Genomic DNA, 576,716 nt, shown 5'->3' on the forward strand with positions numbered 1-576,716 from the left:
TGAAAGTCCAAAATGTCAACATCCAACCTAGATATAATATCCGTCAGGAGAGAGTGAAGTTTATAATAAGCGTTGCCTTTTATTCTTTATTGGAAAATCTTTGAAACATTAGATATAGTTTCAGTTGTAGTTTTTCTGTTATGCAATGTGTAAAACAATACTTGAGGTCCACAATGTCAACATCCAACCTAGATATAATATCCATCAGGAGAGAGTGAAGTTTATAATAAGCGTTGCCTTTTATTCTTTATTGGAAAATCTTTGAAACATTAGATATAGTTTCAGTTGTAGTTTTTCTGTTATGCAATGTGTAAAAATAATACTTGAGGTCCACAATGTCAACATCCAACCTAGATATAATATCCATCGGGAGAGAGTTAAGTTTATAATAAGCGTTGCCTTTTATTCTTTATTGGAAAATCTTTGAAACATTAGATATAGTTTCAGTTACAGTTTTTCTGTTATGGAATGTGTAAATCAATACTTGAGGTCCACAATGTCAACATCCAACCTAGATATAATATCCATCAGGAGAGAGTGAAGTTTATAATAAGCGTTGCCTTTTATTCTTTATTGGAAAATCTTTGAAACATTAGATATAGTTTCAGTTGTAGTTTTTCTGTTATGCAATGTGTAAAACAATACTTGAAAGTCCAAAATGTCAACATCCAACCTAGATATAATATCCATCAGGAGAGAGTGAAGTTTATAATAAGCGTTGCCTTTTATTCTTTATTGGAAAATCTTTGAAACATTAGATATAGTTTCAGTTACAGTTTTTCTGTTATGCAATGTGTAAAACAATACTTGAGGTCCACAATGTCAACATCCAACCTAGATATAATATCCATCAGGAGAGAGTGAAGTTTATAATAAGCGTTGCCTTTTATTCTTTATTGGAAGATCTTTGAAACATTAGATATAGTTTCAGTTACAGTTTTTCTGTTATGCAATGTGTAAAACAATACTTGAGGTCCACAATGTCAACATCCAACCTAGATATAATATCCATCAGGAGAGAGTGAAGTTTATAATAAGCGTTGCCTTTTATTCTTTATTGTAAAATCTTTGAAACATTAGATATAGTTTCAGTTGTAGTTTTTCTGTTATGCAATGTGTAAAACAATACTTAAGGTCCACAATGTCAACATCCAACCTAGATATAATATCCATCGGGAGAGAGTGAAGTTTATAATAAGCGTTGCCTTTTATTCTTTATTGGAAAATCTTTGAAACATTAGATATAGTTTCAGTTGTAGTTTTTCTGTTATGCAATGTGTAAAACAATACTTAAGGTCCACAATGTTAACGTTCAATCTAGCGATAATATCCATCAGGAGAGAGTTAAGTTGGAGACTTCCGCAGGATCAATGAAACATTGTAAACTCATGATACACCTTTCATAGTCTTGGTTCTGGTTGTCCCCCCCCCCCTCCACGTTCTTGCCTTCTAGATCCACCACTGAAGCAAGCCCATTGGTGCATGATGGTAAGAGACCGTCAGGCCCAGGCCCGTAGCCAGCCCAAAAATTTAGGGGGGATCCGGTAGAAGTTAGGGTGACCCGACCCAATCATATTATTCTTCGACCCCATATTATAGTTCATTTATAAGCCTACCGTGAAATTTTATGGGGGTCATCCCAAATTTAGGGGGGGCGGCCCCCTCTTGCTCCCCCCCGTGGATACGGGCCTGGTCAGGCCTGCTGAAAATTCCAGGTGTTTGTATACATAAATATATATATATGTTCAAAAACTAAGGAGTTAAAAGTGTAAGGTGAATTCAGGTAAGTCCCCAAAATAATATGGAGCATTCCTGTCTTAGTGTCTTGGTTACAAGGGCGACGATCTCGGGGGATCGAGGGGGCTCCCCCCCCCCCGAAGCTCATGTGGGCTCCCTTACGGTATTTGTAAATTTACAATATTTGGCATAATTTGAATGCAATTTGTTTTAAAATCCTCATATATGCATTCTGCATCTGAATGCCCCCCCCAAAAAAAGTACAGACAAATCGGCGCCCTTGCCTGGTTATGGGCCTGTCCCGAAATGTAGTAAGTGCAAATCCTTATCTTCACTTTATTTTCGTAAGACAAGATTTTCTGATATGTTCGTACATTGGTGGTATTTGCAGTTCATTAAATACATTTATTTCAGCACTTTTCTCAAATTCTTAGTATTATAAACGTATAAGAGAAAAATGTCCAAAGATAAAAGAAAAAATCTAATGAATATTTTGGTTTAACGTCCCACGTTCATAACCTTTAGGCCAGTGGCGTATCCAGGGGGGCGATCGGGGCAATCGCCCCCCTCAGAAGAGGAAACTTTCTTATTTTATATACAATAAATAAAACCCATCCCAGAGTTTAAAGCTATTAAAAGTAGCTTTAAGTAGCAGTATGACAACCCATTGCCCCCCAGAAGTCGGTCCTCGATCCGCCCCTGCTTTAGGCTAAGGGAAACGATGATTAAGGCAACTGATTGATGACGAAAGAATTGGTGGAATGATAATATAGCATGAAACCAGGGGCGTCATTTCATACTTTGCTTGGGGGGGGGGGCAAGAGTACCACAGACATAAGACTTTCACGTTTTGTACTAGTATATTAGTAGACAATCGATTAATGTATATATATTCCTCAAAATCTTGGGAGGGGCTACTGCCCCCTCCTGCCTCCCCTAAATGACGCCCCTGGATGAAACGAGAGTACCCTGGGAAAACTCATAAACACGATGTTGCCCACCAAAAATTTACTTTGTCGGGGGTCGAACCAGGGTCCCTACGCATGGATTTACTTGATATGGCTACCAGAAAAACGTAAGTCACAATAACTAAATAAATATTTAAAAAAAAAATCTGCTTTATTTTTAATTTTTCTCTAACTGATGATTCAATAGGAATTGGCGACATCATATTTCTGAACATGTAGTAATATATGAGTACTAGACTATTTTCCCACACATTCCTCCACAAAAAGAGAGAGAGTATGTGTGTGATGAATTCGCTATGGCCATTGGGAATCACGCATCTCGTATGCATATGCATGAATGCTCTCCGTGGTCATTTCCTTGTGGACAATAATGGAGCAACGCTTCTGTAACTTCCGACTCATAATTTCTGTGCCTTAGAGCGTCGCGTCGCCTGTGACCAAAAACTGTCCCAATTCCACAGCCAGGAAGTCTGCAAGAATGGTCAAAAGTGTTGCCAGCGTTTGATGTTGTTTATTGCCTTCCGCTCTGAAATTTCCATTACAATCAAACAAAGCAAAAATGCAATGAAAATTTATTATATTGTTCATAAATGCGTTGATAATTGTGTTACAAAGTGATAAATAAACTTGTATTAACAACATAGTCTGTAACCAACTAGACACAGTGTATTCTTGGCAAAACCATCTTCTAAACCATCAGCTTGTTAGCTTATCCATTCAAGTAATTTTACATTTATGTACTGTATATCTATCTATCTGTATATATATGTTATATATATAGGTACTCTTATACTATATATATAAGCTAGGGTCAATTACCCACTTCGCTGTCTTGAAATAAGAAAAAATAGTAATATGTTTCGTTCAGTGGCGTATTAACGATTTTGTTTCGGGGAGGGCTTTGCTAACTTTCGGGGGGGGGGGCTTTGCCTGAAAATGTGAAAATTCTAGAAGATATTTCATATACTTTACTATAGTAAGTAAGATTTCGGTGGGGCTTAAGCCCTGAAGCCCTCCCCCTAAATACGCCACTGGTTTCGTTAGTCAGTAACTTTTTATTATTACTGAAGCGCTCTGATATCGGTGATTTTCTATCATTTATATATATCCCCTATCCCTCCCCCAAGTTGCGGGGCTGAATTTGGATTTAAACGGCATTGGAAGTGTCACTGTTAATTTCAGCGACCCCGAAAACTATGAATTCGACAATAATATCGGTCGTTTTCGATTATTTATATATACAGGGTTCATTATGAAAGTAATTAGCATGATGCTACCCTGACTCAACAGTCCACCGCAGCGCGCGCTGCAGGCGCGGAAAAGGTAGTGGGGGTCTGTCCTTCCAAACGCGCCCAGAGTCAGTCTGCTGCGAGCAGTGACAGCGTGTGGATGTCGATCCGCGTGAAGCACGTTTTTACAAGTTGTAACACGGCGCGATGGAGGGTTCGCTCGAACAACGCTACGCCATAAAATTTTGCGTCAAGTTGGGTAAGAATGCTACGGAAACTTACCAGATGCTGAAAGAGGCCTACAAGCAGGAGTGTTTGTCAAGATCCCAGGTCGGAAAATGGCACAAGTCGTTCAAGAAGAGTCGGGAGGAGGTCGCCGACGAGCCCCGTTCTGGACGCCCAACAACGGCCAGGACCGACGACAACGTTAACCGTGTGCGTGAAGTGTTGCGCTCAGACCGGCGTGTGAGCATTCAACAAATCGCGGACACCCTAAACATGTCAACATTTGCGGTACATGGGATAGTGACCGAGGACCTGCAAATGCGAAAGGTCTGTGCGAAGCTTGTGCCGAAGGTGTTGACGAACGAACAAAAAGAACTTTGAGTTTTGCGCTGCAAGGAGTTGTTGGCATTGTGTGAAAGTGATCCGGACTTTTTAGACTCGGTCGTAACTGGAGACGAATCCTGGATGTTCGAATACGATCCAGAATCCAAAAGGCAGAGTGCGGAGTGGCACAATTCATCCACCCCCCGCCACAAAAAGGCGCGCATGAGCAAATCCCGAATCAAATCCATGCTCATTGTCTTCTTCGACGTTCGAGGAATCATCCATTTCGAGTTTGTGCCACCAGGATAACCTGTCAATGCAGGATTTTATATAGAAGTGCTCAAGAGACTGAAACGCAGGGTCGCCCGCGTTCGAAGTGATATCAAAGACTCAATGAAACTCCACCACGACAATGCACCAAGTCACACCGCCTTCACCGTCATCGACTTCCTGGCCTGGAGCAGAACCCCAGTGGTCCCCCATCCCCCTGTAGTCCTGATCTGGCTCCTAGTGACTTTTTTTGTTTCCCCGTTTGAAAAGACACCTCAAAGAAAAACATTGGGACTCCGTGCAGAACATTCAAGCCCATGTTACAAGGTTTTTAAAAGCCATTCCAACCGAGGACTTTAAAGATGCTTTCCAGGCGTGGAAAACACGTCTCCAGAAGTGTATCGAAGCAGAAGGAGCGTATTTTGAGTACTTTTAAAAATTTGTAACAATTGGAACAATAAAACAGTTTTCTAAAACAATGCTCATTACTTTCATAATGAACCCTATAATAATATCGGTAATTTTCGGAGAATATATATATATATATATATATATATATATATATATATATATATATATATATATATATATGTATATATATATATATATATATATATATATATATATATATATATATATATATATATATATATATATATATTCTCCGAAAATTACCGATATTATTATTGTAGGGGAAAACTTCATATCTGTGAGTTTTCTCAGGGTATTCCCGTTTCCTCCCACTTTCTCATTCCATCAATTTTTCCATCATCATTCACTTGCCTTAATCATCGTTTTCCTGAGCCTAAAAGAGCATAATTATTGGTCGCTAAACTGAATTATTCTAATTTCATATCCTTCTTGAAGAAAAAGTAGGTTGTTTCAGTATACCCTTGAATAGTCTTGAAGTATGTCAATCGTGTTGTGACTGACAAGGAGAAAGCCCACTTTGGTAAGTGAACTTCGGGGCCATTTTTTGCGAGGAGGTAGTGCACATTTAAAGAGTTAATATTAACTTACAAACTGGGAGAGCACAATGGGCAAAAATAACGAAGAAAAACCGTCTTCAAATGTTTTCTATTCGCCACATACACTGTTCGACGCGCAAATTTATCAAGGGACTGCGTGGCAGAGTGAGGAAAGTATACAACTCATATGCAGAGGGTCCCGGGTTCGAGTCAATCCTTATTTTGTTTTTGCTTTAACTAATAAAATAACCATTTGTAACTATAAGTAAAATATTTTTCACCATATGTTTATAATGAATACAACAGTAGAAATTTTCAATCACTTCTAAATTCTTTTGATGTTCCATGTTAACTAGGAACAAAATTTAATATCTTCCGTAAATATTATTGTTACTGCAGTCGTTGTGTAAAAAATGTTCTTGGTGCTTCGTGTCTACATCTGTTGACAGTGTGAGAATTAGGAGGGGAATGAGGGGGAAATCTGCTTTGGTTATAGCAACATCCAGTATTAGCAAAGGGGATTTCCCCCTCAACTCCTTTGTAAATCGCACACTGTCAACAGAAAAAAATGAAATGAAATCTTCGAGTTTTACGTCCCACGATTATGCTGGTTAGGCTAAAGGAGACGGTGATGATGAGAGATGAATGAAGTGGTGGAATGAAGTAAGTGGGAGGAAACGGGAGAACCCTGAGAAAACCCACGAGCACGTTGTTTGTTCACTACAAAGTTCACTTGGCGGGGGCTGGGATCGAACCCGGGACCCCAAGTACCAGAGGTGAACGCTCTACCGCTCAGCCATCGCGCCCCCCACATTGTCAACAGATGTAAACACGAAGCGTCAGGAACATTTATTACACAACGACTGTCGTCAAGGACGCCGATCATGAGGGTCCGCCCCCAAGCTCATGTGGGCCCCATGTATTTTTATGAATATGTATTTTCATATGTATTTTTTATTGTTACATGTATTGTTGTATGTATTTTTTATGAATGCCCCCCCCCCCAAAATTTACAGATAAATTGGGGCCGTTGACTGTCGTAACCATAATACAACTCGTTATATCAGTATATTTACGGAATAAATTAAATCTTCTTGCTAGTTAACATGGAACATTGAAAGATTTTACAAGTGATTTTAAAATTTCTATTGTTTTATTCATTATAAACATATAATGTATCAATATTTTATTTATAGTTACAAATGGTTATTTTATTAGTTAAAGCAAAAAACAAAACAAGGATTGACTCGAACGGGAATCGAACTCGGGACCTCTTGCATATACTTTACTCACTCTGCCAGAAAACATTTGAAGACGGTTTTTCTCCGTTATTTTTGCCCATTGCGCTCTCCCAGTTTGCAATATTAACTATTTAAATGTGCACTACCTCCTCGCAAAAAATGGCCCCGAAGTTCACTTACCAAAGTCTGCCTTCTCCTTGTGAAAAAGCTGACATCTACCTCGCTAATGGTGAGGTCAAGTTTGTGTTGTGGAAGTCTCCGATGCTTCTAAACAGAGAATAACGTAAATTCCATACTAACATTGGAAAGGCTCTTATTAAACCTGTCATACTTACAACAACCAAAATTGTTTCAGTAGTCTGGATTACTTAATGTTCTAATTAACTACTTTAGCATAATCGATAGTCTACGAGTGTTTAACTGACTTTCCACTCCTCCCAGGCTCGTATCCACGGGAGTCTAGGGAGGCTAAAGGAGACGGTGATGATGAGAGATGAGTGAAATGGTAGAATGAAGAAAGTGGGAGGAAACGGGACAACCCCGAGAAAATCCACGAGCACGGTGTTTGTCCACCACAAAGTTCACTTGGCGGGGGAGAAATAGATGGATATCGTGATATCTCTGCAATAGGTGTATTAAAAATCCCACATAAGCTTATTACAAACCAGAAATTATAAGGGGTTCACTAGCAAGAGGATGCCATAAAATTGGGACCGTGATAGGAATAAGGTTGAGAACCACTGTCCTAGATGAATGTGTTTTTAAAAACTTTTTTTTACTCCATTTAATGTTCGAAATCAGTTCCCGAAGATTGACACTATCATTTGAAAATCATCCTGTATATTCAGTCCCTATGCAATATTATACCTATAAAGAGCCTAAGACAAAAGTAGCACGGTGACGACTTAACAATGACAGTATAAATGCATTTCTCAACTAGTTGAGCCTGAGAATCTAACAATTGTGCTCTCCTTGGATTTTCCACCTCCCCACTTTGGATTTTATTTTTCTGGAAAATCCAAAAGCAAGGAGACGGTAAAGGAAGACAGAGAGAGAGAGATACGAATTAGATGAAAGAGAGAGAGAAAGAAAGAAAGAACAATAGCATGGCTAACTTTTGTCCGATTTCCTCAAACTCAATTTGGGTCTTAGTTTACTTAAGTCGTAAGGGATCGAGAACTCTCAACACGCAGCGCTTTTGGGGTAATCTCTTAGCAGTCTTAGAAGATTGGGGGAGGGGGAGAGAAGAGAGGGGTTTTAGAGTAAGGTAGATGAATGTGTGTGTACCAGAAGACAGACAGACAGTTAGGGAGGAGGTGGTTGTAGTAGTAAGAGTTAAAGCGTTAAGGATTGTAAAGGGATTAGTTTCAGAGGGACAACAGACGATGGATTTTTTTTTTTAAAGAAGTAAAAAAGATGATTCCGCGCGCAATCTATCTCGGAGTCTTTCACCACTGGCATTGATCCTTGAAACGCTCAGGTTTTCTCCAATATTTGCTATTGTATGCGTGTGTATATATGAACTATCCAAATACGGTATAATTTTCCGAATGTAAACACTCATAACGACTGATTGGTTCCATTAGATTTGTTTGAATCTACGTCTGAAAGGATTTTGAGATCAGTGCATATTTTCTAAGGAATTAATTTGAGTGATCTCAGTATACTGTCATATCTAAAATTCCCAATGTTCATCCCAAAACACCAATCTCGTAGGTATATAGATTCATCAGGTGACGGATGTGAATACAGGAAAGGTCTTCTTTTCACTCTCTAACTTTTAGGTACGCGCCTTTGGCGTGAGAGACCCGGGTTCCATTCCCGGCAAGAGCTCACGTGGTTTGGATTGGACGTTAATCAGTAGATCCGGTCTCATATATCCTCGTTGCTGAAAGGGATATTAAACTCGAAATCAACTCTAACTTTTAATCTTCCAAACCATTGTATGCAGTGGAGTATTTACGATTTTGTTTCGGGGGGATATGCTAACTTTCGGGGGGACTTTGCCTGAAAATGTGAAAACTCTGCAAGATATTTCATATACTTTACTATAGTAAGTAAGATTTCGGGGGGGGGGACTTAAGCCTGGAAGCCCCTCCCCTAAATACGCCACTGATTGTATGCATAATTATAGTAGAACGGCTATGTCCGTATGTCCGCCTGTCCATCTGTTGACAAGTCTGACAGGAAAAACGATAAGTTATATAGATAAGCGGCACTTTGTAATCAATTGATCGTTCCAGGAATAGATTCAATCTCATCCATGAGTCCTCTATTCAAACCGGAAGTGGTAAATATTCTCTATTTCCGGTTTAAACGTTGATGGCCATAGATGAAAAACGATAAGAGATATCGACAAGCAGTCTTTCATTTTTAACGTCCCACAGTTATGCCCTTTAAAGGCTAAGGGAGACAGTTGATTATGGCAACTGAATGATGCTGAAAGAATTGGTGACATGGGAATGTAGAAGGAAACGGGAGTACCCCCGAGGAAACCCCCCGGACACGATGTCCAACACAAACTTACTTTGGCCGGAGGTCGAACCAAGGACCCAATGCACCAGAGGGAATTGCTCTAACTCTGAGCCACAGTGCCACCTCTTTCTTTCTGGAATGGCTAGATAAATGATTCTTTCTTCACTTACATCTCTCTACTAAGACCGGAAGTAGTAGTCGTTTACTATTTCTTCCAAAATGAAATGAAATCTTTCAGTTTTAAGTCCCACAGTTAGGTCGTGTAGGCTAAAGGAGACGGTGATGAAGAGAAATGAAGGAAATTGTAGAATAATGAAAGTGTGAAAAAACGGGAGAACTCCCACACACGGTGTTTGTCAACCACAAAGTCTACTCGGTGCGAGCTAGGATCAAACCAGGAAGGTGAACGCTCTACCACTGAGACACCTCGGCCTTACTACTTTTTCCAGCTTCAATACACATCTTCATAAAGCAAAACTGGAAAAAGATAGCGATAAGCGATGTTTTGAAATCGATTCAGAATTGTAACAGCAAGCTTCGTCTACTCCATCAAATTAAGACCAGTAGTCAGGCGCCTCATGTAACTAAATCTTCATATTTGGGTACAGTCAGTTCTGCCTTGTACGCTTCAGGGGCGGATCCAGGGCGATCGCCCCCCCCCCAGAAGAGGAAACTTTTTTATTTTTTATATATAAATAAAACCCATCCCAAAGTTTGGAGCCCTTAAAAGTAGCAGTATGAAAACCCACGGCCCCCCTCCCCAGAAGCCGGTCCTGGATCCGCCCCTGGTACGCTTATGCGTGTTTCCGTTGTATATTGCTTTCAGTTACATTGTACCATTGAAAAGACAAACTTATATACAGTACAGTCATATTGTTTCATGAAAATGCTTTAATATTCCGGAGAATTAGTCTATAGCCACGGAAGTACTCAAAGGGAAGGTCCCTACTATATCCCGACTTTTCTGTAAATTTAGTATAATTTTAGGGATTTTACAAATTTGAAACATTCTAATAAGGAAAACAAGTCTATGCCCTTTGGAATTCTTACGGTTTGTAGAGAATCGAAGAGTCATACTGACAATTGCAGTCATACTTCTGCTGTTGTGAAATTATTGGCCTCAATGCAAGAAATAAGAAGACAGTTCACCCAGATATTCAATCAACGAGCTGGAGACTGTTTGTTGATTCTAACAAATGTGTCCTTTTACGCAATAGAAATAAGTACCCATCTGTATCTATTGACCATTCGATTTCAATGAAAGAAACGATTAAATTAATTCTAAAGAAAACTAAATATCAAGAACATGGGTGGGAAGTGTGTGATGATTTCAAGATTTTGGACATTTTACTAGGACAGCAATCTGGATATAAGAAGATGCTATGTTTCAATTGCGAGTGGGATTGTAGGGCAAGAAGTGAGCATTGGGTAAGAATTGAATGGCATTAAGGGTACTCTGGAATCCAGGGTCTAAAAATATTACACATGAACGTTTAGTTAGGACAAAATATTACTTCCATATCTTGACATTAAGTTGGAACTCATTAAACAATTTATGAAAGCACTTGACAAGCAAGGACAATGTTTCAAGTTTATATGTAATTCATTTCCATCCTTGTTCTATGGGAAAGTGAAAGAAGGCATATTTATTGGTCCCAATATACGAAAACTTATGAAAAATAGAGATTTTGAAGCAACAATGAATCCAGCGGAAAGAGATGCTTGGCTGGCTTTAAAAAGTGTAACATTGAATTTCCTCGGTAACTACAGAAGTCCAGGCTATAAGAACATTGTAGAAACTATGTTGTTGAAATTTCAAGAACTTGGGTCTTAAGATACATCTCTTGCATTCACATCTGGATTACATTGAAGAAAATCTTGAAGTGAGAAGCAAGGTGAGAGATTTCACCAGGATATGAGAGGTATGGAGCATAGATACCAAGGTAGGTGGAATGTTAGCATGATGGCAGACTATTGCTGGAGCATAAACACAAACAGCAGATCAAAAACATAAACTCGCCAAAGCTTACAGGAAAAAAGCGTGTGAAAAACAACTGAAAAGTATTTGTTTGTTTTACATATTCATCAGATGTAGGATTGTGTGTGTGCATACACAGATATATCTAAGAACGAAACTAAATTTCTAGATGATTGTGTTCATATTCACTCACATTTACGTATAAATTTATAAATATATCAGTGCAACCATCTGTATAGTTCCTTCATATTTCTGTTCCCATATATACATATAGATTTTGTGGTTTTAGGTTGGATTTTTAAGTCAATTTGCCGGAAAACCTAGGGTGAGGGGAAAAAATGGATTTCATTTTCGCAATCAATAAGTCAAGAACTATTAAATTCACCTATCAAGACGAAAACAAGTTTTAGATGGTTTTCATTTGCAGCCCTGTGTTATAGCTAGCTTAGAGAAACATAAGACTATAAAATTTAAATAGGAGCCTCTGTAACACAAATAAATGGACGAGTTGTTTTTAAACTGACATCTACCTTCGAATGTTAAATTTGACTTCGAACCTCTGTAACAGGTGCAGCTTCTACCTTTTTTCAAAGTTGAATGAATGTCCCCTCTTCTAAAGTAAAATTTGAAATATACAGTGTTGAAGTTTCTATCTGGTTGTTTTTGTTGAGAAGCGTCTCTGAAAGTGGGAACGTCCAAGTTTCTCTATTGTAGAGTCTCTTTCTAGCGGTTTTCTGAGTTATTTATTTATTTATTTACTACCTAGATAGATGTGAAAATAAGGCGTGTTGCAAAATGATACGCACGATACAAGATATTACGTGGTTGGAAAGGAAACGAAAAAGGAAGGGAGGGCGAATGACACATTGTTATATTTATGTTGCACGAAAACATATACTATAGAAATAGGCACGTATAGACGACAGGGCGAAATGGAAATTAAAAAAAAAAAAAAACAGCCCAAGAGAAGTGTTGCAAAATGATACGAACAGGCCCGTACCTATGGCTGTCATGGACGGCCTGGCCCCCCTAAACTTTTACAGCCCCTATAAAATTTTCACGATAAGCTTGCAAATGAACTATAATATGGTTGGATCGGGCCTCCGTACATTTTTGTGTTGGCTACCAACTGGATACGGACGCAAACATGTTTATTGTGCTGCCAAAATGTCCTGAGCCGTGGCAAAAATGCGAACTAAAGCTCACACCCTCACACTCCCTCGCGTTGAGCCAATAGTGGTTCAGCTGTTGCTAAGCGAGAGAAAGTGAGTGGAATTTCTTTAGACGATAGCAGCGCTTGCAACGAAAGACTAGGGATCAAGTCAATGTGGTATAATAATAGTATAATAACACATAGCTAGGCCACTGGACGAGAAGGTGAGATGTAGAGCAAACGAGTCTACCAGAAGGTACCGGTAGTATACTACGGCGAGGACGTCTATGTGAGGTGGCGAGTGAGAGAAGCATAATGGGCCATGGTGAAATGCGAAAAGGGACAAATAGCGGCTTATATTTTCTGTTAATGAAATGCATGTCGAATTGGACATCGAGTTGCTTGTGTCGTGAACAATTTTCTTAAACTTGAGACGCGGTATGGAGTAAGGAAATCATCAGGAAGGCCGCGTAAGCTAACGCCACAACAGAAAAGACAGTTTGTTCGAAAGTTAAGGTTGTGGTTGATTACCCTTTACAGAGTTGGCACGAGACCCTAACATTCGTGTATATAAATATGTTCTATCAGGAGCTGTGAAACGTTACAATATCCTCCGATATAAGAAGCGCAAGTGTTAGCCACAACTCACCGCTCAGCACAAGGGGCGACGCATGATCTAGGCCAAAACGCATGTAAAGTGAAAGCAGAACTGGCGTCGTGTCATCTTCAGCGATGGTTGGCGATACTATTGGCACGATCTGGGGAAGGAGGAACAGATGTTCTCTAAGCGACAGCCAGGAGGACAATCGGTGTGGTGTTTGTGAGGGGGGAGGTGATTTGGTTATTATTGTACAGCAAACCTCGCATTTCCCACGTCTCATATAACAGCACTTGCATACAATTTGTTGTCATTTACGGCGTGAATTGCTGGTCCCGAGTGGACCTTCCAACAGAACAATGCCACTATTCACGTTGCTGGAACCACTAGGGATTGGTTTCGGGAGAAAGACGTGATTGTCCTTGATTGGCTTTCCAATTCTCCAGACATAAACCCCATGGAAAATCTATGGGTAATATTGTGTCGCTCAGTATACGTTGACGGTACCCAGTACAAGAATGTTTGTGAGTTTCAGGATGCAATAGGATGCCATCATCACCTTCATGGGATCAAATTGATGAGACTCTGCTTCAAACGCTTGTATACAGCATGTTTGATCGAGTGTCCAAAGTTGTTGTTACATGGATTTTGGATTAATATTGTGAAGGTTGCAGAAAAGAAACAAGATAGGTATTTTCTTGTATAATTCGAAACAAAAAAGACATCGTCCGGTAAGTCACAACGTTTAATTATTCGGATCAAAGGGCAAGAAGGGACTCTCTATTACTCCGTTTGTAACACTTAACACAATCGAAAACAACAACCTAATGCCAGCAAACACTAGACGAAAAGCAGCATTACATAAAGAGTCCCTACTCAAATTTGAAAATATTTTGACGGCGTTTATTTTTAGTACATTTTTGACAACAAATCAAATATGTCTAAATATTTACAAACAAATGGTTTCGATATAATGAAAGCATTCAACATGATGAAAGTGACTTCCAAAAAGTTACAGGAACTTAGAGAATGTTTTGAGACAATCAAGAATGAAGCGAAAGAATTCATTGAATGGGCAAAAGGTAAGTTACTTAAAAGAAGAGGATCAGATCATTGCTGTTGCTACTACTCTTCCACAGAAAAGACAAATAAAAATAAAAATGCTGACTGGAGAATTAGCACCTGATGAACTTGTATTCGATCCAGAAGACGCCTATAAATATCAAGTTTATAATGTTATTGTAGATAAAGTAAACACAAGATTGTCAAGGTGGTTTGATATGAACAATAGTGCTTTTTTTTTCTAACCCAGCTATTCTTGATCCAAAATGTTTCCAACATATTAGAAGCAGAGGACTTCAACCTCTGCACTTGAACATTTAACTCAGACATTGGCATATTACAGCAGAATTGGCATATTGGCATATATCTATTAAGAACGGAACTGACCAGTTTAGCCAGTTTAACTAATCATTGGGAGACACTGAAGCAGTCCCCTTTAGATGAGTATGATTAGAAGAGGAGGTTTAAACCACACATATCTCTCCGGATGACTTCACTCTGAAGTCAAACAGTATTCGTTCATGTCAGGACTGTTGTGCTTGTTGATACAGTTTTTTGTGTATGTATAACCTTTTAACAGAAACTTATTGTAACATAGGATTTGCCTACAAGTACCGTACATGCTCACACTTTCTTTTACACAGGTAGCATGCGAGAGAAGCTTTTCTGTGTACAGACTAAGAACGACTCTATCACAGGATAAGTTGGAATCTTTTGTGCTGGTCAGTGGAGAAGAAAATGTTTCAATGTATTGATGTAGCAACATCATAGATAGTGTAGCACAGAAAAGTGATGTCCTAAGAAAATTACTCATAACTTGAAAATGTGACCTGAAAGATATGTACGTATGTACCAATGTCTGGTTGTAGCTGTGTGATTATATTTCTGATTCACTTCACAACTTCCTTAAAACTTCACAACTTCATAAAATATGTAACAGCTAGTCAACTCCCAAAATGTTGTTTTGTATGAAGTTGAAAATAGCTAAATTCACAAGAAATCTTTCTCTTAAAACAGTAAAATACCTATACTATTCTGACGATTGTGTGCTAAAGGAACATTGAGAATACTAAACGCAAAGTAGACCTAGCTAAAATTTAATATAGTTTCATTTTTAATAACGTATATTCCTTAATTTATAAAGGACAAATTTAAAAAATATAAAAATTATTATTGGATAACAAAAAATACTAGCTACTTTTTTTTTTTTTTTTTTTTTTTGAAAGAGGCCGGGTGGTGAAATTGTTCCACAGTGAAATTTTCATCTCAGTCCGCCCCTGTTCTTGTGCATCTCTACATATCATGTATTGTATCCGTGACGTGCGTTTACTAAAGTTATATCACATATTTGGATCGTTCATATTATCATCGTTGATAGAAAAACTATGTCTGAATGGTTCTCGAATCTCCATTGTTCTCGAATCTTAATGGTTCTGGTTTTCTGGCCACCAACTATGTTTATGCTTCTAATTTTGTTGCTTCGCTTCCTCGAGTTACATATTTTTTTTAAAATATTAAATTTTCCCAGTTTTCGACTAACCATATGCAGAATGGAAAAATTGCTCCACTTTGAAATCTGACATCGTTTTGTTTGCAGTTCTATTCTGTGTTCATACATATACATTTATAACAACAGCTGTAAAGGACACTGAACTTTCTGTCCATTGTCTTTCACTTGCGTTATACAACAGAACAGTAGCTACTGTATTCCTACCAATGTGTATAAATGAGGAAATTTAATTCTGTCCTGATACTAATTTTTCTTTACTTTTGCGGAATTTGTACTCAATACAAAACATACATACGTTCCAGTAGCGTAGCGTGGTATTCCGAAATGGGGATGCCAAAGTTAGTCACTTGTGCGATACAATACTGCTGCAAACAGCAATACGAGAGGGAATATATGATACCGAGGAAATATGGGATTATAAAAAAAAAAAAAAAAAAAATACGGGGCCAGGCTACCCTAATTGGTGGCCTAGTGGGGCATACAGAAGCAAATGCGTGGATTACGTTAGAATCTAACAAGCAATTGTCTCAGCTCCTTCTTGCCACTACCGTTGTGGCGAGAAAACTTGCCCCATTGTTGAATGAACATTGTTTTCAGTATACTTAGTTCCCTTCATTTCTTTTTCGTGGGAAGCTCCTTTCTCTTTCTTCACATACCATCCCTCAATCTCGTTATCTATATCTATATCTATATATATAATGTCCCCCCCTAGAAATTTGTCATCTAGGGTCCGGAACTCAAACGGAACTCAGTGTATACATATATCATTTGAAGATGTAAAAAGCACTTAAAACAACTCAGGGGGCCTGTTTCTGTGTGTCTGTTTTGCTGTCAGATATCCAGACTCGAAGGGTCCAAGCAATCTTTGCGAGGAGCGGGGAGTGCTGGCTCTCTCGGCCTACCAGATCGGTGACCGTGATTCTACATAATGCTTTATATCTATGCTTGTGGGTGAGCTCCCTCAGAGTTTCTTGCTACGCCACTGGGCATACTATATATTTGTGATGAAGATTAAAAGTTTGTGTTTAATTACGATTACAATTAGGATGCATTTAATTAGGACTAAAGCATAACTCTTTTTATACTATTATTTACATAACCGACGTGCTTCAAAAAGGCATTGAACTAGCCATTTCTGTTTTGTTCTATTTCCTTGCAGTTCGCACTCGTACGTTCTGTATAGCTTAGTTCAAAATAGATAGAATTGGAAATACTTGAGAATATGCCAGCTTATATCTAAAGCAAAATGTAGAGTTGCGAGGGGTGAACAGGAGTGAGAAAGCAAGTAGTTGAGCATGCGCATTCGACAGAAAGCAGACGAAAACCTCGATGCTTGTAGTAGGCCTGGATGCCCAAGGAACATAGCATACAAGAGGAAAGAATAAATGTGCATTTGAGTGACGCGCATGCGTGTAGGTTCCGCTTGTCAAAGTAAAGCGAGAGAGCGCATTCAGAAGATTACAGTGGAAATATTTGTGAAAATTACAAGCAAACAATTTATATATAATGAAATACGTACTTTTTTAACAGGGAATGCCGGGCGTACTGGCGTTCCCTTATGCTACGCCGCTGATACGTTCTTGTTTGAGATATAGATTCGTTTAATTTCAATGGATAACAATGGGTTTGAAATAACGTTACTTCAAATTCAAAATATATAAGTTGCTTATTTTGAAATATGATGAGTGTTTCAAATGTATAGTGGCAATTATTTAATGAACAGCCTTAGTGCAATTATAATTTGTAACAGTAAAATAGCTCTTACTTCGGCACAAATTTGTATTGCAATCTTACACTTCGTTTTCCTTTGCTGTATTTTTTAATCAATGCAAAGCACTTTGCAGAGAAGAGTCCTCTAGGGAACATTTTACAGCTAATCGGTTTACAACCCAGAGAGCAGCATAAAATATTTAGTAGGAAGACCTAGCGCATACTACCCTTGCTTTTCTGCATAATGCTGGATAAAAAGAGGAATAAACTGTTCTTCAGTTCCTCCCGACAGATGGCTCTGTTCTTAGAGAACATGCCACTGAATGGAGCCACAACACTTTTTTTTTTTTTTTTTTTTACGACGTAAGTAATAACTCGCACAAGTTTCTTTCAGCTCAACTGAAATCTTTAGTAATTTTGCATATCTCGGTTATGCATTTTCGTGCAGATTGAGAATAGACTGTCAAATCAAAAAATATTTTACTTCACTTTCTGTGTTCTGTGATTATCTACTTCCTCGAGTTTAGCGCTGCCTTGAGTGAATGGGTTATCCTGATGGTCCCTGTTATCTTAACACAATTCGCCCATACACAAAGCTGAACGAAGCTGTTTCAGAACCAGAAAAAGGCTTCAATTCTTTATATATATATATATATATATATATATATATATATATATATATATATATATATATAAAGTGGAAGGAAATTTGTCTATTAGTCATTTTTCCCCGAAAAATGATTTTTCACCTATTTATTTATGTAGGCCTATGTATATATTTTTATGGTATAGATGTAGTTTTGGCGCACCACATTTTGGAAGATTTACAGGTAAAATTCAATACTTGGCATGAAAAGACATGTTTATAAGGAACACATTTCTAAGGGGACAGAATTACATACAGAGTAATGTAATGTATTTTAGGTTTACAAGTGAAGGGTTAGTAGTGTAAAAATCATTACAAGGCTTTACGACGGGTAAAATAATTGAGTATATATGAAAAAGACTGTATTAGAAGTTATTTTCCACCGACGGCATATTTCCGCACAGTTAACAGAACGTGTATTTTATGTTTACAAGTGCAGCGTCACTAAATTAAACCATGACAAGTGCTACTGAAACTCACATCATTGCCAAAACTCACTTTTTTCACTACTCTCGCTTGTGTTGATACCCACCATCACTGACATGTCTGCTCCCTTCGGACGCACTCTCGCGCTAGCGCGTCACTCTTCCCTGATTCGGTTACATAGCATTCGTGCTTTTTAGTGGACACCTAGCACAGGTTGGTTTGTGTTTTTGCGCTGTAGCTTTTATGCTACACATCCGCAAAATCTTAACCAAATCGTACAAGAATTGCAATTTTCAGTAATTACTTCTGGCGGCCCTCTTGAATTTTATCTATGCCAAGTGAGATATTTGCATGTCACCTAGTGGAAACATTTTAGGTGACAATAACGAAATTATTGAAATAATTATAATTTTTCAACAATTCTTTCTAGTGGTGCGTCAAAAGTAAATCTGTGCGTTTTTTTACATATATTTATCCTCCTCACTTTGCAAATAAAAGAGCCAACGACCGTTTCTTTGACCAACTCTTGTAAAGGAATTGAAATACGTATTATAATCAACATATTATTATTATTATTATTATTATTATTATTATTATTATTATTATTATTATTATTATTATTATTATTATTATTATTATTATTATTATTATTATTATTAATAATAATAATAATAATAATAATATTATAATACCCTACTATTATTATTATTTGTAAAAAGGTGTAAACTTTTAATAATTTGTAAAATGCATAACGGCTTTCGTCCAATAGTAAGAAAAAATCTAACGTCATGAAATCTCAAACCTGCCCTAAATTGCTATCTACAGCTGAAACACCACTTTCAGAATTCTCACTCCCCCTAACTAATACCATCTGCTGTTCAAGGGTGATATCACCACTTCAACTGTACAGTAAACAAATGAAGGATCTTATATTGGTGGTTTAACCATTAAATTAAATGTTCCAGAACTCTGAAATTAGGACTTTTGCATCAAGTTTGCATTTTTCGAGCGTGATTCTAATAATTTGAACACGTTTGTAGTATGTTACAAAGTCATCTTCCAAATGTACGGTACTCACTCATTTTATCCGTAGTATAAGACTGCCACGAATTGAGCCTTGTAAACATAAAATACTGGTTTCCTACTTTGTGCGGAAATGTTCGACCAGTGCAAATTAATATCTTAGAAGGTATTCTTTTATATGCACTCACTAATTTTAGTCATGGAATTTTATTTTTTATGAGGGTCTATTCTAAATCTGCACCTGCATTTTAACCTAAAAAGCCGTTTAAGTAAGGAAAATGCATTGTTACGGAAGAATTCACGGAATCCTCGAGTGCATACATACATGAGGTTGAGAAGCGTCATTTGAGAACAGGAGGGGTAATTAATTGCCTCCTTACTTTTATATATATATATATATATATATATATATATATATATATATATATATATATATATATATATATATATATATATATATGTGTGTGTGTGTGTGTGTACTGTCTGATTCTTTATATGGTTTACAACTTCAATCAGTTTTTTTTTTTATTGGAACCACATACATATTTGATTTATTTGTCATTATACTGCAAAGCACTTCAAGATTTTTGTAACCAATACATTATGGCTCAATGTGTGCACCTGCGGTCATCCTGGACACATCAAATTAAAGTCGATTTCCTGCTAAACAATAGCCAGCATTTCGGGGGTAACGTTCGTGATGGCTGTTGTGATGCGATGTTTCAGTTCATTAACATTATCAGGTAAGGGAGGGGTGTACACCTTATCTTTCATAAACCCTCACAGAAAGAAGTCAAGTGCTGTGTACTCTGGAGACCGTGGCGGCCAGGCAATTAGTACATCACGACCTATCCACTTATCTGGGAAACGCTGTTCAAGAAATTACCTTACGTCTATCAGGTAGTGCGGCGGGGCACAATCTTGTTGCCACCATAAGTGGCCATCGTGGTTATCTTCATCTAATTGTGCATCAAGGAAGTCTGGAGCATATCACGCAATGCCGGTGATGGTGCTCTGTATATATCTTTGCTCTGGAAACAGCACAATACATGTCACTTTGGGTCTGTCACGAACCAGCTCCATTTGCTAGGTCATTCACATATGCAAAGAAATTAAGGAAGTCTCATAATAATTCAAAACTATGTCTAGTTAAAATATTCTTTTAAATAGGAAATACAAAAATATGTTACGTAGCAATGTATCAAGGAAATAATAACACTTCCTACTTCACGTTATGAAGTAAGTCTAAAAATGTAATGGTAAGTGGAAGAAATGACGCTACCAAAACTAGGAAGAAAAGGTAGGTCGACGAAAAAGAGTAGGGAACTAGAGAGAGTTTTGAAGTGACCGTCTGACTAGAAGGATCGACATCTCAAAAATCTTCACTCGTCAAAGTACAATGCTGGTTACTATTTGATATCACACTTTATTATTCGACCTTGTCACAAAATTCGTTTAATTCTTATCCTGTCTTCAAAATTCATTATGACAGCTATTATAAATTTTAACGTAAGGCCACAGCACCAGATTTGGGTAATATTCTGATCTGATATCTCTACCTGTATTTCTACAATTAAAACCATCCATCTTAACTAATTATTTGCTCTACCTAAAATTAAATGGTTAAGTTTATTATAAGAAAACTTTTCAAATTGCCCCCATGCTAATATGGTTATTAATACATTGAGTTATATGTGGATAAAATTGTATATGTCAACATCCGTATTTCGGTCCAATATGTTGGCATATGTTAATATTATCATACATCCTCCAAAAATATTTTTTTAATTCTGGTAGGGGTGCTCCAAATAATTTGAAAGTTTCATAGATTGTAAATACTATGTAGGTGTAAATGTACATTTTTTTTGCGTATTGAAAATTTTTTAAAAAATCGTAGAATTTTCTGGGGGGATACATTGCTGATTTTTGTTAAAAAATGTTGTAATAGCCTTAAACACAGCATATATTTTTTCAAGGTCTGAAAGTGATGGCAACATTGTCAAAAAAAATCAAACTAATAACACGTGCTTTTTCACAGTTTTTAAAATCCATATTAGAACCACCAAGGTGAAAACGTCGAACATTTCTTTGCCAGAGTTTACGATTGTCCTTTCTCTTTCACAGAGGCGGATCTAGCAGAGAAAAACTGGGGCTGCCAGCTTGAAGCCAGACTATAATAGGTATATCATGAATTTACTATAAACTCTCAAAAATATATAAATAATAGTTTAAATTATTTTTGTCACTCAAAGACTGAGGGGCCTGGCTTCCCCGGCCACGAATAGATCCGCCACTGCTCTTTCATCACTAATTTATTTAAAACAGAATCTAAAGTTGTAAATATTCCAATCAACGAAGACAGTGAGAACGTTAGGTCAAAACTAATATTTTGGGTCAATAACAACCCAATTTGAATCAAGAGCTGATTCCACTATGTTGCTAGGAAATATCCTTTACACTAGTACTTTAGAAAGAATTTAATTTACAAATAACATGGATCCAATTTAAAACATTAATCTGATAATTTTGATAGGCGGAAGGAATTTAAAAAATAGTTTTGTAGGTTAATACGTTGACTTTATATTTAGATCACAATTGAGTGTGTATAGCAAAGTAACATAGAAAAGTTTTTCGAGCATTAATGTACGAGGTGCATTTGAGAAATAACGAGAAATAACGAGATTGATTAACAACGTTCTTAAATAGTACATCGTTGCTCTTCGAGAAGACATATATTGTAATTTGAAAACAACATAAGGAAGCCATTTTGTTCGATGACGGTCTGCATTTTTCAGACATCATAATCCCGTTATTATAGAATTACTGTGTTTTCCGTCAAGAAAAACTGTGACACGTAGTTCTCACAGGCCTCTTTTGAAATTAACTTAACAGCATTCAGGTAGTTCTGCAGAGACCGAAACAAGTTATAGTCCATCGGTATCAGGTCTGGGCTATACAGTGGATGAATTACAACCTCCCAACCAACGTTATCAATCTCTGACTAGTTGTTAAAGATGAATGTAGCCTGGTGTTGCTAACGTGGTATACAGAACCCTTTCTGTTCACCAGTTCTGGTCATTTCTTTTGAATTACTAGGTGCACTTGTGCTAGTTGTTTATTATGATTTGATTTGATTTCATTTTGAGTTTAGTATCTCTTTCAGTAGCGAGGCTATATAAGCCGTGGATTTACAGCTTAACATGGGATTCAAACCACATGAGCTTCTGTCGGGAAACGAACCAGAGTCTCCAATGCTAAAGGCACATAAGCCAACCTCTTAACCATGAGGAGCTCAGCTAATTGTCAACAATACAGGTCCAAGTCTATCGTTCTATCCGACAGCAGCTGCTCGTGATACACAGTGCTCTTTCAATCATAACAAACACAAACATAATTTCTTGAGCGTAAGAGTGGGCTTGCCGCAGACTGTAAAACTTCTCTTGGCTTTAACCACGATCTTTTTGGAACATTGTAGTCCTGGGTTAACCACTCTTAAACATCCGTGATCAATCGCGTCAGAAATACCTGGATTTCGTTACTTTCCAGTAGACATTTGCTGATAGAAATTCGATCGCTAACTTTTTTTTTTTTGAGTCAGACACTTGGCATCCGAACGTCGAGCTTCTTTTTTGTAGCCAGCTTTCTTCAAAATGTTGAACACAGCTTGGTGATGGATGTATCGGATATTGGTTACGTCACGACTGCTCAGATGCCCGTCTTGCTCGACTTTTGCCCGAACAGCATTCATTTTTTACTGTGGTTGGTAGCTCACTGAGAGAAGCATCTTCGACAGCAAAATTCCCAGAACAAAAGTGACTAAACCATCTCTTGGCTGTTGCTTCTGGGGATGTATCTTGCTCGTGCGCTTTGATCAAAATGAAAATAAAATTTAAATGAGTGAAAAGTTCACCTGTATTCACAGCTCTATACTTCACGTACCTTTAAGCTTTTAGTGCAAAAGCTTAGTACCTTTTACATTAATTTATATACTGTTTCATAATTCGTGTAATTTTTTACAGCGCTGGAAGAAGATGAAGTTTTCACACTATTAACATGAAATTTGATTCTTATTGAAAAATGTCTCGATTTTTTAAATTTCAAAAGTAAGTAAGAAAAAATCACTGTTTAGCCCTTTCTTTAGGCGCGTAAACATAAAACCTCATTTTCATAATGGGAGATTCAATGTTAAATTTTGGAAGCAATTTTCTCCAATAATTATTGCTAAGAATTTTGGGCTAAATGAGTGTTATTTGTTACAAAATGCAATAACACTCATCCGCGATACTAGTGCAGCCATCTCAAACATAAGTTTGGGTAAGGATACCCCTTTGGGGGGCAAGGAACGTAAAATGTTGGTGGGTGGATTATTACCAAAATCCCAGATCTTGTTTTGGGAATGACAGTAAGCATGAGATCAATCACAAATGTCACAGAATTAATATTCCGATGTTCCTTACATGTACCAGTGTCTGGTATGGGGCTACAGCTCCCCTTCCAAAAGTCACATTCAAAATTCACCATAAATATCCTTAGCAGGGACATATGGTAAGACACTATTTTTTGTCAATTATTATGAAATTTGGCGTTATTATAGTGAAGAGGGATGTATTTTTTAATATGGAATATTATCATGGTAACGAACCACCTTAGGGAGACACAGGTGGCGAAGCATAAGGTAGTGGATCTTAATAAAAAAAATCCAAATTTTATTCTGGAAATTCCAGTGAGCGTCAGATTAATCACAAATATCTCAGAATTAATAATCCGATGCTCCTTGCATGTGCCAGTGATTGATAGTATGGAGATACACCCCCCTTCTAAAAGTCTTAAAAATTCACCATAAACATCCTTAGCAGGGACATAGGGAAGAAATATGTCTTATAATTAATATGTAATTTATCATTATTGCATTTTCTCTTAATCTCGAATCTAATGTAAATGAATATCTTCTATCAGTGTAACTAATTATGCATAGAGCTTTGTTGTTATGGCGTCACAGGAATATAATCAATTCATTTTGTACTTTTAAAGATTAATTAGGACTCTTTTTAAAGCAGACAACCGCACACATTAATCACCAAGTATTATCTGCACACGTAAGGAGAACCATTTCAAAATAGAACACAAAATGACAATGGAAAATGTCGCAGGAACCGTAACTAAAAATTTTACTAAAAAGTAAGATTTTAAAAATTGAAAGTCTAGTATGTGACATCAAGTTTCTATATTGATTGCTTTATTCGTAAAAAAAAAAAGTATATATTTTTCCTCTTCTTCAGGAAAAAAAAATGCTCTTTAGGTATGTCCCTGCTAAAGATATTTATAGTGAATTTTTAAGACTTTTGAAAGAGTGATGTATTCCCATACTATCAAACACTGGCACATGCAAGGATCATCGGAATATTAATTCTGTGATATTTGAGATTAATCTGACGCTCACTGGAATTTCCAGAATAAAATTTGGATTTTTTATAAAGATTCACTACCTTATGCTTCGCCCCCTGTGTCCCTCTAAGGTGGTACGTTACCAAAATAATATTCCATATTAAAAAAAAAAACATCCTTCTTCACTACAATAACGCCAAATTTCATAATAATTGACAAAAATAGTGTCTTCCCATATGTCTCTGGTAAGGATATTTATGGTGAATTTTCAATGTGACTTTTGGAAGGGGAGCTGTAGCCCCATTACAGACACTGGTACATGTAAGGAACATCGGAATATAAATTCCGTGACATTTGTGATTGATCTCATGCTTATTGTCATGCGCAAAACAAGATTTGGGATTTTGGTAATAATGCACCCACCAACTTTTCATGTCCCTTGCCCCCCAAAGGGGTCCGAAAAACTACAATTGTCTCAAATTTAATCATTGTAGCCCTACAGGAAGTGCCGAATAATTTTTGGATGTAAAAGGTGTCCCATATAAATATTATGGAAATATTTTTTTAGTTTCCCATAAAACCACTCTACAGTTGGAAATGTTTTATTTTTAGTGATTTTGTTATATAATTTAATAGAAAAGGTACAAGCATACCGAATTTCAAAATTTTATTTCAATTCTAAAAGTACCTAAAATATGAGATTATGTGTCCAAACAAGACCCATTTAAATAAATGCAGAATTTCTTCATCGCCCTTTTAGACTCCCTAAAATTTAAAAATATACACTTTTCGCAATTTTCCTGTGAGTTAGTCCCGGAAAGCTATAATCACGCCAAGTTTAAACTTCGCACGTCAACCGGAAGTACCCATTGATTTCATATCAGTTTGTGCAGTTTTATATATAGTTAGAATATATCGCCACCAGAGAGCAGAAAGGTGCTAAGCGCCAAACTGCAAAGTTCTCAGGAGAGCATAAAAACGAATGAAATGCTAATTAATTCCGATTCTTTCATTCTTCTATAGAATTCAGTTTTCACTGCAGACTTACTATATTGTCTCCTGCCACTTGTCTCCTTTCTGCAGACATTAAACATGAAATGGAAAGTTAGAATATGCACTTAGTTGGAAACCAAGGAGAATGGCGCTTAGCACCTTTCTGCTTTCCTGGGGCGATATATATATTTTATTCAGAAGTCACTTCATAGGTTCAATTCAGCAGTTTTCTATCATTGAACCCGGCAGTACACTAAAGAATGCGGAATCCAGACAGGGTGGTATGATCAGGACAGAGCAATGTACTCATAGAAAATACAGTAAAACTTCAATGGGTCGTTCTCTCCAAGTATGATACAAACAATATATATATATATATATATATATATATATATATATATATATATATATATATATGAGGTATGAAATAGACAGTTGCTCAACCCTGCAACCTAAGGAATCAGCCGTGGGCATATACACTAAGTGATTTTGAAACTTAATCATTTCTAAATTATTAATATTTTTGATTTGTTTTCAGATCTGAAACGTAGATACTTGGAAGTTTTTTTTTTAATTTTTTTATATCTTTAAATTTAAGATTTGAAGAGATTGATGACATTGAACAAGAAGTCACAATTGTAGACCTTCATTTTGAACATCAACAATCAATTACTATGACTTGTGATTTAGTTGAAAAAAAAATATTTACCAGAATGCCTACGATACATACGGCTCACAACTCAATTAGTTACTGAACTGCAAAGTATCATGGACAAATTTTTCTGCGGAACGACATACCGGTACGTTCTGGTTCTACAAAATCACTGATTGTGACTCAAAACAGGTCATTATAGATGTTTTAAGGTAAGAAACGCAACCTCGGAGATGACTATACTCAACCTAATTTCATATTTCCAACAACAGGAATCTGTAACTTAACCAGAGGATGTAACCCGAGATCGGGGGCATACTCCCCCAGTTTTTTAAGTGACAAAAATAATTGAATCCATTAGTTATATATTTTTGAAAGTTTATAGTAATCTCATGATATACTTATCATAGTCAGAGCTCTGGCTGTGCCCCAGTTTTTATCTTTTAGATCCGCCACTGAACTTGATTGCCTCAAACAAGAAGACCATGTTCTTTAAGTATACAGTATAATAATAATAAGAATGTCCGAAGCTGAAAGTAGCAGACACTTAAAGAATATTATTTTTAAGTGGAAATGAAAAGAAAATATCTACGGTATAGATTATATTATATTTCTGTGTCAATAAGTTTTTATGCACGAGGGTGATCGGAAAATGAGGTTACAAAGCCTGCAGCGTAACGTGTAAGCAACACAGTCAACAGGTAGTACATACAATAAGTTATTTTTCGACATAGCGGTTGAGGCACTAGTCACATCGAGGAATGAGTTTGAAGGTTCCTTCCTGGTAAAATTCCTGCCCTTGCGTGTTGTTCAGCTACGTTGTCACGAAGTGTTTCACCTCCCCGTCCGAAAGGAAGCGACGACCTCCGAGGTGCTCCTTCAAGTGTGGGAAAAGTGAAAGTGATCTTCCTGTTCTCCTGAATGAGCTCCTTCAGGCGAGCTGTATTCACATCTGTTGATGACGTGCTGGGTCAGCCACTTTGCTCCTCACCGTGACGTTTCCTCTACCAGTCGCAAACTTTCGACAGCATTCTGCGACATGTTGATAAGACGTTACAGTCTCTCCGTAAAGCTCAACCAGCTGCCGGTGAACGTCAGCCACAGTTACATGTTTCGCCCATATAAATCGAGTAACTGAGCAAAATTCTTCGCGAGACCAGTTTTCAAAACAAGTCGTTATTTGTGCTTAGGGATGCGCACGAGACGAGTCGAGACAGGATTTTCCTGACAAAATTCGAGTCGAGACATGTCTCTTCCAATAGAAAAATATACATTTCTCGAGTCGAGACATCACTTTTAGAGCATATTTTCGAGACGAGACAGCCACAAATCTTGTCTCGTGCGCATCCCTATTTGTGCTTACCTACGACTAGCGCCGTAGGTGGCGGGTGGTCGAAACTCTGCACAGTTGCCAACTCCATGTATTAAAATTTCCTCATTCCTCTCTAACACACGAAACTCCAAAAATATTGGCCTTGTAACCTTAGTTTTTGATCCACCCTCATATTATAGAAAAAATTCATTAAAAAGTTATTTGATTTCCAAATGATCTAGTTATCTAGGAAACCATATACTAACACTATTTAAATAAAATACACAAAGCTTTCAACTGGATAATTTATTTTAGTTATTCTGGAGTAAATAATGCAAAACGTAATATTTTTTATTTGCGACAGAGAATAATACAAAGATAACGTAGCAACTAAAGAATAATTTGGTGACAAAACTAAATTATCAACATAGTTATTCTTTCTTCTGATTATTGTTTCGAGAAAGTTATGCCAACATTGCCAAAATTATAGATATTTCTTTATTATTTTATTTTATCTTAGAAAACTGTGATCTTTTCTGCATGTTTACGTATTTTAGGAATTTGATTAACAACTAAAGCGGGAATTTCAAACGTTTCCTGATTCTTTTTGCATTCTTCGCGTCGTTTCAATTCTTTCTCAATCTCTTCAGAAGTTTTAATTACTGTTGGTACTGGATTGTTTAAAGTAACGTTATAAGTTCGGTGTAAGATGGATTGGCCATACAAAGGATGAACCTGTGAAAGGAAATAAATAATAATAGGATGGAACTAGTTAAGCAATTAATCCTTTTAGGTTCTAATACTTATTTTTACGTACTAAAATAATGTATTCATTATTCGATTCATTACCGTCCTTACTATTTAAGAAAGAAGCTTGGAATTTTGTACACACATTTAGTACACCCCTTAGTATGTTTTAGTAGTTTTTCAGATCTCAGGGATTCCAGAGGGGCTCAAACTTTGAAAACAATTTCAGACAAAAGTCCCGATTCCTCTCAAAATTTCCCGCCTCAGGGACATGATAGGGAAATCTGAATAGTACCTTTTGAGAGGCTGCTGTATTATGAAACGAAACGAGGTATGAACAATGATCCTACGATAAATAGGGATGATGCTGTAACCGCTTGATTGAAAGTCTATAATTTACCTAAAAAGGGCCAGAAGCTAAATAGAATTAAAGTGTTAGCTATTATTTAATATTAATGTCTTTCTGTAATCTTAGTTTTACTATTTTTAAATTTTAGTGAGTAATGAAAAGACGATATAGAATATCTAAAATGTATAAAGTGAGCGAAATAGCATATACAAAACATATCATGTAAAGTAATCAGGTTCGCTCCCAGAAATTTTTATTGGGAGATCCAAGCAAGGTATATAAAATAACAGGTAGTCCCAGTTCGCGTTTAGCGTTCTGATTGGCTCCCTGTCTGTGACATCATCTGGAGGGACTTTTGCCCATCTTGAAACAGTATACCAACTAGCGTAATTGCGTATGTAGTGTTTCATTTGTTCTCTTGAACGATACCTCGCGATATCCAAGGATGTTATCAAATAGAGGATCTGCTTATATGTATCTTCATCCCATTAACTGAATGAAGCCAAAGAACAACCTAGCATTGACACGTCTGATTGGCTACTCTCGTTTCTGCTATATATGTTGCCTTAAAACATTGTGATCTTCATATATACATATGTAGTGTGTCTGTCGTTTATTTTCATTTAAGTCGTTGCTTGAGATTTATATTATACAATGGTTACATTCTTCACGTATGGGTATACCGATAGAAGTGAGAAGAAATTACCCGGAATAACCTTTCGCAGGTAAGAAAATCACCAAGCATAGCACACGTATGGTTTTATGATTTTGAGGTATGGGCAGATCTTCTAGTTTATAACGTCCTTGGCGATACCTCCAAGTGACGTCACCGACCGCAAAGTAACCTGGGAAAAATGAAAGTAGAAAGGTTGAATCTAGACTCCCCTGGGTCAAAGCTTTGTGGGTGGGGGGTCCAATACTCCAAGTCACTACGTCTATGTCGTATTGAACAGGTATTATTCTGCACCCGAAAAGACGATAAGTAATTGTAATACGTACTTCCAAAGAATTAGATTGTTTTTATAAGAGTATAGATAAAGTGTAAGATCAAAGTTTCATGCTACATCAATCATTTCCCTGTTAAACAACGTATTGAGAAAATGTTCAAATGTATGTTGAGTTACGAAGTTTTTCGGGGTGGATCCAGACTCGGTTTACCCCCGTGGGTGCGCCCTTGAAAGTAATGGTTGTTTTTAAGATCTTTCGTGTGGTATAAAATTTAATTAATTAAAAAGAAATAATTATGTGAAGATATGAATTCATCTCCGTTTGTTCTGAATTGGAAAAGAAGAAAATAAGATTAAATGGATTCTCACTGAATGGTAGGCAACCCGAAAAACATTTCAATACAGCAGTAAAGCATAACTATCAGGCGTGATTTCACTTTAACACGAGCACTAGGATTATCTTCGACAAACTTAATAGGATATCTTTAGTAATACTGAAATGACAAACGTCTTACTTTCTGCCTTAGGTACTTTGCAATCAAGATAACAAGTACAGCTGAGGACAATATTAAATTGGATATCCTCGCTATCTGAAATTAGATTACTTTTTCAGTAAAATATCTGGAGTTTCCAAGTGAATATTCTTGATATATGCCGTGTGCGGAAACTTTTATGCACACTTAAAAAAATAAATGGAAGATATTGCCTGAGGAGTATGCAACCCGAAGTGAAGATGTATATTTTCAGCCTCTCTGGCAGAAAGTTTTGAATTTCGTACATACGAATGTGCTTGGTGATGAGAGATTGACTATTCGATGACTACTGTGAAAGTGGACAATAACTGTTCTGTTGTAGTCAACTGTAACGTAATTACATATCACAATTGTCAGGATTAGTGAGTTTAACAGTTTCTTCAATGGAGAGAAAGTATCTAATTTCAAAAGCATTGTTATATATTTACATAACAGTATTAATCTTGTTTATGATATTGTGCAGTTAAAATACTGTGGTGCTATATAAAATATTAAAATTCGGAGGTGAATATAGTTATATAACAGTTTCTGGCAATAGGTGAGTTTTTGTACTTGTACGTTATTTTCTCTGAATTAATGTGTGAATCTATTGAGGAGTAAATATATATATATCTAAATTATTCAGAAAGTTCTTAAATATAAATTTATGAGAAGTAAAATAAAATTAGTGCATTGTATTAGGGTATATTTCGCAGATGGGTTAAACTTCTCAACTAGACTTGCTACAAGAATGGGTTTTGAGTACATATGTATCAGGATATAAATCCACAGATTATTATAAATTATATTCTTGTTCAAATCAATTTCCAATTTGTATTTCTCTATTGCATTATTGTTATAAAATTATTCATTTGATAGATACATCAGCTTTTATTTCTATAGCCTTCTGTTTGATTATTGAAATATAGGTTTCTCTTTTGCTAGTCTGAAATACGCATTGATACGATAGAACAAAATGTATTAGAGAGAATATGTCTAATTTTTGCTATAGAAGGAACTTCAATTATTTCCCTCATTTAACAATTATCATTGTAAGGCTTGTCTCCAAGTTTAGATATTATACTTGTTGTGGTCAGTAAAGACCGGTGGTCCACGACGGAGCTATACCAAGGCAGCTGAGGACGTTATCAGATGGGATATCCTTGGTATCTGAAATTAGATTACTTTTTTCGGTAAGATATCTGGAGTTTCCAACTGAATATTCTTGATATAAAATATATAAATAATAACTTCCATTCTGAGAGAATCCAATTGGATAGCCTGTGTGCCAAGTAAACAATACTCCCAATACATTAATTAAAAATAAAAACTATAACTTATTTTTAATAAAAGTAAGGCAGTTTCGAAGCTAAAATCAACGTCAATCCTAATACAAGATTTTTCCTTTGGTATAAAAATTTACATTTTAGAACCACTTTCTAACAAATGATACATCAAGAAAATCTTGGCATAGAAGTAATCTAAGGCTTTCAATTGCTGGCACATGAATATGATGGAAAGTGTTCATATGGACATCCTTGGCAGTCAAAGTGTAGGTTAAAAATTTGTTTAGAAACAGTAACATGAAATTCACAGAATTTATCTACTCCTGTTATAGATGTAGAACGAATAGTTTGGAGAGTTCCTTTGCAGTATGGAGACTATATTAAAGTTGGGTCTCAACTCGTCTATACAAGCTAACGTGGTATTCGAACCAGATAATTGTACGCACGCATGTCTAGCTGATCGAAGGCCGTAACGCTGTATTTATCAAGAAGAAACCCGATACTGTTGTTATAGACTAAATGTGTTTTTACATATGATTACAAATTGCTTCAGCATTTAGCTTAACATCCCACGTTTATATCCTTTTGGCTAAGAAGGACATGGCAAATACAAGTGAATAATATTCTAGAAGACAATGAAGGTTCTCGGACTTGGACTTACTTTTGGAACTCAAAAGTGAAGGGTATGCAACCCGAAAAACTTATCAATACAGCAGTGAAGCATAAGTCTAAGGCGTGATTTCACTTCAACACTTGGCCATTGGAATTACACAGGACTCTTCTAGACTTTTGAAAGATTTTGGACTTAAAACCGAAGAGTTGGCAACCCAAAAGTCATATCAATACAGCAGTGAAGCATAAATCTAAGGCGTGATTTAGAAATAAAACAAAATACATTCCAAGGAAAACAACGGAAGAACACAATATCATAAGACACAAATTCACAAATCGAACCATGGTATGGTATCGAACCATAAATCCCTCGTGAAAGTTCTTGTACTGAGTTACTATGCCTCTTGCAGTAATAATAATAATAATAATAATAATAATAATAATAATAATAATAATAATAATAATAATAATAATAATAATAATAATAATAATAATAATAATAATAATTTAGTAATCAAACATACTTTGGAAATATCAAATTTATTTTCTTAAGATCCTTAAATGGTCAAAATAGGCTTAACAAAACAGTAAGAACATCTTTTACTTGAAGTAAAATTATTAACTACTAGCATAACTTACCCACTTCGCTGGGTTAAATTAAGAAAAAATAGTAACATGTTTCCGTTAGTCAGTCACTTTATACTATTACTAATACGCTCTCTGGTATCGGTCATTTTCGATGATTTTTATATATCCTCCTCTCCTCCCCATGTTGTGGGTTACAGCATCAGAAGTGTCATTGTTCACCTCAGTGACCCCAAAAACTATAGATTCCACACTAATATCGGTCATTTTAGATCATTTGTAAATGTCTTTCCCTTTCTTTAAGTTACATCGTCAAAGTGATATGACAAAAATCATCTCAGGTTTAAACTTCATCTAGGTTGAAAATTTGATTGAGATCGGTCCGGTGGTTCAAGAGCTATTAAATTTTGTTTATTTTTATATCTCTTCCCCTCCTACCTCCTTCCATAAGTTCTATCGTCAAATGAATAGATAAATACCATCCTAGGCTCGAACCTCATCTATGTTAAAAATTTTATCGAAATCGGTCAGGTGGTTCAAAAGCAAAGTTACATAGACAGTCACTTTGATTTTTACTTTTTTTTACACACACACACACACACACACACACACACACACATATATATATATATATATATATATATATATATATATATATATATATATATATATATATATATATATATCCGCCTCCCCTCCCCTACGCTGCACCGTCAAAGTTAAATGATAAAAATTATTCCAAGCCCGAAAGTCATCTATGTTCAAAATTTGATCGAAACTGGTCCGATGGTTCAAGAGTTAATACGTTTTATTTATTTTATATATCTGTCCCCTCCCCTCCCCCTCCCCTAAGTTCTACCATCAAAGTGATATGATAAAAAAAACACCCCAGGCCCAAACTTCATCCATAATGAAAATCTGATTAAGATTGGTCCTGTGGTTAAAGCATGATGAAGTCGTAAAGACAGCTTTATATTTTTCTTTTTACATATATGTCCCCCTCCATCCCTTCCCCTACGTTGCTCCGTCAAGATGAAATGATAAAAATTGATTTATAATTTGATCAAGGTCGGTCTGGTGGTTCAAGAGTTATTAAGTTTTATTTATTTTTTCTATGTACCCCTTCCTCCCCCTCCCCTAAGTTCTACCGTCAAAGTAAATAGTTAAAAAACACTCCCAGGCCAGAACTACATCTATGTTGAAAATTTGATCAAGATCGGTCGGGCGATTCAAGAGATTAAGAGTCACAAACACAGTCACTTTGAATTTTGTATAATATAGATATACTGTACTACTGTAATAGCATTGGTCGACAAAATTCAACTTTGATATGAAACTAGGCGTTCCTTATAGTTTTTGAGCTCTTGAAAATGAATCTGAACTTAGTTTTTTGCCCTGCACCAACTAATTTAGGAAATAGTGCCAATAGTGGTATTAATCCTTTCAAAATCACGTTGTTTTTTTAAAATAAACGGAAATTCGTCCTAACCAAGTAAAATTCATGGTTAGTTCAACATTATCTTTATTGTAATTTGAACTTTCGAATGATACCATATGATAATATCTCATCATACATAATTTTGAGGAAATTCGAGAAATTTCCCAGAAAAATATGTTCCTTAGCAATTTGGGCACTGCTAATTGGGTACCTACACCAAATGTACCCAAACATTATTGCGTGTTTCGGACTATATTTCTCCCAAGTTTCATTGACAAACAGTTTATAAGGGTGAAAGTAGCAAATTTGTTTTGAGACATCTATATTGCGACATTTTGAAATATTAGAAACTTAGTATGCTCCTGGTCGTACCCTAATTATCAAGGCTCATGGTTTGATTGTCATTACCTTCAGAATAGTGCAGGACTTCGAATGATCCCACACACACGTGTAACGATCCATAAATTCGGAAAAGAACTGCCGAAATTTTCCTTTAGAAAGTTCATTTTAATTTAGGCACCTTTTACGTAACCCCACTATCTTGTATATACGAAAAGTACTCCAAAAAAGCTCATTTTTTTCATGTTTCCGGCAGCCTATAACTCCGAAAGGAAGCATTTGTGCACCCAGGTTAAGTCTATACTTTTTGTCTTATCTTGGTGTCAGAAATCAACCCCGCCCCCCAAACGTTGTCGGTGTTGTTTTGAACCATCTTGTATATAAAGATTAGTATATCTTTATTTAAAAGCACGTGTTTCTTAAACTCAAACGGAACAATTACCTCTTATGCCCTTCCTAAATGACGCCCTTGCTTCGAATTACACCTTTTTGGTCCTAGTTAACAACTGGTCGGGTGCCCAAGTTGTCCCTTCTTTCGTTCTGATATAACACATTTCACTTGGAAAGTTTCAAAATGACAGGAACCTTTATTACAAATCGTTACCTGCATATATTCATATCGTTGCTCCTGGTATGGTTAAGTCGATGATAATGATGATTTTTAGTTTAGCGTGCCTTTCAGCAGCATACTATATGAGACGTGGACCTACTGATTAACGTGGAATCTGAACCACATGAGCTCCGCCGGGAATCGAACCCGAGTCTCCGACGCCAAAGGCGCGTACCCTAACCGCTTAGCCACGAGGGAGAGGAGCTCTAGCGTAAGAAAATCACATCACGAGCTTTCTACATGATACATCAAGGTTATCGAATAAAAGGAGCAGAAGATGACAGCTTACTTTAAATTTGTGTTTTAATTACTACTGTGTAATATTTTGATAATAACTATGCAAGGTGGTTCTCAGAGTTTAAAGATAATAAACGAAGGAGTTGGAAAAATTGCTTCGTAAAATGTCTTTGGTTAATAGAGGTTAAAACTTTCTATAAAACTTTATACTTCTACGGGAAAAGAATAGTAATTATTAACTAAGGCTTCGAACAAGTACTTAAATAACGAGTCATCCTAACCCTTTTCCAAGAACCAAAATTGAAAGTTAGAAAGAAAAGAATATTCCTCTTAATATACACATCTAACATCTAAGCTAATAGCCAGTGTTGCCATACTTGGTACAATTGTACCTAATTCAGCCCTTTTTGTCATTCATCGGCCCGTTGGTACCACACTGGCATTTTCAGCACCTTTTATGAAAATGTTGGTACAATTCTACCCAATTCAGCACCATTTAACAAATACTTGTCACATTTTCAAAAGTGTCAATACGACTTTTCCTACGTTTCACGTTACTCATACTGTATGTTGAACTCGTAAGAAATGCTGTTGAACATTCATTCTGTGCACAGCATGACAATACGAACTTTGGAAAATTTGTAATTCGAACTATACCTGGAAACAATGAAGCTAGATGGGCGAATCCGCGCCGCGCACGAAGGAGACGAGAAAGAAGCAGTGTGGTGGAAATTTTAGCTTGAAATTAAAAAAAAAAAGTTTGATCAAGTGTTGAATATTCTGAAGAAGACCAGCGTGTTCTCAAGGAAATCTACAATTTATGAGTCGTTGCAAATTCTACACCAAAACGATGATACCACGAAAAAATACATTGACCTCCTATTTGGATGTTCTTAAAAAGTAATTTTTTTTAAAAGAGCACTTTCTTGATTTGGTCTGTTGAAAGAGGACGGGGAATGTTCTAGAACACTACCTCTTTTAGTTTCGTGTTATAGAGCTATGTATGACAGTGATATAAAATAATGAATTCAGCCCTTTTTGTTTCAAATTGGTACTATTTTTCAGCCCACTCTACAGGTAGGACTGTGACAACACTGCTAATAGCTGATAAAACAACAAGCGCGACATTGCTTGACATACTATTCAAACTGGGGCGGATTAGGGGCAGGGTCAATGGAGCCTAGGCTCTGGGGGCCCCAAAAATCCCTCTCTTTAATACTAAATCATAGCAATCAACTTATTATATTATAGGTTTCAGACCCATGCTCATTTTTTTCCCGCTCGCGGTATCGCTAGAGTTAAGTCTTCTTCTATCAGCATCTTCACTATACTTATTTTGTCACGTTGACCATTTGGCTTATATTTAGCATTTGTGTGTCACACTGCAGTATATGAGCATGTTAACTGTTATTAATGAATGTAATTAAACTAATTATTGTAAACTTGTAGCACATTACAATATTACATCACAGTTTTCGGTGTTTCGATAAGCCTATGAGGTTGTGGAAGGCAGCAAAGAAAATTTGTGCGCTGGAATTATTCGTAACATAGGGCCCCCTTGAAATAGTCGGCTCCAGGGTCCCAAAAGCCTTAATCCATCCTTGTCTCCAAATACAACAATGACGCTTGGTGCACTGTAAACATCGACAGCGCGACATTGCTTGACATACAATCTAAATACAACTTCATTAACAGAGCTGCACTTGAATATAATATTTCTTTCTTTCATGTGACACTACTGTTACGGAACCAAACATGAAATTTTCCAGATTTCATATCAGGTTATTACATACTTCAAATCAAAGTCACACTATAATTTAAAATACTATAATCCGTGTATAAAATACTACATTTAGGACGTAACAGTATATCACAAACATCCAAATTATATTTGGCAGATACTTTGATCATTACCTGATGTATTTCAAATAAACTAGAAGAAAGATATAACGAATTTAAAATTTGGTACTTTTCAAAATATCTTATTTAAAAGAAATGTTGAGTAAATATCACATCGAACCACGCGGATGTTTTTCAATAAATAGTGTAATATCCCTCAAATAGTTCTTTTTGTAAATATTAACATGTGCTTTTAGTTGTAGACAACACCACATCCATTTTACTACATGCTATTATATAAAGCAGACGACAGGAATCCACAACCATGTGATGGATGAGGAACACTAGCGCCACCACGACACAGGAACTGCTATAAAATTCCAGGGATCACCACAAATTGGTATCAGTCGTCGGCGCTGGTCGATGCCCCTCTCTTAGTTTGCAGTGAAGCTCTGAGAGAACCCCAGCCTATTAGCATGCAGTGGAGCTCTGAAGTTTCCTTTCCCATTTATCTTTCAGCGGAGCTCTGTTGGGAACCTAATTGCTCCCTTAGCTTGCAATGAAGCTATGAGAGAATCCAAGCCTATTAGCATGCAATGGAGCTCTGAAGTTTCCTTTCCCATTTATCTTTCAGCGGAGCTCTGTTGGGAACCTAATTGCTCCCTTAGATTGCAATGAAGCTCTGAGAGAACTCAAGCCTATTAGCATGCAGTGGAGCTCTGAAGTTTCCTTTCCCATTTATCTTTCAGCGGAGCTCTGTTGGGAACCTAATTGCTCCCTTAGCTTGCAATGAAGCTATGAGAGAACCCAAGCCTATTAGCATGCAGTGGAGCTCTGAAGCTTCCTTTCCCATTTATCTTTCAGCGGAGCTCTGTTGGGAACCTAATTGCTCCCTTAGCTTGCAGTGAAGTTATGAGAGAACCCCAGCCTATTAGCATGCAGTGGAGCTCTGAAGTTTCCTTTCCCATTTATCTTTCAGCTGAGCTCTGTTGGGAACCTAATTGCTCCCTTAGCTTGCAATGAAGCTATGAGAGAACCCAAGCCTATTAGCATGCAGTGGAGCTCTGAAGTTTCCTTTCCCATTTATCTTTCAGCGGAGCTCTGTTGGGAACCTAATTGCTCCCTTAGCTTGCAATGAAGCTCTGAGAGAACCCAAGCCTATTAGCATGCAGTGGAGCTCTGAAGTTTCCTTTCCCATTTATCTTTCAGCAGAGCTCTGTTGGGAACCTAATTGCTCCCTTAGCTTGCAATGAAGCTATGAGAGAACCCAAGCCTATTAGCATGCAGTGGAGCTCTGAAGTTTCCTTTCCCATTTATCTTTCAGCGGAGCTCTGTTGGGAACCTCATTGCTCCCTTAGCTTGCAATGAAGCTATGAGAGAACCCAAGCCTATTAGCATGCAGTGAAGCTCTGAAGCTTCCTTTCCCATTTATCTTTCAGCGGAGCTCTGTTGGGAACCTAATTGCTCCCTTAGCTTGCAATGAAGCTCTGAGAGTACCCAAGCCTATTAGCATGCAGTGGAGCTCTGAAGTTTCCTTTCCCATTTATCTTTCAGCGGAGCTCTGTTCGGAACCTCATTGCTCCCTTAGCTTGCAGTGGAGCTCTGAGAGAACCCAAGCCTATTAGCATGCAGTAGAACTCTGAAGTTTTCTTTTCCATTTAGCTTTCAGCAGAGCTCTGTTGGGAACCTAACCGCTCTTTTATCTTGCAGTGGAACTCTGAGAAAACCTTAACCTAACCCAAGCCACTCAGCTTACAGTGGAGCTCAGAGGCCTCCTGCCCACTTCGCTTGCAGTGGAGGGAAACTTATCCTCTATCTTAGCTTGCAGTGGAGGCCTTGAAAGCTCTCTTAGCTTGAAAGATTGCTAAATCACAAATATCTAGCTTGTAGGCCGTCAGCACAACTCGCAGCAAAATCACATCGGCGAAGGAAACACATTGGTCGGAAGAAAACCCTCGGTAACAGGTCTCGCCGAATGTTAAGGCGGATTATCACTCAGAAGCGCCTTGTAATTGCAATGCAAGTGAAGGAGGAGCCAAAACAGCACCTCCCACAGCGTGTATCAATAATCATAAGCTGCGGATCAGTCACTGTTCTCCTTATTTCAAACCACGTGTTGTGTTTAAGGGTAACGAACATCTAAAGAAGAGTATGATAAGCAATATCTCCACTAAACCGTAAAAAAAAAAAAAAAAAAAAAAAAATGGCAGCAGCTCTGTGATTTTGTGGGCTACAATATCCTGGTTTTCAGTGGTTACTCTTCTGATTTTACCGGCCAGGTCACTGTCCGTAATTATTTCGTTATTTTAAGGGACCAAATGCATTCTGTGCTTTAGAAGTTGTTTCCAGGTAACGAGGAGATAGTCCAGGATGATTATGTACCAAACATGCTGGAGCTGGTGCAGCGAGGTTTAAGGAACCTCAAGATGAAGTTTAACACCTCACATGGCCAGCCCAATCTCGCGACCTGAATATCTTTAGTAGTTTTGAAGACAAGAGTTCGACGCAAATTTCCTAATCCCAGAACTGAGTGATGCAGTAAAGGGCAGAATGGTGTAACATTCACTTGCTACCATTCAGGACCTGTGTGACTTATTTTCAGATCGCATCAGAGCTGGTCTTGAAGCAAAAGGTAGTTGATCATCACATTACTCTGATAAGTAGTACTTCTTTCCAGGTATATACATTATTTTCATAACCATCCGGTAAGTAGAACTCTTTTCAGGTGTTTCTATTATTCTCATAACCATCTGGTAAGTAGCAATTTCTTCAGATGTTTGCATTATTCTGATAACTATCTGGTGAGTAGCAATTTTTTCAGGTGCTTCCATTATTCTGATAACCATCTGGTACGTAGCAATTTTTCAGGTGTTTTCATTGTTCTAATAACCATCTGGTAATTAGCACTTTTAGCTGTTTCCTTTATTTTGATAACTATCTGGTAATTAGCACTTTTTAGCTGTTTCCTTTATTTCGACAACTATCTGGTAAATACCACTTTTTTCCAGATCTTTCCATTATTCTGATAACCATCTGGTACGTAGCATTTTACGTGTTTCTATTATTCTTATAAACATCTGGTAAGCAGAACCTTTTCAGGTATTTCCATTATTCTGATAACCATGTGATAAGTAGCACTATTTCAAATCTTTCCATTATTCTGGGGGGCCGCGGTGGCTCAGTGATACAGCATTCACCTCTGGTGCTTGGGGTCCCGGGTTCGATCCCAGCCCCCGCCAAGTGAACTTTGTGGTGGACATACACCGTGTGCGTGGGTTTCCTCGGGGCTCTCCCGTTTCCTCCCACTTTCTTCATTCCACCATTTCATTCATTACTCATCATCACCGTCTCCTTTAGCCTAACCAGCATAACCGTAGGACGTAAAACTCAAAGATGATTTCATTTACATTTTTTCTTTTCATTATTTACCCGGGTTCGATTCCCGGCGGGAGCTCATGTGGTTCGGATTCCACGTTAATCAGTAGGTCCACGTCTCATATAGCGTCGCTGCTGAAAGGGACGCTAAACTAAAATCAACTCAACTCAACTCAACTCTTTCCATTATTCTGATAACCATCTGTATCTTAAAATGCACTTTAAACTAATAATTTAGAAAAACACTTAAATTTTGTACAATGCAAACATCGGAAATAGAAATTTGTTTGTCATACACTGCTACATCGCCAGATTAACAATATTACGAACCCAAGTAATGAAGTTTTATTTTTTTCAAATAAAACTACGTGATATTATTGAAATCAACATATTATACGAAAACTTATTACATTTAATATTAAGTGTTACGAACTAAGGACACTATAGTATCACAAACATCCTGATTTCAAAGGTTTCTACAACAGTACTAACTGAAGGGAGACAGCAAGGGCACAGTACTAACTGAAGGGAGACAGCAAGGGCACAGTACTAACTGAAGGGAGACAGCAAGGGCACAGTACTAACTGAAGGGAGACAGCAAGGGCACAGTACTAACTGAAGGGAGACAGCAAGGGCACAGTACTAACTGAAGGGAGACAGCAAGGGCACAGTACTAACTGAAGGGAGACAGCAAGGGCACAGTACTAACTGAAGGGAGACAGCAAGGGCACAGTACTAACTGAAGGGAGACAGCAAGGGCAATGCGCATTCAACGTTCCTTAGTATCAAAGACTATGGTCATTACATGACGAATTTGAAGTAAGCAGGAAAAGAAGTAACAAAGGATTCAAAATTTGATACTCCATTAAAAAAAAAAGCTTTATTTGACGAAAGTATGTTTAAAGAAGTATCACATTGAATCAAATAAGATTATTTTCAATAGGCCTAAGATCATAATGCCATTTATAGTAATTTTCATATCTCAAACCGTTCCGGACATATGGAAAACATTGTTAAAGTTTGCAACACGGTTTAAAATTATGTAATTGCTAGAAGTTGTAATTACAACTACCAGATACTATTGTTATAACGTTATAAAAGTGGGAGCAAAGGAAAGCCTCTATCATTATTTAAAAATTTAAGCAAATACGTCATTTTAAGCATTATAACAATCTATGTATTCCATATCTCGCAAATAGTTTGAAATCTCAAATTGACGCGTATGGTATCTTTAAGTCTATTGAAAGCGATTGTACGCGATACTTACTTAAGCTTTTCTTTTTTTAAATAAAGCCGTGTGAATTTCTGGTGTCTTTTTTTTATTTATTTATTTGCGAAACGTCATGTAGAGGTAAAACGAGTAATGATACGCGGTTTTTATTTAATTGCTTAGAACAGCAATGAAAAAGCACCAAGGAATCTAACGAATAGTGCTGTACATATATACGTATGTTTACTATGACATAACTCGGAACTGTTGTATAATTACTCTCCGTTATAAGACAGCAGATAGAAATTTGAAACCTTTCACTGCATGCAGTTACAATGCAGTTGAGGGTAATAGCACGCAATAGTTGAGTTCTTAGTTTGATTCGTTTCTAAACCTTCCTTCTGATGATATTCCCTAAACGTATTAGCTTTCTTCGCTTTTTTGTTGCAGAGGAACCTTACGTGGTGTTGCTGTTGCGATTCTGATTGGTGCCTTCCCTTCTGCTTCATTAATGATGGTTTTTGCCTAGGAATTGGAGAAATTGCTGTTAACGGGACTATTGCGAAGGATCCTTCGGAATTGAGGACTTCTCTTGATGGTCTAGCGATTGCCAGTTCAGAAACGTCACTAGATTTTTGTTTCGTCCATTACATCATGAGGAAGGCCTTCTTCCATATTCTCCTCAGTCTGACTACAGCACTGATCACTTACAGCAAAATCAGCATCTATAAAAACGTCTGGATTCATGCAGAAAATATCACACTTTTCAAAACCTGATGAGGCATTTTTAACGCTTCACACTTTCTCAAACGCAACTCTAAAAATTTTTGGAACGTCAGCAAGTTCAATTTGTTTGTACAGATGTCGGCGTATCTATGAATAACAAGCATCAATGTATGCACATTTGAGGAGACTGAACACTGAAACATCTAAAGGCTGCAATTTAGCACTACCATGTAGTGGTAAAGAAACCATGATCACACCATTTACTTTCGCATAATCATATGAAGAAAGTGACATATGGCTTTGATGATTGTCCATAATGAGAAGAATGGGATCTTGAACAGATGGTTTAGTAAACTCTACAAAGTGTTTTAAACAAAGCATGAAGGTTTCTTCATTTGACCATCCATTTTGTTTTTTAAGATGTGTATATTGATCCATGCGGTCTTCTTCGTTTCTGTGAGTAATTAATTTGCCCTGGCGAGGGAATGCAAATTCCAGTTGGACTCACTGCCCAGATTACTGTAATATTTCTTCCTCTTTCTAAGCTTGTTGCTACTCCAACTTGTTTTTGTCCTCTAGGAGCAACGGCGCCGATTTTTCTGTAAATTTCGGGGGGTGGGGGCATTGAGATACAGGCATATATGAGGATTTTATGACAAATTGCATTCAAATTATGCCAAATATTGTATATTCATAAATAAAATGCGGAGGCCCACTTGAGCTTTGGGAGGGCCATCCCCCCAGGATCGGCATCCTTGTCTAGGAGCAAGAATGCTCTGATGTTTTTGAACTTTTGTAATTCCCATTTCATCCATGTTTAAAATCCTAGAAGGAGGAAACTGGTGTTTGTCCATAAGTTGTCCAAAAGTTGTCCGAAATACTAACTCTATAGTTATTCTAAATTGACTATTCATACATATTGGCTTCAAAAATACCATACCCCAAAAGTAAGTTTGAACTTACTTTTAAAGAAAACTGACGAAATGTTTGAAGAAAAACAAAGATTTTCAATATATGGTCATATTTCGGAATATGTTCTCACCAGCTCTCTCTCACTCAAGTGAGGCTCGTTGAGCACGTTATTGGTAGGCAGTGGCGTATTTAAGGGAAGGCTTCCGGGCTTAAGTCCCCCGAAACTGTATTTACTATATTAAAGTAAATGAAATATCTTGCAGAATTTTCACATTTCCAGGAGAGAAGTTAGCCAAGCCCCCCGAAACAAAATCGTAAATACGCCACTGTTGGTAGGGTACAGCACCATGCAGACATTTTCCTTTCTGTGCTTCTCAGTAAACAGGGATACGTACAATTATACACATCGTGTCATTACTCCCTATTCCCCTAATCATTACATTATTTGACAAAGATAATTTGGATATGTTTGTGACACTGTAACTTCTTATATTTGCAACACTGAATGTGGTTTTGTAAACTTTCGTGTAACATATTGATTTGAAATATGTAATAACCTGATACGAAATCTGGAGCGTTTCGTAACTCTTGTGTCATTATATTCGGGTGGCAGCTTTGTTAAGTGAGTTATATTGGAGAATATGTCAAGCAATCTCTCCTTGTAGATATTTTTGTAGTGGACACAATTTGATCCATTTTCACCTAGCTTACAAGTTAGAACAGTGTTCGTAGGTTGATGTAAGAAAATTTCCGTCAAATGACTCAAAACTGTATCTTTTCTACCAAATTTTCCCTAGTTCGTTGAGTGTCGAATTCTTACGACAGAAGTTAAGTGATAAGATGAAGTTAGCTATTATATTAAAGGAAGTGTCAACCACATTTGCTTGGTTGATTAGCTGTTTGCTCCTGTTTTTACGTTCTTCACTCTTTCCTTAATTTTTTTACAAATATCTATCTATCTATCTATCTATCTATCTACCTATCTATCTATCTATATATATATATATATATATACTGACAAATACACCCACACAACAATGGGTGCACATTATACTGCTTTGAACAGACACACAAACTTTTGCTATGTATTGTTTTATTTCTGCAGATCGAAGAAAAATTTTAAGCACTTGCATTGGTCAATCAGGAGAGAAATTTCCCTGGAACTACAAACACTGACTTAGAAAGGCATATTAGACTTGATTTTGAGTTTAACGTTAAGTTCAGCAGCGAGGCTATATGAGACGTGGACCTACTGATTACTGTGGAATCCGAACCACATGAGCTCCCGCCTGGAATCGAACCCGAGCCTCCAACGCCAAAGGTGCGTACGCTAACCGTTTAGCCACGGAAGAGCTCCAAGAGTATATTAGAAGACATACCCTACACACATCTTAAATATTATTTTTTTGTGTGCCTAACTTTTAACTTCTCAAATATCAGTACATTTATAGTTAGTTAATTAACTGCATGTAGTACTTACATAATAATAAAAATAATAATAATAACTCCCTTTCCTCTCACAGAATTGTAATAGTTTTATAAAAAGTTTTGACTAGTATTAGACCAAAATACATTACTAAACTTTTTTTAACGTTTCTGTTTTTATCTTTAAACTTCAAGAATCGAAAAAGCATAACCACTTTCACAATATTGCACAATAGCAACAAAAACACAAATAGAAAAGCAGCTGACATCTACTGCTTTTTCATTCGGTACCTCAGACAAATAATGCACAAAACTATTCACTCTTGGTTTTATCCTGCAACTTCCTTAACTCGACGTAACCACCACAGTAGTGACAATATGAAGAAACTCAGGTAAAAATTTACAATTGGGGTCTTCGTGGTTTTGAAAAATTTCAGGTGAAATGTGTTATATCAGAACGTTTTGGTCAATGGACCAGTTGTTGACTGAAACTAAATGGGTGTTACTGAAAGAAGTAGCTAGGGGGACAAGAAGTGTGGCCGTCGCCCAGGGCGCTGATAGCAAGAGGGCGCGGAACGAACAAGAAGAAAGAAAATGTATTAGGAAAGAGTAAACGACGGCTCACCCGAAAAAGTATTGGCGCCCTATTTAATCAATATTCTTGTCGGTATGCAAAAAAATTCTTGCTTCCTATGTTTTACTGTGTTTCTTTTCTACGGCGATATTGTTGAAACTGGAAATGATTAATTTTAATCATTTCCAGTTTGAATAGAGAGTTGACGGTGAGGATGAACTCTATTTTTGAGACGCTAAATCGATTTCGACTGTTCTTTATCTCTCTTATCGTTTTTGCTTTATAGAAGTCACTATTGAAACCGGAACTAATAGTAAATTTCAACCACTTCCGGTCTTGATAGAACGTTGCTGGTTACGGTGATATTTTCTCTTGATACGCTGAATTAACTGCAGAAAACCACTTGCCGCTATCTTTTACCGATTTTGTTCTATGGCGATAAATGTTGAAATTGGAAATGGTTTATTTTAACCACTTCCGGTTTGAATAGAAGTGTAACGCAGGAGATGAAACGTATTCTTGGGACGTTTGAATAGATTCCAAGAAACTCTTACCGTTTCTTCTCTGATACCTGTTGACAGACGGACGGACAAAGCCGTTCTCTAGGGCCTCCGGCATATATGTATACTATAGTTTGGGAGTTTTTCAAAGCATATATATTATCTGTAAAAGAATACTACCGTGACGTAATATTTAAGGTACAGATATCTAATCTTTTGATACGTAAACTCGGAAGCCATTATTTACCCCTATTTTCCACAAACTTCAAACTTTTATTCAGTTTTTCTCTCACACGGAGAGAGTAACCTTATCTCGAATGCTAACCATTGTTAGTACAAAAAGTGTTGAAGTAATGGTTCTATCTGGTTGTGAAACCAAGACAAAACGACTCGAAGAACATAGAAAATAACGGGAAAAAATAAGAGAAACGTAACAGACAAGAATGAAGAAACATAAGATCTCATATACATCTCATACAAATTTTAAACAAATGGTTAACGGTACCAGAGTCTCTAGCAGCAACAATTTGGCATTTAACTGGTAGAGCAGTCTTCCGTGGAGAAAAGAAACGAAATGGTCTGGGAAGAAACAAAGAAACAATTTGAACGAGAATCACATAAGAGAGAATGGGACGATAATAATAGTAAGAAAAAAAAGAGAAACAAAGAAATGGGAAGGTAAATAAAGAAACGAGTGGAAGAAAGACGAGAAAATGCATGAAAAGTTAATAAGCAATGCGAAGCCAGACGGAGGATTAACTCTTTAATAAATAACATTGCAAGATTGGACTTGGGACCTCGCTACGTAGCAGTAAAATGCACCTTCGAGGAAAACAAAAGAAGCTGGCAGAATTGATATCGCTTGGATGTGTAATGGCTGACTCCTTGAAAAGAAGGGGAAGAAAGGAGGTAGCTACATACAAAACCTCTCTAACCTTTTAAATTTCTCATACTGTAGATATTTAGATACATTGAGTGATTTCGAATGATTCACAACTGCCATTTTGAGAAACCAATTGACTAACTACTCTGCGCGAACGTTTACGATATATGGTATGGTTCGCAAAGGAAATTCAGCTAAAGTTTAGTATTGTATTAGCATTAGAAAGTTGTCATGGATTATAGCCCTTCCCTAATATCTTAGTTTTGACCTGTCTTGTTCAATATAGTCCATTAAATGTAGTTTTAATCTTCTCCTCAGTACTTTACCTTCTATCACACTCCTACTAACACAATTTCTTACCAAATAATGTCCTAGCCAGTATCCTTTCCCCTTTCAACTGTCTTCAGCGTTATTATTTTCTTCTCTAAACTTTTTCTTACCTTCTACTTTATCTTGTATCACATTCCTAATAACATAACTCATTCTCGAATAATGTTAGAATTCGCCACAATATTATGAACAATGTTGGACGGTCTGTAATAGTCACGTGGACACTGTAGATGTCTGTTATTCCGTGGTAGAGCGTTATGGCTCGGTCCAATGTCCGATCTACTATCCGTACGTTGTCTTCTGTTGATAGTTTCTACACACGCTTATGTGGCAGTTGTATTCCCCAAAGGCTGATCCACACATTGGGTGTATTGCCAATGCTGTTCCCCTGTCATGCCCTTCCGTGCCACTGCCGCGAATATCCCTTGCCATGCCGCACAGCTGCTGCGTTCTACACCATTTCTCAAGATGGGTTGCAAAGAGGAAGACGTCGTTTGTATGCTTCGTGTCGCTTCGTGTGTTCCGAAGAAAGCCGAAGGATCACGGCCGACAAGCTACGACCGGGCTGGTTTCTCTTCAAGACGACCGGTCGGGGCACGGCATTAGAAGAGCATAGGCATGGCACGCCATGTGTGAATTAAGAAAAAAAAACAATAAAATGACTTTTCAAGGTCAAAGTTTGAAAATAAACTTTGTGAACGAGATGGGAACAGCACACTGTAAATGAATTAACCTTAAGTCGATGATGTGGCTCTATTGTGTTTTTGTACTGGATCCTTTGAAGTCGATAAGGGTCATGAATCTATTCACTTGCCCACTCAATTCATTCTCGCTTTTGTCCACGCTCCATAGCTAACTACGATTAGAATTAGGAGTTAGATTTCTGGGCTTTCAGCATCTATGACCATGTTAGGCCGTCACTAGTATTAGGATTAGATATTAGATTTCTGGGCTTTCAGCATCTATGACCATGTTAGGCCGTCACTAGTATAAGGATTAGGAATTAGATTTCTGGGCTTTCAGCATCTATGACCATGTTAGGCCGTCACTAGAATTAGGACTAGGAATTAGAGTTCTGGGCTTTCAGCATCTATGCCCATGTTAGGTCGTCACTAGGATTAGGATTAGGAATTAGAGTTCTGGGCTTTCAGCATCTATGCCCATGTTAGGCCGTCACTAGGATTAGGATTAGGAATTAGAGTTCTGGGCTTTCAGCATCTATGCCCATGTTAGGCCGTCACTAGGATTAGGATTAGGAATTAGAGTTCTGGGCTTTCAGCATCTATGACCATGTTAGGCCGTCACTAGTATTAGGATTAGGAATTAGAGTTCTTGGCTTTCAGCATCTATGCCCATGTTAGGCCGTCACTAGTATTAGGATTAGGAATTAGAGTTCTGGGCTTTCGGCATCTATGACCATGTTAGGCCGTCACTAGGATTAGGATTAGGAATTAGATTTCTTGGCTTTCGGCATCTATGACCATGTTAGGCCGTGACTGGATTTTGGATTAGGAATTAGATTTCTGGGCTTTCAGCATCTATGCCCATGTTAGGCCGTCACTAGGATTAGGATTAAAAATTAGAGTTCTGGGCTTTCAGCATCTATGACTATGTAAGGCCGTCACTAGGATTAGGATTAGGAATTAGATTTCTGGGCTTTCGACATTTATAGTCATGTAAGGCTATCACGCCGGGGAAAGTGAAGGACGAAAAAGGATTGGGGAACGAAGGAAGTGGCATAGGACCTGTACTGTATGTTAGGTACTATCCCAGCATTTGTCTGTCGTGAATTAGGAAAACCCAGGAAAACCTCACTCAGGGTGGCTGGCCTGAAAAATCTTTTTTACTTTTTTGACTGAGTGTCTGACTCTCCATACTTGAGTACTGATAAAAATTAAATGAAATGAAATCTTTAAGTTTTACGTCCCACGGTTATGCCGGTTAGGCTTAAGGAGACGGTGATGATGAGAGATGAGTGAAATGGTGGAATGATGAAAGTGGGAGGAAACGGGAGAACCCCGAGAAAGCCCACGAGCACGGTGTTTGTCCACCACAAAGTCCACACGGCACGAGCTGGGACGAACCAGGGACCCCAAGCACCGGAGGTGAACGTTTACGTGAGTGCTGAGTCCAAACATGTAACCAAGGATTCAAGTGTTCCCACGTTTACTCCTAGTATTTCTCATGAGACAAGCAATTTCCCGTCTGTCTCGAAATCAAGACGATACTCGAAGCGAGAAATACGTTTTTAAATTCGTGGCAAGAGAAGAAATTTCTCAAGTCGCGTGGGAAACACTGTTTCACCAAAGTCTTGGATTTCAAAGACTGTTTTAATGTTATATGTGGGGTTCATAGTATAAAAGATATAATTTGATAAACTCATTATATGAACTCATCACACAATATACCCCAATAATAAATATAGTTATATCGCACATTTAATGGACAACTCATCAAGGTACGGTTGTCATATTTCAGAAATAAAAATCCGGGACGCTATCTTTGAAATGATTAAAATGAAAAGAAGTGTTATACAGGGTGGCCCAAAAGTAGGTGTACAGTACAGTACCATAATCAGCTCATTGCATTTTATATCACTTCTTATTGTTATCCATTAGGTAGATTTAGTTTCTTTATTATTTCTTCTTAATGTTACCTTAAGTTGGGAACAGCCGAAGCAAATAAGCCCATAAACTAGAATGTTATACTAGATCAATGCACGGGTGAATACCTACTTTTGGGCCACCCTGTATACTAATGTACTTTCTTCCATTAGATAGAGTTGCTCAAGTATTACGTCATCACATTTTTAATCATCTTAGTAGACCTTCTCCTTTCCAGTTAATCAAACGCTTTTCCCCACTTCATAAGCCTCTATTAAAAAAAAGTACTCCAACATTTTCCCATTGTTGCTTGTTCAGTTTTATTAATTAAAACTATATATTTTTCTTCTCGAATTGGTCAGCGGAAAATTACCAAAAAAAATATACCCATTTTCTATAAAGTTTCTACTATGATAGTTACATCTCATTAAAATCCAAAGGAAATCCCGTATACATTTCCATTACTCTTGAATTTTCTATTGTGATAGGCACATCCTATTGAAATAGCACGTACAAAAGATTGGGTGGAAAAAGTGCAAGGTAATGGAAAATATAGCCCAAGATAGGGAAAAATGGGAAAGTTTAGGTGAAACCAATGATGAGTTTGTTGAACCAAAGTTATGGAATTGAAGAGCTCAATTCCAAAAGAGTCTAAGTCAAAAAAGTAAGTTTTTCAGAAGACCATCTTTTGTGTGCGTTTCCATCATTCAATTTCTATAAAAGAAAAGTAATCTACGTAAAAGAAAATTGTAATATCGTAAGATAACGGTGAAATTATCATCTATAGCAAGAGTTTTATAAGTGTTCGTAGGCATAAATTAGAAAATAACTTCAGAGAATACAGTTGACTAAGAATATTTTGGAAAACAACGCAGTGTTCTTTTGCCTACAACTAATTTGATTTATGTAGTTTTGGCATGAAACCCTGTTCAATATACGAAGATGCTGAAAAGGAACATAATAGAACCAATATCCCAAAATTGACAAAAATTGACTTAGGATCTTTTGGGATCCACCCCTTCAATTATTCACGGATTCACGATTACTCATTCAACAATACTCTATGGACACCGTTCTTCCATCTCGTCATATGCTTTCCTGCTTTTACATGACCATCTATCTGCAATTGAAGCGTAAAGACATAATTAAAATCATACGCCGCGCCGATCAGTTGGAGAAAGACTGTAGTAAATGAAATATACCTGGCTATCACTCTTTAAAGCCACTTATACAAAGAGCGTTCATTAAGTTTTGCACAAATGAGTATAATATTTTTATTAGATGCAATATCATGATGAAATTTGAGGTGAATATACTTTGATTCTTTGGCTACAAGAAGGGGGGCGCGGTGGCTCAGTGGTAGAGCGTTCACCTCCGGTGCTTGGGGTCCCTGGTTCGATCCCAGATCGCGCCGTGTGGACTTTGTGGTGGACAAACACCGTGCTCGTGGGTTTTCTCGGGGTTCTCCCGTTTCCTCCCACTTTCTTCATTCCACCATTTCACTCATTTCTCATTATCACCGTTTCCTTTAGCCTAACCGGCATAACCGTGGGACGTTAAACTTAAAGATTTCATTTCATTTCATTTGGCTACAAGACCATGTTACTCAGTGCAGCCTCCATCTGCTGTGACGCATCTCGTCCAAAATTCTTTCCATGCCTTGAATGCACTCTGGTAAAAATTCAGGTGGCTGGCTTTTACACCACTGCTTCAGACAAGAAATGAGGGCCTTGTCACAACCAAACAGGAAAAAATCAGAAAGAGCAAAGTCCGGACTTTAGAGAGGCTGCAGGACGATTCGTCATTCCATTTTCATGATTTTTTGCTTTGTCATCATGGCTGTGTGAGGCTTGGACTTCTCATGATGGACTTGATGACCTTATCTTGCAGTTCCAGTCTTTTGGTCTGGAGAGCATGTCGTACTTTATCCAGTGACAAATAATAACACTCTTTGTTAACTGTGAAGCCATATTCCAAGAAGTCTATGAAAATGACACCGCACTGATCCTAGAAAAAAAGAGGCCGTAATTTTATGACCTGATCTGGAAAGTCTAGGTTCTTTAACCCATTGCAACCAACGTTGGACACTGGCATAGTCCAATGTCTGATTCCCATATACCAGCAGCAACTTCTTATGAAAAAATGCGGATGATTCATTTCCGGTTTTGAACAGGAATTCCATTAACTAAAGTTGTCAGGTCCTATGTTTCCTTCAGTGTTTATTGTGGTTTACCTCTGAACAATAGGAAACAAAAATTATTACCATTTTAAAGCCAAAGGATCAATGTATGTTCACCTAAAATTTCATTATCATATTGTAACGTATAAAAATATTATACCCAGAGTCGGATTTACGTTTAGTGGGGCCCTAAGCTATTGAAGGTAAGAGGGCTCTTTAAGTATCAAGATGAACGTCTGCACCCTTTAAGAGACTGGTGATATTTTTAGAAGCAAGCTACAAGAAGGAGCATCATTATTACAATACAGGAGTCTACACAACACGAAGCATTGTTACTATACGTAGATTTTATTTTATTATTTTTCTTGTATTTTGGAAATGTACATAAGCTATAGCTTGTTTAGCTTATATGTAAATCGGCCCTGATTATACCTATCTGTTCAAAACTTATTGAACGACCTTCGTAGATTGTGGGCTGATGAAATCTAAGCTGCGCCCAACCACTATAGTTCTAGATTCTTCTACCAGTAGAATTTAACAAATGAATCAAGTACTGTTTGTGGGATATTTCCCATGAGTAGTTCACAGAAATCACAAAACTATCTGATTCATGTTTTTTTTTCTTTCTTTTTCTTTATTGTTCAGTTCAACTTCTACGTCTCTCTAATCAACGATGACAAAGAGGGGGATAAGCAATAAAGAAATTGAAGATTAGAGGAAGGAGAAGATGAAACGTCACTCAAGAAAATATATGTTTTTATCATGTTTCCCCAAATTATACTTCTCCCTCATATTCGTTTATTTTGTCTTTACTTACAGTCCTGTTAAAAAAAGAAACTCCTGCCCATCCAGCTGTCTTTAGAAAGTTCAGTATAACTATTCATAAAACTAAACATTGTTCGGCGTAAGCTTTAAACTGCGATAAACAAAGCCACATAAAACCTAATCTCGCTGATTTGCTGTTGTCCTACTGACGCTTGTACTCTTCCGCAAAATAGTTCATATGATTTGATTATTACTTTTACTATGAAGCTCCATATAAAACTACTATATTATTATAAATGACAAAAATGTAATATGGATTATCTAATAATACTGCAATCGAGTGTGGCTAATGAAACAATAGATATAAACACTAAGCATGCGCAGTAATTATGGCGCCAACTCAACTGTGGACGGGTGTTCTGCTTTTAAAGCCTGAAAGATGGCTGGCATGAATCCCGGTTCCGCGTGTGTTGTGGTGAAACACCAACAAGGCAAACCTTTACTCACTAAACAACAATTGTTTACGAGCGAAATTCAAATACCTTTTTTTTTTTTTAATCTTTCGAGTTTTTTTGTTTCTTTCTTTCCCGCTGCTGCTGTAAGTATCTGGGCAACACGAAACCAAAATGCACGTGTATAAGTTGCTCCTCCCCGTGGGAAGTGGGAGTGATACATCACTAGCCAATCGTATTTGTGACAAGCGGAAGGATACAAATATTTTCTTTTTCGGAGTTTAGAGCTTACGCTGAACAATGTTTAGGTTGCCATACTGCAAGAATCTTGTGGCTGTCATTTAAAAAAAAAATCTTGCAACCTCGTCTTTCTATTTACTGTTTACACATTACAACTTTTTGAAAGCAAGAAAGATATCTCCACCCATGCAGCACTGCACTCTACTGGACCAATAGTGAACCTCCTCCTTTAATTGGGTGCACTTTCCCTTCCTGTCCAAAAGAATCGGTCGTTTCGGAAGCTGCGAAACTTTTTTTTCTTTATGTTAGTGGGAGTGCGATAGCAGGTAGCAAGCAAGACGACCCAGAAAGTTGCACATGGTTTGACTCCTAGTAAGATGAAAAAAAAAAAAAAAATCTTGCATGTCCGTTTCAAGACTATGTTTACATGGAGAAATATTGTAGGGTTGCAAGATTTTTTTAATGACAGCTGCAGGAGTCTTGCAACAAGGCAACCTAGCTTTAAGGCAGTAAATTAAACAAACTATGGTAACCTAGATTTAAGGCAGTAAATTAAACAAACTATGGCAACCTAGCTTTAAGGCAGTAAATTAAACAAACTATGGCAACCTAGCTTTAAGGCAGTAAATTAAACAAACTATGGTAACCTAGATTTAAGGCAGTAAATTAAACAAACTATGGCAACCTAGCTTTAAGGCAGTAAATTAAACAAACTATGGCAACCTAGCTTTAAGGCAGTAAATTAAACAAACTATGGTAACCTAGCTTTAAGGCAGTAAATTAAACAAACTATGGTAACCTAGCTTTAAGGCAGTAAATTAAACAAACTATGGCAACCTAGCTTTAAGGCAGTAAATTAAACAAACTATGGCAACCTAGCTTTAAGGCAGTAAATTAAACAAACTTGAATATTTATCTAGTTGAAAATAAAATGAAATCTTTCAGTGTAATGCCCCATGATTATGCCTTTTAAGCTAAGCGAGACAGATGATTAAGGCAACTGAATGCTGATGGAAAAATTAGTGGAATGAGAGTGTGGGAAGAAACGGGAATACCCCAAGAAAAACCAAGGACACAATATTGTCCACCACAAACTTAATTGGCCAGGAATAGAACTAGGGACCCCACACACCAGAAATAATCATCCACTGAAGACCTTGATATCAAACTAAACTACTTAAACATTCTACCCACGGTAATAAGAGTATGACATTTTAATAAGAGTTAAGTGGTCAAGTTTCGTTTCTTTGAAGAACATTGCAAGTTTTAAAAAAGATCTCTTTTGGGTCCAACAATTTGGGTCCAAAAATAACAACAAAAAATAAATATAGCTATCTATATGTGCAGCTTTACAGTGATCTGGCACATGTTAAAAGTTATTATACAGGGAGTTTTGAAATTTATGATGTAACGTTTGGCAGATGATAATTCTTAGAGAAGTAGTTTTTAAAAAAAGTGAATTAAGAAAATTCGAAATCTATTTGGTGTCTGACGTAGACACTGTATGTGGGGAAATACATTCTGAGATACCAATTGACAAAAACTAATAGGCTTCGGTAAATTGATTTCCACACAATATTTCCGACAAGGTTTACCTTAAACAAAAATAATATAATTTAAAATTTAGAATATAGAAACATTTCGGAAATAGTTAGCAACATAAACTAAAGAATCTCAATTAATCTGCTGAATAAATATACAATATATTAATGTGAAATATTCTTAGTAGTGATATGAAATTGAGCATTTTAATCCCCTCCTTGAGGAAATTCTGCGTATGTCACTGATTCTTACCGTAGCATTTCTAACACCGTAAATTATGAAGTATTGACGACTTTTAGATAAGTATGACTTTTAGATTTACAAATTATCATATGCATAAGTATAGAAAATCTTACAGAACGCCTTAGTCTCTTCGTCCTTTCATTTCTTTGTCGACTGACAGCAGAACAAAAATTGTTAGAAATAGAGAACTATGCTTTTGAATGGATTCAGACTCCCGAGAATATTCCCTCATACTGGAAGCATCCCGTATTAGTAAATGAAACTACGTCCTTAGGTACAAACACCACCAAGCAGCCGACGGATACCGTCACACCGATGAAACACGAAGAAGACACGAGGAGATACGAAGAGGACCTTCAACCCCTCTATAGGCTCCGCCTCCAAACACTGGCTATAAAAACGGACACATCGAGGCAGAAGACAACAGTTGTCAAGTGGTCATTATCCTGCCTCTCTCTCTCCAAGCTGCATCGGGCGGGAGAGACTTATCTCTAAGCTGCTACAGGCAAGATGTTCTTTCAGACCCAGCTGCAACGGTTAGGGTTATTCTTAACCAGCAAACCTCAAACCCCGAGTTCCAACGGGCAGGGGGTCCAATTACAGAGGAAAGAACTTTAGAAACTTACTTAGGTGTATTTGTAATGTTGTATATAAACTGTATAAACAAAGAAATATACAGTCTTTTATAATAACAAAGAAAGATGAGGGAAAACTCCTGTAATGTTACTCTACTGAATATTACAACAGGGTTCACTTCTTTTCTTTGCCCTATATTTACACCGGAAGTAGTTGAAATCTACTGTCCCGTCCAAGTAGCTTCCGACATTAATTCAGAGTATCAAGAATAATTTCAAGTTTCTCTTCTTTTATCTATCGAAACCGAAAGAAGTACGTCTATTACTTTCTGTTTTAATATTGCATTCATATAGTTTTGGAAATCTACCATGGTTTTAGAATGTGAGAAAACTAACTTTCTTATTCTCAAAAATTATGAAAATATATTATTTTAAAACAAAAATACAGTACTGAATTTTATTTTCTAATATCAAAGCATGTACTGCTACTGGAGATAAAATATTGGTTATACAATGAACAAAAATACGGACAATGATTTTTTTAAAGCAGCAACTACTGACGCTATAACCCTTTGAAGTAATTGTCTGATATCTTGATCCGTTGAGACAAGCAGCGTCAAGTTGAAACACGTTCTGACTTGTGAGTCAGCGTCCAGAGCCACTAGAGAGAAGTTGTATTTACCATGTCTGTCGCACATCATAGATTTCGAACAACGCGTACACATTAATTTCTGTTTCAATTTGCGAAAAAAAAGTGCCAAAGAAACACATGAAATGTTAAAATTGTTGTATGGCGATAATACTGCAACTCGGAAGATTGTTTACAAGTGGTAATGACTGATTTAAAAGTGGAAATGAATCGATGGAAGACGGGCAAACATTCGAGACGTTTATTAACCTCAAAAACAGAAGAAAACGTGCAAAAAGTAGCAAAAATTGTTCGTTCAAACAGGTGAATAACTATTCGAGAGCTTTGAAAAGAACTAAACATCTCGTACGAGTTCGTACAAAGCATTTTAACCACTGATTTGGAAATGAGAAGAGTGAGTGCGAAATATGTTCCCCGAAATTTGTTGACTGATGGCCACATCTACTCCAGATATAGCATGACGCAACTTTTAGCTCTTTCCAAAAATTAAAACCGTGCTTAAGAGTCTTCATCCCGGCGAAATTAAAATACCTCTAATTTTACAGTAATTATGTGATATCTTCAAATAGATAAAAGATAATTGAAATGTGGAACAAGAGCGCCCTAGACAATATTATTTTGCGTGAGGTACCGTTATCACAAGTCACCTAGTGGCTTTCCGTTTTCAGCTGTTTAGAAACGCGAAAATAAATGCCGATTTTCGAAATGGCTTGAAATCGAAAGCAGATAAGTGAGTCGTGATAACGGTTTCTCATGTAAAATAATATTGTCTAGGGCGCTCTTGTTCCACATTTCGATTATCTTTTATTTATTTGAAGATATCACATAATTACTGTAAAATTAGCGGTATTTTAATTTCGCCGGGATGAAGAGACTTTCTGAAGAGAAAGAAAAAAGTTTGGACACCATTTCTGACACTGAGAGGGCCATGACAAAAGAGCTGAACTCCTTTCCAAAAGAAGACTTCCAGAATACGCTCCTCATTTCTCAGCACTATAACGGACATTTCATAGCTCGGATAGACTCCCTCGCCTGAATTATCAAAGAAGTCAGTATAACTTGATGTTACTCAAGCAGCATACCACTATCATAGGGGTTGCGATTACGTCTGTCTCACTCTATACGATGCCACGTCATAAAGAAAATAAAAAACAATTGCAAACTTGTTTGATCATCCTAGGCATAGATAAGAAAAAAAATAAAACATTGTTTGTTTACTTTGTTTCCCCTTGACGCCAGTTGAACGCAATAGGATTGCAGAAAGTTGTGACATTTACAATAGCAGTTATAAATCGTCAAATGGGGAACGAACAGGAAGGCTTCTCTTGTGATAAGAATCCAGAGTCCAACGCGCTTTCTCGAGGCACAAAATAGAAAAGGGGACAAATATGGCAGTCTATTACAACTCCGTTCTACCAAAGAAATAACTAAAGAAAATGTTGTCATCTTTAGACAGACAGTAAGTTTCTTTTATATAGAGACGCGAGTCATTAAGATCGAGAGAAAAAACGGACGTTCAAAATCCATTTCTGGCGTGTAATAAAAAGACAAGCATATAGCATTTCTCCTATATACACTTTGATATACTCTATATATGGTATGTTTGTTTATGAAAGACTTAAAGTACAGGGAGGAATTGTTACGTTCCTTGAGAAAGAAGAGTTCTTATATACGCATAGGATGAGCATCCACGTTCTTAATCTTCCATATGAGTGCGTCCCTTCTTCCAATTTCCTCCAAGTTTATGAGCGTCAAATCTACATCAGTCCTAAGGACAAATTCTCTTCTTCAATATACACATACATAAACACGTCCATATATATATGTGAGCGTGTGCCGACGGGGGATATAAGAGAGTTCCGAGAACGGATGACTCACCCAGCTTTAGCGGTAGTAACTTGGTGCGAATGGTCCGTCAAATTGTTCTCTCGGGACAAGAGTACGAGAAGTGGTTTCCAGAAGATAAAATGTATTGAATTCTTTGGGTGGAACTTTTAAAGGGTTTCTCTCGCGTTATTTAATTGTATTTTGGCGAGGCGCTATTTCGGCTGTGCATTTTCTTCCTTAATGAAAGGATTACTAAATTAGTTTTTCCATTCTGGTATTTTGTAATTGCGACATTCAATGTAGAAAACTCTGATCAACAAATAATTATTAATGGAATTTCTTTTTGAAAATCTTTAAAAATGTTCTAGTTTGGAAAGTCAAAGAAAGCGTGTCGCATTAACCAACATCCTTACATAAGACAGTTTTGAAACAAGACTGAAAAGAGAATTTTGAATTTAAATACAAATTTCTTAAGTAAACATATTTTATGAATTAATTTATAAGTTGATATATGTAGGTGCGCAATGCACACGTTTACTCTGGTTGATTCTGCCATCTGGTGGCCTAACATGAAAACTGACTTTGCCCCCAAAGAGTATGCATTGAACACAATAAAGAGTTGACATCCATACTCCTTACGGATAGGTCAGTTTCTACACAGTAAAATTCCTTGAATCTTGGGAGCTAAAGGAACCCAGGGGCGGATCCAGGGGGGGCGATCGGGGCGATCGTCCCTCCCAGAAGAGGAAACTTTCTTATTTTATATATATAAATAAAACCCATCCCAAAGTTTGGAGCCCTTAAAAATAGGAGTATGACAACCTACCGCCCCCCCAGAAGTCGGTCCTCGATCCGCCCCTGAAGGAACCAGGGGTAAAAGTGAGGGGGAACACGGGGGACGCCGTTCTCCACCTCCAAAAATATGTATAACATCCCCCAGTTTCTAAAAAAAATACAATGGGTAAAGATAGCCAGGGAACGACGTGACGTCATGCCGTTACCTACATTCCCCCCACCTTTTCAGATCCACTTTTACCCCTGGAAGGAAGGAAGCGTTGTAAGGGGTAAAAGCGCTTGAAATTTGATGTTGCTGTATCTTCCACATCTACAGATCAAAATGTCATCTGCCCAGGATACCACGGAAGCTACGAAGAACGAATTACTGGAGAAGCAGAGCCGTAGCTACGGGGAGGAGGGGCGAGAGGGGCCGTTGTCCCAGGCGCTGATATCTAGAGGCTGCCGAACGAGCAAGCAGAAAGAAAACGTGTTGGAAAAGAGTGCACGACGCAGCGCCCCGTAAAAGTATTGGCACCCAATTAAATCAATATTGTTATCGGTTTGTAAAGAAATATTTTTTTTTTTAATTTTCTTGCTCGCTACGCTCACAATCTAAACGTTTCAATAAGACAAATAGAAAGACTTATTACTGTAAAAAAGTTATTATACAGGGTGACTTTTTTTAAACTCGCGGATTTCATTTGGGTCTAGAATTTCTAACTGAAGTCTGATTTCCCAGCGGTTTGTGGCAAATGATTAAGGAAGGATGGGAGATTTATAGGACAATGTTTGCTGTTTAAATTCATCCGGAGTAACGTCGACCATGACTCAAGAAAAACAGCAAATATTCGCGAGCGTACCTTACAATTGGAATGAGGTGCGGTGCGGTATGGAGAGTTGAGTTTTCTTCGTTAGATGGTAGCCTTGCCAAGGTCAATAAGAAACAGGAAATTGGGGCGTTGTATTCGGAATTGTGCTGTACAGTTCTGTGCTACTGTAACTGTATGATTACACTGGTATACAAAATTTTGCTTATTATTATTTCTTGATGAATGTTTATGTATTTGGATCCCCTGAACACGAATCCGGCACTTATTTTTATGTAGTGTCAATATTTTCAGTGATATATGCATGTTTTATTTTACTACCTATACTGGTTTATGCAGAGCAATTTGAGTGCATTTATTTCGATACTCGCTATGTGGTATCGCATTTGCTATTGAAGATAATTGTTCGGAGTAGCAAACAGAGAATATAGATTCTAAAGATTCATAGCAGAATTGTAAATTGATTAAATAGAGTCTAAGCAATAGTTAAGCCGTAGCCAATTCTGGTAGTAATGAAATGGTCGCAAAGTGCTGCTTTCAGATTTTCACAGTTATTTTATATTATCGTATAACTCTGAGTGTACCTGCGTGTAGTTAAATGTCAGTGTGTGTCAGTGTGTAGTTGATGTATTTGAACAGCATGTCGTCGAGTCGGAAGTGTAAGTTACGTGCGGATTCTTCTTGTTATGTATGAGGATACTATATTGGTCCGAATCAGGTGAAGCATAGGATTGTGCATGGAACAAAATTTTGTGTAGCATATAAAGCTTACTTCGGAATGGCGGTTGGGGATCTAGACAAGCCATGGGCCCCACTGTGTCTTGTATTTATAGGTCGATGTTGGAACATTGGTTGCGTGAGAATAGGAAAAGTATGACGTTTACCATTCCATGATCATTGTTATTTTTGCATGATCGACTTGACGCACTACAAGAAAGGCAAGAACAGACGTCAGCTACAATACCCAAACATACAATCCTCCCGAGCACCTGTTCCGCACAGTGAAGAACTCCCTACTGCCTCACCTCCATCCCAAACGGTTTTCAGTGAAGAAGCAGCTCATTCCGAAAGTTCATATAGTTCGTTCGTTTTGGAAGATAATGAGAAACCTCATTTACTAAATCAAAAAGAACTAGATGATCTTATTAGAGATCTACAATTAGCGAAAAATAAGTCCGAATTGCTAGCATCACGACTCAAAGAGTGGAACTTTCTACTTCCTTCCTGCAAAATATCTAAGTACAGAAGTAGACACCAAAGTTTTACCTTTTATTTTGCTGTTGAGGATTCATTATGCTACTGTACAGATATGGGTGGTCTTTTTAGAGCAATTGGCTTTCAATATGAACCAAAGAAATGACGACTGTTCATGGACAGTTCGAGTACTAGTCTGAAGGCTGCTATTTTGCACAACGGAAACCCGTATCCTTCAATCCCTGTTGTATATTCCACCTTCACGAAGGAAAGCTATTCAGGTGTAAAGCTGATGGAGAAAATTAAATATGATGAACATCAATGGGACGTGTGTGGGGATTTAAAAATTATTCGTTTTCTTTCTTGGGTTGCAAAGTAATTATACTAAATCCTTTGTGGGATTTATGCTGCCCCTGTGGAATGCTGCTTTCTATGTCTGTGGGATAGTCGGGCAACTAACCAGCATTATGACCAAACTGTGTGGCCTGAAAGAACGGAGCTTATTCCAGGACACATAATATGATAAATCAAGCATTAGTGCCAAAGGAGAAGATTCTCTTGCCAACATTACATGTTAAGCTGGGATTGGCAAAACAATTTGTGAAAGCTGTGGATCGCAATTTACCTGCCCTACAATGTATCAAACAAATGTTTGCAGCTTTATAAGAGACACAAGTTCTGGCTGGCATTTTCACAGGGCCTCAGATTCGTGTCACGTTTAATAGTTTTAGACTTAAAAAAATGACGGAAAGAAACGCTTGGGAGGTCTTTCATAAGTTGGTGACGGGATTTCTTGTGCATAATCGAAGTGAAGTGTTTGATTACCAAGTTGATACACTCATTGATCAACATCGAGCATTCGGATGTAGAACGTCTTTAAAATTACATATGCTTCATTCACACTTGGATTTCTTTAGGGAGAATTTAGGAGATATTAGCGAAGAGCACGGGGAACGTTTCCATAAGGACATTCAGGTAATGGAAAGCAGATATCAAGGAAGGTGGGACTGTGCAATGATGGGTGGTTATATTTGGGGGTTAGTCCGTGACGAAAAGAACGTTTTCCACAAAAGAAAAAGAACCACTAACCTTCATTTTTGATTACGGAATTCCCGTACTTGATAAGCACTTTCCTCCAATCTCAAGCACTTTTGTGTTTTTTTAATAAGAAATGTAATATTCATATATTTTGGTATTTATGTATTATGTAGATATTTCTTACCCACAAAGTTGATGTCCAAAATGTGTGTGTTATGTTTGTAGTTCAATGTTCCTATAAGATACAACTGTAAAAAATATTAATGTTTCAATAAAATCTGATATGCTTATATCATCACAAATTTTGACACTACGGGAAAATAATTGTCATACTCGTATTCAGCTGGTGCAAATCATTAAGAAACAGACGAAAAACCAACATAAGCACGACCTTGATAAAAATTTGTATACCAGTGTTATCATCAGGACACAGTGAGAATAGTGTACTCTTTGGAGCAACATGATTTTATCGTTAAAAAAAAAAAAAAAAAAACTAAAATTATTTAAAAGCACAACACACTCAAAAGCAGAATAAAGTACAATTTCTTCAAACTTGTTAGTTACATCAACTGAAGCGAGTTTATTTTCATAACATAGACTATGTAAAAGAACAAGTGTGAAGCGTGTAGCTAATATTGCTTATTGCTTTATCCTCGTTTGTAGATTGAGAAGAGTATGAAGCATTGAAAACTGAAACCGAGAGAACAGTCGACAGCAAGTGTGAAGTGGAGTGTGTTTTCGTGGTTACAGAAAACCATTAAACACGGCGGCCGCGAAGGCGCATGGATATCAAAAGCAAGCATTTTTGTTATACTGTACAATCGTCTCTCATTTCACCACGGCTGCTTTGACAAAACTTTTGTCGAGTACAAAGGATTTGAAACGTAAAACATTACGGAATATTTTTGTACATAATCATATGTGTAAAATATAATACTTATTTCTTTTATTTATTTTTTTTTACAGGCAAGGATATTTTACAAAGACAATAAAATTGCAAATATAGCGAAAGTTCATACAAGTTTGAAAGGAACATTTTAACGTTTCTTTTCCTTTGTGCCAAACCAAACAGTAACTAACTAACTAAAACTAACTGTATGGCCTATGGAATCCGGGGCCGCGTTCACAAAAGCTCTCCACTGACTTTTGTCTTTAGCCAACTGGTTCCAGTTTCTACTTTGTATTCTAATCTCAGCGAGATCCATTTTAATATTGCTCTCCCATCTGCGCCTAGGTCTTCCTAATAGTCGTTTTCCGATTGGTCTTCCAGCTAAAACCTTGAAAGCGTTCCTACTTTCCTCCATCCTGGCTACATGATCTGCCCACCTAAGCCTCCTACACTTGATGACCCTAACAATGTTTGGTAAACCGTATAAATTATGTAGTTCCTCGTTATGAAGTTTTCATCATTCCCCATTCCCGTTTCACTTGAGTCCGAATATTCGTCATCGGATCTTTTCTCAAATACTTTTCAGTCTATCTTCTTCCCTCAGAGTAAGCAACCAATAAATTGTAACTAGCACGAAAACTGTTTTATTTTAATCTATGTACTTGTTTCTAGTGTTATACATGTTTTCCATATTTTACGTTTTTTTACACCTATTTTACACGTTACGCTGTAAGCTATTTTTATATCTAATTACTCACTCTAATTTCGGATGATCACATCCAGTGGCGTATTTAGGGGGGCTTCCGGGCTTAAGCCCCCCCCCCGCGAAATCTTACTTACTATAGTAAAGTATATGAAATATCTTGCAGAATTTTCACATTTTCAGGCAAAGACCCCCGAAAGTTAGCAAAGCCCGCCGAAACAAAATCGTAAATACGCCACTGATTACATCATATGTGCATTGATTTTAATTTCCATAAAACTTCTACCAGTGTTATAAGAGAGAGTCCTTAGGCCACCGACTCTGCTGAAAATTTTCATTGTTGTGCTATTGCTATGTTATTTATAATTCTTACGATTTCACATTATTTATTTTTATTAATTTTTTTTTACCATTTTACATTAATAGTCATTTTTAACTTTTTTTTATTTTCAGTGAGATTTTTTTTTTTTTTTTTACCATTACCTGATCCCAACGAAGCAGGTTGAACGAAGTCAGTATCTAATATAAATAAAATAAAGAGTTTGTTTGTGTGTTTGTCTGTCTGTGTGCTGCCTGGGGACCAGACGAGTGGACTGAGAGTTACCAAATGTTGGTCAGGGGTACCTTGGCCCAGGCCCCAGATCAAGACGAAGAGTCTTTTTTTTTTCAAATTTCGAACCATGCGGGTCTCAGAGGAGGCGTTTACCGAAACCGGCTTGGGAGCCAGACAAATTGACCGAGAGTTACCAAATTTTAGTCGCGAATACCTTGGTCCAGGCTCCAGACCAGAGTTAAACGTTTGTATCAAAATTCGAACCAGGGGGTCTCAGCGGGGCGTTTACCGGGACATGTAAAAGTAGTAGAAAATGACCGATGTTAGTGTTGAATTCATAGTTTTCGCGGTCGCTGAAATCAATGGTGAAACTCCGATCGCATAAACTTCCAAATTGTCGCTATTCAGCTCCGGGACGGAGGTCACCGGGGGAAGGGTGAGATACCGAGACATATAAAAGTAATCCAAAATGACCGATATTAGTGTCAAATCCATAATTGTCGCGGTCGATGAAATCAATGGTGACATTTCCATTAGCGATGACTTGCAAATTCAGTTATAATTGCATGCGGGCCGGGAGTCAGCGGGGGGGGGGGAGGATGATACCGAGACATGTAAAAAAAATAGTCCTAGCCCAAAATGACCGATATTAGTATCAAATTTATAGTTTTCGTGATCGCTGAGATCAATGGTGATACTCCCACAGGCGTTGACTTCCAAATACAGCCCCCGTGCGAAGCATGGGTATATTCAACTAGTATTATAATAGGGCCTATAATATTAGTAACATTTTATTTTTTAACAGGAAATGAGTGAAGCACTTATATATAAACTTACCGTGTAAGCACCAGGTCCTGGTATACCATCATCATGCTTGTAAGGGAACCTGTCGGCCAATGGACCGTTATACAATTTATATTCGAGTTTCTTAGTGTCAACATCATAATCTGCAGGACCTGTAATAGCATTTCAGAATAAAACTAACAATAATGCAACAACATCCATAAAATAATAATGTAAAAAATTAAGAAATGCATAAACATTTCTTAACAGCCTTACATGCTAAAAAAAATAGTACAAAATTTACCATTATTCTTTTGCTTGTTTTTCATAAGTGAAAGGAGATATTGAAGTGCAACTTACCACAATCATAGATAATGGAGATAATGAAGTGCAACTTACCACAATCATAGATAATGGAGATAATGAAGTGCAACTTACCACAATCATAAATAATGGAGATAATGAAGTGCAACTTACCACAATCATAGACAATGTTATTCTACAACAGAAAATAAATAATACTTCAATTTAGTTTGTAATAAACAAAATAGTTTTAACACACAGTTATTAAAATTAAATAATACACTCTAATATTGTTTAAAAAGTAGTTTGCAGGATACCGGAACAACATGATACGTAATCAAATGCAGTTGAGTTCGTTCTTCTAGTCACTGCCTTAACTTAAGAGTTTTGGAGAATTGCTATTCAGAAAACACTGTAATTTCTATGGATGGCAACACTGAAAATTCTTCAGGTTCATATTTACTATTGTAGACTAACATTATCTATGATTGTGGTAAGTTGCATTTCATTATCTCCTTTGACTTATGAAACACAAACAAAAGAAAAATGGTAAAAATTTGTATTATTATTAGTGTGTCAGGCTCTTAAGTACTGAAGCAAAATGTTACTCATTGCTGTAACCCAGTTGACCAGACACACTATGTAAGTTTCTAAGTACTACGTGTAATTTAAAATATACAAATTCTTCTGTCTTGAAATTACGAATGCATACATTCAGTTACAAAATTCAAGGCAAAATAACCAACTCTAACCGAAGGATTTTTAAGTAACAATAGAAAAAGATTTTTTAAAGATAAAGAACAGGTAAATTTGCAGTTTAATTGCAGATTTTTAGAGCATTTTTCCTTGCCATGTAACGGACCTAAGTCTTAACTTCTGGTAATGTTAGCTCGATTTTGAGTACGGGTTGACACTAAAAAATCCAACAATTTGCTGGCCTAAGAAGCTCTGGATCAGAGGCGTAATTTGTGGGGGATAGGAGACAACTGTCCCCCAGGGAAGCTCCCCGCCCTTCGAAGGGAGTCCATTTTAAGAGAAAATGTTCTTACTCCATATACGATGCGAACATGAAATTATAAATGAAGCATCAAAGAGGTTCACTACTGTTCGGGATGCATGCACGAAGGTATTTCCCATTATTTACTAAACCTTCCTTGCGCCTCGCTACTTGTTATTTGTTTGGAGAAATGTATCTTAACCTAGTTAAAATATAGCTAATTTAATTAACAAAATATTTAATATACACTTGGACACAGGTATGTATGTGATGTTCTCACTGAATGTTTGTATAGCATCACAATAGTTCGACACAAGATACATCCTCTGACACGTTTCGGCTGTCTAAAAAACACACACTCTCTGGTCTTCGTGGCGGCTAATGTTCACTTTCTACAAAAAAGGGGAAGAAAAAGGCCGCCCTCCAAGGGCGAAGGGAGCCAAGGACACTAACCATAACATGACATCTATTCTGTTACGTTATAGCTGTTCAGACTAAATATTTTGTAAAAGGAAAAAAAATATACTCTCAACGACTACATTACTACAAAACAGCACACAAAATGTAAATAAAACAGATATGACTCGTGGACCCATTTCAATAAAAAATGAAATACTATTAGGAGCCCTAGAAATAATATTTATTCGTATGGCTTTGAGATTTTTTAATATTGTCCCCTTAATTAATTTGTCATATATGGAGCGGTCCCAGGGGCATAAGTAACAGCCCCGCAGACCTTGCCGTGTGGGCGAGCCCAGAGGCTCCAGGGGGGACCATAAAGAGTAAGAGAAAGATGGAAAGAGGGGAGCCAAGAATCAGAAAAACAACTTTTTTTATGGGGCCCTGAAAAAATCTAAGTTACGGCGCTGTTCTGGATTTTCACAAATGTCTTATTTTTAGATGGTTATATACTGGGATGTACGCAAGAATTTATTTCGTGGGGGAGGCAAAGATTTTCAGAGAGTTCAAATTCAATGTGTGGATAAATTACATTCAAATTTGTAAAATCGCAGCTAAAATTAGACTAAAATTTACACAAAAGTCGGGATTTTGGGTGTGTCCGGACCTCCAGGATCCTACCCCCTGCGTACGTACCTGGTTGCATGTGCTGTATATATTTAACAGAAAAGGAGGGCATTAGTGCTGTATTACCGGACCAATTTGAAAATCGAAAAAAGTACGAAAATGTACTGCATTCGGTTATATTTGGTTGGATTATATTAAGTTACGTTAGATTACATTACGCGTGCAGTATTACTACAAGGATCCATAGTATAAGTAGAAGTAGGAGTAGCAGTAGAAGTAGCAATAGTAGTAGTAGTAGTAGGAGGAGGAGGAGGAGGAGGAGGAGGAGGAGGAACGGGTTAGAAGCCCCACAGGAGTTGGTTGGGTTCTGTTCTCGACATGAAATGGGCAAATTAAAGACTTGCCAAAATTTTTCAGTACCTTTTACAACCTATGGATACGTATACTAAAACAAAAATGAGAATGAAATGAAATCTTTAAGTTTAACGTCCCACGGTTATGCCGGTTAGGCCAAAGGAGACGGTGATAATGAGAAATGAGTGCAATGAATAAAGTGGAAGAAAAGGGGAGAAACCCGAGAAAACCCATGAGTACAATGTTTGTCCACCACAAAGTCCACAGGCGCGAGCTGGGATCGAACCAGAGACCCCAAGCAACGCAAGTGAACGCTCTACCACTTTTTTTTTTTTTTTTTTTTTAAAGTCAACTGACTCACCGAACGTGTTCCAGTAACTTACTTACACTACTTATATCTAACTTTACTTGCTTTACTCATTTTTACTTGCTTTCTGCAATTACCTAGAGCGACAGGGACACGAACACAGAAATATCGAGGACAGTTAAAATCACAAAGGCTCTCCCACCGGGAATCGAACCCGGGACCCCGTACACCAAAGGCGCACGTGCTAGCCACTAGACCAGCAGGGAGGGCTCCACTGAGCCACCGCGCCTCCTATAGTAAAACAAGTGAACCTCTCCGTGAAATAGTTCATCCACCTCCACACACAGTGCCTCTTACAACATCAAAAACAATCAACAAATACAATCACTTTATTAACTTTTTACTATTCTCCTTAGCTGACTTTCACTCATTCTTCCTCACAAACTTAAATAAATTCTCCAACTGACCCAGGAGCGTCACTTCAGATTTTGCTTGGGGGGGAAAGACCCCATGATATAAGTAAAATTTCGCGTTTTTCACTGACTTACTACTATTCTATTGATCAAATCTATATAAATCTCAAACTCAGGGGTAGGGCAATTGCCCATACTGCCCCCCTAAATGACGCCCCTGGGACCCGGTAAATTTCTTAAAATTGATCCGGCGATATAGCACTTAACCTAAAGGAGTACTACTGGAATCCTTCAAAGAAAGATACTTCAGCAAATAAATTACAAAATCAGGAAGAATGACCAGGAATAACTGTTACCAAGTGGAAGTAAAACCGAAAAAATGATCATGGACTACAGCCCCATCGAACATAAACGGTAGCTTCAGAAAACAGTGAAGCTCCAAGGAGATTAAAATTAAAATCCATGCCGGAAATATGAAAGAACTGCATTTTGATAGCCGTTTCTTTTATTAATACCAATCTACATAAGAATTGCACACATCTTTTGCAACCGGTAGCAAGCAAGGAACGAGAACTATCTCTGTTACTACACAAGCTTGAAGCTGTTACATTGATCAGATTTTTTTTTTTTTGGTAACTTTGTAACATTCGCAGTTCGTTTCTGTATAGAATGTCCGTATAAATTTGATTATATTTATGACAAGTACAGATGATCTCCCTGATTTCCTTCACAAATTTATTAGAAGTGTAAGGCGTAGAATATTAAAGCATATTGCATAGGGGAAAAATCATCAAGTTTTGTTTCAGATGTCATCAGAGGCCTCAATATACGCATTTGAACGCTACGTGAATAGTTGTGAGAAATGCCGACAACCGGAAAGAAACGTGAAATGCGTCCGTGCCTAGTTAAATCCTTATCTAAAGATATTGGACTCTTCCTATGTTCTAGAATTTTCTTTAAAAAATATATCACATTCTCATTAAAATGTTATAAGAACCGGATATTCCGGCCTGTTGGGGTCACCCAATCTATCCACGACACTGAGTCTTACCTTGTCACTGAGAGCGGATTTGAGAAACAATATGCATCAAGTGACAAAGGTGACTCATGACTCGTGCCACCAAACACTTCAGCCACCTTTAGCTCTATGGTAGTGCTCTCAACGGGTCGGGTCGGGTCGGGTCGGGTTGAAGACCGACCCGACCTGACCTGACAACCCGACCCGAGTAGCCTGACCCGACTGACCCGACCCCACAACCTGACCCGAGTTGACCCGACCCGACCCGAGCTGACCCGATCCGAGTCGGGTCGGGTCAACCCGATCCGTTTGAGAGCACTATGGTCACGACACTGGGTGAACGCCAAAATGCACTCCCATTGGGAATTAAACCCGGACCACGTGTACCGAAGTCTTACACGTTAACTATTAGCTAGATCAAGCGGGGGACTTGTATATGCATCTTAATGAATATTTGGCACTTTTGAGGTTTGGTTATTTCTTTTTATAACTGATACCAATGTCCGACGTGGGATTTTTTTTCTTGCTTTAGTTCTATGTGACGAAATTTTCCTTCAAGGTCAGTGTTCTCACCTGCTTGGACGGCAGGGGGTCTTCTCGGAAGGCAGTAGCAAGAGTCTCTTGGCGGAGACAAAAGGAAATCGTTTAACTACAATGATAAGGGTTGAGGAAACAGGAGAGCACCTGTGATTTTTTCCAAGCCTTCAACTTTCTTTCCAAAATAGGTTCTTATGATTCCTGGACCCGTGCCACTTTGATTTTTCTTTCTCGGTAATTAAAACGTATTTTACAGTATATATACTTGCACGTAAGAAGATACATAATATGAATTTTGTAATTTAAAATTTAAAAATACAGTATGATATTTAATTATAAAGTACTAATTTTATTTCATCACTTTCAGCCCAACTAATGAAATTCAAACAATTCGCTCCCTGGGTCTTGGTCATCAATACTGCGTCTTATTCTTTGTCTTGCAGTCAAGTCTTGGTCCTGTATTTTGTAGTTTTGGTGGTATTTTATGCTATACAAGAGCCAAGAATGCTCGCCTCATCGGTACAAATGAAGACCAAGTGTGATTTTGATTATGGTCTTTCATACTATACGGAAAACAAGAAAATATGCTCATCGCTACTTGGTGATCACCAAAACAAGGCCAAGAGCAAGATTACTATGCAATTCGTTTTGCATATCCAATCTTTATCTTGTTCTTGTATCGATGTCCTTGGGGTTGGTGAAATAAAATGAAATATTCAGTTTAAGGTCCCTCGATTCTGCACCGAGACTAAGGGATACGGTGACCATGAGAAATGAATGAAATGGTGGAATGAAGAAAGTGGGAGGAAACAGGAAAACTCCGAGAAAACCCACTACACAGCGTTTCTCCACCACAAAGCCTACTTAGCACAAACTGGGATCGAACCATGGACACCATGCACCAGAGATGAATTCTCTACCACTGAGCCACCGCAGCCCTGCTTGGGCTTGGTCGTCCATATTCAATCTTTCTTTTGGTCTTGCTTAAACAACTTCTAGTTTTGTTCTATATCCAGACTCCATATTGGCGTAGATATTAATATTACAGTCTATTGGTAAAATCAATCTTCCACATTTAAAAATTAAAGTACACACAAGCTCAAAAGTAAGCATTTACCATAAAAACACTAGCTGCAAGTGTTCAAAATAGATTTATGGCTTCTATAAAATCAATTGAAAATTGCTACTTTTAATTAGGCAGCTAGTGAAAAACAGCAGCTTTCGACTCCAGCAGAGTTTAAGCTCAACCTAAACTCAGTTGAACAAAGTAAACTGACCCGACCCGACAATCCGACCCGATAACCCGACCCGACAACCCGACCCGAATAACTCGACCCGACAACCCGACCTGAATAACCAGACCCGAGCTGACCCGACAACCCGACCCGCGCTGACCCGACTGACCCGACCCGACAAACCTACGCGAGTTGACCTGACCCGACCCGTTTGAGAGCACTACATGGTTTCTCTAGAGACTTATTTTACAGAGGCTTGGGAACCTTTGCTTGGTATTAGAAAAAGAGTAGAGAGGAAACTATGACGGTGATTCAGATAGTAATGCCTCCAAGGTGAAACCTTTATTTGTATTTGACACAAAGCACCAATACAGGTATCAGTTGAAATCTTGCAATGTCAGCTACAAATGGTGGCATCATTGTTTAACATAGTCCCCATTACGGACAACACACTTGCGTCAATTAGAAAGAAGGTTTTTCATTCCCTCGGCGAAGAATTGTGGTGGCTGCTGGTGACACCAATGGCGAACTGCTTCTTCCACCTCCGCGTCATATCTCTAGCGTTGGCCCTTAAGGTGATCCTTAAGTTAGGGGAAGGCCCAAAAGTCGCAGGGCACAAGATCTGGACTATAGGCAGGATGAGGCAGAAAGTCAAGAAACATTTCACCAGCAGATGAGACCACTTTGAATTTTTTGGCGGAGGAGAGAATATGTAGCGGTACTCCATTGACTGATGCTTCGTTTCCGGGTCATAATCGGTGTACACACGACTCGTCGCTGGTGATAATTGTTCCTTTGCCACAAGCTTCCGCAGTCAGAAATTGAATGACAGTCCGCTGTTTGAGCCGGACATCATCACTGGATACAATGGATTGGTCCAGTTTTCTGGAACGAGAAGAGATAGGAAAGGTGGAACCAGTGGCATTCTATAACTTAAACATCAGTACAGTAATGATAAACAGTTTAGAATGTTTGCGGTGTTATTGGCAAAGTAGTGCGCTTGGAGATATTACTTTCTGAATCACCCTCCTAATATATGTTCCCACTGGGAATCGAATCGAGGTCATCAGATTGGTAGGTAACCGTGTTGCCGATTGCATCATCACAGCTCTACACATATCATACTGGGTATGCATAAGGTATTGCTTTCTGTTTTAAATACGTATATACACTTTAGTAAGAGTGACGTAATAAATTTTACAGTCACGAGTCGACACTGTTATCAACTTTCTGTTTTTAGTTTTTCTCTCTAATTTTCAAACTTCCTATTACAAATATTGTTTTTATTAAAAAAAAAAAAAAAAAGATTTAAAGGAGAAATTTTACCAAAAAGGAAATTTCCCTTAGGAAAATGGTAGACCGTGCTATGAAATGAGTTTTAATATTGTGAAAGGAAGCAAGAAAGAAAAAAAAAACATTAAAATTACTAACGATGTAAAGAATAAATAAGAATCTATGAAAAAGAACAAAATGAAAGTAGAATGAGTGTAAGAAAAACAAAAGAAAAAAATAACGAAGGAAAAACTAAAAGCTGCTATGAAAAAAAGAAAGCAATTATCATGAATCATGTCTGTCCAGCCACAGAGGAAGAAATTTATTCTTAATTTTTACCCTTATCACGCTAACATTTCTTTAAAAGCTTTCTTAATGTTAAAATTTAACCCAAAAAAGCGGAAAAATGAAAGAGAAAGAAACGTAGTAATTATTCGGAAAGTACTTAGAAGCACATTATGTATGAACACGTTCAATAGTCAATTCCTCTTAGATAAAAGTACTTTGGCGGTATTTTTTGATGATAGATAACCCAATTAGAGTTCAATAATCATTGTGTATTTTTCAATACATGAAACGGGAGAATGAACACTTGATTTTTTTTCTTTTCCAGATCCAGATAATTCCGTAGCAAAGAAAACAAATACATTTAAGAAGGTACATAAGAAATATCGAAAAATTAATTTATCATATACAACCACGGTTGTACTTCAAATATTAAAGATCATAAGATAGACCAAGTAAAGAAGTTAAGGAGAAACGGTGTGGGTCTAAGGAGGGTAAAGAGTACTAAACATGCATTTAGTTAAAATGTTCTTAAAGAAAGACAGAAATATATATACGAGGAGTGGCAATTAAAGCACGCAATATACGCAATGAATGAAAGTGAGAGGTTACGCAACCATTCGCAGCCGAGTTTGATGTTTGAATAACTGAGTCTGGATCGCAAACGACCATATGCGATTTTGGCGAATTGCAAGTTGAATCAATCGGTCGTAATAGAAAAGCTTTTGTGGATCCGTGACATTCCAAAACTTAACAAATCAATTTATTTCTACAACTTAGCATGCGATTAGAATAAATGTACATTATTTACTAGGACCAAGAGATCTAATCACTGTGAAATGAAAATACCGCTAATTTTACAGTAATTATGTGATATTTTCAAATAGATAGAAGATAATCGAAATGTGGAACAAGAGCGCCCTAGACAATATTATTTTGTATGAGGTAGGTCTACCGTTATCACGATTCACTTAGTAGCTTTCCGTTTGCTAGCCATTTAAAAACGCGAAAATAAATGCCGATTTTCTAAATGGCTGGAAATCAAAAGCAGATAAGTGAGTCCTGATAACGATATCTAATGTAAAGTAATATTGTCTAGCGAGCCCATGTTCCACTTTTCGATTATCTTTTATCTATTTGAAAATATCACATAATTACGGTAAAATTAGCGGTATTTTAATTTCACCATGATGGGGCCTCTTAATGTTGTGAAAAACTTTATACTTTGGAATTCTTGATAGTTTGTGATTATTGTGTGGGAATCTGAAATAGATAGTATTGGAAATAGTCGCGCACCCAGAAACGTTTTCTGGGAGGGGTCCAATACGTCTATGTAATATTGAACCTGCATCATTGTGCATCAGAAAACACGATAAGTAATTGTTAATTACGACTACCTATTTTTTTTTTTTTTTTTTAGAAAAAATGAAAGAACTAGATTATTTTCAATAAGAAAAGAGAAGTACAGATGAAGGGAAAAATCAAATCTTTAGCCAAGGGCGCCGATTTCTCTGAATTTGGGGGGGGTCATTCATATGCAGAAGGTGTATATATATGAAGATTTTAAGCCAAATTGCACTCCAATTATGACAAATATTGTATACTCATTAACACAATAGGGAGGCCCACATGAGCTTTGGAGGGCCTGCGCCCGCCAAGATCGGCGCCCTTGTCTTTAGCCTACATCAACCATTTCTCTGTTAAACAAGTGTAATCCTATAGTAGTAGGCCCCCCCGTATATTGAGCCGAGTCAGCAAAAATTTTTTGACGTCAAAGATCAAAGGTCAATGACCTTGGCCTGGGATCAATGACCTAGGGGTACATAGGACCACCCCCTCTAAAATTTGGCAGGGGTACCACGGCCCACCCCCTAAATTTTGGCAGGGGTACATAGGACCACCCCCCTTAAATTTTGGAGATTGACAAATCTAAAAATTTGGTATGGTAGCCTAGGACCATAGTATGTTCCTCTATCAGTATTGCGAGTCTATGTTGTTCCCTTTCATGGGAAAAAATTGCCAAAAATTCAAATTTCGGAGGTTTTTGACCTAATTTATCCCCTTGGATGAGGTGTTATTACCCTATATGGTTATATGGGCGTATACAGGAGTTTATTCCCTTTCATAAGACATGGGTATATTGATGCACCCATTGAAAAATTTGGGAGGGGTACCTTGGCCCACCACCTAAATTTTGGAAATTGCCCAATTTAAACATTTGGTATTATAGTATAGGACCCTTATATGTATTATGATAAATTTGGATGGTCCACCCCGTTCCCTTTTAGGGGTACCAAATTGCCAAAATATAAACGTAAGCAATACGTAGTACCACGTGTTTGGTTTTGACCTAATTTATCCCCTTGGATGAGGTCCTATTACCTTATATGTTTATATGAGCGTATACAAGAGTCTATTACCTTTCATAAGACATGGGTATATTGGTGCACCCCTTTAAAAATTTGGGAGGGGTACCTTGGCCCACCCCTTCAGTTTTAGAAATTGCCCAATTTAAACATTTGGTATAATAGTATAGAACCCTAGTATGTATCACTATAAATTTGGGTGGTCCACCTCGTTCCCTTTCATGGGTACACAATTGCCAAATTTTAGTACAACCACGAGACAATGGGTCTTTTGACCTAATTTATCACCTTTGATGAGGTGTTATTATCTTATATCGTTATATGGGCGTATACAGGGGTTCATTACCTTTCATAAGACATGGATATATTAATGCACCCCTAGAAAAATTTGGGAGGGGTACCTTGGACCACCCTTTAATTTTGGAAATTGCCCAATTTAAACATTTGGTATAATAGTATAGGACCCTAATATATATTACTATAACCTCGTTCCCTTTTAGGGGTACAAAATTGCCAAAATATAAACGTAAGCAATACATTGTACCACGTGTTTCGTTTTTTTACCTAATTTATTCCATTGGATGAGGTCCTATTACCTTATATGTTATATGGTCACGTATGGGGATTCATTTCCTATCATAAGACATAGGTACATTTGTGCACCCGGGAGGGGTACTTTGACCCACCCCTTTAATTTTGGAAATTGTCCCTTTTATATGTTTGGTATTATAGTATAGGACCCTAATATAAATTACTATAAATTTTGGTGGTTCACCTCGTTTCCTTTCATGAGTACGAAATTGTCAAATTTTAGTACAACCACGTGTTTGGTTTTGGCTAAATTTATCCCCTTGGATGAGGTCCTATTACCTTATATGGTTATATGGTCATGTATATATTGGTCCATTTCCTATTATAAGACATGGGTACATTGATGCACCCCGGGAAGGGTACCATGGCCAACCCCCTTAAATTTTGGAAATTTTCCAATTTGAGCATTCGGTATCATAGTACATGCCTCAACATGTATCATGATAAATTTGGGTGGTCCATCTTGTTCCCTTTCATGGGTAAAAATTGCTAAAATATAAACATAAGCAATATGTTGTACCATGTGTTTGGTTTTTGGCCCAATTTCTCCCCTTTGATGAGGTTCTATTACCTTATATGGTTATATGGTCATGTATATGGGTTCATTTCCTATCATAAGACATGGGTACATTGACGCACCCTTTAAAAATTTGGGAGGGGTATCTTGGCTCATCCACTCGGTTTTAGAAATTGTTTAATATAAGCATTTGGTATCATAGTACAGGACTTCAATATTTACCACTATAAGTTTGGATGGTCCACATCGTTCCCTTTCATGGATAAAGAACTACCAAAAATCAAATTTCGGAAGTTATTGACCCCTATTTAGCACGTTATATGGGTATGTACAGAGGTTTATTACCTTTATATATTTATGTTTCCTTTTAAATTTGGGAATTATCAAATAACAAAATTCGGTAAACGTTTTCTAGGACCCATTGGTATTCCTCTTATGACCAAATATTCAAAATTTAAAGGTTATTGACCGGCTTTATTATTGAATAAGTACAGGATTTATTACTTTTTCACAAGACACAGGTGTATTTGTGTACCAATCTTAAATTTTGAGAGGGGATACATTTCTTATTGTCATATCAATAATTGGTAATTGTTCTTAAAATTGGATAGTATCTCATTCATTTGGTAAATCATTGTCAAATATGAGTATGATCACGTGATCAGTTATTAACCTATGATGGGATTAGGAGTCCAGAACATTGGTACATTGAAACTTTGTAGGATAATTTGAGAATTGTCAAATGAAATTACGTCATTGGTTTTGATTATTCCCGCCCAATATAAACGTAAGCAAGACGTTGTACCACGTGATTGTCCTTGATGAGGTAGTGTACAGGGATTCATTTCCTTTGTTGTGGTACTACTTAAGTTTGAGTACACACACTTTTAGAAAACAGTTGGTTCTACTCAGGTAAACAATTGACGGACATTATTGACCTTATTGAACATATAATGATATGATTAATTCTAAGACTTAGGTATATCAAGAGAAGTATTCTTTAAATTTGGGAATGGTGATAAACAGAATTTTAACATAAGGCGCGAAATTTGAAACAATACATTGAACTTTAGTCACAGCTCATAGTCTAAGATCATTGGTGGTGATTGATTTGAAATCTGATAGCTAACCTTATTGAATCTTATGACTCATAGACGAAAGGCAATACATGCTACAACAGTTTGAAATTTAATCATAAGGTGATGTAATCTGACACTAGCAAAATTATTGTTAATGCAATTTGATTGGCTGATCACTATCTTTCCTGCAATCTGATTGGTTGATCACTATCTTTCGTGCAATCTGATTGGTTGATGATTTTCAAATCTTTGCTGCATTCAGTTTGAAGTTTTGTTTAACATTTAAAAATCTTGGTTTCGTTCAACATTTTGCACTCACTGATAAATATGATCAAAACCGTTTATTTGTTAATCGAATAGTTAAAAACCGGATAAAGTTTGACGGTTAACCGTGAAACGTAAAATTTTTTGAAACTTTTTGTTTGAAAATTCTTGCTTTCAAATTTTTGTTTGAATTTTTTGTTTCAGAATTTTATTTGAAATTTTTTTGACAACTTTTGTTTCAAATTTTTTTGTTTAAAAATTTTCGTTTGAAATTTAAAAATTTTTTTTTCGTTTCAAAATTTTGTTTAAAATTTTTTTTGTTTCCAATTTTTTTGTTTGAATTTTTTTCGTTTCAAAGTTTGTTTGAATTTTTTTCGTTTGAAATTTTTTTGTTTGAATTTTTTTCGTTTCCAAGTTTTTTCGTTTCAAAAATTTTTTTCAAACTTTTGTTTCAAAGATTTTTGTTTGTAAACTTTTTTGTTTCAAATTTTGGTTTGACATTTTTTAAGTTTGTGCACTCATTAGTAAAGAACCGGAACTGTTTAGAGCAAAAACCTCTGGCAACATTGTGGTGCAATAGTACACGTCAGAATATGGGGCTGTACTTGAAATGAAAAAACACAAATCATTGAAATGGATCATTTTATTACACTCCACATACATCCATACCAGATAGTGGTTCAGGATATTGTCGAGACAATGTATTTTGAACTTCTTGCACTAGTTTGTCTTTAGCATATAATTTTAATTCCAATTGAAGTCTTTTAAGGTCTATTGCAATATCAATTGGTGGAAACTCAATGCCCATTTGATCACAAATAAACTGTTTATCAATACAGGTATGCACCTACGAACGATGTTGACAACCATCACAGCATCTAGATACATGTTGTACAATATGCATGACACATTTTTCAAAATAGTACTTTTTCAGGAATATACTTGTTTTGTTGCACACTTCCACTGCATGTTTCACACACTGAAATACGTTGATAAATTTGTTCCATTCTTTTTCCGTTAGATACACCATGTTGCGAGGGACATGGAATGTACTCTTTTTACGTAACAGCACCATCTTTTCTTGGAGGACTGTACGCAACACCACTTCATGATTTGAGCCTAATGATTTGACTATGGTCACATTTAGCTCATCATGAAAATATTCATTTATTTGATCGATTCGTGAACATAATATTTGCCATTCTTCACAGGTCAGTTGTACACCAAATTGTTCTGCTTTGCCCAATCGAATCACTGGTTCAAATGTTCTAGCACTGATACCAATCATCACATGTTTTGTTTGAAATATATTTATTGGATAATAGCTTGCGAAGATGAACTCTTTATCGTTAGAAGTACACATCTTTCTTCCTGAAAAGCACTTGCTCAAATGATTTCGTGGGATGACAGTGTATTGGTTGATTTATAGAACTACGGCTGACGTCATTGGAAAAGAATGTGCTGACATTTGAATTCATGATTTCATCACAGTTCCTGACGTGATCCTGACAAACGAAATTCATACAACTATGTCTAATGTGCTGACGTTTGAATTCATGATTTCATCACAATTGTTGACGAATCTGGCTGTGTACTAAATTCAAATTGATGATTTCGACCCAAGAATCCTTTGTAACATAAAGATACAGATCCAGTATTTAAGAAACGTAACAGTTCTTCTTGTTTTGATGCTTCCATGGGTAAATATCTTGCTGGTAAAATTATATTCTTATCATTTTCAAGCTTCACTACGATTCTTAATCCAAACTTTGTAGGGATTTTTTGGCTAGCTAAGATAATATAAGGTACATTTTGTTGTAAATCAGTAATCTTGGTAAATGATTTCATCACATCACGTGTGTTTAGAAACTGCAGACAAGTAGCCATGATGATGTTATCATGAATACTAACTCGAACGATACTTATATATGATGCAAAACTTGAAATTTAAGGGGTGGGCCAAGGTACCCCTCCCGGGGAGTTGCTGACGTCATGCTGACCAACGAAATTCATACAACTTGTCTGATGTGCTGACGTTTGAATTCATGATTTCATCACAATTGCTGACGAATCTGGCTGTGTACTAAATTCAAATTGATGACTTCGACCCAAGAATCCTTTGTAACATAAAGATACAGATCCAGTATTTAAGAAACGCAGCAGTTCTTCTTGTTTTGATGCTTCCATGGGTAAATATCTTGCTGGTAAATTTATATTCTTATCATTTTCAAGCTTCACTACGATTCTTAATCCAAACTTTGTAGGGATTTTTCGGCTAGCTAAGATTCTATAAGGTACATTTTGTTGTAAATCAGTAATCTTGGTAAATGATTTCATCACATCACGTGTGTTTAGAAACTGCAGACAAGTAGCCATGATGACGTTATCATGAATACTAACGTGAACGATGATGCAAAACTGATGACGTTGCATTATCATGTTCTGACGTGTACTATTGCACCACAATGTTGCCAGAGGTTTTTGCTCTAAACAGTTCCGGTTCTTTACTAATGAGTGCACAAACTTAAAAAATGTCAAACCAAAATTTGAAACAAAAAAGTTTACAAACAAAAATCTTTGAAACAAAAGTTTGAAAAAAATTTTTGAAACGAAAAAACTTGGAAACGAAAAAAATTCAAACGAAAAAAATTCAAACAAAATTTTGAAACGAAAAAAATTTCAAACAAAAAAATTGGAAACAAAAAAAATTTTAAACAAAATTTTGAAACGAAAAAAAAATTTTAAATTTCAAACGAAAATTTTTAAACAAAAAAATTTGAAACAAAAGTTGTCAAAAAAATTTCAAATAAAATTCTGAAACAAAAAATTCAAACAAAAATTTGAAAGCAAGAATTTTCAAACAAAAAGTTTCAAAAAATTTTACGTTTCACGGTTAACCGTCAAACTTTATCCGGTTTTTAACTATTCGATTAACAAATAAACGGTTTTGATCATATTTATCAGTGAGTGCAAAATGTTGAACGAAACCAAGATTTTTAAATGTTAAACAAAACTTCAAACTGAATGCAGCAAAGATTTGAAAATCATCAACCAATCAGATTGCACGAAAGATAGTGATCAACCAATCAGATTGCAGGAAAGATAGTGATCAGCCAATCAAATTGCATTAACAATAATTTTGCTAGTGTCAGATTACATCACCTTATGATTAAATTTCAAACTGTTGTAGCATGTATTGCCTTTCGTCTATGAGTCATAAGATTCAATAAGGTTAGCTATCAGATTTCAAATCAATCACCACCAATGATCTTAGACTATGAGCTGTGACTAAAGTTCAATGTATTGTTTCAAATTTCGCGCCTTATGTTAAAATTCTGTTTATCACCATTCCCAAATTTAAAGAATACTTCTCTTGATATACCTAAGTCTTAGAATTAATCATATCATTATATGTTCAATAAGGTCAATAATGTCCGTCAATTGTTTACCTGAGTAGAACCAACTGTTTTCTAAAAGTGTGTGTACTCAAACTTAAGTAGTACCACAACAAAGGAAATGAATCCCTGTACACTACCTCATCAAGGACAATCACGTGGTACAACGTCTTGCTTACGTTTATATTGGGCGGGAATAATCAAAACCAATGACGTAATTTCATTTGACAATTCTCAAATTATCCTACAAAGTTTCAATGTACCAATGTTCTGGACTCCTAATCCCATCATAGGTTAATAACTGATCACGTGATCATACTCATATTTGACAATGATTTACCAAATGAATGAGATACTATCCAATTTTAAGAACAATTACCAATTATTGATATGACAATAAGAAATGTATCCCCTCTCAAAATTTAAGATTGGTACACAAATACACCTGTGTCTTGTGAAAAAGTAATAAATCCTGTACTTATTCAATAATAAAGCCGGTCAATAACCTTTAAATTTTGAATATTTGGTCATAAGAGGAATACCAATGGGTCCTAGAAAACGTTTACCGAATTTTGTTATTTGATAATTCCCAAATTTAAAAGGAAACATAAATATATAAAGGTAATAAACCTCTGTACATACCCATATAACGTGCTAAATAGGGGTCAATAACTTCCGAAATTTGATTTTTGGTAGTTCTTTATCCATGAAAGGGAACGATGTGGACCATCCAAACTTATAGTGGTAAATATTGAAGTCCTGTACTATGATACCAAATGCTTATATTAAACAATTTCTAAAACCGAGTGGATGAGCCAAGATACTCCTCCCAAATTTTTAAAGGGTGCGTCAATGTACCCATGTCTTATGATAGGAAATGAACCCATATACATGACCATATAACCATATAAGGTAATAGAACCTCATCAAAGGGGAGAAATTGGGCCAAAAACCAAACACATGGTACAACATATTGCTTATGTTTATATTTTAGCAATTTTTACCCATGAAAGGGAACAAGATGGACCACCCAAATTTATCATGATACATGTTGAGGCATGTACTATGATACCGAATGCTCAAATTGGAAAATTTCCAAAATTTAAGGGGGTTGGCCATGGTACCCTTCCCGGGGTGCATCAATGTACCCATGTCTTATAATAGGAAATGGACCAATATATACATGACCATATAACCATATAAGGTAATAGGACCTCATCCAAGGGGATAAATTTAGCCAAAACCAAACACGTGGTTGTACTAAAATTTGGCAATTTCGTACTCATGAAAGGAAACGAGGTGAACCACCAAAATTTATAGTAATTTATATTAGGGTCCTATACTATAATACCAAACATATAAAAGGGACAATTTCCAAAATTAAAGTGGTGGGTCAAAGTACCCCTCCCGGGTGCACAAATGTACCTATGTCTTATGATAGGAAATAAATCCCCATACGTGACCATATAACATATAAGGTAATAGGACCTCATCCAATTGAATAAATTAGGTAAAAAAAACGAAACACGTGGTACAATGTATTGCTTACGTTTATATTTTGGCAATTTTGTACCCCTAAAAGGGAACGAGGTTATAGTAATATATATTAGGGTCCTATACTATTATACCAAATGTTTAAATTGGGCAATTTCCAAAATTAAAGGGTGGTCCAAGGTACCCCTCCCAAATTTTTCTAGGGGTGCATTAATATATCCATGTCTTATGAAAGGTAATGAACCCCTGTATACGCCCATATAACGATATAAGATAATAACACCTCATCAAAGGTGATAAATTAGGTCAAAAGACCCATTGTCTCGTGGTTGTACTAAAATTTGGCAATTGTGTACCCATGAAAGGGAACGAGGTGGACCACCCAAATTTATAGTGATACATACTAGGGTTCTATACTATTATACCAAATGTTTAAATTGGGCAATTTCTAAAACTGAAGGGGTGGGCCAAGGTACCCCTCCCAAATTTTTAAAGGGGTGCACCAATATACCCATGTCTTATGAAAGGTAATAGACTCTTGTATACGCTCATATAAACATATAAGGTAATAGGACCTCATCCAAGGGGATAAATTAGGTCAAAACCAAACACGTGGTACTACGTATTGCTTACGTTTATATTTTGGCAATTTGGTACCCCTAAAAGGGAACGGGGTGGACCATCCAAATTTATCATAATACATATAAGGGTCCTATACTATAATACCAAATGTTTAAATTGGGCAATTTCCAAAATTTAGGTGGTGGGCCAAGGTACCCCTCCCAAATTTTTCAATGGGTGCATCAATATACCCATGTCTTATGAAAGGGAATAAACTCCTGTATACGCCCATATAACCATATAGGGTAATAACACCTCATCCAAGGGGATAAATTAGGTCAAAAACCTCCGAAATTTGAATTTTTGGCAATTTTTTCCCATGAAAGGGAACAACATAGACTCGCAATACTGATAGAGGAACATACTATGGTCCTAGGCTACCATACCAAATTTTTAGATTTGTCAATCTCCAAAATTTAAGGGGGGTGGTCCTATGTACCCCTGCCAAAATTTAGGGGGTGGGCCGTGGTACCCCTGCCAAATTTTAGAGGGGGTGGTCCTATGTACCCCTAGGTCATTGACCCCAGGCCAAGGTCATTGACCTTTGATCTTTGACGTCAAAAAATTTTTGCTGACTCGGCTCAATATACGGGGGGGCCTACTACTCCTATTAAGAAAGTTGAAGAATGATAGTCGTGTTACGAAATTTGGAGGGGAGGAGTCCGAACTCGGTGGACCCCTCTTGTGTCCGCCCCAGGCTGAAAATGAAACGGGGAGTTGCAATAATATGAAGGAGCAATTCAGAAACAACTAAGGGTTCAACACCTATTATAACATCTATTTTGTCCTAAGTTCATTATATCAGAATATCTGGAATTAATTAAAACGTCGTGTACTCTCTAAATGTTTCAATGATAACACACAAAATAGAATATATTTTAACTAGTGTATTTTCCGAAGATTTTCTGCAATTACCTTTTTTATTTTTTTACAAAGTGCCTTCTTTATAATTAAAAATACTTCCACTATTAATGGTTTCTCTGCATATTATATTCTTTACTGCTTAAATGAACATGTTTATACACGTCTGGCCACACAACTTCACAACAGGTCCGAAACAAGCCTAAGAGGTTTGGGGGGGGGGGGCAAGTGATTAAAAATTCTCTTACAAATATCTTGTATTTTTTTTGTACTTAGGTGTGGGGAGGGCACGAAAAGTTTAGGGGGCAGGTCCCCCTAGCCCCCTCTTGTTGCGGGCTTGCTTCACAACATAAATATTTAGATCTTGTCATGCAAAAATAATAATAATAATAATAATAATAATAATAATAATAATAATAATAATAATAATAATAATAATAACATCATACGATACGGACTATTGTTCATATCAACCTATACATATTTATAAATGTTATCGTTATACTGTACCAAAAAATTCTATTTGGTTAAAGTTTTATGTATATACATTATTTAGTTCTTCGTTTATTTCATTTTATATCTATTTTGTATTATCTTTAAAAGTTTTCTTTATTGAATCAGTAAATTATGAGTAAATATTTTCCTGCTTAAACCTCAGTTTCAAAATTAAAGATTTTTTTTTTCAGCAAGGTACTAGTATTTTTCCTCATAGGAAAGAAGAAGAAAAAAGGTAAAAAGAAAAATTTTCCGCCACTTTCTTATATGAACCACATAAACAAGAGGAACAGCTGAACCGTTACATTCCAGGAACATTTGTTCCATCTGCGGGTGCCACTAGAGGTAAAGGATTCAGAACTGTAAATTATATTAAAAGAAAGTATCATGTGTTCTTTTAAAGAGCTGGAAGATGCCAGGAACTTCAAAATGGCGAATTGGCCAGGAAAATTATTGTCTTTCACCCGTTCAAACTGCGGCAAAATACTCCATCAATTACAATTACATTGATATATTATTTATTGAGGGAAAATTTAAGTAATTCCATTCCATAATATACGATTTCTTACTTGCAAATTAAAATTGACGATTAAGATTTTAGAAACTAATTTCTATTTAAATTTAGGCGTACAACCTCCCCTTCGTAGCCCTTAGCCAATCTGTGTGAAAAATCTTATGTGTGATTTTTATATTAATTATTCCACAAGGAATAAAGGGTATTATCATATAAGTAGGTAGTATACAGGGTGTGGAAAAAGTCCCGGAACGGTCCAATATCTCCCGAAATATAGAGATCAGCAAAGCAAAAATAACACGTGTTAAATAGTTTTTTAAAAAAAGCTATCCAATAATACAAAACGCAACCACTTATCTCCACCCCCTTCGGAGGGTACGGGGGTAACTTGAAAATTTTAAATGGAAACCCCCATTTGTTATTGCACATTTGGATTTTCTAGAAAAAGCGACAGTGATTTGACGCAAAATTGAAAACAATGCCTTTACTGATGGCACTTGAATTGACACACAAAAAAAGAGGCAGTCAGTGTCAAACTCTGTGGCTATACGGTTAGCATACTAGACTGCGGAATCAGAGGTCGTGAGTTTGATTCCTGCGCAGAGTAAGTCTTTTATGTGAATTTTTTATACCCAAATATTAAATTCATACATTTTAACTTCGATAAACATAATGTATTTGTCCATATTCATTAATTTGGAAGAAAATACAAATAGTGACAAAAGTGGTTTATTTTTGTTGTAAATAACCCTATGAACTGTAACCCTATTACTAAGAAGCACTTCATAAAGTTAGTTTGCAAAACAATTATCAAAATTTGTATTCTATATAAATTCACAACAAGTACTAATTGAAGTTAAAACGTATGAAATTTATTTGGGGAAATAAAAGAAAAAAGAATTGTCTTGAACGGGAATCGAACTCAGAACCTCGAACTCCAAAATCCAATACGGTAATCTTACGGCCACAGAGCATGAGACTGACAAAATCATTTTCGTAACGTTTTGAACCACCGCCTTTTTTTGTGTGTGTCGATTCAAGCGCCATCTGCGATAACACTGTTTTGAATTTTGGGTCAAATCACTGTCACTTTTTCTGGAAAATCCAAATGTGCAATAAGAAATAGGGGTTTGTAACATTTCTCCAAAGAAAAAAAAAAAAAAAGACTTTAGTCTGGACACTGAAACAGCTGATTAGTTACTTCCGTATACAGTTAGCAACTATGATCTATGTTAGTAGGTCAGGTTCAATGAACATTGTGCTTCGTTTGTTCATCGAGAATTAACAGCGCCACCTATGAACTGTGGTTGAAATGTCAACCCGCGATTAGCGTCAGAACAGAAGAAAAGGTAATCGTCGACGGATCTAAAATTACATTTCGGATATAAGAATACAAATTAGAAATCGTAATGGGTTTGTTAAATGGAATTAGAAGAAAATTTTGTGAATAGTGTTGGAAATTAATTTAAGATCCGCTTGTGAAGTGGTGTGAAAGTAAAGCCTGAAATGTGAATAATTATATAATCATATTGTAAGTGTGTTTGATTGGCATGTTCAACGGAACCGTAAGTATGTTCTAAATTCTATCCTTTTTATTTTTGCGCCATTTTGGACCGATTAATACTTCGATTCCGGGGGATATGTTCATCGAATCACACGTAACTATTTCTTTAGTTATATTGAAATTAACCTATAAATGACTTGAAATATTTTTGGATTTAATATTGAAAGCTTTAAAATATTATTTGGACAGAAATAATTCATGGGCGTTAAATTGTGGAATTGTTCACACCGCTATCAAAAGAATTGAAAGGGGAAGATTTCAATTTAAGTGTTGTTTGTTAAGTGTTAAAAATATATATTTAGTTGTTGCTATTATTCTAGTTGTTACATATATTGGAAATAAATTGTTAATTATATTGAAATTTGCTGAATACTTCTTGCTAACTAAATCATTTGCCTTCAGTTCCGCATCAAAGGTGATTACATTAAACCCTTTCGAGAATAGCAGTGTACCCGTTATGGCGCATTACTGCTACATATAAATTAAAAGTTACCTTTTCTTCTGTTCTCGGTAACTAACTTTGATGCGTGAGGGAATCGAATCTGACTGTATTGAAGGCAAACAACTTGATTTAGTAGGAAATATATGCTGGATAATATTCTTTGTGTTTGGTTTAGGCAGATAACTAGAAAAAAAAGAAAATGAGTATTTATAATGCGCAGAGAGGGTTACGAGTTAACCAATTACGGCGTGCGACAGCACCTTACGTTCCGGTGGCAGACCCACCCCTTATAGTTTTTGATAACGAAAATCATGAGGAGGGGAGAGAAAGACAGCCAGTTGCGGCTAACATAGAGAGACATTGGAATCAACCAGTGTTGCGAGCTCCCATAGTTTGTAATTTCCAGAAGCAATTTTCTGAAAGTATTTTTCGCTCTTTAGAAAAACAAATTAGTGAAGTACCGGAAATAGATGGAACGGATGGGTTACTGGTTTGTCATTTCCTATTAAAGCTTGACATGTTAATTGTTAAGGAAATAGCTCCTGTAGAAGCTATCTTGGTTTCAAGTCTTCAGAAATGTAGAAAACAAGCTTACGAGGAATTACAACGTTTATTATCTATCACTACAGATTGGGAACATATTTGCCATTCGTTATTGGTTAAGTTTGTAACTCCTTTGGTAAATACTGAATTTATGAAATCGGTTTTATATAGAGTTATGCGGGAAGATGAGAATTTATTGAATTTCATTCAAGAGAAGTTTAGTACTTTGAATATTTTGGAAATGGAAATGTGTGAGGAGGAAATATGTAAAATGATTAGTAATTTAGTAACTCCGGAAATTAGAAATTTGTTATTAATTGTAAGTGTTCCGAAAACAATACATGAGTATGTAGACTTCGCTGAGAGTTTTGAAATTAATGAAAAGTATAGTCAAGATTATAAAAGGGTTATGAGGAAGGACCAAATGCCTCCCCCGAGATTTAAAGCCCCTCTAAGGAATATGAACACTCGCCAAACATTAGAGACTAGAACATTTCGGCCTAGAGGAAATTTTTCGAGATCAAATCATGCTTTAGGATTTCATAGTTCTTCAAACTCAATCAAGGAAGACGGTAATGATGGAACATTATTACAGTTACCTGTTAGCATTTGTCATACGTTGTTTCCCTGTATCATTGACACGGGATCAAGTTTAAATTTCGTCGAGGAAAAGGTTTTAGAGGCAATTCGAACAAAATGTCAACCTGTGGTGAAACAAGTAAATTATTCCGTCACTATAATGCAAGACAAGGAACTAGTAGTGCGTGAATTGGTACAAATCATATTTTTCATTAATGGTGTTCGATTTTCTGCCTGGTTTGGTGTAGTGAAACATCCAAAACTTAAATTGTTAATTGGTATAAACTTTCTTCGCGAAAATTTTGCTCATATTAACGTTAATGCTCAAGAACTTTGGTTTGAGAAAGTGAATCTTAAAGTGGGATTAAAACCTTTAGATTTGGAATCTTGTGTTATGAACAGTAAGCTGTGCGATTCTCCATATATTTTCAGGTCTGTCCGGAATGCCCCCAGGCAACTTGGCGCCACAGCCTGGGAGTCCTACGGAAATAACAGACCTGATTTTCCACAACATGCATCAGGCCGAGCAAAAATTCAAAATTCACCACAGCCAAGGAGTTTTGGGAAAAAGAGCCAGACCAGCAATGGTAGAGGAAGGAGGCAGAGAGGAGAAAAGGTTCCATTGGAAACTTCGTGCGTGGGGCTGATGTCGCCAGGAACATCGACGGCGCATGAGAATGTGGGAGAACCAGCTGGCTCCAGGGTTTCCAATCCTACGTATAAAGATATCTCAATGGAGGAGGCCGAAATAAAATCAAAAGGTATTAATGATTTTGAGAATATTGTTAATGAAAATTTAATTGACTATGTGAAAAATTTGGCTATAGAATTTCAAGACGTTATAACGGAAAATTTAGGTCAGGTTAAGGACTATCAGTATGAAATTCAGTTAACAGATCCTTCTCCTAGCATAACTCAGCCTTATTCAGTTCCTAAGCATAAATTGAAAGAAATTAATCAGTATATAGATAAATTAATAGAATCTGGTGTAGTTGAAGAGATTGATAGTAGTCCTTACATTTCTCCATGTTTCTTGGTGACGAATAAGGACAATTCTAAGAGACTTGTCATAAATTATTTTTCTGTCAACAAAAAGTTGTTATTGACAGCTTATCCGTCACCTAATTTAGAGGGCATTATTTCTAATATTGGACGTCATACTCTGTATACAACGGTCGATTTAAAAAGTTCTTTTTTCCAAGTAAATATTAAGCCAGAATGTAGGAAAATAACTGCCTTTGCAACACCTAATAGGCTATTACAAATGGTTAAGCTCCCGATGGGTCTAGCTGTTAGCCCATTTATTCTTTCTAGCTTAATGCATAAAATCTTTAGAGATCTCGAAGGTGACTATTTAGATATTTATTGTGACGATTTGATTATTCACACAGATTCAATAGAAAAGCATAAAGAAATATTAGAAAAAGTACTTAAACGTCTTCGTGAATGGGGGATTACTATCAGTCCTCATAAAGCAAAAATTTTGAAATCAAAAATTAAAATCTTAGGATATGAATTTAGTAATGGGGAAATGAAAATAGATGAAGATAGAGTCAAGGTAATTAGAGATTTACCTAAACCAAAGAACAAGCGTGCTTTAAATAAGATGTTAGGATTTTTGAATTACTATCTCAGATTTCTTAAAGATTATGCTGATTTGTTGACTCCATTAAATGCAATGAGGTCTCCCTCAGTTCCATTTGTCTGGGGAAAGGAGGAGGATGAACTTTTAGAGAAAATTAAGGAAGCTATCATAAATCACGTGATTCTTAGAGTTCCAGATATGGATGCTCCCTTTGTAATTCATGTCGATGCTTCGACTAAAAATTATGGGGCCATATTAAGTCAATATGATGGAGAAGGTAAATTAAGACCTGTTTATTTTCTTAGTAAACGTATACCCCCATCAGACTGGTCCAAGAGCATTTTTGAACTAGAATTGAGAAGTTTAGTTCACGCTCTTGATAAATTCGATATGTATTTACATAAAAGGTTCACGGTCTATTGTGACAATTCAGCTTTGACGTGGATTTTGCGAAATCATAAGCGTCAAAAGAAATATGGTTCCCTTATAGAAAAGGTTAGTAAATATCAGTTTGATATAGTTTATTTGCGTAGTGGACACAATAATTTAGCGGATTATATTTCTCGCATGAATAATTATATCGATTTTACCCCTCCTTCGAAGGACATTATGGAAATTGAGAAAGTGGATGGGAAGGATGTACATTTAAATTTTGTAAATTTTTGGAGAAATCCATTTGTCCATAGACCTTTGAGTGAGCATCAGCGAGAGGATCCATCTTTGGGTACTATTATCCAAGAAATTGAGAGTGGTAAGAATAAACATCCTTATTTGATTAAAGATGGTGTATTGTTAAAGAAAACTAAGGGAAAACAATATGGTGGCTTAAGAGCTGTTATTCCTGAATCACTTAAATATAGCATTATTAAATATCATCACGAAGACCCTGTGGGTGGTGGCCACAGTGGTTCGCAACGTACGATTGCTAAGATAGCTAGTAGATATACTTGTAAAGATTTATTTCCAAGTATTCGAGAGTTTATACAAAAATGTCAAATTTGTCAATTTTGTAAAGACAGGAATACCACTCAATATGGTACTTACTACTCACATAAAGAAAGATATCCGAACAATTCTGTATATTTAGATGCAATGGGTCCCTGGCCTGTTAGTAATGGTTTTAAATATGTTTTGGTATTAACAGATGGTTATTCACGATTTGTAATTATCGAACCTCTTAGAAATTTAAATGCAAAATCTATCTGTTTAAAATTAGATAAGATATTCTACTCTTACGGATATCCAAATAAAATTATATGTGACAATGCAAGTTATTTTCAAAGCGAATATTTCAAGAGTTACTTATTTAGTCTAGGCATTAAACGTATTCATACGTCTCCTTACTCCATGTCCAGTAATTTGACGGAGCGTCAAAATAAAAACATAAAACAAATAATAAAATGTTATGTACATAAAAACCAAACTCAATGGTCAAAGTATATATATCAGGTGCAATATACTTTAAACACTAGTGAGAATAGTGAAACGAGGAAGACAGCGAGTGAATTATTTTTAGGACGCAAAATGTTTAATCCTTTGGACATTAATTGGATTTTAGACTTAGGAATTCTTGAAACTTCGCAAAATAAAGAAGAATTAAATGAAATTATTGTAGAAAACATTGAAAAGGCCTGGAAAAGAAAAGAGAAGATTTATTCAAAGAAACATAGGGACATAGATTTGCCAGTAGGGGAGAAAGTACTTGTAAAGAGAATAATGAAGGCTTCTCTTGAAAAGAGGTTTCAACCAAAGTTAAGCAGTCAGTACCATGGCCCATTTGAAATCCTTTCTTACCCAACAAGGAACACCGTCTGGTTACAGTTAGTAGCGGATAAGAATATTAAGATCAAAAGGCATGTTAGTTTCATTAAGAAATATTATCCTAGCAATACTAATAACTCTAACATTTCTTGCAATTTTAGTAATATTAACTATCGAAGACAGCTTGATAATTTTGGTTCTGAAAATTGTAACGCTAATAGTAGCTGTGAAATAAATAGTAACAACAATAATAGTAATCACTCTGACTTTGTAACATGAAAATTTTAAAGAAAGAATTTGTCATAAATATTGTGTTAAATTTATAAATGTAATCTCGTTGTGTTTGTTGTATACTGTGCTTGTTGTTCAATTCTGCAGGTTCAGAATTGGCAAGGTCATGCCATGGCTGTGAACGTCCTTGTGTACGTCGAGACCCTCGTCATGTCAAACCCTTTCGTTCTGGTCTGGCGCCCAATCCGAGTCATAAGGTGGATGGAAAAACTCTGTATGCGCAACATACTGGTTATTTGTCATCTCTTCAGTAATGGATGGACACTTGTCATCTGAATTCATCAAATGGAAAATGGAGCTCCTGTTGACATCTACTAGTGAAAGACATTGGTGAATTTCGTGGTGAGTTTGTTCCAATTCTTCTGCATGCTGTGATTAAGATAAACAATATTTTTTTTTCTTTTCGAAATTTCTATAACCAGTTTATAAAAAAAAATTTGACCGTGGGGGAATTTTATATGTAACATTTCTCCAAAGAAAAAAAAAAAAAAAGACTTTAGTCTGGACACTGAAACAGCTGATTAGTTACTTCCGTATACAGTTAGCAACTATGATCTATGTTAGTAGGTCAGGTTCAATGAACATTGTGCTTCGTTTGTTCATCGAGAATTAACAGCGCCACCTATGAACTGTGGTTGAAATGTCAACCCGCGATTAGCGTCAGAACAGAAGAAAAGGTAATCGTCGACGGATCTAAAATTACATTTCGGATATAAGAATACAAATTAGAAATCGTAATGGGTTTGTTAAATGGAATTAGAAGAAAATTTTGTGAATAGTGTTGGAAATTAATTTAAGATCCGCTTGTGAAGTGGTGTGAAAGTAAAGCCTGAAATGTGAATAATTATATAATCATATTGTAAGTGTGTTTGATTGGCATGTTCAACGGAACCGTAAGTATGTTCTAAATTCTATCCTTTTTATTTTTGCGCCATTTTGGACCGATTAATACTTCGATTCCGGGGGATATGTTCATCGAATCACACGTAACTATTTCTTTAGTTATATTGAAATTAACCTATAAATGACTTGAAATATTTTTGGATTTAATATTGAAAGCTTTAAAATATTATTTGGACAGAAATAATTCATGGGCGTTAAATTGTGGAATTGTTCACACCGCTATCAAAAGAATTGAAAGGGGAAGATTTCAATTTAAGTGTTGTTTGTTAAGTGTTAAAAATATATATTTAGTTGTTGCTATTATTCTAGTTGTTACATATATTGGAAATAAATTGTTAATTATATTGAAATTTGCTGAATACTTCTTGCTAACTAAATCATTTGCCTTCAGTTCCGCATCAAAGGTGATTACATTAAACCCTTTCGAGAATAGCAGTGTACCCGTTATGGCGCATTACTGCTACAGGTTCCCATTTAAAATTTTAAAGTTATCCCCGTACCCCCGAAGGGGATGGGGATAGGGGGTTCCGTTTGGTATGATTGGATAGCTTTTTCGAAACTATTTGACACGTGTTATTTTTGATTTGTTGATCTTTATACTTCACGAGATATTGGACCGTTCCGGGACTTTTTCCGCACCCTGTAATCAGTATACATGAGACTTTCCATATATTTACTTAATCGACACCAATAAATCACTAAAGCGTCTTCAACAAACGTGGAATCAGTGCTAATTAACAAATATTGTTACGCAAAATGCATGCTAGTATGGAAATGATTTATACAGTGACATGAGAATCTCAAATAAATAAATAAATAAATAAGCATAATTGAACTTATTAACAAGTCTGGTATCTTAAAAAGTAGCAAACGAGAAACAACCGTTTTTCAAAACATTCCACACGAAATTATTGGAGAATGAAATTTGTTTTGTCTAATTTCCTTACGTTCCATGAAATATTACGTCACAAAGGGGTGATGCAAATACTAATTTTTAATGGCAAAAGGTATTGGTTTTCGTTAACATTTGCAATTCATTCATATAAGATCAATGTATAAGTTCGTGTGGTTTTCTTTTGAGTTGGCAACAATGAGGCGTGAAGCGATTGTTTATCGTTATTCTGTTGTTTTAAAGTAGTTTGGAGTTTGTGTGTTATGAAACACAGGTTTTCTTTAATGTAAAGGTATTATTGTATATATTTCAGGCAAACTACTATGGAATGTCAAGTTGAGAAAAGTGATCATTTCCGTCACATTTTACTCTTCGAGTTTAACCGAGCATCCAGTGCAGCAGAAGCTGCGAGAACAATTTGTACAGTATACGGGAATAAAGCAACTGCTGAAAGAACAGCACAGAAACGGTTTTCCCGCTTTCGAGCAGGACGATTTGCCTTGTCTGATGATCTACGTTCTGGAAGACCTTCAGATTTTAACGAAAATTGCTTGAATGAGTTGCTTCGTGAGAATCCTCATCAAACAACTCGAGAAATGGCGGAAGCTTTTGAATGTGATCAGTCAACCAGCCTTATTACTGCATGATAATACTCATCCGCATAAGGCGAAATTGATCAAAGAGGTGATTGTTTAACTTGGCTTGGAACCACTTAATTATCCTCCGTATTCCCTGATCTTCATTCCCTCAGAATTCCATCTTTTCCGCTCTCTTTCTCTAGCCACATTCAGGGGCAAGTGTTTCCTGATGAAGCTTTTCTTGACTAATGGCTAACAGATTTCTTCCAGTCAAAACCAAAACAATTCTACAGGCGAGGCATTGAACTGCTATCTGAACGTGGGCAGGTCATAGATAGTGGAGGTGAATACACCACTGAGTGATTGTGAGTTAATGTGAGTGACAGTAAAATGTATGCAATGTATTGTTACACTTATAGAATATGTTAATGTTATGTGTATATTGTATTTGTCTTTGAATTAACAGAACATTAGAATAAAAATAAAATATAAAATACAAGAACAGCACGAACTTATGCATCGACAAAATATATTGAAAAAAGTGAGTGACATACACTAGCTTAACTTCTCATATTTTATAAATTTTTGAAAATTTTGTTGAGCGCAGGAAATTCAAGAGCAAAATGGGAATTTCTGTCTCTCGATATGAGATTTTATAGAGTTTCAGGTTGGCATCACTGGTTGTGGTCTTCGTTTAAATTACAGCAATAATGAGTTCCATTTCATATTACCAAAATACGGTAGAATTCCGAACTACGTAATAATAAACTTACTACTTCCGGTTTCAACAGAATGATAAATGTTAAGGTGAAGCCTACTTCTTCCTTCCTCAAATTAACACCTTGCGTGTATGTCATGAAATTGTATCCCTTATTAAGGGGTAGTGTTAATCCTGGAGGTGATGAAATTTTTTAGTGGATGCAAGGCAAGACTTAGTTCTACTGTTTCTCCTCAAGTCACAGCACCTTACTGACAGAAAAGATAAAAGAAATGTTTTCTCACTAGATGGCAGGCCTAAGGGAACATTCAATTACGATTGATTGATTGATTTTTGAGTTTTACGTCCCGTTCAGCAGCGAGGCTATATAAGACGTGGACCTACTGATTAACGTGGAATCCGAACCACATGAGCTCCCTCCGGGAATCGACCGCGGGTCTCCCGCGCCAAAGGCGCGCATGCTAACCGCTTAGCCACGAAGGAGCTCACATTCAATTACGAATCACTTGTGTTTGTTTCGACGATAAACAATTAGAAACTTTGAGATCTATTTCGAGATCGGAGAAGAAAAACCTTTATCTTTGATCTCCGGTCAGTGATGCCAACCTGAAGCAGCATAAAATCCCTTCGAAACATCAGAATTTCCCTTTCTCAGTACAAATGTTCCATAATGCAAATAAATGTTTTGTGAATGTGAAAGTTTTCCTCACGCGCGCACAATAACTATGCCCTATATAACGGTTTTTTAACAGTAAATGAAACCGGTATTACAGCACGCACACACAAAAAAATGCAAGAGGGTAATACATTTTTCTTTTCGTTATCTCCTATGTTTATATCTTATGGTAATCATAGAGACTGCTCCGTGAAAAGGGTTTTAAAATGTAACACTAGCCGTTGCTAAGAGAGTTATGAGTATGTTCAAACAGTAAGAAATTAGATGTAATGAAGAAAGATATTACAATGATGAGAAATATGGTTTAATTGGATTGATGATACGAATGAGATTTGTAAGAAGCTAGTATAAAGGTATATATAATAATAAACAAGATTAAAGTGGATATATGAAGTATTGATTTGAGTAGACTACTGTTGTAGTAAATTATATGCACAAAGTAATTTTAACCTAACAGATTTGGCGCAGTCGAATAGGATATATATACCTATAGATACATATAGATAGATATTTGAGTAGAAGAAGAACGAATAAATCAGTATGTCTTCGTTACCAAGTTTTCCGCCATTCAACAGTGAGAAAGATCGTTTACAGGCATATTTAGATCGGTTTGAGCATTTGTGCATTGCGACACAAGTTCCCGAAGAACGGAAAGTATCAACCTTGTTTGCAGTGATTGGATCAGAAACCTATGAGCAAATATGCAATATTTGTTGGCCTGCTTCCCCTTCAGATAAATCTTATGACGAAATTAAAACGGCGATGAAAACATTTTATGCTGCCAAAGTTAATCTTATCTCGGAAAGATATCAATTTCATTCAATGAAACAGAAGCCGTACCAATCCATTACCAGTTTCGTATTGGACCTTAAGAAGCAATCGTCATATTGTGGCTACACTTGTTGTTTAGAAGAAAACTTACGAGATCAGTTTGTATTCGGAGTTGGTGATGAGTCGATCAGACGTAAACTATTGAACACCAAGGATTTGACATTTCAGTTAGCTACGGTAATCGCCCTCAACATGGAATGTACGGAACAACAGTTACGTTTATATAAACCGAAGACAGGAAGTGGGATTAATATGGTGAACCCTACGAAGAAGCGTTTCTCAAAATGGAATGACAGACAAGTGACTAGTAGCAGTGTATCATCGCCAAAATCGTCTTCTTCGACGCAATCATCTCCCCAATCAGCAACTAGATGTCGTTTTTGTAGATTACGTCATAGGAAAGGAGAATGTCCTGCGTGGGGACAACAATGTTTTAAATGTGGTCGCCAGAATCATTTTGCTTTAGCCTGCCAGTATAGCACATTTCAAACCCAGGAGAATACCATTGTTCACAGTCCCAAATCACAACAGGAAGAATTGGTAGAGATGGTTAGCCAGTTGAACATGGAACACATAGTTTGTGACAGTGTAGAGGAACCCTTGTCATCACATGAAGATCCACACCTAGGTTTATCGGATGTCTTATGGTTTGATCAGAAGAGCAAAGAGTTAACCAAGGGCAAGGATGAAATGAGAGACAGGAAATTAGTAATGGAAGAAGCACCCAAAGTGTATAGGTCGGATTCAAAGGAGGCAGAGTTACCTAACTACCTGGCATTGGGTATAGTGGAAGATAAGTCAACCAAGTCTAGTAAACGTTTCAAACAGGTCTGGTCAAAGTGGCTAAATGGTAGAAATAAGAAGTATGATTCTATGGAAGAGAAGAAGAATAAGAAGTATGATTCTATGGAAGAGAAGAAGAGTAAGTCGGGAATATGCGGACTGCAAGAAGAAGAACGGGATGAACTTATTATAAAGTTGATCGAAAAACAACAGTACATGCAAGCACAGATTGATTTTCTGTTGGACAGGTGGTATGCTCAACCAAGAAGAGGGAAGAACAGAAGATGGAAAGAAAAGGAAGTTAAGTCGATTGAGTCAGAGAGTTCTTAAAGAGGATTAATATATTTTGATGATTAGGCTCTGTTGTATGTTGGTAGATTAGATGTGTAATGTTAGGTTGGGTTACCAGTTATTTGATTAGGTTACAAGTGATTAGATTTTGTTGAAAGATGTATAATTTCGTTTTTGTAAAGAGGGGAGAATGTTGGGATATAAGAGTACGTAGGTGAAAAGGGTTTTAAAATGTAACACTAGCCGTTGCTAAGAGAGTTATGAGTATGTTCAAACAGTAAGAAATTAGATGTAATGAAGAAAGATATTACAATGATGAGAAATATGGTTTAATTGGATTGATGATACGAATGAGATTTGTAAGAAGCTAGTATAAAGGTATATATAATAATAAACAAGATTAAAGTGGATATATGAAGTATTGATTTGAGTAGACTACTGTTGTAGTAAATTATATGCACAAAGTAATTTTAACCTAACACTCCGTTTCCCTTCGAGCAAGTTGAAGCTGTTACTTGTCTAAGTTTTTACACTTGACCACTGTCGATCATATAACCGGCATAATCATTTGCACGACATTGCAATTTCTACTCCAGCACACTTCATTGCAGATAGCTGTAGCAAGGGTATCTTGTCCCATTCTTGGGTTACCGGCTTTTCAGATATTATTTACCGTGCGAACTCTACGTGATGAAAGGCCCCATTTGATACTAAGAATACAGATTTATTCATGGAGATTAGGATCAGAACTTCTCATGGTAATATCCCGGATTGAATCTCATGAATACCAACCAATTGCAGCTATATCGGTAGACGGCCAATGATATTTTAGCCATGTCACTCGAATCCTTGTCCTGATGCAGTTCGACACGGTAAGTATAGTCGTTATACAATGATATGGTATCCCGCCTGTGTAAACTAGGAACAGGACATATTCACTTACTACGGTTCCTAAATATGGTTTACTCACTATGGCTCAAATAAAATGCAATCACTCTAAATGGTTCCTAGGAGCACGATGGCTCAGTGGTAAAGCGCTTACCTCTGGTGTATGGATTCCCTGGTTCGACCCCCGGTCAACTAATTTTATTTATTTATTTATTTAACAATCACCAGGTACAGCTAAGAGGTTATTTTGTACTGGATATCTAACAACAACAACAACAACAATGGAAAGGATTTGTGAAGGCATCGGCCAGCGCCTGTTTTAGTAGCCTAGGTACCATCCCGGTATTTGCCTGGTAGGATTGAGGGAAACCCTGGAAAACCCCAATCAGGATGGTCGGGAGCGGGAATCGAACCCGCGACCTCCCGAATGCGAAGCCAACACTCTACCACTTGAGCTACCTCGCTCGGTGAAGTGGAGTGGAGGACAACATCATGTCCCGTGAGTTTTCTCGAAAAAAAACGTTTCCTTCCATATTTTCATTCCACCAATTCTTCTATAATCATTCACTAGCCTGAATCATCCGTCTCCCTTAGCCAAAAAGAACATAATCGTAGGACGTAAAATTCAAATATTTCATTTCGAGTGGTTCCTATTTTAAAATTTTCGAGTGGATTTTGAAGCTGTCAAGATGCTGCAAGGTCTTCATTTATTCTGGAATGTTTTTTCCTTTGCGGTATCATGTAACCACAGGCATTGATTTTGTATTGTTTTGTCCTATTTTGTTTCAACATTTCCACAATTTTTGATCACTATAAATTATTGAAACCAGTACCATATTTAGAAATTTTACGCCCCTAGGCTCAAGAAAAATTTGCGTCCATCGTCTCTTATTTGTTTGCTTTCATTCAGTGTATACCTAAACAACATGGCCGCGGTCGTTTACATTGAGGCATTAGTCACGGGACCGGGTTTACGGAACTTAATGCACGGATTACAGTGGTAATCAATATTATAGTGATGGAATGGGTAACAACATTTGTGATCTGTGGCCCAGAAACCCAGAGGCAGTGACACCCATGACCCACCAGACCCATAGTAAGGAGTGACTAGGGCAAACCCATGACCGGAAGTGGCTGCATAGATCCATGATCAGGATGCCCCATGACTGATAGGACCGGAGACAAAAAACATTAGGAGCATGTGTAAATCTACTAAAGTATTATTCTAACAAACATATTTCTTTCTTTTCTTATTGCCTTTTCACTAAATATAACCCTTTCTTTAATGAACTTAATAATAATTTTGTTTCTCGCTTGTTACTTGCGTCTGCGTGTCAGATACTACACTGAAACATAACTACAAGGGGGGGCTAAAAAAGTGTCAGTATCACATAAAAGATGAACTACATGTTTCTCTTATGAGGGTTTGTCAAAGTTTAGTTCAGCTGTAGAACTTGTTTAGAATATGAGCCCAAAAATTATTTTGTTAATCCTTTTTTTTGTAGGGATGCGCACGAGACAAGATTTGTGGCTGTCTCGTCTCAAAAATGTGCTGTAAAAGTGATGTCTCGACTCGAAAAATGTACATTTCTCTATTGGAAGAGCCGTGTCTCGACTCGAATTTTGTCACGAAAATCCTGTCTCGACTCGTCGCGTGCGCATCCCTATTTTTTTGTACAGACAATATTCATAAACCACGTATAGTAAAAGAAATGAAATTATAGTTTTGAAAACATGAATTTTTTAAAAAAATGGTATCTTGTTTAAGAAATGTCACTCGAGTAGTGGACATCTTTATTCCACTATAAAATTCTACAGTACGCTGCAGAAATGGCATTTCGACTGTTTCTGAGTCGTCGGGTCTGTTCGGATCATCGGATCTGTCCAGGTAACCCGGACAAAATTCGTCACCAAGGGCCCATTTCATCACAGGGGAGGAGGGTCAATAAGTAATAACCTCACTGCGTCTAGTGCCACTAACGTCGTAAGAACATTTGTTCGCGCTTGGGGTAACAACAATGTTTCAGTGTCGGTGTCCCTTAAAAGTTTTACGTAATACCAATTGGCTGTAATTTCGTAAATTGTCAGCTGAGCTGTTTATCCTGGAATAACACACAGATATCTTTATCCTTACGTGCTTCCTTTTTTTTTTTTTCAGATTTTGGGTTTGGAACTTGTTGATTCGTAATATGAGTTATGATCATTTACTTTATTAACTAATCAAACAGCATCGTCAATATAATAATGGAACATTCAGAATTTACGACCTTACATTATCATAAACTTCCATAAAATTCAATTATACATTATATACGGTTTTGTACAGTATATAGGGGAGATGTGGGCAATGGCGATCACCTAAGAAAAATGGGTTATTACGCAGTTTCATTTGTAAAATATATTGAAATAAATTTGTAAATACGTACTTCAGTCCTACAATAAGTGTGTAAAATAAAAAGAGGATCATTCTTTCAGTTCGGGAACAGATGGAAAAAACTCAAATTGCTACTTTGGTCGCCATTCCCAGCACATGTTGGTAATGGCGATCAGAATACAAGCTTAATAAACACACATAGTTTCATAGGCAGTTCAAGTTTTTTTTCTACACTGCGCCTTCGAAAGACTGAGAAGCGTCAACTGAATGTTTTATTGACGTTTTTTCAAAGACACGTTACAGATATATCCATGTGATGATTCCACAACAGTGCAGTCAGCATGCACCCACGATCCACAAAGGTTACACCGATACCAAAGGTTCAGTGTTTGACTCTAGTAGGCGTATTACCTATCTTAGGTCTAGCCTCTTTTATAATTTTTGGCAAGTATTACAATGTTTGTTAGGAGTGGCGATCACCATGATGGTAAACCGATCACGTTGATCGGCATTCCCAACATTGCGCCATTTTGAAAATTGAGCTGGTTATTCTGTAAAAAGTAGTTTATTTGAAATATAACTATGTGTCGTGCATTAGACGTAAGTATAACTTTTTATGAATCTTAGTAACTTCAAGATCTTACAACTTAAAATTGTACGTATCGTGAGTTGAAATATGCAGATCCTTATAAGAAAATCAACAAAAACAAGTTTCAGCACGCTGTAGACTTCAGTCTTCTCTGACAACTTCCTCGACAATACACAAGAAACCTTGCTACCTTGCTTGATGGCAGCACTAGTTTGACTTCTCCTCGGGTCACGCAAGAGTGCAAAGTGGGCTGATCGCCATTCCCAACTGATCGCCATTCCCTTCCTTTCCCCTATAATAACAAAGTACATTGACATTATATGATTATGACAATTTGACATTTACATGGCCTGATCTTGGAATATCAATAAGGTAATATGTGCATTGCTGAACGGTTTGAGAAAATATATTATTCTTATTTCTGGGCCAGTGTGTGTGTGGGGGGGGGGGCACAGTAGCTCGGTGGTAGAACGCTTACCTCTCGTGCATTGGGCCCCTGGTTCGATCCCCTGCCAAGTAAGTTTGTGATGGACAACATAGTGTTTGTGTGTTTTCTCGGAGTATCTAGTTCTCTCCCACATTCTCATTCCACCATTATCATCCATTTACTTGTCATCCATTCTCCCATCATCTTTGACTTGTCTTAATCATCTGTGCTCCTGAATCTGAAGCATAATCATGGGACGTTAAACTGAAAGACTTCCTTTTACTTTGTTGGAACAGTGTGAAGAAACGAAGCAGAGAAATTGTATCTTGGTGGTCTGAAGTTGACATGATGGGCTCAATGTTCATGTTGAGTCGCTGCCTTCTTCCAAAATATATTTGTGTCTTCCAACAGCAAGAGTGGCATTCAACTTAGTCTCAAAAGGTTTTCCCTAATTAAAAAGCAATAACACTTCCTGATCAACTATCAAAACTTGTTCCGTATCAGAGCCGTAACTTTTGGGGGGACAAGGGGACAACTGTCCCCCAGGGAAGCTTCCCGCCGTTGGAGGGAGGCCCATTTTAAGACAAAGTTTTCTTACTCCATGTACGATACGAACATGAAATTATAAATGAAGCATCAAACAAGTTCACTACATTACATAAACAAAATAGCACACAAAAGAAAGACGGGGGTGATAATAAGGAACGAAATGATGAAATAGAGATTTCCGAGAAAACCCATGGATATGGTGTTTGTTCACCACAAAGCCTAGTTGACGAGAGCTGGAATCAAACCAGGGACTACATGCATCAGAAGTGAGTGCTCTAACGTGAGGCTATCGCGGTCTCTCACCCTGAATATGATAACAATACAATTTAAGATGAGAAGCGCTGGAGACAATGCACGTCAGCTTACTGGTATCCCGAGAACAATTATTTGCATCACGACACTAGGAAACCTCCATCTCTAACTAACAAGTTGATATGTAGCTACTATAGACGTTGATAATTTGATTGGAAAAATTATCCGAAGTTTACATGAATGCTTCTGTATTGATTTTTATTTATTCTTTTTAAATCAGTCAATGAGCAAAAAAGGAATGTAGCATGTTAAGTGATATGTGCTTAAGACCTAGAGCCTTATTAGTATACATACCGGGCATATCTGCTATCTTCCCTGTAAATCTGGCAGCGCTAACGCCAAATGGAGCAGGATTCGGAGGAGGTATTCCCCCCATGTAAGGGATGTTGTAGCTTCTTTTCGTCTGCGATTTTTCAAAGGAATCAACGACGTTGTATGCTGTGGGCGGAGGTGATAGCTGTAATAAAGAAGTAATTATTTATCTATTACAATTACCAGGAAAATTCAAGAGTACATTAAGAGTATTACCTCAGGTTGAATCTACATAGGTATATAAAGCGTTCATAAATAGGGAAAACATTACTACATATGCTACATATTAGGACTTGAACACAGTCGTTAGCTACTATATCTGATTTCTGTATATATACTAGGTATGTAGAATTAATAAAAATATTCTGAGGCTTTTGAGAACTGCATTTATTGAGTTTTAATAAAAGTGTCTTCTGTTTTACTTACCAATTTATAAAAGAACTACTGTATCTTTTCTCTTCAAAATTTGATATACAGGATGCTTCAAAAAGAATTATCAGATTGGACACCTCAATAACTTTTAAAGAAAACCAAAGAAAAACTGGAACGAAGTGCAGAATACCCAGTAAGTGGCGAAGTTCCCGTAAAGTAAGTATGATAGGTCTGTGTGTCCACCACAAAAATATTGATAACATCCAGGCGCCAACCACTTAGACTAAGGCACTGACATCAATAGAATTCAATGCTGTTGAGGCCCTCTCTTACGCTTTAGTGAGGTACGTGTCCCCACAAGGAAAAGTCACGAAAGGTAATGTCTGTACATCTTAGAGGCCAGCAGTACGCCTTATCCACCGTTGTGTGGCATTATATCATTCAGGAAAGTGCGTATATGTATGCGCCAATGGGGAGGAGCCTCCTCCTGCTGGAATATCACCCGATTTCTCCTGAAGTTCTGAGAAAAGGCAATGCCCGTTCATTCGCGATTTCTCTATCTTCCATACTTTCAGAGCCATTTAGTCGATTCCCTAAAACTCTATTGTGAAACTGATAATTTATGAGTATTCCGCACTTTGTTCTATTTTTTCCTTGATTTTCATTAAACGTTATTAAGCTATCAAATTGCGTCACACTTATTGAACAACCTATAATTATTATCTTGTTATATTGTTGTTACCATTAGGGGAGAAGGGAGGCTGGTCCCTGGATGTGCGGTCCCTGGTTAAATCCCTGACCAAGTATGTTTATTGTGGACAATATCATATCCGTGTGTTTTCTCAATATATAACTCGTCAATAATGTTGAAATTATATAATTAATGTTGTCTACGATACAAAGTATTTCTCGTCTCAAAAAGGAGACGAGAGTCGAGAAGAGAAGCAGATTTTGAAATTCTAGACGAGACAAGATGCGTGACAATTCTTGTCTCTTTTCGAGTCGAGAAATTTCTCTAGTGTCGTAAGGGCAACTAGTTGATTAGTGGGGAGATTAGTAGGCAACTAGTTCCATAATGAGGAGATTAGTAGACTAGTTCACTAGTGGGAGATTAGTACCAACTAGTTCCATAATGAGAAGGTAATTAGGCAACCAGTTCACTAGTGGGAGATTAGTAGCCAATTAGTTCCATAATGGGGAGATTAGTAGCCAACTGGTTCCATAATGGGAATATTAATAGGCAACTAGTTCACTAGTGGGTAGATAAGTACAAACTAGTTCCATAATGAGAAAGTTAGTAAACAACTAGGTCACTAGTGGTAGCTTAGTAGCCAACTACTTCACTAGTGGGAGATTAGTAGCCAATTAGTTCCATAATGGGGAGATTAGTAGACTAGTTCACTAGTGGGAGATTAGTAGCCAATTAGTTCCATAATGGGGAGGTTAGTAGACTAGTTTACTAGTGGGAGATTAGTAGAAACTAGTTCCATAAAGAAAAGGGTAGTAGGCAACCAGTTCACTAGTGGGGATTAGTAGCCAATTAGTTCCATAATGGGGAGATTAGTAGCCAATTAGTTCCATAATGAGAAGATTAGTAAACAACTAGGTCACTAGTGGGTAGAATAGTAGCCAACTAGTTCACTAGTGGGTAGATTAGTAGCCAACTAGTTCCATAATGGGGAGATTAGTAGACTAGTTCACTACTGGGAGATTAGTACCAACTAGTTCCATAATGAGATGGTTAGTAGGCAACCAGTTCACTAGTGGGAGGTTAGTACCAACTAGTTCCATAATGAGAAGGTTAGTAGGTAACCAGTTCACTAGTGGGAGATTAGTAACCAATTAGTTCCATAATGGGAAGATTAGTAGCCAACTGGTTCCATAATGGGAATATTAGTAGGCAACTAGTTCACTAGTGGGTAGATTAGTACCAACTAGTTCCATAATGAGAAGGTTAGTAAACAACTAGGTTACTAGTGGGAGCTTCGTTGCCAACTAGTTCACTAGTGGGTAGATTAGTAGCCAACTAGTTCCATAATGAGGAGATTAGTAGACTAGTTCACTAGTGGGAGATTAGTACCAACTAGTTCCATAATGAGAAGGTAATTAGGCAACCAGTTCACTAGTGGGAGATTAGTAGCCAATTAGTTCCATAATGGGGAGATTAGTAGCCAACTGGTTCCATAATGGGAATATTAATAGGCAACTAGTTCACTAGTGGGTAGATAAGTACAAACTAGTTCCATAATGAGAAAGTTAGTAAACAACTAGGTCACTAGTGGTAGCTTAGTAGCCAACTACTTCACTAGTGGGAGATTAGTAGCCAATTAGTTCCATAATGGGGAGATTAGTAGACTAGTTCACTAGTGGGAGATTAGTAGCCAATTAGTTCCATAATGGGGAGGTTAGTAGACTAGTTTACTAATGGGAGATTAGTAGAAACTAGTTCCATAATGAGAAGGGTAGTAGGCAACCAGTTCAATAGTGGGGATTAGTAGCCAATTAGTTCCATAATGGGAAGATTAGTAGCCAATTAGTTCCATAATAAGAAGATTAGTAAACAACTAGGTCACTAGTGGGTAGAATAGTAGCCAACTAGTTCACTAGTGGGTAGAATAGTAGCCAACTAGTTCCATAATGGGGAGATTAGTAGACTAGTTCACTACTGGGAGATTAGTACCAACTAGTTCCATAATGAGATGGTTAGTAGGCAACCAGTTCACTAGTGGGAGGTTAGTACCAACTAGTTCCATAATGAGAAGGTTAGTAGGTAACCAGTTCACTAGTGGGTAGATTAGTAGCCAACTAGCTCCATAATGGGGAGATTAGTAGACTAGTTTACTAGTGGGAGATTAGTATCAAGTAGTTCCGTAATGAGAAGGTTAGTAGGCAACTAGTTTACTAGTGGGAGACTAGTAGGCCACTAGTTCATTAATGGGCAGATTAGTGGGCAACTAGTTCACTAGTGGAATATTAATGGGCAAATAGTGAAAGTGTAGCTCACTTACATCTTAAATCTCAAACACTTTTTTATTGTCACATGGTTCGTAGTATAAAAACTGCAAGTTGATAAAGTAGTTCTACGAAAATAATGAAGAAGATTTATTTAATACTTAAAGAAACAAGTCATTACACAATATACTCCGATAATAAATATGGTTTAAATGTTGTTAGCCTATATCACATCTTTCATGGACCTCTCGTTACGAGGACGGATTCAGATAACTTCTAGATGAAATTAAGAAAAATATTCAGTGTATAAATTTTTGTTCATAAATTTACAGAACGAGATAAAATATAAGTTCCAAAAGTAGACTAAAAAAGCATTTTGAGAATCGAGGCAAGACTGGAAAATTTCGTTTCGTCTTGTCTGGTGGGGAACACTAGGTATAAATTTGAATATTAATTAATCATTTGTGTGTATTCTACAGGAAAGAGTTGTAGCTTCCTATTTTCTACGACTAAGTCAACAGGAAAGAATTGCCAAACCTGGTGTTTGTTCTTTGTTTTCTTGAGACAATGTGCACCCTTTGACGTCAGTTGCATTTCATTTTCGTACACGTCACATGCAAAGCTTCTTACAAAGTAAGTTATAAGAAGAAAACACATGGATGTGACGGGCGCATGCATCGAAGATTACCTGACATTGACTACATAAAAATTCATCACAGTTGGAGGTATTATTATTATTGCCATCGGTTGAAAGAAAGTCAAACTAAGTATTCACTGTTCATTCCAAGGTTTTGTTGATGTGGAGTTGTATGGAGTTTTCTTTTCAAGTGTATATTACCGTCGCGTGCCACTTGTTTGGCTATCTTTCAAGCACCAGTCGTAGATCATCATTTGGGAAATGTTTGATCAGTTCATCCATTATTTCATTTTGTATTGAACATACCTTGTAATCCAGGGTGGGAAATACGAGACATTTTAAAATCTCGAATCTATAAGTTAATAGCGGTGTCTGCGAACAAAAAACTTGAGATTCAAATTGAAAGTGACTATGTGTGTGACTCTTAATCTCTTGAACCACCCGACCGATCTCGATCAAATTTTTGACGTAGATGCAGTTCTGGCCTGGGAGTGTTTTTAGCTATTCACTTTGACGGTAGAACTTCGGGGATGGGGGGGGGAGAATTATAAAAAAATAAATAAAACTTAATAACTCTTGAGCCAAACGACCAATCTCGAGCAAATTTTCAACATAGATGAAGTTCGAACCTGGGAAGTTTTTTTAAAATTATTTCATTTTGATTGTGGAACTTAGGGGAGGGGAGGAGGGTAAATATATGACAATGAATAAAACTTAATAGCTTTCAAACCACCCGACCGATCTCGATCAAACTTTCAACATAAATAAGGTTCGGACCTGGAATGTTTTCATCGTTTTACTTTGACAGCATAATGTAGGGGAGGGGAACGGATACATATATATATATAAAAAATAAAAGTCACACTGTTTATCGAGAAATTATTAATTAAAGATTTTATTAGCTTGTTATTAAAACTACTTTACTAACCATAAATATTTTTAATTTTGTATCATATTCAATCATTCAGACAACATTAGTGTCCTGCGCTTGGTGGGTTTGCTAGTGGGTGGAGGGTTTGCGTGGGTTTGCTAGTTGTGATTAAAATTGGAAAGAAGAAAAGCAGGATATCGACAGAAATTTAAAAAGGATTAGCATTAAAAGTTATTAAATTTTAAAGACTGTGAGAGTGCATCGTTAAGACGATTATTAGCAAAGTGCAGCCGTAGTTTGGATTTCATTATTTTCGTATTACGAAGATATCGAGATAATAACCAAAGCAACTAATTTCACTTTGCAAGGTAAAGAGGATAACTTGGACGATTATGTACTAGAGATAATACTTTTCATTTTGTTACAATTCCTTCAGTAACGGTAAGGCTACTTAAAAATATGCAAATTTGCAAAATTCTCAAAGAAGCGGGGTTCTTGGGTTACGTATTCACATTACCACATTTTTCACTGGATTTCTAGCGGTATTGTCCATGAATGTTAAGGAATGTTTGAGTCATTTCATTGGTAGCAATGATAGCAGCTATATACGCATACACCCTCCGAGACCAGTTTACAATGCAATATTTAATAATTATTAACGCTTGTACAAAAATATGAAAATAAGTGCATCAGACATATATTTAAATGTACACCACCATCCTGACATCTGTCCGGAAAAAAATTAACAACATCCTAAAAATCATGAACAAGGCCAGCCAGCCTGCATATTTGCGGATCCCAAAGCGTTTCAAGTATCCTCTGATCTTATTGGCCAAAATAGATAGGACATCAAGAAACATGACATACGTATAGTAGAAAGCAAACACCAGCTGCTGTCGGCCCTCGTAGCCGAACGTGCTAGTAATGGAAATCACTTTTGGCGTGGGTTCAAACCCAGCCCAAGGAAATAATTTTTTATATTTTCTAAATTTTCATAACACTTTTTTCATTAAAATAAGCTTGGAGTTTTACTATACAAATCCATAGTATAAGTGGTATTATTATTATTATTAGTAGTAGTAGTAGTAGTAGGAGGAGGAGGAGGAGTAATAAAAGTAATAGTAAAAGTAATAATAATAATAATAATAGTAAAATAGTAGTAATAGTAGTAGTAGTAGTAGTAGTAGTAGTGTACAAGGAGGAGGAGGAGGAGTAAAGTAGTAGTAGGAACGGGTTAGAAGCTCCGCAGGGGTTGGTTGGGTTTTGTTCTCGACATCAAATGGGCAAATTAAGGACATGCTCAAATTTTTCTGTACATTTTACATGACCAACTTAAAACAGCTTGTTACAGTAGCGTTTGAAAAAAAATGCAGGGTAGTGCGCGAATATTGAAACTCTTCGGGTCGGCGAAAATGCAGCGAGCCTTCGGATTTGAATTCCGGCTCTCCTATAGTAGTTGTAGTGGTTGTCTTAAATTACCTTGAAAATTTTCAAATTTGGCATTTGGATCACGTACCACTTTTAAAATTCCTTAATGCACACCTTACTGCCGCTCTAGACGTGAATGATCCTATGAACATGCTTAAAAATCTGACATGAGTACAAATTGGTCTTTCAATGGCTTGTAAGTTTTTTTTCTCGTGTTTAAAATATAGGTATTTTACCCAAAGAGTGCGTTCAACAAAGCATTAGCCTTTAGCCCCAATTCCATCTCCCCATGAACTTGAGTACAAGCGATAGCGATGCATAGAACACGACTCTGAAGGAACCAGAGTGGTCAGATGTACCGTTCCTGCGTAATCGCGTTCCAAAGTGTGGGATGTCACGAGATGGTACCAGTATCGAGGTGCAGCTGCAAAATCGCCTCTTAACGCCTCGAGGGTATTTATACAAGTATAAAGTATGCAGCTATCACGTTATAGTGGTCACAGATACGTATAACTCTGTATCGCATTAAACTCGTTGATCAAGCTCATTGTTGCGAGTCTGGAGCACGTACAGTAGGATGTTCTTCACACATGGCCACCATTATTTGATACTTCTCTTACGGCCACAATTATGAGGTTGTTGTGCTCAGTCATCGATGGTCCAATGTTTCTCTTCGCATTGAAAATGCTTCCGATGATCAGAATGTTTCTGATTGAGTTTCATAAACTAAAGTGCCACGTCGATCTCAACTTCGATGCTGGCGCCATCTTGTGGTATCCCACACCTTTGGAACGCGATATCTCTCAGGAACGGTGCATCTGACCACTCTGGTTCCTTCACAGTCGTGTTCTACGCATCGGAAGCTATCGATTGCAATCACGTTCGGGCAAATTCATGCGGAGACGAAATTGGGGCTAAACCTGGACGCACTCTTTGAGAGTTAGCCTACTCTTAAATTTTGATAGAGTTAGTACATTTAAACTTTGGCATGTTCTGTTATCTATAAAGTTTACATGTTGAAATTAGTTGCTCCATTCAAATTTTGGTTGCACTCATACCAAAATTCTGGGTGATGTGCTAATTATTAAATTTTGGAGAGGACTAACTGTCTAATTTGGGTAGAGCAACTAAATGTTATATATGGAAGAAAGTACATAACAAAAAATTTAACTTACAAGGCATACAAAGTAACAATTTCTACCAATGTCAAAAATTTAATAGTAGAACCAAACATGTTCGCTGGTTCATATACTCCGAGTGGAGAGCATTATTAAATTTGAACTCCTTGCAGACTGGCTTTAAAATACAGTGCTTCTCTCAGCACAAAAAAAGATTTGTGTGTTTTCTAAAAATTCGTACAAAAGAATTTGATATTTCTGAAAACTACAAAGTATACTCTTTCAAAAGATATATAGGGTGTTACAAAAATGTCGCACAATATTTTCTGAACAGATTCCTCACACCAAAATAAGAAAAAAAGTTCATATGGACCAGTGCTCAAAAGTGGATAGTTTCGGAGTTACAGGGTGCCGAAAACGTGAAACTGTAAAAGTTCATAGTTCCACTACTATGGGATCTATCGTAGCCAGGTTAAGACATCACTGAGTCACTGGTATGTGAACTATCCAAATATCCGTGTTTAAAAATGCTTCAGCACTTGCGCTCCAATTGAAACATACATTTTTCAATGGAGCAGGTATGACTTCGAGTGTCATGTTCTATACCTCACTTTTTACGTTGCGTTGTTTTCGAATTACAGCCCTCTGAAGTTCATTATTCCCACGATTTCGGCACCTTATATTGCCGAAACTATTGTAACGAAACACCCTTAATCCCTTTTCTTTCACAATGACCACCCCGGGCCAAAATCCGTACTTGAAAGAATGAGAGAAGAACACATATCTAACCTTCAAATTACAGACCTGCCCTCCAGGGAAATAATCCTGAAAAAAAGTGGGGAGAGTTTTCGCCGGTACTGTATTAAAAGGCCGCGTAGCGCACCCAGATAATGGATATGTATCACTCTCACTTTTAATACACAAAACTCAAGCAAAAAAAAAAAATATTTCCGTTATTTTAGGAAGTTACTTAGCAATGACAACCCTACTATTTCAAATGAATAAGGATAAACAATTTTATTATAAATAAAGAAAAAAATCAAAAAAAAAAAATAATACACAAAATATTAACAATTGGATAATAATAAAAACCCTACAGTTCCTGATGGAAAACAGCCTAGAATACATTTTTTGTCAAAAGCGCCATTCCAAGATGGCCTATAGCAACCTCCAATTTTCTCATCTTTAAGTAGTCAAATTTTTAATTAGCAAAATCATACACTTGCTCGTGTCTAAATATGTCAATCCTTAAATAATCGTTTTTCAAATACATTTGAGTATACTCACGGAAATTCCACTGATAAATTTTTCACCATTTTCCACAAAAACAATAATTTAATTTAACAAAGTGTAAAGAACAAACACTACGTACCTTAAACAGTGACCAACTGACGATCTACGTCAGTTGATCCATGGCTTCCATTCCGGGTTCGAAACCAACCAATCACAATCCGGATTCTAGATCACGAGGGCCTCGTTATTTTACATTACCAGCTGGTACCAGATATTCGAATATACTTTTTCAAATCATTACACATCTGTTTGAGACCAGAAAGGGTGGATGGAAGAGGTAAAGGGAGAATAAGGTCGTATGTCTCCATAAAATAAAAGATGGCGCCATCTACTTCCTAATAAATCCATAATGATAAGTTACCTATATATATATATATATATATATATATATATATATATATATATATATATATATATATATATATATATCACCCAAATCCACATTACATATTTGTGACAATCCATGTCGTCACACTATCCTTCACTGACCAAAGTTCTAGATGACTTTTTGCTAGTCTCGGAGTCGGGACTCAGCTCCCGAAGTTTGTTCAGATAGTTTCTTACCACCCTGTATATATATATATATATATATATATATATATATATATATATATATATATATATATATATATATATATATATATATATATATAAACCTGTTAACCATCAGATCGTGTCTTGTGACATTGACATGTATATTCCTAACAGTTAAGAAAATATTATTTGTAATACAGAGCTAATTCATGCAAAATATATTTAAAATTCAATAGATTTTTCACCATTTATTAGAAAATTATCAGAACCGGAATACTTGTGAAGAAATTCCTTTCATTTTTTATAAGAAAATTATCAGAACTGAAATCCTCATGTAGATGTTCCAAAATCTGATTAGCATCTATATATGATAAATAGTTCGATTCCATCAGCAACAGCATAAACGAGAACACGATACGTGTTCAAGTAAGCTTTCCATGTATGAAAAGAATGTATTTGAACTACCTCAGCGGCACAAGTTTAAACACAGTAATCTCAATAAATGTGGAGAGAAGACATGCTGAGAATATAGCTTCCAGTTTATTCACAATCTAAAATATAAAGCACAAGGCGGGCTATACACATCGTTTGGGCTACTGAGCGTCCATAACGGATATAGTCCGGCGCTCGTCTAGAAAGTGTTAAAGGAGTTATCTGAGGCAACTGTCAAATTTGAAGATACTCAGGAACATTTGAGACAAATTGGCGCCATTAGTTCTTTCCCGATTGCGAAGAAAGACTGGAGACCAGAAGTATACGCTCTTGTAATAGAAATTTTTATGTACTCCTTCTAGGAATTGTACCGGAAATTTCTGTCGCGGAGAATTCATGAGATGAGACCAATAAACACACCACGAAAGGGATGCTACTAATACTCACCACAAGATGTGAGAAGATAGAATCTTTATGACTTGGATTAGGATTATAAATTAGATTTCTGGGCTTTCGGCATCTATGGCCATATTACCTCGTGAGGTATGAGGAATGACGTCTCTCGGTGATCACACTCTAAGAGGAAAGGGAAGGAAGGAAGCGGCCTAGGACCTATATGTTAGGTACCCTCCCGGCATTTCCATGGTGTGAATGAGGAAAATCCACGAAAATCTCACTTAGAATTTGAAAAATCTTTTACACTGTTTCGACCGAGTATTCCCATCGGAAAACGAACCCGGGACTGCTTGTACCAAAGACTAGAGTGTTAGTGACTACGCTACCACTGGCGCAAATTCTGGAGGGATGAGAGGGACATGTCTTCTTCAATCTTGGAACTGGGGGGACTGTCACCCTCAATAATCCGATTTGAAATGTGCTTTTTGGAAAAAAAAAATGTGATGATTTGTGTCCGATTGCCACAAAGGAAAGTGAGATGAAATCGTTGTCCCCCCAGAATAAGCCTCAAACCTGCCCCTCCCAATGTTGAAGACAAATCTGCTCCCTTATCCTCCACAGAATTGTTTTTCAACTTCACAAATATTTTAAGCATCGTTTAACAAAAAAAAGAAAAAGAAAAAAAGAAAAAAGAAAGAAAAAGAAAAAGAAAGAAAGAAAAGAAAAGAAAACTGTCTTACTTGTTCCCCATAATGTTGAAGACAGATTTGCGCCGCTATACGCTACGCGCAGCCACAGAATCTTTGTGACAAGACAGCTTTAGCTCTTGTCTAATAGACAATTCTAGATACTGCAAAACTAATGTAATGAAATTAAATTCCGAGGATCGAACCAGGGACTAACGCACCAGAGGTAAGCGCTCTACCACTGAGTCATTCATTACAAAGTCAACATTTAATTATTTAAATATTGTACAATTCCGAAAAGTACTACGATAAAATTCAACGATCTATCTACATTTTATAATATAATTGGAATATAAAAAGCTTTCTTACTTCAATCACGAATACTACGCTTTCTATAAATTTTGGTATATTTATGTCTATAATGTTACAATTTCCACTCCTGAATCCACTCTTTCATTTTAAAATTTCACTTTCCCATGTCAAACTCAGGTTGCCAATTCTCACTCCAGCCTCACTTTAGCTTCACTTCTTCTTTTTGTTACGCTACACAAAATACGTATGTTCTAAGATGGGGGGGAACTGACATTTAAATTTAAATTCTTGTTTGCTCAAACTGATTTTTTTTCTTTTCTTTTTTGGATGAGAGTGACGTTCAAGAAGTAGGTGAGATAGATTTTCGTACCCCTGTTTCATTCTTTCCTCTTCGCCCCCTTTTATTTCCATCTCCCTATGAACTATTGTCATCAAACATTCACTACTACTTCCCCTGCTGTACGTTCTTTTTCAAACCCCCTCCCCAATATTCTCTTTATTCAGCACCTTTCCCACCTCACCAAATACATCGGATCATCACGAATAATGCAATAGAAAAAGATTAGGGCAGGGGTTGAGACCAGCAAATGGAGAAGATTAAGTTTAAAAAGCAAACGTAAGAAACATATGAAGGGGGATAGAAAACATCTTTTTTCGCTAAAGTAAGAGACGAGACTGAAAGAACAATTTATTTTTTCGTTTTAGAACTAATGTATTTCGATTTAAAGCGACTCCCAATAACAATAACAACTTTTGCAGTGCCCTAAGGTACAATTAGTCTTACCTCTAAATCACGATAAGCAAAAACCATATACAACTATAGATATGCCATACTGACTTGATCCCTAGTCTTCCGTTGCAAGCGCTGCTATCGGCTGAAGGAAATCCATTCGCTTTCTCTCGCTTAGCAATAGCTGAACCATTATTGGCTCAACGCGTGGGTGTGTGCGGGTGTGAGCGTTAGTTTGCATTTTTGCCACGGCTCAAGACATTTTGGCAGCACAATAGAAACATGTTGATTTATTGTTGGACTACTTACATTTGTATTCCTCCGCATAAATAGTTTACTACTTTTTAACTATTACTTTTACTATAAAATGACCATGTAAAACTACAACATTATAAGTGGCGGATCTAGTCTGGGGCCGAGGGGACCAAGGCTCCCCAGTTTTTTGACTGATAAAAATAATTCAAGTTATTATTTATATATTTTTGAAATTTTATGGTAAGCGTTGCCTTTTATTCTTTATTGGAAATTTTTTGGAACATTAGATTATATTTTCAGTTACAGTTTTTCTATTATGTCATATATAAAAGAATACTTGAAGTCCACAATATCAACGGCCAACCTAGTTATAATATCAATTGGGAGAGAGTTAAGTTGGAGACTTCTGGAGGACCCACGAAAAATTGAAAATCAATATGCAAACTCAGGCACTCGACGAATAAATTCTTGAATGAATCACGATTACGTGTTATATCACAATGTGCTGGTAGGAAAATAAAAGAAAATGAAGACAAGAAACGAACAAAGATGTGTGCTTTCTCTTTGAGAGGCAAAATTAATTGTTACAATTTCTTACTATTCTTTATGCTTCAAAGTTTTGCTGAATGATGCATATTATTCGTAATCGGAAGAAAAGAGTATTCAAATAAAATTAATATTCATGTTCCTAGTATTCATGAAATTGTCACTTCTTTGCGTGTTCCTTGCCAAATTATTCACAGTACGAAAAGAAAGCTTTTGAATTAATGGGCTGATTCAAAACTTCAGACAATTCTTTTTTTTTTTTTTCCTTTTAATAATGTTGGAGATACATTCATACGGCAGAGCAACTTCTCTTTGACTAGCTTCACCAGGTGGCATTAATTAACTGCTCAAACAACAGCTAAGTCGTGAAATATACATGAAAAAAGATATAAAGCGATCTGCGTAAACTCATGATAGGCTATACTTATCATAGTCTGGATTCTGGTTGGCCTCACCAGTTTTTACCTTTTAGATCCGCCACTGAATATTATTATCAATACTTAAAATATAATACAGATTATGTAATGTATTGCAATCGAGTATTATAGAAATACACAAATTTAAGCATGCGAATTGATTTTGGTGCCAATTCATCTGTACAGCCGTGTTCTGGTTTTAAAGTCAGAAAGACAGGTAACGTGAATCCTGTTTTAGCGAGTGCTGCGAGTATTCTGCACGTGAAGGACGTAAATTGCTAAAATGCAAGTATTTCATTCGCTACTACACGTGCGAGAATGTGGGAGTAAAGCATCATTGGCCAATCACACTTATAAAGGTAACCAAGAAAATTCTGTCTCGTTTTGTGGAGGTCTGTATTCAATTGGCCCTCACATAGTGAGTTGAATGCGAATGGAGATAAGGCGAACGTCAGTTGTTGGTGTGGATATATCCAACATACTACCTTACCTGGTTGTGACAGTTCAGTTACTCCGTGTTACTCCGCCTTTGCTCCGCATAAGGACAGAGTGAACATGGGACTTCCACAGAGCATCATAACAGCGTGTATACTGTGCCAGTTCTAACTGGGGTTAGACGCCTCTCCAACGAAGCGGAAGATTTGCCAGGCCTTTGGTGCGGGTTGTGACTACGCGGACAGTGAGGCGGTGTTTAACAAGCTTAAGGATGGTGACGAAACACTTGAAGAGGCATTACGTGCCTGAAGACCAACACATGTACAAAATGAAGATCTTCAGGCAGCAATTGAGGCGAAGAGTGACCAGATATGTGAGGAACTGGGACTACAATTCAGTGTGAGTGGAAAAACCATTCGACAAGCACGTCCATCAACTTGGGAAGTACTACAAGTTGGATCGATGGGTCTCACATGATTTGATACCGGGCCAGAAAGCAACGCGAGTAGACACCTGTGTTTCTTTGCTGTCTCGTCTGAGGAAGGAGCCATTTCTTGATAGGGTGTTGACATGTGATGAAAAGTGGGTCCTGTACGAAGCTCCACGGCGCCATCACCATTGGTTAGAATCCCATGAATCGGTTCCAAACAGCCGAAACCAGCACTGCGCCAGAAGAATGTCCTTTTGTATGTTTATTGGACTGCTTACTGTATCGTGTATCGGGAACTGCTACCAACTGGTCAGAGCATCCATGTAACTGTACCCGCAGTTGAGTCGTGTTCAAGAAAAAATCGAAAGTTTGGAGCCAGCACTTCTGAATCACAAAGATCTTCATGTTATAAGACAACAGTAAACCCCACGTGGCTATGATGACTCCGGACACCATTCTACACCTGCGAAATTCTATTGCATGCGCATACTTGCCGGACATTGCCCCGTCCGATTATTACCTGTCCCATTCCTTGGACAATCACCTTCGAGGACGTCAGTTCAAATTCCTAGTAGAGGTGCAAAATGCACTTGATACCCTCTTCGCTTCACGGCACGCCAAGTTCTACCGCGATGGAATCCATGGCTTTCCAGAACCTTGGCAGAGGGTAGTTGTTACTGATGGGGAATATTTTTGATCTTCTAGGTACGTCTTAGGTGACATATCGATGTTCGAAGGTGGTGGGTGAAAAAGCGATAGAACTTCCTTGGTTACCTTTATCATCAGTCCGAACGATACGAATATATTTTTTTTATCTCCGTTTATAGGTAAGCTGGAAAAATAGTAATTTTAATTTGATTATAGATTTTAAACATTAGTTGTTATACTCCAAGCCTTCGGCTCGTTGTTCACTAAGTGCACTTTCAGTCCCATCCTAAGATGGGTGGGCCGTAGAAAGTTACGCCTTCTCTTTGTAGATGCCATGTTTCAGCAGGACAATGCCTAGTCAGATGTAGCGAGGAATGTGCAAGTTTTCTTTGCAAAATGCCAGGTATCACTAATTCCCCGACCTCCTCGGTCGCCTGACATGTTGTCCACCGACCATGTCTGGGATATGACACCTTCTTGATTTCATACCATGATGTCTAGGGGTGCTGATCTCAGCAAGTGGTGGACTCACACCATACTGATTTTTCAAGGTCACAGTGATGTATATTTCTGTAATTCTAATCATTTGTGTCTTGTCATGTACCTAAACTCTAATAAATTTCGGTGGGGCCGCGGTGACTCAAGTAGTCCCGAGTTTGATTCCCGGTGGGGGCACTCGGTCAAAAAAGTGTAAAACGCTTTTTCAGACCAGCCCCCTGAATGAGGTTTTCCTGGGTTTTCCTCATTCACACCAGGCAAATGCCGGGGTGGTATCTAACTTATAGGTCCCAGGTCGCTTCCGTCATTCCCCCATCCTTTCTTCCTTCCTTTTCCTCGGAAAGTGTGCTCGCCGAGGGACATCATCCCTCAAACGTGGCGGGCTAAATGGCCTTAGGTGCCGAAAGCCCAGAAATCTAAAATCCTTCCTTCCTTTCGCGGTGGCTCAGTGGTAGAGCTTTTACCTCTGATGCATGAGGTCCCTGGTTCGATCCCAGCCCGGGCCAAGTGAACTTTGTGGTGAACAAACACCGTGTGTGTGGGTTTCCTCGGGGTTCTCCCGTTTCCTCCCACTTCCTTCATTCCACCATTTGATTCATTTCTCATCATCACCGTCTGCTTTAGCCTAGCCGGCATAACAGTGGGACGTAAAGCTCAAAGGTTTCAATTCATTTTAAAAAAAAATAAATTTCGGTGTTCTAGCTAGGTCTTTCTGGGTGTTTCAATTTTCATACACAGCAGTATATAATGTTATGGAACTTAATGAATTTATAGACATGTTGGGTACAACTTGGAGCTGAATACGATGGATTATGCAGAAACCATGCCGCTCGAGGGTTCAGATGGGAAAGTAATAAGTGAGAATCAAACATATAAACACTGTGTGTATTAACGATTATGGCCATTTTCCGAGTCGTGACTTTGAGGCGCTTCAGGAAATTCAGGCTTTGGCAGCAAAGTGATTTAGATATGCTTTCCAGATGAAGTGAGTGTGGTTAATGACTCCAAGATACGTGGCTGTTCTGGTTTGGATAATTGGAGTACCCTGAACCTGAACTGAGAGCAAAGACGCGTTTCGGAGGATCTTGGAACGCTTGGGAAGTGGTACTGTATAGAAGTTCTAGCTTGCATTTTCGCTGCGTACCACTTACAAGGTATGTACACTCTTGAAGTGTCCCCTCGGGACTCGTTAGAGACCTGCACGGACCGGGCTTGGGCGGGCCGACTCTATTATTTCTTTGGGCCGGGCCGGGCTTGGGCGGGCCGACACTGTTATTTCTTTGGGTCGGGCCGGGCTTGGGCTGGCCGACACTGATTTCTCTTCAGGTCGGGCTGGGCTGGGGCCGATCAATTGCAATTCTTTAATAATTATTGACTTTCGTTAAACGATAATTGGAATAAAGCCAAACGTTGAAGAAGTGTGTCCGTGTAAAATGTTACAAAGAATGCAATAGCTATTTACAGTTTGTGTTGCTTAGCTGCTCCACTTTTACTATAGAGGATTGCAGGTATTATGCGGTAAATTGAGCTCTGACCTTGACCTTCACTGAACTCAAAATATAACAAGAAGGGGTGGGAATGCTTTGCCTGTCGCTAAACAATATTGCCATCTTCACTTCATGCTAAAAATCAATTAAGTTAGATTTTTGTTACAGGGAATGGAGTTTTTGTTCTCTCGATGACAGGCAAAGTTCAAGGAGGCAATGGTACCATTCGGGAGGCAAGCGTCAGGTTGTAAACCAGAGTTTAGAAAAGGTTTCTGAGGTTAGGTCAAACTTAGTACTAAATTTTGAGAAAGATTGGGGCTCGAGCTAATTTTTAAAAAAAAATATCGGGCCGGGGTCGGGCCAAAAACTTTTAAAATTTATCGGGCCCGGGCCGGGCTTGGGCCAAGAATTTTAAAAAACTTATCGGGTCGGGCCGGGTTCGGGCCGAAAATCTTCTAAACTTTTCGGGCCCGGGCTGGGCCGGGCCTAGGTACGTTCGGGCTGGATTGGGCTCGGGCCGAAAAATTCGGCCCGTGCAGGTCTCTAGGACTCGTGTAAAATTGATTCAAGCGCAAAGTTTTCCACGACCCAATGTGTATTGTACTAATTTTAGCGGCCCATACTAGTAATTTGCATATTTATGAACCTTCATATATCCGAAATTCAATCGTAAACTACTATAACTCTCGGACAGAAAATTGCTTATAGTTTCTTCATATATAACTTGGCATAAATGTGAGTATATACAAAACAAATTAGATCAAATACTGCTTTTCTTACACATATTACACACCCGGCCACCATCTTGGTTCCGTCATATTGGTTTCAACTTTCGTTTTTTGAAATGGGAATAGGTGCAAGTGATACATCAAATTCTTGAGCAATTTTCTCGAGAATTCACTGGTGTAGTGAGTTTTACAGTATCTTGCTTTTTGTAAGGTATTGCATGTTAAACGCCAGATACTTCTCAATACTGAACCAAATAGAAAGTTGTGCAGGGTCGCGTGTGTATTGTGCTAATTGCTGATGCCCATATAGGGGACTATACATGTTTATGAAACTTCGTGAACCAATTCTGTAAGCATAAATATACACGACATTAAGCACACTAGATGAATGTCTAAAATAACTAATGCAAATTGAGACGACCAGATTTGGGTGCAAACCTACAATTTCCGAATTGACTGTGTCTGTATGTATGTAAGTCCAGAGATTATTTCATGAACGATAAATCACGCAAAAGGTTACATATACAAACGGTCTACACTGCACAACACACCTTTCTGAACTGCTCTGTCCTTCCCTGCGTAACTTTTTATTTGGTTCAATATTCGTGAAGTGCCTAACATTTAATATACAATACCTTGCAAATGGTACAATATACAGTAAAACTCAATACACCAGTGAATTCCCGAGAGAATTGTACATGAATTTGATGTGTCACTTGCACCTATTCCCATTTGAAAAACCGAAAGTTGAATCCAATATGGCGAATCCAAGATGACGGCCGGAGGATGAATCCAAGATGTAGCATGTGTCGAAGAAGCAGTACTTCATCCAATTTCTTTTGCATATGCCTACATGATGTCCAGTTACATCTAAAGAAACTAAAAGCAATTTTGTATCCAAGCGTTATAATAGTTTATTATTGAAGTCCGGATATATGAAGGCTCATAAATATGGAAATTACCAGTATGGGCTGCTAAAATTACACTGTACAATGCACGTTGTGGAGCGGAGAATTTTGCATTTGAATTTATTTTACACGCACGAATGCATCCTGTTAATTCTCCAACAAGTGACGCAGTTGATGTTTTCGTGCAGATTATGATTAATTTGTTGGATTATCGTATCCCAAGGTTAAAAAAGCATTATCACCTGCATATTGAAATAAATACATGTCAGGAGAATCAAAGGAAAGCCGGTCACAAAGAGGATGTACAATAAAGATGATAGAACAGACCTTTGAGGAACCTCTGACTAAAGGAAGGATTTAGGGATTTAGATTTCTGGGCGTTCGGCATCTAAGACCATTTAGCCCTACACGATTTGAGAGATGACGTCCCTCGGCGAGCACACAATCCGGGGCAAGGGAAGAAAGGAAGCGGCCTGGGATCTATAAATTGGGTACCAACCCCGGCATTTGCCTGGTGTGAATGAGGTAAACCCAGGAAAACTTCATTCAAGGTGGCTGGCCGGAAAAAGCGTGTTACACTTTTTCAACCGAGTGACCCCACCGGGAATCGAACTCGGGACCGCTCGCACCGAAGGCGAGAGCGTTAGCGACTACGCTACACGGGGACACTGACCAAAATAAAATAGGATGACTATTAACAAAGACATAAGAAAGACGACAGATCAAAAAGTGGTATATTAAAAGAACGTAAGCAGTGTGACATTTAAGGTGAATAAGCTTGTGAAGAAGTGCAAAGTCCCAGGTTTTGTCAAAAGTTTTTTCCAGGTCAAAGAGTAGACAGCAAGAAGGTTTCATGAAATTGTAGTGAGTTGTGTTGAGGCTGGCGAGGCGAAGAAGCTGATCGTTGATGGGATATAAAGAAAGAAATCCAGCTTGGTGAATAAGAAGGATGTTTTTAGTTTCGAAATATGAATGTAATCTCTTCACAATGACGCATACAAGGATTTTACTGAAAGTAGAAGTCGGCTGTATAGGACGGTAGGATGATGTTTTTCTTGGAGGCTTGTTGGGATTTAGGAACATCAGAGTTTTCGAAGTTTTCCAGTCTGTTGGAAAGAAGCCAATTCTGAGAATGAATGTGTAGATGATTGCAAACAAATCTAATAGTAAATGGGGACTTTTTGATGTGTCGATACGTTATATTGTCAAAGCAAGGAGTTGAATTTGTTTTACGGTTAACAAAACTAATCATTTCATCGATAGAGAAATAGGTTATAAGAGCATAATTCTAAAGCGTATGAGTTACGTTAGGCTGTAAGTGAAGAGAAGCAGGACTGATGTGATAAACAGGATGTGGAGTGAAGAAACAGATAGCAGTTGCAGGTGTGAAAATAACCTGAAACCAATCGGCAGAGACTTTTCTTTCTTTTGATCAATTTGGAGCGGTACGATATTGTGAAGAAGAGGATAATGCAGTTTTGTGTATTTGCCGCAAAGGACATCAAATCGTCTCGAAACTTTTGTAGGAGGCTAGTTTCGTTCAGACAATTGCAAGTTCTGATCCAGTGTATCAGTTTAGAAGCTTTGGCGTAATTTCGAACAGTACGCTGTAGCTGGGTGTGATGAATAAGAATGTTAGCATTTCTATAGTCCGCGTCACCTGAATTGACGTGCGGCATCAGCCAATAAGCTCGCAGTGTGTTGTTACTGAATGTTCAGGGAGGAATTTAATCATTCATAATTAATTTTGTTCGTATTTGTGGACAATTATGAATGATAAGATTCCTCCCTGAAGGTTTAGTAACAGCGCAATGCGAGCTTATTGGCTGATACTACACGCCAATTCGGGTGAAGCGGACTACAGTACGGATATATTCTCGATAGAACTGACGAGAACGGTGAATCGTGGGCAAATAGTGAGGTGGAAGACGTGATTTATACGGTATGAAGAAGATGGATGGAATGTAAAGTTCTGATGCACGATTGATAATTGAATTGATGGTATTAATGCGTTTGTATAACTGCTCTTCTGTTGTTGGTGATTGAAGATGGTGTAAAGACTGGCATTCATTGAACTTGTGCCAATCAGCCTTATCATATCGAAGAGTTGACCGTGAATGTGGTGGAGCATCAGGATCACGGAAAGTGCCAAAGTTTGTCGTTAATACGTGTGTGATCGCTGCCAAGAAGTACAACACACCTCTAAAGTAGTGCAATAGAAAACTCGAAATACAAACGTTACGCAAGAAAGCTGAGGATCATAATGGTTTCCCCTATGGTTACGTATCTTTCAAATGTACAAAAGTCTCCGTTTCTTTTCCAGGAGAGCACCAAATTTTAGGTTCTGTTTAATTGTTGGAATAAAAATTTAAGTATACAAGCTTCACATTGTTAATCAATAAACTCACGTATATCAAAATGTATAATATTATTGATGATGTACTGCACACAATTTCCATGTCTTTATTGAGTTTCTACCACCGAGAGATTACCATCTACAGTGCAAGTGACAAATCTTTTTGACTAAGATAAAAGCTTCTAACTTCAGAGGAAGGTATGCATTGAATGTAGTTTAAAATCTGCGCCTAAGTAAAAAGAAAACTGCTCAGAGATGAGTACAAATCAATCGACTGATCTCGATAAGTTGAATAAAATAAAATCGTGTGATGACCATAAATCCTTTGAGTAATATTCGAGAAAATGAACAAAAAAAGATTTTTTGTAAACCTAATAATTGATACTGGAAGCAACCGCAGTCCAGTGGTTAAAGCGTTGGATTCATGTCCGCGTGGTCTCGGCTTCGATTCTTGGCCAGTTATTCCCAAGTTTTGGCGTCTATCCAGCGTCGTGAAAACAAGACGTGGCGGCCATTCTTAGGAACATGGCGTCGCAGTGCGCAGACCACGTGTTCGTCGCTGGCTCGGTGTAGTTCAGCCGGTCGCCAACAGATGGCGTGGAGCGGCTTAGTCCCACAAATCGGGTCTTTGTTCCAAGTGGTTTTGTTCTTTCAATAATGATACTGTTCGATAAGATGAAGCTGATATGGAAGAATACATAATAAGTTTTCGTTTCACAGTGACTTCTAAACTATGGGAAATTAGTACTGAAACTTGAGTAGTACATACAGGGTGTTCCAAAATGATCTTTCCAATTTTGATTGCGTATAAGTCAGAAATATATATCTATAACTACTGGTTGCAATCTATATTATAAAATTGAAAGTGACTATGTTTGTAACTCTTAATCTCTTGAACCGCTCGACCGATCTCGATCAAATTTTTAACGTAGATGCGGTTCTGGCCTGGGAGTGTTTTGTAGCTATTAACTTTGAGGATAGAACTTAGGGGAGGTACGAGGGAGACATTGAAAAAAAAAATAAAACATAATAACTCTTGAACCACCCAACCGATCTTGATCAAATTTCCCATGTAGATGAGGTTCGGGACTAGGATGATTTTTATCATTTCACTTTGACGGAGCAACGTAGGGGAGGGGGAAGAGGGAAGATATACAAAAATCAATAAATATAAAAGTAAAAGTGACTATGTTTGTGAATTAAGAACTCTTGAGCCACCCGATTGATCTCAATCAAATTTTCAACACATGAAGTTCGAATCTGGGAAGTTTTTTATCACCTCATTTTGAGAGTAGATCTTAGAGGAGAGAGAGGGAAGGAGGGGAAATATATGAAAATGAACAAAACTTAATAACTCTTGAACCACCCTACCGATCTCGACCAAACTTTCAATATAGATAAGGTTCGGACCTGGGGTGTTTTCTTCGTTTCACTTTTAAAGTGCAACGAAGAGTTGGGGGAGGGGTAGATATATGTTAAAAAAGTAAAAATAATAGTGATTGTCTTTGTGACTTCATCAGGCTTTAACTACCCGACCGATCTTAACCAAGTTTTCAATATAGATGAGATTCAAACCTGAAGTGGTTTTTATCATATCGCTTTAACGGTAGAGCTTAGGGGAGGGGAGAAATCTATAAAAAAATAAATAAAACTTAGTAACTCTTGAACCACCAGACCGATCTTGATCAAACTTTCAACATAGATAAGGTTCGGGCCTGGGATGTTTTCGCCATTTCATTTTTACGGTGCAACCTAAGGGAAGGAGAGGAGGAGGCGATATATGTAAAAAGAATAAAAATAAAAGTGACTGTCTTTGTGACATCATCACGCTTAAACCACCCGACCGATCTTAATCAAATTTTCAATCTGGATGAGGTTCGGACCTGGGGTGGTTTTTATCGTATCATTTTGGCGGTAGAACTTAGGGAGGGGAAGGAGGAGAGAGATATATAAAAATAAATAAAACTTAATAACTCTTGAACCAAAGAACCGATCTCGATGAAATTTTCAACCTAGATGAAGTTCGAACATGAGCTGATTTTTGTCATTTCACTTTGACGATGTAACTTAAAGAAAGGGGGAAATACATTTACAAATGATCGAAAATGACCGATATTAGTGTCAAATCTATAATGTTTGAGGTCGCTGAGGTGAACAGTGACAGTTCTGATGCCTTTTAAATGCAAATTGAGTCCCGCAAATTGTGGGAGGGGAGGGAGAATATATAAAAATCATTGAAAATTATCAATATCAAGGAGTGCTTTAGTAATAGTAAAAAGTGACTGACTAACGAAATATATTACTATTTTTTCTTAATTTAACCTAGCGAAGCGGGTAATTGATGCTAGTAGATTAATAAGATCAAAGATAGAACCTATTTCATATCAAAAAGCCATTACTTGCTGTGCCTTACTGTTTTTATTCTATGGCGATACTGGATAAAACCGGAATTCATTAGTTTGGAACAATTCCGAATTCAACAGATGGTTAAGATAGGAGATAGGACCTATTTTTGGGAAGCTGAATCGATTAGACCCTACAAAAAAACTGCATATCGATATCTCTTACCGCTTTTTTCTACAGAAGTCAATACTGAACTGGAATAAATTTAAACCACTTCTGGTTTTGATAGAGTTTCGCGAGTTGTGATGGTATGTTCTCTTGACACCCTAAAGTAATTGTGGAAAACCGCTTGTCGCTATATATGACCTTTTTTGTTCTATGGCAATAAATGTTGAAATTGGATATCGTTAACTTGATCCACTTTCGGATTGAATAGAGGGTTAATGGGTAAGATGAAACATATTCTTGGAGCATTGAATCAATTGCAAAAAACCGCATCTTGATATCTCTTACCGTTTTTTTGCTTTGTGGAAATAATAATTGAAGCCGTAAATAATATTTAATTAGAACCACTCCCGGTTTCGTTAGGGTGTTCAGGATGGTCATGGTATATTGCCTTGAGAAGCTAAGTCGCTTGCACGAAACCACTTCTCGTAACGTGTTACCGTTTTCGTTCTATGAGGATAAACGTTGAAACCGGAAATGACTAATTTGAAACACTTTTGTTTAGATTAGTGAGTTAAGAGGCCTCATCCGGGCGAAATTAAAATACCGCTAATTTTACAGTATTTCTGTGATATCTTCAAATAGATAAAAAAAATATATAATCAAAAAGTGGAACAAGACCTCCCTAGACAATACTATTTCACATGAGATACCGTCAACACTCACTTATCTACTTTCGATTTCCAGCCATTTAGAAACCCGGTATTTATTTTCGCGTTTCTAAATTGCTGCAAACGGAAAGCTACTAGGTGACTCGTGATAACGGTACCTCATGCAAAGTAATATTGTCTAGGGCGCTCTTGTTCCACATTTCGATTATCTTTTTATCTATTTGAAGATATCACGGAATTACTGTAAAATTAGCGGTATTTTAATTTCGCAGTGATAAGGCCTCTTAATGGAAAATATGGTAGATACTGCTGAGACGCTGAATCGATTACAGAAAACCACGTCTCGATATTTCTTACCGTTTTACCGTTTTTCCCTTGATACCTATCAAAAGATGGACGGGGCAAAGCTGTTCCATAATACTTCCGACACTTATCCATAACATAGCTTGGAAGTCAAATAATCAAGCTTCCTATTGCGATAGTACTTAATATAGCTAATGAGATTTAACTAAAAATAATGGAGATTAAGAAAAGTCCGTTAAATTTTAAAAAAAAAAAGTGTTTTGCCTTTGCTTGCTTTAAATAATTCCATATGTTTCTCGATTGTTTTTACTCTGGCGCATGCTCAATAGTTGCGTACAGATTGATAGTATGTGTGCAAACTAATATACCCTAGAAATGATTACGTACTATCTTATTAAAAGCAATATATTATTTCGTCACGAATTCACTCGTAGTGCGATAAAAAGCTGTTTCATGGGCTAGAAGTTACATTCATTGGTGTAGATTCACTTTACGAGGACTTCTTCTTACATGTTTATAACAATGCGTCCGGACGTATAAAATAGAAATGATTGTGAAAAGAAACACAAATCAACTTGTGCTAGGGGGCTACTACTAAAAGCGAGAATGTTACTTAACCGAATTCAGGTAGAGGACAGCAGGAGAAGTGCGGGAGCGCAGGAATGAATCCGTAGGAAGTAGGCGCATCAGCGATGAAGGGTAGTTGTTACTTTGGTTGGAACAAACTCTTTATTTATATATGTAATGAATAGACTATGTGAAAAAGATATCCTGTTAAATAAGTTGATTGTCTTCTTGTAACTCTGGTATTTGCGATATCAAACATGAGTTGCCGTAGTTTCTAATACGATATATATATATATATATATATAGTAGAGGGGGACAAAATACGTGGGGGGTAAGGATACGATTCCCTAAAATCAGGTGAATATATTCGCGTATGGCAATAATGCGTCACGTGGAGTTTGATGTTAATGGCGTCTAGAACCTAAACAAGTTTGAGTGTGCTGTGGCAAACTACAAGCTATCTAGGTAATTATTTATGTTTTTCTAATAGTTTGATATAATATTGGGACATAAGTAGTTAATGAATAACTTACACAATTTTGCAACGATTTCAAAGTACTATAAAGCGTTAGTTCCTAACATATCCATTATTTGACAGGATCTAGTAAATTGCCTTTCTTCCAACAGTTGGCTGTACAACATCACGGGAAAGTCTATTGTGTAGTGAGGGGGCAAGGGTACGCAGATACCTACGGGGCAAGGGTACGCGTGCGTACTCTTGCCCCTTCTGTTCTATGAAAAAGAATCCAATTTGATTTAGATCTAACAATCAAAAAAGAATGTAAATTCCGTTGTAATAGAGAGTGACGGCAAACTTTACGAATACTGGTTCCCATATGTAGCCTCTAACGTTAAGAATTCTAAAGAATCCTGATATTTTCTTATGTACGAGGGATAAATTTTTATTCTAAATACCACTCCTTACATAACAGTATCTAAGGTGGTGTTTGAGTTTTCGAAACAGATAAACGTGTGAGATAGTTACATCTGCAGTTAATGAATAACGTTACGCTTGCTTATTTTATTCAGGTTTCAGAAATACTACGCTTTGTCCTCTTTTATCTTAAATGTCAGTAGTCTTCAGTAATAAATTTCAATGGGCCTTATGCAGAGTTGTTCTGACGCGTGATTAGCGCCATACTATAAAGTTCGACTACCATATATTTCCTGTAGTAGTCAGTCCTTTAGTAATCATACGTTAAAACGACTCTGTATAAGGCGGTATCAGTCCAATGATTAGTATGGGATCCTATAAAGATATATGAAACTAACCTAACCTAACATTTGACAATATGTAGCTTCATCAAGGATAGGTCGAGAAGTTTTTAAGTTACCCTCGTAGGTGACAAGCATTCTGTAACTGATGGAATAAGCTGAATTTTGAAATATATTTTTATAAAGGGTCTAAATATTATCTGATTTTTTTTTTGTATCCTATGCATTCCCATTACTGATATAAGGAGAATTAAGGATTTTTCTTTTATTTTTTTAAAATGAGAATCTGCAACGTCTTTAGGTACAATAAAGCCAGTAGGCCTATTTACCGAAGAAATGGAGAACGAATTAGAGGAATATATCACATTACTGGATCAATTCTTGTAAGACTTAACTTTAAAAGATCTAAGAAGAATGGCATACAATTTTGCTGAACGTAACTAGTTGCCCCATATCCTTTAGCCATGTGAATCGAATGGCAGGAAGAGATTGGACAGAGTCTTTCCGTCGTAGACATTTAACAATTGCTTTGCGACAGCCTTCAAAGACTGGTCTGGGGAGAGCTCGTGGTGTTAGCAAGCCACAAGTTAAATGCTTGTTTAATTGTCTAAAAGATCTTGTAAGACAAAACGGCTTTCCTCCACGGGATATCTACAACATAGAAACTGGCATAAATACGGTTCCTCATAAAGTTTCAAAAGTCGACTAAAAATCAGTTGTGAATAAAACTGTATCTAGTGATTTTGGAGTTAACATAACAGCTGTTTCATGGTGAGTGCATCTGGTTCCTTTATTCCCCAGATATTTCCCACAAAACAAATGAAACAAGAATTATTCGATGGCTCGCCGCCGGGTTCTGTGGAAATATCTAATTCTGGTTCATCAACTCACAACTTTTCGTAGAATGGTTATATTATTTACACCAACATGTGCGATCAAATTCGGTTACGAAAAAGGTATTGTTACTTGTTGACAATCAGACCTCTTACATTTCAATCGAAGCGATTGATTTCTGCAGGCAAAATGGAATAGTGATGTTGAGTTTACCACCAAATCCCAGTCATAATTTGAAACCATTAGTTCGCTCCTTTTTTGACCCGCTAAAATCCTGGTATTCAACAGTGTGTGATAAATGGATGAGGAATCACCCATCCCGCCTAATTTCGAAGTTGCGAGTCTGTTTACTGAGACTTACTACAAAGCTGCAACCATTGGTATCCAGCCTTCAAGAATCTGGAGTTGTCCTACTGAATCCAGATGTGTTCACTGAAGAAGATTTTCTTCCTTCTATTGTGGATGTGGTAGACTTAAATGTAGAAGCCAGGTCTGAAGACGAAAGCATTCCTGAAGCAACAAATCAAGCATCAGACCTAAATAAAGCCCAAAATCGTTCATCGGATGATTCACTGGAAGTAAAAAGGAACCCATGCGGCGCATCCAGATCAAACACTCCTTTGCCAGTTGCTCGTCCTCCTCCATCTGTTACCAAACCTTTAAACAAACGCTAGATCCTCACTAGAAGCAAGCAAGAGCTCATTCGGACTTTCCACTTCAAACACTCTTCTGCCGGTTGCTCGTTCTCATTCATCTATTACATAACCTTCAACCTTGCTTCTATTCTCACTAGAAGCAAGCAGGAGCTCATGCAGATTGTCCACATCAAACACTTCTCTGCCGGCTGCTCGTTCATCGGTTAGCAAACCTCCAACCAGTAAAGCTGGATCTTCACTGGAGGTAAGCAGGGGCCCATGTGGACCGTCCACATTATGCACTCCTTTGGTGGTTGTCAGTCCTCCTCCGACTCAACCAAAAAATCTTGATCTTCTCGAGGTCAATCAGAGACTCTGATATCCTCTCCTTTCAAGCAGAACTTACTTCCGAAACGGCGCCCTCCAAAGAGCAAAGGCAACATCATCTTGCACCAAGAAAGCTACAACCAAAGTTGTAGGTACAACTCCTCAGGTCAGTGAGGAAGTAGTGTACGAGTGTCCATTATGCAATATAATCTACAGTGATCCACCAATAGAAGACTAGATCAAGTGCGCAAGATGCCATGAATGGTGGCATGAACAATGCACATGATATAAAGGAGTAGGCACCTTCATCTGTGATAATTGTTAATGCTGTTTTGGGTGCGTACTCTTGCCCCTTTGATTTCGTACTCTTGCCCCACATATAGGGGCAAGAGTACGAATTTGAATGTTTTCATTTTACGAATTATAGTTCCTCCAAGGACAGAGGTATATAAAAGTTGAGTTCACATTTCGAAAAGTAGAGTTCAAGTTTTGTGTTCCATGTAAAAGTTTTCCGTTGTAACTATTTTTTACCAAAATATATAAGTTTAATTAAAATTTGCGTACTCTTGCCCCCCTTTCCTATATATATATATATATATATATATATATATATATATATATATATATATATATATATATATATATATACTTTTTCTCATCAAACTAATGTGAATGGGAGAAATATATGGCTATTTTACATGCATGTGGAATGGAGAGTGCAGTTGAACAATCTAGGACGAAGGGGATCCCTAATGAGATTATTTGGGGGAAACAATTGTACATTGAAAATAGTCCAATCAAAGTGCAGAATGATAAATTTTTTGGGGAAAAAGGTACAATTCGGCAAGGACAATGGTGCATTTAAGAGGAATTTGTAAATTTGGAAGGATTTTGACCAAGTTGTTGGGGGAGATGGGGACCGCTGCTGAGACGTACTTTAACAAGAACGTGTGCAAATGTATGGTTTCTTTCTGTAAGTACCTATGGGCTTATTCTGTGTGTGAATTTCCATATCTACTTCCACCAAGCAGGCACAAATAAATAATGTAGGTGTCACTCAATAGTTATCAAATTCTATTTGTTTACAACAATCGTCTTATAATACCTTTAAAATCTTGTTTCATGAAACCTCTTCTTTTATCATGTATTCTTACGCGGAGAGAATATGTATTAGGGTGTTCCTTATATAACGTAATTTTGTGTTACGATACGCACATCCTCTTAATGTATTCTATGTAACCGTAAACAGGCATTAGTGAAATAGCAGCTCCATACGAGAACGTTAACCCGTGCCAACTTGACGACCAAATCATGAAATTACGTTTCCGCATTGTAAAATAATTTAGAATGTCCAACAGCGATAACGCAGAAACCAAAAGTGACAGAGAAACGAAACGTTGCTCGAAGCAACTAGAGAAAGGAAGAAACCTGACTGTGTATTGACGAACATCACCTGATGAACAGTGTTGCCAGCCTAAGAGAAAATTATGTTTTTGTAAATCAAATTACCTAAATTCAATATCATCATTGAAAGCAACAATGAAAATAAAGACAAAATAGATGGTTAACTCACATCCGTTTTGCAAAGGTTTTCGAGAAATATGAAACATGTTAAATGCAAACCCCGTTGGCGCATGCAGAAAGTGAAGTACAAATGTTTTGTACACCTTAAATTAAGTATTAACAAGAGCTATCTACCATGACTCCAAGTCTGGAAGGTGACGTTGAACACTGTTGCCATTTACAGAAGAGAAAAGTTGAGTTTGGGAAAGGTACAATAACTTGGAAAAGATCACTAGTGCAGTATGGTTTAAAACCTATATGCAAGGCGATAGAGCATGAGGACCAGTATTGTGGTTATGTGAGATACATAAGTCACGTACTAAAGATATCCGGTATCTTATTAAAGCTGAGAAGTGTGGTTTGTAAAAGATGGCAACGCTGCATATAGCAACGGCGTTTGCATTTAACAATATTTCATGTTATTTCTCGAAAAGTTTGAAACACTGATTTTGCTTTGCCATATATTTTGTCTTTATTTTCATTTTTGCTTCCAATAATGATGTCCAATTTAGGTCATTCGATTTACAAAAACATAACTCTGTCTTGGGTTGGCAACACCGTTCATTCGGTGATGTTCATCAATACACGGAAGGTGTAGTCCTTTCTGTAGTTGCTTCGTGCAAAGTTTCGTTTCTCTGTCTCTTTGGTTTCTCCGTTATCATGGTTTGACATTCTAAACTATATTATAATGTGGAAACGTAATTTCATGATTTTGTTGTCAAGTCGGCACGTGTTAACGTTCTCGTAGAGAGCTGCTATTTCACTAATGTGTGTTAATGATCACATAGAATACATTTGGGGGAGTGCTTATCGTAACATGAAATTACCTTATACAAGGGACACCCTAATATGTGTGCAGGTCCGTGCCGTAAAAAATCAGCGCCCGGGGCGAGAGTATACGACGGCGTCCCCATACATAATTCCAAGAACTTTTCCCTATCTTTTTCCTTTTTTCTCCCGAATTTTTCGCCCCCCTTACTTCGGCGCCCGGGGCCGTCGCCCCGCTTGCCCTTCCCCCCTCACGGCCCTGTATGTGTGCATCATAATCAAGAGGAAAGTGTATGAGACAGAGTGGGGCAAAAGCAGGCGTTCGCATCAAGGTTTAAGCTGCAGAAAGAGACATAATTTTTGTACCGTCTCGTTAGCAAATATTCTTGTACTAAACGTTCCATGGAAATATTTATTACATCCTACAAATTCACGAAAGTATTAATACACTATTCGAGAAAACGTTCCACAGAAAGATTTAAAATACCCTGAAAATGATGCTTGGTTCAAGAAAACGTTTTCATCATGTTCTTGGGATTTGTCGGTGTACTCTCGTTTCCTCCCACGTTATCATTCCACCAATTCTTCCATAATCATTTACTTACCTTAACCATCCGTCTCCCTTAGCCTAAAAGGTATACTCATGGGAAGCAAACCTTCCATTTTTAATTACACACTTAAAATTCATACAAATATTCTTGCATGATTTAATCAAGCGTTTCCGGAAAGATTGTTAACACACAGTAGAAATTTACAAAAGTATTGATGCAAGATTAAAGGAAACGTTCTATTGATAGATATAATACACCTTAGAAAATCACAAAATTATCTGTCGACGATTTAACGAAACATTTCACTGATAAATTATTTATTATGATATACATAGACATTATTTATTATGACATACACTAGAAATTCACGAAAATATCAGAGCGTGCGTGACTTAATGAAACGTTTCCGGAAAGAGTGGTGGACAAACACCGTGCTCGTGGGTTTTCTCGGGGTTCTCCCGTTTCCTCCCACTTTCTTCATTCCACCATTTCACTCATTTCTCATCATCACCGTCTCCTTTAGCCTAACCGGCATAATCGTGGGACGTAAAACTTAAAGACTAGAAATTAACAAAAGCAATCAGGTGCGATTTAACGAAACATTTCAATGATAAACTATTTATTATGATATATATTAGAAATTCACAAAAATATCAGAGCGTGACTTAATGAAACGTTTCCGGAAAGACTGATTACGCACTAGACTAGAAATTAACAAAAGCAATCACGTGCGATTTAACGAAACATTTCAATGATAAATTATTTATTATGATATACATTAGAAATTCACAAAAATATCGGAGCGTGACTTAATGAAATATTTCCGGAAAGATTGATTACGCACTAGACTAGAAATTAACAAAAGCAATCACGTGCGATTTAACGAAACATTTCACTGATAAATTATTTATTATGATATACACTAGAAATTCACAAAACTATCAGAGCGTGACTTAATGAAACGTTTCCGGAAAGATTGATTACGCACTAGACTAGAAATTAACAAAAGCAATCACGTGCGATTTAACGAAACGTTCCACGCATGGATTTACTACACACTAGAAATTCTGAAAAATGCCACAGCACGATTGAAGGAAACGTTTCATAGAAAACTTCTTAGACGCTAGAAATTCATAAAAGTAGTCTACGATTTAAGGGTACGTATTTATGAATTTCTAGGGTACGTATTTATGCACGAGTTTAGCAGGCCCGCAACCAGAGGGGGGCTGGTCTCCTAAACTTTTCACGGCCCCTCTGGACCTCAATACAAAATTCCAAATTTAGATATTTGTAAGAGAATTTTTAATGACTTGCCCCCCCCCTAATATATTCATGGCCCCCTCAAAGCTCTGTCGCTGGTTTCGGGCCTGGCTTTAACGATACGTTTCAACGGAACGTTGATTTACAACACTAGAAGTTAAAAAAAAAAAAAAAACGTTCACGGCAGCAGGAGCGCACTCAAATATTTATGTTGGGAGGGTCCAAGTTTTTTAGAGGGCGTTCAATACTACATGCCACTACGTCTATGTAGTATTGAACGGGCATTATTCTGCAGCCGAAAAGACGATAAGTAATTGTAAAATATTTCCACCTATATTTTCATTTAGAAATGATAGAACTAGATTGTTTTTATAACAGAAAGAGTACAGATGAAGTGTAAGATCAAATTTTCATGTCACATCAATCATTTCAAAGTTAAGCTAGTATGGTTTTATTGAGAAAGTATACAAACGTATGATTGGCAGGGGCATACGCAGGGGATGGGTTCTGGGGTTCGGACCCCCAAAATTCCGACTTTTTCGTAAATGTAGACTACTTTTACGGACAATTTTAGAAATTTTCATATAATTTAGCTTCAAATTTTATTTGAACCCCCCCCAAACGCATTAGACCCCTCCCGAAATAAATTCCTGCGTACGTCCCTGATGATGGGTTACGAAGTTTTTGGGATGTCTGGACCTGGTAGCCCCGTGGGTGTGCCCCTGAATGGCAATGATAACACTAGAGCGGGATGCCAAGGAGGGCAACCCTGTCCCGATGGCTTTGCCTGTCCCCCCATATATGGTGTATTGTAATGTATGGGAAGTAATACAAAATTATCCTTTAAGGTATATACAAGGAGAGGTCAAAATTAACGGAATGTTTCAAGTTTTAACATTTGTGAAACAATTCAGGCCCGTAGCCAGCCCAAAATTTTACGGGGGGCTGGTCGAAGTTTGGGAGGGGGCCGATCCAACCACATTATAGTTCATCACCATATTATAGTTCACTTGTAAGCCTACCGTGAAAATTTTAGGAGGGGTCAGTAAAAATGTAGTGGCCGGCCCCCCTAGACCTCCCTGGATTCGGGCCTGAAGCAATCACAATGAAACTTGTGTAGTACAGTGCTCAAGTTGCCTGATTATGAATTTGACAAGTATTAACACGTCATAACACACACTGTACAAGTAATGTAGCTGAACGAATGAGTATGTGGTGATCAGTTGAAGAAAATTTTACAGATCGAACAACGCGCTAACATCAAGTTTTGGTGCAAATTGAAGAAAATTTGCTTCAGAGACTTTGATAGTCTTAAAAACAGTTTAGCACCATCGAATGTTTGGCTCTTCCCAAGGCTAAAATGGGCCGTTTTTCTGTTTTGCCAACGCAGAAGAGATCAAACCAACGCGACGCTTGAACTTTGGAAGATACCGTACCAAAAGACTTTCGTCGGTGTTTCACCCAATCGCAGGAGCGGTGGAATAAATGTGTGTGTGTGTATTCCCAAGGTACCTTCTTTGAAGGCGAGCAAGTCAATGGGTACTTATATTCAGTGGTGTAGTCCTAAAAATTTTCAGAGAGTATACGCTAGTTTGTGATCATGTATCGTTGTCATAAGACACACTGAAGGCATTTTTAAGGAACTATGTAAATCGTATGTATTAATTAATTAAGAATAGTTTACTGTTTTACAGTCTAAAAGCATTTCATGCTATTTTTCTTGATGACACTCTTTACTTAAATCACAGTATTAATAACATAAATGGGTGTAGGTATGAAAAGGAACAGAAAAAAATCACACCCGATATGGCAGAAGTAAGGAAATTCTGGAAAATTTAATTGTATAAAATCATTAAGACATTATTTTTTTTTTTCAGTTAATAGGTTATACCTTAGTTTAAAAACATCGAATAAGTTTGGTTCTCTTCAGCAGGGAACAAGGTTTTAAGCAATTGAAATATCACGTTTCATCGACCTTCGAAACGCTTGGATATGCGATCCTCTCAGAACGAAAATGCGCCATTTTGCATTGATCTATGCAGCTGATCCTAAAACTAACAATTTTGTTTTAATTCCTTCCTGTATAATAACATCCAAATAATAGTAGCTAATAACAACAGTAACAATGAAACCCTTCGGTAAAATATAAGACGTGAGAATAACCTAGATAAAAAGTCTTCTCCGGAAGCAACTTGCCAGTGGCCACCGGCTACTATTTGGTACCCAAAATGGTCACTATTCTTTGAAATGTTGATCAACACCAATATCATCTCTCTATGACTTACAGTTCCCAAGATATGACTTCTTAACTCTCCTGAAATCGGAACTTTTTGATCAATATTTGAGAAACGATTGCCAGTTGCCATTGGCTACCGGTTACTATTTGGTACCAAAATGGTATCCATACTATTATGTATTGATCAACGCCAATATCATCTCTCTGCTACCTACGGTTCCCAAGATATGGCTCCTTAAATCTCCCGAAACCGGCACTTTTTTGGCTAACACAGTGGTGCCCACCCCTCTTATGTCCATGACGCACCCCCCCCCCCGAATTGTCTATCCGTAGGTGTTCTTCCATGAAAAAATCTTCTTTTCGATTAATTTTTACACCCACTCAAACATACTTATATAGATTTTTAACCCTCCCAAATATTTCAATGACGCAGTTTGCGTCATAGCCCCACCCTCTGTGGGCACCCCTGGCTAATATCTCGGGAACGGCTAGAGTGATGCGAAAACTTCTATCACTTTCTCAAATAGTTTTTGATGCTCTATCGAATAGAGGAGCAAAATTGCAAAAATTCGCAAATAATAGACACACACTAAGAATTCAGTAATGAATTTTATCGGTTAGTTGAAAAGGTGTTACAGGCACTTTATCATTCGAGTCATGGCCCGATTAAATAAATATAAGAGAAACGAAAGTAAGAAAAAGTATATGCTTTGAAGCAGAAGGTACACTCTAATGACTAGGATTAACAGAGGGTATACGGCGTGCACCGCCGCGTACCCTCGACTACAGCCCTGCTTATATTGTGGTATTAAACAGCTACAGCAGAATTCCGGAACTTTCTGACTGCTCCTCGCATAAAAAATAGTTGTGCTGCAAAAGTTTATCTATGCAGGCAGTGTTGAATTCAGACATTTTCACCCGGGGGGGAATGTCAACTCCTCGGGGGGTACGGTTGTTTTTCTGTATTTTTGCAAGAAAGCAGCAGCATATTTAACAATTCCATTCACATGCACATCTTACCTAATATTGAGACTAATTGCTGATAAATATTCAATGTCAGATTATAATTTTTAAAAAAAAAAACAAAAACAATCGTTTAATTTGATCTAAAACATTAAATAAAGACTGGCAAAAATATTTTACACTAAACTTTAACTGCTATTTACAGTAGCTATTTTTGTTATTATTTCCTATATTCAATAGTTATTGTTTGTTACTAATGTAGAAGTTTTTAAAAAGATTTAAATTAACTCAAATATTTTTTGGCCTAAAACAAACATACATAGGAATATCTTAACAAAAAGTTATCATTCTTTCTCACACTTCTGATTCTAAATCAAGCAAATTAGCCTTGGTTTCTTCACTGCATACACATCAATAGTTTAATTTACGTAATCTTCAGTAGATTAGTGCCGTGTCGTGGAAAAATCAGCGTTTGGCGCGAGAGTATACGACGGCACCCCCGTATATATGAGTGAGGTCGACAGACCAGCCGCGAAAGGTGAGAAAATTTTAAAAAGTAAACACTGCTTTTCCTTGATTTTGAGCACTTTTCATTACTTTTTTCCTTTCATTTTATATATGTGCATATGTGTTTCATTCCTCTGTTTTTCTTTCCTTCTTTTCTTTTCTTTTATTTTTCCCTCCCGAATTTTGCGCCTCTTACTTCGGCTCCCGGGGCCGTCGCCTCGCTTGCCCCTCCCTCATGGCACAGCACTGAGCAGATCTTCATCACCTTCAATAACAATCTTTCACTTATATAGTACTATCATATTGATAAATTTTATATAAATCTCTAACCCAGGAGGGATGACTGTTCCTCCCTGATCCCTCTAAATGACGCCCACTGAATCTCACCCTTTAACTGAATTATTTTTAATTAAAGAAAGGTGTGTTTACTTTAACAATCGTAAAACACATTTACGTCTGTTACTTCCGATGCGAGAAATGGGATTTAGGCGCCCTATTTAAAATATTGCAAGAACTGTACATTTTCAAGAACTGAAGTCTGCTGAATCAGAGATCATATGGAATGATCGAAAGATCTTCCTTATCTTTCCTTTCCTATCTCAATCTGTGCTAGTGCTACCTACTAGTATATAATATAGGGCTAGAGTATAGTACCTACTAAAATACAAACCTTTCTTCAATAGTTAACAATTTCATGTTCTGCCAAACTCGGTCATACCATTAAGAAATACAAGTTTTATTGACTATTTAGTATTCTATCTTAGATGTTACATGTTTAATATTTATATAGAATGGGTCTGCGTCATTTATATGTATATTGAGAGATCGGATTTCGTCTGCACGTGCACGGAAAGAAAGCAAATAATTGGGTGAAGTAATTTCTACATTTTGTGACTGAATTTTTTTGTTTCTCCGGGGGGAAATGAATTTTCTTCGGGGGGAGATTCCCCCCGGGCTACCCCCTGAATTCAACCCTGTATGCAGGCCCGTAGCCAGCCCATAAATGTAGGAGGGGCTCAGCTGAAGTTAGGGGGGGCCGATCCAACCATATTATAGTTCATTTGCAAGCCTACCGTGAAAATTTTAAGGGACCAGCAAAAATTTAGGGGTGGCGGCCCCCCTAGCCCCCCTGGATACGGGCCTGCTTCTATGTCGTCGCCCTCCAAAAATTAAAGCTGGTGTTGTCACAGATTCATGGACGCTTCACGGAAACGTTCCACGGAAAGATTAATCACACAGACATTTAGGAAAGTATTTTGCTCAAGTGAAGGAAAAACATTCTCCAGAGAACATTTGTAAAGACAGAATATTAAGATTACTAAAGCATCTTACAATTTAACAAGGAGAGAGATACGGTAACAAAAGTACATTTCTTTTAATTTCTCATAATTGCACACAAGAGGGCAGGCAAAGTTGCTCACACTACAGCGTAGGAAAGAAAACCAGACTGGGGATGCCATTACATGAAATGTTTCGTTATTGACTTCCAATTTAATGAAGACTGGAAACTTTAACCCTTAAGCAAGACTTAGGGGAGGAGAAAGAAAGATCGTTATCTTTAATCAAATTAGCACATCTAGCATTTCGTTAACGAAGCTAATTCAATTACGAGATTTTTGGTTTTTTATAATAATTTCCAAGAATTTTTCTTTCGTTTTACGAAACTGAAAAGGAGAAAGAAGAAAGATAACTGAAAGAGGAAAGCTAGAAACGTAAATTAGGAAAGAAATATCAAAGTTGAAATTAAGTATAATATTAGACAGTACGAAGAAAAAGCTACATAAACACCGTTTTCTCTTTCCCGCCAACAGATGGCAGTGGTAAAAGCTAGCTTGTTCCATTGGTTTCTTTGCTTCTGTTTTCATGTAAGAAAATAGAAAAAAAAGAACAAAAAGGGAACGAGAAATGAGAAAATAAAGATAAAAAAACCAAATTCTTTTGTCTTATTTGGAAGGAACGAAGGAGCAATTTAATTAACAGCTTTTCTCAACTTAAGAAAGCTACTTATTCAAAAGGAGTCTTCACGTAATTGAGTTACAAGGGATTACAATAAGAAAGGAAACTCATTGTCTCAACACTAGATGTCACTGTTGCTAGAGTTTCCCTGTTGATAATTATTTATAATGGTTATTTCATGTATTTAAAATTCATGTCCTTTGCTAGAAAATGAGAAGTAAAAATAAACTATGGTTCAAAGAGTCATGTTGTGTGATCTGCTTTTAAGAAAATTAGACGTAAATCTTAAATAAACAAGACAGTGCAGAAACAAGGAAGATTATTTTTAAAAAAATATATTTTAGAACAACGTAAGGAACGCGAATTATGTTGTACTTCTCCGAATATGAATTATTGAACTGGATATAGGGCGATACAATTTTGTTCAATCAATGTTTCCTTCGTCCAGTCTATTAACATTCAGTGTTGCCACCGTTGGGTACAATTGTACCAAATTCAGTCCTTTTTGTCATTCATTGGCTCGTTGGTACCACACTGTCATATTCAACCCCCCCTTTTTTTTTTTTTTTTGGAAAAGTTGGTACAATTCTACCCAATTCAGCACTATTTAACAAATACTTGTCACATTTTCAAAAGTATCAGTACTATTATTCTCCTTCGGTCGTAAAATAAGCAAGAATAAGGTGCAATAATATTATAATTTAACACACGAACTCGGACATGATTGACTTGTTCCTCATTTTATATATTTTTACATATATGACCATAATACCGTTTTTGTTTATTGGTCACTTTGAAATAGAGGCGCATTTAGTTTCCTTACAATACATACCGAAGATGATAACTGTTTTGCCTTTTAATTTTGCAGCCTCTGTTATATTTCCCACGTACGAGAAAAGATTCATCTACTTCCACGGTTGTTCGGGATCCTCCTGTTTGAAAGTTTTTAAAAAGTTATTTTTACAAAGAACACTTTCTTGATTTTGACTCTTGGAGGGGGGAAGCAGCGTTCTAGAACTGTACCTCTTTTAGTTTCGTGTTATAAAACTATGTATTACATTGGTATAAAATAATAAATTCAGCCCTTTTTGTTTTAATTTGGTACTATTTTTCAGCCCAATCCATAGCTAGGACTGTGGCAACACTGTTAACGTTATTTCAGATTTTTTCAGGGCAGAGATGGAGATGGATTAGAGGAGGTTTGCTTTATCTTATCACGCTTCCCGCGTAAAGAACGGATCTGTCTGTAGCGCTTGTTACCGGGCCACAGTTAAGTTGAGAGTTACAATACGCTAGGAAACACAGCAAAACGCTACATCAGTCACAAATCACTGTAACACACTTGTTCGCGTGTGCCAACTAAGCACTTCCAACTACCCACCAAATAGCAATGATCTCATTGGATGGGCTAACAACTAACGTCATCTACACGACAAAACGTATTAATCTATAAGTCTATTGGATTAAAACGTTCACGTGTGTGCTAGCAGAAAATATTTTAAACGCCAACCAAGTGCATTGGGGAGAAATGTGCCAAGATAAAACAAACGTACTCTAAGACGATGAGACCCACTGTGACCCACTCTGCTGAGTACATTGTACACAGCATCTCAAGACTTGCGAATTTGCCTACGACTTACTTTCAAGGCCTCAATTTTTCTTCCTTTTTCATTTATTTCTATTTAATTACCTGACCAGTGAGATGAGTATCTCTAAGTGGAGTTGATTTTGAGTTTAACGTCCCGTTCAGCAGCGAGGCTATATGAGACGTGGACTTACTGATTAACTGATTACCGAACCACATGAGCTACCGCCGGGAATCGAACCCGGGTCTCCCACGCCAAAGGCGCGTACGATAACCGCTTAGCCACGGAGGAGCTCGAGTATATCTAAGTGAGTAAAAGAACTTCGAACACTGTGTAATTGTAAAATGAAATGAAAACTTTAAGTTTTACGTCCCACGGTTATGCCGGTGAGGCTAAAGGAGACGGTGATGATGAGAAATGAATGAAATGGTGGAATGAAGAAACTGAGAGGAAACGGGAGAACCCCGAGAAAACACACAAGTACGGTATTTGTGCACCACAAAGTCCGCACGGCGCGAGCTGGTGTCCAACCAGGGACCCCAAGCACCGGAGGTGAACGCTCTACCACTGAGTCACCGCGCCGCCATTTGTAATTGTAGTAATAGCAATAGGACTTACTCCTTCAATTGAATTTTAAGTTGTTCTTTTTTTTCTTTCTTTTACGTTCGTCTACTTTACCTTAATTTTAGGCTTTGACATTTCATCCTATTTTCAACTGAAAAGTACTCGTAATTCAACAAGGAAATAATTATATATGATAATTAAATTGAAATTTTTCGTAATATCGCCCATGACAAACACTACCATTTTATATCGTAAAGGTCAGATAAAATGGTATTGTGACAGACCGGTGCTTGAGCTATTGGCGGTAGAAATTCAAACTCCGATTAGTGATTACTTCACAGGATTGTTTCATTATAAGTGTAAACTCTTTAGTAAGTGAAAAGGAGGGCGTGGATCATGGGTCAGGGATGATGAAGATGGGTTTTGGTGGGTCAGAGTTGATCACAGTGGGTAGTAGTTCGAAGAGGGTCACCATGCGTCTTGGGTCCAGTGGGTTGTATTTCACGCTTGGTGCACAGAGAAAAATCCGTTCTCCGGACAGCGGTATATTTTACAAATATACGGTATCCTCTTGCTTACTATAGAAATCAGTACGGAGCATACGTTATCCGTATGCTAGATAGGCACTGCCCTTAGGTGTTACATCATGCCGTTGCAGGATGTCTGACATCTACCAGTTTTCCGTATATCACATGCATATACTTATGTTACCTTCGTCAGCTATATGTTATATACGTCCATTTATATGTGAGATCCTGACCGCCTAGATTGTTTCATACGGAAAGTACGTATAGATGGAACACTTATACAGAAGGTATTGTAAAACATGCGTTTTCAGATATACGTCTGCCGTACGTTAAGTCCAAAAACTACTGGAATTACGCATGTAACCTATCTTTTTAAGTACGCCACCTACAATTTTTTTCTCAGTGTGGTGTTCCGGAGACGATCACCATGAATCGTGGGTCAGTGCGCCGTGGGTTCAGTGGGGTATGGGACACTGTGGATAGCGGGTCAATGAATCAGATGGGGAAGAGGATGAGGATCAATGATGAGGAAGAGGAACATCGTAACATGAAATGTTTCAGTTTGGCACCCATGCTTCCTGAATAAAATTAAAAAAAAAAAAAAATCCGGAAATATAGCAAAGTAATGAAACGCATGTCAAATGTTCTTAGTGAAGAGTCTTTATGAGTTAATATACATCGAGAACAACTGTAAGAACTGTCTAAACATACAAAGCAACTTTTATTTTTAAAGCAATAAATGTGTGACATTTTTGCCAACTAACAAAACATATTGGCTTCATCAGAAAACGTCAAGTTAAATTCCGTCAAGTTAAAAATGCGGAATTTTTACATATACAGTATATGCGGGCTGTAGTGTTTACCCCCTTGAGGTCTAAATTTATGTGGAATCAGGGCCGTGCCGTGCAAAAATCAGCGCCCGGGGCGAGAATATAATACAGTGCCCCCATATATATGTATATATATATATATATATATATATATATATATATATATATATATATATATATATATATATATATATATATATATATATATATATATATTCCAAGCAATTTTTCCTATCGTTTTTCCTTTTTTCTCCCTAATTTTTCGCCCCCTTACTTCGGCGCCCGGGGCCGTCGCCTCGCTCGCCCCCACACGGCACGGTCCTGTGTGGATTAAGAATAAAATCGTATTTAAGGCATTCGTGTTTATTTTACGATGGAATAAAACGTGTTTAGCCTCCTGATGAAATCATTGATTCACAACAATGTATGCAATAGTGAAACAGAGATTATAGTCGATTTTCAAATCCATAGAGAACAATAATTAATCTGCTTCTAACGTTAAGTTCTAAAGTCTATTGACAGATTCTCAACAACTTAATTAACCATCAATATCAATATTATCTGTTTTAGCATAAAAATCTGTAAAATCGTTACACCAAGGCGGATGTTGTTACGTATATATAATGATTTCGTGATTGAATAAGGTTCTAATAGAGAATACTCAAGTGTTTCAGCTTCAGTGTTTCATGAAGAGAGAAAATGGGGGGGGGGGGCTAGGAGGGGAGAGAGAAGGCTCTAGTTGTGTACACACAACAAGATTCATAGAAGTGAAATAACGATATACGAGACATTGTTTCTTCGCCCAAATCCCTCGCTTGAGTGTTTGATATACGGTGCTTCTAGGGCCTCCGTACTCCATTTTGTTTCACAATTCTCACCAGTAGAATGTTTACTGTACTACTGTGTTCTATTCTATAATGCTTGAAAGCTGGGGAGGGGGAATTGAGGAAGGGGTACGGAAATTTCATCTATCTCTGTGTGTGCTGGAGTTCCTAGTTCCATCTAGCAACCAATAGCTTCTCTCTTTTGTTTGCAGAATTCCTCCAAACGCGATGAGAAAACAATGGGAGATTAAATTTGCACACGGGTTTTTTTGAAGTTTAGTGCTTGCCGCAAATAAGAAAACCGGTTTGTCATTGTAAACATACGGTTTTCCGTTTGGTTCTGAATTGTCTCTCTTGTTTCAAGCGCTGCTGGAAAACAGGGTTGCCAGAACGGTTCTGGTGTAATTTCGGATAACAATGTTATAATCCACATAATTTCGCATTGTTCAGATTAGCGACGGGAAATGTTGTTTTAGTCACGAATGGATTAGCATGTTTAGATTGTATGTTGTAACATGGAAGCTAGAACTACCAGAAATCTATCTATGCAAACGTGCTGTCAAAACAGTTTATGTTGAAATAAATACAGGGTGACGCAGAGAAACAAGGAAAATTTTGAGCTAGCGTAATTTGCACGAATGAACACAGGACGAATGACAAACAAAGTCTGGCCAATGCATTCACTACCTAATAAATAATAACGTTATAGTTTTGGTAAAGTATCTTTGTCTTTCATAAGACATATTATCTCACATCTGTCTGATGAAGACAAAGATACTTTACCGAAACGCTATTATTACTGTAACGCTATTATTTATTAGATAGTGAATGCTTTGGTCAGACTTTGTCTTTCATGAGACATATTATTTGTCATCTGTCTGATGAAGACAAAGATACTTTAGCGAACTGTAACGCTATTGTTTATTAGGTAGTAAATGCTTTGGTCAGACTTTGTCTTTCATGAGACATATTATTTGTCATCTGTCTGATGAAGACAAAGATACTTTAGCGAAACTGTAACGCTATTGTTTATTAGGTAGTAAATGCTTTGGTCAGACTTTGTCTTTCATGAGACATATTATCTCTCATCTGTCTGATGAAGACAAAGATACTTTACCGAAACGCTATTATTACTGTAACGCTATTATTTATTAGATAGTGAATGCTTTGGTCAGACTTTGTCTTTCATGAGACATATTATTTGTCATCTGTCTGATGAAGACAAAGATACTTTAGCGAACTGTAACGCTATTGTTTATTAGGTAGTAAATGCTTTGGTCAGACTTTGTCTTTCATGAGACATATTATCTGTCATCTGTCTGATGAAGACAAAGATACTTTAGCGAAACTGTAACGCTATTGTTTATTAGGTAGTAAATGCTTTGGTCAGACTTTGTCTTTCATGAGACATATTATCTCTCATCTGTCTGATGAAGACAAAGATACTTTACCGAAACGCTATTATTACTGTAACGCTATTATTTATTAGATAGTGAATGCTTTGGTCAGACTTTGTCTTTCATGAGACATATTATTTGTCATCTGTCTGATGAAGACAAAGATACTTTAGCGAACTGTAACGCTATTGTTTATTAGGTAGTAAATGCTTTGGTCAGACTTTGTCTTTCATGAGACATATTATCTCTCATCTGTCTGATGAAGACAAAGATACTTTACCGAAACGCTATTATTACTGTAACGCTATTATTTATTAGATAGTGAATGCTTTGGTCAGACTTTGTCTTTCATGAGACATATTATCTGTCATCTGTCTGATGAAGACAAAGATACTTTAGCGAAACTGTAACGCTATTGTTTATTAGGTAGTAAATGCTTTGGTCAGACTTTGTCTTTCATGAGACATATTATCTCTCATCTGTCTGATGAAGACAAAGATACTTTAGCGAAACTGTAACGCTATTGTTTATTAGGTAGTAAATGCTTTGGTCAGACTTTGTCTTTCATGAGACATATTATCTCTCATCTGTCTGATGAAGACAAAGATACTTTACCGAAACGCTATTATTACTGTAACGCTATTATTTATTAGATAGTGAATGCTTTGGTCAGACTTTGTCTTTCATGAGACATATTATCTGTCATCTGTCTGATGAAGACAAAGATACTTTAGCGAACTGTAACGCTATTGTTTATTAGGTAGTAAATGCTTTGGTCAGACTTTGTCTTTCATGAGACATATTATCTCTCATCTGTCTGATGAAGACAAAGATACTTTACCGAAACGCTATTATTACTGTAACGCTATTATTTATTAGATAGTGAATGCTTTGGTCAGACTTTGTCTTTCATGAGACATATTATTTGTCATCTGTCTGATGAAGACAAAGATACTTTAGCGAACTGTAACGCTATTGTTTATTAGGTAGTAAATGCTTTGGTCAGACTTTGTCTTTCATGAGACATATTATCTGTCATCTGTCTGATGAAGACAAAGATACTTTAGCGAACTTTAACGCTATTGTTTATTAGGTAGTAAATGCTTTGGTCAGACTTTGTCTTTCATGAGACATATTATCTGTCATCTGTCTGATGAAGACAAAGATACTTTAGCGAAACTGTAACGCTATTGTTTATTAGGTAGTAAATGCTTTGGTCAGACTTTGTCATTCATGAGACATATTATCTCTCATCTGTCTGATGAAGACAAAGATACTTTACCGAAACTGTAACGCTATTGTTTATTAGGTAGTGAATGTTTTGGTCAGAGTTTGGCTTTTATTTTATACTAGAAGTTCCAAAGCTAGAAAGAGTAGCACCGGCGAAAAACATCTCTTATTGACGAAAGTGCATATATACAGTATGCCATTTACGTTTTCATTACAAAATGTCACAAACTGTCTCTTCTCTTCCTAAAGATGACATCGGAAAAATGTGTTCCCTTTCGGCATTCACATTCTAATATTTTGTTATGGAAACTCCGGAATGCTAGGTGTAGCATGTCTTGGGGGAATGGCAGTGATTTCTTCTTCAATCTTCACCTTCAGTTCAGGAAGTTGCAGGACGTTTGTGGTACACCTTGCCTTTAAGATGTCCCCGAAAGAAGAAATCGTATATATATTAAGATCAGGGGATCTCGCAGGCCATGCTGAACGCGTATTTTCGAAATGCACTGAACTCTAGCCATAAGGGATTGTGAACGGGATTGCACTTGGCAACAATGTAGGAAAAATGAATGACGTTATACCGCGATCCTGTTGGTGACATCACGAGTCATGACCTACATATAGCACAAAGTAAACGCCAGATGCTGTCGGCCCGAGTTAGCCGTAGCCGAGTGAGCTAGTGTAGCATGCTAATAACGAAAATTGTTGTTTGCGTGGGTTCAAACCCTGCTTAAGAAAGTTTTTTTTATAATTTTTAAATTTTTATAACACTTCTTTCGTTAAAATAAGATTAAAAATAATATTGAAAAAGTAATTTAACGATTATTTTTTTAAAATTTTCATTAAACTTCTTTCATTAAAGTAAGTTTGTACTCATACTGATCCATAGCAAAAGTAGTAGTAGTAGTAGTAATATTAGTAGTAAAAGTAGTAGTAGTAGTAGTAAAAGTATTATTATTATTATTATTATTATTATTATTATTATTAGTAGTAGTAGTAGTAGTAGTAGTAGTAGTAGTAGTAGTAGTAGTAGTAGTAGTAGTAGTAGTAGTAGAAGTAGTAGTGGTGGTAGGAACGGGTTAGAATGCAATTCAGCATTCATTTGTTTCCGTGCAATGTTGCCAAACGTAATACCTTCTGGCTAGAGCTGAGTGTATTTCGAAAATATGCGTGCTGAACGTTGTCTTTTATAGCCGTCCTTTGGAGGGAGTACCTGTGGAGGAGTTGTCGGGGTCTTTCGTGGTTTTCCGTGTCCTTCTTCGTACTTCTTCGTAGGTGGATGCTTGATGATCCTCTTGAAGAAGCACTTGCTATTGTTTACAGATATGAGGGGAGATTGCAATATTGTGTAATTGCTTGCGTATCTTTAAACGTTGCTAATTTCTCTTCATTATATTTGTACTATCACTTTAAGAATTTATAATTTTTATACTATCATGATGTAATACTAAAACAGCACATGAGATCTAACATTGTGATTTGGGTGAACATGTGTTGGTCACGGGACTCGAAAAATTTCTCGTCTTATTTTGAATTCAAAGGGTACTTCTTGTATCGAAATTTGTCAAGTTTCCGGGACTACAAATGTCTTGTCTCTTCTCGTGAGCACCGCTAATAACCATGAAGAAATAAGTTTCGTTTCACAATGTAAAACTACAATAGAAATCCGAACAATGTAAGTTTAATAATAAAACTGGCTGGTTGCAATACAGAGATGAGATGAAAGAAAGAACCTGTTCCTCGGAAGTTGAATCCATACATTGTAAAAACAAAAAGCCATTATTGCTTTTTCTTAGCGTTTTTGCTCTATCGACATTTATGTTAAAACCGGAAATAATAGTGAAATTCTACCATTCTGGTTTTGTGGTTTTAGTAGAGAGATGTGGGTAAAGATAGTATCTTTCCTTTAGACGTTGAATTGATTTAAAAAAGGCTTGTCTATTACCGTATTTGTTCTGTGGCGAATTGGTACGGTAATGGGAACGGAACGTTGAAATTGGTAATCGTTATTTTCTACCACTTCCGGTCCCAATAGAGGATTAAGGGAAGGAATTGAGGCTAGTTTTGGAGCGCTGAATCGATTGTAAAAAAAATCTTCCTATATCTTCGTTCTTGCTCAGTATTGACACCGGAAGTGGTTAATTTCTACCACTTCCTGTTTGATTAGACAGTAAACGGAGTAGACTCAATGTATTGTAGAGACACTCAATCGATTCCCAGGCAAACACTTGTCGTCGTCTCTTACCGTTCCTGCTTAATGAAGATGAGTAGTAAAACCGGAAGTGGTAGAAAATTTCGACTACTTCCGGTTTTAGTATAAGGACGTGTGTGAAAATTCTTTGGACGCTTAATCGATTAGAAAATGTCGCTTCTTGCTATATGTCACCAATTTTGTTTTATGGCGATCAACATTGAAACCAGACATGATTAATCTTCTACCGCTTCCGGCTGGAATAGAGGGTTATCAGATGAGATGAAACCTATTCCCAGATGCTGAATCAATTCCAAAAACTCGATATTGACACCAGTTTTTGCTTTCATACCAGTTAACAGATAGACAGACATAGCCCTTCGATGGGACTTCAGGGGGCGCGGTGGTTCAGTGATAGAGCGTTCCCCTCCGGTGCTTGGGGTCCCTGGTTCCATCCCAGCTCGCGCCGTGTGGACTTTGTGGTGGACAAACACCGCGCTCGTGGGTTTTCTCGGGGTTATCCCGTTTCCTGCCACTTTCTTCATTCCACCATGTCATTCATTTCTCATCATCACCGTCTGTAGCCTAACCGGCATAAGCGTGGGACGTAATCTCAAAGATATTTTCGATGAGACTTCAGATTCTTATGCATAGCATAGTTTGTAAGTCTAATAAACTGTAAATTTTCATTGGATGTCGCGATTGTTTTAGCCTAGAAATATGGTAGCACTATTTAAGGGCTGTCACTGTACCTTAATGAGACTGGCTCTACCAAATGACAAAGTCCGATCATATAAATTAAATGAATCATATTTATTGGTTGTTTCGATTTTCAGTTTAGCGTCCCTTTCAGCAGCGAGGCTTTGTGAGACGTAGACCTATAACTTAACGTGGGATCTGAACCACTGGAGCTCCCACCGGTAATCATTCCTGGGTCCCCCGTGCCGAAATAATTATACCAGTTTCGCTTTTCAAAATGAAAATGAAATGAAATCTTTCAGTTTATCTTGCCACGAATATGTTTGTTAGGCTAAGGGAGACAATGATTAAGACAAGTTTATGATGATGAAAGAATTGGTGGAATGAGAATGTAAAAGGAAACGAGAAAACCCACCTTCACGATGTTCTCTACCACAAACTTGATACCCCACAAGGCAGATCGAACCAGAGACCCACACACCAGAGGGAAGCACTCTACCACTTAGCCACCGTGTCCCTATTTTCGAGAAGCGAAACTCAGATAGGTATGATCTGTACAAATACTGTGATCTAATGACCCCGGTGACTCCTTCCATTACAACTTACAATATTAATATCGTCTGTTGTTTATGGCCAGTAGCGTATTTAGGGGGGGCTTCCGGGCTTAAGCCTCCCCCCGAAATCTTACATACTATAGTAATGTATATGGAATATCTTGCAGAATTTTCACATTTTCAGGCAAAGCCACCCCTCGAAAGTTAGCAAAGCCTCCCGAAACAAAATCGTAAATACGCCACTGTTTATGGCTATTTGGAAAATACTCACTCGCACGAATTTTATCTGCAATATGTAAAATAACTTTTATTCGCATGGCAACCCTGATAACAGTTTGACCGTAGCACAAAGCAACGTCCATTAGTACATGGTGGTCTGCGTGTACGAATATGTCGTGTATGTGTGGTAAATTGGAGAATCACCGCGTGATTTGTTGTTACCGTTGGCTCTGTCTTTCTCTTTTGTTACCGCACAAACGCCAGATCGATATCTCGTTAAGAGTGAAAGTTTCAGATGTTGATATCACACCCTCTTCTCACACGTAGCTCTTCTATGACAACTGAAAGCAATTTTGTTTCTTCATTTCATGAGTGTATCGTTCTCTTTCTCGCCTCCAGTAGCCTTCTAAAACCCTTCCCACAATTCATCTAGTTATTCGAAATCTCGGTAGGTGTTGTTTTCCTCATCTCGTAGGATGTAGGTTCGTAATCCTCCCACAGAGGCCGTTTACATTTCACCCGGTTGAGTGACACTGGGTAAATAATTAAGTCACCCAAACGACCCAGATCTAAAGATTCCAGTTTTCCTGGACGTCTTGTTCTGGATTTTCTTCTGGTCCCAAAGGGAAATGTCTGGATTATGTACTGAATGTCTATAAAATTTGGAGAATAGTTTAATACAAAAGGTTACTCTTTATATCTGTCATTAAAGGTAGCTTAAGAGGCTAATTCACTGCGAAATTAAAATACCGCTAATTTTACAGTAATTATGTGATATCTTCAAGTAGATAAGTATATCCCAGTCCCCGCCAAGTGAACTTTGTGGTGGACAAACACCGTGTGCGTGGGTTTTCTCGGGGTTCTCCCGTTTCCTCCCACTTTCTTCATTCCACGATTTCGTTCATCACTCATCATCACCGTCTCCGTTAGCCTAACCGGCATAAGCGTGGGACGTAAAACTTAATGATTTTCTTTTAGATAAGTATAATCGAAATGTGGAACAAGAGCGCGCTAGACAATATTATTTTGCATGAGATACCGTTATCACGGGTCACCTAGTAGCTTTCCGTTTGCAGCTATTTAGAAACGCGAAAATAAATGCCGATTTTCAAAATGGATGGAAATCGAAAACAGATAAATGAGTCGTAATAACGGTATCTCATTTAAAATAATATTGTCTAGCGAGCTCTTGTTCCACTTTTCTATTATCTTTTATCTATTTGAAGATATCACATAATTACTGTAAAATTATCGGTATTTTAATTCCGCCGTGTTCGATCCTTTTAATAGTGGTATGAATTCGATACATATGCACAGTGGAATATTTATATTCTAAGGTTCCATTTCTGCACGCACTATAACTACATGGTTTGACTACGAACATATGTTACTACGTTCAAACATAAACAATAGCAGACGATGGAAGGAAACCACTAGAAAGACACGAAGGGGAGTCGGAAAATTTAATAAATAAACCGATCTTCTCATGATTCTCCCTTCAAGAAGAGGTTTATGAAACAAGACCCCAATAAGAGGAAGCTATTAGTCTAGCGCTGATTATTCACCTACCAACACCTTTCTCCTGAGACCGTCATGGGTCATGGAGAATTCTTTTAAAACTAAAGCCTGTGACAAACATCTTGGCATTTCAGCTAAACGAATAAAACGCAAGCTCTGACGCGACGTTGCCAAGTGGTAAAGGGGTGCGACTATGAATTGGCCAAGGATCTTATAAAATAGAGGATCTGCCCTTAAAACAAAACTTGAAACCACACGTCACAGTTTCACCATCCCTACTCTGCCCACTCCGTCCAATAAGATCGCAATGTTTTGAGCCAACAATCATGGCGGAGTAGCCAATCAGACGATGGCGAAAACGAGAGTAGCCAATCAGACGATGGCCAAAACGAGAGTAGCCAATCAGACTTGCCGATGCTCGGTTGTTTTTTGGCTTCATTAATTTAATAGGATGAAGATACATATAGGAAGATCTTCTATTTTATAAGATCCTTGGAATTGGCTAAGCAGACGAACTACATCACGATTAGGTTTCAGAGAATAAACTGAAGTGAATGTGTACAAAATAAACGTGGCAATACCGCAGGCCTCTCATTTGCTAGCATTTAAAGGGGACTTGGAGCGCCGCCTTCAAATGCCAAGATGTTTTTGACGCCATTTATTTTCTGAGGCTGCTATGAACAAAGAGGATATCCTTTAAACACCTTTCCCCGGGGTTGCTATCAGCACAAGGAACATCCTTTAATCACCTACTTCGAAGTCTGCCATGAACGAAAGAGTTATTTACGATAGCTACCTAAGGCCATTACAGGCTAAAGACAATTGAACCTCTATTCCGAGACCTCGTGTGCGTGCCGAGAACTTTATTGAAGTCTAAAAACATTTAGATTTACAAGAACTTTGTAAAACACTTTTATATAGACTTTATTTTTATAATAAAAGGTGATGAGTTTGAATACCGGTTTCGTTATTTAAGACTCTACCAACAAAACTTTGCAATCTTGATAGACAGTAAGTACGCCAGAAATTTTTACTTGGGGGGGTGTTCAAAATAAAAGGGGGGGTGTGCTCTCAGAATAATGATAAAATTTTTAAACAAACTCAAACAAGAAAACAGTATATTTTGTTACGCAACTATTGCAATACCACTTCTATTACTACTACTACTACTACTACTACTACTACTACTACTACTACTACTACTACTACTACTACTACTACTAATAATAATAATAATAATAATAATAATAATAATAATAATAATAATATCAGCTCTTCGCAGTGATAGGATCAATAAAGTAAGATCACACATTTGAGCATTTGTTATTATTATTAAACTAAGTAATACAATGAAACCTCTCAAAACGGACACCGATAGAACCGATTATTTGTCCGTAAATGAGAGGTGTCCCTAAAAGGAAGGGTTCTCTCTTATAATACCACACCACACATATTTATGGCATGCAAGAATAATAAAGTTTGCCCTCTTATGAAGATGTCTACTATTGAAAGATGCCCGCTAAGAGAGGTTTCACTGTATTAGGAATTATCCTCCACTATTTTACCCAGTAATTACTTGTGAATTGATTACATACGAATTATTGTAATTATTTTGCAAAATTCTGCTTTATTTCAATTTTTTCACCCCCAGGAAGTTTTAGTGAGTGATTTTTTTTTCCAAAATATTAATTGGGAAAAAGTTCCCTCGTTCCATGCTGAAATCACATTCGTTTAGTAATTAATACTGTACATAGTTCCAATTTCATTATTTTTATATTCTAACCCTGTTGTTAACGTTAATTGTTGTAATATTATTTGGTCTCTTAATCTCCCTTCCTGGCTACGTTATTGGTTCTGAATATCTTTCATAAGAAAATTATTCATTGATTTAGTTGTTTTCCAGAAATCCAGTTTTTCAATTTACAAATATTTTGTATCTTTCTGTTTTGTCTACTTTAATATACCCTAATTTTAATAATCCCAGGGCTCATAGTGGTCTCTGGCCTCTTGTAAATAGTTGAAAAGTGACCAAGAAATGGCCAAAAGCACACGAAAAAGTGACCAAAATCTCATCATGACCTTTTTTCCTTTGTCAATTTCTCCATCACCTCTCTCTTCATTTGTTGTTTTGTTTCTTCTTTACTTCTTCTTTTTGAGCTTCCTTCTTTCTTAGGTTCTCAAAGTATGCTTTGTAGTTACGGTAAGCAGACTTAGCAGATGTAAAAAGCTTCTGAGTAAGTGGAACCAGTTCTGGCCTATTTCTGAATTTCTTCATCCCAGACATTATATTTAATTTCGCATATAGAGTTCTCAAAAACGTGAAATATTCAAATTCATCACCTACTCCTAAGAAGAACATACAAGCATAACACAAGACGAACATGATGAGCCACACAAACACACACAACGTTGAGCGGAGCGTTAACTATTACGAGAGACAACTAAAAGACTATGATAGAAGAAAGAATAGACAGAAGCTTTCTCAACCCCACCTTGAGAGCTTAAGCATCCACCAACCATCCACTGTGCTTTAGAAAGAATAAAAGCAACCAGTACTGAAGCTTTCAGAAGAGTAATGAGTAACAAGTTTTTGCCTTTTTCCATTTATTTTTATGCATTTCTTAGAAAACTGCCAATGCAAAACATAAATCACACGAAAAAGTCACTTTTCCACAAAAGTCACTAACTAGAAAAGGTCCAATATAAATTTATCAAATACTTGACGTACAAGACAACTGGTATCTATCCATATTATGAAAATTATCTAACATTAATAGACAACTTCTGTATCCCTACAATTGAACAAAGGTGAAGTGTGACAGATATGTTTTTTTTTCTCCATAAAATAGTACAAAACGAATTTAATTGTACAGATTTCATATCAACATTAAATGTTCATGTCCCGACACTTAAAGCTCGTACTAATAACTCTGGTCTGTTTTATTGCAAAAAAGCAAGGACCAACGTATTATTGAAATCGCCAATTTGGAGAATGTGTTCTACTTATAAGAAAATATGTACCAAACACAAAGAAATTGACATCTGCAATATGAACTCTATGTTCAAGAAAACTATTGTAAATGTATTATGTAATACACCAATACTATAATTGGGCTTATGCCTGTTGTGTTGATGGCAAATAAATAAATAAGTAAGTAAATAAATAAATAAATAAATAAATAAATTTACTTCTGAAAAAAGTAACTTTTAGTGACAAATTTGAAGAAAAAAAGTAACTTTTAGTGACCAAATTTTAGTTTTAAAAAAAGTGACTCGCTATGAGCCCTGTTCTGCTCAATGAATTTACGTGAATAAAAATATACTTTACAAAAAATTAAACTAGCGCCAAATGCGTTCCTGCATAAAACTAGACTCAGTCTAAAATATATATAATTCTTACTTCCATCGATCTCTTCATTTCTAAAAACGTTTTGACTACACCCTTCTAACGTCCGTCCGCTGATACACCACTTGCAGAGCAGGCTCGAAACCAGCCACAGAGCTTTGGGAGGCCATGAATATGTTAGGAGGAGCCAAGTCATTAAAAATTCTCTTACAAATATCTAAATTGTGCATTTTGTATTGAGGTCTGGAGGGGACATGAAAAATTTAGGAGGTCCAGGCCCTCCCTAGCCCCCCTCTGGTTGCGAGCCTGTTGCAGAGTAGCAGTTACCAACTGAATCTGATATAGGCTTATTACTATATTGTCACACTTTTCCTTATTGAGCAGGAGGTAGGTGAATGACCGCTCAAGACGTTGCCAATTTCAGTCATCTGCATCTGTCCATCAATCTCTTTTCTCGGAAACGACCGCGGAGCCCAGGAGGGTAAGTATTAATATCAGCGATCTGTTTTGTCAATTTTTTCAATCAAAACACTACCCGAAACAATGAGGTCATGTGCTCGAAGCCGTTTATGAGAACGAAGTCGCTTCGTATTTTGAAGTGAAATAAATAAATAAGAATATTGCCTTCTTTCCTAAACACTAAACCTTTTTTAACTTGATGTAATAAATAACCTATATGATCTGATTGATACAATTGGATTTGGGGGAGTATTCCTTTCCCATCCAGGGGTGTGTGTAAAGAAATTTGGAGGGGTGTTAGGGGGGTGTTGGGGGGTGTAGATTACTCCCTGTTGATAGATCTTTTTCATTAACGTGATCTCAGGTTTGATTCTCAGCAATGGCGTATCCAGGGGAGCGATCGGCCCCCCAGAAGAGGAAACTTTCTTATATATATATAAATAAAACCCAGCCCAGAGTTTAGAGCTCTTAAAAGTAGCTCTAAGTAGCAGTATTACAACCACCGCCCGCCAGAAGTTCGCCCTGGATCCGCTCCTGATTCTCGGTGGGAAAATCTTGAAATTTGAATCCGTTAAAATGGTTCGGATTCCACCTTAAATTGTTGGTCTATGCTTCACATAGCCTTCGTGCTGTAAGGAGGTTATAAACTTCAATAAGAAAAATGCTCTCCATGTCCACCTTTCATAAACAATTCTTTTCTCACGCTATTCTAAAGTTCTTTTTTGATTCAGTCACATTAGCTGAATAAAAACGGTTCCTAGGTGGCTTCCTATCTTAGGGTATACAGCTAAGGATTGATTTTTTCTAGTGAACACCTTTTTTTTCGCAATATGTCAGAGCTACCACCTTTCTTTACAAGATAATACATGATTGTTATTCCTACCATATTTCTAATACACGTAAGAGTTACTATTCGTATCCTTATCTATCTAATTCATATACATTTCACTGTGTGGTCTTCAAGGTGAATGTCTGGCATTGTTAGTGAAATGAAATCTTTCAGTCTTACATCCCACGATTGTGCTCTTTAAGTTGAGAGACACGGATGATTAAAACAATAATGGAAGAATTGGTGGAATGAAAAAGTGGGAGGAAACGGGAGTACCTCGAGAAAACCCAGGAATACGATGTTGTCCAGCACAAACTTACTTACTTGGGGATCCAACCAGGGATTCCATGCACCAGAGCAGGCCCCTATCCACGGGGGGCTAGGGGGATGCCCCCCCCCTAAACTCTGGCTGACCCCTAAGAAAGTTTCACGGTAGGCTTGCAAATGAACTGTAATATGGTGATGATAATATGATTGGGTCGTGCCCCCCCAACTACTACCGAGCCCCCCCCCCTAAATTCTTGGGCTGGCTACGGGCCTGCACCTGAGGTAAGCGCACTACCATTGAGGCACCGCGCCCCCTTGATTCTGAATTTAAATCACCAGCATCTCCAAACCGAAATAAAAGTTCGTTTACAGAAGTCGAAAGTGAAGACAATGCTCCTTGTTTTTAAATCAGACAAAGAATTATTCACCATAAATTTCTTCCATCGCGAAAGACCATCACTGCAAATTACTATGTTGATGTCTTAGAAGTTTATGGAAACGGATTCCACGTGTACAGCCTGACTACTCAGCACTAGGCAGTTGATTCCTGCTTCATTACAACGCACTATACCAAGGTGACCAGACGTCCCGTTTTAGCCTAAACAGTCCCTTGATTTTAACTGTTCTTCCGTTTTTTTCTGATTCTCAAATGGGACGCCTAAATGTCCCGCTTTTAAGCAAAAAATGACCCAGGCGTCCCGTAAGTATTATGGTCAATGCAAATTGTACACTTTTCCTGTATCAACACTCACTGAGAAGGTTCAGTCGTGTCTGAAACTTCTGAATGTTGAAATGGGAATTGAGTGGGCATTCTGAGTGTTCAAGTAGTTAAAAGTATTGTTGAGTAGTACTTCAGTTAGAAACGCTGTGTTATCATTCTTACTTATGTATTTTGTAAATTGAAAACACTGCTGAGTCCGAAAACACAATCTGAAAGTCAGAGATAACCCCTCCCCTCCTCTGTCGCCATTTTTGCAAGTAAAAATTCTGGTCACCTTGCACTATACAGGAGTTTTTGACACGAAAGCAAGTGTGTATGTTCAATCATCCTACATATTCTCCTGATTTACTCCGTTGTGACTATTTTCTATTTCTCAAACTGATGTTACCATTGAAAGGGCGACTCTTTGATGACCTTCAAGAAACCCAAAGAACTGTGACGCCAACTCCTCGGGATGCATTACAAACCAATACGCAGAGGTCGTTCCACTCGTTGCACGATCATGCCATACATTGTATCGATTTAGGAGGAATGTACTTTCAATAAATAACAATAATATCATACCGTGTTGTCTTGATTTTATTTCATTCAATAAAATCAGTCTCATTATATAGACCCTAATTGTCGGACACTGCATTTCATAGTCACTTGCGAGACAAGAGATTGGACTGTCCTATCTTGCAAAAGTATAGATAGTGAAAGTGGTGTCTCGTCTCAGAGTCTTTTACTACTGGAAGAGCTATATCTTGTCTCGAAACTTCTGTATCATCCCGTCTCGATTATCAGGATATTTACTCCAGAAAATTTAATTTTTCCCCCTTCAATTGTCAACTAAACTTTATTTTCTTTGTGCAACAAGTATCAACAGGGTGATCTAGCAGTGACGTAAATAAAGGAACAAATGGGGCTTGTATCTCGGGCGCCGGATTAGGGGCGCAAAACTGGACAAATCTTTATTTTCATATAAGGCAAGGAAAGGACTTTTAGCAAACTAATGATCATAAAAAAATACTTCAAAAACTTAACAGGACAACAATGACTCACCAACCTTAGGATCATATCCAAAGAGCATAAGTTAGCTTCAAAGCTATCTTTTGAGGACATTGTAAAAATATTTGCAGCCAAAAGAGCCCGGAAAGTTTAATTTTAGTTCCAGCTTTTATATCGATTTAAGAGATTCGCATAAGGCCTGAGTATAATACTCGAGACAACAGCTTGACTGTTTGTCATAATTAAATATTACATTCTAAAGCAAGAGACTGTTGATTTATTCTACACATATGCATATCCTGATATAATTTCAAAAGCATTGTGATTTGCAGTTATTATGATTAAGACTATAAGAATATATCAAGGATGCTACTCTCAGATTATTTGGGAATCAAATACTAATTAGTTTCGTGTTTTATCTTGTACTAAAAATTATGTATTGCAGTTTTGAAATTGAATCACTGATTGGAAAAAGGGAATAAGTGCATCAGACCTAAGTTTTCAAAAACGCTAAAAAACCTTCCCGAGGCGTTGTTTGTATTCGTTGCAAAAAGTGTATAATTGATTACTTGTAGCAAAAGAACTAACAAACACTAAGACAAGAAGAAGAATCTTGTATTGCAGCACTGCAATTGATTAGATAAGCTTAAAAATGGAAAAAATATTCCCTTTTTCCAATCAATTAGAGTTGGACGCAATTGTAATTGTGTGTAGGTATGTAATGTGCAGTTTATGATAGAAAGCTATGAAAATATACATGCTGAACACAATGTTGTATGTTAATCTTGGATATATGTATCCGAACTATCACGAATGTTAGGCTACTAACACTTTTATTGTCACCGTTCTTTTTTTTTTTTTTTTTTTTTTTTTTAAGCACATGTTATTCGTACAGCAAGAAAAGTCATACAATAGACAGCTGAACATAGTACGTAGCAAAATACGTTGTCAAAATAGAATTACTTTACATAGGGTACTATCCGTCTGCAACTTCGTCTTCTACAGTTTCTTGGTCAGTGATTTTCCATGAACAAATCATCTTATAAAATTGTTTGTATTGGTTAGGTATGCATTTGATGATTTGTGAAGAATCGTTGATCTTTTTCTGATTGATCGGGTCTTGCCAATCGTATGCCTTTGACGTTGGCAGTGGAACGTTTGTGACATCACTTTTGAGTAATCGAAAAATATCAGTTCTTAGTCCATTGATAAACTTATGAGCTTGCACATAACCTAGAGATTCTGCTTTACATTATAAACAGTGTATTTATTTACGTACTTGGAGTTTCACCGTTTTGTCCACAATGCTACCTGAAGATTTCTTCTAAAACGGTTACCATCAATGTTTAAAATCTAAGATTTCTTCATTGACAACTTCGTAAACCTGAAATGGAGTATCAGTATTTCTTGCATTCGTAATCATGTGGTTATACTGTGCTGGTAAATAAATGGGATTGTGTCGTTTGAGTTCTCGTTTGATTATAACAAAATTTCGGTCACATGGTAAAAACTGTGACGTCTGACAGGCAAATATTGCTGTTTAGTGGTAAACCGTTATGACACGATCAGACTGAAAAGCATTAATGTCATTGTATGATTCCAGTTTTGGTATTGTATGATCGACACTTGTACACTGAAAACACGTAAATCTGTAACTGATTGGGCCAAATATTTCTCTATAGATTGTGCAATGCGAAGACAATGCGAAGTATCGTAACGTCAGCAGAGGGCTCTAATGGTTGTCTAAATACTGTACCGTAAGTCCAAAAAATTATAATATTATTAAAGAAATAAAAATCAAAATGAATTGTTATATCAATAATTAAAGTAACAGTAAATTCTTAAATCAAATTAAGAGTGCAATTAAACGAATGGTTGCAATCTCTTATTGTCATAAAATGACAATATTTTATTAATGAAACAACTGACTTACAATGGTAGTATAGTGGATATTTTTGTAACAATATAAATTATTTACCAGTGAACATCCAAGAGTACTGAATGTATAATCAGACATAGTGCTGTGTCAGATTAATGGTATAACAGATCATTATAATTTTACTCAATGCTTAACCAAACTGAAATAAGCTAAATATTTAAGTATATGAACTTAGCCTGTCACTTTCGGAGACCTCCTGATATCATGTCACATGCAAAATAGACAGTTATAGTTCCCTGTAGTCATACTTTACCTTATTGCATATTTCGCTTTCTCTTGACCAGAAAATTGTCTCTCTTGCGGTATTTGTAATTTCGTAAAGACCATTCCATTGCGATGCTGGATGCAGGACCCAGAATGCAGAATGATTTTTTACTTGCAAACTTGGTCATTTTATATGGACTATTGTCCTTGTTTGCTTTAATTATTTTTCCATTTTACTTCGCCAAAAGCCAAATAAAAATCTTAGGAAAGTCCTAATTACATTTTCTGACAAAATATTGTTGTTATCTAATGATGTAAAAATAAGTATTTTTGAATTTTAATTTTCCCTGAAGTTTGCTTTTGTCTTTTTCGTGATTTTATCTGAATTGTTAATTACTACTGACAAGCAATGCTATTTGACTACAGGTGATTCTTGACTATTTTGCTTCTGCTTCCAACGATTTCTTAAGTGCTGTCCTTGTGAGTTTTTAAAAATAATGTGATGCATGTAAAAGTTAAAATATTACAGAAAACTTAGTTCCATCTTCACCTACCAAATTGCCATTATAATTTTTATATAAAAAATGATTTTTTAAATTCTCAGTTCATGGTTTCATTACATTACCCCACCAACTGGAAGAAAAATTCCTGAACAGTACCTTTAGTGTATGTCATTAGTTTTTAAATTCTTAGTTCGAATAAACATTGAATAAACTGACAAACACTAAACACTGTGAAAACCACTGAGGGGTGAAAATAATGTCCACTTGAATGATTGTGGTCTCACTTCGAACACTGGGAGGTGAAAAACGGGGTCTTCTAATTGTCCTCATCGTGGCCATCGATAAACGAAGAATGTCCCTAGTTACTCCACAGAAATCGAAGACGATGAAATGTGTGATGAAGTGATTTGCAACTAGGCCTCTGGGAATGCAGGGGCTGAGAGCTGCGACTAACTGTAGGCAACCGATAGTGGTTCCTATAGATGGTCCTCTTCTTGATATGTACTCGGGACCGTAGTGAAGGATGATGAACAGCTACGCATTTGGTGTGGCATTTGGGCGTCACCTTTTGCTGGGAGCTGCGAATTAACGATGTCCTGGCCAAACCAAGGACCCTTGATGAAGGATGAAAAACAGCTTGGCGTCTCGGTGTCCGTCGTGTGGACTGGAGGCGGGCTAAAGCTGCGGTGATTGGTTTTCCGAGTTCTGGAATCGAACCCTGGACCTTTATGATGATGGGACAGCTGTGGCACTAGAACATTTCAACAACAACTGGAGCCAAGGTGCTGCTGAATGATGAAAGTGACGATGTATCCGTGGTGAAACAGGAACGGGAGGAGATGCTGGCTGTTGTGGTGGTGATTCTGGAACAGCTGACGTAGAAGCTCGGCATAACGGCAAGGACTAGTTGACCATTAGATGTTCTGGCTCTGGAGAAAGATGGCTGGATCTGCATGTGAGAGGTGCTGGAGAAACAGAAGCGGGCAGGCCAATGCTGGTACAGGAACGTCTGGAAGATGACCCTTGTAGAGGCTGGAAGTAGCATCTGGAACTGGACCATCTCGAAGAAGGATGTGCCCATGCTGGTGGACTACATTTTGCTGGAGAAGGAACTGGCCTCCTGCAGTGACATCTCTTTGCAGTTGCATAATGACAAAAGAAATTGCATTAGTTTTTTTTTTATTTTTTTTAAACTTTTCGTGTTTTTGTCGTATTGCAATGTAAGGTAAAGTTGAACAATATCGAAAATTTATGGTAGAGATATGTTTAAAGTTTATATTAGTATTATTATTGAGAAATATTTTGTTCTTGACAAATATTATATAATAAGAACAAGGAAGTTTTCTCAGCAACTGTGTTTGTTTACTTGTGGTTAATGACCCAGAAACGAAAGAATGACACTCCAACCGTTATTAGATGGAATGTTATGATTAGAATTGTAGGGGAAGAAAGTGTGTTTTTCTGAAAAGTGAAAAGTGTCCTGTGATGTTATGTCCTCGTGAGAGTGCAATTGCCTGTGCGTAAATGTTATTGTTAGTGATTTAACTTGTGCTGATGTAGTGATTTCTCGTGTTGTTTTGTGCTTATAATGATATGATTATGATGTCTCAGGTAAGTCCTATAATAATGAAATTAACGTAGATACTGGCTATTTCATCTGAGCATAGGAGTTGAATATTAGTCTTCCCCCCACAAAGAAGACTAATATAGGGCGGTAAAATATTCCTGCACACCGCAATTCCAGGAATATTTTTTACCTCGGTCTATTGTAAGAGCATGATTTACTGACAAAAGAGGAAATTCAAATACAAACCCTCGTGACGCGACTCCCCAAAACGCCACGTTTAGTGAGTATGTTTCAACTCAATTTTGTCAGTACTGTTTATGGTTTGAAACTGAACAAATTATTCGAGCAAGATATACTTGTTGTGAAAATGGAATAGGATTCACCTGAGAATGATTAGTGATTTTTTTAGTACGAAAAACAAATGTTGAGAGTACAAAGGTTAATTATGTTAGTACAATATGAACGAAAACGAGAAAAACAGGCGATAGTTTGAGAGAAATATGCAAGTCTATAATTATGTTAGTATTATACGATCGAAAACGAGAGACGCAGGCGGTAGTTTGAGATAAATAATTAAGTCTACTGTGAGCGATTGTGTATAAGAAAACATGTATACTAGCAAACAAACACTATGCTAAACTGATAACAAAATTATTACAAAAAATTGAAAATAATTCGATATTGTTTCTATGACACAGAGAAAAACAACATATCTATTTGGCATGTCACATGATAGCATATGTTTGCCTAAGGAGCTATGTACCGTAAGTCAAAAAATTAAAGAAATAAAAATCAAAATATTAAAGAAATAGTGAATTCTTAAATCAAATTAAAAGAGTGAACTAAACGAATGGTTGCAATCTCTTATTGTCATAAAATGACAATATTTTATTAATGAAACAACTGACTTACAATGGTAGTATAGTGGATATTTTTGTAACAATATAAATTATTTACCAGTGAACATCCAAGAGTACTGAATGTATAATCAGACATAGTGCTGTGTCAGATTAATGGTATAACAGATCATTATAATTTTACTCAATGCTTAACCAAACTGAAATAAGCTAAATATTTAAGTATATGAACTTAGCCTGTCACTTTCGGAGACCTCCTGATATCATGTCACATGCAAAATAGACAGTTATAGTTCCCTGTAGTCATACTTTACCTTATTGCATATTTCGCTTTCTCTTGACCAGAAAATTGTCTCTCTTGCGGTATTTGTAATTTCGTAAAGACCATTCCATTGCGATGCTGGATGCAGGACCCAGAATGCAGAATGATTTTTTACTTGCAAACTTGGTCATTTTATATGGACTATTGTCCTTGTTTGCTTTAATTATTTTTCCATTTTACTTCGCCAAAAGCCAAATAAAAATCTTAGGAAAGTCCTAATTACATTTTCTGACAAAATATTGTTGTTATCTAATGATGTAAAAATAAGTATTTTTGAATTTTAATTTTCCCTGAAGTTTGCTTTTGTCTTTTTCGTGATTTTATCTGAATTGTTAATTACTACTGACAAGCAATGCTATTTGACTACAGGTGATTCTTGACTATTTTGCTTCTGCTTCCAACGATTTCTTAAGTGCTGTCCTTGTGAGTTTTTAAAAATAATGTGATGCATGTAAAAGTTAAAATATTACAGAAAACTTAGTTCCATCTTCACCTACCAAATTGCCATTATAATTTTTATATAAAAAATGATTTTTTAAATTCTCAGTTCATGGTTTCATTACAATACACACAGTCTCACAGTTGTGGTGGTATCCTGTAGTGACTGGAAGAAGGAAATAAGAAACGTAGTTATTCCCTTTTTCTAATCAGCGAGAGATTTTGTCTTCTAAATTGGTCATATAGAGTTGCTCAAACATTCCTATTTTCTACTCAATGATGTAACTATCTTAAAGAAACACATCTGCTATCTCAGGTTAAAATCGCAAAAAATTGTACTTATTCCCTTTTTCCAATCAGTGGTTCAATTAAGCTTTACGAGTTGAAGAAAAGAATGGCATAAGAGAATTACTGTGTGATGCCAATATCAGGCATAGTCGGGGAGCGTTTTGGTTTGGTTGATAAAGAGGGGTAGCGCTAAGACGAGTTCTTGGCCCGGGCGACAACCAGTCTAGCTGCGCCGGTGTGATGTAGATCTATCATGACCTGCTTGGTCATGATTTCCAGCAATCTATTTCATAATCAACAGAAGTCAAGCACGTCAAAACCGTTCGAATGTAACTCACGGTGACTTTCTTTTCTTTTCTTCTTTCTTGTTCGTTTTCTTTTCTCTTTTTTCATTGTTATTATCCTAGAGCTCAAAATTCAATTCAGTACATGGAAAGTGTAGTAAAAAAGTATTTCCCTACCTTTGTTCCTGCTTTATCTGTTCTTCTAAGCTTTAGACGGTAGAATCTTCTTCTTGGTAGTACTTTCTTCTGCACGGGCTGAAATATAACACAACAGAAAGTTAATGTCAGTTAACATACAAATACCTCCATTACTAACTAACTTAACTCTATGGCCTATGGAACCTGGAGGTTTAATACCGCTTTCACAAAAGCTTTCCACTGACTTCAATTCTTAGCCTACTAGATCCAGTTTCTACTTTGTATTCCTATTTCTTCGAGATCCATCTTAATATAGTCCTCCCATCTGCATCTAGGTCTTCTAACGGACGTTTTCCGATTGGATTTAAAGTTAAAACTTCCAAAGCGTTCCTACTTTCTTCCATTCTGGCTACATGGCTTGCCCATCTCAGCCTCCTAACTTTGATGGCCCTAGCCATGTTTGATAAACGACTTAAATTATGTAGTTACTCGTTATGAAGTTTCCGCCATTCTCCATTCCCGTTCATCTTGGGTCCGAATATTCGTCTCAGGATCTTGTTCTCAAATACTTTCAGTCTACGTTCTTCTCTCAGTAAACAACCATGTTTCGCAACCGTACAGGATGACAGGCAGAATTATCGTTTTATCTATTTTAAGCTTCAAATTTATCGACAGAATTCGCGATAACAAGAGATTTTGAACTGAATAACACGAATTTCCTGCTTTTAGTAGACATTTAATTTCTTCGTGAATATGGTTTTGGTCTTTTGATATTGATTCTAGATATACCGAAAATATCCACTTTATCGAAAGCATTATTTGATATTTTAATGCATCTACAGTCCATACTTATTTTATTATTGTATGTGGCAGTGAAAATGACACTTAACCTTCTGTCCTTACGTCCACCAACCCACATACAGCAACATTGCCAATGTTGTGCTGTGGAATTCAACTTTTGCTGAAATGTATGCTCTTATGAAAATAAGTAATTAACCATCAACATGCCGCAAAGATCCAAAGAATTTTACATCAGTTAAAGAAAACGCGTTAATTGTGCAAAACTAGTTTGAAATGTGTGGATTCTGTGAGTGGCTATTTAGCTTCAAACGTTCTATTTGAAAAAGAAAAGACTAAATAAAAGCAAACGAACTAAGTCGCAATCAAATATGAATATTAAAAAATGTTAAGCGCAAATTTTATGTAAATTTCAACAATGTATAGGTGGCAATCAAAATAAATAAGAACAGAAGAACACCACAAAATACAAAGTTGTCCAAGTAGTAAAATACAATTAATGCGTTTTATTAGAACTAAATATTTGCGTCTAATTCTTTTTAAAGTTGATTGATTTTGTGCTACATAACTCTATAAAACTTACAGAGCATTACGTTCACACTATTTACAAAGTGATAACAAAGTATATCAAGAATCCTTACATTTTTCTCAATTGTAGAAATTATTTTCTGATTCTTAACTGTGTGTACTCAGGCTAGAGGCCTAAGCGAAAACATATATTGTATCTATTTTTAGCCATTATGATACTGGCAGTGTTCGCACACTTAGTATAACCTGACCAGGATATTAGTGCGGTTTTTCGTGGAGGGCGCTAGTGTAGTGTTTACATCAGTTTCTAGGTAAGCGCGGTGGGACAGGGGAACTGAGAGCGTCACTCTGCAGTATATCCAACGATTTTCAAAAGTTGCAGTTTACATGTTATAAGTAGCCTAATCTGTTTCGCTTAGTAAAGAACTTCATAAATTATATAGTTGTTATTGAATGCAGTAATGGTTATTCCTGCAGTAATGCAGATGTATTGTGGATAATGGCATATGCATGGAAATTAACAATTTAAGAACAAGATAGCATACAAGTGAGTTTCTACCGTGTATTAAGCAGATTATATATTAAAAAAATGATTAAGTTTAATTTGATTTCATTATAAAACAGTAGAAACCTGTAAAACTCAGTAATAAGATGTAATGACTAAAATATTAATTATGGGTTGGTAGCTTAGATACTTGCGCAATATCTTGTAACTGTAAGTTTAAATCAAGTTAAGGCTCGCGATGCTTGTATTTGTTTTAATGTAGGTCTATCGATTGACAACTAAATTATTTTCTTGAGTTGTAGCCAAGAAAGAATTCCGATACGTTTCCACTCGAGAACTGTGGAAGTTCTCTCCGTTGGTCTATTGGCTAGCGCATGTGTCTTTGTTGTACGTGGTTCTGTGAGAGCCCAACAATTAATTTTACAATGTTTCACTTTCATTAATCATCTGTCTCCTCTAGCATAAAGAGCATAATCATGGGACGTTAAACTAAAGAAATTTCATTTCGTTGTTTCGATTAATGTGAACCCTTTGGGGGAAAAGGAAGTGAAGAAGAAATTTTCCTTAATTTTTTAAAGGGCTACGGGATTGGATAGCTTGTCTTTCGGGATTGCCTTGTAAAACCTGATTACAATGTATCTTTCTTTTAGGATTATAATCGTAATCCAGCCTTTTGGTAAATGTGAAATAAAAGTATCGATAAAACATCAGCGTATGGGTAATGTAAGCATAAATATCATTGGTTCAATACACAATAAATTCACAATTTTTATTTATGAGTATAGAAATTCCCTTTGAACTCCCTCTGAATTTCTTTCAGACCCTAGGTCTCTTGTGACAAAGAATTAATTCTATTATCTGTTTTCATACACAATATAATTTTGAAACTTGGGAGCCTAATGTTGTCTTTGTGTCTGTAATACGTAATCATTTGTCGATTGACTTCAGAAGACTGTGAGCATAAGTTGCATATAGTTCAAACATATCAGATATACGGTCTTGTTTAACAAATCCTGTGTGAGCATATGAAATCCAAAGACAAAGGTAATCAATCGTCTTTAAACAGCTGTATTTTTATTTCAAGTGTAAGTACTAAAATGTGCTACGTAGATTTCCGGCCAATTGTTTCATCGCCGGTATCTTTGAGCAATGAGATAGCAGTGGAAGACAAACTTCGTTCTTCTAACTTTATATTTTGAAAAACTTACGCAAGTGGTTTTGTTACTTAAATACATATCTATTCACTCTAATCTAATTCAAAAGTACCATTAACTTTATAATAACATAATGAATGTAAGAGTTACCCTGAAAATGTATTTTGTATTTCTTTTTTAATATGAAATTCATTTTTTATGAATTTCACGAGCTATAAGAAATCAATTGTCAGGCTCCCCACTTTAAATTTTAATCGCTCCCCTACCGCCTCAATGTAACATTGGGTTTATTTCTTTTATTTTTTTTTTTCAAAATATGGCAGAAATACTGAATTTTTAAATTACCAAACCATGCTAAATAATGACAGGTTAGATATCAAAGAAAGTTATCTTTATCTACCTTCTTAATTAGGGGCGGATCCAAATCTCCTTCGGAGGCGGTTAGATTATCAGTTTCTCTCTCACCAGTCTTTTGCAGTACATCCGAAAATGATCTCAATGCAAATTTGTTACTGAAGGTAATGTCAATCGATCGATCACATGGTCCAAATTGGTAGCAATTTCGAAGACGTCTTATCTCAAAACTACACAATAGAACTTGCTTTAAACAATGAAAGCGCAGTTGCCAAAATATAACTTTGATTCACAAAGATGAACTTCGAGGTTTCGTTAACAGATGAATTAGGAATTCCTTACACTCTAATGCTACGAAGTTCTCAGTGTTCCTTTGTACAACACTGAGGTTAGTTTATTCGCAAGTTATTGTCATATTAATATGGAGGGTGTATGTACTTTTTTTTTTTTTTTTTTTTGCAGCCCCTTAAAATGTTCTGAAAATAACTTCCATAACTTTTGAAATTGTGTTTGTCTTAACTTGAACATATGCGTGAAGTGGTTTATTATGAACAGGGCAAAAACAACTGAGATAGATTAATTACAAGTGATCCGGTTAGAAACACTGTTGTTTGTATTTTAGTTCCAAAATCGGCCGCCCGCACTCGTTCGCTGGTGGACTAATACCTGGTACAATTGTATACCAAATTCAGCCCTTTTTGTCATTCGTCGGCCCTGTGGTACCACGCTGGCATTTTCAGCCACTTTTGTGAACAAATTGGTAAACTTCTACCCAACTCAGCACCATTTAACAAATATTCGTCACATTTTCAAAAGTGTTAGTAACACTTTTCCTACATCTCACATTACTCATATTGTGTTGGACTTTTGAAAAATGCTTTTGAACATTCATTCTAAACGTTGCACTGTATAACGCTACGAACTGTGTGTGGAAAATTCGGATAATGTTAGCCCTATATGTTTTCTGTTTTTATATGCGTATTATGTGTTTGTCTGCTGCACTAGTTAGATATACGTAATAGATACTACTGTGACTTAAAATTATTAATGACGTGTTGTGATGTCTTTCAGGGAAGGTTCTAGCTTTTACATTTTTTACAAATGTTACTTTACATACTATATATTTTTATTACAGTCCTTCGGTCGTGAAATCAGCGAGAATAAAGTGCAATAATTTATATTTGATTATTTTATTATAACATACTGTTTACACAAGAACTCGGAGATGATTGATTTCTTCCTCGTTTTATGTATTTTTTCATATATATATTTATTCATATATGGCTATAATACTGTTTTGGTTTATTAGTCACTTTGAAATAGAGGCGCGTTTGGTTTCCTTATAATACATACCGAAGATGAGTTTCATCTACTTCTACGGTTGTTCGGAGTCCTCCTATTTGGATGTTTTTAAAAAGTAATTTTTAAAAAGAGCACTTTCTTGATTTGGACTCTTGTAATAGCGGAAGGGGGTAAAGTAATACAGAACTTTACCTCTGTGAGTTTCGTGTTATAGAGCCATGTATTACCATGGAATAAATTAAATTCAGCCCTTTTTGTTTCAATTTGGTATTATTTTTCAGCCCACTCCAGAGCTAGGATTGTGGCAACACTGGATACTGGTTTATTTTTGGGACGTCGCTAGAGATATTTGTTCCAAAATTATACTTCTCTCACTAATTTCCTTCTTATTTTCCCCGCAAAATGTTTCCGCTCGGCGACATGGAAATGTCTCATTTGGAATAGATAAAATTCAAAGGTGTCACTAGAAGTAGGCTGATTGTTGAAAATTTACAATTGTTTTACGATTTGCGTATCAATCCAAATATATAGCATAAAAAACTACAGTGCAAAAAACAAAGATCAATCTGTGCTAGGAGAGCATAAAAGCATGAATGCTATTTAACCGAGTCATGGCAGGGCGAAGCTGGTAGGCCCGAGGCTTAGCGAGAGGGTACGTTGGAAAGGAGCAGGCGCGTCAGCAAGGGTAGTGAAAACAAGTAGTTTTGGCAATGTTACGAGTTTCAATGACACTTGTGATGGTTTCATACGAGTAGCGTTCCACTTATAAACATAAAATATTGCTTCTATACACTTTGCAGAAATACATCGCCAGTGAAAAATAGTATATAATATAGTCACTTTTTGTATGCACTCATTTATTTTATCCGTTGTAAAGCACTTGTAATGATTTTACACTAGTAACTCTACACTTCAAAATCTAAAATAATGGTATATGTGCATGTGTAGAGTCTATGTGTGTGTGTGACTACTTTGGGGCGGAACTATGAATGGGGGGTGGCTTGTGATTGACTGAGGAAAATCCTGATTGGCTGCTGTTTTTTCTACGAGAAATGGCTTTGTTGAACTCCAGCCTTTTCTTTTGTTTTATTTTTATTTATTTATTTATTTATTTATTGAAAAAGAACCGAACAGACAGAAAAAAAGACATTCATGGCGGAATACCATGCGCGGCTTGTGAGGGAAGTGATACCGGTAAAAATTAAAACTTTACGTCTTCAAACTAAGCGGAAAAATTACGTAACACTCTAGTTGTATATATAATTATCTTAGGTCACTTACTGCAGCTGAGAAGCTTCCATGCTCGACGGTCTTCCGGCTAACCTCTTCCTCTTCACGTACATTTTTTCTGTTTTCGTATCGTTCATTAATTGTAGTCTCTTTCGCCCTCTTCCTCTTTTTACTGCCACCATACCCTCTAGCACGTCCCTCACTCATGATAGAGTTCCTTTTTAGCCAATGTTCCAACCAGTTTCTCTTTCTCTTCTTAATAATATCTAAAACTGTTCTTTTCTACTACACCATTTCTAACACCCTCTCATTCGTTTCCTGATCGACCCAACTAATTGTTCTCATTCTTCTCCACACCCACATCTCGAAAGCTTCCAATCGTTGTCCATCATTTTTGCGTGATGTGCATGTTTCTGACCCATACAGCACAATACTCCACACGAAACATTTTATAAATCTTTTTCTGAACTCTTTATTCAAAGTCCCACAAAATAGTCTTTTCTTCCTCCTAAAGGCTTCTTTCGCCATTCCTATCCTTGCGTTTATTTCACGTTCACACTTCATATCATCACTAATAATACTACCCAAGTATGGAAAACTAGTCATCTGTTCTATTTTCTCCCATCCTACTTCTATATTTGACACTGACATTTTCGTTCCAGTCACCATGGCTTTTGTCTTTTTTAACATTTATTTTCATTCCATATTCTTCACAGCCCTTCCTCAAATTTTCTAACATCTCTTTAGATTCTACTACAAGCTCCATATCACCTGCAAACCGTATACATCTAATCATTATACCTCCTCCTGCTGCCTTCATTTTGTAGCCTCTTTTTCACTATCTCTTCTAGATAGATATTAAATAATGTAGGCGAGAGACAGCATCCCTATCGAATTCACTATCTCTTCTAGATAGATATTAAATAATGTAGGCGAGAGACAGCATCCCTATCGAATTCACTATCTCTTCTACATAGATATTAAATAATGTAGGCGAGAGACAACATCCCTATCGAATTCACTATCTCTTCTACATAGATATTAAATAATGTAGGCGAGAGATAGCATCCCTATTGAATTCACTATCTCTTCTAGATAGATATTAAATAATGTATGCGAGAGACAGCATCCCTATCGAATTCACTATCTCTTCTACATAGATATTAAATAATGTAGGCGAGAGACAGCATCCCTATCGAATTCACTATCTCTTCTACATAGATATTAAATAATGTAGGCGAGAGACAGCATCCCTATTGAATTCACTATCTCTTCTAGATAGATATTAAATAATGTAGGCGAGAGACAGCATCCCTATCGAATTCACTATCTCTTCTAGATAGATATTAAATAATGTAGGCGAGAGACAGCATCCCTATCGAATTCACTATCTCTTCTACATAGATATTAAATAATGTAGGCGAGAGACAGCATCCCTATCGAATTCACTATCTCTTCTACATAGATATTAAATAATGTAGGCGAGAGACAGCATCCCTATTGAATTCACTATCTCTTCTAGATAGATATTAAATAATGTAGGCGAGAGACAGCATCCCTATCGAATTCACTATCTCTTCTAGATAGATATTAAATAATGTAGGCGAGAGATAGCATCCCTATCGAATTCTCCTTCCAATTGCAGTCTCCTCTGTCATTTACTCCCCTATTTTAATACTTACTTGTTGGTTCATATATAAGTTTCTTAGTCTTCGATCTTTCCATTCTAACCCAACCTTCTTTAGAACTTCGAAACAACAATTCACACGGTCAAAAACCTTTTCTAGATCTAATTGTATACAAAAATTAGAATATTAGTTAACTTTTCTTCACTTAGATTGAAACGATAAAACTCAAATTTTTACCGATATGACTTCTGTCACGAGCCGCTTCTGTGGAATACCTCTTCAAAAAGGAATATTATTTAAAAGGAAAAAATAAATGAAAAAACAAACAGTGAAGCAAATATCTAATGTTATCACTCGTTGAACTGCTGTTAACTAGGCCGGTAGCCAGTCCAAAAATGTAGGGGGGTGCGGCTGAAGTTAAGGAGGGCCCGATCCAATCATATTATAGTTCATCGCCATATTATAGTTCATTTGCAAGCGTAATGTGAAAAGTTTAGGGGGACCAGCAAAACTTTAGGAAGGCTCGGCCCCCCTAGACCCTCCTGGACACTGGCCTGCTGATAACTAGTTAAACTCAATAACTGCATAATTACTGGAATGAAATTTTAAGTCATATTTACCTTTGGAGTGCATGGTATGTTGCGTTCGATTTTCTGGGGTTCTCTGACTTTTCTAAATCGTACAGCTGAAGTTGCGAAAGGAGCCTTGCATCGGGGCCTTAATTCATTTTCTTCTAAAAAGGTTTTCAGCTTATATGCTCCGGGACCTAGAATTGAAGATAAAATTAAATTATGTCAAACTACTTTTTTTTAACTAAGAGGCAGTCTCTTGTTCAGAAAGAAAAAAAAAACTGTCTTCTGGCCATAACTAGACCTATAGACAAAATATTTAAAAACACTTTAATCAATAAAGATTTGGAAAAAGATTTTTAAAAAAAGCACTGTTTAATACAATTTTTTGCTGTAAAAATCAGAATTAAATGTTAAAAGTGACGTAAATGGTCATTTTTATTGTATATACAAGACTGTATGTAAAGCTTTACATTATTCGAGGAAAAGCCATTACAGACCTGTGAAAGACACTAAAGAAAAGCCGGCATTTAAAAATTTTCGCAACAGGTGGCAGCAACATTGTATTGCATACTGAGTCTTTGAACATTAAATTCGAGCATTCATGTCGCGGAAGGGAAGTGTCGTGTGGAAATGGCAACCGTGATGCAAGAATATACGTGAGAGGGCAAGTGGGCTGTAGCACGTTTACTGTATGTGGAAAAGGCTCCATAACCAAAGAAATTCATAATCAAATACAACCATGTAATCCATAAACAAATACTATCAGTGTATGAAAAGAGCAGTGTTTGTCGCAGCAAGCAATGCATAACTGGCTCGCGATATTCAGGTTGGTGTAAAAGGACAAGCTTTGCCGATAGATGTCACTACTGTCTTTGTATCTCTCTTACGTAGTTTTTACCTTTCACGAAAATTAACGATTTCTCTTATAAGTTTCAACCTAGAGAGTTCAAATTTTTATAGAAGCAACATCATAACCTATCGAAGGGAACAATCCGTGCCGATTTTTTCTTTAGAATTGTCTTCATTGTTGAAACAGTTACTGAATATTGTTAAAGGTTTGAATATCCATTTCACAATCAAGCCATTTCAACCTCTATATCTAGAGGCCTTCTCGATCCGTAACCTGAGGACACGCCATGCCGTGATGACAGGAATCCACGCTACACGGATATTTTTCATGCTAGATCTCAAAAACTAAGCATGGTCCATCAATTAGGCTCGCTTTCGTTTGCGTTCAGTTGTGCAAACATTTGCGAATGGCGTTTGTTCCGTCTTTCTAGTTCAATGATCACTGCCACGTCTATATGAGTGTGGGGGTTAGCTTCCCCTTACACCCACGACACCCATCGTCTAACTGGACTGCGGTATTAAAGCACTCAATGTATCAGCAAAGTGTCATCGAAATCTAATCAAAGTTATGGAAGTTAATGTGTTCACATGGTGGCGTTATATAGGATAGATAGATGTAAAACGAATATAGACTCAATGATTCCAGAAATGTAATGTACAGCGACATACAAAATCCGAACAGATGCATCATACCGAGGCTCTATTTCTTGTGCTTATGGCTATGATAGATTGAACAGTCACATCCCAAATATTTGTAAACAAATTTTGATTCTTACGCAGCTATCAGTGTCCCCACGAACACTCCTACGTTACCTGGTGAAGCGGACCATTTAACGGCGTCCATAGCTACGGATCTCTTTCAGTCTACATTATATGCGCGTGTACCAGCAATTATCTGCAAATATGCCCATAGAGTGCTGAATGGTACGACGTCATCTTGTCGGATGATTCCCTCTTCTGTAGTATCTAGTGGTACAGTGACAATAGACTATGTAATGTCTACAATCTATATCCCAACGTCGGTCCAAGACTGTGTTGTTGTATGGGATGCCATTGAATTCATTTTGCATCCTCGCGTTTACTACACATTGGGTGTCTTTGATCAGTCTTGAAGTGTGGGACCTAGATGTGGCCTCCTTACTGCAGATACTATATAACGCCTCCTTTCAACAGGATAATGCGCGTCCTAATGAGACACACAACGTCTTATACTTTATAGGTGGACATAATATTTCACGCTTCATGGTGATCTCTCGCCAGTTCAACACGTCTGGGCCATGGCTGTATAGATCGTAACATATGAGAGCCATCCTACAGATTTAGTTGATGTGCTTTGGTAAATGTCAAAGATGAGCACCACTTTTGTCTTAGAATAATATATATATATAAAAGACTATACACATAATTCAATTTACTTGCAGAATTTGTTCTCGGGATGTACTCTAGATCATGTAGTCTGAAGTGTTGCCATGTGTCGAATTTGCCAAATACCATGTGTCGCATTTGGACGTTACCACTAGATCTGTCCTAATAATACTATTCCCATCAACAATCCTGTGGATCTCTCTTAAATGCTCTTCCCAACAAAGACAGGTTTAAAATTCCCTACCTATTTTCATACGAAATGCCTAAACAACAAGTATATACTTCAGTTTTCGAAACATGTATCTTATTCTTAGATTTCAGAAGCCAAATTCACAAGTACTGTATTATTATTATTATTATTATTATTTTATTAAAGTCTAAATGTTCTAAATTTCACAGACTTGTCTGGAAGAAGCAAATTGCGAAGTCTTTGGTTCAAAAGCCATTCACCATGACGAAGAAGCAACCTTCTACTGGCAAACGAGCTCCTCCATCGCATAAAATGCCTCTCTTTTCCTCTCATTTCAGTCATTACCAAAGTGGGATAAAAACGAACACTCACGTGTCCGAAATTAAAGTAACGAATAGCCTAATCAACAGGGCCCGGATCTTGTTGACCTAAAAATTTCTAGAAAGTGACCTATAAAATGACACTAAAATTCCTGTAAAATGCCCGTAAAATTCACAAAAATTGACCTTAAAACTTGCGTTTTCTTAAATGTTTATTTCGTAAAACTTTGACATTTTTTAAATATCCATTGGATTTTAATTAACGTTTGTCACTCATATTCAAAAAGTTTTGTTTCAGTTAGTTGCAGTCCATTGGTCATTTATGTTCTTTGATCAGTCCATTGTACGGCATTGTACTTACTGAAAGCGTCAATTCACTCCTGAGTTGAAACTAGGAAACACTCTTAAACAATAAAAGTTCGCAAGTGTAGACTACATGAGAATAATATTTATAGATAAAAACCCTGTTTAAAATCTTTGTACGCCTTCCAATTCATTTTTAGTTATTCACGTGATCACATCCTTTGTGGTCAACAACCCAAAACTATCTGTTTAGACAACTACCAACCCCCACCTTTCGTTAACCAGTTACAGTTTAGTTTTCATTAGCTTGTTAAGAATGCAGTTTTTCCACCACCAATAGTCAGGAAACAAGAAAGGAGATTATTCAACTTCGTCTTTTCCACAACTGTAAACCGTGTTCATTTAAAGATTTCCTTATGTAGAAGAAAAAGAATAAAAAGACCATAAGTGACCTAAAAGTTACTTTAAAATATTAAAAAAATGACCTGAAATTTCAAAACGGCAAAAAGTGACCAAAAGTTGACCATAAAAATATATATTTTTAGAACTTAGAATTGATGGATAACCTTTTTATTGGAATTTGCCTTGTCTTATGCGTAACAGAAAAAAGTTGACTTGTCAACAAAATCCGGGCCCTGCTAATCAAAGATACTAACAGACGTAAGCAGGACGTGAAATTCCAGCGATGAATCAGAGTGTATAATAATGTACAGAATCAGGAGCAGAACCGAACATATGTAAATTACACAAATGAAAGGCACAATATGAATCTAAACCTGTAATTAATTACAACTGTGGCTGTGGTGCAGCTATAATCAAAGGAATGCATAGGGTTTTGATGTTTCTGGTTGCCCTGTACATCTTGTAATAGAGAATGTAGACCATTGGAACTGTAGTACACGCTGTACATACGCTGTAGTACATACTGGTTTTCAGCGTATAAAAATATTTTGCTTAGGCGGAGCATTCTTTGCTTTCAGAAAACCTTTCAACAGGGGCGACAAGGTTCAAATCAACCTAAAAGTGACCCATATCTGGGATGTTGGAATACAAAACCGGGTCCCAGCCTCCTTCCACACGTACACACGTCTGTAGCCGCTGTGCGGAATGAATCGCGATTCATAATTGAACAATAACATTCTCATTCCTCTAGGGTCCGTTATGATACCGTCTTTATCGCTGTTGGTTGTGAGGGTTCAGAGGGGGGTACTTAACTCGCGTTCGTGTGCATAAAGGCCCCACTGTAGTGCAATTGCTCTGCACGTCACAAAATTGAGATGTCAGTAGCAGAACAAAAGTCCGGAGCGATCTGAGTTGCATTCATGTCTCTAGAGCGACGGGTTGTTAATGTTAAATTTACAATAGGATGTTAGAAAACATGATTTGATACTATTGACCAATTTTCTGATATTTTCGCTCCGGCAATAGGCCACGTTGACATCTGTATGCTGGAAAATATTAATAATTGCTTAATTAAAATCCCCTGTATATAAATTTCATTTTTGCCAGCGAACAGAAGATATTTTAAATTTAATTCACAAGATTCTGATTTGCTCGCCTGTATAATATACCTATCATAATTTGTCATCCTTGTACAGAAATATCTACCTCTGCTGTGTTTCATGGGCGCCCTTGCCCTGGGCATCTCGTGAGAAAGGAAGCATTCGCTGGAGCAGCGCTACGCGATTAAATATGCTCTCACCTGAGCAAAACCGCTTCCGAGACGCTTGTCTTTGTCAAGGAGGCTTACAAAGACGACGCCTTGTCAAGGGCCAAGTTTTTCTGTGGTTCAGTGAGTAAACGTTGACGATGGGAGACCGTTGAAAATATGGAGCGAATGATGGTTGTAATCCAGGAGATTTATCACTTTGGACACGTTTTTGTACAAACCGCTCATTGAAGGGTGTTCAGAGCAAAATTTAAACGCGTAGCGCTGCTCCAACAAATGCGACCCATTTCGCATGTTTCCTGCCGTGAACAAAACTCAAAAACAGCTTTTGTGCCACGCGTGACGCTCTGTGCGTCAGAGCTCAGACGCGACTGTCACCACTGCGTTGCTTAGTTTGGAGTCCCCACCACAATTCCCCGGGGAGTAAAGACCTGCACGGGCCGAGCCCAGCCCGAGGCCCGAAGCCCGGCCTGCGGGCCGACACTGTTATTTCTTTTGGCCGGGTCGGGCTTGGGCTGGCCGACACTGATTTCTCTTCAGGTCGGGCCGGGCTGGGGCCGATCGATTGCAATTCTTTAATAATTATTGACTTTCGTTAAACGATAATTTGAATAAAGCCAAACGTTGAAGAAGTGTGTCCGTGAAAAATGTTACAAAGAATGCAATAGCTATTTACAGTTTGTGTTGCTTAGCGGCTCCACTTTCACTATAGAGGATTGCAGGCATTATGCGGTAAATTGAGCTCTGACCTTGACCTTCACTGAACTCAAAATATAAAAAGAAGGGGTGGGAATGTTTTGCCTGTCGCTAAACAATATTGCCATCTTCACTTTATGCTAAAAATCAATTAAGTTAGATTTTTGTTACAGGGAATGGAGTTTTTGTTCTCTCGATGACAGGCAAAGTTAGGAGGCAATAGTACCATTGGGAAGGCAAGCGCAGGTTGTGAACCAAAGTTTAGAAAATGTTTCTGAGGCTTAGGCCAAATTTAGTACTAAGAGAAAGATTCGAGCTCGAGCTAATTTTTTAAAAAAATTATCGGGCCGTGGTCGGGCCAAAAACTTTTAAAATTTATCGTGCCCGGGCCGGGCTTGGGCCAAGAATTTTGAAAAACTTATCGGGCCGGGCCGGGCTCGGGCCGAAAATCTCCATAACTTTTCGGGTCCGGGCTGGGCCGAGCCTAGGTACGTTCGGGCTGGATTGGGCTCGGGCCGAAAAATTGGGCCCGTGCAGGTCTCTACCGGGGAGCGTGTTTCCGGCGACGGAAGCGCTACGCGTCGGCCAGTCTAATTACTTTCTGGACACTCCCGGTACAAGCGAATCAAGAATTTTAGTCTTCGCAAACATTTCCTCCAATGTCAATTCGTTACGAAATATATTAGTCCTACAAGAAATATCATTCGGTCGCATCAGTGAATCTATTTACTTGTTTCCAAACCTTCCTTTAAAATATCTCTTTAAGAATCACATAAATTTAGAAATGTGGAGAAAGATGGGTATGGGACAGTCACAATTGTTGATTCCTGATGATCGAATGTGTTTATTGATTTTACTTCACTTGAACAGAGGCTTAAAACCAACGGTCAAGTAAATGCGTTATAGTGACACTTGCAGAACAGAAAGCCAGCAGGTGTCAGCCTTTTTTAAAAGTTGTTTTATTTTAATTGACATTGTGTAAGGTTATAGAAATGATTGTACAAAATGGTATGGGAATTTGAAACGAAAAATTGAGGCATCAGCAAAATGCTTGTGGTAAATATTTTAAACTGATATTAGAAAAAATAATACATATAAAATTTTAGACTTCTGCAGGTGAAAAGAAAAGTACATGTCATGATAAATAAAATAACATACAGGTATATACATGTTAGTTGTAATGGTATCTATTTTAATTTAGTTTGAATTTTTTTATTGTGAAGGTTGTTGAACTACTTTTAAGTGGTTTGCCACACCTTCTAAACAGATTTTAGGCACATTAACTTTCTGGAAAAATGGATAAGCAAATAGAAAATATAAACAAGAACATAGCGCTCAGAGGAGACCCATAGACATGGAGTCATTCAACAGTTCCAACCAATTGTCAAGTTCTTGGGTGTACTCTGGACAGCATGGCCAAAAAGGAACCCAGAAACCGAAAACCTTGTTACCCATACATATTAGTCACTTCACACATGAAACTTAAACACATCTACGCCCACCAAACGTGGGAACCCGCTGCAACATCAAGCATTTAGGTGGATCACTAGGTGCTCTCGGTTGAAGAAAGAAAACATTAATTATTTGTGAGTGAGAAGAATGGTGTTTCGCTGTCTATTTTGAACTGCATCTTTAATTGATAATTTAGCCAAATATAAAATAAAAAAAATGAACGAATTTTGGAAATTCTTGCTTCATATGTATGTTTTACGATTAACTAATTCATATCGGACTCCCGAAGAGAAACATCAAAGCAATTTCATGACCGTGTCTATAGCAACAACTCCCAGTCACGACCTCTCGTCAGTCTAATTAGAAAAGAGGAAAGAGTGAGAAAGAAGATAAAAAGGTAGGATAAAAGGGGAAAAGAGAAAGAGGAAAAGGAGGAAAGGAGAAGGAAATAGGGATAAAGGATTACTGGATAATGATGGAAATATGCTAAAGGAACTTGAATAGTTAGTAAAAGGTGATTTATGTTCGAAGGTTATAGCTTGAGGATCAGTTCTGAAGTGATCCCGAAGAGACACATGTTCCCTCATACTACTCCGACCTGGATCCAGGCAACTGCACAAGTGGGAGTTGCCCTAACCCAACCCAGATGACGAGAAGTTTCAATTTAATTGTTTGTCTATTATTTCGAAATGTTAAATAATCTGTATCCAATATTTGAATTTTTATAATGGAGATCGAACACATTTGAATCAGCCAAGAAAAAAAGTCACATTGATGTACTTATTTTTCTCAAATAGAAGTTTCGAGATTTCTGAAAAGACTGTCGTTATTCAGGCTCATCCTGTTACTTTGGCTTTTCTCCCAGAGCCGATTTAGACTACTTTAGAACTAGTTATCTTTCATGACCTCCGTCATACACTAATATATATAACATGCCATTACACACTTATTATGAACACTACCATAGTAAATCAATATGAAATGCTACCACTTAAAACTAAATTTATCACTCATTCTCACACACGCCCATACATACATGACAGCGTATCGACATGGGTGAAAATAGTTTAAAAGAAACCATCTAAGTACAGTTTGGTGAACATTTATTACATCTACTGATAAATTAAACACAGAATTTATAAACATACGATAAATATACGTATAAATATATCAATCTACACATGAAATTAAAAAACGGCAATGTAATAGTATATACACATATATTTATATATATTAACAGACAAATTAACGGAAAAGAAAAAATATAGTTTTATTTAACTTGGGAAATATGATATACGTCACTGAGTAAGTATAACATACAATATGATGAATGAAAAAAATCATAAAATGAGAGTTAGGAATGAGTTCTTATCTCATTTATGAACATTTTTGAAAGTAAATAAACGAGTCATCCCTCGTCCTTTCAGACGAGCTATAATATCATACTTATTATCAAAGCACCCTTTCTGGTATCCATGCATTTCACTTTATCGCATTTCTTATACACACATAAGATTACGTCTACCCATTGCCATTAACACATATTCTGTTCGACGAAGTATCTATGGAATACATTTATCCCATTTCTGGGATTAAGAGATCAAAGTCTTGTCACTGATATCACGGTGACTAATGTTACTTATTCTGTCATTGGTTTGTAATATGCCATTACAGTCTAATGATATTATGTTCTTAATAGGAGGGTGCCCGAAATTTTTTGCACCGACTGTACCTGACGTTTAACAAAAAATTTCTGGCTGTTCATATAATTCGTAATATTGTTTATTATTCTATTTCAAATTAACATGGAAAACTGTAAAAAATTTATTAGGAATTATAGTTTTGGGAATCAATATCTTTATTTATATTTTAAATTAGTTATAAGTCTTGCATATGTATATGTAAATGGATTATTACAATTCTTACGGTGTCAGTGCTATCCGAAAATATAGATCCACTATTGGACGGAACTTTCCAGATCAAATAACCAATCTAAAATTCGACAGAATTTTCAGGACCACCCTTCACCTCTCTTTTAGATACCTAGGTCCTTCTAAAATCTAGTTTAATCCAGATTTTACCAAATTTTATTCGTTTCAAAGCCCCACCGCCAAAATGCTTAGTTTTGATTGGCTGATAAACCCACGCTATGATATTAGGGCGCAATTATTCCATTCCACGCCGGAAAGTGCTACTGAAGACACTGGTTTTTGTTCGTCTAACTTAAAAGTCGAAAGGAGTGAGAGAAACTACAAACAAGGTAATATTTGGGAGTTTTTTAACCTCTAAAATCTCTGGAAGTCTCGAGGAGCCATGAACTCTTAAATTCCATAGTAAAACTGGTTTAAAAAAAAGCTGAAATAGGAGGTGCAGATATAGATAGTGATGGACAGGCTCCACGAAGTGCATCAGTTTGCTAGTGGTTCTTAAATATCCACAGACAGTTTCGGAAGAGTAGTGTTTTCCCCTTAAAATATTTTTATCCTTAAAGTTATTTCCTTTCGAGTTACGTAAGACCTGTCCATATATAGATTTGTTTATGTAGGTAGCGAGTGATTTTTTTTTTAGCATACATGGCGGTATTTAATTTTGTTGTAGTTAGAATAGTGATCACAATGTACGTGTAAATTTACAGTAAGGGCTCCTATCTGACTCCCAAATTGGGAGTACGGCTTCCAGCGGGATGAGTTGAACATTTAGTTTGTTTCCGGGTTCCTGCCCCTTCAGGGCAGGGGTCCTATTGTTAGCTAATACTCCAATATGTCCCCTCAGGGCATTAATTAAACACTCAAGAATGTGATTTAGTGAATACAGGGCCAGTTGGCCCTGTTTCCTTTCTTCCCCTTTCCTTTCATAGAGCCGATTTAAAATGGTCAAATATGAATGTTTCTGTGTGTATTTATCAGTACAACATGTATTAATGATAGTGATAATTGGTGTGTATTGGCATGATGTGTCTTGTAGTTTGAGTAGTATGTGTATATTTGTAATGTAGTATCAGTGGTAGTGGTAGTTAAGTGATGAAAGAGTGTGTGAGATAATTAAATACGGACAGTGTAGTATTTACTATGCGATAAATTTTTATTACTCCGTCATTAAGTGAACGTAATATAGTATAATAATTCCGTGTACAAGGTCACATTCCATTGTTCTAGGGTTGATTATATCGTCGCTAGCCCTAGTGTCAAAAGTCAGTACTAACCGCCATTCTTCCGTCGAGGTGCTTAGTGATTTAGTTTCCATGAAATTGACCTTTCTTTCCGAAATAAAACCTAGAAGGTATAATTCACAGCCCATATGAATGTACAGTTAGGTCAAGTGACCCAAAATTAATATATTCTGAAAATTTCAACATTCTGCCTAGTCTAGAAATCGAGATATTTAAGTAAATAAACAATACGTAAATTTTTAACAGAAGTCGGGCGATATGATGCTAGTTCTTCGCTTTGAAATTATAATAAATGTTCATTTTTCTTCGTGGCTGCAGAAGTACATTGTTGCTGCAGAATTTTATAAACATTAAACATTATCGCAGATAATTCTATTTTCAGTGAATATACGTAGGATTTTTTTTCTTTCTTCTTAATAAAGCTACCGAGTATTACATAGTATTGTGTGTGGGATGAAAGAGTCTTGAGTTCGAGTGAGGTTGTCGTGCGGTGATCGGAATGGGAAATGTTTGTAGTGACTATAGATTTTAAAGTGTTATGATGAAATGTGTATATAGGCTGGGCGTAGATAGAGGAAACAGGGTGTTTGTAGAATATAGCGTCGTGGCAAATGAATATTAATGTGAATATGAATATAAAGTATATGAATATTGTAGTAAATGAATATAGAATATAGGACACCCATATAGTTAAATATATATAGTAGCCCAGTGAGTACTTCGCCGTGTGTTGATATATAGATATTGAATAGATACGTGTAGCTACGAACATCTCAGGTTCTGACCCCTGCACCATAATATCACGCGGACCGGAGGGCGATATATAGTCGGACTATGGTAATACTTTGTAGTTTAATGTGTTATAATAATAATCAATCATAGTAATACCATCTGATAGAAGGGGTAGCATCATATAATCGTTGACTAGACATATTGAATAATAAATTATGAAAAGACAATAGTAGTTATACAACAGGGCTGTAGTGAATCATATCTTCTGGTCGGTTTTAAAATAGAATATCCTGCTCCGTGAGATTTTTTTTTCCTTCACGTTACCTACTCGGGCTAGCTTACAATGTTCATGGAGGCGACAGTTCTGATAGGGTTACAGAATCAAAACAATTAATTATTGAGATTTATTCGCGTACCCGGATGTCGACCCCTAGTCCCTTTAAGTATTTTCATTTCTTTTCTTAGTTTAATTAGACGAGGGAAATTAACGACATCCCAGACTGTGGCGTGTCTGCGCAGGGTAGCTATCGGTGAGGTTTGGCCATAGAAATCACCGATCCAAAATTCAGTTTATTTAATTTTTTTTTTATTTTGGCAAATCACTAATTAGGGATATCTTAACTATTACTCTAATTTCATTACTATCCTGGAATCTTCTAGTTTCCAAGAGGTCGGATGATTTTTTTTCTCCCTTTTGAAATCCTAAATTAACGCCGTCTCTAACCTTCCGGAGGATTTCGGGGTCTGCAAGGGTGTTGACCGGATACGGTGAGTGGTGGGATTTCCCTAAAGCCTTTGTCTTTCTGAAAATCCCATTGTGGACACAGACTTGTCTCATCTTCGCAGACAGTTTTATCGGCTATTTATTTGGTAAGCCGAACCCTTTTTGGCATGTTAAGAATATTTTGGCTATGGATTTTGTTGAGAGCGAAATTCGACTTCTATCTTTGTAGCGTTAGTTATTTCTCACTTAAGTCTTTGGCGCCCCTATTCTTCGTCTTCATTCTTCTCTATCTCTCTCTCCGTCTTCATTTCTTCAAGTTTTTTTTTCAAATTTTCAACCTTCCCCCCCCCCAAGATTTTGAACTTGTTACTTACAATTTATTTAACGTACAACTCTGATCTGAAATTACCAGCTGAGACGTTGCAAGACACGATTCATGGATAAAGTAGATAGTGATTGGGTCCTCCATCACATTTTGACCTATCGCTGAAATGAACAAAGACTTAGTATTTGACGACAATTCGATTACGTTCTTTCACCGTCGTTCCTCTTAAGTTTTTTTTTTTTTTTTTTGTAATCCGTTGGTCACTTTCCTTTCTGTTTTGGTTTTCGATTACTTTGTAGTTAACCTGGGCCCAGAAATTGTATTTTAGGTTATCTAGTTATATCTTTAGAAATGCTCTGTGCTACGTGCCTGCCTTCCAAAGTTTTTTTTTCCTTCATGATTTAAACACGAATTGATTATATAAAAGTGAAAATTTATAGATGCGCGGTATCAAGTAAAAATCAATTTTCTTTTTCATATGTAATGTCGGAAGTCATTTGTTTTGGACAATGTTTGCAACCTTGTAAAAATATTATTATTGGGGTGATTAATTTAAATGTGTGCGCATTTATTGAATATAAATATATATATAGAGAAATGAATACGTCGAGATGTATATGTACTTAGTATACGAATATGATTTTAAAGTAAAAGTATGATATTAAATGTATTATGAATATATGTAAGAGCGCTCGTGTCTGTCCCCCTAAACGTGTATTGGTTGCTATAGTTTACTAGTAAGTTTTCCGACGTATATAAGAATGTAGATTTTGTCAAGAATACCGCCGTCCACTCAAGTAATTTTCCTTTTCTTTTGAATAAATGTAAATGATACCTTATGTAATTATGTAATGGCATGTATTGAAAAGTAACGGCAGGTCTAAACATAACTCACCTCATAACGCATATTATCCCTGAACTACCAACCAAAAACCATTGTGGAAAGTGTACCTTGAATCCTTCTCACCTGCATTTGTATCCTGTGACTTGACCAGTTTTTTTTTATCCTCAATTTGAACCTTTATACTCCGTACACCTGTGGAAGATCGTTTTTTTTTTTAAATCCGAACCATGTATACATATATACCAAAGTGATCTAAAGGAAAGGTCTCATGACGTGTCCCAGTATTAAATAAATAATTTGAAACTATTCAGATAATAAGTTTGGAAATGGATCGTCTCAGAGGAAAAACATCCTCTAGTGAAAGTTGTTTTTCTAAAAATCCCTAGATGGGTAAAGCGTCGTAATGTGCGATTGCAGACAAACTGTTACGAGTTATAAACCAAATATAAACGATGAATGGTTTTTGTAAACCAATAGTGAGATATATATATATATATATTTATAAATAAACACGAACGAAGTTAAATGGAGCGAAATGTTTTGGACACTATGAGTAGTGCGTGATTTGTGATTTGAACGCTCAAAGTCATTAATATCTTATTACCCAATGTGAGGTAGAGACTCATATAAGTTCTAATACACCTAAAAGTTTTTTTTCTTTCCTCTTTGTTCATATTTTTTTAGTGAAATAAGTGTCTTCTTTGCGTATGTCGCAAATCATAATTTTGCTTTAGCATGCCTAAGATATGATACATGTAATTATTTTTTTTCTTTCTTTTTCATTTGTCAATATGATTGAATATATAAAAATTTACTAAAATATAACTCTTTGTATTCTATTGATATATAACCAAGAACTTGTGCTTTTAATATCTTCTTTATAATTATTTGTTTGTCTTTTCTTTTCACTATGGATGTAATAAATTATTTGTATCTTTGTAGTTAGTTGGTTTCCTTTAACCATATATACACTGTCCTGAGTGAGTGAGCGAGTGAATGCATGATAGATTTAACTTAAGTAATTTTAGTGATGTCATTTGTCATATTAACATCTGCAACATATGTGTCATGTTTTAATATATGTGTTAAGGTAAATAACCTAGGTTATGAAGGACCGCTACTAATGGTTTAAATCGGCTCTAGGAGTGAAACAAAAATAGCAGGATGAGCCTAAATACGACAACTTTCTTCCAGGAAGTTAAAATTCTCGTTGATACGATACATAAATTTATATTGAGTTTATAAGTCTGATTTTTTTTTCTCTTGGCTAATTCATATGTGTGGTCGATCCTAGAGAACAGAGTCCAGATGCTGGATGGTAATCGATTACCGGTTGGAATAACAGTACAAAGAATTAAATTTCACTTTTCTCATTTCCAGGTCTAGGTCTGGGCAACCCCACGATCGTGGTGCCTGGAGCTAGGTCTGGGTGGTATGAGGGAACATGTGTCTATTTCGAAGCATTCCAAAATTGATTAGTCGTTAATAACATTTAGAATGATTCATCTTTCAACGACTTTCCCGACCTTTTACTATATTTCCGGAATTATCCAGTAATCTGTTTCTTATTAAAATACCCTATTTCTTTTCTTTCTTCTTTTCCTACCTCCTTCTTTTACCCTTCTACTTTCTTCTCTTTCTTTTCTATTTCTAAATGAAAGAAAACGGAGTCATGACAGAGTAGTCGCTATTGGCACGGTCAATAATTTGTTTCAATGAGTTTTCTTCGGGAGTCCGATATGGAATAATTAACAACAAAAGGTTTATTGGAAGTTACTTTATTGGAGAATAATCATGATTTCAATTAGTAGATGATGTTTCGTAAATCGTCCTCGTTAAAGAGAATTAAATTGTAGCGACTCCTCTACATTAGCTCTTTTATCTTCGTTTATTTTTTTTTACGTTTACTTTCAATATTGGCTAACCGTGACATTATCTGTTGCCCCGGAAACGGCGGTTTCTATGGCAACGGACTAACGTTTTTCTTTCAAAATTGGCGACCGTTGACATCGGACAGTTACCATGGAAACAATTGTTTTCCCTGGTAACGAATCTGAAATTATTTATTAAACACTGTTTAGGATCGAGCACATATTGACTTGGCCACAAAAGGTGCATAATTAAAAAGTTATAGTGGGATTAAATAATTATAGTCATTGGCTGTTCTGCTATCTTTGTCTCTCTCTGTAGAAAGGGGGAAATGAAGGAATTTGCTAAAGTGACTTCTAAAATTTGAAAATGCTGGAAGTTGACCCAAGGAGGGAATTAGATAGGAGTCCCTTAATTTATGAACAGTGCCTGAATAATAAGTCTTGTTAGTCGATAAGTATATAATTGTATGTATTTATATTGTTTTTTTTGGGTCGAAGCTATGGCAACCAATAGAGAAGTCGTATCACACGAGAACGCGGAAGTCTCATGTACACAATGTACATTAGAAAGTAGTGAGAAAAGAGCTCGCGTCTCTCGTAGGCTAGTGAGGTGTCACGAATGTGGGCTGAAATGGATCCATTTCAGTTGTATTAATTTAGAGGATACTGCTGAAAATGCAGAAAAGGTCCGGGCTGGTGAAATAGTTAAATACTGCAAAGAATGTGAGGGGAAGCTCCACCAGTCGCGTGAACCCATGAGTTTATCCTCTGAAAAAGAAAATGAACATCCCGATTCAGACGGTGAGCGAGGGTATAGTACCCCGAAGAACCGAGGCCAAATATCTCCAGTGGAGATATCTGACCTCGATGATGATGAAAGAGATGGGGATCCAATTGGTGATAAACCCAAAGAAAAGCAAAGGAAGACTGGGTCGTCTAATAATGACGCTCTCCTCCTTTCATTGCAACAAATGCTACAGGAAATGAAACGCGAAATAAATGGAAAAAATAGATAATAATAGCCTGGAAATGAAACGGGAAATAAATGAAAAAATAGATAATAATAGCCGAGAGATGAGACGCGAAATGAATGAAAATAGCCTGGAAATGAAACGCGAAATAAATGAAAAAATAGATAATAATAGCCGAGAGATGAGACGCGAAATGAATGAAAATAGCCTGGAAATGAGACGCGAAATGAATAAGAATAGCCGGGAAATGAATGAAAAAATAGATGCCTCGAACCGAGGAACCGAATCTCGATTCGAAGTATTAACTCACAAAATAGACAATATATGTGTAGACTTTGCTTCCTCAATAAACAAATTGAGGGAGCAAACGTCTACTGAAATTGATTTGGTCAGATGCGAGGCTCAACAGTCCCTAAAGCAACTTCAGCAGGAGACTGAGGGTAAATTAGATAATGTAAATTCTGAAATCGAACAAATAGATACCAAATTGCACAAGATTAACAATAAATTAGAAACACAGCAGGCCGAAATTGATAGTTTAAAGTCAACCTTGTCAGATTTATCATTAGAAACCAAACTGGAAATGACTGACCAAAAAATTTCGAAAATTCAGAACGAAATAGTAAATATTCAAAGAGAAATAACGAAACCTAGTTGCGGAAAACCAGAGGTAACCTATCCTTTCCCCGGTAGCGATTTCTCAGAAATATTACCTGCGATAACAACTACATGTAGCGCAGGAAAAGAAAATTTAATGTCGGTTGATGCACGGGATATTGCGACGCACTACCCCATGCATCGGTCAGAACCAAAGTCGTGGTTCAATTCTAATAGTGTGCCGAATCAGTCGAGTGTTGTGACGACTACGGTCACTAGCGTGAGTGCTCCCTCCTTACATGGAGGTATACAATCACATAGCGTGTTGCCGGGAAGAGGAGATGGGTGCCATTCTGAGTCGTTGTTCATGGGTGCGATTGGTCCGAGGATGGAGCCCAACATGTTCAATACGACCAACAAAATCCCTTTCACTTACATGGGTAATTATAACACCGCTACTACGTCGTCGGTGGTAAATCCGGTGACGACTCCGATTGTGCAGGAGAATATGTTAATTCCCAGTAACTATTCCCCTGCTTATGTTAGTATGGGTTCCAAGGTTTCGCTGAGGGACATCGAACGTTTTCCAACTTTTGACGGGAATATTACCAATGGACAGCCTCGTGTTTTTCTGCGTAGATTGCAGCAGTGTTTAGAAATGTATCGGCTGACCGATAGAGAACGTTTACAAATAGTTGAAAAACTTTTAATTGCAGCATCAGGCGCGTGGTTTGCTTCTATTAAATATAGAATTCATTCGTTTGATGATTTTCTGATCCTTTTTAAGGAAGAATACTGCAACGAACATATAGAGAGGCTTCAGAAACGCAACCTCCAATCTTTAAGATATGATCGAGCCAAGTATGGGTCCCTTTTGGACTATGCTTGGAAGATCATCGAACTGTACTACCAGATCGCAGAAAATCCATCGCAAGCCGAACTAGTAGACATCATAGTGAACGCTCTTCCACCAGATGAGTCGCGGGCTATTGCTTCACACTTGTGCCAAACGGTGCGAGAAGTTACGTCACGCCTAGCTGCCCTGTGTGGGAAAGAAACTGGAGGCCCACCAAAGAGGTATTTCGCCCGACAAGCAAAAGTTGTGAAACCCGTGAAAAGCAAGGCAACGGCAAGTTGCCAAACGGACTTTCTGAGTTACACCCAAGCTGGATCTCGCTACCCGAGTGGGAGTGGCTCAGAAAGCAATCAATATAATGGTCGACGTCTGTTCCGTAACCGACCGATGTTTAACAATCGCCGGGGTTATCGCCCCTATGACTGCACAATGGGGGAATCGAACCCGAATAGGGACGATAATAGGAGGAACTTTAACGGGGCGTACCGGAGAAGAGAAAACGGTACTGGTCAAAACGGCAATATTAACAATAACTGTGCAAGTAGATCTCAGAATTCTGCCCCTTCGCAAATACAAACTAATGGCGGAAATGGAATTCTAGCCACTGGAGGGATTGATAGTCGCGAGACCGCTGTCAAATCGACAAACTAATTCCGCAACTACCTGGTGAAATGGGGGAGGATAGTTGCGGGAAAATATACCCCATTATTTTGAAAAATCAGACTGACCACGAATGTAAATCTAATTTGTGGACACAAAATTTATCATTTCGGGACTCGTTACAATTTGTTATAAAATTTGTTATAGATGAGGAACCCTTTGCTTCAAGCGAAGAACGCTATTTTTCTACCTCTCCCAGCCTACGAGGAAGTATCGGCGGCGTTGAAGTTTCGCTACAATAGATAGTGGCTCGGAGCTCTGCCTAATGGACTGGGAGGTGTGGAAAAAATTAAAGCAACGGTTTCCATCCGCTAAATTGAGACCATACACGGGCCTTACACTTGGCGCTTTCGCTGGAAAAGAAAGTTTTTCGGTTCAGGGCGTTCAAAATTTTAACCTAAACATACAAAATCATATATTCGAAATAGCCATCTTCGTCATAAAATATTTGCGAACGGACCTAATACTGGGATGCCCGTTTCTGGACAAATTCCATTGTATCATTGACCGGGAAAAGAAAGAGATTAGAATGAAAGATAGTTTAGGAAACACTGTTGTTGTTCCTACGGATCGACCGAACATAATGCTAGTGAAATTACCAGTAGAAGAGATTGCAATCGGTGAATCAGGATGGCCGGTGGTGGATCAACCCATGCTTGACCCCAGTTTAAATTGTCAAGCTGCCTGTGCAGTGACACCTCTCCACAAGGGAGGGGTTAACAGGGGAGATCAGCTGGATCCACTCCTGGGCACCGAATGCAATGTCTCGGAACAAGAGATTGATTCATATATTGCCACTCGGGATGACTTACCATCACCGATTAAATCAGGTCTTCGGAAATTATTAATAAAGTACCGTTCTCTTTTCTCTGAGTACCCACGCCGCGTTAACGCGCCTCCCTATAAAATACAGTTGAAGGATGAAGAACCAGTTGTTGGACCATGTTATTCCGTCCCTCAGGCTATACAACCTGAGTTTGAAGCAGAGTTGAATAAATGGTTACGGTTGGGGATAGCAATAGAACAAATGTCTCCATATCGAAATCCTATTCATGTCGTCCGGAAGGCCTCTGGCGGTGTACGTCCAGTTTTAGATCTGAGGGCTACCAACTCAAAAATTATATCTCCACAGGTGCAGGTAGAACCTATCAATGAGTTACTACACCGTGTTTCGCAGGCAATGTGGTTTTCGTCGTTTGACGCGTCAAGTGCATATTATGGGATTAGTTTACACCCAGATTCTTACCAATGCACCAGTTTTGTGTACAAGGGAAGACAATATTGCCTTACTGTTCTGCCACAGGGGCTGAAAAGTAGTCCTGCTGTATTTCAATCAGTAATGACAAAATTTTTTAATGACTCAACCCGTTCTTTTGTTATTTTGTACTTAGACGATGTACTAGTAAAATCAACTACTGAAGAAGAGCATTTGGCTCATTTAGAGAGAACTTTCGAAATCTTTAAACAAGCAAATTTTTCATTAAATTTCAAAAAATGTAAGTTCCTTGCACGGGAGATCAAATTTTTAGGACATATAAGTAGTGGCAGAACAATAAGGGTTGATCCTCGACTCAATGAGCCAATTCGTTGTTTTCCAGTACCGAAATCCAAGAAAGCACTACAGAAGTTTTTAGGGCTTATAGGATGGAGGCGAAAATTCATCCCAAACTTTTCTGGTCTCACTGCTAATCTGTATCAACTCCTGAAAAAGGATCAGAAATTTGTACTGAATAACGAAGCCTTGGAAACTTTCAATAAACTGAGAACTCTTCTTAGTAATCCACCTGCATTAAGTCAGCCGGATTTCTCCTTGCCTTTTCACATCCATAGTGATGCGTGCATGGAAAATTTGGCTGGCCTACTTGCACAATATCCTTCAGATAAAGATAATCCTAACGTCATTGGATATGCCCTATGAGTTGTCTCTTTCAATATCTCAGCTGGAACTCCTGTCAGTCCTGTTCCTCTGTGAACATTTTGAGCAGTATATCATGGGTCGTACTACTTATGTCCATACGGATAACGCGGCAGTCACACATGCATTCACTCAAAAGAACCTTGAGCCACGAACCACCCGCATTCTATTGAAACTGCAGAAATTTGACTTAATTTTCCAACACTGCCCAGGCAGAGAAAATTTTGTAGCCGACACAATTAGTAGATACCCACCGGAGGTATTGCTTGAGCCCGAAACACATTATGTTCATTTTTTAACCAAAACGCAGGATGCTGATATTAATCTAGACTTTATTCGAGAAAATCAAATAACAGATGAATTATGTAAGAACCTGTTAAAGCAATATGAAAACAACCGTAATCTGGACAGAGTAACAATGTACTGTGGGTTAATTTATATTAAACCTTTGCGTATTCAGAAATGGCTCCTAGTGATACCGCAGAGTTGTATACCCCAAATTATCAGTGTTGTCCATTCTACCGGTCACTTCGGAGTTCAAAAGTGTTATCGTTTTTGTCGAGCTATATTTTATTGGAAGAATCAAAAAACCACGATTAAAAACTTTATACGAAATTGCATAGAATGTGCCGAAACAAAGTTTACAAACCGTGCTATAGCTAAGCAGGAATATCATATTCAAGCCACCGTACCCCATGAGACTCTGGGGGTGGACCTTATTGGAAAATTGCCACCCAGTCAGGGATATTATTATATTTTATCTCTAACAGATATTTATTCTCGTTTCGTTACTTTCCTTCCACTGAAAAAGGCTCATACTAAGGAAATAATCACAGTATTAGAGAGACGATACTTTCATCTATTGCCTTACCCACAGGAATTCTTATCCGATAAAGGACCACAGTTCCAATCTAAGTTATGGCAGGACTTTTGTAACAAATATAAAATTAAACATAAGAAAACTTCCAGTTATTCCCCGCAGGCTAACGGCGTTACAGAACGTAGCCATAAAGAACTCAATAGATTAGTTAGATTATGGTGTCATGAGGATCAAACCACTTGGCACAAGTACTTAGTTAAAATTCAGGACCTTCTGAACAATTCATATTGTTCCAGTATTGGCTGTACGCCTGCGGAACGCTTTCTTAGTTATTCTGCCGTTGATAGCTATAGGAAAGTGTTCCCATGGCCCAAAGAGTTAGATTCCATAGAAAACCGTTTCCGATACGCTGAAGTAGAGGTAAAATTAAAAAGTCATGCTAAACAGTCGTCAAACGCTATAAATCTGCAAGAAGGGCAATTAGTGATGTTGAAACTGCATAACTTATCCTCACTTATAAAGCATGAGTCAGCAAAATGGATGAAAGTCTATACCGGCCCGTTTTTAGCAGTTAAATTATTGAAAAATTGCGCTGTATTACACAATCTAAAAGGTGAAAGTATCGGAACTCACAATTTCCAAAATCTTAAGCTTTTCAACTGTACCGAGGACAAAAAACGGGAACTTCTATCTCAATACCCAAAGTGAATCTTACACTGTCTCATTTGAGTGCATGAGAGTATGAGTGAGTAGTTAGTTTATTAGTATTAATACATGTTAATTCTATTCAACAAAATTTTGTTATTCAAACAAAAATTTTTTTAACGACGCCGGGGAACTGTAATATGCCATTACAGTCTAATGATATTATGTTCTTAATAGGAGGGTGCCCGAAATTTTTTGCACCGACTGTACCTGACGTTTAACAAAAAATTTCTGGCTGTTCATATAATTCGTAATATTGTTTATTATTCTATTTCAAATTAACATGGAAAACTGTAAAAAATTTATTAGGAATTATAGTTTTGGGAATCAATATCTTTATTTATATTTTAAATTAGTTATAAGTCTTGCATATGTATATGTAAATGGATTATTACAATTCTTACGGTGTCAGTGCTATCCGAAAATATAGATCCACTATTGGACGGAACTTTCCAGATCAAATAACCAATCTAAAATTCGACAGAATTTTCAGGACCACCCTTCACCTCTCTTTTAGATACCTAGGTCCTTCTAAAATCTAGTTTAATCCAGATTTTACCAAATTTTATTCGTTTCAAAGCCCCACCGCCAAAATGCTTAGTTTTGATTGGCTGATAAACCCACGCTATGATATTAGGGCGCAATTATTCCATTCCACGCCGGAAAGTGCTACTGAAGACACTGGTTTTTGTTCGTCTAACTTAAAAGTCGAAAGGAGTGAGAGAAACTACAAACAAGGTAATATTTGGGAGTTTTTTAACCTCTAAAATCTCTGGAAGTCTCGAGGAGCCATGAACTCTTAAATTCCATAGTAAAACTGGTTTTAAAAAAGCTGAAATAGGAGGTGCAGATATAGATAGTGATGGACAGGCTCCACGAAGTGCATCAGTTTGCTAGTGGTTCTTAAATATCCACAGACAGTTTCGGAAGAGTAGTGTTTTCCCCTTAAAATATTTTTATCCTTAAAGTTATTTCCTTTCGAGTTACGTAAGACCTGTCCATATATAGATTTGTTTATGTAGGTAGCGAGTGATTTTTTTTTAGCATACATGGCGGTATTTAATTTTGTTGTAGTTAGAATAGTGATCACAATGTACGTGTAAATTTACAGTAAGGGCTCCTATCTGACTCCCAAATTGGGAGTACGGCTTCCAGCGGGATGAGTTGAACATTTAGTTTGTTTCCGGGTTCCTGCCCCTTCAGGGCAGGGGTCCTATTGTTAGCTAATACTCCAATATGTCCCCTCAGGGCATTAATTAAACACTCAAGAATGTGATTTAGTGAATACAGGGCCAGTTGGCCCTGTTTCCTTTCTTCCCCTTTCCTTTCATAGAGCCGATTTAAAATGGTCAAATATGAATGTTTCTGTGTGTATTTATCAGTACAACATGTATTAATGATAGTGATAATTGGTGTGTATTGGCATGATGTGTCTTGTAGTTTGAGTAGTATGTGTATATTTGTAATGTAGTATCAGTGGTAGTGGTAGTTAAGTGATGAAAGAGTGTGTGAGATAATTAAATACGGACAGTGTAGTATTTACTATGCGATAAATTTTTATTACTCCGTCATTAAGTGAACGTAATATAGTATAATAATTCCGTGTACAAGGTCACATTCCGTTGTTCTAGGGTTGATTATATCGTCGCTAGCCCTAGTGTCAAAAGTCAGTACTAACCGCCATTCTTCCGTCGAGGTGCTTAGTGATTTAGTTTCCATGAAATTGACCTTTCTTTCCGAAATAAAACCTAGAAGGTATAATTCACAGCCCATATGAATGTACAGTTAGGTCAAGTGACCCAAAATTAATATATTCTGAAAATTTCAACATTCTGCCTAGTCTAGAAATCGAGATATTTAAGTAAATAAACAATACGTAAATTTTTAACAGAAGTCGGGCGATATGATGCTAGTTCTTCGCTTTGAAATTATAATAAATGTTCATTTTTCTTCGTGGCTGCAGAAGTACATTGTTGCTGCAGAATTTTATAAACATTAAACATTATCGCAGATAATTCTATTTTCAGTGAATATACGTAGGATTTTTTTTCTTTCTTCTTAATAAAGCTACCGAGTATTACATAGTATTGTGTGTGGGATGAAAGAGTCTTGAGTTCGAGTGAGGTTGTCGTGCGGTGATCGGAATGGGAAATGTTTGTAGTGACTATAGATTTTAAAGTGTTATGATGAAATGTGTATATAGGCTGGGCGTAGATAGAGGAAACAGGGTGTTTGTAGAATATAGCGTCGTGGCAAATGAATATTAATGTGAATATGAATATAAAGTATATGAATATTGTAGTAAATGAATATAGAATATAGGACACCCATATAGTTAAATATATATAGTAGCCCAGTGAGTACTTCGCCGTGTGTTGATATATAGATATTGAATAGATACGTGTAGCTACGAACATCTCAGGTTCTGACCCCTGCACCATAATATCACGCGGACCGGAGGGCGATATATAGTCGGACTATGGTAATACTTTGTAGTTTAATGTGTTATAATAATAATCAATCATAGTAATACCATCTGATAGAAGGGGTAGCATCATATAATCGTTGACTAGACATATTGAATAATAAATTATGAAAAGACAATAGTAGTTATACAACAGGGCTGTAGTGAATCATATCTTCTGGTCGGTTTTAAAATAGAATATCCTGCTCCGTGAGATTTTTTTTCCTTCACGTTACCTACTCGGGCTAGCTTACAATGTTCATGGAGGCGACAGTTCTGATAGGGTTACAGAATCAAAACAATTAATTATTGAGATTTATTCGCGTACCCGCATGTCGACCCCTAGTCCCTTTAAGTATTTTCATTTCTTTTCTTAGTTTAATTAGACGAGGGAAATTAACGACATCCCAGACTGTGGCGTGTCTGCGCAGGGTAGCTATCGGTGAGGTTTGGCCATAGAAATCACCGATCCAAAATTCAGTTTATTTAATTTTTTTTTATTTTGGCAAATCACTAATTAGGGATATCTTAACTATTACTCTAATTTCATTACTATCCTGGAATCTTCTAGTTTCCAAGAGGTCGGATGATTTTTTTTTCTCCCTTTTGAAATCCTAAATTAACGCCGTCTCTAACCTTCCGGAGGATTTCGGGGTCTGCAAGGGTGTTGACCGGATACGGTGAGTGGTGGGATTTCCCTAAAGCCTTTGTCTTTCCGAAAATCCCATTGTGGACACAGACTTGTCTCATCTTCGCAGACAGTTTTATCGGCTATTTATTTGGTAAGCCGAACCCTTTTTGGCATGTTAAGAATATTTTGGCTATGGATTTTGTTGAGAGCGAAATTCGACTTCTATCTTTGTAGCGTTAGTTATTTCTCACTTAAGTCTTTGGCGCCCCTATTCTTCGTCTTCCTTCTTCTCTATCTCTCTCTCCGTCTTCATTTCTTCAAGTTTTTTTTTCAAATTTTCAACCTTTCCCCCCCCCCACAAGATTTTGAACTTGTTACTTACAATTTATTTAACGTACAACTCTGATCTGAAATTACCAGCTGAGACGTTGCAAGACACGATTCATGGATAAAGTAGATAGTGATTGGGTCCTCCATCACATTTTGACCTATCGCTGAAATGAACAAAGACTTAGTATTTGACGACAATTCGATTACGTTCTTTCACCGTCGTTCCTCTTAAGTTTTTTTTTTGTAATCCGTTGGTCACTTTCCTTTCTGTTTTGGTTTTCGATTACTTTGTAGTTAACCTGGGCCCAGAAATTGTATTTTAGGTTATCTAGTTATATCTTTAGAAATGCTCTGTGCTACGTGCCTGCCTTCCAAAGTTTTTTTTCCTTCATGATTTAAACACGAATTGATTATATAAAAGTGAAAATTTATAGATGCGCGGTATCAAGTAAAAATCAATTTTCTTTTTCATATGTAATGTCGGAAGTCATTTGTTTTGGACAATGTTTGCAACCTTGTAAAATATTATTATTGGGGTGATTAATTTAAATGTGTGCGCATTTATTGAATATAAATATATATATAGAGAAATGAATACGTCGAGATGTATATGTACTTAGTATACGAATATGATTTTAAAGTAAAAGTATGATATTAAATGTATTATGAATATATGTAAGAGCGCTCGTGTCTGTCCCCCTAAACGTGTATTGGTTGCTATAGTTTACTAGTAAGTTTTCCGACGTATATAAGAATGTAGATTTTGTCAAGAATACCGCCGTCCACTCAAGTAATTTTCCTTTTCTTTTGAATAAATGTAAATGATACCTTATGTAATTATGTAATGGCATGTATTGAAAAGTAACGGCAGGTCTAAACATAACTCACCTCATAACGCATATTATCCCTGAACTACCAACCAAAAACCATTGTGGAAAGTGTACCTTGAATCCTTCTCACCTGCATTTGTATCCTGTGACTTGACCAGTTTTTTTTTATCCTCAATTTGAACCTTTATACTCCGTACACCTGTGGAAGATCGTTTTTTTTTTAAATCCGAACCATGTATACATATATACCAAAGTGATCTAAAGGAAAGGTCTCATGACGTGTCCCAGTATTAAATAAATAATTTGAAACTATTCAGATAATAAGTTTGGAAATGGATCGTCTCAGAGGAGAAACATCCTCTAGTGAAAGTTGTTTTTCTAAAAATCCCTAGATGGGTAAAGCGTCGTAATGTGCGATTGCAGACATAAACTGTTAAGAGTTATAAACCAAATATAAACGATGAATGGTTTTTGTAAACCAATAGTGAGATATATATATATATTTATAAATAAACACGAACGAAGTTAAATGGAGCGAAATGTTTTGGACACTATGAGTAGTGCGTGATTTGTGATTTGAACGCTCAAAGTCATTAATATCTTATTACCCAATGTGAGGTAGAGACTCATATAAGTTCTAATACACCTAAAAGTTTTTTTTCTTTCCTCTTTGTTCATATTTTTTTTAGTGAAATAAGTGTCTTCTTTGCGTATGTCGCAAATCATAATTTTGCTTTAGCATGCCTAAGATATGATACATGTAATTATTTTTTTTTCTTTCTTTTTCATTTGTCAATATGATTGAATATATAAAAATTTACTAAAATATAACTCTTTGTATTCTATTGATATATAACCAAGAACTTGTGCTTTTAATATCTTCTTTATAATTATTTGTTTGTCTTTTCTTTTCACTATGGATGTAATAAATTATTTGTATCTTTGTAGTTAGTTGGTTTCCTTTAACCATATATACACTGTCCTGAGTGAGTGAGCGAGTGAATGCATGATAGATTTAACTTAAGTAATTTTAGTGATGTCATTTGTCATATTAACATCTGCAACATATGTGTCATGTTTTAATATATGTGTTAAGGTAAATAACCTAGGTTATGAAGGACCGCTACTAATGGTTTAAATCGGCTCTAGGAGTGAAACAAAAATAGCAGGATGAGCCTAAATACGACAACTTTCTTCCAGGAAGTTAAAATTCTCGTTGATACGATACATAAATTTATATTGAGTTTATAAGTCTAATTTTTTTTTCTCTTGGCTAATTCATATGTGTGGTCGATCCTAGAGAACAGAGTCCAGATGCTGGATGGTAATCGATTACCGGTTGGAATAACAGTACAAAGAATTAAATTTCACTTTTCTCATTTCTAGGTCTGGGCAACCCCACGATCGTGGTGCCTGGAGCTAGGTCTGGGTGGTATGAGGGAACATGTGTCTATTTCGAAGCATTCCAAAATTGATTAGTCGTTAATAACATTTAGAATGATTCATCTTTCAACGACTTTCCCGACCTTTTACTATATTTCCGGAATTATCCAGTAATCTGTTTCTTATTAAAATACCCTATTTCTTTTCTTTCTTCTTTTCCTACCTCCTTCTTTTACCCTTCTACTTTCTTCTCTTTCTTTTCTATTTCTAAATGAAAGAAAACGGAGTCATGACAGAGTAGTCGCTATTGGCACGGTCAATAAGTTGTTTCAATGAGTTTTCTTCGGGAGTCCGATATGGAATAATTAACAATAACAAAAGGTTTATTGGAAGTTACTTTATTGGAGAATAATCATGATTTCAATTAGTAGATGATGTTTCGTAAATCGTCCTCGTTAAAGAGAATTAAATTGTAGCGACTCCTCTACATTAGCTCTTTTATCTTCGTTTATTTTTTTTACGTTTACTTTCAATATTGGCTAACCGTGACATTATCTGTTGCCCCGGAAACGGCGGTTTCTATGGCAACGGACTAACGTTTTTCTTTCAGGTTTACTACCTCATTCACTAACGATCTCACAGTTAATATCACTAATGTATAGTAAAGGGAATTTTCCGAGTTCAGAAGGACTTTCATTTGTATTGCAAACACAACTACTGAGGTGGAAACACTGATCAAGTTTGAGGATCCGTATGGGAGGGATGAAAATCGAAACGTAATTTCACGGAAGCATTTTAGTTTACTGACTTGAAGGTAGATTTAAGGATACAATAGGGTTACGATGACCTGCCTAAATCCCATGCTACGTGCAGTTAGTTTAATACACATGATGTTAGTCATTACATACGTTATTTAATAATATTACAAAGTTTGAAGAGAATATCTATAACATGCGGCGATATATACTAACATTCACATTTTACATTTATCGGATATCTCGGAACTATAGCAACCAAGAACCGTTCGAGGTAGGTACCAAGACAATTAACACATATTTATTAAATTCTCCATTATACATTTTATTTCAATATCATACTTATATTCCACACATATTTATATCTTAATATACATATATTCAATAATCATTTAAACTTTTAAATCAATAACTCCGACAAATTATATTTTATAGGTTGCAATACTTCACCTAAGAGGGGATCCGAATATATCACACATTTACAAATAACTAACTGACTGCTCATAATAATAAGATTAATATTCCCAAGCATTTTATTAAGACTGGTAGACATTTAATTCGCATGGCAGGCACGTAAACACAGAAATATGTATAACTATATGGTTCTAAAAGGTTAACACTGGTTTTGCGCCCAGAACAAGTACAACAACATTTACTGATATGGTTACCAATGGAAACAAAAGTAGAAATAACTTATAGTCTAACGCAGAATTCTGAACGTATAATGATTAAAAAAAAAACATTTTATCGTGTACTGAACCTTCGCTCACTATCGCAGTGGGTCGAAATATGATAGAAAAACGTTCCCTTAACCTTCCATCAACGAATACCTCTACGAATCGTGTCTCGCGACATCTCACTTAGTAAATCAAGTTCAAATGATATATGTTGAATGATTGATGTACAAGTTCAAAACGGAGGAAGGTTAAAAATAAAAAAATGTTGAAGAAGTGAATAGAGGAATAGATGGAGAAGAGAAAGATAAAGCAAAACCGGCGCCAAAGAAATAAGCTAGGACAGTAAAACTACAAAGATAAGTGGTCGAATTTAGACATACAACAATCCACAGCCAAATATGCTTTCATATGCCGAAAAAGGGTGGCCTACTAAATACGTGGCCTAAGATAAAAATTTCCAAGCCCACAGCAAATCCAGCTGGCTGAGACCTTGGAGACCCCGGCACTACCGGAAGTGTCAGTGTGGTCTCCAATTTAGAATTCCTAAAGAAAAAATTATCCGACACCTCAGAAACTGAGAAGAGTTCCGAGTGAAGTATGGAAAACTAGATTAAAATCAGTAAAAGAGAAGAAATCCTAACAGGGATTTGAGAAAACTAAAAAATTAAGTAAAATAAATTTTGTACTAGTAAGTTGTTTACCTAATCTTACTAGTTGCTCCCAAATCCGCAAGGGCGCTAACCTTGAGGCGTCTATATTATTCATCCCTATCCACCTCGTCACCTCTGCGAACAATAGTGACTTTGGCTTAATCAAGTGACGTGGAAAAAATAAGTTGCAGAGTAGTATTACAAATATAAAATGAACGCGTATATTTTTAAATTGTTTTAATTCTGCAAACGATTATTCTGTTCTGTAATTATCTGGAAAACATTTGAAATTGTTTACTATATGACCATAATTGGTATCGTCAGGCTGGTTGATCAGTTAGCCGGTATGTTTACTATCAAAAAATCAAGAAATCAAAAGCCACAAAGTGAAAGTACCATCCATCATTTTTACATAACACACTATAATCACACAAATATCCTAGCGTAATGAATAATTTACTAAATATTTTATCATTACATAAATACAATCAATATATCGTGGTAAAATTTACAACCGGGCACGTTTATACACGAATGTCCTATTATTTATTCATCCTCTCTAGCATACACATACATTTATAATTAATGTTATTATTACTCAATTACATATATATCTATTTATTTCTATAACGTTGCTTTATTTTTCAGACACCCTATACTCTGTCATTACGTCCAAGACTGTTCACAGCAGTCTTATTATATATACTAAAATCAATACATTATTCTAATATGTTAATCAACACGCGTGAGCTTGTATGAACTGATATTAGATTCTTTCAAAACAAATCATAGTATATTACAACTTAAGGCTTCGGATTATTTTATACGCGATGAAAACTCAATATTCTTAACTACATGCAATTATATGTCAGAAAATGTCAACAATGCGACCGTTCACAGAAAGCAACGGGAAGAGAGAATTTAAAACTGCAGCCTGACAACAAAAATAATGCCATATAGGTAAACTTCAAGTTAAAGGGAAAGGCAAAGTTGACTATTATTAATAATTAGTTTACTGGACTATATAAATGACTATGCTTTTCAAGACAGTTAATTTGCAATGTAAGATATCTAAATACCTATTCGTATGGACCAGAACTAATATTTACTCATAATTAATCGTAAAAAAGGGTCATTTACGTGTTGACCAGTTCACTAAGTATCAGAGTAACAAAAACCTAGAGGCAAATAGTTCTCAACTCGGCAAGAGATGGCATTAATAGTACGAAAACTGACTTTGCACTAGTAAATAAAATTTGTACTTTGTCATCGATAACTATGAGTAATCTAGGGAGTAATTACGGTACAGTGTTTCTATGAATTTGAGATGCGAATTGATTTATCCGTTTAAATTGACTACAAGAGATGACTAATTAAGCAATACACTGCCCATAAAGAAATAAATCACACTTTCACTCACACATCACTACTGTCAACATACTAACATTACACACATACATGCTACATCCCACAAAGACCAAGAACATAAATATTACTACATATCACTATACATATTAATCATCTTATCACCGAGTTCAACTACACATAAATCAAACAAATTACTGAAAGCACCATCCTAAACCGGCTCTATGCACTATGAAAAAGGAAATGGAATAAACAGAGCCCAATGGCCCTTCTACCAATTAATTCATGGTTTTCCCATTACTTTGAATGCCTCAGAAAGACATATTGAAACTACTAATAATAAGGGTCCCTTTCCTGAAGATAGAAGAACCCTTTTTGATCTTTTATTTAGCCCATAATGTGTTGGAAGCCGTGATCAACTCAGGAATAAGTGAGAGTCCCAGGTCTAAATGAATTATGTATTGCTGAAATGTATTGAATATTTGTTTATGGTTCTATATTTTATAAATATGTTTTTGTTTATATCATCTTTTATTTGAAACTATAAATTATATTAAAGTACATATTGATATTTACATTTTGGTACTAATTGGCTTTGGTTAGAGTTTACATATATGGAAAAATTTATAATTCGTTAGGCCTAACTAATAAGTCTAAAGTTAATAATGAACGATATGGCTAAAGTGTATAATGCAGCCTCCATCACATATACAAATATCACAGGTGTAACAAATGGCGCAGTCTTGGAAAAGATCGACATCTCCCAGATAAGATCAGGCAAAGACAAGTGCATAAGTAAAGTTTAGTTCGACCAAATGTAGCCAAAGATGGCATCTGAAGAATTAAAAATCCTATGCAGACGTCGGAGCTGTGTGCTCAGTTGGGGCTCAGGAGGAGTTATAGAGGAGCTAAGTGCTCAGTAGGATCTATGTACTCAATTGGGCTCAGGAGGAGCTTTTAGAGGAGCTGTGTGCACAGTTGGAGCTTTGTACTCATATTAAAGTGAACTGTGTGCTCGTGGAAGTTCAACAAGAGCTTTTAGAGGAGCTATGTGCTTAGTTGTGGCTCAGAAGGAGCTTTGGAGAAGCTAAGTGCTCAGTAGGAGCTGTGTGCTCAGTTGTGGCTCAGGATGAGCTTTTATAGGATCTGTGTGCTCATTTGGGGCTTTGTGCTCTGATTAAAGTGAGCTTTGTGTTCGGGAGGAGTTGTGTGCTCAAAAGGAGCTTAGTACTCATGCATTAGTATGTTGAGGTGCTTTAGAACAGGAAAAGTACGTCAATGAAGAGCTTGCCGGTCACAAAAATTGGACTAAAAGTAATGAAAGGCTATTTGCTACGACCCGGGGGAAAATTTTTGAGTTAACTACATTTGCAGAGACCCGGGGAAGATGTTGGGAAATAAGTGCTGCAATAGGTATACACATGTTGAAGTGGAAGTGTTTTAAAGAAAACAAAAATGAGACTGTACTATGTGGATTGTTCAGATTCAGATTATATAGTTTTTGCTGAAATGTATTGAGTATTTGTTCATGGTTCTATATTTTATAATTATGTTTTTGTTTACATCATCTTTTACTTGAAACTATAGATTATATTAAAGTATACCGGTACATTCGTATTTACAATTTGGTAATGATTGGTTTTAGTGTGATGTTATATATGTGAGAAAATTTATATGTCGTTAGGCCTAACTAGTAAGCCTAATGTTATAAGTGAGAGGCATGACTAAAGTATATAATGTAGTGCCCAATACAAAGAAATATCGTAGTTGTAACAGATTTATGCTTAAAAAAATAAATAATGTATATACATATATTGGACATAGTGAGATAAAGTAAAATGCTGTACCTACCGTATTCAATTACAGTATTTATTTCTGCCACGAATTAGTACACATAAAACTTACAATGAATAAAAAAACTACCTACGTTTTCCAAGACCAATACAAAAAAATATATTTACCCTTTCTCCTACTCCCCTCTTTACTTTCGGCTCTCTTTTGATCTATTGTGTATACGGTATTGCGTTTCTTGTCCCATGTCTCAAGATTAGCTAGATAAAGAGTTACTGGTATTTGAAAATAACTCTGTGAAATGTGTACTTCGATTCCCGATGGGTACACTCGGTCGAAAAAGTGCAAGAAGCTTTTTCAAGCCAGCTATCCTGAATGAGGTTTTTCGTGGGCTTTCCTCATTCAAACCAGGCAAATGTCAGGATGGTACATGACATATAGGTCCCAGGTCCCTTCCTTCATTCCCTTTCCTCGGATCGCCGAGGGACGTCACCCTTCACATGTGGCAAACTAACATGACATAGATGCCAAAAGCTCATAGATCTAATTCTAATCCTAAAATTGCACTTAGTTATAAAAAGAAAAACGCACAGTATCTACGACTTTACATGGCGGAACGGGCTTGGTGGACTAAAGATTAAGTGTGTAAGTAAGGTAAAAGAAAACGAATACCTTTACACACAACGTAATTCATATACCTAATCTCTTACATGTCGAAAACTTTTCTGAACGCTGCATTCCGGAACTTAAGAATTTCCGTGAAAAAGCTTATTTTAATTTCCGTTGTTCCCAACACAGATTTTGCCTAATCAAAGGAATTTAACACTTTTTTTACCTCTAAATTCGTGGGACCGTGAAATATTTCCCTTTATAATAAGTTTACGTTTAATAAGGGCCCCGTTGAAGGTAATTTTTACTGTATTTAAAAGCTTATATTCAAAACCTTATGTTCTCATTTAAAAGAAAATAAATCCACTTGAAATTACTTTTTGTATCCACTTATGTGAAAATCCTAGAATATTTTCTTCTAGTGTAACATTGTCCGTTTCGAACAGTAATACTTTAAAATGTATAATATCGATATTTTAAATAGAGTAAACGTAGATGAAATGAAATCTCTAAGTTTTACGTCCCACGATTATGCCGGTTAGGCTAAAGGAGACGGTGATGATGAGTAATGAATGAAATGGTGGAATGAAGAAAGTGGAAGGAAACGGGAGAAGCCCGAGAAAATCGACGCACACGGTGTTTTGTCCACCACAAAGTTCACTTGGCGGGGGCTGGGATCGAACCCGGGACCCCAAGCACCAGAGGTGAACGCTCTACCACTGAGCCACCGCGGCCCTTTGGAGTAAACGTATGGAGCAAGACAAGGTGCATGAATGAGAAGAAGGTAAAGGTATCAAAAACATAACAGAAGACTTAGTAGGAAAGTTATGTTTCGAGAAACCGAAACGCATATCAAAGCAACATAAGCTTGGATTTAAATAATGTGATAAACTCACTTAAAGGAAAACTCCAGAACTTATCTCTTATGTCCGAAAGTAACTACTGCGACAAGTTTTAGATTTTGTAAAGCAAATATTTTGATTGATTGAAGAACGTATTTTCAAAAGGGCTGTTCACTCCTTCACGAAATACTTTTCAATGGTTTCTTTGGGATAAAGCCTCTCTGAGTACACAAGTGAACTTTATGGTGGATAAACACCGTGTACGTGGGTTTTCTCTAGGTTCTCCCGTTCCCTCCCACTTTCTTCATTCCGCCATTTCATTCCTTATTCGTCATCATCGTCTCCTTTAGCCTATACTGCATAAACGTTAGACGTAAAACTAAAAGATTTCATTTCATTTTTTCTCTCTTAGTACACAAAAACGGACACTATGTATATTGTTTCATAATTGTATAAATTCCCTTCCAGACTTGAAATTGCTGTGAAAATATAAGAAAGCCAGTGAAGTTTGAGATTTTGCTGTCGAACAAAATGGAAATGTCCTCTTCTGAAAACAAGTTTGCTTACTTTGAAAAAACAGGGTCCGTTCTGAAAGTATCCGAACTGTCTACAGCGGGGCGCGAGAATCGATCGAGGGTGCGGGTAAGCGGCGCCAGATGGCAGTGGGGACCTTAACATTTAAAACAAGGCTTCGCACAGTTGCATGCGAGCAGTGGTTGAAGTGCTATCGCTCGTGTTGTGTACACCGAAACAACGTCGCATCGAGAATTTGTATTTGGCATATTTGGTATAAATGGAGCGCATTTTGGAACACTTAACTTTTGTGTTAAATTGAAAAAGCCTTTACGGAGACTTTAATCTTGCTACGGGATGCTTACGGCGAGAAAGTGATGTCCCGCATACAAGTTTACATTTGGCATACAGCGTTCAAGGAAAGATGGGGGGTCGTGCACAAACAGTTTGTACTTTCTGGAACCACTGTGAATGCAGCTTATTACAAAGCAATGCTTGAGATCTGCGACACAGGATCCAGCGCGTCCATTCTGACGTCGTGGGTGGGGGTGCTTCACCATGACAACGCGCGGGCTCATAAGGCGAGTTTCTGGCCAAGGTACGCTTGCCAACGCTACTTCATCCCTCTTATAGCCCGGAACTGGCGCCGGCAGACTTCTTGTTTCCCAAGGTAAAAAGTATGCTCGAGGGAAAGCGTTTCGTGTGAATTTAAGATGTTTAAGCCGCCACAATCGCAGCATTAAAGAGGGTGTCACTCGAGGAATTCCAGGACTGTTATGAATAGTGGAAATGTCGCTATACTCGCTGTAGTGAAGCTCAAGAATGTTGACTGCAGTTGTAATTGTCATTAATAAATTATTTGCAAATAAATAAGTTCGGATACCTTCAGAACGTACCCTGTATTTCTTACTTGTTTAGCACACACTTTGCGAAATTCTTATACTGCCACAGGAGCACACAATTTCAAATCTACACATAAATACAACAGTGGCAACTTTAACTTCCGAGATGGGTGACTTAGAAATTTTGTTGTAGCTGACTTGACACCATTATTTATATTTTCTTCCAAAGAGGTGACAGTCATGCACCATTGCTGGGGGGATAAATTACTCACCCCTTTCTTATTCTCCCTTCACATGATCTTAGAAGATATTCTAAACTGATAACAATGAAACATTTCTACATCTTAAGTTTGTTTATATTAGAAACTTGAAATTCCATTTACGAGGAAAGTTGTTGGACGTTAAAAATGATCAATTTGATCTTTCGTTTAAATATGCAGTTATATGCAGTAACAACATAAACATGCACTAACCCCCAAAATATGCACATATATGCACTATAAAACTGCTATTTTGCCCCAAAACAGCTGAAACGAATTTGTTTTAAGAGCATAATAATATCACATCAGGAGAACATGCAAATATGCTAAAATCCCATGTCTAGTTATAACAGATAATAAATATTCTTCTGCCAATTATAATTTCCGTGTTAAAAAATACGTTTAGCAAATATTTTATATTTTTACTTTCGTGTTTTTACTATTTACCTACTTCCTTAATCAATTTATAATTTTAATATTAAATCGTAGTTAACTTTGAAATTCTTCTATGTATACATTCAATTAAAATTACTGAATTACTAGCTATTACTGAAAAAAAAATCATCTTTAAATCATCTACTTTCACGCCTTTCGAAACTTTCTGCACATTCGGCATTTTATCTTCTTAGAGCATCTTTCTCGATCCTAAGGTTGTTATATTTTCTACGGTGTTCCCCATCCTGGAGAGACGATAATCTACTGGAGAAATTCGACAATGCTCTTAAAACACGATTGAAGAATGTTCTGAATTGTACCCTAAGCGAAGAAGCATGGCTATATGCAGCATTACCAGTCAAAAACGGAGGTATTGGAATCCGTCGCGCCACAGATTTGGATATCCCGTCTTTTCTAGCCTCTTTCTATAGTTCAAGACAACTGATTGGAACCCTCCTACAAAGGGAGGACGAAGAAGTCACCAACTCCGATGTGCTGGACTGCATAGCGAAGTGGTCAAATTTAGTTGGGTCAGACCCTTCGGCTCCTGAAAGTCGAAAAATCAGTCGGTCTGGGACGAGCCCATCGTGAATTAGCGTTTAGCTTCATTATTGCAGACTTCTAATAACATCGAAGACAAGCCCAGGCTTCTTGCTGTAATGTCCCCTGAAAACGGAGCATGGCTTCAAGCACTACCCTCACCTTCTATCGGCCTACACCTATACAACGAAAGCTTCCGAGTACCCATCGCCCTTCGACTAGGAGCAAATATATGCGAGCCACATCATTGTCCAAGTTGCAGCGCTCTCGTAGATAAAAGAGGTCTACACGGTCTATCATGCAAAAGCAGTGCCGGAAGACATTCACGCCATTCGAACGTGAATGACAACATTTTGAGAGCCTTAACATCTGCCGTGAGTGAGAGAACCAATGAGAACCAATTGGTTGCAGCCGTTCAGACGGGTAAAGGCCGGGTGGTATGACATTAGTGCCATGGAAGCAAGGAAAGACGTTCATTTGGGATTTCACTTGCTCAGACACTTATGCCACCTCCAATCTACAATTTTCATCAAGAAAAGCTGGACTTATCGCTACACGAAGAGCAAAAGAATAAAAGAAATAAATATAGTAATCTCCTGGATACAAGGTGACCAGAACTTTTACTTTCAAAAACGGGACGCACACGAATCGGCGACGGGGGGGGGGGACTTCCACATTGTATTTTGGGACTCAGCAGTGTTTTCAATTTACAAAATACACAAGTAAGAATGATAACACAGCGTTTCTAACTTAAGTAGTACCCAACAATACTTTGAACTACTTCAACACTCAGAATTCCCACTTAAACCACAGAACACTCAATTCTCATTTGAATATTCAGAAGTTCTAGGCACGGCTGAACCTTCCCAATGAGTGTAGAATTAGCGTTGACCATTTATATTTTGAATAATAATTACGGGACACCTGGGTCATGTTTGCTTAAAAACGGGACATTTAGGCGTCCCGTTTGAGAATCAGAAAAAACGGGACAACTGTTGAAAATAAGGGACTGTCCTGGCTAAAACGGGACGTCTGGTCACCTTGCCTGGATAAGTACTGGTTTGTAGCAATAGAAATTGAATCTAGTAGTTCCTGGGATCAAGAGGGCGCTAAATTTATTAACGAAATCGGTATATGTATTAAATCAGGAGACACTCGAGCTAAATCTTTTCTAATTCAATGCATTAGCATGGCCATTCAACGAGGGAACTTAGCCGCTATTATGGGTACGTTACCCACCGGTAAGGAGTTAGAAGAGATTTTTCTTTTATAAATTCTGATGGCGTCTAATACACTAACAGTGTTAACATTTTGGAAAGAAGGTTAAAGAGATATAGCATACATTTACGCCCCAAATATCCTGAGAATCAAAGCGTTAGCCAATTCAATTGAACCTTGTTATGTTAACCTTGATGAAAACCAATTCTGGTTTTCCAATTCTCAGCAGGGAGTGCAGCAGTTCAAATGTAGACATGAACTTGGAGAGGAAGGCACTAATGCTTTGGAGATCTGGAAGGCATAAGACGTTCCGGGAAAAATGGAGTTGATATCAACAGTTTAACTGTTTTTGAAAGAAGTTTGATAATGATATTGTCATTGTTATATTTAATTTTTAACAATTTTGAGTTTTCATTGTTGACAATTAATTTCCAACTGTTAGCTGAAAAATTGTATATTGTTTTTTTCTTTTCCTTTGTGTGTATTTTGATCAGCAAAAGAACTTAAATTAATAACTAATATTGTTGCAAATTTTAAAAAAAGTCTTGAAAATATATATATTCTAACATTCAATTAAAATTTTCAATTGGTTTACGTAATTAACCGTACAATCTATTGAGCGAATAGATAAATAATGTATTACTTAACCCAAGTTCCGTTAAAGTTGACATTCATTGGTTACAGACAGGTAGCCCTCGACTTATGACCGGACAAGTAACGAAACCATCATGAAAGCACCCAATATAACGTTATATTTTGTTTCAACATAAAATTATATTGTATTTTCTTACTGCATAAAATAGCACATGCAAACTTTGAACTTCCACTCTCTTTTCTATATTTAATTTCAAAGTACCGATTCGTACAGCATGAAATACAAGTCTGCTTTATATTTTGAAACAAAGACTTATGCAATGCTGAGTTGTTAATATATTGAGAAGACGTTTTACAATTTTTGATGATATTCTGTTATTTGTGTTGTATTTTATTACTCTTTTTACTTGTTTAATTTTGGTATTATAATTCTAATTTTATAAAACTACATGAACTGACATAAATTAAAGGGATACTTCCGGTTGATGTGGAAAGTTGAAATTTGGCATGATTGTAGCTTTCCGACATTAACCGACACGAAAATTGCCTAAAGTGAATATTTTTAATTTTTAAGGGTACTTAAGGAGGATGAAGGAATTCCCATGTTATTTAAATGGACGTTTTCTTAGGATACAAAATATTATCTTTAGATAGTAAAAATAGGAAAACAAACTTGAAATTCGGTGGAATTGTGGCTTTAAGAGGTATGAGGACGTAGGCCTAGCAAAGGCGGGGGTGTGGTGGCGAAGCCCCCAGCTAGCCAAAGGCTAGTTTCAGTATGAAACCGGTTGAGAATGCTCCAATAGCATTGCCAGAAAAAAACTTAAAAAGAATTAATTTATCTTATTAATTTCTACAGGTTTTATACCAATTGTCCTATGTACTTTATTATTATACTTATTAATTCTTGTAATATATCTATCCATTTATAATTTCCTTGGGTACTAAATTTTTTCCATATGTTTTGGTTAAGAGTTCTGTTACAATGTTCTACGATATGTTGTTTTACGAAGACACATGCTCAAAATGGACGGCTCAAAATTGAAAAATTCGCAAAATATCGTCTGTCTATGACTTACGTTTCCCTAGATATGGCTTCCTAAATATCCCTAAATCCAAACTTTTTTTGGCCAATATCTCGAGAACAGTAAGAGTGACTCTAAAAATTCCATCACTTCTTTGAGGTAGTTTTTGATGTTCCATCGAACGGAGGGCTCAAAATTGAAAAATTCGCAAGTAACACACACAAACACACACACGCACACACACATAAATTCAGTAAGGAACTTTTTAAGTTCGTTGATAACCAGTATGTGGTATCTGAGACGATGCATATACACGTAAATAAATAATTATAAATAAATAAAGACGACGACTAATTGTACTTACCAGGGGCGGCTGCCTTGAGTTGTAAGATTATGCTATCGTTTCAAAGAAACTGTACAACATACTGTACCAAAATCGAATATTTTTCACGGAACTTATGGTTGGACTTCTTTAAATCGGGAGTAGTGGGGGTGAAGAATAAATTTTTCCTCTCATTTTTAACAGATTTTAATTCCATGCATTGTAGATGCTTGGCAACCATCAAAAAAAGTTTGCACCAAATTGGATCAAAATAGAAGGTACTCTTGGTTCTAATTTCTCGAATAATTTCTATTCTTTGTTCGCATTTCTCCATATTTTCTTTTCCTTTTATCAAAGCAGATTTGGAGTTGATATTTCTAATATTTCTAATACAGTAGCGGCTAAAATTAAGTAACCTAATCTAACCGAACCTTAGAAAACAGACGTATCAACTTTGCTATCCGTATGATATTCAGTGACTTGTACGATCCATACAGCCTGTGCGTATTATTTATTTATGACTTCTTTTACGTGGCGAAGTTAAGATTCTGCAGCCTTCTCCGAGCACTTAACCAAGTACATTTATTTATTTATTTATTTTAAAAAAAGCACCAATACATAGAAAATATTAATAATTACAAAAGAAAGTATTGAACCACATAAAAAAGAATATACTACTTAAGTAGAAAAATAGTAAAACACTTCAAAACAAAAATTGAAAATAATATACAATAGAGGAAACAAAATAACATAGAGAAACCTATATTGCATATAGCGGTACCAGAAGTATGAATATATAAGCTGTATAAGTTAACATAGGTCACCTATTGGTTGTGTGCTCATATATGGGTTATTAATACTCTGGTAAAACGAAGATGCCTCATGTGCTACCAGTATTCTTATCTTTACTTAAGAGAAAAGAATTTACAGATTTGTTAAAAAAAAATTGGCAACTATGGAAACGTTGTGTATTAATCGAGGTTATTCACGCGAGCAACGTTTTCCGTCCATATTAGATGTCTCAATTTTGTTACCCGTATGCTATGGTGTTAACTTAAACTAAAAATACAAATCGCTGAGCAAAACAACCTTTATTTAAGATACTAAATGTGTAACAGTTTCGCCAATTTGGCTTCATCAGACACTGTCAGTCTTTGATGAAGCCAATCTGTTTACTTAGTTTGCGACAATAAGACAGTTTCGCCAATTTGGCTTCATCTAAGACTGACAGTGTCTGATGAAGCCAAATTGGTGAAACTGTTACACATTTAGTATTTTTAAAAGCAACGTTTATTTTAAAATACTAAATGTAAGACAGTTTCGCCAATTTGGCTTCATCAAAGACTGACAGTGTCTGACGAAGCCAAATTGGTGAAACTGTTACACATTTAGTATTTTTAAAAGCAACGTTTATTTTAAAATACTAAATGTAAGACAGTTTCGCCAATTTGGCTTCATCAAAGACTGACAGTGTCTGACGAAGCCAAATTGGTGAAACTGTTACACATTTAGTATTTTTAAAAGCAACGTTTATTTTAAAATACTAAATGTAACACAGTTTCGCCAATTTGGCTTCATCTAAGACTGACAGTGTCTGATGAAGCCAAATTGGCGAAACTGTTACACATTTAGTATTTTTAAAAGCAACGTTTATTTTAAAATACTAAATGTAAGACAGTTTCGCCAATTTGGCTTCATCAAAGACTGACAGTGTCTGACGAAGCCAAATTGGTGAAACTGTTACACATTTAGTATTTTTAAAAGCAACGTTTATTTTAAAATACTAAATGTAAGACAGTTTCGCCAATTTGGCTTCATCAAAGACTGACAGTGTCTGACGAAGCCAAATTGGTGAAACTGTTACACATTTAGTATTTTTAAAAGCAACGTTTATTTTAAAATACTAAATGTAAGACAGTTTCGCCAATTTGGCTTCATCAAAGACTGACAGTGTCTGATGAAGCCAAATTGGTGAAACTGTTACACATTTAGTATTTTTAAAAGCAACGTTTATTTTAAAATACTAAATGTAAGACAGTTTCGCCAATTTGGCTTCATCAAAGACTAACAGTGTCTGACGAAGCCAAATTGGCGAAACTGTTACACATTTAGTATTTTTAAATAAACGTTACTTTGCTCAACGATTTGTATTTTTAGTGTCAGCTATTTAAGAGAGCAAAGTTAGTATGAACCAGTTAGTTATGGCGTCAGTTGCAAGACTCTATGCACTCTATAAGTATTATCCGTGCGAGCGACATGTTCTCTCCATCTGTAAGGTATCAATTTTCTTATGTATAAGATATCGCTTGTAGCTATTGTGAGGTACAGCGTTATGCTTGACACAAAATATTTCTTTTCTCTCAAACCTTTGTTTTTGAAAACGCTTAATCTCTCTCAACAAAAAAAGAAATAAAATTACCTTGAATAAAATTTTATAATAATAATAATAATAATAATAATAATAATAATAATAATAATAATAATAATAATAATAATAATAATTTAGAAAGATGAAAGCATATACTGGGATTGTCCGTTGAATCTGTAAGAGGAAAACCAATACAGTAAGTTTAGTTAATGTATATAAAATTATATTTTTGCATTCGTTGAGCAGTTTCAATATATCTTACCTGGTATCTCCGATTTTCGACTTTCCGGAAATCGAGGAGCATTTGCTAAAAATGGTGCGTCAATGTAACTGAAGGATTTCTTGGCATTTTCCACACACGAACGAAGGTCATCGTAGTCCGCCGGGCCGGGCATTCTTTTCAACTTTGTCGGAAATCTCTGGAAACAAACAGAAACATTAGTTGATTAACTTACACATTTTTGTCTTTAGGAGATCTGTATTTATAGGAGCATGTCTATCCATTTGAGCTTTAAACTTAATGAGTGTACTCTCTCGTTAAGCTCATGAGCCGAAACGAAAAACGTATTATCATTCTGGGAAACAAGTAAATCTTACATAAGGTTTATTGAGTGTATATGTTGTGATCTCCTGGCAATGTTTCTCCAGAGATCGAAGAAGTAAACTCTGTTGTGTTAATGTCATGATGCTGAAGTTGGAGTTCGGCGCCAAGAGTCACTTCTGCTTCATTTTTCATTATCCTGGATTTGGTCTTCATATGCTCATGGGTCCGCGTTGATTGAGTGGTAGAACGTTCACCTCTGGTGTGTAGGGTTCCTCGTTTGATCCCAGCTCGCACCAAATGAACTTTGTGGTGGACAAACACCGTATGCACGGGTTTTCTTGAGGTTCTCCCGTTTCCTTCTACTTCATTCATTACACCATTTCTCATCATCACCGTCTCCTTTAGCCTATCTGGCATAACCATGGGACATGCATCTTAATTTCATTTCAGGATTCAGGATTTAGATTTCAGGGCTTCTAGAGTGTACGGTCATTTAGCCCGTCATGTATGAGGTACGACGTCTCTCGGCGAGCACACTCTCCGGGTAAAGGGAAAAAAGGAAACGGCCTGGGACCTAAAAGTTTTTACATTTTTTCAACCGAATGCCCCTACCGGAAATCGAACCCGGGACTGCTCACACCAAAGGCGAGAGCGTTAGCAACTACGCTACACGGGGCTAATTTCACTTTTGTATATGCTCATCATAGACCCTATAGTGAGTTGATCTCTTTTGTTTGTTTCATGAAGCTTAGCGTCCCTTTTCAGGATCAATGGTTTTCGATTTAGAGTTTTCAGGTGGAATCTGAGCCACGCCGTTCAATATTCTCCAACCTGCAACTTAACTCCTAACCACGTACTCCAAAGGCGCACGCGCTTGCCACTAGACCAGCTGGTTGAGTTGTGTTGATATCTTTGCTGGTGCAGATGAATGGTCTCATCTCTCGTTTACTTTCTGAAAGACCAACGTTGGTTTCTGGATATGCGGATGTGTTTAGGATAGCTAGCCGATTTTTCAAACCTTTCATTATTGGCTTTTGCTGTTATTTGGTATACTAAGATAAAACTGGACAGTATGATTTCATGCAGAGGATAGTGAATCAACTAAGACACATTTATACGAGGGTCATCCACAAAATAAAACACTCAATATTTATTTAAAAATAACACACAATAGAAAATGAAACACACAATATTTATTGAAAAAAACAATTGTGTTATATACATGAAGCTTCCCTCACTTGTCTACATAATTACCACCTTCATTTAAACATTTGTCGTATCTGTTTATGAGCTTCAGAACTCCCATGTTATAGTCTTGTGCAGCCGACTGTGAAGTAAAGAGTCTTATTGGATTTCTGAAAATGCTCAAAAGGTGAAACTGTTGAAATTTACCAGCAACTGAAAGGATTCTATGGTGATAATGTAAGCAACGAAAGAAATTTATGAAAATGGTATGAAATGTTCGACAATAGACGAACAAATGTGCATGATGAAACTCGATCTGGATACCCAACACTCATCACAGAAGACTTCAAGACTGCAGCAGTGAACAACAGAATCTTGCAAGACAGGCACGTAACTCTCAATGAATTGCACATTGTATTTCCAGAAATTTCTCGTTCTTTGTTTGGTCAAACTGAGTCGCGACATTTCGAGCGACGAGTGTAGAGGGTACAAGTGTTCTAGAACTTTACCTCTTTTAGTTTTGTGTTATAAATCCATGTATTACACTGGTATAAAATAATGAATTCAGCCCTTTTTGTTTCAATTTGGTACTACTTTTCAGCCCACTCCAGAGCTAGGGCTGTGGCAACACTGTTCAGTAGACAACGTGCAGTGAAAGAAGGAGGTTTTGTTGCAGTTTACTCGTCCGCTATAACATTATAAGCTCCAATAGAAAAAAAGACATGTGTAGTGCGTGCAGTAATACGATTTCTGAGTGCGTAAAAATCTTTCAGCAGCTGCGATTCATCGTGAATTGTGTGGTGTTCACGAACCAAACATGGTGGATGAAAATGTGGTACGTCAATGGTGTCGCATGTTTAAAGATGGACGAACTGACGTACAGGATGCGGTGTCCCCCTCTAGTCTGCAATGAACTCGTCTGCACCTCTCCAAACACGTAAAAACAGTGGGTTGCGTCGAACTGCTTTGACAATGACAATGCGCTTCACAATATTGTTACCGAATGCCTTCATTCTCAGGTGGAAGATTTTTCTGCAAAAGGAATTTCAAACCTTGTAAAACGTTATGAAAAGTGCTTCAATTTGGTTGGTGAATATGTTGAAAGGTAATGTAATGTACGTTTATAATATGTATAATAAAAGTTCTACATCTGCGAGTGTACGTCATTGATAACCAAATGTTCTTTTTCTTTTGGAATTGCCCTCGTATTAGTATTATTTTTCTCGTCCTATTGTTGTGTTGACAATGCTGAGATTGACTGTATCCTCATCTTTTATGGTTTCGATGGTATTTCATAACTTTTTCTCGTGGGTTTTATTTGTTGAGATTAAGCATCCCTATTTAGCACCGAGGCTATATGAGACATTGATACACAATTTAAGGTGGAATCTGCACTACCGTAATGTAATCAATGATTTCTCTCTGGAAATAAAATTCGGTGGATTTCTCCATAGTAGCTGGGACCTAGTAGCTGGACTAATGGTGAGGGTTCTTTTGATTGCTCTTGTAGGTCTATCGAGCTCGTTCAGAGCCTGTATGTGCGGTACGGTATCCAATGCCCTTGAACGTTATTGATAGATGTGTTGTATCCGTTCTTGTGACCTTTCGAACGTCTGTAACAGATACGTAACTACATTGCGGATTAACTATATTTTTCTACTTCAAAGATGTCATTTAGGGATCCAGATTTGTGGCTCTCTCGTCTCGACTCGAAAAATGTGCTGTAAAAGTGATGTCTCGACTCGAAAAATGTATATTTCTCTATTGGAAGAGCCGTGTCTCGACTCGAATTTTGTCAGGAAAATCCTGTCTCGACTCGTGTCGTGCGTATCCCTAGTGTCTTTGCTATTAAAAGTGCAAGGATTTAAGTGAACAGTTATATTCAGTAAGATTAGATTAGCTAAAAATACAGAAAGATTGATATTGCACAGTGCATCGAATCAATTGAATATTTGCTATATTCTCGGCCACATTCTTCATGATAAAAGGTGTCCCATAGAGAACGCAAGTTTTGAAGTGCCCGCCATTTCAGTTTTAGTAAGTTGGCAGCACTGAACGTTACACGATTTTCATTTGTTTTCTTTGTGATTAGTAGTCATGGAATCATTTTCGCGGATCCCAAGAGCTTCGGATATCCTCTGATCTGATTGGCCGATACAGATACGACATCACGAGTCATGATATACATATAGCACAAAGTAAACACCAGCAGCTGTTGGCTCTCATGGCCGAGTGAGCTAGCGCAGCATGCTACTAAGGGAAGTCGTTTTTAGCGTGGGTTCAAACCCTGCCTAAGGAAAGTTTTTTTTATTTTTAAAATTTTGTATAACGCTTCTTTTGTTAAAATAATATTAAAAATAATATTCAGAAAGTGATTGAACGATTATTTCTCAAAATTTTCGATAAACTTCTTTCATTAAAATAAGTTTGCCCTTGTATTATACAGATCCATAGCAAAAGCAACACTAGTTAGTAGTAGTAGTAGTAATAGTAGGTGAGTCATCGGTACGTGGCCAATAAGAATGCTACTTCAGCCATGTTTTGGCTGAACCTCTTGGGATCGGAGAAAATGCGTCATGGAACGCCGAATAGCGCATGATCATCATGTTTTCTGTACAGGTAGGAATGGAACGCTTCACGATAGAACAGCGCGTTGTCATAGTGGAAACTTATTACAAACGTGGTAAATGGTCACAAACCCCGCAGAATGTTTGCTCAACGTAATTGCACCGATTAAGTCGACTGTCATGAGACTGATTGCTAAATTTGAGAAAACCGGTTTGGTTGTGGACATTAAACCCTCGGGGTGTCCTCGTGTTAGTCGCTCTGCGCAAAACATCGCCATCGTCATTGACAATGTCGCTGTTTCGTCATGAAACGCTCCATTCACGACCCGCTCGGGAGAGTAATACTCCCGAAAGTACGTTTTTTCGCGCGCTACTCTAGCCAGCTGTTTTACGCGCTATCCTAGTCAGTTGTTTTAAGTTGGTCACAAAATCTATATCATGGAGTACAAGGGGAACAAAACGAGCCTTATATCATGAAGTACAAGGGCAACAAAACGAGCCCTACGGGGCTTCTAACCCGTTCCTACTACTACTACTACTTATCTGCACAAAAGTAAGTAAATCACTTTTTTGAGTATTATTTTCGTATTATTTTAATTTAAAAAGTGTTATAAAAATGTAAAAAAAATTGTAAAAAAAACTTTCCTCGGGCCAGGTTTGAACTCACGCCAAAATAGACTTTCGTTACTGGCATATAGCACTAGCCCACTTTTTTTAAATATATTTATTGAACTGTAATAACTAGTACATCGCTAACACTGATGTTACCTTACATGAGACCAGTATACTATGGAAACTTACAAGATCACTTTGAGGAAATTAGCAAACACAGATGTTTCATGCAGATTGATCATAGGAAAAGTCTGATGAGCATATTTTAAGTATAAATAATATTCCTCCACTGTACACTTCGGCGTATAGGACATAGTATAATAGATAGTATGCCCGATAAGCCAATTAACGGCATTGAGTTTTGTATTGGGGTACCACACGTAGTCCGGAAAGGCAAGTATACGGCGGTCAAAATAGTTAGCTGGTTTACGACAGATCACTGCAAGTAATCCACATAAAGAGTTCCAGATGCGAGTCGTATCAGTGCACTCAGACACACGATGTAAAAGGGTATTCAGTCGACCGCAGTGCACACAAGTAGGAGATTCAGAACGATGAATAGTATGAAGTCGTTCATTGGTAGGGTGTAAGTCATGAATAAAAGACAACCAAACACTACGAATGTCCGAAGATAACATTTTGTTGTGCACATTTCGCCAGATCACATGCCAGTCATAGGTGGGAAACTTATGACAAATTCGGGGTACAGAATGACACATAACACTGGTGAGTAAAGTACCATACAACATTTTAGTGGACATGGTGCAAGCCTCGGGTAACGATGGCACATATGCCCATGCGGAAATGAGTTCCCGCACATATGCAGGGCAATGAGGAAAAAAGCGAATGTATGGCGGATTATTTTCAGTTAATGAAACCGTCCAGCACGATATCCATTGCGATGTGTGTGAGTCAGAATCCAGAAATAACTTCAATCCATTACGCATATAAAGAGCTTTGCATTTTTGTCTCACATTAGTAACTTGTAATCCGCCTGTAAAATAAGAGCAATAGGTAACATTTCGTGGGAGTCGAAAATAAAATCCACTCCACAGAAACCATCCTATGAGAGAGTCAATCTTCTTTGCGTAACACTCAGGCAGAGGAAAGATCTGAGCTGCATACCACACTTTAGAAAGAATGTAAGTATTAACAAACCAGGTGCGTTGGATCAAATTCAAGCTCCGACCTTTATTGTCTGCACTAAGTAGGCGTAAATTCTGAAGAATAGGGACCCAAATTATGTCTGTCATCACGTCAGTTCGAACTGTAAAGGTAATACCAAGTATTTTGACGTGGTCATTTATCAGATACTGGTGGTTAATAGAAAAGGGTGACGTGACCATGGAAGCATTATATAACAATAACGTCGATTTATTCACATTGATTTTTTCACCACTCACCTGCACGAAAGTCTGTAGACACTGTTCAATATGCGCAAACTGTTCATTCGTAGTGAAAAGGAGTATCACATCATCAGCGAAAGCTTGAACATTGATATTTTGAAAATCATGATTCACTGATGAGGGGATCGACATAAGATGGTAGAACAGAGGTTCAAGCGCCAAACTAAATAAATATACAGATAAAGCACATCCTTGTCTTACTCCACGACTTATGGAAAAGGGAGCTGTAAGATGGCCATTTATTTGCACACGGGAAGTGGCTGAAGAGTACAGTGCACGAATCAAGTCAATAAATGAATCAGGAAACTTGTAGGCTCGTAGAACAGTGTAGAGATAGTCATGGGATAAAAAGTCAAAAGCATTTTGGAAGTCCACTGATAATAAACATACAGGTATGCGCTTAAATTTAAAATATTCAGAGATGTCACGAATCTTGCTAAGAGCAGAAAACACATTCTTGGTGGGATGAATTGCTGCCTGGAAATCACTAATAATCTCGTGACAAACAAGTTTCAAGCGTCGTGCTAAAACTTTAGAGAAAAGTTTCATGTCAGTATTGAGTAACGTTATAGGACGGTAGTTCTGTATGGTCACCGGACAGTTCGTTTTAGGTATGAGAACAATGACACCTTGATTATCAATGAAATTGCGATTCCTTAAGAGCTCATTAAAATGGTGGCATAACTCCGCTCCAACAATATCCCAATAGGAGACATAGAATTCATAAATTAGTCCATCTGGACCGGGACTCTTGCGGTCTTTACATGTACTCAATGCTTCTCGGACTTCCGTCGAAGTAATGTCCGCCATTAATTGTTGGTGTACATCAGGAGACAGTTGGGGCATTGTCTCCGGGAAATATGTCTCTAGTGCAGTAGCATTGATTAAACCAGTACGATATAAGGAAGAAAAATGTTCATACACATGAGTCTTAAGATCATTAAGATCTGTAACTTCGCCAGCACCATCCACCGTAATAGCTTCAATGTAGTTCTGTTGACGTCGCTTCTGCGATTGAATATAGTGGTAAAAGGAGATGCGTTCAGATTTACAAAATGAGGCAGATGTGGAAGCCGTCTGATATCGTTCAAGAGCCCGAAGTTGTATGCGTGTAATCTGCGCTTTAACCCTATGAATATGACTGAGATTTTGAGGGCTGCTGGGTTGAGACCAGAGATAATTTAATACAGCGTAGTAATATTCTAATGTCTGATGAGTCTCGCGCTTAATTTCTTTTCCGTACCATTGGAAAAAACGTTTTATATTGGGTTTAACGTAAGAAGTCCACCATTCAGAAATAGTTGAAAAGTAACGTCGTTGACGTACCCAAAATTGCCAGCGTTGACGAAAATCATTCCTAATGGTAGCTGGATGGAGAAGTTGAGCATTTAATTTCCAGTAACTTCTACCATGCGTATGCGAGACACCTGTCGGAATTTTAAGAACACAATAAACGGCTGCATGGTCGCTAAATGAAACTGGACATATGTCCGTTTCAATTATATTTGAACAATGAGAAGACGTTATGTACCACCTATCTAATCTGGACATCATATGACTATTCTTAAAAGTAAATTTAGGCACCGTCCAATGATTCCACTACACATCCCTGAGCCGCAACTGTTGGATAAGGCGGGTAAAAGTGACACTCGGATGGAAGATGCCAGTGGTATCGATTTTTCGTTCCAGTACATTAAAGTCACCAGCCAGAATAATAGGATCACAATTATCTGGTAAAATCTGCACAATTTCCTCGTTATAAAAATGATCACGAGAACGCCTGTTAACTGTTCCAGAAATACCATAAACGTTCACAATATTAAATCCATCACAAAATAAACTGATACCACGGCCAGAGGGAAGTCGCTTAATGCGTTCTACGACAATACCCTTTTTGATTAAGATAGCAGTACCCCGATTGTTGGGTCCGATATTTACAATTGCATTGTACATTGGCAGAAAGTCAAAACATTCAAAGCGGACCTCTTGCAGAAGAATGATGTCGTAACCACTTTGCATAACAAAAGTTTTTAAACTATTTTGTTTCGCTGGATGGTGAATGCCAGCAATATTAATTGTACATAGACGGCGCACGTTAGGTCTAGTAGGAGACGGAGAACCTGCCATCAAGTTAATAAATACATAAAATAAGAAAGCAATCTGAAAAAATAACACCAAAAACTGGATAAGTTTTGCAAAAATACACCTCACTACAGAGGGGGGAGGGGAGAAATATTGCATCCAACTGAAACACAATCTCCACCACTCTTCCTGAAGTTTGAAAAGAAAGAAAAATAAAAACATAAATAGAAACAATCCGGTAAACATCACGTGAGAACTGTACTGCAGAGAAAGCAGAAAATAAAATATATGGCATAAGAACCAGAAGGCACGTGAACGGTGTTGACGAGAAGCTATACACAAGAACTTACGAAGCAGTAGTCTCTGTTTCACCACTCTGCTCACGAGACTCGCGTGTGGCAGAGAAGTTGTTACAAACCATGTCAGAGTCAAGGTCACCACCGCCGCTATGTGTTTCTGGGTCACTCACACTATCTTGGATGGCTTGGCTAACACTGTCTGTTTTATTTGAGAGCACTTTTCGTTTTTTACGTAACGATCGCCGTAGTTGATTTCCATGAGCACTAGTAAAGGGCAAATTAGATTCAGATGCATTTTCAAGAGTTGTGGCTGATTTCTTAGTAAGCTGAACATGAGAGGTAGACAATGGGACATCATCCTGCGACGTTGCCAGATTGGGCGGGGCAGTTTGTAGCACTGAGTTGGTCGAGGGGCACTGAATCGGGTCAACACAATCTTGTAAAGCCGTAGTACTTGGTTCAGGTTCTGTTATGACATCCTGACATAAAGTAGGAAATTCTGTAGGATCATGCACCAAAGGAGGGGGAGCTCGAGACACATCACGAACACTCGTGGAAACACTGGGCCGTAAAGAAGGAGACAGTGAGTTTAACGAGTAATGCGGGGTTTTCGGGAGATTACCAGTGGATAAAGCTGTCATACGAAGGTCACCCTGTTTGGGCTGAGGACGAGGTAACAGACGAGGTGGTATTGGGAAACAAGATGATCCGTACTCAAACAGCGGAAACAAGTATGAAGCTGTCCAGGATACACAATTGAAGCCTTATAACCCATGAAGTGGAGTTTAGAGGGTATATGTTTCCCCAATTCTATATAAACTGCGCGAACACCATTCAACACAGGATATTTTAAGTGAGTGCCCCACTTTTCATGTACTATTTGTTTAATTTCACCATATTCACGCAAGGTATCACGTACTACATCATCACTAAGTTCACACGGTAATTCAAAAATACGGACTTTAGTATAGTTAGTAGTAGCATCCAATATATTCACCACAGAGGAAATACCAGTCGAATGACGGAAGGGAACAGAGTCTGGCAAAGTACGTAAAGCTTGTTCAAAACTCAGAGCTGTATCCAGTTTAACATATACTCAGAAATCTTCGTTGTGTAATTGAATTGCAATCACTTTGTTCATCAGATCGGAAAAATTTTCACTTAACCATATGTGTATTTCAGCCGGTGACGGTCGTAATTGTCTGAAATTCTTGTCAAACTCAAATTTTAACGTATTTTGTCGAATGGTATTCATAGCTTAGCACTACTTGACACAATTTCCAGTAATTAACACCACTTTACAGTCCTAAGCACAGGACAAAAAAAATAAAGAAAAAAACAAAGGAAACGCAGGATATGCTTTCACTGAGCGCTCAAAAACACCTCCACACACCATGAGAACTCACGGTGAACTGCCCCACTCGGCCACGAGGACCGACAACAATCGTCTGAATTCTGCTATTTAAATGCAATGTGGCAAGACATAGATAACTTTAACCAATCAGAACTGTGTTTTTCGTTCCTACTTCCGGGAGCATTACTCTCCTGAGCTATACTTGCCGCGACCTTATCATGATAGCCGAGATACGCAGCTTCAATTCAGGCGACTCCGCGCACATTACATAGTTCCTCCCGTTACACAAGTAAAACATTACTTAGGAGATCAATTCAAAGAGCTAATTGAGTTCAAGTATATAAAAATGTCAATACAGAATCGATATTTAAAATAAATGATACTACATTTATTAGTAAAGGGTTATGAAAATGACGTCACGACTCAGAATCGGAAAGAGAGAAGGAAAGAAAGGAGTGAAAAGCCGGCAGCTAAGATGCGAGTATCTTGCAAGTGTTGCAAGATTATAAACTTGAAAAACCTTATAACAAAAGCAGAGGACCAGTAAAATTACTTAATTGGTCAATGTTAGAAACCGTCCACAATGGATAGGAAATGGCTTAATATTTTTATATGGTATATAAATTAAATAGAGTAACTACCCCGTAAGAAACTTCATTGCCTGCTGATAAATGAAACAAAAGAAATAACGGAACTCGCATGTAACTTCTGCAATTTTTGTGCAGAGAGTAACACTGCTCTGCCAAATATCGTCTTCGCGCGTGCGTTAGAGTGAGTACGTGGGTGTACTGAAACTGAAACCATGAAGAGTGTTAAGCGCGAAGTTGAAAATATGAATGAATCCGAATTATCATCTTCTCAGTATTATCGCAAACACGAGGAAGGGAAACCTCTTTAAAGTCAAGCAAAGCAAATTGCCAACAATTTGTACGCTCGACTAAGAGAAAAATATGCAGACACAACTATTGAAGAAATTGTTAATATGATTGTTGCCGGTTCGCTGTGGTTTACTCAGTGTCAATGTAGAGTTGTTGTGCTTTTAGAAAAAAAAATCGTATTTTTAATTTATTGTGTGGGAGGGTGGCTGCTCGTATGTTTCTGTTTATGATTGACCTTTTCCAGGTAGATATATGAGAATAACTTCATTTCTTATCCTTTCTTACCTTAATCAATTGAAATGAATAAGCAAAATAGTTTTCATGCTCTCGGGATTTAATTGTGAGGATTGCAAATACATGACGTGCGAATTTCCAATACATTTATTACTATTGTCGTGTCTTCATAAATTATTAAAACAAATAGACCAAGAAACATATTTTTTTGTAAGCGGCAGGGAAAGGACGAGAAATCATCGCTCCGCGCATATCAGCTGAAACTCAGAACAGCGCCAGTTGAAACCCTGGCGACTGAGAGCCAAACCAAAACACACACACACACATACAAAGGCTTCCCTGTGAAAAGGTTCGCGCGCCGACATGTATTAATGCGCTTGTGATGCGGCTCTCAAGTTAACATTGCGTTTAGTATAGTCCTCTCCATTCCTACCCGTACAGGAACATATGACGATCATGACGGCGTTCCGTGACTGCTAACCACAAAGATAACAGATAAAACTAGTCTAACGTTCAGTGCTGCCAACTTACTAGAACAGAAATGGCGGGCATTTCAAAAGTTACGTTCTTTATGAGACACCACTTATCTCTACAGTTGTGTAGTTAAAAAAAAACTAGGTACAATATCTAGGTAGAATTCTTAATTCTAGAGTCTACAGGTAACATTTACTTTATGGTACTCACCTCAGCGCACGTAAGAAACGCCGATCTTGGATGCAACTTGAGGGGTTTTACAGGGTCAAATACGCTTTTTGTTTCGTAGAATCCTGGTCCTGGTCTGTTCTGTGAAAAGAGAAATAAAATAATTATTTTTTAAAAAAATCTTAAGCTGAACATTTAAATACAGGGTGTTAATGAACTATACCGACAAACTGTAAGAGCTGATTCCATACATCAAAATAAGAGAACAAGTTCTTATGGACCTATGGGGAAAAGTGCATAATTTCAGAGCTAGGGCTGTCCAAAATCGCGAAAAAGGCAAATTTCAAGACGTCCTATTTCGAATTCGAGAAAATGTGGATGGTGGTCCTTACCAGCGTAAAGGAAGTCACGCATACGCAATCCAAAAATGCATACTTCATTAATGTTCAATGGGTGTACAGAGTATTCCATGCAGGGTGAAATTCCCAGACATGCCATCGACCGAATTTTGATATATGCTCTGACTTCATGATTGGTTCAAAGTATTCAAACGGTAAGCCTTGATAGCAGTGAACACGGAATCCTTTGGTGCGATGTCGGAAGTGTTAAGGATCGTCAGCAGCAATCTCTTGTGCTCGGGAAAACGTATGCTGTAATGTTTTCTTTCACGCTTATACTAAATGAAGAAAACGTGAAATATACCGTGACGAAATACATCGCCTCACACGGTATTCCGAACACTTTCGACTTTCCTCCGAAGCATTGGATGTCGATTGTTGTCAAGACTTACCTCCTGCCACTTTGGACCCTGCTTGAAATCAGGGTATATCTGAAAACTCTATTGAAAACATATCTGAGAATTACAACCTGTAGAAAATACCCTCTACACCTATTGAAAAAAATTGACGAAATATGCACTTTTGGATTGTGTGTGCGTGGCTTCCTTTACGCTGATAATGGCCACTATCCACAGTTTCTGGAATTCGAAATATGACATGTCGAAATTTGGTTTTTTCTCGATTTTGGACAGCTCTAGCTCTGAAATTATGCACTTTACGCCATAGACCCATATGAACTTTTTCTTTTATTCTGATGAGAGGAAACAGCTCTTACAAGTTTGTCGGTATAGTTCATTAAAACCCTGTATATTAAGAAAACATTTCAACTTTTAAATATGCCGGTGGGGTCCAACAGACCCCAATGAATAACAAAAGCAGAATTAGTTATTTTGGCCAAAGAATATATTTACTGCACATGTGAACAAGAGAAAAGAAACACGTTACACTAACTTAAACCATCAGTCTGTGCACATATATTTTCCATATTCCAACCACATCAGTTTTGTAGCACTTGGTGTAAGATTTTTTATTTATTTTTTTCTATCACAACAAGTTATAATGAGTTTTTTTCTTTTAAGTGCTAGTTGGAGGCTAGCAAAACTTGAGAGGGCTACACCCTCTTTTAGGGACAGGATACAATACTGAAAAGAGAATATGAGGGAAAAGTAAGTTGGCTAAGGAAGGTTACTTAACTTCTTAAATCCTCATTACTTCAGTAAAACAGAAAAATCGTAGTCTGTATGATGGGTCATTACAATCTTTAGAAGGTCTTAACGAAAGGTTTGACTGAGCAAGCTACACATATGTAAACGCAAAACAGAAAGTGAAGGCTGTACATGATAAATAGAAAGAATTAGAAAAAAAATAAATCTTTGTTTAACGTCCCATGATTATGCCCTTCAGGCTAAGGGAGACGGGTGATTAAAGTAAGTGAATGATGATGGACGAATTGGTAGAATGAGAAAGTCGGAGGAAAGAATGGGAGTATCCCATGGTTCTTCCGTTTCCTCCACTTTCTCATTCCACCATGCACACGATGTTGTCCACCATAAACTTACTTGGCGGGATCGAGCCAGAAACCCTGTGCATTAGAAGTAAGAATTAGAAAAAAATGTCAAAGTGTGAATGGGTGGAAGAAAAAGTAAGTAATCATAACATGCAATTATAAAGTAAGTAAGTCAGAGCCAATTTATCATCTCCTTTAAGATAATGGACATCCAGCCTAATGCTGCTTTGTCATTGAGAGGAGTTGATTTTAACGTACCTTTCAGCAGCGAGGCTACATGAGACATGACCTACTGATTAACGTGGAATCCGAACCACATGAGCTCCCGCTGTGAATCGAACCCGGGTCTCCCACGCCAAAGATGCGTACGCTAACCGCTGCTTTGTCCTGGAAAAACATGTTTTATATTTCTGTGTGACTTTGAGCAGCCGAGGAAGCAAAGAGAGACTATTGATGCAGCAGCTGATGCGACAGTGTGGTGAAATATGCTATATCTGAAATAAAGCATGCTAGCCAAGATAATGGCTAGTTTATCACCTGTAAGAATATTTTAGAATCATACTATATGGTAATCATTACAAATTTTTACAGTTATCTGACAGACTAGAACTTACAATATATATAGATATAGTCAGTGCTGAAAAACACAAGTTTTACATCATATATTATGATAAAAAGAAAAAATACATTAATGTGCTAGTAGGATTCAGCACATCCAAAGCACCTTGATTCCTAAAATAAGTGTTTGCTATACTTCTGAAAATTGTATTGTTAAATAAAGCATTGAACGTAAGAAAGGTACGAGAAGAGCTAGCACTATCTACCAAGTATTATATTCCCAAAAACATTAAACAATGAAAAGTTTCAAAAATTATTAGACGTGCATAGAATCAGTGACGTCTCCTTTATGAAGAAAAAACAATTTAGTCTATCTATAGAAAATCAAAACAGCACTTTCAAGGTGACTATTTTGGAAGAAAGTAAAAACACATATTTTCTCATTATCAAAAAATCACACAAAGTGCCTTTCTAAATTCCAAAACAGTTTTGTGGCAATATAAAAACTAGTGTTTTAAGCAAAAAGTTCATTTCTACCTACGTCCGACAATTGTGAGTTAGGTGTATCGAATTCACGTCGCGCAGGAACTGAGAACACGGAAAATTCCAAGATGTGGCTACCAGGACTGGCATCCATTACAGGACGTTTGTGAGTATGCTTTGTGTTATCGAACATTACATGACTTAATTTGAGTGAAGGAAGGACCACAAAACATTAAAAGACACACACGAGAGAACCAAGGACTTCCCCTTGGTGCTTTTCTTTCCACTATATTACTTTGTTATATATCATTATCCTGTATATATCATTTGTTTTTATATCAATATCTTCTTAGGTGATGGTTCTAATAAATATTACAAAATGGAAGACATTTTCCTTCTAATTGCCCTTAGCGTGACAATTTACAAGCATCTTTAAGCTCTTGAAGCTTCAGACATCATATTACAAGAAATCTGGTCAACACAAGCAAGAAAACGGACCGCGGTCCATTAGACCCTAGGAGCATTGTTAAATTTACAACTTCTGTTATGGTTACAAAGGAAAACAAGGGAAATATATAGACAAAAATTTACTTTATTATTATTATTATTATTATTATTATTATTATTATTATTATTATTATTATTATTATTATTATTATTATTATTCGTCTGCCTTTCTTAGTTTGTGAAAGCACGTTCCGATTTACATCGTCATGAAAATAACTGTCTTAAAAGAATTATTTCAAAATTTTACTTGTTTAGTAATTATAGTTGGTGAAAATATATCCATTCAAGGAATCAGCCACGCTTAAGAAACAGGAAAATTAAGAAAGAAAAAAAATCCACGGTAGCAACATACGGATATAAAGAATAAGCTATACACCCATTCGAGACATACAAACTTGGCCCGCGGGCACGGTGATGGAATGGGTCACTGGGTGACTTTTGTCTGGGTCATCCAGGTCTGGGTCTTGTTTCTCAGACCCAGTTTGGTCGGGTGACCCAGACAGAACCGAGACCTAGTTAGATTCTGTGATCCGAAGAGACCCGGCAAGCCTGAAGCACCCAAAATATTACAGTATTACTGTGGAATTTTACCTTTGATTAACGACATTCACTATTCGAGCTCCAACATTCCTTTGTTTGATTCTCTGTGTGACATTTCTTAATCAAGATACCATATTTTGAATAGTTCATGTTTCCATAAATATAATTTCATGTTTATTCGTGGATTTTGAACATAGTCTATACAAAAAGAATTAACAAAACAGTGTTCGGTTGCAGTCGTATCTTTTTATGTCCTAAACGACGAGGTTTACAGGTCCTCTAAACTTTGAGGATCCCTCACAAGAGAAACATGTAGCTTATCTCTTCTGTGATTCTGATGCATTTGTACTGTAATAAACCTTGTAGTTATCTTTCAATGCAATGCTTAATACAAACATACACAAACAACGAGAAACAAAGGAAATTATACTTAGTGAAAAGCCAATGCGAGAGAAGAGAATCATGTTTGTTAGGATTGCATTAGTACTTTCACATACTTCTCATATATGTGACAACGTTTCGTCTATGAGTTATTCTGGGTCTATCCGAGTTCCGAATCATAAGTCGGTCCGAGTCATCAGGTCTGGAGGATCATAAGTGTGTTTGCCTGTGGGTTTTGCGGGAGTACGAGATACGAAGTTTGTGACCCATTCCGGGCCTCCTACGCCCAATAATTTTCTCACAAGGGACACCCGCGAACTTGAACAGGAGAAACCGGATGAAGTTTCTACGGTTAAGTAATTTCAGGTCGCTGAATCCAATTGTGATAGTCGTTTCCATGCAAAATTAAGCAGTCAAGCAGTGGCGGCGGTAGTTTGTGGAGTATGGGCCTATTTTCTGGACAAAGTATGAGAAGAAACGGGAAAATTGAAATGCTCAATGTAGTAAATATGATTAACGATTGAGCCTACAATATGTAGAAACTTATATGAATGCTTTACGTTAGTCACAGTGTTGCCAACTCATTGAAAATTTTGTGTGAAAGTGGTAATGGAAGAAAGTGTCACAATAATGCGATGTATTGTAATACGTATAGAATCCGACATATTATTCGGGAATGAGGCCTTGTCATGTTATAAAACAGTGTTGCTAACTTCATAAAGTATAAAAGAGGTAATAAACGTAAGGTATAAGCAAAATAGTAAAGAAAGAAAGAAAAGGAAAGAAAACTTTCAACAAGACAAGATAAGCGGGAGTGTATCAGCACACACAGGAAGAGTGGTGTTACTAATGTCCATGTAATACGCTGCATCTAATGACAGGTGCCATCTTTGTGTATGGACGAGTAACTGAGAAGTACTGCAACAAGATATCATTATTATAAGGATCAAATAAACATGGAACCATCGAAGCGACTGTGATACCAGTAAAATGATACAATACTGAATAACTTAAAAATACAATTCGCGTCTACATTGAGCTACAAGTGTGCAAGAACCAGTTAATTCTTAAAATGCAGATGTGAGTTGTCAAGGAGGTGGTCAAAGCACAGAGACAGTGTACAGTATGCACATTTGACCATTGCTACTGACTCAAGTCAGCATCACCTCTGCATGGTAACAATCCTATGTCAAATGCTACACTAGTATTTACATTATTAAATGACATCTCAAGATAAAACTGGCTTTGGTCACTGTTCCACACATTGTCTTGCACCAAAGTATCTTGTGCAGTATAGTTATTTACGTGTTCAACAAACTCTCGTGCATTTTGACGAATACTCTGGTCATCAGTTATATCTTTACGTGTGACGAACATAGTAATGTGTCGCACAGCAACGTCATATTCAGTCTTAAGTTTGTCGATGGATGTAATAGACACTTTGCAAACTCAAGCCCAACAAGTCTCGCAGCTTCCTGGGCCCACATTTGCATGTGTCAGTAGTGAACGAATGAACCATATTCCCTTGCCCTATCGAACTGTGTCATTACGTACTGTTTTATATATTTAAAAAAAAATGACTCGTTTTTGCCCGTGAAGAGCGCACCCTGTCTTTTCTACTGGTGTAATCCAAAATTACTTTGCAATTGGCTTTAATTTTAATGCACTTATATCGTCTTTGGAATTTACTGTATGAGTTGAAGCCATGGTAATAGTAGTCGTCGTAAATCTTCTTCAATGTGGCGTCAGGTATACATTCAATAACACTAGATCTACGCTTTGTCAGTGGTGATTGTTCATACTCACTTTCCGTAGCTCTCTCCTGTTTCAGTTGTTGTGGGTCGACTGGGCAACGTTCAATATAACCTGTTCCTAATAGTTCCCAATCTCTCCAACGTCCCTTCCCGCATTTCTGTGTCCTCACCATTGTATTTTTGCATTATTACCTATATTTAATACAACACACTCGACAACTGAGCATCTTGCACTCCGGGATACTACATTTGATACTTCATAACTTTGATTCTATTATCTATACGACGTTCATGGGATCAATGCATCTCATTGTGCTACTCTATAGTATACTGTTTTCACTATTGTACACACCTCACTGCACACGAAACGAGATATATCTGCTAGTACACCATTCACGCGTCTGTGGCGTCTTATGCTAGACTGTCAGATGGTACCTGTCACCAGACGCAGCGTATTACATGGATATGAGTAACACCACTCTTTCTTTCCATACCGCTGATTCACTCCCATTTGCCTTGTCTGATTGAATGTTTTCTTAACGATTTTTGCTTATAACTTAAATGTATTACTTCTTTCATACTTTGAGTGTCCCCGGTACATGAGTGGGTACGCTCATCGCCTGGTAATCAAGGAGTCCCGGGTTTGATTCCCACTGGGGGCGCAAGTGGTTCGGTTCCGACTTTAAAACCGTAGGTCCCATCCTGGGACGTCATCATCATCCCATGGGAGGAAATGACAAAACCATCGTGGGTTTGCTTTGCCCATGGACCTTCGGGTAAAGACCTGCCTTCTGACAGAACACTGTACTTCATCATCATTATACTTTATGAAGTTAGCAACACTGTTTTATAACATGACAAGCCCTCATTCCCGAATAATATGTCGGGTTTTTTATGCATTACAATACATCGCATTATTCTGACATTTTCTTCCATTACCACATTCACACAAGATTTTCAATGAGTTGGCAACACTGTGATTAACGTAAAGCATTCATATAAGTTTCTACATATTGTAGGCTCAATCGTTAATCATATTTACTCCATTGAGCATTTCAATTTTCCCGTTTCTTCTCATACTTTGTCTAGAAAATAGGCCCATACTCGACGCACTAGCGCCTCCACTGCTTGACTGCTTAATTTTGCATGGAAACGACTATCACAATTGGATTCAGCGACCTGAAATTACTTAACTGTAGAAACTTCATCCGGTTTCTCCTGTTCAAGTTCGCGGATGTCCCATATCAGAAGACTTCCCACAGAGGAGAATTTCAATACACTCATACAGAGGAGGGAATAAGAGTAGTAATAGGAAAGTACTGGGAATTAGTATTGCCCACGAGACCAGACGAGACGAGACGAGACAATAAATAAGGTTTTCTCATCTTGTTCTCGTAACCTGTGTAAAACCTACGTCTTGTCCCGATTCTCGAAGAGTTCTCGTTTCTTAAGCTCATTTATAAAATTTATAATTTAACTTTTTAAAACTTAATTTCATCTAGAAGCTATCAGAAAACTTATGCGTCACGAGGAGCCCACGAAAAGTGTGATATAACAATATTCAAACAATATCTAACATTGGAGAATATTGTTTAATGGCTTGTGTATCTTCGAATGTTTGATAAATGCATTTCACTGTATTTCTGCAATCATTTTATGAATTTATAGTTTTTATACTACAACGTATGAATGTTGTAACACTGAAATAGTTAAGATGTAAGACTTGGGTGAAATTGTGTTGCTATTTTGTTATCTCGTGGGCAACACTACGGGGAATTCATATCGAGGGCAAGAGGGATATGATTCCGTTCTTAATTTTCCCCGTCACATCCACTGAAATCATCACTGTCCGCGCCAAAGACGCAAACGTTATTCATATAGCCACGAAAACTGTGCAGTTTGCTTGGCTTTCTAATTAGGATTAAGATATTACTGGCATTCCAAGCTGGGCCACTTTGGTGTGACCATTGGTAAAATGTGTCAAACCAGCAAAAAAAAAAAAAAAATCATTCGTGCTACATGTATTAAACTTCCGACGGAGCTCCCTCATGGCTAAGCGGTTAGAATACGAGTCTTTGACGTGAGAGACCCGGGTTCGATTCCTGGCAAAAGCTCATATGGTTTGGATCCCACGTTAAGCTATAGGTCCACGTCGAATGTAGCCGCCCTGCTGAACGAGACGGTAAATTGAAAATCAAATCAAACAAAATCAAACTCCCGGCCTGGCCCAATCCAGTTGTCTACCCGTGCTGATCTGAAAGCATGTGAAATTGCTATGTTGCAATTTAACGCACACAGTTAAACTTCCCCAGCTGAACTGTTTTTCTTTACTGGCGCTACGTGGCAACAGCGGAGTGCTTTCAAGGACCTGAAGGCTTCAGTGGGGCCAACGACAAGCGCGCTGTCTTCTGGCTTAGGCAGTAGCGCTACGTGATTGGAAAACGGCTTATAAAGCAGCGCAATTGTACTCAAGTAGCAAGAGAGCTTTTGACCAGTTGGCGCGTGCTTGGCTTTCTGCTTTCAACGCGTGCTTTCATACAATCTTGTTGTACTTATTGCTTTGTTGTACTTATAAGTGATATTGTAGATCCTTCCCAGAGGGTCATAGCGCCACTGGCAGTTCATTGGCTATTGACTTGCCGCAAGCTTAAAACGCTTGCGTCAAGCTTAAATGGAACACAATCAAAGTTTTCCCCTGTGTAACTTCGTTAATGGAATCTAGCTTGCGGGATGTTTGCACGCTTTCCAATCAAGCCAGATGCAAGCTTGCCGACTTACAATGCAAGCTTACAGCAAGAGGTTTGAAAGTTGTTTCTGCTACTAGGGTAGTAACGATTGTAAAGGAAAATCAGGCTTGCCAACCATATGATAATTTATCGTGATCTGCGATCATTTAAGCCTTAATGCCATTTAGAATAATACCCTTACGATTACAAGTGAATATACGATAATTTTTGAAATATTATTGTTATTATTAGTAGTATTACAGTTTTTACTACAATTATCATGTGCATAACGAATATACAATATTTTTTGTAATGTAATTTAAAAGACGAAAGTCGATAATTTTGTTGTCTGAGGTTGGCAACTCTAAGAAAAAATACACGATTTGGGTCGATGTGATGCACTGTACTATTATTCAAGCGTACCATAAATTAAAATTAGATATGTTGTTAATGCAAAAGAGGGAAAAAATTTCTATATCGTATATCATTTTCTTCATGTATCAGTTCTTTGTATAGGGGATCTCAATCTACGACAAATAACTAGTTCAAATTTCGATTTAATGACGTCATCAGCTAAATGTAAAACTCTTGATAATTTTATGTCAATCAGTAATACTACTAATAGCAATGGTCGAACCTTAGATCTTGTTCTTACAAATCTCTCAAAAGTAACAATTCAAAGAGAATGAGAACCACTGGTAATAGAAGATAGACTTCATCCCCACCCCCTTCTTATTCAGTTTACAGGATTGTATTCAACCAAACTTAAAAGAGTGCCTAACACAATATGTTATAATTTTAGGAAAGGAGATTTTGAAAAAAACTTTACCGAAACCTATTAGCTGTGGATTAGGGGATGCTGCAGAATATTAAGGATGTCAATCAAGTTGTGAATATATTTTATGAAGTACTGTATCAAATATTTAATGAATGCATTCTCCGTAAAAGAGCAACAAATAAAATCTATCCTACATGGTTTACCCCGAATATTATTAATACAGTTAAACGTAAAGCGTATCATCATAAAAAAAAAAAGTCCTCTCAGTGTAGGCAACACTAAGTACCAAGAAAAGTAACTCCGGTCAACTGCGTAGGGAAATTAAAGCAGAAATAACTGTTGCTTATAAAGAGTTTTTAAGCAGCACAGAAGATAAATTTTAAAAATGTTCCGAAATTATTATGGTCCTTCATTCAGAATAAATCGCGTCACTTGTCATCTAATTGCATACAATGGTCACAACCTTACTGATGATACCCAGACAGCAATTTAAACTTGCTGCAAGTTGCCACAAACTTGCTGTCGCAAGGTCAATTAGCTTGCCGCAAGCTATACTATGCAAGCTAATTAGCTTGCTGCAAGCTTGTGGCAAGCTAGTTAGTTACATCTGGGCAAGGCTTGGGGCAAGCTTGTCTTCACAAGTTAAATTATCTCAAACGCAAGCCAATTATAAGCATATTCTCATCAATGGCAAGCTTTAATAAGCTTATTGCAAGCGAAACACACGCCTAACAAGTTATATGGAAGCTTGCAGTAAGCGAATTTAGATAAAACAGTATGAAATCAGCATAATTTAACCGTGTGACTAAATCTATGCTACAATTTATTGTCCCCTCAACTTCCCAATTATAGAAGCAAATGCACAACCGTGAAAACACCTAAGTCTCCGATCCGCTTCTGCAAAACATCAAAATAAGCATAATTGTTATGTTTTAGTTGTGACAAGCAACGCTTTTTTTTAAATAAGAGTTTCATTCCCATCCAATGGATGGGCGGGCCGTAGAAGGCAACACCTTCTCTGTGGCCAGAGATATTTACAACTTTTTGAATTAGTTGACATGGAGAATGATTTCAGGCTATAGAATAATGTGGATTGAAGTAAGGAACTAATAGCAAATCAAGTTGACGAGGATGTGTAAGAGGTGGCTATTGTGTTAAATTGTTTCTTGGGTACATGTACGGAGGTTATGAGCAATATATATGTGGATTTCGGTGGTAGATACGGCGGTCAGGATTATACTGATCTATGGCTTCGGTGCATTCGTATATTGCTAACAGATGATCCAGTGGTGGGTAGGCATAGCGTGGTACAGCAGGAACTTGGTCTAACAGCTCATGGACAATGGGATGTGTCAATTGGATTCGTGTCGCTATGTAGCGTTGGCGTAGATGGTAGAGGTGTGGCAAAATAGTTGGAAATTGCGCACGACGATATATTTCAGCAGTGGGAGTATCGAAAGCGAGAGAGTAGGCCAGACGTAAGGCATGTCTTTCGAGAACTTTCAGACGTTCATAGTAAGTTGGTGCTGCTGATAACCAGGCAAGATGTCCATACGTGAGTGTTGGGCGTACGAAGACTTTATATGTTAACAGTAGAAGTTTTGTATTAAGACCCCACGTGGTGCCTTTAAGGTTTCGTAAGAGGTTCAAACGGCGCCGGATATTAGCTTCCAATTGTTTTAGATGAGGCTTCCAAGTAAGATGTTTGTCGAATATTACTCCCAGATATTTGAGACTGTTTTGAATTGGGATTGGAGAGTCAAAAAGGGTTAAATGTAGACGTTCCGGATTGCGACTGTTACAGTATTTATTGCGTTTAAGCCCAAAGAGAGTCATTTGAGTCTTAGTTGAATTCAGCTTGAGCTTCCATTTCAGGCACCATGTAACAAGTTTGTCCAAAGCTGGTTGTAGGAGTTGATTAATGCGATCCACAGAAGATCCCAATGCGACATAAGCGGTATCATCAGCAAATTGTAAGGCATATAGTGGGGGCTGAGGTTGAGGCATGTCGGCTACATAAAGAATATATAATAGAGGAGATAAAACAGATCCTTGGGGCACACCGGCGCGGAGTTGAAAGATGCGTGACTTTGCCCTGTTGATCTGAACGAAAGCCTGGCGCTGATGTAGAAAATTGGCTATTAATCGGACATAGCTGTGAGGAAGCAGACGTTTGAGTTTGTAAATTAACCCCTCATGCCAAACAGTATCAAACGCTCTTTCAATATCAAAGGAGATCAAAACAGATGGTAAACGCTTATTAAAATGGTTGACAAGTAGTGTAGAAAGTTTGAGTAATTGATCAGCAGTGCTATAGAGTGGACGGAATCCACCTTGAATAGTTGGTAGTTTGTTCGTGATTTGTAGATAGTGATGTAGCCGTTTTACCAGAAGGCGTTCTAGTATCTTGCTAAACACGTTAGTAAGGCTAATGGGTCTGTAAGATGACACAGCAGTTGGATCTTTGCGAGGTTTTAGAAAGACCACAATTTTTGCAAGTTTCCATGTGGTTGGAAAATAGCCTGTAGATAAAATAGTTGTATACAAAGAAGCAAGTAAGACTAGAAACGCCACAGGTGCTTTAAGCAGTTGACGATACGTAATTGAGTCTGCCCCCGGAGCTGTGTTGCGACGGCATTTAAGAACAGCTGTAATATCATCTGATGTTATTGGAGCAGTGAGCTGATTTGTGAGATCAAGGTGGTAGTTGAAATCAGGTTGAAATGATGGCTGCACTAGAGAACCAGCGTGTGAGATATGGGTATCTGTAGCACAAGTGAACAAAGGTGTAGTGTGTGGAGTAAAGACTCCCTCAAGATATGTAGCGAAAGCAGTTGCCTTTTCTTCATCCGTCGTTGGTACTTGGTCAGCACATATGATGGGGTATTGTGGGCCCTGTTTTTGAAATGTTAGACGTTTAAAGGTATTCCAGAATTTAGTAGGATTTGTTTCTTGGCGCAAAGCATTACAGGAGGCACGCCAGTCTAGTCGTTTGCGGGCTACTATGTAGCTCTGTACCGTTCGTTGGAATTGACGATGGAGAAGAAGAAATCGACGGTCATGTGTGCGACGAAACTCTGTTAAATATTCGTGTGAGGGCCGGAGAAGATCGAGGGCGCGTGCTGGTAAACGAGGTCTAGATAATTTGGTGGTACATTTAGGAACTGCGTAATCCGTAGCGTGAGAGACTATGTCAGTCAGAGTATGTGAGAGTGTTTCAATAGATGCAACTGTTGTGAGAGTAGGTGCAGTAGCCGGCAGATTTTCGGTAATATAAGTGCTGTACTGATCCCACCGAGCTTTGCTAAAGTTATATCTGGGTGTGCGTGGTGATGCAGATGCAGTGGATGTCAGACGTGGAGTTATAGAGAGAAGTATTGGGAGATGATCACTACCTATGGAACCAAGGACAGCTATAGTAGTAAGAGGTAACAGATTATTGGAAATGATTGCCACGTCGGGACTAGTGTCGCTTTCCGGACGAGTAGGATGCGGCAGCTGCAGTAAAGAACTATGAGTAGTTTGGAGGAAATCATGAAAGCGTTGTTTCTGAGCTGCTGTACGAGAATGGTAGTTGATGTCTGCTAAAAAGATGTATGTTTTAAAGTTGAGATCTAAGTATGTCAGAAAACGATACGGAAGTGGTTGTGTAGATCGAACATAGGTGGTGGCGATGCTAATAGTAGTAGCTGGAAAATAGAGCGTCTGTATGACGTGTTCGGGATATTGCCCGGGAGAAGGTGGTATGATATGGCGCCGTGGAATAGAATGCTTAACGGCTATTGCTGCACCACCACGTTTTTTTTTTGTTTTTTTTTTGCTAGCCGGAGGCTAGCACCCTGTTAGAGGGCTACACCCTCTTTAAGGGGGGAGAGTTATTAAGGATTAATGGATAGAGGATTAATAGGCAGATGAGCTAAGTGATTTTAGTTATTTATTTATTTATTTATTTATTTATTTATCATAGAATATCTGGACATTATGACCTTTGCGATCATAATCATAAATTTAGGAGAGGTGAAAACTACTTAATTATATAATTATAAATTGACGTTACACATTGTTATAAACACATATAATGAATAAAAGTAAATAACAAGTATAATGAGTGAAAATATAAAGAAAGTGATCATAAACATATAAGGAAATTAATATGGAGAAAAAAATGCATGAATACTTAAACTCCGAACACAATTATATATATGATTTGGTGATTGAGAAATCCTGATAGATTAGACTACTGACAATTATAAGTTATAGTAAAAGAGAATGAAGGTGAATAATGGGATGAGGTGCAATACACGGGACAAACACAAGGGAAATTAGTATGACAAATGAGGTTATCTTCTGCCTAGGGGCTGCTCTAGGCTGATGAAGACGGAGGGAGCCCTGTTAGAGACAGAAGGTCTTACTGTGCAGAAAATGATGGAAATACGTGCGTTAGATGGGCATGAATTTGATAGTCGTCGAGTAAGAGTAAATCCGGGTGATCAGGTGGCAGCGTATAACAGTATAGAGTGAAGAGCAGACTAAGTGGGGAGTAGGCATAGCGGGGACGGACAGGATGAAGAGCATGATAGTGCATAGTATCGAGGAGTAATGGCTGGTGAGAAGTGTATCTGACAGTGATGAACTTCTGTCTAAGAGATTCAAGATGATACGAAATGTCGGGGAAGGTGACGAGATCATACAGCTCACGGGTTGGGCTTGGTAATTGAATACGATGTGCGATGCGGAACGCATGTCGCTCTAGGATACGTAACTTTTCATAATATGTTGGAAGGGCGGAAATCCACGCAGTAAACCAATACGTAAGCACTGGTCGCATGAACGCTTTATATGTATTCAGAACTGTTTTAGGTTGTAGGCCCCAGGTTGTGCCAGTCAGTCGCTTTAGAAGGTTCAGGCGCTGATAAGCTTTGGCAGCTACTTTCTTGAGGTGTGGTTTCCATGTGAGGTGAGAATCATAAAGAATGCTCAGATAAGTAACGGATCGGGTTTGAATAATTGGAGCGTCATTAACTGTGAGTGAAAGCAGCGAGGGGTTGCGGTGTACTCTGGTGCGTTTTCGTGGGGGTATAAAAGTAATGGCCTGTGTTTTTGCCACCACCACGGTCACGGTCACGGTCACGGTAATGTTGAAGTTTTGTGAAGAGTATCGGGCCGAAGCCTCTGACTCCATGAATAAGATGGCATAAAGAATATAGATAGAGGTGCTGGTGGCTAGTTGTGTATTACTATTGCTTTGTTATGTCTGGAAGTCTACATCTGCAACTGTCGCAGAGTAGCTGATATTGTTATTACGAGCTATGGAAAGATATTAAATGCGTGGCGTGCGATGAACATTCCGTAGAGCGCATTCGGTGCCGATGGTGGCTATAGCTGGATTAACATGTCTTGGTAAAGTGTGCCAGAACTTATGATGGAGATGCCGTAGAACTTCTCTAACAGGAGTCAGCTCTAAATCTTCCAGAATTTGTCTGTTGCGTGTATATCTGTCGTGACCAGTGATGATGCGACCGGCCCTAGTTTGCACACTTTCGAGTGTTTGAAGAAGGCTATTAGAAGCATGTTGCCAGGCAGGACATGCATAAGAAAGTGTGGACAGGACTATCATCTTAAATATGTGCACGCGAACCTCATGAGAGATTGAACTGCAGCGAAAAATGGGGTACAATGCCGAGATTTTCCGTAATGCTCGTTGCTTTATATCTTTGATGTGTGGGGCGAACGTGAGCCCATGATCTAATGCACACCCAAATATTTCGCATGCGTGGCGTGAGAAATGTGAGCGTTCTCATATATTAGATTTCGAGGGGCGCGGATGCGTCTTCTACTGTGGATGACAGCGCAACTTTTGTCGGCATTTACCTTAATTCTCCAGCGCCTCGCCCATTCCTGAAAACTGTCTAGTTGACGTTGCATATAGATGTAGCACTGTGCAAGTGAACTACTTGTTGTGAAAAAGGCGGTATCATCGGCATACGTTGCGAAAAAGCAGTTTGGTAAAGTCGGAAGATCTGCTGTATAGAGATTATATAAGAGCGGTGAAAGTACAGCGCCTTGTGGGACACCTGCTTTAATTCGCCTAGACGAGGATTTGACACCATCAACCGACACATGAAATGATCTGCCAATGAGATAAGAGCGAAGTAAATGCAGAAAACGATCCGGAAAACCTTGAGTGTATAGCTTATATAATAATCCAGCTAACCATACTTTATCAAATGCTTTTGACACATCCAGGTATACTCCAAGGGTGTGGTGTTTTCTATTGAAAGCCACTGTTAAGTGATCAACTACTCGTACGAGTTGGGTAGTAGTGCTATGTTGAGCACGAAACCCAAACTGATGGAAGGGTATAAGATCACTGTTGGCGACATGTTGTTTCAACCTCCAGAGGAACACACGTTCAAATAATTTACTTAAGTGTGACAGAAGACTTATCGGCCTATAGTTTTCCGGAAGTAGCGGATTCTTTCCGGGTTTAGGGATGGTGATGATACGAGCTTCCTTCCAGGTCTTTGGGAAGTAGCATATTTGAAATGTGGCATTAAATAAATATGACAAAAAGACCAGTAATTTTCGAGTTGGATGTTTCAGTATCTCAGGTCGAATCCCATCAGGCCCAGATGCTGTCTTTGTCGGTAGACATTTGATGTGTTTTTCTATTTCCCGAGGTGTAACTGGGTTGATGCCATGTGTAGGGTTTTGAGTTTGTATACGATATAAGGTAGTTCTAATGTGCTGGTGGAAATAAGGATCAAGTTGGCCTCTATTGGGCTGGAACTGTGCTTGCAGGGAGTCAGCGAAAGTATCTGCTTGCAACTGCGGGTCTTGAGTCAGTCCTTGTGGTCCTTGGAGGACTCTGGCTTTGGAAGCATTAGTAGCCCGTTGGAAGGATTTAGAGTATGTCCAAATTTTACGATCATTTACTGTGAGGTTGCGAAAAGTATCTTCCCAGTACTGTTGGTTTTGTCGCTGAGTCAGCATCTTGATCTTTGCACGCAGTTTATTCCACAGTGTCTTGTAGGCTGGATGAAGTGTGTGCTGCCAGCGACGTCTAGCCCAACGTTTTAAATGAATATAGAGTTGCAGATGTAGACTGTCGTATTGACCTGTTTGCGTTGGAGAGATGATAGTAGTGGAGCTTGCTGCCTCTGCTGTACGAAGTGCTACAGTGATATGAGAAACTGCCTGATCGATGTCCTGAATGGTGGCGGGCCGATCTCTTAGGAGGATCAGTGTGTTTAATTCTTGTTTAAACAAATCCCAATAAGTTTCTATGTGTTTAAGAATAGGGGCAGTGTGGGCGATGCTGCGGTGGGAGACATGAAAAATGACTGGATCGTGATCTGAGTCTAGGTCCGAGAGAACATATGGATGAATACTAAAGGATACGTTTTTGCAAAGAGCAACGTCAAGCACGTCAGGTTGGCCGCCGAATTTTGGATAATGAGTTGGATCTGGTGGAGCACTGATGATAAAGTTGGACGTGAGGAGATATTCGTGCAAAGCGTCTCCAGCAGTGTTTGGAGTAATGGAGTTCCATTCTCCATGCTTTGCGTTAAGGTCACCAGCTAAGATAACTTCGGGCCCTAAATTTGCGATGATGTCGAAGTCAGTCGGTTCTAAGTGTGTGGCCGGAGACCGATAACCAGTGACCAGTACTAATGGAACTCCTGGAGTTATTAGCTCAACAGCAAGTGCCTCTAAAGTAAGTAGTGGTGGTATTGTAAGCGACCTTACTGGTAATGACTTTTTGATTATGAGCAGCAATCCTCCTTTCTGTCTACCCACTCTGTCCTGTCTGTATACAATGTAATTAGATAGGCGCCAAGAAGTGATGCGAGCAGTAAAATGTGTTTCTTGGATGAACATGACATCAACTCTATGCTTTATTAGAAAGCGAAGAAGCGTTTGTTTCTTCCCCTCAAGACCATCTGCATTCCACGTGGCAAGTATAAGTGTGTGGTGTAGGACGCCGGATTTAGAAACAGCCATCGTCAACCATTTCCGCTATTGTTTCGATTACTGCTGCAGCCTTGGAAGCTGAGTCTGCAGCTTGTCGAAAACGTGTGATGCCACGTTTAATGTGTGTTAGTATTTTACGGAAATGTAAGCCCTTGAGAAATGAAAGAACTGATTTTAAGTCAACATCTTCGTTAGAGTTCTCTTGTTGGACGGCAGTAACTGGTTGGGTGTGAGAAGAAGTGGGAGCTTCATCATCATTGTTATCCTTAGTCACGGGTTGTATATTATCAGCAGTGGGAATGGAAATTTTGTCTGAGGATGGTGTGTGGAAATTTTTCTTAGGTATACCTGGGTGTTTGTTCGGTTGTTGCACCGGCAATTTGAGAGCTTCTGAGTAGGATTTAAATACAGGACAGCCTCGGTAATTTGCTGGGTGATCTCCCTGACAGTTTGCGCAGGTGGCGGGTGTGGATGTGTCTGGTTTAGTACATGACTGTGTAAAATGGGATTGCCCACATTTGAGACACCTCGGGTGGGCTTGGCAGGTGTCTTGCGAATGCCCCAAGCGTTGACATCTGTAACATTGCAAGACTGAGGGAGGCTTGTAAGGTTCGATTTGAACCCGGTAGTGAAGCAAGTTGTTTATAGCGTATATTTCTTTGACTGCTGGAGTACGTTCTAAAGCAACCAAGAACAGTGGCATCATTATTTTCTTGTCGTCCGTCTTGCTTTTACGAGACATTTGGTGGACGTTTATTGGTTTGTAACCGAGACGCAATAGTTCTTCCTTCAGGTCGTCTATGTCGGTGTCTATAGGCAGTTTTCGGACAACTACCTTAATAGGCCTTTCATTTTTCGCCACGCCTGTAGCATACTCAGTTTTTGTTTGTTCGCAATAAGCCTTGATAGAATTGTAGTCATCTTTGTTTGCCGCTTGGATCCGAATGCGCTCATTATTGGCCTGAGCTAGAGGGGGCTCCTTCAATGCTCGTGACAAGGTCTTGATAAAGGTATATGTGTTTGTAATTCCATATATGAAAATTGGAGGGGGCTTAAAACTGGAGGGCTTGTTATTCGGCGCAGTGGTGCTACTGGCACTCTTATTGTCTGTTTGTTCGGATGATAAAACAGCGAACTTATTGCTAGTGGGAAGAGGTGGATATTCTTGAGTGCTATTAAATAGTTTTTCAGTGTTGTTGAGATTTTCCAAGGAAGACCTACGCCGCTTAAGTGTTCCCACTACTGTGAAATCCATGTCTTCCGTGTTATTCGACGTTGATGGCTGCGAATTACTTGTCCGTTTAACTGTATTCGCTTGCAATTTTGACTTCGCCGGAGCGGTCGTTTGCTTGTTTTTACCTAAAGGCACAAGGAAGTCTTCTGGTTTATATGTTGATCTTATTATTTTGCCCCTGGTATTAGGAATCTTGGATGATTGGGCCTTTTCCTCAGATTTCACTGGTGTCTTCTGAGAGACCATCTTTATACTTAAAGTAGGAGATGGCGCCAGCTTACCACAAAAGAGGGTAACAGTGTACCTTTGAAATGGTTTGTTCTTAGAGCAATGCTCTAAGTTTGTTGGTTGTTAATCTGCTTCCTCCGAAGAGGAAGCACAAAAAGTAATCGGTAACCAGTAGAGATGCCTAAGTCGTCAACTAATTTCGCTTGTCTCTTCCTCCGAAGAGGAGAGTATCAATATAAATCGTTAAGCCAAGAGGAATAGCTAGGTCGTCAACAGAAAAGATCAATTTGGTGCGTTAACCTCCGTGGAGGTATTAAATATAATTCGACGGTTGTTTCCTCAGCCTCAAGGAGGCAAGTAACCAACCGTATATACGAAGATTGCGACTAAAAATAAACCAGTGTGGATGGACACTATAAGTGACTTGGTTATTTTTCTTCGCCTGCTACGAATACCCTATTTTTTACCTGGTTAGAGATTCCAGGTGGCCAGTTCCACCACCGCGCTTTTTTTTTTTTGCTAGCCATGGGCTAGCATCCTCTTAGAGGGCTACACCCTCTTCTAGGTGGGGGAGTTTTAGGTGATAGGGCTCAAGGATAGCGGGTTGATGGGCTAAGTGATTTTGAATATTTATTATTTATTTATTTATTTATTATCACAAACCTGGACATTATGATCTTTGCGATCATAATCATAAAATTGTGGTAAGGTAAACAATTATACATTAATTAAATGATGAGTTGTTACGTTAAGAATGAAATGAACTTAAATAAAGTGATGAAAATATGAAGAAAGTAACCTCAGAAAATAGATAAATAAAGAAATATATATATAAAATATAGTAACCTGTAGAAATATAGATATTTGCATACACATAAATGAACTTCAAAACACAAATATAAAATATAAGATATTGATGGTGTTGATACGTTCAGCTATGATTTAGAAAATATTGAAGGTGAGTGATGGAGTGAGGTGCGATACACAAGACAACACAAGAGATGTTAGCAAGACAGGTGAAGTTATCTTCTGCCTAGGGGCTGCTCTAGGCTGATGAAGACATAGGGAGCCCTGTTAGAGACAGAAGGACTTACTGTGCAGAAAATGATGGAAATACGTGAGGTAGATGGGCATGAATTTGATAGTCGTCGAGTAACAGTAAATCTGGGTGCTCAGGTGGCTGTGTATAGCAGTAGAGAGTGAATAGCAGACTGAGTGGGGAGTAGGCATAGCGAGGACGAACAGGATGAAGAGCATGATAGTGCATGGTATCGAGGAGTAAGGGCTGATGACAATTATAGCGGACTGTTATGAACTTCTGGCGAAGGGATTCGAGATGAAACGTAATGTCGGGAAATGTGATGAGATTATATAAGTCGCGGGTTGGACTGGGTAACTGAATACGGTGTGCGATGCGGAATGCGTGACGCTCAAGGACACGTAACTTTTCGTAGTATGTAGGAACAGCGGAAACCCAGGCGGTAAAACCGTAGGTAAGGACTGGGCGCATGAACGCTTTGTATGTGTTAAGAACTGTTTTAGCTTGTAGGCCCCAGGTTGTGCCAGTTAGGCGCTTTAGGAGGTTCAGGCGCTGATAAGCTTTGGCAGCTACTTTCTTCAGGTTAGGTTTCCATGTGAGGTGTGAATCATAAAGAATACCCAGATAGGTAGCTGTTCGAGCTGGAACAATTGGAGTGTCATTAAGTGTGAGTGAGAGTAGTGACGGATTGCGGTGAACTCTAGATCGTTTTCTGGGTGGTATGAAAGTAATGGCTTGTGTTTTTGCGGCATTTATTGAAAGACTCCACTTCCGACACCAACTAGTGAACCGATTTATCGCTTCCTGGAGAGCGTGATTGATCTGGTTAATAGTATTTCCTAAGGCCAAAAAAGCGGTGTCATCTGCATATTGAAATAAATATACATCAGGAGGAAGTGCAGGAAAATCGGCCACAAAGATGATGTATAACAACGGTGAAAGAGCAGAACCTTGGGGTACTCCTGACAAAAGGAAGATAGGATGAGAAAGTTGATTATTGATGCTGACGTAGGAGAGACGACATACAAGAAAGTGATAAATGAAGCGAATATAAGTAATGGGAAACTTGAAATGTAGAAGCTTATGAAGAAGGGCCAAATGCCAGACTTTATCAAAGGCTTTTTCAAGGTCGAACAGAAGTAGGCAGGATGGTTTAACGGAGTTATAATGATTTGTGATGAGACTGGTGAGGCGAAGGAGTTGATCATTGATAGAGTAAGATGGGCGAAAACCTGCTTGGTGAATAGGAAGGATATGTCTTGATTCTAGGTACGGGTGCAATCTTTTAACGATGATGCGTTCTAGAATTTTACTAAAAGTAGATGTCAGTTGAATAGGTCTATAGGAAGATGTGGCAGTGGGTGGCTTGTTTGGCTTCAAGAACATGAGTGTTTTAGAGGTTTTCCAGTCCATTGGAAAGAATCCAGTACGGAGAATGAAAGTATAGATGAGGGCAAGAAGTGTCAGAAGTATAGGAGGACTTTCCTTAATGTGTCGGTAGGTTATATTGTCAAAACCTGGGGCAGAGTTTCGTTTGCGATTAACAACAGTAATGATTTCAGCTGTGGAAATGGGTGTTGTAAGTGGATGATTTGGAAGCGTATGTGATATATTGGGCTGTAACTGAGGAGAGTTCAGAGGTAGGTGGGAAACAGGATGCTGAGCGGGGATGTCGGAAAGCGGTGCGGGTGTGAAAATTTCCTGCAAGTAGTCTGCAAAGGCGTTGGCTTTTTCCTGATCACTCTGAAGTGGTGTGTCATTATGGAGTAGAGGATAGTGAGGTTTAGTGTATTTACCGCACAGAGCGTTAAAGCGTTTCCAGAATTGGGAAGGGTGACTAGTGTCGTTGAGGTTGTTACAAGTTTTAACCCAGTTTCTCAGTTTGTATGCCTTGAGATAATTTCGAACAGTCCGTTGCAGTTGATGATGGTGATGAAGGGTTTCTGGGTTACGAGTACGAACATATTCGCGATAGAGCTGCCGAGAGCGGCGAATCATAGTTAAGTATTGAGGCGGTAGTTGTGGTTTGTATGGAATAGAAGCTGAACAGGGAATATAGAGTTCTGATGCTTGAGAAATGGTAGAACTGATTGTGGTAATGCTCTCGTACAGCTGCTCTTCTGTAGCTGGTGGGTTTTGATTAGCAAGCGATTGGGAAATATGATCACGATATTTGTTCCAGTCGGCTTTGTCGTAACGAAGTGTTAAGCGAGGAAGTGGAGTGTTGGCAATTTGAGGGGCGTGCGTGTTTTGATAAGTAAGTTTGAGAGGTGCGTGATCGCTGCCAATTAGATCGAGGACTTCAACTGTGCAGTGGGAGGTTATAGAGTTAGAAGAAATGACCACGTCAGGCGTTGTCTGAGAGACAGGACGAGACGGCTTTTGTAGATCATGAAAATTTCCTGTTGTATTCGAAGTAAGAAACTGTAAGAACGTAGTACGTTCATTATCTGTGCGACTATGGAAATTAATGTCAGCCATGATGAGATAATGTTTATAAGTAGTTGAGATATGTTGAAAAAAAGCAAGAGGGATCTGATGTCCAGGTCGGATATAAACTGTGATGAGAGTGATTGCGATATTTGGGAAATACAAAGTTGTGATAACATGTTCTGGAAGGTTGGGAAGCGGACAGGTATGGCGCCGATAGGGCAAAGTGTGGTAGAAGCCAATGGCTGCTCCGCCGTTAGCTCGTTGAGCAAGAATCTGGCTGTCACAGCGAAGGATGTTGTATCGGGGAAAGCGGATGGTATCAGTAGGTTTTAGGAAAGTTTCGTTGAGAAGGAAGGCATTCACATTTTCTTCCAATAGGAGCGAGTCAAAGAGCAGTTTGTTTTTGGATAATGATCGAATGTTCAGGAACAGAAATACAATACCCATGATAAGAGGTAGGATGTGGAAGTAGTTATTGGTTGGGCGAAAGATTTGTGGTATGAAAGTAGACATCGGTGTTTGAATAGGTCGCAGTGAAGGAGGCGTGGAAGATGATGCGGGCAGCATGAGTAATTTGTTGCAAGATATGTGGACGGATAAATGGATGAATGTTTTGTAATGCTAGAGTTGTAAAGGCTAGGAGTTTATCAATAGTGACGGGGGTCGATTCTACGGGAAAGTCAGTATTGGTGGATGAATCATGTGTTCGCAGTGGAGCTACTAGTTCTGGATGGGATGTTTCTGGCGCAGGTTTACCCTTGCATTTGTAGCTGTAAGTGGGATGCTGTTCGTTGCAAGTAGCGCACCGAGGTGGCTGAGTTAGATTAGTACATGAGCGCGTAGGGTGTGTGCCAGTACAGTAGCCACATACGACAGTATTACGGCAATTGGCAGTAGTGTGTTGGTTATATGCTTGGCACTTCTCACAACGAATTGGTAACGGGGGTGAGGATCGAGAGGGTTCCACACGATGTCGTTGCTTATATATGTAAGCACCATTAGCAAGTAAGATATCGATGGTCTCTTGAGAGGCACTGAGGATCCGCACCATATATGTGGGTCCTTGATCGTTGCGAATGCGAAGGGCTTTTGTGATGGTAAGACCCTCTGCCCTTAACTCTTCTGAAATTTCGTCGTCGGTGTATGACGGATCTACACCCCTTATAACCACAGAAAGGAGAGGAGGTTTCTTAGGGGGTGGAGGTTGTTTGCGCCGAGATGAACTAAGAGTTTCTATGGTGGCGTTCTTACCGAAGATTTCAAAGGAGGCTTTATTACGGATAGTGATGGCAAATTTTGGATCATGCGACTGCAATATAATTCCGTTACGTGTTTTAACGACTCTAATGAGGTTGATGCTTGGGAGATATTTGCGTAACTGCAGAACTACAAACTTGACATTTTCGAATTTGGGGTCAAACCTTTGGAGTAAGAATGAATGAAGCTGATGATCGGCTGTTGTGGGAGTGTTCAGAGATGATTCTGAAGCTATATTCGCAGTTCCCAGGTCCATGGCGTTAGCTGTTGACGGCGATGGTTCAGTCACAGGTAGTCTCTTAGCTGGTGGTGAATTTCTGACACGGTCAGCGTAGTTCTCCGTGCGAATGGGCGATCGTGATCGGCTGGAGGCGTTCGAGACGGTGGAGGCATTGGAGCGCTCTGAGGCTCTACGATGTCTACTACCCTCCTTCCGCTTTTCCACCTTTGTGGCTTGAGCCGGTGGAGCGAGAAAGACTGGGGGTAATCCTCCGTGACGACCATCCATCGAAGCCCCAGTGATCTGAATAGGATCCGCCATGGAGATCAATAGATGGGCCGAAGCCCGAACTTAAGGTACTAAAGCAGTATACAACGATGTGATGTGATGGGAGATGATGAAGGTGAGGTGACCCGTTTGGATAGCCACCAAGGTAGGAGGAAGTTTCCGGACAGACCCGTAGCTCTGCACACCCTTGGCTTGATCAGTCTGGAGGGCAGAGCTCGTAGGAATGACGCAGAAAAGTCTCCGGGATATGGAAAAGGAAGGTTTCCAAAAGTACAATAGCCAAGCTACTGCGGTTGTCGCTAGCAGAGAATCGCTTGCGACCGAAAGTATGACCACCGCGCGCCGTTGCTTCTTACAAATATCTAATATGTTGCTATATTAGCCGCGAGTACTTGAAATTTCTACTTTTTTATATAAAAACGCAGGAAAATGTTTATACTTTAAACACAGCGTTCAGATAAAGTTTATACTGTAAGTTAAACTTGAAGTTTATATTTAAATATCTCCAACAATTCTGTATTCTTTCGCGAAATAAGTAGACCCTAACCTGCTGCCATCTATGTTCACATTTATGCTTTATACATAAATACTACAATTCGTTATGCCTCATGGTTACCGAAATATGAGGAAATGAGCGACATTATAGGTACGTGGGACTAGAGTACTAAGACGGCACAATTAAAAAAAATAATTAAGTTTGCCCTTTATTCAAGCTGAATGCTAACAAGACGCTAACAACGCGAACACTACCTTGTCGCCGAAAGTTAAGAGGTCAGCGTCACGTGGTTTTTGAGAACAACTGAAAATCGAACGCGCGCTGGCTTTTTACTTCAATCTAAAGAAAAGCGTCTCGCAAGTGAAGCGTGGGTTGCCCGCACTACAGCTTGCGCTAAGCAGAAATAAGCTTTTGTGTATAAGCCAAAGCGAAATAAAATCAAATAAAAGCGGCAGGCAAGCTTGCGGCAAGCAAACATGCTGTCTAGGGACATAGCTAAAGCATTCGGGCAATATTTTAGTTCAGTCTATGGCTCCTTAAGAGCGGACTACGACGAATCGAGCATGTCTCTAAATGATCGTTCCAGTGCTCTTCTTGATATATTTTCACTGCCTCTCATATCCGAAAAAGAAATAAAAGAAGCAATAAGGAAGTTGAAATCGAAAACAGCAAGTGCCCCAGATAGGACCCCAACGTACATCGTGAAAGGCTGTTCAGATATATTTTTACAACCTCTGAATATTATGTTTAATTTATCTTTAAAAACAAGAACCTTTCCTGAAAAATGGTAGGAGTCAGTTGTGTGCCCTATACCCAAAACGAACACAGCTAGTAACATTGAACAGTTCAGACCAATTTCTATTTTATCTGCGTTTGCCAAGGTGTATGAATATATATTGCATAAGCGAATAACGGATCATGTTAAACCTACATTGTCTGTCAGTTAACATGGATTTCTGAAGGGCAGATCTACTGAATCAAATCTAGAGCTAATAACAGACTACATTTCGGAGGAACTTGACAAACAAGGACAAGTAGATGTCATATATACTGATTTTTCTAAACCATTTGACCTCATTAACTATGACATTCTCTTAAACAAACTAGCGTCCTTTAACTTCTCGAAGTTAACTCTGCAATTCTTTGCTTCCCATTTTCAAAATCGTAAACAAACTGTAATGTATCAAAATCTCAAATTTCAAATCTTTCACGCAACATCTGGAGTCCCGCAAGGCTCAAATCTGAGACCTCTATTTTTCATTTTGGCGATAAATGATCTTCCTTAGTGCTTTCAATTTTCTAGAAATCTACTCTTTCCTGATGACCTTAAAATATTCAACAGAATTAAAACAATTCAGGACTGTTTAGAACTTCAGAGTGACTTACAAAATCTTGAATCTTGGTGTAAATGCAGTTATTCGTAAATGCAGTTATTTAACAATTACTAGAAAAGAAAAATATATTCAATATAATTATTCAATATTAGGGGAAAAACTGAAAAAGCTTGATTTTATAAGGGATTTGGTTATTATTTTTGATTCAAAATTATCCTTTATTCAACATATTGAAACTATTTGCAAAGAAGCCTACAAAATCTTGGATATATTTATCGAGTCAGTAAAGATTTCCAAAATGACCAAACTTTAATTGTGCTGCATTATGCATACGTCAGGTCGAAATTAGAATATTGTAGTACTATATGGAACCCTAATATACGGAAATACTTATATTTGATTGAGTGTACTCAAAATAAGTTTTTAAAGATTCGTACACTTAAGAAAACAAAATTCTACCCGAAATTTGAAAGCTACATTAACCTAGTTGAAAATTTTAAATATTATACTTTAGAACTCAGGAGAAGAAATGTTGATTTACTATTTTTTACACAAACTCTTTCATGGCAAAATAAACTGTCCTGATCTTAACGAACTAATATGTATCCAAGTACCATCCACTAAATTGCGCACTGATTCGAAAAATACTTTTTTTTTTTTGTATGACAGTGAAAACGAACGTCTTAATCAGGTCTCTAATATGGAGAGTTAGTGCAACCTACAGCAAGTTAAAGAAAATTTCAACCTTGAAGTACTGGCAGTGGGACATAAATAGTTTTAAGAAGTCTATTAATTATGTAAGTCGAATGTACGAGAAGCATTCAATAAGTAAAGAGACAAATTGCTATAGCTCAATAAAGATTTATTTCAATCTTCCAAAACTAAGGCTATTTTTCAATATAATCACCCTTTACAGTTATGCATTTGTCCCATCTTTCTTGCAGCTTCCTAATTCCCTTGGCAAAGAAATCTTTCGATTTACCCCGAAGCCACCTTTGCACCGCTGCCTTAACTTCCTCATTGTTAGCAAATCTTTTTCCATGTAGGGTGTCCTTGTGTAGTCCAGTTCCAACACTTAGTTGAACTTCCTCAGCTATCATTTCAACAGTAATTCTTCTGTTATAAGTCCGTCAATCCTCGATTCCAACGAAGAACCAGAAACTTCCACTGGACGTCCACATCGGGGTTCATCACCTACACTTGTTCGGCCACTTTTAAACCGATCAACCCACTTGTACAAATTCGCACGGTTCATACAAGTGTTACCGTACTGTCTCAACATTCGAGAAAAAAATTCACTTGGTTTTACACCTTCTGCGACTAAAAACCTAATGACTGAGTGCTGTTCTTCTAAGGTGCAATCTTCTAGAGGACTTGCCATGATGAATTGATATTTTTGAAGTTATGTTGACATAAAATTACGAAACAGCAGATCAGCGCATATCCCAAGGTTGCCAGCTAACACCCCTCAAACAAAAAAAAACAAAAAAATTGATTAGTGTTAAAAATATAGACTGTCTCTTTACTTATTGAATGATCCTCGTAATTATTACCAATAGTTCTATTAATCCATGTAATCTGTATAATGTATATACCATGTAACACTGTAATTAGGCCTGTGTCTGTTGTGTTATATGCCAATAAATCAAATCAATTTGTCTAAAGAAATGCCTCATATTTTCTAATTATAATGGAATTTTTGTTTTACAAAAAGTTAAGCACCTATATCATTAAGTACTGCCTTACGCACTGAATGAAGTTGTTACAAAATAATACTAACTATGTTACGCAAAGTATTTAATGAAAAGAGGAAGTATGTTAATTTGTAAAATTTGAGAAACACTTCGCTAATATGTACTGCTCTTCCCCTGTATTTTCCAGGCAAATGATTTTGTTAATAATAACATTTTGCAAGAAGAAGGCTAATGTATTATTAATTATTGTTAATGACATTATATCTATGAGCACATCTAAGTAATAAATATAAATTCTTGTAACTCTTTTGGAGTAGTGGATACTATTTAATGTGTCTAGCAGATATTTTGCTTTCAGGCAAGGACGCTCATCATGGGGGCAAGGGGGGCGCTCGCCCCCCTAGAAGAAAATCGTACTTGAGAATATCGAAAGCCTAATAGAATGTTTACATTAGTAATAGCAAAATTTGCAACTATATTTGAAACCTCGCTTATATTTGCCCCCCTTGGAAACCACAACATGGGCGCCCTTGCTTTCAGGTATTACCATTATACACGAAAAATCGACGTTAATGAAAGTCTATCCTCTTTACCCAGAATGAATACACGATTATCAAAGTTTATGAATAACAAAAGAAGAAAATCTGTTATAAAATACGAAACACAATTTGCACTTGGACATAAATTATTTTTTAAATGTATTTATGACAGACAAATAGCCTATTTGTAAGGATTTACTAAGTAGGCCTATATTCTTACATAGCAGTTTGAATTTCAACATAAAGACAGAAAAATACACGATTTTTTTTAATTAAAAAAAATAAGAAATAGGCCCCCAATCATGACTTTTATCCTATAAGTTAATAATTTGGTCTATAACTAGGAACTTAAAAAGATATTCGTCATAATAGAGGAACTTCCGTTTGTTGCTTACGCCTACACACTTGGTATGCAGCCAATATTTGCAATGAAGACATTGGATCATATTGTCTGTATCATATTATTTGTCATTTTCCAACTCACTCTCTTAGTTTCACTTGTTAAAATTAGCCCTAATTCTTTTTATGAGTTTATAACAAGTAAGGACTAGTGTTATACTTTTATTTAGGCTCACTTCAACTGTACTGATACATTCAATTCAATATTTTATAATGTAACTCATAGGCAGTAAGGAAATAAAGTTTTACGACTTGTTTCATTTCTTTGCTATATTTACAAAGTATATGTACTTTTTTGTTTTAAATACTGACCCTAAATTGTATCGGTACAATCTAGGAGAACTGTATCGGTACAATTAGAAAAAAGGGCATGGCCAGTTTGGTATTTTCGACTATTTGGTCAAATGTAGAATATTTGATTTTTTTCCTTTATAACAAAGATCCTATATTACTGACAACTAAGTAGTGAATCATCGACTAACGTATAAGCGAAAATATTGCTATGGCTGAAAAACGACATAAAATATAAACCAGCGGAACATCGGGATAGAAACCTTCAAACCAGAACTGTCTCCATCAGAACGGGACGTTACAGTAATTCTAATATTAAGCCAATGTTACTTTGATAGTATTCACTAACAATTTGTATATAGAGTGTAGTATAATTTCCATGTAATCCTATCAAAGGCTTTTGTTCTATTAGTAAGGTTCTCTAAGCCCTAGTAATTAATTTAATACTCGTAACTAAAAGAATGATAATTCATTTTCATTGTAAAGTACAATGATCCAAATAATAATAATAATAATAATAATAATAATAATAATAATAATAATAATAATAATAATAATAATAATAATAATAGTAAGAAGAAGAAGAAGAAAAGAAGAAATAAAATACCTCTCTTATGGTTCTATCAATCAACATATCCAGAAACCTCATAGACTTTGGTGGTTCCTGCTCCTTCTTGGAATCTTTATATTCTTCGGCCATTTTGGCAAAGTTATCAAACTCCCTTTCCAAATGATACTCTCCAGGACCTGGGCCTTCTGCTTTAGCAAGCGATTTTCTCGGTGCTGTGCGTTTACTCCAGAAGTTGCCTTTGTATTTTCTTGTAGCGTAAGCTTCAATCTACAGTTCAATAATAATAATAATAATAATGTAATAACATCATCTTAAATAACAAAAATAAAAATAAATAATTTATATTTGTGTATATCCGAAACCAAAATCTTTATAATTTATTTACGTCATACCTTTTATTTGTCCACACTGAAACAAAAACAAAATTCATACATGGATGTCTACAAATATAAACTATGTTGTTTATAATAAGTTGTGTAATATTTACGTCATGTAATACTCTGTATGTATCAATTGGTAACCAAAAAAAAACTGTTTTTGAGGTTCTGGATTCAATTGCATATGGCTCCGTTCACTTGGAGGCTAATATTTAAAGCTATGACGTGATTCGTATACGTTCCTAAGAAAGACCAGTCAATATTTGAGAGTCTGCTAGTCTTACTTACTTCGGAGACACCAATACGAGCGAACGATATAGCTACTAGATTAAACGGTTCGAAGAACAGAATTTGGATCAAAACACTTTGATGTGGAGTGGATTTACAGAGTTTGTGAAAAATAGAAAGTGCATCACTCAGCTCCATGAGAGAGGGTAAAGGCGGAAATATGGTACAGATTCATGTCTCCGAGACGGACAACAGGTGTTCAATTACGTTTATGATTGGGAATTGGGCGGGCTAGAAGAGGTGTTCAACTTCATCTACATGTCCCTGAAACAACACCGCAACAGTTCTAGTTGTAAGAATAGGTGCAACACCGTCCTGGAATGCTCAAGGCACCGGCTGACAGTAACGCGGCTGAGCAAATAAAAAACAAGCGTCCTGGAATATTGCACCATTGTCCAGCAAAACAACTGGACCATAGGATGTATATGTTACCCTAAAACGGCAACATAATGACGGGCAGTGACGCAATCTGTAAGCGTCAACACATTACTCATAGAAAAGCTGGATATTCCCGTGCACGGCATTAAAAGTCGCTGGACATACTACTGATTATACGCTTCTTCGAACGTCCAACAGACATGAACACGACTCCCGAAATAAGGTGAACGATGAGTCATCTGAACGTATTACGTGTTTCCGGTAATCAGCAGTCCATGTTGGATGTTTGCGGAACCCTTTGAGTCGTATAAATATTCCTTATCATTTTCGCCCATACAACCAATTCAAGTATGCCAGTGTCATTTTGCGGACTGCGATTGCTGACACAGGCTATGGGAGGCGATGATGATTGAGATCCTGCGTTATTTGCACCACAGTCACATGACGATTTTGAATGACAATCCGTTTTAATGCTCCACGAGACCTGTCACTGAACATTTTCTTCTAACTACTGTTCCTCTTCGCTGATTGATTTTGCCGTGAGTTTTTCAGGCCCTGGACATTATATCTTGTGACATATCTAGCACACTTGCCGATTTCGTCACGGTCGTACTACATAATTAAGCGTCAACTATTTAACCTTTTTGTAAATCAGAGAGGTCGTTCATTTTACACTATTAATATCTGCTCGATTCAGTGCATAATATCGTTCTACTGCTCCTCACGTAGTACGGAGCTTACTTCAACACACCACTAACAACAATCCGGCTCTGGATCGCCATCGGACCGTTGCCAACCCAGACATTTGACGTGATTCCAACTCCAGGTGTTTCTATCACTGTGATAACTATTTGTATACATTGTAGTTTCAAAAGTTGTTAAGATTAGAGGAAGAGATCAAATCCGCATCAGCAAGTTCTCTATTTCAATCAAAGGGGAGCGCGGTGGCTCAGTGGTAGAGCGTTCACCTCTGGTGCTAGGGGTCCCGGGTTCGATCCCAGCCCCCGCCAAGTGAACTTTGTGGTGGACAAACACCGTGCTCGTGGGTTTTCTCGGGGTACTCCCGTTTCCTCCCACTTTCTTCATTCCACCATTTCATTCATCTCTCATTATCACCGTCTCCTTTAGCCTAACCGGCATAACCGTGGGACGTAAAACTCAAAGATTTCATTTCATTTCTATTTCAATCATATTGGCTTGATATAACAAGAAAAACAACAGAATTTCAGTAAATAATGGACATTTACTACCGTGTTTAAACAAACTGAAACTCAAAATGCTCTTTTATGGATTGTATATTGCAAACTACACACTGTAAAAAAATCATTGTGTTATTTCAACGACATGCCTACGTGTTAATACAATTGTGATAAAATATAACACAAACAGGTGGTTAGAACAACTCACCCTCCATTTGGGGTTGTGTCAAATGCCGGTAGTTGAAATGACACATAGGCTCTGAGTTAAATTAACACAAGTGTAGAATCTTCGGTGTTGTTTTCTGCGTGATTGCCAAATATGTTGAGCATCTAATTGTAAAGGCTTATGTACTGAAGATACAGACAAACCCAGTAGAAAGAAATACTTAAACAAATCCAGGTATTCGCAAAATTTTAACATGCAAACCGCGTGAATGTTCTCAATTGTTTCACGTAATATTTCTGAAGAAATATGTCAACAGCGAGAAAGAACATCGTATTACTGTGTCACTTCTGCACTGCACTAGAGCTCACTAGTCAACACCGTGGACTTCGTTTCAAAAATGGCGGAAAACAAGTAGAAACAGATTAAGAGGCAAACATATTATAAGGACACACGTAAGAGTTTCCTATCATTCTTGAACAAGATGTTGGTGAAGGTTGTGTTTCGTACAGTACCATCAAGAAATACTTCACAATAAATATTGGGGAGGACGGCAAGAAATTTTATGAACATTTTCTATATATAAAGTGTTCTGTAGTTTACTATTCTTATTTTCAAATTAGAATCTTTCGTAAGCGTAAGTATGCACACCACAAGCTTTTCAAACACAGAAAAATGGTTACATGAACACCTCAACACCGAAATAGGTGTCCTAGTAACACAGAAGTGAAGTCGAACTAATACCAAAAACGGTGTTATTCTGGTAGTCCGAGCTTGAATTTTAGCACAGGGAGTGTTGAATTAACACCAGAACGGTGTTACTTGAATTATAACATAGATTGTGCTTTGAAATAAGAAAACGATGGTGAAATAACACAGGAACTGTGTTATATTGATACTTGACATGGTGTAATATTAACACAAAATAATTAACACACTACACACTGTGTTACTATCTCCATGTTGGTGCAACACCGCCACAAATAACACACAACACTTTTCCCCACACTACCGATCCTGACATGGTGTCGAATCAACACCGGAAATACTAATACAGATCCGAATTTGACATCACTCAACACCGGTTGTGTGTTAAAAACATAACACAGCCCCTGTGTTAAACGCCAACACCGCGGGGTCGTGTTGAATTAACACCGCATAGTGGTAGTCACGCTGGAAAAACTGCTCTGTGTTAAAATTGAGTTGAATAAACACAATCATTTTTTACTGTGCACTCATACTAAATTCTTCTAATAGGACATCTGGAGCCCACAGTGTAAAAGACTTCCAGCAGAGGAAGAATGAGAATTTAAAGCAGCCAAGAAAGTAAGGTTAACTCAAATCAGCCCTATCTTCAAAAATATAGACCCCTGTCAAAATGCTCTGGCCACGGATCAGCCATAGTTACTAAAACCATTTTTTTAAATGTAATTTTCCATCTAAAGAATGTCCCTTTTCCACCATTTCATTGTGTCTCTCACGGCAAACAGTACTCTTCTGACTGTTTATTGAATAGTTTTGTGTTTCATATGTACTCTTTAATGCATTTCGTTTTTAATTACTGCTATTTGTAAAATACATTCGGCATAAAATAACATTGTAAATTGAATTTTTAAATTATTTATGAGGTTGAGTCAGACACGTAGATCGAATTATTGGAGCCGTTATTATTTTCGATGGTTGAATTCCCTGATGGTTAGTTGGATAGCGTGCACGCCTTTGGTGCAGAACACCTAGATTTGATCCCAGGTGGGAGCTCGAATCCCACGTTAAACTGTAGCTCCACGTCTCGTACAATCTCGCTGCTGAAAGGGACGCTAAAATCGAATCATATCACATCATACATCCATTTTCCATGGTGAGAATTCTACACTGTATATGAGATTTTCAAAAAAAAAAAAAAAATCAAAATAAATCTTTTAGTTTAACTTCCCACGATTATTCCCTTTTAGGCTAAAGGAGATGGATTATTAAGGCGAGTGAATGATGATGGAAGAAACGGCGGAATGAGAATGTGGGAGAACGCAAGTAAAACCTACGGAAATGGTGTTGCTATTACAAGCTTACTTTGTCGGGGAATCGAACCAGGGTAAAAGTGTAAGTAAAGTACCAGAGGTAAACAACAACATTTTCAATATACCGTCCGTCTCGAGACAAAGGGCGTATCTAATTTTTTCTACTTTTCCTAGGAGACAAGTTTAAAGATGTTATCATAAGTTTATTTGATCGTGTTCTGTCAAAATTTAATTTGATCTCGTAAGTTGCATACCTGACACGAAGGATATCAAATTAACCCTTTGGGGATCTTATCGTACATTTTGTACGATACGCATTTTTCATCGTACATTGCGTTATTTCTCTTCTATTTGAGCTTTTTCGTCCGTTTTTTTTGTTTTGTTTTTGTTTTTCAAGTCCAGATACATTGTAGAAGACATTACGTATGGTTTCAGACCGTCCTGCGTCCAGACATAGGAGGTGATGACGTCATAATATTGAAATAGAAATTTTCCCTTATGAAGCCTATGTTCATTATTTTTTGGCGGGCTTCTTTTTTCACGTAGAAGATTGAAATTTTGCACAAACATTCAGTCCACCGAGTAGTATTTACCAGATTTTTTGTTCCGTTTTCAGTGTTAAAACAGGGGGGGGACCAGAGGGGCAAAGGGTTAGAAAAGGGATTTTTACCCCAAAAATCCCGTTTTTCGTCATTTTCCCGCCTCACATACATGATAGGACCACGTGAGTCATACCGTCTGAAAGGCAGTTCCATTCTGAAGAGAACGACGGTCGAATTATTATTCTAGGGTAATTAGGGCCGTCTCAGTGAATTTTTATCCAAATATACTTCTGTATAGGGTAAAAGTGGGGCATGGTAGGGAAATTTTTTCTGGCGGGCCTATTTTTTCACGTAGAAGATTGACATTTTGCACAAACATTCAGTCCACCGAGTAGTATTTACCAGAAGTTTTTTATCGATTTCTGCGTAAAAACAGGGGGGTCCAGAGGGGCAAAAGTTGAAAAAAGGGATTTTTAGACCCACGAAATCCCTTTCTTCGGGATTTTCCCCCTTTACATACATGATAGAGACACGTGAGTCATACCGTCTGAAAGGCAGTTCTGTTCTGAAGAGAATGATGGGCGAAACATGACCCTAGGGTAATTAGGGATGTCTCAGGAAATTTTTTCCCTGAGATCATAGTGTTTTGTGGTAATTTGGGGCATTGTGGGAATTTTTGATAAAATTTCTCCCGCCCTTACTATTCAAGATAGAAACTTGAAATTTAGTACATACATTTAGTTTACCAAGTACTATTTATCAGATTTTTTGGAGGTCTCTACGTTCACACAGAAAGGGGGCAGGGGGGCCAAAGTTGGACAAAAAAAATTCCCCTCAAAATTTTCCCTTCGACATCAATTTTCTCTCTGTTGGTATAAGGTATGGGTATGCAAGTAGTACCATTTGAAAGCCAGCTCTATTCTGAAGGGAATGAGGTATGAACCATGATCCTAGGATAAATAGTGACGATGCAGTAGCTGCTTGACTGAAAGTCTAAAAAATAGCCCAAAATGCCAGGATCCCCAAAGGGTTAAATTTTAAAAGAAGACGATAGAATAAATAATGAGAAAAAGAATAAAATTACTCTCCTGGAAAAGTTAAGAAAATGAGATACGCCCTTTTGTTTCGAGTGGGACGATATGAGTGATTTTGAAGAACTATTTAATGTGATCTCCAAGTTTTTCTACGGAAAAATTCGACTTAGGATACAAAATTCTCAAAATATGAACAGACTTTCTAATACGATTGATTTAATCAGTCGAGGTACCACACTGTTTCTCTGAGTCAAAGAAAACTGCTCGAATTGGTCATTTCCTATCTATGTTATTGACAAAAATCAACGACGGGATATATATATAGCGAGGGAACACACTAGCATCCTCATATTTTATGTTTTTTTTTTTAAATAAACAAAACTTGAAAAGTTGGGATACAATCTATTGAATCATTCAAAAAATATTGTTGAAAATAACGAAAATTATTGTACTTACAAATTCTTGATTGTAAAATGCTGGACCAAGTGTTCGATCTATATCTGGTTCTTTCGATGGAATAGCCTCACCATAGGGTCCCTCTTCATATCCCCAGACACCTATGTGATGAGGCACAGATAATCCTGATCCCAACATGTTGTAGGTAATGTCAATCGAATACCACTAAAAAAAAGAAAAAATACTTTACATTAGTAATTAAATTAAATGAATATTTTAGCTTCCGATAGGAATTTTCTTTATTTCATTACTTATTTCATTACTTATTTTATCAACATTCTTTATTAAAAAATATTCTAATTATTGTCCACTGTTCGAATAAATAATTATTCGAACATTTTTTCATTATTCAACTCGTTATGCAAATAGTTATTCGTTATTTGGTTGATCACGGGAACAGATGTTCATTGTACGAATAATTACCCACTATTTGATAAATAATTCGAGCAGATGTCCATTGTTTGAGTAATTCTTTGAACTGTTATTCATTATTCAACTGATTAATCAAACAGGTGTTCGTTATTCGAGTAATTATTCGAACAGTTATACGTTATTCCCTTCATCATTCAAACAGTTGTTCATTATTGGAGTGACTATTCGAACAGGTGATCATTATTTAAATAATAAAATCGAACAGTTATTCGTTATTCCACTGATCGTTCAAACAGATGCTTGTTATTTGAGTGACTATTCGAACAAGTGTTCATTCCTGAAATATTTTTTCGAACATTATTATTTATTTCCTTGAATATTAAAACAGATCTTTATTATTTGAGTGACTATTCGAACAGGTGTTCATTATTCAAGTAATTATTTGAATAGTTATTGGATATTCTCCTGAGCATTCAAACATGTCTTCATTATTGGAGTGACTATTCGAACAGGTGATCATTATTTAAATAATAAAATCGAACAGTTATTCGTTATTCCACTGATCGTTCAAACAGATGCTTGTTATTTGAGTGACTATTCGAACAAGTGTTCATTCCTCAAATAATTTTTCGAACAGTTATTATTTATTTCCTTGAATATTAAAACAGATCTTTATTATTTGAGTGACTATTCGAACAGGTGTTCATTATTCAAGTAATTATATGAACAGTTATTGGTTATTCCTCTGAGCATTCAAACATGTCTTCATTATTTGACTGACTACTCGAACAGGTATTCATTATTCAAGTAATTATTTGAACAGTTATTCGTTATCCCTTGATCCTTCAAACATGTTTTCATTATTTGGGTTATTATTCGAAGAAGCGTTCATTAATCGATTAACTATTCGAACAGTTATTCATTATTTCCTTGATCATTTGAACAGATGTTCATTATTAATTACTCATTATTTGATAGATCATTCAAATGGATGTTCGTTGTTTGAGTAAGTTTAGAGTAGTTATTCATTATTCGACTGATTAATTGAAGAAATGTTCATTGTTCCTAATTACTCGGAACAGTTCCGGACCTCAAAGGCAGAGGGTAGTAAGTCATTTTTATTAAATTTTCAGGAGAGAGAGAGAAAACAGTGACTTACTTCTTTTTGCCTTTAAGTGCCTTCGGACTTATATCCAATTTTATTGTTGCTATTTGATAAAGTATTCATAATACAACTACAAGCTTTCTAAGAATAAGAAATATCAAAACACGGGTTTCAAATCTGGCAATAACTCATTTTCAGAAAAAATGACTTACTCCCCTCTGCCTTTAAGGTCCGGAGTTATTCCCTTGATCATTCATTATTTGAGTGACTATTCGAAAAGGTGTTCATTATTGAAGTAATTATTCGAACACTTATTCGTTAGTCGCTTGATCATTCAAACAGATGTTCATTATTTCAATAATTACTGGTTCTTTGATAGATCATTCGAACACATGCCCATTGTTTGAGTAATTATTAAGAGTTATTCATTATTCGACTCATTAATTGAACAGTTGAGTAACTAATCGAACAATAGTTCATCATTCCTAATTATTCGAACAGTTATTTGTTATTCTCTCTATCATTCAAACAGATATTCTTTGTTTCAGTAAGTTTTTGAACTGTTATTCATTATTCGACTGACTAATCAAACAGGCGTTCGATATTCGAACGGTTATTGGTCATTCCCTTGTTAATTCAAACAGGTGTTTATTATCTGAGTGACTATTCGAAGAGATATTCATTATTCGAGTAAATATTCGGACAGTTATTCTCTTGATCATTCAAACATATGTTCATTATTCGAGTGACTATTCGAACAGATGTTCATTATTCGAGTAAATATTCGAATAGTTATTCGTTATTCCCTTGATCATTCAAATAGATGTTCATTATTTGAGTAATTATTGGTTATTTGATAGATCATTCGAACATATGTACATTGTTTGAGTAATTATTATAGCAGTTATTCATTATTCGACTGACTAATCGAACAAATGTTCATTATTCCTAAGTATTCGAACAGTAATTTGTTATTCCCTTGATCATTCGAACTGATGTTTATTATTCAATTAATTTTGAACAGTTATTTTCCACTGGGATTGCATGTTAAACTGTAGATTCACGACTTATATAACCTCGCTGCTGAAAGGGACGGTAAACTGAAATCCATATGGATATTTGGAGGAAATGTTACAAGTTAATAATTATTGCAACAAACGTATTGTTTTGCTCAGCTAATAATTTAAATCAGATTTAAGCCCATTAGAAACAAAACTTGTACAATGCAAAATGTAAAAATTGCAATCTGCAACCCCTCCCTCCCTCCCACATCTTTTCCTTTCGTTCTAAGGGAAACATAAAAAAAAAACGATCAAACACGTTATTGTTATTTTAAATGAAGTCTAAATTCTAAATTTCTTCTCTTTAATCTTCAGAAATTTCGACATATGGCTATTTTAATTAACAATTTCGAGTCCCATCGTTTCTTTTTCCCGCCTTTTTCTTTTTTGTAGGGAAAATGTCGCTGAAACATGCAAATCAAAAAGCGCTGAAACACGTCTTTACTAAATTTTATAAAATATATAAAAATAAATAAAACTGAACTCTTTAACCACCGAACCGATCTCGACCAAATTTTCAACATAGATGACGTTCGGGCTTGAGATAATTTTATCACTTAACTTTGACGGTGCAACGTAGGGAAAGGGGGGGAGTGGGAGTCGGATATATATATATCGGGTGATTCCGTTAGTCCGTACCAGGCCTTTAAATAGAAAACGGTCCGAGATATGTACAAACTGAGAAGCACGTATTCCATTAGTTGGAAAGGACAACAGAGCGAAGTAAAAGGTTTCGTCCCAGGGTTCCCCGCAGGGTCCCAGACGGGGTCCAACTCAAAATTGTCAAATGGAATGAGGTGTCAAGTGATATATCGCTTGAGAGCTCTTGTAAAAAGAAAGAAGCTACAACAAGTCCGATACTCTACGATCACCCTATGCAAAATGGCTGCGGGTCAAAATGTCATTAAAATTTGCATTGAAAACAATATGGCCACCCCTATAAATCTGAAACGGGCAACCAGACGGAAAAACTGAAAAACAAGTGTAACATGATGTTCAAAGGACAACTGATCGAAGTAAAAAGTTTCGTACCAGGGTCCCCCGCAAGTTCCCAGAAGGGGTCCAACTCAAAATTGTCAAATGGAAAGAGGAGTCAAGTGATATATCGCTTGAAAGCTCTTGTAAAAAGAAAGAAGCTACAACAAGTCCCGATTCTCTACAATCACCCTACGCAAAATGGCGGCGGGTCAAAATGTCATCAAAAGTTGCATTGAAAACAATATGGCCACCCCTATTCGTACTAACGACCCTTCAGCAAAGGTGCTCAACTTACTGTGGAACAAACTGTGTTCCAGCATACCTCACGTTTGTGCTTTTCAATTCAAGGTTGTCTGCGACTGTTTCTCTCGAAAGGCGTATGTTTTGTACAACAAACATAAACCAGCAAACAGCACAATCCAGTTGCAGTAGTCGTTATCAAAGATGTGTATGTTTATTCATTTCGGTATTTCATTTGAAGTTATACGTTTCACGATATTAATGTCTCATGAATTTCACTTTTACATGACGCATAGGGAAGAAAAGGGTAGGTAAGGACAGGGCTGGAAACTTGCGTCAATCCCATTATTCGCCTGTTGTTACTGAGGAACACTGAGCTTAAGATAGGTATACAAACGAACCAGGCTGTGACATCATTCAAACCTGGGTCGGGAATTGGGGGGAAAATGCATTCTCGAACGGAAATAAAACAATAACGCGGAGAGGGTCGCAACGTGACACTCGGGGATTGGCAAGATTTATACGTCATTGGATAGCACACGGCAAGTCCAGAATACAGATCTATTTATACCGCCGTTTTGGGTTCTGGGCTGAATGATGGCAAATGGTGCAAAACAACATGTCCCAGGGGAATGTTCCGTATAATTGCTGTACCCTGGAGAGTTATAGTGTGCATCATGGAAACAAATCATCGCGTAGTGCACACAGCCGAAATATTTCGTCCGTTGCACTAGCCAGTCGGGAGGACACAGTGTTCAATTTCCTTGATCTCATAGTGTCGGAGGTCTGGGAGGGGAGAGGCCACCCTAAGAAGCAATATCACAACTACCGACAAAGGGCTTTCAAACACACATCCTGTGCGGACACCAAGGTCAAGATCTGGGAATAGCCCCAGACCTCTTACAAAACAGATGCAGGAAACATTGGTAGAGCATGCTTGCCTCGTTCCACATCTCGAAGAATTGTGTGCAAGCAAAGTGAAAACAGTTGTTTTCTCCCGACCGACTAGTGTCATTCACTCAATATTTCGGCTGTGTGCACCACTCGCTGATGTGTTTTTATTATGAACACCACAACTCTCCAGGGCTACCGGGCACTGTGCCATGTGAGACCACGTTGGACTAACAATTCGAAAAGCCAAGGCTGTTTCTCATACTGCCAGATCGAATACTATACACTGCAATAGGTTTAGTGTAAAAACTGAGATCAGTGAGTGACTACAGGCCACAAACTAACAAGAGATTGTGTGAGACCAATGGCCGTAAGGAAACATTTGATGTGAGATCAACTTGGTTTCACGCGGCACTTAACTTGTTGAGCTGTTTCGCCTTTACAGTGATCAATCAATCAGCTAGAACTTCTTCTTTTGTACTAGTATATATAGATACCTATATAGATTAAGTATACCAACCTGTGGTCCGGCGATTTCAACTTTCTTGCCGTCAATGTCGTACTCTCCTGGTCCAGGTGTTCTTGTAGGTATTTCTCTTCCTCGCTCAGCAACATACTGTGGTGATGCGCCTCCCTGTAATACCATAATATAGAGACAGTTGTTCAGCAGCAGAAAATTGCACAGATAACGTGATGAATGACGTAGAAATATTTACTCTAAAATAGAACATCTAAGTTGGGTTTCTTTCCGTTTTTTTCCCACTCGAACGAAGAATAGCACTAGAAGGTTCAGTGATTTATGTATAACCTGTACACGACATCCTTTTGATTGTAAATCAGTTCTTTCCAACTGGCCGATGTATGAAGCATTAGCACTTAAAGAAATACGAGAATAGGTCAATATGCACTGTTGATCTAGTCGTCTGTATGTTTACTACAGAGCTTTCTGCGCTTTCAAGAGGACAGAAAGCACTATTTTCTGTCCTCACCACAGGTTTCACCGTTATCACTTCATTTTGCTTTGTACTGTTACGAAATAAGCATGGGTGTACCACAGAAGAACAACGTTCCGTAATCCGTTTCTTGTGCTCTGAAGGTGTACCAAGAACCATATGGCTTTCCACACAACATAATGGCAGTGTTTTACTACGGCTGAGTGTTTACAGTGGATTGAAAAGCTTAAAAGCAGTCTGCTGTTATCTTGTCTTTCACGCTTGTTCGACCACTTTTAAACTTTTCAATCCACGGTAAACACTTCGCTCTGGTAACACAAGTGTTACCAGATTAGACTACAAGTAGTGGATTCGGCAATATTTTAAGTGCCCTCGCTACCAAAATTTCAAATTGCTGTGGTAACACGTGTTACCAGATTGGGCTACAAGTAGTGGGTTGGGCAATATTTTAAGTGCCCTCGCTACCAAAATTTCAAATTGCTGTGGTAACACGTGTTACCAGATTGGGCTACAAGTAGTGGGTTGGGCAATATTTTAAGTGCCCTCGCTACCAAAATTTCAAATTGCTGTGGTAACACGTGTTACCAGATTGGGCTACAAGTAGTGGGTTGGGCAATATTTTAAGTGCCCTCGCTACCAAAATTTCAAATTGCGCGACACAATACTTTTGGGGCTACTTTTAATTATGTGTAGCTTATAACTCTTAAGAAGGCGCTACTTTCTTGTTTTCATATATGAAATTAAAAATTATTAATTTTATATAGTACTGTGAAGATATGTGTATTTGAAAACATAATGAAACATTTTATTTCGGACTTTGGGACATATTATTTTAAAATTAAATACAGTGAAATTCATTATTGTTTATTTAATATTGAATCACTTTTCAATTTTTTTCTAAGTTCATTTACTTTTCCTACGAGGTAATTTCCTTGCGATCTGTCATTTCTTTCTACACATGTAAGTTCTTAATCAATAAAAACTATAAATTGTTTCCCTGTCAGCATTCCTATCATCACCTCACCTCTGGTTAATCTATGAGTATGCACTTTTCCACGTCACTGAAGAAAAAGTCAACGATCCAGGATACGAGCCTGGAAGAGACATCGAACAAAACCATGGAAAGACTTTTGGAAGGGGGAGTCCGGATTGAATTGGAGACGAGTCAACATGTAAGAACGCGAGCTACAATTCCGAGCTTACAAGAGTGTTTTACCTTGCTCTAGCCTAGAGAGCACTTTGTCTTAGCTAACGTTATAGCTGTCGACTACGATGGATAGTTCGCTACTAAAGAACAATTTCGATTTTGATTGAATTCACTATCTTCGCAACGCTGGTTTTCCTGTTCGGATTTCGATGACCCTTAATTCACGACTACTTGGACCTCCAGCAGACCAAAGAGAGAGTGATGGACGGACATCAACCCATCGGAAGGATCGTCGAGGAGGAGAGACCGAGGTCTACAAGTAAGTGCGAGTAGATTAACCTGTCCTGAAAATCATTTCTTACTCGCCCTCTTCAACCTCTTTAACATCATAATCTGTTTCTTTTGTAGATGCTCGATTTTATTTATATGCAACCCAGGTGAAATCCTGTACTTTATGCTCTACCGAATTCAACGTGTACAAAATCCTGGGCACAACTTGTCAGTTCTGACATCCCCAATTGCACAATTATTAACACGTTATCTGAGCTTTCAGACTGACAAGGGGCGACTGCACAATACAACAAAAGTTTTGTTTGTTGAATATTCTATTCACAACCAAGGGCGCCGATCAGAGGGGGGCAAGGTGGGGCGCTCGCCCCCCTAGAGGAAATTGCAGTTCAGAATATCGAAAATCCAATAGAATTTTTACATTAGTTACAGCAAAATTTGAAACTATTTTTGAAACGTCGCTTATACTTGTCCCCCCCCCCTTGGAAACCACAACATGGGCGCCCTTGTTCACAACGAACAATAGTTTTAGTTAAACTAACATGTTCGATACTAGTTTAATTCTTGTTTTAGTACTTTTTAAACCCCTGATCTGACCAGGGGCGGATCCAGGGGGGCGATCGGGGCGATAGCCCCCCCCCAGAAGAGGAAACTTTCTTATTTTATATATATAAATAAAACCCATCCCAAAGTTTGGAGCCCTTAAAAGTAGCAGTATGACAACCCACCGCCCCCCCCCCCAGAAGTCGGTCCTGGATCCGCCCCTGGATCTGACAACATATCACTGATCGTGTTGATGTCTTAATTAATGTCTATACCTACTAATTGTACGGAACTGTGTAAATGTGTAAAGGTGAACATCGTAAATTTAATTGTGTTACTGTATTATCCATATTAACGTAATGAATAAGTGGAACTACAATAAAAACTTTCAAAATTCATTGTTCCTAGATAAAGAACTTAGTGATTGAATTAAGGAAGTGAGGAACATATATAAACGTTGAAAACAGTATTTAAACACCTATAAAACAGACTTAAGCAAACATGTCTCCTTGAAGATTAGAAAAGTCCCCAATTATATATAATCACCGTATACCTAGTTCATTGCAGTTCTTCTGCTGTTGATATAGTATGAAGTTTGCCCTACATACCACTGCAACAGTCCGAAACAGCAGTCACCGCCTGACCGTTACCAACACAAACAACTTACATGTTTCCACGCCAGGTATTTCCATTAAATCGATGTATAAAAATGATTAGCAAAAGTGCATACCTGCAAAATAATTCACTCTTATGTTTGGGGTACAAAGAGTTCAAATCCGCTACTTTCAGAGCCTAACCTCACTACCTTTTGATCTTCGGATCTGGCAACACTGTTAATACATTGTTATCGTACTGTGCCGAAAGTCGTGTATGGATTTCAGCTCCTGGTACAGCTTGAATCCATAAGAAACGGATGGATTACGGAACGCTGCTCTTCTGTAACAGGAAGAATAAGGATGGAGAATGGAATAAATAATTGTTGGCAGTGTACGAGTTGTTATGAATTCACGACTAGTATACATGGAAAATCATTGACTACGCTTCCAATGTTCTTATTTGCCTGCTCCTTCTCCTCTCTTTGAGGTTTAACAAAAAGAGAAGCAGCAAGATGTAATGTCACAGAGCAAGCAGTTGGATACGACAGGGTTAAATGATTCACATTCGTACCATTAGTGTGGAGACATAAATCCCATTGTCCATGAGATTTTATTTAAGTTCAACTTAAAAACCTGCAACTTCATTTCTTGTGTGGCCAAGGTGGGGAAAAAAAAGTTATAACTCCGACGAACTAACGTAGCTAACTAAATTATCAAAACCATTTCCATTCTTCCAGATATTTTCTTATAATTTCAGTGAGAACACTCAGCCTTATTTTGTCATACCTGGAAGGCCACTGGCTTTAAATTTAGTGCATTCCATGCAGTGTGGTCCATTGTTAACTTCATCGTTTCAAAGTAAGATTTTCTTTTATTGTTATCACTGTCCACATTGTACAGGTGACTTACATAGCTGTCATAAAATTTAAAGAAAATCATGTTGGTAAAAGCAGGTGAAAAAGCAGTGGCAATATTGAAAGAAATTTGTATTCATGGTGGTGTTTTCTATAAATTCAGTCGTATAATTTAAAGAAAATTGTATAGAAAGAATTGAGTGAAAAAAATCAGCTGCAAAATTTAAAGAAAATTGTGTTGGAAAAAGTAGGTGAAAAGATACCTCCACAGAATTTAAAGAAATGAGCCAAAAGATTTAAAGAAGTGAGCTGTATTGATAAAAGTGAGCCAAAAGATAGTTGCAATGTTTTTAGAAGTTAGTGGAAATAGAGCAGGGTGAAAATCAGTTCAAAATCTAATGAAAATCGCGTTGGTAGATAAAGGTAAAAAAAATTGGTTGCGAAATTTAAACAAAATCGTGTTGATAGAGACCGATGAGACATGAATTATGAAGTTTAAAGAAAATTGTGTTTGTAGAAGTGAATGAAAATCCGGTAACAAAATTTAAGGACAATTGTTTTGGTAGAAGAAGTGAAAATTTGCTGCAAAATACAAAAGCAAATTGTGCTTGTAGAAGTGGGTGAAAAATCAGGTGCAAAATTTTTAACAACTCATGTTAATAGAACCTGGTTAAAAATCAATTGCGAAATTTGAATAAACTCACGTTCGTAGAGGTGCGTGAAAAATAGCTTACAAAATATAAAGAGGACCATGTTCCATGTTTATAGAATTGGGTAGGAAGTCTATTTGCAAAATTTAAAGAAATTTGTACTGACAATAGTGAGTGAAAAATCAACTGCAAAATTTAAAGAAGATTTTGCTGATAGAACCAGGCCGAAAGTTATTTGTAGCTTTTTCAGAAGTTCTGGTTAATAATAGTGATTACAAAATCGGTTAAAAATTTAATGAAAATCGTGTTGACAGAAGCAGGTAAGACATTAATTACAAAATTAAAAAATATATATATATCGGGTCATAAAGAAGTGTGTCAAGTTTGGTTGCAGAGAATCTGATCGACAACAGTTAGAAAAAAAAAAAAAACGGTTTCAACATTTGATCCTAAACGATACAAAAAATCATGTAATAACAACAATAATACAATAGAACAAAGTATTACTGTTATATAGATTCAATTTCAATTAAAAGGTCAAATTTCAAATGTATACTTACAATTACTCTTGGATATACAAAAGGTGTAACTTTAACGTCATATTGCGCAGGAGATGGTAAGTCCACAATTCCTCGAGGAACCAATGAAAATTTCTTCTCTTCAGACGTCAAGAAAGGAGCAGCATTCTCTGAAATAAATTTATGAAATAAAATATAACTTTTAAGTATTGTACTGAATGGTCAAAGCGTCAGCTCCGATCGTTACAGAATACGGATGAAGGAGTCCAGAATAATTTTGTTTTTCACCGTTGGTCTGTGCTGAAAAGTGTCTCTGGTACTTTTTCGAATTGTCTTCTTCTGACTTAGGGTGAGGTTAGATTTACACTAGTTAACCTTATGGGTGGGTCAAGCGTAACATGTTTCTTGGCATGACTCTTTCCAATGAATTTCAAAGATAAGATATTACATATGAAATCCGCAATAATTACGTTCTGTGTTGAATTATAAATATTATATAATCACAAAGAGAATTGCAATTAATGTTTAAATTTCCTAGAGAGGAAATTTTAAAGACCAAATGGATGAAACATAAAAAGAAACGAATTTACAAGAAACTAAAGTGAAATATACACTAGCCACCTAGCAGACCTATAGTTCGGAACTGAAAATGTGGCTTTAGGAGTCTTGTACTTTCGTTGACTGTTACGAAATTACTTCATTCATCTTTTATGATTTATTTAATTGACTCAAACATAGATTCGTATTGTACAGTAATTCTTGTTTCTATTCTGAAATACTCTTTGATGTGATACAAGTATCCATGTTACATAATGTATAGGGCTACTACAATTAATCTCCGTGATCTCAATCGCATCTTTTTAAAACTATAAGGCATAGGGTATTGGAACACATAGTATAAAAAGAAAATTTCAACAAATAAGTACGAATGTTACAAATGCTGGATATCGTCGCTGCGCCTCGAAGAACCGCTATGCGACATTTTTGTCGAAAATGGGTTAAGTCATGCAAATAAACCAGAAAATTGTCGGGAACCGTCTCTTATAATGACATAAGTTAATATTCAATTGTTTCGCCATAATGAAAAATTATAGATTGAAATTAAAGGCTTCTGGTTCTCATCACGTACGCATTGATTAATGTATACAAATCCTCTATGTGCTTATAAAGGCGCAAAAGGTGCTACGTCAACACAAAAATAGTAATATAATACTGTTGAAGCAAGCTACAACAATGTTCAGTGCCTAATATACACATAACCAATTGTATTATATTTTTCAAGTGTTTCCGTGTATTTGACAAAATTTTTAGAGTTCGGAATGTTTTTTGCTTCTCCTGGAAAGTTGTGGTTTTAACACATAGCGGTTCTTCGAGGCGCAGCGAAGATATGTTCTCCTTTAGTCACTTGGCACGTTTTCACAAAGTGGTGTAACTCCATTCACACAAGGATCTTATAAAGTAGAGGATCTGCCTTTACAACAAAATCTTGAAGCCATACGTCACAGTTTCGCCACCCCTACTCTGCCCACTCCGCCCAATAGGATCCCAATGTTTTGAGCCAAGAATCATGGCGGAAACGAAAGTAGCCAATCAGACGATGGCAGAAACAAGAGTAGCCAATCAGACATGCCGATGTTCGGTTGTTTTTTGGTTTCATCGATTTAATAGGATGAAGATACATATGGGCAGATCCTCTATTTATAACATCCTTGATTCATACACATTTCAGCATATTCTGATCAATTCCTCAGATCAACATTATTAGCTGGCAAGGGAGTTTCCGCAGCACTTACCACAATGTCCGCCAGTATAGCACTTATTACTCTGCCTGCCTTTACACTCAATTTGCTGGAGATTCCGTCTCAGTTTCTGTTACGTACACCTCATAATGGTCAAACCAATGTACTTAGCTACATCCAAGTAGCGATTTCTTTCAAGATATTTGAAATGGCATTTGGAAAACTTTTCTTTTCATGTTGTATCAACCTTCTATGCCTTATACTTGTAAGTAAAAGCAGAGAGATCATTTGAAGTGGCCCTGTATAATACAGGATATTGCAAGATCTCATCTGGCAGATGTAATATTTTAAATATTTTTACCATTTCCACAATCAGCTTGATTGTTTTAAAGTGGCTTCACGAGATATGGAAGATGTGCCACATCAACGACAATCCGATCACCATCAATATGGGGTGCCCAGTAAAGTACAGAGTGCCCGTTGGCGTCTTTCACCCATTCCTACAAATAATTCCACGTACCTTTTAATTGGGTTTAAATATAGAGTTTTTGCAGGACATACCAAGTGCTGCATTTTTTTTTTTTTTTTTTTTTTTTTTTTTTTTTTTTTTTTAGTGTTGAGTGGTTATTTTGTATTATTTTTCATGTATCGTATACTACGTAATAATTCTTTTGAAAAAAGTAGGTTTTTAAGTAAGACAACTTTTTAAAAGAATGATAAGGACCTACATACGAATATAAATACATTTTATAGATGGAACAAAACATTCATCTAGAATAAATTTATACTTGTTTTAATCTTTACGTACACTCGTGTCCAAAATGATTGTCACATACCTGTAACTCGGTTCTTGTAACAATATAATTTGATAATGATTTTGCAGGTTACTTTTAATACAGATATGATGTGTATAATTGAGAAATGTATGTTTGTGGTAAATTTCATAGGAAAAGAATTATAAATACGAAAATTAGAACGAGTAAAATAAAATGTTGCTAAATGGACACGGGCGGATCCGTTATCAAATTATATTCCTACAACAACGTATTTATAGTCATGTGACAATAATTTTGGACATGAGTGTACGTACATAAACATATAATAATTTTTAATCCAAAATGTTTATTTTTAACGAACTTAAAAAGTTCGTTCCTGAATGATTCTCTATGTCTGTGTGTCTGTCTGTCTCCTGTTATTGCCAAATTTTTCAATTTTGAACCCTTTAATCGATAGAGCATCAAAAACTAAGTTAGAAAGTGATGGGATTCTTCACGTCACTCTTACCGTTCCCGAGATATTGGCCCAAAAATGTCCAATTTTGGGAGACTTAAGGAATCATATCTCGGAAACCATAAGATGATATACACGTTGATCGATACCTAAGAGAATGGTGAACATTTTGGTACCAAATAGTACCCAGTGGCCACTATCCAACTGGCCATTGGTTTGGGAAATGGCTACTTGGTCAGTGGCCACCAGTTAATATCGACACCTCTTAGATATTGGTCAACACCAATATGATCTCTCTATGACTTACGTTTCTCGAGATATTGGCCAAAAAATAGCTCCGATTTCGGGATTTAAGTAGCCACATCTCGGGAACCGTAAGCCATAGAGAGATCGTATTGGTGTTGATCAATACATAAGATGATGGTGAACATTTTGGTTCCAAATAGTAACCTGTGTCCACTGGCCAGTTGGTTATCGTTCCCCAGATATTGACCAAAAAGTTTTAATTTCGGGAGATTTAAGGAGCCATATCTCAGGAAGCCATATCTATCTCAAGAAACAGAAGAAGGTGCAGGTAGAAAGATTTACTTTTATATGTAGGAAAAATCAGAATTCTCCCTCCCACTCCACCTCCAAATTCTTTTTAAGCTCGTTCTGGCTAATGCTCTTGGAGCATTCTCTGCTAGTTTAATTTTTGTATTTTAATTTACGAGACCATTCAAGAATAAACAGGTTCTTTTGTACTATTAAAAATAATGTTTTGCAATATTGCGCCCTTGTGTTCGTAATATTTCTGTTAACTCATTGGATTATAGCGAAGGGTTCACTCTCTTTAACCCTGTAAAATTTACGAATTGGTGCCGACGTTTTTTGCCAAAGTTGCCATATATTTTCGTGCCATAATTCGAATTTCTTGACTTCCTCGAAAACTGCACATGCAAAGAGTCTTTCCTTATAAGATAGTAAATTTTGGGGGGGAACACATCAATGATTTTTTGGTTAAAAATTTCTTATACCTAAGGGTATAACAAATTTGCTAACCTAAGGTTATAACAATTTTTTAATCAAAAAATCAGCGACGTGCCCCCCAAAAATTTGTTTCCTACTATTTTTTGAAATTTACGGAAGAAAATAAAGAAAATACGTATCAATGATTTTGAAAAAAATACACATTTACATCTAAATAGTATTTACAATCTGTGAAACTTTCAAAACTTTTCGATCACCCTTAACAAAATTTAAAAATATTCAATTTTGAGCATGTATGTTACGATAATTCGGTAAGGGGAGGGGGTGGGGGGTAAAAAAATTTTTTAGGTACTTTTAGGTCAAGGGTAACCTTTTGGGTCAATAGCGACCCAATTTAGATCAAGGGCCGATTTCACTATCTTACTAGGAAAAACCCTTTACCCTCGAACATCTCGTTTTGATTATCTCGATATAATCTATACATTAACATATGTTACATCATTGAACAATGTTCTAGTTAAAGAATGCTTAAAGTCTAAAATCATGATTTTGAACTTTGTGTCTTATTAAGGTACTGTAAACCGTGATATTTTTGGTGTAATCATCAAAAGCTTGATTAGGATACACTTCAGTTTCAGTTTAATCTTAATAGTTGGTGTAATTATCATCAAATGGCCTATGGAACCTGGAGGTTCAATGCCACATTCACAAAAGCTCTCCACTGACTTCTATCCTTAGCCAACTGGATTCAGTTTCTACTTTGTATTCCTATTTCTGCGAGATTCATCTTAATATTGTCCTCCCATCTGCGCCTTGGCCTTCCTAATGGTCGTTTTCCGATTGGATTTCCAGTTAAAACTTTGAAAGCGCTCTTACTTTCTTCCATCCTAACTACATGACCTGCCCACCTGAGCCTCCTAGACTTGGCGACCCTAACAATGTTTGGTAAACCGTATAAATTATGTAGTTACTCGTTATGAAGTTTCCGCCATTCCTCATTCCCATTCCTCTTGGGTCCGAATATTTGTCTCAGGATCTTGTTCTCAAATATTTTCAGTCTATGTCCTTCCCTCAGAGTAAGCGACCATGTTTCGCAACCACACAGACATAATTATCGTTATATATATATATATATATATATATATATATATATATATATATATATAGATAGATAGATAGATAGATAGATATATATATATATATTTCAAGCATCGTCAACTTCTAAGTTTATTAAAAAAATTTTTTGTTGATTTTTCCGAAAACTACGCACTGGAATTTACACTCAACCATATCATTTTGTTCATATTAATGAGTTCTATCGATTGGTACTCTATATTTCACGTCTCGACATTTTTTACGTTGAAAGTAATGATATTGTGGAGTTATTCAAAGAAGTAATATATAACCTATTGTTATTCAAGGCTGAGAGGCTGGTGAATGTTAAAGTTACAAGTAGTATATGGATAAAGAGTATTTTATATTAATTTTGGGAAAAGACAAACAATAATCTACTACAAGTTAAGAGTGTATTTTAATATATATATATATATATATATATATATATATATATATATATATATATATATATATATATATATATATATATATATATATATACAGGTTGTTTGAAAAGTTCCCTGACTTTACTCTAAGAGAGCTGGACTACGGAACGACGTTACTTGGCCCTACAAGAAAAATTTTATATTTCAAAATTAGAGTTGTTCTTATCTAGGTTTATATGTTTGTGGTCAAGAAAAGTTTGTGTATTTGGGGACGTTTATATGTTTGTGGCCAATCCTATCGACAGTGAGTACTCGGGAACCATAGGCTCTAGGAAGATGCCGTTTTCACTGATCGATTACAAATTTTGTGTAGATTGTTCAGTTCTAATTGAATATTTAAAAAATGACCGTGATTTCTTTATTACATTGTTTAGGGGTACATTGGAAGTATTGAAATTTTAAAAAGTGAAGTATCATATCCTACGAATTATACATTACATTGCCACACATTTGTATCCAGAGTTAGTATATCTCTCAGGCGTTTGTTTCGTGGCCAAATGATAATGAAAAACGAAAGAAGAATAACTATTTTTCCAGTCTAAGATAAATCTTTATTGTTTGGAATGTTTTGCCCAATGAATACCATATATCACTGACATTATAGTTAATTGTGTGTTTCTAGTGTATTTGCTTTATTACCTAGTGCATGCAAGAAAAAAGAAAACATTGATCATACATGAATTAGAAACTCCAATTAGAACTACATTGAAATCTTCCAAACCGTGCAAGGTATTGAAAAATAATCGAAAAAAGTCTCCCTTTTATGATATCCCTTGCTGATTCTTTCACTTGTGTCTGTAAAGGGACATGCACAGATGTTGTGAGGAATGACAAGGAGATTCATGCTCATATGTGAATGATGCGCTGTGTAGAGGGCACAGATTCAGCTAGTAATTTAAATTTTATTTCATCTTCGAAAAACTGTTATGGAGTTAATAAGAGTTCTCATTAACATGTATGATTAAAAAACAAGCAAACAAAAGTAAAAAATTTCATAACATTGTATCATGAAACACGAACCACCTGTCACGTATTATGATGATGTAGATTTGTTTCTCTATTCTTGAATTATACTATTTTAAAGTTGAATGTTTGTTCAACCCAAAAGGGAATGGTTGTTTTCGAGAAGGCTGTAGTACAATAATATGATGTATTAATAAACATAAACAATGATTTATCGATGATTTATGTGGATATACATTTATCGACGCGAAAGCAAAGCATTGTTTACATCATAAACAATGCATAAGAATTTTGTTTAATATATAAACAAAACAACAACTTTATTGTGTCATACAATAATATGCGTAGAACATGATAAGCGGATTGTGTCACAAGGACTAATTGAGTAAACACAATGAAAATACTGTGTACTCAAAATATATTAAGAAAATATTTTACGATTATTTTTTTCATGATGCGATTTGTTTCGTAATTTTTTTTATATCATAATTTTACAATATTACCTTACAACGAAACTAAAATCTCCAAACATTCGCCTGTTTATTTCAAGGGTGGCTAATCTTGGTTTCTATCTGGTAAAAAAAATTCACAGATGCGCTTTCAAAACTGGGTGCTAGAGAGCACTTTGTGTCGTTCTTTGCGCCCAATTGTTTCCATTGCGTTTCGAAACCTTTAAACGATTCTTCTGAAAAAAGTCAGGAATTTTGAGTCAGGCTCGTATCCACGAGGAAGCTAGGGGAGCCGCCCCCCCCCCTAAATTTTCACTGCCTTCCCCTAAATTTTTTACGGTAAGCTTGCAAATGAACTATAATATGGTTTGGTCGGTCCCCCCTAACTTCCACCGGCCCCCCCTGCATTTTTTGGGATGGTACCGGCTTGTTTTGAGTTACGTCATTCTTGAAATAAACAGGTGATATATACCAACTGATAAGTTGATGTGTAGTTTTTGAGAAAATAAGTAAAAACGCGAGTTTCTTTTTGTACCCTTAAAATTGTTGTTTGTCCAATAATCTATTAAGATGTAACTGATACTACAGCACATTCTGATGCTTTTTCATCCTGAAGCTAGCCAAACGGCGCGGCAGTAAGAGTTACGGTTAGTGAGATGTTTATGGTCAAAATTATGATTTAACTGTTAACCTTTAATTTTTTTGCATATATAATGTTGTCAAAAAATGAAATATAATGTTGATTTAATCAACAATGACATAAAGATAAACAAATTGAAATACTTGAGGGTGTACGATAAGAAAAATTTTGGGGTAAAAGATATATATATATATATATATATATATATATATATATATATATATATATATATATATATATATATATATATATATATATATATATATATATATATATTACCCTTTAGCGCGCATCTTTGCATATATGCAAAGTTTACTTTGAAATTGTATTGCACCAAGTAGTTTCTAGTTCGGACATAGAAAAGGAGCTTTACACTTCAGCTAAGATGCCTTATCACTAACGAAGTTCTGAATTTCCCGCTAGATGTCATAGTAAGCCAGTTTTGGACTCTTGTGTTACTCGTTGCACGCGGAGTTACGCCATATTGTCATTTTTGAGCTTTCTTTGCTCGTTTAAGTGGACAGGTTTTGAACTGTTAATTTTTTCTATGTTAGACCGAAGTGTACTGAGTGCAAAAGTGCAAGTACGCTGACATTCATTGCGTTTTATTGGTTCTATCTGGTTTTAGTGGACTTTGCAGATGTCAACGCGCAACTTTGCATAGACCCTATATGCAAACACGATAAAGTATCCCATAGATTCCATAATGTTTACATTATATTTTAAAAAAAAATCCAGTGTTTACTACACCAAAACCACTCTAAATTAAAAAAGTCAGTCTGATTGAAAACATAGCGCGTTAAAGGGTTAAATCATATTTAGGGCTGAAACGGAAATCGATAGTCAATAGTTTGTTTAATGAATTTGACAAATGAAATGAAATATTTCAGGTTAACGTCTCACAATTATATCTTTTATACAAAGAGAGACGATGATTAAGACAAGTGAGTGATTGAATTGGTGGAATGAGAAAGTGGAAGGAAACCGGAGTACCCCAAGAAAACCCACGGACGTGATGTTGTGTACCACAAACTTACTTAACCGGGAATCGAACCAGGGGCCTCACACACCAGAGGTAACCATTCTACCATAGTGTGCCCTTTTTTTTAAAAAAAAAAAATGTCAAATCGAATCTAAACAATCTCTCTTACATGTTAACAGCAATTAACGAAATCTCTATTCATAGGTCTTCGTGGACTGCACCAACATAGAATTATTCCTTCTTATCATTGCCACTAATATAGCAAATAACAGATGGCAGTCCAAAAAAAATCCAATGTCAATCTAAACAACAATTTCCAATGTTTCCCATATTGTTCTCATGTGATAAGTTTTATATTACTAGCAACATTGTATGTTTCCTGTAAAGAAAAAACATCCAGGCTTTTCTGTCTCCTTAGAATGCGTAAATGTCAATAAGCGACATAAGCGACCATGTTTTGCAACCACACAGTACCACAAGGATGATAATCGTTTCATGCATTTTAAGTTTCAAATTCCTCAAAACAATTAGAGAAAGAACAAGACTTGTATTTTTAAATACTGCAGTACAAAAGTAAAGTTAGCGTGATAAGAAAGCTTAGTTAGATTGTTTTGTTGTGAAATATTTCTTTAACACTACACTAAATCTCTTTTCTATTAACAAATTGAAGATTTAATTAGAAGTTAGTTATAGAATATTTCCTTTTGAATTCTAGTGCTAAAAAAAAAAAAAAAAAAAAAAAAAAAGTTGTATTCCTGTTTCACGCAAAGAAGAAACTAGAAGCACATAATTAGCTGGCAGCGTCATCTTGTAGGACGTAAATTATATGAATCTCTTGTTTCGTTCATCGTGTATATTTATCTAGAAAGATTGTTAATTATTTTCCTTCAAGCGTTGATACCTAAAGATTTCTCAAACGGTATGTCCTCGTGGTGGTGACTGAAATAAAACTTAAAAAGCTAATTCTTCATCGTTTACATTTTATCTTTAACAGAAAATATAAACACGAACATAATCTTGACCCAGGGGTAAAAATGGTTTTGAAAAGGTAAGGTGACATATGACGTCACACCGTCCCCCGTGCCTATCTTTGTCCATTGTAATTTTCTTTTAGGAAGTGAAGAGACGCCATGGATATTTTTAGGTAGTGGGGTAATGATGTACCCCCGCGTTCCCCCTCACTTTTTTCCCTGGTTGAGCCGCCTTCTTTCTATAAGTTTGTTTATATAGAGAGTGGATTTTACACTGAAGATCAGTGCCTTTTAACCCAAAGCAAACAATGATAAGGAAATTGAAGAGGGGAGAGTAGGAGGAGAAGGAAACAAGCCATAACACGTGCACTCTGTCTGATGGTCATGTCTACGACATACGTATATATGTGTTCTCCGATTTCATAAAACCTTTTAGACAACATTTGGAAGAGAACAAAATAAGCCTTTTGCCTTGTACGCTTGAAAGCCAAACAGATGACGTCATGACCACCACCAACTTGACGAGTTCCTTCTTAAAACATGTGACCTGTTCGCATGCACGCACTACTGAACAGTAAAAAAAAATTCAGCAGTAATAGATGTTAATAAGCGTTTTAAAACAATACATACGTATAAATATATATATATATATATATATATATATATATATATATATATATATATATATCATAAATCCAGAAAAGGGTTAATTACTTTTGTGCTCGTTCATATGGGAAGTTCTCCTTAACTATCTCTACGCACTCTCACATGGAAAATTTTGAACAAAATTACAACAATACCTTCAATAACACGTTCTTTGACAACATCATAGCTGCCAGGTCCAACACTGATAGGAGTTCCACTGCAAACCTCGGGTCCTTTACGAGGAGCTCTACAATACATCGTAGAAGACTCAAGCAATTAAGAACTAGTTCAAACCTGAAAAAAAAAAGACACAAAGCACACTGAAGTTAATGTCTCATTTGGATCTTTCTTGCTATAGAGTCGTCAAATTAACATATTAAAAGAGATGTCTAAGCTCAGACAGTATGCCCACTGTAGGAAAACAATAGACTACCAAAATTGGCCTTAAGTCATAACTCGCTGCTTTGTCAAGCATTTACAAACCAACTCAAGTGGCAATGTAAATCCCTAAAAAAAGAAATAAAATTGCGATCGAGTCGAAATTTTTGGACAAGTGATTGCAAAATATTGGAAAAATAACGGCAAATTATTAAACAAATAATGGCAAATTTTTGCACAAATCACAGCAAATTCTTGGACAAATAATGGCAAGCTGTTAGACAAATGACGGCAGATTGTTGGACAAATGACGGCAAATTGTTGAACAAATGATGAGCAAGTAGTTGGACAAATGATAGCAAATTGTTGGATAAATGGACAAATAATGGCAAATTGTTGAACAAATAACGGCAAGTTGTTGGACAAATAACGGCAAATTGATCGACAAATGACGGCAATTTTTTGGACAAATGACAGCAAATTGTTAGCAACAAGTTATTGGGCAAATTATGGCAAATTGTGGAACAAATAACGGCAAGTTGTTGGAAAAATAACGGCAAATTGTTGGACAAATAATGGTAAATTGTTGAACAAATAACGGCAAGTTGTTGCACAAATAACGGCAAATTGTTGGACAAATGAGGGCAAATGTTTGGATAAAGGACAGCAAATTGTTAGTAACAAGTAATTGGTCAAATTATGGCAAATTGTGGAACAAATAACGCCAAGTTGTTGGACAAATATGGCAAATGGTGGACAAATACACGGTAAGTTATTGGACAAGAAACGGCAGATTGTTGGACAAATAACGGCAAATTGTTGGACAAATAATGGCAAGTTGTTGGACAAATAATGGCAAATTATTGGGCAAATGATGACAAATTGTTGGAAGTATGTTGCAGACATCGGTTACAGCCATCAGTTACAGTTACAGGTTCTTTCCCAGACGAGACAGCAAAGAAACACAGGTGTCTGCTCGCGTTGCCTTCTAGCCCGGAGTCAAATCATGTGGGAACCATTGATCCAACTTCTAGGATGGAGGTGCTTGATGGAGGTGCTTCCGAATGGTTTCTCTACTCACACTGAGTTGTAGTCCCAGTTCATCACATGTCTGGCCATTGTTCGCCTCAATTGCTGCCTCAAGATCTTCATTTTGTACATGTGTTGGTCTTCCGGCACGTGGTGCGTCATCGAGTATTTTATCACCATCTTTAAACTTGTTAAGTCATCGCTGCACTGTTCGCGTAGTCACGAACTCTCACCAAAGGCCTTGCATATCTTCCGCCCCGCTGCAATGGCATTTGACTCCAGTTTTAACTCGTGCAGCATACACGCCCTTATGACGCTCTGTGGATGTCCCATGTTCACTTTGTCCTTACGCAAATTCACGGTGTAACTGAACTGCTACAACCAGGTAGTATGTTGGATATACCCACTCCAACAACTGACCTTTGTACTCTGGGCACCAAAGTAAAGAACTTCTAACCCAAGGATGCCGATCCTGTAGTTGCCAGGGGGGCCCGGCCCCCCCAAAGCTCATGTGGGCCCCCGCATTGTATTTATGAATATAGAATATTTGGCATAATATGAATTCAATTTGTCTTAAAACCCTTATATATCCCTTCTGCAACCAAACACACATCTGAATGGGCCCCCCAAAGTTCCAGAGAAATCGGCGCCCTTGCTCTAACCTAGTAGGCATTTTCGAGGAAAAGTTGGCATACAGCATTTTCGCAAAGATGAATGCCTACATAATACAGATCCACCGTATGCCACCGAGTTTAGGTCTCCGATGTTTTGTAATATTCATCAGGAAAAATGTAAGCACTGCGTAATCTTTTGTGTATCGAGATTGAGAGGTACATTACAGAATTATATATGGGTCGATAGATGGCAGGAGACTTACCGCCTTATGCAGAGTCCTTTTGACATATGATTAGCATCATACTAAAGCACTGACTACTGCAGGAAATATATGTTATTCAAACTCGTTAGTAACAAACTAATAATTTGTTATCACGACTCTGCAGAAGGTCGTTGGAATTTAAGTTTACTGGAACTAACATTAGGGTCTACTCACAAGAATATTTTATTAACAATAAGTTCGGAATATGTTACAAGATACTATCCCAGAGCTCTGCTTAGCATTGCTCTGAAGCGCCACTAGAGCATAGTGACGATTTTTGTTACTATGCTGTAACATGGAGACCGAGACCGCTGATAAAGTACCACCATCTAAACCAGTTGTTTACTCTTTTCTACTCACCAATTACGACGCGAAGTATATAACGACTCACCAAGGGTAGTCGTCAACCTGGTTCGGCGAAGTAAGATATACAAATATTGAGTGGTAGTATTTGTTTGCATGTAAAAATTATCTTTAATAATTATATACCATTATTCTCACCTTTTCTATTAGAATGATAACGTCGATGAACGTTGCTAAAATGGTTTATTAGCTGATATACTTTATAATATATTTTCCTTCAAACTGTCAAGCACACAAACTTGCTGACGAGGTATCCATAAACATGTACATAGCAACAACTATCCCATAATAATAATTTTTTCATATCTTAAAAACATTCTTCTTTTGTGATTATTAAATTAACATTCTATCAAGTATAGTACACATGTATGAGCACTTTCTGCCCACGGTACAGGTAATTATTACTCTATCCAAAGTATTTCGTTATATAAAAATGTCGCCCGACGATGGGACTGAATATAAAAGTCATAAGCGAGTTTGGCTTTTATCTTCAAGAACCACTGGTCCGTTTACAATAGTGTTCTTAACTTACATATGTTCTTTATATTTTGATCACACCTCGTATATATCTTCATTACATTTCATATATATATATAGATACATTTATAACAAATCTTATGCTTCATCAATACTTATCTTTTATTATATTAATTATATTTATTTCATTATTATCAAAACATCGTGGCTTATTAATATAATTAACGAGGGTGAAACACAAATTACTATGATTAATAGTTTTGATCATTATTAAAACAGTGATGTTACAAATAATGTTTAATCTTTCAGGGCGCATTAAATAACAAATAAGTTAGATGTTGCATTTTAATGTATACATCGTAGCACTAAGATGTCATAGTAAAGAAGAATCTTGTTCGGATAATATATAGGATAGCTCATAAAAACAGTCGTCGAATAATTAGTTTTATAGAATAGATCTTCTTCTTAACATAATCTTTGACAGTTAAGTTTTCAACACGAATCAATCTAATATAAATAACCTTTGCTTTTAATCATTTATGAATCGAATTATAATTCTTACATATATTAAAAACATTTGAGAATTATCATTGATTAATGAGAATTAAAGAAAATTAAATTGAATAAAAATAAAATAAATGTTCATGAAAATCTATAGCTGATATAAATTTAACCTAATTTCATTAACGGTAATCAGGTTACGTTCGTACTTGTATACGATTCTAATAAAGTACATTGTACTGCACAATCATGATTAGGTTCCGTACTATTTTGTACATGTATTGCGTCGTGATTCTGATTTTGATACAAAGTGCCATCTCTTGATCTCCAATTACGTCTATCCACGTAGTTCGTTGTATTCCTGGAATTTCGCCATACATTTCGTCTATTTTTAAACCTATTTTGATTATCTGGTCTAACATATGGATTGCTACGATTAATTAGGTTAGGCGGATTTCCTACATAAATTTGCCTATTTTGCTCATTTTGATTGCTAGCATTTATTCGGCTTAGGTTATGTTTCGTATTATTCACACTTCGGATATTTAAATTTCGAACAGGCACTAAATGATCTGAATTATTCTTATTTTTACCCATTCCTGCTTGTTGATTCATGGCATGGTATTGAGTTTCATAGCATTGGACAAGCATTAATAAATGGTTGAAACTCATACACTGTGTGGAAAATAAGATCTGTTGTAACTTAAATGGAAGCAAATTTCGAATCGATGCTATTATTCTCGATTCCGATTGCAATGGATTAACGACCTTTAATTCGTTGTAGGTATTTACAACAAACTCTACAACAAATTTGTGCAATCGAGGATTGAAGTGTTGATTTCTAATGGTAGCATCTCTATTCGCAAGCAAAAAGTCATTTTCATAATTGGCGATCAGTGCCGCTTTGAATTCTTCATATGTACTGATGTGATCACGTACTGCTTTAAACCATAATGAACAAGGTGGGAGTAATACATGAGGGATTAATTTCATATACTGTGATCTATCTATACACATTATATTGCATTCGTCCTGGAATTTCTCTAAGAAAGAAGTAGCATTCTCGTTACACTTACCACTGAATTTGCTCATAGCTCGAATTTCACTCATCTTGACACTTAATTTTACCTTCCTTTTATCATTCCGTGTACTTATTGGGTGATAGTTCCTATCCGTGACGTTATGTGTCATTACACCATCTATGTTTCGCCCTTCTGTACTCTTCGGATGTATTTCTTTCAATATAATATCCTCATCAGACACCGGCGAAGGCGAGTTCATCTCTGGTGAGTGGGGAAACTCCATGCGATCACTACACATGTTATTACGGTATGTGTTGTCCTTAACCTGTAGCATTCTAATTTCTTCCTGTAACGTAGCTATCGACTGCGTATTTGCTCGTATGTTGTTAGCATTATTGATGACCTGGATCTTTTGTTGTTGAACAGAAGATTCGGTTACTTCTAAATCCTTTTTTATATCGCTGATTTCTTGGCTCAGGTGGTTGTGATTACCCTGGCATTCCTCCGATATTCCTTTCAACTTTTCCTCGAACTGCGAGGTGATATCGCTCATCGTCTGGATAATTAATTGTTTCGTTTCATCCGATTTCTGTTCCATTCGTCTGCTTAATTCCTCGTATTGCTTGTTGGATTTTTCGGAGTTCTGTTCTATCTTCTGTTCTATTGTCTGCTTCAATTCTTCGTATTGCTTATTGGATTTTTCGGAATTCTGTTCCATGGTCTGCTTTATCTCGGTAGACATCTGAATCAATTGTCGCTGTAAGGCTAACAAGATTCGATCTTCTGATGATGGCATTCCTGGTGCTACACTATGTTCACCATTGTCACTATTATTGGATTCCTTTTCCATTGCTTCAACGTTTATTTTTCTTCTAATTATTCTACCACTTCTTAATATTGTAAAATTTGTATTCATTAGCCGTATTACACAAGTAAATTCACCCTTACTTTGCTTCGGGGTAAGAATTTATGAAAAGTCCCGGGTGAGGTAAACCAAAATTTTTAACTATTCCCGGTATGAAGGCACCAAAATTTTTATAACGACTCACCAAGGGTAGTCGTCAACCTGGTTCGGCGAAGTAAGATATACAAATATTGAGTGGTAGTATTTGTTTGCATGTAAAAATTATCTTTAATAATTATATACCATTATTCTCACCTTTTCTATTAGAATGATAACGTCGATGAACGTTGCTAAAATGGTTTATTAGCTGATATACTTTATAATATATTTTCCTTCAAACTGTCAAGCACACAAACTTGCTGACGAGGTATCCATAAACATGTACATAGCAACAACTATCCCATAATAATAATTTTTTCATATCTTAAAAACATTCTTCTTTTGTTATTATTAAATTAACATTCTATCAAGTATAGTACACATGTATGAGCACTTTCTGCCCACGGTACAGGTAATTATTACTCTATCCAAAGTATTTCGTTATAAGTACCATGATCTCAAGCAAATCTACCTACGTCTGCTCAAGTATGTTCCACGCTCAGACGTTAAACAGCTAATACCTACCAAGAATGGTATTATTATTCGTTGGACCGATCCAAACATGGCATCTACACTTCGAAACACCTACTCTTTCGAGATCTTCGGCGCCTCTGCTAACATTCAGAAGCTTACGTCGAATCAGACAAAGCAGCCTCCACCTCCTCGCAAGTCTCCAGCTCTGTCTGTCGTTATCCGAGGAGTCGATCCACAATATACAGATGCCGAGATCGCTGACGAACTAAAACTTGATGGCCATTCAATCATTAAATGCATTCGCATTAAGAACACATCCGGATCAACTTACATGGTCCGTGTTCTCACTAATAGTCAAGAGACGGTGGACGACCTCCTTAATAATGGTGCATTCATTTTCTTAAAACGACATCGAGTGGAACCTTCTCGCTCACCTCCCCCCCTTCCTGTCCGTTGTGAGCGCTGCCAGGCCTATAATTCGCACCATACTAACGATTGCAGGTACCCTTTCAAATGCGGTTATTGTGCTGGCCCACATTCAACTAAGTCTTGCACTAATCTACAGAATGCACCTCAATGTTCAACCTGCCCAGATCAGCATCCCACGTACAGTTACAAATGTAAGGCTAAACCCGCGGCAGACTTACTCAAACCTGAACTCACTGTTCCCATCCGGATACATAATACAGATTCTACCACACCGCCTCCCAGCTCGGCCCACCAACCGATTACCATCGATCAATTTCTTTCATTTCTTACAGTCACCTTACAGAATATTCATCCTTTCCTCCGTCAGCACATTCTTCAACAAGTCCAACTCGCCGCTAAAACCATCCTGCATGTTCATTTCACTGGCACCTATTCCAACAACTATGCACACTTTTGTTCTACTATTCATGAATCTGCAGTGTAATCTCTTTCACCATCTATCATCATTTCTCTTCACTATGGCCGTTCACTTTTTATTTCTGAACATTCGCTCCCTCCATAAACATAAGCCTTTGTTCGAACAGCTGCTCCTTGAGGAACACATCCATTGTTTTATGCTTAATGAGACATTTCTCACGCCGAAAATCTCCTGTAAAGTTCTATCGTATCATCTTCTTCGCCATGATAACGCCGTCCCAGCTCGCCGTGCCAATGGCGGTGTGGCTATTGGTTTCCCCCCAGCTATTTCTCATCGCTTACATACTACTGGTGACCGAACGCTGCCTGAACATCTCATCTCCACTTTATATTTCAAACAATGCTACATCACTGTTGCCACCATCTATATCCGACCCGGCCAACCTATTCCTCTAAGTTTTTTTCAATATATCTCAGAGCACTTTCGCAGTTACATTATCATGGCCGACATTAACTACCACAGCCGTTCCGATCACCAAAAGCTCACTTTTCTCCATTATATTCAGACTCATACGACAGGATTCTTTCACAATCTCCCTAAACCAACACGACCCTCCTCCAATACAACCCCAGATATTGTCATAACTTCACCCAATCTTCTTAATAAGCTTACCTTGTCTGTACTTGATCCTTTGGGGAGCGATCATGTCCATGTCAAACTTACTATTCAAATTAAAGGACCTCCTCAATTACCTCAACCAGCTCCTCCCCGCTCAGTAGCACGTTTCGATCGTGCAAATTGGCCAAAATACAGAGGATTTCTTTCCAATATGCTTGAAACTGTACCAGCTCCTACCACAGAAACAGAACTCTATGCTACCCTGCATACCATTACTGACAGTATACACCAGGCATCCTCTCAATTTATTCCTCAGGCCCCAATTACTTCTTACAGGCCTAAGCTGCCGCCACAATATCTCCCCTTAGTACGCCGCTCCCGCCAGCTCTACCGAGATTTCACTCACACAGGCAATCTGGAATCGCTTCGGCAACATCGCCAATACCAAAGGGCAGTCCATAATTACATCATTGCATACAAGACCAGAAACTGGATAAAAGCTTGCAATAATCTCTCCGATACTGCACACCCCACACAATACTGGAAAAGATTTCATCAGCTCACCGGCAAAACCACCCGCACACCTTACCCACTAATTGTTAACGATACGCCCTTACTCACTGACGAAGAAAAAGCCAATGCTTTTGCTAACCAACTCCAAGACGTCTTCACGCTCCTTGGACCTACTCTCTCACTCCGTACTCATCCTACAGCTCGACTAAATCTTGACTCGCCCTCACTTCAACCAAATGTTCAACATGCTCTGCCAGATGATTCGCCGTTGACAGTTCCTATCACAGTCACAGAAATTACCACTACCATTGCTCGTAAACGTAATACAGCTCCTGGACTAGACTCAATTACATATCGTCATATCAAAGAGGGACCGTACATTCTCCACTATCTTTTATCTCTTATTTTCACATTCATTCTTCGCAGTGGGTTTATCCCCAATGATTGGAAAACATCCAAAACTTTAATGTTCTTGAAACCGAACAAACCAGCTCCATCTGTATCCTCATATCGCCCTATTCAACTTACCCTTGTTTTCAGTAAGATACTTGAACGAATTCTAGTCTCACACCTCCATACACATCTCGCCGATCACAACCTCATTCCCATACATCAAGCAGGATTCCGACCTAATTACAGCATTAATGATCAACTGCTACGCCTTACCACATTCATCACTGCTCAGTTTAACCAATCCAAGCCTTCCTGTCTCGTCCTTTTCGATTTAGAAAAGGCTTTTGATAAAGTCTGGCATCTAGGCCTTCTATATAAACTATTTTCCTTCAGACTTCCATTCTGTTATATTCGCTTCGTCTACCATTTTCCCTCTAGCCGTCTCACTTATGTTTCCATTAATGATACTCTCTCTCACCCTGTGTTTATCCACTCTGGTGTTCCCCAAGGCTCTGCCCTCTCGCCCCTGCTTTACTTATTGTATGTTGCAGACTTTCCGGTCCTTCCTCCACAAGTCAGTATATTTCAATATGCAGACGATACGGCTTTCTTGGCGATAGGTAATACTATTCAACATATTAACCGCATCCTTCAAGCGGCCATCAATGATTTCCTTCAGTGGTGTGAAACGTGGCGCCTCAAACTTAATGCAAGCAAGACCCAAGCAATAGTCTTTCTGCCACCAGGCAAACGCAGTCGTGTCCATCGAAATCCATCAAACCTCCAAGTCACGATTAACGGTACACCGCTTGCCGCTAGTTCCACGGTAACGTATCTTGGTATTACTTTTGACTCTCATCTCAGATGGTCTGCTCACCTCAAAGGTATTATTCTCAAAGCTACTAACCGCTTGAACCTACTCCGTCGCCTCACTGGGACAACCTGGGGTTTGAAATCTCACATTCTTCTAAACACGTACAAAGCTTTTCTACGACCCGTTTTAACTTATGGTTTTACAGCTTGGCTCTCCGCACCTGATTCATTTTACCGCCGCCTCCAGATTCTTGAGCGCCACGCCCTACGCCTTGCGTTTCGCATTAAATTACCAAGCCCCACCAGAGACTTATACGAGAGAACGCCTTTTCGGCACATACTCTATCATCTCGAAGATCTCCGGCTCAGGTACGTTACGAAGCGATTCCAGAACCACCATTCACTACTTCTTGATGCAATGCATCACGAAGCCACTCTTCGTAAACCCTCTGTTACTCTCCGACTTTCTCCACTCTCCCTGCTATTTACTCTGTATCATCATGTTCTTCCGCCCAATAGTCCAGATTTACTCCTTCTAGAAGACTTTCTCGTTGCTACTCCACCCCCATACATCACTCCATCATATGTTGCACTATGATCCCCCAATACTAATAGGGCTCCCCCTCGTCTTCATTGCGTCCAGAGTAGCCCCTGGACAGAAGATAACCTACATTCGTCTTTCTAATCCTCTTTATGTTGTGTTGTGTTGTCAAGTGCACCTCATGGATTCATCCTGCTTCACTGCTTTAATATCACTAACATAATAAAGAATTGACAGCCAGTATTCCTATCCTTTCCTGATGATTATGGTTAATGGCCATAATGACCTGTACTTAAATGCACTTAATTATAATAAAGATTATATAAAACCTCCTTGCCCCTCGACAATACACCCAATCCAAAAGTGAATAGTAACTTCACATCCCAAATAAAGGGCGTAACCCTTTGGGTGGGTGCTAGCTACGGCTAGCAAAAAAATATATATATGTTACAAAACTAGAAATTTTAATAAAATGAACTTTTGTAATTCTCATTTTGTTAAAGTTGTTCATGTCTAATTAAGATAAATATCAAGTCTTGCAGAGTAGTGTATTGAACTTCCATGCTTATAATCTTGGTTTAACGTTGTCATTGTTTACCAATGTCAGCGTTGCCTTTATTTCCGGACACTAAATCACCTCAAAAATATGTTGTAACGACGAAAGACATAGGTACACTCATGTCCGAAATCATTGTCGCAATATCTATCACTGTCTTCTGGTAAGAATATAATTCGATAATGATTTCGCAGGGTACTTTTAATACTGATACTATGTGTATAATCAGAAAATGTATATTTGTGGAAAATTTCATAGGAAAAGAATTATAAATACGAAAATTAGAATGAGTAAAACTAAATGTTGCTAAATGGACAAGAAAGTTGTATTTTCGTTTTATTGTTCTTATTTACTGCTCTTTTGACATGAAATTTTCCACATACATGTCTTTGCCAATTATACACATACTAACATTATAAGAAATACCGGGCGAATTCGTTATCAAATTATATTCCTACAACAACATATTTATAGATATGAGACAATAATTTTGGACATGAGTGTACATATTTTTTGTTATTAAAATGACATTATGTCTTTCATCATTAGAACGTATTTGTGAGATGATTTAGTTTATATGATTTAGTTTATGGAAAATGAAGTCAACGCTATCCTTAGTCTCCAGTTCTTTTATTCATAGATGCTGGTGTCATTACAGTAGTTTCGGATTTTGTTGTGTTTTCTGAATTAACAACATTATTCAGATTTCAACATGGAAGCTGTTTGCAGCCTCAAAACGAATGAGAACTTATCTGTCAAGAAAGAAGAATTGAAAGATTAATATATGGCACTGAACGAGGTCTAGAGACGTTAAGTCAAGCTTACGAGAGACGAAATAAACTGCTTGACACGGACAATAGATCTACAATCAATTGTATCCAAACAGTGGCATCGTATCATCAGGAGTCAATGTACTGTATGACATAAGTCATTGTTTTCATCCTTCACAAGCAAAACTGATTCAACCAAGGGCGCCCATATTGTGGTTTCCAGGGGGGGCAAGTATACGCGACATTTCAAATATAGGTTCAAATTTTGCTGTAACTAATGTAAAAATTCAATTGGGTTTTCGATATTCCGAAGTACGATTTCCTCTAGGGGGCGAGCGCCCCCTTGCCCCCCTGATGGGCGCCCTTGGATTCAACTACTACTAAAAGAACTAACAGCTCAGGATCCGAAAGTTGTATATCACTCAAAAGCTTAGAAACTTATCATCTCACTCAATTGAGAGCTTTGTACGAGTATCTTCAGCTGAAACTGGTGTTGCTATGGAATCGTTAATCAGGGAAACCAGAGAATCTGGAAGCAAGGGGCACGTTATTCAACTAATTGAATTCTGGAATAGATATTGTGACTTACGAGTAAAAGCAGATGCTAAGGTACCATCATCATATAAGAGCAGAAGAACTCTAATCAAGTAAAAGCTTCGAATCTATGTACAGGATTGTTATGAATTCGTCGCAGTGCCAAACCGAGATGTATTGCTTGTTCCTAGGAAATTTGGACATGTGCCCACTTCAGATGTCATTTCAGAGGAGGAAAGGAGGAGAAAGATCGACAAGATCGGTCGAAGCCTTTGTGAAGCACAAGCTTCTGGCAACTGAAGAAAGAACGATAAATTTTAGGGTCAAGCTACCTGAAAACAAATATCTGACCTGTGCATCTCTGTATGAAGTGAAACAGTCAGATGCAAAAAACGGAAGCTATAAACAGTGAAAGCTGATAGGATAATTCTGCAGGACTCATCGTTGCACATGAAGCAGGACGTCCAATCAACCTTAACAACATTATGGAGCATGAACTGTTAATTGTTCCTCTATCTCTGGCACAGAGAGCTTTGCTCAGGCTCAAAAAATTGTTCTTGCTGGAATATTGACTGATCGTATTCCTTGTCCCAACAAACTGGACGCCAAAGACTTTAACGGCGAATTACAGCTATTCATTGATGGACAGGCCAATAGCAATTGGCAAGCCACAGGCAGCACACACTTTCAAAGACCTTGCAGATACTTTTGTTCTAAATGTTTTCCAAAGAGGGGAGCACCAGCGCATTGGTTCCACTTTTGTTCGGTACTACCACCACTCAATCAAAAGTGGCATGTGAAAACGGCGTGGAAAAGGTTTTGTGGAAATCAGGAAACCAATAGATATCAGGGATATGCCTTTTCCTGCAAAGTGGGAGAACGTCACGGTATTATTGACGATAACAGCAAAGCAGATCTCGCCAAATTTGTCTCATACCAGCTGCTTCTGCAACCACCATCAGGCCCGTATCCGGGGGGTCTAGAGGGGGCTAAAATTTTCCTGTCCCCCCTAAAATTTTCACGGTAGGCTTGCAAATGAACTATAATATGGTTGGATCGGGCCCCCCCTAACTTCAGCCGGACCCCCCTACATCTTTGGGCTAGCTACCGGCCTGAGCACCATCCAACAAGAAGAGTTGCTGGAGGAGGCTTCAATGGTGAGGAAAGGGTCGAAGCTTCTGATGCAACCCTTGATACTAATGACTTGCACGCTAAACACGAGAAAACTGACACCAGGATTATTTTACACTGCGTTAAAACCAGAGCAAGAAGCATTGTCTCGACAAGAGATACTGATATCTCAGTCCTTCTGCATACTTACTTCCACATTATGTAAGGTCAGAAACTGTGGATGAAAGCAGAGACGGCAATGGGCAGAAAGTACATTCCAGTTTGCACCATTGTCGGAAAGCTGCAGATGGAATCACAAATAATCTATCTTCTTCCAACTTCTCATGCTATCATTGAATGTGACTTAACTTCGTACATTACTGGACATATGAAAAGGACGTGCTGGGATGCGTTTGCACAGTATAACCATCTGCTGAAAGGATTAGGAGCTGATACAGTCCTTAGCGACTACATCATTAGGAATGCTGAAATATTCTTCTAGCAAAGCGCGCTGAATGCTGACAACATCAATAAAGTCCCGTCTAGTATGTTCGTCAAGGGTATTATAATAGAGAAACTGCCACCAACTAGAGATTCCCCTTGCTTTCACATACAGCGTTCTCATTACCAGACATTAGTGTGGAGACAAGACCGTTTGCAGCACCCAGTTCTGCCTTCTCATTAAACAATGGAATGGAAAATGGAGAATAATGAACTTGTCCCTCATTTATTAACATTGACGCCAATTCTAGACGCTTGTAAGGAGTTAATTACCTGTACCTGTACCACTGAATACAAGACAGTTCGGTAAAACTGTAAACCAAACCCATGCAAACTGTTTTGCAAAGGAAGTTGAGTGACACTTGTATGAAGCAGTAACTGAAATTTGATTGGAGTTTCAAAGTTCGAGCTCATATAAAATCAACAGTTTAGTACAATGCATCGTGTATGTACTTCATGTATGTGCGTTATCATTACGAAATACCAAATACCTTACAAACGGATGCAGTGTCATTTCAAGAAAATAATTTTGAACGGTAAGAAATACATCGCAAAATATAATTTTGTGATAGGTTTGTAACACTGACAACTGGGTACTTGAAGGTTTTGAGCCCAGCAATCGCTTTCCTGGAGCATCAAAATAATATTCATGTCAACTTTAATAGAAATTTTGTTGAGCAGTGCACAAACTTTTGTCGAACAAACACATATTTTGAGTTCTGTATGTTACAAAACAATACTGTCGACTGCCATTTTGTTTTTAGTGAATTTCTTAGAAACAATGAATGTTACAGCGTGGCATATGGCAGATATGAATCCAGCAACAACAAATCATACAGAAATAGCACTTGAAGTGTTTCTCCTCACAAATGCCTACCTAACTTTATTCTTGAAAATTTCTCCACATACGCACATGAGTATTACATTATCTCCATTCGCATTCAACTTACGTTGTGAGGGCCGATTGAAAAGAGACTTTCACAAAAAGCGACAGAACTTTCTTGGTTACCTTTATACATGCCTAGGACCTAGTAGAGAGGGACACGATCCCAGCGCGTGAGGCTCCTCCTCCTTTGCCCCCTCTAACATCAACTGCTCCAAATAGCGTAGACAGCATAACTGTGGGACGTAAAACTGAAACATTTCATTTCATTTTGGAAATAGTGTAGATTCGAAAAGTAAAGCATTGAGGGAACGAACTGGAAGTGCCCCGGATTCTGTGAAAAAATCAAGTTATCTTATTACTCCACTGGAGTGAAGAATTCAAGAAGGGTAAATTACAGGTGTGATACCCGCCCAAAATGGTGAGTGTCTTGTGCAATCACTGAATAGTATTTTATGTATTTTATTATTTGTTTAATTGTGGAAGAACAGAGGAATTAAACATGACAGTTGCTCCACGAGTGCCTATAGTTCAAATTGTCTCCAATAGATGGTACCCAAACCTAATAGAAAGCAACTACACAGTTGTGTCCCTGACATCTATTGAGTGGAAAGAGAACTACCGATTCTGCGTATTGAAGAAGCGGCTAATCAATTGGAGTAAATACGTACGCCATGCGAAATTCATACGCTATGTCGCATGAAATTCGAGTTCTCTTTTATGAATATTACTCTAAGACGTGTACTTTAGGTTGAAGATTGAATGAACAGGCCTGTTATCCTCAGGGCCGGCGCTAGCAGTTTTGCCGCCCTGGGCGGTACTTTCACATGCCACCCCTTTAATCCTCAAACCTTATTTTGACAGAAGACGTTCAAGTGTCACGAAAAAGTAAGATGCCCCATTTAAAAGCTGTATGAAATGGAAAATAAAACAAAAAAATGAACAACCTCTCTCGAATGCTTACGTAATATTTAAACGACTCCATATATGACACAATATTCAGTATGCTCGATTTTGTTGTATGTCGGTGATATATAGTAGCGCATACAGAAAATAAAATTTTAAAAAATATATGCTTTAATAACGACTAAGAATTTTAATTTTTAAGCTTATTTTAGCTATATCAAAAAGTATTTCCAATACAGTATGAAGCATAAAGATAATGTAGTGAATCAGATATTACGGCAAAATTAAGTGATTAGCCTAAGTCTTATAAAGATACATAAATTTAACATATCTTAATTGAAAGAAACTTTTCTTGCTTTGATATCCTAGTTAGATATTCTAGTTCAAGCGTGTTCTTGACCTGGAACACTGTAGATAGTTTTATATAACTTCTTTCCCCAGTTGTCACTGTTACCCAGCGGCGCAAATCTGTCTTCAACATTAGGGGGGGGAGGGGGACGGGTAAGACCGTTCCCATATATATATATATATATATATATATATATATATATATATATATATATATATATATATATATTTGCGATGTCCAAAATATTAATCAAGTTGAAAAAGAATGTTGTGAAGGATCAAAGTTGTCTTCAACGTTGGGAGATGGGCAGATTTGAATCTTATTCTGGGGGAGGGGACATCGATTTCATCTCACGTTCCTGTGTGACAATCGGACGAAAATCATCAAATTTCCACCTCTGGTGCTTGGGGTCCCGGGTTCGAACCCAGCCCCCGCCAAATGAACTTTGTGGTGGACAAACACCGTGTGCGTGGGTTTCCTCAGTGTCCTCCCGTTTCCTCCCACTTTCTTCATTCCCCCATTTCATTCATTATTCATCATCACTGTCTCCTTTAGCCTAACCGGCATAACCGTGGGACGTAAAACTCAAAGATTTCATTTCATTTCATTTTCATCAAATTTCTCCCCAAAATACATTTCAAATCGGATTATTTGGGGTGGATAGTACCCCTCAGTTCCCAGATTGGAAGGGACATGTCCCCTTCATCCCCTTGGGATTTGCGCCAGTGCTGTTACCTGTAAGGTTAACAAAATCCTAAGTGCAACACTGACATTGGGAACAAAGTCATGCTCCTCAATTAATTTTAAAGTTTCTTTTGGTGAACTTTTAGGCTTAATTATAGCGGATAATATGGGGTTAGTATGTTTCGATTCTTCGTGTGTTAAAATGCTGGCAAGTTTAGCACACTTTTCAGACAAAAGTTCAGGTAGTGTATCTTTAAGATTATTTATATCGTAAAGAAAATCGAAATACTCGCTGTGATGTTTAAGTTGCTCAAACCTTTCTCTTAAAGCAAACATAATCACGTCTAGAACTTCGTAATAAAATTCGATATTGTATCTTTTTTGTGGTGCCTTGTACTGAAACTGTCTCGTCTTATGACTTCGAGCTTGTACTGTATTAGTTATCCGTAGATCGTCCATATCTAGGAATGCGCACGAGACGAGTCGGGACAGGATTTTCGTAACAAAATTCGAGTCGAAACACGGCTCTTCCAATAGAAAAAATATACATTTTTCGAGTCGATACATCACTTTTACAGCACATTTTCGAGAAGAGATAGCCACAAATCTTGTCTCGTTCGCATCCCTATCCATATCTAATACTGATGGCAACTCATCGCATCAACTAAGTAAGATAGAAACTTTACATCATTTCTACTGCTCTCAAAGTACTTAGATATATTTTAAAGAAACCCGACTGCATCCAACACATGAGAATCAATGCTTTGGAGACTTTTGCCTACTATGTTTATGTGGAGTAAAAAGTTATACCAGATAACGAGTGAGCAAAGGAAAGTAAAGTCACGCAGCTGGTTTGCTATACACAAAGCATCGTGGCCGATCATTCCAGTCGTTCTTTCAGAAAAAAATGTTCCGGGGGGTCACACTTAGTAGTCCGGGGGTGCACTACTAGTACTATTTTATTTATTATTATATTATAGACGTATAGGGATGCGCACGAGACAAGATTTGTGACTGTCATGAAAATTTGCTGTAAAAGTGATGTCTCGACTCGAAAAATGTATATTTCTCTATTGGAAGAGCCGTGTCTCGACTCGAATTTTGTTAGAAAAATCCTGTCTCGACTCGTCTCGTGCGCATCCCTATAGACGTATTATTTTGGTCTCTTCCGAGGGGCACTCGCAGATCTCCGGTTGGGGCACTGCCTCCCAAAATCATGTCTGAAAGAAACACTGATTCTATTTGTTCTATTATCGTTACTTATTTGAAGTAAGACATCATAAACCTGGCTTATTTTATATCTAAGTGAAGCCAGAGCATCAATTCGACTCTCCCTCCTTGTAGTGATTAATGGTTTTAAAGTGAGACTGCTAATGTGTTCCTTTCTGAATTATACTATAATATTTTGCAACTCTCAACAAAGACAGTATTTTACTTTTAATTTGTTCATTAAGAATTTGAATAATTTCATGATGGACATCTTTTCCTAACTAATGGTGGTATTTAATTGTCCTCTTATGCAGGCCTGTAGCCAGCCCAAAAATGTAGGGGGGGCCCGGCTGAAGTTAGGGGGGCCTGATGCAACCATATTATAGTTCATTTGCCAGTCTTCCGTGAAAATTTTAGGGGGCAGCCAAAATTTAGAGGAGGTTCGGCCCCCCTAGACCCCCTGGATACGGGCCTGCTCCCATAGTTTTTTTCATGTGTTCGGACATGACGCTGTCAAACTTTGCAAAGAGTTCTACCAGTTTCAGAAAATTACCCATTATTACTCTTATAAAGTTTATCAGATGTTCCACGTAACGGTAGACATTATTCACCTGAAAACTGTATTATTGCAACTAGTCGTTCTATTATGTTCTTCTAATGTTGTGCTTTGGTACTTAACATTTTCTGGTGTTCTGCGTCAATTGTAAGACCACTCTTTAGTCTTATCGAAAACTGCATCCACATTCTTTGCGACTCAAGATGAATAGGAGACCTATCATGACTAGCCAAAGCTTCAGAAATGTGGTACCAATTGTTATAACTATCAACTCTGAAAGATATTTTGCTTGTGGATCTTGGTCTATAACGACATCACTATGTGTGATATTTAAACTCGCTTTTCTGGTGAGATCGTCATTCATTGTATCTACAGAAAAAATGTGAAGACGTAGATGTATCAGTAACAGAGAGCAGTCGTTCTGAATTACCGTGTTTACTCGCGTAATTTTCGCACTTTTTTAGACAAAAAAAAGTTGTTTTGAAACAAGGGTGCGTAAATTATGCGGGAAAAAAATTAGCCACATCAGTGAACATCATCTAATTTTTTCGCCCAGTCAAAATAACACGAGACGAGGAGTGGGGAAAGTGGAGGGGGTGAGTACGGAAGTACTTGTTTTGAATTGTTGACAGGGCTTAATGGAATGCAACAATGGCTTTGCTGTGTTGCCAATTGTTTATTAGCTACCATAATTGATTCCTGGAAAAATGCTGTTTCACAAAAAGTTTCCGCGTGCGCAAATTACGCAAGGAAAATAAAATATACAGAAAAAATTAAATGAAATCTTTGAGTTTTACGTCCCACGGTTATGCCGGTTAGGCTAAAGGAGACGCTGATGATGAGTAATGAATGAAATGCTGGAATGAAAGAAGTGGGAGGAAACGGGAGAACCCCGAGAAAACCCACGCACACAGTGTTTGTCCACCACAAAGTTCACTTGGCGGGGGCTGGAATCGAACCCGGGACCCCAAGCACCAGAGGTGAACGCTCTACCACTGAGCCACCGCGGCCCCAAAATATACAGAAAATGCCCTTCAAAATTGGGATGCGAAAATTATGCGAGGGCGAAAATTACGCGCGTATTTACGGTATATTTTCTGACTGAGTGAGCTCTTCATTTAAATCTTTTTTTTTTTTTTTTTTTTTGACATCTTCATTTTGAGAAACGTTAAGAACTTATGCCCCCTAGCTGATAATCTTACCTACGTCGCTGCAAGAGAAATGTTGAACGAGATACATGTGGCTAGTAGTTTGATAATTGAAAATGAGGGGGAGTACTCTGAATTTCCTGAATTCCTAAATGTGAGTGGAGTAAGTTCAATCACATTCTCAGGTGAACATCATGTGGACTTATTACAAAGCATAATATTCTTTTCTTTTTCAAATTTTGCCGCCCTAGGCGGTGGCACGGCTCGGCCCCCCGTAGCACCGGCCCTGGTTGTCCTTGAGTGAGTTAAATGCAAGCAATAGTCATCAAGATAATTTCAACACTAAATAATAGATCTAGGGGGTAATCCTTTACAATTAAACAAATCCCAAGCAATGTTAGAAAATATCGTTAAACACTTTCTTTTATAATAGGAACGAATCTACTCCTTCACTCTTAAGCAATTTCAATTTCTTATCTCTGACTGATGCCAACCCTGATCAAACGGTCCATTAAGAAGGTTTGAAGGAAGTGAAGGAATGAAATGAAATTCTTAAGTTATACGTCCCATGATTAGACTTGCTAGGCTAATAGAGACGGTGATGATGAGAAATGAATAAAATGGTGGAATAAACAAAGTGGGAGGAAACGGGAGAACCCCGAGAAAACCCACGCACACGGTGTTTATCCACCTCAAAGCTCACTTGGCGCGAACTGGGATCGAACCAAGGACCCCACGCACCAGAGGTGAATACTCTGCTACTGAGTCACCGTGGCCTCTGTCTTTTACTCTCTCACTCTGTCTTTTACGCTCACATGTCGATGGCCAGTCCCCACTTCAAATAGTAATTTCATTTACTTATGTTGTGGATCGAGGTAAATGGCAACGTTGCGTTTTCATTTAACATTGAGTGAATAAAGAGTGTACAGCCCAAACTGCTCATCCGATTTAAGAAATTCCTTCACTTTAGATTGAAAACATCATATTTGGAGACGATTTCCCCTTTTACATTTTGTTGTAACTCTGATAATAATAGCTACCCTACGTGAGGGGAGTTTTGATACAACCTGTATATATATAGGGTAACAACCCCGAATATGAGACCCTAAAAGTTAGGATGCTATCTATATACCGGTACTGGTTAATTCAGTGTTCGAAGTGGGGGGAAAAGGAGAGGTGGTATATTTTATTATGATTTTGACTCAACATACCTGTTATTTAAATATTGTCTTGATCACTGAAAAAACAGAGACGGTATGTCCTCATTACTGAAAGACCAGGGGCGGTATGGCATACCACCGCATACCGTCTCACTTCGACCATTCGGTTAATTATAGCATAAACAAACACTGTTGTTACTTTAATAATGTGGAATGTCTAATTTGCGATACAAACTATCGGAATACATAAAAAATATAACGATAAAATATTATATTGAAAAATGTGACCAAAGTTGTTACACTGGCATTTTTATGAGAGGTACCTAATAAGAGACCCCGGCTTTTATGTGTACCGTACTCTTAAAAGAGTGATTTTATTTATTCGCCATTCAACACAGTCTTTAAGCCAAATCATGTGGTTGCACAAAAATATAAAACGTTACACTCCAATCTAACTCATTTTCTTCAATTTTAGAATATACACAGTGTAAAATTTTACACTTTTTGTGCACATAAACTGCAACGATTTTTGATAACTTCTTTTAATGTTCAAATATGTACCAAATGAGAAGAAATGTGTCCAAAATGACAGTATAATGCCAACAAAATCACTGGCTCTGTGTACAGGACTAACATGTAAGGCTAAGAGACTACTTTGTGAATACAAAAATGTCAATACAAATGAGCTCCTAATATAAGACCCAAATATTAGTATACGGGTCACATTATGAGACCGGTCTCATGTACTGAACCCGTTAAGAGTCTCATAATGAGACATTCTACCGATAAACAAATGACTAACGTCATCTCAGACATAATTGGAAGAAAACCGGTAACTCATTACATGTTGCAATACGCACATTCACTGATATAAAAGAAAGTAAAGATAGAAAGAATATCAATTTACCTTATCCATTTTCAACGTCTGATGTGTGCACGTTTTTTTTCTTTTTCTTTCTTTCTTTTTTTTTTTTTTTTTAACTTTGTAGGGGCACAATTTATTCCAGCCTCCGCTATACTAACTCTCCACATAACGAGCTCACGTCACTTCTAGTGCTGTGGTGGGCTACTTTCTTCTGTTTTAGTTCGCTTCCACTAGATTGCAGCTCTTGCTTCACAAGATAGGTAGGGGTCTGAACTTAGGTGCCTATCCTCATATTAGGGGTTCTTACCCTATATACATTTTCTTAATAAATCTGCTAGTTTAGCAGAGAAATGATTAATGTAACCTAAACTCTTTTTTTTTCTTGTAAAAAGCAATATAATTCTATTATTTTCTCTGAAAGTATAGGTACTAGCACCTAATAATTAGTTATCCTTTCGGGTGAAGAATAATACGGGTTAATAGGGGGTCTACTACATAAACGTATTGGACCCCTTCCAACATTTTTTTTTTTTTTGTGCGCGTCTACGCTCCTGCCACTTCTTGCTCCAATGCTAATTGATTCGGATAGTATCAAGGGCGCCCATCAGAGGGGCAAGGTAGGGCACTCGCCCCCCCTAGAGGAAATTGTACTTCAGAATATCGAAAATCCAGTAATATTTTTACATTAGTTACAGCAGAATTTGAAACTATTTTTGAAACGTCGCTTATACTTGCCCCCTCCTTGGAAACCACAACATTGGCGCAGCCAGGTATACCAGAAACGAGTAAAGTATTATTTATGGCTTCAAGATTGTTTCCTATATACAAAAGACTGCACGAGATAGCACACAGGAACAACGTACGTTCACCACTTGACAACTGGGGAAACGTATTGTGCTTGCTAACTGAAGGCTGTGGCACAATGAGGGGATAGTTTTAAAACTTCAAGTCTGTATAGGGAAAAGAATAGTAATCAAATCAACTTGATAGTGGGCAGGAAATAACAAAACTACTTTTACCTCATCTTGTGGACACATTTAGTCATCATCGAAAGAATGCATGGATCTAATGCAGAAAAGGCTAAATTCGAAAATGGGTTTGGTTGCAAGATACAAAGTGATGTGCTGTTCCACGTTGGCCGAAAATTTCTAATCTGATTATTCTCCGTGACAGTTTCAAACATCAAGTGAAATTGTTGACTGCTCATGCTCATCCTATTTAGGCTAAATGAGACCATGATTAAGATTAGGTTTCTGGGCTTTCGGCATCTATGGCCATATTAGCCCGTCACTAGGATTAGGATTAGGAATCAAATTTCTAGGCTTTCGGCATCTATGGCCATGTTAGCCCGTCACTAGGATTAGGATAACGAATTAAATTTCTAGGCTTTCGGCATCTATGGTCATGTTAGCCCGTCACTAGGATTAGGATTAGGAATTAAATTTCTGGGCTCTCGGCATCTATGGCCATGTTAGCCCGCCACTAGGATTATATTTAGAAATTAGATTTCTGGGCTTTCGGCATCTATGGCCATGTTAGCCCGACACTAGGATTAGGATTAGGAATTAGATTTCTAGGCTTTCGGCATCTATGGCCACACTAGCTTGTCACATATAAGCATGGGCGCCAAAAGGGACGTCCGGGCCTGAAAATGTATACGTAATGTAGCAAACCACGTATATTAAATACCAGGCGTAATATACCATCCATGGAGATACCTACAAAATTTTCTTCGGGCACCCATGCGGGATGTCTTCCCTTGGCGATCGCACTGCCCAGGGAATCGGGGAGGAAGAAAGGAATGGGAAAGGAAGACTCTTATGTTAGATACCATCCCGGCATTTATCTGGTGTGGACGAAGAAACCCTAGGAAAACCTTACACAGGATGGCTATCTTGAAAAAGCTGCTACACATTTTTTACGAGTTTCCTCTCCAAGGAAATTATGAGGAATAGATGTTAATGATAAGGAAATATGCGGAAACAAAAGACAAGGAAAAATCTAGAAAATAACATATGAAGATAACGTTGTCAATCATAAATTCTAATCATCTAGTATTAAATGTACGGTATTTCCAGGAAGTAACTATAGTATGACAGCTGTGAAAGAAAGGGAGAGATAATAAATAATCCTAAGATTAACCAAACTATGAGTTTCATATACGGAAACTACTCGTGTCTTGCAAATTAGAATGAGAGGACATCGAGTAAAGCAAAATCCGGCATTTTTTTGGAACTGGGAAAAATACGTAACATAATTTTTTGCTTACATTTCGTGCTTTCTTGCTATATTTTCTGTATTTTTTGATGGTTTAGGTAGGTTAGCTTAATTTGGGTTAGGTTAGGATATTTGCATTGGGGTGGGGGGGCGGAAGAATCTTGCTTAAAATTCGTACTTTCTTTCTATATTTTCTGTGTTTTGATGGTTTAGGTTAGGTTAGGTTAGGTCAGGTTATGTTATGTTATGTTAATACTTAGTAATTACTTTTACATAGCATCAACTCGTTTCTCCTGTAAACATGGTGATTTTACCTGATTTTGGTCCCCCTAGTTCCAAAATTATTCCGCAAAATTGTAAGGAGAGAGAGTGCTCCGTTTATTTCTCTCTTAGCAACGCCTTAGGTTGCCTTTCTGACGCAAAGCACTGAATAAGAACGCTCTGTTACCTAGATACTATATTTGTCTCTTATACAGAGAGGGATATAGAAGGTACAAACTGGGGGGGAGGGACAACCAAAACCCAGTTTATGATAGGTAATCATGAGTTTACTATAAACTTTAAAAATACAACAAGTAATAGCTTTAATTATTTTTTTCACTCAAAAAACAGGGGAGCCTAGCGATCCCCCCCCCCCCCATCCCCGATCCCGGGCTAGTTCCGAATCTGACAAAATCTTAAGAGTAACGCCACAAGCAAAGTTTTGTTTAAAACAAAAAAAAAACTTACGATATTCAAAGACGACCAAAGTGACTACACCAATTCGGCAAGACATATTATTTTAAAACTAATATAAATTACCTTAAATACTTTTTCTTTCAGATATGTCTTCGATAATTTTTCCCTTCATCAAAATATATAATCATTCACCTTTTCGTTTAATTTCCGTAGAAACTTTTAAATTAAACAATTTATTTAGTTTCTGTTTACAAATTATTGTTATACATATTAATATTTATGTTCCAAATTTCATAGATAAGTTTATCGTTTGAATATAAATTATAATTCAAATAAAAAGATAATTTTGACTACGTAGTATTGACTTTGAAACAATACGTTTTTCTTCCACCTGTGGGAAGCATCACTAACTAGTTTTAAAACAAATGGGTTTTATTTCTTATTGTGCAGCTACGCCAGGCTTATGTCCAATATTAAGGCCGGACATGATAAATCGATCATTTCCTGTTTCCGAGAGATAATGGTGGACATAGAATCCATTGCAGGATATTAAGGCAGGGGAGAGGAAGGGAATGACGATCAGTTGGGAATGGTGATCAGCCCACTTTGCCCTCTTGCGTGACCCGAGGAGAAGGCAAACTAGTGCTGCCATCTGCCTCTTGTAGCAAGTTTCTTGTGTATTGTCGAGGAAGTTTTCAGAGTAGATTGAAGTCTACAGCGTGCTGAAACTTGTTTCTGTTGATTTTCTTACAAGGATCTGCATATTTCAACTCACGATAGGCACAATTTAGGTTGTAAGATCTTGAAGTTACTAAGATTCATAAAAAGTTATATTTACGTCTAATGCACGACACATAGTTATATTTCAAATAATCTACGTTTTACAGTATAACGAGCTCAATTTTCAAAATGGCGCAATGTTGGGAATGCCGATCAACGTGATCGGTTTATTACCATGGTGATCACCATTCCCAACAAACTTTTGGATTACTTCTCCAGTCAAAAATTATAAAAGAGGTTAGACCTAAGATAGGTAATACGCCTACTTTAGTGAAACACTGAATCTTTGGTATCGGTGTAACCTTTGTGGATCGTGGGTGCATGTTGACTGTACTGCTGTGCACTCGCCACGTGGATATATCTGTGACATGTCGTTGAAAAAACGTCAATAAAACATTCAGTTGACGTTTCTCAGTCTTTCGAAGGCGCAGTTCAGCAAAAAAAAAAAAAAAAAAAGCCTATGGAACTATGTATATTTAATAAGCTTGTACTGTGATCGCCATTACCAACGTGTGATGGGAATGGCGACCAAAGTAGCAATTTGAGTTTTTTCCATCGTGTTCCCGAACTGAAAGAATGATCCTCTTTTTATTCTACACACTTATTATAGAAGGATTGGATAATATATTTACAAAATTGTTTCAATATATTTTGCAAATGAAACTGCGTAATAACTCATTTTTCTTAGGTGATCGCCATTGCCCATCTTTCCCCTACATACGAGGTGATTTGCTATAACATCTTTATTGCTCATTTTATAACATTCTAAGCACTGCCAACATCAAAGTAGTCCATTCTATTAACAATACACCATTTCCAACACTTCTTCCATTTCTGGATGGTGCGCATGTCTCTTGTCGCATTGTCCTGAATTTCCTCTATGGTTTGGAAACGACATCCTTTCAGTGATTTTAGCTTTGGGAGACAGAAAAAAAAAGCATACTGGGACTAGATCCGGAGAATAGGGCGGATGGGGCACAACGGGAGTCTGATGTTTTGCCTGATAACTGCAGATGAAGAGCGAAGCGTAAGTAGGCGATTTGGCATGATGCACCATCAAAGTCGGTTTTCCCACAATTCACGCCTCTTTCCACGCACAGCATTCCTCGAACACGCTAAAAATAACCTCATAAAATTGTATCTTTGGCATTTGACCACGTGGTACAAATTCATTATCCAATCAAAAACTCAACTAACATCTCCTTGATCTTCGACCTTGTGTTTTTTTTTTTTTTTTTTTTCGGAGGAGGAGACCCTGAATAAATGGAAAGCAATTAAAATGTCTCTGGAAATATTTTGCCAAGTTTGTAGCAAAATTTCACACACATACATTGTTCTTTAAGCTGATTCATTGCCACAGTATCATTAATCCCACGAACTGTTTGTTCACGTGCTCACTTTAGCGCTTGTAGTACGGCGGCTAACGGTCGTAGCAAAACAAGGCAAATAGCAATTTGCTGTCTAATTCTGCCATTATGTGCACTCACAAGTAAACCTTACGTTTGGGTGAATCGAGTTGCTGACTGAGATACATATGAGAAAGTAGTACTAAATGTGATCAGTATTTCAGTGAAGTTGTAGGTGCGAAGCTCCAGGGGTTTAGGAGATACAGCTACCAGAACATCATATGGAAGTACAGAGTAGTCTTCATACAGTTGGAGGTAAAAGCTCTGTCAGACCTCTTGTAACGACAAAAGATGAATAACAAATATATGGGTACATATTAGGACTAGGGGGAAGTCATATAGTGAGGGTATACCTGACGGCGGCCATCTTGAAATCCGACATTTTGAATTAAGGTTAAGTTTTTAAAATAGGAATAGGGTCATGAGATACATGATTTAAGGCGCAAATTTAATCAGAAGAACAATGGTGACGTTAATTTTGATTTACGCGCAATTGGTAAAAAGTTACAGGGAAATTAAATATTGTTGCAGCATATGTATTAGTCCTTTGCCCCACCTTGTAAATTTTGTGTTAATGATAATAATTAAATAAAAAGCAGGTGGATAAATATTAGGTCTATGGTAAGAGTTACCTTGATGGCTGCCATGTTCAAATCCGCCATTTTGAATCAGACAAAAGTTTTAAAGAAAATGCATAACATTGATACCTTATTAATAGCAAATTTTACCATAAATCCAACGGTATAACCATTTTTGCTTTATCATTAACCAGCATTTGTTATCGCATAAACAAGTTGCTAATTTAAGGGAAAATGACCAAAGTGGAATTGAGTCATAATTGAACTTGAGTCTTTCTTCCAGAAAAGTCCTCAATTAGTACAATCTATATGTAGTTCAGAAAAGAGTGCATGACTTGCACAAATGCTCTGCACACAGCGAGCACACCTGACAAAGGCAATCGAGTTACACTTGACACATTTTTCGTTAACAGTTCGGTCAAAGCAGTAGTCGTAAGGAGCGATTCAACGTCCAGGTTCTTCATTCAAAAATCCAGCCTGATTGAAAGCGAATCGAATGGTAAAATTTGCTATTAATAAGGTGTCACTGTTATGCGTTTTGTTTAAAACTTTTGTCTGATTCAAAATGGCGGATTTGAACATGGCCGCCATTAAGGCAACTCTTACCATAGACCTAATATTTATCCACCTGCTTTTTATTTAATTATTATCATTAACACAAAATTTACAAGGTGGGGCAAAGGACTAATACATATGCTGCAACAATATTTAATTTCCCTGTAACTTTTTACCAATTGCGCGTAAATCAAAATTAATGTCATCATTGTTCTTCTGATTAAATTTGCGCCTTAAATCATGTATCACATGACCCTATTCCTATTTTAAAAACTTAACCTTAATTCAAAATGTCGGATTTCAAGATGGCCGCCGTCAGGTATACCCTTACTATATGACTTTCCCCTAGTCCCAATATGTACCCATATATTTGTTATTCACCTTTTGTCGTTACAAGAGGTCTTACAAAGCTTTTACCTCCAACTGTATGAAGACTATTCTGTACTTCCATGTAATGTTCTGGTAGCTGTATCTCCTAAACCCCTGGAGCTTCGCACCTACAACTTCACTGAAATACTGATCACATTTAGTACTACTTTCTCATATGTGTCCCAGTCAGCAACTCGATTCACCCAAACGTAAGGTTTACTTGTCAGTAGCCGCGCAGCACGCTCCCCCTGCCGGTTGGTGCGTTATTTCGACAGTTCCCTTTCTTTTAGAACATACCTCGTATATCAATAGTCCGGAACAATAGGCTAATTCTGTTATAAGTCAACATACGAAGAAATGAAAAGGGAGTTGTTGGAAATAAGGCTTCCAACATAAAATGGTGGAATTTTTACAATCGCGCCATCTATTTGGGCTCCAGCTAGGTTATATGTTAAATGAGTAAAGGAAGTTTCAAGTTCAACAAACTGTTGGAAGGGAACGTCAGGGCATATGACGCGAGAGACGTGCACATTATTGTGTGAAGGAACCCGCAATACTTTGATTGTATTGAATTAAGTTTAGCTTCTCTTTCAGCGGTGAGGATTCACAACTTTAACGTTAGATCCGAAGCACATGAGAGCCTAGCCGGAAATCGAACCCGGGTCTCTCACTTCAAAGACGCATGAGTAGTCCACATAGCTCACATGGCAGTCTACAATACTTCGAATTCGTTTCTCAATAATAGTTTATTGTTGGTAAGGCGAGGAGTCTGTTGAATTAACAATGCTGCTTTTTTCATTTTAAAATAGTGCGCGTTACCAGTGTAGAACCCAAACGGCTGATGTGAATGGAAAAATCCCACTATTTTACAATGAAAACCGACTTTTCAACAACTGTCCTTTCCATCCATTTTTTGTATGTTGTAGCGTTCCTATCCGCTATCGGAAGCAGAGCCCATGTTAAGAGGTCAACATCTCGAGGATACTGAGACCCAAGGTAACGTTGACCTGTCAACACCACCCTTATCCGACTGCAGAAGTATCTACAGAGACAGGCGAAACCTCACAACAAACTTTGAGATTGCTTGATTGATAATTCAGCATAAAAATAGAACATAAATACTTCACAAATAACGAAAAATACAGTGTTCAGCCATAACGAAGTTGGATTATGACTCCGGACTTTTGATACACCCGGTATATATATATGCCGCCTCCTCAGTCTTAATCGCAAAATAGTTTCCGCTAATCTTAAATGCAGGTATTTCCAATACTTCGTGGAAAGCAGTCATTTTCTTTTTTAAAAAAAATCAGCAGATAATATGTTTTGTAAAAAGAAAAGCATGAAACGGCATTGAAACATTGGAAGGGAGGTATGAGACCTCTCAACGACAATGTTCCAGGGGGCTAAAGATGTCTAATTCCTCCAGATTCCAATACCTATGTCTCTATCACGTGCAAGTCTTATGGAAACAAAAATAGCAGGAGCAGGCGATGCATTTAACCAGTGGTTTCCAACCTTTTCCGGTCTAACGCTCTCTTCGTTGAATGCGATTGTCCTCAGCACTCCCTGTCATCTTAACCCAATCTACCTAGACATAAGGCTTAAGCTTAACGTAATACTTGCATGAAACATCTAAGAAACACAAAAAGAATATAATTCTTGAATTTACCTTGAAGAATCTACGTTATTATCTGTAAATAGTTGTTTTTAAGACCAATAGATGGCACTAGTGCTACTCAAGAGTGACGCAGTACGTTACTTGGCGCGCGGATTAGTTGGCGAAAAAGTATCGAAGCAGGAAAAAGTGCAATGCGTGCTGTGGTATCACGAAAGCAAATCGCCCATCAGTAACATAAGTAACGTAAGTGGTCTTAAAAAAAAAATTTTAAAAAAAACTTGTAATACTAACCTATGTAACTGACCAGTATTTAAATTATTATGTCAAACGCTTCTCCTGTAATAAATTTTTGAAATCAGGGCAAGACTTTATGCTCACCCTATATTTTAATAATCATAGATAGCTTATCCAGATGTGAAGACACTAAAAAAAGGTATATAAAAAAAGTATACGCCCCCGGGTGGGCTCGAACCACCAACCTTTCGGTTAACAGCCGAACGCGCTAGCCGATTGCGCCACGGAGGCGTTGGGTTGAACAGTATGAAAGCTTTTGTGTTAAATAGGTTTCCTTATCGTGAAATGGAAGCCTTGAACTCCTCAGCAACAAAATGATATAATCTTTATCGTACAGTTTTTAAAATAGAGCATTTACACAATATTCATACACAGTAATACCTGTTAGTTTGCTCATCTATCTAAGCTACTATCATTGACGACGCCAGTTTTAATTTCTTGGAGGGTAGTAAAAAAAATAGGACGATAAATTTTAAAGAATAGATATTATTTTGAAATACCGCATAGCAATGGAACTTTTTTTTTTTTTTAAATAATCAAATCACATACTTCACTGAGAGCCCACGATATAGCGACACACTTCTTCAATTCTTAATGACTTTTGTGTACCAAAGCTTCTCAGCTTCGGACTGACCAGGGCCGGAATTCCGCCCGGGACCCCACACTTGACTTTCTTTTTATAGTTTTTTTTTTAATTTCTTATGTAAGTATCTACAACATAACAAAAAGAACCACGAAATTCAGGCCTACATCAGATACACGTCACTGAGTATTGCCACAGACATCAGGAAGATAACTTGTAGTTCTTACCACCTCCAGAAGGCCCCCAATACCTTACGGACTCCTTCCCGAAGGTTACTACGATGTACAACAGAAATACCATTTAGAAAACATGGTACATCTGTCAGTTCTCGTTCAATAATGTTGATCATTAGGCTATAGCCTGAATTTACAATAGAGCAAACAGAATGGGGCCCCTTTTCAGCATTACAATAATTCTAATGTTCATTACAATAGCCCTAATAGTTTATGTTATCAGTAGGGCTAGGATAATAACACAATAATGCTCTCAAACGGGTCGGATCGGGTCAACTGGGGTCAATCGGGTCAGCTCGGGTCGGGTCAATCGGGTCAGCTCGGGTCGGGTCAATAGGCTCAGCTTGGGTCGGGTTTTCGGGTCAGTAAATTCGGGTCACTGATCGGGTTGGCCTTCAACACGACCCGACCCGTTGAGAGCACAATTACACATTTTGCATATTGCATATGTAAATACATATTTAAGGATTTTTTTAACATAAAATGAATATTTCATTGCAAGTGCATTTTATTTGACATAATGGTTTTAATTGATAATGCGTTTATTTTTGGTGCAGCTAATATGAATGGGTGTTGAAATGATGTTATCAGTTACTTGAGTGAACAAAATGATTTGCTTGTGTGCACTTGCTATATGTCTCACGTTTTGGATCTTGTATTGCAATATTCTACTGCGTGTAATGTAGAAACTGAAAAGTTATTTGGTCTAGTGCAATCAAGTGTAGTGTAGACCCTATATACCTGACTCTTATAAACAGATGGAGGTTTGGAGGAATATTATAAATAGTGTTGAAACAGGATTTGAAAAACTTCTTAAGCTTCAAAAAAAATAGGAGCAACGCAGTGGTGGACTAAGCCGAAAGCATTGTCTGCCATAGGGAACGTACACAGTAAAAAATGGTTGTGTTAATTCAATTCAAATTTAACACAGTGCAGTGGTTCCAGCGTGACTACCACTATGCGGTGTTAGTTCAACACAGACCTCGCGGTGTTGGCGTTTAACACAGCGGGTGTGTTATGTCTTTAACACACAACCGGTGTTGAGCGGTGTTAAATTCGGATCTGTGTTAGTATTTTTGGTGTTGATTCGACACCATTTCAGGGTCGGTAGTGTGGAGAAAAGTGTTGAGTGTTACTTGTGGCGGTGTTGCACCAACACTAAGAAAGTAACACAGTGTGCAGTGTGTTAATTATTTTGTGTTAATATTACACTATGTCAAGTATCAATATAATACAGTCCCTGTGTTACTTCCACATCATTTTCTTATTATTTCAACACACAATCTGTGTCATAATTCAAGGTCAAAGCCGTATAAGTAACACCGTTTTGGTGTTAATTCAACACTCCCTGTGTTAAAATTCAAAGTCAGACCACCAGATTAACACCGTTTTTCATGTTAGTTTGACTCCACTTCTGTGTCACTACAACACCTATTTCGGTGTTGAAATAACTTCGTGTGTTGTTTGGTGTTGATGTAACCATTTTGCTGTGTTGGAAAACCATGTGATGTGCATGCTTACGCTTACCGAAGATTCTAATTTTAAAATTAGAATAGTAAACTACAGAACGCTTCATATAGAAAATCTACATAAAAAATTTTGCCGTCCTCCATAACATTTATTGTGAAGTATTACTTGGTGTGTAGCACAACCTTCACCAACATCTTGTTTAAGAATGATAGAAAACTCTTACCTATATCCTTGTAAATTGTTTGCCTCTTAATCGTGATTCTACTTGTTTTCCGTCATGTTTGAAGCACAGTCCCCTGTCTTGACTGGGAGCTCTAGTGCAGTATAGAAGTGACACATTAATACGATGTTGTTTCTCGCTGTTGACATATTCCTTCAGAAACATTATGTAAAAGAATTGATAACTCATCGCGCGGTTTGCATGTTAAAATTTTGCGTATACCAGGATTTGTTTAAGTATTTCTTTCTACTGTGTTTTTCTGTAGCTTCAATTCATAAGCCTTTATGATTAGATGCCCAACATATTTGGCAATCACGCAGAAAACAACACCGAAGATTCTACACTTGTGTTAATTTAACACACAGGATGTGTGTCATTTCAACTACCGGCATTTGACACACAACTCCAAGTGGAGAGTGAGTTGTTTTAACCACCGGTTTATGTTATACTTTAACACATAGGCATGTCGTTGAAATAACACAACGATTTTTTACAGTGTAGGTTCTTTCGGTGGTGATGGTGCTGATATGAAACATTTTGCAATTTCTTAATACCATAGTAACAAGTGGAAAGTTTGATGTCAGATCTAAATTTTTTACAGAATCTCTGCTACATACATGGACAGACTTTAAAGTGCTGATTTTGTGTGCAATTTATGGGTATTTGTTTCCTATGTTTACTCGAGTGTCAAAGTATCAGCAGTCGACAACAATGGATTATGTTACTGCATGGAGATTGGTCACAAATTAACTGAGCAAATTGAAAACAGAGTCCGAAATCTAGACCAATCATTTGGCAACTTATATGAAGGGACAAAATTACTCTGGAAAGCTATAAATGATTGCTCGAAGATACTGGTACTGATATACAAATTGAAGATGATTAAAAAAAAAATAAAGGTGTCTATAAAGCAAACGATGCCAGGAGTGCAGTGATAAACGAGGAAGGAATGACAATGTGAAAGACTTATTCTAAGTAGGACATTACAATGAAATCACAAATAGAGTAGAGCAGCATCGAAAAACGATTTCAATCTGACACAGCTTTATCCACATAACACACGGACTTCCACGGGACGTCCGAGACTGATCCGCAATGGACAACGGAAAGTCCCGGGATCATCCAAATTGCAATGTACTTTGGTACTTTGATGTTTGTAATTTTTTATATATTTTTATGTTTATATATTTTTGTTTGTAATTTTTCTATATGTGCCTATAACAGCACTTGCCCCCCCCCCCCAAACACACATCCTGGCTACGGTACTGCCTCTTATGTTATTCATTGCTCACCTCTGACAAACAAATTCTAGCATTCCATTCACCATTTACACAGTCCTTTCATATTCTAAAGCTATGGTTGCCACATACCCGGTGTAACTGAAGAAACAGGCGATCATTTGATTGGTAGCATTCCTCAAACGAACAACTCCTGTAGTGTGAGGCTCACTTACAAACAGTGGATTGTTGTTTAGTTTCGGATTCGTATAAATATATGTTAATTATTGATGTAATACACCGTCCCCGTAATGATCTAATGCACTAAAATTTGACTTACCTCGATTTAATTTTTGGAGTATTACTTTACACCTATTAACACGAGCCTGTTTTTGATCTTCGAACAAGTTAAGTATTGAATTCGGATATTATAGTTTGTGAGTCTGAAGTAGTTTCACATTATGAAACTTATTATTATTACTATTATTATTATTATTATTATTATTATTATTATTATTATTATTATTATTATTATTATTATTATTATTATTATTATTATTATTATTATTATTATTATTATTAAATTACCTTTCAGTGCACTCAAGTTGAGTTACTTATGTTGAAACAAATGTTTTCCTATTTTATATAATATTTTTTCTCTTCTAAATTTTTCTTTTTTCTCTTAAAATTATATTATAATATTGTCATTTTTCTCTTATAGTTAGAAGGACCGCGGTAGCTCACTGGTCACCCTCCTCGCTGGTCTAGTGGCTAGCACGTGCGCCTTTGGTGTACAGGTTCCCGGGTTCGATTTCAGGTGGCTTCGTGATTTTAACTGTCCTCGATGTTTCTGTGTTCGTGTCCCTGTCGTTATAGTTGATTGGAAAAGCAAGTAAAATTAGTAATAAATAGTTGAAGTAAGTTACTGGGACACGTTCGGAGAGCCAGTTAACTTTTTTTAAAAAAAAAAGTGATAGAGCGTTCACCTCTGCTGCATGGGGTCTCTGGTTCAATCCCAGCTCGCGTCAAGTGAACTTTGTGATGGACAAACAGTATGTGCGTGGGTTTCCTCGGGATTCTCCCGTTTCTTCCCACTTTCTTCATTCCACCATTTCATTCATTTCTCATCATTACCGACGTAAAACTCAAATACTTCATCTCATTCCTTTTAGAGAAATGAAATTTTATATTTCCAAATCTTCATTGTATATTTTCCAAGCAGAAAGCAACTTTCTGTATTTCATACAGCATGTTTCATGTAACAGTTCAACATGTAATTTGTTATCACCACGAGGTGTGCACATCACATTCATGTTTGTTAATAGATTATTGTAAGAAGGTCCTTGACAAAAAAAAAGAAAAAAAAATGAAGAGTATTTCCTTAGAAAGGGAAGGTTGTGTGTCAATGATTGATTGATAACATTTCTTGTATTTTACGACTCACGTTTTGTGTCATGAGGAAAATAAGCGAAAAAATTGACATTATTTTGATTTAAAGATAAGATAGGAACAATAAAAAGTATAGAAATTACAGAGCCCAATGTACCGGTATTTCCCAAATGATTTGATTTATTTGTCCATTACAGAGTTTAAGTCCTATTAAAATGGTGGTTTATAAATATACCAAAGACATATTGATCACTAAAAAAATGGTGTGTTCATTTATTATTTATTTTTAAGTAGTTTCACTTACCAGGAACTTCTACGTGTAAATACAGGGTGTTAATGAACTATACCGACAACTTTAAGAGGTTATTCCTCACATCAAAATAAGAAAAAAATGTTCATATGGCGAAAAGTGCATAGTTTCAGAGCTAGGGCTGTCCAAAATTGCCAAAAAGCCAAATTTCAATAGGCCCTATTTCGAATTTGAGAGACTATGGTTGGTGGTCCTTCTCAGCGTAAAGGATGTCACGCATACGTAATCCAAAAATGCATATTTCATTAACGTGCAATGGGTATACAGATTATCCCCTGCAGGGTAAAATTTCCAGACATGCCATCAACCGAATTTTGAGATATGCTCTGACTTTATGATTGGTCCAAAGCATTAAAATGATAAGCCTTGATAGCAGTGAACACGGAATACTTTGGCGCGATATCGGAAGTGTTAAGGATCGTCAGCAGAACGGTCTCTCGTACTCGAGAAAACTTATGGTGCGATGTTTTCCTTCACGCTTATAAGTGAAAAAAAAAAAACGTGGGAACAGAATTTGTTGATGGACGTGATGTTTAAACCGGAAGTAGTAGAAAATAACTGTTTCCTGTTTTAACTTTGACCACTAACTAACTGTATGGCCTATGGAACCCGGAAGTTCAATGCCGCGTTTACAAAAGCTCTCCATTTACATCTGTCCTTAGCGAACTGGATCCAGTTTCTACTTTGTATTCTTATTTCTGCGAGATCCATCTTAATATTGTTCTCATTCTAGATCTTCGTAATGGTCGTTCTCTGAATTCCAGTTACAACTTTGAAAGCGTTTCTACTTTCTTCCATTCTGTCTACATGACTTGACCACCTGAACCTCCTAGGCTTGAAGGGCCTTATGCAGAATCGTTTCGAGGTCTGATGAACGCCATACTACGGGGTTGACTAACGGATGGTTATGAAAATTGTATTCAGAGTCTCTGATTAGGACGTGGTATTTGACGAAGTTAATCACATGTGACTAATTGATCTAGAGCAGAGGCTAATTTTTTCCCCACGGTTTGCATTTTCGCCGATCCCAAGAGTTTCGTCCAATACATGGCTCAAGTAGAAATCTTATTGGCCAAATTCGATGACGTCACGAAGATTCAAGTTCAACTTTGGATTTGTTTCTTTCTGTGTTTTCGTATGTGTTGGTGTGAGTGGAGGAGACAGAAAGGGAGATGGAATTATACATATCTTTAATTGTTAGACACGTTGTATTATATGTAGTTATTCATTTACGTTCACTTTCTACGCGATACAAATATATTACACTCAAATAATCTTTGAACAAGTAGGAATTATTAAATAAAAGCAGTCCACGTTTCTTTTTACTGTCTACAAATTTTAATATTTTGTTAAATCATATGTTACTTAATGCTGCGCACAATTAATAAACTATGATTTTACAAAGATCGTGAGCTTTGTACTGTAACACCTTGTTTTGTTTTCAAATTTTTATACAAAATTTGTGTTCTGGCCATTTGACGATGCTAATTGAGAAGTCTTGGCCTTTTTACGTTTAGCATAGAGGCACAAAATATGTCTTTCAAACGTTTTCCGGATTAACTTTACAGTTCGTCTCTATGTACAAGCGACAGTAGATCTGGTTTAGAAGTATTTTGCGACAAATAATATTGTTCCATGCTTATAGATAAACCATATTCGGAGCAATTGCGCGAGAAATGCCTACCAACTTGTGCTATATTGTAATTTATAGCTGCGCAGAAGAATACCAACTGGAAAAGGTAATGCAAATTGCATTGCATTCAAGTTTAGCGCCCGTTCATCACTAACATATGGAGATCTGGTCTTGCTACTTAATGTGAATCCAAGACTCGAACCAAAGATGCGTATGCTAACTATATTGTCTCAAAGGAACTAAAGATGAAAATATGGTTGCTTTCCTTAATAATAATAATAACTGTGATTTCAATGCTGAATCTGAAATCGCAGGTAGGTCAGACAAAAAGCACATATGGCGTTTCGAGCGGAAGGGAGGTGGGCGTGAACTATTAGGCTTTAAAAACAGGGTGCTAGATAAACAAGGTTGGGAACCACTGTTTTAAACTTTATCTAAGCAAAAGAAGCTACCACTTGAACTTTATATAACCTCCCGCGTGCTCCTTCTGCTTCGCTCCGCCCTGGTGCGAATTAGACGCAATACCAGCTTGTAGTAACCATCTAGCACAGTTTGGTACAGTCCGCAGCAAAAACCAGCAACATAAGCATGTAAGTTTATTGTGAAACGACGAAGTCTTTTGTTCCAAAATAAATGTGCAGCGAAGGACGCCGAGTTTTCTCCTGGCGTGATTCGTGCCATTTAAACGTCATGTTGATTCCTTGCACTGTTAGGCGTAGTTTCACAATAAACTTACATGATCATGTAGCAGTTTCTTTGCTGCGAACTGTACATGGTTTACGCACTTGACTCAATTACACCAAACATGCCTAATCAGCAAAGGAACGACAATGACATCTGTTACAAAATACCTCTATATTTCGAAGGCACAGGCAAACTGTGGAGCGTCTTTTTTTTTTAAACTCGTGTTGTAATACTTTAAATAGGCCTATAGTATTAGCAGATTTTCGCTTCGTTACGAGAGATTGAAAGAAAAGATTTGTTTCATAACCCACTGGGAACTGTAGGGGAACTGACGAAACTTAGGCACATGAGTAACAGGGTAGGAGAGTTAAGCGGAAGGTCAAGAGCTCTGACCTTAAAGTGTTGTTCAGGCTCGTATCCACAAGGGCCGAATCCTCCTAAATTTTTAATGTCATCCTGAAATTTTCACAGTAGGCTTGCAAATGAACTATAATCTGGTATGGTTGAGCCCCCCTAACTTCTACCGTCCCCTACATTTTTGGGCTGGCGTCAAACCTGTGTGTGTTGCATTCGGTGCAGACCTGTCGCCTGGCGCCAATAGTTAGAAATTTACAGAAAAGATGTCGTAATTTAGATTTGAGTTTAGCCTCTCCTTCAGCAGTGCAGCTATATGAGGCATGACGTGGGACCCGAACCACATAAGGTCCTGCCGGGAATCAAACCAGGGCTTCTCTCGAAAAAGGCGCATACGCTATCCACATAGCCATGGGAGAGCTTTGTGTAGTAATTTAGAACTATGTTTATGTATACACTGAACATGTAAGTGAAGTATTATTTTATAAACAATAAAAAGTTTGCCTCATTACCACGCAACTGTATATAGGCGAAGCAGTGGCGTATTTAGGGGTGACTTCCGGGCTTAAGCCTCCCCCCGAAATTTTACTTACTATAGTTAAGTATATGAAATATTTTGTAGAATTTTCACATTTTCAGTCAAAGCCCCCCCCCCCGAAAGTTAGGAAAGCCCTCCCCGAAATAAAATCGTAAATACCCCACTGAGGCGAAGCATGCAACAACAATATGTGACAATGGCCGTGACACTAGTAACATCGAGCTCTCAATTATTATACTTTTACACTATCACTTTCTGTTTTGGGGGGAGAGTCGAGTTCGATTCACACTGGAAGCTCACATGGTTTGATCAAACGTTAACCTGTATATCCACGTCTTATATAGCATCGGTTATGAAAAGGATGTTAAATTCATTATTTCAACACTAGTAACCAAGGGCGCCCATGTTGTGGTTTCCAAGGGGCGCAAGTATAAGCAACGTTTCAAATATAGTTTCAAATTTTGCTGTAACTAATGTAAAAATTCCATTGGGTTTTCGATATTCCCAAGTACAGTTTTCCTCTTAGGGGGGCGAGCGCCCCACTTTGCCAGCTCCCCCTGATGGGCGCCCTTGCTAGTAACAAAAATCGATAGTGTGAATAAATTAATTTGTTTTTATTGAAAGGGGAAACATTGATCATAGAAAAGTACACAAATGAAGTGAGCACGAAGAGGAAATCGGAAAATGCAGGAGCATGACAAACGTGTTCAGATTTCCGTAGTACTTGTGCAGGACGTTTGTACTACTGTTGTGTATGTAATTATGTTATTTTTATCTACACAATGTTAGCGAATAATGATCGCCCCTGTGTGTTCGGCTCCGTTCACCACAGTTTCTCTTCTGCCTCTTCTCACTCCGGCTTTCACACTTTCCAGTGAAACAAAAAATAAATATCCTCGTAAAACAGGGGCGTCATTTCACACTTTGCTTGAGGGAGCAAGAGCACCACTTACATAAGAATTTCACGCTTTGTTCTAGAATATTAGTACACAATTTATTAAAATATATGTATTCCTCAAACTCTTGAGGGGGGAAATTGCCCCCTCCTGACCCCCTAAATGACGCCTCTGTCGTAAAAGTGAACAGAGGATCTTCTCTTTCAGTTATTCTCGTTGCACTTTTGCATACACATTGTATATCTATAGGTACTTTGTGGGAGGAACTCAATTAAATAGAACTTCTAAGTGTATTTGCAAAGGTACAACAAAAGTGGATTTTCAGTCATTTTACCAAACGGCAGCCGGATTCTTAATCTACGCATGGCAGAGACATAGGGCGGTATTCAGAGAGAATTCGTTAATCGATGGTTAGTCACAGACTAGTTAGTAGACATACTAAGTCTTTACTAAGGAAAGTGCACTTTTTAGTATTCAGAGTCTACTTTGAGTACAACGAAAATGATGACTTGGGTATGATTAACTTATAGAACCCTAATGCATCGGTGAATAAAATAAATGTGGCAACTACGGGGAAGTAGATGAACGCATGCGTAGTCTGTAAAAATGAAAACACATGAAATACGAAATACGAACTGTTGTGTCGCACGCTAAACCGTCAGTAAAAGATTAGCCTCTGCTTTAGATTAATTAGTCACATGTGATTAACTTCGTCAAATCGTCGGCGGCAATTCAAAACCTGCTATGTGCATTTTGCAGGTGAAGCGAAAAACAGTATCCTGGTTAGCTTTTTGGCTTTATAAAAGTGATGTTATAAGTAATATTTGATGCTGCACGTAACTGTTACCTTCTCAAGTTACTTGAAAAGGTATCAAGTTACGTGCAGCATCAAATATTACTTATAACATCACTTTTATAAAGCCAAAAAGCTAACCAGGATACTGTTTTTCGCTTCTCCTGCAAAATGCACATAGCAGGTTTTGAATTGCCGCCGACGAAATACTACGTGCTAATCAGAGTCTCTGAATAAAATTTTGATAACCATCCTTTAGTCAACATCGTAGTATGGCGTTAATCAGACGTCAAAACGACTCTGCATAAGGCCCATAGTGTGCAGTATTCTCATGCAATGGCTTATATGATAGTCACCCTTACATTATGTGCTATTTCTAATTTAAAACTACCTCTCCGTATGTGCTGCACAAGAACATATAGCTATTACTTCAATTTAAACTTGGTTATCCCAGCTTTTAATATTCTTTGAAAATCACTACCGTTTTTAGCATTCATAACATTGATGGGCATTTGAACTAAGAAGTGTTATTCATCTTCGCTAATACCAAAAGTTTAATTCAATCATAAATTGAAAAGAGTACAAAGTTTCAAGATCAATAACGGAAACAGAAACTTGTAGTACGGTACTGTAACGTCACTATTGAATCGTCCACTCTTTCGATGAACCGCTTGGGATCGGCGAAAATGCCCACGGTTTAGCGTGCGACACATTTCGTATTTCAGGTATTTTCATTTTTAAAGACTACGCATGCGCTCATCTACTTTTCCATAGTTGCCACATTTACTCTTCTCACCCGATGCATTGCGGCTATATAAGTTAATCATACCCAAATCAACTTTTTAGTTGTACTCAAAGTAGACTCTGAATACCAAAAAATGCACCTTCCTTAGTGAGGAGCTAGTATGCCACTAACTAGTCAGTGACTAACCCTCGATTAATGAATTTTCTCTGAATACCGCTCGATGATTCTAACAATATTTGCTTAACGGTATAACTTATACAGTTCTTCGTTATGAGATTTCATCCATTCCCATTCCTCATGCGTCCGAATATTCTTCTCAGGATTTTATTATCTAACGTTGGTCACTATAGAACAAAAACGGTGACAGAAAGCGAGAAATTAGTTCCAGAACCTGCCAAAGGGCAAAATACTTAATAATAATAATAATAATAATAATAATAATAATAATAATAATAATAATAATAATAATAATAATAATAATAATAATAATAATAATAATAATAATAATGAGTTGCATAAAAACGCCTCTTAGCAAACGTAATTTGTTTCTACCATGACATACTAGAATCTTTTCCTGCAGGTTTCTCAAGCTGTGATACACAAGCTGCTGTTGGTGGTACGTAGGACTTATGATTGTGTTAATAAATAATATGTTTGATGGTATACCAGTGGAAATGTTTGGAGAATCCCTCTTTACAGAATACATTACATATTGTGTTTAATCAACACAATAATGTAAACTTTATAAATACCTGTATCATTCGTTCAAAGAAATTAAAATACACATATTTATTTATTTATCGACACAACAAGCATTACTGCCCAGTTGCAGTGTCCATATATGATACTTAAATACATAATGTTAAATTATAATTATTCTGATATTTGTATATAGAATATTAAATTAAAATAATGAACTTCCCTTGTAAACTTTTATTATTATTATTATTATTATTATTATTATTATTATTATTATTATTATTATTATTATTATTATTATTATTATTGCAAAATACTCAATATTAGTTTTTTCAACAACTTTTCAGAACAATGAAATGCATCGATATCTTCATAACAATTACTGATTTTATTGTATGTAGCACAAATTCTGCCTATAGGTAACATATGTAGTGCATTTGTACGTGTGTTCCTGCAGTAAAACAGGCCATATTTCCCTTGTGTGGTTTGAGGGTTGAAAGCTGGATCGTTATCTTTGCAATTATGTTTGTACAGTCTATTTTATTAAACAAAAATTTTCTGTGAAAAAAAAAAAGAGGTCGTTCAACGTTCGTCTTTGTTCAAGTGTCTGAAGTGTAAAGTTTCGAAGTAAATTATCATATGGTTCGTCTTTTGGGTAAAGCCCTGTCCTCTTGCATGTGAGAAAATGTAAGAATTTGCTTTGTATCTGTTCGATTTTTTTAATTATGTGTTTTCAGAGAAATGTTCCAAATAAGTGAGGCATATTCAAGTTTGGATCTTACGTAAGAAAAGTGAAACGGCTTTTAAAAGTGTTATCATTCGTAAATTCTTTGGTTGTTCTGATAAGAAACCCAAGGTTCCTAGTTAAATGCATCCTTGGTGATATTTGCCACATGATTTGTCAAATATCACACCTAGATCTGTAATTATATCTAATTTTTCTAAACTTATTCCATTGATCGAATAAGTAAAGTCATACTTGTTTTCACATCTTTTTTTGTATCTTTACTTGTGGGTGGAATTGCAAATAAACAAACAAAGAAGACAAGAGTATTATTTTAAGAGGCCCACTCACGGTCCATGGTTTGCGCAAACAAGGCTGTTTGTGCAAACAGTTTGACCGTGTGTGGCGATGTATGAACTGTTTGCGCAAACGTTTGTGCAAACATTTTCCACATCGAACTCGTTCGAAAATTGTTTACACGAACATGATGTTTGCGCAAACACGTGGACCGTGTATGGGCATGTTTGTGCAAACACGAGCTTTATTTCCGAGTAGGAAGCCTAGTGTACAGACGCTTATTTCTTTCGCTATGGCGTCAATGAATAGGAATCAAGAATTCTGGCGAGAATGTACTGAACTTTATCGAAATTTACCTGAACTGTGGAAGGTAAAGAGTGAAGATTATAAAAACAGGAATTTGAAAAATGCGGCATATGAGAAGTTATTGCAGATTTCAGATGAGAAAAGACATGGCCTTGTGTTGGCTTCACACGGCGTCCAATTGGCATTGAGCGGTGTTGACAGTTCGCGACAAGCAGTTGTGCACGCTGTCTTCTCGCGCTACTGCGAATCTTGACAATATCACAGGCGCTACTTATAAATATTGTACTAGCACATTAACTGCTCACTTTACCAAGTAGAGAAAAGAATTACGAACAAATACGTGAAAACTACATCTTTCTATGTCAACTGGTTGTCATGATAGACGCTTTGAAAGGTTTCCATATAAAACAATTAGTAAAACGAGCGTTGAGTCCCGCGTCTAATTTCCATTGGATTTTGTTTCGATTTGCAAATAGAACTCACAACTTTTATTACAGGATAATCAGGGGTGTAGCCAGCAAGTTGTTCTAGGAGAACATTACTTTCAGGGGGAGGCAAGCTTTTTACATATTAAAAGCAGAACAAATTACCTCTTTCACAACATGAAAGCATTTTAACTTACCATACATACATACATACTATGCGCATTATTATATTTTCACAATGCTTCCTTATCAAAAGACGGATCGTGACAGTACTGAAGTTAAAAACCGGAGTCTAAAAGATGAATCAATAAGCTATTCATAAGAAAATAAATGCTGTTTATAGCAGTCTGTTTATCTGACTTTGTGTTTATGTAGGTTAAAATACTAAAGAGGAAAAAAAACGAAAAAATATTAACTCCGATATTATTATGCAATAATATAGTAGTGAGTTCACAGTGCACCCAGTTAGGGAAATGAGAATATAAAGCATATGCTTAATTTTAGTTGATTGAATTAGGTATAGAAACCGTATTGATGATGATTGATTTTTTTAAAAAAATTCATATTTTATTATAAAGTCCTTCATTTGCATTCTGTTAAAAAAAATTTATTAAACATATACTAGACGAACCTCATTTTGGAGCTGGAAATAGTTCGGAAAGACAGAGCCCTCTTTTCCCCCGTAGCTACATACCTTTGCAATCTTTGCCATCATCGTAAGAATAAAGCATGGGACGTTTGTAATTTGTTTTGAAATTTACTTCAAGATAGACCCTTTCTTATTCGACAGAAGGAACGCAGTATGTTTCCTGTTTCTTTTTTTCTTTCACGTTCCACCGCCTTATTATGTGTGACTTTTAACACCCTCTTTTCTCCTCTATAAGGGAATCAAAAGCATCAGGCGTCTGAATGGTGTCATAAATTATCGTAACCCAAAACAAACTCGAGCATATCGAGTTGCTTAGGAATCAGATGGATTACTTTCGTGGCACCTACACGAAGAACAAACTTGCTACTTGTTATGAAAACGGAGAAGGAAAGAAAGGGGCTAGTGTAGAATTCATCAGTGTCTCGTTGCTTTCTTTCGTGGTAGTTCGTTTATTCTCCAAAATTATAGTTGACAATGTCTTTAAGCATACCGAGTACAGCAGAAGTTTTATTTTCTGTCTTCCTTTTTTTCTTTTTCTTTCAAGTGCTACGAAGTCAAGCCGAAGAATTATTTTTTGTGCTTACAGCTTTTGGAACCGATAAAAATAAATTTACAAGAGTCAGATTCAGACAAAGACGAAATATTAACTGACATAGATGATAGTGAAAGTATATATATATATATATATATATATATATATATATATATATATATATATATATATATATATATATATATATATATATATCCACACCCTCTTCTTTCTTCTTGGTTTCGCGGGTATTTCGGCTTCCAAAGCACAAGCAATTACTATCGCTAAACAAGCTGCTTCAGTGGACATGCTTACACGATTAAACTCAAAATTGAACTGAAGTTTGTGCAAACAGTTGTATCGTGTGTGGCCGAGTGTTTGCGCAAACACGATGTTTGCACAAACATGATGTTTGCGCAAACCATGGACCGTGTGTGGGCCCTGTTACACTTTTTCTTCTTGATAAAACAAGTGACCAATAACAATTAGATAAAATTTCTTCAATAATTACTAATCAGTCTACAGTGAATGAACTTGGAAACTCACAAGCATGTTTACACAACATTCAGACAACTGAAAAATACTTTAGATTATAGTCCATTTGATACAACTTGTCCCTTCTGACAGTTGCTTTCCTCTGTTTATTCCTTCCTGCACGTGGTCACAACAATCAGGCAAAAAGAACTGTTTGTATGGCAACAGCGCGTTCAGGCAATTATATTGGATCATTTCTATTGCTCTGAAATGGTAAACATTCCACCCTTTCCGCACGTTGCGAATTTGAATATAAACAAATGCACATTGTCTTAGTCGGATGTCAACTTGAGTAATGGACCTGTTGGTTATTGAGTGCATTCTTTTAGTTCTCTTTTGTGTCATTTAATTTCATAAAACTGAGATTTACATGCAGTGAATAATTTCGTGTTTCAATACCCGACACAAAAGCTGGCAACATAGCATTGAGCACCACGTGCGCGCAACGAGCTGTCAGAAAGGACAAGTAGTCTCAATTGCAGTTTAATGTTGTGATCTGTTCCATAGAAGAGAAGATAAATAAAACATCAATTCCTGAGAAATCTGTGGTCGTTATTATTAGTTAAACATTCTAACTATCATTCAGAGAATTTTCATGTCCATGACAACGCTGCTTCTAGTTCAGTGTGCACAGCATAGCAGATACACCTGCAAACTAACAGGCTTGCCAGCCATATGATAATTTATCGTGATATACGATAATTTAAGCCTTAATGCTAATATGAATATACGATAATTTCAGACGGCACATTTTTTTATGCACACTGAGTGCGCAAATAAATTGTAGATGTGCTTTAAATAAAATACATGCACTGAAGTTGTTAACAGTCATTCCTGCTAAGGGTAAAATTGAATAGAAACGCTGGCGGACGTCGTTACTCCACTTCCAAAAAAATATCTATGGCGTTCCCTACCTTCTGAAAAATTACCATAGGCAAAGACAGGTACGGGGGATAGCATAACTTCAAACGTCCCCCTACCTTTTCAGATCCACTTTTACTCCCGCTAAATAACAATTTGAGAATGGCAAATTAGAATCCTGCATCCATTCTTTAAATTCAATTACTTTTTCTAGGGGGTGGGGATATTGTTTTGTGTAAATAAGGATTTTAACAAATGGCGTGGCCAGTGACGGTGATGTTGACTTTGAAACAGAGGGTTACTAGATGAGTTTATTATACATTATTGCTATTATTAGTAGTATTATACTTGTGTCTGTAATTACCACGTGCATAACAGATATATGCTGGTTTTTTTTTTTTTTTTTTTTTTTTTTGTAATATACGATAGTTTTAAACACAAAAATGTATGTACCACGCTGGCATTTTCAGCCCCTTTTGTGAAAAAGTTGGTACAATTCTACCCAGTTCAGCACCATTTAACAAATACTTGTCACATTTTCAAAAATGCCAGTAAGACTCTTCCTACATCTCTTTCTTGTGATGTCTTTCAGGGGAGGTTCTAGGACCCTGGACTGGTTTTACATTTTTTTTTTTTTTTTTTTTTACTTACCTTATATTCTTCTTACATTCTACTATCCTCCTTCGGTCGTGAAATAAGAGAGAATAAGAGCAATAATTTATATTTTAATATTTTATTATAATGTGGGATACTATTTACACACGAACTCAGAGATGATTGATTTGTTCCTACTTTTATGTATTTTTTTTAATATATGGCCATAACACGATTTTGGTGTATTGATCACTTTGAAATAGAGGCGCGTTTGGTTTCCTTATAATACATACCGAAGATGATAATTGTTTTCCCCTTTAATTTGCGGTCTCTGTTATACTTTCTACGTACGAGAGAAGTTTCATCTACTTCGCGGTTGTTCGTGATCCTCTTGGAAATTTTTAAAAGGTAATTTTTAAAAAGAATACTTTCTTTATTTGAACTCTTGAAAGAGGGGGCGAGAGTTCTAGAACTTTACCTCTTTTAGTTTCGTGTTATAGAGCCATGTACTACACTGGTATAGGATAATGAATTCAGCCCTTTTTGCTTCAATTTGGTACTATTTTTCAGCCCACTCCAGAGCTTGGACTGCGGCAACACTGGTGCGAGTAATTCTGAGCGCATTCAATCACTGAGCGCGACTCAAACCAGCTTCTCGTGAGCAATGATGACGTTGCAAGTAAAGTATTGTGCATAAAATTATAAAGTTTGTCATTCAGTAAGATGCAAATATTATTTATATTATTTTTGTATTATTTGTGGTAGTGCCACGGCATTGGCTCCCCTTCAGCGACCGCCGCTGCTTGAAGGTACCGTGGTATCCGTTCTTGTTTCTGGATCCCAGTAGTGTTTGTGTTTGTCGTTTTTAAGTACTAGATTTGACTGGTATTTGTAGTATGGCTTTGTATCGGTCATTAGTTCCATGTTATGTGCCAAAAACTGGTGAATCAGGCACGTAGCCAGGATTTCGTGAAGGCGGGGGTTCGTGACATGAAATACTGTGGTCATCACACCAGGGGCTAGATCATTCTAAACTACTTTACTGAAACATATATTGGTTCGTTTAGCCAGAATTTTATAACGGGGAGGGTGGAGGTGTGACATGAAATTCTGAAGGCCCAGGAGTTTGATCAATCTAAACAAGTTTACTATCAACATATATTGGTTTGTTAGGACAATCAAATGAGGATATGTTGGCAAGTATTTTAATAACAAACTATGAAGAAATCTCTAGTAAAATAATAACAATAATAATAAAACGTATTGAAGATTTTACAATATTTACGTCCTTTCTCAGTTTATTCAAATATAACAATTTTCCTTTTATTATAACCTCAACTATTATAAAAAGTACATACTCAATAATATCTTGTAAGCTATTTTACAATATCTGCGTTCCTTTCTTTGTTGAATCAAATGCTAACAGAACTTTCCACACAAATTTTTGATTTTATTATTCCGCCAACTACTGTCGGTTCCAAATGACAGATTAAAGGAGCAGTAGAAAATTTTTCTTGAAATAACATGTTTGATACTGCAAGGATGCGATGTCGAAAAATCATGGTAAAAAAAAGTCCAAGCTGTTACACAGCGGCACTATGCTTTCGGAAGCTTAAAATCTTCCTGACTAGTAGCAGGAATTCTGAGAATTCAGTAACTTTTCTTGAAATTTCAAATTCCCTGACTCTTCCAGGATATCTCGCTTACCTCACCACCATGTATTGCAAATAATACAAATCTCCTCATAACAAAAAGTAACCAAAAGCTTCCTGTATTTTTTTTTATTATTTTTAACGCTGATCCTTCTTTTTCTTATTTCTTGTTTAATCCTTCCTTATTTTTTCATTTCTGGTCTCGAAGGGGGGGGGCTCCGGACCCTCCCTTGGCTATATGCCTGGGTGAATGCTTTTTGCCACATTGTTGTCTCTATTCACACAATCTGTGGAAGCCATTATATACTATAGCATGAGGTTGTGATGTGTTCAATAGTTTCTGATGTGTCTTTACATTCTCTGCATTTTCACCCGGTATTCTTGCTTCAGTATATATTTACAGTAGTTTCGGGTTGGTATTACTCCTCGGTCATGGATTATTATTATTATTATTATTATTATTATTATTATTATTATTATTATTATTATTATTATTATTATTATTATTATTATTATTATTATTTATTACATGCAATTAAACACTATTTGACAAACGTAACTACTTGTTTTATCAGAACATAATAGATATCACTGAGTACGTTACGTAAAGGATATCCTGTTAAATAATGCAAACATCACGAGTATCTCAAAATAAAATTTAGAAAAACAGTAAATAAAATACACATATTGTGGAAGGAATTGCAAAAGAACAAAAAATAAATAAAGACAAATAGAATCGTTACTTTGCACTTTTCTATTATCGATAACAAAACAATTAATCTTATTAACTCGATAAGATTTCCCGAATGATTAACAATCAACCTACAGTAAATGAACTTGGAAAATCAGAGGCATATTTACATAACATTCAGACAACTGAAAAATCCCTTAGATTGATTATCATAGTCTGTTTGATAGGAGAAAAGATAAAAGAATCAGTTCCTATAAAAGATGAGAACATCCATGCATGTGGTTATTATTAAGAGTTAAACATCGTAACAATGACTCAGAGGATTTTATGGTGTGTGGCAACACTGCTTCTGGCGCTAAGTGCGGGTAGTATAGCAGATACTCCTGCTAACTGCATGTACGAGGATATTCGAGGTGTTTGGGTATTCTATGAAGGATCAAGGAATGGTGATAGTCGCGTTAACTGTGATGCGCCTTTAGGTGAGTTTGTTTCTGAGATTTTCACATAAATTATGGAATATCAGTGGCGTATTTACAGAGGGCATCCAGGCTTAAGCCCCCCCGAAATTTTATTTACTATATTGAAGTAAATAAAATATCTTGCAGAATTTTCACATCCCCTTTGTAGAAATTTGCAGAAATATCTTGCAAATCTTCCCCCCTTCCGAAACAAAATCGTAAATACGCAACTGTAGAATATATTCGAAACTAAGAAGCAAGCAATATTTGGAATACAAATTTGTCTGAAGTAAAATTTTAATTTGTTTTTCTGTAATACTATCCTTTAAAGGATATTTATATTTCATTTTACATTCAATTCCAATAACAATGGTTTGTTGATAATCTACAAGGGGAAGTCGAAAGTTATCCGCAATTTTGACATAACTCTTCTTGTATTGTTGATGCTGACCTCTGTCCTCGTGTATTTTATTGTTCTGCTGTTGTGGTCATGCTATGAAAGTTTGATCCTAATTCCTCCATTTGTTTTCCTTTTGTTGCAGATAGATCATGGCCGCTCCATTAGAAGTTTGCACCAAAGAGGAAAATGAGCAGTGATTCGGGTTTTTGTGGTCGAGAGGTGTATCAGGGGCCGCAATCCATCAAACACTTTCGGTACAATAGTCAATAGTCACTCATCTTTCTAACAGAACGATGTCACGTGCACGCTCAATATTGTCATCATTTGTGGCCTTAGATGGTCGTCTGCCTCCTTTCTCGTGCGTAACACTTGTGCGACCATGTTTGAATTTTTCAACCCACTCGTAGACACTCCGTTGTAGCAAGACACTGTTCTGCAAGACACTGTTCTGTATGTGCCGCAAGTCTTTGATGGATTGAGGCCGCTGATACACCTTCCGACCACAAAAACCAGATCACTGCTCATTGTTTCTCATTGATGCAAACTTCTAACGGAGCGGCCATAGTCTATCTGCAACAAAAGGAAGATAAATCGAGGAATTATAATCAAACTTTCATAGCATAACCACAACAGCATCACAACAAAACAAATGAGGACAGAGGTCTGTATGAACAATATGGGAAAATCATAGCTACATTGCGGATAATTTTTGACTTACCTTCGTAATAACCATTGCTACATTACGGATAATTTTTAACTTACACTCGTAATAATCATTACTGCATTGCGGATAATTTTTGACTTACCCTCGTAATAATCATTGCTACATTGCGGATAATTTTTAAGTTACCTTCGTAATAATCATTGCTACATTGCGGATAATTTTTGACTTACCCTCGTAATAATGTTCTATTTTACCTTCGATTTTCATAACTACAGACTCCAGATGTTTTACTTAAGTTTTGCTTCTAATAACAACTGGTTTCAGATATTTTATTTTAGTTTTCATCTCAAAAACAACTGGGCTCCATTGTGACACTAGAAATACTACATTGTTGCGTCAATAATCTTGTGAATAGGTCTAAAGTAGCTCCATCGGCCAACAGATAGTGCATCTTTTTCGTATATTTCTAACTTATCTCTTAGGCAAGGACAATGTTGAAAATAAGAGGCGAATCCAAATAAGTGGCGAATCTTCAGTCGTACAATAGGAAAGTCATATAGGTAGAACTTAAGATTTTATCGTTACACGCTACGAAAATAAAACTTACCTAGCCTAATAATTCTTCTAAATACTCTTTTGAGTATGTATAATCACGCAAGAAAGAATTTTGTCTATCAAGTCACACAAGTCAGGGTCAAATTTCCCAACTCTGTTTACATGATTTTACTCCATCGAAATACTTCAAGATGAGGCTTGCATCCAGACGGCTCTTTCAAGTAAACCCAGTGATTATTGAAAATCAACCTTGGTTTCGATACTAAGCCTAGTGCATTCAGATAGAGAGGGACAATAGTTCTTGAATCATTTTTGATGAAAACAGTAAAACAAGCCCAGAGAATGTTTATGCAATAGTTTGCCATTGTCATACAATTGTTGTAATAAATACACTTATGTTATATAGCAGCAATGTTCATCTTCCCAAAGTAGTCGGCCATAATCTCCCGAATTTACCATACTCCCGCCAATATATAAGAGACTTCTTCATTTGGTCACCTCTGTCTCATTCCTTTGAAACAAAATCTGTTTATTTTCGTTTAAACACCCGCCACAATTTTCCTTTTGATCAATAAAGAATGTTTTTCTTAATGTCTCGTTCTTTTTAATGTCTGAAACATTATTTGGGTTTACACATAGACTAAACGCTAAGAAGCAGATAAATATTTTATCTTCTTAGCTCCGTGAAATAATTGTCATATTCTTATGACTGTCTCTTCACTCATCTGTGGTTCGCCTGAAGGCAGAAAGTCACCCGTCACATAGCAAAGAAGATCCTACAACACGTGGTAGACTGAACAGAGTTGGACGTTTCTTCTCTCCTTTGTGTGGCTAGAGAGACAGAATACTTTATTTGGGAACTGTACATTTTCGTTTTCCTTTTTTAAAAAACATTTAATCCAAAGGTTTTAAAGGTCTTTTATGTCTTTCGTATTGATCTTCACTAACAAAACATTGAAAATATGTACATTCGTGTCCAAAATGATTGTCGCATATCTATAACTGTCGTCTTGTAAGAATATAATTTGATAATGATTTTGCAGGGTACTTTTAATACTGATACTATGTGTATAATCGGGAAATGTATATTTGTGGTAAATTTCATAGGAAAAGAATTATAAATACGAAAATTAGAATGAGTAAAATAAAATGTTGCTAAATGGACAAGAACATTTTATTTTCGTTTTATTGTTCTTATTTACTGCTCTTTTGACTTGAAATTTGCCACATGATACATGTCTTTGTCGATTATACACACACTAACATTATAAGAAATACCGGGCGAATTCGTTATCAAATTATATTCCTACAACAACCTATTTATAGACATGCGACAATAATTTTGGGCATGAGTGTACCTGCCACCATGCAACCATTCAGTATCAGAATAGTGTTGCCGGTCATCTGAAATATTGTAATGTTCCTGATTTATGTTGTAGCATATTTTATAAGCTACATTCAATTTGTTATACCTATGAGTAAATATACGTAGATTGATTGTGTTAAAGCTAGACCGTTTACTAAAAGAGATACTTTCGCTATTTCAGAGAAAATAGAAAAGGAAATTCGAGTGAATCTCACGTACCCTAACATAGCAATTGATGAATATGGAAACGAAGGCAGGTGGACTCTTATCTACAACCAAGGATTTGAAGTCACAGTCAATGGACGAACATTCTTTGCGTTTTCACTCTATGAAGAGGTAAGAACTTAGAGGAGTCTACTTAGCATTTTTTAAGTACTTAATAAGATATTTCAGGCATAGATATAAGGTAATAATTGTCTATACATTAGTTTTCTGACACTGGGAAACATGTTGAATGTCGCTAATATGTTCATGTTAATGATGTTGCTAGTGTGAAATAAATCTTATTATGAAAGGAAAACTTCTCAGTCAGTGCGTAATGCTAATTTCTAATACTAAACAATCACTCTTATGAGTGTTGTTACCTGCTACCTGCTTGCCAGAAGATGTCGCTAACATGCAGGTAATTTCACACCAGCAACATCTTCTAGCTAGTGTGATGTGTAAATTGTGAAAGATAAATCCTGCAGATTTAAAAACAATATACTTTATAAGCACCTCATTATTATTTGTAAAATTCATCCTTCTCTTCTTAAATGACATTTGGGAGATGTCACTTTATGTCATATAAACCGAGGGTGTACCCAGGAAAACGATGTTAGAGTCAGCATATTCCCACAAAAAGACCAGGACTTTTATCTAAGGATAACCTTTTCGGAAAGGCGGGTTAAAAACAAGTATTCGAAATACATAGCTACCATTAACAAATATTTCTTGAAGATACGTAGATATTTCGTATGTATTTTGCCTGGGGAGTATCATCTTAACATGAATAAGAGTACAAAGTATATGTTTATGTATTAACCTACGGTACTTTTGTTTCCTAACCAGACAGACACTGGGGTCGTAAGTTACTGTGATCAGACGTTCAATGGATGGTCCCATGACGTCACTGTTCGCCATTGGGCCTGTTACTATGCGAGGAAAGAAGAACCTGTATCCCCCAAGATTCAACCAAAACGAAACAACGACTTGTTGGTGAGTTGTTCAAATAAATATTTAACTAATTAATTAAATTTTATTAATACTAAGAGTTATAGGCTACGTACTGGGATATTTTCTTAAGATTTTTATGTGAGTGTAGAATTAGACGAAATTGCAGGTTTTAATTGTGGGTTAACGTATTTTTAAGTAGCCCTATATGAAAGGTATGAAAGTAGTACAGGAGCGTCATTTCATACTTCGCTTGAGGGGAGCAACAGCACCACCGACATAAGATTTTCAGTTTTTTACTAGTATATTAGTAGACAATCGATTAAAGTATATGTATTCATCAAACTCTTGGGGGGGCAATTGCCCCCTCCTGCCCTCCCTAAATGACGCCCCTGACTTTCTGTTTAGACTGGGATCTCAACGACATGAGCTCCTACTGGGAAACGAAGACCAGAGCTCTTCAACATTTACACATCAGAGGTTGGAGAATCTGTAAGTTAGATATATGATCAAAAGATTCCTCCCTTTGTTGAGTTGTTAACTTTGTAAGTTATAGAAAGAACAATGCAAAAGACTTAAACAAAATCTTACTCGGGGTGTGTGGGTTCCAATACTCTTCATTTTCAAGCTCATGTTGGGTACCCTTTTTTCCGTTATGAAGCTTTAGATAATTTCAAACAACTTTTCGGTAGTTCTTTCATTCATATTTTTAAATATAAGGATTTAAAGTACTTAAACCATTTAAGTAAATTTGATTGTTTGTGCATATACACGAAAGTAAACATGATTCGGTAATATATCGTGTTTTCTTATTTTGTATCCTATCAAATTTTGATACTGCAGCAGTTCGTACCCTAACACTTGTGATGTAATTTAGTATCTTACGCATAACATTTCGATAATTAATTCTAAAGAGTTAAGCTTGGTCATGATCAAATAAAAATCGAAATTCTCTTCATAGTACTCAGCTCCGTATCCAGGGGGGTCTAGGGGGACGGGGCCCTCTAAAATTTTCACGGTAGGCTTGCAAATGAACTATAATATAGTGATGAACTATAATATGATTGGATCGGCCCCCTTAACTTCTGTCGCTCCCCCTACATTTTTGGGCTGACTACGGGCCTGATAGTACTATATTCATAATTAAATATAATTTGTAAGAGCATATAAGTTTAAGAAGTTCACAGTGCATATTAGAATACTATAATTTTATATATTCCAAATAAATTGAAACCTATTAAAGATTTTTCTTTAGTTTAACGTCCCTCGATTATGTTACGAAGCTAAAGGAGGTAGTGCTGATGATAGTGAATGAATTGTGAAATCAAGAAACAGGGAGAAAATGATAAAAAAGTTTCCAGAAACCCTTGCACACGATGTTCGTTGACCATAAAGCCCACTTGACATATTCGGCTTGTGGTAAGAAGTTCTGTTTCTTTCATTGGCTAAATTGTTTGGTCTAAAATGCCTATTAGAGATAGCAGGGGCGGATCCAAGGAGGGCAATAGCCCATATAGCCCCCCAGAAGAGGAAAATCTTATTTTATATATAAATAAACCTATTCCAGAGTTTGGAGCACTTAAAAGTAGCTCTAAGTAGCAGTATTACAACCCACCGCTCCCCAGAAGTCCATTCTGGATCCGCCCCTGAGAGATGGTAAACTTTCTTTCCCTTCCATCTAAATTTCTGTTATGGACATATTGCTTCCAGATGCTGCTAGCAGGAGTGTATGCAGGGGTGAGTTCTGGAGGTACAGACCTCCCCCTTTTTTCTAAATTTAATCTAATTTTAGGGAATTGGGCCGACGTGGCCCAGTGGTAGAGCGTTCACCTCTGGTGCTTGGGGTCCCGGGTTCGATCTCAGCCCCCGCCAAGTGAACTTTGTGGTGGACAAACACCGTGTGCGTGGGTTTCCTCGGGGTCCTCCCGTTTCCTCCCACTTTCTTCATTCCACCATTTCATTCATTACTCATCATCACCGTCTCCTTTAGCCTAACCGGCATAACCGTGGGACGTAAAACTCAAAGATTTCATTTGATTTTTAATTTTAGGGAAATTTACAAATTTACGTATTAAATTTAGACCCCCAAAAAGCTTAGGGCCACCCAAAGAAATTCCTCCGTACGTCTCTGGCTGATAACAACACTAAGTAGCAGCCACGGAATGACAAAGATACATCGCAGCCAATAAGTCATCCAGTACTTTTCGAGGTGTAGGCCTACTTCTTTGAGACAGAGAAAACGATTCTTAATAGGGCTACACATATCCCTTTTGAAATTATGATTTTCAGAGAGTGCCAATGATATAAATGATTTGTGTAGACACTTGCAGAGCTGTAGTCGAGGGTACACGCCGTATACCCTCTGCTTAATCCTAGTCATTAGAGTGTACCTTCTGCTTTAAAGCGTATAGTGCTTTCTACTTTTGATTTCGTTTATTTATTTAATTGGGTTATGACTCCAATGATAACCCCGCCTCGGGATGTGGCGCCCCCATCGCCCACTTCGGAAGTGCAATCAGCCTGTTCTTCCAGGTTGGAGGTTGTGCCGGGTCGATCACCTGGCATTTAAAACCTGGGATCGAGCACAGTAGATAAGGATTGGGTATGGACTGCTCTTTCTGGATGCCAACCTTGCTATCTCTTGTTTATGATAAATGGATTTGTGATTTCAAGACGTATGGACCCGGAGCCATGGGACAGAGGAGTGAAGCGCTTGGCATGGATCGAATGGTGCCGTGAATGGTTGGTGAGAGTCTTTGGAAGTGGTGATTTAAGTAAGAAGTGTCATCAAGATATGCGTTTAGACTATAAAACAGTAATGGATCCTTTATATTTTAATTAAATTAATACATGTGTTTTCATTTTAAAATAAAAGCTTTCTGTGTCTTTTATGACAATCATAGATGATCACAAAACAGCGTATACCCTCTGAAAATTTTAGGACTACAGCACTGGACACTTGTATCCAGAAACACAGAAAAATCTCTACCGCAACAAGGAAACTCTATTTTGTGTCACTACGTGACCTTCTCCAGAAACCTGTTCTTCATTCACGTTCCCGTTCCCTTGGGAGTCATTCGATTCCTTGTTACCATCATCATCATCCAAGGGCGCCCATGTTGTGGTTTCCAAGGGGGGCAAGTATAAGCAATGTTTCAAATATAGTATCAAATTTTGCTGTAACTAATGTAAAAATTCTATTGGGTTTTCGATATTCTGAAGTACAATTTCCTCTAGGGGGGCGAGCACCCTACCTTTCCCCCCTTGATGGGCGCCCTTGTCATCATCATCATCTCAGGTATTCTGCCATTATTGACAGGTGACTAGCTGCAACTGAGAAGCGTTTCTGTTTCACGGTCTTCCGATAACCTCTTCGTTTTCACTTGCGATATTTCTGTTTTGATATCGTCCATTAACTGTAGCCTCCTTCCCCTCTCCTTCTCTTTCCTGCTACCATATCCTGTAAAATGTCCATCATGATACAGTTCCTTCTTAGCCAATGTCCCAACCAGTTTCTCTTCCTCTTCTTAATAATATCTTAAAGTTATTATTTTCTCCCCCACCATTTCTAATACTCTCTCATTCGTTTTCCGCTCGACTCAGCTAATTCCCTCCATTCTTCTCTACACCCACATTTTGAAAGCTTTCAGTCGTTTTTCACCATTTTTGTGTAATGTCCATGTTTCTGACCCGTACAGTACAATATTCCACACGAAGCATTTTAGAATTTTCTCAACTCTTTCTTCAAGGTCCTACAAAATGATATTTTCTTTCTCCTAAAGGCTTCTTTCACCATTCCTATCTTTGTTTTTATTTCATTTTTACACTTCATATCATCACTAATAATACTACCCAGGTATCGAAAACTAGTTATCTGCTCTATATTCTCCCATCTTACTTCTATATTTGACAGCAACCCCTTCGTTCCAATCACCATGGCTTTTGTCTTTCTATAACTTAAACATACTAGATGTTCCGGGAGGAAGTCGCGTCTCTTTGCAGGTGATAGGGAAGGTCATTCTAAGCAAAAAAAAAAAAAAAAGTTCCTATGATAATGTGTTTTTTCTTGGCGGTTTGAGATCTACAGGTTATTAACCATTTTTGACTTAATGATGTACGAAAGTATTTTTTGTTCATCTTGTAGTTATTTTACAGAGCCGAGATAGCCCATTTGAATAGTGATGGTATGGTCTTTCAAATTATATACAGCATGACCTACGTGAAGTTGCCCCTCCCCATAGGAGCACTAAAGATCTCTTCTAGTGCAATCGTTAGTGCTTCTTAGAGCACCAACTCCCAACATTAGTGCTTCAATAGTTTGGACGCTAGAAGCAAAAAAAAAAAAAAAAAAACTTTGAAGGGCGGACTTCATGTTATCCGCCAGAAAGCACTAACGATGAAACCTAGTGCAATTGATAGTGTGTCGTTAGTGGTTCTAGAAAACACTAGTAGTTTCGCTAGTGCTTCAGTATTAGTGTAGTTATGGCCAATTAATGTCACGAAACTCCCATAAGAAAGACGTGGGGAATTTTTCATTGGGTCAAATTCCCGCCAAATTCAAAAGCACTAATGATCTCTACAACCATTAGTGTTTCGTTAGTGCTTCTAGAAATAACAGTTTCGTTAGTGCTTCACTATTAGTGTAGACATGGCCAATTATATGTCACGAAACTCCTGTAAGAAATACATGGGGATTTTTTCATTGGGTAAAAATCCTGTCAAATTCAACAGCAGTCGTGTCCACTTATAGTGTAATCATTAGTGCTTTTTAGTGCACAAACTCCTAACATAAGTACTTCAATTCTTTTGACGGAGATTACAGCACGTGGCAGAGATGACGTTGGAAGGGAAGTTATTGAGAGAAATCATCGGCGACAATGTTACCATCCAATTCCATTAAATAATCTTGACAAGGGAATTTTTTGAAAAATACCGCCAAATTTTCCTTAATAATTTCTCTTCGAAAGACTATATTGTGACATTCTTCAAACATTTGGAAAATCTATCCCATCACCATTCAAATGTCTCACCTTTGTAGATTAACTACAGGATGAGTAGTAACAATCTTCCTTATCACTTCCCAGAGACGAGATTTTCTCCTGGAATATCCTGTATATGGTGACCTCGAAGTTCGGGAGAATGTGTCACTTTAATTATTTTAGTCTTTGACTTATTTGCACTGTAAGTAACGGGAATGATTAAAAAGTCTTTTAAAAAACAAAGTATCAAATTTGGAGTTTTCATGGAAAATTATTTTCTGGTCATACTGTATGATTTGTCAGGTTTAGGAACCTGACTTACTAAAACTAATACAAAATTTGCCATTTTTCTTTTGCTTGTTTATTCATAAGTGAAAAGGATATAATGAAATTCAACTTACCACAATCATAGATAATGTTATTCTACAACAGAAAGTATGAAGCTCAAGAATTTTTAGTGTTGCCAGAAAAACAATTCCCCCAAAATCTAAATTAAGGCAGCAATTCTTCGTTTGATTACGTATCATGTTGTTTTGGTATTCTGTGACCTACTTTTTAAATAACATTTTTATTTAGAATTTTAATAACTATATGTTAAAACTATTTTATTACAAACTAAATACAACTAATTTACAACTAAATAAAACAATAATATTTTAAAAAGTAGTTCACAGGATACCGAAACAATATGCTACGTAATCAAATGCAATTGAGTTCGTTTCTCTAGTCGCTACCTTAACTTAGATTTTGGGAGAATTGTTATTCTGGCAACACTGTAACCCTATGAATGGCAACACTGAAAATTCTTCAGGTTCATATTTTCTGTTGTAGAATGACATTATCTATGATTATAGTAAGTCAGGGCGAAAAATTTCAAAGTCAGACGCACTCGCCAATCAAAAAATGATGGTTGCCAGTATATCTTACGTACAAATTATTAGGTCTCACTCCCCTTCCCCCCAAGGCCTTTGGTTTGATAAAGAAAGAGATTACATCAGGGCATAAAGATCGTTATGAAGACTTCACACATTCCGTGTTTTCCCTCACTCAGTGACAATTATTTTCGTGCGAAACAGAAACTGTGCAGCTCTGTGAGTTTACGCAGAAACCACTCCTACTGAACACTGGTCGCCAGCTCCAAATTTCTAGTCGCCAGTGGCGACCTGGTGACCGGAAATTTTGCGCCCTGTGGTAAGTTACATTTCATTATCTCCTTTCATTTATGAATAAACACGCAAAAGAAAAATGATAATGTTTGTGTTATCTTTAGTTAGTCAGGCTCTTAAGGGGACAGACTACTAAATATTTTTCAAAAGCTAACAATTTTTCTTTTGCCAGTTTTTTTCGTAAGTGAAAAGAGATAATGAAATGTAACTTACCTCGGTAATATATAATGTTATTGTACATCCGAAAATACGTATCGAAAGAATTTTCAGTGTTGCCATCCATAAAAATTACAGTCTGACAAGAATTTGAATTACCCAAAAATCTAGGTTATGGCAGCGACTAGAAATATGAACCCAACGGCAATTGATGACTTATCATGCTGTCTGTGTTTCTTGTTAATTACTTTTTAAATAATATTTGTATTTTAATTCTACTGTTTATTAAAATTTATTTATTTTGTACTCTTTATTACAAAATAAATACAAATATTATTTAAAAAGTAGTTAACAAGGAGCACAGACAGCATGATAAGTCATCAATTGCTGTTGAGTTCATATTTCTAGTCGCTGCCATAACCTAGATTTTTGGGTAATTCAAATTCTTGCCAGACTGTAATTTTTATGGATGGCAACACTGAAAATTCTTCCGATACGTATTTTCGGGTGTACAATAACATTATCTATTACCGAGGAAAGTTACATTTCATTATCTCTTTTCACTTACGAAAAAACTGGCAAAAGAAAAATTGTTAGCTTTTGAAAAATATTTAGTAGTCTGCCCCCTTAAGAAAGGAAGTTGTCCAACAACTAAAATATCGAGAAATCGAAGATAAAAACTCGAAGCTAAGTCGTAGATGTTCATTCAACAACCTGCAAGTTTCTACTGGGACTTGAGAACTATATACTATATCACGCACGTGTAATGTGCAACTTGGAAATACTGTAGGAGGAAATGTAAGGTACAAGAAGTCATTTTACAACTTCTAGGTTTTCATTCCTTTCTAAATACTGACGATCCATTTGCACATGAAGAAACTTTTAAGCTAAAGTAAATGTATGTAAAATATTCCAAATTGTATCTTATTCGAAATAATATACAGTATATACAGTAACTTGAGTTCCATCTTCAATGGAAAATTATTGTCCATATTTAAATCTTAAAACCTTTTTCTACCTAAATTTCCATATGTTCATTTGTATTGTTACAGAGGAGGTTTTACGTAAATGAGCCTGAATTTGTGGAGAGTATAAACAAGGCACAGAATTCTTGGAGAGCTAAAGTTTATCCAGAATACCATGGGAAGTCTATGCAACATATGATCAACAAAGCAGGAGGCATCAGGTAAGATATATTTTTTTTATATATATCCAAACATTTTAAAAAAAAGAAACGCACGATGCTTTTAATTTTACTTTTAAACAGTCGCGAAGATATCCTCTTTCAGTCATAAAGGACCTATCCAGTTTGCCATAAGCACCAGACTTGTCGCCTGCTCAGGTCAAAAGTCACGTTGCGTGCTAAATCGGGTCCGGGTCTCCGAGTTCGCTAACCGCTTAGTCACGGAGGACCTCATTGATTCTTTCGGGTAGTTAAGTCATTGTACTTTTGCGAAAGTTGTCTTTATATCACTTCGTAACACAAACCGAACTCTTAACTTATGAACGCGAATCAATTTAAGTCCGTGTGTTGAGATTGTATCTTCTGTGACCTGGACGAAGGATCATTTCACACCTTTGAATTTGACTATAAACATTGCGTATGTTATGTACTCATTAGAAGTCTATCTTTGCTATTAGGAACATAGTGAAGTATCATAATAAAATATGTAGAATATGGGTGGTTAGTATTGATTAACTCTTGCCTGCAGAAGTTTAATGTTAAAATGCATTCTATATAATCTTACGATTAGACCAAGTGTTAAGCATCATACGTTAAAAATGAAATTGAGGGTAATTAAACAAAAAAACATCCAGTCATTTGAAGTTTTAATTTCCAAAACAATTTATAGAATAGTGCTCGAATTGTGTATTTTAATATTTTCAAACGTTCTTAAACATGTTACAAAGTAAGTTGTGTCATCTGGAGTTCATAAAATTAATATATGTATTTCTTGTATGCAGGTCCAGATACACATTCCCAAAACCAGCTCCAGCTTCACCCGAGATTAAACGAAGAGCTGCGGAATTACCCGAGCATTTCGATTGGAGAAACGTTAGTGGAGTGAATTACGTATCACCTGTCAGGTAAGCATCGTATTACAACCATCACAGGCAGACCCGCAACTAGAGGGGGGCTAGGAGGGACCTGGCCCCCCTAAACTTTTCGTGGCCCCACTAGACCTTAACACAAAATGCTATTATTAATACAAAAAACACAATTTAGCAATGTGTAAGAGAATTTTTAATGACTTGGCCCCCTAAAATATTCATGCTCCCCATACCTCTGTGGCTAGTTCCGGGCCTGATCACAGGTTGAGTGCTTAATAATTTCGAGTGGATATCTTTATTTACTCCCTTTGACACATTCTGGTTCACTTTTTTCTATTAGATATTACCAGAAGCGAAGGGTGATCAAAAATTGGGGAGAGGGCACGATTTCTACACAGAACTTATGATCTCTCCTACAGTGTTTCGTTCAGACCTGTTTTTTGGGAGGCACTGCTCCCCTGAGCTCTGAGAGTGCCCCCCGGAGCAGACCAAAATAACACGTTTATAATATAATAATAAATAGAATAATATCAGCAGTGCCCCATGGAACATTGATTCTGAAAAAAACACTACTCCCCTAAAAGTCACTTTAGCTTGCATTTATAGAATGTAGAAATTTGCTTATTCAAGAAAAAGAAGGCAGGTTAGAACAATATCTGAAATTTTCACTTTATGAAGCAGGAAAACATATTAGGGAATAAGATAGCATTCTATCCTTTCCAGTCAAAAAAGGAGAATTCTCTTCCCATCACATGTAGCAAACCTTTCCAACAGCCGTTAAATCTCTCAGGCTCCATCAAATCGATAAGAATTCTCTTCCCATCAGATGTAGCAAACCTTTCCACCGTTAAATCTCTCAGGTACCATCAAATCAATAAGAATTCTCTTCCCATCAGATGTAGCAAGCCTTTCCAACAGCCGTTAAATCTCTCAGGTTAGATCAAATCGATAGCTGAATCATTTTCAATGCCCTAAGAGTAAGTCCAGTAAGTCTCCCTTCGCTCACAACTTCGCAAGTATTTAACTTTTGAAGTGTCGTAGTGTCGGCAAGGATCGTTCAGAGCGATCGACAAGGATCGTAGCCACGATTAAGACATTTCAAAACGCTTGAACACCCTGTAATTATTTAGACGATGTTCAACAAATAAATTGTCAAATTCCATCAAGGACGAGTTTTTTTTTTTTTTTTGCTTTTTTTTAATTCAACTTGAAATTAAGTTGTGCATAGATTCCATAAAATCAAAGCTGAGAGATGAAACTTGGGCTAAGCTTGTGAAACTCTTGAACAATTGATAAAAGCTTTCCATTCAAAAGGGAATCATTTCAGTAGGAGTTCAAATATATCTTTTATCTTGTAGTAGCCACTCTCTGCAAATCGACTCTAGTTGAACAAAAATTACACTGACCAACCGAAACTTATAACCACCTGCTACTTTTTGAACGAAATCGTTGGCCTAACGTAAGAGTCAAGGGACACCACATATCCCTCGTTCAGTCAGTGTTGTGCTTGTGAGTAAAATAAGGAAGGCGATATATCAGAATTTGATAGGGGCCAGAATCTAATGGCCAGACGGTACGAGCGTTTTGGAAACAGCGTGACTACTAGGTTTTTCACGAGCTGCCGTAGTTAGTGGCTCCTAAACGTAGGAAAAAGATGGTGAAACCATCACCAAACGGCAAGATGTGAGGCAACTCCTTAAAGATGTCAGACGTCGTTGACTACCGAAGTTGGTGCAACAGGATAGTGCACAAACTGTGGCGCAATTAACAGCAAACAGTGGACAAAACACGACTGTGTCTGAGCGCTCAGTTCACCGTACACTGTTAGATATGAAGACACCGATGTTCCACACGTGTACCAATGTTAACCGTGCAGCTTCCTCGATTACGAATGGAATGGGCATGTTGCCATCGTCATTGGATCCCCAAATAATAGTACAGCGTTGCGTGGTCCGATAAATCACGATACTCCCTTCATCATATCGATGGCTCGGTCAGAATCCATCTTCTTCCAGAGGGAAAGTTGCTCGATACGTGCACAGTAAGACGACGATAGGCCGCTGGTAGCTCCATAATGATATGGGAAACATTTACATATTCATTCATTGGCCCAGTAGCACGTATAAAGAACATAATAACGACTTTTAGCTATAGGCAGTTCATCGCTTATCACGTACATGCACTCATGTCGGCCATGTTTGTAGCTGACAATGGCATTTTTCATAAGGACAAAGCTCCTTGTCGCAAGGCCAAAGTTGTGCTTTAAGAAGCAGAGTGGCGAATTTCAATTGCTACAATGGCCCCCAAACTCTCCCTATCTTAACCCAATTGAGCACCTTTGACGAGATGTCATTGAACCCGTCAGATCGAGGCTCTTGACTCACCTCCGCGGAATTTACAGAAACTAACTGAGTTGTATGTGCCAAGTTATAGATCATGCCTCCAGCCAGCTAGACCTCATTACTTCCATGTCAAACCACATTGCTCCTGTCGTGCGAGTCAAAAGTAAGCATACCAAATATTAGGTAGTGGTAATAATGTTTTAGTTGGTAAATGCATAAGCAAAATTTATCAGTAATCATATTTTATTTTTGCATCGTTACTATAGGAATCAAGGAGGCTGTGGTAGCTGTTTCGTCTTCTCCTCAACTGGCGGCATTGAAGCACGACTTCGAGTCCAGACTAATAACGAAATGCAAGTTACGTTGTCACCGCAAGACGTTGTCAGCTGTAGCAACTATGATCAGGGATGCGCAGGAGGGTTTGTCTATCTTGTTGGCGGGAAATACGGGAAGGTAAATAAGTTCACTGATCTATTACACTTTACTCTGTAGTGTTGTCCAATAATATAAAAAAAAATTGTAAGAAATGAATCTTTGACTTCTGCAAACATTAGTATTCACTTATGTCTTAATGATCCCAATAAATCTAATATCTTTATCACTGGCTGTAGAGAGGGTTGTGATGCGTAGTTTAGTACTCCCGAATCAACTCTAAATCTAATCCAATCTTTCAATATATTCCAAACAAAGATACGTTCCTCTGGACCGAATCCTTTACTTCCAGTTAGTTATATGATTCCAACTTCCTTGTTTTTCCAATTTAATTCCTCCAAATACCGATTCAATCCTTCCTTTGCATCGAATCCATTTGTTCCGATGAGTTGAAAAATCCCGAGTCCGAATCCTCATATGATTCCTCTTGTTAGCAAACTAGTCAAATCAAAACTTTGAAGTTATTGCAAAGTAATTTTGGGCGGAGAGGTGAGGGGAAAATAAGTAGAAGCGATAAGGAAGGATTACCATGTTTCAAGGCAAGCGCAGAAAAAAACATTTCTTCATGTTTCAAGTTTTCGTTTATTATATGCCATCAACCGAAACCCCTGACTCATTCCATCAACTTCACTGAGTAAATAAGTCATTTTACTTTTACAAATGAATCCGTCTTTTGATTCTGTTAAAGTCAATCCGGTTTCTTTTAGAGATTTGATACTTACATTGTACTGAAGGATTCGTTCTTTTTAGAGCAAATCATTTCGGAACTGTCCATTACTAAGAGAACGCTTAAGCTTCTAGTCAAAGTCCAAAATCACAAGCATGGTCCTCAGACTTTAGATCAATAACTGAGGACGTGTCCTATAAGTAGATAGTAAACTAAGGCCCAAGTCGAAGTGAACGCGATCCCAATGTGGACAGTGAGCGCCTACTTGTATTGAGGACTAAGGATGCACACGATACAAGATTTGAGGCTGTCTCATCTCGAAAATGTGCTGTAAAAGTGATGTCTCGACTCGAAAAACGTATATTTTTCTATTGGAAGAGCTGTGACTCGACTCGAATTTTCTCAGGAAAATTCTGTCTCGACTCGACTCGTGCGCATCCCTATTGAGGACAGCAAGCCCAAACTCGAGAGCAACTCCAAATGCATCATGAGCGAGAGCTATCATGAACCTCATTGAGGTTAGAGAGCATGAACCTCATTGATGATAGTTAGGCTTAGCTCACGCAAGCTCGAGAGAACCCCGATTGCAAAATCTCCATATCGAGAACTCCAACCAATTCACCAAGCAGACTTTACACCTTCATACTCTATTAATGATCAACTTAATCTGAAAATTCTGATAACAAAGCATATAATTCTATTAACCTTACTCATCTAACTTTATTTAACATGGAGAAAGCATTTGACAAAATGTGACCTCTCGGTGTTATTCGAAAGCATAACCCGCTTAAACTTCCAGGTTCCAGTAATTCTCTTTTGCTTCATATAGCACAGTAATCGCCAAATTTATTAAGTTTCTGTGCTACCGTATCGTTTTTAAATCCTACTGTGAGCTACCAACCAAAAGAACTACCAATTTTAAAGAAAATCTTACATTTGTTTATTGGCTATACACTTACATTTCTAGTTAATATGATATCAAACTATCCAAGATAGCAACTGTTTAATACACATAAGAAAAACATAACGTGCACAACCCCACGCGTATACAATCAACTGTGAGATCAGGCTTACAATGGCAGTTGCGCGGGAGAAACAAGCAGTTGTTGTCGTCAACGCCCCCTGTCATTAGCGTCAGCTCAGCGGAAGAATCAAGGGTAGCCAACCAAAGCGTTAACGCATCTACCAAACGATTGACAGTTTGGCGATCACTGATATAACATTTCGTTGACATATGATTCTGATAGCGCTATCATTAATTATCTGTTATCATAACCATTATGACCTTTGTCCCAGAAGAGTCGACGTTATAACCATTACTTTGCATTTTGTTCACTATTAAATTTCCACAACTATCTAGAATTGTTCACGTGTTTCAATGTACTAATCACCTGGTTTCTCTTGTTATCAACAAACCAGCTGAAAATATTCAATTCGCTCTCCAACAAGGAATGAATCGTCCCACAACCTGGTGCTATCAGTGGAATATCAGGATCAACACAACCGGATGGCTCTATATAGCATCCCAACTCGTCAATGTTCCAAAATACGCCAAAAACTTTCACCTTTATCCTTAAGAGATCATGATGCTCTAATTTTACTTGATTTATAAATTGTTTTAAAATAGGTTAATATATTTCTCAAAAATTAATGCTGTTTGTTTCAAAATTAGGAACATAAAATACATTAACTGTTTGTCTTCCATTATCTCTTACTAACAAATAATTTATAATTCTTATAAGTTTGCGTTTTGCATCGTAATTTTAAAAGATTTAAAATCACTTACATATATAACTAGCTAAATAATCTTGATTTATCTAGTACAACCGGTGGGAATTTGTTTCTGAAGTGTTAAATGTAAGTGGAAAAAAAGAAGAGCAGTTTTACATGGAGAAATTATTCGTAGAATAACAAAGCTCAAAATTGTTGAAGATGAATGCATCTTTAAAAGTAGAAAATAGTTTATTCCTTGCATTTGTCAAGTAAAAAGTAATTTAGTTTTATTTTTTGGACAGATTAGTATTTTTTCATCCTGAGCATTATACTAACCCGCTAAACAAACAGCACTGCGGGTAGTCTTTCAAACAAGGATAATAGCTTTAATTACTCTCATACGAATATATGAGGAACCTGATTTTCATTGGAAACTCGGTATCAACTGGATGGATCACTTTCTTGAACAACCTCAATTTCTAACTTTTGACCCTAACTAAATAGATAGTGAGTTAAAATGATTTCTCCAATTTCTATTATTATTATTATTATTATTATTATTATTATTATTATTATTATTATTATTATTATTATTATTATTGCTTTTAATAACATTTATATAAGCAGAGATTACACATACTGATTGATCAACTCAAAAAACTTTTTTTAACATATTATAAATGTTCAATATGCGATCCACTAGTTATACGTCACACATCTAGTCTACAATCAAATTCCTGTCAAACTCTTCTTAGCATGTCAAGGTCGATATCGGCCACAACTGCAAAATACGCTCACGCAATTCAACCACAGTTGTAGTAAGTGGAGCTAGTGATGTCAACCGACTCGGCTCGAGCCCTGAGCCATTTGCTCAGCTCGAGGTTCGGCTCGGTTCAACTGAGCCATCGGCTCAGCCCGGTCCAGGTGAGCCATCGGCTCGGTTCGGATGAGCTATCTGCTCGGTTCGGCTCAGCTCAGGTGAGCCATTGGCTCAAACCGGCTCGATTGGGTTGAGCGATCGGCTCGGCTCGGGTCGGCCCGAATGAGCCGAGGGCTCGAGCTGGCTCGGTTTGGTGAGCTGTTCGCTCGGCTTGGTGGTGACTAAGCCGTAAGCCGAACCGCTCGAGCCGTTGACAACACTAAGTGGGACACAAATACCCTAAATTTTGCAGAGAAATGTCTTTGAACTTGCACAACGAACTTAATCGCATGAAAATCAAGCACACAGAACGCTCTGTGGTCTGTAGAAGCCATATTGCTCACTTCGACTAAACTGCCTTTTGGTGAGCATCTACGTAACTACGCTTCTACAATGGAAAGAGAAAAAAAAAACTTTTTGAGATTATATTCAAGAAATAAATATATATGGCAAGAAAAGCTCATTACTGTTCGAATTTTAAAAAATAACGAATTCGGGAACATCATTTTGACTCATCTGGTATATATAGTAGATATTACACATCAAACTCCTCATAAAAATGAAAATATTTTAATATTATGTTATTTTTATTTATAAGGAGCTAATTATAAGAGAATGATTTCCTTCTGTAGTTTGTCATTGATATTTGTTTGTGATACAAAATTCGGAGGCGGAGATAGTGTAGGCTCACCGCTGAGTATCCTACTATTTCGCGTATGGTATTTTAGGATTATGTGCATTATTATATGTATACACGACTCCAAAAGTGCATTACCACCTGCAATTCTCCCTTTCCTGCAATAGCAGGCAACCCAAAAAGCTCAGCGCTTGGGTTGGTTGCACATTCGAAAGGCGTTGGACCAAACCTCAATTTTGTTACAAATATATCAGTGTGGCAAACTGCAAATAAGAGAATAAAATAAATTGTTAAGACTTACCATTTTATTATCGAGATGGCAATGGATGACATAAAAGTTACAAAATCATCTTACCTAAGTAATTCAAACAAGGTGAATGATAAGAAACACACATAAGAGGAAAGCTGTTTCTTTCCTTTTCCAAAAGAAAATCTCGTAAAAAAGAAAAGATTATATAATGTAACGGTTTAATATAAAAGCCTAATACTCCAAAACAAACATCCACACGACACAGAAAGAGAGAGAAACACAGAATGAGGAACACCAATGGCTTAGCTGACTAGCGGGCCTCTCATACAAGATAAAGAGATGGGACCCTAGTTGTAAACCTAATTGTTATAATAATAATAATAATAATAATAATAATTATTATTATTATTATTATTATTATTATTATTATTATTAAAAATCGTTTACTTTCCCAATCTCTGACCTACCTAAGAGCATGTCTGTATATAGCGGTCATGTGAGTACCTTTTGTCAATGAGTGGCCCTAAAGGTAAAAGGGATGCAAATCTCTGAGAGAGAGGAAAAAAAACTTTCTTATGATAAATTCTAGGGGAAAGTTCGAGGAATTGCTTTTGACGGGTGCTTTCTTGATTTTCGGGGACAGAAAATTGTATCGGCGAAGAAATTACAGTATATAATATTGCAAATTTGCAAGTGCATTTATTTACAATGCAATTTGAGGTAATAAAGAAATTGAGGACTTCGGGACAAACGACTTGAGAAGAAGTGAAACTATAAAGAAGATAGCTTCACAAGGATTTCTATTCATCTGATTTTCTTCAAACTTGGCACATATATACTAGACCGCAAATAAATGCACACATGTTTTTTTTGTTTCTTTCGGAGAACAGGTTAAAGGAGGCAAAGGGTCCCTTTTAAAAAGGGTACCTTTGATTTAAAAGGAACCAATTAAAGGAACGATACTCTGCCGATGCAAAGATGACTTCAAAGTACAAAATACGGGTTTTGAAGTTTTTCACAGAGAAGTTTTGCAGAGGCAATGCTCCTTCGAAATAAGAAAGGACCCCAAACAATTTTTATGGAAATTGGATTTCGGTGGAATTGCTTGGAACCGTGTTATGTTGTAGATATTATGTTCCTGAGAAAAAGTCTCAATGGACACAACCAAAAATCCTTGGCCGTTTGGCCACCATGAGGCCACTCTTTTTAAAAAAAGTCGAAGAAAACAACATTCGAGATTTTGGACAAAAATACTAAAACCGTGATGTTGTAGATATTGTGATTCCGAAAAGGTCCTAATGGCCATAACCACCAAACACTGATATTTGGCCACTACAGGGCTACTTTTTTCAAAACAGCCAAACATAGTGATATTCTGGATTTCAATGAAAATCAGTAAAACTGTGATGGGTTGTAGATGTTGTGATCTTGAGAAAAAGTCTCAATAAGCACAACCACCAATCACTGACCGTTTGGTAACCACAGAGCCACATTTTTGCCAACAGCAGAACTTAACGTTATTTTGGATTTCATAGCAATTGCTTGAAACGGTGATATGTTGTAGATATTGTGATTCTGGGAAAAGGTCTTAATGAGCACAACCACTAATCACTGATCATTTGGCCACTACGAGGCCACTGTTTTGAAAGTAACCGAAGATGGCGACGTTCTTGATTTCGGTAAAAATGACTAAAACTGTGATATGTTGTAGATATTGAGATTCTGAGAAAAGGTCTTAATGGGCACAAACACTAATCAATGACCGTTTGGCCACCACGAGGCCACTATTTTGAAAGTAACCGAAGATAGCCACTTTCTGGATTTCGGTAAAATGACTGAAACTGTGATATGTTGTAGATGTGGTAATTCTGAGAAAAGGTCTTAACGGGCACAAACACTAATCAGTGACAGTTTGGCTACAACGAGGCCACTTTCTTGCAAGTAACCGAAGATGGCCATGTTCTGGATTTCGGTAAAATCACTGAAACTGTGATATTTTGTAGATATTGTGATTCTGAGAAAAAGTCTTAATGAGCACAACCACTAATCACTGATCGTTTGGCCACCACGAGGCCACTATTTTGAAAGTAACCGAAGGTGGCGATGTTCTTGATTTCGGTAAAAATGACTAAAACTGTGATATGTTGTAGATATTGTGATTCTGAGAAAATGTCCTAATGGGCACAACCAATAATTACTGACCGTTAGGCCACTTTTTTGAAAGTAACGGAACATGGTGATGTTCTGGATTTCGGTAAAAATGACTGAAACTGTGATATGTTGTAGATGTGGTGATTCTAAGAAAAAGTCTTAATAGGCACAACCATTAATCATTAACCTTTGGCCACTACAGGGCGACTTTTTTTAATGTAACGGAACATGGTGATGTTCTGGATTTCGGTAAAAATGACTGAAACTGTGATATGTTGTAGATGTGGTGATTCTAAGAAAAGGTCTTAATAGGCACAACCATTAGTCACTGACCTTTGGCCACAACCAGGCCACTTTCTTGAAAGTAACCGAAAATATTGATGGCCTGTATTTCGGTAAAATTGACTGAAATTGCGATATGTTGTACCCATTGTGATTGTGAGAAAAAGTCTTAATGGGTACAGCCAATAATCACTGGCCGTTTGGACACTACGAGGGCACTTTTTTGAAAGTAACGGAACATGGTGATGTTCTGGATTTCGGTAAAAATGACTGAAACTGTGATATGTTGTAAATGTGGTGATTCTGAGAAAATGTCCTAATGGGCACAACCAATAATTACTGAGCGTTTGGCCACTACAGGGCCACGGTGATGTTCTAGATTTCGGTAAAAATGACTGAAACTGTGATATGTTGTAGACCTTCTAGTTCCGAGAAAAGGTCTCAATGGGCACACCCACCAATCACTGACCCTTTGGCAACAACCAGGCCACTTTCTTGAAAGTAACCGAAGATGGTGATGTTCTGGATTTCGGTAAAAATGACTGAAACTGTGATATGTTGTAGATCTTGTGATTCTGAGAAAATGTCCTAATGAGCACAACCAATAAATACTGAGCGTTTGGCCATTACCAGGCCACTTTCTTGAAAGTAACGGAACATGGTGATGTTCTTGATTTCGATAGAAATGACTGAAACTGTGATATATTGTAGATATTGTGATTCTGAGAAAATGTCCTAATGGGCACAACCAATAAATACTGAGCGTTTGGCCATTACAGGGCCACTTTTTTTAAAGAAACGGAACATGATGATGTTCTGGATTTAGGTAAAAATGACTGAAACTTTGATATGTTATAGATCTTGTGATTCCACGAAAAGGTCTCCATGGGCGCACAAACTAATCACTGACCTTTGGCCACAACCAGGCCACTTTCTTGAAAGTAACCGAAGATGGTGATGTTCTGGATTTCGGTAAAAATGACTGAAATTGTGATATGTTGTAGATCTTGTGATTCTGAGAAAAGGACACAACCACTAATCACTGACCGTTTGGCCACTACAGGGCCACTTTTTGGAAAGTAATCGAAAATATTCATTTTCTGGATTTCATTAAAAATGACTGAAACTGTGATATGTTGTAGATATTGTGATTCTGAGAAAATGTCCTAATGGGCACAACCAATAATTACTGACCGTTTGGCCACTACCGGGCCACTTTCTTAAAAGTAACGGAACATAGCGATGTTCTGGATTTCGATAGAAATGACTGAAACTGTGATATGTTGTAGGTCTTGTGATTCCGAGAAAAGGTCTCAATGGTCATACATCCTACTCAGTTTCCGTTTGGCCACAACCAGGCTACTTTCTTGAAAGTAACCGAAGATGGTGATGTTCTGGATTTCGGTAAAAATGACTGAAATTGTGATATGTTGTAGATCTTGTGATTCTGAGAAAAGGACACAACCACTAATCACTGACCGTTTGGCCACTACATGGCCACTTTTTGGAAAGTAATCGAAAATATTCATTTTCTGGATTTCATTAAAAATGACTGAAACTGTGATATGTTGTAGATATTGTGATTCTGAGAAAATGTCCTAATGGGCACAACCAATAATTACTGACCGTTTGGCCACTACCGGGCCACTTTCTTAAAAGTAACGGAACATAGCGATGTTCTAAATTTCGATAGAAATGACTGAAACTGTGATATGTTGTAGGTCTTGTGATTCCGAGAAAAGGTCTCAATGGTCATACATCCTACTCAGTTTCCGTTTGGCCATTACAGGCCACTATCTTGAAAGTAACCGAAAATGTTGATGTCCTGGATTTCGGTAAAAATGACTGAAACTGTGATATGTTGTAGATTGCTGATTCTGAGGGAAGGTCCTAATAGGCACAATCACTAATCGCTGACCATTGGCCAGAAGCAGGCCGCTTTCTTGAAAGAATCGAAAATATTGATGGCCTGGATTTCGGTAAAAATGACTGAAACTGTGATACGTTGTAGATATTGTGATTCTGAGAAAAAGTCTTAATGGGTACAGCCAATAATCACTGGCCGTTTGGACACTACGAGACCACATTTTTAAAAGTAAGCTAAAATGGTGATGTTCTGGAATTAGGTAAAATGACTAAAACTGTGAGATGTTGTAGATATTGTGATTATGAGAAAATGTCCTAATGGAAACAACCAAAAAATTACTGACAGTTTCGCCACCACAGGGAAAATTTTGGAAAGTAATCGAAAATGTTGATTTTCTGGATTTCTTTAAAAATGACTGAAACTGTGATATGTTGTAGATATTGTGATCCTGAGAAAAGGATTTAATAAGCACAACCACTAATCACTGATCGTTTCGATACTACAGGGCCACTTTTTTTGAAAGTAACGGAACATGGTGATCTTCTGGATTTCTTAAAAAAATAACTGAAACTGTGATATGTTGTAGATCTTAAGATTCCGAGAAAAGGTCTCAATGGGCACACCCACTAATCACTGACCGTTTGACCACAACCAGGCCACTTTCTTGAAAGTAAGCGTGGATGGTGATGTTCTGGATTTCGGTAAAAATGACTGAAACTGTGATATGTTGTAGATCTTGTAATTCTGAGAAAATGGTACAACAGTTGACCACTACAGGGCCACTTTTTGGATAGTAATCTAAAATATTGATGTTCTGGATTTCGGTAAAAATGACTGGAACTGTGATATGTTGTAGATCTTGTGATTCCGAGAAAAGGTCTGAATGGGCATACCCACTAATCACTGACAGTTTGGCCATTACAGGGCCACTTTTTTAAAGTAACGGAACATGGTGATGTTCTGGATTTAGGTACAAATGACTGAAAAGTGATATGTTTTAGATCTTGTAAGGTCTCCATGGGCACACAAACTAATCACTGACCTTTGGCCACAACCAGGCCACTTTCTTGAAAGTAATCGAAGATGATGTTCTGGATTTCGAAAAAATAAAACTGTGATATGTTGTAGATCTTGTGATTCTGAGAAAAGGGCACAACCACTAATCACTCAACGTTTGGCCACTATAGGTCCACTTTTTGGAAAGTAATCGAATATGTTGATTTTCTGGATTTCGCTAAAATGACTGAAACTGTGATATGTTGTAGATATTGTGATTCTGAGAAAATGTCCTAATGGGCACAACTAATAATTACTGACCGTTTGGCCACTACCGGGCCACTTTCTTAAAAGTAACGGAACATAGCGATGTTCTGGATTTCGACAGAAGTGACTGAAACTGTGATATATTGTAAATCTTGTGATTCCGAGAAAAGGTCTTAATGGGCACACACACTAATCAATTTCCGTTTGGCCATTACAGGCCACTTTCTTGAAAGTAACCCAAAATGTTGATGACCTGGATTTCAGTAAAAATGACTGAAACTGTGATATGTTGTAGATATTGTGATTCTGAGAGAAAGTCTTAATGTGCACAGCCAATAATCACTGGCCGTTTGGACACTACGAGATGACTTTTTTGAAAGTAAGCTAAAATGGTGATGTTCTGCATTTAGGTGAAAATGACTGAAACTCTGATATGTTGTAGATATTGTGATTTTGAGAAAATGTCCTAATGGGTACAACCAACAATTACTGACCGTTTGGCCACAACCAGGTCACTTGAAAGTAACCAAAGATGGTGATATTCTGGATTTCGGTAAAAATGACTGAAACTGTGATATGTTGTAGATATTGTGATTCTGAAAAAAGGATTTAATAGGCACAACCACTACTCAGTGACCGTTTCGCCACTACAGGGCCAATTTTGGAAAGTAATCGAAAATGATGTTCTGGATTTCGGTAAAAATGACTGATATAATGGAGTGTCAGTGGGTCAATTGGATTAAGATTTTTAAGTGGGTTGTGGGTCAACAGGATATGACTCACTGACCCACAACCCACCGTGACCCACTTTGACCAAACAATCCGTTCTGACCCACGCTGACCCACCGAACTACTGTGACTCACCAACCCATTCTGCTCAGTGCATTGTAGACAGCTTCTTCTGAGCACTGGTGAATTTGTCTACATTTTACTTTCAAGGCCTTCTTTTTTCTTCTTTTTCATTTGTTTCTATTGAAGAAAGAACTTCAGGCACTCTTGCAGAACTTTAGGAAATTGATCATATTTGCAATTGTAATAATAGCAATAGGACTTACTTCTTGACTTTTCAGACACAGCCTAAGAGTTTTTAGAGGAGCTAACTACTTGTTTTATTTTGAATCACCTATAATGTATGAATTATTATATTAAAAAATAATATAACTATGTATGTGTGATCATCAACATCAAAGTCAACTGAAATTACATTTGGCATATACATAGTTAGGCCCTAATCTCAATATCATTTTTTATACTCCCTTTTGTTGGGGGGGGGCATTTTCTATATATAGGATTGATTTCTAAAAATAATCGAAAACGATCGATATTAGTTGACTGCCTAATATTGATATTAGGCAGTCCTTGATATGAACCACCGTGACTGCCATGATATAAATTTAACTTCAACTGCTTCTTCAATGTACTTCTTCTTTTTAGTTTTTACTTTCTATGGCTAGAGTCGAGGGTGAAAAAATATGCTGTTCAGAAAATGCTCTTTACAATGCAGTGAGCAGAGTGGGTCATGGTGGGTGATGGGTCGCAGTGGGTCACGATGGGTGGTGGGTCACATGCTGTTGACCCACGTCCCACTCAGAAAACTCGACCCACTGACCCAGTCACCCACTCCAACTCATGTTAACGTTTCGGCGTCTGGAGTAAACAAGTTCTGCCAGGGGAACTTTTTTCTTTCAAAATATATTTTTATATGTTCATATTTATTATTATTATTAATTACTTTCTTGTATTTTTTCCTACATTATCTTAGATTAGTGACCGCGGTTTAGGATAGATTATGTAAAGTCAAATACGGTTATGTATGTTTACATTTTCGTTTCTTTCTTTCAAAATGCACTCCTATCTGTTCACGTAGTCCAAACGTAGGCATACACCTCTGTATGATCAACTATAACATTCTAGTGTATGAGTTTATTTGCTTCGGCTCTTCTGAGCTTAAGATGTAAGTAAAAACATATTAAGAACAAATAATAAAGAAACTAAGTCTATCTGATGGATAAAAATAAGAAATTATATAAAATGCAATGAGCTGATCAGTACGGTACTGTATACGTACTTTTGGGCCACCCTGTATATTATTAATAATTTATTTCTTGCATTTAATAATAACTAGCTGAAAATAACCACTTTTCGCATGGGTCAGATAAAATATCTATTTAAACAAACTGAACAACGAAACGAAAATATATCGGTAATTTTCTACTACTTTTACATATCGCGGGAAACGCCCCTTGAGACCCCCTGGTTCAAAATTTAAAAAGAACGCCTCTGGCTCCCAAACGATGGGAGCTGTATTTAGAATTCAACGCCTCTGGAAGAATCACCATTCATCTCAGCGACCGTGAAAACTAAGGATTTGATACTAATATAGGTCATTTTGGATTATTTTTACGTGTTTCTGTACATCTCCCCCCTCCCGGTGACCCCGGCCCGCACGCAATGGTAGCTGATTTTGAAAGTAATCGCTAATTGAAGTGTCACCATTGATCTCAGTGACCGTGAAAACTATGAATTCGACACAAATATTGGCAATTTTCTAATATTATTACATGTCTCGGTAAACGTCCCCCTCCCCTGATTCCCCTGGTTCGATTTTTTAAAAATAAAAACCACTTGGTCCTGGTCTGGGGCCTGGACAAAAGTATCCGTTATTAAAATTTAGTAACTTTTTGTCAACTCGTCTGATCCCCAGGCCGCACACAGACAGACACACAAGCAAACTCGAACAGATAGAAGAAACAGCGTTCTTTCGCATAGAATGTTGTTGCTTCCACCCAGCCTAAGTGCCGGAGGGCTTCTTTTATACGTAAACACGTCTATTGAATCTGCCTCTTCTACCGAAGTAATGGGTCGCGTGTAGTGCTAGTATTAGCTATTTTGTTGTTATTGACCTTGAAGAACTAACAAATGGTTTCACATCAAGTCACAAGTCGCTTTGGTCCTTGAAGTTGAAATACAGTAGAAATGACCTATGCATTACTCACCCGTTGTGAAATAGAAATATTATGTTGGTTTTATCTGAACACCCACAAATCTGTTATAGCAATAGGCCTCTCCACAACTACTTCCAATCTGGATTAAATTTCACGGCTAACTTTTTGAATCATACACAAGAGTATCATTGATATGTTAGTGTTAATAATATTTATGGAACCAAAGAATGGTTTTAAACTAACAAACTGTGCTGTGCATAAAGTCGGAAATCTTATAGAGTGGTCTCATCCGTGTGTCTGTTGACAGATACCAAAGCAAAGACAGAAAGTGATATAGAGACAGGGGCGGATCCAAGGGGGAAGCGATCGGGGCGATGCCCCCCCCCCCAGAAGAGGAAACTTTCTTATTTTTTATATATAAATAAAATCCATCCCAGAGTTTGGAACCCTTAAAAGTAGCATCATGACAACCCACCGCCCCCCCCAGAAGTCGGTCCTGGATCCGCCCCTGTATAGAGAAATGGTTTTCTGTTATTGATTCTTCATCCAATGAATAGAATAGGTTCCATCTCATCCGTTAACTTTATATTGAACCCAGAAGTGGTTCAAATTAGCAATTTCCGGTTCTAACATTTAACCCATAGATGAAAACGGTAACATACATGAAAACTTTTTTTTTTTTGTAAACGATTGCACGTGTATAGGCAACATATCATGGTCATTCACAATCTCTACTAAAATTGAAAATGGTTTAAATTTATTATTACTTCCGGTTTCAACAACAGTTTCAACTTTCATCGTCATAGCATAAAACGGTAACATAGCGAGAACTGATTTTTGAAAACGAGTTACCATCTAGAGTCAACATCATGGGTACACAAAATATTCTACCGAAATTATAAATGGTTGAAATTTACTATTACTTCCGGTTTCAATTTCCAATTTCCGCCTAATAGAAATAGTAAATGCTTCAAGATGTGGTCTTTTGCAATTAATTCAGTATCCAATGAATATATTTTGTTTCCTCCGTTAACCTTCTACTCAAACCGGAATTGCTTCAAATTAGCCATTTTCGATTTCAACGTTTGTCGATATATAAAGGAAATGATAACGGATAGTGAGAAGTGGTTTCTGCAAATGATTTAGAGTCTAAAGACAAATATCTACAATACTAAATTCGGCTGTAGTTAGAATTTATTATAACTTCTGGTTTCAATAACGGTTTCAACGTTTATCGCTATAGAATGAAAACGGCAGCAGATAGCTAGAAACAGTTTTAAGCAAACGATTCAGCCTCTCAACAAACATATCGTTACTATCCATATAACTATACTAAAACTGGAAATTGTTCAAATTTACTAGTACTTCCTGTTCCAATACTGATTTCCGTAGAGCAAAGATGGTAAAAGATATTAAAAAGTGGCTTTTTGCAATCGATTCATTGTCTCAAGAATAGCGTCCTCCATTTCCGTGGCGTCTTTGATCAAAGCAGAATTTGTTAAAATTAGCCATATTATGTTTGAACGTTCCTCGCCATAGAGCAAAAACAGTAACAGATAGAACATTTTTGTCCAAACGATTTACCGTCTCGAGGCAACATACCATAATTATTGTCAACATCCTACCGAAACAGGAAGTGGTTCAAATTAACTATTACTTCCTATCTCAATTCTTTTTTCCATAGATCAAAACAATAGGAGATATCAGGATACGGCTTTTTTTTACGATCAACAGGAAGTGGTTCCAATTAACTATCATTTCCTATTTCAATTCTTGTTTCCAGAAATCAAAACAATAGGAGATATCAAGATACGGCTTTTTTAAATATATCAGAGTCGTAAGGAAATGTTCCTCCAAGAATTCAGCATCCCAAGAATACTTTCCACCAATTCCTATTCAAAAAAGAAGTAGCTGAAGTTAGCCAAGCTCGGTTTCAACGTGTATTGCTACATTTTTAATCTATGACGAAGAGTTTCAACTTGTTGCATATATTAGAGGAGTTACCAGTACCAATACCAAATTAAAAGAAGTGAGTATCGTTTCACAGTATGAAACGAATATTTCCAAACAATATGAATTCAATAGTGAAACTTGAAGTAGTGTTATCATCTGTCACAAAAGAAAATGTACGTTTTTCGCGGGATAGTATGTTTCTATCACCTCTCGATTTAATTAAATGTTTTAAAGGACCAATCCCTAACCATAAATCGATAAACGTATTACCTCTCGTTTTGCAGCTCAGACAAGATACGATAGAAATATCGTAAACCTTAATAGAAAGACAAAACAGCTACGTTCTTTTACAAGCTAGAAACTTACGAATATTAGCAGTATATATTTACAGAGTAGGGAGTTTCTGCTACGTTATTCCGTAGTTCATTGGATCCGTACAGAACTACCACCCAGATGCTATGTGAGCTTTGTGGTGGACAAATACCGTGTGCGTTGGAGTTTCCGGGGTGGTCCCGCTTCCTCCCACTGTTTTCATTCCACCAATTCATCCAATCATCATCCATACAGCCTGAGCCGTAGTTACCTAAAGAACGTATGACAAAGTCAAGTACTTGACCTACCAAGTAGAATTTGGTACGCTACCTTTAGACCACGGAGGCCAAAACCGTGAACTGGCGTGCTCATAAGATCAGTGCAATTTGTAGTTATGTTCAATTAGCAAGCCAAATACCAAATGATGTTACATGTTCCTGTATTCTTTATATCATAGTATGATACTACAAATATAAAAAAATATTATGATAAAATAAATCACCAAGACGCCAGGGCGGATTAGGTGTTCCTGGAACGGTGGCTCAGTGATTGAGCGTCCACCACTGGTGGATGGGGTCCCTGGTTCGATCCCAGGTCTCGCCAAATGAAATTTGTGGTGGACAAACACCGTGTGTGGGGGTTCTCGACGTTCTCCCGTTTCCTCCCACTTTATCAATTCCACCATTTCATTTCTTTTATTCCACCATCATCACCGTCTCCTTTAGCCTAGCCGGCATAACTGTGGGACGTAAAACTCAAAGATTTCATTTGCATTGTTTTGTTTTCGTATTACTAGTAATAGCAGTAGTGGTATTCGCTGTCGTATTAGTATAGTAATATGTAGTAGCAGTAGTTGTAATAGTAACAGTAGTAGCAGTGGCGGCAATAGTGAAATTAGCACTAGCATTCGTAATCGCAATAGTAATAATAGTATTAGCAGTAGTAGTTGTATTAGTATCACATACGGTGTAGAAGTTTTACATATCTTCTCTGTTACTTGTAATGCATTAATGAGTGTAGTATAAGACTTTTACGTCCATGAGCTGTATTATTGTATAATAAACATGGCTGGACAGAGCAAGCACAAATAACAAATAGACAGACAGTATAGGGATATAGAAAACATACCTTGGGTAACTTTTCACACGATTTTTCTATTTGAGAAGGACAAATAGACAGTGCAATATTATGACGACATATTTCTCATTTTCCATTACATATTGAAGAATTGACTTGATTTATCAACTTGGTTGTTCTCAGGGCGGTTACGCCCGGCCCGTTTAGAGCCCGGCTCCTTTGTGCCCGGCCAGTTTAGAGTCCGGCCCATTCTCTGTCCGACTCGAGATTCGGGCCGGATCGGGTCGAGACGGACACAGAATACAGATCCATCCGGGCCGTCTTCGGGCCTGGCTTTGCAGGGCTCTGGTCTACAGACACACGGATAAAATCGTTTTATAAGACATCCAGCATTTATGCACAGCATAGGTTTGAAGGTCATTTCTATATTAACTTCATGAATTAAAGGGAACTTGTATTCCTCGAAAGGCATTTGTTGGTCCTTCAAGGTCAATCGAACAATGAAAAGACTGATACTAGGAGTATTTTAACACGCCACTCACTACAACGATATAACAGAATGCTGCCTCCGGCTGTTAATAAAAGGCTTAACTAGCTGGAACTCGCTAGTACAGGAGCAACGTTATATGCCAAACAACGTTGTACTGTGTAAGAAATGCTAGGGGTTGTTCTGTCTATGTGCGCCGCCTCCTTGGTGTTCCCTGGTAAAGCACTCACACAAATAATCTTGCCAGGGCGCTGCAGGCAAGATTTTTAGTTTCGAAACATAATAAACATAATAAAATAAATATTTCTCGCTTGACACTATTAAAAAATAAACAATTAAAACATAGAGATGGGAGTTAAAATTTCTAACCTCTAAAACATAATTGATTGTTTCAAATGTGTTTTTGCAAAGGCAACCAAGGAACACACTAAGTTAGTCACTTTATACTTTATGTCCACAACAAAATCCTTGCAGGGGGCGCGGTGGCTCAGTGGTAGAATATTCACCTCTGGTGCTTGGGGTCCCGGGTTCGATCACAGTCCCCGCCAAGTGAACCTTGTGGTGGACAAACACCGTGCTCGTGGGTTTTCTCGGGGCACTCCCGTTTCCTACCACTTTCTTCATTCCACCATTTCATTCATCTCTCATCATCACCGTCTCCTTTAGCCTAACCGGCATAACCGTGGGACGCAAGACTCAAAGATTTCATTTTCAAAATCCTTGCAAGTTCTTTTTGCAATACCATTAAAATTATTTTCTTTTATGATGATATTTTCATTTTAATTTGTGTGAATGTAGTATTTTCTTTTAGTAACGTTTGATAATATCACTGCCTCTTGCACTCATTGTGCATCATGTAAGTTGTTGAAAATATACACTAAATACCACGATTATATATGTTGGGAATATGCATTACAGGAATTAAACTTGAACCCGGGTTTCAACCTGTTTCTTTACGTTTAAGTCAGCCGTGTTACCGACTGAGCTAGGACAGTCCCAACTTATCCTTATATTACCGGTATATTTTACTTTATCACAGCACAGCCCTTTATGACAGTGTTCATAAAAGATTTTAACTAAAAAGAAATCAATAAAAAAATCGAGACTCCCCTGAAAACATATAACACGCCCCGCCATTGATATGCACCCACATACATTTTGGAAAGTCGGCGCCGTTGGTTCTATCTGTTGTGTTTGAAATCAGTATTTCTTTCAGAAACTATGTTCCCGGGGGGCACATTTCGTATTCCGGGGGCACTATCGATAACTTTCTATTTTTTATTATATTATAGATGTATTATTTTGGTCTCTTCCGGGGGCACTCTCAGAGCTCCGGGCGGGCAGTACCCCTAAAAACACTTCTGGAAGAAGCACTGTTTGAAATACACCGAATCTAATATAAATAAAATAAAAAGTTTGTTTGTGTGTCTGTCTGTCTGTATGTATGTATCTGTGTGCTGCCTGGAGACCAGACAAGAGGACCAAGAGTTACCAAATTTTGATCTTGGGTACCTTGGCCCAGGTTCCGGATCAAGAGGAAGCGTTTTTTTTTAATCGAACCAGGAAGTCTCAGGAGATTTACAGGGACATGTAAAAAAAAGTAGTAGAAGATAACCGATATTAGTGTCAAATTCAAAGTTTTGGCGGTCGCTGAGGTCAATGGTGAAACTCCGATTGTATTAACTTCCAAATTAACCTTACTTAGTTGAGGGTCAGGGTACCGGAGATGATAACTGACATGTAAAAATAATCCAAAATAGCCGATATTAATGTCAAATCCAAAGTTTTCGCACTCGCTGAAATCAACGGTGATACTATAGAGGCGTTGACTTCCAAATACAGTCACCATGCGAATAATGGGTTTTTCTGATAGTTATTAATAAATGCAAGAAATAAATTATTAATAATAAATGGGAACAGATAGGAATGCATTTTGAAAGAAAGAAACGAAATTGTAAACATACATAACCATGTCTGACTTTACATAATCTATCCTAAACCACGATCACTAATCTAACAAGAAGAAAGTAGACTTTGGTAAATTAACTTCGGGGTCATTTTTCGCGAGGTACTATTGCACATTTAAAATATGAATATTTAGGGATGCGCACGAGTCGAGACATGTCTCGAATCTGGACTGAAATTCGAGTTGACACACTTTGTAAAATTCGAGACGAGTCAAGACAAATTTATTTCTCGCCTCTAAGCCGAGACACGAGTCGAGTCGAGACTTTTCGTAAAAATCTCGACTCGACTCGAATGTGTCGAAAATCTTTCTATAATTTTTAATATTATTTTGAAGAAAGTATGCAGTCAGAAACAGCCTTGAAACCAATTCCAGTATTTATTACTTTAGAAAGGTACCGAACGCATAAACTTAATGGTTAATCTTTCGAAATCAAGATTTAATTTTCAGCTCAATTCCGTTAATTAAAACTAGTAATTAATGTCGTGATATTTGATTGTACTTCAAATATAATAATAATAATAATAATAATAATAATAATAATAATAATAATAATAATAATAATAATAATAATAATAATAATAATAATAATAATAATAATAATAATGCTCTGGGGGACATACACGTGAGCATGTATCTAGTATAGCTCGAGCAAGGCACAATGACGGCCGACGCGTATCGCACACTGCTTGCAGACTACGTATACCCCTTGATGACGACCATGTTTCCTAACGGTAGTGGCATTTTTCGACAAAATAATGCACCATGTCACAAGGCCAGGAGTGTGATGAAGTGGTTCAAGAAATGTTCAACAATGTTCTATATCTGTTGACGATGTGCGAATTACAAGGGGGATGAGGGAAATCCCCATTGGTAGTACTATATGCTCCTATAGCCAAAGGAGATTTCCCTCCATGTCAAAGAACTATTTGCTGTGTAATTAAAATGTATGAGTTGTTTTATCTGTTGTGTGTATGAAATAAATTATTAAAAAATGCAACAAATAAATTATTAACAATACATGTGATCAGATAGGAATGTATTTTGAAAAAAAGAAAAGAAACGGTAAACATACGTAACCGTATTTAACTATACATAATGTGACTAAACTAACCGATGGTAACTAATCTAGAATAATGTAGGAAAGATGCAAGAAAGCAATTAATAATAATAAATATCAATATATAGAAATATATTTTGAAAGAACAATGTTTCCCAGAAGTAACTTTGTAAATTTAGGATTTAGGATTTAGATTTCTGGGCTTTCGGCATCTGAGACCATTTAACCCGTCACGTTCGAGGGATGACATCTCTAGGCGAACACACTTTCCGGGGAAAGGGAAGGAAGAAAGAATTGGGGAAGAAAGGAAGTGATCTGAAACCTAAGGTATCACCCTGGCATCTTCCTGGTGTGAATGTGGAAAACCAAGGAAAATCTCATTCAAGGTGACTGGCCAGAAAAACTTAAATTTTTCGACCGAGTGCCCCCACCAGGAATCGAACACGGGACAGCCTTCCTGTAACCATATAAACGTATGTTTGTCTATTCCATTACATTGCGAATAGGCGAAATTGGAACAATGTTGCATCGGAGTCAGTCAATTAGTTCGAATAAAATCTGTTATTCATAGCACAATCCTTTCAAGGACATTTCCAAGATCGAGGCAGTAACCCACATGGTCGAAAGTAGTGTTTCCACGAGATGAGACGAGAGAAGAGTGAGACGAGACACGAGAAATGTCTCGTCTCGTGGCAACACTAGAGCGGATGAGGCCCACAAAAAGGAGCTGTTATACAAAGTGGTTAAAATTACAGCTTTTAACGACTTTTGTTTGGTCATCAGCACAACACACAACACGACTATAATCTTCCAATCAGTGTTTCTTTCAGAAAAAATTTTCCTGGGAGGGTATATTTAGGATTCCGGGGGTACTGCGGTATTATTCTATTATAGATGTATTATTTTGGTCTCCCCGTGGGGGGTATTCTTAGAGTTCCAGGGGGCAGCACCCCAAAAACATTTCTGGAAGAAACACTGCTTAAAACAACGACTACTTAGTTTCGACCACGGGCGCCCGAAGGGAGGGGGAAGGGGCCCGGCCGCCCTTGCTCACGAAAATATATGTATAATATAGCAAACTACGTATATTAAATATCAGGCGTAATATAGCAATCAAGGAGATGACCCCCTTAAAAGTTCTTCGGGCGCCAATGGTTTCCAGTAATGAATTATTACGACAGGAATATTTGTCAATATCGTCGGTACAATCGAAAGGCAAGCCTTCCCCACTTATTCTGAAATCCTTTTTTCAAAACCTCTGGCGCCACTTCAAAATATAAGAAGGCCCATGTGACTTTCTGATTTCAAAAATGACTTTGGTTCGAATAACATCATAAAACAATAAAACGAAACTAAATTTTAATGTCAAACCACCATCCTTTCAAACTCAGTACAGGAAAAGGCCTACACGTTTCTGTCTTTGTTCGGAACGAGAAAACTCATGAACAATGGTTAGTTGCTGATGAAACTGGCATTAAGAGAACTTGTATTTCTATAAAGGATTTTTATACATAGATATAACCACCACCCCTCGGAATGAAATATTCTGAAACACTGATCTCAAAGAATGGTTTAACATTTTACTTGAATCTGGAACACTATCACTAAATATTTAAACTTGAATCGGTTGGAAAATAGAAATGAAAGCTGTTTGTAAGAATCATTTAAAAAATAACTTTAGGTCTTCCTTGTTCTTTTATCATAGTCCTCATTTGAAATAATAAACGCTGGTATACTTTCGAAGGCAATAATTTATTCCGAGTTAATAAAGTTTTAAACAATTTCAAAAACTGTCTTTTCATTTTTGAGATATGAGACGATACGAGGCATTTCAAGAGACGTCTCCTCTCGTCTCGGAAACGAGACGGGACAAGTAGTCTGTCTCGTCTCGTGTCTCGTATCAAAGGTTTCTGTCTGGTCTCGTGACAACACTAGTTGAAAGAAAGAAACTAATGAAATCTTTGGGTTTTACGTCCCACGATTATGCCGGTTAGGCTAAAGGAGACGGTGATGATGAGTAATGAATGAAATGGTGGAATGAACAAAGCGGGAGAACCCCGAGAAAATCCACGCACACGGTGTTTGTCCACCACAAAGTTCACTTGTCGGGGACTGGGATCGAACCCGGACCCCAAGCAGCAAAGTTGAACGCTCTACCACTGAGCCGCCGCGGCCCCAAGAAAGAAACAAATATGTAAAGATACATATATGAGTACACACACACGGATAAAGTAGTCATACATGTATTTTAATCTTCTGACTACTTAACCCCGACTAATTTAAGATTGCAAGAAAGTAATTATTAAGAAGAAATATAAACATATAGAAACGTATTTTGAAAGGGAAAAAAAGCAAACCGTACCAGCCGTGATATGAATCTGGGTTGTCCACTCAACAAGCAGACACCTTACCGAATTATCTGCGGCAGAACTTGCAATTTGTGGTTTTGAAGCTTTATTTATACTGTGTGTGTTACGTAACGACGCTACGGGATGTCATTACTAGTGCGACCACCTCATTCAAGACCTTTTTTGTAAATTGTTTGAGGAAAAAAGAGTGATTTCGTAAATCAACAAAACGAATCTTGTATATAGAGGGTGTAACTAAAAGGTACGACAAAACTTCATGGGTGGATTCCTTATTGGTAGACAAGCAAAAACGTTCCGATGACCATATGTCGGGAAATGCGTCGTTCCAGAATTACGGCCTTTGAGCCGACTACTGGTGTGAAATAGTCACATTCTGGTCGCTCCTTAATGTGTCTCAATTTAAACCTCAATATATCAAACTCTGATTAAGATAGGAAGGTAATTTTAGTAGCAACGTGTTCTGCAAAAACTAAGCTTTCCCCTGATATGCATTTTATGAGTGTATCCCCAAGGAATGCCATCTCCAAAATGCTGATGCAAAAATCAAACAAAAAACAAGTAATTACCCTCCCATGTCCACCGTGGTACTCCCACACATACATAAAATATACAGGGTGAGTCAAAAGTCCTTGGACACATGCATAAGTGAAAATCGACGGGAAAAGTAAAAAGTAATGATGGGAACAGAGGTTTGATGAGGGGCCGCAACTTTTGAAGTGTATGTCATCTTGAAATCCGCCATTTTGGATTCACGTCACTTTTTTAAATGGGAAGGGGGTGTATGACCCATCAAATAACACTAGCTTGAGCTCAGGAATTTAGTGGTGTAATTTGTTTTTCCTATCTAGTACAGTTTAGAAGTTATTAATGTTCAAAGGTGGGAAATTACTTTGATACTGAATGCTACAACACATGTTCTACGTGTTGTCCATTTCGTGCAATGCACAACTGTAGTCCCTGCAACCACTCTGACTGGAGTCTCACACGGAGGAGATGTCTCCTGAAGTTTGGTCACAGGCTTGTTGGATGCGTTCCTCCAGGTGTCTCAAATCACGGATTGTCTCAGCATACACTATCTGCTTAAGATGTCCCCATAGATAAAAATCAAGGGGCGTTAAGTCAGGGGATCTGGGCAGCCACTCCACGGGACCACGGCGACCAATTCACTTCCGTGGCAGTTGTTCATCCAACCATTGACGGACACCAAGTCTATAGTGTGGAGGGGTCCATCGTGCTGAAAATAAGAAGGGGAAAATGCCGTCAGCGTTCAGTGTGGCAGGGAACACAAAGTCCTGCAACAGCATCATATACTGTGGTGCAGTTAAGGTGTCGTAACTGAAAAATGGCCCAATGATGCGGGTGTCCCATATGCCACACCAAACCATCACCTTCGCTGGACTATGTTCTAGACTCGGGTCAACCCAGATCGGATTTGCGTCACACCAGTGTCGACAATTATGTCGATTAACCTCCCCGTTCAAAGTGAGATACGCCTCGTCACTGAACAGTATGCCCTTGACAAACGCAGGATCCAGTTCGTGTTGTTCAGTAGCCCACATGCAGAACTCCAACCGGCGATCAGGGTCATCCTCGTTCAATTTATGTTGCATGTGCAGCTTGTAAGGATGCCACTGATTGGTGTGCAATATCCGGATAACGGAGGATTGGCTTATTGGACATGCTAGGGACACACGACGGGTACTTCGTGTAGGACTTTTCACAAACGACGCAACAACCGCCGTTGCAGTTTCGTCATTGGTGGCAGTCTTTGGTCGCCCACTACGTGCCCTATCTTGAACAGAGCCCGTCTCTCGGAATTTGGTGATCACGTGAGCCACCGTGCTGTGCGATACCGGTTCTCTGTCTGAGTGCCGTCGGTTGTAGTCAGCTGCTATTGTTCGGTAGCTGCGTTCCACTGATATAAGGATGATTTCGATCTTCTGTTCACGTGTCAGACCTATTTTAGATCACCTGGAACAGAGAGAACTGGGTCAGTATCAAGGTAATTTCCCACTTTTGAACATTAATAACTTCTAAACTGTACAAGATAGAAAAAAAAAACAAATTACACCACTAAATTTCTTAGCTCAAGCTAGTGTTATTTGATGTGACATACACTTTCTCATTTAAAAAAAGACTTGAATCCAAAATGGCGGATTTCGAGATGGCGGCCATGAATGACATACACTCCAAAAGTTGCAGCCCCTCATCACACCTCTTTTCCCATCATCACTTTTTACTTTTCCCGTCGATTTTAAAACTTATGCAGGTGTCCAAGACTTTTGACTCACCCTATATATATAGGCGGAAAGCATCGTCCTTTAGAAATACATAGATATCAAAAATATCTTCGTAGGTTAATTAGGGTCTGAGTTATTGAGGTTTAAATTGAGTCACATTAAGGAGCGACCAGAATATGACTATTTCCACCATTAGGCGGCTCAAGGGCCGTAACTCTGTAATGATACATTTCCCGACATATGGTCAAATGAACGATTTTGCTTGTCTACCCATAAGGAATCCACGTCTGAAATTTTACAGTACCTTTTTGTTACACCCTGTATATATGTGTGTTGGTGCAACAATAAGTTCCCAAGAATATAGATTAATTCGTTTTTGATTTTAATCTACACAACAAATGCTTTTTATGAAAGCAAGGAGCCTGCGAGTTAAAGATGGTTAAAGACCGTAAATATAATAAAATTGAGGATCTGAATTGCAGAACATCCGAAGTCCACCGGAGTACTTTTTTGTTTTTAGAAGAAAGACAAGAAGATTATACTTGGAATGCTATTCTGTTTAGCTGAAATTATTTTGATTTTTTTAAAAAAAGTTTTGACTTGGACTTACGTATTATGCAAGTGAATATCCCTGAAACATAGATGCTAACATAAAAAACAGAAAACGAAAAATACGAAGAAAAAGAGAGGACTTGGGATGTTTTGTAATTCAGGTTTTCAATTCAAACTTTAAATGGAACTGGGGTAACTCGCAGACAATTGCTGACTTAACACTTTGATAATAGCTGGTGTAATGGCTGGTTTGAGAACACAATTGATATGGCCTCTGTAGCTAAGTAGACTCCCACCCTTCCCCCTCAACATTGGATACGGAAATGAAAAACTTATTTAGAATTTGATTGTTGATTCCAGTATATTTTAAGCATCACTTCTCGGAATCTGGGCCTGTGATATGTCGATATATCGCTATCATCGATATCTATATTATCATATATCAACATTCGATATCGCAAATATATGGACATGAATATAATCATTCTAAATTTTCGATATCGATATTCGGGGTGCGGGGGTGCGAGGTATAAAGGTCCTCTAAGACTTGCGATGGATGAAGAAATTAAACTTACTTTTTGCAAGACTGTTTTCTAATCATAATATCTTTATTACCAAACATTGCAATGTAAATACATCCACTTGCAAATTTGCAATATTATATGATGTAATTTCTTAGGAGCTAGAACTTTTTTGTTCCCTGAAGAAAGAAACAAAAAATCACGTGGAAAAGCAAGTACTTTAACTTTGAACTAGAATTTACCGCAAGAAAGTTTTTTGTTTCTCTTCCTTGGAGATTTCCATCCCTTTTGGCCTTTGGGACCGCTAATTGACAAAAGGTGCACACATGATCGCTATATGCATTTATGCTCTGAGGCAGAGTCAGAGATTTAGAAAAGGAAACGACTTTTTAATAATAATAATAATAATAATAATAATAATAATTATTATTATTATTATTATTATTATTATTATTATTATTATTATTATTATTATTATTATTATAACAATGGGGTTTACAACTAGGGTCTTGTCTCTTTATCTTGCATGGGAAGGCCGCAAGTCTGCTACGCCACTGGTGTCCCCTATTCTGTGTTTGTCTCTTTTTCGTTTCGTGTAGATATTTGTTTTTGTGCTGTTAGGCTTTTATATGAAACTTTTATATTATGTAACTTTTTCTTTTTATGAGTTTCTTTTTTTGGCTGGGGCGGGGGGAAAGAGAGACATGCTTTCTTCTGATATCTGTTTCTTACCATTCATCTTGTTTGAACTGCTTAAGTAAGTCATTTTGTAACTTTTGATGTCATCCAACCCCATGACAATAATAAAATTGTCATTCTTAACAATTTGTTTTATTCCCTTTTTTGCAGTTTGCCACACTGATATATTTGTGACAAAATTGAGGTTTTGTCCAACGCCTTTCGAATTCGCAACCAACCCAACCGCCGAGCTTTTTGGGTTGCCTGCTATTGCAGGAAAAGGAGAATTGCAGGTGGTAATGCACTTTTGGAGTCGTGTATACATAGGAATTTCTGGCAATTTTCATTGTTGCTAACTTTGACTTTATTATAGCTTTTAAAGGTATTGTTTCTATCGTTATTATGACAATGAAAGTTGGTCAGCTATCAACGATCCGTAAATGATATACAATTCACTCCTTCGATAGTGCAACGTTCCGTTTGTTTAGTTTGCTTGTGTTTTTTTTCTACCTTTCTCTTCATTGTAGACTATTTTATTTCATTTGCAGGACTATGGACTGGTTGAGGAAAGTGAATATCCTTATTTGGGTGAAGATGCCCCCTGTATAACATCCGATTCAGCCTTAAGACATTACACAGCTGATTATGAATACATTGGAGGTAAAATATATATATGTTTTTGATTAATTTTTAAAAAAATCAGTAATTGCATGCAGGGGCGCCCATCAGGGGGGGCAAGGTGGGGCGCTTGCCCCCCCCTAGAGGAAATTGTACTTCAGAATATCGAAAATTCAATATAATTTTTACATTAGTTACAGCAAAATTTGAAACAATTTTTGAAACGTCGCTTATACTTGCCCCCCCTTGAAAACCAGAACATGGGCGCCCTTGATTGCATGTTAATTTTAACGAAACATCTGTTTATTTGCATGACTAACTTCCACCAGTTTTTCTTTTTTAATTCAGGTATTCCCATAAATCCGTTATTCTATGCGTTTGCATTGGTTGTGAAGAAAAGCGTACAAAATAAAAAAAAATGTAAATAATTATCATGTGCTAATATGATGGTCTGCTCTGGTTTTAGTTTTTAAATCAATAAAAACTGTTTAAAATTTTCATTTCGTTAATGCAAAAGTTTTTTAAAAAAATAGCTAGAGAAATCGCATTTTAAAAAAGATTTTTTAAAAAAAGGTACAGTTACTCCTAGAAAAAGCACTCATTTACTCTTTATAACTTTTGAATTTATTATTAATATTATTATTGTTATTATTAAAAATTATGATATTTGTAGATACTTGGTTACAAAATTCTTTTGACACTTTCTTTTCTTATTTCGTGTTTAAAATTTGTCTTCCACCAGTGAGTTCCGAAACTTTAATAAATTTAAACGGCTTTATATTCAATTAAAGGTAATATACACATTAGAAATGGAATGGACGAAGGATAATTACTAAGTTGGAGGGAGAATTAGCATTCTTGGCGTTGATCGGTTTCTTTAAGAAAAGAACATACTTAAAGTAGGATGATAGCGCAAAGTTTGAAATTTTAGCTGAATATTTTGAAGTAGTACTTGAAAGATTAAAATCAGTACTCAAAGAAATGTACACGTAAGCTTATAATTTATACAAGGAAACATGTTCTAAGCAAGATTATGAGCCTTGCTGCGTAGTTATTTGCGTCAATGCAACATAAAATTTTAATTTTAGTTGTCGGCATAGAAATTTTATTTGTTGTAGTATTATATGCGTAGCGTTACGAACCGCAAATTTCCCGCCGACAGTCACGGAATGAGGCTCCCGTGTAAAAGCAATTCTGTACTGAGCGTCCTTACTTTCCCAATAAAATTGTAAAGTTTGTTCTTTTCCAAAACACTGAGAAGTGCTTCCTTGCTTTAAAGAAGTACATATCAACTAGAAGAATTTGTCCCTGGGGAGAGTGAATACCGATAACCGTCCTTACTTATGATCTTTTTACTTTTTTAAATTTCTTCTTTTGAAAATTTAATTCAAAATTATAGTTGTCGCTTTCAAGATGTTATTAATAGATCAACACAAAACAATTATTGTAAGTTCCATACGTAGTACATTTCCTTGGAATCCACCGGAAATATGATGCTGGAAGTACTGGCGGAGTGCATCACGTTTGACCCATTTATTGTAATTTCCATGTGTAGCATACTTCTTTGGAACCCATCAAAAACACATGATACTGAAAGAACTGACGGAAGTGTGTCACATTTTATCCATCCATTGTAAGTTCCATATGTAGAATATGACTTCGGAACTGTCCGAAAATACGTGATGCTGGAAGTACTAGCGGAAGTAAATCACGCTTGACTCATCCATTAGAAGTTTCATATTTACCATACTTCTTTGGAACTCACCGAGAACATGTGATACTGGAAGTGCTGGCGGAAGTACGTTACGCTTCATCCATCTATTGCAAGTTCTATATGAAGTACTTGTTTGGTAACCACCGAAAACATGTGATGCTAGAAGTAATGCCAGAATTACGTCACTTTTGATCCATCTATTGTAAGTTCCATATGTAGCACGCTTCTTTGAGATCCACCGGTAACATGTGATGCTGGAAGTACTGGCGGATACGTCACGCTTGACCCATCCATTGTAAATCCCATATCTAGCACATATTTTTATAACCCACCGGAAACATGTGATGCTGGAAGTACTGGCAGAGTACATCACGCTTGACCCATTTATTGTAATTTCCATTGTAGCATACTTCTTTGGAACCCATCGAAAACACATGATACTGAAAGAACTGACGGAAGTGTGTCACACTTTATCCATCCATTGTAAGTTCCATATGTAGAATACGACTTCGGAACTGGCCGAAAATACGTGATGCTGGAATTACTAGCGGAAGTAAATCACGCTTGACCCATCCATTCTAAGTTTCATATTTAGCATATTTCTTTGGAACTCACCGAGAACATGTGATACTGGAAGTGTTGGCGGAAGTACGTTACGCTTCATCCATCTATTGCAAGTTCTATATGAAGTACTTGTTTGGTAACCACCGAAAACATGTGATGCTAGAAGTAATGCCAGAATTACGTCACTTTTGATCAATCTATTGTATGTTCCATATGTAGCATGCTTCTTTGAGATCCACCGGTAACATGTGATGCTGGAAGTACTGGCGGATACGTCACGCTTGACCCATCCATTGTAATTTTCATGTGTAGCATAATTCTTTGGAACCCATCGGAAACATATGTTACTGGAAGTACTGGCGGAAGTGTGTCACACTTTATCCATCCATTGTATGTTCCATATGTAGAATATGACTTCGGAACTGACCGAAAATACGTGATGCTGGAAGTACTGGCAAAACTGCGTCACGTTTGACCTATCCATTGTAAGTTTCATTTGTTTCACACTTTATTGGAATCTACCGAAAAGACGCGATACTGGAACTCTGGAAGTACTGGCAGAAGTACGTCACGCTTGACCCATCCATTGTATGTTCCATATGTAGCATACTTCTATGAAACCCACCGGTAACATGTGATGCTCGAAGCGCTGGCGAAAGTATGTCACATGTAACCCATCCAGGGAAACATGTGAGGTTGAAAATATTGGCAGAAGTACGTCACATTGAGAAGATTCAAAGAAACAATTCGTCATATTTCACGAATTTTCTTGAAGCATCATATTATCATATTGTCAAAATTCGTCATACGAGTATTGTATTAAATTTCCAAGTACTGACCATTTTGTATTCAACAAAAATAAATGTCATTCCAGGTTACTATGGGGCATGCAACGAGGAGTTGATGTTATTAAATTTGGTAGAAAAGGGTCCTCTTCCAGTTTCGTATATGGTCTACTCTGATTTCTACAATTACCAAGGAGGCATTTATCATCACACTGGACTCCAGAGCCGGTTCAATCCCTTTGACGTAAGTATAGAATGCCAATGTTAAGAATAAATAAATTATACAGTTTGGTTTAAATAGCTATGGATTTCTGATATGTGGGGCTGACAAGTAAAGTAGTACAAGTCATAAAATATTAATTTCACAGGAGAAGCGAAAATGTGTTTTGAAAACAATATTTTGTTGAATTGCGTCGATTATTTATTTACTGGAAACTTGTTTACTTCCTGCGTTCCAGTTGTCCACATCTCAAAACTTTCCTAGTGTCATTCTTACTAACGTAAGTAAGAATAAATATGATAACTCAATGTCTGCCAAAAAGTGACTTGGCATAGTTTACCTCTCAGCCCCATGTCATCAAGTAGGGATGCGCACGAGACGAGTCGAGATAGAATTTTCCTGACAAAATTCGAGTCGAGACACAACTCTTCCAATAGAGAAGAATACATTTTTCGAGTCGAGACATCACTTTTACAGCACATTTTCGAGACGAGACAGCCTCGAATCTTGTCTCGTGCGCATCCCTATCATCAAGCGAGCGAGATGGTATAGTACTATGTCTAAAATATCCAATAAAATTTTGAGGTTCAAAGAAGTGGCGTACGCAAGGGGGAATTTCGGGGTCAACCCTTCTCCCTTCAGTAAGATATTCTGGAAAATAAAAGTTTACGATATTAAGATATAGATCTACATACAAAAATCATACCTATCTAAAAGGATACAAAATTGAATGCTTAAACCGTCCCTTGATGAAATTCTACGTACACCACTGGTGCAAAATACAGGATCAAGCTGAGGAAGCTAAAATAAAGCTAAGAAAATAGTTCACTAAGTCTATTCAACGGCCTTAGACGTTATCCATTCGTGATCAGTGAAATAAAGAATGACGATGCAAACGCCCCGCCTTTGCTTGGCCTACAACCTCGTATTTCTTAAACCCACAATTCTACAGAATTTCAAGTTTCTTTTCCTATTTCAACTATCTAATTAAAATATAAAATTTTGTACTTCAAGAATGCCTATTTAAATAACATGGAAATTACTTCATCCTCCTTTAGACCCCTTAAAATCTTAAAATATTCACTTTTGGGCAATTTTTCTGTGGATTAATACCGAAAGGCTACAATCATGCCAAATTTTATCATCATAATCCTGCCAGAAGTGCCTAAACATTTTGGTATATAGATGTCCCATGGGATCATTATAACATGGGAAAGATTTTTCAATTGCCCATAAAACCACTCTAAAGTTGGACATTTTTATTTTTGATGATTTACTTAGGTAATGCTAACGAAAATGTACAAGTATACCGAATTTCAGTTTTTATTTCAATTTCTAGTACCTAAGACGTAACATTATAGATCCAAAAAAAAAAAGCCCATTTATATAACATACGGAATTTCTTCATCCCCTCTTTAGACCCCCTTAAATCAAAACTATTCAATCTTGGCAATTTTCCCGTGGGTTAGTCCCGGAAAGCTACAATTATGTCAAATTTCAACTTTCCACGTCACCCGGAAGTACCTTTTTATTTTATGTCAGTCAGTTCATATAGTCTTATATATAATTAAGAAGGATTACAAAATTTTTATCTTTTATAAGACAGACCCCATAATGGTCGTTTTATTTTATTTTTCATAGCCTGTGAATCACGCAGTTCTGGCTGTTGGTTATGGCGTGGAGCCTTCAACAGGTGAAAAGTATTGGATTGTGAAGAACAGTTGGGGCGCTGACTGGGGTGAAGATGGCTATTTCAGAATCAGAAGAGGAACCAACGAATGCGGAATTGAGTCTATTGCCGTAGATGTCACACCAATTCCTTAAAGATAAAATAAACACACAAAATAGGTTCAAAAGCAAGGTTTCTTAGTATTTTCTTATACTACCGTATATACTTTGTATATCGGGAAAAGTCTGAAATGTTTATTTATGTAAAAATAAATATCAAATACATTTTTTTCAAAACTTTGTTTTCTTTCTTTTTTAGCTTCCAGCTTCCAACACTCTTAAACAGAGGAGGGGCCGCGGTGGCTCAGTGGTAGAGCGTTCACCTCTGGTGCTTGGACTCCGTGGTTCGAACCCAGCTCGCGTCAAGTGAACTTTGTGGTGGACACACACCGTGTGCATGGGTTTCCTCGGGGTTCTCCCACTTTCTTCCACAATTTCATTCATTTCTCATTATCACTGTCTCCTTTAGCCTAGCAGGCATAATCGTGGGACGTAAAACTCAGAGATTTCGTTTCATTTCATTTCTTATACAGGGTTAGCATAAATAATTCATTCATTTTGAAAAGGCTATATTTTCGAAAGTGTTACACGTACACATATGAAAGATATATGAAAAGAACCAGAAACTCACTAAGTTTGTACACCCTCTACAAATGTTCAATATATGCCCCTTTGGTGACACGACACACGTCCAGACGATACTCGTGCTTATTCCATATATTTTGTAGCATAGTCCTTTCAATTGTCTGCACTGCAGCACTGATGCGTTCTTTCAGCTCGACTAATGATTACGGTAGTGGGGGTACATAAACAACAAGGTCCTTAACGTACCCCCACAAGAAGATTTGCAAGGCATTACATTCAGGAGATATGGGAGGCCAAATAACTTCCCCTTTACACAAGCAACCAGTGTCCTTGAATTACACTACCGCAGAAAGTTTTGTTAACATGGAGGTTCTTTCCCATACTCTCTTTTGAAAGCGTGTTGCACAGCTATAACAGACGAACATCTGGCATATTCAAGTACACAAACACTTTCTTCTTGCTTTCCCTGCATTTTCGACAGGTAACGTTACTAACCTCGTAGTGCCACACTACCACACCTGATCAGAAAGATAATGGACTCGTGCTGCCACACACTACAAATTTGGTGAGTTTGTGGTTCTTTTCATATATATTTCATGTATGCGTGTATAATACTTTTCAAAACGAATGAAGTATTTATGTTAACCCTGTATATAAAAGCTTTGTTGAGGTAGTGAAGAAGGTATTAAATCTAGGGATGGGCAAAACCGGTTTTTATAAAAACCGGAAAGCGGTTCCTAGAAAAACCGAAGCCCGAAAACCGACATTTCAGTTTTCTCCAAAAAACTGTTTGGTTTTTCACCGAAACCGGTTTCGGTTTTCTCCAAAAAACGGTTCGTTTTTCACCGAAACCGGTTTCGGTTTTCTCCAAAACCGGTTCGGTTTCCACCGAAACTGATTTCGGTGAAAACTTTTGGAAAACACATAAAACTCTGTCGAAACGGATTTGGTTTCCGAAGAACAACGAAACACTATTCTCGTCAGAAATAGAACAAATTTTGTGGAATAAACCGGAACCGGTTTTGAAAAAACCGAAATCGGATCCGGTGAAAACTGAACCGGTTTTCGAGAAAACCGATAACTGGTTTCGGTGAATCCGAACTGGTTTTGGAGAAAACCGAAACCGGTTTTGGAGAAAACCGAAAATGCTTTTTGAAAATTAAAAAAAAACGGTTTTGGTTTTTTAAACCGAAAAACCGGTTTTTGTGTTCACCACTAATTAAATCATTCCTACATTCGATACTTCCTAAAGGTTATCAAATGTTTTGTTTCCGTCATCATGTCTTCTTTTTTTCATTCATGTTCTAGTCAACATCACTGCTTTGGTAAGACTTAGCACTAGGATTTAGGCTTCTGGGTTCTCGGCTTCTATAACCATGTTAGTATAGCCGTCACGTTTGAGGGATAATGTCCCTCGGCAATTACTTTATTCAGGAGAAAGAAAGTAAAGAAGCGGTCTGGGACTTGTATATTAGGTACCATACCGACATTTGCCTGGTGTGAATGAAGAAACCTTCACTCAGGATAGCTAGCCTGAAAAAGGTTTTACACTTTTTTCGATTGAGTGACCCCACCTAAACACTCTCTTTGTTCAGAATGCATAATCACCTTCGAAAAAGGTTAACGTCCTACCATTGTGAATTTTAGGCTAAGGGAGATGAATAATTAAGGCTAATGAATGATAATTGAAGAGTTTGGGAAATGGTAATGTGGGAGGAAACGGAAGTATACCTCTGCGTTTAATCAACAAAGTCTTCAAAATTATTTGAATTTTGAGAACCAACAATCACGGACATGCACTCTTTAAAATCCAAGCGAATCAAATATTTGAATTAAGTCTCTGGGCACGAGTAATATTGTGCAATTCAGTCTCGCGAGTTCTTGCAACTCAATTTACCAAAAGGAAGCTTAAGATATTGGGAATTAAGAACTGAGAAGCCATCCCAGATTTTTGTAAACTAAAATTTGTATACCAAATGGTAATGAGATGAGGACCTGGGTTGTTTTACAAATGAAACAGTACTAATTTAAAATGTAAGCATCTTCTGATGTTGAGATGAGAAAGAGTTAAAGAAAGTAAGGGCATGTTTAGGACAGGAATAACCTACGCAGCACTTGCCTGACACACTCGGTGGTCTTCCAGCGATGAATCCTCTGACGCAGGGGTGCCCATTCCCCTCAAAGCTGATGGCACACTCCCCCCAAAAACTAATAATCTCTTCCCTCCTCAAAACTCAAGTCCTCTAAAAACGATTGCCCAGTGTAGCAGTAGTTTTTATAGTACTAGTAATTGTTATTTTTGTTGTTGTTTTTATTTCCTGTATTAGTATTATAGAATGCTTGTAGTAGTAGTAGGGGCAGTAGTAATTATAAAAATGCCATTACTTTTATTAGTAGTCTTGGTAGTGTACAATACTAAATATGTTCTATAAGGATATTGAAGGATATAAAAACTTCTACACACTGTGTATGGCACAGGTATTCTTTTTTTTACAATTAGTAGTATTATTTTTTTCTTTACAAAATATTGTTATAATTCCCTTGTACATGAAAAGTAAGACGCAAGTTACTAGTTATTGAGTTTGATACCAAAAGAAAATGTTATCCTCGAAATTAGCCTACAAAAAGAAGTGATATCCAACAAAAAATATTCCTGCAAAAGAGCCAAGTACGAGTGGCCTTAAAAAGAATTGAAATCACAAAAATAGGCGCCAAGTTCTGGTGGACAACAGTTACAAGCACTCACTGGCTCACTTCAAATTTAGATTTGAAACTTGGCTGTTGTCTGTATGGTTACCACTAGCTCACAATTATGTCAAACTACTTTATAATTTTCAACAGACAACATAGGCAAGTTTCAAATCTAAATTTGAAAGTGATTCCTTGAGTGTTTGTTGTTCACCCGAACTTGGCGCCAGCAACTTGCGCGGTACTTCATTCATAGAGTTTCTAAGCAGGGGGTAGGGGGTTCATTCTCGAGATTAAAAAAAAAATCGCATCGTGTTCCAATGTTATTCTGACGACAGCAAAATTACTTATTCGACATTAGAGTAAAACTCGCTGAAGCTCGCTGGGGGCTCCGCCCCCAGGCCCCCGGTCAGGCCTTTGCCATGAGGTGTCATGTTCTAGAAAACTATTCCTTCAGGAATTCACTTCCCTTTACAGCAGACACCTGTTACCAACACATACTTCAATTCAACCGGTATTATTCCTTCCGTGTAACTTTGAAAAGCAAACACACAATTTATTAGAAAGAACACTATTACTACTTCTACTCTGGCAATCATGTGCATGGCTTATTATGTACACTTTGCGCACACCTATACATGTTAGAGACAATAACAAAGTTTATATTCTCAAACATAAACAGCGGACACTGTCTTCCAATAGCCTACCTATTAAACCTTGCATTTTGCGAGAACACTCACTGTTTACAAATATGATTTTTGCAACCTTTCAAATATTTATTCGTAGCATTTTTTAGTAATATGTTTTGCAGTGTAATTTAGTACAAGGTATTATAATAGTGTCCTTGTAGTTAATTGTACATATTACCTGCAGGGAAAGTAATTCATATCTGTGATATAAGGGTGGGAATATATTTCAGTCTTCCTGCACATTCATTCTTGTATTTACAATGAAGACTACAATTTACTAGATAATTTACAAATATGAATATTGTTGGAGATTGTTTAAATTTTTTTCATAGCATTTGAGTGAACACTACTTTTGTACTATAATGTAGTACAGTGGATTATAATGGAAACCTTGGGCATAGTTGTACATATTACCTACAGCAAGACTTCTTGAAAAGTTTCATATATACTGCACAAATTCTTGCAGTCTCCCTGTATATTTATTCATGTATTTTCAATGAAGACTACAATTTGTAGGTGATTTACAAATATGATTATTGTTGGAGGCTTTTTAAACATTTGTTGGTAATATTTGAGAGAACACTACTTTTGCACTGTAATATAGAAAAGTCCCTTATAATGGAACCCTTCGGCATAGTAGTACATATTACCTGCAGCAAGACTTTTTGAAATATTTCATATTTACTGGACAATTTTTTGCAGTCTACCTGTATCTCTCGTCTTGTATTTTTATGAAGAATAAATTTGTTCGAATTTACAAATATGAATTTTGTTAAGGCTTTTTAAACATTAGTTCATAACATTTGATTGAACACCAGCTTTTGCACAGTAACGTAGTACACTGTATTACAATGCTGTTCTTTGGTACAAAAGTAATTATTGGGCAGCAGGACTTGTTGAAGTGATTATTTATACTGAACAATTGCATACAGTCTTCCTGTATCTTTACTCTTATATTTTCAATGAAGACGTTTATTTACTAGGTAATTTAGAATATGAATATTATTGGAGGATTTAAAAAAATTTGATAATAGCAACTAAAACAACACCACTTTCTACATTGTTGTAGAACATTGTACTAGAAACGTGTCTTTCTAATTTCCTATTACAATCAAATAACAAGACATCATTTCCATAATCATTATAAAAAACACATATATAACACGATTACTATTCCGATTTTAGAGGTGTAACTCGCTGAAGCTCGCTGGGGGCTCCGCCCCCAGGCCCCCGGTCAGGCCTTTGCCATGAGGTGTCATGTTCTAGAAAACTATTCCTTCAGGAATTCACTTCCCTTTACAGCAGACACCTGTTACCAACACATACTTCAATTCAACCGGTATTATTCCTTCCGTGTAACTTTGAAAAGCAAACACACAATTTATTAGAAAGAACACTATTACTACTTCTACTCTGGCAATCATGTGCATGGCTTATTATGTACACTTTGCGCACACCTATACATGTTAGAGACAATAACAAAGTTTATATTCTCAAACATAAACAGCGGACACTGTCTTCCAATAGCCTACCTATTAAACCTTGCATTTTGCGAGAACACTCACTGTTTACAAATATGATTTTTGCAACCTTTCAAATATTTATTCGTAGCATTTTTTAGTAATATGTTTTGCAGTGTAATTTAGTACAAGGTATTATAATAGTGTCCTTGTAGTTAATTGTACATATTACCTGCAGGGAAAGTAATTCATATCTGTGATATAAGGGTGGGAATATATTTCAGTCTTCCTGCACATTCATTCTTGTATTTACAATGAAGACTACAATTTACTAGATAATTTACAAATATGAATATTGTTGGAGATTGTTTAAATTTTTTTCATAGCATTTGAGTGAACACTACTTTTGTACTATAATGTAGTACAGTGGATTATAATGGAAACCTTGGGCATAGTTGTACATATTACCTACAGCAAGACTTCTTGAAAAGTTTCATATATACTGCACAAATTCTTGCAGTCTCCCTGTATATTTATTCATGTATTTTCAATGAAGACTACAATTTGTAGGTGATTTACAAATATGATTATTGTTGGAGGCTTTTTAAACATTTGTTGGTAATATTTGAGAGAACACTACTTTTGCACTGTAATATAGAAAAGTCCCTTATAATGGAACCCTTCGGCATAGTAGTACATATTACCTGCAGCAAGACTTTTTGAAATATTTCATATTTACTGGACAATTTTTTGCAGTCTACCTGTATCTCTCGTCTTGTATTTTTATGAAGAATAAATTTGTTCGAATTTACAAATATGAATTTTGTTAAGGCTTTTTAAACATTAGTTCATAACATTTGATTGAACACCAGCTTTTGCACAGTAACGTAGTACACTGTATTACAATGCTGTTCTTTGGTACAAAAGTAATTATTGGGCAGCAGGACTTGTTGAAGTGATTATTTATACTGAACAATTGCATACAGTCTTCCTGTATCTTTACTCTTATATTTTCAATGAAGACGTTTATTTACTAGGTAATTTAGAATATGAATATTATTGGAGGATTTAAAAAAATTTGATAATAGCAACTAAAACAACACCACTTTCTACATTGTTGTAGAACATTGTACTAGAAACGTGTCTTTCTAATTTCCTATTACAATCAAATAACAAGACATCATTTCCATAATCATTATAAAAAACACATATATAACACGATTACTATTCCGATTTTAGAGGTGTAACTCGCTGAAGCTCGCTGGGGGCTCCGCCCCCAGGCCCCCGGTCAGGCCTTTGCCATGAGGTGTCATGTTCTAGAAAACTATTCCTTCAGGAATTCACTTCCCTTTACAGCAGACACCTGTTACCAACACATACTTCAATTCAACCGGTATTATTCCTTCCGTGTAACTTTGAAAAGCAAACACACAATTTATTAGAAAGAACACTATTACTACTTCTACTCTGGCAATCATGTGCATGGCTTATTATGTACACTTTGCGCACACCTATGCATGTTAGAGACAATAACAAAATTTATATTCTCAAACATAAACAGCGGACACTGTCTTCCAATAGCCTACCTATTAAACCTTGCATTTTGCGAGAACACTCACTGTTTACAAATATGATTTTTGCAACCTTTCAAATATTTATTCGTAGCATTTTTTAGTAATATGTTTTGCAGTGTAATTTAGTACAAGGTATTATAATAGTGTCCTTGTAGTTAATTGTACATATTACCTGCAGGGAAAGTAATTCATATCTGTGATATAAGGGTGGGAATATATTTCAGTCTTCCTGCACATTCATTCTTGTATTTACAATGAAGACTACAATTTACTAGATAATTTACAAATATGAATATTGTTGGAGATTGTTTAAATTTTTTTCATAGCATTTGAGTGAACACTACTTTTGTACTATAATGTAGTACAGTGGATTATAATGGAAACCTTGGGCATAGTTGTACATATTACCTACAGCAAGACTTCTTGAAAAGTTTCATATATACTGCACAAATTCTTGCAGTCTCCCTGTATATTTATTCATGTATTTTCAATGAAGACTACAATTTGTAGGTGATTTACAAATATGATTATTGTTGGAGGCTTTTTAAACATTTGTTGGTAATATTTGAGAGAACACTACTTTTGCACTGTAATATAGAAAAGTCCCTTATAATGGAACCCTTCGGCATAGTAGTACATATTACCTGCAGCAAGACTTTTTGAAATATTTCATATTTACTGGACAATTTTTTGCAGTCTACCTGTATCTCTCGTCTTGTATTTTTATGAAGAATAAATTTGTTCGAATTTACAAATATGAATTTTGTTAAGGCTTTTTAAACATTAGTTCATAACATTTGATTGAACACCAGCTTTTGCACAGTAACGTAGTACACTGTATTACAATGCTGTTCTTTGGTACAAAAGTAATTATTGGGCAGCAGGACTTGTTGAAGTGATTATTTATACTGAACAATTGCATACAGTCTTCCTGTATCTTTACTCTTATATTTTCAATGAAGACGTTTATTTACTAGGTAATTTAGAATATGAATATTATTGGAGGATTTAAAAAAATTTGATAATAGCAACTAAAACAACACCACTTTCTACATTGTTGTAGAACATTGTACTAGAAACGTGTCTTTCTAATTTCCTATTACAATCAAATAACAAGACATCATTTCCATAATCATTATAAAAAAACACATATATAACACGATTACTATTCCGATTTTAGAGGTGTAACTCGCTGAAGCTCGCTGGGGGCTCCGCCCCCAGGCCCCCGGTCAGGCCTTTGCCATGAGGTGTCATGTTCTAGAAAACTATTCCTTCAGGAATTCACTTCCCTTTACAGCAGACACCTGTTACCAACACATACTTCAATTCAACCGGTATTATTCCTTCCGTGTAACTTTGAAAAGCAAACACACAATTTATTAGAAAGAACACTATTACTACTTCTACTCTGGCAATCATGTGCATGGCTTATTATGTACACTTTGCGCACACCTATACATGTTAGAGACAATAACAAAATTTATATTCTCAAACATAAACAGCGGACACTGTCTTCCAATAGCCTACCTATTAAACCTTGCATTTTGCGAGAACACTCACTGTTTACAAATATGATTTTTGCAACCTTTCAAATATTTATTCGTAGCATTTTTTAGTAATATGTTTTGCAGTGTAATTTAGTACAAGGTATTATAATAGTGTCCTTGTAGTTAATTGTACATATTACCTGCAGGGAAAGTAATTCATATCTGTGATATAAGGGTGGGAATATATTTCAGTCTTCCTGCACATTCATTCTTGTATTTACAATGAAGACTACAATTTACTAGATAATTTACAAATATGAATATTGTTGGAGATTGTTTAAATTTTTTTCATAGCATTTGAGTGAACACTACTTTTGTACTATAATGTAGTACAGTGGATTATAATGGAAACCTTGGGCATAGTTGTACATATTACCTACAGCAAGACTTCTTGAAAACTTTCATATATACTGCACAAATTCTTGCAGTCTCCCTGTATATTTATTCATGTATTTTCAATGAAGACTACAATTTGTAGGTGATTTACAAATATGATTATTGTTGGAGGCTTTTTAAACATTTGTTGGTAATATTTGAGAGAACACTACTTTTGCACTGTAATATAGAAAAGTCCCTTATAATGGAACCCTTCGGCATAGTAGTACATATTACCTGCAGCAAGACTTTTTGAAATATTTCATATTTACTGGACAATTTTTTGCAGTCTACCTGTATCTCTCGTCTTGTATTTTTATGAAGAATAAATTTGTTCGAATTTACAAATATGAATTTTGTTAAAGCTTTTTAAACATTAGTTCATAACATTTGATTGAATACCAGCTTTTGCACAGTAACGTAGTACACTGTATTACAATGCTGTTCTTTGGTACAAAAGTAATTATTGGGCAGCAGGACTTGTTGAAGTGATTATTTATACTGAACAATTGCATACAGTCTTCCTGTATCTTTACTCTTATATTTTCAATGAAGACGTTTATTTACTAGGTAATTTAGAATATGAATATTATTGGAGGATTTAAAAAAATTTGATAATAGCAACTAAAACAACACCACTTTCTACATTGTTGTAGAACATTGTACTAGAAACGTGTCTTTCTAATTTCCTATTACAATCAAATAACAAGACATCATTTCCATAATCATTATAAAAAAACACATATATAACACGATTACTATTCCGATTTTAGAGGTGTAACTCGCTGAAGCTCGCTGGGGGCTCCGCCCCCAGGCCCCCGGTCAGGCCTTTGCCATGAGGTGTCATGTTCTAGAAAACTATTCCTTCAGGAATTCACTTCCCTTTACAGCAGACACCTGTTACCAACACATACTTCAATTCAACCGGTATTATTCCTTCCGTGTAACTTTGAAAAGCAAACACACAATTTATTAGAAAGAACACTATTACTACTTCTACTCTGGCAATCATGTGCATGGCTTATTATGTACACTTTGCGCACACCTATACATGTTAGAGACAATAACAAAGTTTATATTCTCAAACATAAACAGCGGACACTGTCTTCCAATAGCCTACCTATTAAACCTTGCATTTTGCGAGAACACTCACTGTTTACAAATATGATTTTTGCAACCTTTCAAATATTTATTCGTAGCATTTTTTAGTAATATGTTTTGCAGTGTAATTTAGTACAAGGTATTATAATAGTGTCCTTGTAGTTAATTGTACATATTACCTGCAGGGAAAGTAATTCATATCTGTGATATAAGGGTGGGAATATATTTCAGTCTTCCTGCACATTCATTCTTGTATTTACAATGAAGACTACAATTTACTAGATAATTTACAAATATGAATATTGTTGGAGATTGTTTAAATTTTTTTCATAGCATTTGAGTGAACACTACTTTTGTACTATAATGTAGTACAGTGGATTATAATGGAAACCTTGGGCATAGTTGTACATATTACCTACAGCAAGACTTCTTGAAAAGTTTCATATATACTGCACAAATTCTTGCAGTCTCCCTGTATATTTATTCATGTATTTTCAATGAAGACTACAATTTGTAGGTGATTTACAAATATGATTATTGTTGGAGGCTTTTTAAACATTTGTTGGTAATATTTGAGAGAACACTACTTTTGCACTGTAATATAGAAAAGTCCCTTATAATGGAACCCTTCGGCATAGTAGTACATATTACCTGCAGCAAGACTTTTTGAAATATTTCATATTTACTGGACAATTTTTTGCAGTCTACCTGTATCTCTCGTCTTGTATTTTTATGAAGAATAAATTTGTTCGAATTTACAAATATGAATTTTGTTAAGGCTTTTTAAACATTAGTTCATAACATTTGATTGAACACCAGCTTTTGCACAGTAACGTAGTACACTGTATTACAATGCTGTTCTTTGGTACAAAAGTAATTATTGGGCAGCAGGACTTGTTGAAGTGATTATTTATACTGAACAATTGCATACAGTCTTCCTGTATCTTTACTCTTATATTTTCAATGAAGACGTTTATTTACTAGGTAATTTAGAATATGAATATTATTGGAGGATTTAAAAAAATTTGATAATAGCAACTAAAACAACACCACTTTCTACATTGTTGTAGAACATTGTACTAGAAACGTGTCTTTCTAATTTCCTATTACAATCAAATAACAAGACATCATTTCCATAATCATTATAAAAAAACACATATATAACACGATTACTATTCCGATTTTAGAGGTGTAACTCGCTGAAGCTCGCTGGGGGCTCCGCCCCCAGGCCCCCGGTCAGGCCTTTGCCATGAGGTGTCATGTTCTAGAAAACTATTCCTTCAGGAATTCACTTCCCTTTACAGCAGACACCTGTTACCAACACATACTTCAATTCAACCGGTATTATTCCTTCCGTGTAACTTTGAAAAGCAAACACACAATTTATTAGAAAGAACACTATTACTACTTCTACTCTGGCAATCATGTGCATGGCTTATTATGTACACTTTGCGCACACCTATACATGTTAGAGACAATAACAAAGTTTATATTCTCAAACATAAACAGCGGACACTGTCTTCCAATAGCCTACCTATTAAACCTTGCATTTTGCGAGAACACTCACTGTTTACAAATATGATTTTTGCAACCTTTCAAATATTTATTCGTAGCATTTTTTAGTAATATGTTTTGCAGTGTAATTTAGTACAAGGTATTATAATAGTGTCCTTGTAGTTAATTGTACATATTACCTGCAGGGAAAGTAATTCATATCTGTGATATAAGGGTGGGAATATATTTCAGTCTTCCTGCACATTCATTCTTGTATTTACAATGAAGACTACAATTTACTAGATAATTTACAAATATGAATATTGTTGGAGATTGTTTAAATTTTTTTCATAGCATTTGAGTGAACACTACTTTTGTACTATAATGTAGTACAGTGGATTATAATGGAAACCTTGGGCATAGTTGTACATATTACCTACAGCAAGACTTCTTGAAAAGTTTCATATATACTGCACAAATTCTTGCAGTCTCCCTGTATATTTATTCATGTATTTTCAATGAAGACTACAATTTGTAGGTGATTTACAAATATGATTATTGTTGGAGGCTTTTTAAACATTTGTTGGTAATATTTGAGAGAACACTACTTTTGCACTGTAATATAGAAAAGTCCCTTATAATGGAACCCTTCGGCATAGTAGTACATATTACCTGCAGCAAGACTTTTTGAAATATTTCATATTTACTGGACAATTTTTTGCAGTCTACCTGTATCTCTCGTCTTGTATTTTTATGAAGAATAAATTTGTTCGAATTTACAAATATGAATTTTGTTAAGGCTTTTTAAACATTAGTTCATAACATTTGATTGAACACCAGCTTTTGCACAGTAACGTAGTACACTGTATTACAATGCTGTTCTTTGGTACAAAAGTAATTATTGGGCAGCAGGACTTGTTGAAGTGATTATTTATACTGAACAATTGCATACAGTCTTCCTGTATCTTTACTCTTATATTTTCAATGAAGACGTTTATTTACTAGGTAATTTAGAATATGAATATTATTGGAGGATTTAAAAAAATTTGATAATAGCAACTAAAACAACACCACTTTCTACATTGTTGTAGAACATTGTACTAGAAACGTGTCTTTCTAATTTCCTATTACAATCAAATAACAAGACATCATTTCCATAATCATTATAAAAAACACATATATAACACGATTACTATTCCGATTTTAGAGGTGTAATTCCACAGACGCGGGCTCGCTACGTACCAGTACTATGTGAGCACTACGTAGGAACTCCAAAATCTAAGGAATTGAGTAGTGTAGGGGAACGACGTGAGCCTACTGTGGAAAAGGCCTGGGTTCGATTCCCAACAAGTTTTTCTCTCACTTTTTCTTTCTTTGAAAGTTTATTTTTATAGCATAGGTGATTGAAAATAAGCTCGACTTTATTATATACGGCATTTCATTCCAACCGGACCCGCAACTAAAACTATTAAATCGAAAGGGCACTTTTCCACGTATCTTATATATTAAAATTAAGTATGCTGCCGACGAGACAATTTTCAAAAGGTGCCTATTTGTGTGTGTGTATGAGCGTGCAGTAGCATACGCAGGAATTTATTTCGGGAGGGGCCAAAAACAATATCAGTGTATTTTATATTGAAATTGCTAAACTTGTCCCAAAAATTAGGCTAAATTTACTCAAAAGTTGGAATTTCGGGGGTGGTCCGGACCCCCAGGACCCACCCCCGGCGTACGTCCCTGTGTGGGTGTGTATTTCCTTAAAATTAATATTTTATATTTTCCATTTGTGGTATTCACTTCAAATATGGCATACGCATGTATCTTAACTAGGACCATAAAAGGGGAGAGAGATATTTTGTAATCGTTTCCGGTTTGAAGCAGACACTGTTGTTGCGAGACAAAATGTATTGTTGTCTTGTATGGACACTATATCGTGAAAATGATGCCCAATGTTTATTTCAGACTCTTTTTGGGGGACACTGCCTCATCAGAGCGCCGTGGCAAGATCAAAATAATACGTTTATAATACAATAACAAATAGAATGTTATCAGCAGTGCCCTCGGGGTAACACTCCCCCCACCCCGCGAACATTGCTTCCGATAGAGATACCGGTGATGGTCTATTTCCAAAGCTACATATGTTTGATTTTAAATACTTCAGTATCGTCTCGAAACTTTACACGAACATACTGCAGGTTTCGAGACCATCTCAACAGTTAGCGTATAAATATATTCTTTACGTCTGTGTCTGTAATAACGAAAATATTTTGTTCACGCAATGCCAACAGAAACTATTTTGAAAAAACGAAGCAACGTGATAAGAAAAAAAACGTAAGAAGAAAGTAGGGTTTGACGGGGAATCGAACCAAGACCTGCTACTCAGAAAGCAGACATTTTACCGCGGAGCTAACTTACTACGTTGAATTCTGTTTGTTTTGTTCTCCTCAATGTACCACATAAGAGTCCAAATGAAGGCAATTCAAAAATATGGCAATTTTGCATTCAAGATGGCGACTTCTCCAATGATTTGTTTCTTCATTTAAACTAAACTACGTCCTTAATAACATAGCAAAACCTGGCTTACCTACCAAGAGCACAACTTACAATTTTCATGGTTACAAATTTTTGAGCCGCCATTTTGAATCGAAGATGGCGACTTTTCCAAAATGTCGGATTTTTCCCCTCACATGCCCTGTAATCTACACACTTGAACGCAATTTCGTGATTCCACCATATCTCCAAGTTGTGTAGAATTAGACGCCCCCTTATAACATTCCTAGCACTTTCTTACACCGAACATGACTATTTTTTCAAGTTTAAGGGCGGATTCGCAAACTACGCATCAGAATAAACATCACCTCGAAATTTCAACGTCCTACATACAGCCATTACAAATTTCACATTTTTTCGATTTGCGCCGCGAAACGAAAACGAATTTTAATGCTCTTTTTTCTATCATAAACTATGTTCCTAGCTTCACTGCCTGACAAAATATGACGTTTCTATGGTGTGCAGAACTACTCTAAAAACCAGCATTTCCAAACGACGAAAAATTTCGACACTTCATTTACATGGAAAATGTCACCTTTTTCGTGATATCGGAATTTTCCCATTACTCACATCCCATGACGAACAAGTATGCAAAATTTGGTGTTTGTATGTTTTGTGGAAGTATGCAAACAATTAAGTGTGTTTCCGATTATAGAGGTATATAATTCCACAGACGCGGGCTCGCTACGTACCAGTACTATGTGAGCACTACGTAGGAAGTCCAAAATCTAAGGAATTGAGTAGTGTAGGGGAACGACGTGAGCCTACTGTGGAAAAGGCCTGGGTTCGATTCCCAGCAAGTTTTTCTCTCACTTTTTCTTTCTTTGAAAGTTTATTTTTATAGCATAGGTGATTGAAAATAAGCTTGACTTTATTATATACGGCATTTCATTCCAACCGGACCCGCAACTAAAACTATTAAATCGAAAGGGCACTTTTCCACGTATCTTATATATTAAAATTATGTATGCTGCCGACGAGACAATTTTCAAAAGGTGCCTATTTGTGTGTGTGTATGAGCGTGCAGTAGCATACGCAGGAATTTATTTCGGGAGGGGCCAAACACAATATCAGTGTAATTTATATTGAAATTGCTAAACTTGTCCCAAAAATTAGGCTAAATTTACTCAAAAGTTGGAATTTCGGGGGTGGTCCGGACCCCCAGGACCCACCCCCGGCGTACGTCCCTGTGTGGGTGTGTATTTCCTTAAAATTAATATTTTATATTTTCCATTTGTGGTATTCACTTCAAATATGGCATACGCATGTATCTTAACTAGGACCATAAAAGGGGAGAGAGATATTTTGTAATCGTTTCCGGTTTGAAGCAGACACTGTTGTTGCGAGACAAAATGTATTGTTGTCTTGTATGGACACTATATCGTGAAAATGATGCCCAATGTTTATTTCAGACTCTTTTTGGGGGACACTGCCTCATCAGAGCGCCGTGGCAAGATCAAAATAATACGTTTATAATACAATAACAAATAGAATGTTATCAGCAGTGCCCTCGGGGTAACACTCCCCCCACCCCGCGAACATTGCTTCCGATAGAGATACCGGTGATGGTCTATTTCCAAAGCTACATATGTTTGATTTTAAATACTTCAGTATCGTCTCGAAACTTTACACGAACATACTGCTAGTTTCGAGACCATCTCAACAGTTAGCGTATAAATATATTCTTTACGTCTGTGTCTGTAATAACGAAAATATTTTGTTCACGCAATGCCAACAGAAACTATTTTGAAAAAACGAAGCAACGTGATAAGAAAAAAACGTAAGAAAAAAGGAGGGTTTGACGGGGAATCGAACCCAGACCTGCTACTTAGAAAGCAGACATTTTACCGCGGAGCTAACTTAGTACGTTGAATTCTGTTTTTGTTTTATTCTCCTCAATGTACCACATAAGAGTCCAAATAAAGGCAATTCAAAAATATGGCAATTTTGCATTCAAGATGGCGACTTCTCCAATGATTTGTTTCTTCACTTAAACTAAAGTACGTCCTTAATAACATAGCGAAACCTGGCTTACCTACCAAGAGCACAACTTACAATTTTCATGGTTACAAATTTTTGAGCCGCCATTTTGAATCGAAGATGGCGACTTTTCCAACATGTCGGATTTTTCCCCTCACATGCCCTGTAATGTACACACTTGAACGCAATTTCGTGTTTCCACCATATCTACAAGTTGTGTAGAATTAGACGCCCCCTTATAACATTCCTAGCACTTTCTTACACCGAACATGACTATTTTTTCAAGTTTAAGGGCGGATTCGCAAACTACGCATCAGAATAAACATCACCTCGAAATTTCAACGTCCTACATACAGCCATTACAAATTTCACATTTTTTCGATTTGCGCCGCGAAACGAAAACGAATTTTAATGCTCTTTTTTCTATCATAAACTATGTTCCTAGCTTCACTGCCTGACAAAATATGACGTTTCTATGGTGTGCAGAACTACTCTAAAAACCAGCATTTCCAAACGACGAAAAATTTCGACACTTCATTTACATGGAAAATGTCACCTTTTTCGTGATATCGGAATTTTCCCATTACTCACATCCCATGACGAACAAGTATGCAAAATTTGGTGTTTGTAAGTTTTGTGGAAGTATGCAAACAATTAAGTGTGTTTCCGATTATAGAGGTATATAATTCCACAGACGCGGGCTCGCTACGTACCAGTACTATGTGAGCACTACGTAGGAAGTCCAAAATCTAAGGAATTGAGTAGTGTAGGGGAACGACGTGAGCCTACTGTGGAAAAGGCCTGGGTTCGATTCCCAGCAAGTTTTTCTCTCACTTTTTCTTTCTTTGAAAGTTTATTTTTATAGCATAGGTGATTGAAAATAAGCTTGACTTTATTATATACGGCATTTCATTCCAACCGGACCCGCAACTAAAACTATTAAATCGAAAGGGCACTTTTCCACGTATCTTATATATTAAAATTATGTATGCTGCCGACGAGACAATTTTCAAAAGGTGCCTATTTGTGTGTGTGTATGAGCGTGCAGTAGCATACGCAGGAATTTATTTCGGGAGGGGCCAAACACAATATCAGTGTAATTTATATTGAAATTGCTAAACTTGTCCCAAAAATTAGGCTAAATTTACTCAAAAGTTGGAATTTCGGGGGTGGTCCGGACCCCCAGGACCCACCCCCGGCGTACGTCCCTGTGTGGGTGTGTATTTCCTTAAAATTAATATTTTATATTTTCCATTTGTGGTATTCACTTCAAATATGGCATACGCATGTATCTTAACTAGGACCATAAAAGGGGAGAGAGATATTTTGTAATCGTTTCCGGTTTGAAGCAGACACTGTTGTTGCGAGACAAAATGTATTGTTGTCTTGTATGGACACTATATCGTGAAAATGATGCCCAATGTTTATTTCAGACTCTTTTTGGGGGACACTGCCTCATCAGAGCGCCGTGGCAAGATCAAAATAATACGTTTATAATACAATAACAAATAGAATGTTATCAGCAGTGCCCTCGGGGTAACACTCCCCCCACCCCGCGAACATTGCTTCCGATAGAGATACCGGTGATGGTCTATTTCCAAAGCTACATATGTTTGATTTTAAATACTTCAGTATCGTCTCGAAACTTTACACGAACATACTGCTAGTTTCGAGACCATCTCAACAGTTAGCGTATAAATATATTCTTTACGTCTGTGTCTGTAATAACGAAAATATTTTGTTCACGCAATGCCAACAGAAACTATTTTGAAAAAACGAAGCAACGTGATAAGAAAAAAACGTAAGAAAAAAGGAGGGTTTGACGGGGAATCGAACCCAGACCTGCTACTCAGAAAGCAGACATTTTACCGCGGAGCTAACTTAGTACGTTGAATTCTGTTTTTGTTTTATTCTCCTCAATGTACCACATAAGAGTCCAAATAAAGGCAATTCAAAAATATGGCAATTTTGCATTCAAGATGGCGACTTCTCCAATGATTTGTTTCTTCACTTAAACTAAAGTACGTCCTTAATAACATAGCGAAACCTGGCTTACCTACCAAGAGCACAACTTACAATTTTCATGGTTACAAATTTTTGAGCCGCCATTTTGAATCGAAGATGGCGACTTTTCCAACATGTCGGATTTTTCCCCTCACATGCCCTGTAATGTACACACTTGAACGCAATTTCGTGTTTCCACCATATCTACAAGTTGTGTAGAATTAGACGCCCCCTTATAACATTCCTAGCACTTTCTTACACCGAACATGACTATTTTTTCAAGTTTAAGGGCGGATTCGCAAACTACGCATCAGAATAAACATCACCTCGAAATTTCAACGTCCTACATACAGCCATTACAAATTTCACATTTTTTCGATTTGCGCCGCGAAACGAAAACGAATTTTAATGCTCTTTTTTCTATCATAAACTATGTTCCTAGCTTCACTGCCTGACAAAATATGACGTTTCTATGGTGTGCAGAACTACTCTAAAAACCAGCATTTCCAAACGACGAAAAATTTCGACACTTCATTTACATGGAAAATGTCACCTTTTTCGTGATATCGGAATTTTCCCATTACTCACATCCCATGACGAACAAGTATGCAAAATTTGGTGTTTGTAAGTTTTGTGGAAGTATGCAAACAATTAAGTGTGTTTCCGATTATAGAGGTATATAATTCCACAGACGCGGGCTCGCTACGTACCAGTACTATGTGAGCACTACGTAGGAAGTCCAAAATCTAAGGAATTGAGTAGTGTAGGGGAACGACGTGAGCCTACTGTGGAAAAGGCCTGGGTTCGATTCCCAGCAAGTTTTTCTCTCACTTTTTCTTTCTTTGAAAGTTTATTTTTATAGCATAGGTGATTGAAAATAAGCTTGACTTTTTATATACGGCATTTCATTCCAACCGGACCCGCAACTAAAACTATTAAATCGAAAGGGCACTTTTCCACGTATCTTATATATTAAAATTATGTATGCTGCCGAAGAGACAATTTTCAAAAGGTGCCTATTTGTGTGTGTGTATGAGCGTGCAGTAGCATACGCAGGAATTTATTTCGGGAGGGGCCAAACACAATATCAGTGTAATTTATATTGAAATTGCTAAACTTGTCCCAAAAATTAGGCTAAATTTACTCAAAAGTTGGAATTTCGGGGGTGGTCCGGACCCCCAGGACCCACCCCCGGCGTACGTCCCTGTGTGGGTGTGTATTTCCTTAAAATTAATATTTTATATTTTCCATTTGTGGTATTCACTTCAAATATGGCATACGCATGTATCTTAACTAGGACCATAAAAGGGGAGAGAGATATTTTGTAATCGTTTCCGGTTTGAAGCAGACACTGTTGTTGCGAGACAAAATGTATTGTTGTCTTGTATGGACACTATATCGTGAAAATGATGCCCAATGTTTCTTTCAGACTCTTTTTGGGGGACACTGCCTCATCAGAGCGCCGTGGCAAGATCAAAATAATACGTTTATAATACAATAACAAATAGAATGTTATCAGCAGTGCCCTCGGGGTAACACTCCCCCCACCCCGCGAACATTGCTTCCGATAGAGATACCGGTGATGGTCTATTTCCAAAGCTACATATGTTTGATTTTAAATACTTCAGTATCGTCTCGAAACTTTACACGAACATACTGCTAGTTTCGAGACCATCTCAACAGTTAGCGTATAAATATATTCTTTACGTCTGTGTCTGTAATAACGAAAATATTTTGTTCACGCAATGCCAACAGAAACTATTTTGAAAAAACGAAGCAACGTGATAAGAAAAAAACGTAAGAAAAAAGGAGGGTTTGACGGGGAATCGAACCCAGACCTGCTACTCAGAAAGCAGACATTTTACCGCGGAGCTAACTTAGTACGTTGAATTCTGTTTTTGTTTTATTCTCCTCAATGTACCACATAAGAGTCCAAATAAAGGCAATTCAAAAATATGGCAATTTTGCATTCAAGATGGCGACTTCTCCAATGATTTGTTTCTTCACTTAAACTAAAGTACGTCCTTAATAACATAGCGAAACCTGGCTTACCTACCAAGAGCACAACTTACAATTTTCATGGTTACAAATTTTTGAGCCGCCATTTTGAATCGAAGATGGCGACTTTTCCAACATGTCGGAATTTTCCCCTCACATGCCCTGTAATGTACACACTTGAACGCAATTTCGTGTTTCCACCATATCTACAAGTTGTGTAGAATTAGACGCCCCCTTATAACATTCCTAGCACTTTCTTACACCGAACATGACTATTTTTTCAAGTTTAAGGGCGGATTCGCAAACTACGCATCAGAATAAACATCACCTCGAAATTTCAACGTCCTACATACAGCCATTACAAATTTCACATTTTTTCGATTTGCGCCGCGAAACGAAAACGAATTTTAATGCTCTTTTTTCTATCATAAACTATGTTCCTAGCTTCACTGCCTGACAAAATATGACGTTTCTATGGTGTGCAGAACTACTCTAAAAACCAGCATTTCCAAACGACGAAAAATTTCGACACTTCATTTACATGGAAAATGTCGCCTTTTTCGTGATATCGGAATTTTCCCATTACTCACATCCCATGACGAACAAGTATGCAAAATTTGGTGTTTGTATGTTTTGTGGAAGTATGCAAACAATTAAGTGTGTTTCCGATTATAGAGGTATATAATTCCACAGACGCGGGCTCGCTACGTACCAGTACTATGTGAGCACTACGTAGGAAGTCCAAAATCTAAGGAATTGAGTAGTGTAGGGGAACGACGTGAGCCTACTGTGGAAAAGGCCTGGGTTCGATTCCCAGCAAGTTTTTCTCTCACTTTTTCTTTCTTTGAAAGTTTATTTTTATAGCATAGGTGATTGAAAATAAGCTTGACTTTATTATATACGGCATTTCATTCCAACCGGACTCGCAACTAAAACTATTAAATCGAAAGGGCAGTTTTCCACGTATCTTATATATTAAAATTAAGTATGCTGCCGACGAGACAATTTTCAAAAGGTGCCTATTTGTGTGTGTGTATGAGCGTGCAGTAGCATACGCAGGAATTTATTTCGGGAGGGGCCAAACACAATATCAGTGTATTTTATATTGAAATTGCTAAACTTGTCCCAAAAATTAGGCTAAATTTACTCAAAAGTTGGAATTTCGGGGGTGGTCCGGACCAGCAGGACCCACCCCCGGCGTACGTCCCTGTGTGGGTGTGTATTTCCTTAAAATTAATATTTTATATTTTCCATTTGTGGTATTCACTTCAAATATGGCATACGCATGTATCTTAACTAGGACCATAAAAGGGGAGAGAGATATTTTGTAATCGTTTCCGGTTTGAAGCAGACACTGTTGTTGCGAGACAAAATGTATTGTTGTCTTGTATGGACACTATATCGTGAAAATGATGCCCAATGTTTCTTTCAGACTCTTTTTGGGGGACACTGCCTCATCAGAGCGCCGTGGCAAGATCAAAATAATACGTTTATAATACAATAACAAATAGAATGTTATCAGCAGTGCCCTCGGGGTAACACTCCCCCCACCCCGCGAACATTGCTTCCGATAGAGATACCGGTGATGGTCTATTTCCAAAGCTACATATGTTTGATTTTAAATACTTCAGTATCGTCTCGAAACTTTACACGAACATACTGCTAGTTTCGAGACCATCTCAACAGTTAGCGTATAAATATATTCTTTACGTCTGTGTCTGTAATAACGAAAATATTTTGTTCACGCAATGCCAACAGAAACTATTTTGAAAAAACGAAGCAACGTGATAAGAAAAAAACGTAAGAAAAAAGTAGGGTTTGACGGGGAATCGAACCCAGACCTGCTACTCAGAAAGCAGATATTTTACCGCGGAGCTAACTTACTACGTTGAATTCTGTTTGTTTTATTCTCCTCAATGTACCACATAAGAGTCCAAATGAAGGCAATTCAAAAATATGGCAATTTTGCATTCAAGATGGCGACTTCTCGAATGATTTGTTTCTTCATTTAAACTAAACTACGTCCTTAATAACATAGCAAAACCTGGCTTACCTACCAAGAGCACAACTTACAATTTTCATGGTTACAAATTTTTGAGCCGCCATTTTGAATCGAAGATGGCGACTTTTCCAACATGTCGGATTTTTCCCCTCACATGCCCTGTAATCTACACACTTGAACGCAATTTCGTGATTCCACCATATCTACAAGTTGTGTAGAATTAGACGCCCCCTTATAACATTCCTAGCACTTTCTTACACCGAACATGACTATTTTTTCAAGTTTAAGGGCGGATTCGCAAACTACGCATCAGAACAAACATCACCTCGAAATTTCAACGTCCTACATACAGCCATTACAAATTTCACATTTTTTCGATTTGCGCCGCGAAACGAAAACGAATTTTAATGCTCTTTTTTCTATCATAAACTATGTTCCTAGCTTCACTGCCTGACAAAATATGACGTTTCTATGGTGTGCAGAACTACTCTAAAAACCAGCATTTCGAAACGACGAAAAATTTCGACACTTCATTTACATGGAAAATGTCACCTTTTTCGTGATATCGGAATTTTCCCATTACTCACATCCCATGACGAACAAGTATGCAAAATTTGGTGTTTGTATGTTTTGTGGAAGTATGCAAACAATTAAGTGTGTTTCCGATTATAGAGGTATATAATTCCACAGACGCGGGCTCGCTACGTACCAGTACTATGTGAGCACTACGTAGGAACTCCAAAATCTAAGGAATTGAGTAGTGTAGGGGAACGACGTGAGCCTACTGTGGAAAAGGCCTGGGTTCGATTCCCAGCAAGTTTTTCTCTCACTTTTTCTTTCTTTCAAAGTTCATTTTTATAGCATAGGTGATTGAAAATAAGCTTGACTTTATTATATACGGCATTTCATTCCAACCGGACCCGCAACTAAAACTATTAAATCGAAAGGGCACTTTTCCACGTATCTTATATATTAAAATTAAGTATGCTGCCGACGAGACAATTTTCAAAAGGTGCCTATTTGTGTGTGTGTATGAGCGTGCAGTAGCATACGCAGGAATTTATTTCGGGAGGGGCCAAACACAATATCAGTGTAATTTATATTGAAATTGCTAAACTTGTCCCAAAAATTAGGCTAAATTTACTCAAAAGTTGGAATTTCGGGGGTGGTCCGGACCCCCAGGACCCACCCCCGGCGTACGTCCCTGTGTGGGTGTGTATTTCCTTAAAATTAATATTTTATATTTTCCATTTGTGGTATTCACTTCAAATATGGCATACGCATGTATCTTAACTAGGACCATAAAAGGGGAGAGAGATATTTTGTAATCGTTTCCGGTTTGAAGCAGACACTGTTGTTGCGAGACAAAATGTATTGTTGTCTTGTATGGACACTATATCGTGAAAATGATGCCCAATGTTTATTTCAGACTCTTTTTGGGGGACACTGCCTCATCAGAGCGCCGTGGCAAGATCAAAATAATACGTTTATAATACAATAACAAATAGAATGTTATCAGCAGTGCCCTCGGGGTAACACTCCCCCCACCCCGCGAACATTGCTTCCGATAGAGATACCGGTGATGGTCTATTTCCAAAGCTACATATGTTTGATTTTAAATACTTCAGTATCGTCTCGAAACTTTACACGAACATACTGCTAGTTTCGAGACCATCTCAACAGTTAGCGTATAAATATATTCTTTACGTCTGTGTCTGTAATAACGAAAATATTTTGTTCACGCAATGCCAACAGAAACTATTTTGATAAAACGAAGCAACGTGATAAGAAAAAAAACGTAAGAAAAAAGGAGGGTTTGACGGGGAATCGAACCCAGACCTGCTACTTAGAAAGCAGACATTTTACCGCGAAGCTAACTTAGTACGTTGAATTCTGTTTTTGTTTTATTCTCCTCAATGTACCACATAAGAGTCCAAATAAAGGCAATTCAAAAATATGGCAATTTTGCATTCAAGATGGCGACTTCTCCAATGATTTGTTTCTTCACTTAAACTAAAGTACGTCCTTAATAACATAGCGAAACCTGGCTTACCTACCAAGAGCACAACTTACAATTTTCATGGTTACAAATTTTTGAGCCGCCATTTTGAATCGAAGATGGCGACTTTTCCAACATGTCGGATTTTTCCCCTCACATGCCCTGTAATGTACACACTTGAACGCAATTTCGTGTTTCCACCATATCTACAAGTTGTGTAGAATTAGACGCCCCCTTATAACATTCCTAGCACTTTCTTACACCGAACATGACTATTTTTTCAAGTTTAAGGGCGGATTCGCAAACTACGCATCAGAATAAACATCACCTCGAAATTTCAACGTCCTACATACAGCCATTACAAATTTCACATTTTTTCGATTTGCGCCGCGAAACGAAAACGAATTTTAATGCTCTTTTTTCTATCATAAACTATGTTCCTAGCTTCACTGCCTGACAAAATATGACGTTTCTATGGTGTGCAGAACTACTCTAAAAACCAGCATTTCGAAACGACGAAAAATTTCGACACTTCATTTACATGGAAAATGTCGCCTTTTTCGTGATATCGGAATTTTCCCATTACTCACATCCCATGACGAACAAGTATGCAAAATTTGGTGTTTGTATGTTTTGTGGAAGTATGCAAACAATTAAGTGTGTTTCCGATTATAGAGGTATATAATTCCCCACAGATGCAGGCCGCAACGCACCAGTATTATGTGAGCAGTAAGAATGAAGTCGAAAATCTAAGGAAATCGGTAGTGTAGGGGATTGACGTGAGCCTACTGGACAGGAGACCTGGGTTCGATTCCTAACAATCTTTTTCTCACTTTTTCTTTCTTTGAAAGTTTATTTTTATAGCATATATTGTTTGCCTATTAAGTTGAGTCTATTGTAAAACGCATTTCACTCCAACCGGTCCTGTAAACAAACTACTGAACCGAAAGAGGCACTATTCCACGTATCCCGTATATTATAACTATATACGCTGCCAACGAGAAAATTGTCAAAAGGTGCTATATATATATATATATATATATATATATATATATATATATATATATATATATATATATATGTGTGTGTGTGTGTGTGTGTGTGTGTGTGTATTTCCTTAAAAGTTATAATCTTATACTTTTTCAGTTGTGGTATAGACTTCAAACTTGGTATACGCATCTATCTAAACGACCAGTATAAAAAGGGAGATTGTTTGCAATTATTTCCGGTTTGAAGCACACACTATCCTCGCGAGACAAAATGTATTTTTGTCTCGTCTCTATACTATATCGTGCAAATGATGCTCAATGTTTTTTTCCAAAATGTTTTTTGGGGGTACACTGCCTCTTTGGGGCTCTTAGAGTGCCCCCGCAGGAGACCAAATAATACGTGTATAATATAATAATAAATAGAATACTATGAGCAGTGCCCCTGGGAATACTAACTGTGATCCTCAGGAACATTGTTTCTGAATGAAACACTGGTGTTGCCCCATCTCTAAAGCTACATATGTTTCTTTCTAAATAGTTGAGTATCGTCTCGAAGCTTCACACGAACATACTGCCTAGTTTCGAGACCATCTCAACAGTTAGTGTATAAATATATTCTTTTCGTCTATGTCTGTAATAACGAAAATATTTTGTTCACGCAATGCCAACAGAAACTATTTTGATAAAACGAAGCAACGTGATAAGAAAAAAAAGTAAGATAAAAAAAGGTTCGGCGGGGAATCGAACCCAGACCTGCTACTCAGAAAGTAGACACTTTACCGCGGAGCTAACTTACTACGTTGAATTATGTTTGTTTTATTCTCCTCAATATACCCTCATAAGAGTCCAAATGAAGGCAATTCAAAAATATGGCAATTTTGCATTCAAGATGGCGACTTCTCGAATGATTTGTTTCTTCACTTAAACTGAACTACGTCTTTAATAACATAGCGAAACCTGGCTTACTTACCAAGAGCACAACTTACAATTTTCATGGTTACAAATTTTTGAGCCGCCATTTTGAATCGAAGATGGCGACTTTTCCAACATGTCGGATTTTTCCCCTCACATGCCCTGTAATGTACACACTTGAACGCAATTTCGTGTTTCCACCATATCTACAAGTTGTGTAGAATTAGACGCCCCCTTATAACATTCCTAGCACTTTCTGACACCGAACATGACTATTTTTTCAAGTTTAAGGGCGGATTCGCAAACTACGCATCAGAATAAACATCACCTCGAAATTTCAACGTCCTACATACAGCCATTACAAATTTCACATTTTTTCGATTTGCGCCGCGAAACGAAAACGAATTTTAATGCTCTTTTTTCTATCATAAACTATGTTCCTAGCTTCACTGCCTGACAAAATATGACGTTTCTATGGTGTGCAGAACTACTCTAAAAACCAGCATTTCCAAACGACGAAAAATTTCGACACTTCATTTACATGGAAAATGTCACCTTTTTCGTGATATCGGAATTTTCCCATTACTCACATCCCATGACGAACAAGTATGCAAAATTTGGTGTTTGTATGTTTTGTGGAAGTATGCAAACAATTAAGTGTGTTTCCGATTATAGAGGTATATAATTCCACAGACGCGGGCTCGCTACGTACCAGTACTATGTGAGCACTACGTAGGAAGTCCAAAATCTAAGGAATTGAGTAGTGTAGGGGAACGACGTGAGCCTACTGTGGAAAAGGCCTGGGTTCGATTCCCAGCAAGTTTTTCTCTCACTTTTTCTTTCTTTGAAAGTTTATTTTTATAGCATAGGTGATTGAAAATAAGCTTGACTTTATTATATACGGCATTTCATTCCAACCGGACCCGCAACTAAAACTATTAAATCGAAAGGGCACTTTTCCACGTATCTTATATATTAAAATTAAGTATGCTGCCGACGAGACAATTTTCAAAAGGTGCCTATTTGTGTGTGTGTATGAGCGTGCAGTAGCATACGCAGGAATTTATTTCGGGAGGGGCCAAACACAATATCAGTGTAATTTATATTGAAATTGCTAAACTTGTCCCAAAAATTAGGCTAAATTTACTCAAAAGTTGGAATTTCGGGGGTGGTCCGGACCCCCAGGACCCACCCCCGGCGTACGTCCCTGTGTGGGTGTGTATTTCCTTAAAATTAATATTTTATATTTTCCATTTGTGGTATTCACTTCAAATATGGCATACGCATGTATCTTAACTAGGACCATAAAAGGGGAGAGAGATATTTTGTAATCGTTTCCGGTTTGAAGCAGACACTGTTGTTGCGAGACAAAATGTATTGTTGTCTTGTATGGACACTATATCGTGAAAATGATGCCCAATGTTTATTTCAGACTCTTTTTGGGGGACACTGCCTCATCAGAGCGCCGTGGCAAGATCAAAATAATACGTTTATAATACAATAACAAATAGAATGTTATCAGCAGTGCCCTCGGGGTAACACTCCCCCCACCCCGCGAACATTGCTTCCGATAGAGATACCGGTGATGGTCTATTTCCAAAGCTACATATGTTTGATTTTAAATACTTCAGTATCGTCTCGAAACTTTACACGAACATACTGCTAGTTTCGAGACCATCTCAACAGTTAGCGTATAAATATATTCTTTACGTCTGTGTCTGTAATAACGAAAATATTTTGTTCACGCAATGCCAACAGAAACTATTTTGAAAAAACGAAGCAACGTGATAAGAAAAAAACGTAAGAAAAAAGGAGGGTTTGACGGGGAATCGAACCCAGACCTGCTACTCAGAAAGCAGACATTTTACCGCGGAGCTAACTTAGTACGTTGAATTCTGTTTTTGTTTTATTCTCCTCAATGTACCACATAAGAGTCCAAATAAAGGCAATTCAAAAATATGGCAATTTTGCATTCAAGATGGCGACTTCTCCAATGATTTGTTTCTTCACTTAAACTAAAGTACGTCCTTAATAACATAGCGAAACCTGGCTTACCTACCAAGAGCACAACTTACAATTTTCATGGTTACAAATTTTTGAGCCGCCATTTTGAATCGAAGATGGCGACTTTTCCAACATGTCGGATTTTTCCCCTCACATGCCCTGTAATGTACACACTTGAACGCAATTTCGTGTTTCCACCATATCTACAAGTAGTGTAGAATTAGACGCCCCCTTATAACATTCCTAGCACTTTCTTACACCGAACATGACTATTTTTTCAAGTTTAAGGGCGGATTCGCAAACTACGCATCAGAATAAACATCACCTCGAAATTTCAACGTCCTACATACAGCCATTACAAATTTCACATTTTTTCGATTTGCGCCGCGAAACGAAAACGAATTTTAATGCTCTTTTTTCTATCATAAACTATGTTCCTAGCTTCACTGCCTGACAAAATATGACGTTTCTATGGTGTGCAGAACTACTCTAAAAACCAGCATTTCGAAACGACGAAAAATTTCGACACTTCATTTACATGGAAAATGTCGCCTTTTTCGTGATATCGGAATTTTCCCATTACTCACATCCCATGAAGAACAAGTATGCAAAATTTGGTGTTTGTATGTTTTGTGGAAGTATGCAAACAATTAAGTGTGTTTCCGATTATAGAGGTATATAATTCCACAGACGCGGGCTCGCTACGTACCAGTACTATGTGAGCACTACGTAGGAACTCCAAAATCTAAGGAATTGAGTAGTGTAGGGGAACGACGTGAGCCTACTGTGGAAAAGGCCTGGGTTCGATTCCCAGCAAGTTTTTCTCTCACTTTTTCTTTCTTTGAAAGTTTATTTTTATAGCATAGGTGATTGAAAATAAGCTTGACTTTATTATATACGGCATTTCATTCCAACCGGACTCGCAACTAAAACTATTAAATCGAAAGGGCACTTTTCCACGTATCTTATATATTAAAATTAAGTATGCTGCCGACGAGACAATTTTCAAAAGGTGCCTATTTGTGTGTGTGTATGAGCGTGCAGTAGCATACGCAGGAATTTATTTCGGGAGGGGCCAAAAACAATATCAGTGTATTTTATATTGAAATTGCTAAACTTGTCCCAAAAATTAGGCTAAATTTACTCAAAAGTTGGAATTTCGGGGGTGGTCCGGACCCCCAGGACCCACCCCCGGCGTACGTCCCTGTGTGGGTGTGTATTTCCTTAAAATTAATATTTTATATTTTCCATTTGTGGTATTCACTTCAAATATGGCATACGCATGTATCTTAACTAGGACCATAAAAGGGGAGAGAGATATTTTGTAATCGTTTCCGGTTTGAAGCAGACACTGTTGTTGCGAGACAAAATGTATTGTTGTCTTGTATGGACACTATATCGTGAAAATGATGCCCAATGTTTATTTCAGACTCTTTTTGGGGGACACTGCCTCATCAGAGCGCCGTGGCAAGATCAAAATAATACGTTTATAATACAATAACAAATAGAATGTTATCAGCAGTGCCCTCGGGGTAACACTCCCCCCACCCCGCGAACATTGCTTCCGATAGAGATACCGGTGATGGTCTATTTCCAAAGCTACATATGTTTGATTTTAAATACTTCAGTATCGTCTCGAAACTTTACACGAACATACTGCTAGTTTCGAGACCATCTCAACAGTTAGCGTATAAATATATTCTTTACGTCTGTGTCTGTAATAACGAAAATATTTTGTTCACGCAATGCCAACAGAAACTATTTTGAAAAAACGAAGCAACGTGATAAGAAAAAAAACGTAAGAAGAAAGTAGGGTTTGACGGGGAATCGAACCCAGACCTGCTACTCAGAAAGCAGATATTTTACCGCGGAGCTAACTTACTACGTTGAATTCTGTTTGTTTTATTCTCCTCAATGTACCACATAAGAGTCCAAATAAAGGCAATTCAAAAATATGGCAATTTTGCATTCAAGATGGCGACTTCTCCAATGATTTGTTTCTTCACTTAAACTAAAGTACGTCCTTAATAACATAGCGAAACCTGGCTTACCTACCAAGAGCACAACTTACAATTTTCATGGTTACAAATTTTTGAGCCGCCATTTTGAATCGAAGATGGCGACTTTTCCAACATGTCGGATTTTTCCCCTCACATGCCCTGTAATGTACACACTTGAACGCAATTTCGTGTTTCCACCATATCTACAAGTTGTGTAGAATTAGACGCCCCCTTATAACATTCCTAGCACTTTCTTACACCGAACATGACTATTTTTTCAAGTTTAAGGGCGGATTCGCAAACTACGCATCAGAATAAACATCACCTCGAAATTTCAACGTCCTACATACAGCCATTACAAATTTCACATTTTTTCGATTTGCGCCGCGAAACGAAAACGAATTTTAATGCTCTTTTTTCTATCATAAACTATGTTCCTAGCTTCACTGCCTGACAAAATATGACGTTTCTATGGTGTGCAGAACTACTCTAAAAACCAGCATTTCGAAACGACGAAAAATTTCGACACTTCATTTACATGGAAAATGTCGCCTTTTTCGTGATATCGGAATTTTCCCATTACTCACATCCCATGAAGAACAAGTATGCAAAATTTGGTGTTTGTATGTTTTGTGGAAGTATGCAAACAATTAAGTGTGTTTCCGATTATAGAGGTATATAATTCCACAGACGCGGGCTCGCTACGTACCAGTACTATGTGAGCACTACGTAGGAACTCCAAAATCTAAGGAATTGAGTAGTGTAGGGGAACGACGTGAGCCTACTGTGGAAAAGGCCTGGGTTCGATTCCCAGCAAGTTTTTCTCTCACTTTTTCTTTCTTTGAAAGTTTATTTTTATAGCATAGGTGATTGAAAATAAGCTTGACTTTATTATATACGGCATTTCATTCCAACCGGACTCGCAACTAAAACTATTAAATCGAAAGGGCACTTTTCCACGTATCTTATATATTAAAATTAAGTATGCTGCCGACGAGACAATTTTCAAAAGGTGCCTATTTGTGTGTGTGTATGAGCGTGCAGTAGCATACGCAGGAATTTATTTCGGGAGGGGCCAAAAACAATATCAGTGTATTTTATATTGAAATTGCTAAACTTGTCCCAAAAATTAGGCTAAATTTACTCAAAAGTTGGAATTTCGGGGGTGGTCCGGACCCCCAGGACCCACCCCCGGCGTACGTCCCTGTGTGGGTGTGTATTTCCTTAAAATTAATATTTTATATTTTCCATTTGTGGTATTCACTTCAAATATGGCATACGCATGTATCTTAACTAGGACCATAAAAGGGGAGAGAGATATTTTGTAATCGTTTCCGGTTTGAAGCAGACACTGTTGTTGCGAGACAAAATGTATTGTTGTCTTGTATGGACACTATATCGTGAAAATGATGCCCAATGTTTATTTCAGACTCTTTTTGGGGGACACTGCCTCATCAGAGCGCCGTGGCAAGATCAAAATAATACGTTTATAATACAATAACAAATAGAATGTTATCAGCAGTGCCCTCGGGGTAACACTCCCCCCACCCCGCGAACATTGCTTCCGATAGAGATACCGGTGATGGTCTATTTCCAAAGCTACATATGTTTGATTTTAAATACTTCAGTATCGTCTCGAAACTTTACACGAACATACTGCTAGTTTCGAGACCATCTCAACAGTTAGCGTATAAATATATTCTTTACGTCTGTGTCTGTAATAACGAAAATATTTTGTTCACGCAATGCCAACAGAAACTATTTTGAAAAAACGAAGCAACGTGATAAGAAAAAAAACGTAAGAAGAAAGTAGGGTTTGACGGGGAATCGAACCCAGACCTGCTACTCAGAAAGCAGATATTTTACCGCGGAGCTAACTTACTACGTTGAATTCTGTTTGTTTTATTCTCCTCAATGTACCACATAAGAGTCCAAATGAAGGCAATTCAAAAATATGGCAATTTTGCATTCAAGATGGCGACTTCTCGAATGATTTGTTTCTTCATTTAAACTAAACTACGTCCTTAATAACATAGCAAAACCTGGCTTACCTACCAAGAGCACAACTTACAATTTTCATGGTTACAAATTTTTGAGCCGCCATTTTGAATCGAAGATGGCGACTTTTCCAACATGTCGGATTTTTCCCCTCACATGCCCTGTAATGTACACACTTGAACGCAATTTCGTGATTCCACCATATCTACAAGTTGTGTAGAATTAGACGCCCCCTTATAACATTCCTAGCACTTTCTTACACCGAACATGACTATTTTTTCAAGTTTAAGGGCGGATTCGCAAGCTACGCATCAGAATAAACATCACCTCGAAATTTCAACGTCCTACATACAGCCATTACAAATTTCACATTTTTTCGATTTGCGCCGCGAAACGAAAACGAATTTTAATGCTCTTTTTTCTATCATAAACTATGTTCCTAGCTTCACTGCCTGACAAAATATGACGTTTCTATGGTGTGCAGAACTACTCTAAAAACCAGCATTTCGAAACGACGAAAAATTTCGACACTTCATTTACATGGAAAATGTCACCTTTTTCGTGATATCGGAATTTTCCCATTACTCACATCCCATGACGAACAAGTATGCAAAATTTGGTGTTTGTATGTTTTGTGGAAGTATGCAAACAATTAAGTGTGTTTCCGATTATAGAGGTATATAATTCCACAGACGCGGGCTCGCTACGTACCAGTACTATGTGAGCACTACGTAGGAACTCCAAAATCTAAGGAATTGAGTAGTGTAGGGGAACGACGTGAGCCTACTGTGGAAAAGGCCTGGGTTCGATTCCCAGCAAGTTTTTCTCTCACTTTTTCTTTCTTTGAAAGTTTATTTTTATAGCATAGGTGATTGAAAATAAGCTTGACTTTATTATATACGGCATTTCATTCCAACCGGACCCGCAACTAAAACTATTAAATCGAAAGGGCACTTTTCCACGTATCTTATATATTAAAATTAAGTATGCTGCCGACGAGACAATTTTCAAAAGGTGCCTATTTGTGTGTGTGTATGAGCGTGCAGTAGCATACGCAGGAATTTATTTCGGGAGGGGCCAAACACAATATCAGTGTAATTTATATTGAAACTAGCAGCGTTCACCCCGCTTCGCTGCGGTCACCCCGGAACGCAATAAACCTTGTTAATTAGATAATTTTTACTTTTTCGCTTTCAAGTGATATGATGAAAACCATAGTAGATTCCAGTAAATGTTAACATTATATCGCCTGTCATTTATGTTAACCCGCCGAGTCACATGGTCATGCGGGTTGCATATAAATAAGTTTATTTTTACCTATGATGAACTAATAACAAAGGATTTGTACGTATGGACACTTGAATGCTCAATTATCTCAAGACACTGGTAATTAAAAATTAAAGTGATATGATAAAAACCATCTAGGGTCCAAATCCTAATAACCCCCCAAAAATGAAAGAAATTGGTTCAGCCGTATTAGCATGATGAGTTCACAAAGGATTTGTGCGTTCTCTTTTATATATATAGATTGCTAAACTTGTCCCAAAAATTAGGCTAAATTTACTCAAAAGTTGGAATTTCGGGGGTGGTCCGGACCCCCAGGACCCACCCCCGGCGTACGTCCCTGTGTGGGTGTGTATTTCCTTAAAATTAATATTTTATATTATCCATTTGTGGTATTCACTTCAAATATGGCATACGCATGTATCTTAACTAGGACCATAAAAGGGGAGAGAGATATTTTGTAATCGTTTCCGGTTTGAAGCAGACACTGTTGTTGCGAGACAAAATGTATTGTTGTCTTGTATGGACACTATATCGTGAAAATGATGCCCAATGTTTATTTCAGACTCTTTTTGGGGGACACTGCCTCATCAGAGCGCCGTGGCAAGATCAAAATAATACGTTTATAATACAATAACAAATAGAATGTTATCAGCAGTGCCCTCGGGGTAACACTCCCCCCACCCCGCGAACATTGCTTCCGATAGAGATACCGGTGATGGTCTATTTCCAAAGCTACATATGTTTGATTTTAAATACTTCAGTATCGTCTCGAAACTTTACACGAACATACTGCTAGTTTCGAGACCATCTCAACAGTTAGCGTATAAATATATTCTTTACGTCTTTGTCTGTAATAACGAAAATATTTTGTTCACGCAATGCCAACAGAAACTATTTTGAAAAAACGAAGCAACGTGATAAGAAAAAAAACGTAAGAAAAAAGGAGGGTTTGACGGGGAATCGAACCCAGACCTGCTACTCAGAAAGCAGACATTTTACCGCGGAGCTAACTTAGTACGTTGAATTCTGTTTTTGTTTTATTCTCCTCAATGTACCACATAAGAGTCCAAATAAAGGCAATTCAAAAATATGGCAATTTTGCATTCAAGATGGCGACTTCTCGAATGATTTGTTTCTTCATTTAAACTAAACTACGTCCTTAATAACATAGCAAAACCTGGCTTACCTACCAAGAGCACAACTTACAATTTTCATGGTTACAAATTTTTGAGCCGCCATTTTGAATCGAAGATGGCGACTTTTCCAACATGTCGGATTTTTCCCCTCACATGCCCTGTAATCTACACACTTGAACGCAATTTCGTGATTCCACCATATCTACAAGTTGTGTAGAATTAGACGCCCCCTTATAACATTCCTAGCACTTTCTTACACCGAACATGACTATTTTTTCAAGTTTAAGGGCGGATTCGCAAGCTACGCATCAGAATAAACATCACCTCGAAATTTCAACGTCCTACATACAGCCATTACAAATTTCACATTTTTTCGATTTGCGCCGCGAAACGAAAACGAATTTTAATGCTCTTTTTTCTATCATAAACTATGTTCCTAGCTTCACTGCCTGACAAAATATGACGTTTCTATGGTGTGCAGAACTACTCTAAAAACCAGCATTTCGAAACGACGAAAAATTTCGACACTTCATTTACATGGAAAATGTCACCTTTTTCGTGATATCGGAATTTTCCCATTACTCACATCCCATGACGAACAAGTATGCAAAATTTGGTGTTTGTATGTTTTGTGGAAGTATGCAAACAATTAAGTGTGTTTCCGATTATAGAGGTATATAATTCCACAGACGCGGGCTCGCTACGTACCAGTACTATGTGAGCACTACGTAGGAACTCCAAAATCTAAGGAATTGAGTAGTGTAGGGGAACGACGTGAGCCTACTGTGGAAAAGGCCTGGGTTCGATTCCCAGCAAGTTTTTCTCTCACTTTTTCTTTCTTTGAAAGTTTATTTTTATAGCATAGGTGATTGAAAATAAGCTTGACTTTATTATATACGGCATTTCATTCCAACCGGACCCGCAACTAAAACTATTAAATCGAAAGGGCACTTTTCCACGTATCTTATATATTAAAATTAAGTATGCTGCCGACGAGACAATTTTCAAAAGGTGCCTATTTGTGTGTGTGTATGAGCGTGCAGTAGCATACGCAGGAATTTATTTCGGGAGGGGCCAAACACAATATCAGTGTAATTTATATTGAAACTAGCAGCGTTCACCCCGCTTCGCTGCGGTCACCCCGGAACGCAATAAACCTTGTTAATTAGATAATTTTTACTTTTTCGCTTTCAAGTGATATGATGAAAACCATAGTAGATTCCAGTAAATGTTAACATTATATCGCCTGTCATTTATGTTAACCCGCCGAGTCACATGGTCATGCGGGTTGCATATAAATAAGTTTATTTTTACCTATGATGAACTAATAACAAAGGATTTGTACGTATGGACACTTGAATGCTCAATTATCTCAAGACACTGGTAATTAAAAATTAAAGTGATATGATAAAAACCATCTAGGGTCCAAATCCTAATAACCCCCCAAAAATGAAAGAAATTGGTTCAGCCGTATTAGCATGATGAGTTCACAAAGGATTTGTGCGTTCTCTTTTATATATATAGATTGCTAAACTTGTCCCAAAAATTAGGCTAAATTTACTCAAAAGTTGGAATTTCGGGGGTGGTCCGGACCCCCAGGACCCACCCCCGGCGTACGTCCCTGTGTGGGTGTGTATTTCCTTAAAATTAATATTTTATATTATCCATTTGTGGTATTCACTTCAAATATGGCACACGCATGTATCTTAACTAGGACCATAAAAGGGGAGAGAGATATTTTGTAATCGTTTCCGGTTTGAAGCAGACACTGTTGTTGCGAGACAAAATGTATTGTTGTCTTGTATGGACACTATATCGTGAAAATGATGCCCAATGTTTATTTCAGACTCTTTTTGGGGGACACTGCCTCATCAGAGCGCCGTGGCAAGATCAAAATAATACGTTTATAATACAATAACAAATAGAATGTTATCAGCAGTGCCCTCGGGGTAACACTCCCCCCACCCCGCGAACATTGCTTCCGATAGAGATACCGGTGATGGTCTATTTCCAAAGCTACATATGTTTGATTTTAAATACTTCAGTATCGTCTCGAAACTTTACACGAACATACTGCTAGTTTCGAGACCATCTCAACAGTTAGCGTATAAATATATTCTTTACGTCTTTGTCTGTAATAACGAAAATATTTTGTTCACGCAATGCCAACAGAAACTATTTTGAAAAAACGAAGCAACGTGATAAGAAAAAAAACGTAAGAAAAAAGGAGGGTTTGACGGGGAATCGAACCCAGACCTGCTACTCAGAAAGCAGACATTTTACCGCGGAGCTAACTTAGTACGTTGAATTCTGTTTTTGTTTTATTCTCCTCAATGTACCACATAAGAGTCCAAATAAAGGCAATTCAAAAATATGGCAATTTTGCATTCAAGATGGCGACTTCTCCAATGATTTGTTTCTTCACTTAAACTAAAGTACGTCCTTAATAACATAGCGAAACCTGGCTTACCTACCAAGAGCACAACTTACAATTTTCATGGTTACAAATTTTTGAGCCGCCATTTTGAATCGAAGATGGCGACTTTTCCAACATGTCGGATTTTTCCCCTCACATGCCCTGTAATGTACACACTTGAACGCAATTTCGTGTTTCCACCATATCTACAAGTTGTGTAGAATTAGACGCCCCCTTATAACATTCCTAGCACTTTCTTACACCGAACATGACTATTTTTTCAAGTTTAAGGGCGGATTCGCAAACTACGCATCAGAATAAACATCACCTCGAAATTTCAACGTCCTACATACAGCCATTACAAATTTCACATTTTTTCGATTTGCGCCGCGAAACGAAAACGAATTTTAATGCTCTTTTTTCTATCATAAACTATGTTCCTAGCTTCACTGCCTGACAAAATATGACGTTTCTATGGTGTGCAGAACTACTCTAAAAACCAGCATTTCGAAACGACGAAAAATTTCGACACTTCATTTACATGGAAAATGTCGCCTTTTTCGTGATATCGGAATTTTCCCATTACTCACATCCCATGACGAACAAGTATGCAAAATTTGGTGTTTGTATGTTTTGTGGAAGTATGCAAACAATTAAGTGTGTTTCCGACTATAGAGGTATATAATTCCCCACAGATGCAGGCCGCAACGCACCAGTATTATGTGAGCAGTAAGAACGAAGTCGAAAATCTAAGGAAATCGGTAGTGTAGGGGATTGACGTGAGCCTACTGGACAGGAGACCTGGGTTCGATTCCTAACAATCTTTTTCTCACTTTTTCTTTCTTTGAAAGTTTATTTTTATAGCATATATTGTTTGCCTATAAAGTTGAGTCTATTGTAAAACGCATTTCACTCCAACCGGTCCTGTAAACAAACTACTGAACCGAAAGAGGCACTATTCCACGTATCCCGTATATTATAACTATATACGCTGCCAACGAGAAAATTGTCAAAAGGTGCTATATATATATATATATATATATATATATATATATATATATATGTGTGTGTGTGTGTGTGTGTGTGTGTGTGTATTTCCTTAAAAGTTATAATCTTATACTTTTTCAGTTGTGGTATAGACTTCAAACTTGGTATACGCATCTATCTAAACGACCAGTATAAAAAGGGAGATTGTTTGCAATTATTTCCGGTTTGAAGCACACACTATCCTCGCGAGACAAAATGTATTTTTGTCTCGTCTCTATACTATATCGTGCAAATGATGCTCAATGTTTTTTTCCAAAATGTTTTTTGGGGGTACACTGCCTCCTTGGGGCTCTTAGAGTGCCCCCGCAGGAGACCAAATAATACGTGTATAATATAATAATAAATAGAATACTATGAGCAGTGCCCCTGGGAATACTAACTGTGATCCTCAGGAACATTGTTTCTGAATGAAACACTGGTGTTGCCCCATCTCTAAAGCTACATATGTTTCTTTCTAAATAGTTGAGTATCGTCTCGAAGCTTCACACGAACATACTGCCTAGTTTCGAGACCATCTCAACAGTTAGTGTATAAATATATTCTTTTCGTCTATGTCTGTAATAACGAAAATATTTTGTTCACGCAATGCCAACAGAAACTATTTTGATAAAACGAAGCAACGTGATAAGAAAAAAAAGTAAGATAAAAAAAGGTTCGGCGGGGAATCGAACCCAGACCTGCTACTCAGAAAGTAGACACTTTACCGCGGAGCTAACGTACTACGTTGAATTATGTTTGTTTTATTCTCCTCAATATACCCTCATAAGAGTCCAAATGAAGGCAATTCAAAAATATGGCAATTTTGCATTCAAGATGGCGACTTCTCGAATGATTTGTTTCTTCACTTAAACTGAACTACGTCTTTAATAACATAGCGAAACCTGGCTTACTTACCAAGAGCACAACTTACAATTTTCATGGTTACAAATTTTTGAGCCGCCATTTTGAATCGAAGATGGCGACTTTTCCAACATGTCGGAATTTTCCCCTCACATGCGCTGTAATCTACACACTTGAACGCAATTTCGTGATTCCACCATATCTACAAGTTGTGTAGAATTAGACGCGGCCTTATAACATTCCTAGCACTTTCTTACACCGAACATGACTATTTTTTCAAGTTTAAGGGCGGATTCGCAAACTACGCATCAGAATAAATATCACCTCGAAATTTCAACGTCCTACATACAGCCATTACAAATTTCACATTTTTTCGATTTCCGCCGCGAAACGAAAACAAATTTTAATGCTCTTTTTTCTATCATAAACTATGTTTTTAGCTTCACTGCCTGACAAAATGTGACGTTTCTATGGTGTGCGGAACTACTCTAAAAACCAGCATTTCGAAACGACGAAAAATTTCGACACTTCATTTACATGGAAAATGTCGCCTTTTTCGTGATATCGGAATTTTCCCATTACTCACATCCCATGACGAACAAGTATGCAAAATTTGGTGTTTGTATGTTTTGTGGAAGTATGCAAACAATTAAGTGTGTTTCCGATTATAGAGGTATATAATTCCACAGACGCGGGCTCGCTACGTACCAGTACTATGTGAGCACTACGTAGGAACTCCAAAATCTAAGGAATTGAGTAGTGTAGGGGAACGACGTGAGCCTACTGTGGAAAAGGCCTGGGTTCGATTCCCAGCAAGTTTTTCTCTCACTTTTTCTTTCTTTGAAAGTTTATTTTTATAGCATAGGTGATTGAAAATAAGCTTGACTTTATTATATACGGCATTTCATTCCAACCGGACCCGCAACTAAAACTATTAAATCGAAAGGGCACTTTTCCACGTATCTTATATATTAAAATTAAGTATGCTGCCGACGAGACAATTTTCAAAAGGTGCCTATTTGTGTGTGTGTATGAGCGTGCAGTAGCATACGAAGGAATTTATTTCGGGAGGGGCCAAAAACAATATCAGTGTATTTTATATTGAAATTGCTAAACTTGTCCCAAAAATTAGGCTAAATTTACTCAAAAGTTGGAATTTCGGGGGTGGTCCGGACCCCCAGGACCCACCCCCGGCGTACGTCCCTGTGTGGGTGTGTATTTCCTTAAAATTAATATTTTATATTTTCCATTTGTGGTATTCACTTCAAATATGGCATACGCATGTATCTTAACTAGGACCATAAAAGGGGAGAGAGATATTTTGTAATCGTTTCCGGTTTGAAGCAGACACTGTTGTTGCGAGACAAAATGTATTGTTGTCTTGTATGGACACTATATCGTGAAAATGATGCCCAATGTTTATTTCAGACTCTTTTTGGGGGACACTGCCTCATCAGAGCGCCGTGGCAAGATCAAAATAATACGTTTATAATACAATAACAAATAGAATGTTATCAGCAGTGCCCTCGGGGTAACACTCCCCCCACCCCGCGAACATTGCTTCCGATAGAGATACCGGTGATGGTCTATTTCCAAAGCTACATATGTTTGATTTTAAATACTTCAGTATCGTCTCGAAACTTTACACGAACATACTGCTAGTTTCGAGACCATCTCAACAGTTAGCGTATAAATATATTCTTTACGTCTGTGTCTGTAATAACGAAAATATTTTGTTCACGCAATGCCAACAGAAACTATTTTGAAAAAACGAAGCAACGTGATAAGAAAAAAAACGTAAGAAGAAAGTAGGGTTTGACGGGGAATCGAACCCAGACCTGCTACTCAGAAAGCAGACATTTTACCGCGGAGCTAACTTACTACGTTGAATTCTGTTTGTTTTATTCTCCTCAATGTACCACATAAGAGTCCAAATGAAGGCAATTCAAAAATATGGCAATTTTGCATTCAAGATGGCGACTTCTCCAATGATTTGTTTCTTCATTTAAACTAAACTACGTCCTTAATAACATAGCAAAACCTGGCTTACCTACCAAGAGCACAACTTACAATTTTCATGGTTACAAATTTTTGAGCCGCCATTTTGAATCGAAGATGGCGACTTTTCCAAAATGTCGGATTTTTCCCCCCACATGCCCTGTAATCTACACACTTGAACGCAATTTCGTGATTCCACCATATTTCCAAGTTGTGTAGAATTAGACGCCCCCTTATAACATTCCTAGCACTTTCTTACACCGAACATGACTATTTTTTCAAGTTTAAGGGCGGATTCGCAAACTACGCATCAGAATAAACATCACCTCGAAATTTCAACGTCCTACATACAGCCATTACAAATTTCACATTTTTTCGATTTGCGCCGCGAAACGAAAACGAATTTTAATGCTCTTTTTTCTATCATAAACTATGTTCCTAGCTTCACTGCCTGACAAAATATGACGTTTCTATGGTGTGCAGAACTACTCTAAAAACCAGCATTTCGAAACGACGAAAAATTTCGACACTTCATTTACATGGAAAATGTCACCTTTTTCGTGATATCGGAATTTTCCCATTACTCACATCCCATGACGAACAAGTATGCAAAATTTGGTGTTTGTATGTTTTGTGGAAGTATGCAAACAATTAAGTGTGTTTCCGATTATACAGGTATATAATAATTCCCCACAGATGCAGGCCGCAACGCACCAGTATTACCACAGATGCAGGCCGCAACGCACCAGTATTATGTGAGCAGTAAGAACGAAGTCGAAAATCTAAGGAAATCGGTAGTGTAGGGGATTGACGTGAGCCTACTGGACAGGAGACCTGGGTTCGATTCCTAACAATCTTTTTCTCACTTTTTCTTTCTTTGAAAGTTTATTTTTATAGCATATATTGTTTGCCTATAAAGTTGAGTCTATTGTAAAACGCATTTCACTCCAACCGGTCCTGTAAACAAACTACTGAACCGAAAGAGGCACTATTCCACGTATCCCGTATATTATAACTATATACGCTGCCAACGAGAAAATTGTCAAAAGGTGATATATATATATATATATATATATATATATATGTGTGTGTGTGTGTGTGTGTGTGTGTGTGTATTTCCTTAAAAGTTATAATCTTATACTTTTTCAGTTGTGGTATAGACTTCAAACTTGGTATACGCATCTATCTAAACGACCAGTATAAAAAGGGAGATTGTTTGCAATTATTTCCGGTTTGAAGCACACACTATCCTCGCGAGACAAAATGTATTTTTGTCTCGTCTCTATACTATATCGTGCAAATGATGCTCAATGTTTTTTCCAAAATGTTTTTTGGGGGTACACTGCCTCCTTGGGGCTCTTAGAGTGCCCCCGCAGGAGACCAAATAATACGTGTATAATATAATAATAAATAGAATACTATGAGCAGTGCCCCTGGGAATACTAACTGTGATCCTCAGGAACATTGTTTCTGAATGAAACACTGGTGTTGCCCCATCTCTAAAGCTACATATGTTTCTTTCTAAATAGTTGAGTATCGTCTCGAAGCTTCACACGAACATACTGCCTAGTTTCGAGACGATATCAACAGTTAGTGTATAAATATATTCTTTTCGTCTATGTCTGTAATAACGAAAATATTTTGTTCACGCAATGCCAACAGAAACTATTTTGATAAAACGAAGCAACGTGATAAGAAAAAAAGTAAGATAAAAAAAGGTTCGGCGGGGAATCGAACCCAGACCTGCTACTCAGAAAGTAGACACTTTACCACGGAGCTAACTTACTACGTTCAATTATGTTTGTTTTGTTCTCCTCAATATACCCTCATAAGAGTAAAAATGAAGGCAATTCAAAAATATGGCAATTTTGCATTCAAGATAGCGACTTCTCGAATGATTTGTTTCTTCACTAAAACTGAACTACGTCTTTAATAACATAGCGAAACCTGGCTTACTTACAAAGAGCACAACTTACAATTTTCATGGTTACAAATTTTTGAGCCGCCATTTTGAATCGAAGATGGCGACTTTTCCAACATGTCGGATCTTTCCCCTCACATGCGCTGTAATCTACACACTTGAACGCAATTTCGTGATTCCACCATATCTACAAGTTGTGTAGAATTAGACGCCCCCTTATAACATTCCTAGCACTTTCTTACACCGAACATTACTATTTCTTTCAAGTTTAAGGGCGGATTCGCAAACTACGCATCAGAATAAACATCACCTCGAAATTTCAACGTCCTACATACAGCCATTACAAATTTCACATTTTTTCGATTTGCGCCGCGAAACGAAAACAAATTTTAATGCTTTTTTTTCTATCATAAACTATGTTTTTAGCTTCACTGCCTGACAAAATGTGACGTTTCTATGGTGTGCGGAACTACTCTAAAAACCAGCATTTCGAAACGACGAAAAATTTCGACACTTCATTTACATGGAAAATGTCGCCTTTTTCGTGATATCGGAATTTTCCCATTACTCACATCCCATGACGAACAAGTATGCAAAATTTGGTGTTTGTATGTTTTGTGGAAGTATGCAAACAATTAAGTGTGTTTCCGATTATAGAGGTATATAATTCCCCACAGATGCAGGCCGCAACGTACCAGTATTATGTGAGCAGTAAGAACGAAGTCGAAAATCTAAGGAAATCGGTAGTGTAGGGGATTGACGTGAGCCTACTGGACAGGAGACCTGGGTTCGATTCCTAACAATCTTTTTCTCACTTTTTCTTTCTTTGAAAGTTTATTTTTATAGCATATATTGTTTGCCTATAAAGTTGAGTCTATTGTAAAACGCATTTCACTCCAACCGGTCCTGTAAACAAACTACTGAACCGAAAGAGGCACTATTCCACGTATCCCGTATATTATAACTATATACGCTGCCAACGAGAAAATTGTCAAAAGGTGCTATATATATATATATATATATATATATATATATATATATATATATATATATATATATATATATATATATGTGTGTGTGTGTGTGTGTGTGTGTGTGTGTGTGTGTATTTCCTTAAAAGTTATAATCTTATTCTTTTTCAGTTGTGGTATAGACTTCAAACTTGGTATACGCATCTATCTAAACGACCAGTATAAAAAGGGAGATTGTTTGCACATATTTCCGGTTTAAAGCACACACTATCCTCGCGAGACAAAATGTATTTTTGTCTCGTCTCTATACTATATCGTGCAAATGATGCTCAATGTTTTTTTCCAAAATGTTTTTTGGGGGTACACTGCCTCTTTGGGGCTCTTAGAGTGCCCCCGCAGGAGACCAAATAATACGTGTATAATATAATAATAAATAGAATACTATGAGCAGTGCCCCTGGGAATACTAACTGTGATCCTCATGAACATTGTTTCTGAATGAAACACTGGTGTTGCCCCATCTCTAAAGCTACATATGTTTCTTTCTAAATAGTTGAGTATCGTCTCGAAGCTTCACACGAACATACTGCCTAGTTTCGAGACGATATCAACAGTTAGTGTATAAATATATTCTTTTCGTCTATGTCTGTAATAACGAAAATATTTTGTTCACGCAATGCCAACAGAAACTATTTTGATAAAACGAAGCAACGTGATAAGAAAAAAAGTAAGATAAAAAAAGGTTCGGCGGGGAATCGAACCCAGACCTGCTACTCAGAAAGCAGACATTTTACCGCGGAGCTAACTTACTACGTTGAATTTTGTTTGTTTTATTCTCCTCAATATACCCTCATAAGAGTCCAAATGAAGGCAATTCAAAAATATGGCAATTTTGCATTCAAGATGGCGACTTCTCGAATGATTTGTTTCTTCACTTAAACTGAACTACGTCTTTAATAACATAGCGAAACCTGGCTTACTTACCAAGAGCACAACTTACAATTTTCATGGTTACAAATTTTTGAGCCGCCATTTTGAATCGAAGATGGCGACTTTTCCAACATGTCGGAATTTTCCCCTCACATGCGCTGTAATCTACACACTTGAACGCAATTTCGTGATTCCACCATATCTACAAGTTGTGTAGAATTAGACGCCCCCTTATAACATTCCTAGCACTTTCTTACACCGAACATTACTATTTCTTTCAAGTTTAAGGGCGGATTCGCAAACTACGCATCAGAATAAACATCACCTCGAAATTTCAACGTCCTACATACAGCCATTACAAATTTCACATTTTTTCGAATTGCGCCGCGAAACGAAAACAAATTTTAATGCTCTTTTTTCTATCATAAACTATGTTTTTAGCTTCACTGCCTGACAAAATGTGACGTTTCTATGGTGTGCGGAACTACTCTAAAAACCAGCATTTCGAAACGACGAAAAATTTCGACACTTCATTTACATGGAAAATGTCGCCTTTTTCGTGATATCGGAATTTTCCCATTACTCACATCCCATGACGAACAAGTATACAAAATTTGGTGTTTGTATGTTTTGTGGAAGTATGCAAACAATTAAGTGTGTTTCCGATTATAGAGGTATATAATTCTTCCCCAGTTTTTTTATTCCCCCCAATTTTTTTTCTCGATGGCACAACTTGCGCCATTCATCCTTCCTGTGGGCGGCCCTTCTTTCTTAAAACGAACCAACCTTTCCTTTCATACGGCTACTTGCGCGGTACTTCATTCATCGAGTATCGAAGCAGGGGGTACGGGGGTTCACCCCGGAAAATTTTTTAAAATTAGCTTCTCAAAATCGTGTTTTAATGCTATTCCGATAGTAAAATTACTAGTTCGAAAGTAGAGTAAAATCCCCCCCAAAATTTTTCTCAATGGCGCAGCTTGCGCCATACATCCCCTTGTGGGCGGCCCTGCTCTGACGGATAGCTGTCCTCTCTCTGGTTCATCTCCTCCAGATAATTGGTGGTCAGATGGCTGGAATGGAAGTCCGGCACAGACGTATATAGAAAAAAACTAGCGTTTCATTGGCGATGAACTTCATCAAAATACAAACGCTCTCTTGGGTGTTATGACATTCTTGCCAATATTCAACAACGTAACTAGCATATGTTACTCTTTGTTATCGAGAGTAAGATCCTGACTTCGTGACTCAAAATCGTGAGCCGTGCGTAGCAAATCTAGTCTTCAACTCCACATCAGGGATGCTAGGTCCTCGTTAAAATTTCCCTCAGAAATGCTAAAAAATTCCCTTTTTAAGATAAAAATTTCCCTATCTTAAATAGAGCATTATTACGTATCTATGGATAATTATACTGTTCTTATCTCCGTAACATACGTTTGTGCTTTTGATCTTCTGTTATTACTTCAATGTTATCTTGTATAATGACATCCTCAAGCCAGGCTGCAGAAGGCTTGTGGGAAAAAAAAGTTTGTCAGTCAATTTGTGTGTGGGATTCTGGAAAGAATGCCACTGTCTTTCGTCATACTGCCACAGTGCTCAGTAACATAACATTAGTTGAAAAGCTAAATTTCCCTACATTTTATCTCATATTCGTAAAATTCCCTTTTTCCCTCTTTAAAATATTCTTTGCTAAATCTCCCTACGTCTCGGGAAATTTCTCTCTAACTAGCATCACTGCTCTACATCATTCTATCCCTTTTGTTCGGCGTCATCGATCATTGCCTTCTACGTTCAATGCATTACTACGCGGGTAATGAACATTCAAGGCAAACTACGTAGAATAACATGAAGTAAGGTGATTGTTGGAACGTGGATAAAGAAACAATCTGCTCGTTTTATTGATTGAGAAATACACATACAGAAACAAGTCAACAGAAATTCTTGTGACTCTGCAATGTAACTGAACTGTTAGTTGCAGTGAAAGGAAATGCAAATTGAAATGTAACTTTAATATTAATCGGATTATGAGAATTCACGGTCCATGATTTCAAATAAATGACGTTTATGATTTTCGCAGAGCTTAAGTCCAATACGACGTTTCTGAAGATTTGTAGTTACTATTGTTTGTACAATTCATCTTGAGGGCACGATACCTGAACAATGTTTTTCAAAGAACCACAAAAGGTGTCATCGGTTGGATAAATTTTAAACTAAATTGTGGAATGCTGAATCCAAAGAAACTAATTTTTAAACATTCGTCCATGGCTTCCGTGAGGCAAATGAGACGTCAAAAGTCAAGGCTTTGAAATGGCGCTTATGTTAGGGTCTAATAATAAATGTACCCACGCTTGGAATACATTTCCATTTGCTCTTTGTTATAGTACTTTGAGAATGACGCTATTCTTAAACATATCCGCGCATGAAGTCATGAGAAAAATGATAAAACTGCGACTTTTGATGCACCGCTTATGCCATTAGTAAAAGTGCCTATGCTTCAGTACACTTCAAATTATACTAACTTGAGATCGCTGCACGGTCACGGTCACGGTCACGGTAATGTTGAAGTTGTGTGAAGAGTATCGGGCCGAAGCCCCTGACTCCATGAGTAAAATGGCATAAAGAATATATATAGATGTGCAGGTGGCTAGTTGGATATTGCTATTCTTTTATTATGTCTGGAAGTCTACATCTGCAACTGTCGCAGAGTAGATGATAATGTTATTACGAGCTATGGAAAGATACTAGATGCGTGGCGTGCGATAAACATTCCGTAGAGCGCATTCGGTACCGATGGTGGCTATAGCTGGATTAACATGTCTTGGTAAAGTATGCCAGAACTTATGATGGAGATACCGTAGAACTTCTCTAACAGGAGGCAGCTCTAAATCTTCCAGAATTTGACTGTTGCGAGTATATCTGTCGTGACCAGTGATGATGCGTCCGGCTCTCGTTTGCACACTTTCGAGTGTTTGAAGATGGCTATTAGAAGCATTTTGCCAGGCAGGACATGCATAAAAAAGTGTGGACAGGACTATCATCTTGAATATGTGCACGCGGACCTCATGAGAGATTGAACTGCAGCGAAAAATGGGGTACAATGCCGAGATTTTCCGTAATGCTCGTTGCTTTATATCTTTGATGTGTGGGGCGAACGTGAGTCCCTGATCTAATGTCACACCCAAATATTTCGCATGCGTGGCGTGAGGAATGTGTGCGTTCTCATATATTAGAGTTCGAGGGGCGCGGATTCGTCTTCTGCTGTGAATGACAGCGCAACTTTTGTCGGCATTTACTTTAATTCTCCAGCGCCTGGCCCATTCCTGAAATCTGTCTAGTTGACGTTGCATATAGATGTAGCACTGTGCAAGTGAACTGCTTGTTGTGAAAAAGGCGGTATCATCGGCATACGTTGCGAAAAAGCAGTTTGGTGAAGTTGGAAGATCTGCTGTATAGAGATTATATAAAAGCGGTGAAAGTACAGCGCCTTGTAGGACACCTGCTTTAATTGGCCTAGACGAGGATTTGACACGGTCAACTGACACATGAAAGATTCTTCCAATGAGATAAGAACGAAGTAAATGCAGAAAACGATCCGGAAAACCTTGAGTGTATAGCTTATATAATAATCCAGCTAACCAGACTTTATCAAATGCTTTTGACACATCCAGGTATACTCCAAGGGTGTGGTGTTTTCTATTGAAAGCCACTGTTAAGTGATCAACTACTCGTACGAGTTGGGTGGTAGTGCTATGTTGAGCACGAAACCCAAACTGATGGAAGGGTAGAAGATCACTATTGGCGACATGTTGTTTCAACCTCCAGAGGAACACACGTTCAAATAATTTACTTAAGTGTGACAGAAGACTTATCGGCCTATAGTTTTCCGGAAGCAGCGGATTCTTTCCGGGTTTAGGGATGGTGATAATACGAGCTTCCTTCCAGGTCTATGGGAAGTAGCATATTTGAAAGATGGCATTAAATAAATATGCCAAAAAGACCAGTAATTTTCGAGTTGGATGTTTCAGTATCTCAGGTCGAATCCCATCAGGCCCAGATGCTGTCTTTGTTGGTAGACATTTGATGTGTTTTTCTATTTCCCGAGGTGTAACTGGGTTGATGCCATGTGTAGGGTTTTGAGTTCGTATACTATATAAGGTAGTCCTAAGGTGCTGGTGGAAATAAGGATCGAGTTGATTTCTATTGGGCTGGAACTGTGCTTGCAGAGAGTCAGCGAAAGTATCTGCTTGCAACTGAGGGTCTTGAGTCAGTCCTTGTAGTCCTTGGAGGACTCTAGCTCTGGAAGTATTAGTAGCCCGTTGGAAGGATTTAGAGTATGTCCAAATTTTACGATCATTTACTGTGAGGTTACGAAAAGTATCTTCCCAGTACTGTTGGTTTTGTCGTTGAGTTAGCATCTTGATTTTTGCACACAGTTTATTCCACAGTGTCTTGTAGGCTGGATGAAGTGTGTGCTGCCAGCGAAGTCTAGCCCAACGTTTTAAATGAACATAGAGTTGCAGATGTAGAGTGTCGCATTGACCTGTTTGCGTTGGAGAGATTGTAGTAGTGGAGCTTGCTGCCTCTGCTGTACGAAGTGCTGTTGTGATATGAGAAACTGCCTGATCGATGTCCTGAATGGTGGCGGGCCGATCTCTTAGGTCGATCAGTGTGTTTAATTCTTGTTTAAACAAATCCCAATCAGTTTCTATGTGTTTAAGAATAGGAGCAGTGTGGGCGATGCTACGGTGGGAGACATGAAAAATGACTGGATCGTGATCTGAGTCTAGGTCCGAGAGAACATATGGATGAATACTAAAGGATACGTTTTTGCAAAGAGCAACGTCAAGCACGTCAGGTTGGCCGCCGAATTTTGGATAATGAGTTGGATCTGGTGGAGCACTGATGATAAAGTTGGACGTGAGGAGGTATTGATGTAAAGCGTCTCCAGCAGTGTTTGGAGTAATGGAGTTCCATTCTCCATGCTTTGCGTTAAGGTCACCAGCTAAGATAACTTTGGGCCCTAAATTTGCGATGATGTCGAAGTCAGTCGGTTCTAAGTGTGTGGCCGGAGACCTATAACCAGTGACCAGTACTAATGGAACTCCTGGAGTTATTAGCTCAACAGCAAGTGCCTCTAAAGTAAGTAGTGGTGGTATTGTAAGCGACCTTACTGGTAATGACTTTTTGATGATGAGCAGCAATCCTCCTTTCTGTCTACCCACTCTGTCCTGTCTGTATACAATGTAATTAGATAGGCGCTAAGAAGTGATGCGAGCAGTAAAATGTGTTTCTTGGATGAACATGACATCAACTCTATGCTTTATTAGAAAGCGAAGAAGCGTTTGTTTCTGCCCCTCGAGACCATCTGCATTCCACGTAGCATGTATAAGTGTGTGGTGTAGGACGCCGGATTTAGAAACAGCCATCGTCAACCATTTCCGCTATTGTTTCGATTAGTGCTGCAGCCTTGGAAGCTGAGTCTGCAGCTTGTCGAAAACGTGTGATACCACGTTTAATGCGTGTAAGTATCTTACGGAAATGTAAGCCCTTGAGAAATGAAAGAACTGATTTTAAGTCAACATCTTCATTAGAGTTCTCTTGTTGGACGGCAGTAACTGGTTGGGTGTGAGAAGAAGTGGGAGCTTCAACATCATTGTTATCCCTAGTCACGGATTGTATATTATCAGCAGTGGGAATGGAAGTTTTCTCTGAGGATGGTGTGTGGAAATTTTTCTTAGGTATATCGGGGTGTTTGTTCGGTTGTTGCACCGGCAATTTGAGAGCTTTTGAGTAGGATTTAAATACCGGACAGCCACGGTAATTTGCTGGGTGATCTCCCCGACAGTTTGCGCAAGTGGCGGGTGTGGATGTGTCTGGTTTGTTACATGACTGGGTGAAATGTGATTGCCCACATTTGAGACAGCGCGGGTGGGCTTGGCAGGTGTTTTGTGAATGCCCCAAGCGTTGTCATCTGTAACCTTGCAGCACTGAGGGAGGCTTGTATGGTTCGATGTGGACCTTGTAATGAAGAAGGTTGGTAATAGCATATATCTCCTTAACAGCTGCAGTTCGTTCCAAAGAAACCAAAAACAGTGGCATCATAATTTTCTTGTCATCTGTCTTGCTTTTGCGAGACATTTGGTGGACGTTTATTGGTTTGTAACCGAGACGCAATAGTTCTTCCTTCAGATCATCTATGTCGGTGTCTATAGGCAGTTTTCGGACAACTACCTTAATAGGCCTTTCATTTTTCGCCACACCTGTAGCATACTCAGTTTTTGTTTGTTCGCAATAAGCTTTGATAGAATTATAATCATCTCTGTTTGCTGCTTGAATACGAATGCGCTCCTTATTGGGCTGAGCTAGAGGGGGCTCCTTCAGTGCTCGTGACAAGGTCTTGATAAAGGTATATGTGTTTGTAATTCCGTATATGAAAATTGGAGGGGGCTTAAAACTGGAGGGCTTGTTATTCGGCGCAGTGTTGTTACTGGCACTCTTATTGTCTGTTTGTTCGGATGATAAAACAGCGAACTTATTGCTAGTGGGAAGAGGTGGATATTCTTGAGTGCTATTAAATAGTTTTTCAGCGTTGTTGAGATTTTCCAAGGAAGACCTACGCCGCTTAAGTGTTCCCACTACTGTGAAATCCATGTCTTCCGTGTTATTCGACGTTGATGGCTGCGAATTATTTGTCTGTTTAACTGTATTCGTTTTCAATTTTGACTTCGCTGGAGCGGTCGTTTGCTTGTTTTTACCTAAAGGTACAAGGAAGTCTTCTGGTTTATATGTTGATCTTATTATTTTGCCCCTGGTATTAAGAATCTTGGATGATTGGGCCTTTTTCTCAGATTTCACTGGTGACTTCAGAGAGACCATCTTTATACTTAAAGTAGGAGATGGCGCCAGCTTACCACAAAAGAGGGTAACAGTGTACCTTTGAAATGGTTTGTTCTTAGAGCAATGCTCTAAGTTTGTAGGTTGTTAATCTGCTTCCTCCGAAGAGGAAGCACAAAAAGTAATTGGTAACCATTAGAGATGCCTAAGTCGTCAACTAATATCGCTTGTCTCTTCCTCCGAAGAGGAGAGTATCAAAATAAATCGTTAAGCCAAGAGGAATAGCTAGGTCGTCAACAGAAAAGATCAATTTGGTGCGTTAACCTCCGTGGAGGTATTAAATATAATTCGACGGTTGTTTCCTCAGCCTCAAAGAGGCAAGTAATCCAACCGTATATACGAAGATCGCGACTAAAAATAAACCAGTGGGGATGGAATGCCTAAGTGACTAGTTTATTTTTCTCCGCCAGCAACGGATACCCTATTTTTTTACCTGGTTAGAGATTCCAGGTGGCCAGTTCATCGCTGCATTTTTTTTAAAGCTAGCTCATAAGCTAGCAACCTCTTAGAGGGGTACGCCCTCTTTTAGGAATGGGATGTAAAGGAAAATGGTTGGACTAGGATATTGGGAGAGGATCTAAGGGATGCATGGTTACAGTTTCAACCTTTATTTTGCTTTATTTCGGCATTTATTTACATCACTAAATATATATATGATTATGGATGGACATTATGATCTTTGCGATCATAAACATGCTGACAGGTGGATGCACAAGTAATAATATAAACATATAAGAGAAATCATAAAGAAAATGCAATCAGAAGAATGGAAATAAATTATGAAACTATAAACATTACACAGACGATAGAGGATGGTAATTATAAGTATATGCTATGAACGTGAAGGATGAAATGAAGTGCTAGCACGCCACAACACAAGGGAAAGGTTAGATCAACGAATGCTGTTATCTTCTGCCTAGGGGCGACGCTAGGCTGATGAAGACTGGGGGAGCCCTGTTAGTAAACAAAGGAAAATCACTGTGCAGTATATGAAGGAAATACGTGAGGGAGATGAGCATGAATACGATAGTCGTCCAAAAGTTCTAGGTTGAGATGATTAGGGGGCAATGTATAACAATAGAGTGTGAAAAGGAGGTGCAAAGGGGTATAGTAATAACGTGGTCGGCATGGGTGAAGTGAAAGGTAGTGCATAGTGTCGAAAAGTAGTGGGTGGTGACGAGAGTAGCGATCGGTGAGAAATTTACGGCGTAGCGTTTCTAGGTGAAATTTGAGAACAGGAAATGTAATACGAGAGTAAAGATCACGGGTGGGACTGGGTAATGAAATGCGAAAGGCGTGTCGTTCTAAAACTGCGAGCTTGGCATAGTAGGATGGTGATGCTGATATCCAGGCTGGAGAACCATAGGTAAGCACTGGGCGAAGGAAGACTTTATATGTATTAAGGATAAGCTGGGAAGAGAGACCCCAAGTAGTTCCGGTTAGTCTTTTGAGTAAATTAAGTCTATTATATGCCTTAGTTTTAACAGAGTTGAGGTGAGGTGTCCAAGTGAGGTGACGGTCGAAAACGAGGCCAAGATAAGTGACAGTTTAAGAAGGATGTATTGGTACGTTATTGACTTGTAATGAAAGAAGAGATGAATTGCGATGGACTTTTGTGCGTTTGCGAGGTGGGATGAAAACTATGGCTTGTGTCTTTCCGGCATTTATTGTTAAATTCCATTTCCGGCACCAGTGTGTAAAGCGATTTATAGCTTCCTGGAGTGCAAGATTGATTTGCGGAACGGTGCGACAGAGGGCAAGAAATGCCGTGTCATCGGCATATTGGAACAGATGGACGTTCCTTGGTAGATCTGGAAAGTCAGCAACGAATAGTAAATATAAAAGAGGTGATAAAGCAGATCCCTGTGGAACGCCAGATAACAGAAAAATGGGATATGAAAGCGCAGAATTTATTGCAACGTAAGTAAGACGGCAGACAAGAAAGTGATATATGAGCCGAATATAGGTCATAGGAAGCCGGAGTCTGACAAGCTTGCAAATGAGCGCTAAATGCCATACCTTATCAAATGCTTTTTCGAGATCGAATAGGAGAAGACAAGATGGCTGAATTGTGTTATAATGGTTTGTGATTAATGTCGTGAGACGAAGCAACTGGTCGTTAATAGAGTAACCAGGACGGAAACCAGCTTGATGGGTCGGGATGAGATGGCGATCGGTTAAATATGGATGTAAGCGTTTGACGATGATCCTTTCAAAGATTTTACTGAGTGTGGACGTTAACTGGATGGGTCTGTAAGATGAGACGGAACTGGGAGATTTATTAGGTTTCGGAAACATGAGACATTTTGAAACTTTCCATTCAGTGGGGTAGAAACCAGTGCGTAGTATGAACGTAAATATAAGGGCCAAAAGTTGGAGCAGTATAGGTGGGCTTTCCTTGATGTGGCGGTAAGTTATGCTATCAAAGCCGGGAGCAGTATTTTTCTTACGCTGAGCCACAGCTGTTATTTCATCCGACTGGATGGGTACAGTTAGGACATGCGGTGGTAATGGATGGTTGGCATCCGGCTGAAAGTGCTTGGAATCCGTGTTTACACTGTCAACAGGATGTGAGCGGGAAGTAACCTGTGCAGGAGGTGTAAATATACCTTGAAGATGGTCTGCGAATGCGTTCGCTTTTACCAAATCCGAGTGTAATGGCTTGTCATCGACAAGGAGAGGATAAGGAGTCTTGGAAAATTTCCCACACAAGGCATTAAAACGCTTCCAATACACAGTTGGATGGCTTGTGTCGGCGAGATTATTGCAAGTTTTCACCCACTGCCTTTGCCGATATGCTAGAAGGTAATTTCGGACAGTTCTCTGTAGTTGATGGTGATGATGAAGTGCATCCGGGTTTCGTGTATGGAGATATTCACGATAATCTTGTCGTGATTGACGAATCAAAGGAAGATAATGCGGTGGTAGTTTTGGACGATATGGTATGGATTCTGTTTGTGGTATGTAGAGAGCGGAGGCTTGTTGGAGAGCAGAGGTAATATGATCAACTTGAGCGGTAAGTTCATCTGAAGTGGTTGGTGCTTGATAAGGTGCAAGAGCAGAAGAGAGGTAAGTGCGGTAACGCGGCCAGTCGGCTTTATCGTAGCGGGGTGAAAGACGAGGAGGTGGGAGAGGCTGGTGAGGAGCAAGACCTGTATGATATGTAAGTTTTAACGGCGCATGGTCGCTGCCAAGTAAATCGAGAACTGTGACAGTACAGCGTGTGGTGAGCGTGTTAGAAGTAATTGCAATGTCCGGAGTGGTGTTTGATATTGGCCGAGTGGCCGTCGGAAGATCGAGGAGAACGCCTGTCGTATGAGTTGTGATATGATCAGTAAAACGGGTTCGGTCTTGAGCGGAGCGACTATGGAAATTGATATCAGCGAGAATGATATAATGGCGGTATGTAGCTGATATATGAGAGAAGAAATTCAGAGGAATTGGATTGCCTGGTCTGATGTATATTGTAGCCAAAATGATAGTGATATTTTTAAAATACAGAGTAGTAATGACATGCTCTGGTAAATGTAAAATAGGACATTGTTGCTGCCTCTATGGTATGTTGTGTCGGAAGCCTACAGCGGCACCGCCATTAGCTCGCAAGGCTGGTAGTGGGTTATCACAGCTAAGTAATATGTAATTAGGGAATCAGCAAGAGATAGACTTGGTCAGAAAGGTTTCGTTGAGAAGGAAAGCTGTAATGTGTTCTTCGAGTAATAGGGTCTGGAAGAGGACTTTGTTTTTAGGTAGAGATCGGATATTCAGAAACAAGAAAGACAAGTCCATGAGGAGAAAATAATTAAACAGTTGTTTCGTATCGTGTAGTATGAAAATGAACATAGTTATTGGAGTATGTAGCATAAAGTGAGACATTGAAAGTTGATTTAGCGACAAGTGTGAGTTGTTGGAGAATGTGCTGACGATTGAAGGGGTGGATATTCTGAAGTGCAAGAGTAAGAAATTCCAGGAGTTTGCCGACAGTAACTGGATCATCGACATGTTTTTCAGTGTTGGTTGATGCTGACTGGGTGCGGAGTGGAGCAACTAATTACGGGTGTGATTCATCAGGCTTAGGTTTGTTTTTGCATTTATAGCTATAGGCGGGGTGCCTATCTTGACATGTTGGACATTGGGGTGGAAGTTCCATATTTGGGCAAAGTCGCGTTTGATGTGGACCAGAACAGTAACCACAAACAGTAGCATTTTTACAATCGGCTGTTGCGTGGCTGTTATACGCTTGGCATCGCTCACATCGAATAGGTAAGGGTGCAGGCGACCTAGAGGGTTCTACCCTGTGTCGTTGCTTGTATATGAGGGCGCCTTGAGTGAGAAGAGTGTCTATGGTGTCCTGAGATGAAGTGAGGATTCTAACCATATAAGTTGGGCCAGTGTTATTACGAATACGAATGGCTTTGTTAATAGTATGCCCTTCATACTGTAATTCTGCTTGGATTTCCTCGTCTGAGTATGTAGGATCAACTCCTCGAATCACTACAAAAAAGCATTTGAGGACGTCTAGGTGGAGGTGGCTGTTTACGTCGAGAGGAAGTGAGAGAAGTAATGATGGCGGTGTTACCAAAAATTTCGAAGGATGCCTTATTGCGGACTGTCGTGAGGAAATTTGGATCAGTGGACTTCAATATGTATCCGTTTCGCGTTTTGACAACTTCCTGGAGTGGAAGACTGGGTAGATATTTCCTAAGTTGCAGGATAATGAACTTTTCATTAGAATACTTAGGATCGTATTTCTGCAATAGGAAGCAATGAACAGATGAGGACTGTGAATGTGGTGTGATAGTCGTAGTTGATGCTCGGCGTGATGATGTGGAATTTTCAGCGTCCATGTCGGATATATCGGAGTCATTGGCGGTATGTTGCTTCTTAGCAGGAGGAGATTGTGCTTTGCTGGCATAGCTGGGCTGACTAAGTGGAGATCTAGATCGTTGCCTGCTTGAGGCATTAGACACTGTTGAGGTAGTTGAGCGCTCTGAGGCTCGGCGACGTCTTTCGCAGTGCTCTCTCTGCCTCTCCACCTTCGTGGAGCTAGCGGAGGGAGTTACGAAAACAGGTGGTAAACCTCCGTGTCTGCATTCTATAGGTGGTCCAGAAGCGTTGCCAGAGTCCGCCATGAGCAAATCGAGACCTGCGGCACGAAGCCGTAATGGTGTGTGGTTGTGTATGAAATCTCTGATCAAATGATGAGATGAGATGATGCAAAGGTGAGACGACCCGTTTGGATAGCCGTCAAGGTTGGATAAATTCACTTGCCAAACTCGTAGCACTGGACGCCCTTGACTAGATAAGTCTGACGGACAGAGCTCAAAAGTAATGCAAGAGAAAGAATCCGGGATGATTAACAGGAAGGAATCAAAATGCAGCTGTTCTGACGTCTGGTACGTCACAGCTGTTTGGATCGAATTAAATATCGATCGAGAGTATGCATCGCTGCATCTAATTGAACTATTTTTAAATGTATTCGTCGAAAGCGTGCATAGAATTATGATCTCAAATTTAGAACATAGGTCTAAATAAATATAAATACCCGAACTTTGAGGTATTTTTTCTCGTGATATCATGAATGAATATGTTTTTAAAAAAGTTTCATTGGATTCCAAACCAAATCACTTGCAGTGACAGCCTTTTTAACGACCTAACTCATCCCAACGCCATCTATTAGCGACCGGTTGTATTACGTTCAGCCTAAAGACGAACACAGGTGTATCAGGAACTTTCTAGATCTAGTGGTTACCATGTCTTTTATTCATTTGACTCCCCAGTTCGTCTCATGACGCTGGGTAAATGGACGACAGAACTTGGGAAGCACCGGCCGGGAATCGAACCAGGAGGCACGCGGACACGAGTTCAACGTCCTAACCACTAGAGCACGGAGTCCCTTTCAACGGATCCAAGATCCTCAAATCAGAATCAAAAGAACAATTAGAAGTATGTCGAAGTAAGGGGAAATTTTTCTATTGGCATAAGCGATAACTCAAAAATCTCAACTTTAAGGTGATATTCCTCGTAGTTTCATGAACGGATAAGTTTTAAAATAGTTTTGTTGAATTTATCATCTTCAAATAAATATTTAAAAAACTCAATTATAGACTAAATTTATCTAAGCGCGTGCATTATTAACTAGTTGCATGATCGTTAGTTTAAGTACGATCAAATAGATTTTACGAAAAAAATGTTTTTTTTTTGACATATCTTTGTCTCAGGGCTAAAAATAGACGTAAGCACATAGATATTTCCTATAATGTACTACAACGTATGAGACATAAGCTTTCAAAATAATACCATAAAGGTGCATATATATAATGTTTTATAGCGGCAGTTATGCGTCGAAATAAAAGCATTACCGAATTCCTGCATTAAATTTGTGCAATGTAACCCAGTAGGACAAGTTATATCCTATTAGTTATGGAATTAATCAGAAAATGAAATTATTGGAAGTGCCAAAGGAAAATTGTGCGACGCACGAGATGTGCTGAATTTAGTCATGAGCCGCCACTGACGTGGTTTCAAACTAAAGAAAAAGAAAATAACTAAATAATTTGAGATTTTTATTAAGCCTTATTTTAACCTAGGGTTGCAAATAAGCAACAAAATTTTACTAGCCCAAGAAAAATGCTGCTAGCCCATATCCCACAATAGAAATCATTTATTTACCTTCGGTATGATATTAAATAGTTGCCCGTACAGATGAACCACTCGCCCCGGGCGAGTGAGCAAATGATTATTTGCATCCCTGTTTTAACCTATAGTGTACAGCGGCCAAAGGATCAGGACGGGAAGAACAACTAGTATGAATAATCATATGACAGTTCTCTTACTGCATAATTATTTTCGAAAATGAACGCTACATAACATTTCATGAAAAGCAGTAATGAAAGAGCAAATCATTTTAACATCAGCCAGGGCCGTGCCGTGGGGGTGGCGAGCAGGGTGACGGCCCCGGGCGCCGAAGTAAGGGGGGCGAAAAATTCGGGAGAAAAGGGAAAAAAGTAAGGAACAATTGCTTGGAATATTAATATGGGGGCGCCGTCGTATACTCTCGCCCCGGGCGCTGATTTTCCACGGCACGGCCCTGACATTAGCTATTAATTTGGAAATATAGTAGCATTTTTGTGTCACAAGCCATGAAGAATAAATGGCAAATCTTTTTACATTTCTTTTTCATAAAGAGAGCTCCCTCCTAAGCGGTTAGCTCACATGACTTTGGCATAGAATACACGGATTCCCGACAGGAGCCCCTGTGGATCGGAACCCACTTTAAGCTCTAAATCCACGTCTCACATAGCCTCGCTGCTGAAATGGACGCTAAACTTAACATCAAATCAAAAATCATTCATAACTAAGGGACTTTCAGAGTAAATTTCTCAAATATACTTACCTTTTGTATCTAATTGAATTACTGTAGAGTTAAAACTTCAGAATTCTGCATACTTGAAACCGGAAAATTAAGTACAGTAGATTACGTATTGTCTACACAGATTACCATCTACGTTGTTTACCTTTTCTACACATTGTTCACGCGGCGAAAACGTAGACCATCAATTTCCACGCGTAGACGCATATCATTGGAGAAAAGGATTAACTTTCAACACGAACTTCTAATGATCTTTATCGATGACAATAAATAAAAGTAGTAACGGCACCAGAGTAATACAAGTACGATTTGTTGGTTGCATTGGATTTGCCTTCCTTTCAGCACCGATGCCGCATAAGAAGTGAAACAACAGATTGACGTGGGATCCAAACAATACTATCTCCCATCAGGAATATACCGGAATGTCTCTTGTCATAGACTTAGGTGGCAAGAAGTATTAAACCAAATTTTATACGTTTATTCCGTAGTCTTCCATAGTCCGTAATCTTCCGTATTCCGTAGACGCCATTTGGCGTCAAGAAGTACCAGGCACGTAGCCAAGGGGGGTCCGGTGGGTCCTGACCCCCCCCCCTTCGAGACCAGGAATGGGGAAAAAATAAGGAAGGATGGAAAAATGAAATGAGGAAAAGAAGGATCGCGTTAAAACATTTTTAAAAAATCAGGAAGCTTTTGCTTACTCTTTCTTATGAGAAGATTTGTATTACTTGCAATATGGTGGCGAGGTGAGCGAGATATTCTGGAAGAGTCAGGGAATTTGAAATTTCTAGAAAAGTTACGAAATCCTCAGAATTTCTAGAAGAGTTACGGAATTCTCAGAATTTCTGCTACTAGTCAGAGGGATTTCAAAGGAGATTTCAAGCTTCCGAAAGTATAGTACCGTACCGTTGTGTAACAACGTGGACATTTTTTTATCATAAATTTTCGTCATCGCATCCTTGCAGTATTAAACACGTTATTTCAAAAACAATTTTCTACTGCTCATTTAACCTGTCATTGGAACTGACAGTAGTTGACGGAATAATAAAAACAAAAATTTATATGGAAAGAAAGTCTGTTAACATTTGATTCAACAGAGAACGAAACACAGATATTGTAAAATATTTTACAAGACATTATTGAGTACGTACTTTTTATAATAGTGAATATGTACTTTTTTATAATAGTTGGGGTCATAATGAAAAGAAAATTGTTATATTTGAATGATCAAAGGAAGAATGTAAATATTGTAAAATCTTTTTCAGCACGTTTTATTATCATTACTATTATTATTTTACTCGATATTTCTCATAGTTTGTTATTAAAATACTTACCAACATATCCTCATTTTATTGTCCTAACAAACCATTAGATTGATCGAGCTCCTGGGTAGTGATGGGCAGTGGGAATATTCCCGGTGGGAAGGAATTTAAAAATGGGAATATTCCCGGGTTTCTTCCCTGACCTATAAATTCCCGAGAAGGAATTTATTTCAAACTGTTTACTTTATCTTCCAAATTATAAGAACCATATGAGTAATTACTTTATTTTAATACATTATGATTTACTTGTAGGTTTTAAAGAATTTGCAGGTTAAAAATGTAAAATTCTTTGACTGTACTTTATATAACTAATAATATGATTTTTAAAGTTCCATTTGAATTTGCACTAAAAAGTACGCTAATTGTTTATATTGGGGGCCAAAACTAGCAAATAGTAGAATAATTTACGGAAGAAATGAGTTGATAGTGATGTTCAAGTAGTGATGAAAGTATCGAACACAATTTTTTAGGGCAGTAGGGGATTTGTACAAACCGTAAAGGTAAGTGGAAGTGATTTATGTGAGAAAAGAAAAGGAATTGTTGGTAACGAAGATATAAAACAACGTGCCATGCGGGGCTCTAACCCGCCTTCACTCGCTGTACATAAATTCCCGGGAATATTCCCGAAAAATATCTTCCCGGGAATTTACCAATCACTATCTCTGACTCTAATTTCTGAAGAGGTACTCGGACTTCTCTTACATGTGAATTAACGTACTACATGTGAATTTCGAGAAATAGGTAGAATGAAAGGTCGTGTATGGCAGTGTTACGTGCTAAAATATAAAGATAGGTAAGTATCTTGCAAATTTTGTGAACATAAATATGTATGCGCAAATGTTGATAAATTGGTGAGACATATATCTTCTGGCATTTACCCAATCTAATTGGTTTATAACATTTATACATTTAATGTGTTTATAATATCAGTAGTAGAGTCAAGTTCAGCAAATCCACTTACATATAAATTTAAACTGTTAGGACTTACTACCGGTATATAATTTTTTCACACATATTTAATTGATAGAACATATTGTAAGTAAATATACACTTATGCGCAGGGATGAATTCAGGGGGTAGCCCGGGGGGAAATCTCCCCCCCCCCCCGAAGAAAATTTATTCCTCCCCGGAGAAACTCCCAAAATTTCATCACAAAATGTAGAAATTACTTCACTCTTTCTTTCCGTGCACGTGCAGACGAAATCCGATCTCTCAATATACATATAAATGACGTACACCCATTCTATATAAATATTAAACATGTAACATCTTAGATAGAACACCAAATAGCCAGTAAAACTTGTATTTCTTAACGCTATGAGCGAGTTTGCCAGAACATGAAATTATATTGAACATGAAATTGAACTGTTGAAGAAAGGTTTGTATTTTAGTAGGTACTATACTCTCGCCCTATATTACATACTAGCAGCGTTCACCCCGCTTCGCTGCGGTCACCCCGGAACGCAATAAACTTTGTTACTTAGATAATTTTTACTTTTTCGCTTTCAAGTGATTTATAGCGCCTGTCAGTTATGTTAACCCGCCGAGTCACAGGGTCATGCGGGTTGCATATAAATACGTTTATTTTTATACCTATGATGAACTAATAACAAAGGATTTGTACGTATGGACACCTGAATGGTCAATTATCTCAAGACACTGGTAATTGAAAATTAAAGTGATATGATAAAAACCATCTAGGGTCCACATCCTAACAACCCCCCAAAAATGAAAGAAATCGGTTCAGCCGTATTAGCGTGATGAGCGGACAAAGGATTTTTTGTACGTATGGACACCTGATTGGTCAATTATCTCAAGACACTGGTAATTGAAAATTAAAGTGATATGATAAAAACCATCTAGGGTCCAAATCCTAACAACCCCCCAAAAATGAAAGAAATCGGTTCAGCCGTATTAGCGTGATGAGCGGACAAAGGATTTTGTGCGTTCTCTTTTATATATATAGATTAGTAGGTAGCACTAGCACATATTGAGATAGGAAAGGAAAGATAGTGAAGATCTTTCGATTATTCCATATGATCTCTGACGTCAGCAGACTTCAGTTCTTGAAAATGTACAGTTCTTCCATTATTTGAAATAAAGCGCCTAAATCCCATTTCTCGCATCGGAAGTAACAGACGTAAATGTGTTTGACGATTGCTAAGATAAACACATCTTTCTTTAACCAAAAAGAAGTCAGTTAAAGAGCGAGATTCAGAGGGATCAGGGAGGAAAAGTTATCCCTCCTGAGTTAGAGATTTATATAGAATTTATCAATATAATAGTAGTATATAAGTGAAAGATTGCTGTTGAAGGTTACGAAGATCCTGCTCACTGCCGTACCATGGGGGAGGGGCAAGCGGGACGAAGGCCCCGGGCGACGAAGTAAGGGGCACAAAATTCGGGAGGGAAAAAGAAAAGAAGGAAAGAAAAGAGAGGAATGAAACACATTTGTACATGTGGGCATGTGCACATATATAAAATTAAAGGAAAAAAGTAATAAAAAGTGCTCAAAATCAAGGAAGAGCAGGGTTTACTTTTTAAAATTTTCCCACCTTTGGCGGCTGGTCTGTCGACCTCACTCATATGTACAGGGCTGCCGTCGTATACTCTCGCTCCGCAAGCGCTGATTTTCCACGACACGGCACTAATCTACTGAAGATTTCATAAACTAAACTATTGATGTGTATGCAGTGCAAAAACCAAGGCTAATATCCTTGATTTAGAGAATCAGAAGTGTGAGAAAGAATGATAACTTTTTGTTAAGATATTCTATGTATGTTTGTTTTAGGACAATAAATATTTGAGTTAATTTAAATCTTTTTAAAAACTTCTACATCAGTAACAAACAGTAACTACTGAATATAGGAAATAACAAAAATAGCTACTGTAAATAGCAGTTAAAATTTAGTGTAAAATATTTTTGCCAGTCTTTATTTAATGTTGTAGATAAAATCAAACGATTGTTTTTTTTTTTTTTAATTATAATCTCACATTGAATATTTATCAGCAATTAGTCTCAATATTAGTTAAGATGTGCATGTGAATGAAATTGTTAAATATGCTTCTTTCTTGCAAAAATACAGAAAAACAACTCCCCCCGAGGAGTTCACATTCCCCCCCGGGCGAAAATGTCTGAATTCAACACTGCTTATGCGTACTCTCTAAATATAATAAATCCTTAATAAAGTAACATAGTACCGTTTAGAATATACATTTTAAAGAATCCTCTGTGGACAACAGTAATAATATGCTGTGATATAAAAATTAATTCCACTTTGAAACCATAATATAGTAATAGAATGCAATTTTCTTTCTGATTATACATAAATTCCCGGATAAATTCCCATTTTTGGAATCTTCCCAGCAATCTTCCCAGGGAATATTCCCGAAAAAATATCTTCCCGGGAATTTACCCATCACTACTCCTGGGCATTCAGAATTTCATGTCACCTCCCCCTCCTGTTACGAAATCCTGGCTAAACGAAGCAATATATGTTCCAGTAAAACAGTTTAGAATGATCGAGCCCCCATTGTGATGACCACGGTATTTCATGTCGTGGACCCCTCCCCCCTTCACGAAATCCTGGCTACGTGCCTGGAAGTACTTGTAGTTCTCATTGTAGATATTCCCTGTACAGTGGCACGCAAGTATAGAGCTTTTATACTCTGATGGCACAGTGTTGGCCTGGTCATTTTCTGTAGTGTGCTTGGTTTTCGCTAGATGTGGCTAGTTTGTTCTTAAGGCTAAATGTTGCAAAAGTATAGGTGTCACATTGGTTTGGGGTACTGAAATCAAGGTGGCAGCGAAAGAGTTAATGAACTTGTAGTGATTCCTTCCAACCTTTAATTTTTAACTTCTATCGATGGTCTCTTTCTAACGTCTCTTCAGGCTCCTCTAGGAGATATTAACAATTATGAACACTAACATAAATAATAGAAAAAAAACACACATACTTTCGGTCGCAAGCTATTTTCCGCTAGCGACAACCGTAATAGCGTGGCTATTGTGCTTTTTGGAAACCTCCCTACTCCATATCCCGGAGACTTTTCTGTGTCATTCCTACGAACCCTGCACTCCAGACTGATCAAGCCAAGGGTGTGCAGTGCTACGGGTCTGTCCGGAAACTTCCTCCTACCTTGGTGGCTATCCAAACGGGTCACCTCACCTTCATCATCTCATCACATCATTGTACACTGCTTTAGTACCTTAAGTTTGGGCTTCGGCCCATCTGTTGATCTCCATGGCGGATCCTCCTCAGATCACTGGGGCTTCGATGGATGGTCGTCACGGAGGATTACCCCCAGTCTTTCTCGCTCCACCGGCTCAAGCCACGAAGGTGGAAAGACGGAAAGAGGGCAGCAGACATCGTAGAGCCTCAGAGCACTCCAATGCCTCCACCATCTCGAACGCCTCCAGTCGATCAAGATCGCCACTTCGCACTGCGAATTATGCTGAGCGTGTAAGAAACTCACCGCCGGCGAAGAGACAACATTTGTCAGAAACATCGTCAGCACCTAATGCTATGGATTTGGAAACTGCTCACACATCTTCACAATCACCTATGATTACTCCATCATCCGAAAATCAGCTACATTCATTTTTACTCCAGAATTTTGACCCGAAATTCGAAAATGTTAAGTTTGTAATTCTCCAGCTACGGAAGTATCTTCCGAGAATAAACGTCACTAGAGTTGTTAAGACTCGCAACGGAATCATTCTGAAATCAACTGATCTCAAGTTTGCCATCACTGTACGCAACAAAGCTTCGTTTGAAATCTTTGGCAAGAACGCTACAATGGAAACTCTTAGTTCATCTCGGCGCAAACAACCACCACCTCCTAAGAAGCCTCCCCTTTTGTCCGTGGTTATTAGGGGAGTTGAACCGTCGTATACAGACGAGGAAATTTCAGAAGAATTGCGGGCAGAGGGACTTACCATCACGAAAGCACTTCGAATTCGCAATGATCAAGGACCGACCTTTATGGTGCGGATATTAACTTCATCCCAAGATACAATAGATACCCTACTTGCAAATGGTGCTTTCATCTATAAGCAACGACATCGAGTCGAACCCTCTCGTTCTTCACCACCGTTACCGATTCATTGCGAGAAATGCCAAGTTTATAACCAACACACAACTGCAAACTGTCGTAACACTGCCGTCTGTGGCTACTGTAGTGGCACTCATCCTACTCGTTCATGTACTAATCTAAACCTACCACCTCGATGCGCTACTTGCAATGACCAACATCCCACTTATAGTTATAAGTGCAAAGGGAAACCTCCACCAGAAACTTCACATCCTGAATTAGTAGCTCCATTACGAACACTTGATTCATCCACCAACACAGACTTTCAAGTGGAATCCACACCAGTCACTATCGATAAACTTCTGGCTTTCCCAACTCTCGCCTTACAAAATATCCATCCTTTTATCCGCCCATATATCCTACAACAAATTACTCATGCCGCCCGGATCATCTTCCATGCTTCCTTTAATGCTACGTACTCTAACACCGATGTCTATTTTCACACAACAAATCTTCCGTCCGACTCCTAACTACCTCCGCATACTTCATATCATGGGTATTGTGTTCTTATTTCTAAACATTCGATCCTTATCCAAAAACAGGCTGCTTTTTGACACGCTTCTGCTGGAAGAAAAGGTGAACGCATTCCTTCTGAACGAAACCTTCTTAAAATCTCGTGATACTATCCACATACCCCGTTACAACATACTTCGTTGTGACAGCCAGCTTCCTGCTCACCGAGCTAACGGTGGCGCCGCTATTGGCTTCTACCACGCTTTACCATTTCGACGCCATACCTGTCCACTTACCAATCTTCCAGAGCACGTTATCACAACATTATATTTTCCCAATATCGCCATCAGTGTCATCACCACCTATATCCGTCCTGGACATCAGATTCCTCTTGCTTTTTTCCAACACATTTCACATAACTTTAAGCACTATTTAATCATGGCAGACATCAATCTCCATAGTCGAACTGATAATGAACGCACTACGTTCCTTCAATTTATTTCTTCGCATACAACAGGAATTATACATGATTTACCCACACCATCTCGTCCTATCTCTCAGACAACGCCTGACGTTATTATCACTTCTAATACCATAGCTTCCCACTGCACAGTCGAAGTTCTTGATCTCATTGGCAGCGATCACGCACCTCTCAAACTTATTTATCACCACAATACCGCCAACAAACCTGTCAATGCACCACCTCCTCGTACATCACTTCGTTATGACAAAGCCGACTGGAACAAATACCGTGAACATATTACCCAATCACTTCAAAATCACGCACCACCATCTACGGAAGAGCAGCTATACCAAAGCATAACTACAATCAGCTCTACTATTTCTCACGCATCCGAACTCTATATTACCTGTTCAGCTTCTGTTCCATACAAACCACAACTACCGCCTCAATACTTAACTATGATTCGCCGCTCTCGACAGCTTTATCGCGAATACGTTCGTACTAGAAACGCAGAAACCCTTCACCACCATCACCAACTGCAACGCACTGTTCGTAATTATCTCAAGGCATATAAACTGAGAAACTGGGCAAAAACTTGTAATAACCTCAATGAAACCAGCCACCCTTCTAAATTCTGGAAACGTTTCAACGCACTCTGCGGTAAATATACAAAACCTCATTATCCTCTACTCCATAATAACACACCACTTCAAAGTGATCAGGAAAAAGCCGATGTCTTTGCAGACTACCTTCAGGAAATTTTCACACCTACACCTCTTACTGATCTCACAGCTCCGCATCCTGTTGACCATCTACCACTTGACTCTCCTCATTTACAGCCCAGTATCAATCATACGCTTCCAAATCATCCGCTCACAACATCCATTTCCACAACCGAAATTCTCACTGTCGTTAACCGCAAACGTAACTCTGCCCCAGGTTTTGACAATATAACATAGTAGTAATCGCGGCACTCTGCCTAACTCTTAATAATCCAATTTGGGTCCCCATGCACCATAGTGAATGAATTAGGGATGCTTTGGCCCGGGATTACGTCACCTATTGAAATTTTGCTTATGCTTATTCAGGGGCCATGCACGACGGTACGAATGAATCAGAGGTACCTTGGCCAGGCTATGACGTCATTGAATTGGGAGTATTGGATCAGAGGTCATGATGATTCTTTAAATTACTAAAAATATGATCTTGATGATTCATTACGTTATGAAATAATACAGGTTTACGAATGCTTTCGTTCCCTTTTATGGCATAAAATTTGGAGATTGTTATATCTTTGATGAGATGGACTAACACGGGTGCAAATGAAATCTTTAGTTTTACGTCCCACGATTATGCCTGTTAGGCTAAAGGCCCATACAGCAGAAGTGAACGTTCTACCACTGAGCCACCGCACCTCTACTGGTATGAATGAATTAGAGGTAGATGGTTCGAGCTAATATGTTCGTTTGACGTCACTGAACTGTGATTTTTAGCTTGGAGCTTATGATGGCTTGTTTCGTTCCCTTTTATGGGTATAAAATTACCAAAACAAGGTTTGATTTCTTTCTTGATGACCTATTACATTATGAATTAGTAGACCCAGTAATAGTATAAATTAGTATTAATATGAAACTTGAAAACTTTGGAGTTCCTTTGTGGCTAACCGGTTAGCGTATGCGTCTTTAACGTGGGAGACCAGGGTTCGATTCCCGGAAGGAGCTCATGCGGTTCGGATTGTTATCCCTTTGATGAGATGAACTAACACTGGTGCAAATGAAAAATCTTTAGTTTTACGTCCCACGATTAGGCTAAAGGAGACGGTGACGATGAGAAAGGAATGAAAGTGTGGGAGGAAACTGGAGCATAATGTTACCCACCACAAATTACTTTCGCCGTGTTTGAACCATGGATCACATACAGCAGAGGTGAACGCTCTACCATTGAGCCACCACCTTCCTTACTGGTGCGAATGAAGTAGAGGTATTTGGTTTGAGGTAATGTGATTGTTTGACGTCGGGGTGACCCTATTTCACTTTTGGGACCCCCCACCCATGGACCATAGCGAATGAATTAGAGATGTTTTGGCCCGGGATTGCATTACCTATTGAAAGTTTTGCTTATGTTAACTCAGGGGCAGGGATCACTCAGGACACATAAGATCACATTGATTTACATCAGGAGTTGGGGGAGGGAGGAGAGTATCGCACCTCGTACTCTTTGATGAGTATAAAAATATTAAAATTTGGACGTTTTTAACTTATCCTATTATCTTTCACGAGACATTTTCGTTGTATAATAGAGTACAATGATTTACTTTTTGGGAGTTATCGTTCCCTTTGGAGCCTTATTACGTTATATGGAGCCATATTTAAAATTATTCCATTAAATTTGATAAGCACTTTGTGATCCATTTTGTTCCGCTTCAGGGGTGAACATGGATACCTTGCAATCGTCCCGAGTTCGATTCTTGGAAATGTTGAAGTTAATTTAATGTTTCCGCGAAAACGGTGAGAAATGATAGGACGAAACATGAACTTACTTGACTGAGGATTGAAGCAGGGACATCACACATTAGAGACAAGCGCTGAGCCATCGTACACGTGTGTTGATTACTATGCAATGGTCCCGAGTTTGATTCTTGGTGCTAGTTTCAGGAAATGTTAACGTCCCCCTTGAAACGATGATGAGAAATGAGAAAACATCATAAACTTACTTGCTTGCGGATTGAAGCAGAGACCTCACACATCAGAAAAAAAAACGCTGAGCCACCATGCCAACTTCAGTGCGAGCAGTTTTGCGTATGAAAAAGAACATGAACAGATTATGTTACATTACACATTTCTGCTCGTTGTTAAGCATAGAAGTTTGTTATTGTGAAATTGCAGCATGTGCTTTTACGAAGAGTACTACATCAGCATTTTTCTCAGCTGACGGACTTTTAAAGCTCAACTTTACATTTATGTCAAAGACAGTTTCATAACATATCGATGAGTGTTACATTTTTTCAATCAAGTTTAAGGAAAATGAATCACATTTTAGATGTGGTAATTTGAAATGTCGTATTAAACTAACGAGTCAACGGTATGATGTCATGATCAAAATTGCGATACTAGATGTCGTAACGATTGATGTGTAAGGAGAAAAAACGTGAATAATGTCACAACCAATCAGATTGTTTCTTACATCACGTTTCGGCTCATGATACATGATGAAAGCTGTGTTTTTATTGGTTCTCCGTGATGTCATTCATTCATTTTCTCGTTTCTGATTGGCTGATAGTGATGTCACTTTATAGTTGAACCCGTTTCAGACCTAAATAAAATTCTTAATTTCATTTTCAAATCCTACTTCCACGAAGATCTTGAATGAACGTAGGTGTACCTCTAGTGACATCGTGACTTTACTCCGTTCCTTGAATTTGAGGTAAGTATCAACCGCGTTTCTTAATATCAATGGAGTGCTTTTGCATGAGGATAACATTGTTATCACTGGTTTTTATTTTAGCATGAAATATTTAGCAAATGGAAGAATAACCCTCACTTACTTGACCGGGAATCCCACACATTAGAAGTAAGCACAAGAAATTTGTTGATTTTGGTTTAGCGTCCCTTCAGTAGTGAAGCTAGGAATACAGCTTAATGTTGAATTTGAGCGCATACTGGGTATTGAACCCGGGGCCACATCCCACACATTAGAAGTAAGCACGAGAAATTTGTTGATTTTGGTTTTAGCGTCCCTTCAGTAGTGGGGCTAGGAATACAGCTTAATGTTGAATCTGAGTGCATACTGGGTGTTGAACCCGGGCCAGAGGTGCGTAACGCTAACCACTTAGCTCAGTTTCTGAAAGTTACCATTAACGTAAACAAAGAAACTACGCACGAATTTGTTCCCCTACAACGTGAGACGTGGACCTACAGTTTAATGTGGGATCTGATCTCCCGCCGAGAAACGAATTCGAGTCTTTCTTGCCTTAGCTCGAGAAAAGCAAGCGCATGAGATTTTGTTTTCGTTTCATGTTCGTTATACGTTTTAAAGTTCAGTGTCAGGGGAAAATGCTTACTACAATGATTTTCTCAGCTGAGTTGGAAAACAATTTCATTCATTCTTTTTATCACTACAGAAAGTTAGGTCAGTTACATATTGGTCCCAGGTTTGATTTCCAGTATGACGACAATAAAAATTTTTAACAGTAGAACTGTTTGAGATATGATAATTCTTTTAGGATTGATCGTGTAGTCATTTTGATACAGTTAAACGTGTTAGCGATTTTCTGAATTCAATTTAAATTCGTGCTTTTTTTTCTCTCTTCTCGTTTTAGATATTTGTTTTCTTTGCCTATTCCTTTTTTGCTTACCTTACCTTTTTTTTCTATTTGAATATGGCTACTTCTGGCTTTACTGTCTTGCGAGAAATCAATAGACATTATCGGCGTTTTAATCTTGAAGGACGAATGCTGGAAATTCAAATTAATGCTCCGACCAGTGACACAGATATTGTTGAATGGGTTCAGTCCTCCTTTCAACATGTTGGATTACTTATTGGAAAATGTCGACGAATTATCGATGGTTGGATTATCGATTTTATCCCACGATGAGAAGAACAAACCGTTTTATTTATCTTTTCGGCGTGCAAATAATCTGACACTGGAAACTTTATGGGCTTCCTTTGATCGCATCCTTCAAAGTAACGATAGTTTTCTCATGAACGAACCGTTCATTGTCCATTTTCATCATGTGGATGTGCTCCGTGGATTTGGGAGAATGCGTCGAGGTCTTTTATCAAACGACCAGTTACTAAAACGCAAGACTGGCATTTTACGAGTGAAAAACACCGACAAGAAATGTTTGGCTTATGCGATTGTGATTGCTATTGGCCTAAAGAAATATAAGGATACGAACAAGAAACTGTACAGACAATATCACAACCAGAGCAAGTGTGTCGTTCTCCCTGGTGTGCATGAACTTTTGTCTCGATCATCAGTGAATTTAGATCATGGGGGATCTGTGGAAGAATTGCGACAATTGCAACGCTACTTGACAAATTATAAACTTACCGTATACACTAGCTTCTCCGGAGAAGATATTCTGTATGAAGGGCCTGGTGGCGAAGACAAGATTCCAATCAATTTAATGTGCATCAATTCACATTATGATATCATTACGTCATTAACGTCTGTTTTTTCTGCCAGCTATTACTGTGCTGCATGCCACAAAAAATATGATCATCGTATTGCACACGTCAAGAACTGTTCGGCCATGTGTGAGAAATGTTTGCAGAAACCGCCATGCAGTAAGACCAATACGGAGAAGCAGTGCCCAGAATGCAATCGTGAATTTTATGGTGAAACATGCTATACAAATCATCTAACTGTACCATACCATAAGGGCCAACCAATATGCAAGATGGTGAAACAGTGTGCCAAATGTCTACGCATTTATTCATTTGTCCATACAGGGGAAAGAAAACATCATTGTACAGATTATTTTTGTAATGTGTGCCATAAACACGTTACGTCTACTCACCAATGCTACATGAAGCCTGATACGACTCAATTACAACCTGGAGTTCCATCAGTGTTACATGCCAAGAAGGCTATGATTGTTTTCTATGATATCGAAGCCACACAGGATACTTTCTTCGATGAAGACACGTTCATTCATAAGCCCAATTTACTGGTGGCCCAACAAGTATGTTACAACTGTGTTCAAGATGAAGATATACATCATCCGTGTGAAGTTTGTGGACAGCGGGAACATATTTTTCAAGATGATCCGATCAATGCCTTTCTTGCGTATTTACGTCAACCACGACCCAACATCAAACTTATTGTATCTTTGGCACATAATTGTAAGGGATATGATGGTCATTTTATTCTTAAATCTTTAGTGGAAGAACATGAATTGAAACCTACCTTGATCTTGAACGGAGCAAAAATTTTAAGCATGAAAGTGAATCACTTATCGTTTATTGACTCCTTAAATTTCATGCCAATGGCTTTAAGTAAATTATCCAAGGCATTTCATTTACCAGCGACCAAAGGATATTTTCCACACTTTTTTAATACTGCTGCAAATCAAACGTATGTGGGAAAATTACCGGACATCCATTATTATGGTGCAGATGAAATGAAAGTGGATGAACGAGAGAAATTCATGACATGGTACAACGAACACCAGAACGATACGTTTATTTTCCAAGAAGAATTGGTGAACTATTGTGTTCAGGACGTCAACGTACTTCGAATAGCTTGTATATCTTTCATGACCACTTTTGAACAAGAAACTCACGTCAATCCTTTCCTGGAGGCTATCACTTTGGCGAGTGCGTGCAATTTAGTATTTCGACGAAATTTCTTAAAACCCAATACTATTAGCATTCTTCCTGCACGAGGATACCGTCACAGAAACAATCAGTCACGAATTGCTTTGCAGTGGCTTGCCTACATGGAGGAAAAAGAGGGTCATTCAATTCTACATGCGGCCAAAGGGAAAGAAGTTTATGTTGCTGGTTTTCATCTGGACGGCTACTACCAAGATCCCGACACTAAAGAGGAACACGTGTATGAATTTGAAGGCTGCAGAATTCACGGCTGTACTCTATGTGTCCCTACAGGCCGTGATCAGCCCATTTATGAGAACTCCGAAGAAACAATGAACTATCGCTACGAGAGAACACAGCGTAAAATGAAATTATTACGATCCATGGGATATAAAGTACATGAAATGTGGGAATGTGAATTTCGTCAAGTGTTAAAATCCAATCCAGCATTGGCCTCTTCTTTAAGCACACATCCTTATACTAATAAGACACCATTAAATCCAAGAGACAGTTTCTATGGTGGCCGTGTTAATGCCATTAAATTGTACCACGTCGCAAATGAAAATGAAGGCGAAGAAATAAAATTCTTGGATATCGTTTCCCTGTATCCTTATGTGAATAAATGTGGACGGTATCCAATAGGACATCCACGAATATATCTACAGGGAGATCCAGAAATGCCCGACATTCAAACTGTCAACGGATTGGTCAAGTTGAAGATTTTGCCTAGCAGAAATGTGTTTCATCCAGTGCTGCCATTTCGCTCAAATAAGAAGTTGTTGTTTCCACTTTGTGCTGCCTGTGCCACAGCATTAAATCAAGATTCTGAATGTACACAGTCGGACAGTGAACGAAGTCTAACAGGAACGTGGGTGTCCTATGAAATTCAAAAAGCCATTGAACTTGGGTATCAAGTCATTGAAATTTACGAAATTTGGGAATACGACATCACCGTATATGATCCAGAAACCAAGACTGGCGGATTATTCAGCGAATACATTAACACATTTTTGAAATCGAAGCTGGAAGCTTCTGGTTGGCCTGCCAATTGCGTCACCGAAGAAGAAAAGCAGCAGTATATTCAAGTGGTACAACAACGTGAAGGCATAACTTTGGATGCAGCAAATATAGTGACAAATTCAGCACGTCGTAGTCTTGCAAAACTCTGTTTGAATGCCTTCTGGGGACGACTCGCTATAAGAGACAATTTCAGCCAAACGACCATCATTAACGATCCCAAAGAACTGTATCAGAAATTAACTGCTCCAGACATAAAAGTCAACCAAATTTTACCTGTTAACGATTCGTTGTTATACCTTTATTGGCAATATGAAGATGATGTTCCGTACAAAATCACAATGCTAATGTTGTCCTTGGAGCATTTACAACGTGTCAAGCTCGTCTGGAACTCTACAAATATTTAGAATTGCTGCAAGAAAGAGTACTATATTTCGATACAGATTCCGTAATATTCACGCAGCGACCATCACAGCCCACAATAGAACCAGAAGTATTTCTTGGTTCAATGTCAAATGAACTGGAATCAATTGGACCAAAAGCATACATTAAAAAATTCGTGTCTGGTGGCCCAAAACAGTACGCCTTGGAAATCTACAACCCCGACACGAAATCAACCAGTTATGTATGCAAAATTCGTGGATTCACACTCAATTATACTGCAAGTCAAAAGTTAAATTTTAATAGTCTGGAGCAAATGATCATAAATCAATCGAGTGAAAAAGTCTCCATTAGCACGCCGCACAAAATTTACAGAACCCACGATCATCATCTTGTCACAAAACCTGAAGAAAAGAAGTACAGTTTCAACTATAAAAAACGCCGATTAATACCAGACACATACGAGACATTGCCCTATGGGTATAAAAAAGTCAGAACAGAATAACAGCCATATTTTTCCCTAATCCCACCAACATCACTTCCCAAAGACCGGGCAAAGAATCAACGCAACACGGGACATGCTTCAACGAGGCCACAGCGGAAACAAAACTCAGATGACATCACCTTGCAGAAACCAGTGGAGAAAAAAAGGAATTCAGGTACGTCACATTTGCTTTTCTTTTTCTCACATTACTCTCTTGATCAGTTAGTTCGATGTTAATAATCTGTTTTTCTTCTTTCACAGGAAACAAAATAAATATTACCATGTATATTCATATGTTTTATTTTCTCTTTACAGAATTTGTACCCGTCACGGACACGTCTTCCTTTGAAGAAAAAGAAATTCTGTATTCTATTTCACATGCTAAAATAAATGTACAAAAACATGATTCTGTGTTTTATTTCACATCCTAAAATCAAATTCTTTTTCTGTACTGCGATTTCAATTTCTTTTTTCTGAATCAGTTTACCGATAAAATAAATCAATGTTTTGCGGAAAAAAATCAAACTAAATTTTTGTTTCAGAAAATTTTTTGTGTACGAAAACAAAATTCTGTTTCAGAAATTTTTTTGTGTGTACAAAACAAAAACTGTTTCAGAAAATTTTTTATGTACAAACAAAATTCTGTTTCAGAAAAAATTTTTATGTACAAACAAAATTCTGTTTCAGAAATTTTTTTGTGTGTACAAAACAAAAACTGTTTCAGAAAATTTTTTATGTACAAACAAAATTCTGTTTCAGAAAAAAATTTTATGTACAAACAAAATTCTGTTTCAGAAATTTTTTGTGTGTACAAAACAAAAACTGTTTCAGAAAATTTTTTATGTACAAACAAAATTCTGTTTCAGAAAAAAATTTTATGTACAAACAAAATTCTGTTTCAGAAAAATTTTTGTGTGCAAAACAAAAATCAGTTTTCGTCACGAAACTGCTCCGACTAAATGAATCGATTCATTCTGATAGTGTTGGCAACACTGGAAAAATTTCGGTAAGTATCGCTCAGACCCTGAGTTACAGCGAACACAACTAGATTCGAACCAGCAACCTTAAATGTCTGATTCATCTCTAAATACAGCCAACTAAACAATAAGATTATGTGTATACGTCAATGCTTTGCACTGAGTCAACAAGGTTTTCTTCAAGGTCAAAAATCGCACACGAAGTAAAAAGATGACAACACAGATCTTCTATCTTTCTATATGAAACATAAACCTAGTATAAACTGCTCGCACTGAAATGTGTAATGTAACATAATCTGCTCGTCTTCTTTTCATACGCGAAACTGTTCGCACTGAATGGAGTACGGCGGCTCAGCGCTTCAATCCACAACGAAGTAAGTTCATGTTTCCTCCTATCATTTTTTCATCATCGTTTCAAGGGGACGTTAAACTCAACATTTCTTAACTAACACAAAAAATCGAACTCGGGACCATGACATAGTAATCAACAAACTGAACTTCTCAATGGGCCATGGTGACTCAGCTCTTATTTCTGATGTGTGAGATCTCTGCTTCAATCCGCAAGCAAGTAAGTTTATTATGTTTTCTCATTTCTCATCATCGTTTCAAGGGAACGTTAACATTTCCTGAAACTAGCACCAAGAATCAAACTCGGGACCATTGCATAGTAATCAACACACGTGTACGATGGCTCAGCGCTTGTCTCTAATGTGTGATGTCCCTGCTTCAATCCTCAGTCAAGTAAGTTCATGTTTCGTCCTATCATTTCTCACCGTTTTCGCGGAAACATTAAATTAACTTCAGCATTTCCAAGAATCGAACTCGGGACGATTGCAAGGTATCCATGTTCACCCCTGAAGCGGAACAAAATGGATCACAAAGTGCTTATCAAATTTAATGGAATAATTTTAAATATGGCTCCATATAACGTAATAAGGCTCCAAAGGGAACGATAACTCCCAAAAAGTAAATCATTGTACTCTATTATACAACGAAAATGTCTCGTGAAAGATAATAGGATAAGTTAAAAACGTCCAAATTTTAATATTTTTATACTCATCAAAGAGTACGAGGTGCGATACTCTCCTCCCTCCCCCAACTCCTGATGTAAATCAATGTGATCTTATGTGTCCTGAGTGATCCCTGCCCCTGAGTTAACATAAGCAAAACTTTCAATAGGTAATGCAATCCCGGGCCAAAACATCTCTAATTCATTCGCTATGGTCCATGGGTGGGGGGTCCCAAAAGTGAAATAGGGTCACCCCGACGTCAAACAATCACATTACCTCAAACCAAATACCTCTACTTCATTCGCACCAGTAAGGAAGGTGGTGGCTCAATGGTAGAGCGTTCACCTCTGCTGTATGTGATCCATGGTTCAAACACGGCGAAAGTAATTTGTGGTGGGTAACATTATGCTCCAGTTTCCTCCCACACTTTCATTCCTTTCTCATCGTCACCGTCTCCTTTAGCCTAATCGTGGGACGTAAAACTAAAGATTTTTCATTTGCACCAGTGTTAGTTCATCTCATCAAAGGGATAACAATCCGAACCGCATGAGCTCCTTCCGGGAATCGAACCCTGGTCTCCCACGTTAAAGACGCATACGCTAACCGGTTAGCCACAAAGGAACTCCAAAGTTTTCAAGTTTCATATTAATACTAATTTATACTATTACTGGGGTCTACTAATTCATAATGTAATAGGTCATCAAGAAAGAAATCAAACCTTGTTTTGGTAATTTTATACCCATAAAAGGGAACGAAACAAGCCATCATAAGCTCCAAGCTAAAAATCACAGTTCAGTGACGTCAAACGAACATATTAGCTCGAACCATCTACCTCTAATTCATTCATACCAGTAGAGGTGCGGTGGCTCAGTGGTAGAACGTTCACTTCTGCTGTATGGGCCTTTAGCCTAACAGGCATAATCGTGGGACGTAAAACTAAAGATTTCATTTGCACCCGTGTTAGTCCATCTCATCAAAGATATAACAATCTCCAAATTTTATGCCATAAAAGGGAACGAAAGCATTCGTAAACCTGTATTATTTCATAACGTAATGAATCATCAAGATCATATTTTTAGTAATTTAAAGAATCATCATGACCTCTGATCCAATACTCCCAATTCAATGACGTCATAGCCTGGCCAAGGTACCTCTGATTCATTCGTACCGTCGTGCATGGCCCCTGAATAAGCATAAGAAAAATTTCAATAGGTGACGTAATCCCGGGCCAAAGCATCCCTAATTCATTCACTATGGTGCATGGGGACCCAAATTGGATTATTAAGAGTTAGGCAGAGTGCCGCGATTACTACTAACATATAGGCACATTAAAGAAAGCCCTCCTATACTTCTGACGCTTCTCGCTCTCATCTATACTTTCATTCTCCGTACCGGATTCTTCCCAACGGATTGGAAAACTTCTAAAACACTTATGTTCTTGAAGCCAAACAAGCCACCTACCGCCACATCTTCTTATAGACCTATTCAACTGACATCCACCTTTAGCAAAATTCTCGAACGCATCATCGTTAAAAGATTGCACCCGTACCTAGAATCCAAAAATATCCTTCCTATTCATCAAGCAGGTTTTCGCCCGGCTTTCTCTATCAATGATCAACTCCTTCGCCTCACCAGTCTCATCACAAATCATTATAATTCTGTCAAACCTTCTTGCCTACTTTTATTCGACCTCGAAAAAGCCTTTGATAAAGTCTGGCACCTGGCACTTCTCCATAAGCTTTTCCATTTTGCTTTTCCCATTACATATATTCGCTTCATTTATCACTTTCTTGTATGTCGTCTCTCCTACGTCAGCATCAATAATCAACTTTCTCATCCCATCTTCCTTCTGTCAGGGGTACCACAAGGTTCTGCTCTATCTCCGCTGTTATATATCATTTTTGTAGCCGATTTCCCTCCACTTCCTCCTGATGTGTACCTATTTCAGTATGCTGATGATACTGCCTTTCTAGCCTTAGGAAATACTATCCGTCAGATCACTCGAGCTCTCCAAGAAGCCATCAACCAGTTCACCCATTGGTGCCAGAAGTGGAGTCTTTCAATCAATGCAGCAAAAACACAGGCCATTACTTTTATACCCCCACGAAAACGCACCAGAGTACACCGCAACCCCTCGCTGCTTTCACTCACAGTTAATGACGCTCCAATTATTCAAACCCGACCCGTTACTTATCTGGGCATTCTTTATGATTCTCACCTCACGTGGAAACCACACCTCAAGAAAGTAGCTGCAAAAGCTTATCAGCGCCTGAACCTTCTAAAGCGACTGACTGGCACAACTTGGGGCCTACAACCTAAAACAGTTCTGAATACATATAAAGTGTTCATGCGACCAGTGCTTACGTATGGGTTTACTGCGTGGATTTCCGCCCTTCCAACATATTATGAAAAGTTACGCATCCTAGAGCGACATGCGTTCCGCATCGCACATCGTATTCAATTACCAAGCCCCACCCGTGAGCTGTATGATCTCGTCACCTTCCCCGACATTTCGTATCATCTTGAATCTCTTAGACAGAAGTTCATCACTGTCAGATACACTTCTCACCAGCCATTACTCCTCGATACTATGCACTATCATGCTCTTCATCCTGTCCGTCCTCGCTATGCTTATTCCCCACTTAGTCTGCTCTTCACTCTATACTGTTATACGCTGCCACCTGATCACCCTGATTTCTCTTACTTGAAGACTATCAAATTCATGCCCACTTACCGCACGTATTTCCCTCATTTTCTGCACAGTAAGACCTTCTGTCTCTAACAGGGCTCCCTATGTCTTCATCAGCCTAGAGCAGCCCCTAGGCAGAAGATAACATCATTTGTCTTACTAATTTCCCTTGTGTTTGTCCCGTGTATTGCACCTCATCCCATTATTCACCTTCATTCTCTTTTACTATAACTTATAATTGTCAGTAATCTAATCTATCAGGATTTCTCAATCACCAAATCACATATAATTGTGTTCGGAGTTTAAGTATTCATGCATTTTTTTCTACATATTAATTTCCTTATATGTTTATGATCCCTTTCTTTATATTTTCACTCATTATACTTGTTATTTCACTATTTATTCATTCTATATCTTTATAACAATGTGTAACGTCAATTTATAATTATATAATTAAGTAGTTTTCACCTCCTAAATTTATGATTATGATCGCAAAGGTCATAATGTCCAGATATTCTATGATAAATAAATAAATAAATAAATAAATAAAATCACTTAGCCCATCTGCCTATTAATCCTCAATCCATTAATCCTTACTAACTCTCCCCCCTTAAAGAGGGTGTAGCCCTCTAACAGGGTGCTGGCCTCCGGCTAGAAAAAAAAACACTATTGTGACCCTTTGGGTGGGTGCTAGTCGTACGCGGCTAGCAAAAAAAAAAAAAACACTATCTCAACTTTTATTTACATTATCTTACATTTTCAATCAGTTAAAATACTATCTCGCATTATATCTATATATATACTCTTTATATATATATATATATATTTTTGCACATTTGCACCTATGTATTCTTAACTTTATTTTCGCTATTCACATAACTTTTTATCATTTTCTTGCCTTATTTTTTTGTTATATATTTACATTTGGCACCTTAATTGCACTGTTTCGTTTTTTGTACCATATAATAAAGATGAAAAATGAAATAAATAAAGAATAATAAAATGATGATATAACACCCTTCCAAAACTGATGCACAAATACCCCCGTTAATAATCACGCTTCCCTTAGACCATCGCATTATTTTCAATAATATATATTTCTGTGGAAAATCACTTGCCAAAGGGATGGCGTAACCCTCTGAGAGGCTGGAGAAGTATATAGTTTTTCTAGAAACACATGATTTGTATAATTAGTAAATTTTCTTTTCTCCTTTCCGTAAAAAAAAAAAAAAAAAAAAAAGAGAGAGAGAGAACAGTCAGGTGAATATCTCTCAATAAAACTTGTAACCAGATTCAGGGTAAAGAACAATCTTTATTCAGTAATTAAATCAGAATAAATTTTTAAAAAATGAATTCTCCAATTAGCGAAAGAAATCTTTCAGGGCTCTTTAGCTTCGGAACCCTGTCTCTTTAATTTGAAGCTCAAGCAAAACAAAATCCTATCAGTCTCTATTCAGACTTCACTGATCAGTTATCTCTTCACAGCTCAGTCCTACCCTAATTCTATCAGGAAGGCATGACTCCAACCTTCCGTCAATTTAAAAAAAAATAATAAGAATAAGAATAAGAATAAGAATAAGAATAAGAATAAGAATAAGAATAAGAATAAGAATAAGAATAACCAGAAATGTCAAAGGACATCACTCAGTCCAAAGAGAAAACCATCATTTAGATTTCTCTGGCCTAACAAAAAAAAAATCTAAAAGGAATCTTAATGAAGTTTGCCTCAGAGGTTTCTAATTTCCCAAAATCCTACTTTGACCTAGCTAGAAGATTACGGGAATCATTCATCCCGATAAGCTATCACTCAAGCTTATTTCTATCTGAAGCTAAATTTCCATACTAGCTACGATCATCACTCTGACCCAAGGAATTTCTCCCTTGCTCTAACCATCATTCAGGTTAGTCCCTCTAGAAAGCGTATTTTAAAAAAAATAATAATTTAATAATAAGAAAAATCTACAGCCATCACTCTGACCCCAGAGAACTTAATTCTCCGTCATTCGGTTATCACTCAAACCGATCCCTAACAGATAGGAAAGTTAAAAAAAAAATCCAGGCGATGCAATATCCAAGACAATGAAGGGAGACTTCTAACAGCCGAGTTTCATTCATCCCAACTACCGCACAACTAATGCCCCCCTTTGCTTATATATCCTCGAGCGAACATACCTTTTTCAAGAACTCTGAGACCCTCCTCAAAGTCAGGCACACCTACTGTTCTTATACTTCAGTTCCCTAAGAGAGGGCATAACCCTCTAACAGGGTTCTAGCCAAAACGGCTAGTCACTTACCAAAAAAAAAAAATACCCTTTTTATGCTGTTTCTTATTTTCGCTAAAAGAATCCGCAAAAATCGTTTGAAAATCTTTTCCAACCGTCTTTACCCTCTGGAATTTTCCATTGCATACTAGAAAAACTATATAAAAAAACTTGAACGAATAACGTTAAGCAACTAGAAGAAACAAGAAGAAAACACAACTCAGCATATATACTATTAATTACAAGAGTAAGCATTAAAATAATATTTTATCCTATAAACATGTATATATATATATATATATATATATATATATATATATATATATATATATATATATATATATATATATATACAGTGAAACCTGTCAACTTGGCCACCTCTCTAAGTTGGCCACCTGCTTATCTTGGCCTAGTTCGTCTAGAACCTGCATTTTCCCATAAGACATTCGTTACTTACTACGGGTTCGATTCCCGGCGGAGCTCATGTGGTTCGGATTCCACGTTAATCAGTAGGTCCACGTCTCATATAGCCTCGCTGCTGAACGGGACGTTAAACTCAAAATCAACTCAACTCAACTCGTTACTTACTACTCTATAAGTTGGCCACCTGTCTATCTTGGGAGTTGGCCACACTGAATCAATGTTTACCCTATGATGATAATGATAAATTTACCTGCGTATCTTGGCCACGAAAAATACAGTTTTGTTATTTTTCTTAACTCTTTCGAATTCCCATATGAGAGGCAGATGTTCTGTATTTGTGACTGGACTCAAAGAAGCATAGATTCGCACGATTTGTTCTTGGAGGTCAATGCCCAGAACACTACCCTCATAAAAGGGTGGTGAAGGAAGATGTGAATAAAAAAAGCACGTACCAGGAATTCAGGAAATGGTTGCACGTATTTGTTTACCCCGTCTGCTTTGGTAAAACCATTAGCTATATCGGCTCCTTTCATCAGTGGGAAGCTTTAGTAATTCCGGAATATTCTCAAGGTTAAAGCTCAATTGTCATTTATTGTTACCTGACTGCATGTCAAAAGGTAGCGGAGGTCTTGAGATATGAATTCCCTCAAGATTTTCTCAAAACATCTTTTGCTCCGAAGGAAACACTTCTATGTCATTAACAAGAGGTAGTTAACTACAATATTAGAATGTGCATATCTGCCAAAAAGAATAAAGCAAATATGTCTAGAATGAACACCATTCAGTAACAACTGAAAAGAAGTCATACAAATTGCATATGAATTTCTCAATTTATAACTTAGCTTTTCTTGTTTTCAATCTGAATAACTCATCTATATATATAAAAGAGAACGTACAAATCCTTTGTTAGCTCATCACGCTAATACGGCTGAACCAATTTCTTTCATTTTTGGGGGGTTATTAAGATTTGGACCCTAGATGGTTTTATCATATCACTTTAATTTTCAATTACCAGTGTCTTGAGATAATTGACCATTCAAGTGTCCATAACGTACAAATCCTTTGTTAGCTCATCATAGCTAAATCTAACCGTATTTATATGCAACCCACATGACCGTGTCACTCGGCGGGTTAACATAAATGACAGGCGATATAATGTTAACATTTACTCCAATCTTCTATGGTTTTATCATATCACTTGAAAGCGAAAAAGTAAAAATTATCTAAGTAACAAAGTTTATTGCGTTCCGGGGTGACCCCAGCGAAGCGGGGTGAACGCTGCTAGTTGTGCTATAATATCAATTTTCAATAAACTGCGTACATACACTTCTATTTCATGGTTGTTTGTATTATTGTGTTTTCAATCCGAATAATCTAATGTAACAGATTAGTTTTCAGGAAGAGAAAGTATGCATATATAACAAACATACTATCAAGAGCGCCGATCCTGGGGGGACCGAGGGGGCCTGGACCCCCCAAAGCTCATGTGGCCCCTATTTTATTTATGAGTATACAATATTTGGTATAATTTGAGTGCAATTTGTCTTAAAATCTTCATATATATACCTTTTGCATCTGAATGCCCCCCAAATTTACAGAGAAATCGGCGCTCTCGCATACTATAGTAATATTTTCTAGTACTTATATTTTTATGATTACTCTATATACATTATTTATAAGTAGCTGTCGTGCCACTGCTTATTAAAATTTACAATCAAGTAATACCTAGAAATCCTATTCTAAAAATACACAAATCACACTTATTTTCTATAAGTTGGCCACCTGTCTAAGTTGGCCACTTTTCGATGGAACCGATGGTGTCCAACATAGACAGGTTTCACTGTATATATATATATATATATATATATATATATATATATATATAATATGAATATAATTATTAATTATACTATAGAATATACACGTCTGGCCAGACTTACCTTTATAAACATTCAAACAACATAATTATACTTCACTATTAATTTAATATTAATATATACAGTAAGGGCGAAGACTCGTCCTTACAAACTATATCTACAAACTGTAAGAAGTGATTTCTCACATCAAAATAAGAATAAAAATTCCTAGGGACCTGTGGGGAAAAAGTGTATATTTTCAGAGCAAGGGCTTTCCAAAATCATGGGAAAGCTCAATTTCAACACACGCTATTTCAAAATTGAGAAACCGTGAAGTGGCGGTCCGCATTAGCATAAAGGAAGTCATACATACGCAATCAAAAAAAAAAAAAAAAAAGTATATTCCACCAACGTGCAGTGGATGTGCAAGTAATTTCCTACAAGATATATAAAGATAACCAGGAAAGTTCTATCGCTTTTTCACCCTAACAAAGATATGTTACCTAAGACGTACCTGGAAGATCAAAAATAGTCCTCATGAGCATCGACGACCTTCTGCCAACGTTCTGGAACGCCATGGATTCCATCGCGGTAGAACTTAGTGAGCCGTGACATAAAGTGAAGAATGTATCAAGTGCATTTTGCTTACCTGCTAGGGATTTGAACTGGCGTCCTCCAAGATGATTGTTCAAGGAATGGAACAGGTGGTAATTGGACGGTACAATGTTTGGGATTATATGGCGGATGCAATAGTGTTTCCCATCCAAGGCGTAGAATGGTGTCCAGGGTCATCCTAGCCACATGTTGTCCTGTTGTCCTGTCTGTAGCGTTGTCCTGTAACAGGAGGACCCCTTTGCGTCTCAGAAGTACTGGTTCCAGAGTTTTGAGTTTTACTTGAACGCGGCTCAACTGCTGACAGTACACAGCTGCATTGATGCTCTGAGCAGCTGGTACCAGTTTCCGATGCACGTTGACGCGAGCAGTCCACCAAACACACAGGAGAACCTTCTTCTGGCGCAGTGCAGGTTTCGCTTGTTTTGAACTGGTTCATGGGATGCTAACCAATGATGACGCGGCGTGGAGCTTCGCACAGGACCCACTTCTCATCACATGTTAACACCCTGTCCAGAAATGGCTCCTTCCTCAGACGAGACAGCAAACAAACACAAGTCGACTATTTGGCAATCAAATACTAATTACTTTGGTGTTTCATCTTGTTCTAAAAATTAAATTATGTACTGCAGTTTTGAAATCAAGGTTTACCACTTGAAGAAAAAATGGAATAGGAAAACTACCGTGTGGGGCCAATATCAGATGTAGTAGGGACATGTTTTGGTTTGGTTGATCAGGGAAGGGGGAGGGGCGCTAAAGCGAATTCTTGGCCCGGACAACAACTAGCTTATATGTATAACATATGTGTAATAAACTGACGTAGTGTAATTTAAAAAAAAAATACAATTTCATATTCGGCTGGCAACAATGTTAAACTTGTAGTATCGCAGGGTATACCAAATAATGTCCTCCTGCCGATGTATGTATGGTACAAAATGTCCATCTTTTTTGTCCATTAGTTTAAAAGTTATAAGGAAATATCAAAATAAATGGCCCATTCTAGATAGGCCTAATTACTGTACAATGGTACCGAAAGGAAGTGTAGAACTTCGGGACACTAGCGGATCCAGAAGGATCGTTTGGGAGGGGCGATTCGCTTCCTGGAAGATGAGTATAGCTTCAAGGTGACCAGAATTTTAATTTGCAAGAATGGGACGCATATGAATCCGCGGCTAGAGGGTGTGTGTGAGTAAACCTGATTCCCAGATTCTGTTTTGGGACCCGAAATTGTAAGGGTTATTATTATTATTATTATTATTATTATTATTATTATTATTATTATTATTATTATTATTATTATTAATGAAAGATATTCTTTCTCTAGATTTAAATTAAAACGCACTTCCGTTTCGGAGGCGTGGCGGTGTCATGATTCACTTCCCACATACTCACTACAATATATCAGATGCACTGTCTTGCACAGTATTTGCACAAAAGAAAATACTGTATTGACGATGGCATTCATTTTAACGAAAGAGTTTACAATTTGCTCCAATCATTGATATTTTGAATGACAATGTGAGACAACAGTTGGAAAAAGGACAGGCTCGGTAAATAGATAACAAAAGTATATACATAAAGCATAATACAAAATTCATCTATCTCTATATTTCTGGAACCACGAAACATATTATAATTATAGATGTGCTTACAACAACAATAAAATTATATTATACTAACTTTCGCGTAGGTGGAGCTTGCAAACGAGATCCTCAATTTGCTCGGCATACGAGTCTCACAATGTAGTAAATGCTCCTACTTGTTACTGTGGCACAATATTTCGCGTTCTTCCTTCTGTCTTTCATGTATAAAGGTAACCAAAAAAGTTCTGTCGTTTTTTTGCAAAGGTCTGTGTTCAATTGGCCCTCACACCGTGATTTGAATGTGAATGGAGATAAGGCGAAAGTCAATTGTTGATGTGAGTATATCCAACATACTACCTGATTGTGGCAGTTCAGTTACGCCGTAAACTTGCGTAAGGACAGAGTGAACATGGGACCTCCACAGAGCATCATAAGGGCGTGTATGCTGTACGAGTTCAAACTAGAATCAAACACCGCTGCAGCGGGGCGGAAGATATGTCAGACCTTTGGTGATGATGTCGTGACTACGCGGACAGTACAGCGGTGGTTTAACAAGTTTAAGTACGGTGACGAAACACTTGAAGACGCACACGTGCCGGAAGACCAACGAATGTACAAAATGAAGATCTTCAGGCAGCAGTTGAGGCGAACAGTGGCCAGATATGTGAGGAACTGGAGAAACCACTTAGCAGCACCTCCATTAACTTGGGAAGCACTACAAGTTGAGTCGATGTGTCCCACATGATGTGACTCGGGGCCAGAAGGCAACGCGAGCAGACACCTGTCTCGTCTGAGGGAAGAGGTATTTCTAGACAGGGTGTTGACATGTAATGAGAAGTGGGTTCTGTACAAAGCTCCACGGTACCATCATCATTTATTAGCATCTCGTGAACCATTCCAAAACAGCCGAAACCAACACTTCGCCAAAAGAAGGTCCTCCTGTGTGTTTGGTGGACTGCTCGCGGCACCGTGAAACGGGAACTGCTACCAGCTGGTCAGAGCATCAATGCAACTGTGTACTGTCAGCAGTTGAATCGTGTTCAGGAAAAACTCTAAACTTTTTAGCCAACATTTTTGAATCGCAAAAGGCTCCTCCTGTTACAGGACAACACTAAGCCCATGTGGCTAGGATGACCCAGGACATTATTCTACACCTTGAATGGGAAACACTATTGCATTCTCCATACTCTCCGCACATTGTACAGTCCGATTATCACCTATTCTATTCCTTGGACAATCACCTTAGAGGACGCCAGTTCAAATCTCTAGTAGAGGTGCAAAATGCACTTGATACCTTCTTCACTTCACTTCCCATCAAGTTCTACCGAGATGGAATCCATGGCCTTTGTCGTTAATGCTGATGGGGACTCTTCTTGATCTTTCAAGTATGTCTTAGGTGACATCGATGTTCGAAGATGGTGGGTGATAAAGCGATACAACTTTCTTGGTTACCTTTATAGAAATGGATTGAGCTGAAACTCTGTCACAAAATTCAAACACCTCGTAAGGCATTTTGTGAACCACCTCCACCTCTTTTTCTTCCTTGTTACGTTAAGTGGAAAAAATCGCTCAAATTCATGTTGAATTATTTTAAATAAAAAATCAAACTACGAACTTTCATGTTTCTAACCGTAAGGGACCCTGAAATATGTGCATCTTAATAATAATAATAATAATAATAATAATAATAATAATAATAATAATAATAATAATAATAATAATAATAATAATAATAATAATAATTCCCACCCCTTTTCTTCTATTTTAGGTAAAACATCAAAAGCGCTGAAATACGAATTGAATTATTTTAAGTGAGAAGTCCATAAACTAATTCGTATGTTTCTAACCTTCCGAGGTTCTTGAATATTGATATCTTAGTATTATAATATTTGCAATCCCCGATCCTTTTTCTTTCCACTTTTTTCTCCATTTTACTAAAGTATCAAAAAACGTTGAAACGCATGTCAAATTATTTTAAATGGGAAATCCAAATACGAAATTTCAAGTCTCTAAGCTTAACGGATTCGGAGAGATGGACATCTTATTAAAATAATTTCCACCCCATTCCCCCTTCCTTTCTTCGAATTTCCATATCAATCAATCAACCAACCGAAAAGTCTTATCTTAGATTCAGAGAGCTTTTCGGTAAGGAACGCTGGAGATTCAATATTTCTCTTTATTCAAGGTAAAGGTAATTAAAGTTTCGGAACCCGAATTCCATTTCCATATCCTATTTCTAGGGCACAATTTTAAAATATACAGTTTTAATTCAAAGAATGATGAGTCTTGCCCTCCTTTCTACAGCTATTCGTCCAATGAATGATGCTCCTTTGAGGCTTATGGCGACCGTCTAAAGGAACTATGGATAGAAGTATTCACAATTCAAACCTGTCTGTATTAGATACTATTAAGTTCCACACATTTTGATTAGACTCTGCCAGACTTGTCGCACAGATTGGATTAGTCGGGGTAAGACCATATTAGCATTTCCCAATGGTAAATGCTGGAAGAAAATAAAACCTTTGGAGGGGGCGGTCGCCCCCTCCGCCCTCCCCGTGGATCCGCCAGTGCTTCGGGAAATGATAATATGGATAACTCTAAGGGAAAAAAAGTTTATATGAGCATGGGAATGCGAGTTCTATTCTCAAAGGTTTGAGAGCTACATGTAAACCAATCTTCGAGTGAAAATGAAACGATATGAAATGAAATCTCTGAGTTGTACGATACATTCCACGATTATGTCAGCTAGGCAAAGAAGACGGTGATGATGAAAAATGAAGGAAATGGTGGATTGAAAAAAAGTGGGAGGAAACGGGAGAACCCAGAGAAAATACGATCACGGTGTTTGTCCACTACAAAACTCACTTATCGCGAGCTGGTATTGAACCAAGGACCTCATGCACCAGAGGTGAACGCTCTATTACTGAGCCACCGTGGTCTATTCTTCAAGGAATTGTCGCGTATTGAAGCCAAAATAGTGTGAAAGGGGTTAGGGCAATGCTGTAAGGCTTAATCTTTCATTGTAACCTGCACACCCAGCATTTACAGCAAATTCAACACTCGGTCATGGTTCGGACCCCACGTTAATAGTTGATTGTGTTGGTCATAACCTACATGTAGCATAAGAACGGAAACCTCAAGACGGGAGACCCGGGTTCGATTCCCGGTGGGAGCTCATGTGGTTCGGATTCCACGTTAATCAGTAGGTCCACGTCTCATATAGCCTCGCTGCTGAAAGGGACGATAAAGTCAAACTCAACAACAACAACAAACCTCAAGAATTGAAACTCAAAGACTGTTCTTTCTATCAGTGAAAAGTGCCAAGTCACATTACGTCATAAGAATGACAATTTAAAAACAAATATATATATTTACTTTGAATCTGGATATTCCCAGTGTTCTACTTTTAAATCTTACAACCGTGATGGATAGATAAGATATTTACTTATCGCTTTTATTGCAGTAGTATTTTCCAACCTATTTTGAGTATTCATTATGTGTCAATAGTAACAAATGTGACTTTAATTTTACTTACCAACTCTTACGCAAATATTTTCTTTATTCTTCCAATAAATATAAAGAGAAAACCATCGCCACTTGTTCTGATTACAGTGGAATTAGTGATGTAAGGTGGAAAATTTTCCTCTATATTTTTCCGGAAAATTTTCCGTTCTAAACAAATATCAGTGATCAAGTAACAATTGCTCATTAATCATAAAATTGATTGACTTCATGCATAGAAATATTGAAAAGTGGAAGATCGTTTAAAGAATCTGAAAGTTTTCGTGGCTCGCTAAATTTCCGGTACTATGTAGGAACAAAAATAAAACACTGAACTGCTTAACAAGACTGTACTATTCATAAAAATAAAGTATTTATTTTTATGAATAGTACAGTCTTGTTCAGCAGTTCAATATTTTATTTCTGTTCTTATTTGGAGGACGTGCAGCAATGTTGTGTTGTTATGTAGGAACAACTGAAACAAGTTTTCATGAGTCGAAAAATTTTCTGTCGTGTATGGAAAAATCTAAAAACTTTTTATAAGTAGGAAAATTTTCATCATTTTGAAGCAAAAAGTAAAACAACTTTTTATGAATCGAAAAGTTTTATTTCTCTGTAAAAACAAGTGAAAGGAATTTTCATGGATCGGAAAATTTTCAATATGGTGTAGAAACAAGTGGAAAAACTTTTCATGACCCGGACAGTTTTGAATATTATGTATAAAGTATGTTAAGTGGAAAATTTTCCACTATATTTAACTGCACATTGAGTTATAAAATTGAACTCCTGTAGAGGAAAGTTAGACAGCAGCAAATTATAATTTTCCAATTAACTTTAAGGAACCGGAAAATTTTCTAAATATTTCGAGTTGGGAAGTAAAAACTTACATAGTGTTTCTCTCTCTCTCTTTCTTTCTCTCTTTCTCTCTCTCTCTCTCTCTCTCTCTCTCTCTCTCTCTCTCTGTGTGTGTGTGTATGTGTAAAGTGCAGGGAACATAAATCGAGTTCATAGAGTACAAATATTTCATCCTATTGTTTAAAATGTAACAAGAAAGCGAAAAATAATGTGAATTTATCAGTTATTTCAAAAACAAAAAAAAAAATCATTATTTCTTAACACATAGGCCTGTCTATGTAATGAAATAACTACATAAAAGTTCCAGTTCCTTATAAAGATTATTTTTTTAATAGAAAATAAGAAGAAATGCTTTGATTTTATTGTGTTTGAAGCTATGAGAAAACACAGTCTTGAACGTATTAAACTGACGAAATATGATTTTGTGAGATCGAAGGTGAATTCTGAGGGAAGAATACATTGAAGTTTTTGAAACATTTTTGCAGAAATAAAGAATCGTTAGATTTTCACTTCATGAAACTTTTTTCAGACAATATTTATTACAAAAAAAATTACGGCTAAACAACGATGTACGAAAAAATAAGTGGAGTATGTTTTCATGAATTGGAAAATTTTCTGGAAAATCTTCCGGAAAATTTACATCACTAAGATAAATGAGCACACGAAGTTAATTTGTGAACATAATAGCTACACTAACTCTCAAAGAAGGTTTACTGAAACGTTTGAGGTAAGAATATATATGGCTTGATTTATCTTTTTTTTTTTTTTTTTTTTTGTAACGAGCAGATAGGTAGCTACTATTGAAAGATAAATAAAATGTATGTTGTTATCTTTATACAAACAAAAACGTAACAAAAACAAATCAGGTAAAAGGTGTTTTCAGAAAATAAGAATCAGACCTGCATGGTGCAACAGATGTGGAAACTGTTTTTTTTTTTTTTTTTTTTTTTTTAACGGGAATTTTAAACAGTCATTTACTTATGTTGAAGTATACGTTGTCCAAGTAAGGTCAAATGTTTATAGGATTTTGTCAGAAGCTGAGGCTCAGACTGTTCATGCCAATTTGAAAATGTTGACAGGTGTAATTTTTCGACGTAATTGCCGCTATTCTCCAAACACTTGTTAAATTGGGATACTAGCTTCTGCATACCACAATCATAGAATTCCAGCGTCAGCTGCATTTCAATTTCGTTCTTGATCTCTTCATTGTCGTGAAATGGAAAGCAAACTAAATAAAATCTTTGAGTTTAACATCCCACAATTATGCTCGTTAGACTAAGGAAGATGATGATTAAAGCAATGAGTAATGATAGAAGAATTGGTGGAATGAGAAAGTGGGAAAAAACGGGAGTACCCTGAGAAAACCCAAGGTTAATGATGTTGTCCACCACAAATATACTTGGCCGGGTATCGAACCAGGGACCCCACGAACCAGAGGTAAGCGCACTACCACTAAACCAGCATGTTATCTTCATTGACGTGGTAGTTACTAGGGATGGGCAAAACGGTTTTATAAAAACCCGAAACCGGTTTCTAGAAAAACCGAAACTCGAAAAACCGACATTTCGGTTTTCTCCAAAACCGGTTCTTTTTGAATGAAACCGGTTTCAGTTTTCTCCAAAAACCGGTTCGGTTTTTCGCCGATGGCAGTTTCGGTTTTCTCTAAATATCTATTCGGTTTTACACCGAAACTGGTTTCAGTTAAAATGTTTGGATAACACATGAAACTATTTCTGTGGAAACGGATTCGGTTTCCGGAGAACAACGAAACACTAGGGGGCTATGCTGGTCAAAAATACTGTAGAACCAATTTTGGAAAAAACCGGAACCAGTTTTGAAGAAAACCAGAACCGGATCTGGTGAAAAACCGAACCGGTTTTGAAGAAAACCGAAACAGTTTTTTTTGAAAATTTTTGAAAATCAGTTTCGGTTTTTGTAAAAACCGGCTTTTGTGCCCACCACTAGTAGTTACATGTTGTTCGACTCATATCCCAGTTTGTTATATGATGAACACTCATAATGTTTCCATAAATAGGAACAAATATTTTGTGAATATCTGCTGCTCGCTTCGTCTTGTCCCACTTTGGCTAATTACTAACACTTAATCATCTGTCAATTGCAGATAAAAATCTTGCCCGCCATTCTATGTGAAGTGGGAATTCCGATTTAGCCTAATTCCCATTTTGTCTAACGATCTTATCAAGTGGAAAACTTCATCTACAGACAAGTATTGACATTGTTTCCAGGTACCACAGTAATTTTATGCTATGTCCCTACTCTCCGTTTATATAACCTTACCCTCCGCTTAACGCTAGGCGTAACGGTAACTCTGGTTTCGCATTGTCAATTAACAAAAATACAATTACAACTGCTAATTGTACTTTTGTTAATTACAACTGCTTTCAAAGTAATTACAACTCGTTTTTTACATTGTCAATTAACAATCAAATGGATCCATTAGTATTCTATGTACACGTTTATTTCAGTTCTATCACTTGCACTTTAAATAAGTAACAATATCTTATCCTTACAGGGGTGAAAATGAGAGGGAATGTGAGGGGATGTCGTACCCCTACTTCATGGGCGGAGTTATGGGGAGGCATTGCCCCCCCAACTTTTTGACAAAAAATAAAAATGCCACCTATAACCTACCAAGACCTCCTAGACCGACCAAAAGGTCTGCCCCCCACTGCCTCCCCAACAAACAATTCCTAGCTCTGCCTATGACCTACTTCCAAAGAATATCTATAGCGTCCCCGCTTTCTAAAATATTACAATGGACAAAGATAGGCTCGGGGGACGGTGTGACGTCTTGTATCCTCGTTCCTTTTCGAATCCAATTTTAACCCTGCATCCTTACATATACAAAACGAACGTTAATCACCCATATGGACACAGTATGATACTGCATCAATATACTGAAACGAATCAATCTCTTGATTTAGTAACTTATGTCTGAACACCTGCATTTTCTATTCTGTCTACCACCATAATTTCCCAGGGTCTGTATGTCATATTACTCATATTATAAGTCATGAGTTGAGTTGAGTTGATTTTGAGCTTAACGTCCCTTTCAGCCGCGAGGCTATATGAGACGGGAGCTACTGATAAACGTGGAATCCGAACCGCATGAGCTCCCGCTGGGAAATTACAAGTCATGAATTGCAATCAGAAAAATATGTTCAGAGTATAGAGTTAACTTTATGATATAGGGGAAGATTATATATTATCTGAAGCATGAATACTCGCATGATTTAGCCGTGCTTTATAGATAAAAAGGAAAAGTTTGCGGACAGACTATATTGTTATTGATTCTTATCAACAGAAAAAGACAATTACAGTTTTCCATTTATTGTTCAGGGCCATCTTTCGTGATAATCTGTAAACCTTTCACAACAGGTTTTCTTGAAAAATTGATTTGTTGTGATTTCCCCTCCAAAATCATAGATAATAAATCACTTATCACACGTAATCTCTTCTTTATATAAAAGGGTTTGAGCAGTGGATTTTTTGCTAGTGTCTGTCGACTGTAACCATCGTTATGTTTCAGTCATTGTTTCTGGCCCTCTTTGCAGGGTTTGCAGTAAGCAATGTTTTAGCAGATACCCCTGCTAATTGTATGTACGAAGACGTACGAGGTGTTTGGGTGTTTTACGAAGGATCACGAAGTGGCGATAGCAAAATTAACTGCAATGCTCCGCTTGGTAAGTTATATAACCTTGAAAGGTAGACTCGTAAAAAAGAAAATACTAAAGTTTTGTGGAAAATACAGTGTTAGAGCATTTCTATTTGAAGTGTGCCCTCGGAAAATATGTGAAACATACTTCATTCCCACCCCCGCCGCCCTCTTACGTAGGAAACCTTCCCTTTGCTTTGTGGAAAGAAGTGAACGACCTCTGCTGTGTTGCCAATTTGTCGTTCAGTCATTTGATCTTGACGAGTGAAGATCGTAGGCTACTTAGAGTGACTAACAAGGCAGTGCACAACGAAGCCCGTGAAGTAATTCCATGTGGCAACCCTGTCTGCATCCAACCATTCAAGGATCTCGGCCACAGCAACTTGTTCCTTCTCTTTTTTCGAGAGAAGTACGGGAAAAGACACATCAACAGCAGGACCAGCAGGGGCAAACTTGAAATAGAAAAGCTCTACCTGAACTTACGAGAAATCCGAGTTAGGTGTGGAAAACACATATTCATACAAAATGTTCCAACTTTTTTAAAATATGATACAAAGTTTAATAATAAAGTCATTGAACGTTATACAATGTTGAACAAACAAATCAAAAACGAAAGCACATATATATACGTTGTTCATCATTAAAAGAAAACACGAAATACAGGCAAAAGCAAAATGTCTTTTGGTGGTTTATTTCGTGAGGCTAAGTCAATGGGAATCAAGTAAGCTATAATCAGCCGTAGGGTTGCCCAATTAGCCACTTTGTGGCTAGATTTGGCCATTTTGAGAAAATGGCTAGCCATTACTTTTCGAGAAAGTCACTAGTGGCTTCTCTAGCCATGTTTTTTTTTTTTTTTTTTTTTAAGCTTCTATTGCATTGTTTTGCCTTTTTTAAGTTGAAGTTTGCTCAGTTAGATTCAAGTTTGTATGCGCACAAAGTTTGTAAAATGGACTGAACTGGAATACTGCCGGAGTATTTTTGTAAAAACTGGTTATGTATCTTCTGTGCATTTCTTTATTAATGCTTTGTTAGAATGTATAAACAATAGTAATTAGTGTGAACAATACATTTTTTTTTAAAAAAAATGCCAAAACCTCAGTACACTGAAAGTTATAGATCTGAATGGGAGAATATGCCAGAATTTAAAGATTGGATTCAGCCTGTTACAAGAGACAATACTATAGTACGAAGGCCGTTCGGAAAATAACCTCCGATTGGTTAAAAAGAGAAACACCAAAGTAAATAAAAAGAATTTATTATATTTATCTGAAAACTACTTCTTTGTTCTACTTTTCAACATGGTTTCCATAACCATTCAACCACTTACATATCTCTGCACTAGTTTAGATATCCTATCAGCATAAAAATCTCCCGCCTGTGCCTTTGAGCCAACCTGTGACCGCTCCTCGTCACTAAAGCACTGAGATCCAAGCCATTTCTTCATACGCATTGAAGAGATGAAGAGAAGAGATTATGAAACGTCGATTTTCACGAACTCTTCCACCAATTTTCTGAATGAGTTCATCAGTCCTGCTACTCCTGCTATTCCTGATAGCCTGCTACTCCCCTCTTCGTCATGAATGTTTGTTTGTCCACTTTTAAATGAACGAACCCATTCACGAACAATTTCACTCATCACACTTGGTCCATACACGGCACAAAGCTCCCAATGAATAGCTGCTGGCGAAGATTATTTTGCCCTAAGATAACGTATAATAGCTCGCACTTGGCGCCTTTTTATTATTATTATTATTATTATTATTATTATTATTATTATTATTATTATTATTAATATTATTATTATTATTGTAGTATACCTACATAGTTTGAGACGCTACAAAAGTGGACCTAATGATCAGACAACCTTCTTTCTATCATGGCTAGATGCAGACTGATCTACCGCGCACGTCTGTTAGAAAATGATTAGCGCTGCCGCCACTATATCACGCACAGTAACCAATCGGAGGTTACTTTTCGAACGCGCCTCGTATTACGTAAATTGAGAGCTAAATTGTTTCACTTTAAAACACATATACCAAAAAAATAAATAAATAAACACATTCCAGTAGGAAAGCCGTTTATCAATAAAGCACAAACGAAACTAAGTTTTGAACCTAGTCTTTAAATCTCAGGTAGTGATAAGACAAAAGTGAAACTTTCACTTTTTTATTGCGGCACATCCACCACTATTTACTAATAATTTGTCACAGTTATGCAAGGACCTTTTTTTCTACTTCTAGGAACTTCAAAACTGCAAATATTTATTTGTTTAGTTTCTGCCCATTCTTGTACATTTTTAGTTATTAGTTTCAGTCACCTTTTCTCGTCGCGTATTGGCAACACTATAATCAGGCCGCAGTGAGTTAAAACGTCCGAGAAGAGACATAGTCTAGGCTCTGTCCATAAGAGCTGTAGAAAAGTCGGGGATGACAGCAGATCTCTTCAGAACCTGTTAGAGGGTGATCAATTAATGAAAAAAATCGAAGGTAACACTTCCGCAACCGGGGCCTTCATTGTGAAATTCAATATTCAAAATGGCGCCCGCGCGCAAGTGCCAAATTATATTTGAACTGAAATATCTTCTCACAGAAACAAGTTAGAAACTTCGTTTTTGTACCAAACTAAAGATAATTGATAGTAGAAGTTAGAAAACGGAATATATTGTTTACATGTTGCCGCCATATTTAAAAATAACGGTTATTTGAGCAAAAAATTAGTCTTTCTCATTTATCTTTTTTCATTTCATGACAAATAACTATGAAGTTATTAAAAATATGAAAACGAAGCCCAAACTAATAAAAGGAGCATGATCTTAGCTTTCTATCGTTACCAATATCTTTAGTAGATCTTAAAAAATGACGGAGCTATTTAAATTTAAGTGCCGCAGGGTGTAGCGTTTTTGGACTGTTTAATAAATTACTGGAAAAAACTCACTACGCGCAAAACTTTCAAAGCTATTACTTTTCAACAAATTAAAATAGTCCATTCATTTTATCGATAAATTAAAGGTAATAGGTTACTGTGTCGTACGAAGTGAAATAATAATGTTATTGCATTTGTCAAATATTATTATTAACATGTTTGTTCATATATTATGTAGCTAATGTTGCAGACTCTAATGTGTACAGTGGAACAATAAAAACCCATAGTTGGCACCAATATCCTAGACAATGTCTATAGAAAACCTGTTTGGCATCTCCCTATCCCGAGACACCTCTTCCTCTGCATACGTATTAGACGTAAATGCCTGCATCATTTGCCAGAATCGTGGCGAATAATCAAGTAAAACAATGTCGTCTTTCCGAGGGAGAGAAGATGCTATAGCTGCGGCTGAAATTCGCAAGAATGGTGTTCTGAAAAGACTTAAGGATCTTCAGCGAGGTGCAGAATTTCTGTATCGTTGTAATAACGCATTCTGTATGTTATATTGAAGCAAGAATGTGTTGTTACGGAAGAAAAAGAATAGAGAACGTACTGAAACTGAGGAGCTGGATCAACGTTCAATAAAATCTCTATCTGAGCCAATGGCAAAGAAAATGAGAGTAGATATTGCAGTTCGACAATCACCATCTTCAAACAAGAAAGCAAGAAATGTTTTAAGAGTAGTATGTGGGAAAGAGAAACACAACGGAATTAAACAAAAGTACAGAATATGTGAATGAAATCGTGCAACTACATTTTTGCCCGCAACCATGTTCTTTGAAGATGACGAATTTACGAGAACTTGTTATTTGGAGGATAAATTACCTGTTTTCGGTGCAGATCTCTATTATCATAAGGCCTGTCTTGAGCACTATCTTCTGAAGTTCAATAAATATTCTCAGAAATTAGATAGCACAACTACCGAGTCTAAGAAAACTAATAAAAGTGCAGTGTTTAATAAAGTGGCGCCAATTATCGAGAAACTATTGGATGAGGGTGTGCATTAACATTGTCGGAAATTCGAGACTTCATTAATGGAAACATTGAACTTACTTTTAATAACAACGAAGTTAAACTTAGGAGCAAAAGTAACGTTTTCGAAGCCTTCGAAAAGAAATAAACCGATTCTAGGTTTCAACTCATTATTTAGTGCTGAAGAAGTAGCTGACAAACTGAGATCGATTAACATACTTACGAGTGCAGCGAAAGAAGTACGAACGGCTCTCCTTCACACATATTTCGGTATTGTAGGAGCATTTGGGGACAGTCAGCAACTTTGTAAGTCCTGGCCAACAACTAGAATTCCTCAACCTCTTTTGGATTTCCTAGCAGAAGTGCTACAAGTGGTCAAGCTGAACATCATATCTGGGACGCATGCGAAGATCTACATATCAGTGACGAAGACAGTGAAAATGATCTTGAAGAATTCTCCGACCAACAAAATCTAAATTTTCAGAATCTATTGAAATCAATCTTCCAGACTTTAATCTATAATATATATCGCAGTAGGAAAGCAACCTCCATGCATTTAATGGTGGCACATTCAATTCATGAGAAATGCAAAATCAGACAACTGATCTCAACTATAAATAAATTAGGTCTGTCAGTTGGCTATAAAGATATCATGTAAGCACGAAGCATCCTTGCACAATATACACTAAAGACCTGTTCCTCTATCTTGTCTTTTTCAAGCCACTTTTAGGTTCATAGTTTCACGGTAGGAGCTATGGACAATTTCGACCGTTAAGAGGCTACTCTGTCAAGAATCCTTGATAGCCACGATACAGTCATGGTGCTGGGAAGTGCCAACAAAAGTCCCATCGAAACCGAAATTTTCGAAGTCGGTATTAGCAAGACCTCCAGTCATCTTCGATCCTTGCTTCCATCTCAGCAATTGAAGAAATAAGAAAGGAAGGTACAGCCTATATCGATTCAAAACACGCTGACAATTTTTCCCGAACTGTATAATTTGGACATCGATAATCTGCATCAGAAGGAGTTTACTCAGGACATAATGCATGCTGCATACGAGCTCAAAACTAAAGAATCCACTCTAACGCGGGGTACTATGAATGCGATAATAACGGATTCAGATGTTTCCAAGAAACAAGTTGGCTTTCTTCCAGTACTGCCGTATCCAGTAAGGGAATGTAATAGTGTATATACAGGAATGAAAAAACTTCCAGAGCCTACTTATACACTCAAACCAATCTTCAATGCCTGTAGTATATGACGAAGGAGTGTATCACATTGCTGTCGAAATTCAACTTAGGAGCAATGAATTTTCAAACATTGTCCTCACGCTAGGATCATTCCACATGACATTCTTGTATGTACAGGAAAGTACATTTCTGGTAGTGGTTTGGAGTCTCTTTTCATAGAAAATTTTTGGGTCCAAAGTAACCGAGAGTATCCTAAATGGAACTATCTACGTTCGGGCAGTGAGAGGTTTGTTTATGTTGTAGATGTGTTTATGCTAGAGGGAAGGCTTTCCTGGAAGAAGAATTTGAATATTGTAGGTCTGTCATCCAGCAGTTCGTTGACACTATGACAATTATGAAAGAAAGACAAGCTTAACGTGCTCTTATCAGTTCTTGGAGTTGGTCATTAATTCGGATGAAATATCGAAGCTTTGCAGAACTTTTCAGAGAAACTCAGCTCAATCTCAGAGCAGTGCCACTGCCTTGAACAGTTTTTACATGTTTTATTTCTGCTGAAAAGCCTTATAAGAGCTGACCGGGAAGGATACCGGCCGCTGCATCTGTATATTGTACAGCAGTTGCTACCGGTATTCATGGTATTCAATCGAATCAATTTCCTGTGGTGCGCGTTCCTCTATCTTAAACAAATTAGAAATTTGCAGATTCAACACCCGGAAATAAATGCTCAGTTCATGAATGATCACTTCGTAGTCAGAAGAATGAACAATGTATTTAGCGAAATTGGTGCTGATATGATACTTGAACAGATTATAAATGGATCTAAGAAATCATCGGAAGAAATTATGGGTCAGACGCGCAGAAAAAATTATATTACGGAGTGGGAACTGTCTTACCACGAAGTTCTTTCGACATGCCAAATCTTCAGTCAGATTCTTAGTATATCACAAACAGACCATGAATTCCTTAGTAATGTACTTGATGTAGTTCATAACTTTGTTAACAGAATGGTAAAATTTTATGGAGCGCAGGGAAAATCCCGTACAAAGTTCACAGTCCTGTAAAGTTGTACCATTTCATGTCGCATGAAGTTGTACCAGATTCTATTGCAGAAGAAATCTTGAATTACCTGACACGTAGCCATGAAGCTTATGTGGCATTCCGAAACGAGCGATTTTTGTACAAAACAACTCCGTTGTCGAAGACCATTCACAGACGAAAACTTCCACTGTTTCGTCAAGCAAATAAATTAGTCTACTTAGTCTACTTTGCGAAAGTTGTTGGGACCGTCTGAGTACGTTTTCGAAGGACATTCATCAATGAATACAGCAATTACTGCTGATGTTATGAACCAACTTCGTAAAACTCGAGTGAAAGGTTTACAAACATTTGCTGATCTGTTTGTTGTATACTTCAGGAGCTGCAGCAATGTTTAAACACGCACCAGCAGGGATTTTATATGATATCTAATTACCCCGGTCAAAAATGTGAAAAGACAGCAAAGGGTAACCACCTTATCTATACTACTAGCTAATCTGTCATGTACACATTCCTACCGGTGCAAATGGAGAGATTTTGAGCTTTCTCGGAAAACAAAATTGAAATTCAATTTGTCTTAAAAGACTACCTCTGCACAAAAGCAAAGTTTATCGTTTTTGAAATGTATCTGAGTGAATTACTGCTTGAAAATGGTGCAACTCCTACTATATCTGTCACTGCCTCTTCAATTGTTCCAAAAATTACATGAGTGTTTAAAGTTGAGTGTCAGTAATTTTACATTATGCTCTGAAAAGAAATATGTAAATATTCTCTAAAGCACAGCTAAAGTCATATATTCGTAAAAATTTTGAAACTGTAGAAAACCTTAGTTAAATATTACTAGCTCTCAAAAGCACACATGATATTATCATCAAATTAAAGTAAATTCTCATGACATCAAAGACTGCAAAATAAAACAATATAATAATTACATTAGCTACATATTATATGAACAAACCTATTAATAATAATATTTGACAAATGCAATAACATTATTTCAATTCCTACGACACAGCAACCTATTACCTTTAATTTATCGATAAAATGAATGGACTATTTTAATTTGTTGAAAAGTAATAGCTTTGAAAGTTTTGCGCGTAGTGAGTTTTTTCCAGTAATTTATTAAACAGTCCAAAAACGCTACACCCTGCGGCACTTAAATTTAAATAGCTCCGTCATTTTTTAAGATCTACTAAAGATATTGGTAACGATAGAAAGCTAAGATCATGCTCCTTTTATTAGTTTGGGCTTCGTTTTCATATTTTTAATAACTTCATAGTTATTTGTCATGAAATGAAAAAAGATAAATGAGAAAGACTAATTTTTTGCTCAAATAACCGTTATTTTTAAATATGGCGGCAACATGTAAACAATATATTCCGTTTTCTTACTTCTACTATCAATTATCTTTAATTTGGTACAAAAACGAAGTTTCTAACTTGTTTCTGTGAGAAGATATTTCAGTTCAAATTAAATTTGGTACTTGCGCGCGGGCGCCATTTTGAATATTGAATTTCACAATGAAGGCCCCGGTTGCGGAAGTGTTACCTTCGATTTTTTTCATTAACTGATCACCCTCTAACAGGTTCTGAAGAGATCTGCTGTCATCCCCGACGTTTCTACAGCTCTTATGGACAGAGCCTGGATTAACAGCATTGCTGAGATATCCTGAAATATTTCTATTCAGTGTTGCTTCAACAGACCCGTAGCTAGGAGGTGGTCAGTTGTGGTTCACTTTCCCCTCCCAGAAAATTCTCCTTGTTCGTTTTAATAAATATAAATATTCAAAGAAATAAGCAGTAAAGATCTTACAGCTTACTCCGTTGCAAACCAAGAAAATGTTGAAATTTGGATGTGAGGTGAAATAGTGAATCAAATTTAAAATTTTAATTTTTCCAGTCCATTGCTTTTGTGATAGATTTTCTTTTCTTCTTCTTTTTTTTATTTTTTAACTTGGTCACTTTTATTGTGGAGGTTTCTGTTCTTATTGACTTAATATTGTTGAAAAAAAAAAAAAAAGATGGATTCATTCATTTCTTAAGTCCAGAAATTAGTGTTTTGTCAGAAGAATCATTTCATTTATGGTGCTAATATGGCTGCTCCGGTATGTCCTTTCTATCGTTTCATGAAATGAAATCTCTAATTTCACATTTCACGGTTATGTACTTTTTTGTGACCCGAACTGGCAAATCGTCATATAAATAATGTTTCTTCCAACAAATTGGTGCATCTTGCCACATGACTCACCAGATTTTTTACTTATTGCACCAGGCCCGCAAGCAGCCACAGAGGTTTGGGGGGGGGCATGAATATGTTAGGGGGGCCGAGTCATTATAAATTCTCTTACAAATAGCTAAACTGTGTTTTTTGTATTAATAATAGTATTTCGAGTTAAGGTCTGGAGAGTCCACGAAAAGTTTAGGAGGGCCAGGTTCCCTGGCCCCCCTTGGTTGCGGGCCTGTATTGCACGAAAAGTTCCATGGATGTTCGTTCGAGAAAGGTAGCCTGAACTGGTCGCCCAAATCATTTGTTCTCTCCCACCTGAATTATTTTCTATGGGATTATCTCAAGTCTCAGGTCCGTAAGAATGATCCGGGAACAATTCGTAAAGTAAAAGGGAACATTTTGTATGACCATTGCGAATTTACCAAGCAATATGTGTACAAAAGTGGAATGTTACCTTGTACAAAAGGACCAAGCAATATGTGAAATTCTACCGTCACAATCCATTTCATCTATCGAAGCATATGAAGACATTTAAACGATATTATTTTCATTGTATAATATCATTGATTACTTTTCACAACCACATCAACAATAATAATTATTATTGTTGATGTGGTTGTGAAAAGTAATCAATCAATTTCATTATAATCAATCATAATCAATTTCATTATTACTTGTAGTTTTCATTCTATATCTTCTTTTTTTCTATATCTCGCACCATTTGCAAGATTTGAGCCTACTTCCGGTTGGAGTTTCTAGTTCATGTATGATCAGTGTTTTCTTTCTTCTTGCATGCAGTATGTAATAACCAAATACATTACACACGCGATTAATTATAATGTCAATGATATGTGGTGTTCATTGGGTAAAATACTCCAAGCAATAAAGATTCATATTAGACTAAAGAAATGGTTATCCTTTGTTTTTCATTGGCCATGAGACAGACGCCTGGGAGATATGCAACTCCTGTATACAAAAGGTTGTGCTGTAATGTATAACTCGTAGGATTAGATGCTTTACATTTTTTTTTAAATTTCAACATTTCCAGTGAACCCCTATAAATGTAGCAAAGGAATAACGGTCAGGGTTCTTAAATATTCCATTGGAACTGAACAATCTACACAAAATTTGCAATCGACCAGTGAAAACGGCAACTTTCTAGAGCCTATGGTTTCCGAGAACTCACTGTCAAAAGGGATTGGCCACAAACATACAAACTTTTCCACCATTTTAATACATAGAAGATTTTATTTTTGTGATCTTTCATTGCAGAGAAAGTTGAAAAGGAAGTTCGAGTGAATCTCACATACCCGAACATAGCAATTGATGAATATGGAAATGAAGGCAGGTGGACTCTTATCTACAACCAAGGATTTGAGGTCACTGTCAATGGGAGGTCATATTTTGCATTTTCTTTATATGAACAGGTACGTTTTGTACTTCACTTATTTCACACTACCAACGGGGGAGGGGATACTTTGTGCCCACCACAGTACTTTTTTTGTAATTATTATTCTAATCGTTTCTTTAAAATTGTAAAAAAAAAAAAATCGTATGTTATCGCTCGAATATTTAGCTAAAGTGTATCCCTTATGGTGATGCAAATTGAACGTTAGTATGTCTCATAAATTTGCTATTTTAAGTTGGTAGGCACAAAGTACCCCCTCCCCCTCCGTGCGTAAATGATATGAGTGATATTTAGAAGTGTCACCCCCAGATGGCAGAACAGTATAATAATTAGTTGTATCCCGCCTTTTCTGAATTTGGCGATTAGTGTTATCCCATGTACTACTCACTTCAATCACCGTAGATTTTTTGTGAGAGTTTCACATTAGTATGTGTAATAAATTTACTATTTTGAGTTGGTGGGCAAAAGAAACCCCCACCTCGTTGATAGGAGACATGACTTACCTTTAGAAGTGTCACTGCTAGATGGAAGTATAACAGCTACCGTTGCAAAGCTAAACCAGCACCAGCACCTGAACGTCCAGAATTAACTGTGCCATTAAAAACAACACACACTACAGTTCAACCCAATCAATCCATATTACCTCCACTCACAGTAGAAGATTTTCTCCGCTTCACCAGTTTAGTTCTTCAAAGCATTTTTCCATTCCAGAGAGCCCATATTACGCAACATATCATTTCTGCCGCAAAGTCAATTTTTCACATAAATCTTCATGCCACCTACTCCAACAATTATGTTCATTTCCATGTTGGATCTCTGGAAACTGCAGTCTAAATTCATATATATACTTTTCATTATGAAGATTAGTTTTCTCTTTGTTAATATACGATCATTTTTTCAACATAGACGTTTATTAGAAGCTCTGTTACTCGAGGAGCATATCAATGTATTTGCACTCAATGAAACTGCGTTGAAACCAAATATATTAGCTCACATTCCTGGATATCTACTACTACGTCATGATTATCATGACCACATGGCTGGTGCCCAAGGTGGAGTCGCAATAAGGCATTCTCCAAAATATCCGATTAGAACATATACCCCACAAGCTTTCGATAATATCCCGGAATATCTACTTTGTTCCATATACTTCCCATCAATAACCATAAATTTCAGCACAATCTATATTCGACCACGCCAACCTTTACCGTTAGAATATTTCAGATACATAGCGAATGCCTTTTCCAATATCATTATCATGGCAGATATTAATATCCACAGTCGGAGTGCTCGAGAAAAAGATGAATTTCAACAGTATATAACTGATCATCATCTTTATATGCATGTTCTTCCTAAGCACACCAGGCCTATAAGCCAAACTACACCAGATGTTGTCATTACATCTCTGAATCTCATAAATAAGTGCCAGCTTGAGGTGCTTGATTCTATTGGTAGTGACCATCATCCAGTTAAACTAACGTTAACACATGGACTTCCAGTTCGTCCTGTTATTGCGCCTCGCTCCGTCTTGAGATACGATAAGGCTCATTGGCCTGAATTCCGACAAGACATTGAAGATACTCTTCACAGTGTAACACCACCTACGAATGATATCGACCTCGCTTCTTGTCTCAATACTATAACTACAGCAATACAACATAGCTCTCAACATCACATTCCAATAGAACAAGTTCATCCTTATAAACCGAAATTGCCTCCAAGCTACCTCGCACTTGCACAGAAGGCGCGACAACATCTTCGCGATTATTATCGAACAGGAAACCGTGAATCTCTTCAGCACCACCGTCAATGGCAACGCACAGTTAAGAACTATCTGGATGCATATAAACGCAGGAATTGGGTTAAAACCTGTACCAACTTATCTAAGGATGCACATCCTTCTCGATATTGGAAGCGTTTCAATCAATTTGCTGGAAAGAACACCAAAATTACCTATCCTCTCATTGACCATGGCACACCTCTGTTTTCGGATCAAGATAAAGCAAACGCCTTTGCTACTCAGTTACAGTCAGTATTTACTCCCTCTGCCGCTTCCACACGTTCAGAACGGATAAATATATCTAGCATCCCTGCTCTGCAGCACTCCACAGAGCATGTCATAGATCCGGAACATCCTCTTACAGCATCTATCACCACTGCTGAACTTCACACCGTACTAAAGAGGAAAAAGAATACAGCACCAGGAATTGATAACATCTCTTACCGTCATATCCAAGAAGCTCCACAATCACTACTGGTCCTCCTTGTTGCAATCTTCAATTTCATCCTACAAACTGGTTACTATCCACTGGAATGGAAAGTATCGAAGGTCTGCATGTTTCACAAACCAAATAAGCCTATACATTCTGTCAGCTCATATAGACCAATCCAACTTATTTCAGTGTTCAGTAAGCTACTAGAGAAAATTCTCGTGTGCCGGCTTCATTCATATCTGGAAGAACGCAACATACTACCTATTCATCAAGCAGGCTTCAGACCACGTTTCTCAATTAATGACCAATTGCTTCGCCTTAGCACTATAATCACAAACCAGTATAACAAAGCATTCACATCATGCCTTGTACTCATGGATTTAGAAAAGGCTTTTGATAAGGTTTGGCATTATGGACTAATTCAAAAACTTCAGTCACTCAACCTTCGTATGTGCTATTTGAGGCTCATTCATTCTTTTCTTACAATCGTATTGCTTACGTCACTGTTGGTAATGTGCTCTCTTGGCCTATATTTCCGTTTACTGGAGTTCCTCAGGGATCAGCTCTTAGCCCCTTACTTTATATACTTTATTCTTCCGACATACCTCCAACTCCGCACAATGTATTTACTTTTCAATATGCAGACGATACGGCTTTCCTTGCTCTTAGCAAAACTGTACATCAACTTAATACTGCTCTTCAAACTACACTTAATAATTTCATCACCTGGTGTAAGAAGTGGCATCTAACTATCAACGAAGAAAAAACACAAGCAATAGTGTTCTTGCCACCTAAAAGACGTTCCAGAATTCACAGGAACCCAACTCTTTCCCGAGTCACCGTAGATGGATATCTTATACATCCTACATCAACTGTTACCTACTTAGGCGTGGTCTTCGATTCCAAACTCACCTGGAACGCCCACTTGAAGAGACTAACAGATAAGGCTAAAAATAGATTGAATCTCTTACGCCGACTCACTGGAACAACTTGGGGCCTCAAAGCGGATGTCTTGCTTCACACCTATAAGGTGTTTCTCCGCCCCGTCCTCACTTATGGACATACGGCCTGGTGCAATGCTTCTGCTTCATATTACGAAAAGCTCTGCATACTGGAGAGACACGTGATTCGTCTAGCCTATCGCCTTAAACTACCATATCCCACATGGCTCACCTATGAATACATCTCCTTTCCGAAAATTACGGAACATCTTGCAGAACTACGTATTAGATACGTGAACTCTCGAATACACACAGGTCATCCGCTCTTTTTAGACATCCTTCACTCCGACGCTCTCACCGACTCCACCTTTCGGTACAAACTTTCACCATTAAATATATTTATATCTCTATATATCAACAACACGCACCTGACACTGGACGAACGAGAAATCTACGACATTTATTTCATTGGTGATCACATTCCTCATCTTTTTCCATTATTGCACAGAGATCCTCATCATTAACAAGGGCTTCCCCCTGTGTTCATCAGTCTCGAGTCGCACCGGGACAGAAGATATAACCCTTCATCTGTCTGATTAACACGTTTATGTTTGTGACGTTCTAGCACTTCATCTCATTTCTCATCTTCATTACTTTACAATTTCTCTGGCCACATGTTGCACCTTTTCCTTATCTTTGATTCTCTTACACTATATCATATATATGTTTTTTTTGCACTAAATCATTATGCACTGTTACAGTTATTCTAGTTATATATATTATGTTTATTAGCATTAATAAAAATAAATGTAAAATGATGATATGAAATTAAATGATGAGTTCACAACCCTCTTAATAGATGTTCCACTTCAGCTGATAATAAAGAATATCCCTTAGCCCATCCCCTACCTTTTATTGCACCTATTTTGTATAAAAGAATCACATGCCAAAGAGAGGGCGTAACCCTCTGAGCGGTAGGAGGATAAAATCTATTACCTATAGACTCGAATTCTCTAAGAGAAATTATAATGTCTCTTCCTACTTAACTAAAAAAAAAAAAAGGAAGTATAATAAATAGCTGTCAGTATTACCCTGTATAGTGTTCACTTCAGATACTGTAGATTTTTGTGAGATTTTCTAATTTGTTTCTTTTCCGAGGCACGGTATGTTTAATCTTTACAGGTGGGTACAAAATGATCCCCCTTGGTAATCCAGGTTACAAAAAATTCCTAGGTAGTGTGAAGGTTAAAGTCCAAATAAAAAGATTTTCTTCAGTTTTATAAAAGGGAAAATAATTACATTTAGAGATGCAAATGTCTAAACTAACAATACGACGTGATTGTTTCTAAGAATTTTGAAATAAAATATGTTAATTCATAAAAAAAAGAACAATGTTAAAGGAAATTAATTATGCACAGGAGACGGCAAACAAGTAAGCCATTCCACAAATCGTAAACAAAATGTCTGTGCCAATTCAACACGATGGCTCTGTGTTAGATTTTCACATAGCCCGTTGTTACTTCAACTTCATTGCATTTTGGAGTAAAATGTTAAAATAGCAGTCGATAAATCTATTTTTTGACATGATGAGGAGTCATTTTAGTAACACAAGTATATAGAGTTGCCAAACAGATACAATTTACAAGAACGTCTTCTTTCGCATTAAACGGTCATGATTCTTATGAGGAATAATAAAATATGGCATAAATTATTCATAAGGAACATAGTGAACGTTGGAACAACAGATGGTAGTAATGCTAATCACATAAATGCCGGAAATTTCGTATGGTCACAAAAGTATTTTCGTGAAAGTTTGCAGGAAAAATATTGTGTTGTTCGTTTATTGGTATAAATATAAAATACACCGCGAAAAGCTTAGTTATAGCGTAAAATAGAAATTAATACAATTCTCAATGCCAGCTAATAGATAGGCCTATTTATGATATCCGTAGAAGGCAATATGTACGCTTCAAATTACATTATAAATACATCAATTTGATACCCAGGATTTTGAGGCGGATGGTATACCTTTGCTAGGACATTGTTCTTAGTAAATAAAGGTTTCGCTGATCAGTGTCGAATAATATAGTTACTGATATTGCTATCTCAATGGCACGCTTTCATCATGCTAGCTGGGATATTACTAATATCATATGGTATATAAGGAAAAATCAACTTGGCGGAATTCTTATTTTCGCGTTCCTTTGTTCATTCACATAGTTCTTTAACACCATCGCGGTGTTACTTTCATGCCGCTTAATGCCGTCTCTGTGTCAAATCAGTAATACCGGTCTGTGTTAATCTCAATACTGTAATTTTTAATGTTGCAATGCTCGGACCATTAACCTGTGTTAAAAATTATTTCTAACACCTTCATTTCTTGATGTGTAGAATGAGGTTAAAAAATTGTGGTTCATTATTATGCAATTCTTATATAAAGCTAGCTTATAGTGACACCTAGCACTGGTTGGTTCGTGCTTTTCACATTTCTCTTCCTTTAGGCACATACTGCTGTCATTAACGTACCTGCCATTACGAACGCACCTCCAGTGAGACCCTTCACCTTAGCGCTGCCCTGAACCGAATTCTAGCACAAATCGTTGCGTGTCGGTTTTATGGCATTGCGTAGAACGCGTTGGAAAATATCTAAGTACCAGTCATCTATACCCTGACATTGTGAGTAATATCAGTAATAACTGTTTTGTAACGTCAGTATAGTGCGCAGAAACTCGTCAAGGGTGGGGGCGGAGTTCAGGTTCTTAAATTCACATAACTTATGCTGTTTATATATATCTGTGCTGCTTAATCCAGTGTAAAGAAAGTAGGATTGATGCCCAATTTATCCTATGTATGCCTAAGCGTTAAAGGGGGTCTATAGCCCCATTTGCCCCCCTTGGATTCAAATTTGTATATATATATATATATATATATATATATATATATATATATATATATATATATATATATATATATATATATATATATATGTGTGTGTGTGTGTGTGTGTGTGTGTGTGTGTGTGTGTGTGTTAAATTCTTATTATTGCATAATACTTTGCTCCAGGGGGAGGGGCTAAAATCCGAGGAGGACTCTTTGTTAGTCAAAAGAGGCGTAAACAACAATAACGAAAATAAATTTCATGGGCCTTATTCAGAATCGTTCTGACGCGTGATTAGTGTCAGACTAAAGAGTTCGACTAACGTATGTTTCCTTCAGTAGACAGGCCTTTAGTAAAATGATAATCATACGTCAAAACGACTCTGCATAAGGCTGCATACAGCCAAGGAAAAATGTAATTAGCAATAAATAGCAAGCAAGGTATACGTAGTACAAGAAACAAAGACAGAATATGTGACACTTACTGACGGTTACTTCTACCATGTATAGTAATGTTGTCACTTCTCTAATATTCAATTCGCATACATTTGTATTGTAATACTCGTTCTAGTTACCTCTGACGAAGAAAATGATAAAGAGAAACGTGTGCTATTGAAATATCATTTGTTCCCAAAGTGCGTTGCAAAAGGATTTAGAATTCTCCAGATTTCGCGCCAAGCCACTGACGACCAATTTTCACCGTTGGACGTGGTTAGGAAACCACTAGATTAAGTGAGAAAACCACACTGGCCTTGGCAAGCCTGGTTACCGTAGACCTTGTCTTTCTCAAATTTCTCGAAAGCTAAAATTGTCAGAGGGCTACACTTTTCTTTCTTTCTTTTTTTCTTAAAGTGATGCAATCAAGGATGTTATAAAATAGAGGATCTGCCCATATGTATCTTCATCCGATTAAATCAATGAACCCAAAAAACAACTGAGCATCGCCAAATCTGATTGGCTACTCTCGTTTCTTGCATCGTCTGATTGGCTACTTTCGTTTCCGCCATGATTGTTGGCTCAAAACATTGCGATCCTATTGGCCAGAGTGGGCAGAGTAGGGGTGGCGAAACTGTGACGTATGGCTTCAAGATTTTGTTGTAAGGGCAGATCCTATATTTTATAAGATCCTTGGATGCAATTGAAAAGTATGACAGGTCAAGACTTTCTCCTATATTCTCAGAGTAGCAACATTAGCTGAACCATGGAACTTACTTTGAAGAATTTGTTTTTAAGTGTACTTTCAATAAAATATTCTTTTCTATAATTTTAATTATCTTCCGTTAAACCCTGTATTTCTGAAGGATTGTTTACATTTCAACAAATTGATGTGGAAATATATTTCTTTGTGTATACCAGCAGGCCCGTATCCACGGGGGGGCAAGAGGGGGCCGGCCCCCCTAAATTTTGGCTGGCCCCCATAAAATTTCATGGGAGGCTTGCAAATGAACTATAATATGGTGATGAAGTATAATATGATTGGGTCGGGGCCCCCCAAAATTTTGGGGCTGGCTATGGGCCTGTATACCAGTACCAGGGTTGCCACACTCCAGACTCGCGATGATGCCAAACACGAGTCTTAATTATGCTAGATTTTTGTAAATTATGCCAGATTTTCAAATTATCCTTCCTAACTAATTTTAAAGACCCGCTCCTATTTATCTTCATTATTTTAATGAAGTGTTTCAACTGTATTTATGTATAAAGCTAATATGACTCTGTCAGGAATGATAATGAAAGAAATTGGTAAATGATACATTATAGGGGAGGAAGGTCGAATTTATATTTTATGAATAGATAACATTTTAAGAAACATATACACAACATGCCGCTTCCGACACAGCCCTGAAGCATTTCTTTTAGTGTATTACTAGCTGACCCCTGACGCTCATATCCCTCCCTCTCAAGTTGTAAATTGAAAGGGACAGAAACATCCCAGATAACCACACATTCAGGTTTCAGTTGACAATAATAAAACTATGGGTAAGTAAATATGTTTTATAGAGTCACGTTTTGCTATTTGTGAACATTTCTCTAAATTCAACAACAAATTACAATCGCGGAAATACTGACTGGTTTCATTGTTCCAACCATTATTCAACTAAGAAGAATAATTCTAGACAGCACTTGAATCATCTAGATGTTCGTTCTTTTTCTGTTCACCAGAGGGAAGAATGAAATTATGCTAGATTTGGCCAAGATGCTAAAGTCAAGATGCTAGATGCTAAATACATGTGAATTATGCTAGATCTAGCACCAAGATGCTAGATATGGCTTCACTGACCAGTACATAAGTTAACATCTAGAAAATAATGTGGAAACACGTTTTTTACGCCAAAATGATTGAAATGGAATGCCACCTAAAGTACTGTTGTAATCATAGCGTAACACTATGTATCATTATTAAACGAATACAAACTACAATTAATTTGGGAGAAACTTTTGCCTTTGTATTTAACAATCGTGTGTTCCCTTAATTTATACTAACAGTATTGCAACATTTAATAACAACAAATTTCCGGTTTCAACATTACATGCAACGGGAAACATTGCATGTCTATTTCCAAATATACAGTCTATGCAATTGAATTGGTTTTCACGGCCATCTATTGACTTGTGTATCTATTTGCTTGGTGTTCTTTAAGTAGTTACATTACAGGTATGCCAACTATAGCCACGGTAGTATGCCAACGATAATTTATTGTGATATACATAATTTAAGTCAATGCTATGTGCCAGTGGTCGTCAAACTTTTGAACCTTCTGAGCTACCGTGCCGTTTTTAAATTATATTGTGAGCTACCAATCAAAAGAACTGCAAACTTTTTTGAAAAAAAAAATCTTACGGTACTTTTTTTATTACCTATAAACTTACATTTCAAGTAAATATGAAATCAATCTATCCAAGTTAGCAAATGTCTAATATACTCACGAAAAACATAACGTTTAGCAAATGTCTAATATACACACGAGAAACATAACATTTTTAGCAAATGTCTAATATACACACGAAAAACAATGTTTAGCAAATGTCTAATATACTCACGAAAAACATAACGTTTTTAGCAAATGTCTAATATATACACGAACAACATAACGTTTAGCAAATGTCTAATATACACACGAAAAACATAACGTTTTTAGCAAATGTCTAATATATACACGAACAACATAACGTTTAGCAAATGTCTAATATACGCACGAAAAACATAACGTTTAGCAAATGTCTTACACACGAAAAACATAACGTTTAGCAAATGTCTAATATAGACACGAAAAACATAACGTGCACAACCCCACGCGTATACAATCAACTGTGAAATGAGGCCGACAATGGCAGTTGTGCGGAAGAAACAAGCATTTGTTGTCGTCAGCGCCCCCTGTCGTTAGCGTAAACTCACTGGAGGAATTAAACTTAGCCAACCGGAGCGTTAACGCGATCTACCGAAAATGTTCCTGAGAGTTACTAGTAGCTCGCGATCGACGGTTTGGCGATCACTGCTATACAGTAGGTATACGATAATGCCCTTATGATAATAGGTGAATATTTGAAAATTTTAGAACGCACACTTTTTTGCTGTTTTATGCTAATAAAAAATTGTACTATTATAAATCATGTACAGTGACAGGTTTTCGATAATTATTCCCGCTAAAATAAATCGATAACAATTTGAGAATTGGCAAATGGTAACCCTGCAAGGGCGACGATCCTGGGGGGCCGAGGCCACCCCCAAAGCTCCTGTGAGCCCCATGTATTTTCATGAATATATATTTTTATTGTTATATGTATTGTTACATGTATTTTTTTATGAATGCTTCCCCCCCAAAGTTATAGGGAAATCGGCGCCCTTGCAACCCTGTATCCATTTTCTAAAATCAATTACTTTTACGACGGGGTGGAAATAATGTCGTTGTTGAGAATAGTGTTAATAAGGATTTAAAAAAATGTTCAGGACAGTGATGCCGATTTGGAAATGAAATGTTTGAGTTTTACGTCCCACGATTATGCCGGCTAGACGAAAGGAGACGGTGATGATCAGAAATGAATGAAATGCTAAAATGAAGAGAGTAGGAAGAAACGGGAGAACCCCGAGAAAACCCACGTACACGGTGTTTGTCCACCACAAAACTTACTTGGCGCGAGATAGAATCAAACAAAAAAAAAAAAACGCATTAGAGGTGAAGGCTCAAACACTGAACCACCGAAACCCGTCGCCGATTTGGAGTTCGAAACTGGATTACTAGATAAATTTATTATATGTTATTGATATTACTAGTAGTATTTTACTTCTTACTATAATAATCACGTGCATAGAGAACATACGATAGTTAAAATACGATAATTTTAAAGACTAAAATTGATAATGTTGTTATGTGTAGTGGCAACTCTGATTCACAATAAACGTTATGAATGTATACACTCTGAGCTTTTCTATGGCTATATGCTTCACAATGTATATGGCTGCGCATGGGTAAAATTGTGGGGGAACGTGGGGGGACGTCGTCCCCCACTTCCATAAAATATCGATGGCGTCATCCCACTTCCTAAAAAAAATACAATGGGCAAAGATAGGCAAGGGAGGCGGTGTGACGTCATGCGTTCCCCTATCTTTTCAGATCCACTTTTACCCCTGGGTTAGCGTACTAGTCTCTGGTGCGGGAGACCCGGATTCGATTCGATTGCCGATTGAGCTCATTGGTTTTGGATCCCACGTTAAGCCATAGATATCCACGTTTCATATAACCGCAGCATTGAAAAAGACAAAAATTCGTACCAGTTTTGTAATCCATTGTATAATAATACACTAATGAAAAACGTGAAACTGGATGTGTATTTCAGAGCTCCCCCCCCCCCTCAGCCGAAAGCAGAATCTGACATGATACAACTGGTTTAGTAACCTTTAAACGACGAATGACGCAACTGCTTCGTCAAGAATTTAGATTTCAACAGCTCAGTTCCTAATTAAGCAAGGATGATAATTTTGGTACCAATGTATGCTTGAAGGCTGAAGCTTTAGGCTAATATTCATTTTATGTACTATGTGGGGAGGTACCACGGCGGAGAGGGATAGGGTAATGTTCGTTTTTTTTTTTTTTTTTTTTTTGCATCAAGCTTTTTGAGAAGCCATTCCCCCCTTTCTTGCGGGTACACTCATAAAAATTGGTATGTGAAGCAACGAAGTAGTCCAATACATGGTAATACTTCATATGTGTACTTGTTGCTTATACGGGGGGAGACGGGGGCAAAATTTGCCAATTTTTTTAGTCTCAGTTTTTGACGTAAATTACATTTATCTTCAGGACGGTTCCATATAAGACAAGATATCTTTTCACTGAATTTGTCTAGAAGCATAAGACTTAATTCTTGTTTCTGTACATGAAGTGTGCAGCAAAAATAATGTGCCAACGAGAAGGTCTGCAAGAGCCTTTCGAAAATGACATCGTTTTTGAAGGGATTTTGTTTCGAATTTTTATCTCGCTTTGTATTGTACCAATGGCTACCATTTTCCTATATTATTGTTACAAGTATATTGAATACACATTAGCAGCATTTTGTCAGTGTAGGGTGACTGCAAGAGTTGCCAGAGCCCTCCAAATTCTATTTTTTTTATAAAAATATTATTAGGACATTTTTGCTTCTTCTTCTACGGATAGGACGGGAAATGCGCAAATGTTACCTTGTTAGAATCTCTGTTGTATAAGCTTTCTAACGATATATTAATCATGACTCTGTGGTAATTAGGGGAGATACCAGTGACTCCAACGTGAGAGTTTACGATTTTCTTCAAATCCCTTGCGGACATAGAAAGGTTAAAATTCATAATGTCATTTTTTTTATTTTAATTTGCAACTCAAAGAATAAACTATTCTAAATATTATGGTAATATTATTTTCTCTTACCGTCTGATCAGACCGACGAGGGAGTTGTGAGCTATTGTGACCAGACTTTCAACGGATGGTCTCATGACGTTACCCTAAGACACTGGGCTTGCTATTATGGACAGAAGGAGGAAGCTGTGGAACCTAGGATACAAAGAACGTACAAAAGAAGTCAGCTTAAGAAGAAGTTGGTGAGTACGAAAGCAAATATGACTTAAGGGCAGTAGAACCCAGGCCCAAACCAGCCACAGAAGTTTGGGGGGTCATGGATGTGTTTGGGGGGGGGGCAAAGTCATAAAAATTTATTCTACAAATTGTTTTTTCGTATTAATAACAGCATTTTGTATTGAGGTCTGGAGGGGCCACGAAAAGTTTAGGGGGCCAGGTCCCCCTAGCCCCCCTCTGGTTGCGGGCTTGGTAGAACCTTGTGCATTTCTATTTTGTTTTCTAAATGCAGAAGTAATTTATCTATGGCAACCAATGTATTTTACTTCCCAACAGGCCCGTATCCAGGGGGGTCTAGGGCGGGCCCCCTAAAATTTTCACGGTAGGCTTGCAAATGAACTATAATATACTGATAAACTATAATATTTTTGGATCGGGCCCCCCCTAACTTCAGCCGGGCTCCCCCTACATTTTTGGGCTGGCTACCGGTCTGCTTCCCAATAAATGTAATACACATGATGGGCAGTCCCATTTTGTGTGTCGCGAATAAAAAAACAAGTGAAGCATTTAATAATTAGGGAAAATTAATTTTGAGACAAACTGTATTAATTAATGCCTCCAGCGCCAGCAATAGGGTTAGACTACTTTGTAGAATATTACAGTCTTACATTACTATTCTTTGTATTATTATTAATAAAAGGTAAAACAAGTGTCGCAAAGCGTGTCGTCAGTCAAAAAAGTTTGAAAACCACTGCATTAAACCACATGACGTAATGAAAAGTATATATAACGTATTTTCCATATTGAAAAAACGACGTAACTATTCTCAGCGTCCTACTAAAGGGGAAATTAAAATAATCTTATCGGGTGTTCTAAAAACGGTGCCCACGGACCACAGAGCATTATTCTACAATTCAAAATAAAGCGAAAATATTATATAATGGAATGCCCTCCGGGGCCTCCTTCAGCCGCTATGGGGAATCAAAATTTCACAATGTGGCAACATCGCATATTAAGTTGGAACCATTAGCATTGCTCTACAAATCCATGAAACAGTTACATCGATTGTTACGCTTATATAAGTGGTGCTAGTGTCAACTTCTATTGACTTTTAACTGTTATCTGGCAAGAATTGATGTAATTATTTGATGGATTGGTAGATCTAACATATGGTTCTTTATCTGCGACGTTGCAACGTAGTGCAATTCGCGTCTCTGGACGAGGACCCAAAGAGTGTGCATTAGGGATGCGCACGAGACAAGATTTCTGGCTGTCTCGTCTCGAAAATGTGCTGTAAAAGTGATGTCTCGACTCGTCTCGTACTCATCCCTAGTGTGCATATATATTCCCTAGTGTGCTCATCCGTTTTCAGTGACCACTTGATGTACAGACATGGTTCCTTTAAATTTTTTTACCTTTCTCCTGGATAATTTGCGCTGCATTTGTTTAATATCATCCGATGATATCTCTTCAATGATTACACTTTGCATGCTCTCTTTTAAACACTTGACTAAAGCTGCTGAGTTTGCAATATCCTTACCCAGTGTTACTAGGTTGTCTGCCACTCGTTTGCACGTGCCTCCAATGCCATCTGGTGCGCCTTTACCATGACCAGCTTCATGATAGTTCCAGGTGGCTTTAGATATGTTTAGGTACATTTCAAAAAAATCACTGCACAAAACACTAAACATCAAGTTATTCCTATATTGAGTAACAGGGCTGTCACTCCAGAAATGAATTATATCTATAGTCGGAGGCAGTTTTTTCATCACTGGTTGAAGATGAGCCCAAATCGCAGGTGCTCCATGTAGAAGGTTACTGGACAGAGTACAAAAACTTCGTATATTAATGTTAGACTCACTTTTGTCGCGGGTATAAACGACCACCGTGTGCATTGCCACTTGTTGTCTTGATCCTCCAAAGTTAAATGACTGTATTTCTTCTGAATATTTACATGCATAATTCTCACTAAAATCCATGTGAATTATTGCTTCTCTTTGAGTTATGGTCTCTTTTTGCAATCTCAAACTATTTTGTTGGTGTCTTACTCGAGCCACATGCTTCGAAAATTCATCTACTGTTTCTGTTAACTCATTTGCTATTTTTGAAACTGTCGTATTTATTTTTTCTTTAACGACTTTTTTCACCGATTTTACCGATCCATTGCTATCTGTATAATTTTCAGTTTTTGTGATCCATTTTGAATATTCGGCTTCATGATCATCAAATTCCTTGAAAATGATTGTTTTGTTGTTGCATCTTTCACGTTCTCTTAATAAACATTGTTCCTCTTGCGAGTCACAGCAAATTATTTCTAACACCAAGTCTGGTTTTGACACATCTAAACAGCCATATGCATAGAGAGCTTTGATTAACATTTCCATATTTGAATGCTTCACACATTTGCACATCTCTGTTTCACCGATAGTCATTTTCGTCACCCATTTTGGCCGGTACCGGGTAAACGTGCTATAGCTAATATATTTCCTTTCCGGGTTATCTCTCAAATACTTTGTATATAAGGTGGTCATGTTATCTTCCAATACTCTTCGTTGATGCTTTCCACACTTAGAACTGACATAACCCTTTTTTCCTGGGAATATTCTACTGACATTGTCTTGCACGTAAAACGAGATGATATCCTGTTGAAGCTTCAGAGTAGCTTTCTTGCGCACTCTGGTATTTTCTGCCTCTAACATTTTTACGCGCCCTCTCTTCAGAAATCTAGCTGCAGACAACATCCGATATTTTTTAAACATTTTTCCTCTTTTTATTAAGTGTAACATTCGTTTTTTTCTCTCCGAACCCCCACCCTTCATTGTCTCAATTGATTGTGTTAACCGTTGATTAATAACTTCACCAAAGAGAAGCCCTTTTCTTATTTCACTTTTATTTCTTGAAGCTACGAGCTTTCCTACTTTCTTTCTTGGAGTTAAAAATGATTCTTTGTTTGAGCTAATTTCCTTAGAAGATTTCGTTTTCAATCTTTGCAGCCGTTTCTTGTATTTATCCAACTTTCTCTTCAGACATTTAATCACTTCATCTTTTACTCTCAACTCGCGATTTTTTCTCTTCTCACTTTCTTTTTCTCCTGTTCTGTTGTCTTTATAATTTCTGCTACAATTTCTGGGGAATGTGGAACATCCTTCCGTTCCGAAGCACTGTCTGGTGGGATAATATCACAAGAAATAGTCGTATTAATTGCTACTCTCCGCCTTTGTCTCATTCTTGCTGTGTTTTGACGCCACTGTTTTCTCTTCATTCGCTTTTCCCTTTCTGACATTTCTTTGATGAGCTTAACCTGTTCTTTCTTCCGTCTTCTTTGGTATTTCATTCTGGACTTTTCTTTCAATTCTGCAGCGAAGGAAGGACACTCCGCAGCTTTTTGCTTCAGTCTCTCATATCTTCGACGTTCAGCTTCTTTTTTTTTCCGAAGACGCTCTTCGTTACTTTGCTTCTTTCTCGCCATCTGCAAGTGACAAGGAAGTCCACTTCAGATTCCTTATAAGTAACGTCTGGGTGCTCTGACTCCTGATCACGTAGCAGTTGCCATTCTTCTGGCTAGTCGGTCATTCTCCTGGCCTGGCACGAAAATGCCAGGAGAATGACTGCGTAATTATGACAGGAGAATGACATTTCGGTAACATTTCGTTAAAATCTTACATCGTATTTATCTGTTACATGAAATGATGTACTCTTTTTAAACATATATGTTTTGTCTCTCTCAAGAAAGCTAATTAATTTATATATTGTAAAAAACAAATTAAAATGACTTACCAGAAGAATGACTGGAAATGCTGCAAAGAATCACACACCTACTTCGCAGTACACTTACTCAGAAACTGGCTGACGCAACACGCAGGTTGAACAGTGTTGCCAATATCACAGATATAGAAGGTACTATCTGTATAAAAATGAACTCTTACGATTTTGTACATGTAATCAAATGTGATCTTGAAAGAGAAGAAAAATCACCCAGGAGAATGACAGAAATATTAAGGACAGAGTTTGATCTTATAGAAACTATTATTAAAATATTTTTTTTTTTTTTTTTGCTTTCTCTTTTTGAATTGAAAAAGTGCCATATATTTCAAATATTGTATGTGAAATTTATGAAATACAATTGACATCAAAATAAAATATACAAAAGTTATTAGTAATAATTGTACATAGGGACACCCAGGAGAATGACATTTCTATTCATCTTTCCTCTCAAAATATATTAAATCATTACGAGCTATGTAAAAAATACCGATTACCAGATTGATATATTTATAAATAATATGTCTCTCGAAAAGAACTCATTTTTAAAAACATTTTTTTAACTTACTATTGAAAGACTTCAAAAGGCCAATCTATTTGCAAACGACCCATATATATATATATATATATATATATAATGGTTTATTTTAACTTATAGAATGGTGCTCTGTGGTCCATGGGCGCCACTTTTAGAACACCCGATGTATTCCGATGTTGGTTGTCCGTTTGGCTTTTGCCAAAAAGCGTAATAACAACTACGAAAATTTAAAGATTCTCAATTTTTAGGACCGCTTGAAAAGGATAAGATAGAGTAGGGTAGAGTAGAGTGAAGTAAAGTAGAGATAAGTAGGGTAGGGTAGGATTAGGTTAGCTTAGAGTTGGGGAAGATTGGACCCATTTTTTTTTTTTTTTTTTTAATTAATAGAGTGTAAGTTCTCGTTTCTGTGTAAGGTTGAGTTGAGTTGATTTTAGTTTAGCGTCCCTTTCAGCAGCGATTTCTGTGTAAGGATACCAACTCTAATGTGTCTGTACACCTGCAGCCATGTTCAGAATACAAATGCTCGCTACTTTAACACAATCCAACCATGCGGTAACCTTGCGCGAAGTAGTTCCCTCCGCTTGCCTAATAGTTACATGATTATATCCGCTCATATAAAAAAAAATCACAAGTTCCGCTCTTTGTACATATTATCAAGCACACAAATGAGAAAATTATCAGTTTCTTTCCGCTCACACACACACACACACACACACACACACACACACACATATATATATATATATATATATATATATATATATATATATATATATATATATATATATATATATGTGTGTGTGTGTGTGTGTGTATTGTTATATTTCGTTCGATCATCCTATTTTTACATATGTTACTACACATTGTCCTATGTGTTCACATTAGTAATTTTTTGATAGGTATTTTTTTTTTTTTTTTTGGCTTTGATGCAGAAACTAACTTCATTATTTTAATAATTCGATTTTCCTAATCAAATTCTGATATCATTTTTAGAATTCTGTACATCAAATACAATGGCTACAAAGAGGGACGTACGCAGAAAGTGGGTTCTGGCAGGCCCGTATCCAGGGAGTCTAGGGGGCCGGCCCCCCTAAAATTTTCACGGTAGACTGGCAAATGAACTACAATATGGTGATGAACTATAATATGGTTGAATCGGGCCCACTCTAACTTCAGCCGGCCCCCCCCCCTACATTTTTGGTCTGGCTACAGGGCTGGGTTCTGGGATCCGGATCCCCCTGAAATCCCGACTTTTTCTGTAAGTTAAAATTAATTTTAGAGCTAATTTTACAAATTTTAATATAATTTTTCCTCACAGTGAATTTAAATCCTTTGGATTTCTCCCGAAATAAATTACTACGTACGCGCCTGGCTACAGAAATATTTTACGCTAATGTCACCTCATCAACTGAAATTTCTCTTTTTGGCTCAAAAGATAAAATATATTCCAATCAAAAATTTTCTTATAGGCCTTATATCTGAAGAACTTCATATAGTGTAACCAAACCCAAACTATCAGCAAGGGCGCCGATTTATCTGTAAATTTGGGGGGCCCATTCAGATGCAGAAGGTGTATATATATGAAGATTTTAAGACAAAGTGCAATCAAATTATTCCAAATATTGTATATACATAAATAAAATAAGGGGCCCACATAAGCTTTGGGGGGCCCGGGCTCCTTCGCCCCCCTAGAATCGGCGCCCTTGACTATCAATTACCTCAGTATGATATGCTTATTCCGTAGAATATACGAAAACTCGATTTCGGGACCGTTCAAAAATTTTGTGGCCCCTGAACCAAAAACTAATTATTGGCCAAGATCGTAATCTTTTGGGGCATTTTTGTATCATTCCTAAAATTCTTGGCCGAAATCGCAATCTTTTGATCATTTTTTATCAAAATTCTAAAATTCTTGTTTATCCTCCTATACTACAGTATAAAAAGCATTCTTGCATGTTAATGGACATCCTTAATTCTTGAGAAACATTTCTTCGAATTTCCAAGATGTGGCAGTCGATCTATTTTCGGTCAGTTTCTAAGAACAGAAAATATATTTTAACTTTTTTGTTTTCGTTATTTCAGAATGTATTTCTGAATATTTACTTGTAGCTCTAGGGGGTAAAACGACTTCAAAGAAAATACCAGAACTATACCAAATAGAAAACTAAGTTTAATATTCCTAAATTATATACGAAAAATCATTTTTAAAAGTCCGTTTACGATTTATGTTATAGTAAATTTATATTCTAGCTGAAAGAATAGAGTGTAGATAGTGTCGGAAAAATATGAATAAAATTATAGTAGGTGTTTTCGAAAACAATTTCGGAACTATGTTAGTCTCAAACGTAAATAACCTCTATATGTATTAATACCATATTATATATACCATACTATAGTCGGAGTTCGCTCTTTATCAAAACTAAATTATGGTCTGAGTCAACGTCTGCTCCTGGATAACTCCTACTGTTCTCACTTGATTTCTAAATGCTTGTCGGAACAGTATCTAGTCTATTTGATATCTTTCTTTGTATTCGTTTTGTCCATGCGTATCTTCTTCTTAGTGGTTGCTCGAAGAGGCTATTTGTTACAATCAGATTATGGCTTTTGCAGAACTCAATTAGCCGTGCACTTCTCGCATTCATTTCTCCTAGGACGAAATTAACAACTAATTCTCTTCTTTGCCTTCGCCGACTACTGCGTCCCAGTCACCGATGATCATTAAATTGTTCTGGTCTTCCACTTTCATCAATACTTCTTCTATTTGCTCATAAGCTTCTTCCATTTCTTCATCTGTGTAGCATGATGCAGGCGTATATACTTGGATTATCGTCATATTCTTTGGTTCTGATGCTATCTTCAACAATAGTATCCTTTCATTGTATCTCCAGCTGCGTATAATTTTCTGTCCTCTCTTTTTATTCAAGACAAAACCGACTCCTGCTGTACCGTTTACAGCTCTTGAATAAATCATTCTGAAGTCCCCACTCCATGTCTCCACCATCAGACCACCTAACTTCGCTGATTCCCAAGATATCATCTTCATGCGTTCCATTTCTTTATTCAGGTTTTCCAGTTTTCCATACTGTAACAGCGATTGCACATTCCAGGTTCCTATCCTGCAGGGGCTTCGTTTGATGACGACCGAGGAGGCCCTGCTGTGTTTTCCTCCATTGCCGGGGACGACCCTCTGTGAAACAATAGTGTCATATTCTCTAATATCACGTTTTTTTCTTTTTAATTTCTCTTCCCATGTTGTTTTCTAGGGACTGAGTAAAGTGGTGGTGTACCAGCTCCTTCCACCTCGCAGTGAAACAGCCATAGAGGACATCGTGTCCCTTCCTGTTTTTGTCCACATCTGAGCCTTGTCGATGTCAGTCATCTTCAGCTTCAGTGTGGTAATGGTAGAGATGCTGCCCACTACCATAATATCTCTCTTCGTCTGGCTCCTACCCCTAATGGTCTGTGCGGCATGGAAAGCCCAACTATCTCCGGCATAGCTCTTGGGATCATTAGAGCACGCAAGCCCCCCTCCCCCAATCGATTAAATTAGGATCTTAAATCTACTATCTACTGATATGTAATTAAAAAGCTTTTGTATACTTTATTTTATTTTCAGAAAGAAACCTTTATTAATGACGACGAATTTATAGAAAGAATAAACAAGCAACAGAAATCGTGGAAAGCCAAGGCATATCCTGAGTATGAAGGGAAATCTGTCCAGTATATGATCAACAGAGCAGGAGGAATTAAGTAAGTACAACCTTCATTTATTTATGGGTAACTGGGAACAGAAATTGACCGTCTGTAAGGGTACATTATAAATGAAATGAAATCTTTGAGTTTTACGTCCCACGGTTGTGCCGGTTAGGCTAAAGGAGACGGTGATTATGAGAAATGAATCAAATGGTGGAATGAAGAAAGTGGAAGGAAACGGGAGAACCCCGAGAACACCCACGAGTACAGTGTTTGTTCACCACAAAGTCCACACGGCGCGAGCTGGGATCGAACCAGCGACCCCAAGCACCGGAGGTGAACGCTCTACCACTGAGCCACCGCGCCCCCTAGGGTACATTATGTGATATATACACTAAAGTCTAGCTCTGGATAATTCCAGTTAGATGGAACAAGGAGTGAAGCCATACCGGTCGATGTGCGGGGGTGTTTGGAAAATGGGAGGGGTTAACAGGAGTGTATAAAAAGAACTTTACATTGGAATGTTTCTATAGTGCATTTCAATATCCATAATTTTTAAGCTATAGTATGTAAAACTAGCGATATCGTTAACTACTGGTTCCACCTCCTCCGTTAACCCTTTATTCAAACCGGAAGTGGTTAAAATTAACCATTTCCGGTTTCAACATTTATCGCCGTAGAACGAAACGGCAACAAATAACAAAAAGCGGTTCTCTGCTAACGATTCAATATCTCAGGATAACGTATCATGACTATTCACAAAACTCTACCAAAACCGGAAGTGGTTCAAATGCACTACTATTTTCGGTTTCAATACTGATTTCCGTAGAGCTAAGACTTTAATACTATCAAGATGTTGTTGTTTTTTGCAATCGATCCAGCGTTCCAACAATAGGTTCCATTCATTTCGTTAACCATCTATTCAAATCGGAATTGACTAAAATGAATAATTTCCGGATTCAATATTTATCGCCATAGAACGAAAACGGTAACAATAACAAGAAGCAGTTTTCTATCAACGATTCAGCGTCTTAAGTTAACGTATCATGATTATCCCCAACACATTACCAAAACCGGAAGTAGTTCAAATGTACTATTACCTACGGTTTCAACACTACTTTCCATAGAGCAAAAATAGTAAGAGATAGAAGGAAATAGATATTTTATGTGAATTCAACGACCCAAGAATAGGTTCTACCTCCTTCGTTAAGCTCATATTGAAAACGGAAGTAGTTCAAATTAGCAATTTACGGTTTCAACGTTTATCATAGAAGCAAAACGGTAACAGATAGCGAGAAGCTGCTTTTTGCAAGTGATTGATCGTCTCAAGACAATGTATCGGACCGGACCGAATTTTAAGGTTCAAAAATGTAGTGGGTAGAAAGGAATAAAAGGTGCTGAAAAATCATTCAAAAAGGTGCGAAAAAGGTGCTAATAGGATATCTTCAATAAGTGCTATAGTATACAGTTACGTGAACATTCTTTATGCATTACACCAGCAAATATTGTTAAAAACTTGGCTTTAAACATTTGACATAAATTGCAAAATTGTTTTATTTATTCTCATAAACTTGTACAACATTCAACATTCTTGTAATAAAATTGTGGTTAAAACCAACTCGGTATTTTTTTTTAAAATACCCTAATTTAGCAATATTGTGGCTTGAGAAACCGTTACATACTATTGGGTTTTCAGAAACTGGTTACACTTGATTATGCATAACATTTCTATGGTTTCCAATGTTAATTTCTGTCGCTTGGAGTTCAGGTGATCGTTAAACATTGCTCGACATAAATGGAAACCAGTACTGCACATCTTGTATGCACACGGACATTAAATTCAGTTGAGTTTGCAAAGGTTTCTACGTCTGGGTTGTTTCACAAATTCAGTTCAAATTTGTCCCTAGCAAATCTGTCAAGATTGTTTCTAAATTTATGAAATATTATGTGCAAACCAGATTGAATATAAAACATATTGTTCTGTCCAAATTAAAAAAAAAGAATAGAAAAAAGGGACAATAAAGGTGCTGAAGGCTAAAAGAAGTTATAAAAAGGGGGTATTTATTAATTTAGCAAGAAAGGTGCAACATTCATGAAAAAAAGGTGCAACAAAATGCGTTCATTTCAGTTCGTTTATGAACGGAAATACCTATTTTGAACATTGGTTGTAATAACAACTACATTTTTAAAAAAGGTGCTGCACCTTAAAATCCGCTCTCTAGTCATGACTATCCACAGAACTCTACGGAAAGAGAAAGCGGCTTCTTGCAATCGATTCAGCGTTCCAATAGTAGATTCCACTTCTTCCATTAACCCTCTATTTAATTCAGTTGATTTTGTGTTTAACGTCCCTTGCAGCAGCGAAGCTATATGAGACGTGGACATACTGATTAACATGGAATCCGAACCACATGAGTTCCCGCCGGGAATCGGACTCGAGTCTCCCACGCCATAGGCGCGTACAGTAACCTCTTAGCTGCGAAGGACTTCACTAACCATCTATTCAAACCGTAAGTGGTTTAAGCTAACCATTTCCGGTTTCAACATTTATCGCCATAAAGCAAAAACGCTAACAGATAGCCAGAAGCTTTTTTCCCTTTTTTTGCAATACAACAACATAACATTACTATTCGCAATACCACGCGGAAGCTGGAAGTGGTTGAAATTTACTACTAGTTCTGGTTTCATTACTGTTTTCCATAGAATAAAAACGGTAAAAGATAAAGGGTTTTTTTGTTTTAGATGCGGAGAACTTTATGTTAAAACACAGAAAAGTGTTTTTTAATATCCATGAAATTGGCTTTACTTGACAGATCATTTTATGGTATTAATATCTGAATATGACTTGGGGCATGTGGCCACCACGGTTGGCGCGTACATGGCGTAAACTGGAGGTCCAATTTTCTCACACTCTTCGCAGTAAATCAGGCAGTATTTCGGCAGTAATGCGTCAAATGTTAGCTTCTAAGTGCTCAATTGTTTCTGGTTTCTCGGTGTAGACATGCGACTTTCCACACCCTCAGACAAAATAATCTAATGGCGTCAAATCGCACGAACCACATGGCCAGTTAATAGATCCATCTCGTGAAATTAATCGTTTGTCGAATTGAATCATATTTTTCAAAATAAATTTGCATAATTTGCAAACACTGTTCCGGCGCGAGTCTATTCATGATGACCTCAAAACCTAAACTAACCTCAAAACAACCGAGAACTGTAATATCAGCTCTCACAGAGAATAGTGTTCTAAGCCTAATATTAATAATAATAATAATAATAATAATAATAATAATAATAATAATAATAATAATAATAATAATAATAATAATAATAATAATAATAAACCTTCAGAAGGAAATAGCTGTTCATGAATACAGCGATCTAAGAATAAGATTACTTTCGATTTTTGTCTCTCTACAGGCCCGTAGCCAGCCCAAAGATGTAGGGAGGGCCAGTAGAAGTTAGGGGGTCCCGACCCAACCATATTATAGTTCATTTGCAAGCTTACCGTGAAAATTTTAGGGGGCCGGTGAAAATTTAGGGAGGGCCGGCCCACTCTAGCCCCCCGTGGATACGGGCCTGTTTCTCTATTCAAACCGGAAGTAGTAGAAGTCTACGCTTTCTGGTTTCAGCAATAATCAGATTCATTTTCGGATGTTGATACAGTACGGCAAGGAAAGAATCCATATCTGATTTTGTATTTCTAAATTGAAACCGGAACTGGGAGAAATCACGAATCACTTCTGGTTCTAATCTTATTTCCTATACATTAAAAACTGTACAAGTAAAGGACAAATTATGGACTCAAGATCCCAGCAATGGATTTCACCTCAGTCTTTTTCTCTTGACGCCGGAAGCAGGGCCGGTTTTACCATATGTGTAACATCGAGGGGTGACAAAATCCGTCATACGTGTAATTATACTATTTAAAATAAATATTTCTTGGAAACATATTTCATGATGATGTTAGTTAAATTTACTAAGATAACCTTCTATTTTAATAATACATTCATAAATCATGTTTAAATCACATTAGTTTAAGGTCACATGTAAAGTGCAAAAGTAAATGGACAAACAAATCCCAACATGAATTGCCTGATTGTTGTCAAATACACGAACTTAATTCTTAAACAGTAGCGAACATCTCTTCCATTTAGTTATCACAGTTTTGATATGAAAACTAGTTTTTTTTAAAAAACAAGTTCCATATCGTTAAAGGTATAAACAAGTTTTCTTTTTTAAAAAAAATTAACAGATGTAGAAGGAAAATCAAGAAATAAAGATACAAGAGAAAGTTGCACTCAATCGGAAACTGATATATTGAGGTTGAAGCTCGATATTTAATTCTATAAAATAATTACCATGTTACTTCTCTTATTGTGTTTGCTTTATCTTTCACTAACATAATAGGTTATTATTTAAAGGAACAAAGACACAACGAGATTTTTTAGGATTTAGATTTCTGGGCTTTCAGCATCTATGGCCAAGACAATGTTAGCCCGTTACGTATAAGAGATGACGTCCCTCGGCGATCACACTATCCGGGGAAAGGGAAGGAAGGAAAATGCCTGGGACCTGTACGTGAAGTACCATCCCGGCATTTGCCTGGTGTGAAAGAGGAAACCCTCACTCAGAAGGCTGGTCTGAGAAAGCTTTTTACACTTTTTTAACCGAGTGTTCATACCAGGAATCAAAGCCTGGACCGCTCACACCAAAGGCGAGAGCATTAGCAACTACGTTACGCGGAGCCACCGATATGGTATTTGTAGTGTTTTGGTCTTTCTGAGTGCGAGTACTCTTTCCCTCCCCTTCGTTGTTCATGATAGAGTAGCATAATTAAAATCGTGGCTTTTAAGATTTGTTCCTTCTGGAGGAAAGAGAAGGTGCCACAAATAATGCCATTGCACGTGGCGGCAAATTGCCTAGGGCCGGCTCTGACCGGAAGTAGTTGAAACTGGCAACATTTATGGTTTCAAAGTTGATTCCTATATAGTAATAATAGCAAGGAATAGAGAAATGTTTTTGGATCTGGATTGAGCGTACGAAAAGCGAATTCAACTTCTGACTTCTCTCTCTCTCTATTGCAACCGGAAGTAGTTTATATAACTTCTACTTCCGGTTTTAATATTGAATACAATTGTTTTGAAAATTTACCATAGTTTCATATTATGAAAGAAAACCCTTTTTTTAAAAAAAATAACATTTTCACTGTGTTGTGTTTGTGCATGATACCTACAATTGAATGTTGAAGATCCTAGAATTGGTTAAACGATTTGTAAAAACTGCACGAAATAAAATACTTTTTTTCCTTTTAACCTACAGGTCCAGATATCCTTCCCCCCCGACAGCCCCTGCTACTCCAGAGATTAAAAAGAGGGCCGCAGAACTACCAGAAAATTTCGATTGGAGAAATGTCAATGGGGTTGATTATGTGTCTGCAGTTAGGTAAGTGTTATTTAAGACTCGATATCAAAAAAAAAAAAAAATCTAAAATAGTTTTTTAAATACATTAATTATAAAAAATGTCCGAAGATAATATAAGCCTACGAGGTATGATCAATAAGTACGGTGAATAATTTTATTAGAAACAAAGTAATAAGCTTACATGAAATTTGATGATCAATAAATACGGTGAATAATTTTATTAGAAACAAAGTAATAAGCTTACATGAAATTTGATGATCAATAAGTACGGTGAATAATTTTATTAGAAACAAAGTAATAAGCTTACATGAAATTTGATGATCAATAAGTACGGTGAATAATTTTATTAGAAACAAAGTAATAAGCTTACATGAAATTTGATGATCAATAAATACGGTGAATAATTTTATTAGAAACAAAGTAATAAGCTTACGCATGAAATTTGATGATCAATAAATACGGTGAATAATTTTATTAGAAACAAAGTAATAAGCTTACATGAAATTTAATGATCAATAAGTACGGTGAATAATTTTATTAGAAACAAAGTAATAAGCTTACATGATCAATAAGTACGGTTAATAATTTTATTAGAAACAAAGTAATAAGCTTACATAAAATTTGATGATCAATAAGTACGGTGAATAATTTTATTAGAAACAAAGTAATAAGCTTACATGAAATTTGATTATCAATAAGTACGGTGAATAATTTTATTAGAAACAAAGTAATAAGCTTATATGAAATTTGATTTAAGTTCCTTTAAGGAACTATCCTTGGGTAGCAATGCACTTATCCCAACGTTGAATCCATGACTGGAAACTTTCATTTGGAAGGGCGTTCAGCTGCTCTGTCGTGGTTCTCTCAATGTCAGGAATGGTGTCAAAATGTTTTCCTTTAAGGATGGTTTTAATTTTGGGGAAGAACCAGAATTCGGATGGTACTAAATCTGGTGAGTAAGGCGGATGTAGACAGACAGGAATACTTCTTTCGGCGAAAAACTCGTCGATCAAAAAGCAAGGTGTGGCACGGCGCGTTTTCATGGTAAAGAAGGAAGCGATTTACTCATTTAATCGGCGGTTAAATGATTCTCGAACAGTGATTCTCCTGTTTGAACAAATCATTTGTGCCGCTTTTTGCACGTTATCATCTGTTTTGACGTCTCGATCGTTCTCGTTTTCAAACCGACTCGTCGCCGCTTTTGAATCGCTCATACCACTTGTAAATAGTCTTGAATGCCACAGCTTCTTCGTCATACACTCATTTTGACATTTCGTGAGCTTTTTCGGCACTTTTTTGCAGCTTAGAACAAAACTTAATGTTGGCGCACGACACTCTTAACACGTCCTCACTCTTCTGCCTCTGGAAGCCAACTAACATATCACAACTCGTTCAAACTCAACACTGAATGTACAAAAGGTTTAGGCTACCGGGTTTACTAGTTGAAATGGATACTGCATCGATAGATGGCGCTATGCAACAGCATTCACTGTACTGTTTGATCATACCTTGTGCACACATAACACAGTGACATATTTCCTTTAGTGAAGCAACTCAGGCTCTTGTTTCCTCTCTTATGATGAACACGAAGGAGAGTAGCTTTTCAGTCTCACAATCATGTGTTTGTTTATAAAGCGTAGGATATTCAAGCCTTTGCACATAAACTCTGGCATATTCAATGCTTTGGACATAAAAAAGTGACACCTTTCTCTCTCTCTTTCTCTCTCTCTCTCTCTTCCGTCGCCAAGTTTGCTTTGTGGTGGACAAACCCCACGTTGCGTGGGTTTTCTGAAGGTTCTCTCGTTTCCTTCCACTTTTTTTAATTCCACCATTTCATTCATTCTCATCATTACCATCTTCTTAAGCATACGCGTCATAATCGTGGGACGTAAAACCGAAAAATTTATTTCAATTCTCTATCCCGCGGAAATGGATAGGAAGAGCGGCAAGGACTTTGAAAATTTTCTTTGTACAAATGGGGGTGGGAAGGGGAGACATGCTTAGGAGACACTTAATGAGTTGAGTTGATTTTAGTTTAGCGTCCCTTTCAGCAGCGAGGCTATATGAGACGTGGACCTACTGATTAACGTGGAATCCGAACCACATGAGCTCCCGCCGGGAATCGAACCCGGGTCTCCCACGCCAAAGGGGCGTACGCTAACCGCTTAGCCACGAGGGAGCTCAGGAGACACTTAAGTCGTTGAACCTAAAACCTAGAACATTCAAATCTTTGCACATAAAATGTGTCACAATTTCACATTCAATTCTTTGAATATAAAACGTGGAACATTTAAGTCTGCGCATAAAAGGGACACATTCAAACCTTTGTGTTTAAGACGAGCACATTCAAGCCTTTGCACAAAATTCGGCACACTTAAGTTTTTGCACATCAAAAATGACATAGTCAAATTTAAGTCTTTGCGCATAAGAGGTAATATTCAAATCTTAGCACATAGAACGAGCACATTCAAGCTTTGGCACATGAAACACAGCACACTTAAGTTTTTGCATATAAAACGGGACACATTCAAATTTAAGTTTTTGCACATGAGAGGTGATACATTCAAACCTTTGGACATAAAACAGGCACATTCAAGCCTTTGTACATAAATCATGGCACATTTAAGTTTTTGCACCTAAAACAGGACAAATTCAAAACTACATAAAAACGTAGCACATTTAAGTTTTAGTACATAAACATGGTGTGTGGTGCACTGTAGATTGGCCCCACCTGATATAGACCTTAATTTTCAATTGCATGGCTAACATGTTATTAGTTTTCTTCGGACATAATCTCTTTATAAGATTATCCTATTCCATTATTAGTGATGACAAGAAGTAGGAGAAAATTGTGAAACATGCTTTTGTCTTTATTTTTTGGTAATAAGAAATCGAATAAGTAATTAGTAATACATATGTCAAGTATCGACTTCCAATGATTTGTGATAATAGACTTACATTAAAGAGCATATAAGAATAGAACGTAAAGTTATATTAAATAATAAACTTAAAATGTACACTAGAATATCAACAAACTTTTGTATGTGCAACAAAACTCTCTAACTGTAACTCAACAAATTTCTCTAACAAACTCTCTAACTGAATATCAACAAATTTCTCTAACTGTAACTCCTGGAAACAATCTTAGATTTGTGATTTCTCTTTGAACAGGGACCAGGGCAGTTGCGGCAGCTGTTTTGCTTTTGCATCGACAGCTGCAGTAGAAACTAGGCTTCGAGTCCAGACCAACAATACATTACAAATTACGTTGTCGCCTCAGGATATTGTTAGTTGCGATAACTATGATCAGGGATGCAGCGGAGGATTCCCGTATCTCGTTGGAGGAAAATATGGAAAGGTAAAAAATAATTTACTATTTATTACTTTCTGTATTTTACAGCATAAGAGAAAATATCAATTTGAAGGGTGGTTTAAGATAAGGTGAACAAACCAGTGGTGCCGATTTCTGTCTAACTTTGGGGATGGCATATTCCAAATTTGCTAGATGTAATCTAACAAGACATCAATAAAGATTTTAATACAAGTACGTTGATCTAAGCAAACTTCATGGGACCTGAGCACCCTCGGCTCCCGAGGAACGGCCCACATGGAACAAAGTACTCTTTTCTGTTATTTCCGTTATTCAAAAACCTGATTACCTGGTGATACCTCACTACCTCACCTACAGTTGGAGGAGCAAATTACACACGTGCGTTTACAATTAGACGAGTTTTGGCAACGTTATCAGTTGGCGGGAATCTTCCCGTAAAACCGGAAATTTTGAGTGTAGCGGCAGTTCAGGAAATTTTTGTTTCAAATTAAATGAAAACGGGACATTTTGACATTTTCAATTTTTCTAGCAGATTTGTCCAATCTTCCTTACTTTCGTCAATCTCTTTCTTATTCAGAGACAAGAACAGACGTTCGAACATCTCAAGGCTGGTGGATTTCGCATCCATCTAACCTGGAATAAAAGCAACTCCATGGAGAAAGAAAAGAAAAATGTCAGAATCGGAAAAAAAAAAGACTGAGACATACATATACGTTTTAGCTGACGGAAAATTTTGCATCCAATCGCAAGTTTCTCCGCCCCGGACACGAAATTTACTGACATGCAGTAGAGAACTGATAGTAATCTGCATAACAACAATTGTATGTTTTTACTCAAAATTTCCTGATCATACAATGTTCATAATGATCAATATATTTAGTCATTCATTTAGTTGGACCGGAACGACGTTCCGGAAAATATTTGTCTTAGGTACTCTGTAGTTCATCAACAAATTGGTTGCTGAGACGTGTGTACTACAGTCTCCAGTAAATATAATTTTCCAGTTAAATCACTGCATTTAGTGCTTTCGTTAGTACGTTAAGATCATTAACCAGCAGAGATAACTCCCTTGGATGTCCAAGAGACGCCAATCCCGGGAGGTTCACTTATGTCTCATCATTTGCCACCCACCTTCTTTCTCCAGCCAGGATTTTAAGTATGCTACCCCATCATGAACAACGAAGGGGGGGAGAGCAATTCTACTCAGAAAAACCTAAACACTTCAAATAAAATCTACGGGCCGCGGTGGCTCAGTGGTAGAGCGTTCACCTCTGGTGCTTGGGGTCTGGAGTTCGATCCGAGCCCCCGCCAAGTGAAATTTGTGGTGGACAAACACCGTGTACGTGGGTTTTCTCGGGGTTCTCCCGTTTCCTCCCACTTTCTTCATTCCACCATTTCATTCATTACTCATCATCACCGTCTCCTTTAGCCTAACCGGCATAACCGTGGGACGTAAACTCAAAGATTTAATTTCATTTCAAATAAAATCTCGTTGTGTATGTTTTTTTCTTTCTTTAATAATAATTTATTATGTTAGTCAAAGGTTAAGCAAACACACCTGCAAAGGGAAGATGGTAGCCATTTTTTATAGAATTCAATATCGAGCTTTAATCTTAATAATTCCAGTGCAACTAGCTTTCTTTATTTTTATTTTTTGATTTTCCTTCTACACCTCTTTTTTTTTTTTAAAAAAAAAAGAAAACTTCTTTCCACCTTCAATGATAAGGAACTCGTTTTTGACAAAGACTAGTTTTCATATTAAAACTGTGATAACTAAATGGAACATGTGTTCGAGAATTGAGTTCTTGTATTTGACAACAATCAAGCAATGCATGCTGGGATTTGTTTGACCATTTGCTTTAGCATTGTTCATGTGATCTTAAACTAATGCAGCCTAAACGTGATTTATGAATGTAGTATTCAAATAGAAGATCATCTTAGTAAATTTAACTACCATCACCATGAAGTCTGTTTCCAACAAGAACCATTCTTTTTTAAATAATCTAGGTCTAGTTGTGACAGATTTTGCCGCCCCGTGCGAATGCATGTGTTGCACGTGCGATAGAGCCGGCCGTGTGCCCAAATTTGATGTCCCTTTATCTCACAACTCTGGTATTTGAACTTGAATCCTTTGTGTTCTGAACATCCATATATGGGTTCATATTAGTGGTGGGCACAAAAACGTTTTTTTTCGGTTTCCCTGTTTTAGGAAAACCGAACTCGGGTTTCGAAAATTTTCAAAAAATGTTTTAACCGAAACCGGCTATCGGTTTTCTCCAAAACCGGTTTCGATTTCTCACAGAATCCGGTTCCGGTTTACTTCAAAACCGGTTCCGGTGCTCTCCAAAAACCTGTTCGTTTTTTTTTTTTTTTTTTTACCGAAACCGGTTTCGATATATTGATTTTATGGCATTGAAACATGCGTCAAGAACACAAATGAAACAAGCTCAAAAACATGTTTAAATTCTCGTAAAAAGGAAGTGCAAACCGAAATCAATATACTTAAAAACCAATATGCTTAAAAACCAATATGTTTAAAAACAAAACTGTTTTTGTTGTAAACGGATTCGGTTTTCGGAGAACTACAAAACTCTACTCTGGTGAGAAACCGTACCGGTTTTGGAGAAAACCGAAATGTCGTTTTTTCATATTTCGGTTTTCCTAGAAACCGGTTTCCGATTTTTATAAAAACCTATTTGCCCATCCCTAGTTCATATACAATACATAAACTTATTTTCCTATCAAAATAATTTTCAATTTCATACAAAATCTATAACGCTTAATTTTGCAGGATTATGGTCTGGTAGAGGAAAGTGAATATCCTTATTTGGGAGAAGATGCTCCCTGCACAACATCTGACTCTGCCTTAAGACATTATACAGCAGATTACGAGTACGTTGGAGGTGAGTGGCTTATTTAAACTCTAGTGCTTCATTTTAGCATATACAGGAGTTGGGCAAAAAAAAAAAAAAAAAAAAAATCTAAAACGTTTGCAAAAGTGTGAAAATCATTCCTAGTATGGTGTGGGGCCTCCTTTTGCGTCCAAAACAGCTTGGATCCGACGTGGAATGGACGTATACAGCTCCTGAATCTTGGTGTGTGGAATTTTGTACCAATGTTCCTCCAAAACATGCTCCAGCTCCGTAAGGAATGCTGGTGGAGTTTAATGAGGCCGAACACGACTTTCTAACTCAGACCACAATGGCTCAATGATGTTCAGATCTGGTGGTTGTGGGACCCAGGGGAGCTGTGATAGCTCCTGGTTATGCTCCTCAAACCATGATTTCACCGTTTTTGCAGCGTGACAGGGTGCCAAATCATCTTGGTAGATGCCATGACTGTCAGGGAACAATATTTGGGCCATGAGTAGAACCTGGTCCCCCAAAATGGCCTCATACGCCTTAGCATTCATCATTCCATGCAGGACAAGGATGTGACCTGCAAAAGACCACGATATCGCTGCCCATATTGCAACAGAACCACCCCCATGCTTTACAGTTGGGAGCAAACAGTTTGTATCATAGGCCTGCGACCGTGTTCTCCATAGTAAACACGACTGGTTGTTGGAAACAAGGTGAAGAGTGATTCATCGGACCACAATACGTGTTTCCACTGCTCATGAGTCCACGCCTTGTGGTCCTTGCACCACTGGATACGCCTCTTCGCATTTACTGCTGTGACCAGAGGTTTGGCGATAGCGGCTGTCATGAATTTTCATTTTATGAAGTTCTCGTCGCACTGTTTTCGACGAAACCGGGTTCTGTAGACCGGAATTGAGTTCAGACATCATTTTCATTGCAGTGATCTTCTTTTTTGCTGCTACAATCCGTTTTAATGCCCTCCGGTCCCTATCTGACAGGATTGTCTTTCGACAACTGTTGTGCTTTGCAGACGTCGTTCGCTCATGAATTGTGTATGCCCTCGTAACATTGGACACTGTGCCTTTCGATACCACCACAATGTTCGCCACTGTTGCCACTGAAGCTGCAACCAGACGGGCACCAACGATCATACCTCTTTGGAAGTCTGTCAGGTCGCCCATTTTATCGCACCACTTTCACAGCACGACACTCAGGTGAACTGGTTACTGTTGACGGAAGAGGAAGGTCCACATGATACATTAAAAACAAAAAACGATCGGCAACCGCAACACGTGTTGTACAGTGGAGGGCCAAACTTACGTGACCTGTATTAAGTGTTTTTAGATTTTTTTGTCTAACCCCTGTATTTTATTACAATGAAGAGTTCCAAACAATATTAGATCTATACATAAGTATGGAAAGTCTTATTGAATAACTACAGTCCTTAACAAACGTTGAAGGCCACGTATAGAATATGGTAAATGTTATTGTGACTTTAAAACGTATAAAAAAGATGTTTCTGGACAAATTGTTGGACATTTTTGGAAAGAATAAACGAAGTCGCTTATTTTGGCGTTTGAAATCTGAAAATCGAAGCATACTTCGTGAAAATATGCCACTCCTTATGATTACACAATGAGTGAAAACACAGTATTTCTTCATCTTTGTGAACGAAATTTTTAAAAATGGGGAAGACTCTAACACGATTTCCAATACTGCCTTCATCTTCAAGATTTTACACACATACTGCAGTTGCTCAAGCGATTCCTGCCGCAACTGTAGAAGATCCATTAAATTCTACGGGTATATCAAAATAAGTACCCATGCACCATGCACCTTGTAATTGTTTTGAGGTTTTGGTCACAAAAGTTAGACGAAAGTGCTTATAATAGAGAACTTATATCCCTTTATTTACGACATTATGAACCAATGAAGCAAGACATGATCTTCTTAGTGTTTTTTGTTTGAATTGGAGTAAAATAAAATATTTTTGCGCAACAATTGAAAAAAATTCTTTCCTGAATTTTTGGCGGTCCCTTTGACTCAAAAGTACCGTCAGGTCAGAAATGTCATTTTTCACAAAATGCACAATATACAAGAAAATGTTTTAACTATTTGTTTTGTGATTTTTAAAATAAAATATGACATGTAAGTGAACAACTTACCTTTATTACTACTCTGAAATATATGTAGACATTTACTAATCACAGTTGAATACAAGATAGCCTAAGTGCCAACAGGAATAACTTTGGCACGATTGGAACACACAAATCTATATCACTGCACCAATAGTCTTTGATTTTCGGAAGTCTGTGGTACCCAAAGAGAAACTATAAACCAAGAAACCCATAAATCTCTCCCACACTTATTGGCTGTATCTTCCTTTGTTTTTGATCGGAATACAAATTGGATTGGTAGACAATGTTATTAATGATATTACTGTCAAAAAATGTCAGGAAATAATCAGTAGTGGTCCAATGAATAGAATATTTCTGTAATGGGACCTTTCTGCAGTGTGAAAATCGGGATAGTTGTGCTTACGTCCTTCTTCCGCCATTTTCTTGCGATTGGAATATTCGATGGAAGCGAACATTCTTCACCTTCTACAGCAACTTCTGGTTCCCTATCGTCGGGTAATGGCTATTTTCTGGAACAAGAACTTGCCTGTTGACCAGAATTCGGATTTTCATTCTCTTCGTCGCTTGAACCCTCAGGCGTTACGACATTGTCGTCCATCTCTTCCAAGCAGAAAAGGATTTCGTCTGACGGGAGCAGACGTCTATGTTCAGCCATCTAAAAAAAAAATGTTAGTATCATAGGTGAATTACATAAATATCGTACAAATAAGTTAATTTTAGAGCCCTATTTACTCAAATGTACCTAGCCCGTAGCTCAGTCGGTAGGGTGGCCGACTGCCAATCCATCGACCCCGGTTCAATTTCCTGTGGGTGTAGTAGAGGAACCTTTCACCTCAGGCCGTCAGTCAAAGAGTAGTGCTCTCAAACGGGTCGGGTCAGGTCAGAGCAGCTCAAATCACTTGTCGGGTCAAGTCAGAGCTACTATTACGGTCGGGTTGAACCTTGACCCGACCCGTTGAGAGCACTATCCCAGAGGTTCACTCATCCTCTGAAAATGAGTGCCGACGAAAACCGGAATCAAACCAGTCGAGAAGGTTACTCAAAGCGGCTGGGAATAGCGACACACTAACCCCGTGCACCCCACAGAAAGCCGCTTAGCTGGCCCTGGTCCTAACAGGTTGTTGCGCCGTATGTTCATTTTATTTACACTAATGTTACTGAGGAATCTAGTAGATACTTACAAATTTACTAGCACAACCGGAAGTATGATTGCTCATCGGATTGTGTCCCAAACTCTCCCCACGGGTACCTTGCTGGTCGCGCCAACAAAACACCTGAATGTGTTAATGGGTGCATTATTGGCGCGACCAGCATGGGAAGATTGATCATCAGATGCTCTCCCGAACATTCCTTATTTACTTTGACTTGATTACGGTATCCATTTTTCAGATTATTTCCAAATATACATTATGTTATATAAAAAAATCATGGAGACGAGTGTGCCCTAATCCCCTATCCACATACGCCACTGATTGCATCTGAAAATATTAAATCTTTGAGTTTTACGTCCCACGGTTATGCCAGTTAGGCTAAAGGAGACGGTGATGATGAGTAATGAATGAAATGGTGGAATGAAGAAAGTGGGAGGAAACGGGAGTGCCCCGAGAAAACCCACGCACACGGTATTTGTCCACCACAAAGTTCACTTGGCAGGGGCCTGATTGAATTTGAGTCAGATATATCTATGCTTCATTCATTCAAAGAAGTTGCAAACACATTTCACATTACATGGAGAAGTTCACTCAATTCTCCCATAAAAATCACAAAAACAAGTAAAATGAGTCAATAATCTATCTTTCCTGCCCGGACGGTACTTCAAAGGCAAGAAACAACAATTGGCTTTCTCTCACATAACAATCAAAGGATTCCGAAACTGAACAATGAATACATGAATACCGAGTACGTTGATAAAAATAAAAAAATATCTGAGCACCTACCTGTTTTAGTTAACTCTCCAGGACCTTTCAAATCCTTAGTAGCTAAAACTGCGTGGCACCCTTTCTGAATTGCTGAAACAAAATGGCTTTGGCGGGGAAAATATTTCTTCTACATCGTGCAGCGAGCTGTTGGTCGTTTTGCAAAACAGAGTGAAGCGTTACCAAGAAGTACCGTTCGAACACAACGTACGAATGATTTTCTATAACGTTTTCTTTCTGCATGTACTTAAAAGTACCGACAGTAAATAAAGGGATATATACCGCTTCGTTTGTTACTAAAATGTATGATCCGATGAGTCCTCTTTTCCCTTTTTATGACAACAGACTGTTTATGTATGGTTTACACCAAAGAAGATCATGCTTTAAACTGTTTCTTCCCTACCGCAAAACATGGTGGCGGGTCTGCAATACTGTGGGCCACAATTCTTTATATTCCTTGCGTCCTGTGATTAAACTCACAAGATGCAACACTACCAGTGATATGGGGACATTGTATGTAACCAGATACATCTTACGGTAAAGACTTTCCCTGTCAATGGCGCAATTTGACTAGATAACAATTCATCAGTTCATACTTCTGGTTTTATGAGCATCAGGACGAACTACAACACCTTCTCTTTCCCGTCTAATCCCGAGATCTCCACGTTATTGAACAACTGGGATCAGTTCTGGAATTCAGAATCCCTCTCTTGTCCGCTTAATCCCAAGATAAAACATTATTGAACAAGTGTAATCAGTTCTAGAGCTCAGAATCCTTCTTTTATCCGCCTAATCCCCAGACAAAAATATTGTTGAACAACTACTATAAGTTCAGAATCCTCCCTGTTCCCACACAATTTCCAAATCTCAATACTATTGAACAGCTGGAATCAGTTCCAGAGCTCAGAATCCTTCTCCAGCACGCCTAATCCCCCAGGCATAAACATTATTTAGAAAGCTGGGATCAGTTCTAGAGCTCAGAATCCTCCTCTTACCTGCCTAATCCCCATACTTCAACTTTATTGAATACCTGGAATCAGTTCTAAATCTCAGAATCCGGACCAAATAATATCCTCTTCCATCCGCACTGCTGGAACTGAGTGCTGCAGTGCGTAAGGTATTCTAGAAACGATTCGTGACAGTCTATTTCCAATATATATGCCTCCATTTTACGGAGAATCAGATCTGTACTATAGACTAATGGTAGTTCCACGCTGTATTTGTATATAATCACAAAAAAATATGCAATGTAAGCGTAAGAATTCTTTATATTTACCAACGAGAGGGTACAATTTAGAAAAAATGAAAGGTTAAAAGTTGCACAAGCTCAGACATTTAGCATCACTGAGGAAAAAGTGGATATATTCTGTATTAATGTACTTAATTCATCGAATTTATTTAATTTATAAACATAATTATAGAGAATACAACTATGGAATAATATATTTTTAAATTCTTTGTTCGTCAAAAAGAATTCAATGAAGCAATATAAATGTAGATTTGTTATAACGAAGAGACATACTAATTACAAACATTCTTCAACTACAGGATACTATGGTGGATGTAACGAAGAGTTGATGATGATAAATCTAGTTGAAAAGGGACCTCTGGCAGTTTCTTTTGAAGTTTACAGCGATTTCCAACAATACGAAGGTGGAATTTATCATCATACTGGCCTTCAAAGTCGATTTAATCCATTTGTGGTGAGTATTTGTTTATAAATCTCTCTCTTTTTAATAGATTCGCTACAAGGAAATATTTACTAAATATTCAATTGGTGACCGAATGTTCGAGTAACAAGCATGCCAATTTGTGTATACAAGGGTATTATTTTTGTGTGTATGAGACAAAAATTTACCTTAACCTCTCATATATATTTTTAACGTACAGAGAGGTGCAAAAGTTTGAAACAGAAAAAGGATGGTTGAATTAATCTTACCTGAAGGCAATGTGTTGTTAATCGAGATTTTTTTTTTTTTTTTTTTTTTGGAGAAGCATTTTCAAATAACTACTGTCACTTAACGTGATAAAAATGTCCTCTGCTATGAGACAAGATAGTTATGAGCTTTTCCCAATCCACGTGTAACCGAGGAAGAAAGTCAGATTGAATATCATCACACACAGAGGCATTATTTAGGAAGTGCAGAAGGGAGGAATTGTTCCTCCCAAGAGTTTGAGGAATACATATACTTTAATCGATTGTCTACTAATATAATAGTACAAAACGAGAAAGTCTTATATCGGTGGTGCTCTTGTCATCTCAAGCGAAGTTTGCAATGACGCCCCTGATCTAGTGAATCGTTGCAGAGATGAACGACCCGGAGTTTCCATCAAATGGAGGTGGTTTATATTGTGGAACTCAAAGGCAGAAGTCGAACGATGTGAGATCAGGGAAACATGATGATCACTCAGATGGTCCCCGACGACCTATCTACGTTCTAGGAAATTACATTTCCATTTACTGCCGTCTTGCGTTGGCGTGTAAGGTAAAAAAAAAATTAAAATAAAATAAAATTTTTCTTTGCTATTCGTTTTCTATTTATCCGGTATCGTTTTATGTCTAATTGAAACTTTATTCCTAATCGATATTCTTTATCTCACACTCTTACGAGTCTGCCATTTTTACCTTACAACAAAAAAGAAAGAAATTCCAAAAGAAATAATTCGTCCGCTCGCTGTTGTCTAGGTAACAGGTTCAAAAATACGATTGAGTTAAAAAATAACAAGTCAAAAGATTTACGGAGAATAACTTGATTTATTAAGCTTAATATTTCTCTAATTTAGGTAAGGTGAGTGACTAGAAATCTGAGATTCAAAGGACGTTAATTCGCCCTTGTAAAATTAATCTTTAATATTTTGCTCGACTTCCCAAAAACTCATCATGAGAGTTCAAGGAGCACAAACTCTAATTTAAATATCACTAAAACATAAAAATAAAAAACTTCTCTAATAATTGTTTGGGAACTGCGGTAATATGGAAACTAGTACTCTCTCTACTCTAGGTCCATATTCCTTACTTTCAAAGACTGCTTAACTTCAATTAGTAACAGTCCGGCCTACACCTGATTTGGACTCTCAACACTCTGAGAAATCCAGAAAAAGGAAACTAGCTAAAATCTTAAGGATAGGTAACTTAGGGAATTAGGAGTAGCAGCCGTCACTCATGGCCCAGCTATATTACGTCTTCCATTCAAGACTAACGTCTTCCATTCAAGACTCTAGGTTAAAAGGTGAACACACACTCTAATACTTTCAAACACGAAAGTCGCAGTGTGAAAACAAAAACACCAGTCAAGTCTCATTATTGCATGACTGTACAGGGAAACGAAACCAAATCGCAACTTGGATTCTACTTTAAATGGGAAAAACCTCCAGCACCTGGAGAGTTTCAAAACCTAAGTGCCCTGGGTTCACTCTCTCCCTAGGGTCACCCCAAGAGCAAATTACTTTTCACTCCTTCTAACCTTTAACTAGAGCCCAGTTAAGTCATTAATCTGACGTAGAGCTCAAAAATCCTACTTCATTCTTTAATTCCTATTCCTAACTCTGGAATTCACCTAAGTTACGGCCAGAGACCAATTTCTCTAGCGGGACTGGAAGCCACGGACTAACATATCCACTGGACAACCAGTAACTAATCTAAAGGACAAAACTCCCAGGAAAAAGCTCTCTTGCTAATTCCCTTCGGACTGAACAGCCACCAGCATAGCCCTCTACTCTTCAGGCCTCCTTAGCTGAAACAGCGAAAGCCATAAAAAAATTCCGCCTTTTTATATGTTTTGCCGGGGACAGAAAAAATGAAGAAAAAATTTAAGTATTAACGGTTCTAGAAACTTCCACAGCAGTGGAAAAATACTGAAAAAGTATGAAAGAAAAGTGAAATCTTCAAAAAACTAGCCTCTCTACCAGGTCTATAATCAAGTGGGAGCGAGAGTAATACACGATCTAACTAACTGAATCTTAATCTTAAAAGAAAATTTGGCTTATATAAATGATTGGGATAATGCACTAATTGATATTTACATACATTTACATATATTAAACATAGTAAAATTATATATTATGCTATACTTATTAAATAGATAAAACCCAGGTAAATGCATTAGATAAATACGTGTCAGGCCTGACTTATTATTAATACACACATCTTAATTATATATATATAGATTTAATATTAAAATATATAAATGAAATATCAAAGCAAGGTAACGAAGTGCCCCTTGCAGTAATGACGCCCCTGATCTAGTGAATCGTTTAAGTCAGAGATGAACGACCCGGAGTTTCCATCAAATGGAGGTGGTTTATATTGTGGAACTCAAAGGCAGAAGTCGAACGATGTGAGATCAGGGAAACATGATGATCACTCAGATGGTCCCCGACGACCTATCTACGTTCTAGGAAATTACATTTCCATTTACTGCCGTCTTGCGTTGGCGTAGGAGATAGGGGAGACATCTTGCTGGAAGAGTCTGGAAAATTACCCATTTTGGCATCACAGACTGGTCAAACAGCTGCTGACACTCTGCACTATTGAGTATACAGTGGTCGAATGAGCCATGTCTCCATATTTTATACCATAAGAGGAGTTTTCCATCAGGTAAGATTTAATGCTACCACCGTTTCTTTGAGCTTTTCCTAGTATTAATCGATAAACCGCATGACCCCCTTCCATTTCTTTTATAAGGTAGTTAGATCCAAGATCGCGGAATTGCGTTTCACATTAAAATTCTGTATTTATCATTGTTATTTGTATGTATGTAGGTTGCAAAAAATACCACCACCTAACCGGGAAGTGATTCCTTATAACAAATGAAAGAAAAAGTTCTAATGAAATTGGATTTAAAAAAAAAACGCCTCCTTTTAGAATTATAAACTGTCGATTGTCCTTTGGAATTTCGTCGGCAATGTTGCCCCACTTGGTACAATTGTATCAAATTCATCCCTTTTTGTCATTCATCGGCCCGTTGATACCATGCTGGCATTTTCAGCCCCTTTTGTGAAAAAGTTGATACAAATCTGTCCAATTCAGCACTATTTAACAAACATTACATTTTGTTAGCCTCCTTCGCTCATGAAATAAGCGAGAATAAGGTACAATAACTTATATTTGAAGATTTTATTATAATGTATTTTTTACACACGAACTCGGAGATGATTGATTTGTTCCTCGTTTAATGTATGTTTTCATATATGGCCATAATACCGTTTTGGTTTTGTTGGTCATTTTGAAATAGAGGTGCGTTCGGTTTGCTAGCAATACTGTACATACTGAAGATGATAATTGTTTCCCCTTTTTAATTTGAGACCTCTGTTATACTTCCTCCGTGAGAATTTTTTTTTACCTACTTCCACGGTTGTTCGGAGTCCTCCTATTTGGATCTTTATGAAAAGTAATTTTCAAAAAGAGCACTTTCTTGATTTGGACTCTTGGAAAGGTGGGGGCTGGGGGAGAATGATCTGGAACTTTGCCTCTTAGATACGTGTTATGCAGTCATATGTTACACTGGTATAAAACAATGAATTCAGCCCTTTTTGTTTCAATTTGGTACTATTTTTCAGCCCACTCCAGAGCTAGGACTGTGGCAACACTGTTTGTCGGTCAGTGCTTCTAATCTGTATGTATCCAATAATATTTGTAATGGTGAAATGATGAAGAATGCGCCATCATTATTTTTCTTCTTGATAGTAACATGAAAAAGTAAACGTGATTTAACTAGGATTAGGACCTCACGAGCTGTAAATGCGTCTGACGAAGCGTCCTGACTTATGGAATTAGTCAGCCTTCTATGATAATTCTTTCGATCTCGTGTCTTTCAGTGGAAAACTTGGGTTCCGTGGTTTTTGACATACAGGCAGTGTGTGTTTCTTTGCAAAACAATTTTGTCTTGAAGGCGTTTCAGCAAATCCTGTCCGTATAAGAGAACGAAAACATCATATTCCAAAATTCTGAAATAATGGGCAGAAAGTAATATTTCCAATGTTGAATTTGATCAGTGAGATATATGTTAGCTTGACGATTGTACGTATTTGAAAATCCCTCTAATGTTAGTGAAGAATGGTATGAGTTAAGAATTTGGAGGTAAATCTTTCTTGAACCATAAGAAAGTGAAGATCCGGTATCCAACATCACTAGCAAAATGTCTATGTGCAATCGGATATTAAAGTTCAGAAGATATAACGTCGTTGGCTTCCCGCGCTTGGGCCTGCTCGTCACTGGGGGTGTGATAAGAGGATAGCCAATCACCACCCACCAATCACCGCGCTCAGCAAGACAGGAGTAACCAAGCTGGCAACTCCGTATTAACGTCACTACCACTTTTCGCGGGAAGCTAACGACGTTATACCTTTCATGCTATAGTAAGTAATTAGTTTCCTTCAGTATTTAATATTGTATATTCCTGTCAGTTATTTAGTGTGATATCTCTAGCAAATAAATTATGAATTTCGTAATTGTATTCCTTCTGTTAATGGATAATACTGTATTGGCTGGTTTTTCTTCCGTGTTCTGCCTACTAGATTGTTGTTTGCGTTTCCTGTTTGGTGGCCCGGAGAAGTGGTAGGTTGTCCTGTGAACCTTTTATTAGTTTTCCAATTTATTTATTTTGATAACATTTGTTGACTCCGCGGCCTTTCTTATAACACATGAGCCATATTTAGAGTTGCCATTCGTCCCGGAAAATTTGGGACCGTCACGGAATCGAGATCTGCGTCCCGGGGTCCCGAAAATATTTCTTGGGACGCTTAAATGTCCCGGACTTCAGTGAAGAAGAAAAGACGGGAATATTAGAGTTAGCTTTTTTCACAGGATTAGGTATATAATTATTCTCTTTAACTTCTGAGTATGGTAATTCAAAAGTTGAAAAAGAAAAGCTTGAATATATAAAACATGGATTTAATAAAATTCATGATTTAACTATTTTGACATTGAACGAAGCATTCGTTTCATTGGGCCAGGGACAAGAGGTTCTACTGCTCAATATTTTTTGTCATCTTTAGAAGTCTATTTCAATCTGCATCTTGCTTCTGAAATATTTATTAATCAATAACCCCGACCGATATTTTTGGTAATTTTCCGCTGGTCATTCAAGAAGAAAAATGTATTCTTTTAATTAATAAAACTGAACAGACAACAATGGGAAAATGTTGGAGTATTTTTTTTAAATAGATGTTTATGAAGGGGATAAATCATCTGCTTACGTTTGCTTAACTAGGGAGGAGAAAGTTTACTAGGGAGAAAAATGTGATTATATACACTGAGAAAAAAAATTGTATGTGGCGTACGTAAAACTGTGTTACGTTTGTAAATCCTGTAGTATTTGGACTGTCTTCACTACAGCGAAATTAAACTACCACTAATTTTTAGAGTTTTTCTGTAATATCTTCAAAAGAAATCAAACTATTCGAAAAACAGAAACGTAGTGAATTACACAATACTATTTTGCATGTGATACCTTTACCACAATTCACCTATCTGCCTTCCGTATGCCGCTATTTATGGAACCCGCAAAAAATACTAAATCTGTCTACAGTTGATAATCGAAAGCAGATAGTGGAGTTGTGATAACAGTGTCACATGCAAAATCGTATTGTCTAGTTCACTACGTTTCTGCTTTTCGGATATTTTTTTATTTGTTTTAAAGATGTTACAGAAAAAACTCTAAAATTAGCGGTAATTTAATTTCGCTGTAGTAAAGACCCTTAACGTACAGCAAACAGCAAACAAACTTGTTTAACTGAAATCGCATGTTTTATAATACTTTCTGTATAAGTATTCCCTCTATACCTCTATACTTTCCGTATGAAACAATAGTATATAGGCGGTCAGGATCTCACATACAAATGGGCATATATTGCCATTTGGTCGACAATTCAGGGTTAAGTTCCTTTATTGAATCTAGTAATATAAGAATACCGTTGTAGACGTAAGCATCAGTAACTTTATTTTAGATTTTGGTTGAGGGAGGGATAAAAGTGGATCTGAAAAGGTAGGGAGAAGCATGACGTCACGCTGAACCCCATGCATATCTTTACTCATTGTAATAAAAAGTGGGGGACGCCATAGATATTTTTGGAAGTGGGTAACGGCGTCCCTCCGCGTTCCCCCTCACTTTTACCCCTGGGTTGAGGAGAGCAAGACTTTCCACCTATATAACTGGGTTTGCACCTTTTCTTTATGGTATATTCTTATAATATAAATGTACCGGGTGTTCAGAAAGTAATTGTGCAGTGCCATGTTGTATAACGTCTTCAAGAACATGCAGAAACGTGTGTAATTGTGTCTTCAAGTGCAAGAGGATCACTTTCAGCATCTCCTATAACTTCCATGACATTAAAGTTTATCTTCGAGTTAATTTCAGTTGTTTAAAGTGGTTTATGGAAAATAAAATACGGCAGTTATGATCTGCATAGTTACTTTCTGAACATCCTGTATATGTTTCAAACTCATGAGGAGGAAATTGTTTTGCTGTGATCCACTAAATGACGCTCCTGGTTGAAACATAAGTATTTGAAAAATCAATTAACCATATTATCATCATAGCTACTTCTACGCGATCATAGATAAGCTTAAAATATTTATGAAAATCTTACACAGGTAGAAATAAAATAAAATTCTAATTCTCGAAGTGGATATGATTAAAGCAACCAGTTTCTTAAACCCAAAAACTGTTATAATGAAAAAATTATGGAAGTCAGGGTAAAAGCAATTAGATTTCCACGTTTCTTGGCATGACATCAGGGGTGTAGCCAGCAGGTTTGTGTAGGGGGGCCCGACGTTTTTGAGGGAGGGCCAGCTACAATGTACAAAGCAAAAAAATGTGTTTCTGCTAGTCTGTAAAACTAAAAACACTATTTTAGCTTCTTCATCATCATCTTCTTCTTCTTCTTCTTCTTCTTATTATTATTATTATTATTATTATTATTATTATTATTATTATTATTATTATTATTATTATTATTATTATCATTATTATTATTAATATCCATAAATTATATTCAAGATAATTTTTATTATGCTTAATCAAGAACTACTGCCCGGGACAAAACGCTATACTTTTGTGCATAACTATAAAGGTAACCAAGAAAGTTCTGTCACTTTTCGTGGAGGTCTGTGTTCAGTTGGACCTCACATCGTGAGTTGAATGCGAGTGGAGATAAGGCGAACGTCAGTTGTTGTTGTGGGTATATCCAACATGCTACCTTGTTGTGGCAATTCAGACACACCGTGAACTTGCGTAAAGACAGAGGGAACATGGGACATCGACAGAGCGTCATAAGAGCATGTATGTTGAACGAGTTCAAATGGAGGTCAAACACCGCTGTAGCGGAACAGAAGATATGCCAGGACTTTGGTGAGGGTGTAGTGATGACGCGGACATTGCAGCGATGGTTTAACAAGTTTAAGGACGATGACAAAACCCCGAAAACACCACGTGCCAGAAGACCAACACATGTACAAATAGGAACTGGGACTACAATTCTGTGTGTGGAGAAACCATTGGGAAGCACATCCATCAACTTTTGAAGCACTACAAGTTGGGTCGATGGGTCTCTCATATTTTGACTCCGGTCCAGAAGGCAACGCGGCAGTCGCCTGTGTTTATTTACTGTTTCGGAGCCATTTCTAGACAGGGCGTTGACATGTGATAAAAAGTGTGTTCTATACGAAGCTCCACGGCGCCGTCATCATTGGTTAGCATCCCATGAACCGATTTCAAAACAGCCGAAACCAGCACTGTACCAGAAGAAGGTCCTTCTGTGTGTTTGGTGCATCGTGCATCGGGAACTGCTACCAGCTGGTCAGAGTATCAAGGCAACTGTGTAATGTCAGCAGTTGAGCTGTGCTCAACAAAAACTCAAAACTCTGGAGCCATCACTTCTGAATTACAAATGGGTCCTCGTTTACGGGACAATGCTAAGTCCCACGTGGCTAGGATGACTCAGGACACAATTTTTCGCCTTGGATGGGAAACAATATTGCAACCACTATATTCCCCGGGTATTGCACGGTCCGATTATCATCTGTTCCATTCTTTGGACAATCACATTAGAGGACGCCAGTTCAAATCCCTAGTAAAAGTCCAAAATGCACCTGATACTTTCTTCGTTTCACGGCCCACCACGTTCTACCGCGATGGATTGCATGGCCTTACAGAACGTTTTCAGAAGGTCGTCGATGCTGATGGGGACTATTTTTGATCTTCCAGGTTAGGTGACATATCGATGTTCGAAGGTGGTGGGTGAAAAAGCAACAAAACTTTTCTTGGTTACCTTTATATTTAAATTTAAGACCTTGTATACAGAACCTATCTACACAAGATTGATTTTCTTTGAAATTTCTTTAAGGTTTCCTGACAAATATATTTATTTATTATTCGTGACTAAAAAAAATATTTTATTACAGTGGGTAGAAATAAAAGAGAGAGCGAATGAAATTCAAATTGAATAAAAGCATTGTTTCTCACTAAATTTTCCATCCTCTATGTCTTTTAAAACACTTGTTAAAGCATATAAAAATATACTATAGTTAAAAATCAGTTTAGTACCTTTGTTTTATGGCTGTATTTGTAGTACCTTGTTAAAACGTTTGTCTTCAAACCGTCAAATATAAATCGCAGTAAATTGTATAATCTGCTGTCACAAAAATTATCCTATTTTTGATCGGTATAAGGAAGATATACTATACTATTTTTTGATCGGTATGGAAAAACAATATTTCTCCATATTATTTTACCATAAATTATTAATTGTGAATAAACTTTGTTACTTTTAAATGAATGAAGCGAGATAATTTTACTATGATGTTTTAAAAGTTGGTCATTTGGGGGGGGCCAGGAAACCATTTAGGGGGGCCCGGCCCCGATGGGCCCCCCCTTGGCTACACCCCTGCATGACATAATATGAATCCATCATCGATTTTGGACATTTTGTTTTAGAAAAAGTTCTTATTAGCACTGAAATATGCAGTGTACCGCTTTCTATTTGCTCAATGTTTAATGAAAACTGTGTTAGATTAACAAACTTCTCATTGTATCTTTGGGTAGAACTAATGTGTATTCTATATTCTATATTTTGGTTTTCCCTTTAGATCGTAAATCATGCAGTACTTGCCGTTGGTTATGGCGTGGAACCCTCAACAGGTGAAAAGTTCTGGATTGTGAAGAACAGTTGGGGCGCTGACTGGGGTGAAAATGGTTATTTTAGAATCAGAAGAGGAACCAACGAATGTGGAATCGAGTCCATTGCTGTCGATATTACTCCAATTCCATAATTAATATTGTTTTGAATTTGTTCTGTGATAAACGGTATCAGTGTTCTGTGTAAGATATTGTTGTAATGTAATACTTTAAATAGAGTTGTTTCCAAATTTATTTTTTATTATTTTCACACCCCTATTTTAGAATATTTTCACCAGAAGCATATATAGTTTGGACAATTTATACGAGGTGCTGTCCAAAAATATCGAACTTTCTTTCCCGCGTAAACCAATGAACCGTGCAACACTTTCTTCAATGTAGCTGTACAGGGGACACCCATGCGCAGACTTGAATATTTCCCGCTCGCATAAAGCGTCAGTTTTTGGCAGTGGGCCAACTAGAGAAGACGTGTAATGAGCGATCGTCAGATTTCAGTTTTTTGTAAAATGACAGAAAAACTTGAGCAGCGATATTGCATCAAATTTTGCCAAAAGCATGGCGATACCAAAGCGCAAATCATTCAATGGCATCGGTACATTCAGTTTTGAACGAAATTTTGGGTATAAGGAGAGTGTCCGTGAAATCTGATTCAAGCTTTCATTTCCAAACACAACATTCCTGTGTGTTGTCAGGCTTCCTACTCACCCGACATGGCTCCATGTGACTTTTGGTTGTTTCCCAACCTGAAAATACCACTAAAATAGACTCGATTTGAGTCAAGAGAAGACATCTTGCGGAATGTGACGTCACGGTTGCTTGCCATTCCAAAAACTACGTACAAGAATTGTTTCCAACAATGGCGGGAGCGCTGAGAAAAGTGTATGCATTACCAAGGAGACTATTTTGAAGGGGATTTAGTGTTTCGGATTTCCAAATGAATAAATGTAATTTGGCTAACCAAAAGTTCGATACATTTTGAACATACATCGTATTTCGGTGTCTTGCTTTCACTGAGCTTCCAACCTAAAGTCACGTTCTATTGTATTTGGCTCTAAAACCAGGTAGTCGCAAAGGTAGCCTTTTGCATGGGATGGCATTAGTGTCCCAAATCTCAGGATGTATGAGTCGCAGCGGGCCAAGCCTAACGTTATTTGACAGATGATCGTTGAACCTAGCAGATGTGCCAAAAAGTGTTGGAATTTTTATAATCAGACGGAGCGTATTGCGCAGTGGAGACGAGACATTTTAAAATTTTATTTCTATGAAGGCGCAAATGTTGCACAGGACCGTGAAGAAATTTGTGCTGTTTATGTGCAAGATACGTTATCAAAGGCAGTAGCCAAAAGATGATTCTTTTGCTTTTGTGCTGGAAATTTCGATGGCTAAAATGCTTCTCTCCGTGGGCGACCAATCACAGCAAAAGTGGATGAAATTATGACAAAAGTCGACCAACACTGCCACGCCAGTATGCCATGATATGGCCAAGTAGTTAAATATCCATTCCCAAGCAGTGTTAAACAATTTGGACAACTGCAAATCTCTACTGAAACGTAATGAATTCGAGCCATTTCCGAAGGGGGTTTATCAAAAGTGATGGAAAGTGGATAACCTCCAGCAACAATGTGCGAAAACGATTATGGTCGAAGCGAGAAGTTCCACAGTTTGTGGGAAATCCCACATTGAATTCAGGGAGGTTATGCTATGGTTTTAATGGGATTGGAAGGGCATCGTGCATTGCAATCTAGTGCCGCCAGCCAGATCGAGACTCGGACGTTAAGGCTCGGTATACATTTGCGATTTTTTGACGCGGCGATATCGTCGCGGTGAGTTTCATTTCAATACACACTTGGCGGGAAAGTGACGCGCAGTCGGTGCTGAGCTTCTGAAGACAATGGAAGTGTATCAAAAGAAGCGTGTTGTTTTTGCATATTATGTATACAAATTATTAAAAACAAAAAAGAGAAGGTACCGGGTACATCCTTTCGTGAGTTCCCGTGCTTTGAAAAGCGCATTTAAATCAATCAAGATAATAAATATTATTGAGATCATGATGATAATAAATAAATGATGTTCGAAAACCACTTACCAAGTTCATTCTTCTCTTGCTCCGACTTCTCAGTAAAGTTTTCTTCCACTATCTCACACACTTTTATCCACGCTGCTCTTTTTTTTTTTTTATTTCGGTCATGATATTCTTCACAGGATAAGTCCCATAGTTCAGGAAAATTTCTAACAACGTCAATAAAAAGATCCGTATCAAGAATCTCAGAAGCCATCCTCGCTGTGGTAACAACTCGCGAAGTGTGTATCGGAACAATGCAACGTTGTTGCCGCTTCCTCGCAGACTGTCGAACGATATCGCAGCGAGTGGGTAGAAACCGCCGATCACTTTTCTTGTCGTCGCGAGCTCGCTGCGAGTTCGCGACGATTTCCGACGAGTGTGTATTGCTCCGTATAACGTAATGTTCTGCCTACTCGTACGATAAAATATCGTTTACGACTTCAACGACTTTTATCGCAAATGTGTAGCTGTCTAAAATTAACGCGAGTGCCCCTAGTAACTCGAAAGAAACCGTGAGAGCTGGTCAACAGCAAGCATGTCATATATCATGCTATCAACGCTAGATCACATACATCTTTAACGACACGACAAAAATTAAGAAAACATAACTGAGATATTTTGATCCATCCACCGTGTACTCGAACCTGCCACCGTCAGACTATCATTTGTTTCGTTCTCTGCAGAATTCTATGAATGCTGTTAAGTTACTTTCAAACTTCCAATTTCAGAACTTTATGTTTTAAGACACATATGGCATTAAATTCCCTAGCACAACTCATGTAATGTGTGTCCGCATCAATTTTCCATCCATGACTTACTAATTTTCAAGCATTAGTAGCAGTGTCCCATGTGTACACCACGTGAAGGAGTTTGGTTTGTATTGCGTGATATTTTCACAATATTAAAACCGAGAGAGGCGGTAGATTTCTACCACTTCCGGCTTTAGCAGAGAGATTAAAGTAGAGATAGAATATATTCTTAAGACGGTTAATTGATTGCAGATAACCACTTTTCGCTATCTTTACCGGTTTTGCTCTACAATAATCAATATAATACAGAAAATGATTGACTTCTGACACTTCCGGTTTCAATAGTGTTAAGAGAGAAGATGGTACTACCAGAATTGGTCACTTCCGGTATGCGGTACCTAATACAACTACCGTAAGTAGAATGTTTCCAGCAATAGAACACATGCAATATCTATATATCAATCAACTCGTTTTGACAAGATATCGGTACCGGAATCGATAACTTCCTCTCAACATCTTCCGGTATACGGTACCTGATACACTTTCTGGAGGTCCGGTACCGATCGCTTTCTTTCGTCAAGACGAGTTGATAGGTATATATGTTGCATGTGTCCAATTATTGGAAATACTCCAGCCCCGAAAACTGGATTAGGTATCGTGTACCGGAAGTGTGACTAATTTCGGTACCGATCAGTGTCTTTCATCAAGATAAGTTCATTGATATATTGTTGCATGTGTGTAATCGTTGGAAATTCCACACCACCACCCCGGAAAATATTATTCATTAAAAAATACTTTGTACTCTAACATTGTAACCAGACGACCACGGATATATTTCATCCATCGGTGGCCTTTTAAAAATTCATACAATTCACAAGTAACACATTTTTGGCCTAGAATAGGATGCTTAGGGCTTATTGGATCCAAATTAATACACAAAATCTGGTAAATACAATAGCATAAGTCAATGTTCACTTTTCAACATTCGTTAACATAATAACATAAAGTGAATTTATTTATTATTTTTTGAAAGAAAATTATATTTGCTCATGTATTTGTTAGATCGTAATGATAGTTTACGATTATTTGAGACTAAGAAAGCGAACATTTTGAAAATTAATATTGATTGCCATCTACAGGGATAAAATTAAAGGGTTGCAGGCACATGGCAAACTTTCATGTTGGCCTCTTTTTGCTATAGTGCTGCCAAAATGTCTTGAGCCGTGGCAAAAATGCGAACTAAAGCTCACACCTTTTACACACCCACGCGTTAGCCAATAAGGGTTTAGCTGTTGCTAAGAGAAAGTCTTAGCGAAACGGAGTGGAATTCTTTCAACCGATAGCAGCGCTTGGAACAGAACACTAGGTGTCAAGTCAATGTGGTATATCTTTAATTTCTATAACTGGCCATACGCGCCAACTATGTGGGTGCTCCGGAGCTCCAGTACCCACATAAATAATCTTGTGAGTGCGGCGAACCCACAAGATTTTTAGTTTGATATAATCAAAATAAAATAACTTTTTTTTTAACTTACCATTATCAAAAAATAGCAAGCAATTAAAACATGGAGATGGAAGTTAAAATTTCTAGCCTCTAAAACAATTGTTTGTTTGAAATGTGTTTGTGCAAAAGCAAACGAACAACACACTCCCCCTTCCCTTCCTTGCCTGTCTCTGGTCTAATCAAAGACAGTCCCCACAATAAAAAAAAATGGAAGTACATTGTGAATAGAATCGAGCATAGCCCTTTATGACAGTGTGCATAAACATTTTAACTAATAGGAAATCAATCAAAAAATATCGATAGTTCTACTCCCCTGAAAACATACGTAAGGGTCTATAACATGTCGTACAATTGATATGCACCGACATAAATTTTGGAAAGTTGGCGCCGTTGTAACTGACAGTTGACATCCTTACAAATTTTACAATAACTGAATTATTTTAGAATTCAGTAAATGTAATATGATATATTTCAAGATTAATGCTTTTATCGATACTGTATTTATAACATTTTTAATATCTTGATTTCTCTACGTCTAGCTTAATGAATTTATATAGCCGTATTACTTCTTCGAACTCCAGTTTCCTAACCAATCGAAAGAAATGCTAATTCTTTTAGTTTTGCTTGACCCTTGGTGGTCCACAGATAGCTTTCCTCACAGACTAAAATATACAGATCACAAACTCAGCGAAAAACTGGAAACTTGGCGACAGTAGCGCCTCTAACACGCGACGACGAAACTAACCAGTCGATCCGACGTCACCTGCGTAGAGATTTCGAAAGTAACTATCACTCTTTCGCTCCTTTAGTTGCAATTGGGAAACAGCTTTTTCTGTTGAAGTACTTCGCGGAACTTAGATATTTTCAAAATGAACTCTTTAAAAGAAAGAAAAATCTGTTTATATAAAAAAGTTGGAAAGGAATGTCCAGTCCAGAGACAGTACAAGAAAAAGTGAACATTAGCTTATCTGATCTTTCTGCACTACATCTGATGAGAAGCAGACGAAAACAATCTGTCGGTTACTATGACAACCCATGACGTCGCCTTCCAAGACCGATGGCAGCACCATCCACACACGACGACACTGATCCCGCCCACCAAGAGCGTTGATTGGTTCTTTCGCTGTGCAGACGGTCCAAAAAGATTTCAATATCGCATATAGGAAGTTGCTCGTCTGTATGTATTCTAGTCTGTGGCTTTCCTTATGATTGTTAAGCTTGGAAAATGAGTGCTTCGCGCTGAAAGTATGTTGCAGTAGTGATCAGGAATTTGAAATCTGTGCCAACTTACGGTTAATGAAATGAAGTGGATGTTTTAGCAGTGATGCCAACCAGTGGCAAAAATTCCATATTATGGGATTTTCTGACAATTTTTCGAAATGGGATAAAGGGAATTTTCACGAAAATTTCCAGGATTTATGGGATTTTTCATATAGCTATTCCATTGACGCCAACAAAATTGTCTATGGACGAGGAATAGACAAATGCGTCTTCAATAACTTTGAAATTAATGCTAATTATCAATTTTTGTTTCCATGAAATGCATGTTAGTGTTAAAGTAATTTATGCAGTGACTTATGAATCTCAAAAACACGTTTCAAGGAACAATAATTCTACTCCCAATCAGGATTAACGGGAAAAAATGAAATGAGAAACGTCAACTTCCAAATCGTTCAATACGAAATGACTGAAGAATGAAATTTATCTAGTTTTATAAGGCTCAGTAGAAGATATAGCAAAAAAAAAAAAAAAAGTATGATGGAAATATTTAACTTACAACAAAATGTACTTCTTTTCATCAGTATTTTTAATTTTCTCTTTCAATTAAGGAAAATACCTGTATCATCAACTGTTTGATAAATGTAGACGTTTGGAATTTTTTGATAATTCACTCATGTGTAGAAGAAAATAATTGCTATACACTAATTTCACTGTTCATGTTTTCTAAGTATAGAAAATTTTGTTATTAGTATAGCGTGGGAAATCCAAGAGCAAAATGGCAATTTCTGACTCTTGAGATGGGATTTTGCAACGTTTCAAGTTGGCATCACTGTGTTTCAGTGACTGAATCCCTTTTATGTTAACAACGCTTTCGTGACTATGTTCAGGTTAAGTGATGTAACGCCGGACCAATTTTAGGAAATTTACCGTGTCAATTGGAGAATTTATTTAAGTTTGTGAGAAAGAATGAGTGAAAGTTAGGTCAGGAGAATAGTAAAAGTTAAGAAAGTGGTTGTTTTCGATGTTGTAATCGGCACTGTATCTGGAGGCAGATGGGCTATTTCGAGAAGAGGTACACTTGTTTTACTATACGGATCCATAGATTGTAAAGTGTACAGAAAAATTTGAGCAAATATTTAATTTGCCCATTTCATGTCGAGAACAAAACCCAGCAACCCGTGCGGGATTCTAACCCGTTACTACTACTATTACTACTTCTACTACTACTATTACTACTACTACTACTACTCAACTATTACTACTACTACTACTACTACTACTCTACTACTACTCTACTACTACTAGCACTACTACTACTACTACTCTACTACTACTAGCACTACTACTACTACTACTCTACTACTACTACTACTCTACTACTACTACTATTACTACTACTACTCTACTACTACTAGCACTACTCTACTAATACTACTACTACTACTCTACTACTAGTACTACTACTCTACTACTCTACTATTACTACTACTCTACTACTACTACTACTACTACTACTACTACTACTACTACTACTACTACTTCTACTGCTACTTCTACTCCTACTCCTACTTATACTATGGATTCGTATAGTAATATACTGCACGCCTAATGTAGCGTAATCTAACGTAACTTATTATAATCCAATCAAATAGGGTGACCGAATGCAGTAGATTTTCGTACTTTTCTTGATTTTCAAATTGGTCCGGTGTTACAGCATTAATGCCCTATATCCTGTATATAATAAAAATTGTACTGGTTCACGGGTGAGCCTGTAGTGGTTTGGCTGAGCATTTGCCAGTCCACTCAGCCTGTAGTGGTATCATGAATTATATGATAATAGGTATGGTAGAAGGAAAAAGAGGGATGATCCAAAGAAGCTTCAATTGATGGGCGGTATTAAAAACAAAATTGGTACTTAAAGTCGAAGAGGTGAACTGAAGACTGTAGTGCATTGAAGCGCCTCAGTTATGGCAACGGATCTACCAATGATGGCAGAAAACCGATTATAATGATTATCTTTCTTTTTCACTTTTCTGGATCAACGTAATGTTTGCGAGGTAGTTCAACATGAATCGGAAACATAGACACTTCAAACACCGGAAAGAAATGAATGGAAGAGAAGGTAGGGAATTAAAGATGTAATAGTGAAGGAAAATCCTGCAAATTTTTCAGAGAAGAAAATAGCTTAGACTTATTTGATACAAAACAATCGAAAACTTATGCATTTTTGGCCATCATAAACAATAAACTAGCACGATACGCCATTTAATACTACATTTAGAATAGATAATTTACTTTTGGAAGGAAAATCTGCCAGAAAGAACGGGGTAGGGAAGACGAACGGAGTTTCTAGGTGACACCAAAAATGGCAACATATCAACGGATAAAGTAAAAAAAAATGTAGATAGAGGATTTAACCCTTCAAATATCACCCACTAACATTTAGTTAAGGCAAGAATCCTATTCTATCCATAGCTCATGAAGCACCCTTATAAATTAACCTACTGTCATATTTCTCCCCAAAAGATAAAAATAATAAGCAATACCATTTTCATACCTACTCAATAATTCTGAGGGTCAGTGTATCTCTTCCGGCTTGAATAAGGCCTTATGTCCGTTTATTCTTTGGAAAGAATCTCTAACCAAGAATTAATAGCCATAAAATAACAAGTCTGTTTATTCGCTGAACATGAACCTTGAAGTAAGGGTAAACAATAATAAAATAAGTTGTCTATTTATTCTCTGAAGACGGACTTATAACCAAGAATAAACAGACATAGGATAATATATCTGTTTATCTTCCAAAGAAGAACCTGTAGTGTAGCGTGCCTACTTTCCCTCTGAAGTGGAACCATTAACCAAGGATAAACAAACATAGGATAATACATCTCCTTATCTCCCAGAAAATGACCTCTAGTATAGCGTGTCTACTTTCCCTCTGAAGTGGAACCATTAACCAAGAATAAATAGACATAGGATAATACATCTGTTTATATTCCAGAAAATAACCTCTAGTTTAGCGTGCCTACTTTCCATCTGAAGTGGAACCATTAACCAAGGATAAACAGACATAGGATAATACATCCAGGGATGCGCACGAGACAAGATTTCTGGCTGTCTCGTCTCGAATATGTCCTGTAAAAGTGATATCTCGACTATTGGAAGAGCCGTGTCTCGACACGACTCGTGCGCATCCCTAACTACATCTGTTTATCTTCCAGAAAATAAGCTCTAGTATAGCGTGCCTACTTTCCCTCTGAAGTGGGACTATTAACCAAGGATAAATAGATATAACATAGCATGTCTGTTTCTCCTCTAATGAAGAATAAACAAACGTAGGATAATATTTATGTTTATCACCTGGAGAGAATAAATATAACTATTGTTCGTAGGATTCTTTATAAAATTTCCCTCGACTGATACAAAATTTTCCCTTTTCTTATCAAAGTTCCCCTAGTTTGTTGATTGTCTAATACCTATGTCTGAAGTTATGTGATAACATTAATTTATTAAAGGAAGCGCCAACCATATTTATTCTATTCATTGCTTTTTGCTTCTATTTTTTAAACAAACAAAAAAAAACTAATTACAGAGAATCAAGAATGGGAGACCGCGATCCTAGCTCGCGACTAGTACACTTTGTGGTGAACAAACACCATATGCATGGGTTTTTCTCGATGTTCTCCCGTTTCCTCTCACTTTCTTCATTCCTCCATTTTCATTCATTTCTAATCATGAGCGTCTCCTTTAGCCTAGCAGTCATAATCGTAAGACGTAAAACTTAAAGATTTCATTTCCAGTCAAGAATGGGTGCAATTTATGCTATTTTGAACACACATGCACAACATATTGCTATTGTATTGGTTAATTTCTTTTTTTAAAAAATAAGTATTTATATTGGTTAATCAGTGAGCGCAAAAATTTCCCTGGATTTTCAAGCTTTATCGAAAAATTCCCTTTTTATTCTCTTTTTGCTAAATTTATCCACGAAATTTCCCTCAAACTGCGAGCACTGCTTGTAACTAAGAATAAACAGACAGTATAGATGTCCGTTTGGCCTTGATTAAAATATCCACTTCAAACACCTTTTTTACACAAAATTTGAGCTTATAAATAAATCGACTATATAAACTATTTCTCCTTGTCGCACTAACCTTAAAAACTTTGCTGACGCAATTTACGTCATGACTCTTCATTGTTCTCGCCCCTGATTAAGTACCAAAAAATAATTTATGTGTTACTAATTGCCAGTGGCGTATATTTATAGGGGGGGTTCCGGGCTTAAGCCCCCCGAAATCTTACTTACTATAGTAAAGTATATGAAATATGTTGCAGAATTTTCACATTTTCAGGCAAAGGTCCCCCGCCCAAAAATTAACAAAGCCCCCCCCCCGAAACAAAATCGTAAATACACCACTGCTAATTGCAATCCCTTTATTTCACTTATTCTAGTATTTGTTAACTTTTCAGCTATCATTTGCAATTGATTTCCAAAGTGAGTTACTCATAAGTTGCTTAATAGACATTAAAAAATCTTTATTTGATTACTCAAGAAAATTGCAAAAAGAAATCGTGAGTCATGAAATGTATTTGAACAGAGCAGTAAAGAGCGCCTATTGAAAACAAGAACAATATTATTTTGTTCGTTGGAATTCCATTGTTTCTTCAACTTAACAAAACGATTTACTGCTTAGTTTATTCAGAGCAATGGTGTTGTTGCATAGTTTCAAGATGATTTGTGCTCACATGTTTTCTTGGAGTCTTTTCATAACAGCAGTCACATGCAGAATGACGTTTGCATATTCTAGAACAGAACACATAATTACACACCTGTTGTATTCCTTGCTTTAAGGAATTCGTTTCTTTTACTTGTAGAGAGATTTTTCGTTAGCAAACTCTAAAGCATAAGAAGAATAGAAGTAACATCATTTTGTGTTGTATTGTATAAAGCTAAGGAGGTATCCTAACCACAACTAATCCCTAAAGGCTGCTATGAAGCTAAGAGGATCACCTTAAATACCATACCTCATAAAAACTACTATAAGCAAAAGTTACCTAAAACCAAATCCTTAAAAATCCCAAAAGCTACTATAAAACTAAATAGTTACCCATGCAAAACACTATAACCTATATAGCTTAATCATTAGAAAAAACACTTTATTATTAAAACTTTTATGAACACAAAAAAACTTAATTTTATAATAAAATTAATAAAAATAAATAAATCTCAATCCATTATTAACTCTACCAAAATCATTGCAGTATATAATACTTACACCAGACGATAGTACTGCTTCAAAACCAGAAGTGTATTTTTGGATTCAAGTCGAAACGAGAAATTCATTTTTGAATTTGAGACTAGACAAGACGAGGTCATTTTTGAATTCGAAACGAGAAGTTCATTTTCGAATTCGAGAAGAGACGAGAAATTTATTTTTTGAATTTGAGACAAGACAAGACGAGAAATTCATTTTTGAATTCGAGACGAGTTCATTTTTGAATTCGAGAAGAGACGAGAAATTCATTTTTTGAATTTGAGGCAAGACAAGACGAGAAGTTCATTTTTTGAATTCGAGACAAGACGAGAAGTTCATTTTTTTTAATTCGAGACGAGACAAGGCGAGAAGGTCATTTTTGAATTTGAGACGAGTTCATTTTTGAATTCGAGAAGAGACGAGAAATTCATTTTTGAATTTGAGGCGAGACAAGACGAGAAGGTCATTTTTCAATTCGAGACGAGTTCTTCATTTCTGAATTCGAGAAGAGACAAGAAATTCATTTTTTTGAATTTGAGACGAAACAAGGCGAGAATTTCATTTTTTGAATTCGAGACAAGACAAGACGAGAAGTTCAGTTTTGAATTCGAGATGAGACAAGACGAGAAGTTCATTTTTGAATTTGAGACAAGTTCGTTTTTGAATTCGAGAAGAGACGAGAAATTCATTTTTTGAATTTGAGACAAGACAAGGCGAGAAGTTTATTTTTGAATTCGAGACGAGAAGTTCATTTTTGACTTCGAGAAGAGACAAGACGAGAAATTCATTTTTGAATTCGAGACGAGTTCATTTTTGAATTCGAGAAAAGACGAGAAATTCATTTTTTGAATTTGAGACAAAACAAGACGAGAAAAGTTCATTTTTGAATTCGAGACGAGTCAAGACGGGAAGTTCCTTTTTGAATTTGAGACAAGACGAGAACTTCATTTTTGAATTCGAGACAAGACCAGACGAGAAATTTTATGTTTCGTGAGCATCACTAGGTCATCCAAGTCTATGATCTCAACCATTGTTTTAATGTTACATGGTTAATACTATAAAAACAATAGACTGTTAAAGTGGTTGTACTAGCGGAATGAAGAGCATTTATCAACGTTAAATACATATACGCAAGTCAATACTTAATATACTCCAAATAATAAATGTGGTTTAAATGTTTTTTTGTGTCCAACACTTCGTAGACGTCGCGTGACGTGCAAGGATTCTGATAACTTCTAGGTGAAATTAAGAAAAATATTCAGAGCATAAGCTTTCTACGTAAGTTTAAAAAAAAAAAAACAGACAAGAGAAGAACAATTTTCGAAAATCGTGACAAGACGAGAAAATAATTTCTCGTGGGCAACAATAATTAATTATGGGTCGCTGGATCACCTAGAGCACAGTTCTTTTCCAGGTCATCCGAGTTACAATCTATTGGGTAACCCAGAAGAAGAACAAATCATCATCATCTCTACAGCATCATTCCACCATTTTATACTGGGTTTCTATTTTCTCCCCTCCTACTTCTATATTTGACACCGACCGCTTCGTTCCAATCACCATGGCTTTTGTCTTTCTAACATTTATTTTCAAACCCATATTCTTCACAATTCTTCCTTAAGTGTTCTAACATCTTATGCATTTTCTCTTCAGATTCTGCAACAAGCGCCATATCGTCCGCAAATCGTATACCGGTACACAAAATAATTCTACCGAAATACCGTCTTCATTATATAGGCTCTTTTTCATCATCTCTTCTACAGAGATAATTGGCGAGAGACAGCATGCCCTATCGAATTCCCCTTCCAATTGCACTCTCTTCTGTCATTTCCTCCACTGTTCTAACTAGAAATGGGCAAAACCGGTTTCTAGAAAAACCGAAACCCGAAAAACTGACATTTTGGTTTTCTCCAAAACCGGTTCGTTTTTTCAGCAGAACCAGTTTCTGTTTTTCCAAAAACCAGTTCGGTTTTTCATCGAAACCGGTTTCGGTTTTCTTCGAAACTGGTTCGGTTTCCACTGAAACTGGTTTCGGTGAAAACTTTTGAAAAACACATAAAACTATTTCTGTGGAAACGGATTTGGTTTCCGGAGAACAACGAAACACTATTCTGGTCAGAAATAGAATAAATTTTGAAAAAAAAAACTGGAACCAGTTTTGAAGAAAACCGAAACCGAATCCGGTGAAAAACCGAATCGTTTTTTTTAAAAAAACGAAAACTCGGTTTTTGTGCCCACCACTAGTTCTAACACTTATTTTTTGGTTCATGTATAAGTTTCCTATGAGTCTTCGATCTTTCCATTCCTACTCAACCTTCTTTTGAACTACCAACAACAATTCCCAATTTATGCGGTCAAAAGTCTTTCCGAGATCAATAAATACCGCCTCTTTGCCTTTTTTTCTATAAATCTTTTACCGATCACTCTTAATAATCCAATTGCATCTTTTGTGCCCTTACCTCTTCTCAACCCGAACTGAGTCATTTTAATATTCTCTTATTATAAGAAATTTATTTCTATCCTTCCCTGTATTCTTTTATATTTTTTTCTTACTTCAAACTCTTCCTAAATTAGATTCAATGGACAAAATTGTCAAAGTGTTCATACGTTCTTGCTGAATTGATCACCTCAAGGAAGTTTGCATGAGTTTCAACTTGGAGAAACTCCTTTCTGTAGATGCCACAATTGCTGGAATTAACAAGAAGATTGTATATACATATCATATGCTACGCTAAAACCAATACATGAAATTCTTTTTTTTTTTTTTTATGCAAGAATTAATTCAACTCTAAATCGTGAAGTACTGATCTTGCGTTCAATTTCAATGAGAGAGCTTACAAAATGAAAACATATTTAGTGTTCAGGTTCGGTTCTCGATGAGAAAGCACTGAATATTTTAAGACATTAAGTATGCTCTTCGCTATGCAAAATAGCTACATATTCAATACATAACGAAAAGACGAAAATTAATCAATCAATCGAGAAGCTTCGAACTTGATATTCAATCAATTGGGAAGCTTCGAACGTGATAGACGTCCAAGAGTATGAGCATAGTAACAACGTTCGCTTGCGTTCTTCGCAGGATGGAGTGAAGTGGAGGGGTTTGGGGGGTTCAAATCCATAACGAAAAGACAAAATTCAATCAATCAATTGGGAAGCTTCGATCATCATAACTAATAGAACTCTCATCCGTCCAAGAGCATTTAGCTATTCAATACATAACGAAAATCAAAAATCAATCAATCAATTGGGAAGCTTCGCCGTCCAAGAGTATGAGCATAGTAACAACGTTCCGTTACGTTCTTCGCAGGAGGGAGTGGAGGGGTTTGGGGGTTCAAATTCATAACGAAAAGACAAAAATCAATCAATCAATCAATTGGGAAGCTTCGATCATGATAACTAATAGGACTCTGATCCGTCCAACAGTATGAGCATCCAAGACTATGAAGGCCAAGAGCATCTAGCTATTCAATACATAACGAAAAGCAAAAATCAATCAATCAATTGGGAAGCTTCGATCATGATAACTGATAGGACTATGATCCGTCCAAGAGTATGACCATCCAAGACTATCACCATAACAACAAACTGTTCTCATAGGGGTTCAGATAAACCAAAATTTTCCCACGCGCTTCTGTACTACCCATAAAAGGCTATGAACATAGCAACCAAAGGCTTGTCGAAACTTGCCTCCCAATTCCAGGAAATGATAACGAATTCTAGGAAAACAGGATCAAATTTCGCTGACTCGGCCATCCGAAGTGGGGTACATCTACTGACGTTTTGTCCAGGAGGAACAAATTCATGTTGGACGATGCCTTTGATGTCAAAAAAGACAATAAGCATCGTTTTCACTTTGGATTTGCTCATTCTTTCCTTTTTTGGGCTAGGAGACGCCAGCGTGTGCCACTCGGAAGATTGCCTCTTTGTCTCGGGATCATACTCAAATATCCATGATTCGTCACCTGTGATTACGTTATTCAAAAATTAGGGGTCACTTTCACACATGTTCAAATTTTCTTGACACAATTCCACTCGCCGCAAATTCTGGTCGTCAGTGAGCACTTTTGGGACAATCTTCTCCCACACCTTGCGCATGTTCAAATGCTCCGTCACAATTTCATGAACCACAGTTTTTGGTAAATTTAACATCTGGGTAATTAAACGAATACTTAGTCGACGGTCTGAGTTCAAAACTTCGCGCACACGAGTCACACTGTCGTCGAAGTCGAAGGTCTTCCAGCACGGTCTTCATCGGCGACCTCTTCCTTGCCCTCCGAAAAGGCCTTGTGCCACCGATACACACCACTTCTTGCTAAAGCATCATCTGGGTAAGCCTGGTGGATCATATCAAACATCTCTGTCTCAGATTTACCGAGTTTACCACAGAATTTAATCGCGTACCTCTGCTCTAACGAACGCTGCATTTTCGGCTTGCACCACTCACAGAAACACGTCGCGCGAAAAAGCCTGTCTTGGCTCTCCGTGTGCTCGGAGACAACAGACCAGCCGCTCGTTCGTTAGCTAGGAACGCCCTCTACCGGATCCAGTCGGTGGGCGCACGCTCCGAAGTACAGTCATGGGCGAAAAAAATCAGTCCTGTTACTTCCCGGACAAACCCTGTAAGTTTTATCTAACATTGATAACACAAACTTGAAGAAAACAAGGGCTCGAAATCTGGAATGGGTTTTATTTTATTTTAAAAATTAAAAAATCCTCCTCTGGGAGGGGCAATTGTCCCATCTGGATCCGTCCCTAAGGTGTTTCTATTTACTGATTGGGCTTTGGTGGCTCAGTGGTAGAGCGTTCACATTTGGTGCGTGTGGTTCCTGATTCGACCCCTGCTCGTGTCAAGTGGGGTTTGTGGTGGACAAATACCGTGTGATTATGATTTCCAGCCATTCTCCCGTTTCCCCCACTTTTTTCGCACCACTATTTTTCATTTCTCATTATCAACGCCTCCCTTTGCGTCGGTGCCTAACCCCAGGAGGTGAAACTAAATATTTAATTTAATTTCTTCTTACTGGTTATCTGGTGTTCTACCTGAAAGCAGATATTTGACACGAAGAGAACCCATGCGCGCATAAACATTTGGGGGATATTCCCCACGTTAATAGCTCTCTTAAACACATCCTACTGGGACCACCACCAGCCCTCCAACCACGCAGTTTTAATAAGTCATTTGGCCACCTTTCAATTGTTTTAGGGTTAGTAGCGAAAATCATAACATTGTAGAGGATTCTTAAATGAGGTGTAATATATTTTCTTGATATTCAGTGGCAACACTGATCACTATCGATCCTCACATGCCGCCGCTGGAGAAAGTGTCGTAATCTAGAATGCGAAGGGGCTATCAGCACAATTCCTTCACAATTAATGAACAAAATATTTCAACACAGTTCCTACGGCCATTTTCCAAAGAGGTTAACTCGAGCCTACGGTTCTACCTAATAGAAGATTTATAAGAAACATACGATGTGAAATATATTTTTGTAGAGGAATGGAAGTGTGAATGTAAGTCAATACTGTAAGCACACAGCATATTGAAATGAAATTTTTGCATTACTCGAGCAAATGTAAAACAGAAAAAGGGGAAAAGGAAAAAGAGAAGAAAGAAAGAAAGAATGAAAGCTCTAACATATGTGATGCATGGAATAAGTCGTGAGTGGGAACCCTTCACCCCTGGTGGGGATATTCATGAAGCTATCAGCCTATGTCTAATTATATTGGAGTACATTATCCATTTCTTAATTTCGAACATACTAGGTTCGATCGAAATGAGAAAACTCTTTATCGGACTTGTGAAGAAAATAAAATAAAATAAATAAATACATGACCCTGTTTATTATATATGGAATTCCCACTCACGACCCCCTTTTCAGTTTTATTAAAATAGAAGAAGTAAAGAAGAGAAGAGAAAGTTGGGATAAAAAGAGAAGAAAAATAGAGAAAGTAAGAAGATAAAAAGGAACTGTTACTGGATATTTTGAGAAATATGGTAAAGGAAAGTGAATAATTATCGAATTGGGATCATTTCCAATAGCTATTGGGTGAATGTTTGGTATTAAGGTGATCAAAGGTAGACACATGTTAACACATACATCCCAGACCTAAATCCATTAAACCCCAACTAGGGAATTATCCTAATCTGGCTCTGAGATAGATGAGAAAGTTTAATTTAACCGTTTATTCAATATTTTCAGAAGTTCTAGACTAATATCCAATATTTGAAAAATAAACGACGAAGTTGATGGCATGTTAGAATCGACCACAGAAAAAAAATCAGAGCAACACACGTTTGTCGAAGATTCTGACTCTCCAAATTCTCTCATGATGATCGTTCGTCAGACTATTTCCGTCCTTTTTGCTTACTTTATAGAGCCAACTTAGATTAAGTTAGTATTGACATTCAACGACTTTAATTGCCAACTACCATTACCTATAGTAACTCACACATATATATATATCAAAAGAATCGGTGCACTTAATACTAAACCTACATTCACTCACACTCACATTCATACAGTACAGTGTATACTTCAGGTTACATTTAGTTGAATTAAACTAACCTAACTACATTTCTATAGACATTTATTACATTTCAATAAAAGAAAACTTAGTTTGACATAACAGGAAAAATTTGATACATGAAAAAAGAATGTTTCATAAGCATGCACAGAAATCTGCTACTTTCAACAATATCAAATAGCACATTTCTCTTTCTAAAGATATTAAAAGTTGGATTACATTTAAAAAAATTCGACAAAAGACGAAAGACAAAAAAATAAAGGAAAAAAAAGAAAATTCAAAGGTCAATATATTTAAGATTCAGTGCAATGAATACATATCATTGCGAAAAAAGAAAGAAAAAATATAATTGGTTAATCATTCTTAAAAAACACTTTAGTAGCATTTTATTGAGTCTCTGTCCCAAGAGGAGAAATTTCGACATTTTTATGAGTCTTTGTTCTCACGTCGATAATAACTCCTTTTTCAACTCTCTTTATTCACTATGATTGGTGTCCATGAGAGTATTTAATCGTTTGTCTTAACGACAGACAAAAAATTTAGTTCCTTCGTATTATATATATATAAATTTCTCATTTCATCACTTGACGCACTTGATATAAAATTTCAAAATCTATTCAGATTAAAAAGAAATATTATCGGATCCAGTCACAGACATTGGGAACTTATTTCCATTATACTATATCTAAATGGAGCTATGTCTTTGGACCTATCTAGGTCCTGTATTCACATTACTAAATTATTAACCAAAATCAGTTCAACTTAAGATCACTAAATTTTTATTTCCAGTATAGATCGTGGAGTCGAGAGATTGTAGTCACTGAACGGACGAAAGATAAATAATTATGCTTCCAGTCGTAGGGGAGGATTTGTTTCATAGATTACTGATAGAAGGATTCGTTGGTGGGGCGCACTGTTTCGTAGTTTACTGATTTCACTATGATCTCGCAAAATAAATTTGGATAAGGATTAGGGTTATTTTACTTTCCTTACGACCTGCTACTTGTTCTATTTACATGCAGTATTTAAGATGATATTCAACTTTAATAGTCACAAACATCAATAACAACTCAATAAGGTGTCATTTATTACAATTTACGCGGTAATACTTTATATCACAAATAGTTGGTCAGTGTCGGGTGTCAAAAATCTATGGCAACCTAAAACAACCAGGGTAAATACCGAGCCCTTTACATACATACTCGTATATATATATTTATTTATTCATATTCCTCAATATAATCAATTTCACTCTAATATCAATCTCAGTATTTCGTCGACGTTTAAATTCTACATAACCTTTTTATATTCAATAAGTATTCACATTTTATTGGCTCAAAGACAAAACAAAAACCCTGACTAACAAAATTCTTTTTCTTTTCATAAGGTTGCAACATTGAAATATATATGTATAAAACCGATAATTAATAATAATTCTCAATTTACTAAGATCCGCGTATAAAGGAATGATTGATATTATTTAGTAAGTTGACACAAGAGGTGGAAATACAACAAATAGAGCAGGCACGTAACCCTTTAAACTATGTAAGTACATATATAGATGTATATACAGAGAAAGAAAAAAATCAATGTTATTCGAAACTAGTGGGAACAAACTACTAATACATACACCATACAACCAATCAATAGAAGGAAAACCAGAAATCAGTAATCAGCGGGTATAAGTTGTACGATCAATCAATAACAAATAAGTTTCTGGGAATCTGAAAGCATAGTGTACATTCTCGTCAGGCCCTTCCCATTGGTGGGTTGAGTATCGTGAAAAACGGTAGTAAGTTGTTCTGAAATACCTTCACAAATTGTATTCCTCGATGTCTCAGTTAGTACATACGATCGAAATAAGTGATATGAATATTGTATGTTTCCATTAGTTTCAGAACCGGGGGGGAGGTTGAAAAAAATAAAAAAAATTAGAGAAGGAATAGAAGAAGGATAGGTAAAAAGAGAGGAGACAGAACACTACAACTACGAAAGATAAGTGGTCGAATTTGCGTATACAACATACTATAACCAAATATTCTCTTTTATGCCAAAAAGGGTTCGGCTTAAAAAATAAATAGCCGAAAAAAGATGTCTGCAAAGTCGAGACGAGTCTGTGTCCTCGATGGGATTTTCGGAAAGACAAAGGCTTTAGGGAAATTCCACCACTCACCGTTCGGAAGGTTAGAGGCGCTAATTTAGAATTTCAAAAAGGAAAAAAATCATCCGACCTCTCGGAAAGTAAAAGAATCCAGAATAGTAATGAAATTAGGGGGAAAATAGCTAAGATGTCCCTAATTAGTGATTTGCCAAAATATAAAAAAATTAAAATAAACTGAATTTTGGATCGGTGATTGCAGTGACCAAACATCACCGATGGCTACCCTGCGCAGACATGCCAAAGTCTGGGACGTCGTTAATTTCCATCAACTAATTAAACTGAGAAAAGAAACGAAAATACTTAAGAGGGTCATGGGTCGACGTCCGGGTACGCGATTGACATAAATATTAATTTAGTAGCGGTTGATTTAATCGGATAGTCCGAACTGAGCTGTCAGCTATATGAACACTGCACAATAAATAAGGTAAGGAACGAAGAAAAAAAATCTCGGAGAGTCAATGAATGTTAAGGGTACAAATGACCGTAACTGTACTTTTCGATGATCACAGGATATAGCAGTTATTTTTCTTAATTATCGTTTCTGTCAACCTTTAGAAGTAATTCCCACATAATGCTACCCTATCTGATGAAAGGCTTAAGATCCGGGGCTGTTAATATGAGGTCCTTAAATGCGAAGTAACACACAATTCCCAACTACAATTTACTATCCAAGTAGCAAGCTTGGTTGGATGAATGTACTGGTGTAGAAGTCAAAACTCGAGCGATTTTAGTAAACATATTCATATTCTCAATATATAATATACACTAGGCCTATCCATTTAAATATTGGTGTCATACCATCTCATTCATATTTTATATCATATTATTAATATATCATTACATTCATTCATTATTCACTCATTTTCGCGCAAAGTAATATTTTACAGACACCCTATTTCATACATTTTACACGCAGGCCATACACATATTTATATTACACACTAATAAATATATAATTATCACAATCTATCACGCTCAAACTACTACACGATAACATTCATCGAACCACGTACTCTTTGTTTCGAAGCACCCAAATCGTATTTACTTCGCAGTTAAAAAAAATCATACGTGTATTTACTGAAAGTTAAATTGTCAACGATGATTTTATTTCTGATTTGCTGATAAAACTAAAGCAACAATGGAAATTTTCTACAGCCACGGGAAAAGAGAATTTAAAACTACATTTTGAAACAAATAGTAGCAGCATATGGACTTTACCTCTATTAAGAAAATAGGCGTTTTTGATTTCAGTGGATATTTCGATTGGTAATTGACCTAGCAAGCTGTAATTTTCATAACAGTAAGATCTCATGCTATCTTATATGAATGTATACTAATCTGAACCGAAAACCATGTCCACGGGATGTAATTTAGAAATAAGGGGCCAAAATCAAACAATCTAGATCACTAACTCGTACGATGACGTAATGTCAACAAACAACTGATTATCGAAAACGGACACGATGGCGCTGTAGTAAGGAATAATCCGCTGTGTACTAAATATAGCCTTACACTTATTACTCAAAACTCTAATATTTATTCTGGGTTATTTATGTTTAGTTAGAAAAATGGTACTAAATTGACGCATATTTAATACACTGTCCTTATGGTAAAATCATGCACTCCCACGTAACTACCAACTATACACAACTATAAATACTACACATAAATACTAACTAAACGAGCACCATTTATTTACATGCATATTAAAGGCACCTTTAAACATATTACTCCTTGTCAGTATATAGAGTTGGCTCTATTGAACTTTATGGGGAGCAAAATGAGAAGGGTAAACCTAGGTCCAACTGACCTGACCAATTACTTGAAACAGGTTTACAAAATGATTACTAAAGATTGATGCCCTGGATGCACCTTAACGAGGTTTATTGAGGGACCCATCCCCTGAAAGGGGAAAAGGCCCTAAAACAAATAATAACTAACCCATCCCCCGGTAGAACTGGTTCAAGTTGGAGAGAGAAATAGGAGCCCCTTTTTGTTAAATTAAGCTGCCATTCTGCTGATTAACATTACACTACGAAACCTACCATGTATATGCACTTACTGAATAATAATAACAAAAATCACATTTACTATACACACTATAATATATGTACGAAACCTGGTCGTATTTCCCTAATCCTAACTGAGTTTTAAAATATCAAAAATCTTACAAACTGTCTGTGCTTGACGAGCAATATGGCGTCTGAAAAGCTGGTTCCTATTTCTCATTTATTTTTTTTTTACAGTTCACTTCATGAGAGTGTAGATTTACAGGCTCCTATATAATCATATAGCGTTTATCAATGAAATTAACTGGATATTACCTTGAGATAGTTAGAATTTCCGTCCTTTTACCGCAGATATGTAGAAGAAGAAATCACGAGCTGCGCCTCGTAATGTGTCTTCGATTATTATGATAACATTACGCCAAAAACGAAAGGGGTAGGAGGATTCCTCCAATCAGAACGAAATCTACCAGCCGCGGAAATTACAAAGCGAATGGAAATTTGGTGAAATCTAGATATAACCGGATCTGAAAGTGACCTTGTACTAGTGAGAGGGGGTGAGGGAAAGGTTAGGTACCTGACTAAATTCTACATTGGTCTGAAATTAAGAAAATTTATATCCAATGACGGAACTATTTTTTGGTATGACGTCAGCCTGATAAACCTTGTTACTATTCAACTTGTATATGCGAAAATGGGATTTACACTTAATCAAAATATAAATAAATATATTATTCAGTGGGAATATGGTTACTAATGAAACCTTTCGATTCGTTACATTTAATTTGAAGTAAAGAGAATAAATAAATTGTGTAATTAAACCGAAATTGAATTTAAGAAACATTTACTAGGTACAGAGTGAGTAAAAAAAATTGCCATTACTTTCAACTGTAATGGTACATTGCAAATGGTTCTTAAAAATTTTGACACATCTCTTACAGTTTTAGGTCAGGATAGAAATTTGTATTTCCTTCAGCACAGCATGCACTAAATGAGACGCTCCATTACTGCTGCAAATAGACTTCAGGAGGGCTCAGTACAAACACAGTGTGGACGTATAGCATAAATATTTCAGTGCGTAAAACATGGACCAACATGTAACAGGTGGCCACTAAAAAGCAAGAATGTTATATGATCGAGCCAGAACAGGAACACAGCAAGAGGGCCCGAGAGGAAGCGAGGTAGTGCGTCCGTAAAGAGCACGCAAGTCAGTGACTGGGAGTATACGCATAAACGATGATAGTGGAACAGAACACTTACACTTACAATATTTTCACTCTTACTCAAAATTCATTTCAATATGCTGTGCACTGACATTAATTACTTATATTCACACTCTCATTCCTTCACAAAAACTTTTTCTCATCGTATTTTACCTATACATTTTTTATTTGGTTGAACCGTCTGCTCGAGTGAACCAAAATTTTGAGTGATAGTGAAAGTATTGTAAGTGTAAGTGTAATAGATTAAGGGCTTAGCTGGAATAAACACATTTCTGAACAGTATATTAAAGATAAGCGTATCTTACGACGGCTTTATAAATTAAAAAGGCTATTTGTCGCAAGAAACAAGACTATATCTTGTAAAACTCTCATTTTGTGTTAGTTCGAATACTGCAATTCAATATTCAATATACTCAAAATACTAAGGCAATTCAGAAAATACAAAAATACTCTATACGTTTTTCCCTCAATTACAGAAAGTCTCAGCATATACTGCCCGTACTTAATGAAAACAACATCCTAACTGTGTCCCCAAGACGATATGTCCTTTACTGTTGTTTACTATATAAAGTAAATTCACATAAAACACCACATTACTTGCATCATAAATTAACATCAAAGATTCACCCTTACAATACCCGAGAAAGTAATAAACTGAATATCCCGCGCAATTCTTTAAAAATAACAGAGTATGCATTTTCAGTTACCGCAGCAAGAATCTGGAACTCCTTGCCAACTTCAAGCAATAACAAACCGTATTTTTTTTAAATCATCACTCCAAACATTTCTATTTAGTGACCAGAAACAAAGAAAGCATTGGCAGGCATAAAAGATTTACTACAGTATGAAATTGGAATAGCAGTATGAGTATAGTGTTATTTTATCATTTTCTGGGTGTTTCCTTTATCCTTATTATTATTGAATGTATCATGTTATTTTGTTATTTGTATCTTTTTCTTTGTAATGATGCCAAGGGTTAGGTGGCAGAGCAGCCTCCTGTTGAACCTCCCCTGCTAAAATAGAAAAGAGCAATTCAATTGAAGTGTGCTCTTCCACTTTACTCGCTTACGCTCCACGTCGCTGACGTACCTGCTCCCTACGGATGCACCCTGTCGCTGCGTCCTCTTGCTGTGCCCCAGGCCTGACACGTTTAGAACGCATTATTGCTTTTAATGGGCACTTAACGCAAGTCGTGTTTTATGCACTGTAGTTAATATGCCATACGTCCACACTGTAATTATATTGACCCCTCGTGAAATCAATCTGCAAGTTGTAATGGAGGTTCTCATTTACTGCATGCTCTGCAAAAAATCTACCTTAACCTGAAAGTGTAAGAAATGTATCAAAATTTGCTAGAAACGTCTGTTCGAGTATTGCCTCCCAAAATATATACTTACTGGCATTTCGTTTCTTGCTTGTATTCAACCATCTTCCACAAATAGTTCCATAATAACATACTTTTCGATGTATACACACTCCCGTATATGATTCATTGACTATAAATACTACATCATCACTTCACTACCTTCACTGTAATATTTTAAATTTGGTAGAGCCGTCTGATAAAGAGAACTTAATGGAGGTCTCCTCGTTCTTTCTAATGTGTTTTAGTACACTGTAAAAAGAAACCATAGGCAACCCTGTATAAGAGGAACTAATCTTTACAATTACAATACTCAATCTGCTTAATTTTACACAAAATACACCCAATTAGGAAACTCACTGAATGTACATACTTACTTGTCTTCAATCTGACTTATATTCACAGCATCTCCTGTAATAAGTGCCCATTCCAAACGATTGGAAACTTTGTATGGTGGGAATAATATTTCACTTCCATGGGATGCTTCTGAGTTTTCTTAAATAACACAGTACATTGTTCTTCTTTACACAGAAAACCATATTAACACAGGCTCACGATTCCCAGCATGCACTACTCGAACTGTAATTGCAGTATGGGGAACATCCGCGCTTTCAACACCTAAAACACACGTCTATTTGTCATTTTGAATTCGAACCCCAATAGCACGTGTTTATGCTGTGACTGTGCTACCTGGGTAGTAGACATTAGAAACGTATTACGTTCTTTACACTCACAGATCTTTGTATTCTAGACAAAATGAGGGAATTCATATTGAAATTCTTGCCCATTCAATTGAAACAATTCCAAATTGCTCGCTTTCAAAACAATTCAAGCAAGCAGGTAAAGTACAGGGGTATTTTTACAAATTTGTTTATCTTCTTTCTTTTACTCTTGACTAGGTTATGTGTGTGTGTGTGTTTGTGCCAGTGTTTATGTCTGGGTATGACAAACGGTTCTGCAAACTCAAAATATTTAACCCGAACTCGAAATATTTTTACTACCGGTTCTAGTGAACCGGCAGAATTCCACCACTGCATGGAGGTATGTCACTTGTTTAATTTTGATAGTGGATTTTTCTTCTGCTGAACTTTTGGGGATCGTACATAGGTCTTTAAAGACATTTACTTTTAGTATATAGTTCTTAAGTTACCGTAAATGTATTTATTGCTAAATTTGTATTTATTTTAGGAAAGTGTTTCTGACTCAGGCGATGAGGCGACAAAAAAGTATCTCCTCTATCATAAATGGGATGCTGTATCGTAATTTGAGTAATATTTAGGAAATGTTAAACAGAACAAATTGGAGTTCGGAATAAGGGACGACAAGCAGCTCTTCTTAATTCACCCTCCAATCGAAAACAAAAAAAAATTGAATGAAGAGTGGTCCAAGGATCCGCGGGAATGGATTTTGATTTTTTGTTGTTGAAGTATTCGATCACATTGTACTTCTCATTGAGTCACGAAACATGCGTGATCCTCTAACTCCCTCTATTTCTTGTCAGAGGTTTGACGAAGAAACCTCTGTTGGTCACAGGCAGGTCATTAACGATAATAATAATAACATAATTTTGGTATTACAGTAAACCCTCGTTAACACGAATTCCAAGGGACTGAAAAATCAGGAGTTCGTGTTAAAAGAATTCGTGTTAACCGGGGACCCAAATTTTATTATTCGAATACATTTTCTCCATACATACGCACTACAGTATACAGACTAAACATACCACTACAGTATATTATGTATGTCATAGAAAACACTAGAGATGGTATCGAGACGAGACCGAGTAGTCTCGTCTCGGTTCCAAATTCGAGACGAGACCAAGACTATTCTCTGTCTTGATACCATCCACAGAATTGTATCGAGACGAGACTGAGAGTTTCGGAAAGCACTCCTCGGTCTCAAATTCGAGTTAAGATCGAGATCGAGACTAGTTTCGGTCTCGGTACCATCCTCTGAAAAGTGAAAACACTACAGTAAGTTTACTATCCTATCTTCGAATATTAAAAAAAAAAAAGTTTCCACGCAGAAAATCCAGATCATGTTATAAAATTGATAATTCCGCTAGCAGGGTGAGTACCGCTAGTAACGGAAAGGTATTTATGATTGCTGTCACCAGTTTGGAGTTACAGAGGAGAGATGTTTTGTCTCGAGTTGTCCCCAGCTCGTCTGCCAAGCACCTGCATGTTCAGCGCTTGACGGAGGACAGAATCAACACCTCATAAGAGAGGCAATTTTCGTCTGTATAAATACTGTATGACAAAAACTGATCTGGAGTGAAATCAGAAATAAGAAAAATGATCTAAAAAAAAACAAAGGATTGAAAGTTCGTGTTAAATCAAAACCTTTTCTGACTCAAGGGACTAAAAATTATTTCGTAATTCGTGCTAACCGAAATTCGTGTTAACCGGTAAAACTTCCTATAAGATAACGTACAGCGATGACGGGACCGAAATTTTGTTCGTCCTAACCGATTGTTCGGCTTAAGCGAGTTCGTGTTAACGAGGTTATACTGTAGTAGTACTAATTTATAGTTTTTTTTCGAAAGTCTAACATTACGATAAAGCTTACCACACATAAATTCCACTTAAATTAATTTCCAGAAATGAATAATATCTACTGTACATATTTGTGGCAGTGTAGAAGGGTTAAAATGCAGTTCCTGGATATATTATAAAACATTTATTTTACGGTTTATGGTTTTTATTTCTAAAAGCAACTTTACTAAAGAATGGAATATACACAACCTAAATTATTATCTGTGATTCGAATTTCCAAAACACTCATTCAGCAGACTGTGCCAACACACAATGCTGTAATATAATACAATCTAAATACATTAGTAAGTTAGAAAAGATACAATCAAAGAGAGAGAGAGAGAGAGAGAACAAAAGTAAAAAAGGAGTAGAAAATAACGGAAGTTCGTTATCTAAATTTCCTATATTCTATTTGATAATAGCTATTTAGTTGGAAATCAGTACTCTCCAGATTTCCAAATTTTATACTTTATGTAATAAAAGGAAGTAGTTACTCCAAAACAGAGAATGCAGAAAAGTGCCAATCTGTTCAGAAGTTGTTTGTAGGATAAGATACTACTACTACTACTACTACTACTACTAATAATAATAATAATAATAATAATAATAATAATAATAATAATAATAATAATAATAATAATAATAATAATCAATGGTAATAGCAAAAATGAAAACAACACTCCAAAGACAAGAAACGAAAGAAGAATATATAGCGGCTTGTCACTCACTCTGTTCATCTAAACTAATGACCGACCGCATGTGTATCCAATTATTAGAAGTCATTGCCAACATTTTCGGGAGCTTATCCGGCTGCATTGTCGTCGTAGGTAATGCTGGTGCATGTGTAAGCTACAAATTGAGTACATTTAAGTCGATTCCATCGCCGATATTATTGGTTTCCCCAATATTATCATTGCCTTGTGCAAACAACCTTATTGGCTCAACGCGTGGGTGAATCGAGGGTGTGATCTTTAGTTAGCATTGTTGCCACGTATCAAGACATTGTTTCAACGGTATACTCTATATATCGTAGTGACTTTAGTGCATTTTGCAAATTAAATCCTTGTTCCGACGTTCAGGTAAATTAAAACTCTCTGAAAGTAAATTCAAATGTGATTTTTTGGGTTATTATTATTATTATTATTATTATTATTATTATTAATAATAATAATAATAATAATAATAATAATAATAATAATAATAATAATAATTTCTAATTTTATTCACGTGGGAACTAAAACAAACATACTTTTACAACGAATTTCAAATGTTTTTCTATAATTGTATTATATACTGAAAAGTTTCTGTACGATAATATACATGCAAAAGAGATATATGACATGAGGTTTAGGAATGATGAACAATTGATTTAGAAACGTCTTTTGATGTAGAACCATCTTCTTCAGAATTATTAGCTATTACTTCTTGAATATATGTTCTAGTTTTTTTTTTCGTGGAAAGTAAGACAAACATACTATTACAACGAATTTTGAAATGCTTTACAATAATTATATTATACACACTGAAAAGTGTGTGTACGACAATATACATGCAAAAGAGATATATGACATGAGGTTTAGGAATATTTTGATAAGCAATTGATTTAGAAACATCTTTTAATGTAGAACTATCTCTTGATATAGAACTATCCGTTGATGTAGAACTATATCTTGATGTAGAACTATCAGTTGATGTAGAACCATCTTCCTCAGTATTATTTGCTATTACATCCTGAATCCAATTCAGATATGAAGCAACTTTCGTGAATAGACCTGGATTATTTTCTTCGCTACAATCAGCAGCATTCCTTGAAATAACTCCTACAACTACATTATCACATATTAGAGGTCCGCCTGAATCCCCGGAACAAAAATTTTTGCCCCCTTTTAAAACTCCAGCACATATTGTATTATTCAGATGTGCAACGCCACCGTAAATTCTATTACAAATATTTAAATCCAAGATAGGCATCTCAACTTCCAGTAGTACCTCGGACAGTTTGTTTTCATCATTTCTACCCCAACCAACCGCCATACATGTACTGTTTGGTGTGTCTGTACTAGAAAACATATCCTTAGGCAATGTTGCAACAGACAAGTTATGAAAATTTGTTAGTCCTAGTTTCAGTTTTAGAAGCGCAATATCAGCAGTTGGATCTGCAGGACTATAATGGGGATGTGGAAACGCAACAAAACCCGTGCCTGTGCTCAAAGGTTCTGACGGGATTAGTTCCGCATGCCCTGCAAACACTTCAATTCTTTCGAATGGTCCAAATTCAACTACACAGTGTGCTGCAGTAAGGATCCAATACTGAGAGAGAATAGATCCTCCGCAAAGAGATGAACCGTTTTCTTTAATAATAGCCATATGGACAACATACTTATATTTCTCTATATCTGCAATGTTTCCTCCAACAATTCTACTGTAATTTGCTGTAGCAGCAGTACATAAAAAAATGTTTGCCACAAGAATTTCCAATAGATGTAACATCCTGCTTTTTGTTTGTTATAACTGATCACACAGTAAAACAGTAATGACACTTTCTCTTTTAAATGCGTAGGAATGTATGTTTTAAGTAACACATCACACCATATTATGATTTCATGTAGCGATCCTTAGAAACAATGTTCGAATACAAGGACCTGTGAGCATACACTGGATGCTTCCTGCTCGTAAATGTCATTTGGAGTAAGAACGCCCAATATGGGACCATAAAGGTTAGGATGCTACATACTGTTACCTAAAGCATAAACAAATACTGGTGTTACTTTAATATATTCTGTGCTGGGTGCAATTTAAGTTACGAACTATAGCAATACAAAATAATAATAATAAATTATATTAAAAATGTGACCAAAGTTACTACACTGTCATTTTTATCAGGAGTACCTAACAGGAGGGGATCTAGATTTTTGTGTAGTATTCGGAGTCCCTTTATTAATTGTCATTCAACAGTGTCTTTAAGCCAAATCCTGTAATGGTACAAACTTTTGAAACGTTACATATTCAATATACTTCATTTTCTTCAATTTTAGAATATACACACACTAAAAAAAAAACACTTTTCGTACGCATAAACTGTAACGAGTTTTGTTAACTTCTTTTAACATGCAAATGTGTACCAAGTGGGGTAAGAAATGAGTCTAAAGTGACAGCACAATGCCAACGAAATTACTGGCTCTATACACAGGACTAAGGCCCATATTTATAAACATTCTTTGAACAGTCTCTTGACTTGACTTTAAGGTTTCCTCGGATAAGTGCTCCTTGAAGTTCAAGAACTACTTGAAAAAAATCATATTTATGAACCTTCCTCGGCTGTTCCTTATCGAATATTGATTTCAAGGTAGACTCAAGTCAAAAGTCATAGAAATGATGAGGTCGTAGCCAACAGTCAATAAGCATTCATAAAATAAAAACAAAATTGGCATTCAAAGTAAGATTTTACTCTGGGGGACTCAAAGGATAGCCTTTCTCCTCTCATTTCTTCCAGGATTCTTGGCGGTCAGTGACGTCACGTGGAGGTATCTCGGTATTTTTCAAAATAATAAGTGAAATACTGCATAAACAATTACACTACTGTTTCAAGATGGACAAAAGTGCAGTAGCTCATTGTAAGAATAGAGGAAGAAATACGAATGAAATATTGTTCCAGCGTTTTCCTAAAAGTGAAGAACTTCAAAGAACATGGATTTCCCGCTGTAAGCGAATGGACACTTTTAGTGTGGATAACGCACGAATATGTTCTGCTCACTTTTAACAAGAGGATTCTCAAAAGGATTTGAAAAATGAGCTTCAGGTTTCCCGCAAAAGAAGTATTTACGATCTAACGCGGTTCCGTCATTATTGATACCAAACTGGCATGGGGAAAAAAACTAAACAAGACGTTAGTCAAGTTGGAGAACAAAAACAATAATAATTATTAGGTTTGCAACAACAATAATTTATTTTACTTTTACTGACATTTGTTTCTGAGGGTCTGAAACTTAAGCTGACTTATGCAAAGTTATTTTGACGTATGATTAGCGTCATACTAAAGGGCTGACTACTGCAAGAAACTTACGTTAGTCGAAGTCTTTAGTATGGCATTAATAACGCATCAAACGTCTCTGCACAAGGCCCAAGGAGTTTATGTATGTAAAGCGAGGTAGAAGGGGGTACTAACGAGAATATAAATGTATATTCACATATATTCTTTAGTTTAAATAATATTCTGAAGTTTTGTTGAGTATCTGATTCATTATTCTGGCAAAAGTGCACTTTGAGCAGAACATTCATTGGAACCTATTACGAACTAAACCTAATCTAATTTTACCTTACCTAATCTTGTCTAACAGAATCGTAAATATTGCAAAAAAAAATCACACTGGCATATTTTTTGAATTGGGGGCAGAAAGTTTTGCTTAAAATTCGTACTTTCTTTGTATTTTTTCTGTACTTTTCATGGTTAAGGTTAGGTTAGATCAGTTTAGATTAGGGAGTATGTTTAGCAGAAGGAGTTCAGAAGCACGTAAAAAACACAATATTACCAGGAGAAGTGGATGATGCAAGTACTTAGACGTAACATAACATAACCAAATCTAACCTAAGCTAACCTAATGTTAGTAGAAATAATCGAAATTCTATCATTTTTGGAAAATTATGCTGGGCACCTATACTAACATAATATAATAAAAACTAACCTAAGCTAACCTAAACTACCTAAACTGACCTAACCTAACCTAAACTAATCTAATGGGAATAGAAATTACCAAAATCGTGACTTGTTTTTAGAAAAAGATAGCTGGACCCCTTCTGCGAAACATAGGCCTAGATTAGTTTAGGTTAGAATTTTTGGATTTGGTGGGTCAGAATTATTTGCTTAAAATTCGTACTTTCTTCGTATATTTTCTGTTTTTTGATGTTTTAGGCTAGGTTAGGGTATGTTATGTTAGTACCTGGTAATTACCCTTACGTAATATCAACTCATTTCTCCTGTAAACATGGTACTTTGCTGTAAACATTAAAGTACCAAAAATGATTAAAACTGGTCGAGGAGAAGTTTATCTGTCAAGCATTGTTAGAATGATGTTTATTTATATGGATGGAAAATGCTCCCTCTTTTCCTTAAAACAGTAATTTTCAAGAACAATGAGACATGTTTTTCTTTAATTTAATGGAGAGTTTATGTATCGAGTTTGATGTTTCTAACTTGACGGGCTCGTCAGGTACTTTATTTTAGGTATATATTTTGAACCCCTTCGATTCCCTGACGTTGCGCCCTTTAATCAAAGTAAAATGATAAAAATCTAGGGTCAACTTATGTACCCAAAATTATAAAAATCGGCTCAGTATTGTAGGAAAAGTTAGCGAGCAAACATCATTATATTAATTTTACTTATGTAGGTAATTAATTATTATCAGTGATATTTACATATTTTTGAAATTATGTTGTCTTATCTGTGAGTAGAAAATAACTAATTTTTGCATTTGGAAAGACAACAAACTTGAAAATTATATTGTTTTGAATCCAGTTTTACGAGTAAAGCGCGAAGTGTAACAAGCAGGCAAGAGAAAAGGACATCCAATACCTCCACATTACGTCACGGACTGGGAGCCAATCCGAACGCTAAACGCGAACTGGTGCCACCCGTGTGACAATCAAATGAAATCCGGAAGTACACTGTTTTAGTTCATAACTTTCACTGCGAGAGGGTTGTCGGTAGTGTAGCTCGGTCTCGCGTGCTAATACTTACTTGTTTAAGAATGTGTCCATATTTTTCTGATAAGAACCGTGGTAATAGTATACATGAGACCGCCCTTGTTTTCGGTGCTCCAGGATACTTCTTACTCTTCCATTACGTAGGGAAATGAAGTTATTTCATGTGCAAGTGGTAACAGAACACAGAGGAAACTCAGATCATGTTGTATTCACACTCCAATATAAAGTGTGAATACACCCTGATCTGCGTTTCTTCTGTGTTCTGTTACTACTTCGACATGAAATACCATTTCCCTACGTAATGCAAGAGTAAGAAGTATCCTCGAGCAGAAGACATGCGATATGCGTTAAATTCCCCCACAGTCATACATAAAGTACAAGGGCACTACACATGCAGATATTATAAAGTACAAGGGCAAATGTGATGATATGTAGAGCAACAGTAGGAAGCATCCACGTGCACGTGACATGCGATATGTGTTTCAAATCCCCCACATATACTCATACAATATGTACAAGGACACATTATTATTCTTCGAAAACAAAAAAAGTCCTAGAAAAACAGTTTAAGTACAAGGGCCAATTTCAAGAATGCAATAAAAATAAGGGAGGGAGTATCAAGCGAAAACGCGCACAGACTTCAAAGCACCAAAATACAAACAGATAACAATCTTATACGCGGTTCACGATCCACGCACTTTAATTACACGTGGTCGTACGTTTCTTTCCCTACAAAAAAAAAAAACGCATCAAAACACAACTTACCAATCATAATTAATGCATGTTCGTGCAGCGTCCTCCTTCTTCGGCAACTCAGGCAGCTTCATGAATATTCAATATTTAGTCAAGCTTCTTCAATTAAATACAATATTTTTTAACATCAAAGTACGTCTTCACCACTCCAGCTTCCATTCTTGTCCTCCTATTTTCAATCGGCGCTTTTATAAATGTTGCCAGGTTCATGTAAAAATGCCATCGCACGTTGGCGGAACCTCTGCCGCCCGCAAGAAAATTCCCGAAAATGCAAATTAGCAGTAAGTGAAAGTAAAGAAGAAAAACACGAAAGTAAACAAGAAAAACAAACTTCCTGTTGCGTTCAGCTCATAAAAACCTCTACGCAATGACGCAAACCTGTACGGAATAAGCCCCAAACTTCCGTTTTTACAACAAAAACCGTTAAGCAATCACGCTAGTCCTGCTACTACTGCATACAGCTCTCAAACATTTGCACATCACTAAACGCCATGGTAAATAAAGGCAGAAGAACAACTAACAGGTACCTTCTTTTTATTTTCGTTTCACTCGCGAAGTAAATGAAAGTGGGTTTGTTACCCCCTTTTTAAGTTCGTAGATACTCAATGAATAATCCCTAAAAGTATGAGCGTCCAGCTGCTTCTGGAACTGATGCCGTCTTACGTATACTATATCCAGAACCGTTTTCAATATACTACTTTTGGTGAGAAGTCTTGTTTCAATGTGTTTATAGTTTCTTTCATATTTATAATTAAATGTCCGCTTATTTTATAATATGTTGCCGTTGCTGTATTTTGTATATTGAAATTCTTTAAAGCAGTATGGATGACTTCATTGTGGCTGTGTCATTACCGATTGGAAAGAAGTGCTGCTACATGTTTTAGTGTTTTCCAGAAAATAAGTTTGTTAACAACATTATATTTTAACATTATAGGGTAAATAGTTAAACGTTTCAGTGTTCGAATATCAATATTCACAAATAATAGTTTTAGTAACTTTTACCTAAAATTCAAATTTTGTTCGATTTAGGTTCTGTGTGTTTAACAAGGTAATAGAGTAGCAAATATACACGTATATATGGCAGACTGAACTTTTTCGTTATATATATATAAATGTAACAATATAACATAACATATAACAATAATAACATAACAATATAAATGTAACAATACTTAATATATTTGTATAAGAGCAGAGTGAAAGATAACTGTAAATTTAACAAAAAAAAAAAAAAACTGTGAAATTACAAAATGCGTCCTGTTACACCTTCATGTACAGATTAAGAATAGGTGAACCAATCTAAAATCTTCGTTTAGTTGAATTAGACTTTAGTGTCCCTTTCAGTACTGAAACTATATGAGATCCAGGCATTCAATTTAAGGTTTAATTTGAACCATCGTAATGCGTTTATATTTCAATGTACTTCCTAGAAGACTAGAATACTAAGATGGTTAGGCCAGCTTCACGCTTTCTAAAAGTTGTTTCAAAATTCAATTTAAACGGTATAGGTAATTAGTGCTTAATTAGTGCTCTTCATCCCACATGGTCCCAGAATTAGTGCTCAATAAATAAGGGCATACGGGGCATATGAAATTTTGGGGTAAATGTGACTTGGCCCAACCACTTCGAAAGAAATCAAAAATTTTCATGTCACGAATTAGTGCTTAATTACTGCTTTCAATCCCGCATGGTCCCAAAATTAGTGCTCAATTTATTCTCGAGATATATTGATTATTAAGATGGTTGGGCCAACTTCACGCTTTCTAAAAGTTGTTTCAAAATTCAATTTAAACGGTATAGGTAATTACTGCTTAATTAGTGGTCTTCATCCCAAATGGTCAAAGAATTAGTGCTCAATAAATAAGGGCATACGGGGCATATGTATTTTTGGGGTAAATGTGAGTTGGCCCAACCACTTCGAAAGAAATGAAAAATTTTCATGGCACGAATTAGTGCTTAATTAGTGCTTTCAATCCCGCATGGTCCCAGAATTAGTGCTCAATAAATAAGGGCATACGAAGCATATGCATTTTTGGGGTAAATGTGACTTGGCCCAACCACTTCGAAAGAAATCAAAAATTTTCATGTCACGAATTAGTGCTTTATTAGTGTTTTCAATCCCGCATGGTCTCAGAATTAGTGCTCAATAAATAAGGGCATATGGGGCATATGTATTTTTAGGGTAAATGTGAGTTGGCCCAACCACTTTGAAAGAAATCAAAAATTTTTATGTCACGAATTAGTGCTTAATTAGTGCTTTCAATCCCGCATGGTTCCAGAATTAGTGCTCATTTTATTCTCGAGATATACCGGTATTGATTATTAAGATGGTTGGGCCAACTTCACGCTTTCCAAAAGTTGTTTCAAAATTCAATTTAACCGGTATAGATAATTAGTGCTTAATTAGTGCTCTTCATCCCGCATGGTCAAAGAATTAGTGCTCAATAAATAAGGGCATACGGGGCATATGTATTTTTGGGGTAAATGTGAGTTGGCCCAACCACTACGAAAGAAATCAAAAATTTTCATGTCACGAATTACTGCTTAATTAGTGCTTTCAATCCCGCATGGTCCCCGAATTAGTGCTCAATAAATAAGGGCATACGGGGCATATGCATTTTTGGGGTAAATGTGACTTGGCCCAACCACTTCGAAAGAAATCAAAAATTTTCATGTCACGAATTAGTGCTTAATTAGTGCTTTCAATCCCGCATGGTCCCAGAATTAGTGCTCAATAAATAAGGGCATACGGGTCATATGTATTTTTGGGGTAAATGTGAGTTGGCCCAAACACCTCGAAAGAAATAAAAAATTTTCATGTCACGAATTAGTGCTTAATTAGTGCTTTCAATCCCGCGTGCTCCCAGAATTAGTGCTTAATTTATTCTCGAGATATATTGATTATTAAGATGGTTGGGCCAACTTCACGCTTTCTATAGTTTGTTTCAAAATTCACGGAAAGATAATTGGCTTAATTTGTGCTCCTCATCACACACACACATGGTCCAGAATTAGTGCTCAATAAATAAAGGCATACGGACGATATTTAGAATTGGGTTATAATTGAAGTTTCCTAATGAAGCTATACTTAAGCTATACTTAATTAAGTTAAACATATAGAAAATATTTTTTAACCTAAAGATTTTTTCACACATTTCATTGGTAGTCTCTCTTTTCTTCTAAAAACCATGTAACCATAGATGATGTACTGCGACCTTTTTCCGTCCTCACGGTGCAGTTGACCCTTTCCCTCCTGAGGAAATTTATTCATTGCCCACACTCCCTTTGTGGTGGAAACTTGTTGCCGTGCTTGCGTATTCTCCTCGCAGTGGCCCTCACACTCGTTCACCCTCCCCCTCGCAAAGGGAGTTGTCTGAGGCCCTTCCTCGTCCAAGTCCTGGTGTTGGGAATTTGTTTTCTCCCTCGTGCAATCTTGCCCTCGCTCTCGAAGTTTGTTCTCGCCCTCGTGCACCTCCGCACTCGAGTCATTGTGGGCAAAGACATTTGAGGGTTTAGATGGTCTCAAGAGGGCCACACTTGCGAGAATGAAACCTCTGCATGAAGTTACATATTGTGAAGTACCTGTCTATTGGAAATGAAGTGACTGTGTATTTGATATAAAAAGACATGAACTTTTGAAAACTTGAAAGAAAACTTTGTTTAGAAGTGTACATTCTCAGACACATGTTGTAAATGCACATTTGTTAAATAAACTCGACTAGCTTCCTTCTTTCCTTTCCGCATACCTTCGAGCACAGCCTGATACTTCCCGATTAGGTCATCATTCTTGAATTGATCAAAACCACGAAGAACAGAACAACAAGGGGTATTCAATATACGATTGGGACAGGTGTAGGATCATCGGAGAGAAGCGGATCCCACCATTGGAGGACCACCGACTCCAAGTTCAAAGAATACCATTCTGCTGGTTCATCGCCGCAGATACATTTGTTAGTTACGATTAGTAGAATGGGAATGTAAAAGGACATCATAGAGACGCATCACTGAGAGAGTTCGACGCCCCTAGCAGTCCAGCAGAATTGAATTCCAGTTGTTGGCTGTTACCAGAAGATCCAGGTTCCTTCGCGGCAAACCTTTCATCGTGCCAGATGACCAGGACGACGCCAGTCTTGATGGATCAATCAGGCTAGTGCTCATCCCTATCTTTTAGTCATAACCTTTCTCTTTCTCTCACCCTTTTTTTCCCCCAACTAGTCATTTTCTAAATTAGAAATATTTGAATTTTATTTAAATTCAACAACAATTTTACAGTTAAGTACCGTGTTGTGCATCAGTTCCATCCCCATTTGATTGCATTTATTTATTTCATATTCTGAGCTATAACTGATGACACAGCACCGGCACATGGATGGAGATGCTGTGAGGCTTACGCCTTTGTTACGATCCTAAAATTTCGATAAATTACGATTCTAAATATTCGGTAGATGCTTTAAGATCCCAAATTTTGAGTAATTTGCACTGTGTAATTTTAGTTTGTCGACAGAAATTAAGTAGAGTTATTTTTAAACCACCCGCCCACCCTCGCTACTTTATTCATTTGCTCTGTTAGAGTAATTTTTTGTTTTGTTCTATTTTAATCTAATAATAAGTGGGTGAGAAGAGAAAATTTTGCCAAGTTATTATATTTTGTTTTTCTTTGTGGTGTTGGATATATATACATAGTAGTGTAAGAGATTTATTATAAGTGTGATTTTGAAAATAGATATAATGGAGAATACTAGTGTTATGTCTTCTGCTATAGATCGTTTAGTAGAACCCCCCAAATTTTCCGGCAAATTGAACGAGTCAGTTCAATCATTTTTTAGTCATTTTGAGGATTTTTCTGTCCTTCATAACCTACGTGATGTACAGAAACGTCATTTGTTGCCGTATTGTTTAGAAAATGGGGCTCGAAATTCATATTTTGTTAAGTATAAGACCGCCCGAGGATCTTACAAGATAGACAGCATAGCAGTCCAGAGATTGAAGAAGTTTTATGAGAAGGAAAACCCGGAAGAGGAAGACCACCTTGAAGACTCTGACGAAGAGATGCCTATCAACGTCTGCACGGAAGACCATACGATGAAAAAGAAGAAGACGAGACGCGAAGACCATCAAGGACCACCAACTGAAGAGATTTTCAACCCCAGGAAACAATGTTTGGAAGAAGAAATTGTCATCCCTTCTCTTCATATTAAGGATGTTGTGATTGCCGAAAATCTACCAACGTGGGCAACTATTGGGAAGAATTCTACAGAAGAAAAACCGAAATTTGCTTGTAATACTGCCATCAATCAGAAGATTAGTATTTATAAAGGTAACATAGTGGACATAAAAGCAAATGCCTTAGTAAATCCAACGAATGAAACCTTAACTCCTTTAGGTGGAGCAGACAAAGCCATTCAAGACGCAGCTGGATCTGAATTTTTAGAAGAATGTTTGACCATATCATCATTGAAGCCAGGAGAAGCGAAAATTGCCAATGGTTATCGTCTACCAGCTAATTATGTAATTATGACATGTGGACCACGGAATTCAGACAAGAAGATTTTACGAGAGACGTACAAAAATTGTTTTAAAGTAATGTTGGAGAATGACCTATCTACAATTGTATTACCTAACATTTCAACTGGAGCATTTAAATTTCCGAAGTTAGAAGCTGCCAGAATTGCCTTGGCTACAACAAGAATATTTTTAGAAGAACATCTTGATGACGTAAACCGTGTCGTATTTTGTGTTTATGATAGAGAGAATTGGGACATTTATCAGCGATTACTCCCCATATATTTTCCCATTGATGAAGAATCTGTTAGTCTGTCTGTCCGTACGTAACTTGTATGTGGACTACTTTTCTTGAAGATTAGATTGAGCATAGGAACACCTTGTAGATGGATGATGAACTTTCTTTTAGCACTGGCCACGCTTAGAAGTTAGTTTATCTTGGTTTTGAATTGTGCATCCAAATCCACCGGTGGAAAACTTCGAACACTTGGAACACTTCGAAAATTTGGAAAACTTCGAAAACTTAGAACACTTTGAAACTTGGAATACTTCGAATTTTGGAACACGTTGGTATCTTCAAGAATTGTACCATTTCGTTTGATTGGACAGCGTATCACTACAGAAGTTTCTTACTTTTATTTTTTTTTTCAAATGTGAGTATGTGAAGAATTAAGAAAATCAACGACACGCGTATGGATAGATACTTCGATGGATATATTAAGAAGATGTAAGAAGATTGAAATCAAGATCGCAAGAACCATGCTCCATCCCTTCATATGTCTAAGATTCGATGCCATGATTGATGTCCAGTATTCGATGCCCGAAGAGGACAATATTTAAGAAGAAAGAAGATGAAGATAAGAAGAATTTATATGTTAGTTAGGGTTGTAGGTTATATGTGGTGAATAGTTCTGTCGTGCTGATTTCATATAGTTTGATTACAGCCAGTATATGGGGCTATAACCATATCTTGGAATTCTTTTCCAGTCTACGGACGCTTTAAGCCTAAATAACTTAAAGCTCATTTTTCTCAAACTGAAATCAGTACCCTTCTTGTGCAGTCTAACTTTACTATCTTTGGTTAGCTAGATAGTATTACACCGTTTTTTTTTTCTTTTCGCGTATTAGTCACGTTAGATATTGAAGTTATTTTTTGCATTAGAGGAACATACACATACATATATATAGAGGTCTACATTGGATTATGAAATATTTATTTATTTGATTATGATTTTTTTTATTATACGTATCTAAGTTTTGATAATCTGTGTTAGTGATAATTAAATTTAGTATTATTCCTACCTTTCATTTCCCTTCCCTGAGCACTAACGGAACTCCAAACTAACACATGTCACTCACAATGATATTATGCAAGCACTAATGTTTATTTTTCTTTTTCTTATTTTCCATCTTCCCAGAGACGCTGTCGCCATATCTTCAGGTTACCTAGTAAACTATATGAACTGTCTCAGGAACGCACACTCAGCATTTTGCAGTTTGCGGTCAAGGATTAATTCAAAACAAACAATATGTTACACAAAGAACTCTCTTACCTTTAACGAACAATTTTTTTTGACTTTCTTCAATATTTTTATTCTTTTTTTTTCTACTACGGAAAATTAAAATTTTCGTGTATTTTGATTTCGAGGAGGGGGTGTGAAGTACCTGTCTATTGGAAATGAAGTGACTGTGTATTTGATATAAAAAGACATGAACTTTTGAAAACTTGAAAGAAAACTTTATTTAGAAGTGTACATTCTCAGACACATGTTGTAAATGCACATTTGTTAAATAAACTCGACTAGCTTCCTTCTTTCCTTTCCGCATACCTTCGAGCACAGCCTGATACTTCCCGATTAGGTCATCATTCTTGAATTGATCAAAACCACGAAGAACAGAACAACAAGGGGTATTCAATATACGATTGGGACAGGTGTAGGATCATCGGAGAGAAGCGGATCCCACCATTGGAGGACCACCGACTCCAAGTTCAAAGAATACCATTCTGCTGGTTCATCGCCGCAGATACATTTGTTAGTTACGATTAGTAGAATGGGAATGTAAAAGGACATCATAGAGACGCATCACTGAGAGAGTTCGACGCCCCTAGCAGTCCAGCAGGATTGAATTCCAGTTGTTGGCTGTTACCAGAAGATCCAGGTTCCTTCGCGGCAAACCTTTCATCGTGCCAGATGACCAGGACGACGCCAGTCTTGATGGATCAATCAGACTAGTGCTCATCCCTATCTTTTAGTCATAACCTTTCTCTTTCTCTCACCCTTTTTTTCCCCCAACTAGTCATTTTCTAAATTAGAAATATTTGAATTTTATTTAAATTCAACAACAATTTTACAGTTAAGTACCGTGTTGTGCATCAGTTCCATCCCCATTTGATTGCATTTATTTATTTCATATTCTGAGCTATAACTGATGACACAGCACCGGCACAATATATATATATATATATATATATATATATATATATATATATATATATATATATATATATATATATATATATATATATATATATATATATAAGAATTTGGGTACCAACACTTAAAAATTACTTATTGTCTTTAGGATTTTATAATAACACCGACTCAATGCAAGATATAGTGCCTCGTGTATGAGACCCGAAACCTTTGGATCCCTCCCAACAAAATTTCTGGGTGTGTGCCTGGATTTAGAGTTATGCGTTTGACGCCTTTACGAAAATGTGTCACTTCCAATACAAGTGTCTGCAATAAGAATCGGATATTTCAGCTTAATACGTGAGGATAGTTAATAATAATGAGCAACGGCCTTTGGCGCGGGATGCTCGTGGTCGGAAGGCGGGAACTTATGTGGTTCGGATTCAACGTTAAGCTATATGTCCACGTCTCATATAGCCTTGCTGCTGAAAGTGACGCTAAACACATCAAACTAGAAACAATTATCAGCATCGGCACCTTTGCTATCTTAGGTAGCGTTTTGCAGCTCAAGAATGTACTATTGAATCAAAAGCAGTAACGACATTTTATCTTAATTTAATTTTTCCTCCCCCTCCCCTGCAAAAACTATTACGTCTGCCAACAGTGCACTTACAATTGCATTAAAAACAGTATTTTATTCTGATTCCAGTCACAGTCCGTTAAGCATTTGCAGCATAAGAGTCACCACCATTTGACATCTAAACACTAATTAGTTTTTAAGTATGAGGTATTTGGAAGGAAAAGAAGGACTCCATGACTTACATTAACTAAAACAGTATTGTTACTACATGCCTTCCATTGCTCCAACAATTGGATTTAGTTTTGCTACGTTTCTTTATTTGAAACGCTTGAAACGCTATCAGTATTCAAAAATGAATGCAACTTATCAGAAGTTTGCTTAATTTTCAGCTTACAGTAAAAAGGATGAAAGAAAAATTACTATAATATGATGTCTTAAAGTGGAAGAAAATGTAAAGAAACATAGACACTAGAGACTAGAAGAAGAAAATAGATTTTTCTAACATAATAGAATATATGAACAATCATAACTTATACAGTAAGTGAAATATTAGCAGTGCAATAGCACCATTAAAAAACTCCCTAATATTGGTTATATTTTATATTACCAGACATACCTGAATGCAAATGTTCCAATTCTTATAATACAATAAATTTTCATAAAACGAAGTAGGTCATTTTCTTTATTCTACATAAAACGTATACCCAAATTCATGTAATAATTCAGTATCTAATAACGAAAATTAATCATAAAAGTAATAAAAAAAGATTATTTTTTTTATTATACAGTGTTCTCTTCTTTCTTGCCTCAACCATAGATTGGTGGGCAACATGGAAATTTTAAAACTCTTCTCTCCCTTGCGAGAGCTGTTTTATACTTTGATAAGGTCGTAACTGCAACTAGATTCCTTGGTCTTCCACTTCCTCGTTTTCTTTTTTCCTTTCGCACTATCAACACGATGATGCAATCGGATTGCCGAATAAGATGGCCAAGCATATTGTTTCTTCTTTTTCCTATTATCTTCATGATCTGTCGTCCTTCATTAACTTCCTTTAGTACGTCTTCACACACACACAGTAATACAGTACCACACATAAAATAGTCTTAATCATACTTACATTTTGTTTGTTTACAGATGATTAGACAAAAATTTACATAAAACATTTTGCCCCAGAATTAACCCTCTGTTATAAAGGTAGAGTCGCGCAACGCCACTGAAAGATGGGGTGTATTGCACCCCATCACCTCAAATAGCTTTGACTATATTTTTAGCACATTTTTAATGAGTTGGGATATAATATTGCTATTATATGATTTTACTATTATATTATTGATTGTTTTTGCTTTTTTGCTTTCTAACTCGTAAAGTCATCTAGTAGTTACAACTATAAGTCATACACCCCATGTTTACGACGGAGAGTTAGGAAAATGTTAAATTATCATATTTCGTTCCCCAAAGTCATCAATTTAAAACATGTAACTTTAGAAAGACAGACAATACACTGCAGGGGCGCACTTACGGAGGGTCTACCGGGTCCGGACCTACCCCCTAACTTCGTAACTCAATATACACAATATTAAGGAAAAGTAACGGAACTTTTTCTTTAGAGATAACCAGTAACTCCATCTATTGAAGCACCTTATCTGCTCAACAAAACGAGAACCGAATAACAGTGTCAAGTTATAGCAACAAAAGTGAGTGTATCTGGTGTCACCTTGTTACAAAAAACACGATGGAGCAAAGAGCCAATATTAAATTTTATTTCAAGCAACGTAAAACATTTACACAAATATTGGAAATGATTAAACAAGTGTATGGTCATGAGTGCTTATCTCGTACACGTGTGTTCGAGTGGTATACGCGATTTCGGGACAGTCGTGAGTCCTTGGAAGATTACCCAAAGCCAGGCAGACCGAAAAACAAAAATCGCAAGGAGCTAGTGGAACAAGTGAGAGAAATGATCGTATACGATGTGAATTCGACTGTGAGATGGATGGCGGAGGAATTAAATACAACAAAAGACATGGTTCACGAAATCTCACCAAAGGCACACACTTAAATGACGACAAAAAACTTTCTCGCGTTGAACATTGCAAGGACCTGATTAAAACAGCCAGACGGAACAAATCATTCCTGAAATCGATTGTAACTGGTGATGAGATTTCATGCGTCAAGTACGACTCGCAAATAAAACTCCAAAGTGCTACTTGGAAGTCCCCAAGTTATCCGAATGTGAAAAAAATTGCGTTTTCAAAAGTCACGTGAGAAGACAATCTTGATATAATTTTTGGGGCCGCGGTGGCTCAGTGGTAAAACGTTCACCTCTGATGCATGGGATCCCGGGTTCAAAGCCTGCTCTCGCCAAGTGAACTTTGTGGTGGACAAACACCGTGTGCGTGGGTTTCCTCGGGGTTCTCCCGTTTCCTCCCACTTTCTTCATTCCACCATTTCATATATTTCTCATTATCACCGTCTCCTTTAGCCTAACCGGAATAAGCGTGGGACGTAAAACTCAAAAATTTCATTTTTTCATTTTGATTTATTTTTATGATTCCGAAGATATTATGATTCGTAAATTAGTTCCACATGGTCAAACCGTTAATGGTGAATATTATCTGGGTGCTATGGAGCGTTTGTGGAAACAAACCATTCCCGTAAGGTCCGAGTGTCAAGCGCCAGGTACACTGAGAAAAAAAAATGTATGTGGCATACTTAAAAACGTAGGTTACATTCGTAATTCCTGTAGTTTCTGGACTTAACGTACAACCGTATATAACATCCTGCAGCAAACGTATAGCTGAAAAAGTATGTGTTATACGTACTGTCTGCATAAGTGCAATGACGTCATTCGTGTGACGTCCTCTGCAGTAACAAGTATATACGGAGGTGATATCTAGCTTTGTGACGTCAGGATCGTATGTAGCATGTCGGTTAATAATGACGACACTTACTGACTATCAGGACGGAGCATAATTTCAAGACGTATGCAATATACGTTCTGTAGGTATGTTTCTTGCGTTCAATCCCGAGATAGCATCTATATTGTACTTGTGCCCCGTACGTACGACTAGATACAGTATACGTATTGTACGTATGTATTATACAGATTTTCCTTATGTCGCACACAGCTTGTCCCGATACAGCATACAGAATATCCGTATGCACCATACAGAGTGCACATATGTAGCTTACAGACTGTCTGCATGCAGCATATGGATTATACGTATGTCGCGTACAGGTTGGCCATATGTAATGTATGGATTGGATGTATGTAGCTTATAGATTGTCCATATGAAATATACGGATTTTACCTGTATCGCATAGGTATTGCCTTGTTGTAATATATGGATTGGACATATTCAGGATCTAGATTGTACGTATAGTGCACCATTATTGAAATGCTGCAACATACTGAGAAATGCATGATACATTCTTACTGTAATGTTGTCACAAATTGTTTTTCTCTGTATGGAAACAAAAATAGTTTAAAATATGGTTGATCTCCTTTGTGCCAATAATAATAAAATTAACAATACTACACTTTTCAAATCTTAGTTTGGAGCAGTGGAACTGTCCAATGAAATGTATTTACCTGCAGGGTGTCCTGTAAGTTTGGGCTTCCTGCTAATTCGTTCGAAAGCTACTGCAAAGCCAAGTGTTGAAAAGTGACACAAGCGTTAATTTTAAAATTATGGGCACAAAGAAGTTTAACCATATGTTAAACTATTTTCGTTTTCATACAGAGTAAATCAATATGTGATATATTTCTGTAAGAATTTATCATATGGTTTGCAGTTAGTTAGTTGCAGCACTTCAATAATAATGCAAGATGCACAGCCATATACAATCCTATATTCAAACTCAAACAAGATTTACGTACAATCATTTATTAAGCTGTCATCATCCATTGCTTGTACGATATAAAGATTATTTTACCTCTTTCTTTTCCTTAATAGTATCTTCTTCTATAATGCAGTTGTTACAAGAGGTCTGAATAGAATTTTCCAGAAATAACTTCTCTGTACATTTTAATTAACAGGTATGTTTTTTTTAATGTCGCAATAATTAAAAGTATGCTGACAGCCGAAAACGTGTTCGCTCACAAGATGATTCCTACTCAGTACTCGCCATTAAAAATGCAACACCAAGAAGGAGACTGGGTAGCTGCACCAAAGTTCCCAGGCAGATACCTAATAGTAAGTGCAGAATATTCTTAAACGTCCGCTGTATTCGCTGTGACAACGTGGTGACAGCGGAGGCGTTGTGCAGCCATCGACTAAACATATTTATCCTTCCCTGCTCTAGACATTCTGCAAATTTGGACTTTCCGCGATGCATCCTTCTTAGTGCAACATTTTAAGCAACGAGCAGTTTAACAGTTTCATACTTTGCTTAAAGAAAGAGCAATGATTCTCAGAATTACTCAGAAGATATATATACAATAATTTAAAACGGTTATTTCAATCTTTGCAATTCAGAGCACGAAAAGAAGTATAGCTAACGGAACACTGATTTTACCCAGATAGTAACTAGTAAACTCAATCACACTCAGTACCATTAGTTGCTTGGTGTTATCCGTAAGTCAGAGATCATGGTATCTCATTTCGTGTAGAATTTTGTATTTGTTTAATGCTAAAAATGTATTTTATCGCTAATTGAACCCAGTACCATATATATACCGACAGGACGTACCTTAGTCACAAGGTGACATGAGTGAAACACTAAACTATTCGATTGACACCTGCGGCCTTGTCAACCTTAGAGAAAGTTACAAAGTGATTAAGTAAATACGGAACATAGTTCATACAAAGTATAGCGATGTATGAAGTCTCCGTTTCATATGACTTGGATAAAGGATACATCTGAAATATCAACAAAGAAATATATAATGATTTCTCTGGATAATTTGGATTAGTCCAGAATTCGAACACACGTTGGTAAGTCCAACTTTTTTTTCTTTCTTTCTTGGGATTCCCAATAAAGTTGACTACTGAAAAGCTGAGTTATAGATTCTATATTAAAACAACACATTCTCTAAACATGTTCAGTATACACATTGCCTTACATACAGAACAATACATTAGTTCTTAATGCATGTCTGAAATAATAGTGCTTCGTATAGAATTTTACTTCATACAATCGTAATAGCACAAAGATAAAAAGTATTGCGAGGGATAATGTTCTTATTACAGAGAAAAAGAGTTGAAATGACTTAACACTAACAAACATTTTCTTTAAACAGAGATAATATTTTATTCTAATTTATGGAAGAAAGAAATAATTTGTAGTACAGTATCTTTATTAGGGTTATATATTCGTACAAAAGAATGTAAATACAATTGGGTCTGTCTTCAGAAATGATGTACTTTTAGCCACAACCTACACTGCTTCTTTTTACTGTATTCCAGCAGAATCCTGGTTTTGTTTTGATGCACGAAATACCAGAAACAAAAATCAGAAAATATTTAAAATATTAAATTCAGTGTGCTTAACTTGGTTGTACTTAACAATACAAAGTATCTTAACATTTTTTAGATTAAATGGACAAAATCTGTTCGGTCAGGTATGGACTTTTGGGTTACACGTAGAAAAACTATGAAGTGTTTATTGATG

General features: G+C 37.2%; 6 protein-coding genes and 2 non-coding genes across 8 annotated transcripts; 4 read left to right on the forward strand and 4 right to left on the reverse strand.

Annotated features, from left to right (window-relative positions):
• Positions 1-28,185: 28,185 nt before the first annotated feature.
• Positions 28,186-307,515, reverse strand: LOC145686782 (sperm-tail PG-rich repeat-containing protein 2-like). The gene is made up of 13 exons (XM_081760440.1): positions 307,429-307,515; positions 283,486-283,624; positions 273,223-273,350; positions 268,152-268,265; positions 262,985-263,149; positions 256,569-256,799; positions 227,006-227,104; positions 215,423-215,579; positions 173,732-173,877; positions 165,652-165,729; positions 102,975-103,137; positions 65,215-65,333; positions 28,186-28,620 (listed from the first exon to the last, which is right to left on the reverse strand). The coding sequence occupies exons 2-13, from the start codon at positions 283,586-283,588 to the stop codon at positions 28,402-28,404; spliced, it is 1,722 nt and encodes a 573-aa protein (XP_081616566.1). The 5' UTR covers positions 283,589-283,624; positions 307,429-307,515; the 3' UTR covers positions 28,186-28,401.
• On the forward strand, positions 86,242-93,122 carry LOC145686781 (uncharacterized). Its single transcript, XM_081760439.1, has 2 exons — positions 86,242-88,993; positions 91,957-93,122. The coding sequence occupies exons 1-2, from the start codon at positions 87,310-87,312 to the stop codon at positions 92,121-92,123; spliced, it is 1,851 nt and encodes a 616-aa protein (XP_081616565.1). The 5' UTR covers positions 86,242-87,309; the 3' UTR covers positions 92,124-93,122.
• Positions 307,516-313,065: 5,550 nt separating the features above from the next.
• On the reverse strand, positions 313,066-313,139 carry TRNAN-GUU (transfer RNA asparagine (anticodon GUU)). The gene has a single exon. It is a non-coding gene; the product is annotated as a tRNA-Asn (tRNA).
• A 19,096-nt stretch (positions 313,140-332,235) lies between these two features.
• Positions 332,236-379,434, forward strand: LOC145686783 (dipeptidyl peptidase 1-like). Its single transcript, XM_081760441.1, has 9 exons — positions 332,236-332,416; positions 335,562-335,716; positions 336,431-336,577; positions 343,886-344,019; positions 344,799-344,921; positions 347,494-347,680; positions 374,117-374,228; positions 377,339-377,493; positions 379,111-379,434. Exons 1-9 carry the CDS (start codon positions 332,248-332,250, stop codon positions 379,291-379,293), a joined length of 1,365 nt encoding a protein of 454 aa, XP_081616567.1. The 5' UTR covers positions 332,236-332,247; the 3' UTR covers positions 379,294-379,434.
• A 65,422-nt stretch (positions 379,435-444,856) lies between these two features.
• Positions 444,857-446,239, forward strand: LOC145685646 (uncharacterized). Its single transcript, XM_081758036.1, has one exon. It carries the CDS (start codon positions 444,857-444,859, stop codon positions 446,237-446,239), a length of 1,383 nt encoding a protein of 460 aa, XP_081614162.1.
• A 26,534-nt stretch (positions 446,240-472,773) lies between these two features.
• Positions 472,774-529,778, forward strand: LOC145686785 (dipeptidyl peptidase 1-like). The gene is made up of 9 exons (XM_081760442.1): positions 472,774-472,951; positions 482,541-482,695; positions 494,616-494,774; positions 502,665-502,798; positions 508,064-508,186; positions 511,337-511,523; positions 514,288-514,399; positions 519,960-520,114; positions 529,498-529,778. Exons 1-9 carry the CDS (start codon positions 472,789-472,791, stop codon positions 529,678-529,680), a joined length of 1,371 nt encoding a protein of 456 aa, XP_081616568.1. The 5' UTR covers positions 472,774-472,788; the 3' UTR covers positions 529,681-529,778.
• Positions 503,036-503,107, reverse strand: TRNAR-CCG (transfer RNA arginine (anticodon CCG)). Its single transcript has one exon. It is a non-coding gene; the product is annotated as a tRNA-Arg (tRNA).
• A 27,609-nt stretch (positions 529,779-557,387) lies between the features above and the next one.
• On the reverse strand, positions 557,388-558,658 carry LOC145684960 (snake venom serine protease ussurin-like). Its single transcript, XM_081757310.1, has one exon. The coding sequence runs from the start codon at positions 558,640-558,642 to the stop codon at positions 557,500-557,502; it is 1,143 nt and encodes a 380-aa protein (XP_081613436.1). The 5' UTR covers positions 558,643-558,658; the 3' UTR covers positions 557,388-557,499.
• Positions 558,659-576,716: the final 18,058 nt, after the last annotated feature.

The sequence above is a fragment of the Thermobia domestica genome, chromosome 5 (assembly GCF_964235325.1).
Source record: "Thermobia domestica chromosome 5, izTheDome1.hap1.1, whole genome shotgun sequence".
Lineage (NCBI taxonomy): Eukaryota > Metazoa > Arthropoda > Insecta > Zygentoma > Lepismatidae > Thermobia > Thermobia domestica.

What these genes read in the sequence shown, in the direction of transcription:
- LOC145686781 (XM_081760439.1), top strand. Translation starts at nt 87,310, where the DNA reads ATGAGTATTTATAATGCGCAGAGAGGGTTACGAGTTAACCAATTACGG. An exon ending in GGCCGAAATAAAATCAAAAG is followed by an intron (nt 88,994 to 91,956) that starts GTATTAATGATT and finishes TCAATTCTGCAG; the next exon opens with GTTCAGAATTGGCAAGGTCA.
- LOC145686782 (XM_081760440.1), bottom strand. Translation starts at nt 283,588, where the DNA reads ATGTATTGTAGAGCTCCTCGTAAAGGACCCGAGGTTTGCAGTGGAACT. An exon ending in ACATACCATGCACTCCAAAG is followed by an intron (nt 165,730 to 173,731) that starts GTAAATATGACT and finishes GTTATATTTCAG; the next exon opens with CCCGTGCAGAAGAAAGTACT. An exon ending in CAGGACCTGGTGCTTACACG is followed by an intron (nt 28,621 to 65,214) that starts GTAAGTTTATAT and finishes TTCCTTTCACAG; the next exon opens with GTTCATCCTTTGTATGGCCA.
- LOC145686783 (XM_081760441.1), top strand. Translation starts at nt 332,248, where the DNA reads ATGACTCAGAGGATTTTATGGTGTGTGGCAACACTGCTTCTGGCGCTA. An exon ending in CGTTTTCACTCTATGAAGAG is followed by an intron (nt 335,717 to 336,430) that starts GTAAGAACTTAG and finishes TTTCCTAACCAG; the next exon opens with ACAGACACTGGGGTCGTAAG. An exon ending in AACAAAGCAGGAGGCATCAG is followed by an intron (nt 344,020 to 344,798) that starts GTAAGATATATT and finishes TCTTGTATGCAG; the next exon opens with GTCCAGATACACATTCCCAA.
- LOC145685646 (XM_081758036.1), top strand. Translation starts at nt 444,857, where the DNA reads ATGGGTATTGTGTTCTTATTTCTAAACATTCGATCCTTATCCAAAAAC.
- LOC145686785 (XM_081760442.1), top strand. Translation starts at nt 472,789, where the DNA reads ATGTTTCAGTCATTGTTTCTGGCCCTCTTTGCAGGGTTTGCAGTAAGC. An exon ending in AACAGAGCAGGAGGAATTAA is followed by an intron (nt 502,799 to 508,063) that starts GTAAGTACAACC and finishes TTTAACCTACAG; the next exon opens with GTCCAGATATCCTTCCCCCC. An exon ending in AGATTACGAGTACGTTGGAG is followed by an intron (nt 514,400 to 519,959) that starts GTGAGTGGCTTA and finishes CTTCAACTACAG; the next exon opens with GATACTATGGTGGATGTAAC.
- LOC145684960 (XM_081757310.1), bottom strand. Translation starts at nt 558,642, where the DNA reads ATGTTACATCTATTGGAAATTCTTGTGGCAAACATTTTTTTATGTACT.